The 537,500-nt window shown below is 37.7% G+C and overlaps 2 protein-coding genes and 1 non-coding gene across 3 annotated transcripts; 2 read left to right on the forward strand and 1 right to left on the reverse strand.

Annotated features, from left to right (window-relative positions):
- The first annotated feature begins 22,816 nt into the window (after nt 1–22,816).
- On the forward strand, nt 22,817–340,941 carry LOC131045021 (uncharacterized). Its single transcript, XM_057978528.2, has 12 exons — nt 22,817–23,115; nt 46,953–47,074; nt 122,337–122,506; nt 138,312–138,392; nt 177,039–177,146; nt 194,651–194,718; nt 194,889–195,111; nt 195,248–195,309; nt 247,263–247,521; nt 319,662–319,736; nt 320,080–320,210; nt 340,396–340,941. Exons 1-12 carry the CDS (start codon nt 23,015–23,017, stop codon nt 340,625–340,627), a joined length of 1,632 nt encoding a protein of 543 aa, XP_057834511.2. The 5' UTR covers nt 22,817–23,014; the 3' UTR covers nt 340,628–340,941.
- Nucleotides 211,792–211,863, forward strand: TRNAT-GGU (transfer RNA threonine (anticodon GGU)). Its single transcript has one exon. It is a non-coding gene; the product is annotated as a tRNA-Thr (tRNA).
- Nucleotides 340,942–473,953: 133,012 nt separating the features above from the next.
- On the reverse strand, nt 473,954–476,152 carry LOC131045023 (cytochrome P450 716B1). Its single transcript, XM_059220619.1, has 2 exons — nt 475,231–476,152; nt 473,954–474,285 (listed from the first exon to the last, which is right to left on the reverse strand). The coding sequence occupies exons 1-2, from the start codon at nt 476,150–476,152 to the stop codon at nt 473,954–473,956; spliced, it is 1,254 nt and encodes a 417-aa protein (XP_059076602.1).
- Between the last annotated feature and the right edge of the window lie 61,348 nt (nt 476,153–537,500).

The raw sequence follows: 537,500 nt of genomic DNA on the forward strand, positions 1-537,500 counted from the left end.
GCATAAAGATGATATGAAAGCTTGAAAGAATTTGAGCATAAGTATAATGCTACAAATTTGAAAGATGATTGTTAAGAATGGAGGAATGAGAGCTCTATTTATAGCACAAACAGGGCAATGGATGGTCAGGATTGAATGGTTTAATCAAGGGCCAAGTTTGAAAGTTGGGGATCCATGTGCACAATTTGCACCAATGACATGGTGACAAATGTCAACATAAGATTGGGTTGAGAGAAGAGGATGGAGGCATTAAAGGCCTGAGAAGACCTCATAGTTATCTAGAGGCTAAGGGTCAAGTCTAAGTTAGGATTACCCACTAGATTAGGAGTTAATCCAAGAATAAACCTTTGTGCAAATGATTAAGAGATAATCATGGTCAAAGCATTAAAGGCCTGATGAGACCCTTGGGTTGGATAGAGGTTGAGTCAAAACAAATGTTTTAACCATGTGGGAAGGTTTGAATTAACCATTAATGGTTATTGGAGACTTTGGGGATTAAGAGGTTGAAGGTTGGAAGCCTTTAATGGTTTTCAAAGATTTTAAGGGTTTTAGTGGTTGAAGGTTGAAAACCTTCAATGGTTATCAAAGACTTTAAGGTTTTTGAGAAGTGACTTCCCTTTGCTTAGGGATGTGGCAAAGTTTAGAGGAGGGTTAGGTTAATTAGAAGCAATTAGAAGATTCTAGAAGGGATTAGAAAGGGGTTTGGGATTTTGCCAGTGGATGGAGAGATAATAGGATTTAATTGAATTAAATAATTTCATTCAATTTGGTTGAAATTTGGAGAAATTAAATAAATTAGATTTATTCAATTTAGGATAACTATTTAATTAAATTTGAATTTAATTAAAAGTGGATAGGGGGAATTTAATTGAATAAAATGATTTATTCATTAAATGGTATAGTGAATTTAATTTAAATAAATTGAGTAATTTATTTAATTAAATAGAGGAATGTGGATAATTTAATTAAATTGGATTTAATCAAATAGAGAAATGAACATAAAATATTCATTTAGGAATATGGTCATTTTTATACGTCTACATTTTTGCCCCTCTTTGGAGTGACGTGTGTGCACATGTTATTTCAAAGAAAATGATGTGTTTTTGTGATTTTATGATCAAATGCAATTTTTGTTGTGTCGCTCTTATGATTTGTAAGTTGTGCCCCAGATTTGATTTGATGTGTGATACCAGATTTGATTTGATGTGTGATGCCCCAGATTTAATATTTTGATGGTGATGCCCCAGATTTGATTTGATGTGTGATGCCCCAGATTCGATTTGATGTGTGATGCCCCAGATTTGATATTTGTGTCGTGTTGTCATGATTTTATGTAGTTGTCCAATATGAGTGTCGGTATAACTTGTTTTGATGTGAGATATTTCAAGTTATGTAGATATCAATGTGTTGTTCTGATCAAAATATGATTTATTTGCGTGTTCTATTTCAAGTTCGATGTGGGAAGCCTGATGTGTATTACAAGCCGATATGGGTTGGAAACTTGAGTTGTGTTACAAGCTAATATGGGTGGGAAACTTGAGTTGTTTTACAAGTTTATGTGGTTTTGGTACTTGAGTTGTTTTACAAGTTTTGATATGGTTTTTGAGAACTTGAGTTGTGTTACAAGTTGATATGAAATGATAGGTTTTTGAACTTGATGTAGATGAGCAAATTTGTTTCATGTTGTTGATGTAAGTTTGATTTTGATATCTTTGTTTTGATGTGGAAACTGATATTGGATTTGTTTTGAGATTTGATATGATAATGCCCCCTCGGGAGATCGTTCGTGCACACAAAGCATGAATGATCTCTCGAAAGAAGAAGAATGTTGTTTGAAAGATGGAAGAGTAGATAGTGATGGTATGCATGGGTTTGATAAGATTGATTAGATTGATGGGAATGAGAGCAAGTCTTGTTTCAGGTATGACACCTCCTATATAAGACATGGATGATCGAGCGTCTAGTTTCAAGAATGATACCACCTGTATAAGATATGGATGATCAAGCATCTGGTTTCAAGAATGATACTGCCTGTATAAGACATGGATGATCGAGTGTCTGGTTTCAAGAATGATACTGCTTGTATAAGACCGATCAAAACATCTGGTGTCAGGAACGATATATCCTGTATAAGAGCGGATCAAAACATCTGGTTGCAGGAAAGATACATCCTATATAAGACATGATAGAAGATAGTTTGGAAGAATAATAGAAGATAGTTTGGAAGAATGATGAAGATAGTTTAGAAGAATGATAGAAGATAGTTTAGAAGAATGATAGAAGATATGAAAGTGAAGAAAGATTCCATGATGATGTGATAGATATGCATGTGAGGGATGCAATGATATTTTGAAAATGAGATGTATGATATGATATGCAACTAATTGTAAAATGATATGCAACTATGTTAAAATGATATGCAACTAATGCTTTTTTTTTTTTTTTTTGGAGCATCCTCGTCCTGCATTTGCCATCCGATATAGCCATTTGTTTGCTTTCTTTGTAGATATCATCATTGAGCATTGATTTGTTTAGGATATGTTGAAAATTTATACAAGCATAATGGTATATTTTGAACCATAATGACCTGAGAAAAATTTACATGATATTTGATTTTGCAAGGTAGCACAAGCGTCAAGGTATAATTGAACCAGGCCGACCTGAGTGCGTATTGCGAAAACAAACAAGATTTGATCATTTGTATGCGTGAAGTGGAATCAAGCCTTCAGTGATATTGGACGTATCACGTCTCGAGGTATGTATTCACACAGTACAAGTGATCGCCTCCCAAACAAAAGACTAAGAAAATATTGGAAGTTCCCCACAATCTCTAGCTGTGAAGCATTTAGTGAGACAAGGAAGAGAATCCAATAATGCACAAAGTTCAAAATGCAAACCTAGTTAAGATTTTATGCTATAGTGCAACATTCAGTACTTCAGAAAATCATCTATCCTTGATATTGTCGTGTTTTGTTTTTGTGTTGGTTTTTGCGATAAAGCGTAGTTGTTTGTTGGATGTCATGCTGGTGAGTTTTACATTTAGTCTTGATGTCTTGAGTGTTTGTAATATTGATATGATTTACATGCCCCTTGTTGAGTGTGCCTCTTGATGTGAATACATACAGTGATTCCAAGCCATGGTGTTTTAGTGGTAGGAGGATATTTATAGATAAATCAGGATATTGACTACGCTAAGTATGTCCTGAATGGATATTTGCTAAGTGTCGGGTGATGGCCGATAGTGTTTGTATGGACAACATGGTATGGAAATAGATAGAGAAGCCATTCTTTCACAAGGGCGCTTGTTTACCAGGTTTTCACCCTTGGTTTTTATTATATTTTGCTTTTTTTTTTTTTTTTTGGGCTTTTTTTTTTTTTTTGATTTTTTTTTGTTTGTTTTGGGCTTTTTCCGTGCACTAGGCTAGTTTTAAGTATAGTACCTTTTCAGATGGATGTTGCTAGTTGGTTCGTCGAGCACATCTCCTTCAGAATTTGTTAGCTGATAAGCACCTGATCCATAAACGGATATGATAACATAGGGACCCAACCAGTTAGGTTCAAATTTCCCTTTCTTTTCTCGATCTTGCTGATTTCTTGGATTTTCTTTAAGGACTAGGTCACCAACCTTGAAGTTGCGGGGAATGACTTTGTGATTGTAGCTCCTGCACATGCGTTGCTGATATGCTTTGAGATGAGTATAAGCATGTTGGCGTCTTTCATCTAATAGCTCAAGTTCTTGTAGGCGGTTAACTCGATACTCTTCATCTGGGATTAAGCCTTTCAAAGAGACTCTAAGAGATGGGATCTCTACCTCCAGGGGTAAAATAGCCTCAGATCCATATACCAATGAATATGGTGTTGCTCCTGTAGGTGTGCGGATGCTGGTCCTGTATGCCCAAAGTGCTGGATTGAGTTGTACATGCCAATCTTTGCCTACATCATTTACTGTTTTCTTGAGGATTTTCAGTATTGTCTTGTTAGATGCTTCTGCTTGACCATTTCCCTGTGGGTAATATGGTGTAGAGAACCTATGTTGGATTTTGAATTTTTCACATAGTTCTTGGACATCTTGATTTTTGAAGGGCCGTCCATTATCTGTGATGATTGAACTTGGAATACCATATCTGCAGATCAAATAATTGAGGATAAAAGAGGCAATTTGTTTCCCGGTCACCGTGGTCATGGGAACTACTTCTATCCATTTAGTAAAGTATTTTGTTGCTGTGATAATGAACTTGTGTCCATTTGAAGAGGACGGATGAATTTTGCCAACTAGGTCCAGTCCCCACTGACAAAAGGGCCATGATGTTGTAAAGGGCTGCAGTTCCTGTGCTGGTGCATGTATTAGATTACCATGGATTTGGCATTTAGGACATTTCTTGGCAAAGTGATATGAATCGTTCTCCATTGTAGGCCAGTAGTATCCCATCCTTAGAAGCTTTTTAGCAAGAGTAGTGCCGCTTGAATGTGTGCCACAAATACCTTCATGAAGCTCGTGTAAAGCCAAATCGGAATCATTACGATCAAGACAACGAAGAAGAGTACCATCGAGACCTCGACGATACAAAGTATTAGCGGTAAGGGTGTAACGGGCAGCTTGTCGGATAAAGTTACGTTTTTGGTTACGGGATTGGTCAATGGGTAAGATATTATGCTTGAGGTAGTCGTATATTGGTCCATATAGCGGAGAATCTGAACCAGTCAAGGCATAGATAACATGGGATTCAGAGTGGTCATAGGCGGGGGAGAACAGTTGCTCTACCAGGAACTCATAACGACTCTGTTGCTCAGGAATTTGTAGTAGTGAAGTGATTGTAGCCATTGCATCGGCTGCTTTGTTGTTCAACCTTGGTATTTGTTCAAAGGTGATGTGCACAAAATACTGTTTGAAGTCATCCACCATTCGTTTGTAAGGTAGTAGCTTGTCATCCTTTGTCTGATAGTTGTTATTGATTTGATTAATGACCAGTTGTGAGTCACCATAGACTTTTAACTCTGTGATTTTCCATTCTACGGCCATTTTGATGCCTATGACCAGTGCTTCATATTCAGCCACATTATTTGTGCATGGAAACATAAGTCTGTATGATTTTGGCATAGTGTGTCCTTCAGGAGTGATGAACAGAATGCAGGCACCTGAACCATGTTGAGTATAGGATCCGTCAAAGTATAGGGTCCATTGTTTAGTAGAAAGAGCGAGTACATCCCTGTCTGGAAATTCAACCTCCATGGTTTGTTTGCCTGGTAGCGGTGCTTCAGCCAACTGATCTGTAATTGCTTGTCCTTTGATGGCTCGTCTTTCTATGTAGTGGATGTCGAATTCACTGAGAATCATGACCCATTTAGCCAATCGGCCTGTAAGAGCGGCCTTGCTGAGTAGATATTTGAGAGGATCAATTTTTGCAACTAGCTTGATGGTGTGTGCTAGCATGTAATGTCGGAACTTCTGAGATGCAAAGACCACTGTTAGGCAAGCTTTTTCAATGAATGTATAGTTGAGCTCATAGCCATTCAATGTTCTACTGATGTAGTATATGGCGCGTTCCTTTCCTTGTTGATCTTCTTGTGCCAATAATGCCCTCAGTGAAATATCTGTTGTTGAGATATATAGAATAAGTGGCTTTCCGGCGACTGGTGGTACTAGAACTGGTGGATTCATCAGGTACTGTTTGATTTGATAAAAAGATTCTGCACACAGCCTCCCATTTGAATGGTACATTTTTGTGTAGCAAATGGTTAAATGGTAGACTTTTATCTGCTAGCTGAGCGATGAATCGCCGGATTGATTGGAGTCGTCCTTGTAGAGATCTGAGTTGACTGATATTCCGTGGTGGTGGCATTTCCATAATGGCTTGCACCTTTGCTAGATCAACTTCAATACCCTTAGCTGAGAGTATGTAGCCTAGTAACTTGCCTGATGTAACCCCGAAGACACACTTCTTAGGGTTAAGCCTGACTTGGAATTTCTCCAATCGATCAAAGATTTTTGTTAGGATACCCAGATGTTCTGCTCTGGTGAAGGACTTAGCTAGTAAGTCATCTACATAGTCTTCCATAAATGTGTGCATCATGTCATGGAATATTGTGGTCATTGCTCTTTGATAAGTGGCCCCTGCATTTTTTAAGCCAAAAGGCATGACATTCCAACAGTACGTCCCCCAAGGACAGGTGAATGCTGTTTTATCTTGATCTTCAGGAGCTATCTTGATTTGGTTATAGCCTGAGAAACCATCCATTAGTGAGAGCATTGCATGACCTGCTGTGAGATCTACAATTATGTCGATACTAAGTTATCTTTTGGACAAGCTTTGTTGACGTCTCTGAAGTCAGTGCATATTTTGATACTACCATCCGGTTTTGATACTGGAACGATATTGGATATCCACTCTGCATAGTCAATGGGTCGGATGAATCCGACGTCTAATAATTTTTTTAGTTCAGTTTTGACCATGAGTGCCACCTGTGGATTCATATTTCCTAGCTTTTGCTTGACTGGCTTAACTCCTGTAGAGATGGACAAGTGATGCATGATTAAGTGTGGATCTACTCCGGGCATATCAGCATATGACCAAGCAAAGTTGATTTGCTGTTCTTTAAATAAGATGATGAATACCGATCTTTCTGCCTCTGTCAGAGATTCTGCAAGATGTATATTTCTAGCTGCTTCTGTGGTACCAATGTTGATTGATTGAGTAGGCTCAATCAATATGGGCGATCGCTCATGAAAGTGTTCAGGAAGAGTGTCAAGTCTCCCATCGTTAGGTGCCTTAAAAAGGTTTTCACCCTCCGATGCGTCCTTTATTTTTACTTTTTTATGATCTAGAGCTGCCATTGACTGGTTTTCAGCATTAGATTCGTTATTTGATGCATTTTTGCGACTGAGAGACTTGGCACTCCCTGATTGACAGATATCATTATTTTGTTCACTGGTAGGGTCTGTTTCCGGATTTACGGTACATAGGTAATGAACAATAGATGCGTCATCTGGGAAAATAGGTATATCATTTGTTTCCGGTTCGTCCCAGTCGATGAGGTCAGGAAAGACAAGTGGTAAGGAATCGTTGGGTGGATCAAGTTCGGCTACCGTAAGTGTTAGGATAGAGTTTTCATGGTGATGGGTCTTGGGTTTAAAGAAATTTAAGATTTCGTCGAGGTCCTCGATGGTATCATCTTCCACATAGACTTGTTCATAATGTTTCTGTTCACTTTCCTGAGCGTCATAGATATTTTGTGGTCCAAATTCAAGAGGTCTATCCTCTGCGTTATGTTCTTCCTGAGAAAGGGATATAGAATCAGTATCATCTAGGATATCAGTAGTAGCATTGGAGCAGGTACCCCATTCATATTCATTGGAATCTGTCTCATAGGCATCATCCCAGATTCTATCTGTGCTGTAAACAGGTGTGTTGTACGGTGAAAACAAATCTTTGATGATGGATACCATTTTGATGGTTTTTGTAGATTCTGTATCAGATCCGTCTTCTACTTGCTGGATTTGTTCATAGACTGTGCTTCTTCGGGGAGGAATAATGGTATTTGAAGATGTCCTGATTTGTTTTTGAGATATTGGTGTTTGAATATGAGCTACTATTGCAGATAGGGCCTTTTTGTGACTTAGAAGTTTTTCCTGATGTAACTTCTGATCTTGACGTTCCCGTGCCTTGCGGATTGTTTCTGCTGATTCAAAAAGTGCTTCCTGCCAGGATTCTTCTTGGTACAGTGTCTTTACTTTCCATTGAGGTTTGATAGGTAGGTGAGGCGGCCGCTTCAATAGGAATGTGAGTTTAGAACCCAATCCTACTTTGTTTCTGCTAGGTCGGGAAGGAAGATCTATAGGTTCAGTGACTCCTTCTTTGCATTTGCCAATGGGTCCTTTACCGTCATATCCCATTTGCTTCATGATTAAGTAGCCTTTTCCATACATGTGTGTTGGTAGAATAATGTCCAGAGCAGCTGCTCTATGATTTTCTTCTTCATCTTTGTATAACCAGCTAAGAATATCTTTGTCTTCTGATTCATGTGCTAGAGTACCCAATTGGATGAAGGTACCATCAAATTTAGTGATGGGCTGAGTAGCCAGTTGTGTTGATGTAGTAGGCAAACCATGCGATCTAGGTGAGGTTGGCAATTTTGCCAAACATAAAGGCTCCAAAGAGTATTCTCCCATGCCTTGGTCTTTGATTTGCATTTTCTGCTTGAAGTCTCCCCATAAGGAGTTGGATTTTGCTGTGTATGGATCTGATGTTGAAGATTGCTGCTTTTCTCTATTATGAGGAACCAAACTGTCCTGGGCTGCCCCCATTGCATTGCAATGTTGAAATGGATTATGATCAACAGATATGGAGATTTCTTGTCCATCATAAGGAAACTTGACACACTGGTGATATGTAGAAGGGACTGCTTGCATTTCATGTATCCAAGGTCGTCCTAACAAAATATTGTAGGTTAGATCAATATCTAAGACTTGACAAATAGTATCCTTTTGTACTGGGCCTACTTGAATAGGTAATATTACTGTTCCTTTAGAGGACCGCTCTTCATCATCATATGCTTTTATGGTAATTTTCTTGCAAGGGTCAATAGATTCTTCTGAGAAGCCTAATGCACGGATAAGCTTTAAAGTACATATATTAAGACCGACTCCTCCATCTATTAGAACTCTTTTGACTCGGTGTTCACAAACAATGACTTCAATATGGAGAGGAGTATTATGTGGATGGATTAAGGAAGCATTGTCGTTCTCTGAAAATGTGAGGTTATGAGGTCCTATCATATGGGCGACCATGGCTTGAAATCTGTCTGTATCCAGATTTTGAGGTACATTTGTTTCCAATAATGCTTGCTCCAATATGTCTTTGTGCTTGGGTGATAGTTTCAATAATTCCAGGATGGATATCTGAGCTGGAGTCTTGCGTAGTTGGTTAACCAAGTCATATTGGATTTTAGGTGTGGTAGTTGCAGGTGCAGTATGTCCTTTCAAGACGTATTTCTGAGTGCAGGTTGTTACATTGACAGATTCATGATCACGCTGATCTCGGATGGTGATGACATTTACTTGATGATCTTCAGCTGATATATGGTTGATAGTGTTATTGTAGATGTGATTCATACGAGCTCCGCGTGTATCATCTGAAGTAGATGCTCCATCTTTGTTGTAATTGGGGAGAGGATTTTTAAAGGCTCCATGATCACTATTTATTTTGAGACCATCGACCGTTAAATTACCTCGATCAATCATGTCCTGTATTATATGTTTCAATCTCATGCATTCGTTTGTTCTATGACCCTTGTTGCGATGGAAATCACAATAGTGTGAATCATTCCACCAAGGTGGTTTGATTGGAGGTTCATAATTGTTGAGTGGTGGTAAAGAAAGAACCTTGTTTGCCAAAAGTTCTCTGAATGCGGATTCTAGTGATTGTCCCAGTGGTGTGAAGATACGCTTTTGGAAATTGTTCGTGTTGTTGCGTGGATTGTTGTTAGGTCCAGGATTCATGTTTTTGCCTTGATTATCGTTGGTGTTGTTTGTGTTGAATTGTCCTTGATCAGTGTTTTGCGCATATGTGTTAGCACTGGGAATAGCATTTTTAGCATTTTTCGTGTTCTGAGGATTTCCAGATAATGCAAGTACTGGTTGTTTCGATTTAGGATCATGTGGTTCGTTGTTGCCTTCATTTTTGTTTCAAGTCCAAAATCGAGATTTGTCAAAGTTGGTGTTGTTTTGGTTATTGTAGGTTGATGAATTTGTTCCTTCCTTGTAGAATTTGAGTGTTCCCTTTTTGACACATGCTTCCTCCACTTGAATGCCATTTTCAATCAATTTAGCGAAAGATGGTATGCATTGAAGTTTTAGTCTGTAACTCATTTCGCCATTCAAGTTATCAATGAAGATTTCCATTTTCTCCTTTTCAGGAATATCTCGAGGATATCTGGAGACCATGCATCTCCAGCGTTGCAGAAATGCCATAAATGTTTCATTGTTCTTTTGTTTGGTGTTGCAAACATCTAGCATGGTTATGACATGTTGGATGTTGTAGGAATAGTGGGTTATGAATTTGTTAACCAATTCATCAAATGATCTAACAGGCGGCGAAATTTTGGATAACCATTCCATAGTTTGCCCTCCCAAGCTTCTGGGGAATAACCTCATCAAATAGGTGTCATCATGAGCAAATTCCAGGCTCAGTGTGCAAAATTCTCGAACATGATCTCTGGGATCACTTTTTCCATCATATTTATCAAATTTGGGAACGTCGGAGTTTTGAGGAAAAGGCACCATGTTCAAGCTTCTGTCAAATGGATAAGGACAGATTTCATTTAAAGAGTACCGCACTGTTGTCCCTTGTTGCATATCCTGTATTTGCCTTTGCAACATTTGCATTTGTTGAGTAAGAGCAATCAAGGGTGCATTGTCTTGCCGAGGAAAAAGTTCTTGCCTTGTATTGGTTCTCAGCTGAAAAGGAGTGGTAAATGGTATATGTTGCTCTGGTGTTTCTAGTTCAGGTATACGCATTTCTGGTATGCGTTGTTCTGGAATGTGTTGTTCAAAGTTATGTTGTTCAGGTATGTGAGTTTCTTCTTCTCGGTTTTTTTCTTGAGATGCATATTGCCGAGATCCGGTTTGAAAAAGATTTGGGTCGAAATCTTCAGGAAGTTTAACGCCCTTGCTTGTGAGCATCAACAGATATTTTTCTTTGTCATTTTCCATGAGCTTTTCGACAAGTTTTTGGAAGGAGGGATTTACTTGACATTCTCGAAGAAGGGCTTCAGTAATTTCAGGTTCTTCTACAGGCGGAACTTCAAAAGGATTTGATAATCTGCGATTCATACTTGATTCTGCGTGTGCCTCGCTTTGTTTGTCTCGTTGAGAGCGAGTAACAGGCATTTTAATAGAAGCTTTCAGTGATGAAAGGTACAAAAGCCTCCTCAATGTGTTGCACGGGCGTTGGTGGTTCTGGTCGAGATGTGTTATATGTGATGCACTCGTCGGGCAAGAATGCTGGATTGATTTTTCCGCCGCGGTTTATAGTTTGATTAAAAGCAGACTTTTGACAGTATGCTCTTGTCTTCAAGGGTTCCTTGTCAAATTCGCTAGATTTGTTTTGGATATAACGTTTGACGTGATGAAGGATACCCGATGAGATTTGAAGAGTTGACGATTGATGTATAAAAACTTATTTCGCTTGATGAATTTGGAAAAACTAGGTTGTTGTTTCTTCAACGTGATGTTATGATAGAGGTTTTTTCTTCTCAAAATAAGGGGATTAGTCATGCAAGAGTGATCAATGATTTCCTTTGATTGGTTTGGATTCAGTTGATTCTTGTTTTGGAAATTTCAAATCTTACTTTATCAGAGTGAAGGCTGCCCCTTCACGATAAAGTGTGTCAAATGATATGGATAAAAGCTTCCCGATCTGGAAACTAGATTTGACGATTTGAGAATTTTAAACAAGCGTTTTAAGATAGAAATCCGTAAGATGGTAAAGGCTTTTGATGACACTGATGATGAAAATTTTCCGGATTATGATAGGAGAGACATCCTCTATTGTTCGATTTGTTTCGAATTCAGACAACTTTGTTTAACACAAATTTAGCTTGAGAAAAGTTTTTAATAGTTTGATTTTGTCTCTCTAGTTTGATAAAAGATGATTTTTTGATGAAAAAAAAAGTCTTTAAAATGTCTTTGAAATTTTCAGAAATTTTCAGTTTTAGACTTCTCTATTTTTCGGCCTTAGTCACTCGCTAAAACAGAGTTTACATGCGCTACTGAATTTACCTGATGTGCTAAAGGAATGAGTACACGCGCTAATCTGCCCCAAGATACGCACTAAAATTTGGATTTTGGAAAATTTTTGTTTTAACTGGTGAAAAATCTACGCGCTAGACTGGGCTTCAAATGCGCTAACTGTTGGAGTATATGCGCTACAATATGGTGTCTACGCGCTAAGCTGTTTCTTCCACGCGCTAAAGTTAGGTCTGTTGAAATTTGTTGTTGAATTTTTAAAAAAAGTTACGCGCTACACTGGGCCTGATACGCGCTATCTGTTTGAGTAGATGTGCTAATTTATGTATGATACGTGCTAGGATGTGGCTGCCACGCGCTAAAAGTAGGATTGTTGAAAATGGCGATTGAATTTTTCAGAAAAGTTATGCGCTACACTGGGCTTGTGAAGCGCTAACTATTTTTCTTTATGCGCTAATGTTTGGTACCTACGCGCTAAGAGGTAGCTGCGAAGCGCTAGACTGTGTTGTGGATGCGCTAAAGGATTGTATACTGGTTTGCTTAATGGTAAAACGGTTTTGTTTTAATTCCACGCGCTAATTTGAGGCTTTGATGCGCTAGCAAAAGTCTTCTACACGCTAAGATGTTGTTCTGATGCACTAGACTGCTCTGATTTTTTTTTTGGTTTGGGTGTTTTCTTGAGATTTTTGATTTTTGTTGACAATTTTTCAAGTGCGATGGATGATTTTCTGAAGTAATAAATGCAAGCACGGCACAAAAAGAACAACCATTTTGTCTAATCTAACAAAAAGTGTATGTTCTGTGAGGATGTGTTCAAATCCCTAATGTTTTAACAGGTTTGGATACAAGTAATACACTTCAGAAAGACTCTTTATTCAAGGGTCATAAATAACATCATAGCCCACTAGTCTCGATACTCCGTCAGCTCAAACGGCCGTGTCACCCCATAGGGGGCGCCCGTTTTTTTGCCTTTTGCCAGAAGTTAACCCAAAGTGAATTGCTTCACAGTTGAGTAGTTATCTTGGGAGATATATAGTGAGTAATCTTGGGGCGGATTCTTCCCCACCCTTGCACTATGATATTGCCAATGTTTGGCGACTGACTTGATTCAAGGTTTCTATTTCTAAGGTTCATAATCAGACTTCCCGTTTAGCCGTCAGTGATAAATTCCCTCAGGAGGCTTCCCAACCTTTAGAACAAAGGCTTTACGTATCTCGAGGATACTGGGGGAAGGCTAATCGCTGCGCGCAACTGTTGAAAAGGACTTTCGTCACTTTCCACATTTGATTATAGTGGGTTGGAACACTTGGCATCAAAGCCGTTTCCGACTTAGGTCGTTCCCTTCACACTGGCCAAAGAATGATTTTAAGAGTTTTTCAACCCCTCGGGAAGGCAGGCTTGCTAAAGGATTTAAATGCTTGAAGTACAGAAAGCTTAAGAGTGGCTTGGCTTTTTGGACACCCAGTTATGGGGAGAGCATATACCTTCCACTTTCGAGACAAGACAATTAATTTGTTCTTTTTAGCCTCCAAGACAATGATTTGCTAACTTCTATTTGGAGATGTTGCTCCAAAAAGCATGGTGTTCCTTTTTAACCTTTCATAGCAAAGTGTGTATTTCCAAAACTTTTGTAAAACAAGCCTGGTCAACAAAAGTAAATCGTGATTTTTGGTCAACAAAATTAAAGTCGATAGGGGAAAACTTTCCCTCTTTGCCTTGCACAAAATGAAGATGAGGTTCTTTTACTTTGCAAAATGAAGTTAATCCTTTTAAACACCAAAGGATGGTGAGGTTCTTTTTAAAACTTTTGCCAAAGTAAAGATTGTTGGTGCTTTTTACAACTTCCAAAATGAAGTGTTTTTCCTAACTTGCAAGAAAGCAAATATGAAGTTTGTTGTTCTTTTTACCATGCAATAAAGAAAGATGAATTTTCTTTTAAAACACCAAAAAGGAAGGCATGAAGTTCATTTTATGCATCCAAATGAAATGATGAGGTTTATTTTAATGTGCAAAAAAGGAGAGTGAGTTCTTTTTAACCAACTTTTGTTGAAAGAAAGTAAAAAAAGAAACTTAAAGCCTCTAAACTTGCTCCTTCCCCTGCACAAAAAATATTAGAACCTGCACACAGTCAGTGATCAAGTGTTAGTGTGGGCTTACACAAGCCTAAATTCTGATCTTGGTTACAAATTTTACAATCCTGATCCTGAAATGCCCTGAAATTTGACTAAGTCTGAAATTTGGAAGATCTTCCAAAAACTAGATTTTGCATTATAACTCCTAGAGGTCTGAAACCCCTCTCAAACATCCTGAAAGTATATATGGAATAGTGACATTTCCTCTTCTCTTTTCTCTTTCTTATACTTAAATGTTATATTCCATATATATTATGTCTCCCACAAGCCTAATTTTTGACTCTGTCATAAATTTTTGGCTCTGCCAACTCTATGCGCTAAGAAATGATGTCTATGCGCTAAGAAAAAGCCCCTATGCGCTATTATGTGCCCCCAATGCGCTAAGCTGTTTTCTCGATGCGCTATTATGTTTTTCTCCCGCGTTGATACCTACATGAAAATATTAGTGTTCTGATGCGCTAAAAGATTGACTTCACGCGCTGGATGATAGACTCCACGCGCTAAACAATGGACTAGATGCGCTAGGCTGTTAACCGGATGCGCTACTCTGTTTTGTTTCCGCGTTGAGGTCCACAGGAAAAACTTAACGGAGCTCACGCGCTAATGTTTGAACTGCACACGCTAGATGATGGTCTCCACGCGCTGAACAGTGGATTGGATGCGCTACTCTGTTTACTTTATGCGCTATTCTGTGTTTTGCCCGCGTCGAGACCTACATAATTTTTTTTTTTTAAACAAAGTCATGCGCTAAAGGAAAAACTTTATGCTTTATAGCAGAGACCTCACGCGCTAAACAGTAGGCTAGAAGCGCTAGACTGTTAGGTGGATGCGCTAAGTAATGTTTCTGACGCGCCGATTCCTGTTTCCCGCGGACCTGCAAAAATGATTAATTTCAAAAACCGATTTGTTATATGGGGTCTAGCCCCACGATGGGTGCCAGAAATGTATGCGGGAAAAGTGGGGTGATAAAACTAAATATGTGAAAATATGTTATAATACTAGTCCACACACACACACAGGACTTCTTGGTGCAAGCTATGGAGTAACGTAGTGTTACTCAGCTTCCCAAGGAGGGTCCCATGGTTCTCTATCTCACAATGTCCCTCAAACCAACGTTTTTGCTCTCAGATCACTGAGCAAAATGGTTTAGGGATGGCAAATATGAGAACGAGAGATGCTTTGATAGATTTTAGTATGAAATGGAGATTAAGCTATGTATGATTCTAAAATGTAATAAAATAGATGATAAGATGACAAGGTTAGTATGAACGCTATCCTAGCATAATATATTTAGTTTATGATTGAGCTAAATGATAAAAAAATACACTAAACATGCATATTTATTCTAATTCCTGATCTAAAAGAGGCTAAATGATGAGCATAAAGATGATATGAAAGCTTGAAAGAATTTGAGCATAAGTATAATGCTACAAATTTGAAAGATGATTGTTAAGAATGGAGGAATGAGAGCTCTATTTATAGCACAAACAGGGCAATGGATGGTCAGGATTGAATGGTTTAATCAAGGGCCAAGTTTGAAAGTTGGGGATCCATGTGCACAATTTGCACCAATGACATGGTTACAAATGTCAACATAAGATTGGGTTGAGAGAAGAGGTTGGAAGCATTAAAGGCCTGAGAAGACCTCATAGTTATCTAGAGGCTAAGGGTCAAGTCTAAGTTAGGATTACCCACTGGATTAGGAGTTAATCCAAGGATAAACCTTTGTGCAAATGATTAAGAGATAATCATGGTCAAAGCATTAAAGGCCCGATGAGACCCTTGGGTTGGATAGAGGTTGAGTCAAAACAAATGTTTTAACCATGTGGGAAGGTTTGAATTAACCATTAATGGTTATTAGAGACTTTGGGGATTAAATGGTTGAAGGTTGGAAGCCTTTAATGGTTTTCAAAGATTTTAAGGGTTTTAGTGGTTGAAGGTTGAAAACCTTCAATGGTTATCAAAGACTTTAAGGTTTTTGAGAAGTGACTTCCCTTTGCTTAGGGATGTGACAAAGTTTAGAGGAGGGTTAGGTTAATTAGAAGCAATTAGAAGATTCTAGAAGGGATTAGAAAGGGGTTTGGGATTTTGCAAGTGGATGGAGAGATAATAGGATTTAATTGAATTAAATAATTTCATTCAATTTGGTTGAAATTTGGAGAAATTAAATAAATTAGATTTATTCAATTTAGGATAACTATTTAATTAAATTTGAATTTAATTAAAAGTGGATAGGGGGAATTTAATAGAATAAAATGATTTATTCATTAAATGGTATAGTGAATTTAATTTAAATAAATTGAGTAATTTATTTAATTAAATAGAGGAATGTGGATAATTTAATTAAATTGGATTTAATCAAATAGAGAAATGAACATAAAATATTCATTTAGGAATATGGTCATTTTTATACGTCTACAACTAATACAGAACTATAGGGGTTGGTTTAAACGTTAACTTGAAGTAATACAAGATACAATTACAGTTATCTGAATTGGGGTTGAGATAGCAAACAGTATCGTAGCTTTAAAAATCAAACTTAAGCATCATATAAAACACTAAATTAGTATGATATTTATCCTACAAATTACTGTGACCGAATGAACATGAAGGAATATCCACTATACAAATATACATCACCATTTTGCTATTAAAATAGTTAAACATATCCACTTTGATTTATTTCGAAGGACATCTGCTGAAGTTTTAATTGCATCTATTGATGTTTTCTATATTTTGATGTCTCCATGTCATTTTTAAGCTGGTGAACTTTATGTGGCTAGCATGCAAACTGTGAACTCCTTCTGCTATAAAACTTCAGGGCAAGGTTGGATGGATTAATTGAATCTCCCCTTTCCTACTCTTGTTGTTGTAGCCTGGATTTTACCCTTATTAAGGATAATGTCTAGGAGCATAAACAAGAGTTGGAGAATTGAGGTTTTATGGCGGGCAGGATCTTTAGGCAATTTTCTTCTATCCTAAACATATTTGGTACTTTAAATTCTGTCTCTTAAATTTATTATTTTACAAGCTTAGGAGATATGTTTACTTTGGAAATAATTCAAGGTTTTTTTATCAAGCAATAAACTGTCGAATGATACAAATGGCAGGATAATACTAACAAAATTGTCAAGTTTTGGAATAACTGACATTGCAGGCCGAACAGGATGTTACTAACAAAATTGCTGAGTGTTTGAGTAACTGACATTGCAAGCTACCAGGTGATCATGGGCAATTATGGAGCAACTCTAAATAACTAAAGAACAACTCCAGAATAAAAGAGGAAAATGATCATTTAGCTACTGAAAACATTTATTTTGGGCTTGTAAGGGAAGGAAATATAAAAAAAACCTTCCCACCTGATTACCCTGGCCCGGGTTTTTCATGTATCAAAACTGTAATTTATCAAGAAATATGCTGGACTATAGTCCCGAGCAAGGCCGGAGGTTTTCTCTACTCCACTCTTTCCTACCGGCGCCTGCATGAGTGGAGTTATGTATAATTTCATAAATGAATAATAAAAAGTCTGGCTTCGGCCTCTTACTGATCAAAAAAATAAAAATAAATGAATAAATATTTGATTGCTTTCAAAGGGATCACAACATTTCCTATCTATTGTTAGAGGACAAATAGAATGTGCTAAGTTTCAATTTTTTGACCAATCATGCATGTTAATGGCTAAATATGCTTGTTGAGGCTAATTATATATCATATCTTATTATTAGTTTTTGCCATAGAACTATAGTGAAGGCTCAAACTGATGAGCAGTGATTATTCTGTAGCTATTCATCCAATCAAATTGTCAGAATACAGAGCATAAATTTCATTTGCATTATCCGCAATGTACAAGTTCCATATTTTTAACGGTATTTTGGAAGAAAAATGTTTAGGCAGTCTACCATTGGCATTGTAACAACTGGTAGAGGCCTTCATAGAAACCATCCTAAGAGAATGCATGAATTTAGAGGACAAAGAGAGAAAAATAGTGTCTCGGGGTGTGCATTTCTATAGGCTATAGATTACAATTGGCAAGTATGGTTTGATTTTTTCTACATGCTGTTCTGAAGAGCTCAGTGTATAGGTTGGAGTGACAGTTGTTATAAAAACAAGAAGAGCTTTAAAAAAATTAGATTTACAAACTTTTGGATTTTCCTAGGGAGCATGTCATGGTCTGGGTTATCAACAATATACTTTTCGATGCTACAGGTCTTAAAAACCAATTGAGTGAATACTATGCTATGGTTTATAGCATAGGAACTAGTTGCCTCATGAAATATCACATAATATTAAAAAAGACAATGGCTAGACTCAAGATAGTCATACTCACTTCATTTATTCAATGCTTTCTACTACCTTTTTATCGACAATCCTTCTACAAACTTTGGTAGGGTCAAGATTTTTTTAGGGTTTAGAGCATAAAGTTTGAAGCTCCCCTCCCCTGCAATTGGCATGCTCAACAATGTAAAAAACGGTCATGCAAAATTGTGTATTTTATTGCACCTCTCCATCATCATTGCTAGTCCATCCTCACTCATCTTGTTGTCCTCTACTTAAATAAACAATTCCCTTCATCATGCGAATCAACTGCCTCAAATGCCGCACCTCTTAAACTATAATTACTTCCACCAATTATTTTCCAACCATGACCGACGATTGACACCCTCCTTTGAGATCTCTTCTAACTCCCTATATTACTTGTGTTTGTACTTATGCTCATTGGTAATAATGTGGCTAATTTGTGGCTATTTTGTACTAGTGGATCCACAATGCAGGGATTTTTGCATGCAGGCTTTTGGATAAACTTGATATTTTTCAATGTCTTAAATTGTTCCAATTTGTTGAACCTTAAACTAGAATCCTGCCCCTTAGTTTTCAAAATCATACTACATTCAGACAAGGCATCCAAATCAGAGGTATCTATCTATAATTCTTGGTCTAGATTATCTCCATATCCATTCCATGGTAGAGTGTGGGTATGCATCTTGGCAAGAGGTCCCAACTGGCTATGGATTGAGGGGTTGATGCATAAAATGTAATATTACAAAAAGGGTTCTATACATATGGATATATGTATTTTGATATTTTATCCTATTTGGTCTTGTATACATAATTGCATGGTTAATGCGCTGATTTGAATAGACATCCATGGGTTTCAAAATATAAATATGTATTTTTTTACCTTGTTAGCTTTTCTATTTTTTGTTTTCATGAGTGTTTTCTCCTCTACTATTCTTATGTTGGCTTTGGTCTGCTATGATGAACAATAGGACAATTATCAATACTCCCTACTTTCCTTTTCACGTGTGTGAGGCAAAACTATGGTGACTACTCAATAGAAGGATATTGGATAGGATACAAGAGCCTCTATTCCATAGAGTTGCAAGATAAGTGATTTTGTTAGGTTTGGTATGGTGTAGATTCCAGTCAAGATTGTTATCATTGTAGCCCCCAATAATATGCATTCTTTGTACATCCAAATGTTAAGCAATACGATGAAATTCTATTTCTGTGAATGAGGTGTTTAGTTTCATGTTTTTTATATTGCAATAGTTTTATTCGTTCTCTCTTCCCTTAGTATATTTTCAAACAAGGCAATGACATCATGGTGGATGGGGTTCCTTTAAATCTGTCATTATTGGTTTGGGAACTAACTGCGCTTTCCCATTTTGTAGTTTAATGTGGTAACCAACTCACTTTCTCTCCTAATTTCTTAAGCTCTAGAATGGATAGGAATACTGTGAGGAGGTTAATGATTCTCTCTTATAACCCACTATAACGACAAACACTGAGATATTTTATGCAACAAGGTAGGGATCTAGAGGTGTCTTGGTTTAGATCATTTCCATTCCACTTGTATAGTTTTCGTATTTTCATTTCAAGCATAATGCTGATATAGACTTCTTAATTACACATATTTTTCTTAAAAGAAATAATTGAATTATTCAAATGATAAATGCAATCCTTTTAGCATAGTCACCAATTATTGGGTGGCGTTACTAAAAAGAATCGCATGGAAAACCAAAAATAAGCAACTCAAGAAGATGCACTTGATTTAGATAATGGGCATTCCGCAATTAGATAGAATAACCTTTGAGAAGGAATTTCAGCCTATAACAAACATATTATCATTTATGCTTTACTTCATCACTATCTTTGACCTAAGTTCCCTTTTATGGGCATCCCAAATGCCATGTATGACTATGAATGCTTAGAGCCACTTTGCTTTTTTGCTTTAGCACAAAAATTAGTACATCACACTTTGATTCGCTATATTATAACTCAGACAGAGTTTAGATGAGGCTAACAAACTTTGCATTCATTGAAGTAAAATGGAAGAGCTAACATTTTTTTAAAACATTTTCAAAAATTCTTAAAACAAATAAAAATAAATAGCATTTATTGCAGAAATGACAATGATTTTATGCATATTATTTTTTGTTGTAAATTATAGAAATAATAAATTTGTGGAATTCTCATATAGGTAAGAAGAAGAGAAAGTTACAATCGATAAGTTGACCAAGGGCAAATTGTAAATCTGATCAACATCATGCAACTTGTAAGAAGCATAACAAAGTAATATCAATTGCATGGCACCAAAAACATACATAGACCTCACATTTTCAGTAGAAACTTCGCTACTCTGCAACACTTGTCACTATTAGTAATAATTGGTGACATTGTCAAATCAAAACTATCAAACTATTTGATAGAGGTAAATTGTTATTATACTTTGTTGATAAATTAATGTTTATTAATTTCTAAATATTATTGTATGCAAGATTTAGTGTAATCAAAATATGAAAATCAAGATAAAAACTAACATACCAATGAGATTTCTAGATAAAAGACTAAAATAGACTAAACTAGCTAATGCTTTGTAATGTATCTCATTGTTCTCTATCTCATAGGATCCCTCAAGTCAATGGTTGCTCTCAGATCATGGAGCAAATGACTTAGGAATGACAACTTCAAGAACGAGTGATAAAATGATCTATATGCAAGAATGCATCTAAGATCTATATGATACGTTGATGATGATTAAGATATGATACTAAGTTATAATGAAGATGAAGCTATGGTAAGAACATTAACAAACTTAGGCTAACATGATATACTAACATGGATATGCTATATGAATGAGATGAAATGCTTCTAAATGTTTAAAATGCTATTTTAACAAAGAGAGACAAGATGCTTTGATGAAATTAGACTATAGTGTAGATGCAAAAAGACTTGGATTTTTTGATAATGGAGAAAGTGAGTCCTATTTATAGAAGAAATAGGGAAATGGATGGCTAAGATTCAATAATCTTAACAAGGGCTAGGATGGAAAGTTACTCAATCCATGTTTATAATTTTCACCAATGAAATGGTGATAGTTGTCAACAAGAAATGACTTGAGAGGATGTAAGACACATTAAATGCATGAGAAGACATGAGGGTCACCCTAGGAGGATGATGTTAGGGTTAACTAGTGGATAAAGCTTTTACCCAAAGGGTAAACTCTTGTGCAAGGGTTAATGGGATAAATAGGGTCAAAACAATGAGTGCTTGATGAAACCCCTAGGTTAAATGAGGGTTAAGTTAGAGAGGAAGTGTCTAGCCATGGGTTGGGGTTGAATTAACCATTAATGATTAGGAAGACTTTGAGGGTTAACTTGTTGAAGACATAAAACCTTCAATGCATTTCAAAGACTTTGAGGAAAATTTGAGAAGTGACTTCTCTTAAGAAATGTGCAAATGCTTAAGAGAAGGATTAGGCTAATTAGGATGTTTAGAAGAATCTAGAAGAGGATATGCAAGTGGATTTGTTAGGAGAAGGCAAGTGGGAGGTTTTTTTGGATTTTAATTTTGAAATAAAGTGATTTATTCCAAAAAGTGGATGACAACTTGCATTTTTAAATAAAATTTTGATTTATTTAAATTGGAAGGGGATTTTTAATTAAATGAGAATTTAATTAAATGAGAAAAGGGATTTAATTAAATAAAGGTGATTTATTTAATTAATGAGTTGGATGTGGCTAAATGAATTAAATTAAATAAATTGAATAATTTATTTAATCAAATAGAGGAATGTGGGGGGATTAATTAAATATAATTTAATTAATAGAGGAATGTGATTAAATAAATAATAAATATTTATTTAATGAGATGGTTAGATTTATATGTCTACAATTTTTTTTTGTTGATATCATGAAATAATCTAGCGAGACTCAGTTTTGGGGTGTGGAGGGGGTGAGAATAATTTGACAACCCAACTACCCAACCACACCTGCCCTTGGGGCGAGTTGAGGTGAGAATACCTTGATGGACAATTGAGGAGGCTCAAACAAACCAGTCGACGAGAGTTGAACCTTGGACCTACATGAGAAGAACCCAAAACCTTGGCACACCTTACCAACCATTTGAACTCAACTTCTAATTATTGTATTATTAATATTGTTTAAAACATTATTTTTTTAAAATTAAAAATTTCTAGTTTTTTAATTTAACTAGAATTAAAACTATCAAATAACATTATTGATTTCACTCTTCAATAAAAAAACACAGATTACATTTCGTTTACATCTCACCTAAAATTTGATTGCATAACTTGACATTTATTTTTAATATTTTCTTTTAATTATTTCGATAGTTAAAAATTTCCCCAAAATTCCAAAACAGAACAATACAATAAATTATGAAATACATAAAAAATAATTTAAAAAATAAAATAAAAATGATCGAACGATCAACCCCCAACCCGAGCCCCGAAAAAGAAAGAAGCTAGTTATTATTAAATATTTTAGTAGTCACTCCTAAAAACTCCTTTTTAATGTTGTTTTTATTTATTTAAATATTAACTAGAGCTCATTTGAAAAAGTAGAAGTAAAATACATATAGCCCTTTGCAACGAGTATAATTCAAATCGATTTACCAAAAGCATGAACTAGTTTCCATCTCGTTTTTCGCTGCCACGCCAATTTCATGTGTATCCTACCTTCAAGAATGGCTGCACAGATATCCTATTTTCAAGTAGATGTAATTGCAGAATTTCACTTCTGCTGTCACAAGCTCAAGGCATTTAAACCCAATTTTGTCAGTACCAATAGAGAATCCTCTCTACCCATCTCAGGAAGATCTATACAGCTGTGCAGCAATGGCAATCGTGAAGTCAATTGGGTGGAGCACATTTGGGCAAAATGCTACTGGTCTGTTTGTTACCCACCAAAAACATAAAAGTCCTCGGTTACAGAAGAGGTGGGTGGCCTAAATCAATTTCATATACTCTGTACAATGTATTTTTCTTCTTTGGCATTTTATGTTGTAATGGCCTAGAAATTCAACGTATTTGTATATGTATTCTCATCCATTCAGAATATACATTCTCTGGCTTCTCCAACCGTCCTCCCACTCCTAGGGGAAAAATAAGAAGAAAAGTGGGGCACTAAACAGTGCAATTTGATATAAATGCGCCCATGACAAAAGATTGCTGGAGCAACATACCAGTATTCCAGAATCAAAACAGTAGGATTTTTTAATCTGTTTATAGCTTTTGCAAGTAAGGTGGATCCCTTGGCTGCTTGGCATTAGGCTACCTTTGAACGACTTGTTAATTAAGTATTTTGTACATTGGAATATTTAACTTGTCATTACCTTTCCACACTCAAATTGATGTGAAAATGCGTGTAAAGGAAATCAAACCCATTAAAAAAGATTGTTCAGTGTTGGATATTGCAATCCATGCTTCCAGAAACGCGAAAGAAACATAGAGAAAATTGAGAATTGCAATTAACACTTCTAAAGAAAACCTGATAGCCACATCACGGAATGAGCAAGTAGAAGGGAATGCTGTCTTATTAAGTCCCATCCTAGTCCCTATGTTTATAGGGCGAATGAAATCCCACCCATGGTTTGTGTTCTGCTCCCCTTTTGACAGTCATGGTGCGTGGGGTCCATTTCTCTAGTCCACAACTATTTAATGAATGGACTGTTAGCTTAAAAGTAGCATAGTTGGAATTGTAGTTACTTTCAGTTAGGTTTAGAAGAAAGGTGGATGTGGTCAATAACTGTTTGAGATTGCATTGATTGACGAAAGGCTTTGACAGTAAATTATTTGGAACTACCTTAATTTGAAGGCCTAATTTGTCAGTTAACTGTCCAGTCGAGGGGCTAGATTTGTTAGTTAACTTGCTCAATTACTGCCAACATTTGAGGGATGTCCTGCCTTTATTTGAGGTGTGCAGGAAAAGGAAAGCATGAGCTATACAATGTATTGGGAAGAGGAGAAGGGATACACTTGAAATTCACAAAACAAAAAATCATTTCTTTTCTTGGGCTAGACATTGTGTTTCAGCTATTGTGACTTGGAGAGGAAAACTTTCAGGCGTAGAGATTAGATTTCTTGAGGAAGATCAGTAGCAGACCGATACTTAGAGTAACATCTGGAATACCTGTACTGTCAAGTTGTGCATGTGTGCATGTTTAGTAAGGTGTATTAGTTTGATGAATCTCAATTTGCTTGTGTACTGTTTTGAAGAAGTATACAGAATACAAAAGTATTTATTACAATAGTAGTTGTGGGCATTCTTGGGTTGTTATCTATGTGCATTCAGATTAGGTTAGGATAGTGGTATTAGTGCTAACATCCTCCCAGCCTGTGAATCATGGAGGGTATTTTGGGAATTTTGACAAAATGAAAGAAGGTAGATCTTTTTCAAGATACATTGTTGAAAATTTGCAGAAGCTAAGACAAATGAACAAGCTACTGGAACAAAAGTTGTAGCTTCAAAGTAGAATGGGAAATCCAGATTCAGCTCAAACATCATAGAGAGAGAATCTCAACTGCAAATAGTTGATCAATGGCTAGACCATCCCAAAGCTTGCCAAACCCATGTTCTTGCAAAAAGATGAAGAAACTAAACTTGAGACAACCATTGCAGAGGAGATGGATATAATCTTTCAGCATACCAAAGTAGAGTAGATGATTTAAAAGCTATAGTCTCTTTTGTTAATTACTTGGAGATACTTGGCAAGTAGCCTTAGAATTGGAAAGGCTAGAGTAGTAGCCAAAAATAAATTGATCGAAAAGGAGTTGGAGGAGAAGGTGAACAAATGGAACACTCCTAGCTTTGATGGTAGTAGCAATGAATCCTCACACAAAGAAAGGGTTTTTCTCAATGAACACAATTAGAAATCAGCATTACATGTTGAATGTGAAAATTCAATATTGAAAGAGATATTGTAACAATTGACCCTAATTTTTTTTTTGCAATATAAAGATGAATGTGCAATGTCTTCAACACTTTCTGATCAACCAAATCCTGAGTGGGCAAGGTGAGAGCATATAGTGTTTCAAACCACACAACTACTCCAAAAGAATGCAAGTACAAATGATATGGCAGCAAGCTGACCAGAGTACACAGACAACAGAGCCAACCTACACCTCTTTGACGGACTGCATAAAATGACACAGAGGTGGAAAGCCAACCTTATCAACACCTCTTCAACGGATTATGTGCATGTAATGCAAGCCACTGACAGAATGTGCTATAATAACTAGTGATAAACCGTCCAATTATACAATATGAAATGCATGCAAATTAAACTCTTCGTCAGTTAAATCATCTGAAGTTTACAAGATAGGTACGAATACATTACAAAATGGCTAAATACTTCAATGACCTGCTGCATAATGATTGATATAATATTCTAATCAGAATTAAACACTGCTGCAATTACAAAATTACATCAAAGAAACTCATAAAACTTAGACAATGAGCTGGTCACCAATCATATACTGAAACTATAATGAAATACACATGGGGTATTTGATGTAGATTCATCCCAAACTCAAATACAGCATAATGAACTCTCCCTGTGACTGATTAACATTGAATAAGGGGTCTGAACAGCACTAATAACCCTTTGAAAATTTACAAAGGGTATGCCGAGCACACTACTCAACCTGCATAAACTAAAAAATATTTTAAAACACACTGAAACTGAACCCAAGGCACCATGAACACAATGGACATCAAACAAAATGAGAAATCAGTCACCTTGCAGGTCTGCAATTGAATTTATTGCTGCTGGTACAACATGTACAACAGAGCCAAAATCCACATAAATCACTACAAATATTAAACCCAAACTCCCTAACAAGTATGAGAATCTATACTTCCCAAACACAATCATAAACTAATCCCAAACACATGAAAACTGATGGATATCAGATTGGGATAGTGCTCAAATTAATTGCAGGTCTGCAATCGAACTTATTGCTGCTGGTACAATAGGTATAACAAGTACAAATGTCCTAAAAATCTTAGAAATCACCAAAGTTCACCTTATTTTGCTTGGTTTCAAGAAGAAACTCAATCACTACGCAAGCTCACAAACTTCTTAGATTGCATCATAAATCCTTGCATGTTAAAAAAACATGTCAGAATACATCAAAAATCTCCATGGAAACAAGAAATAGCAAAATAACATAACCTTGCAGCACAAACTATGGAGTCTTCACTTTCAGCACAAAGTAGATAATCTTCACTTTTAGCACCAAGACAATCTCTATATGCAATTGCAATAATGGATATTGAGGGTTTTCAGCCCCAAACCCAATAACTTCAGCACGCAGGTGATTTTTGGATGAAATCACTCTGTCTAGAGAGGAGGGTTTCTGTTCTCGAAACTAGTATTCCAAAAGGGTTTTTGTCCTCAAGAAATATATAATATATTATAATATTTATGATATAATATTATAATACAATACAATATAATATATTAGTACACATAATTATATTGTATATTATATATCATATTAATATTTTTTTTTTGAAAAAAGGGGTAAAAATTTATTTAAACAAAAGCAGAATTACAAAGCAAAGGCACAAGGCCCAACAAGAGAGAGGCAACAAAAAAGGTCTGAATGGAAACCCCAGCAACACACTACATATTCCTATCCTCCAACAATAACCTTTCCAAAGTCTTAGTATAATCAGCAGGTAAGCCATCTCTCACCCCAATATCCCAACCATCAACATTCTTTGAAGCCCACTTCGCCAAGCAGTCAGCCACTTTGTTCCATTCTTTGGGAATGTGACAAAAGGAAACATAACCCAAAGTACTACACAGACACAAGATCTGTCTAACCACAAAGGCAAGTTGCCAACTAACATCATCCAGATTTTGCTTGTTCAACATATCCACAACAATTTGAGAGTCCGACTCATAAATAATCTTCCTCCAGCCTAGAGAACAACTCCTCTTAACTGCAATCTTAATAACAAGCGCCTCCATTAATTTATTAGAGTGCTGACCTTTATAAATTGAGAAGAAAAAAATAACATCCCCATCACTACCTCTACCAATACCACCAATACCAGCATGACTAGGATTCCCCCAACAGGAACCATCTGTATTTATCTTCCGAACACTGACAGGAGGAGGTGTCCACCTACCATCTCTATGAATCCTCTGCTTAACAGATTTGAATCTTTTGCCAGTAGTACAGCCCAATCCATTATCTCCCAAATTCAAATTCTTCACTATAGCATAATCACTTGGATCAATTGTTTTAGACATATCACACTTTATAGAAATAGTCTATTGAAGCCTACTAACTATCTTCTGCCACAATTGCAAATTACCCATTTTGGAGTCACAAAAAACCCTACGATTCCTTTCCAGCCAGAGATTCCAAATAATGAAAGCAGGGCCAATAGCCCAAGCCACTTGAAGGATGTTTTCATTGGGGGTCTGCCCATGCTTTCCCAAAACTCGATCAAAGAAGTAGCATAAACATAGGCATGCTGCCATGCCTCCCACCACCTATGCTAGATTTCCTTTGAGAAGGAACATTGAAAAAACAAGTGTGAGCTAGATTCTTCACTGCTCATAAAAAAGACACAGATGGAGGGTCCTTGAAAACTTCTCCTACGAAGGTTCTCCCATGTAAGGCATTTCCTTTGAGCAACCAGCCATAAAAAAAGTTACACTTAGGCCAAGAAGAGTTATTCCATACCTTCTTCCACTAGGGTACCTCATCCAAACCATGCACTTGTCTATCAAGCATGGCATACCCTACAACAACCGTAAATTTACCTTTTGGGTTAGGGCCCCAAGCAAGCCTGCCACTCTCTTTGAGGGAATTGCATATTCTCCTAGCCAAAATCTTTGCTAGCTCAAGACGATCCTCAACTGATCCACCCAAGGGCCACTCCTATGGGTCCTTCCAATAGGTCGTCTCAATTTGCCCTCTATGAACAATTGTTTTAAAGTTTTCCACCTTAACCCATCCAACATCAGAAAATTTATTGCAGAGAGACCGTAGGCGAGGGAAGCTGGAAAGAATAGGAGAGTAGCCATCCCAAGAGTCCTGCCAAAAAAGGGCACCAGAGTCCTTATTACAAATCGCCCTCCTTAATAAGCCTAGCTCCTTTCTTAAGAGTTTCCCAGATGGAAGATCCCCTATCGATCAAATCCAGATGAGGCCCATCTTGGTTAAAATCTTGGCCCAATCCTGATCCTGGCAGGTGCACCATCTCCAATACAACTTAGCTTCCAAGGGCTTACCAACTAGACCAATGTGCCAAAGACCAAGGCCACCTGCATACTTTGGTCTACGAACAGAGTCCCACTTGACAAGGCTCTATTTAGAGGAGAAAAGATTGCCGGACCATTAGAACTGACGGGAAAGAGCATCAAACTCCCTCACAAAATAAGGAGGAACCTGCACAAAACACCAATAGATGGGGAGAGCTTGCATCACCGTCTTCAGGAGCACCGTCTTCAGGAGAATCACTCTCCTAGCAAAAGAGAACCATCTGAAGGTTCAATGGCTAACCTTGCTCTGAAACTTGTCCAAAATCTCCTGCCTAAAATCCTCGATGAGCGCCCATAGCCAAAGGAATCCTAAGGTACACAAGAGGGAGAGAACCAATATGAAATTTGAGGATATGAACAATCCTATTCTGAATAAGCCGAGGAGTATTAAAGAAATAAATAGAAGATTTAGCCTCAATAATACTCTGATCGGAAGCGGACAAATAAATATCTAGAGATCTCCTGAAGTTCATAGCCTCATTGATTTTGGCCTTGCTCATCAGAGCAGTGTCCTCCACAAAGTAAAGATGAGAATAAGGAGGCAAGGAATTGTTCCAATACCACCCCTGATTAAGACCTTGCCTCACCTGGGACTTAATAAATCTACCGAGTCCCTCAACCATGATAATAGATAAATAGGGGGACAAGGGATCCCCTTGCCTCAGGCCCCGAGCAGCCCTGAAAAGCTCCGAAGGTTCCCCATTAATAAGAACTGAAAAGGAAGTAGAAGTAACACAACTGAGGACCCAGTTAACCCACTCCTCTCCAAAACCAAAGGCCAAGAGAATATTCTGTAAGAACATCCAGCTCACCTGATCATAAGCCTTCGCCATGTCAAGTTTAATAAACATAGCCTTCTCCCTAGAAGTTGCCATAGAATGAATAGCTTCCATTGTAATCACAACGCCATCCAAAATCTGTCTCTCGCCAACAAAGCCACCTTGTTCCTCCGAAATCAAAGCACTAAGAAATGGCTTGAGTCTTTCAGCAATCAACTTAGTAATAATCTTGCAGATCACACTACACAAAGCAATAGGCTTGAATTGATCCAGACTATTAGCCCCATCTTTCTTAGGAATAAGAGCCAAAAAGGTAAGAGTTCATAGACTTTAGCATTTGCTTATTCATATGAGATTCCTGAACCACTTCTAAAAGATCAAATTTTATGATCTCCCATAATTCCTAAAAAAATTCAATAGGAAATCCATCCGGGCCAAGGGCCTTACCTTTTTTCATATGGAACACCACATCCTCCAATTCTGGTAACAAAATGGGATGCATAAGGGCTTCATTCATCTCAATAGAAACTAGTGGGGGGATACAATTCAGTATAGCTCTTTCCTCCTCCACAACAATGTGAGCTTCCTCAGAGAACAAATTCGAGAAGTAGTAGACGGGTTCCCTAGAAATTTCTTCTCTAGAAGAAAGCTGAGCACCCTCTGAAGAAATAAGAGAAGTAATAGAATTGCCAAATCTCTGGGCCTTAACAGAGTTATGAAAAAAGCAGTGTTCCTATCTCCTTGAAGCCAATCAACTCGAGACTTCTGCTTCCAGAAAATCTCCTCCCGCAATTCCCATTCTTCCAAATCTTTAAGGGCTGAAGACTCTGCTCTACTTAGATCAGGAGACAATCCTTGATCCCGAATCTGACGAGTAACATAATCCAACTTGGACTGAGCAGTCAGCTTCTGAGAGTGAAGATTACCAAAACACTATTTGTTCCACCTCTTGAGCCTGTATTTCACATGTTGGAGCCTCTTCCCAAATGAATACATGGCCCGACGATGAGCAAGCCTCCCTTCATACCACCAGTCAATCATAAGGTCCTGGAGAGACAAATACCTTTGCCACATTAATTGAAACTTAAAAGAGGGATTTTTAGAAGCTCTATATGACGTGGTCGATAATTTGATAGGCAAGTGATCAGAGCCCCTCCAGTCGAAAATTTCAGAATTGGTAGACCACCTGTCACACACCTAGTAGCAGGAGACCAAAAATCTATCAAGCCTCTCGGAAAAAGCCTCTATACCACTTCTATTATTCCAAGTAAAGATACCATTATTAGATTTCAAATCAACCAAGTGCAAAAGGTCAATATTATCCCTGAGTAAATTTGCAGAAGGGTCCAACTTGGCTAATCCTCCTCATTTTTCCTCTAGACTAGTCACAACATTAAAGTCTCTAGCCACAATCCATGGGAGATACGCAGCCAGGGACCGAACAAAATTAATATGAGACCAAAGTTGAGACTTATCTAGAAAATCAGTAGGCACATATATATTAGAGAAGAGGCACAATTCACCTGTCTCAAAGCTAGAAACAATCACTGAGATGGAAGACCGACTTGATATCCACCACAAAGGAACAACCTTCGTTGGGTTCCAGAAGCAAGCAATCCCTCCAGAACTACCGTGAGCACCCACACCTTGGCATTGGCCATGGGGCCAAACATGAGGGGCTTTACTTAACAGCCCATCTACAGTTAACTTAGTTTCCTGAATAAAGACTAAATTTGGAGAATGAGAGTCAATTAAACGGCGAATAGCCTTTTGTCTAGGGATGCTATTCATACCCCTCACATTCCAAGAGATGACAATCATTTATGAGGTTGGGAGAAATGAGAATCAATGGTCTTAACAGAACCAAATTCTATCAATGTCTCACCGATTAACTTCACTTTCACATGATCCGCCTTCCGCCCTGCCTTTGAGAATTTCTCCGGGGGACTTTTCTTAAGGGGTTTTGGATGTAATCCCAAAGTTGAAGGACCACAATTACCCTTACCCTTGTCCGAAACCACCTTATTTGGATGAGAAATAGATTATGTCACAACCTTACTGTCCATCTGTGCACAAAATTCACCTGATTCATGCCCATCTAGAATTTGAATGGAAACATCAGTACCCATCTACCTTTCTTGCTTAGCCTCAATATTCATATTCAAACTTTTTTGCCCTCCATCTTCTAGTGGAAGCCCATCCTTTGCCCCATCACCTGTGGAGAGATCAACTGGAATGCCCTCTTCCTCGAGCAAGTCCTCAAGACCCTCAAAACGATTAAGAGTTTCATCATTTTGTCTATCCCTCCAAGTCCTCTTTTGGCCTCTCCCCTTATAACGGGGCTTCACAGGAATAAATCCTTCCTTATCCATAGTCCCTTTAGCCTAGATGATTTCCCCTTATCCTTCCTAGGAGCAACACTTGGAGTTCTCAAATTTGGAGTGGTAGAAACAAACTGAGGGCACTTCCTCTGCAGATGTCCATACTAATGGCATATGCGGCATCGGAAAGGGAGCGTCTCATAATCCAACTGTTGAATCCAAGAAGAGGCTGCCAAACAAATTTCCATAGAATCTGGAAGAGGGTTATTCAAATCAACTTCAACACAAATCTGAGGAAAGGAAATTACCTTTCTATCCCGAGTTTGCGTAGCTGATCCAATAGGTTTATCAAGCAAGAGGGCAATGGAATGAAGGATATCAGTCTTTCAAAAATCAAGCGGGAGCTTGGGAAGGCCGACCCAAACTAGAACTCTAGACGAGAGCTCCTCTGTTGAGTGGAACCCCGCATGCCCGGGTTTAATAAATAACTCGGTCTCGTTGAAGAAATAGGGGCCTCCCTCGAAAGCCTATTCGACATGCATGAGAAGGCAACTATAAAATAATTGTTAGCTGCCAACAAGATCTCCATATCCCCCTCAGGATTCTAGACACGACAGGCCCACATATCCAAAACCGTAAGAGAAAGCCTAAGCCCCATAAATTTATAGATTAAGTCATGACCGGACCAATGTGAAATGTCTTCCAAGATAGCCTTTGGTTGAATAACTAAAACATGGCGATCCTGGATTGTGGCCAAGCATCCATTCACTTTCTTGATGTGGAGAGAACCCTTAATGTCCGCTGAGTCCTCCTCCATTAAAGCTTGATTATTTTTCCCAGCCCTAGACGCATGCATAGAAGAAGAAGGCACCAAATCCAACATAGCCGAACCCGATATAATTGGGGCATCCCCAAACCCTGCCATGCTTCAAGCAAAGTATATGGTCCACAAAAACTACACACACAAAGACAAAACGAAATCTCACAAAGAAGGCCCCCGCCAAAGCCAGGCCCCGCGGAACAAACCCACCCCACAAAGGACAGAGTGGGCAAATAAAACAGACACCAAAAATGCAGAGCCACACCCACGGCTCCCTGCAACCACAATACCCCAAAATCTTCAAATCCCCACGCCAAACACTCCATGGCTAGACCTCCAAACACCCTGTGCACAAATCCAACAAAGAAGAAAAGTGGCTAGGGTTTCCCCTAGCTCGCGTACAGGCACAAAATGCCGAAAGCCATCCAACATATCATATTAATATTAATATATATTAAATATTATATTATTGTCATGCCCTAGCCTAAGGTCATGTCTTTCATAAAGACAAATCGCAGCTTTAAATAGAAAACCCTAGGCGATTAAATATAAGGGCCGACCCAAAATAAAAGTATTTAATTGGTCATTGTTATTTAGAAGAGGGCCAACTAGATTAGATTATAAACAATACATAAATAATGGTGTTTTCTTTAAAAGAGTTGACTAATCCTCAATATAATATCGTATAAATAAAAGTAGATTTTGTGCAGAAATATATGCGAGGAAATAATATGGTAAATTAGTCAAATAAAGAATAGCTTTGTAAAGTACACAACAAATGTTACGAGAAGAGGGGAAGCATCGAATGATTTGGAAACAACATTTGATCTGACAATAGAAATGTAATGTCCCCTATTGGAAGGCTACTTGTGTCCCAATAACTATTAAACATAATTATGTCTTAAATTAAGTGATTGAGATTAGAAAACATCTAATTCCTCATAATACAATTAATACTAATTATTTTAAGGGTTTGCCCTCAATTCTTCCCTAACCCTTTTGGAGGATGGTGGAATTACTATGCTAGGGTGCTTGGAAACTGTTTACAAGTAGGCTCCCTCAAGGTTTCAGGAACACCCGTTCATGCCCATCTCGGGACTCTCCCTCAAGGCTTTAGGATTATATGTCCTTACCCCATCTTGGGACTTACCTGACTTGTGACAGAATTACTCAGCCTCTCCCTACACAAACCATGTAATGTCCCCATATAATGCCCTCTCTAAAATAAAATTTAACAATAAATAATAATATAATTAAATATATATATATATATATATATATATATACACACACACACACACAACCAAATAAATAAATAGAATGAACTAAATCCTAATAAATAATAATATTTCTTGTTTAGCAAATAATAATATAAGTAATATTAATAAATAATTAATAATAAATATAATTTTTGAGACAAATAAAATCCCTAAAATTGTTGGGTGAATATTTTGTCACTAGCGTACCAATGACAAAATATATGATTCACATACAACTATGTTGAGAAATTAATCTCTCCTCTCATCAAGGGGAGGTTCCCTTTGAAATTTCTTCTCTAATTAACAAGAAATTAAAATCTGTGGGTTAGTTTCGGGCATATAACTCTTGTTTTTTAGAGTATATGTATTCTCCTCCACTTTGTTACAATTTCCCTATCACTTTTGATACTCAAAGAAATGAACGAATTAATCCAACAAACTATACCAAAATTTACAAGCAAGAAGCACAAAGTCTTTCTTGAATGTAACACTAACTTAAACTAATTATCACAAATGGTAAGAAATCCAACTTGCAGCTCAAAGTCTTCAAGAGTAATTCCCCAATCCTTAAAACTACAACCAACAGTGGCAATACAAAGCCTACCACTAATCACTTAACATTAGAAAATTTCCCAAATATGCAAGGAGCACAAAGTCTAAATTTCACAATTCAAGAGCTCTTTTACCCACATAACAATATCTCCAATATCAAGGAAGTAAAGAACAAATATAAGTAATGAACATGAGAACATTAACTCATATAAACAATTTTTGACACAACACAAAGTTTGAGATCAAATAGAATTGCTTTCTTTATTTGCTTGATTGAATCTTCACAACAAAAGCTCAAAGTCTTAGTTGAGGCAAAAATTCGGCAGAGTTTTGCTTAGCATAATCAAAGATAAAAATGTACAAATGAGGGTCCTCCTTAAATAGGAAAAGAATGGAGAAAAATGTGGCCACAGTTGACTAATTCAACTTCATAGTCCCACTTGACTTTAACTACAACAGAAAGAAAATGTGCAGCTGCGAGAAAACTAGCAGCATCTATCAATGCAACTACATGAAAAGAAAATGTCAAAGGGGATACTTTATTCATCTTTCTCCTCATTAGATTTGTGGAATTCTTCGAACTTAGTCAGGATGGCCTCCATCTCAACTTTGTCCGGCATTGGGGTAGAATCTGTGATAACACGAACATGGGAAATTGCATCCTCAGCCTTCACATATTTCTTTTTTCCATCTTTCAACATGGATGCAAGGACCTCAAAATTGACTTGAATCTCCAGTAGCTTATCAAATGCATTTAGAGAGAAATCCTGTTCCGTGCAGTGATCCATTAGAGAAAGAAACTCCTGCGTGATGGCGTCACTAGTAACAAGATTCTGATTGTCATCATATAGATAGCAAGGAATGTCAACAATTCTAGCAGAAATGAGATCAATCTCATCATCACCTTCCTTCCTTTCTCGATCCAGCTCTGCAATCATCAATCTTATTGTCTCTTTCTTGTGAGACAACAATGACAAGATTTGGATATATTTTTCTCTTGTGGGAACTACCTTATTCTCCACGAGGACGTCTATTCTGAATTCCTCCATTTTGCTCCAAAGGGTGGCACTTCTCTCAATATCTTCAATTTCTTGAGATAGTGAAGTCTTGATACTTTGCATTTGACTTTGAATTACTTCAAAATCAGCCAATAACCCAATTGTTGAACTTAGAAGATGAGACCCCTCTGATTTCAATCGTGCAATCCACTCATCTACTACTTGGCCCTTGACTCCGACCTGTTCAACTTTCTTTAGATCCTCAGTATCTATTGAGGAACCAATAGGCTCGATTTCTTGGGAGGATTGTGTAACCTTGAGAAGAACACTGGTTAATTGCTCACACTTTTGTTTTAACTCATTCTTCTCATCTCTTTCCTGATCAAATCTCCGCAACAAAGAGTCAAAAGCAGTTTGGGAATCCAGCTTAACGCTCTCATTCGTTTCCACTCCAAGCTCTACGGTTTGCATGGTATAGTCCTCAGGTTGTATATTATCTTTACTCTTATCTGATGACGACACCATGACCTTAGCATATTTCCTCTTAGTAGCTGGATCTACTAATACCCTAGAAACAGTCTTTGACTTTTTTGTACCTTTGGGCTTTGGGGGAACCAACTGCTCAAAATCAAACTCATCGGATGAAATCACCCGTTTCTTTCTCTTGGGTGCTACTACCTCCATCCAAGGTGGTAATTCTGGATTGGCGGGTGGAGTAGTAGCTTCTTGCTGAGTATTAATTGGTATTTCAGGAGCAAATTGGCTTGAACTTGCAGCGGTTGTGGATGCTATTATTGGTATCAAAGCGGAAGTATCCAGTGACATGCCAACTGATGTAGTAACAATAGCTGCTACTGACACCCCTTTAGTTACAGCTACAGATGGGAGAGTGGAAATAATTTCAATACTAACCAGGGGTGGAACTTCTATTATGACCACTGTAGAAGGTAAAGTCATCATCTGCTGTTCCGCAAATGCTTGCTCCATAGTTTCAGGAAAATCCAACATTGAAGATTCAATGGTGGTTGAAGGAATATCATCCAAACTGGAAAAATTTGATAGTGTGAAAAACTGTTGAGCAACTTCTGACTGTGTCATGTCCATATCTAACTCCTCATCATCAAATCCCTCATCCTCTTGATCTGAGTTAGTTTCAATAGAATGAATAACAACTTCTGGATGGGTTGGCGCCTGTGAGGTGGCAGGGACATTAATCTCGCCATGATGTGCTGGCTCCTCAACCTGTGCTTCCTCTTGATGAGGAATTTCACCTTCTTTCGGCTCCTTCTCTTTCTCAGTCTCTTTAGTAGACTGCTGCTCTGACTCTTTTGTGGTTGTCTCTTGAGTTGCTAAAGACGACTCACCTTGTTTAGACCCCTTAACTGTGAATTTGATTTTGGGTCCTTCTCCCTTGATTGTGTTGCAGGAGTTGAAGATGGTGCTTGCTGATCTGCTTTGCCCTTGGTCCTTGTTTCAGCCGTAGCTGTCTTACCATCTAAACCATCACTATTGTCATCATCTCTGGAACTAGCAAGAAGCTGTTTCATTCTAAGATTCTTCTTCAACAACCATGCATTGTTATTTGCCAAAATGAGGGATATTCTTTGAGTAATAGACTTACTCTCCTTCTTCGACCATTTCACCAGTGGGAGTGGTGAATCAACAATCTTTTTTTCATAATAGACTGGGTCTACTATGTCATCGGTTTCCTCCATGGTCATTGGGATTTTCACCAGATCTAGATTTTCAATCTGCTCTAGGGTAAGACGACTGAAATCCATTCTTCTTATGTCTTCTTGATCGTGGCAATCCGCCCATACATCTTCAAACCTAAAAACATGGGTGTAGTTTCTTTTGAGCTTATTCTTCATGCCATGAAAATCAAAATTATTTCGTGCTTTGAACCTCCTCATAGTATTCCATTGCATCTCTTCTTCCATGTTCTTGGCCTTGGGATTAGTCAAAACTGAATACCAACCAATAGATTCTGGGAACTTCAATCCAGTCTTATGTGCTTGTGATTGCTTTTCGTGCACAAAAATCAATTGCCGACACAGCTCCATGAGTACAATCTTGTCAGACGGATATCTTGGTAGAATGAAAGGTTCTCCTATGAAACATCCTATCCGGATGTAAGTGAATGTTGGGAACTGAAGAAAAACACATCCAAAATGAGAAACCCTGTTATATGCCGCCTCCGAGAGCCTTTTCTTCTGCAAGTCTTTGTCAAACATGCACTTCCATACAGCAAAGAAAGCGTCATTAACTCTTCTGAAATGGTTCCCTTGATTATGGAACGTGAGTTGATCATAATAATTCCAGACAGGCACTAACCTCTTGTCACCTTTTGTAGATAAACCTAGATATTGCCTCATTGAAGCAGCTGCATATACCAGGTATGAGGTCATATAGAATTTCAATGTCACCTTAACCTCCTTCAATTGTGAGCAGAGTGCATCACTGGTCTGCTCACCCCAATCAATCCTAGCTGCTCCTTTCTTGATTATATTCATGTAATAGCACATCCAGTTTTGGAAATAATGGGAATCTTTCAAACCTTTCACCCGTGCCAACATGGTGACCATATCATTGTATTCCTCGTTGAAGTCACTTGTATGGAAATATTTAGGCCATCTTGAAGTAGTAGAATTTCTAGTAGTAGAGAGGTAAACTGTATTAATTACTTTCTTGCATTTTACCTCATTTTTCTCATAATACTCTTGAGCACTTTCTTGAGAAATATCGACCACTTCCTCGACTGAAGAACCCTTGAATACGCCGTTAAAGAAAACGTTGTCCAATGTCATAACCACATTTTGATCAGCATCCTTAACCTGTCTTGTATTTGGATTGAAATGATCCGCCATTGCAAGTACAAAGTCTGGATCATGAGCTGTGACGGGGAAAGAAGCATATTTGTGCAACTCAGATCTGATCAAGTTTGTTAGGCGAGAAGGAGCTTTCTCAACTCGATCAATAAACTCCTGCATATTAACATGACCAATCTCCGTATCCTTGATCTCCTTGATGTTGGAATCTACTGAGCTTTCCGAGTACATATTCAAGTATTTGTCATACTTGTACTTCATTTTCTTTGCTGACGACTTGCCTGGTGAGGATTCCAATTGACTTGAAGAAGGCTTTGATTTATCGTGAGGAGGTCTTGACATTTGCAAATTACTGCATTCAACACCGAGGATTAGCTTCTTCAATAGTCTTCATCATCATCAGAAAACCAAATTTTATCAACTGGATCAAAAATTCGGAGTCAGAATGAGCTTGGGAACAAAATTGGTAAAAACTGGTAGGTCGGGGAAAAAGTCCGATCTGCACCTTAGGAGTAAAAATTTGCACATCGTACTTTAAAGTCTGATGTGCAAGGATAAAACAATTTACTTGCATATCGGACTTTAAAGTCCGATGTGCAAATTGGGGAAAAGCCATTGGCACATCGATGTGCCGGTTGGAAAAAAGTCATTAGCACATTAGACTTTAAAGTCCGTTATGCAAGTGAAAAACCGTTCAAAAGACAAGCACATCGGACTTTAAAATCCGATGTGTAGGGGAAGGACAACTGATTGACATGTCGAGTTTTAAAACCCGACATGTCAATCAGACAAACTCATCTCACATATCGGACTTTAAAGTCCGATATGTAGGTTTAACCCTCCTGCTAACACGTCGGGTTTTAAAACCCAACATGTTAGCAAAAGGGTATCTCCCGCATATCGGACTTTAAAGTCCGATATGTGGGAGTTGTCTCAATCCGTTAGCCTGTATGTCGGGATTTAAAACCTGACATGCAGGTGAAGGATTGAGATGACTAAGAGATCAAAGGGCAATCGGACTTTAAAGTCCGATGTGCCCTCGACCCCGAAGGGAAAGGGAAGAACGCGAAATGAAGAACAAAGGAAAGAAAAACAGCAAAAACCTGAGAAGAAAGAAAAACCCTACCTCAATCGGCCTGATTGAAGAAAATCTGATGACTTCGTGAGGAGATTTGGGGAAAAAATCGTGAGAAAGGAGCAAGAGGGCATGCACGGAGAAAAGATCACCAAAAGAAATGAAGAATTAAAACCTAAATTCTAATAAATAACCCCTTAATTAACCATTAATGCCTTCATTAATGGTTAAGTGCGCCATGCATGTCGGACATGTAGGATTAAATCGCTTGCAAGTCGGACTTTAAAGTCCGACATGCAAGCTACTGCAAAATCAACCTCTGGTTAAAGTCCGATGTGCAGATGCAAAGACCCTGCAAGTCGGACTTTAAAGTCCGATCTACAGGAGAAGGACTACCTGCAGGTCGGACATTAAAGTCTGATCTGTAGGAGAAAAACCAAAACTATGCACATCGGACTTTAAAGTCCGATGTGCAATTCCTTCAAAATGAGAGAACCCTGCAGGTCGAACTTTAAAGTCCGACCTGCAGGCAAAACTCAAAAATAAAAGAACTTAAAAACAATAAAAACAAAAGGCGAAAAGCCAAAGGAGCTAAACGACGGAGTCGTTCAAGCTCTCCCAGAGGACGTAAGGTACGAAACGGACCATTTTCGTAGGGTTGCCTCACGATTTTGGCCGCGTTGAAATCGAGGACAACAAAAATAAAGATTACCAATTTAACTATGTAGAGAATAACTGTCATCTATCGACTGAGAATAGCGATCTACATAAATCAGATTATATATATTATAAATAGTGGAAATATGAATCGTATTCAAGTGCTAGACTTGAGGCCCATTAATCTTCCGCTGCTGTGTGGGTATTTCGTCCTGAGTATATGGACGCAAATAGAAGTTTTTGGGTAGTATACAATGTTACTGCCATTAATGTTGGTAATCGCCAAAACAATCCTTCCCGTTGAAAGGCATATAGAACTCTGCCATGTCGATAAGGGAACATCACATGGCAATTAATTATCGTCCATATGAATGAACCTCTTTAATCAGATCTATGATATCTCATATCCAATCCATCCACAGTTCCAACTATAAATTATGAAGCCGATAACATTAATACCATCGAACTATTAATTATTGATCTCCATACAATATCGATATAAGAAAGACATCAAGCATGATTAAGGAAGCAAATAAATTCATTAAGGATCACAATAATCAGTAATATATTGAAGTGATGTGATTATGACATAACCAATGAACGTGTCTCTAATATCTATACTCCAAGAGACAACCAATCAGTTGAGTAAACATATATATATTTGCATCCATTACGTCACTTAGGGAAGAACAGAATCAGATCGATCAATAATAGATATTTCGCATATATTTGAAGAGATAACTGGTAACAGCCCATGACCGTCTCACCTCCAGAACAATATACAGTTATATTTAAATACTAGCGGACCAGTAGTAATACTCGCTACTCACTTGAAGTTATAATTGCTGTAATAAATGTCAAGTCGTTAGTCTCAGAAACTCCGACCAAGTCAGATATCATAGCGGTATATCTATAAGACTAATATCCATCTAAACTTATGGATTGATATCTATTATATTACAGTACTCCATTTAGATGACACTGTAGATCTAAAACAACAGTCATTCTATTTCTGAACCGTCTGGCAATATAAATCTTATAAAATTGCTAACACTAAGTACCAAAATAAGAAGCTGCTGGCAATTTAAGAATTCAGGCACAAAAAATCTTTGGGATCCAAATAGGGGACATTACAAACCAACCTATCCTCACGTAGGCATTAGCGAAAGATCAAGGACTGGACTGTTTAATATATTGGTCTTTCATGTACTATGAATGTATATGAAATTAAGTATGACTGTCATACATATTGGAGCCTATATTAATATTACTATTAAATTCTGCATAAGAACATTATGAGGCTTCATATAATAAGCATACATATTAAGCACATCCCCATGCATACCACCAAGAACAAGGATGTTTCTGCCTGTAACTTAATAGCAGTTCTGATCTGATCTGATCAATGTCCCCAGATGCCTTTGATTCCTTTCCTTTATATCTTTCACTGTGAGGGAGAGGTCACACCTCTTCATCATGTATGCCCTTTGGCAAGAGACACACCCTTTCACCGTTAGCAGCCTTTGAAAGAGTGCAACTCTTCATTATTTCTGCCCTTTGAAAGGGACACAACCTTTCACAATCAGATCTGCACTTCTTATTTAAATCAGATCTCCACTTCTGATTCCCCAAAATATCCCCCTTCTTAAATGAGGTTCTCTTCTCCCTTTATATCTCATGTTTGAGGGAGTCACAGCTTATCATTTCATGCCTTTTGACCATTCATTAACTTTAATCAAATTTTAATTATATTCAATTATATTTTTTTTTTATATTTTAATTTTTTTTATATTTTTATTCTTTTGTATTTTAATTTTATTATTATTATTTATTATTAAATTATATTTCAAAGTGGGGACATTACAAGAAAACTAGAAAAATAAGAAATCAGAGTCTGAGTTTAATTTTGAAAAGGCAACCAACTATAATATTTGGTATCTCCCCGAAGAGGACATTACAGTTGTTATTAGAGCAATCCTTCCTGCCACCCTGTGAAAAGTAGTTGATGCAACCTAGCCAAAGAGCTCAAAGGGCCTTGGAAAGAGAAAGGAAGAAACTTGCATCCACCAACAACACTATGAATGAACAAATGGTCAATGAATTGAGGACCTTCATGGTGCAAACCACTCAAGCTCTCAAGGAGCAAAACAAAAGATCAACCCAACTTCTCCTCCAAGCCATCCAAAACATGAGCAACAATAACTCTAGAATCAACCAGACCAATGGGAGGGATACTACATCCAATCACTTTGAAAATGACGAGGGCATCAGCCCCTGACCAACTAGACCTCCTTTCTTACCTAGCGAAGAATCCATGATAGAGGAAGAAGTAAATAATCCCACCTTTGATAATGTAGGAACTTGCAGAAATGTAATCAAGATTAGATCCTAAAGTTAAGAGGGGTGTCTCCTTTAGGGATTATTGTGATGTTAAAACACGAATTGCCCCTAATAAGAGAAGAGGGCAACCCGACAAAGATTTAAAGGAAGAATAAGTAAAATGACCCTCTCCAAATTTGATGGATCCGGGAAGTCTACGACTCGTTCATGGGTCCAAAAGTTGGACACCTACCTTTCACTCAACTCCATGAGGGAAGAAAACACTATAAAATTTTCCGTACTCCACTTGGAGGGAACAACCCATGATTGGTGGCATCATGGTCTTATTACCCAAGGCCACCAACACATAACTAATTATGATGAGCTCACCTAAAAACTTATCCAAAGGTTTGACCAAAAACATCCCAAATGGTACTTTAGGGAACTTAGAAAACTAAGGCAACAAGGAACCATAGTGGATTATGTCACTAAATTCCAAAAACTTTCTGTTATGGTACTAGAAATATCTCAAAGTAGATTAGCTTACCTATTTGTCAATGGAATAAAGGACTCTATTTGTGGCTTAGTAAGTGCCCTCGATCCTACATCTCTTGAGGATGCAATCCAAAAGGCACTTAAGCTAGACATCACACATACAAAGGACAAATACCATACAAGGAATTAACCTTATCCCCCTCTATGTTTCAATGAAAAACAGGAGCTCATAAACAAAGGACTATATTTCCAATTTGACATGATTGTAATCAAGAAAGACTTAAAAGATGACGAGAAGACCCAAAAGAAAAAGGTTTGTGCTTCAAATGTAGGGAAGAATGGAGGCTAGGACACATGTTGAAGCCAAATACGTAATATAGGGGCAATGTTCAACAAAGAAGCATAGGGAAATCCAAGTAAGAAAACAAGACAAAATGACAAAGATTTTAAAAGCATCCAATCAAAAGAAGAAAGGACAATAAACAAGTGGAGCTTTTGTGGATGAGACAATCTAGTAATTATGGCACCCTTACATCCTCAAGATCTATGGGACATATTAAGCAAATGTTCAAAGCATATTGGAGCAAATTTATGACACATCAATGAGCATATGGGAGCCGAAAGATGAGGTTAGGCCTTTTTTTGGCTTAAAATGGATTATGGGCAAAAGGATGGGGTTAGGCCCACTTTTTGGCTCAAAATGGATAATGGGCAGAAGGATGGGGTTAGGCCCACTTTCTGGCTCAAAATGGATTATGGGCAAAAGGATGGGGTTAGGCCCACTTTTTGGCTCAAAATGGATAATGGGCAGAAGAATAGGGTTAGGTCCACTTTCCAGGTCAAAATAGATTATGAGCAACAAGATTGGGGTTAGGCCCACTTTTTGGCTCAAAATAGATTATGAGTAGTAAGATTGGGGTTAGGCCCACTTTTTGGCCCAAAATAGATAATGAGTAGCAAGATTGGGGTTAGGCCCAAAATAGATTATGAGTAGCAAGATTGGGGTTAGGCCCACTTTGTGGCTCAAAAAATAAAGGGATCTAACAACACGTTTATTTGTGTGTATATTGTGTCTGCATATATTCATGTGTATACTTCGAGTATTTATGTGCATGCTCTGTGTTTGGTTCATTTTTAATATGTTTTCTATATGAGAATAACTAGAGTAAACCAAAAAGATATGAATTACATTTGAGTTCATAGATGTGTGTCATGCTTTTAATCCTCATCTTAATATATGCTAAGATCACCCTTGCTTTAATGCAGGGAGATATCCAGAATATTGTGCAAATATTGGGTCAACCAAATTTAATAAGGACTATGAATCTCCAAGGATTGGTTTGGGGACCTTCATGATTCAGTTCATAGAAACCTACATTACTTGAGGACAAGCAATCTCAGGAAGGGCGGACTGTCATGCCCCTGCGTGAGGTCGTGGCTTTCATAAAGACAGATCGCAACTTTGAATAGAAAACCCTAGGCTATTAAATATAAAGGGCGGCCCAAATTAAAAGTATTTAAACTTGTCATGGTTCTTTTGTAGAGGGCCGACTAGATTAGATTATGAACAATACTTAAATAATGGTGTTGTCTTTAAGAGAGCCGACTATGACTTAGACAATGCTTAAATAGAATTAAGTTAATAAAGGCCGACCCCTTATGCAATTGCCTTTCTTGGAAGAGACACTTCTCTTGGGTAAAAAGGTATGGAGAAGGTATAAGTAGAAGATGAGATGTTAGTAAAAAGGAAATAAAAGCAGATTTCAGAGCAAAAATATATGTAGAAGATTTGCATGCAAGGAAAGTTTCTTAATATAGTATCGTATAAATGAAAGTAGATTTTGTGCAGATTTTAAGTAGAAATATATACAACGAAAAACTATGATAAATCAGTCAAATAAAGAATAGCTTTGTAAAGTACACAACAGATATAACAAGAAGAGGGGAAGCATCGAATGATTTGGAAACAACATTTGATCTGACAACAGAAAACCAGACAAATAAGAAATTAGAGTCTGAGTTTAATTTTGAAAAGGCAGCCAACTATAATATTTGGTATCTCCCCAAAGGGGACATTACATTATATAATTATAATGTTGTTTCCAAATCATTCGATGCTTCCCCTCTTCTCATTATATCTGTTGTGTACTTTACAAAGCTATTCTTTATTTGACTGATTTACCATAGTTTTTCCTTGTATATATATCTACTTAAAATCTGCACAAAATCTGCTTTTATTTCCTTTTTACTAACATCTCATCTTCTACTTATACCTTCTCCATACCTTTTTACCCAAGAGAAGTGTCTCTTCCAAGGAAGGCAATCGCATAAGGGGTCGGTCTCTATTAACTTAATTCTATTTAAGCGTTGTCTAAGTCATAGTCGGCTCCCTTAAAGACAATGCGATTATTTAAGTATTGCTTATAATCTAATCTAGTCGGCCCTCTTCTAAATAACCATGACCAGTTTAAATACTTTTACTTTGGGTCGGCTCTTATATTTAATAGCCTAGGGTTTTCTATTCAAAGCTGCGATCTGTCTTAATGAAAGCCATGACCTTAGGCTGGGGCATGACAGTCCGCCCTTCCCGAGATTGCTTGTTCTCAAGCAATGCAGGTTTCTATGAACTGAATCATGAAGGTCTCCAAACCAATCCTTGGAGATTCGTATTTCTTATTAAATTTGGTTGACCTAACATTTGCACAGTATTTTGGATATCTCCCTGCATTAAAGCAAGGGTGATCTTAACATATCCAGATGAGGATTAGAAGCATGACACGCATCTATGACCTCAAATGCAATTCATATCTTTTTGTTTTACTCTAGTTATTCTCATATATAAAACATATAAGATGTGAACCAACATGGATCATAGACATAAATACTCAAAGTATACACATGAATATATGCAGACACAATATACACACAAATAAACGTCTGAGTTTAATTTTGAAAAGGCAGCCAACTATAATATTTGGTATCTTCCCAGAGGGGACATTACACAATTATATTATTATAATGTGTAAATTATATATATATATAAAAGATATTATAAATATTGGTATTTTAGAGCTACTCGATTTTTGTGCTTGACATAATATTTTTGCGGCCTTTTAAACGAGAATATTTAAGGCAGCCGAAGGTAAGGATACAAGGACTGCCATAGACAAAGTCGGCATGCTGTAATCATTAAATTGTTGAATACGAGATAAGTCATAGTTGGCAGGAAATGCCATTTTGTTAATGCAAAAATGTATATGCACAGACAACTCAGAGAAAAATCCCATCTAAGGTCAAACTAGAGCATATTCAATTATCTTTTTCTTTAACCATTCCTCTTTGTTAACCAGTTTGACAACAAAACATGCAGTCTTGAAACTTTGAGTATACAGTGTCTTTATTAACTGATGCTGATATGTATATATAAAGAACATCATAATTCCTAATCAGTTACCCATGCTCACAAAGGTTTTGTAATGTTAATGAAGAATGTTATATTAATGAGTATTTTAAATTTCCTTATTTTCTAATAGCTGTCCCCTGCTGTCCCCAAAAAATTGGCCAAAAAGTACCCCTGTACCAGAAACTCATCCCACTGTCCCCTACTGTCCCCGTCTTGGAAACTTGGGGGGGGAGCATAGATTGAAATCTCTCACAAATAAAATGAAAGAGGAAAACAGCAACAAACTATCACCACAAGGTTGGAAACCATAGGAAAAAGAAAAAGTCATTGAGTTTCAGCTTTAGAAACATTGAACTGTGGCACTAAATGAGAGAAGAAGATGTTAATAAAAGTAGAAGATTGAAAACCTATAACACAACTTGAAGTCTAAACAGCAGAAACCTAAATTGAAAAAAGAAAAATAAGTAACATACCTTTCAAATGTCAGTAAATTTATCAATTTTATTGAAGATTGCTCCCAAGCAACTAAAAAGTGATGCAGTGACAGTCAAAGAGCAGATCACAAGAGCAAAAAACAACAAAAACCAGAACAAATGTTTTTTGGTTTTTTTATTTGTAAGCAACTGATTGCTGTTGTGCTCAAATTGGCAAGTTTAAGGCTTTAGACTCATGAGTTACTATGAGTTTTTGGGTGAGCAACTTGGTGAGTTCTCCTATAGCACTTCTAGGTCATGAATCAACGTGATACTTGCCTAGTTTTGATACTATGATATTATTAAACTTCACCACTACAAATTGCACTTCGTTGCTAGCTTTTCCTATTTTGTCGACTTGTGATGATTATAATGTATGTTCTAGACATGAATCAAGGCATCAAATTTAATGCTTGTATAGATTTCATACTCATTTAAAAATTTAAATATTGATATTTGTTTCAATTTATTTGGTGCTAACCATGTCTTTATTTAATTTGTTATGCATGCAGATTCATGGATGGAATTTATTTTGCATATGGAGAAAGATATTATTGTATTAACCGCTGTGCATGTCTGAGGTTATTCTATGAAAGATTTTCTAGGTTTCCTATTGTTTGTTGCAACGGGCATGGTATGAAACTAAATTTAGAAATCAAATTGTTTTGTTTATATTCTTATTTTCTACTTGAATAAATGTTTTTGCTAGTGAGACTAATGTATATTTACTATTTGAATAAATGTTTTTGCTAGTGAGACTAATGTATATTCCACTTCTCGAGGATTTTTTATAGTAATTACATTTATATATAATATTTGCCAAAGACAAGAAAAGACCAAAAAAAAGGTTCATAGATTCTGTTGGTTGAAAATTTTGTTCACTTGGGTAAATATACAAAATTGTGGTTTCAACCACAGTGTGTGAGTAAAACTCTCCTAATTAAGGGAAGGATCCCCCTATCTAACTACAACTTTAAAAATAAAATAGGATGGGACAACAATTTTTCTTCTTCTTTCAAGAAAGACAATATCCTTTTCTCTTCACAGAAAAGTGATAGCGTTTCGATATAAAACAGCAGTAACAACTTTTGAAATGAAATGAGAGAAAGGAAATGAAGTTTCTTGAAAGCTCAAAGACTTCCGTCACTTCCTTCGGGACGGGACAACAATATCAAGCTCAAAGACTTGATTATGTGAAGTCTTATCTACCCTTTTCTATACTAATTCTATCAAGAACAAATTATAACAGCTCAAAGTTTGGAATATCTTATTCTTTTCTACTTAAAACAATGGGAAGTAGTATAAGCTCAAAGACTCACAACTATTTCTCACAAAATCTACTTCTAAATTTTGTTATGAACAAGTGTAAGAACAAAGTCTTACAACTTTTTCCCAATAGAACTTCTACTTTAACTAAATTAATCTTCAATACTTGCAGCTCAAAGACTGCAAATCAGATTCGATTAAGTTCTCAAAGAAACACTTGTAAGAAAGGAAATATGGAACACAAACTCAAGAATGTAGCACAAAGACTCAAAGGTTGAGCAATTTTCTTCTATTCCTTTCAATTCTTCAATTTACACATAAAAGCTCAAAGACTTCTTTGCTGCAAATTTGGCAGAGTTTTTGCTTGCTTTCAAAAAGATAAAGATTACAATAGACCCCTCAAGTATTTATAGAAGAGGAGTCTTGAGAAAAAGGTGGGAGGATCCTAACTAACTTGAGAGATTCTCTCAACCACCAAGACTTATTTAATAACTAACTATGACTTATTCTAGCTATAGTCCTAATTGAACACAACTTGTAGTTGCTTTACATGTAATTACAAAAGTGCAAGTAATGACTTATCTTGCAATTTACAAAAAGGCTTTTACATGTAACATGTCAAAAGAAAAACTACAACTAAAAGATTACAAATCTGGAAAAATACAACCAAGTGTTGAAAAACACTTAAGCTGCATATGTGAAGACATGAATCCTTCAAACTTCTAGATGATCATTCGTAGTTCATCAGGATCCGGTTCATGGGTGTTCTTGGCCACGATCATGGTTTTCACGACAACATCGCTGCAATGAAGGATTGTGGCATTATTTCTCTCAAAGGAAGACTGAATTTCTTGCAAGTAACCTTGATAAGTCACTAAGGCTTGAGTGGATGCAGCTGAAAATGGTTTGCTTTTCCACTCTTGACGGATCTTCAACTGTAGGTCAGAAAGAACCTTTTCTTCAATCAACAATTCTCCATCATGACCCATGATGGTGCAAGAAGCTTTTTGACGATGAGAGACCATATCCTGAAAAACTTCCATTCGCAGCCTCATAGCATCATCAATGTCTTCAATAAGTGACTTAAGAACAAGGGCTTTGTTCTCCAAGAGATCCTAATATTCCAAGTATACAATTCTTGAAGGAATTACCTGATGTTCTAGAAGAATGCTTAACTTTTGCTGAGGAATTTTAAGCCAAATAGTCAAGCTATCTTCTACCTTTTCCAAGTTCCGTTTGAAAGTATCAGAAACTTGATTCAAATGTTCTTCAATGGTTTTCAACTTGGCCATCATTTGGAAAACCTCCTTCAAGACTTGTGCAGATAGATTATGTAATCAACCCAAGATTCCAGTGCTTGTACCTTTTGAGCAGCTCTCTCAACTCCCTAGATTGATTCTCGTGCCTCAGAAGAACTCGTAGGATTACTCACTTCACCAGTCGGTTTTGTGATTTTACGAACAACCGCAACAAGTTACCGGTTGTCCTCTTCTAGTTTATCTTTCTTAGTTAGAAGTTCATCATATCGCTGCACTAGTGAGTGTTGAAAATTAGCTTTTCAGATTAATATAAGAACCCAGAAATCAGAATTAGCTCCTAATTAGATTGTTGCAGATAAATAGAGATAAGCAAAATGAACACAAAGACACAAGTACCCTGGGAAAACCTCCCTCTAGGAGGAAAAACCCAGCAACAACAGATCCTCAGATTTGATTAAGCAATAATCAGACAGTATCTTTACAATTTGGCTTCAACACTTGAAGCATTTAGAACCAGCAGGCTATGCACAGTGGTATTGTGTCTTCAACCTAGGGCATACACAACAATGAAAGAACTTATTTACAATACACTTGTTCGCTGCCACAAGGAAGTTCGCTGTCTCTGTAAGGTGATTCGCTACACCTTGATTCAAGTTCGCTGACCCTAGAACAAGGTTCGCTGACCTTGGAATGAGTTCGCTATGCATAGAAGTGAATTCGCTGTCCTTAAGAGATATTTGCTGATTGTAGATGGCATTCGCCGATCACTGCTGAAGGAGAATGTATTCACTATGTGTATATATCTTAAACTTTGCAAGTAGCTGAAATATATATGAGGTTCATCATCTTACTTATCTCTAGGTCGGCCCATTTATCCTTGGGCGCTAAAATCATTTTTGCATATAACAATAACTTAGTATATTTCAATATAGGGTCGGCCCTATAATGAAGCATGAGTTTCTTTTATGTTTGGCGTGGAGGATATAAGGGGGCCAGCCCTATTTTACACATAAATACAATAGATAGGGCCCTGCCCTATAAGGATTCGGATGATGCCTTAGGGCAATCCGAATCCTATTTATTTTCTAACCTAGTTACAAAATCAACACTCCCTCTTAACTAGGGAAGAAATAAATACATAACCAAATTCACATGGAGAAATCCATGGCATGAACATTTACAAGTTTTAGGATTAGGGCCCAACCCTAATAGTTCAATCAATATACAATTCGTGATTTGATTATGCAATTACATTACAATGAACCTTTACATGATCTTCTCTAACAATGCTTGCAGAGGAGGAAGCCAATGCTTCATAACTTCACACTTTCCTGGAACCTGCATATAACACCATTATCTTTCATCATGCACATCCATAGAGGATGAAAGAGACCTTTCCATATGCACACCTGCAATAATTAATACTCAAAGATATACATAACCATATAACATAAATCATGCACAACCGCAGAGGATAAATAAACTTCTCCTAGAGAAGGACAATTTGTCACCTTGCACACCGCAGAGGGTGAACTCACCTTGCACTCCGCAGAGTGTGGGAATAACCGCCACCTTGCACTCCGCAGAGGGTGGACTCACCTTGCACTCCGCAGAGGATGAGAGAGAACTGCCACCTTGCACTCCGTAGAGGGTGGATGATACACCCAGTGTATCATGGTTAGTATCATCATAAAATAAACATTTTGCAATAATCAAGTAATTCATTTAGACATATCAATTTCATTATCTGAAACACAATGATTAGAACTCAACAAAATCAAGAAAACATGAGGCTCCCTCTAAAAGCCTGTCTAGCTAATAAATCCACAACAAATTTCAATCCTAAATCTAAATAGAGTTCATCAAATTTGTATCCTTAATAATGAGAAAGTTAGAGTAGACTTTCAAATCTAGATCCACTGTAAGGATTAGTTTCCTAATACATTATTACTAAAATAAAACAACAAGATCAGAAATTTAACTTACGGATAGATTAACGAACCAATAGATCAAAGGAGGAAATCTTCACGATTTGATACTTCATTTATGTTTGCATCTTCTTGCTTGATTTGAGTTTGACAGTCCCTTGCAAAGTGGCCAAGCTTGTTGCATCAGAAGCATCGGATGTGAGATAAGTCTCTTGGTCTCTTCCTTGAATGAGGGGTAGCAGATCTGAAATCTCTATTTCTCTTGAGATCATTCTTCTTCCAATGGTTGCCTTCCTTCTTAGCCAAGAGGACATGTTGCTCATCGTAGGGGTTCTTAATCTTTCCTTTTGCAGCCAGCCAAGACTCTTCTTGAATGCAATCTCCCATTAACTGATCAAACTTAGGAAGCTCAACTCTAGCACTGATTCCTTGAACAAATGGTTCCCAAGAGGGAGGAAGACCATTTAGGGCAGTCATAGATAAGTCACTGTCTTCAACGCTCTTCCCAACTGTAGCAAGCTGATCTCTTAGCTCAGAGATTCTCATGAAGTAAGCAGCAACAGGTTCTTCTTTCTCTAATTTGATGTAAGAGAGCTGATTCCTTAAAGCAAGTATGTATCTGGTATTGTTGACTTCGTACATCTTTTCCAATGTGGTGAACATCTCCTTAGCGGTCTTCTTCAAGGAGATGGATGGCACCAAGTGATTTTTGATGGAGTCTATTATTATCCTTTGAGCTTGGAAGTCCTTCTTCTTCCAAGCTTCTTTCTCACTTTCATTCTCAGGTTCCTTAGCATTCTTGCTAACATGTTCAGCAAGATCATTTAATGCCATCATTATCCTGACCTTCCAAGAAGAGTAGTTTGTGTGACCTTCCAACCTATCTTCAGCCCTAATATAAGAAACCATGAGGACTAAACTTTTGAACAGTAGGTTAGATAGGAGCACAAATCTGATCACAACCTCTATACGAACCTAGAGCTCTGATACCATGTTGAAAATTAGCTTTTCAGATTAATATAAGAACCCAGAAATAAGAATTAGCTCCTAATTAGATTGTTGCAGATAAATAGAGATAAGCAAAATGAACACAAAGACACAAGTACCCTGGGAAAACCTCCCTCTAGGAGGAAAAACCCAGCAACAACAGATCCTCAGATCTGATTAAGCAATAATTAGACAGTATCTTTACAATTCGGCTTCAACACTTGAAGCATTTAGAACCAGCAGGCTATGCACAGTGGTATTGTGTCTTCAACCTAGGGCATACACAACAATGAAAGAACTTATTTACAATACACTTGTTCGCTGCCACAAGGAAGTTCGCTGTCTCTGTAGGGTGATTCGCTGCACCTTGATTCAGGTTCGCTGACCCTAGAACAAGGTTCGCTGACCTTGGAATGAGTTCGCTATGCATAGAAGTGAATTCGCTGTCCTTAAGAGATATTCGCTGACTGTAGATGGCATTCGCTGATCACTGCTGAAGGAGAATGTATTCACTATGTGTATATATCTTAAACCTTGCAAGTAGCTGAAATATATATGAGGTTCATCTTCTTACTTATCTCTAGGTCGGCCCATTTATCCTTGGGCGCTAAAATCATTTTGCATATAACAATAACTTAGTATATTTCAATATAGGGTCGGCCCTATAATGAAGCATGAGTTTCTTTTATGTTTGGCGTGGAGGATATAAGGGGGCCAGCTCTATTTTACACATAAATACAATAGATAGGGGCCTGCCCTATAAGGATTCGGATGATGCCTTAAGGCAATCCGAATCCTATTTATCTTTCTTAGTTAGAAGTTCATCATATCGCTGCACTAGTGAGGCTACAGAATACTGGGCATCATGTTTAACCACTTCATGCGTTTGCTTGCCCAATTCTACCCTTGTGACTTTGTAATCAGCAGCGGACATCTCTTCAAGTGGCTTATCTGCTAGAGGCTCAACAATTTCAACCACTTTCATCTTGTTGCTATCAGTAGTTACTCTTGAGATAGTCTTGGCCTTTTTAGCAACTTTGGGTCTAGACTGTTCAAGTTGCTGATAATCAAAGGCATCAGGTGAGATTTCTTGCTTCTTCCTCTTTGGAGTAAAAGAACTAAGCCATGGAGGTAAAGCCATCAACTCTCCTTCAGTAGCAGCTGTGAGCAAAGGAGAAGCAGTTTCTGTTTGAACAACTGTGGTCATCCTGGGAGGAGTATTTGTTTGGATGGCGACCATGGTTTTCTTAGTAACCAACGGGCATGAAGATTGCCTCATAAACTCTTCAAAACCAAAAGTGGAGGTATCAATCTCTGATAGCTGGATACATGCAGGAGTATCTTCAGGAATTTCCAACACACTCTCTTGTTGATGATCAGGAAGCGGCTCGTATGTTGAAATAGGAACGACATTCTGAGGAGACTCTTCCACCATTATGTCAGGAGGAGAAAGGGGCGTCTCAATGGAAACTGAGGAAGGGATCTCATGAGGTGAGTCCGAAGCTGGAGACTTAGGAGCATCATCAGATTGCTGCCCTTCTTTTGGATTATCAAGATCGATCACCTGAACATGAAACTGTGACTTTTCCTTTCCACGAACTGTCGTCTCCTCAAGAGGAAGCACTACTGCCTGACTTACTTGTAATTTGATCCTGGTGCAAGAAGATGATGCTCCTTCCTTGTTGTCAACCAGAATCTCAGACTTATGTCCAAGAGGCCCCGTAGAATAATCTTCTTTTCCAACCTTGATTTTGATGAGTCTAAGACCATTACTTTTCTACCAAGCATTGGTGTTAGCCAAGATAGGCTGAAATCTCTCAAGAATGGATGTGCACTCCTTGTGTGACTATTGGATTAAAGGAAGTGGAACTTCCTCAACTCTTTGTGTAATATATTCAGGATCAAGCACATGCCCATCATCAATCATCCCTTGTGGAATATCCACCAAGTTCAAATCAACAACTTGCTCAATAGTAAGCCTGCAGTAATCCATCTTCAGAGTTTCCACTTCTATACGGAGATCTACCCAAATATCCTCAATACGATGCACGTGCACGAAGGATTTTTTGATCTTTTCCTTCATACCCCGGTAATCAAAATCAACTCTGGACTTAAACCTTTTGAGCTTAATTTCCTGCATCTCAGTCTGCATAGCCTTGGCTTTGACGGATGTGACAAGAGGATACTAGCCAATTTTTAATGGGTTTGTTGTAGAAATCCCCATTCCGACCTTATGTTTTACAGACTGATGGGCATGCACAACCATGATCTGTCTTCCCAACTCCATAAGTATGATCTTATCAATCGGGTATCTAGGGAGCATGTATGGCTACCCACTATAGCATCCGACTCTCATATAGGTAAAGGTTGGGAATTGGAAAAACAAGCACCCATACTCATTCACTCTTTACCATGCCTCATTTAACACCCTTCTGTTCTTTAGAGTTCTGTCAAACTAGCACATGAAGTAACCGAAGAATGCATCTTGAACTCTTTTGAAATGCAATCTGCTGGGTCTCAAAGACAACTGATCATAGTATTCCCATACAGGTATAAGCGAGCGGTCACCCTTGGTAGAAAGACCAGGGAAATGTCTGAGTGATGCTGCCAAATACACTAAGTATGAATTCATATAGAAAGTCATGGTGGAAGGGACTGCTGCAAGTTGCTCGCACAAGGTATCACTGATGACTTCTCCCCATGATATATGATGGGACTGCCTTATGAACATGACGAACTGGTACATCCAGGGCTCAAAAATATTAGAATGTTCAAGACCCATCATCCTGCTGAGGAGAGTTATGATGTCTCCAATCTCCCATTTGAAATAACAACGGTACAACTTAGCCCACCTTGAGAAGGCGGCTCGTGGCTCATGAATCCACCTGTTAATATGACGTTTGCAGTCCTTTTCCCTTTTTACATAGTACTCAGCTGCACTATCTTTGGAGATTTCCATATAAACAGGTGCTGGTGGTATTCTGAAGACTTTTTCAATTGTGTCTACGTCAAGGCGGATTATTGCTTCACCATCATCGTTTTTAATGGTTCTTGTCTCCTTGTCGAAGTGATGGGCGCAAGCGAGAACAAATTCCGGTTCTAGGGCAGCCATTGGAAAAGAAGATGCTTGATGGATATGGCTGTCCAACAGCCGCTGCATATTGCTATCCTGCGGATCCTCTACCCTCTTGAGAAATTCTGACATGTCCACATGCCCTATCTCTGTATCTTTTATGCAATCCAAAGGAGAAGAGACTTGAGAAGGTGAAACCTCATTTTGTTACTTATCATATATATACTTCATCTTCTTTGGAATTGGAGATGACGACAAATTTGACATTGAAGGACAACCTGGTATACTGCGATGAAGACTTAAAAGTGTTAAAGCAACATCATAATCAGTTGCAACCATCATTTTTCCTCCTTCAAATGGGAAGAACTCCAACCCTTGCATTTCATGTTTTTGTGAGAGAAAGATGGGAAATAAAGGGAAATGCTAGGAATCTTGAGTTTGACCAATTTCGGATTTTGGGGAAAATTTAACAAGTATACAAGTTTGGGAAGTATGCACATGCAATTGGATTTTTAAAACCCGAATGCAAGTATACTTGTAAAATGGAAAATGGAGAAATGAGAATTAGACTTGCGGGAAATGACATGAACGGAAAGTACGGATATAGGCGATATGGATGGATAAAAATGGAAAGATTTTGGGAATGACATTTTCATGAAAATGGGTAGAAATTTGAACATGCAATCCGGTTCTAAAAACCCAATTTTGGAAGGATGGGTATTTTTCATCTTTCCAACTTGGAATTTCAACAAAAGATGGTTAAATTTTTTAATCATAAGGGATGAACAATGATTTTCATCCAACTTGAAATCGGGATTTAGAATCCCGAATACAAGTAAAGAGGGAAAATGGGGAAGAACAATGCAATTTAAAAATTGCTTTTCAAAGGAGAAATCTCTCTCACAAAACCGATTTTTGGGGTAAAATCAACATATATACAAATTTACAACTAGAAAGGAAAAATAAGAAAACAAGAAAACAAGAAAATGAAACAAGGAGAGAAAAGAAATCATACCTTGTTTCAATCCGAAAATGCCTCTTCAAAAGATGATCAATCTTTGAAAGAAGGAAGAATAGCTCTTAAATAGAGATTAACCGCAATCCAAAAACCTTTGCCACGTTTTACCAAAACGCCTAAGTCAGAAAAACGTGGCACCAAATGCAAATTAAACGGCCCAAAGAAATGGTCAAAGCTCCTTCCAACTTCAATGCCTAGGCATGAAAGGCAAAAACGCCTTAGGAGACTGCAATTTCATTGAGTATAAATCCCCCAAAATATGGATTCAAGGAATCACGTGGTAAACCGTTTTTGTAGAAAACAAGGGTAAATCATCACCAAAAAAAACAGCAATGTGTTCTTCAACTCACATAAATCGCCTAGGAATGAATGATGAAGTTCTATATGGACAAAATTCCTTGTCTTGATGGGGGTCGTTTTTCCCCAAGACCAATTTTTGGACAGAATCAAGGAAATAAATGTAGATAGTTGTCTTGATCGGGATCGAATTTCCCCAAAGTGGAATTTGTGGATGAAAATAAAAGAATTTGGTATGTAGATGACCTACGCTTTTCTCGAAGCTGATTTACTCCGGACAATGCAAGCAAAATGACGAAATTAAGTTGTCCTAATAGGGGTCGATTTTCCCCAAAGTAGAATTTTGGGACAAAGTTAATGAAATGAAGTGATTTTATGTGTCTAGATGGAAGTTTTTTTCCCCCAATGGCCATTTGTGATGAGTTATGGTGAAATTTAATGGAAATTATTGTCCCAATATGGATTGATTTTCCCCAGCTGGCTCAAATTTAATGAAAGTGAAATATTTTAAATGCAAAGTGGGCCAACTTAAATTGTTTCTACCTTGTTATAAATTATTTAATGATAAAATGAATTATCCCAAGGCAAATTGATTTTCCCCTAGGCTGTATAAAGGCAAAGTTTTATTCCACATTGCCTGTGTGGTGAAATGTCAAGGTGAAAACTATTATAAGTAGGCCCAGCCAGCATTAAAATGATATTATAAGTGGCGGATTGAGGGCATATTGAAGTTTCCAGTTGGGCGATTTTTTCTTAAGTGTCATTTAGACAGCATTGTTGAGGTAGAGTTGCAGATTGAAAGAGGCGATTTTGCCCAACTATTCCCAGCGCTACCATTTGAGGGGAATTTCCAGAATTGTTGCAGGTTGCTGGTCACCATTGGGGACATAGGCGATTTTTGAGGTTTGGTGCCACCATTTCTTGGGCCACAATTTTCTTTGTGTGGCTGATTGCCTCACATATTGGGAGCGATTTGTGCATATTTCATTGGGCGCCATGGCTGGGAGAGACTGTGATTTTGGTTAAGTGTTGGCTGGCCATCATTGATTGAGAATTTGAACACCATTGCTTGGCGCGATTGCTGGTCCAGGACTTAGACATTGCATCTTCTGACTGATTTTTCATTTCCAGCCATCACTACACTTGGGCGATTTCATATGGACACCATTTTTGAGCTCAAATGTGAAGACGCCATTGCTGATATAAGTCTGAAACTTTATTACTAGCATTGTCTTCAGACTGAAACTACATTTCCAGCCACACAATAGTGCCTAGGTGTGGCCATTTCTGAGTTTTGAAGGTCAAAATAATTCAAGTGCAAGTGTATGATAGGGCTATGATCACTTCCAGCCATTGATTTCCATCATTTTCAGAGTGTCTTCAGACTTTTGGAGGTTGTTGTGACTATTTCACACATCGCCCCATCAAGATGGGGACCCCCCTTTTTTTTGGCTCAGGTCCTAGTCTCTTAGTCTAATATCTCCCTCTCGCAGGTGAAATGAATGAGTTTGTAGCTTCTAGATATCATGGGAGTCAAGTCGATCATGAGTTCAACCGAAGAGTGTGAAAGACTGCTAGTTAGTGATACTTTAAGTGCTCGAGGTTGAGGGCGAAAGCTTCAAGTGCTCCTCATGAGGAGCGAATTTAACTTCGAATGCCCTAAATTGAGAGCGAAGTTGTTTCATGAGCCTTATCTTGCAAGTTTGAATGGAAAGAGTGAAGCAAGGTGAGTGAGCAAACACTAAGTGTTCAATTTCAATCCACTTCACATGCGTAGCGTTTGGAGCAAAATTCTTCCTAACACTTCATAGTGAACATAGCATCACGCATCAAAGATGAGAAAGTGAGCAAAGGTGAGTCAGAGTTCTGATTTGAAATTCACTTCATGTTCAAGCCTAGAGGAGCGAACTTCATGAATTGAGCTAGAGGAGTGAACTTCATGTCTTGAGGATGGAGAGTGAATTTCCCCTAGGGGCCTTGTTTGAGTGTGTGTTTAAGTGTGAATTTGAGCATTTGAATGAGGATAACTTAGAAAACCTAAGGATTGAATCGATGAAACAATGAAAGTGAAAGAAGAGCAAGCTCAATTTTGGTTTGAAATTAACTTCATGCTCAAGGCAAGGAGAGCGAACTTCATGTCTTAATGAGGGAGAGCGAATTCTATATGCTTGCCTAATGGAGCGAACTTCATGAGATGGCCTCCAAGAGCAAACTTCATATGCAAAGGTAATGGAGCGAATTTTTTACTTCATGTATTCCTAAATAAGAGCGAATTTCCTTCATTTGCCCAAGGGATGATGTGAGTATTTTCCTTGAACCAATTTGATCTCTAGAAATAGTAATTTTGAGTTGAAAGGGGACTTCATCTCCTAGCCCCCAAGAACGAACTTCATGTCTCGGGAGAGGGGAGCGAACTTCATAAATTGAAGGAGGAGAGCGAACTTCATGAATTGAGAGAGGGGAGCGAACTTCATGTTCAGGCCTAGGGGAGAGCTCTTCATGTTTAATATTCTAATGCAGTTTAAAGACTAACCAAACATTACTTTGGTGCCCCTAATGAAAATTCAAATTTAAATAAAAAGAGGTAAGTCGGCCAGCATTAAAAGGTAATTTATAATTTTATTTTTGCTAGAGCAAGTCGGCCTTTATAGGAAAGGACACAACCTTTGCCTTGATTGCCTATAAGAGGGAATTCGAACCTCCATTTCAACCCATCAAATCAAACAAACTTCTCTTGAGTGAATTTAATCAGCAAGCAGCGAACTTCATTAAGGTCAGCAAATATCATCAGCAAGGCAAATTTCATTAGCAAACTCAATCATTGGAGGTGCAGGTTCAGCGATCAAGCAAGGCGAATTCCATCATTGAGCAGGGAAATTCACCAAAGACATAGCGAATTTGCTCAGAGAGGAGACATATTCACAGCGAACTACATCAGTATCACACCAAATTCGTCCTAAAGGGAACTGAATTCACCCTTCACAAGGCGAAATTATCCAGTTACAGCGAACTCCTGGACATTAGCATTCACCTCATCGTTCAGATTTAAAGTTAAATATCAGAAATCAGAGGTAAAGACATCATTTTGATTGATAAAGGATCAGGTATAGGTCTGATTAAAGTCAGATATTGATTGTTTTAATACATTAGACCTCCTTGTTTCTTTGAGAAAGTGCAGATAAGGGTAAAATCAGTCTTATTCAACATTCAATTTCATATTCATTCAGATATAAGATTGATTTAGATCAATATCATAGGTAGCCTACTAAGCGAATAGACTTCATTGTATCAACATTCCACATACCTTTCACCATTATCCTAACTTACATATCTCTTATAGGTGAAAGATGGCGGCTCCTAAACCAAATAAAACCATGACCCGTCAAGCACTCATCAAGGAAGACTCGAGGAACGGTGCATTAGAAACTAGGATTGTGTCTCATTGGAGAAAAATAGGAGACACCAATCTCGGGAAATTCGACACCAAGAAGTTTCGGAACCCGTTGTACACGAGTGAACCTATTGCTACAGAAAAGAAGATGATTGATAGCGGTATTATAAATGCAGCTAGCTTCCCTCCTGCAGTGCAATGCTACGAGTTAATTGTGGAGTGTGCCCAACATTATGATTCTCCCTCAAGAAGAATAGTGGCGAAGGATGGACTACTTGCATATCTCTTGAAGACATCAATTAGTGAAGCATTTCATCTACCTGAGCCTAAGGACATGTTCTACATAAGTGTGGAAGGAGCTAGGTCCGCCTACAAGGATGATCCAGAAGCTTGTTCAAAGATCATTGACAAGTTTTGGCTAAAGAAGAGTAGAGGTGGTAAGAGAAGATGGCTCGATAGATTACATAGGGTGGACTTCAAAGATGAATTCAGAGACGTCATCACCCTACTTAATCGAGTGGTTGGTGCACCTGAAGCTTCATATTTTGAGGACTAGATGTTCTACCTCATAGAGACGGTTACTCATGGCAAGGATGCAATCAATTGGGCGAGGCTCATCAGCAACTGTATCAATCTACAGTTAAGAAGGATGATGCACACTAGAACATTCTACATGAGCTCCTATGTCATATACTCTCTTGCAAGAAATTATGAGTATCTCGGACAAATGTATAGGGGTATAGTCGGAAGAAGACCCGAAGAAATAAAAGTTCATGAATGTTATACGTAGCTTCATCATCCGCCTAAACAACATTATAGGAGAGTGAATGATGCATTCACTATGCACATCAGAAGGACACTTCGAGGTGGACTTCAGCAAAGACTCTCTCCAAAAGCACAAACATTGGTTCAACAACATGGTGCATGGTTCATCCAATTCTTGAAGTTCACTTATATCAGAGTTCAAGGATGTCCTTCTCCTCCCTACATGTTGCCATGCTACCCGACAGACAAAGTGGTGCTACTCGAGGTGGTGAGACAATTGGTGGCATATGTCAAGGCATATAGGCATAAGCATGGGACCAATGTTTCTTTTCCTATTACACTTGGAGACTCTATTGAAGTATGTCCCTCCTTTCAGGTAGCTGAGGATGTCGAGAAAGAGTTAGCACTCTATTCACTCAAGCCATTCACTCCCATAGATCGCTTTGATCCATATTATAATGTAAAAGGAATTTTGGGAAAGAAGTATGGACACCAGTGGCAATTGGAGGACTATTGGATGAACATTCAAGATGATGTGGAAGTGAAGAAAAAGATGTATTCCAAACTACCTCTCGATTTCATCAGGAAATGTAAGTTGTTCAATGTTGCTGATAAAGTTCAGGATAGTGGCAAGTATCTCCAATCAGCCTATGCCAAAGAAAGCAAGGGGATCAATATCAATTAGGTTGACACAAAGGTCATACATTTGAAGGAGCTGATGAAACAAGTCTTGGAATACACTTGCATATGGATAGACATACAGTATCAAAAATTAAAAGAGCAGAACATAACAATGACATTCCACTCAGAAGCGAGGAAAGACAATAAAGATGAAGCAAGCACCAGTGGGAGTGCTTCTCAACCATCTCACTCAAGAGGTACGAAAAGAAAAGAAGATCGTGGAGAAAAGGAGTCCTCAAGAAAGAAACATAAATGAAGTTCCAGTCATCCTTCCTCCAGGGGCGAAAAAGAGTTGAACCAGGATGAAAGACACGAAGAATCGGGGGTAGAAAAGGAATTGAGTCAAGCAGCAAATGAATCAATGGAATCCACAGTTCACAATGATAAAGGCAAAGAGAAATCATCACAAGGACAATAAGATCTCACTCATCACATTCAAGAGATTAAAGGAGATGAAGAAGAAGACAATGATGAGACTACTTCACCACCTAGAGATGAGCAAGTACGTGAAGAAACACAGGTTCAATAAGGAAGATCCTCTATTCCTGAATGGCTTAAGAAAAGATTAGCCCAAGAGGTGATAGTAGTGGATGAAGAACCAACATATGACATAGGGAGCCTTCTGAGCCGTACTTGAGAAGTCATCGAGAAAAGGAAAGCTACAAAGGTGTCCAAAGTGATTAGAGATGATTCAGGATCTAGGAAGTTGCAAATAACTACTCCAAGGGTTGATAAGTATGAAGGCGAGATCGCAGCAGATGAGTATGATATGGAGACTATTGATTTGGGTCCACTCACCTCCGATCAAGCCATAGCTGATGCAAATGATTCATTGAAGGCAGTTAATGATATGCTAAGAGCCGAAGTAGAAAAGAATAGAAGGTTAGAAAAGGAGATAAGTGCGTGGAGGAACTACTTCCAACAATTCTAGGAACCATTGAGACTGTAGTGTCCTAAATTGCGCCCGGTGCGTTTATGACACTTACGCATGACGCCTAGTGCATTTATGACAAATCCATGATCAAAATTATGTTATTTTGGCATCTTGGATTCAAAAGGCAAAGTGCCTTGAAATGCGTTAAAAGCCCCTTTGGGCCTACTTTTGGATGGACGACAGAGTGACGCGGGGACATCCGGTGTGCCGCGCTAACGTCCTGAAAAGTTGGTGGAATCTCGAATCTGGCAGTGAGCTGGACACTGGCCGATGCGTGTCCCTTGGCTCACGTTTCGTCGTAACGGCTCTCTGCACCCCTTTTTGGGTTTAAGAACCCTTCCTAGCTCATTTTGAAGGGTTCCCACTTGGGTTCTTGGCTCTTGGAATTTGGTTGCACTCTCACACTCTCATTGCTCTCTTTCTCTCTTCATGCTCTTGGATACACACTCTACTAACGTCAAGCTGCAACTATCTTGTGGTGACTCTTACCAACGAATACTATTGCAGGCTTCGTCACGCTCGCATCTTCAACAAAGACGGGTTTGGTTCTACGCCTCGTCTTCTCTTTCATCCATCTTCATTACATGCAATGAGTCCTTTGCATTATTGATTGTATCTATTATCTAGGTGCATTCATTATTTCCAATATTTCCAACATTTCCAATAGTTAATGCATGCAATAGGGATTTGCTTTCATTAGGTGAAGCATAGTTTCTATTAGCATCTATTTCCAATTTACCAAGTTATCAATTTATTTATCACTTTCCCTATTTATCTATCTGGCTGTCCGTGGTAGTGGAAACACCTAAACGGGGGTCTGACTGAGGCAGGCTCCTATACAGCCCCAACAATTTTCCCCATCTCAATGTGTGCAGGTGACAAACAGATTCCACGTGTAGGGCGTTCTACACATAACTAGATTTTAATCCCTATGTCCGTGGGCCGTAGAGACAATAGTGCGCCACGCTGGTGTCCATGCCCCGCGTTGGCGTCCGAAACCCGAGAGCTCCCCAACTAGAAGGTATAATCTGCTTTTGGTATTACACTATTCTGTAAACTCAGTTTTTGTACATTTATTATTCCTGCATTGTAATTTTGTGTTTTAGTTAGTTTAGTTGTTATCCCCTGGCTCATCTTAGTGCCAGTTCGAAGAGGTATCAGTGGAATGATTTGCCTTCTGAGATTCATCATCTTGGAAGGGGGCAAATCTCCTCCCCTACAGAGACATCGAAGTCCAATAACAACACCACCACCCTTGCTTCGTGCGGAATCGGTTGATCATATGGAGAAGATGAGGAATTCGGCACAATTGATGGACACATGGATAGAAGACTCATATACCAAAGTTAGCAAGTTCATGAAGGGCATAATGAAGACACTTGACATAGTCATAAAAGTCCTTGCAAGAACTCGTGTTCTCATAGAAGCCTTCGTAGCATTTCCTCATGCCAGAGATATTATCATTCCAGTATTGCAAGTAATAAGGAAAACACCCAGGGAAGTCTTATTGAGGGAGAAGATAAGAAGAGAAGGATCTATGCCCAACTTTCTACAGTGGAGTAGTCTACTTCGCATGAAGAAGATCATTTTTGAAGAGATTGGAAACGGGTGCAGTCAAGTTCAAGATGATATGCATCGTATTCATGATAAGATAGTAGAAGTAGCACATAGCATTTTGGAGAGGAAGTTTGATCCTGGGATGATTATAGAAGCCAGAGAGTTGGAAGAAAGAGTGAGAGTTATCTTTCGTGGGACTTATGGAATGATCATCAAAGGACAGTTGGATGATATGCTTGAACTCGTAGTATTAGCCAGCAAGACTCAGGAGCTCGAACCTGAATGGGAGAGTGCCATCTTCAAAGCTTTCGATGAAGTCATGCACATGGAGGAATAGTTGAAGTCTCTACCCAAAATTCCAATGATTGAGATAGAGGGCATAGTGACCAAATTCATTGAATATGCCGGAAAGGAAGGAGAGAAAGGAGACAAGATTCTAGAAGACAGTTTGTTATGATCCTACTTGGCAATTCATTTTCTCATTGGAGCATGCTTCCTCGATTTTTGTGCCAGCACATGTTATTTCTCATTGGTTGATTTCATGATAATCCTCATCTTGATAGGGTTTAATTTGTATCAAACCCTAATTAGGGTTTAAGTGGCAAAATCTTGGCCTTTGATTTCATTTGATCTCGACCCTTCATTGTATTTAGGAGTACTATATAAACTCCACTCATTTCATTTGTAAAGTGTTAGCGAAATTAGATATTAGCTAGAGAGATTAGATATTAGAGATAGAGTTCAAGAGTGATAAGAGAAGGACTTGAAGAATTGTTGTTATTTGGCTTTTGGATTAATAAAACATTTAAGTTATGGTGTCTCTATTCAAGCTTTGAAGCTTATTGCAGGATTTTTCATCCTCTTGTGACCTAATTCACACATCGCCCACCCCTAGTTTTTCGCTTTTTAGGGTTTTGTCCCAGGTCTGCAGTTTCATAAGCCCATTTTTGAGAGAGTTTTTGAGTTGGAGTTTTTGAGGTCATCCCGAGCCAAGTTGATAAATCATGTATGAGTGTTGTCAAAGTGCTTAGAAGGTCTGAAGGACAAGGATTCCAATCAAAAAAACGAGGCTCAAACTCGGCAAGGCCGAATCGACTCCGGACTCGGACTCGGGAGTCAAAACTCGGCTCAGACTCGGCAAAGTGAAAAACTCAAGAAATTTAGAGATTTTTAAAGATTTAAAACTTGTTTCATGCACCCTTTATTAAATACACCTTAAAGACACAATAACATCATCAAATAGAAGCTAATTTGATTACATACGCAAGTATACATCAATCACATAAGCATAAACGCAAATTGTAGCTGAAGGAAGTAACAAACATAGATATATAAATATTGTCAAATGTATACAATATTACAAAGCTCATGGAATAAAAAATCCATGTCATCATATGATCAAATGTTCCATGCAAATATCAAAAGTAAAAACAACTACAAGCCTATGGCTTAGAGGAGCCTGCATCCCCTCCCCTGGCCTCAGCCCCTTACAAAGGTTTCTAAGGTAGGTCTTGGATGATTCAGCAGCCATAGCCTCTCCCCGTGACACCATGTCACCCTCACCAACATCAAGTATATGAATATCTGTGTCACTGTCTGCCTCTGAGTCTGATGTCTCTGCTCGTGCTCTCTGCTCCTCCTCTTCCATGGCTACAGCCTTTGCCTCTATATCTGCTTGGTTGACCCAATCAATGTCGTTGTCACTAAAGACATGTTTTGTCTTAGTGGTCCACTCGGCTTCAGGATCAACCTCCTTTAGAATGATAGGGGAGATGTCAGTTTGTGCATTCCTTTTCATTTTGAGGCGGAGGTTGTAGTGAACAAAGACAAGATCGTTCATCTTCTCAACACCTGAGGCGGATGGGCCTGTGAAGTTGGTTATGCCATCTCCTATCAATGATATCCCAAATGGGACGATACCTGCTCTCATCTCCCATATAGACGGTTTTGATGGCCTCCTTGGCCCTATCCATGCCCTCATATATGTAGCCCATTGCAGGCTTTTCCCCATCCGTAACTCGCAAGAGAACCACCAAGGGCTTAACAAACTACAAAATTGCAAATATTGTGTAATTTATAAAAATGAGCAAATAAGAGAAAACGATGAATAAATTATAAAACAGAAACTTAAATTGTAGAATTTATAAAAAAATTACCTTCACAATCTCATCACAAGGGGTTGAAAAGCCTCCCTCATCAAAAATGCATTCTGCCATATCTATCCCTGCAGCGGTAGTAGCGTAGGATGAGGAAGCCCACTCCTCACCAACAATCATACGTCTCAAAGCATGGACTCTAATGTAATGAGTGCCAAATTTGGTGATTCCAGGACGAGCTAACTCCCTCTGCTCTGTGTATTGCGTCATAGGAGCTAAGACCCATGAATGATTATATGAGAATTTGTGCATTCATTGTACATGTTTTTCAAAAAAACTAAGGTAGGGTTTGTAAATTTAAAAAAAAAAATGTAGGGTTTGATCAAAATTTGAAACCCTACTTTTTTTTTAAAAGAAATTTACAAACCCTACATACATTAGATTTTGGAATAAAAGGTAAAACTTTGAAATGAAATGAATAGAAAATGAAATTTTTGCTTACAAGAAACAAAAAAAACTCAAAAAATCAATCTTACCTCTTACAACAAGCTTGAAATGAGCTGCAAACTCTTCCTTTCCAACTCTTGATGCACCAAATGAAAGTATAATGCAGCTCCAATGTGATGTATGGATGAAATCTTGAGCTTCCTCCTTGCTGGTTTTTCTTCGATGAACCCTTGTTTCTCTTCACAACTCACTTTCCTCCTATTTTGTCAAACGAATGAAATGAAGTCCACTTTTAAGGGCAAAGTAAAATATAAACAAAAAAGAAATCAGATAAAAACATTTTAAAACGTTTTTTTTTTGTCTTTAAGTTGCCTTACGCCGACTGAGTTTGGGAGTCGGCACTTGCCAAACTCGGAGATTTTAGGTGATTTTGGGCGATTTTTGGAGCCAAACTTGTCCAAGCTCGAGTCTAAGCCTAGTAGACTCGGTGACCCTCACTCGACTTGGAAATCGCCCAAACTCGGCAATTTTGGGCGATTCCCGTTTCTCTGATCACAATTGCTTTGAGTCATTTCTGACAACTTTTTATTTTTAGGAATTTCTACTTTTTCTTTGCTTTTTTTTACTTTTTTTTTCAGGGCTTTGTTTTTCTCGCTTTTTTTTTTTAGGGCTTTGTTTTTCTCGCTTTTTTCTGAGATTAAGGTTTTGATGTACAACCCATATCATTGTTGCCCATGTCTTCAAATTCAATTTTTTTTGCCTCAAAGTGCAAAAAGCAGGGTTTTGCTTTTTGTATTTTTTCCAAAATTAGGGTTTTGATCCTCGAGCCATATTATTGCTACCCATATTCTTAGAATTGAAAAATTTGGTCTCTAAGGGTAAAAAGCATATGGAAACCCTAATTAGGGTTTTGTTCCAGAAGATTAGCCATATGATCAATACCCATGTCTTCAGAATTGAAAAATCATGTCTTTAAGTGCAAAAAGTGAGGTAAAACTCTAATTAGAGTTGTTGTTGCAGATGATCCAGGTATGAACATGGCAGGTCAAAGATGGACATGACAATTTGAATGAAGACATTTGAAGAAAAGGTGGCTATGAAATGGTTCCGACAATGCGATATGATCAAGCATTAGTTGTTGAAAGATTCAATCCTACTTCGGCATGCAAAGATGATCAATACACCAATGCTCTAATGGTGCTACCAGGTTCTCAATTTCCACATGCTTCTGCAAACGGACCTGTTGAAGATTCAGACTACATTTTCCCACCACGCAACAATAGTGTTCTAGTTAAAGGCATAAAGGAAGTACAAACGCTACAACAATCATCAGGTAGTCAAGGACTTTGAGTATACCAGAGGAATCATAGAAATCAAGAGCCGTTAACAACATTGATTCCTCCAAACAATTTCTCGACCTCGCTAGATCTGAATGCTAGCAATGTCCCAAGTTATCCACAAGATGCGTCAGAATATAGACAAAGGGACATCCCTTCTCCTCCCAAGGACTAATTGAAGAAACTCAACTTGTATGTGCTCGAAGAGTTTAAGAAGGTCAAAGTAAGCTTGTCATTATTTGAGTTGATGAAAGTACCTGAGATCAGGGAAACATTGGTCAATAGCTTGAGTGATGCCACGATAGTAAGGCCAAATAATCAGAACATTTCCAAGGCCTCAAGGGGAACAACCAACGCTCCTCAAGCTAATATAATGTAATCCAAGAAGAAGTAGTTGAAGAGCAACAATCATCAAACAATGAATGCATGGTCCAAATTTCGTTCTTCTTGCCAAAGAAAGAAGATATCTTAGAAGGAAAGACATTGCTCAAAATAGATAACAACAAGCAGACCTCGAAAACCCTGAAAGTAGAAGAAAATCCTACTTTGAGTCAGATTGTTCCAAAGAAAGAGACTAAGTCAAAAGGGATACAACTAAAAGAAAAACATCAAAGCAAGAAAACAATGCTGAAGGCGATAGTTCAAAAGGACACAACGATATTAACAAGAATGAAATGAGTCAACAAGAGCAAAAAGATAAATCTATAGTTCTATGTCAAGGGAAAGATGAGCCAACCCCATTTTTGCTTTCAATAAGAATTTTTGGGAAACTCCTACATAACTGTTTGTATGACTCAGGAGCTTCAAGCAACGTGATGCCCTTAGTCATCTGTCAAAAGCTAGGTATAACTCCTACACCAACTACAAAGAAAGTGACTCAACTAGACAAAATAAAAGTTCCAGTAGTAGGAGAACTCAACAATATCCATATGCAATTAGCAACCGACCCAAGAGTTCAGCACTTAATTGATATATTAGTCGTAGAGATACTTGATACCTACGACATGCTGTTGAGTAGGGATTGGTCATGCAAATTGAATGGTTATGTTTCAATAGATTTTTCTCACATGTGGCTACCATGGAGAGGAGTTCCCAACCATATTAAGATTGACATACTCCAAGACTGAGGCTGATGATAACAAAATATGGTGAGGACAATGAATTTTTATTCCTCGAGACAAATCTAGGGACTTGCAAACCTAAGGTTTAAGAAGTCCTAACGCTACAAGGTCTTGATGGAGAAGGCAATTCGCAAGAGATCATAGAGTCAACTGAGGCGATTGTTGAAAGCGATCATGATTCAGATAATGATGGAATGTTTGAAAATTTCAGGAGATTTGTCCACAAGAATATCCAACAAGGGATTGAGCTTGGAAATCTGGCATGCATCCAAGATCTATTATTGCCGAATTGGTGCAGGATACATAACACCTTCCATTTCGAACTTTCATGTGCCATGTACAAGATTGCCATGGAGAAAGTATACAAGAAGATTTGCGAGGCTGTAACATTAGAAGAAATTGGAATTTCGGAGGCCGACAATTCATCTGAAGAGGACACTTCATCAAATTCATTAGAGGATAGTAATAATGAAGATCAAACTTCACCAGATGAAGAGAAGAAAGATGAAAATCAAGCGCAGACTAAGATTTGATGGATCAAAATCAAAACAAGGATCAGGAGCGGACTTTGAGCTAATTAGTCCTGTAGGTGAAACATATTTAGCTGCTCACAGATTACAATTCCCTTGTACAAATAACGTTGCTGAATATGAATCATTGATTCATGGGTTATTGCTAGCCATCAAAAAGAAAGCAAAGATCCTGCATGTGTTTGGAGACTTAGAAATAGTCATAAGGCAAATAAAGAAGCAATATGTGTGTCATGACAAGAGGCTAACTAGATACCGCAATCGAGTGTGGGATCTCATTTGAGAGATTCGACGCTTTCAATATCAAATCAGTGTACAAACATCAGAATCAAGTAGCTAATTCCCTTGCTCAAGCTGCCAGCTCATTAGCTCCACTTGTGATGGAGGGTTTGAAGAAATTCACAGTAGAGTTGACGCCAGTACCTTCAGTTCTGGATAATGTTACAGATTTCCAAGTATTTAAAGATGACAAACATATATTGGATTTCTTAACCAATACAGATGTCTTCTTAACTCAAATCATTGATGAAGAAGACATAGAAGGTGTAGCGTTTGATCCATAAGGTATTTTGAATTTGAAAACTAATACTATTCTAAAGGGTATCGATAGAATTGGAAAGATTTTTTGACCTAGATAAGTTGCAAGCAATCAAGAGTCATAATGTGGAAGGAAATGCACGCGAGACCGTCAATCTAGGCAATAAAGAACAAGTCAAGAATGTATTCATAGGAAAAGCTTGCACTCCACAAGAAAAGGAAGGTTTTTGGAAAAACATGAAAGACTTCCCAGATGTCATTGCCTGGAGCTATGAAGATCTGAAAACATATGATACTTCGATCATCATCCACACAATACCTCTGAAGCCAGGGAGCAAACCATTCAGGCAGCGGCAAAGACCCGTCAACCCACTGTTGGAACCACTGATATACCAAGAAGTTAAAAAGCTACTATCAGCAAAGATCATTTTTCCAGTGAGACATTCGACGTGGGTCTTGGACATCTTCAATATTAGAAAAACAAACTTTAATACACCATTTTTAGAGTTTAGTCAGACCTGGGTATACTTTTTTGAGCTTAAAATGAATTCATTTTTTGAGTATGCCAAGGTGTCTTCAGACTTGGTACTTAGAAAATAAAATCTGAGACAACTTTCCAGCCATTGAACTGCAAGTTACAGGGGTGTTCTTAGACATTTACGCTAAGAAATCAGAACTAAGACAACACATTTGATTGCAATTTCCTCCATTTTTTGAGTTTGGGAAGGTGTATCCAGACATTGTTCTCAGAAAATCAGACTTGATGCAACATTTAAACACCATTTTCTGAGCATTGACAAGTATTTTTCGGATCTGGACATTCATTTTTGGACTTTGAATCATACATTTTCTAAGTTTATTGGGGTGTTTTCAGACTTAGCAATTGTGATCAGACTTATCATAAGTCTGAAAATTAGATTTTTTGAGGGCAAATTCTCTAGATTTTGATCAAATCTCTTGTATTTTCCAGAATTTGTTTAGCTAACGTCGAATTTCTGATTTTCATGAGCTTAAAGGTCTGAGAACTATTTGAAATCAGAACCTTGATTAATTCTGGAAAATTATTTGGACAAAGTGAGGACCATTGAAGTGTCTTGATGGGGTTCAAATTTCCACTCCATCAAATGATGATCCAATCGAACAAAATTTTCAAGGACAATGAGTCCGGATGAGTATCAGATTTCCACTTGAGGGCAAAATTACAAAGGAAGGGACAAATCAATTCGAGTGAAGATCAATAACAAATCAGTCCCTATAGGCATCAAATTTCCACCGAGTGAAGGAAGGGACAAGGATAATGCGGATGTTTTGAGGACTAATCCGTCCACTTGTGGATGTACTTGCCACCAAGGTTGAAATAAAGTTTATCCCATAGAGGTTTGATTCAATGTTTGTTTGTTTTGCAGGTCTGCTACAAGGAAGGGGGCACGATGATCAAGGCTTGAAGAGGATGCATATTGCAAGGACAACATCACAAATGCGGATGAGGAAGATCAATACTTCAAAGATTGGAAGAGGATTTCAGGACAAGGATTTCCAGAAGGCAAAGACGTAGACTAGATCAAACATGAAGAGAAAGCTTCACCATGATGGTGAACAAATAAAGGAAAGCAAGTTCAAGACATGAACACAAAGGATTCCACATTATAAAATCAGGAACTACATCAAGGAATCTCAAAGTCAAAGAACCTTAAGGAGGAGATAGTTCAAGCAGAATTTCCTAACATAAGGATGAAATGCAAAGTATCATAGGGAATTCCAAGCATCATGAAGAATGTTCAAGGCAAATTGATTGTCTACAAGACAAGCTGAGGTGGCATCCCAGTCACCATTTGTTCAATCAAAGCATACCGAGTCAATGTTCATTCAAGGAGGGAAAAAGTGACACGTGGCACTACATCAAATATTATTTATCTTACCTACCCTCATCTCTCATTGGTCAATGTAATGGTAGTTGTAACAAACTCTAATTAGGGTTTCTATCTTTCGATCTTGGCCATTGATCTTGAATGGATCTGAACCATTCATTGCAATGAGCTATCTTTATAAGGCTCAATGCTCTCATTTGTAAAGGTTAATAGAATAGTGAGTAGTAGAAGATGGTTAGTAGTTAGATCATTAGAAGTTAGAGTAGAGTAGAGTAGGAGAAGAAGAAATTGTTGCTAAGGCTTGTAAATGAATACACTCTTTTCATTGAAGATATGGTGAAATGTGTTGTTCAACAAATTGCATGGTTTCCAATTCTCATTTGCTTTTTTGTTGATTAGATGAATGGAAGATTTTGTGGATGATATGTGGTGAAATTTGTTTAGTCCATACCTCTAGCTTCTTGCTGATTGTAAGTTTGCCTTGCACGGTCAACTGGAATTTTATGTGAACTTAACTTCAATTATTGCCCGCCCGTTGGTATGCATTGCCTTGATGGTATTGATGTTGATGGTGATTATTTGAACATCATACATTTACTTTAGAAGATTGCACTAACTTTGTGAAGTTGTTCATTGATGTCAAAGCAAAGTCTAGTAGAGTCTCACCAAGTCATTCACTACATCCTACATTCCTAGGATTAGATTAGACTCTCTAAACCCTTTCCTTTTGATCTTTCTTTGTTAGATGAGTAAATTCCCAAGTTCTAGTAGCATTCATGTACAACGGAAGTCCCCTTGTGATTCCAACATTATCACATCAAACCATTGAGCTTATCCACACTTCGAGACCCTACATTACGAACCTTGGAGTCTTCCGATTGATTACATAGTTCAACATTTGGGAAGATTTTGTTCAAGAGAGGATAATATACCTTTGTATTTTGTTCTATGTTCGAAGTGCATAAACCCACATAAACATCTCCCTAATGGTCATCGTATTCAATACCCTACAAAAGACATTGCAATTCTGTTGATCATAAATGCAAAGAACATGCTGCAAAGAACACTTTGCTGCTACGAAGACCCTCCTAGGATCTACAAAATGGTAATGACCAAGAGTACGAGAAGCCGTCCAACCTGACGTAATCCTTAGAAGCCTGAAACGACGATTTTGAGGAAAAATCGACAAACCCTCCAATGAGAAACAAACATGATTTTAGCAAAAACTGCAAAAACTTTTGCAGAAGAGTACTAAGCATTGTTTGCTCCAGCAAATCGAAAATAGACTACAAGATACCACGATTGCAGATGTTCGCCCCAGCAACTCTAGGTGCAACCCAAGCTTGATTGTAACAAAAAGCACTATTTTTGTGGAAAAAACCATCAAACCTTGAAACAAGAACCCTCCAAAAGAGAATTCACAATTTTTGAGGAGAAAAACGAAAAACCAAGAAATCTGAGGTTACAAATCATTGTTTTTGTGGAAAAAACAGTAAAACCCAAATAACCAAAATCTCACGTGAACTTCATGAATTATTGATGATAATTTTTAAGAATAAATGATAAACCCTACGAACAATTTTTGAGGTAAAAAATCGTGAAAACCCAACAAACATTTTTTTGAGGAAAAAATCGTGAAAACCAAAATCCCACCCAAACTTTGTAGATTACAGTTGATAATTTTTAAGGAAAAAATTAACAAAACCCAGAAAGTTAATTTTTGTCAAAAAAATTAACAAAACCCAATGGACAATTTTTTAGGAAAAAATCATGAAAACCGTGGGACCTGTAGGATGAGAGGCCTTGCCCAAATCAATTTGATCAAGGCAACAATATTTAGATATCGTTAACATGCGCTGTTTCTAGGTGTTGTAGTTGTGGTCGTTGAACTTTTGACTGTGTTCCAACATGACTTTCGTCAAAGATGCCATCACAAAAACCGAGGTTGAACGAGGTCAACCTAGTAAAGGCACGAGATAGAAGAATTTGATTATAAATCAGAATAGAAATAGCTGCACAAAGAATCTCAAACCTTGGAATGATATTTGAGGCACAAATTCCAATGTATAAATTTCGAGGTTTGAAAAATCTAGATATTGAAATTTCCTACAAATTTAAGACCTGTAATTTTTTTAAAAAAAATAAAAAAAATAATAATCTGCAAAAAAAAAGTCAGAAAAATAATAATCTTCAAAAAATAATGTTTTAAAAAAAAAAAATAGTAAAAAAAGATGATTCTTTTGAAAAAAAAACCTAAAAAAAATAAGGCACTGGTAGTAACCCTAGGTGTTGGTGGGAGAAGTAGGGCACATAGAGACAAATCATGCATGAAAAAATCGTTTGCAGGCCTGAAAAATTGAGTAAAAATCGTGGAAGACCCTGACCCTAGGCGTAAGAAAATAGGTCACCACACAAAACCCGACAAAAAACGCTCAAGAAAAGTCATGAAAATTGCGCAAAACATGGCGCCAAAAAAAACACGACCCACAAAATCATGCAGCCGCCAAAAATGTGAAAAAATCACGATGTAAAAATCTCTCAGGTGACGCCAAAAAACGTTGACATTGCAAACCCACGAAAAGCCAAAATATGGTGCCACGAAATCTCATAAAACGTTGATGAATGTCACGCCACCAACGGAAAAACAGTAACCTGAACCTGCGATTTTTGAAAGAGAAAACCCTCAAACAAGACCTCAGAAAAAAACGCAGAGATCCTCCCGAACCCAGCTCGCGACTCAAAAAATCTGCTCAGCACAAAAAAATTCGCCCACGATCTACAAAAAATACCAAAACCTTAGCTCACAATTTTCTCTCCAATTTAGATTTTTATCATAAAAAATCTCTTCAAAAAAATAATATCTAGGTATAGAGGCTACAAAGTTTTTATTAAAAAATTTGCCAAACTTAGCCCATCGTCCCGCTTTGATACCATGAAAAATAATTGAATCAATAATCGAATGATATTGAATTAATTAATAACAAATATAAAAGTGTATATAAAGGAATTACAAGACAGTGTTCTCAAAAGAATGAGCCGTTATTCTAAAGTTTCAACATGAAGCTAAAACACTTAAAGCGCTAAATAAAGCTAAAAGCTAAAATCTAAAAAGCAAATTGTGTTCTTATAAAAGAAGCAATAGTTTCACTTAATGAACTAAAAAGAAAAAAGCTAAATGAGTCGACAACTAAGATGACCATTATAGAATAGATATAATATTATTTTAATATATACAACATATGATTTGGTATTGGAATTTAGTTATAAATGAGAATTGAGACTTGGACTCTTGGTAACTACTTGATTAGTTTTGTTAGATGATCAAAAGGGATGTCAAAGTAGGTTGAAGGCCTGCCTCTCAATTGTTGACACCACACAGGGTGTTGGGGTAGGTATTCGGCCTTACCCTTGATTCTCTTCAGGGTGTTGGAGTTAGGCCGTTGTCCTTACCCCCGTCATTGCATAAGGTTTTGGTAGTAGGCCTTCAGCCTTACCCATGACACTTAGGTTTTAGGGGTTAAGCAGAATGCCCAACACCCCGAACCTCAACAATATTAGCCAAAACAGGGCTTAACTGGTAGGGCGAACACCTGAGGGTTGAAGCCCAACATTCGTAAGAAAACAATGCCACTAATGACTCATCGGTGATTAGGGTTTGGTGATAAGCCTTAACCCCCTTCCACAAATTTAGAGAAGCCCTTAAGGCAAAGGCCTGACAAGTGAAGCTTAAAACACTTGGTAATTTTTTGCAATAATAAAGAACTCTATGAGGTTTAGGGATAAGATCTAACTCCTGCAAAAGGGAAAGAATATGCAACACTTTATGGCTTTTGAAAGTCTTTACAAGAGACTCTGAAATGGCCCCAAACAACCCCACAATCTATGCACAAGCATCTAGAGGCGAGACTAACACATGACGCTTCACAACACCATCAAAGACTCAACTAAGACCCATGACATTCATTTTAAGCCCAAAGGAAATGTTCCTACATTCATTTTACCTTAACAGCATGAAGGAATGAAAGAAAATAATGCATTTATGCTCGATTCCCATAGTGAGTCACATAAACTAAATCTAGATTCATTATCACTATCCATTTACAATCCATCTCGAGAAGAGTTCCAATAATTCATATTACAATAACATTGCAATGAGACACATATATCCCTAAATTACACATTTACATATGAATGAAAGCTAAGTGCATAAACAAAACTCTAAAGAGCATGGTCCAATACTTGATCGCGATCCTCAATCCTCTAGTCCTCTGATCCCTAATGGTGGTTACTACACCACCCAACCATGTCAAACGAAAAAGGTCCACTCCCTTGTGCTAGGAGATGTCACAAGGTTCATCACACACACAAAACATATAGGGAAAGGGGAGACATCCATATAAGACACGTAAAATACACGACATCCATTATGCAATATAAATCACTTTCACAACAAAACTCAAGATAAGGCATCACTCAAGCATCCATTGAACTAACTCTAATAAAGAGAATAGGTAGGGTCATCACAGTGGCCTCAACTATCCGTCAAGCAAAGAATCACATTACCTCTCACAAGAGACAAGGTAAACTATCAACAAATAATGCTAGGTCACTTTGTAAAAACCACTACTAGATTTTTGCCCAAATTTTTTAACACCTTGAGAACCTTATAAAATACTTTGCTTATAGGAAAGGTTGCAGTTTGCAGATCTGAACAAAGTTTAGCATTGCACAATAACATTCATTATATGCATAGGAATTCACAACATAATCAATAGATCTCCAAATAGATTCACCATATAAATTCTGATAACAAATCGGTTCAAAATAACAAAATTTGACTTGGGTTGCAATTGTTTCAGAATAAAGAAGATTACAATAGGAATATTGTTGTGGCAACAAAAAAAAAGGCCAACTAGCATTCCAAAGTGCTGGGTTAAATACAATGTTTGTCCACTCTTCAAATCGCAACAGAGGTACTCGATACCATGAACAATAGCCAACTCACATAGTAGAACTCCCACAATTAGAGTAGAATAATGGCATTTGAAAATATTGTCTTCTCTATGCATCCTAGAACTCTGTCAATCCTCATGTCCTTATGATGGATGAGATGTTGGAGTCACCCTAACCATCCATATTCCCTTAGTCCTATAAGTGCGATGCAACAATACCAATCAAATCGATATCATCAACTGGAATAAGGAGATGCTACTATGTAGTAATATATCTTGGCCTTTAAAGAAACCCATGCCCTTGAATGTTAATCAAGCTACTGTAATCTTTCATTGATCCAAGCCTTATGCCATGGAAAAAAGGTATTGTGCAGCATTGTGACCTAATCAAACATCACCCCATTCAAAATGGGGACCCCTTCTTTTTAGGCCCTCTCTGTCTTTTGGTTTGGGTTTTGGGGTCTTTTTCGCGACAATCTCTGCAATCTCTTTGTTTTGCAAGTGTTTGGGGGTTAGTTTGATCAAGCCTGCAAGTCGTTTGACTAAATTTGGCTAAGTTTGGGGCTCCTTTTGTCAGTTTTAGGGTTTTCCCTTTAGTCCTAGATTTTAGGGTTTTCCTTTTAGGGTTTTTTAAAACTAAATGTTGCATTGGAATTAGCACCCTTTAAGGAACCTGCATGTGAAATTTGAGCAAATTCTGAGCAACTTTCTATTTTTAGAAAGTTCCTATTTTTTAGGGATTTAACTGCCTCCTAGATTGGTCTAATTTCATCGAAAATCAAACTTACTATTTATAGTAATTTCTATTTTTAGTAAGTTTCTATTTGTAGTGTCTGCGCGTCTTGTTTTGGCTCTAACTCTGACTTTTTGGAACATATTCTATTTTTGGAAAGTCTATTTGTGGCAAGTTCCTCGTAGACAGACATTGAAGGCCGCACATTCCTGAAGATTCGTCTAAATCCATAAAGTCAAAAGCAGGAAAAGTTGATAAAAAATGGCTAAGTATGGGCGTCTATTCCAAAAGTGGAAAGTAGTGTCAAAATCTTCTAAGTTTGGAAAAGTTCTTCAATTCCTCAAAATGGAACTTCAATTTGGAAATATTCGAAATTGGCTGAGTCAGGGAAGATGGAGAAGTGTCAAATTCCTTGGCGTCCAAGATCAGGTATGGGTGCCAAATTCAAGGTAGCATGGAAAGGAGAAAAAGACCAAAATTCCTTAGCTTATGTATTTTGGCACCCAAGGAAGAATTTGGGTGCCAAAAGGAGGTCTTCATGGAAAAAGTAAATCCATCAAAATTCGATGCCTAAACCAAATTAGCACCCAAGGAAGAGTGGAGGGCGCAAAAACCCTATTCACCATGGAAAGCTCGAAAAATTGCAAATTCCTCCATCAAGTGAATCTAGCGCCTTGGAATGGAGAAAAGAGCCAAACTAAGGTAGGCATGGAAATTGTGAAAATGATAAAATTCCTTTCTCAAGGCAGATGAATGCCCTAGACACTCAAGTGGGTGCCAATAGGGGCTATCAAGGAAAACTGGAAATATGTGAAATTCCATTGCAAGTTGAAAACAACTCCCAAGTGGAGGAGTTTGGCGCCAAATAGGGGTTATCATGGAAAACTTAAAAAATGTGAAGTTCCCCCTTCAAGGCAAAATAGTGCCCAAGGAGATAGAAGGGCGCCAAAAATGGGTAGTTAGGGAAAACTTTCAAAATGCCAAATTCCATGGCATGGAGGAAATGGCGCTTAGGTGTAGAGATTTGTGCCAAAATGACTATGGCAAGGATGAGAAAATTGGGAATTCCTTCATTAAGTGAAATCCATGCCCAAGTCAAAGATTGAAGTTTTTCCAAGGCAAAGGGAAAATTGAGGGTCAGGGATGGATTGAAAAACAGGAAATCCCCACAGGAAATTTATCTCATTAGAATTCCAAAATTTTTGCAGATTTGGACTCCTGAGAAAATTCTCTCTCTTGGATCTGCGACCTTAATTTTAGGAAAGTTTCTAAAAAATAGATGGTGGAAAATTGTTGAAAATCTCTTCCAAAGTGAGGAAAGTTGAAATTTTTTTTGGAAAAACTTTCCTAAGTCAAAGATTCCCTCTCATGAACTTTTCTCTCTCCTAGGGTTTTCCTGCCAAGTGGATGGATAAGGTGTATCTCAGGTGAATCTTCCAAAATGTATCCAAAATTCGAAAAATGGAAGGTTCGTGTGTTGGTAAGAGAATATTCCAAATCATGATGCACAACTCAATGCATTAAAAGAAAATTCCATTTCCGAACTCAATGACGATGGTGGAGCCTGTTTGCATGGCGTGTTGGTAAGGAAAGTATGACGCATAATTAAGATAATTGCCAAATTTGATTCTCGCCAACTTAACAGCATGTTGAGAGGAATTCTATATAAACGCACAAGTACAATACATTCTTCATGTGCGAATTTAGAGAAAGAAAAGTTGGAGAGAAAGTGCAAGAAGTCAGACTTGGAGAATATTTTATTCTTTTTAGGAAGCTTTGTTCGCGGAAGTGCTAATTTATTCCGAAGATGGCTTAATCAAGCAAAGCGGCAACTGTTACCAGGCAGGTACAAATAAAAGCTGATATGAAAGGCTTCCTTCCGGAGTCAAAGATGATATCCAGGTGGAAGGAGATCAGTGATACAAATTTAGGAACATTCAACATGGCTGCCTTCCGAATCAGGATGTTTGGGACAGCAGGGCATAATCCATCACCTATTGTTGCTAAGATTGTTGGAAGTGGAATTGTTGCGGCAGCTAATTTTCCCACTTCAATTCTATGTCCAGAGTTTATCTTGGAGTGCACAAAACACTACAACCCGGAGAGGAGCTATTTTGACAAGTGGCAAGCTTTTGGCCAATCCGACTCCAGAGACTATTGGAGAAACCTTTGGAATTCCTTCACACCATTCCGTGACCTACAAGACTATGAATGGAGCTAAAGCAGTATACGATGCAGGCCCTGAGAGATGTGCAAAGATCATTAACAAGAGCTGGTTGCAGAAGCCTAGGCCTCACACCTCCAAAATGCCTAAGACGCTCACCATTTTTGAATTCAAGTAGGAGTATGCACATACTTACGCAGTTGCTTATTGAACACATGATTCATGCATGACTGAAATGTAGTAGGTGTGTTAGTGACACTGAATGGCATCACTAAAAACTCATGGTGTTCGTAGTGGCATTTGAATGTGGTCTTATGGATGTCCTCCTCACGAATACGGATCTGATAGTTTCCTAATCGAAGATCAATCTTCAAAAAATACACTACCCCTTGGAGCTCATCTATTAACTCATCTATGTGCAGAATCAGATACTTGTTCTTAATTGTTTTCTTATTGAGTGCATGGTAGTCAATGCACATGCACATAGTGCCATCCTTCTTCTTCACCAACACCACTGAAGAAGCGAAGGGGCTATAACTAGGCCCGATGATTCCCATGTCCAATAACTCCCGGATGGCCTTCTCTATCTCATCCTTAAATGCCTTAGGATGACGATAAGGGATAGTAATCACGGGTTTGGCGCCCTCCTCTAGCTCTATCACATGCTCAAACCCACAGTCAGGAGGTCTACTAGAAGGAAGGTCTCCCAACACTATGCCGTGCCTGTCCAACATTGTCTAGGTATCTACATGCAATGCTGGTCTATCGTCTGAAGAAGGTGAGTTGGACGAAGAAGGTAACTTTTCCTCTATTGAAGGATATAGAGAAATATCTTTTGCATTTGTTATCTTCTTTACTCTTTCACACATGAAATCTATTGTTTCATAACCCTCTCCCGAACATGCCTTGTTTGAATCTGCAAATTTGATCACCTCCCATATGGGCTTAATAAAGTCCACAACAAACTTAACATCAGCCCAAAAATGCTCATCAAGGACCATACTATTGTGACTTGCACACACTCCTTGTCGTCAACAGGGTCCCCCCTTTTTTTTGTTTTTTCGTCTCGTCCTCACTGAGGTTTCGAGTAAGAAGTTTTGGTAAATTCGCAAGAGGAGTTGCAATAGTTAGAAATTTGAGGCATTAAGGAGATGATCCTTCTCAAGATTGAGCCAACCTATGTCGTAAGTCCTAGAGAATTCACCTTGAAAGATGATTGCGATTTTGTTCATAAGGGGAAATCGCAAATATTGTCAAGTCAACGTTGCTCATCAGCAAGTTTAAGGCTTGAAGCAAGAATGCCTAAGGCAAATCAAAACGTACCTTTTGACCGAATTGCAAAGTGAGTAGGGTAATGTTGACGTGTCTGAAATCGCATTGCTGGAAACTCCATACGGCCAACACAGAATAGAATAACCAGCTGAGTATCCAATCCTCTCTTGAGATAAGGAAATCCCTAATGCTATTTCCTGCGTTTTGATCAAAGGGGATAACCTCAAGGTTTCGTTTGTCAGGTCTTGACTGCAGGATTACTCAGTAGTTTGATGTGTTTTTCCTGGAAACACAAGGGGGACTTACGTTGAATGGGTAATTTTTAGATAAGTTCCCTGGAACTTTTATAATCTTTCTTATCAAATGATTTCGGTTGAGTTGATACTGTTCTCAGTGGGACTGCGGATTCTCTTGATAAAAAAGGGAAAAAAGGAGGGAAGGATAGGGAGAGAGAGATACATGAAATGTAAATTTTAACTAAGATAGCAGTTACAATTAAACAGACAGACACCTCCAAGAAACTAGATTAAACATCACCAGCTACCTAAGCACAATGTTTGCATAAACCCAGTGCAATCTTCAAAGGAAAGCGGGATTTTCATGTTATCAACTACCACATCAGAACTTTTACATTCATAGTGAGTACTCAATAACCAAACTAAGCATAAAAGGTTCAGATTAACCATGCAGAGAGAAAGGCAATCAGCCGTTCCCCAATGGTGTGAATTGCGAGGATTCTATCAGATGTTTGCTTGAAAAAGCTACGTAAAGGAAATAAACATAACTGAAAGATTTCTAAATTAAGTGAAGAAGGAGACCATGCACTCACAAGGAAACTTGAAAACAGTCTTAATCTTTGCATTAATTCCTGTAAAATTTCGCCAGAGCTTTTGCAACAATCCAAGAACTTCTTACAAAATGAGGGAAAACCAGTCCCTTAAATACACTTCAAAAAAGGATGAATGGCCTAGATTTAATCTAAACAAGTGGCCCAGATTCATCCATAAAGCATGGCTGCCCATACCCATAAATGGGATGCAAATATCAACAACCACCCCCGAAGGAGCAATAACTACCTAAAAAGGTAATTACAACAATTCCAAAAAATAATCCAAAAAGGTGCATTAATAAAGTTTTACATTTTGTTGACCAAAAGTCAAATGTCATCTTTTGGTACAAAAGTGCACTTTTAAGATTTAGAGAGAAAAAGGCACTTTTGAGAAATCACTTTCTGTATTTCAGCCTCACACTCCTTTTCTAGAAATTGATCTTTGCCATGCAAATATTTGCACCATAGATCACGACCTGTTGCCCGTTCCTCACGAACATATTCCTGGAACTTGATGCATAACTATAATAACAAACTGAATGGAGGCATAGGAGGATGACGAATTTTGTATTGCATGCCTTCGAGATACCGGTCCACGTGCTTCAAACCATCCTTCCAGCTGGAACGGTTATGCTCAAAACACAACATGTCTGAGTGGAACTGACTAGCAAAACTCAAGTCTTTAGCGGAATAGGTAATCCTATCCGTTCCCAATCTTTCTTCCCAGTCTGGCTGGATTGCATCATCGGACAAGTCGTTTATCCATCCCGAAACCATTGATCGGAGGATTGTCTTACCTAGTTCTTGCATGTTTCCCAAAATCACCTCACATGCGTCATTCTCTTTGTCAATTTCTCTGGTGTCATTTTTCATGGTGATAGTCCAGTACCATTCCTTAAGAGTACTGATGCTATGAGGATCTAGGATGGCGGACAATGTAGGAATCTGTGCATGTGTCCAGAAAGGCTCTCATGAGGGGAAGGGTAGTGGCAGCCACTTTGTGCATGTGGAGGGATTCCCTCTTTACCTCTAATAACCTGACTAGAGTGAGCTCTCGATGGCGGGCCATCTCTTTTACTTCCTTAAGGATTCGCTCTCCCCTTTTCTTGATGTCTTGTATCCATTCCCTGACGGCCCTTGTGGTGTCCTGCACTCCTTCAAATTCTGTTATGGTCCTTTGCGCCAATGCCATTGGGGGAATATGGGATTCGAAGGCATTGTCTAGTGGCCTCAGGAGCTAATCGATGTATCCCTCGGCTTGCTCAGCACGAGCCTGTTACATGTCCTTTTCAGCTGTTATCTCTTCGAGCTGCCTGAGTATATTCTGCACTGAATCCTTGAATTCTTCTTTTTCTTGCTCCTTAGTGGCTCGTCCAATGGGGACAGTTGTGATGCTATAATCTGCCAGTGTAATCTGATCTGCTGGCTTGTCTACAGGCGGGGTGGCAATGTGAAGAGTGCGGTTCCTTTGCTCGTCTTTGGTCACCTTAGAATATGCCTTGGGCTTTTTCTTTCCCTTATCTTTTGCTTGGTCTATGCGCGAGAAGATATCCTCTAGATCAATAGGTGGTTTGGTGGCGGCCTTGCGCTGGGCTCTGGCGATCAACCACTCTTGAGGCACTGTCTGGGTTGATGATAAGGTTAAGTCTGCATTTTATTCTTTGATGTTTTTAGCTGACTCATCACAGATTCGCAGCTGCTCTGCTATCAGAGGAGTGGAAGAGGTGTGAAGTTCTTTGCTTGCAGCTGATTTTCTACTATTTCACTGAACAACTGTCTGGCATCTTGATGTGATGGTTGTTCTTCAGTCCTTTCAAGCTCATGAGTCTCATCTATCCTTTGCTCTCCTTCGACGGTAGAGTCATCTTTGGCTGTATTGTAGAGCAGCAACTCGTGGCGGCTCTATTGAGTGAGTTCATGCACTTTGACCCCCTGGGTGGATGGAATTTCTCCTTCCTCTATTTGGTTGCCCGGTTCGGTCGATTCAAGGGCTCTTAGCTCAGCTTCTAGCATGTTAGGCGCGGGAGGATCATCAGTTCCAAACACATCAATGTCACTTTGAAAAGGCGGAGCAGGTATATAATCTATTTCCACTACATCGTCGGACGAACTAGGGTCCTTTGATGATGACGCGACCTCTGGTCTCCTTATAGGAATCTTCTCCCTTCTTGTTCTTTTGGATGTCCGAGTCCCTCTGCAAGCCTTAGCTTTCTTTCTCTTCTCAGGTTTCTCAATTTCTTCCCTGGGTGGACTGGAATCTCTCCTTCCTGAGGACTGAGAATCAAGGCTACCCATTAGGTGGTAGGTGAATTGGACTCCTTCGTGTATTAGGTTCTCAATCTACTGATGTAACCATTGATCTGTGTACCTTGCTGGGGCTGCCATGACTGCCTCGAAATCAGTGATTGGGTCCTGGGACCAATCAACGCCTGGCAAGAGATGCCTTACTGCTTCAAATTCTCGGACCTGGAGGCAATTCGCTGAATCTGTGAGCTGATCTGGGACCCGACGGTATTCAAAGAGTCGCATTTGCTGCACACTCAGTCTAGAATATTCCAGCCTCCGGACCTCGTAGTCATCAGAGCAATTCTTCCAATAGTCTTCAACTGATTCCTTTGCCCTGTACCGCCTGCCATAGGCTCTTCGCTAGATTATCATGATTGAAATATTTTCTCGGAAAATTGTCTTGTAGACCATAAGAGGCCAGCTTTGCGTGGGATTCCTCTGCTAGGGTAGTGGTCTTCAGGTGGACATCATGGTTGCCTATGATCATGGGGAACGTGAATCCAGCCTGCTTGCTTTCTCTGAGTAAGATGCCGACTGGACGTGACTTCCTTGCGACCTCCATAAGAATTATTTTATTGGTTGGGTACTGTGGAAGTCAGAGAGGGGCACCATCAAAGCCCGCTATTCGGATATAGGAGAACCTTGGGAATTGAATGAACCAGGCTCCATACCTCTGTACTAGAATAGTAGCTTGCTCTGAGAGCCTTATGTGTAATCCTCCCTGCATTAGCCTGACCATGCGCATTGTGAAGGCGTCATTGACGCACTCATATTGGCCAACTGCATAAGCTGGGCTGCTCTTTTCCCTCTGGGCAATATCTTGGTAGTGCAGCTACGGGTAAAAATCATAGACCTTTACCTGACTAGGCCCATTCTCGATCTCACCTTTCATTATCAAACCTGGCAACGGCTAGTTCTTGGCGAACATATAGACCAAGTAAGAGGTCATAGTGAAGTATTTCTTCGTTTCAAGCTCTATCAGCTGGGTGTGGATGTTGTCGCTTATGATCTGGGCCCAGTCGAATTTAGACTTCCCAGCGAAGACTTGCTCTGTGAAATAGAACATCCACTCTTCAAAGTAGTTGGATTTAGGGAGTCGCATAACTTGGTTGAGTAATGTGACCATTTCCTTGTACCACTCTTTGTTTATTAGTGCTTTGCATCGGGCCGGATTCATATCATATGCCCCTTGTGCTTCATCTATGGTTGTGGCTGTGGGATTGTTTGGGAAGGGAATGTCGAATGCGTCGCCGATAGCCTCAGGAGTGAAGTTGGCAATGGTCATGTTCTCAAGGAGCACTAGTCTGGAATTTGGTTGATAGCGTCCGGCGGCCTCTACCACTAACTCATAGTTCTGTACTGTTGGAAGAAATCCTGCCGCTTGGGCGATGCCACTTTCCACCATCTGTCTAGGCTTGCCATATGCGTTAGGGGAGAAGACCCGATTCCTGAAGTCTTGAATGTCAATATGGCCAAGGTCGGTATCACCGACATTGTCCCAGACGCTCTGCACTTTTGACTCCCTCAATCCTCCTCTTTGATATTGATACTTCATCCTTTCAACCTTGCGCGGGATATCTGATTTGGATGCTCGCGATGTCTCGGCTACAGCGGGCGTCTTTGATGATTCTACCACTGATTTAGGCATTTATCCTGCACAGCCGGACACGGATTATGAGGTGATACAAAAGAAGTAAGGCGGGTTAGATAGAGAATACTCTAGCATTCAAGGATTAATTCAAAATTTAGATTGGAATGGAGCGACATTTCTAGCTAACAGCTCGGTTGATTTTAACCACAACATTCATAAAGCTTTTATTCGCGAATTTATACTTAAGCATTTTCTGGATTAATTTCTTAACCGGGACAAAGCTCGAAAATTTTTCCTAAGTTTGAAAATGCAATTTCTGGTTAAACCTTAGGAGTGAATTCTAAATTTTGACTGCTTTGAACAATGTTTTACAAGCGAAAGAGATGCAGATTTCGAAAATTTAAGCATTTTAACCAGATTTCGCACATACGTCTGTTTGATTTATAATCATTTCAGATGATCACAAGAGACAAAGCGTACTTACCTGATGAGAGTGGATGGCAAGAAATTGCCTGACTTTGCTACGTGAAGACGAATGGACAATTCTGCAAATTTTTTTGAATCCCAACGGTTATCTCCTTAATTCATATTTTCGCGGCTGTTGGATGGGAAAGAACTTATCATTTTAAATGGTTTTTACCTTGGGCAATTGGTAATCTGAACTTGAATGATTTGGAATAGTTTATGCAGCGTTTTTCCTTGAATATGAATCGCGCGAAATTGGCTCTCTTTCCCTTTCAAAATCGGATGTGATCTCTCTTTACATGAAATGCAGCAGCATGGAGGGGGTTTATCAATTTTGAATTTCTATATCTGGGCCTGTGCGCAGTGATTTTCGAAGAAGTAGAGGACCTTAGAATTTCAAACGCGTTTTACCTTTCAACTTCGGACCCTTTGGCGAATTTGGAGGCCCCTCCAAAACTTTAAACTTTGTTTTATCTAACCCTAAGGGTGGAATTCGGACCATACAAACGCCTCTTTCTGCGATTTTCAAATGACTTCAGACCATTTACGCCCTTTGGGATTTCGCGATTTTTAACGCTTTTGGCGAATTTCGGAGCGCTTGGGGTTTTTGCGAGCTGGAGATATTTCGGAGCATTTAACACTTTTTGCAATTTTCAAAAACTTCGGACCCTAGGCTCATGTTCACAAGTTTTCGCCTTTTCGAATTTCGGAGCTTCAACGCCTTCTGCGATTTTGGAGATTTTCGGAGCATTTAGTGTCCTTGCAATTTGAGAGATTTAGCGTTTTTGCAACTTGGAAAATTTTTCGGACCTTTAGTTGTATTTTGCAAACCCAAGGTAAATTTCGGACCTTTAGCCCTTTTTTGCAAATTTCAGAGTTTTTGGATGTTTTTGCAACTTTATCATTTTGAATTTCGGCTTCGGGGTCTGAAATCGGGAACTTAAGTGGATTTCGGACCATTGGGGTCCTTTTGCAACATTTCACATTTTCTAGTTTTTGCCCCAGGGTCTGAAATTGGGCATTTTAAGTGAAATTCGGATCTAAAGGGCTTTTTGCAACATTTCACATTATTTTCGGACCATGTAGGAAACTTTGAATTTTGAAATTTTCGCCCAAGGGTCCGAAATTCGGCCCCCTGGGTGATTTTAGCAATTTTTCAACCTTGTGAAATTTTAACATTTTGGCCTTTGGGTCCGAAATTGGCCCATAAGGCAATTTTGGGAACTTTAATGAAATTTCGGACTTTAGACCTGTTTTCACCAGATTCTACAAACTTGGATTTCGGAGGCTTTGGAATTCTAAGGCATTTGGGCAAGTTTCGCAGCCTCGGCATTTTGGCCAGGAAATTTGCTCCTTCACCAGCAGGCAAAAATCATCCTTTACTCAAATCCCATAAACATCACAGAGACAAACCTTATGCAATCTACTTCATAGCTCTAGCGCGAAAAACGACGACTTTGGGTCCTCGTGCGACCTTTAGACACACTGCTCTTGATTGGCAGGCTTTGCCAATTTCTATCACCTTATGCCTATCCAAGGCGATTTTCAAAATTTGAACAAACTCTTGGTATTCGTGCCCGAGGGCTAGACCAGCCTAATGGATTCATTGGCTCTATTCTTTGATATCATCACTTTACGGACCAGTCGCAGACTCGCTTGAAAGGACGCGAGACACTTTGCGCGAAACTCAATAGGGCAAGGACAAAAGGCTCAAAACAGGAAGGGGGACCCTGTCGGCGACAGGGAGTGTGTGCAACGCACAACAGGGAAGTGAACATAACGTTTTTCAAAAATCGGCTTCATGGGCAAAAATGTGAGCTAAAGATTCAAAAGTTGTCCTAGAGGGCCAAAATTTAAGTCAAAATGCAACTAAAATGAGAGCCCAAAGTTGAAAAATCGGCCTCCAAGGCCGAAATTCAAAACAATGAAGGCAAAATTGGCTTAAAAAGCAAAAATGCCACTTAAAAAATGTCCCTAAACCTGAAATTCCACGTAAGGTCACAAAATTGGCCAAGTAAACTTTAATGCTAAGGTTAAAATGCAAATCGACCCCCTAGGCCTAAATTCAAACAAAGAAGCTAAAATCGGCCAAATGGTATAAAAGAAGCTCTTGCAAAATCTCCCATTAAGCCAAAAAGTAATAGCTCGAGAAGTTCACAAGTCACCTTTATAAGTCGAAAATGTCAAATAAGGTGAACTCGCCAAAAGGAGCCCATTGGTCGAAAGTTAAAAGGATGCCGAAACTCGCAAAATTGGCTGAGAAGCCGAAAATAAAATGGAATGGTTAAAAACGCACAAGTCGCTTGAATCTCCCGAAAATAATAAGTAGAAAAATCGCGAAAAATAAGCTTACAAGCCGAAATAAAGACAAGGTTTTAAAATTTCCTAAAATGAGCTTGTAAGCCGATATGAAGACAAGTAGAAGATCGCGAAAGGCGAGCTTGTTTCTTGAGAACAATGAGATGTTGAAGATCACGTGTTTTCCCTCCACAGGCCGAAAATGGCTAAAGAACGTCAAGTTCACAACCTCACCAAAAAGGCCGAAACTAAGCTAAAGGTTTAAAATCGCGCATTTTGACCATTTAAGCCAAAAAGCTACAAACTTCATAATCTCGCAACCAAGCTTAAGGATCCGAAAAATGGAAAAGGGTTAAAAGATCAATCGCGCAAAATCCCCTGATAAGCCGAAAAGGGAGAGAAAGGTCCTAGTTCGCGACGAAATAAAGACAAGGTTTTAAAATATCCTAAAATGAGCTTGTAAGTCGATATGAAGACAAGTAGAAGATCGCGAAAGGCGAGCTTGTTTCCCGAGAACAATGACATGTTGAAGATCGCACGTTTTCCCTCCACAGGCCGAAAATGGCTAAAGGACATCAAGTTCACAACCTCACCAAAAAGGCCGAAACTAAGCTAAAGGTTTAAAATCACGCATTTTGACCATTTAAGCCGAAAAGCTACAAACTTCATAATGTCACAACCAAGCTTAAGGATCCGAAAAATGGAAAAGGGTTAAAAGATCAATCGCGCAAAATCACCTGATAAGCCGAAAAGGGAGAGAAAGGTCCTAGTTTGTGACAACCTTCTTCATAGGCCGAAAACTTCAATTAGTTTTCCAAATTGCGTTAGAGTATTCTCTTATTTAGCCGAAAAGCATTCGAAACAATCAGCGCACAATATCATCTCATCAACCGATAGTATGAAGAATCGAAATCACAACATTCAGCTTCCAAATCGCGCAGAAGAGGTCTTAGGCTGAAAAAGAGATGGAGAAGTATCAAGCTTCAGTAGATTCAATTCGCACAATCTTCCCCATCTAGCCGAAGAAGATAGAGAGCCCTAAATCGCGCGGTTTGTCTCTATAACCCAAATTCATAGAAAGGCGTTTCAGACAGAAGGTACAAGAAACCTGTTGTGCGTTGCACATGCTCCCCGTTGCTGACAGGGTCCCCCTCTTCTTTTTCGGTCTTTTCACCTTCGCCCTGTTGTGTTCAGCGCAGGATGTCTCGCGTCCTTTTGAGCGTGCCTGTAATTAGTCCGTGAGAGGATGATGTCATGTGCGGAAGCTTGTGATTTCGCAACATCAGTTTAACCTTCGGGCATTTAAAATTCCCAGAGATCGTATAAACTTGTGAAATCGCCTAAGATAGGGTTGGAATGATAGAAACTGGCAAAATCCCCCAAGTAAAAGATAAAGCATTTGAAGGTCGCATGAGGACCCAAAGTGCCGATTTTTGCCAAAAGATATAGGAGAGATAAAAGGATGCAAAATGTCAAAGTCGACAAAACCTCTCAAAATCCTGAAATTCGCACTAAGGGGGAGAAATTACGTGCGTTTCTAAAAATTGGCAAAGTGGGTGAAATCCCTGAAATTCGCTAGTATTGGACAAAATGCAAGAAGTAAAACTTGATAAACTCCTTCCCAAGCCCGAAAATCGCATAAGGGAGAAAAATGCCAAAAGTTAAAAGTTTGAAAAAGCAGCCAAAATCCCAAAAATCGCTTTATAAGGTGAAAGTGCGAAAAAGTAAAAGTTTGCAAAGCACACCAAAATGCCGAAAATCGTGTTTTTCGCCAAAGTTTGCAAAAGGCACATAAACCCCGAAATTCGTGTAACAAGGGAATAGTGCGAAAAGGTTTAAAGTTTGAAAAGTGCTTCCAAACCCCGAAATTCGCATTATAGGGGTAAGTTGAAAAGTTTTTTTTAAGTTTGCAAAATCCCCGAAAATGCCGAAAATCGCATAGTGAGGGAAAAGTGAAAAGTTTAAAAGGTATGCAAACTCCTTCCAAACCCTGAAATCGCGTTATAAGGTAAGTGGGAAATGTAAAAGTTTGAATCATAAACCCAAAACTCGAAGTTTGAATACCAAAGTAAATTGCGATTTTCATAACTTGCAAATGCCACCAAAATCCTGAAAATCGCAATTTGGAGGGTAAGTATGGGAGAGAGTTGAAGGTTTTAAAGCTTGCAAAGCGTCCCAAATCACCAAAATCCAGAAGGACTCCCCAAACCGCGATTTTTGGTAAAACTTTCAAACTTGCAAAACTCTCCAAATAGCTGAAATTCGCCATCCAAGGTAAATTTCGTGATTTTTTTTTGGCAAGTATTAGATATCGTGAGGTGAAAATGCCCATCTTTGATGCAGCGAGAGGAAGAATCGCGGAGTTTGAAGTTCCCAAACCCTTCCCCCATTCTCCGAAATTCGCCCAAACCAGCATCATTGCAACCCCTTTTCAGAATCGCTTTTAAATATATATCACGCCCAAGCCAAAAATCGCTTAAGGTAGAATTGCGGAAGTGTAGGAGATCAAGTAATTTGTTGAAGAAAATCAAGCAGGAAGTAAATCGCCAAATCGCCCAAGGTAAAAATCCCTAAATGTTAACCGTTAAAGTTTGAAATTGTAGAACTCTCTCATTCCCAAATTTGCAAATTGTGAGTTTGTCTTTACAAAGCGTAGGGCATAAGACAATTTTTTTTTCAAAATCCAAAGGAAAATGTTCATTTCGCCAGGTAAGTTTGCTTCGTCTCTTTTAAAATCCTTTGAAGTATATGCAAAATGGGATAGACGCGTTTGTGCAAAGTTGATTAAAACGATTAAATCTTTAAAACCGCATCCTTTCCCGTTTATAAGGCGTTAGGCGAAGCAATTGAAATTAGAAGTCTATTCCCATGAGTCAACTAGGAAACAAATTTTTTAGACAGGAAAAATCTTAAGCTTCGTCTGTTTTGAAAGTCAATCCTAGAATGTCTAAGTGTAAATTTAGCAGTCGAAATTGTCTAAGTCCTTGAGCCGCAGCCAAATAAGTAAATTCGTAATCAAAGAGCTTCATAATGTTCATGTCTAAATCAATCAAGCTCTTTTAGTTGAAGTATCGTGCTTTCTTTAAAATTCGGTTTTCAAAATTAATCCTTGTATGCTAGCGTATCCCTTTTATCTAACCCACTTTGTTTCCTTTATATCATCTCGTAATCTGCGTCCGGTTGTTCAGGATAAATGCCTAAATCGGCGGTAGAATCATCGAAGACGCCTGGTGTAGCCAAAACGTCACGAGCATCCAAGTCATATATCCCTCGCAGAGTCGAAAAGATGAAATATCAGTATCAAAGAGGAGGACTGAGGGAATCAAAAGTTCAAAGTGTTTGTGAAAATGTAGATGATACTCACCTGGGGCACATTGATATTCAGGATTTCAGAGACCGAGTTTTATCCCCTAATGCCAATGGTAGGCCTAGGCGGATGATGGAAAGTTGCATCGCTCAAGCAGCAGGATTTCGCCCGTCAGTGCAAAATTATGAGTTGGTAGTAGAGGCTGCCCGACATTACCAACCAAACACCAAGTTGGTGCTCCTTGAAAATATGGTCCTTGCTGACTTGACTCCTGAAGCCATTGGCGACGCCTTTGACATCCCCTTCCTGAACAACCCCATAGTAACAACTATAGATGAAGCGCAGGTGGCATATGATATGAACCCCGCCAAATGCGGAACACTGATAAATGAGGAGTGGTACAAGGAGAGAAGACCTCCAAGCATCAGGATTGGGAAAAAGACCCCCAGGAGTGACTTTCACAATGAGCATGGAGACATGGTCACATTGCTCAGCACGATTATGGGACTCACCCAATCCAACTACTTTGAAGAGTGGATGTTCTACTTCACACAACAGGTCTTCGCTGGGAAATCCAAGTACGATTGGGCCCAGATCATAAGTGACAATATCCATACCCAATTGATCGAACTTAAGGCGAAAAAATATTTTACCATGACATCCTATTTGGTCTACATGTTCGCGAGAAACCAACCACTTCCTTGTTTAATCATGAAAGTTGAAATTAGGAATGGACCCAATCAGGTGAAGGTATATGACTGTTATCCACAATTACACTATTAGGACATAGCTCAAAGGGAAAATAATAGCCCTGCATATGCAGTTGGTCAGTATGAGCGCGTCAATGACGCCTTCACAATGCGCTTGGTCAGGCTGATGCAAGGAGGACTACATATAAGGCTTTCAAAGCAAGCTACCATTCTGATACAGAGTTATGACACCTGGTTCATCCAGTTCCCAAGATTCTCCTACATCCGAATAGCTGGCTTTGAGGGTGCTCCTTTTCGATTTCAGCGATACCCAACCGACAAGATAGTTCTTCTGGAAGTCGCAAGGCAGTCACGTCCGGTGAACAGTTTACTCAAAGATAAGAAGCAGTCAGGATTCACCTTCCGTATGATCATAGGTAACCTTGATGTCCATCTGAAGAGTCCAACTGATGCCGAGGAATCCCTTGCAGAACTAGCCTCCTACGACCTACAAGAACATTTCCCAAGGAAATGCTTTGATCATGACAATCTGGCAAAGAGAGCCTATGGCAGGCGATACAGAGCAAAGGAGTCAGTTGAAGATTATTGGAAGAACTGCTCTGATGACTATGAAGTCCGACGACATGGATATTCAAGGCTGAGTGTGTAGCAAATGTGACTCTATGAATACCGTTGGGTCTCGGATCAGCTAACGGATTCAAGAAATTGCCTACAGGTCCGAGCATTTGAGGCGGTAAGACATCTCTTGCCAGGCATCGATTGGTCACAGGATCCAATCACTGATTTTGAGGCAGTTATGGCAGCCCCAGGAAGATACACTAACCAGTGGTTGCACCAGCAAATTGAGCGACTAATTCATGAGGGAGTCCAATTCACCTACCAAATTATGGGTAGCCTTGATTCGCAGTCCTCTGAAGATGAGGGAACCTCCAGTGCACCTAAGGAAGAGGTTGAAAAGCTCGAGAAAAAGAAGAAGGCTAAAGCCAACAGAGGGACTCGGACATCTAAGAGAACAAGAAGGGAGAAGATCCCTATTAGGAGACCAGAGGTCACTTCATCATCAAAAGACCCAGTTCATCTGATGATGTAGTTGAACTAGATTATATACCTGCTCTGCCTTCCCAGAGCGATATTGACGCATTCGGAGCTGATGATCCTCCTGAACAAGACCGGCTAGATACAGAGATAAGAGCCATTGAATCTGTCGAACCTGAGAATCAAGTGGAGGAAGGAGAGATTCCATCCATTCGAGGGATCGAATTGCATGAACCCACCCAACAGAGCTGCCATGATTTGTAGTTGCATAGTACTGCCAAGGATGACTCCACTGTTGAAGGAGAGCAAAGGACAGATGAGACCCGCAAGCTTGAAAAGACTGAAGAACAACCATCACATGAAGATACCAGACAGTTGTTCAGTGAAGTGGGAGAGAATTCAGCTGCGAGCAAAGGACTTGACACTTCCTCCACTCCTCCTGTAACGGGGCAGTTGCAAATATGCAATGAGCCGGCTGAAAACATTAAAGAACAGAGTGCAAATTTAACCATATCATCAGCACAGACTATACCTCAAGACTGGTTAGTTGCTCGAGCTCAGCACAAGGCAGCCACCAAGCCACCCATCGACTTGGAAGACATCTTCTCACGCATAGGCCAAGCCAAGGCCAAGGGGAAGAAAAAGCCCAAGGCGTATTCCAGGATAACCCATGATGAGCAAAAGAATCGTACCCTTCATATCGCCACCTTGCCTGTCGATAAGCCAACAGATCAAATTACACTGGCTGATTATAGCATCACGACCGTCCCCATCGGACGAGCCACCAAGGAACAGGAAAGGGAAGAATTCAAGGATTCCGTACAAAACATGCTCAGACAACTCGAAGAGATAACAACTGAAAAGAACATATATCGAGTTCGTGCTGAGCAGACCGAGGGGTACATTGATCAACTCCTGAGACCAATACATAATGCTTCCGAATCCCACATTCCCCCGACAACATTGGTGCAGAGGAGCACAACAGAATTTGAAGGAGTACGAGATACTGGCAAGAATGTCAAGGAATGGATGCAAGGCCTTAAAGAAAGAGGAGAGCAAATCAATGAAGAGGTAAAAGAAATGGCCCACCATTGAGAGACCATTTTGGTCAAGCTGCTCGAGGTAAAACGGAATGCCTCAGAATCCATGAGGTAGCTGCTACAATGCTGCCTCTTGTAAGAGCTCTTTTCTGGACCCAGGCATAGATCCCTACACTCTTCGCCATCCTGGACCCCCACGATATCAATGTTTTTAAAGAATGGTACTGGACTATCACTATGAAGAATGAGACAAGAGAGATCATTGACAAAGAGCAAGATGCATGCGAGGGAATTCTAAAGAACATGCAGGAACTTGGCAAGACAATCCTCCGATCAATGGCTTTGGGGTGGAAAAATGATTTGGCCGATGACGTAATGCAACCAAACTGGGAGAAAAGATTGAGAACAAACAAGATCGCCTACTCCACCGAGGACCTTGGTTTTGCCAGTCAACTACATTCAGACATGTGTTTTGAGCATAATCGGTTCAGCTGGCAGGATGGTTTGAAGCACGTAGACCGTTATCTAGAGGGCATGCAGTATAAAATTCGTCATCCCCCTATGCCAAAATTCATTTTGCTGTTCCAATTGTGCATCAGGTTCCAGGAGTATGTTCGCGAAGAACGCGCAGCCGGTCGGGATAACTGGGGAGAGTATTTGCATGGCGAAGATGAATTTTTAGAAGGAGGATATGAAGCTGGAAAAGAAAAAGTGCTTTCCTAAAGTGCATTTTTCTTTCAAAATTAAAAAAGCACTTTTTGGCCAAGAGTTCACATTTGACTTCCGAGTCAGCTGTAAACTTTAAAAGTTTTAAACTTTGTGCATGTGCACTTTTTGATTTATTATGGATAGTTTTTAATTACCTTTTTTGGGTAGTTATTGCTCCCCTTTGGGTGGTTGCTGATATTTACCCTCCATTTATGGGTATGGGTACCTTTTGTAAAGATGAATCTGGGCTAGTTGTTTAATTTAGATCTTGGGCATTCATCTATTTTAGGAAGCCTATTTAAAGGGATTGGCTTTCCCTTATTTTGTAAGAAGTTCATGGATTGTTGCTGAAGCTTTGGCAAAATTTACACAGGATTTAATGCAAACTTAAGGCTGTTTCTGTTTCATTGTGAGTGCATGGTCTCCTTCTTCATCATTTGAATTATTCTGTTATGTTTCTTTCATTTTTCTATAGCATTTTCTAGATAAACATCTGATAGAATCGTCGCTGTTCATACCATTAGGGACTGACTGATTGACATTCCTTTTGCATGGTTAATCTGAACCTTCTCATATGCTTAGTTCGGTTATTGAACACTGAGTGAATGAATGTTAAAGTTCTTAAGTTATGTTTAATAGCATGAAAACTTAATTTTCCCTTGCAGATCGCACTAGATTCTTACAAACGTTGTGCTTAAATAGCTGATAGTGTTTAATCTGGTTATTTGGAGGTGTCTGTCTGTTTTTCTTGAATATGCTATCTTGGTTAATTAGTTAGATTTTCTGTAACTCTTTATCCTATCCCTCTTTTTCCCTTTTTTACCAAGAAGAATCCAGAGTCCAGCTGAATAAGTATCGATCCAATTGAAATCAACCAATAACGAGACTGTTAGAATTTTAGGGAACTCATCCAGCAATTGCCCAGCTCACCGTAAGTCCCCTTTGTGTTTCCAACAAAACACATCAATCACTGAGTAATCCCGTAGTCAAGACCGGACAATCAAAACCTTGAGGTCATCCCCTTTGATCAAACGCAAAAAACAACATTAGGGATTTCCTTATCTCAAGAGAGGATAGGATATTCAACGAGTACATTCTATTCTGCAGTGGCCGGATGGAGTTTGCAGCGATGCGACTTTAGACACGTCAACAAAACCGAAATCGCACATTTTGATTGTCAAAATTCCGAAATTGCTTTGTAGGGTAAACGAGTTAAGTTAGTTTTGGACTGATTGCAGAAAGTTATAAAGGAATGGGAATTCTTTCGTTTTTATCAATATAGCCGAATCTTTCTAACTCAAAGTCGTCCTTTGTTCGTATTTTGAGCTAGGCGTTTAGGGTGAGTCCTAAGTTGCACAAAACCACACTTTCTCCCTAAAATCGCGAGTTTACAGGAAAAACGAGAAGGAAGAAGGCCGAATTTGAGGACATGGGGCGAAATGGAAGATAAAATCACGTGGCTTTACCAATTCACCCAAACTTCAAGGTAGACGGAGCTTCAGTTAGTCCAAGTCGCACCATCAGCGTTCACAGTCCAAATCTCTTCAAATACACTGCAAGGTATGTTACAAACTTTTCCCTCCAAGTGGTTAAAGTATTGTAATTAGCTATGTTGATTAGCCGGGTTAGAATGTAAATGGCACTGCAAGAAAACTTTAAAGATTGCAACCCAAGTGAACATCAACCAACTACAGTAACCTGTCAAAATCAACCTTTCGGACAAAATTCAACATAGTAAAATGTAGGAATCTTGGCCTGAAATTGCAAAACACATAGGATCATCTTTCTGGAAAATTGCACGCACAATCATCTTCGAAACAAAACTTGAACACTTAAAACACGGTTATTCGCGCAAACCTAAGTTACCGGTTCTTCCCTTTTTGGCCTGGGTTTGGGTTCTGGTTCGTGCCCGGTCCTAGTTCGGCCCAGGTTCGACCTGGGTCCTTCCCAGGTGGCCGGGTTCCCTGTGGGTCCTGGTATGTAGGACCCACAGGGAACCCGACCACCTGGGAAGGACCTGGGTGGAAGCCAGGTCGAACCCGGGAGGACCTGGGTGAATCGAGGAGGACCCGCGTGAACCCAGGCCGGTGGGTTCCCTAATACGGGGCCCACGGGTCAAAAGAACAATAAAAAACAATAAAAAACAATAAAAAACAATAAAAAAAGACTTAAAACTTGAATATTATCTTTTTTTACAAATTATCTTTTCAGAATAAAAAACAATAAAAATGCAAAAACAATAAAAAACTTGAATAAAAAACAATAAAAAAAGAGTTGAATCAGTTGATACTTGAATATTATCCTTTTTGCAAATTATGAATATGATATTAGACTTTAGTTATTAGTTTACTGATTACATTTGTGATATATGAATATTTATTGGCATTGGCAATTATGGATTTATGATTTATGATTTATGATTTATGTATGGAAAGTCACATTGGATATTTTATCTTTGTATGGATTGTATATATTGAACATATATATAATATGTGTATATATATATAATTAAAATATATATATATGTACAGACGAACCCGTACTCGTGTCGAAGATTTTTTTAATTTTTTGCCGAATCCGCGAATCCGTACCCGAATTCAAACCCAAATCCGAACACAAACCGGTAACTTAGGCGCAAACGGATAGCATTTGTGGCTTTTTGTTCATCAGCAATCAAGAACAATTCATTTCAAAATCCGCTCAATATCAAGTACTCGAAATTAAAACCAACTAATCTTTGATGTCCAGATTCCGTTTAAAACGCAGAATTAAAATTGCTTAAAAAGCCTGTTTTAAAAACTCTTTCGAATTTCAAAAATTATTTGGCTGTTTAACAATTTTTTATACTAATGTCGTCTTCTGGCGCTACTAACCCATATTTCGCATTAAGGTCTGTCTCATAATTCGTGTCCGGCTGTGCAAGATAAATGCCTAAATCAGCGACAGAGTCTTCAAAGGCTTTTGATGTAACCGGAACATCACGGACTTCCAAAGTTGACATTCCCCGCAAGTTTGAAAAAATGAAATACCAATACCAAGGAGGAGTCAAAGAGTCAAAGGTCCAAAGTGTGTGGGACAATGTAGGGGATACAGACCTAGGACATATCGACATTCAGGATTTTAGGAATAGGGTATACTCTCCTAATGCCTATGGCAAGCCTAGAGGGATGTTGGAGAGTGGTATTGCTTAGGCTGCTAGTTTCCCACCGGCCGTGCAAAATTATGAGCTGGTGGTTGAAGCCGCTAAGCATTATCAGTCAGAAACTAGATTGGTGGTGTTGAAAGGAATGGTAATGGCCGACTTCACACCTGAAGCAATTGGAGAAGCATTCGACATCCCACTTCTTGAACACGCTTCTGCAGTAACTATTGATGAAGCCCAAATTGCCTATGACACAAATCCTAGTCAATGCAAAATATTGATAAACGAAGAGTTGTTCAAGGAAACAAGAGCCCCGAGCACTAGGATCGGCAAAAAGACCCACATAAGTGACTTCCACAATGAGTATGGTGATATGGCTACCTTGCTTAGCCGGGTCATGGGACTTCCGCACTCTAATCTCTTTGAGGAATGGATGTTCTACTTTACCGATCAAGTCTTCGGTGGGAAAGCTAAGTTTGACTGGGCTCAAATTATCAACGATAACATTCATACACAGCTGGTTGAGCTCGAATAGAAAACTTACTTCGCCATGACCGCCTACCTAGTCTATATGTTTTCTCGGCATCAACCACTACTAGGATTAATCAAAAAAGGTGAGATTGGGAACGGGCCAAATCAGGTGAAAGTATACGACTGCTACCTTCAGCTGCACTATTATGACATAGCTCAAAGAGAAAAGAATAACATTGCATATGTGATTGGTCAGTATGAGCGTGTGAATGACGCTTTTACAATGCGCTTGGTTAGATTAATGCAAGGAGGGTTACACATAAGATTATCAAAGTAGGCTACCACCCTGATCCGGAAGTACGGTGCATGGTTCATCCAGTTCCCCAGATTCACCTACATCAGAATATCAGGCTTTGAGGGAACATCGTATCGACTTCCCCGTTACCCATCAGATAGATTAGTCCTCATGCAGGTAGCAAGGCAGGTACACCCAATAGGCATCATACTCAGGGACAAAAAGCAGTTAGGATGCACCTTCCCTTTGATCTTGGGTAACGTTGATGTGCGCTTCAAGAATTCGGCGTAGGACGAGGAATAATTCAATGAGTTGGCGTCATATTGCTTATAGGAGCACTTCCCTGGGAAATGCTTTGATCCTGCTGAATTGGGAAAGAAGACCTACGACAAGCATTACAGGGCCAAGGCATCAATTGAGGACTACTGGAGCAAGTGTTTGGATGACTTTTATGTCCGCCGGCAGGAATATTCAAGGTTGAGTGTTGAAGAAATGCGACTTTATGAGTACTGCCAGGTCCCAGATCAGGTAACAGACTATGAGAATTGCTTGCAATTCCAAGAGTTTGAGGCATTCAAGAACCTCTCGCCAGCCATCGATTGGGCTCAAGACCCAATCACGGATTTTGAAGCTGTCATGGAGGGCCCAAGAAGATACACAGATAACTGGCTATCCCAATAGATAAAGAGGCTAACCCATGAGGGAACCCAATTTACATATAATATGATGGCTAGTTTCGATTCCCAGTCTTCAGAAGACGAAGGGACATGAAGCGCTCCAAAAGAGGAGGTTGGGAAACCTGAAAAAAAGAGAAAGAAGGCAGGAGCCAATAAGGGGACTCAGACATCTAAAAGGACAAGGAGAGAAAAGATGTCGATTAGGAGGCCAGAGATCACTACCTCATCCAAGGATCCCAGTTAAGAGGATGATGTAGTTGAACTTGATCACCTACCAACTCCACCTTCACAGGATGATCTTATTGCATCAGAAGCAAATGCTCCACAAATACAAAATCAGCAACGAATGGAGGCAAGGATCATTGGTTTGGGTGGACCTGAAAATCAGGTCGAGGAAGGGGAGATTGCACCAAATCAAGGAGCTGACAAACATGAGCCCACACAAGGGAGCAGACATGAGTTGCAGTAGGAGGAAGGCGGCAACAAGGATGACACCACGGTTGAGTGAGAAAGGGAAGAAGATAGAACCCAAGAACCCAACAAAACTAAAGAGCAACCACTACTAGAGGATACCCATCATTTGCTTAGTGAGGTGGGAGAAAACTCAACCGTGAGTAAGGGATTGGATACTGCACCTGTTCCTCCTTTTGTGTCCGATCAATTGCAGATAGGCAGTGAATCGGCTGGGGGATCCAAAATGTAGAATAGGGATTTAGTAGTCACATCTGGATAGACCATCCCTTAGGATTGGTTAATAGCTCGGGCACAGAGGAGGGCGACTGTCAAGTCACCAATTGACCTGGAGGATATCTTCTCTCGGATAGGAGAAATAAAAGCTAAAGGGAAGAAAAAGCCAAAGACTTACTCCAGGATTACCAAGGATGAGCAAAGGAATTGTACGATTCATATTGCTGCCCCGCCTGCAGACAAACTGAAAGATCAGGTTGCATTGGCTGACTATAGTGTCATGTCCATCCCAATAGGGCGAGCAACCAAAGAGCAGGAGAGGGAAGAATTCAAAGATTCCGTACAGAATATGCTTAGACAACTAGATGAAATAATTGCTGAAAGGGATATGTGCCGAGCTCGTGCTGAGCAAGCCGAGGGGTACATAGATCACTTGTTAAGACCACTGCAGCATATCGCTGAGTCCCACATTCTATTGGCGTGAGCACAAAAAACTACAGCTGAATTTGAAGGAGTGCATGACACTGCCAAGGTAGTCAGGGAATGGATTCGGGGCATTAAGAAAAATGGAGAGCAGATCATCAAAGATGTGCGGGAAATGGCTTTCTACAGGGAATCCACTCGTGTCAAAGTGTTTGAGCTGAAGAAAGAATGTTTCAATGCTCAGGAGGTGATTGCCGAGGCACTGCCCCTCATGAAGGCTCTATTTTGGACCCACACTCAGATCCCCACACTGCATACTATCCTAGATCCCTATGACGTCAATACTTTCAAGGAGTGGTATTGGATTCTCAACATGAAGAATGACATGATGAGCAACATCAACAAAGTGCAAGATGAGTGAGAGGAAGCTTTGTCAAGCATGGAGGATGTTGGTGAAAAGATCCTCAGGTCGATGGTCCCTAGTTGGAAGAGTAGCATGAAAGATAATGAGATACGACCGTGGTGGGAGGATAGGCTGAAAACCGATAAAATCACCTACTCCACGGAGGACTTGGATTTTGCTAGTGGATTATGAGCAGACATATTGTGTTTTGAAGCTCGTAAATCATATTGGAGAGAAGAGTTGAAGAATATAGATAACCACCAAGAGGTTATTGAATACAAAATGCTTGATCCTCCTATGCCTCCAGGAACGAAAGTATTTGAGTTGTGCTTAAGATTCCAGAACTACGCTCGGGTAAAACGCGCAAGAGATCGGGATATCTGGAAGGACTACTTGCAAGGAGAAGTTGAATTTATGGAGAAAGAGTCTGCCTCGGTGAAAGAAAAAGTGCTTTCTTGAAAAGTATTTTGTTTCTTTTAAATTCTAAGTGCACTTTTTCAGGATAAAGTTTCTTTCCAAAGTCATTGCAGATTTTGAGCTCCGTGGAAGTGCACTTTTTGGAGCAACTTTATGTTGGGTAGTTGATAGTTATTAGTTAGTTGATGGTTGGTGATGATATTTTGTTCTTCATCAATAGGTATGGGCAGCCATGTTTTATAGGATGAATCTGGGCCACTTGTAAGATTAGATCTTGGCCATTCATCCATTTTTGAAAGTCTATATAAGGGATGGTTTCTCCCTCATTTTGTAAGAAGTTTTAAGATTGTTGTTGAAACTCTGGCGGAATTTATGTAGATTTAATGGATATTAAAGTTGTCTGGTTTCTTTGTGAGTGCATAGTCTCCTTCTTCATCTCTTATTTTTCCTGTTATGTAGTTTAATTTCAGATGGTATTTTTAGGATTATATCTAATAGAAACTTTAGTGTTCACACCATTAAGGGTTGACTGATTGCCATTTCCTCTTGCATGGTTAATCTGAACCAGTTTTATGCTCTTGTTCGGTTATTAAACATTAAATGAATGAATATCTGATTCCGTGTTTATGTTTCATAGCATGAAAATCCAACTCCCATTCAAGATTGCATTAGATTTTACATAATTGTGCTTCATTAGCTGATAATGTTTAATTTGGTTTTGTTAAGGTTTCTATCTATTTTTCTGAACATGCTGTCTTAGTTAGATTAATCAGATTTTCTCTCTTTTTCCCTTTCCCTTTTTCCCTTTTTTTTATCAAGTGGAAGTTGAAACAACATCGTGTAAAATATGATGGAATCAAAACCATAGAATCCTAGGGAACCCATACGAATAGAACTGACTCTACCTAAACATAAGTCCCCTTTGTGTATTCAGCAAAGCACATCATACCGTTGAGTTATCTCGCAGTCAAGACCTGACAACCGAAACATTAAGGTCACGCCCAAATGATCAATCCAAACAGCATTAGGGATTTCCTTATTTCAAGAGAGGATAGGATACTCAACTAGTAAATTCTATTTTGTGTTGGCCGATAGAGAGTTGTGGCGACACGACTTTAGACATGTCAACACATACCTCTCACCTCAACTACAATATCTGATGTAGATTGTTTCCAAGCTGCCCATGCATCACTAAGAAGTGTGGAACACAAAGCTCCTTTGACTTCACAAAGGCGGTCGAGAAGAATGAAGTAAAATGCAAAACGTGTATCAACAGGTTTGAGAAGTTCTACCTTGGCAAATTTACGATAAATGGCTTGTGTGTGGTGATGGTTACAAATGAACATTTGTATCTTTCTGCCTTTCTCTATGAGATCTGAAATCCATTGGAACTTGCCTATGTCTTTGAGTGCATTATTCAATGAATGCACACAACATGGTGTCCAAAATATTTGCCTGTACCTATCTTGCACCAACATGCCTATTGCTTTGCAAACAGGGGCAACATCAGTAACAAATTGGATTACATGTGATGCCCCCACCTCTTTAACGCTGTCACATAGCCGGTTATGAAGAAATTTTGCATTTTTTTCTTGCCCTGGACAATCTATTGCCTTTTAAAAATAAGGCCCTTTGCTGCATGTTACCATGATATTAAGTAGTGGATGATTCCTAACATCTATCCTCCCATCCATCACAATACTACATCCTTCTTGAGCCCATACTCTTTTCAATGGTGTAGTTTGTTCCTCTAATCGAGTTTTTTCTTTATCAACTAGAGTAGTGTGAAGCTTTTCATACTCGGGTGGTTTATAGCCTGGAGGTGCATTATTGATAGCATGGACCATCTCTTCATAGAATGGTGAGCGAGAAACATTAAATGGCATTCCATTTGCATAAAAGAATCATCCAATTGCTAGATCAATTGCTTTTCGACCTTGCACATCAAACAATCTATTAATGGGATTTGAGCTACCAATGTGTGGTCTTTTGTGAGCTTGTTCAGTTGTTACATCTTTAGAAGTCACATCCACCTCTGACTCTATATTATGACTGTAAGTTGCAGTAGTTACCCTGTTGTTGAAGCATGAGAGCTTCGAATAACAACTTTCCCATCAGCCCTTTCTTGTTCTTTCACAACATCATATCGTTCAAACTCATTTGTACAACCTTCAACATCGTTACATGGCAAGTGAAGGAAATGAGCCTTCACCCTCGTGTAGGTACCTTTCCATGTCAATGGAAAAATTTTACATTTGATAGTGGTTGTTCCACCTGATCCTTTTGGCCTCGAAATACAGTCAACATATTTCCATAGTGGATACAACCCTTGTCTTCCTCCACTAGACATTTTGAATTTGAACAAAAAATTAAAAAAAAGAATATTAGATTTTGTGCTTAATTTCTAAGTTTGATTGTGTGCAATAAACATGCATACTAATTTAGCAGTTTTGAGTATATAATTTTTTTTACTAATTTTTAAGAAATTATTATACAGTATAGGAATTTCTGGTAAATTGGTAAAAAAATTATAGTACTAATTACTGAGTATATAAAAAAAATTAAATTAGAAAATGTTTAAGTGAGAGATTAAAAAATATTATAATTATAAAATATAAAATTAAAAATATTAAAAATATAAAAAATTTAAAACTAAAAAAATTATTAATTTGTAATATCTAATATTAAATAGACTAATAGTTTATATTAGTAAAAATATAAACTTCTAGTGTATTTAATATTAGTTATTACAAATTAATAAATTATTAAATTAAAAATTAAAAATTAAAATTAAAAAATTAAAAATTAAAATATTTAAAATAAATTTAAAACTTAACTTTTTCATTCTAAATTTTTTATGCGAGAGTATTTAATTTTTTATTTTAACGATTAATCGTTCACAGTGTATAAATTGTGAATCATAGTTTATATACTGTGAAATTTTATGCGATTCATTCATAGTATAATGGTAATTTACCATCGAACATTCATAGTTTATACTTTGTCAATGATTTGCAGAGAAATGCGGAATAAGAGTTTATAAACGCTGAAAATATTAGCGGAAATCACAAAATGAAGGTGTAAATCTGAAAACAAAAATGCCCCAAAATAAATACCTTGTTTCTGAAATTGCGTGGCCTGTTGTTTGCTCGTAAAAAATTAGTCAGATCCCTTTCCATGTTATTCGCATGCAAATCCCCTTCGCGCAACGTAGAAATGGCTGGGGACGTTTTTTTTTTTTTGCTTGTGGCAGTGTTTTGAGGCGTGAAAAAAGTTACATTGTAGGGTTTTGGCTTTTTTTTGGCCAGGATTTGTTGGGAACCTTGCTTACGTCTCCCACCCACATCTCCCAAATGCACCAGCGAACCCTTAAGTGCCTCTGGTACTGGATACGCGAACCCGTACCAGGTGGTTTGGGAGACATTTCCCTGCAACCTTGTTTAATACATATGATTAAATTAATTATAACTAGGCTTTTTTGACCCAAGGTCTTTATAAAAATAAAATAACTTAACTTCATTTACCCCATTTCACCCAAATGCAATTAATTCATTTAAATTCATAAAAGCATATTTTCATATTTAATTTATGGAAACCCAAAATTTAAATAACATATTAAATCACACATTTATTGGGTGTTCACATAGGGCAAGGTTTTTGGAATCATACCAATTGCACTATCCGGTCAACATAGGCAAAATACTAGGGACTTGCAGTCGAATTGAGTATGATGGGTAAGGGGAAATAATTAATGCCAATGTGATACTTCCGATATAACCACCATTAGGTATAACTCAGTCTTGTGGAGCTAGGTGGAGAAATAAAAATAAAAAGATACAAATGATAATAGTATTTAAGTAGCACATAAATATCAATGCATATGTTTATGAACTGAAATATAATAATAACTCGGGCAAGCCCACATCACACATGCATCTCAAGAAGTATCTTTGTAATGCAATACATCCAAGCATAGCATCAAAATAGGATCATCTAGTAGCACAACATACACATAATACATCATTTGAAATAACATCTCATGCTAGGAGTAGTTGGGCATTATAGTGGATGTGGAGTTTTGCTGGTGATTGATAAAAGAGAAGATAAAGATGTTGATATTGTAGACCTTGAAGTTTCTTAGGAATATATACAAAGAGCTCAGCAATGCCATCAAGATACGTTGTGGACATCAAGGTTGGTGGTAGTTGTGACTCTCTCGATTGCTTTGCATCTCATGAACTAAGTACTATTCCCTCCATATATGAGAATTTATTGCACATGACAGAAAATCTTTGCTGATTTTAGGCATGATTTTATAGAAATGCTTAGTATACTTGGAAAAAGGAATTCTCTTAGCCAAGAAGAGGATCTTAAGAGTATGAAACAATGAGGAAAATTAGCCTTCATATGTTATTACAAGCTGGCTTATTATAGTTGCATGTTTGGATTATTAAGTTCTTTATTATAAGGTCTATCATTTATACTTCTAGTGGTTGGATGCAATAGAAAAAGTGCTTTTAGATAAGAAAAACATAAAAGACTTCCATTAGTAAGAGGGATAGAAGTGTAGTTCATCTAAGGAACTAAAAACACTCATAAATAAGACACTTAAGATCTTTTCAACAACAAACAAGATAAATTCTAGAAATCTGTGGATTTCTACCATACTTATTGGGCCAGATAATGCATGTTAGTGAATGTTGTTTAATTTTTTAATGAGAATGCAACTTTTATTTTTTGATCGGTAATAGATTTAATTTTTATTAATATAGAATATGAAAGTACATATATAGAGTTTTTGGAACTGCCTGCCTGCAACAAGTACCAAACCCCAAGAAAACCACCAAGATTGCCGTACAACTATCCGCCCTTACAGAAGCTTTACAAAAATCATAGTAATGTCTATATACTAAACCCTATACCCCTTACATCGATCAAATTCCTCTATGGAGTATACAAAAATTACAAAGTATAAGACTGACACTTTGGACAAAATTTAAAAAAATCTTACAAAATTCACTAAATTTCATTTTTTCTTCTTTGGTATAAGAGGACCATTCACCCACTAGTCTTCTGGACTGAACTTCAAACCTTTTTTGCCCTTCCTTGCCACCACTACATCGATCGCATTCCTCTCCAACTCCTCTCGTAGGAAATCCTTTAGTCATCCCACCCAATTTATGCTTTAGCACACCGTTCGTTGTACTCCATCGAATGAAAGGGTGCAACGTTGGTTCGAGGTCTCCAACCTGAAGCCATTCAGCATTGCGAGCCAAGATTCCCACTTCCGGTTGTGCCATTGCTAGGAATGCGTTCATGCCATATGTCCATTCATCCCTCACGCATTGCTACATTACCTAGTAAACATCTTCTTTATTCCCCTGCTCCAAACCCCACACCATGACCATGGACACAATATCAATATTGTTGTGGTAGTGATGCTCGGACTTCATGAATTCCTCTTCGAGCAAGATGTCAATACTTTGCATAAACATGGGATCTTCAAATTTAAACACACTCATCCTCTTCTCCAACACCTTGCCAAGAAAGGCCAGCTGTTGTTTTGGAGTGATCAAGGTAAAATTAGCTTCCTGTTGTGCTCTGCCCACATTCCTTGTCTATGACAGGGACCCCCTTTCTTTTTGCCTTAGTATCCACGTGAGAGAGAGAGAGAGGGGGCTCTAGGGTGTGCGTATCAAAATCAAGCTTATTTCTTTGTCAAAGCTCTTCCAATTCTTAAAGAAACACCTAAAATTCATGATGGACATCCTCAAGTTCGATTTTGCCAAAGGGAAGAATGAATAAATTATGTTTTCAAAGTCCTAATGCCTAGAGGTTAAGACCAAAGTTTTTGCCGTCTTGAAGAAAGTTCAAAGTTTTGATTGGAGAAAAATTCGGCATTTACTAAACTTTCCACCTTCTAATCCCTTGGAAAATAGCGATTTTTTCACTATAGTTCTCACTATTCATAAAAAATTTCAGTGTTTTTGAAACTTCTTGCTTTCCAAACCTGAACTTTTTGCCGAAGTTGACCAAAGCTGGGATAAAATTCGGTGTTTGCAGGATCTTTGGTTAGAAAAGTTTGAGGAAAGGGCCGGAGTATAGGCCAAAAGTCATGTTTCTGTCCAAGATCATGTGTTTTCAATAAACAAAGATGGATTTCATACATTTTGTGCTGCCTAGTTTTAGACAAGGGTATTAAAGACCCCTCATGAGCATGGTAAAAGGGATTGTAGCGCATGATCCACGTGTTTAGGAGGCTAAAGAGATGAAACAAGAACAAGCTGTGGAGCTGAAATGAAGACCAAGCTTAGGTGTTTGCAAAAGAACCAACGCATTCCTTAAACCTTGTCAATTCATGCCCTTTCATGGGAAAGTTCAAAGTTTTCTAGACTGTTAACATTCCAAAATACCTGCAAACTCCATGGAAAACACCAAGAGAAATACCAAAGTTGGTCAAAATTTGAAGAAAGTTTGGCATTTTCAAACCTTTCTGCCCGCGTCTTCGGATGTGTAGTGTCATGGTTAAAACATTTCGTTGGTGAAGCGGCCACCAAGGTTCAAATCCCTGCTGGGCCACTGAGATTGCATGCCTTGTGCTTTCATTGGGCTGTTGTGCTCGCAGATTTGATCAAGTGAAGTGTGGGGATGAGTTCCTTGTTTGTGGCCTCATTGATTCATAGCTTCGGCCAAAAGCGTGTCATGTTGAGCTGGAGGGCGTGTTGTGCTAGCGTCATTGGTCACGTTAAAAAGTTTACTAGGCATAGTTTTAAAAAAACAAAAACTTTCTGCATGTAAACTGCTTAGAAAATCCTAAAGGAAACATCAAAATTTACTAAAGCAAAAAGGATTTCATTGTTTTCTGAACTTTGGTTCTGCAAATGCTGAGGTAATGGCCGAAATTTAGGCTGATTTTGGTGCATATCTTTCAAGCTTTGGCATTTATTAAAGGTGAGAGTTAAAACACTGTTTCAATGACCCTTCCTAGGCTGAGATTCAAGCTGAGCTTTCATAGTGGTGTTAGAATTTAGTGATGATCTTGTTACTCCTTCAAATCAGAAAGTTTCATTCCTAAGATTGGTTCCTAAGGTTGGATTTTGCAATCACAAAAAGTAATATTAAGGGCATCAAAGGGCCTCTCCCAGACCAACGAAGAGGTTTTCCAGAATCAATGATCATTGAAACTTAAAGTTATGGATAGCCTTCATTCCCGAAGTGTTTCTCTCATCCATCCCAAGCCTATGTAGTTCATCACTTCCTCCAAACCAAGAGACCCTTGTAGGCATGATGGTTGGGTAATACTCAAATCCTTCAGAGAATGATTGAATTGTAAAATAATGATTAATCCTTGCACCCGTGGAGGATGAAAGACATAGAGAGCTCTGCGATGCTACCTGTTCGGAGGATCTCCAAGATAAAGCCAGAGAGAGAATTCCATGCCAGCATAGCGGAGCCAAAGACAAAGCAAGAACGGTTGATAAGTAGGGACCCCTACCACCACTGGCAAGGCAACAAGAGAAAAGCTAGGGTAAGGGATTGAAGGAAGAATCGTGGAGCAGTGTGCTGATTGGCACTGTTTCCAAGATTTCCCGAAAGACAGAGGCATGCACAAAACGCTATAGGACATACAAAAACAGAAAAAGGACAGTTGGAGATAACAAAAAATAAATTTATTGTAAAAGCAATTGCTTTATTGTAAGATGACTACTTGTGGGCCCAATTTAATGCAATCCAAAAGGGGGCCACAAGTCAGTTATTTCCCAACTACCAAGTTCACCTTTTTGTGCCTTGAGTCCTGTGAAATTTTGTTTTCTAGTGGGATTAATTGAAAAAATTTGAAGGTAGCTGAAAAGGTGCTTGATGGTTGTCGGGATCATTAACCAGAAAGTTGTCAGAACTTCTAGAAGGCAGATTGGAGCCATTGGATGGATGGAATCCCGACGATTGATTCACAATGTAAAATCTATAAAAGGCCAGTGCCTCTCTCATTGTAAAAAGTTAGAAAGTCAAATACTTAGAATTTTAAAAGTAGTAGTAGTTAGAAGTAGAATAGAGTAGGATTGTTGGACAAAAATCGTTGTAATGACAGTTTGAGTAGATGAATAAAGCATTGAAATATGGTGTTTTGCCATTTTCCCTAACTTGTTTTCATGGTTTCTCTGTAGTTATCTAATTAAACTTCAGTGATCTTAATGGTGAAGTGTGAGGGTATTTGATTTGATTTCAGGTTCATACCATTGGAGGCTTGCTGATTGTAAGTCTCTGTGCATGGTTAGTCTGAGCCTACTATTGCTCTTAGTTCAACTATGAATGTTTGTCTTAGATTGCGCTAGAATTGGGTATCTAAATGAATACCATAGTTTGAAAATCCTTTTATTCCCTTGGAGCTTGCACTATTCTTGTGGAGTTGTGAGTTTATCTCTAGCTGAGCAGGAACGAGTTTATTTAAAATCGGTCTACCTACAACACCAACCATTATTGTCATTGTCCCTAAGATCTCTAAAACCTATCCTTTTTTCTTTTATTTTCCCCATCTTGAGAGGTAAAGCATCGCCAGATTAATATACCAGATGCAGGCCAGCTTGTAAAGTGCATAAGTCCCCTCATATTTTCCAGCAAAACACATCAACACTGAGTTATCCTAAGCAAGTCAAGACCTGATAGTTGAAACCTTGCGGTTATCCCTTGTGATTAGCCCAAACATCATTAGGGATACCCTTATTCGAGAGATAATAGGATACACTAGACATTCTATTCTATGTTGATTGAAAGTGCAAACTTTTTCGCCATCAACACCTCCATGCTCTACAAGCCTGTGCCACCCGTCTCTCTCTTCTGCCACACTTCTCTCAATATCACCCTGCAAAGAGAAAGATGTATTGTCCCCATTTTTGTGAGCATCAGAGTTTGAGGGATTAGCCTATTATTTTGACTCTTGTAGGCTAACATGTTTGGATAGAGCGTCTCAGTGGCAGTTCCACTTCTTCAGTTCAGTCTTGGGTTTAGTTCTAGGGCCTTTGCAGCCAGTGTGTGGACTCAGTTGAGGGGCTTATTATTTATAGTGAGTCAATCTGGCAGTAGTGTTATCTTTAGTCAGGGCACCTGGACACATGGGGGTTATTCAGTGTTGACTCCAGCTTTAGACGAGACGTCAAAAGACTGAATATTGAGGGAGATATTAATATTTTAGTGGTTAAGTTATTAAATTAACTTATATGGATATTATAAAGTCATAAAGTGACTTTATTAAAATTAAAAGCCACTTAAATATTATAAGTGATTTAATTTATTAAATCGCTTAAGTGAATTTGGACGCCCAAAAGCAAATTAAACTATGGAGAGTAAATTAAATACATTTAAATGACTTTGGGCATACTTTCTTGGGGAACGTGCCATTTGGAGTTATTATAAAGTTATATTATTAACTTTATTACAAAGTGGGCCACTTAAATAATTTAAAGTAAATATAAAAAGAGTACGCCCAAGTGGGGAATTAATTCAAATGTTGCATAAAGTATATTAAATACATTTTAAAATGTATTTAACCCCCTACAAGAGGAAATCACACTTTTTAGAGAATTATGCCTTTTTGGGTTTATATAGGCAAAGCAAGCAATTCAATCTCTATTATTGATTATTGATTATTTGACATTGCTTGTTATTTTGTTTTGTGGAATTCTTTGACAAGGGTTTCAGAGGTTTGGCCATTGGAGAACGAAAATTCTTCATGGATCTATGATTGTGAGGCTGTGGAAGTTTAGCTGAATTATTACAATTGTGAAGGCTTCATTCAAGAGTCTTATTGTGCTTCAACAGAGATTCTTTTATCTAGATGTTGCAGATTTTTCAATAAGGAAAGGGCAAATCAGGTTAGACGCCGCTTTTAGCACCACACTTCATTTCAATAAGTAGCCGAACAATTTCCAGTTGCTGGTCGTACAATTTAGGCTTGGCATGTGGGGTCTAGGAAAGGGATATTTTGTCCTTGAGGGCTGAAATGCCTTCCTTCTTGCATTATGGTTGCACAATTTCCAACGCCTAGCACATACAAGGTATTCCATCACTTTTCTGGCTTGAAGAAATAATTTCTTGGACTTGTAAACCTATTTTGGTCAGTTTCCCAGTTTTGGCTGGCAAACTCCAGAATTCTTTATTTAAAATAAGCTGAGGACCTGTTGTGCGTTATGTACACCCCACCCTGCTTCAAGGGACTTCATTGTTTTTCTGTTGCCAATCTGCCCGAGAAAGAGAGATAGGGAATATTTGTGAACAAAGTCATTGCTAATCATCCTCTTTGCTGGACCCAATATGAACTTCGAAATCGCAGAGAAGAGGGGAGTTTGAACTTTCTTCATCTCCACCCAGGCCCGTCAAAATCTCAACTTGTGCTATAGGTAGTGGTCACTCAGAGATGAGTATGCCATCATTTTGCTTGCAAAGGCCTAAATACATTCACAGGTTCGGTTTTTTTTAGAGGAACTTGTAAGAAGTGTGAATATGAGTCAAAATCGCGTAATCCCTCTCATAGGCCCGGATTTGCAGATTGAATGTGGGGCGAAATAAGAATATCAAATTGCGCGCTTTTGTTAGAAAACCCGTAGTCATGAAGTAAAGTCGCACAGAGGGATTTTGCATTTCCATCCGTAATTGCAAATTTCTCCAAACCCCAAGTTTGGTGTGCAAGCCAAAAATGTAAAGGGTCACATAACGAGTCTAAAAGGCCAAAAAAGCTAAATCGCGCCAGGAGGATTCATAACCCGAAAAGGTTTAAAAATATAAGTTCACATTTTAACCTCTAGAGCCGAAAACCTAAAAGAAGTTAAAAAATTGCGCAAAACTCCCCATTTTAGCCAAAATTAGGAGGCAAGGGAATAGTTCACAAATCGTGCTAAATCCTCGAAGGGCCCGAAAGTGAAGGGCGGAATGAAAAATAATAAGTCACGCGATTTCATCATAAACCCCGAGTTTCTCATAGCAAATGAGCATAGATAAAGTTTGGTGATTGTGCTGAAATTGCTAGTTTCAAAACTAAAACAAAAATCTCGCGTTTTCACCAAAAGTGCTGAATTTCGCTTAGGTAATTTCGGCGTTTGATCGGCCCGGGTTGACTTAAGTTCATGTAGTAAGTCTTCATAGGCTGAAAATGAAAAATGAAGCAAAAATCGCGTGATATCATAGAAGATGTCGAAGTTCACAGGAAACAAGTGAAATCGCACGGAAGACTAAATGGGCCCGATTTTGGTGGAAGGGTGCTTTAGCTATTTTAAATGGCTTAAATGGCCGAAAAAGGCATGAGTCATGCAATTCGCCAATTTTAGCCGAAATGAGGAGGCAAATGAAATTCGACAGTTTAATCAATTTTGTGAGAAATAGAAACGAAGTGAAAATCGCACATTTTAACCACAATGGCTGATTTTCGTCATAAGAGGGGCGTTTTAATGTATCATTCTCTCCATAGCTCGAGTTTCACCTAGCAAAGGGGTGATTAAACCAAAATCGACTCTTTCTCATGTTTCGCGAGAAAAGGGAAAAAGAAATCAAATCTCACATTTAAGCCAAAGTGGCCGATTTTCGTCACAAGTGAGGGGGCGTTTTAACTTAAGGTTTTAAAGTCGCATTTTAAAACCCTAATTTTGCACAAGGGAAGTTATATTATTTTAAAGGGCAAATGTCTTCCGTCTTCCATTTTCGCCAAACCAAACTTGACATTGCCTCAAGTTAAATATATAATTTTTCAAAATGATTGAGTCAAGTCAAAATTGATTGCTTGCAGGATCGACAACGTTGAGAAGATAGGATCGCGATCGATGACGTCGAGAGAAGCCAAGGCGTCAACCTAGAACACAAATCAAGAACCAGATCACGATTAAAGAAAGAATGCAAGAATGCATTGCAGAGTGCATAAAATGAAGCATAGGGAAGCACGCCACCACGGACCACAAAGACAAAGTCCACCCTCAAGACAAAAGACAAGGAACACTCAGAATGCTACCAAATATGCATTCTCAGAAGGATACACAGCTGGATTTAATTCCATTAATTTAGTTTCTGAAAACTGAACTTGTTTAATGTAAACAACTGCCTGTGGGCCCTACCTAATGTATTCAAAACAAAGGGACACAAATACGTTATGTCCAACTACCTGATTGACCAGATTAAAGCCAAACAGTTGTGTTGGTTGAAAATTTTGTACACTTGGGGAAATATACAAAATTGTGGTTTCAACCACAGCACACGAGTAAAAACTCTCCTAATTAAGGGAAGGCTCCCCCTATCTAACTACAACTTGGAAAATAAAATGGGATGGAACAGCAATCTTTCTTCTTTTTTCAAGAAAGACAATATCCTTTTCTCTTCACAAAAAAGGATAGCGATTGAATAACAGCAGTAACCACTTTCAAGTGAAATAAGAGAAAGGAAATGAAGTTTCCTGAAAGTGCAAAGACTTCCGTCACTTCCTTCGGGACGGGACAGCAATATCAAGCTCAAAGACTTGACTATTGGAAGTCCTATCTACCCTTTGCTATACTAAATTTTACAACGAATAAAAGATAACAGCTCAAAGACTGAAATAATCTATTCTTTTAACACAAAGACAAGAACTAATGCAAGCTCAAAGACTTGCTGCTATTTCTTATCAAACAGTAATTTTTCCTCAAGAATAGACACAAGCTCAAAGACTTGCTGCTCCTTCAAGAGAGTTTCCTATTTTAATTAATCTTCTCTACTTGCAGCTCAAAGACTTCAAATCAGATTGGACTAAGCTCCTTTAGAAACACTTTGCATAGAAGAAATAAAAAGATTCAAACTCAAACATGTAGCTCAAAGACTCAAAACTTGAGTAATCCTTCTTTCTTATTCTTCAAAACCTTCAATTCACATACATAAGCTCAAAGACTTCTTGCTGTAAATTTGGCAGAGTTTTTGCTTGCTTTCCCAAAAGATATATTTACAATGGACCTCTCAAGTATTTATAGAAGAGGAGCCTTGAGAAAGAGGTGAGAGGATCCTAACTAACTTGAGAGTTTCTCTCGACCACCAAGACTCATTCAATAAATAACTGAGACTTCATTAACTAACTAAGAGTTACTCTAACTAACTAAGACTTATTCCAACTACAGTCCTAATCGGACACAACTTGTAGTTGCCTTACATGTAATTACAAAAGTGCAAGTAATGTGTAACTTGCATTTTACAAAAATTACTTTTACATGTAACTTGTCAAAAGAAAATTACAACTAAAGATTACAAAAGAGGGAAAATTCAACTAAGTGTAGAAAAACACTTAAAGTTGCATTTTGTGAAGACACGAATCCTTGAAATTTCTGGATGCTCGCTTGTAGTTCCTCGGGATTCGGTTCATGGGTGTTCTCAGCAACAACCATAGTCTTCACAATAGTGTCGTGACAGCGGAGGAGCGCGGAATTGTCTTTCTCTAGTATAGACTGGATCTCATGCAAAAAGGCTTGGTGTTTCATCAATGTTTGAATTGAAGCTGCCAAGAATTGTTCGCTCCTTCATTCATTATGAATCCTCATCTGTAAATCAGCAAGAACCTCTTCTTTTGGAATCAGCTCTCCATCCTGACTTACTATATTGCAAGAGGCCCTTTCACAATGTGAGATAATACCTCGATAGACTTCATCCCGGAATCTCCTTGCATCACTGATCTCTTCAATGAGGGATTTAAGAACAAGGGTCTTGTTTTCCATGAGTTCTTCAAATTCCAAGTACATGACCCTGGAAGAGATGATGGCGTTCTCCTGCAAAATACTCAGCTGTTGTTGGGGCATGGTACGCCAGATTGCTAGACTTTTCTCAACACTTTCCAGATTCTTTTTGAAAGTGTCAGAAGTCTGATCTAGTTTCTCCTCAATGGTTTCCAACTTAGACATTATTTGAAAAATGTCTTTTACCACTTGTACACATTGATCATGAAGCTGATCAACCCAGGAATCCAGTGGTTGTACTTTCTGAGCAGCCCTTTCCACTCCACGAATCGATTCTTGGGAACCAGAAGAACCTATGGAGTTACTCGCTTCAGCAGCAGGTTTTGTGATTTTATGAATGGCTGCCATGAGCTGTCGGTTTTCTTCTTCTAGCTTGTCTTTCTTTGCAAGAAGATCGTCACACCTTTGCACTAGTGAAGCAACAGAAAACTGAGCATCATGTTTAATGACCTCATGTGTTTGCTTGCCCAATTCTACCCTTGTAACCTTATAATCAGCAGCTGACATTTCATCAAGTGGTTTATCTGCAATAGGTTCCACAATTTCAGTTACTTTCATCTTGTTGCTATCAACAGTTACCCTAGAGATAGTTTTTGCCTTCTTAGCAACTTTGGATCTAGACTGTTTGAGTTGCTGGTAGTCAAAGGCATCAGGTGAGATCTCTTGCTTCTTCCTTTTCGGGGTGAAAGAACTAAGCCATGGAGGCAAAGTCATCAACTCACTTCCAGTAGCAGCCGTAGGCAAAGGAGAAGCAGTTTCTGTTTGAATTACCGTGGTCACCCTCGGAGGAATATCTGTTTGAATGGCGACCACGGTTTGCTCAGTTACCAATGGACATGAAGATTGCCTCATGAATTCTTCAAAACCAGAAGTGGAAGTATCAATTTCTGATAACTGAATGCAAGTGGGATTATCTTCAGGAACTTTCAACACACTTTCTCGTTGTCGATCAGGAGAAGGCTCGTATGCTGAAATGGGAACTGCATTCTGAGGAGACTCATCTACGAGCAAATCAGGAGGAGAAAGAGGCGTCTCAATGGAAACTGGAGGAATGACCTCGTGAGGCGAGTCTGAAACTGGAGACTTAGGCGCATCGTCAGATTGCTGCCCCTCTTTTGGATTATCGAGATCGATCACCCGAACATGGAACCGTGATTTCTCCTTCCCACGAGTATTCATATCCTCAGGAGGAAGCACTACTGCACGACTAACTCGTAACTTGATCCTTGTGCCTGAAGATGAAGCACCCTCCTTGTTATCAATCTGAATCTCAGACTACTGTCCAAGAGGCCCTGTAGAATCATCTTCTTTACCAACCTTGATTTTGATAAGTCTAACAGCATTACTTTTCAGCCACGCCTTAGTGTCGGCCAAGATAGGCTGAAATCAGTCAAGGATGGAGACGCACTCCTTGTGTGACCATTGGATCAAAGGAAGTGGAGCTTCCTCAACCCTTCGTGAAGTGTATTCAGGATCAAGTATATGCCCGTCATCGATCATCCCTTGTGGGATATCCGCCAAGTTCAAGTCAACAATTTGCTCAATAGTGAGCCTGCAGTAATCCATCTTCAGAACTTCGGCTTCCGTGCGGAGATCTACCCAGATGTCTTCAATGTGATGAACATGCACAAAGGATTTCTTGATCTTCTCCTTCATACCTCTATAATCAAAATCAGCTCTAGGTTTGAACCTCGTAAGCTTGATTTCCTGCAATTCAGCCTCCATGGCCTTAGCCTTCACAGATGTGACAAGGGAGTATCGACCAATTTTCAATGGGTTTGTGCTAGAGATCCCCACTCCAACCTTGTGTCTAGCAGATTGAAAAGTATGAACAGCCATGATCTGTCTTCCCAACTCCATAAGAATTATCTTATCGGTTGGGTATCTTGGAAGCATGTATGGCTGACCATCATAGCATCCAATCCTCATATAGGTGAAGGTGGGAAATTGCAGGAACAAACACCCATACTCAGACACCTTGACCCATGCCTCATCTGATACTCTTTTGTTCCTGAGATCCATGTTAAACTGACACATGAAATATCCGAAGAATGCATCTTGGACTCTTCTGAAATGCAGTCTGCTGGGTTTCAATGGCAATTGGTCATAATATTCCCAAACTAGTATAAGCGAGCAATCACCCTTGGTAGAAAGACCTGGAAAGTGTCTAAGTGACGCTGCTAAATATACCAAATAAGAATTCATGAACAAGGTCATAGTGGTAGGAACTGCTGCAAGTTGTTCGCACAAGGCATCGCTGATGATTTAACCCCATGAAATGTGATGCGACTGCCGTATGAACATAATGAATTGATACATCCATGGCTCAAAGATAGTGGAGTGCTCAAGGCCCATCATCCTGCTGAGAAGAGTGATGGTGTCTCCTATCTCCCACTTGATATCACAATGGTACAAATTTGCCCATCTTGAGAAGGAAGGACGTGGCTCCTATTGATGTGTCACTTGCAGTCTTTTTCCCTTTTCACATAATACTCTGCTGCACTTTCTTTGGTGATTTCCATATAAACAGGTGCAGGAGGTATTTTGAAGACGTTCTCGATTGTATCCGCATCAAGACGAATTATAGCTTCACCATCATCATTTTTAATGACTCTTGACTCCTTGTCAAAATGATGGGCGCATGCAAGAACAAACTCAGGTTCTAGGGCAGCCACTGGGAAAGAAGATGCATGATGGATATGGCTGTCCAACAGCCGCTGCAAGTTGTTATCTTGTGGATCTTCTACCCTGTTGATGAATTCTGCCATATCAACGTGCCCTATTTCCGTATCCCTGATGCGATCCAAAGGAGAAGAAACCTAGGAAGGTGCAACCTCATTCTGGTATTTGTCATATTTGTATTTCATTTTCTTTGGAGTTGGAGATGCCGGCAAATCTGACATTGATTGTGAACCTGGAATGTTGTGATGAAGACTTAAAAGAGTTAAGGCAACATCATAGTCAGCTGCAAATATCATTCTTCCTTCTTCAAATGGGTAAAACTTTGATTTTTGAATTTCACGGTTTTGTGAGAGGAAGAGGGGAGATATGTAGAAATGGGAAAATCTTGACTTTGACCAATTTCGGATCTTGGGAGAATTTTCGCAAGTATACAAGTTGGAAAGGACATACATGCAATCGGGGTTTTAAAACCCGAATACAAGTACACTTGTAAATTCGAAAATGGAGAAATGGACGAAAAATGAGATTTTGACTTGCGGGAAATGATGGAAATGGAAAGTACGGATATGGGGAACGTGAATGGATAGAAACGGGAATATCCGGGAAAGTCATTTTTATGAAAATGGGAAGAACTCTTCAACATGTAATCCGGTTTTTAAAACCCGAATTTGCAAAGGAGGGGTATTTCACAATTTCCAACTTGGAATTTTAACCAAAAATGATTACGTTCCTTAACCGTAGGGGAAGAACAAGAATTTCCAGCGAACTTTTAATTGAGATTAAAAATCCCGAATACAAGTTAGGAAGGAATTTCGGGAAGAACAATGCAATTCAACAATTGCATATTAAGGGGAAGATTTCTTTCACAAAAACCAATTTATAGGGGAAGAACATCACATGCCAAAAATGTAACTAATAACGAAAAATAAAGAAAACAAGAAAATAATAAAATGAAGGGAAGAAAGGAAAGAGAACATACCTTTCTTAAAAATGCAAAATGCTTCTCCAATAATGTAACAATTCTTGAAATGAAGAAGCAAAACCGGTGAAAAGGAGCAATCCGGAATGTCAAACCCTTATCACGTTTTTTGTAAAAATGCCCCAAATATAGGAGCAATCTTAAACTTGGAGGACCAAAATGCAAATGAGAGTGTGCATCCAAGTTTATTAGAGGAAAACGCCTAAGGTAGAAGAAGAAGCAATGATGCCAAATGTTTGAAAACGTTGCCAAAGGTTGAAAACGTGGCCAAAGGGAATCACGTGGCCACCATTATAAACTCCAACGGCATCATTAAATGGTGCGAAAATCCTCTCACCCTCCACGCCTAAGTAGGAAAGGGCAAACCGATTTAGGAGTGTGCAAATTTATGGAGTAAAAAACGCCCAAAATGTGGGTTAAAAGAACCACGTTTTGCTGATTTGGCACCAAAAACTAGCAACAATAAACTCTAAATGGCGAAAAATGTGTTTGTGAAAGCATGAGAATAGGATAGAATCCTAAACGCCTTGCATCTCCAGCAAATCTCCCCAAAAAATCGCTTTGACATCTTCAACAAATCTATTTTCCATGCAAATCGGGTTTTAGAAGACACATGACAAGTTCGAATTGCCCAAAATGAAGCAAATCGGGTTTTAGAGAGAAAATAACAAGTTTTATTTTCACTTTTTCCACTTACATGCCAAAATTGGGTTTTTTAAGACAAATGGCAAGTTTCAAAATTCACTTTTTCACTTACCAAGCCAAAATCGGGTTTTTTAAGACAAATGGCAAGTTTAAAAATTCACTTTTTCACTTACCAAGCCAAAATCGGGTTTTTTAAGACAAATTGCAAGTTTAAAAATACTTGTAAAAGGGAAATAAAATCTCTACAACAAGTTAGAAACACTTGGACATATGTAATGGGGATTTAAAATCCCTATTACATGTAAAAACCATTAAAGTAGGGGTTTTTTGACCAAACTGCAAGTTTACTTGTAGTTGAGCCAAAAAATCCCTATTTTAACTAAAAATGACCAAAAAACAATACAAAGATAAAAACATGAAAGGGGAAACTTAAAATAATTTACAAGTGACATATTTAAAATAAAATTGCACATGTAATTGGTCAAAAATTCCCCTACAAAGACCAAAACAATGAATATCATTAAAACTTGCAATTTGAAGGAAATTCTCCACCTGCAGTCTGGGTTTTAAAACCCGAAATTGAAGGAAAGACATAGCAAATGAACCCAGAATTGGACGAAATTCGAAACGTAGTTCGAGAATGAACTGAGGATTAAGCCAGTCCAAGGATTAGTCGAAATTTTGCCTCGTGAAGCGTGCCATAGAGTAAATTTTTTCATTTTTTAATAAAAATTTCATCGTAGTGGTCCTTCATTTTTGGAAACAAAAATGAGGACAACAAGTTGTAGGTAGTTAAGAAAGTGGTTGGGGGGATAACTGAGGATTGAATAGGTATGGGTTAAAGTTGTGAAGTTCTAGAAGGCAGATCAGGGCCTTTGGGTGCAGTCAATCCTGGCCTTCGATTCAAATTTTAAAATCTATAAAAGGCAAGCTGCCACTCATTGTAAAGGGTTAGGTTTTTAGAGTTAGACAGTTAGATTCCGGTTAGAGTTTTTGTAGAATGTTAGAATTTACTAGGTAGGAATAGAATAGAAATGTAGAAATTGTTGTAATAGTAGCTGAAATCAATATATGGACATTGATTTGGTGTTTATCATCTTGGTTTTATTCTGTTTGCATGGTTTGTTTCAGCTAGTTAGAATTAGAGTTCAATGATTTCAATGGCAAAATGTGGAGGGTATTTGATGCATTTCAGGTTCATACCATTGAGGGCCTGGTGATTGTAGGTCACCATGCATGGTTAGTCTAAACCCAAACTATGCTTAGTTCAATTGCAGGTGTTTGTCTTAGGCTGCGCCATAATTGGTTGCCTAAATGAGTGTCTCCGGTCTGAAAATCCTACATCCCTTGGAGATTGCACTGTTCTTGTCTAGTTGTGAGGGTGTCTCTGGCAAAACAAGAATTTGTTTATGGAAATCTGTCTACCCGCTACACTAGTCATTCTTATCGTTGTCCTTAGGATCCCTAAACCCTTCTCCTTTGCTTTTATTTCCCAGTTTGAGAATCGTAGCAGCGTTGGATGCAAAACAACTTGTTGTAAATGTAAGCCCCCTTGTGCTCACAGCAAAACACATCAACCATTGAGTTATCCCGCAGTCATGACTTGACATTTGGAACCTTGAGGTTGTCCCCTTTGATCAATTAAAATAGCATTAGGGATTCCTTACACAAGAGAGGATAGGATACTTAGCGAGAACATTCTATTCTACGTTGTCCGGATAGAGTTGTAGCAATACGATTTTAGCCACGTCAACAGGACCTACGTTTATGTTTTATGTATTAGTTTCATTTGCAACAGTTATCTAATTCATAATATAGATTCAATTGCCCTATATTTGGTATCTATTCAGTTTTATGAGCAATTCTTGCCTGGAGCACTTGTTATTTTTTATTCAAAATTGTTCAAAACCCTTGAAAAATCCAAAAACAAATCAGCAATAGTATTTCAGGAGAGTTAGAACCAGCAGGCTTCTTACAAAAGAAGTGAGACCTCTGTCATTAATACCAACCCCTCCAGGCATATTGCATTAATGGTCCTTCACTTGCCATTATGAATCCTATCGGTGGCGGCGTACAACCAACCTCAAAAATCGAGTTGAAAATCTTGATAATCCTCCCAAATCTCGTTCGCTTGCTCCTCAATAAATGAAACTACCAGCTTGGATAGGGTGTCCACCATGGTATTCCCACCCCTCAACTTGTGGGAAATTTATAAATATTTAAAAGAAATCAAATAATTTCTAATAATTTTAATATATTTATTTAACTTCCAAGCAATAGACTCCCCTTTAATAATTGCATTGATAATTATCAAAGAATCGTTGTCCAAATGAAGCTTTGAAATGGCTATTGTTTTTGCCATTTTGACTGCCAACAATGCGACTTGTGCTTCAATTTCATTGTTTGATCCTTCTGCTAGCTTCTTGGCCCCCATCACAACAATACTACCATTCCAATCCCACACTACATATCTTGCCCCCGATGGACCTGGGTTACCCTTCAATGCCCCGTCATAGTTTGCCTTGAGCCATCCTTCTTTTGGTTTGCTCCACTCAGCATATTTTTTCACCTTTGCTTCTCAATTAACCTAGATAGGCCCATTAACAAGCTGGGAATGCAACTTTTATTTGTAGTGCAAGTTATGAGATTATTTCGAGAGTCAATTCATTGATGTTCTAGATGATTGTGATGCATTTTGATGGTGATCAAATTTTCAATGCTTTCATGTAACGTTTTGCATTAGTGATTTTTTTTTCATTAGTTTAGATAGATTACAAAAGTTACTTAGTTCTTGAGGACCTACTAGTTCGTGAAGTTTTACATATTGCTACCATTGTATCACTAATGCTAATTTTATGAATAGGTAAAAATTCACTTCCCAAAGTAGATGAATCAAATATTGTAAGAAAAACAAATGCTATGGACATTGCTATTCTATCTAATGGACCTGGTGAAGTGGTAACATGGGTAAAACCTACTGTACATGCTTTGAAGCAATACTTCAGTGAGAAAGGATCACGTCTACGCATCTCGGTATGCATTTTATCTATAAACATACACAGTTATATGATCTAACATACAATAAGTTTTTTGCCGGTAATAGGAACATATTCCAATCACTTTGGATTATACCATGATTTCATAAACGATTAAAATGATTTGGATAAGCATGCACATAACTTTGTGAGATTTTGTGATGTTGTTCATCTCATAGAAACCCTTTATAAAGAGGCATTACTGTCACTTTTAAATACTGAAACTTTTTGATGCATGTTAGTTATTCTCCCATATACATAGGGACCACATTTATATGTATTAAATTTTTTAACACTTGACATTGAGCACGTTGATTTAAATGATACTCTATTGTTCATTGTTGGATTATCATTTCATTGATTTAGAGACTTCTTCGTTTTTTTTCCATAACTGTATAACAATACATTACAGAGTAGAATTTCTGGTCCTGTTGTTGGAATTATATATTGCAGTTACATCTTTTCTGTCATTATCATCATGTTTAACAGCTTAACCAATAACATGCTAGTTACATACTTGTCTTCTATTGTATTGCATGCTTCCCCTTGGTACACTGCATATTATGTCACTCAAGTGCCTAATATGATTTGTCAATATACTTGTTTGTTAAGTTTGTTTTTAGGATCATTTTGATGCATGTTTAGGATTACTTTATATCATTCTCTGTTTACAATTGTACACTAATTTGCACCTTATTGATCTCAGTTCACTACATAAGATTGTTTTCCTTCATATAACTAGTGTTTTATTCCATGCATTAATTTATCAATAGACCTATTCTTAGTCTCCCTTTTGTTTCTTATTAAAGATTTGTAATTTCTAATGTTTAGAACAAAGTGTAATAGTTGAATCTTGGAAATGGTTGTAAGGGCAACATTTTTGAACATAAATACTATGTTATGGTAGCACTATGCAGCATTGGAAGGAGAGATGCGCATTCATTTGCATTCTATGTGACCTGAAAATGGGCGATGATGTCTTTAACTTAATTTCAATTTTCATCCCTTCACCATAAGGCTAGGAACAAGATTGAAAGCCCCCACAAATTTGTAACCTTCCCTCTAATCATTTGAATATGTGAAAGAAAAAACCAGGCCATCACTCAATTGATTGGAGATGAGATGACCATGTAATGCCCCGCCAGGAACCCTAAAGGATAGCAACACAACAAGGCAACTAAAAGGCGCAATAATTTTTTTTTTTAAAGATTAAAGGAAATAATCATAACTTGCTCAATAATAAACATAAGCGGAAGACTAACATTACACCCTGAAGGGTTACCAACAAAGATTACTTCAAATAAAACCACATCACAATATTAATCCAATCTTCCATTTAAACTAAGGAAAGCCAATAACGATTAAATAATTCATATTCATAAATTTATCTCCAAAGGATAGGCTGAAAGAATTACAACATACATACTTCCAAAGATTCATTTATACAAAATAGGAAAGGTAATTGAAACAATATACATCCCATGACTTTAATTACAATATTCCATAATTTACATGGCTTCCATAGACAATTAAATACAAAGGTTACAAGTTGCTGATACAATGACCACACGGGCCTCAAAGTACAAAATCAGGAACATAAGTGCTACGTGAAGCAAGAACCAAGATGCACCGGCGAAGCCAATCCTCGCGTGAAGGTAGGAACAAGATATCCGATGGGAAGTGGCACTACCACCCGACCATGTGATCCCATAATGGAACCACCCCACCGTGCTAGGAGATAGCAGACGACCCTCAAGCAAGCAAGAAAAGTACAACAGTACACATGACTCCGCACTACACAAGTGACTCGACTCACAAAACACTAGCGACCCTAGAGAGAGAGTGTCATCACATGGCTTAACATGGTTACCCTAGGTAGGTCTCCATAGGTCCCGGCCCCCATCATGGGTTATCCTGGTAACCTCTCCCGAACCCCCGGCTCCATCTAAGCATCATGCGGACCCTACCATCCTTTCGTGAGGACAAGGTGGTAGGTTTGCCATTCCAGGCCTTCCCAAACACCTTGAGCCTATACAAGCGCTCAACCGTGTACGGGGTGCATTATCTTAATTAAATTAATAACTACCCACCCCCTAAACAAATTATTAGGTTATCACTTAATAGCTGACTTTCGAGGGGTTATCCTGCCATCCACTTTGGGTGCGGCCCCCGCCCGAAAGCCACTCTCTCTACTAGGTCACTAACTGGATAAGACTATCTATGAGAACTCTATGGTGGACTAACAACCATAAATTATCCAGACATAACACAGGTGTAGGACTCACAGTCACAAACCCAGGGTTGACCATAAGGGACATAACACATAACAGCCCACTTCCTCAAGGTTTGAACAACGACACCTGACCAAGGGTAAACATCGACAACATAATGACCATTTTAAACATAATGCGACGACATTAAAACAACTAGACTGCAATTATTAAAACGTAAGATCCTACACAAGCAATCTTTCTTTGAGCAGTCAACATTTAAATCAATTAAACAATTGTAAATATCGGCTAATAAAAATAATTCCAAATAACAACTATTTGTCGAATACAACATCATACGATTATTTTTTCAAAACTGGATAACAACACTAGTATCAAATTTAACCTAAACTTTCCTTAATTCCAACATTAATACTAACTTCTAAATCGTTTTATTTATTTTCACGATACCAAGCAATTAATCCTCATTACTAAATCAAAAAGAATTACTAATTAATCTCATCATCATCATAAACTACATTTAACACATTATTATTATTTAATATTAAATAAGAACATATTGTTATTATTGTTAAAATAACAATATATTATTACTTAATACTAAACACAAAATAACGCTTATTGAATTTATTAAAAACCACTAACATATAATATTATTATTTAATATTAAATGATAACATATTATTATTTTTATTAAAATAACAATATTTTATCACGTAATATTAAACATAAAATAACACTAACAATTTTATTTACCACTAACATAACAAATTAACATTTTCGTATTTTTTTTAAAACTAAAAAAAAACATTAAAAAAAACAATTTTAAACAACCATGTGGGGCCCCCACGCACCCACTGCAGCAAGCGCTGCCTTTCCCAAACTGGGAAATGCAGCGAGCTGCATCCCCAGCTTGGGGAAAGCAGCGCTGCTGCTACCCCACGCTGGGAGTTGCAGCGAGCAGGGAGGGAAGGGAAGGAAAGGGGGGTGCGTGGCTGGGTCGAGCCCAGCTCCCCGCCACCGCCCCCAATACAGTTAATTTCGAATTTAAACAATTTTTTTTTTGGTTTAACAACAGTTAAAAAAAACTCGTTTTTTATTAAAACGACTGAGACATAAACAAAATAAAAACTTAAAAACAGAGACAGAGGTAAAACCTCTGTTAAAACCAAATTAAAATTTTAATTTACCAGCCACCAAATTTAACAAACATTCAACCAAAAAAAACCAATTAAAACCAATTTTCCAGTCACTAGTATTGCCAATCTTTACCAGCAATAAACAAATCCTCTGAGACAAAACAGGGGGAATAAACTTTCATCCAAAACAACCCAGTTTGCTCTAAAAATTTAATTAAATGAGAATACTCTTAATCCCCAAACCCCAATTGAATTTATTTGCTCCCAATCAAGCATGAACAAGGAAATTTAACTCATAACCATCATTTTTAAAACTGGAAATTTCTAGGGAGAGGTATTTTATGAATGCTTGGCAAAATTTTGCCAGCATAACACTACCAAAATCCATCAAAATTCCTAATTACAAACAGCATGATAAACCAAGAAATTTCTTGCATAGCAAAGATGAAACAATATAAATTCAGTTAAGGAAACTACATGGAGAGAAATTAAGTTTGAATTGAAACAAAATGGTAGAATTCTTCTTCCACAACCCATGACAACCAAATACCCAACACCCAAAATTCACAATTCAAGATTTTAAACAAATAACAGCAAATGGAAAGAAAGCAAGGATTTTTTTTTGTTGCAATAAGCAAGGATTCAACCAACCTCTATGATTTCCAAGCAAGAATGGTATGCTTCAGCAGGAATCCCAGCTAGTTCACACCCAAATCCACCCTTCAAGCAAATTTTCCAAAATTTCTTTCTCCTCCTCCAAAATAAGCATAACCCCCAAAATCTCCTCCAAAATGATTTTTGTAAGAAAATCTCTTTAACCTAATTTTCTAGGTTGCCAAAAATTTCTATATTAAAAAAAAAAACATTAAAATCCCCCATTTGACTTTCTTTTCTTTTTCCATTTTTCTTTTTCATATTTCTCAAAACAAATAAATGAAAAATTCCCTCTTTTTGAAAATTACATTTTCATAAGTAGCAATTAAATCAATTTTTCTACTAAATAGGAAAACAATGAGTTCACTTTATTTGCATATATAAAAAAACAATTAACTAATCTATTCTATTTCTTCGTTGGATCTAAACACGATTACTTTGCCAATATAAGCAACTAAAACTTAAAATCTAATAAACTAATCAATTACGCTTGATTCAAGACATAAGGCATAATAAGGAATGAATCGCTCAAGTCAACAATAATGACAACTTAAACTTCAAATAAATAACCGAACCACCAAGGCACGCAAATCGAGGAAAAGTAAAAAGACTCTAAATTCAAACAAAAGGGATGAACGACCGACTGACGACACTCACAATAATAGACTGAGGTAAGGACTAGGGTCAAAAGCTATCTCCTCCACTCCCATCGGACATATAAGGCACGCTCAGACCTGTGAAGCCAGGTGGAGACGATACCCCGTACCTACCCGGTACTTGTACCTGCAATAGCCTGCATCACCGAAGCACACATACATGCATATAGATATAGAATACACGACACGCACACCGATGAAGGAGAATCGCGACGTTCCCTGTCTCATCGAAACGAGTGAAGGAAAATCGTCCCCTTGCATCCAATACAATAGCAAACACGCAACATATATATGACACATCACCTAGATAAATTAAGATGTCAGTACGAGCAATAATCCATGAAACACTAGAAATCACCAATACTGAAATACTGAAAATAACTCATGCATCCAATATCCAGATAAACATGAAATAATATCAATTACGTTTGCAAAATGACGAGCAATAAAGTGTCACTAAATAGTAAACTGCAACACAAAGATAGTCTAATAAGTCCGATCAAAACGGGGTACTACAGACCACACGGTTATTGTCAAAGGAATTGCTCAACATATATTTTGTGTCTCTTTAGCTGTATGAATATATTCTTTAGCTGCATCGCTTCCTTAACAGCATTTCCTTATTGTGTCCTATGATGTTGTGACATATCAAAACAAGTCAAACTATCTTTCCATGTTTGATATGTCTTCACACTATTTGAATAGAAAGATGACAAAAAAATAGACTACCAAAATAATATTGTTGCACTATTGCATACGTGCAACTCTTGTCCATTAGGGAAAGTAAATCTCAAATTCTCAGGTTTGATGATGCTTCAACATATATTTGACGGGATAAAACATTTTTTCGATCTTTCAAGCTAGCATTAGATAATGGACACATGATAGAGTTTGATGTAGGTGTAACCATGGTTATCCAGCAAAATAAAGAAGAAAATGACAATAGGGAATTTAATCATTTCCTATCACCATTTTACTCTTTTAATAAACATTGATAGTTGCAATAGTATTTTTCTTTTGCATCAATAATTTTAAAATATATATAACATGAATGATTGCAATTAATAAATTAATTAAACAGTAACTCAAAGAACAATAAACCTTTAGATTCAAATTAACATTCAGAGTAAATTAAAATAAATTGTACTTGGCTGTTCAAAGTTCAAACAATTTATAATATCAAAAGGCTGATATTGTTGGTCATATAGTGTTTGAGCTTTGATAACAGCTAGCAAATTAAGACACTAAGGCTCGTAGCCATTGTAACTCAAAGGATGGTAACTTTATTAATATCTTTTAGTTTCTTGATAGTTTTGTTGTAGCCATTCCCCATTGGTAGGTGGCATTACATTCCTTGTGGGATGAATGCCACTACCATCCCCCCACATTGTGTCCCTCAACATCAATCTCATGACCATTTTTCACCATGCTCTCCCTCATTTTGACCTCAAGGTTCCTCTCGCATCCATGACATGCAGATTTTCACCTATTCTTTCTTCTTGAAACCTCTTTGGTAAGAATCTTCTTGTACTTTCGTGGTCACTTCCAATTTGAGCGCCAACTCGAATTGTTCTACATTCTTTGCCTCCATTGTGACAACTTGCTCATCATTTTGCCTATCTACTTGTTCACCTTCACCAATGATGTTTGAAATTTCTTGCATTGTAATCACATTTGGAGGAGTAACTTCATAAATCATGCTTACAAGTATCTAGTGAATCAACATCATGATATAATGAAAACTCATCTCCATCATCTAGCATTGAATTGTTGATTGGTACTTCTCTTGGGACGGCTTGCCATTTTTTTATCATCCGAAATCAGATTGCTATTTTATACTCTATTTGAGGCAACGAGTAATTCTTCATTTGGTGCAATGCATGAAAAATCGTCTTTCACTGCAACACTTTGATCATTGGGCTCCATTTTGCTCTCCTCTTGTAACTCAGGGAAAATACTCAACAATGGGAAGGGAATTGCTCAGGTCTGCTTGCAAATCAGTAGTTTTTTTTCCTTTCAAAAATTACTTCCTCCAGTCTTCAATGCCAACACCTCCCTCTTTATCATTCATCATTTGAGTTGGAATCTGATTTTCTTGAACAAATTCATCTCTATCTGCTGTTGAATTCACCTTCTTTGCTGTGAATTGTTCCTTGATTGAATTCATTTGTTTTACTTCTTCTTTTCTGCTGTTAATATAAACTCTTTTCTGATTTTCAATTAATACTTAGTTTGAATGCTAATTCCCTTTGCATCAAAATCGAACCCTCTGCTTGAAGTCGCACCTTTTCTCTGCTCTGATCTGATTGCTTTTGCATTCTGCTATGATCTGATTTGGACCTTCACCACCATGGATTTTACATTACTTATGCATTCATTGTTGAACTCTACACTTGCAATTTACACAAATTCACCCCATCTGCTCTTGAATTCGCACCTCTCTGCCTGAATTCATCTCTGCTCTGACTTATTTCTGCTTTAAATTGAATTATGTATTATGGTTCCTTTGATTTTGTATTTGTAGGCATTCAAAACAATTGTTTCTCTTGCAAAGGGAGGTTGGCCAGGTTATGTTTTGTATTGGTTTTCAGATTTGCAAATCTCCCTCTCCACATTTCAGGTTAGCCTTTTCTTCTCAGGCTTTGTTTTGCATTCTTTGGAGGGAAATTATTGTTTTTTCTCTAGGTCGGCCTTCCTTTTTGCTAACTCAGGTCAACCCCTTTTTATTTCAGCTTTTGCATTTGCATGGCTATAAATATAAGGTGAGCGCTCATATATTCACAATGCTAGGCAGAAATCAGACCTGCTGATGCATTCCTAGGTGTGATTTTGAGGTGATTTTTGCAATGTTGGGTGGGTTTCAAGGGTCACCATACATTATAGGGCAGAAATCCTAAGTGTTAATGCATTGCATATTGGAAATTAGAAGTGTTCTTGCATTCAAGGGTGGAAATTGGAGGTGTTCGTGCATTCTAGGGTGGAAATTAGAGGTGTGCATGCATTCAAGGGTGGAAATTCGCCTCTCCCTTGTATTGCAAAGTGGAAATTTTCCTCATGGATGTATTTTTGGGTGGGAATTGAGGGTATCCTTGCCTTTCTGGTTTCCAATTGGAAATGCAAGGTTGTCATGTATAAAATTCTCAAAATGCATGGTGGAGATTTAATTTGTACATGTATTTTTTCAAAAGAAATTCAACCTTATCCTTGCATAAATTTTGCTTTCACAATGTCAACTTTGCAATGAATTTCCCTATTTCACACTCAGTTTGCTTGGAAAGAAACTTGATTTCAATCCTTCACAAATGTGATCTTGAGATAAGTTTGTTCTCACATTTTAACCTTTTCACAATTTTCTCTCGCAATTTCATTCATCTACATCAAATTTCAAAGTTTTGTCATAATTTCTCCAAATCGAGTTTCATGACATCAATTTCTCCTGTACAAGTCTTTCTTTTACACTCCATTTCTAGACCTACTTTTGGACTAAACAACACGAAATCCTTCTCATTTTAAGGCAGGAGACTTTGAAACTATTGCGAAACTAAGCCAAACTAAGCAAACACCTAAGCTACCAAGTGAAAAAGTGGGGGTCCCCGTTTGCAATGAGGTATGTTTGTTTACAACACAACACATCCTTTACTGCTTAGCAATCTTAGACAACACTTTGGAAGCTCCTTTATGAAGAAACTAACCAATTGAAGACTGATTTCCTTTAGTAATCTCCTCCAAAGTTTATGCTTTTCTGGAACTTTTTTCTCATTCTTACCAGTCAGAGCACAATTTATCATAGATTTCTGACTTGACTGTTTGCAAAATGTAAGTATTTAATTACAACTCAAAACGTTATCATCCATTGATGGATTCTAGTCTTTATCTTCGCAAATATTGGAGTCATCAACAGGCAAATCTAAAACAAATTTCTCACTCCACGTCAATAGTGTCAACTATCAACCCAACCATCTTTACCAATTGAAGGAGATGATAGCCCCAACTTCTTGGTTGAAAATTTTGTACACTTGGGGAATGTACAAAATTGTGGTTTCAGCCACAGTGCGTGAGTATGATACTCTCCTAATTAGGGAAGGCCCCCCCTATCTATAAACTATTCTTAAACTAAAAATGGATGAGACAACAGTCTTTCTTCTTCTTTCAAGAAAAACTATATCCTTCTCTCTTCACAGAAAAGTGATAGCAATTGGTAATAACAGTAGCAACAACTCATAAAACAAAGTAAGAGAAAGGAAATGAAGTTTCCTGAAAGCACAAAGACTTCCGTCACTTTCTTCGGGACGGGACAGCAATATCAAGCTTAAAGTCTTGAATATGTGAAATCCTATCTACCCTTTTCTATATTAATGATAACAAGAACAAAGTATGGCAGCACAAAGGTTGAAATATCTTGCTCTTCTCTACATAAAACAACAAGAACTAGTGTGAGCTCAAAGTCTCATAGCTATTCCTTATCACAAAATCTACTTTAATTTCTCTCAAGAATAAGTGTAGACATAAAGTCCTACAACTTTTCTCAATAGAAAATCTACTCTAATAGATATTAATCTCCAATACTTGCAACACAAAGTCTGCAAATCGAATTTGATTAAGCTCTTATAGAAACACTAGCAAGAAAGATAATATTGAATACAAACTCGTCTCAATCGTTGAGAAATCTTCTTCTATTTCTTTCAACTTCAATTTACACATAAAAAGCACTAAGTCTTTCTTGCTGTAAATTTAGCAAAGTTTACTTGCTTGCTTTTCCAAAATATCCCAATTACAATAGACCCGCTTAAGTATTTATAGGAGAGGAGTCTTGAGAAAAAGGTGGGAGGATCTCAACTAACAAGAGAAATTCTCTCAACCACCATGACTTATTCAAAATTACAAGTCCTATTCTAATTTGACTTGTAATCAGCCAACTTGTAATTACAAAAATGCAAGTAATGACTTAGCTTGCAATATACAAAATTGCTTTGACAAGTAAGCTTGTCAACAAGGAAACTACAATACTGAAATTAAAATTTTGGGACTACAACTAAGTGTTGAAAAACACTTATGTTACAACATGTTTGGCCACGAACCCTTCAAACTTTTGGATGATCATTTACAGTTTATCAGGATTCGGTTTGTGAGTATTCTTCGCAACGATCATGGTTTTCACAACAACATCGCTGCAACGAAGGATTGTGATGCTGTTCTTTTCAAGAGAAGACTGGATTTCTTGCAATAAGATTTGGTATTTCACCAATGATTGAATCGATACAGCTGAAAATTGTTCATTACTCCATTCATGGTGAATCTTCATCTGTAGATCTAAGAGAACTTCCTCTTCTGACAATAATTCCCCATTTTGATCCATAACATTTCAAGAGGCTTTCTCACAACAAGAAACAACATCTCGCAACGCTTCAGTGCACAATTTCATGGCATCATCAATATCCTCAATGAGTGACTTGAGAACAAGAACTTTGTTTTCCAAAAGTTCTTCAAATTCTAGGTACATGACTCTGGAAGGAATAATGTCATGTTCTTAGAGAACATTCAACTTTTCTTGAGGCATCTTGTGCCAAACCATGAAATTGCCTTCAACCCTTTCCAAGTTCTGTTTGAAAACATCAGAAGTTTGGTTTCAATTTTTTCTTCAATGATCTCCAACTTGATCATCATTTGGTACACATCTCTCAATACTTGAGTACATAAATCATGAAGCTGATTTACCCAAGAATCCAATGCTTGTACCTTTTGAGCAGCTCTTTCATCTCCTTGGACTGATTCTTTTGCATTTGACGAAGTTGAAGGATTGTCCCCTTCATTAGAAGACTTGGTGATCTTTTGAATTGCGGCAACAAGTTGCACATTTTCCTCTTCTAGCTTATCCTTCTTTGTTAGAAGTTCATCATACCGTTGCACCAATGAGGCTACAAAATGTTGAGCATCATGTTTGACCACTTCATGCATTTGTTTGCCCAACTCCACCCTTGTGATCCTGTAATCAGCAGCTTGCATCTCTTCCTGTGGCTTGTCTACAGTTGGCTCAACAATTTCAGCCACCTTCATCCTGTTACTATCAACTGTTACCCTTGAAATCATCTTAGCCCTTTTGGCAACCTTGGGTTTTGATTGCTTGAGATGCTGGAAATCAAAGATGCCAGGAGAGATTTCTTGGTTCTTTCTTTTAGGCGTAAAATAAGTAATCCATGGAGGTAAAGCCATCTATTCTCCTTGAGCAACGACTGAAATTGAGGGAGAAGCAGTTTATGTTTGAACAACAGTCCTCATCCTGGGAGAAGTTATTGTTTGAACAACAACTATAGACTGCTCATTAACCAAAGGTCCTGATGACTGCATCATGAACTCATCAAAACTAGAAGCAAAAGTACCAATCTTTGACAAAGGGGCATATGCAGGATTATCCTCAAAGATGTTCATCAAATTCTCTTGAGGATGATCAAGAGATGGCTCTGCTGCTGAAATTGGAATGACTCTCTGAGAAGATTCACCCATTGAAACATGAACAATATGAACAGTGGAAAAAGCATCCACATTCGCATCAAGAGAAGACATAGGTAATTCTAAAGGAATTTGAGGGGGAACTTCATGAGGTGACTCCGAAATGGGTTACTCGGGAGCATTATCTGATTGTAGTTCCTCCTCTGGATCTTCAGCATCAATTACATGAATATGAAGCTGAGGCTTTTCTTTCCCTCGAACTGTCACTTCTTCAGGAGGAAGTACCATTTCTCTGCTAACCTTCAACTTGATTCTTGTGCTTGAAGATGATGCACTTTCCTTGTTGTCTACTTTGATTTCAGACTTGAGTCCGACAGGTCTTGTAGAATCATCTTCTTTTCCAACCTTGATTTTGATGAGTCTAACACCGTTACCCTCGAGCCAAGTATTGGTGGTAGCTAAGATAGGCTGAAATCTATCAAGAATGGAAATGCATTTCTTATGCGACCATTGAATTGATGGAAGTGGTGCTTCATCAACTCTCTTTTCAACATATTCAGGATCAAGTATCTCTCCATCATCAATGATTCCTTCAGGAATGTTTACCAAGTTCAGGTCAACAATTTTCTCAAGAGTGAGTCTGCAATAATCCATCTTACGAACCTTCTTTTTCTGTACGAAGATCAACCCAAATGTCTTCTATCCGATGCACATGCGTGAAGGACATTTTGATCTTCTCCTTCATGCCTTGGTAATCAAAATCTACTCTTGGCTTGAATCTTTTGAGTTTTATTTCCCGCATTTTGATCTCCATGGCCTTGGCTTTGGTGGATGTAATGAGGGAATAATGGCTAAATTTCAATGGGTTATTTGTAGAAATTCCCATTCCAACCTTATGCTTAATAGATTGATGTGCATGAACAACCATGATCTGTCTTTCCAACTCCATAAGAATGATCTTATGAGTTGGATATCTAGGAAGCATATATGGCTGACCGCATATATGGCTGGCCGCGATAACATCGAACTCTCATGTAAGTGAAAGTTGGGACTTGAAGGAATAAGTAGCCATATTCATTCACCTTCTCCCAGGCGGCATCTAACACTCTTCTGTTTTTCAGTGTCTTATCAAATAGGCACATAAAATGACCAAAAAAGGCATCCTGGGCCCTCCTGAAGTGCAATGTGTTGGGTCTGAAAGGCAATTGGTCATAGTAATCGCACACTGGTATAAGTGAGCGATCACCCTTGGTAGAAAGACGAGGGAAGTGTCTGAGTGATGCTGCTATATACACCAAATATGAGTTCATGTAGAACGTCATAGTGGAAGGAACTTCTGCAAGTTGTTCACAAAGGGTATCACTGATGATTTCGCCTCAAGAGGTGTTGAGACTGCCTTATGAGCATGATGAACTTGTACATCCATGGTTCAAAAACAGTAGAATGTTCTAAACCCATCATCCTGCTGAGAAAAATGATTGTGTCTTCGATTTCCCACTTGAAATCACTACTGTACAACTTTGCCCATGTTGTAAAAGCAGCCCGTGGCTTATTGATCCATCTATTGATATAGTGTTTGCAATCTTTTTCTCTTGAAACATAGTACTCAGTTGCACTATCTTTAGAAATATCTATGTACACAGGTGCTGGTGGTATTCTGAAAACCTTCTCAATAGTGTCCGCATCAAGATAGATTAGCACTTCCCTATCATCATTCCTGATAGTTCTTGTTTTTTTGTCAAAATGATTGGCACAAGCAAGAACGAACTCAGGTTCTAGGGAAGCCACTGGAAAGGAAGAAGCATGGTGAATGTGGCTGTCCAACAAGCACTGCATATTGCTATCCTTGGGATCTTCCACCCGTTTAACGAACTCTGACATGTCAACATGCCCTATTTCCGTATCTTTGATGTGCTCCATGGGAGTGGAAACTTGGGATGGAGAGATCTCATTTTGGTAGTTATCATATTTATATTTCTTCTTCTTTTGAGAGGAAGATGATGGTAAATCAATCATTGAACGAGAGCCTGGCATGCTGCGACGGAGATCTAGCAGTGTCAAAGCAACATCAAGATCAGCCGAATGAAACATATTTCTTCTTTTGAATGGGAAAAACTCTATCCCTCTTGAGAGGAAAATGGTGAATAAATAGAAGCACTTGAAACTTGGCTTTTGGTCAATTTTGAATCTTGGGAGATGTGTTACAAGTATACAAGTGGGGTAGGACATATTCGCAATCGGTTTTTAAAAACCCGAATGCAAGTATACTTGTAATAAGAAAAATGGAAGGATGTGTGAAAAATGGAATTTTGTCATGGAAAAGATAATGGGAATGGAATGTGGGAACAAGGGTAATGAATGCGGATGAATAAGGAAAGGATTTTGGAAGATCATCTTCATTTTAACCTCAAGGGAATGGGAACCTTCACTTGTAATCAGGTTTTTAAAACCCGAAATTGGAACGACAAGCTTTTACAACTTTGAAATTTGAATTTTTGGCAAAAGGTGAAGTCTTTTCAGCCAAAAGGGAAAAAATCACTCTTTCATCTTACTTGCAATCGAATTTAAAAAACCCGAATGCAAGTAAAGAGGGAAAATGGAAGGGGAAAGGCAATGCAATCCTTAAATTACATTCAAGACTTGGAAAGAAATGGGAAGATCTCTCTCAAACCCGAATTGAAACAAAAACAAAACAAACAACTATCATGACCAATCAAGGAACTTCAAAACAACAAAAAATAAATAAAGACAAAACTGAAAACAAAACATACCTTGCTTGATCAAGATGCCCTCCAAAGAGATAGAATAACTTTGAAAGAAACAATCAGCTTCTTAAATAGAAGGCAAAATGAAATCGTTGAAACCCTAGCCACGTTTTTATCAAACTCGGATTTTAACCATAATCACCAAAAACGACATGCAAAGAGGAGGAAGAATGAGTCCAAATGCCTAGCAAGGGTACGTGTTGAAGCAAGGAGAAGAAACGTTTAGGTTGGAGAAACCAAAACGCCTTCCTTGATGCTGCAAAAACAGCTTAAAGGAGATAAAACGTGGCTCAAAACCAGCAAAAACACCTAGCAAAATGGGAAATACGTGGCACATAAACCAGCAAAAGAGGGATAAGAATCACCACGCCTCCTTCATGAATGCATTCTTCCACAAAAATCGGTTTGCAATTCCTCCAAAATTCAAACTCCTTGGATAAAAATCAGGTCAGGTTCTTGGGAAGAAAGAACAAGTTTAAAATGCAAGCAAAAGACATGAAATCGGGTTTTCAAATCCCCTTTACAAGTTTTAATTTGCTTCACTTTTCAATTCATAAGGCAAAATCGGGTTTTTGAGAGAAAAGAACAAGGAGACATGTGAAAATAACTTTTAATAGGGAAATAAAATCCCCTTTACAAGTTTTAATGACTAAAAAAATTAAAACATGTAACAGGGAAATAAAATCCTTATTACATTTCAAAATCTCTTAAGTAGGAACTTTTGAAAGAAATTACAAGTTCTTTTTAAACATATAATTTTAAATTCACTTGTAATTTGTCCAAAAAGTTCCTACAGCAACTTAAAAGACATAGAAAGCAAGAGTGAAATAAAAAGTAAGTTACAAGTGACAAGTTTTAAATAAAGTGCACTTGTAATTGTTTTAAAATTTCCCTACAACACTAAAACGAAAGAAAAAGAAAACTTGCAATCAAAGGAAACCTTTCCACCTACAGTCAGGAAGAAAAAACCCGGAATTGAAGATAAAACATAGCAAACGAACTCAGAATGTGATGAAATTTGAAACGTGGATCGAGGATGGACTGAGGATTAAGCCAGTCCAAGGGCGAAGCAAAATTTTGCTTCGGGAAGCATGCCTTAGAGTAAAATTTTCATTTTTAACAAATTTTTTAAAGGGGTTGTCTATTTTTGTGAATACAAAAATACGGACAACACAAATATAGTTTTACAATCTTCTTGTATTCCATAGAGAGGATAAGGGAAGAGAATATTGAATCCTTAGCATGCTCTTCCAAAGATCAGCCCTGATTTCTCTGAATAAAGTCAGTATCAGGCTTTCATAATTTAGGAATCCATTTATGTAAAGTCACCTCCATTGAAAAATAAACATTTTGTTGTAGGACACTCTTTCCACCTATTCCCTAGCAAATTCCACCAAAAATGCGTAAGAGGAATCCCTTCATAACTGACAAATTGAGTTCAAGGATCACGCACAAGAAGAATCTAGATAGAATGGAAAAGAGGTTTGGAAATATCAGTCAAAACACAGAATTCAAGAAAAGAGGGATGTTCACTTTCCGAAACAGGACCAAATTTAACTATGCAATCTTTTTTGATACCACTAGCTGCCACTTGGCTCATCTTTGCCCACATAAAAACAATTATTAAAAATGCATATTTTACAAATATTTAATGTTTGTGCACAACATCTTAACACTTGGATTTGCGGGCATGCATTGATATACATATTTTATTATCTTTTTAATGCAGTTGATATATGATTGTTTTTTTAATGAATTTTATATTTTCTATTCTTCAATTTCGGAAATGATTAGTAGTTTCTTATACATGTTATGCTTTACTTTTCAAATTACAAATGTATTGCTTTTGAATTCTAAATTTTGATGACTATTAATATGCTGTATTCCTTTATTGCTTTTTTGACAAAATAGGTTCTCTTAACTCCATGTCCTCATGCTTCAGGCGGAGAACTGAATCTTGTTCAGTCTTTTGAAGAAGTGGACAGGTGTCTTGTAAGTAATAAGGAACAACTCGTCTTTGGTTTTGTTTACTAATTTGAGATTCTTCTAAATGGAAAATCTGACAAAGTTTATGCCATGTTTGAAAATGATTGACACAACAAATACTAAGCGAATTTCTTCAATTAAGTTGTTTGAATTTTCAATTAGCAACTTTTGAAAGTAATGCACATATGATTACCTGGATTTTCATCACTGTCCAAAATCTATAGATGTGTCTAGATGAAGTGTCACAATTATTATTTTATTTGATTTCTTATAGATTTATGGTGCAATCTAATCTGAAAGGGAACTTTTTAGTTATTAGATTCTTCAGAGGTTTTTTAAAGTTGCAAGATTTCATTAGAATATGAACAGTAAAATAGAAACTAAGCAAGTGACTGGTAAGGAGATAAAGAGTTTATATGTTAAAGTAAGTAATAAAATGATGTATTTAATTATACTTGCTAATTTTTTAATTGTATGGTTTTAAAGGAAGGTAGTTGGTTTTAAATATAGCCCTTAATGCTTTGAAAAAGATCTTAGCTGTATTATCGTTTAACAAACCTTATATAAATGAATAAAAGAGAGTTGAGATTTGGAAACAATATCCAGATTGTCGGAAGGAGGAACCCACCTTGTCGGCTACTAGGGACAGAGGGAGTCATCCTCAAAATACGTAGCTAGTAAAATCATCTATAGGTGTTTGTGAAAGGCTGATCAGTACCAATATTCAAAGCTGATTGTAAAATGTTATAGATGCTATTAGAATCTGCAAAATACAAATACAACTATCATTGATCTCTCTACATTCAAAATACTATCATACCACAAAAAATTGGCTATTATTATCAAATCATGTTCTTAAAATTCAAATAAACTCAATTTATATGATCTTAAAACTTGAAAAAAAAAACCTTGGTAAGACCAAAAGTCTTTTTATGCAATTTCCTCTGAAACTTTATTCACATCTTTTGGTGAAATGCGTTTCCTATTGTGAAGTTTCGAGAATTTGTTCTACTTGGAACCCTAAAATGAAAACCCTAAAAGAGTATTAGTTATGGAATAAGAATTCTCCCTAGCAAATTCAAAGGGGATTCAGTCGAAGGTCACCAATGTGTGGAAAATTAGTGATATTAAAAATTTAATGTAAGGATTTCAATTTTATTTTGGGGGTTTAGGAGTATTTCGAATCCAGCTCGAGTTTGGACGATTTGATTCTTATTAATATAATGAAGAAAACAAAGAGGCGTGTAAGTGAATTTCTTGGACTAGACATAAGTGGCTGCCATTCCTTAGATTTTACTAGTTTGTGTGAAGGGAGATACAACTTTTTTGTCTATAAAGAGGTCACAAAGAGGTTATAGGGGCATGAAATTAGAAAAGGACACAATTTTATTAAGTCGCCATGTTGTAACGTTTTCACACATCGCCCCATTGCAAATGGGGACCCATGTTTTTTGCTTTTTAGGGTTTGTTTTCTAGGTCCTTTAGGGTTTTGTTAGCTGGCCTTTGCATTTTGAGTGTCGCCCAGGGGATCACATGGATAGCAAGTCCGGCTTGAGTGATGTCTTGATCCTGAAATTTGGCTAAGTCTGAACGTCCTGATCCTGAAATTTGGCTAAGTCTGAAAGTCCTGATCCTGAATTTTGGCTAAGTCTGGAATGTCCTGATCCTGAAATTTGACTAAGTCTGGAAACTGAAAAACCTCAAAAAACTAGATTTTGCAATATAACTCCTGGAGGTCTGAAACCACTCTCAAACATCCTGAAAGTATATATGGAATATAACTTAAAGTATAAGAAAGAAGAAACATAGAAGGAAATGTCACTTATACTCCATTAAAATTGTTATATTCCATTAAAATTGTCCTGATAGAGAGTTCGAAAAGTCAAATTTCGCTCCTGTCCTTCACTGAGGATCCAGAGCGAATTTCGCTCCTATCCCTCTCAGGAGGACCAAGGCGAAGCGCTCCTGTCCCTCACCAAGGGACCAGGGCGATAATACTTATTTGAGCCATTCCTGACCTTGTTTGGACGAATTGAGACATCAAAGGCATGGTGAAGGGCAAAATGAGCATGATGGAGCATCCAGACTTGATCAAAAGCAATGAAATGATGAAATTTTTGCCTAGAAGGTCAAATTCGCTCCTGTCCCTCACTGAAGGACCAGAGCGATTTTATTCATATGCACATTTTTAGACCTTGTTTGGACATTAACTTTTATTCATAGCATGAAGCAGGATGATATCTTCCCTAGCAAAGACATTTCATGGTGAAAAGTGAAGCATTTGGGCCTGGAGGACAAAAATCGCTCCTGTCCCTCACTGAAGGACCGGAGCTTGAAATCCAAAATTGCCTTGTCCTTGAAAGATTTGAACGATTTCGCGAATTGAGAAGATCAAAGGAGATACATTTTATCAGTTGAATATAACTTGAAAGCACAAACATGAGGAAAATTGACCCTAGAAGCAAAATCGCTCCTGTCCCTTTGCTCAGGGACCAGAGCGAATTTCCTCATGAGGCATGTTTTGGGCAAAGATAAAGCAATTTTTGAGTTTGAAGCAAGAAAGGAGGGTGAAATGAACCCGTTGAAGACAAATTGAAGATTGCAAGATGCCTAATGAGACCCATATTGGCCTAGGCGCTCCTGTCCCTCAGTCAGGGACCAGAGCGATTTTTGCCTTAGGTCAATTTCTTGCCAAGTTAGAACGAATTTCATGCCAAAGGCAAGTGAAGGGGTACACAACGAGTCCGTTGAAGATAAATTTTGAAGTTAGCAAAGTGTGATGGAGCCTACAATTGCAAATTCGCTCCTGTCCCTCAGCCAGGGACCAGGGCGAAATGTTAGTTAATTTGCCTTTCTTCAAAGTGTAAGATCACTCCAAGTCAAGAAGTAAGGTGGCAAGGACGTTTGGAGGTGTCTCGACGAAGAACAAAGTTACAAAGACCGCCAAAGTTGAACAATTTGCACCAAATGCCCAAATTCGCTCTTGTCCCTCAGTCAGGGACCAGAGCGAAATTTCTATGAAGGCTTGGGTTTTGAAGGTTTATCAAGTTTCAAGTGTCCAAGAGGGATCAAAGGACCTCATTCTACATGGTGAAAGCGATTGCAAGTTGATACAAACAAGGTTGAGCCCAAGATGCCCAAATTCGCTCTTGTCCTTCAGGCAAGGACCAGGGTGATTTTCATTAAATCACTCGTTTTCCTTCAAAATCATGACAAAGCCAGGTTACACAAGGTCGAAGATATCATTTGGAAGGCAATGAACAAGAAGCAAAGGTTGAAAGATAGCAAATGTTGGCTAGAGCATAAAGATCGCTCCTGTCCCTCACTAAGGGACTAGGGGGATAATCCTTCAAGCATCAAAATGCCTTGTTAAAGACAAGTAGAACAAGCATGGAACGAAAGGATAACGTTGTTTCTTCCTCATGATGAAATTTGGTGATCATAGAAGCTAAGATCAAGGAGAAAACACCAAGATCGCTCCTGTCCCTCACCAAGGGACCAGGGCGATGATGGTCACAAGAGGCATTCATTTACAAAATTAAGTCAATCAAGCTCAAGATCCTCGTCGAAAATGCCAGTTTCAATGTGAAGATGGAGGTTTTGAACGTAAAAAGCAAAAGAATCAAGACTAAAATGATAGTTCGCTCCTGTCCCTCTCCCAGGGACCAGAGCGATGTGGTTTGTACCCCTTACATCTTCCATGTTTGGCGCCAACATCATTTTCAAATTACATTAAATGCTAAAATCGATAAAGTTTGAAATATTCAATTAAAATTAGCATTTAAAAATAGCGCATGAAACATTTATTAATTAATTTTGCCTTTTTCAAAAAAAAAATTAATCACGAAGGCATTTTAATTAATTATTAATTTTACTAAAATTGGTGCGCTTGGATTATATTTTATAAAAGTCGGCCTTGATTTTTATTAGAAATTTGTTTTAATTGCCTTATTTTTACAAAGTCGGCCTAGAGGTAAATGAGAGGGTGAGCGCCTATAAAGGAGGGGTGAGTTATTTCATTTTCAAATCATCATTCAAACTTCCTTTGCCTGCGATTTGGAGAAGACAAGGAGGAAGTGCGAATTTCATTGAGGAAAGGTGCGAAATTTCCATTCAAGGGGAGTGCGAACTTAGTTTGAAGTGGAGCGAATTTGCCATCAAGACGTTGAAGACCCTCCCCCAAAGGTGGCGAAGTTGCTAGCTTGAGAGAGATCACGTTGAAGTCACCAAATTTCGATTTTTACCTAAGCGAATTCCTTTGTTTTGCATTTTTTGAGTTAGCTCTCAAGTAAGGTATGGCAAGATCCCTTGTTTTAATTTTAAATTTTGATCGTCATAGCCTTAAAGTTTGAATTTTGAAATTTTGAATTGTGATAGCTCAATCGTTTTTTAGGAAATGATAACTCAAGGACTTATCATGAAGTTTCCTAAATTTAATCTCTAATCTAGTTATTCATTGCAAAATCATGTTACTAATTTTGAAATGTTGTGTAGGCATCAAATGGAGATCTCATCAAGGAAAATCAAGCCAGATCAAGGGTGGTCTCCACCGGGACGATCAAGCAAAGACAGGGGCGACCTCATCTAGTCTAGCATCGGCAAGGACGACCTTCTTTGGACTAACGTCATCAAGGGCGACCTCTTCCAATCCAGCGTTCCAAGGCGAGGTACATCATCATCCTGCACATCAAGGACAAAAGGAGTTAGAACAAGAGTTAATTAAAGATAGCCTCTCAACGACATCAAATTGAATATCTAGCAAGCTACAAGTGTCAGATGAGGTGGCATCCCAGTCATCACTCCTCCAGTCAGTGTGGTCCACCTCAGCATGTCCAAGATTCAATGTACCTAACTCATGGAAGGTGGCACAAACTTCGATGTACCTACCCCGGCTATTCATTGGTGGAATTTTCCAGAGAGGACATGTGTCCAAGCAATACAATTATTTCATTGGTCAAGCATTAAATGTTATGTAATGGTTATAACAAACCCTAATTATGGGTTTCATTGTAAAATCTTGGCCATTGATCTCGAATTGATCTAAGCCATCGAATTGTATTGTGGGCACTATATAAGCCCTGGCCTTTCATTTGTAAAGGCTAATGAGCAATAAGTTAGAGATAGTATGTAAATAGTTGGAAGAGTTAGGATACAGTTGATAGAATAGCTATTAGAGTAGAGTAGAGAGAGAAGGCAAAGATTGTTGCCAAGAGGTTGTTGTAAAAGACTTGTAACTTCATTGAAGAAATGGTGAAATTTATGGGTCGATTCAACAATTTGCATGGTCTTTATACTTCTCGTATTTGATTTCATGTTATTAGATGAGTGGAAGAAATGTGCTTGATTGATGGTGAAATTCGTATATCCATACTACTAGCAGTTTGTTGATTGCAGACTTGCCTTGCGTAGTCAACTGGAATCATTCAGCTTAAGCTTAACTTCAATTGTCGCTTCTTCATTGATATGCATCAACCTGATGGTGTCTATGCCTGCAGTGATGATTTGAACATCATAAAGCTTCCCTTCGAAGATCGCACTAGCCTTGTGGAGATGGTCCTGCGATGTCAAAACAAGACCTAGTTAGAGTTTCATCAAAGATCAATCATTGCTCCTACATTCTTAGTATTAGGATTAGATCGTCTCTTCGCCCTCATCCTTTTTCCATTTTTTCAAATCTGAGCTAGTAAGAGCCTGTGTTCCAGCAAAGCAGATCAGAAGTTCAATCATCAAATGTAAGTCCCCTTGTGATTCCAGCAAATCACATCATACCACTGGAGCTTATCCACACGTAGAGACCCTACTAAAAAGAACATTGGAGTCATCCTAACTGATCCTTCTTGTGATATCTTCAGCAGTTAGCGACTTTATTCAAGAGAGGATAAGATGCCTTTGGGTATTTTATTCTGTGTATGATTGTGTACAAAATACACGTCAACAGAATTGGCGCTAGAAGGAGGGTTGAGCATTTGAAAGTTCGATCTTGTCAAGTCACATAGCATTTGAAGAAATTTTCCAGAGCTTTTTACCCTCCTCCATGCTCGACAGAATTGAATTAGGAGTGCCTGATAGCGAACACGAACTCTTGAATCCAAGGAAGATCAGTGGAAGGTCATTTTCAACACTCGACATAGGTGGTACAAAGAAGGAAGGTGATCGTTGGGTCGTCAGTTGGACTTGCGCAAGAAGAAATCAAGCTGGAACCAGTTGAACGTTCAAGTTGAATCCGAGATATTCAAGATCTCTCTTGTTCCAGAAAATCCAAAAAAAAGTGAAAAACCAGAAAATCAAAAAAAAAGTGAAAAATAGAAAATCAAAAAAAAAAAAATCGAAAAATCAAAAAAAAAAAAAAAAAAGAAAGGATTTCTCAATGGAGCGACAGCAGTTTCACGAGGAGCAACATGTTGATTTTCCTGAACTTTGGTGGAGATTAGATACACAACTTTATCCACAAAGATTGTCCGAGTTCGCAAGACCAGGGCAGTGTCGAGTTCACGAGACAGAGGAACATGATGAAATGGATTGCTTGAAGTACTTATCAAGGATGGAATCGGCAGCACAGGGAAAAATCTTCTTTTGGGATGTCCCCAAGCCAGAAACAGAAGAAGGCAACTTCAGTGTCCCAGAGACCAAGGATCCTCTTCTAAGCTTCATGTGGATGATCGAGAGTCAACTCATTTTGGATGGTGAAATGCGTTTAGAGAACATATTGCTACCATTGTGGTGTAGAATAACTCCTCTCCACACCTCGGAGCTTCCTACTCTCAAAAGCGATGGGGTGCTTCTCCTGCATCAATACTGCTCCAACCCCATCACTCGATGCATCACAATGAAGCTCAAAAGGCTTCGTGAAGTCTGGTAGAGCTAGGACTGGACATGAAGACATCACCTGCTTGAAATGCTCAAAACACCTGTGTGCTGCCCCTGTCCACATGAAGGCCCCTTTCTTAGTAAGATCTGTCAAGGGAGCAGCTGTCTTAGAAAACCCCTTAACAAACTTCCTATAAAAACCATATAAGCCAAAGAACCCCTTAAGCTGACTAAGGTTCGTAGGTGTGGGCCAATCAACAATAGCTCTAATCTTTTCAGGATCCACCCGAACTCCCTTTGCACTGATAATATGACCAAGGTACAAAAGCTCTGTCATCCCAAACTCACACCTACTCCTTGGCATGTAGTGACTCTCTCTCCAAGATAGATAACACCTCCTCAAGATGCTGCAAATGATCCTCCCATGTCTTGCTAAAGACCAAAATATCGTCAAAGAAAATCAAAACGAATCTCTTGAATTGCCCCCTGAACACCTGGTTCATGCAACTCTGAAAAGTAGCAGGAGCATTGGTTAGCCCAAATGGCATAACCAGAAACTCGAAATGACCATAGTGACACCAAAAAGCTGTCTTCTCAATGTCCTCGACCCTCATACTGATCTGATGATACCCTGATCTCAAATCTATCTTTGTGAAGAAGCATGCCCCATGTAGCTCATCTATCAGCTCATCTATCCTCGGAATGGGGTACTTGTTCTCAATGATTTTCTTGTTCAAGGCCCTGTAGTCAATGCACATGCGCATTGTTCTATCCTTCTTCTTAACCAAAACAACTGCTGAAGCAAAAGGGCTTTTGCTTGGCGTAATGTGCCCCATCTCCAACAACTCCTTGATGGCTTTCTCTATCTCATCCTTGTGTTTCTTTGGATGACAATAGGGCGTGATCATAATGGGCTTAGCCCCCTCTTCTAACTCAATGACGTGGTTTATCCCCCTATCTGGAGGAACGCCATGTGGAATACTGCCAAATACCTTGGCATGTCTATCAAGGATGTCCTGCATATTAGGCGGATGACTCTTAACCCGTGGCTTTGGTGATGCTGGCATAATCAAGCACTCCGCTGCCCACTCAACATCATCATGTTTGAACAACCTCTCCATCCTCCTCAAAGAAACTACCCTACAACTGCCATCTGATAATCCTCTGAGTACCACGGTCCTGCCCTCATGTTGGAGCCTCATCTCTACTCTCTCCATGTTGAGAGTAAACTCTCTCAAAGATGCCATCCAAGTCATCCCTAAGATAACGTCATAATCACCCATGTCCACAACATAGAACTCACCCTGGAGCTCATAACCATCTCCCAATCTGATGCGAAGATTTGTAATCTTCTGTGTGCATAGTAACTCGTGACCACTAGCTACCATGACTCGGAATCCTGAATGTTCTTCAGTTTGCCACCCTCTCCTAGCCACTAATTATGAATCTATGAAATTATGTGTGGCCCCAGTGTCACACAAAGCAACCACCTTCTGTCCCTGTATGGTGCCACGCACCTTAAAAGTAATTGCTTTTTGAGCACCTACCAATCTAGCTAGGGACTTCTCATTCCCTGAACCCTCCTCAGTGGCACTGCTGTCACCATTAGACTTTGACTGCTGCTCCTCATCCTCTGACTGTGACTCCTCAGCAGAGAAGTACTCCATCTGGTTGGCCTTAGCCTTAGACACTTGTGAGATAAATCCCACGGTTCCCTACACTGAAAACATAGTTTTTTCCGCCTCAACTCGTTCAGTGTCTCATTGTCTAACCTCTTTGATTCTTTTTTTTGAGGCTGAGAATCCTTATGTAGAGGTTTCTTATCCTTATCCTTCTTGAAGTGTGGATCCTTAGGAGTGAACTTGCTCCTAGAAGCGGAAGGTGCAAGATCTCTCGCCTTCCGAATGGCATCCTGCAATATGAGGGGATCATGTCCCTTCACCCAACCACAAAGAGGTTCTGACAATCCATCCACAAACAGTACAATCAACCTCCTCTCCGAAATGTCTGTAACCAACATTGATAGACTCTAGAAATCTGAGATGTAACTGTCGATAGGACCCCACTGTCTCAATTTGGCTAACTCCTTGAAATGGAGTTCTGGATCCTTCGTATCAAACCTGTCAATCAACCTCTCAATGAACTCTGCATATGTGTCTATCTGGTTATGGCCCAATGTGACCATACCATGGTGCCACCACTCGTGTGCACTCCCATCCAAGTGCAATGCAACATACTTAATCGCATCCTCCTCAAGCATGAGATTAAGCTGGAAATAAGTATCTAATTTATGGACCCATGTCCATGCTAAAGCCTTCCCTGTACCATCATAGTATGGAATAGACAACTTTACCAACTTCTTCCTCATTTCATAATTCTATTGTCGGTTTCCTCTCATGGGCATATTCTTGAGTCTAACATCCATATATTCCCTGAATGTCATCTCAGCCTATAACTCAGGGCTAGAGTTCCTCCGATCATCCATAATCATATCTTGAATCTCTTGCTGTGTAGGACCGACAACATTCTGGTGATTCTGTCTCGGAGGAAACTGTGGCATGAGTGGTCTCGTAGTAGAAGAACGTACTCTAGCATATGTCCTGGTTCCCCTGTTAATTGATGCGTCTCCATTACCTCCATTACCCTGTCCACCTCCCTGGTTAGCATTATTACCCTGATTGGTATTATTACCTTGTGTTGACGTGTATTTTGTACACCATCATACACAGAATAAAATACCTAAGGGTATCTTATCCTCTCTTGAATAAAGCCTCTAACTGCTGAAGATTCGCATGAAGGATCAGTTAGGATGACTCCAAGGTTCCTTTTGGTAGGGTCTCTACATGTGGATAAGCTCTTCGTGGTATGATGTGATTTGCTGGAATCACAAGGGGACTTACATTTGGTGATTGAATTTCCGATCTGCTTTGCTGGACACAGGCTCTTACTAACTTAGATTAAAAAAAGGAAAAAAGGAAAGGGGAAAGAGAGGATCCAATCCTAATACTAAGAATGTAGGAGCAATGACTTGATTTTTGATGAAACTCTAACTAGGTCTTGTTTTGACATCAATGGAACATCTACACAAGACTAGTGCGATCTTCTAAGGGGATCTTTATGATGTTCAAATTATCACCGCAGGCATAGATACCATCCAAGTTGATGCATATCAATGAAGAGGCAACAAATTGAAATTGAGCTTAGGCTGAATGATTCCAGTTGACTACACAAGGCAAGTCTGCAATCAACAAACTGCTAGTAGTATGGATGTACGAATTCCACCATCAATCAATCACATTTCCTCCATTCATCTAATCATCTACCATCTAAGATTGAAGACTCAACAAGAAACCATGCAAATTGCAAGAAAAACGACATATTTCACCATTACTTCAATGAAAATGGAGTTTGTTTACAATCAATGGCAACAATTTCTTGCCTTGTCCTCCTATTCTACACTAATTGCTTCCAACTATTCTCTAACTATTCTAACTATTTACAACTCTCTCTAATTGCTCATTAGCCTTTACAAATGAAATGCCTGGGCTTATATAGTGCCCACAATACAATTTAATGGCTTAGATCAATTCAAGATCAATGGCCAAGATTTTACAATGAAAACCCTAATTAGGGTTTGTTACAACCATTACATAACATTTAATGCTTGACCAATGACAAAATTGTATTGCTTGGACACATGTCCCTTCTAGAAAAATCGACCAATGGATAGCCGGGGTAGGTACATCGGAGTTTGTGCCACCTTCCATGAGTTAAGTACATTGAATCTGGACATGCTGAGATGGACCTCACTGATTGGAGACGTGATGACTAGGACGCCACCTCATTTGACACTTGTAACTTGGTAGATATTCAACTTGATGTTGTTGAGAAGCCTGCTTTAATTAATTCATCTGGAACTATTTACTTCTTCAACGAGCCCTTGTTCTAACTCCTTGTGTCCTTGATGTGCAGGAAGATGATGTACCTCGCCTTGGAACGCTGGATTGCCCTTGATGATGTTAGTCCAAAGAAGGTCGTCCATGTCCTGGCTTGATCGTCCTGGCGAAGACCGTCCTTGATCCGGCTTGATTTTCCTTGAAGAGACCTCCATTTGATGCCTACACAACATTTCAAAATTAGTAACATGATTTTGCAATACATAACATAAATTAGAGAGCAAATTTTAGGAAACTTAATGATAAGTCCTTTATTAATCATTTCCTAAAAAAGACTGAGCTAAGGAAAAACAAAATTTCAAAATTAAGGCAATGACAATCAAAATTCGAAATTAAAACAAGAGATCTTGCCATACCTTACTTGAGAGCTTAACTCTAAAATGCAAAATGAGGAATTTGCCTAGGCAAAAATCAAAATTTGAAGCCTTTGACTTGATCTTGAAGGATAATGAACGTCCTCTTTATTAATTCGCCACCCTTGGAATCTTTGATGTGTTCTTCAATGTCCTTGGCAAGTTCGCCTAACCTGAAACTTCAAGTTCGCCTCTCCTTTGGATAGTAGTTTCGCACCACCTTTGATTGAATTCGCTCCTCTTCTTGAATGATAATTTCGCCCTTCCTTTGTATGAAATTCGCTCCTCTTTTGCCTTCTCCAAGTTGCATATGAGAGATGATAAATGATGATGTGAAAATGAAATAAACACCTTCCTTTATAGGCGCTCACCTTCATATTGACCTTAGGCCGACTTTTTGCAAAAATAAGGCAATTAAAATGATTTTTGAATAAATAACAAGGGCCGACCTTCATAAAATAAACTCAAGCGCTTCATTTGATTTTTTTATTAAATTAATAATTAATTATTAAATGCCTTTATTTTTAATTAATAAATTTCGATTTTTTACAAAGGCAAAAATAATTAATAAATACATACCATGCGCTATTTAAATGCTTTTAATTAAATATCGATTTTTTCTAGCATTTAAATAAATTCAAAAAATGTGTTTGAGCGCCAAATTTTGAAGATGAAATAATACATACCTCATCGCCCTGGTCCCTGGCTGAGGGACAGGAGCGATTCATTACCTTGGTCATGATCCTTGCATATTTTACGTCCAAGGTCTTCATTTCTACGTTGAATTTGCCATTTTCCTTGGGATCTTCGAACTTGATTGACTTATCCTTGCGATTGAATGTCCTTTTGTAGTGATATCGCCCTGGTCCCTTGAAGAGGGACAGGAGCGATCCATGTCTTTCTTCATAATCTTAACAACTTTGAACTTCAATCTTCGTTGTGATGTCTTCCAAACGTCGTCCTTTACCATGTCCATCCTCGCCTTGCCTCGACTTTGAAGGAGTATGAGTGTTTTTGATGGGATCGCTTTGGTCCTTGTCCAAAGGACAGGAGCAATATGAGCTCTATGTTCATTTTGGTGATTATTTTACGTTTGAAATCTTCGTGTATCACCTTCCTATCATACCATGGATCCTCCAAGACGTTGCGAAACCTTGACCTTACGTAAATCTCGCATGAATTGGCCAATATATCCAATATCGCTCTGGTCCCTTGGAGAGGGACAGGAGCGAACTGGGTCTTAGAGTGCAAATCCTTTCATTGTGACGACCTTGGTAACTTGTGCTCGATTGAAAATGCCTTGAGACGTCCTTTGCCTCCTTGTTCCTGACTTGGATCGGTTTTGAACTTGAGTGAGAAGCAATATATTCACTGTATCGCCCTGGTCCCTTCCTGAGGGACAGGAGCGAACTTAAGCATTTTATTGTTTTTGATCAAGTCTGGATGCTCTATCATGCTCATTTCGTCCTTCACCATGCCTATGATGTCTCGATTCGTCCAAACAAGGTCAGGAATGGCTCAACTAAGCATTTTCGCTCTGGACCCTTGGTGAGGGACACGAGCGATTCGCCTTGGTCCCTTGGAGAGGGACAGGAGCGCTTTTCGCTCTGGACCCTTGGAGAAGGACACGAGCGAAATTTGACTTTTCGCACTCTCGATCAGGACAATTTTAATGGAATATAACATTTAAGTTATATTCCATATATACTTTCAGGATGTTTGAGAGTGGTTTCAGACCTCCAGGAGTTATATTGCAAAATCTTGTTTTTGGAGGTTTTTTCAGTTTCCAGACTTAGTCAAATTTCAGGATCAGGACATTCCAGACTTAGCCAAATTTCAGGATCAGGACCTCACTCAAGCCGGACTTGCTACCCTATATGATCCCCGGGCGACATTCAAGTTATATTCATTTGATAAAATGTACCTCTTTGGACCCTTTCACATCGTCAAGACGTTAAAATCCTGCAAGGACAAAGCAAAATTGGATTTGTAGCTCCGGTCCTTCACTGAGGGACAGGAGCGATTTTTCCCCTGGGGGCATTTCTGTGCTCATGAAAATCTTCAATTTATATTCAATGGAAAGATCTCGCCTTTCTCCATCACTTCCAATTCGTAATTCATCTTGACCCTGCAGGAATAGTAAAATATTTGAAAACGAGCTCCCGTCCTTCACTAAGGGACAGGAGCGATTTTGCTCCTACAGGCCAAAATAACATGATTTTACACATTTTAACACTTCACAAGGCGAAAACAAATCATTTGAAATGCCTAGGATCAAAATTCAAAAAAGTCAAAATTTGGTCAAAAATATTCAATTGGACAAAAATTCATATTTCACTTTCAACACTTAGACAAATTTAAGCTTTGCATCAACATTCCAATTGAAAATTAGACCATTCTGGCGAATTCATTGCATTCAAAATTTGCATCCTACGAAAGGAAGCTCAAAAGCTCTCAAAACTGACTGGATTCTGGCCTGAAAAGACGGTAATTAAAACCCTAAGGCTTGACCCTAAATCCAGACAACTAACAAACTAACAAAACCCTAAAAAAGAAAAGCGAAAACGAACAAAACGAGCAAAAAACATGGGTCCCCATTTGCAATGGGGCGATGTGTGAAAACGTCACAACACCTTGGTTGCCATGATTACCTTGGTTGGCATTATTGCCTTGATCGTCTCTCGTCAAATGTTGTGTAATGGCTATAGCCATCTGCTGCAATGTAGCCTGGAGCTCGCTTTGACCCCTAGCAAGATCACTAAGCATCTCCCTAGTGCTAGGTTCTCCCCTTTCCCCATCTCTGTCACCCATGGCTAGTGCTGAAAAAGGGTCACCCTCTTCTTTAATCTCTGGTGAATTCTATAAGTTTGGGTTTGACCTGTTTCTCCTCAAGTAATACTGATGTGCTGGACGCATGAAACCCTCACAGGATGGTAGGAAAAACAAGCTCTGATACCACTGTAAGGGACACGCTAGAATGCCCCAAAACTAAACCAAGTGCTGATAGGAATTTAGTCAAACCGTTTGCATCCAACTCCTTATTTCTCCGCTTAATGATTAAACCCCCTTATGGTTTTGGAAATGAAATGTTTGTTTGTTTTTAAGTCTTTGCATAGATTTGAAATCACATAACATGAACTAGAAGGAAATTACAATAACATGCAACATGAAGATTGAACTACTGCTGATATGATATTATTTCCAGAATTAATAAAATCAAATACATAGCAGATTTTTCTACTCAGTAAATAGTCCACCATTTTTGACATAATGTTACAACAATGACTTCCCATCTTACTGCTACAGTAACATGAACAGTGCCATGCTACAGTATTAATTAGTCTTCAATCAGTCCAATATCTTCATAAAATCATCCCTTCAGAATGGCATAAGCATTGGACAAGAAGTGAAGAAGGTATGAGCAAAAACACCAAATCTGCCTGTAGCTGGAGATGCACCCAATCTGCCTGCTAATGAAGCTGATAGCAATGGATTCCAAAGGCCAAACACCAAAGGAATGATGTCTAGAATGTCACAAGAGAGGATAGACGTCCCATAATGCCAATAACGGATCTGCAATTCACACATCAATTTCTTCTCATATTCAACATCCGAATGAAGCCACAAAATCTTCCTTTTATTCTTTCTCCAAGGGTCGACCCAACTCACTTGAGCAATGTGGGATAAAAGATGTGCAATATAAAACATATTAAAATATTCACTTATGTCTCCCTTGGGTGCCCCTTTGATTTGCACACATGCCCATAAAATAAATATTAAAGTAACACTTTAATATTTTACAATTAAATTAAATGTTACTTTAATAACAGTTCAGACATTAAAATATATTAGCAATTGGATTCCGAATAGCACGAGTGATAGCTCGTCAGAAAGCTCTCGCCTAGGAGTATCAAATCAAATCACCAAAGCTAGCTTTCGTTGTGTCTTGCTGACTTACTAAAAATAGTAAGTATGCCTGAAACTAAGTAAATCAACTCCGTTTTAGTCCAAACTGGAAATGTCTAGGCCAAAACACTCCAGGATCCCCTTAAACCCTTCGTTAGCCCTCGGGACCATGTAGAGCTAGGCTAACACACATACACTTGGTCAACTGCTAAACTGGGGACAGTACAAATTGATATTAAACGCATACGCGATGACCATCGTGTGGGCAGATAATGACTGTGAATGATAATCAGTTTCTAATGATTAGGCATTTGACTAATACATTATTGTCATCTCATGATTAGTTTTGTATCTATAAACTATTTGTCTTCAGGTATCAATGATGGACTGAGTTAGTCGACTTCTTCCTCAATGACAATTCACACTAAGTCGTTCATTACCTTTCATAACATGCTGATTGTGTACTTTATCTTTCATTCTTTAATTTCGATGGTCCTTCAAAAGTTGATCTGCTGTCATGTCTTTATCTTTTGCGGATATTGACTACGGTTGCTGCGATTATAATCTTCCATCTGGCAGCGACTCCCTTATTCAACTAGGTCCCCTTATAATGAATCCCAAGATAAGTTGTATATAGCTTCATATAATGGGATCAACGTCTCCATATATTGACTTTTAATGATAATATTAACTTTTTATTGATTTTATAATTTCATAATGCTTATAGTCTTAAGTGATATCTCTATATAGATCATTGTTGGTGATTGTTGATACACTTATGTATGCAAGTCTTGTCACCTTCGATATATATATCATACTCTCTAGCATAATAGACTTCTTCATGTATGATTATTTTAATTTTGTCTCTTCAGAGAGTTCACAAAATTGCAGTGCTGGTTTGTCATGGTATAAAGTGTGGGGGCATTACATGCATGTTTGAAGAATGTTTGATAGGTTGGGAAATGCATCTCCATCATTTTAAATCTTGCATTGGTAGTTTCTTTAATTATTTGAATAATTTTTGTGAATTTTTCCCAAAAATACCCTCATGTTGCCCAATCTTTCGTAGGATGAGTGAAATGAATGTTTTATGTTAAAAGAGGGGATTTGGGAACATTTAAATCAACAGTTTATCCTTCAAATTTTGATTTCGTGATTTTCAAATTTTGATGGATTTGAGCTACTTCCATGGGAGTTGTTGAGAAATACTAGTTTTTATTAAAATGGTAAAAAGTGAGAAAAATTTGATGTTATGGTGTTTTGTGTTGAATTATTATGTAGGGGTATTGTTATACCCTGGAAAAAGTGGAAATGCATCTGTTTGGATCATGTTGCATGATTTTGTTGAAAATTGGGGAAAGTGCATTGTGATGTGAAAAGTGAAATATGCCATGGTTGTGTTTCTATTCCATGTTTGTTGGCGATGTGATGAGCTTAGGACTTAAGAACTAGAGGGCTATGGGAGTGGCTTCCAATGTGATCTTGACCCAACATGGTCGTGTGAGGTGAGCACAAGCGGGAGTTGATTAATCAAGTAAAAACTAATGAAAACATGCGTAAATGATTAACCAAGATAATGGCTGCCCCTTGCATGCCTTGAGTACTTGTAAAGGATGACTTGGGAAGACAAGCCCGCTCTAGGAGCATGGTACTTATATGATCAAACATCCTTGTTCGTATGAGAGGGTATTTTGTTCCATGTGGTAGTTGTTCTTGTGCTCCATGATGACACTCCCTAACTGACTCTCTAGTATCTAGTCCTAGTGTAGCTTGAGTAGCACATACAAGATGTAGCATACCTTTCTATGTTGATGTTGCTTGACTTCTTGGATGTTGTGTATACATCATGTCTGATGGGAGTGTAAGCTCTTCTCCACTTTTGTATTATGTGAGTGTGTGTGTTTGGGCCATGAGATTATCTCCTATCATGGTGGGGTGAGCCTACGGATTCCACATGGTTGGGTGGCATGGTAACCACTACTAGGGATTAAAGGCTATTGAATGGAGGCAACACTGGACACCAACTATTCTCCATCTCTTTATGCATTCTAGTTAGTTCAATTCATGAGACTATGTAATTCTAGGACATTTGAGTCCTATATAATGTAACTTGTAATCATGTTTATTGGACCTCCCTTGAAGAGGCAATTACAATTTGAATAAATGATAATGGATTAGTTTGGGTTATGTGCCTCGATGTTGGTATCGAGCACGAAGATATTGTGCATTTTCCTTCAATCTTGAGTAGTTGGTTAAAATGAATGTAGGAACCTTTATTTGGGCTTAAAATGAATCTTCTAGTTATAGTAGCAAAACCTTCCTAAACACTGGTTTTATAGTCTAAAAGACATAAATTAATCTAAGTGTTTGGGCTTCGAAGATTAGGCCTTTGCCTTGTGAAGTTCATTAAGTGTGCAAACAAGGTAAAGTACAACACAAACCCTTGAACCCTGAAAGTCCCTTCCTCATTCTAAAGTTCTACAAGTGTTTCGGCCTTCAAGGACCGGGCCTTCGTCTTACAGAGTTCATTAAGTAGATGAAAAAGGTATGGTGGAACCTTGACCCTCGAACCCCAAAAGTTCCTTTTTCCATTGCCAAAATTTCTCTAAGTGTGTCAGGTATTGAACATTCAACTTTCACCTTACAGTTGAAAAGTTCTTGCAAAAAATCGGAAGGTGTACCTTCGATCTAGAACCCACAATACTTTTTAGACATCAGTCATTGGGCCTTTGCTGTTTGACTTCGACTAGCTAACGAACTTGGTGAGTTGAACCCCCAATCCTCGATTCCCGATGAAGACCTTTTGGTCATTGGACTTTGAAGGTTGCATGCTCATTGGGCTTTGGACATTGGACTTCCACCTTATTGTGTAAGCTTATGTTCGGTAATGGGTAAGTTGAACCCTTGACCCCTGATCCTGATTTTTTCTTTGAACATCGGACTTAGGGCTTCCTCTATTCAAGGTTCCTTTCTATTGCGAACAAGGTAAAGCGAAACTTCGAACCCTGAACTGCAACAAGAAATCTAATGCTATTTATTCTAGTGCTAATTTTTACCCTATCTTTGGAAGGTCATATCTTCTAGCCCGATGATTGAAAATTGAACTTGTCTACCTTGTCAAAAAGAGCTCAAGAGAGATCTACAATTAGTCTCTTGAACCTTACCTATGAGAATGGTTCTAAGAGACGGATGGAAGTTTGTACCCCAAATTCCACCTGGAGACCTCCAAAAATGCACTTTTTTGAGACAGAGAAAATACCTAGAAATTTGGACCTTGATAATTTACACCTCCATGATGAGAGATCTTTTGTTGGATGACTTTAGATGTTCATTGGTGTTCTTCACTTCCTCAAGCTCCCTCATGGTTGAGCTTTCTCTTTTAAGATTAGTCTTTCGTTGGTACCACCTTGCTTATGCGATGGTGAGGACTTCCCTCTTATCCTAATCATATCGGCATTGTATCTCTATGTGGTATTGTTATACACATTGCTTTGCATGTGAGATTATTTACCCTTTCAAGTATATAAAAAAAAATTGTGAGTTTTCTTTTTGCCTTGGTCCTTCGGACGGGGCATTACATGCTAATTGCTCAAAATTGTCAGGAGGCCTTGCTACATATCATGAACTGCTTTGAAAGGGGTTAGGATTAGTTTATTTTCTCAACCTTCTACTCTATCATATCTAATGTAAAATTGGAAAGTCCTAAGTGAAAATACTATCTATCTACTTGCTAGAGATTTTGTGCCATGGAATCCATTATATGTTGCAAATGAAAACTTATATTAAATTATATATTTTTTACAAGCAATTCTTGCAAGAAACTGTGCTATGGTTTTTTCAAAGGAAATTTGCATGGTGTTATTGAGAAACAATCGTAAGAACACAAAGAAACAGGGCTGACCAAAACAACAATGGTAAGCATGGGGAAGGTAGTAACACTGTAATAAATGAAACACCATTTCCTACAGTAGAGCAGCTAGTGGAACAATTTCAAGACCATTAGTGCCCACATTGTTTACTTCCAAATGGAGTAGTTTTCACTTACAAAAAATAAACAGAACACGGCAACATAACTGAATAGTAGTAAATGAATATTTAACACAACATATGGCAAAATGATGTTTCTTTATTACCATGTGTAATTCTGTATCTCAACAACATGAACTGCTCCCAATACAACAACACTATAAATAGTACCAGACAGTTGGTTAAGATTGCCAACCATCGGCAACTGACCCAACTCTCGGGAACTAATTACATTGCCCTTATTAACAAAACATAACAAGTTGCATTTATTTATGAGTGGCATGTTTGGCATCTAAATCAGCCCCCTCAAGAAAGAAGTCTTCTAGACGACGAAAACCAAAATGGGAGCTAATCTACTATATGCAACTACTGAGAGGGATGAGGGGATGTGTTGTGACGTTTTCACACATCACCCCATTGCAAATGGGTACACCCTACTTTTTAGGTCCTCTTGGTCTTTTGGTTTTGGTTCTTTGGGTCTTTTAGCAATAGCTCCTTTGGTCTTCCTAGTTTGCAAATGTTTTTGATGAAATTTGTTCAAGTTTGCAAGCCGTTTGAGCGAATTTGGCAAAGTCTAGAACTTGTTTTGCCTATTTTAGGGTTTTGCCCTTCAAACTTAGGTTTGTGGTCTTTTCCTTAGGGCTTTTGAAAATCTGAGTGTTGCAATGAAGTGAGGACCCTTCAAGGAAGCTACTGGTGAAATTTGAGCAAATGTTGAGCACTTACTATTTTTAGTTTCACTGCATCTTGGATTGGCCTAGTTTTGCCAAAAATCAAACTTATTGTTTTTAGCAGTTTCTATTTTTAGTAAGTATCCCTATCTCGATTTGCCCTAATATAATGTTTGGAAGTACTTACTATTTTTAGCAAGTCTATTTTTGGCTCCATCTCATGCTGTGGTCACGATGCTAAAGGCAAAACATTCCTGAAAAATCCATGTCTAAATTTGGAAAGTTGAAAAAAGCAGATGGTTGATCAAGAAAAATGGCTAAGTATGAAGTTCTTTCTTGAAGTGGAAAAGGCTTGAAAAATCTCAAGACACAAAAATTCCACTTCAAATCCAAAAATGGCATCTAAATCTGGAAAGGGTGAAAAGATGTCTAAGGCAAGGAAGAATTTTAAGTTTGTCAGAATTGCTTCACTTTGATCGAATTGCATTCCAAATGAAGACAAGGTGCCAAACTTGGGTCAAGGAGGAATTCCTTGAATCCTCCAAAAATCCTCCACCACAGAGAAATGGTGCCAAAGGATAGGGGTAGGACGCCAAAATAGGGTGAGGGAGAAAATTTCTTCGTTAGTCAAAATTCCTCCACATGATGAAAATTCCGCCCAAGTCTTGGTATGGGCTCCAAACAGAGGGTGGAGAGGAATTTCCAAGTCCAAAGAAAAATCCTGCACCATGGCGAATTTCCGCCCAAGAAGCAAGATGGGCACCAAAGTGTGTGTCAGGAGGAATTTTTCCTCAACGTCGAAATTCCTCCACATAGTAGAATTTGCGCCGAAACATAGGAGGAGAGCACCAAACATAGGTTGATGAGGAATTATCCTCCAAGGTTAGAATTCCTGCATGCTAAAGAAATTCTGCCCAAGTATGAGGATGGCGCCAAAACAAGGTCTAGATGGAATTTTATTCCCAAGACGAATTCTCGCATATGGTGGAAATGGTGCCTAAAATGGGAGAAGAATGCTAGAATGACAAAGAGGAGGAATTTTCCTCCAAAGCAAAATTTCTTCCATCATGTAAAATTGCTGCCCAAGTTGGGGATGGAGTGCTAGATAGAGGTTGAGGAGGAATTTTCCTCCATGACATGAATTCCTTCACAAGGTAGAAACGAGGCCAAAGGGGAAAAATCCAAAAAAATTCCTCCTAAGTTGAAATGTGTTCAAAGATAAAAGTAGGATGTAAAAATCAAGAGCAAGGAGTAATTTTTTCAAAATTCAGAATTCAAGAAAAATCCTTCCTCAAGGGAGAAATTCGCCCAAGTTGAAGAATTCCAAGAAAGTGAAAAATTGCCTAAGTGCTGGAAATTCCTTCCTTCAGGACAAAATTCTTGGAAATAGTAAAAATTGACTAAGGCATAAAGAATTTCCTTCCTAGCAAATGCGCTCCAAGACAAGTAGAAAATGTAGAAACATAGTCAAGAAAGAAAATGTCAATTCCAAAGAAATCGTTCACCACCTTCAAAATGTGACCAAGGACAAAACAAAACGTGGAATTCAAGGCTAAGGAGGAATAATTCAGGAAATTCAAAGTTCAAGAAATTCAAGAATTTTTAAAAATTCCTCCACAAGGGGAAGAAATGCACCGAAGGTGAAGAATATCAAGGCATGAGGAAAATAGGCTAAGAGAGAGGATTTTCTCTCTCCAAGAACTCTGGAGAGGATAAAATTTCCCAGACATGGAAGAAATGGTCAATCGATGGAAAATCTCCTTCAAAACAAGATGTGAACTAGAACACAGAAAAATTCCTTCTGGACAAAAATAATCTCTCTACAAAGATTTTCTCTATCCTAGAATTCTAGATGTACAGTAATCCTTCCGAAGTGGAAAAGATTGCTAAAATTCTTCCAAGGCAGGAAAATCTTCCAAAATGTCTTTTGTGAGCATGGAATGGAAAGATTCTTGTAAAGGATGAGTTGGTGACATGCAAGGAGAATATTCTGTATTAATGAAGCATAACCTGAAAATTATAAAAGTTCCTATGACGGTGGGGTCCATTTGCATGGCGAGAATCTATTGAGTACATAGCGGCATGATGATGCATTTATTGCTAGTGGACATCTTGACCAAGTGGCAGCAGATTCAATGCGTGGCAGCAGTCATACTTAATGAGAGTGGAGTCTTTTGCATGTGGCCGATTATGGAGGTGGTGGAGCATTTATTGCACATTGGGGGAAGTTGAAAGAAGTGGTGCATTTAATGCACAATGGACGCCATTTGGGCAAAAAGGAATTTATTGATAGTGGACATGATGGGTCATTAATGTTTATTCTCACCTTGTTGCATCATGTGTGTGGAATCTTTTGGTCAAACCGTAATTAGGGTTTGCATGTAATCTAGGTCGTCCATTTTCCTCCTAGAGGACTATAAAAGGGGTGTATCGCTTCATTTTTAAAGGAGATTGTATGATATTGTTGCAATAAGCTATTGAAGTAATAAACTGTAATACATTGTTCTTTGATGGTGTATACTTGTCTTATTTCATAGCTTCCATTTTTCACTTTCTTCACTTCGAGTAGATTTATTTCAAGCACTTAGACAAACGAAGTTGATTGTAGTGTTCTAAGGAGATCGTATGCTCATACCTTTTGTTCGTAAATGATTTCTATCAACAATGCAAGGTTGGACTGAGCTATTTTTTATGTTTATGCTTAACTTGAATTGTTGCATGAACATTGTTCTTTAATTGTGTTCATCGGCAGTTTAGAATATTTTAAACACATCCGTTGAAGATTGCACCTATTTCATGTAGTTGTCTACCAGTGGCAAAGTGAAGCACTGTTGATCCTAGCCTAAGCATTGCCATCTTGTAATGTCATGATGGCACCCCAGCCGTATGACATCTCCCCCGAAGACTCTCACCCCGTATGGTGGCTAAGAAATAAGTATACGGTGCTATCATGAACCGTACGACAAACCCCAAGCTGTGCTACTTCATACGAAAACAGTCCGCACTATGACTACACTCAACATATAGGTTTGTACGGTGGCTACACTCCACCCCTACGATGAATGGGTTCCAATACTTCATCCATACGGTGAAGTCTTACTGCACCTCCGTATTGGGTACTGTACAGTTACCACTCCCGACCACAAATAGTATGCACCGTGCTCCCTACGGTCACTCTTCCACTTGCACGAGAATCTTTTTGGAAGCACTTTTTGATGTTGAATACAGAGATATACATAATATACCAAACTCCAACTGGAATTCGCAAATAAAAAGTAAACATCAAGTTCACCATACCTACAACTATGCCAAACTCGGCCTTATAAATGGGCTTCGAGAAGTTTCTCGAAGGGTTACAAGCAAGCCGACAATAGTTTATTATTTTATTAATTTGGGCCCCTTTATTTAATAATTAAATTAATTAATTAAATAAGTCCTTATGATATTTAAAATTTAGGACCACTTAATTAATTAACTTAATTAAGTCACTTTATTAAAATTGGGGACATTACAGTCCTCCCGGCCCAAAGATTGCTTGCGCTCAAACAATTCGTAACTATCTGCCATATGACAAGCTCTAGGATCCCAAACCATGCGCGGATGCTGGTAGCCGTATCCGCTGAAAGCTTGATGTCGCACCACCTGCAAATCCCCAATCAGCTTGCGCTGCTCCACTCTGATATAAACATTGCCTTGCCTGGAGTTGAGGAATAACTCATCAAAATCTAACTTGCTTTCTTCATATAGACGCCACTCACAAGGAGAGATGAAAATCATGCAGGCCTCATGCCCAACCAAAGGGTAAACTTCATATTCAACCAACTGTAGTGATTTCTCTTGTAAGGGATCATTGCTAGAGTTCGCATCTCCATGAAGTTGATCAAACATTGTTGGCTTGACAAAACTGATACAAACATCTTCATCCTCGTAGTTGTCATGAAAGTTTAAGTGTTATCCACTTGAAGGGACAATTGTCTTTGGCTTGTCCATATCCTCCCGTCGCTGGCGTGAACATGTGAACTTGTCTTCAACTTTCTTTGATTCTGATTGAGTTCCTAACTCAGGATCCAACTCTTCTTTTCTTTTCCTTACATGGTACCTATCAAAGGATTCGGTAGCCTTGATCTCCTCAGGTTCACTTGAGTATTCATCAAAGATTCTTATGACCTCCTCATGCACAGGTATACTTTTTCCTATCAGAACTAGATATTCTTGAAATGTCAGATGATTCATCCTCTTTTGATATTTGTTATACCACTTGGTGATTTTATTGGTAGCAATTTCATTATCCCTTTCTTCCATTCTCTAGTCACCCCAAGCTTTCCACAGGTTGGCAGGATTTTGGCTCTGATGCCCTGACGGCACCCCAGTCGTACGAAGCCTCCCCCAAAGACTCTCACCGCATATGGTGGCTAAGAACTCAATATACTGTGCTATATCGTACCGTACGACAAACCCTAGGTTGCGCTACTTCGTTCGAAAATAGTTCGCACGGTGGCTACACTCAACATACACGTCTGTACGGTGGCTACACTCCACCCGTACAGTGAATGGGTTCCAATACTTCATCCGTATGGTGAAGTGTTACTGCACGTCTGTACTGGGTACTGTACGGTTACCACTCCCGACCACGTATAGTATGCACCGTGCTCCGTACGGTCACTCTTCCACCTGCACTGCAATCTTTCCGGAAGCACTTTCGAATTTGATGTCAAATACAAAGATATACGCAATATACTCTTCGGATATATATATTTATATTAGTTTAGTGCACAAAATGAAAACTTTGGGAACCGGTATTTCATCTAGAACTTGATGACACATGTGTATTAAAATGAAAGCATTACAGATTCGGACCACGAGCAGAATAGGGTGAGGAGGTACTCCCACCAAAACTGCAAATACGGAATAGGGAGGATCTTGCACCTTCGAAACTGTAACAGAACGGAACTCCAACTGGAATTTGCAAATACAAAGAAAACATCAAATTCACCATACCTCCAACTATGCCAAACTCGGCCTTATTAATGGCCTTCGAGAAGTTTCTCGAAGGGTTACAAGCAGGCCGACAATAGTTTATTATTTTATAAATTTGGGCCCCTTTATTTAATAATTAAATTAATTAATTAAATAAGTCCTTATGATATTATTTAAAATTTAGGACCACTTAAGTAATTAACTTAATTAAGTCACTTTATTAAAATTGGGGACATTACACATCTATTGAGTTCTTAGATTAGAGTAGTTTTTTCTAAAACCCTCTCATTTTACTTTCACCATTATTTAATTGAAAAGTCTGAAAAAAAGAGCCTTTCAAAGCCAAATCATTTGCAAAAAATATCTTTGAAATTTATAAATTTGTCTAAATCTTCTTCAAATTGTGCATAAGTCCCCTTGGATTACCAACAACATCACCACATGAGCTTATATCCACATAAAGTTGCTAGTACGCAGTCGAAATCTTGTAGTCATTGTATGATCTTCCTGCAATGTTAGCATACATTTGACTTTGATCAAGAAAGGATAAGGTAGCCGTTGGGAAACTTTATGTTGTGTTGGGCATGGTCACAAAACGCACGTCAATAGGACGTCCCTTGCAAAAGAGAGGACTAAGGGGTGTTTGGTTGCTGTTGTAGGTGCTGGAGACGCTTATTTGTTGCCAACTCTCGCTCCGGTGCGACTTTGACCATGTATGCTGCCTCTATGAGCTGGTTCCGCACCACCTCCAATTCCTGATCCTTTTCCTTCAACTGCTCATCCCTACTTGCGATGTCTGCCTCCAAGTGGGCTACCTTCTCCTCCAATGCTACCTTCAGCTTCTCTTTCTCGTTTAACTCCTGGATGTGCTTGGCCACAGTGCTCTCCAAGGATGTGACTCGGGAGTGTTCTTGAGCCAACTGCTTTTGAGCCTTCTAGATGTGATCTGCCAGGGTCTTCCTTGCGACCTTTGCCTCCTGAATGGCCTGGTCCCTCTGAGCAGTCACAGACTCTACATGTACTACTGCCAGCTTCCGGTGTTTCAAAACCAAGTCTCTAAAGGAAATCTCCATACTCTGGAGTGATCAAACGAGAACGGATTGGTCTTCTACTACCAACTGCGTGGAAGTCCATGCATCTACCATGTCCCGTATTTCTGTCTTCGGCCACCCCTTCAGTGTAAAACATTTGAAGAATTTTGCTTCGTATCCATCCTCCATAAATGTTGGGAGCCTCTGTATTTCATGGGTGATCTGAGGGTCCTGGCCAATGTCAATGCTCCTGGCGATGTGTCACACTCTGCTCAAAAATTTCGCCACCCCTTCCAGTTGGGTGACATAGTGTGGCACAATGTTGAGGGGATCCCTTGGGTCTAGTTTACTCATTCTGAGCACAATCTATTCTACTTCGCTAGACGAGGATTCCTCTTCTCTTGTAGGTTCGCCAACTACTAGTGGCTCCTATCGTACTTCTTGTCCCCTATCTTCCCTAGCTACTCTCTCTGGCAATTTCATTCCGCTAGACATCAGTTGCGGTGGTGATTCATCAAGTGGATTCTCCAAGGGAATACCCAATGTTTGCAACCATGAGTTAGTGGTTGGCTCTTGTCCTTTTGTGCCGTCCATAGGGATGAAGTGTGCAAGTGTCACCCCAATTGGTGGTGTGATTGTGGTTGGTGGAGGTGAACCTTCTACATCCACTATTACTCATCTAGTTCCTGCCTCTATCATTGTCTGCACTGTTGCTTGAACCACCTTTCGTCGATGGTGCCAAGTCTCTGGTTTCTGCAAATGGCGTCGAAAGTGCCGAAGGGTCATGACTCGTAACTGTTTCTGGCAATGGTGGCGCTGCCAACTAGGTGCCCCAAACTTCCCCTATTACTTAAGTGGATGGTGTGTGAACTGTCACCTGTGTGCCTACAATTTCCCCTACCACCTCCACCTTGTCCTCCTTTGCAATAGCGGCTGCCACCCTGAAGGTGTCCTCCGTACTCTCCCCCTCGGATGACGATGCCTCCAGCATGTCTTCTTCACTGACTTCACTCTCGACACTTTTTGATTGGTGTACATCCTATCACTGCTTCTTGAGAGGTTTGTCCCCGCCCACTATCGATGTATTGAGATGCATCTAGTAAGAGATTGGTGGGTTCCACTCTAGGAAGTGGTTGAAGATGGCCTCTCTTTTTGTTCGAAATCTCTGTGCGTACTACCTCTAGGAAAAGATTGATTGCGTGATGAGACATGTAGAATGCCTTGTGCTAGAGACCCAGGAACTCCCGAATCCTATCGGAGACGAAAGACGCTTAGTTTTACACGGTGCCATTCATCAACCCATTGATCAAATACAACATCCACACAACGATATTAGATGCCCTACTGGCACCTGGGAGTCGGCTTTTGATGATGTCCATAATACATTTCCACTCATTATTGCCATATTTGCATATATTGTCTTGTTCTTCCTACGATAAGTCACTTCAGCATATTAGATCAAGCAATTTCTTCTTCCGTTCCATCAATAGTTTCCTCTTCGCCATGCTGCTTCCCTTTGAGGGTATTCCAAAGACCCTAGCAAGTTCCATGGTTGAGAAGGATATTGTACTGGTGCAACCTTGAAATCTTATTGTAGACTTGTGTGAATGCCTATTATATCCTACTGCCATAGCTTTCAATATGGGCTCAAATTCTTGGATGTTGAACACCAACATTTGAATGATTGTGTCTACTTTGGCTCGTTTGAGATTCATCTTTACCAAATTGTTGTTGTCGGTTTCTTGCCACCACGTGCGGTAGTCATTACTGCTCAACCCTTCCCATGTTAGGATATATATTGTGACTGGATCATCCTTCTACACACAGGATTGAGTCTTTTTGCCTTTTCTACTGCTTGTTGTTGCCATGGCTCCTAACTATGAAGATTGTACCTTTTTCTTGTCCCGGGGGTTTCCAAAGCTAACCTTTACCATTCTGTAGTTAAATTTTATTTGTGGCAAAGTGCATTTTTGTTTGGTCGTGCTTCCATACAACTTCCCAGTTGCCACATGTGCGCTATTCTGTCCCATGGAGAAACTGTTTTTCCAACTATTTTCCTATTCTCCGGTGTACGACCAACCTTGATTTGCTTGGTACACATTATACGACACGACTGCCTCCTTTGTGCGTATGATGATGGGTCATGATGTCCGTATGGATCTAAGTTGTTTCTTTCCATACAATGTCAACAAGTCCTTGCACGGTTTTCTTCTCGGTCGTACGGTGACTGTTATCCTTCCCGTTTAGACGGTAGCTGCTCTCCTTCCCGTCCGTACGGTCTCTATCCGTACGGCTTGCTTCTTACCTACATGCATCCATACGAACCACTTCTCGCCCACGTACAAATTGTTGTTCCTGTACTAATGGCATTGCTTTCTTGTGCGGATGACTCCTTTGTTGTATGAATTTTCCACCTCAGTGCCCTCTGTTGGCACCACTGCTTCTCTGTTGGTGTACTCTGTTGGCACCATTGCTTCTTGTCTGTACATTAGATGGAATGGAGTGTGTCCCATTGTTGCCTTGTACGTGGTGTGGTATGACCATAGTACGATCAGGAGTCTTTCTTCCTAATCCTCTTGCTCCATTCAGCATGACTTGTATATAATTGACACTAGGACCTTATTTGTAGACTCCGCCTGTCCATTAGCTTGGGGATAGTACAAACTGGACAGGTTATGGATTATCTTACATTGCGCTATCATTTCACAAAGTGTACTCCTTGATCACTTGTGATCAGGATGGGGATGCCGAAGTGCGTAACAATTTGTTCATAAAGGAATCTCGCTGTGTTGACTGTTGTGTAATCTAACACTGCCCTTGCCTCCGCTCTCTTCGTAAGGTCTTCTGTCGCCATTACAATTTACCGACACCGATGTATATTACTTACTTTTAGTGACCCCACAAAGTCGAGACCCCATCTTTTGAAGAGTTCCTGTGGTTGCAAGGGGAATAGGGGCACGAAGTCCCTCTTCAATGGCTTGCCGACCCTCTGGCATGTGTCGCACCCGAGCACCCACTCTTGAGTGTCTGTGTGTAGGGGCGACCACCACAGTCCTACCTATAGTACTTTCCCTGCAGAGGCGTCTAGACCGTGTGATCTCTGGCTAACCCTTCGTGTGCGTCCTTTAACACTCGTGATATCTCCTCCTCCATCACACATCTTTGTAGGACCTAGTCGGGTCCCATCTTATACAACAACCCATTGATGAGATGAAAGGTTTTACTTTTGAGAGCCAACTTCCCCCATTCGCTTAGCGGCATGCCCCTTGGAAATGTCGATGCAGATAGGTATGTGTCGATGTTTCTATACCAGGGTGGCAATATGGTGATCTGAAACAAGTGGGTGTCGGGGAAATCTTTGTTCACCCCTTTCAGATTCTCTCCGAACCTGATCCTTGAGAGTTGGTCTGTTATGACGTGGCTCTTTCCAGGCTGTACTACGATGGTGAATGCGAATTCTTGCAGCAGGAGTAGCCACCTACTCACCCTTCCTTGGATGATTGGTTTGTTCACTAGGTATATTAGTGCTTGGTGATCTATGTAGAAGGTGAATGGTGTAGCTAGCAAGTAGTGCCAGAACTTTTGCATTGCATATACCATGCCCAATGCCTCCCTCTCCGTTATGCTATAGTTTTGTTTGACCTTGGAGAGTAGGCGGTTGGCAAAAAATATGGGGTGGTCCAACCCTTTTGTACCTTCCTGTGCCAATGTGGCGCAGATGGCATAGTTGGAAGCATCTACATGCACGTGAAACTCCTTTTCCCAATTGGGGTATGCCAAGGTAGGTGTGCTTACCAACTTGGACTTAAGTTCCTTGAATGCCTCCTCCTTTTCCGTTCCCCACACGAACGATTCACCCTTCTTCGTTAGTGCATCCAATGGATGTGAAATCTATGTGAATCCTTTGATGAACAATCAGTAGTAGCCCACGTGTTCGAGGAAGGATTTGACTACTGTCACATCCCCCGGAGTTTCCATCTCAATGATGAGCCCCATCTTGTCAGGGTCCGTCTTCAATCCCTCCTTACAGACAATGTGACCAAGCAATTTGCCTTGCAGTACCATGAATCGACATTTCTTTGGGTCGAGAGCCAACCGTGCCCTCCTACAACTCTCCATACATTCCCTCAATGCAGTGAGGTGGGTCTCCTGTCCACTGTAAATAGACCGGTCATCCAGAAAAGCCTTGAAATTGCCCATAGACATTTTGTCGAAGATGTGCAATATTATTCTTTGGAAGGTAGCTAGGGCATTGCACAACCCAAACGACATTCGATTCTATGCATACATTCCATCTTCCACCACGAACGTGGTCTTCATTTTGTCTTCCTTAGCAATGCTGATCTGGTTGTACCTGGAAAACCCATCCATGAACGAGTACATCTTGTGGCCTGCCACCTCCTTTAGTATGCTATTCGTAAATGGGATCGGAAAGGGGTCTTTGATTGTGACCGCGTTAAGACACTGAAAGTCCACACAGTTCTGGATTTGATTTGCTTCCTTCTTTAGAGATATCACGATCAATGATACCCACCCACTTTTTTTACTTTGAAAATGATACTAGCTTCCATCATCTTCTGAATCTCTTCCTGCACTTTTTCCACGTGATTTTTGTTCAGTTTGTACGATCTCTTCCGTACGGGTTGTGCACTTGGTACAAGAGGTATTCTATGTACTCACAGCTCTAGAGGTATCCCTTTGATGTCCTTGTATGTCCATGCGAAGACATCTTTGTATTCCATGCAGATTCTGAATGCTGTTGCCTTGAGTACGGGGTTCCAGTCATCCCCTACTAGTATCATCTTTGGGTTGTCTTGTTCCCCTAGGTCAACCTTCTTTATGTTTGGTTCCTCATACTTTATCGTTTTATCCTTCTCGAACTAGTGAGCAGGCGTACCATCTACTCATCGCTTCCTCTTTGTACTCTCCATATTTCGGAGGTATGGTGACCCTCTCCGTACCAATTTCTTCAATCTCCCCAATTTGCAACATGTTACACTTGGGGTGGAAGACTTCTTAGTCCTCCATTTGCCAGTGGAACAACTTGTTGAGGGAGCTTGTCTCATCCTCTATGCAGCTTCCAAGTTCCAATACCCTTCATCATTGGGCTCTATTGTCCCTCCTTCCTCCATTTCGAATTCTCCATTCTCGGACTTTGAGTCTGATGCCAACTCTTGGCTTACTGCCTGACTCCGTAGGTCAATGACATACTTACTCTCGTCGCTTTCAATGGAGAGTGTATTCTTCTTCCAATTGTGGTTTGCCTTTGCCATGATTAGCTAGCTTCTTCCAAGGAGGGTGTCCTACGCCTTCTTTTCCAACGGGATGACGACAAAGTCCATAAAGAAATGCTGGGTTCCAATGGTGACCTTCTATGCCATGAGCGTCCTTAGTGGTTTGATGCCCTGTTGGTCAGCACATACCAAATGGAAGGTTGGTGGCCAAAGTGTTGGCTTGCCAAGTCCCTTCCATGTCTCCTTCGATAGTATATTCACGCTTAGGCCTCCAATGAATGGTGGTGTTTGTCAACTTGCATCCCATTATCTCCATCTCGACTACGACCAACTTCCTTCCAATGCCCACCATCAGCAACAATGGGTTAGTGGCTAGGCTGCCTATTGGCTTCTTCGTTGGCTTGTTGTGCTCTTGGGCGATTGCGTCGTTATCAACTACGTTGGTAATGGCCATCTTTAGTTGTGGCATGGTTTGCAGAAGATCGGATACCCATACAAGTACGGTGGCTTGCAACATCTATCTCATGATAGTTTTCTACAGCTGTAACCGCAGTGGAGTACTGGCTGCCTTGCACGACACCCTTCTCTCTTCTACCATCACCTATTCAACGTCAACCTTAGCTTCTTGAAGTCTTTTCTTCTTCGTATGAGGGTTAGGATATATTGCCTTCTTAGTCTGGAGTCTAGTAATTGCTAGTATGTCCTCATTTGGCTCCTTCACATCTAGCATGTTCACCCCTTTCTGTTTCAGGTGGTTGGTGTATTCGTGGTTTTCGGATCCACACCACTTGCATAGCAACCTTGCGTTGTTACTTTGGCCACTCTGACAATCCCACGCAAAGTGACCCCATTTACTGCAACTTCGACATTGGATCATGGGTCTACCCTTTGTGTCATATTGTATTCTCTGTGGGGTGTTGTTATTGCTATTATTATTCCCTCGCCTATTATTTCGATACCCTCCAGGAGATGCATTAGAGTTGGCAGGTGGTTTGGAGGTGTGGTTGGAGGGTTTGTTTGTTCCACTTGGGTGAAGAGAACTTATGTGCTTCTTGTTTTGAGATTGTACAGACATTCATTGATGAAGTGTCCCAATATCTGATAGATGTCGCAAAATGACTTCTTTGGGCAAGTAGCTTTTGTATGATCTTCTGCCTTGTAGTTGGTGCACCACAATTCTTTATCGTCCTTGATGCTCTCTTTCTCTTCTTTTAGCTCCATCATTTGCAACGTATCACTTCGTAGGTCTTGTATAGTCTTTGATTCGCTGTTGCTTCTTTCTCGGGTGATATCATCATCACTAGCCTTCTTCTTTCCTTGGGATGTCTTATTCTTGCTTTCTATGTCCATCGCCTGATTGTAAGCATCGACATATGAGGACAGTGGCACTACCCTCATTTTTTCCAAGAAAGGAATCAATCCCTTGACAAATCATTGTTTCTGAGTCCATCTACTGGTTTGTTTTCCATCTTCTTCAACAGTTCCTTGAGCCTATGATTGTATGCTTGTACACTTTAGTTCTTCCCTTGTTTGGTGTTGTAAATTTCTGCAACAATCTCATATCATCTCTCAGTAGTTTGAATTCTTGTTGAAATGCTTTCCCCAGTTCACTCCATCTCGCCTTGTGCTTAACCTCTAGGTCTGTATACTAGTTGATGGCAATTCCCCGTAGGGTAGCAGGAAATGCCTTCAGTTAGTAATCTTGGTCACCCTGACCATTCGCCTCCCATATTGTTATACAGGTCTTGCAATGGTGTATCGGATCCTCCGATTCATCCCCTATGAATTTCGAGAGCTTTTACATCTCTTGGGTATTCAACATTGTCTTCACTTGGAAGGTATTGTTTGTATTTGACTAGATGAGATCGTCTTTCTCTCATCCGCGTTCCTGTGCCTCTCTTGCACTCTCAGCCATGCACGATCTCTCTATGCGTCCACCTTCTGTGTCTTCTACACCTTGGTCACCTTCTTCTCTTCTATATTCTGTCGTCCTTGAAGTCTTTGGCTCAGAGCCCCCTATTCTTGGTTGCTTGGCAAGGGACAAATTCCCGATACGGTATAGGTTTGTTTCAAAAAGTTTGACAACTTTTGTCTGTAGGTTCCTTTCTTCTTCGTCACGTACCGACTGTACGGATGAGTTGCTGGTATTGGTACTTGATTTAGAGTCTTCGCTTAAAGAAGTGTACAGTTTGGCTACTGGCTTGGTCGGCGAGATCTTCGCTTACTTCGTCATTCGGGAGTGACAAGTTTCAGGCAACCTCCCCCAACTCACTCCATGTATGCTGTCTTTCTCTCTCCCAACTATGGCTTTGACTGGCACTCTGACTCCTACTTCTCGTTGGACTTGCCAAACCTTTGACAATTCCTCGTAAACATTGTCTCCTCTCACTTTGCTCTCAGGAAGAGAGATCTTACCAATCCCTCTGCTTCCTCTCGAGTATTTCGGGTATGTTGATCTTTATTTGGTCATAGGTGCATTAATTGTTGGGGGTATGGTGTCGTGCAGTATCCTGTATTTCTTCCTCCCTATAGTTCGTTTCTTCGTATTGTTATAGTATCTGTTGCTGAAGTTGCTCTTGGTTAGTTTCCTCTCGTTGGTCTTGCAATTCAATTAGATTCCATGCCAACAACCTTGGGATTCTTCCAAGAAGATTGAAGACCGTAGGGTTCACTGTGAGTTTGTCGCGTACCATGCCTTCAGGGACTGCTCGCTCCCGAGCTTCCCTTTGCACGTACTGCGTGACTGAAACTTCCCACAAATCTACCAATTCTTCCGTCAATCAATCTTCCCGTGCTTCTTCTTGTGTTGCCACTTCTTCGTTGTCACTTTCGATTACATGTACTTGCTATTCAAATGGTCGGCCCATTACGTGTGCATACTGCCTGCCATCATATTGATCTCCAAGTTCATATTGGCAATGGCGCCAAAATGTTTACTCTCAAATGGGATAGTTTTCACTTACAGCAAATAAACAGAACACAACAACATAACATAATAACAGTAAATGAATATTTAATGATAAGGACTCTTATTTTTAGAAGTGAAAAATTCGATAGGGTGTTTAGAAGATGATAATGTGAGCGTTGGAAAGTCTTCAATCACAAGAACAACTTTATGTTTGTTTCTGAAATTGAGAATGTCTGTGAAGGACAAATTGAAGGAGAGAGATGCGTATATGAAGTAGACGTCAGTGTGGAATAGACATGTGAGTAAGAAGTAAAGTTCAATGTGGTATCCCTGATTGCATTTCAGATATCCATTATAGGTGTGACAGTGATATATCACTTTCCAGATTGGTCTTTGTATTGTCTTGTGCAGTATTCCATAGAGATACGTTGATATTCTGACATTATATTTTGAGTTCTGAGTTTGTATTGACAGGGTTATTGAAAATTGCAAACAGTTCTCAGGTTATTGACGTTTTGATCTTGCAGATTTCTAAAAGAAAGGATGTTTAATAGTATATTATTTGTCTAGAATTCAGTTTGTAATAATCTGATTACACATGCACAAATACTATCAATGTAATGGTACAAATCAGAAAAACTGATAAGTTAATTGAAACTTAGAATCTGATGCTTTAAAGATCTCTGAGTTGGTGCTCGGATCATTGAATTGTAGTTGTGATTGAGTTGGTGCTCATATAAGGGTTTGGTGACTCCTTAGGGTTGGTGCCCTTAAACATTGTAATTGAAGTTTTAACCGTGAGGCTGGATTAGGACAGTAGATCCTAGCAGCGTTCTCACCATGGTTTTCCCATCCCGGGTTTCCACGTAAATCTTGTGCATTGTCTTTATTGTGCATCTCTTTCCATTCCTTTCAGCTTTCAGATTGAAGTTCGTTAAAAGTTTGAATTGTTTAAGAATTAAAACTTTGTATCTTCTATTGATTCACCTCCCCGCTCCTCTCCCCCTCCCCTCACCCTCTTAGTAGTAGAATTGTGTTCTACAAGATCTTCTATAGAGAAGTGGCCAATACAATGCAGGAGAGGCCAGAATTCTCATATTTCTTTCATCAATATATATGATTGCAAATCTGAAATAACTATTATCTTGCAGCATTTCTGTGGTCAAAACTTATATTATTTTAGTAGTCTCTGTTTCTAGATGCATTGTAAATCTGGTTCTGCTCATATATATAAAAAAGTTTCAGTTATTTTGTAACGTCCCGACGACACCCCAGCCGTACGACACCTCCCTCGAAGAATCTCACCCTGTATGGTGGCTAAGAACTCAGTATACGGTGCTATACCGTACCGTACGACAAATCCCAGGCCATGCTACTCCGTATGAAAACAGTCCACGGTGACTACACTCAGCATACAGGTCTGTACGGTGGCTACACTCCACCTGTATGGTGAGTGGGTTCTAATACTTCACTCGTACAGTGAAGTCTTACTGCACATCCGTATTGGGTACCATACGGTTACCACACCCGACCACGTATAGTATGCACCATGCTCCGTACGGTCACTCTTCCACCTACACGACAATCTTTTTGGAAGCACTTTCGAATGTCGAATACAGAGATATACGCAATATACTCTTTGGATATATATATTTATATTAGTTTAGTGCACAAAATGAAAACTCTGGGAACTGGTATTTCATCTAGAACTTGATGACACGTGTATTCAAATGAAAGCATTACAGATCCAGACCACGAGCAGAATAGGGTGAGGAGGTACTCCCATCGAAACTGCAAATATGGAATAGGGAGGATCTTGCACCTCCGAAACTGCAACAAAATGGAAGTCCAATTGGAATTCGCAAATACAAAGAAAACATCAAATTCACCATACCTACAACTATGCCAAACTCGGCCTTATAAATGGGCTTCGAGAAGTTTCTCGAAGGGTTACAAGCATGCCAACAAAAGTTTATTATTTTATTAATTTGGGCCCCTTTTTTTAATAATTAAATTAATTAATTAAATAAGTCCTTATGATATTATTTAAAATTTAGGACCAGTTAATTAATTAACTTAATTAAGTCACTTTATTAAAATTGGGGACATTATAGTCCTCACGGCCCAAAGATTGCTTGCCCTCAAGCAATCCATAACTATCTGTCATCTAACAAGCTCTGGAATCCCAAACCATGCGCAGATGCTAGTAGTCGTATCCGCTGAAAGCTTGATGTCGCACCATGACTGTGAGCACCACCTGCAAATCCCCAATTAGCTTACGCTGCCCACTTTGATATAAACATTGCCCTGCCCGGAGTTGAGGAATAACTCATCAAAATCCAACTTGCTTTCTTCATATAGATGCCACTCACAAGGAGAGATGACGATCATGCACGCTTCATGCCCAACCAAAGGGTAAACTTCATATTCAACCAATTGTAGAGATTGCTCTTGTAAGGGATCATTGCTAGAGTTCGCATCTCCATGAAGTTGATCAAACACAGTTGGCTTGATAAAACTGATACAAACATCTTCATCCTTGTAGTTGTCATGAATGTTTAAGTGTTCTCCACTTGAAGGGACAATTGTCTTTGGCTTGTCCATATCCTCCTGTCGTTCGGGTGAACATGTGAGCTTGTCTTCAACTTTCTTTGATTCTGACTGAGTTCCTAACTCAGGATCCAACTCCTCTTTTCTTTTACTTACATAGTACCTATCAAAAGGATTCGGTAGTCTTGATCTCCTCAGGTTCACTTGAGTATTCATCAAAGATTCTAACAACCTCCTCATGCACAGGTATAGTTTTTCCTATCAGAACTAGATATTCTTGAGATGTTAGAAGATTCTTCCTCTTTTGATATTTGTTATACCACTTGGTGATTTTATTGGTACAATTTCATTATACCTTTCTTCCATTTTTGTAGTCATCCCAAGCATTCCACAGGCTAGGAGGATTTTGGCTCTGATACCATTGTAATGTCCCGACGACACCCCAGCCGTACGACACCTCCCCCGAAGACTCACCTTGTACGGTGGCTAAGAACGCAGTATACAATGTTATACCGTACCGTACGACAAAGCCCAAGCTGTGCTACTCCGTATGAAAATAGTCCGCACGGTGACTACACTTAGCATACAGGTTTGTACGGTGGCTACACTCCACCCATACGATGAATGGGTTCCAATACTTCACCCGTACGAGGAAGTCTTATTGCACATCAGTATTGGGTACCGTACGGTTACCACTCCCGACCACGTATAGTATGCACCATGCTCCGTACGGTCACTCTTCCACCTGCGCGACAATCTTTCTGGAAGCACTTTCGAATTTGAAATCGAATACAGAGATATACACAATATACTCTTCGGATATATATATTTATATTAGTTTAGTGCACAGAATGAAAACTCTGGGAACCAGTATTTCATTTAGAACTTGATGACACATGTGTATTAAAATGAAAGCATTACAGATTCGGACCATGAGAAGAATAGGGTGAGGAGGTACTCCCACCGAAACTGCAAATACAAAATAGGGAGGATCTTGCACCTCCGAAACTGCAAGAGAAGAAAACCCCAACTGGAATTCACAAATATAAAGAAAACATCAAATTCACCATACCTACAACTATGCCAAACGCAGCCTTATAAATGGGCTTTCTTGAAGTTTCTCGAAGGGTTACAAGCAGGCCGACAATAGTTTATTATTTTATTAATTTGGGCTCCTTTATCTAATAATTAAATAAGTCCTTATGATATTATTTAAATTTAGGAGCACTTAATTAATTAACTTAAATAAGTCAATTTATTAAAATTGGGGACATTACATATTCCTAGTATTGTGATTGGTGTATTTGATGAGTATTTTCGGTATTTCATGAAAAGTATGGTAAACCTGAAGGTAGTCAACAGAAATATCTTCTTCACATTAAATCTGCAAGTATGAAACATTAATCTCTGCAACGAGAATCATCACATTCTCAAAAGTATGTTAAATGTTTGATCAAATGTGATAAGAGGAAATAGCATAAATCTGGAAAACAAGTGAGGGGATTTTACACTCTTTAGTGAGGGGAAAATGCTTATGTGATTGAAACACAACCCTTTTTTCCTCTCCATGTAGTCTTCTTACGAGGGGAGAGACATGATGTAAAAATCCCATAATCGAACAGAACTGCAGTTTTCTCTTTTTCGACCAAAAAAAAATATGTTTACTTTGAAATGAAGTGGTTATTCTTTTAATGCTTTGATATATGTGGCACATGGAAACTTTTTGGTGAAATGCAGTGGGATCAAGAAGGCTTCTCAGTTTGTTAACTTAAACTCACAATGTTTCAGATATATATTGATGGTAACAAAACTTGTGTATAAATGCTTAAAATATGATGTAGAGAAAATTTCTTAAGAATTGAGAACAATTGATATGTAATTGATGTTTATATTTGATCAAAAGGAATGAAGGCCATGTTCCCTGCCAAAGACCACCATCTTCATTTTAGTTGGTAATTAGTTATTTTTCATATATCACCCTGAGTATATGATTAAATTTGACAACTACTATCATGTTGGTTAATGCGCATTTTACAATTTTGTGTTTCTAAGTTTCAATCTTCTAAGATGTGATATTTTTAGATATGATAAGAATCATACGATGTTCTTCTCAATCTTCTTGTTTTACTTTTCATCTGATATCAATCCTTTATCTCTAAATAAAATTTACCTCTTTATTGCTTTCAATTTTCTTCTGTCAATTTTTGGCTTAGAGCTATGTGTCTTCTTGCAGGGTCCAGATCATTTCCTGCAATGGTTTTTTCTTGGTGATTTTGGGAAAGGTTGGGAATGGAGAAAGAGAGGTGTATGCATGTGCTTGGGTGGAGATCAGTTGTTTACAGTGAGTTAAGAAGAAAGATTAGGCTATCTATTAGAGATCTGATTTTAACATATTTTAATAAGTGTAACTGTTATATTTATTCTCCTCAAATTCTTCATCAGAAAAGGACAATACCATGCCCTTGTTAATTATTTCCATGTTTGTTATCCATTTCTATAATTTGGCAACATAGCTGTAGAACTCTGTTTGGATATAGAATATAACAGCGAGCCAGCTCCACTTACATAGCTTTAATATTAGGGCACTTTCTATCTACAGATATAAAAGAGAGAACGTTCTATGCTACCCCCTGGAAGATAGACCTCGTAAAGCAGAATCACCATTAAAGCATATATAACTCACATTGCTTCATTGATTACTACAAATAAAGAAGAAAAACAGTATTATAGTCATTCTACAAATGAATTTAGAACAGCAAATGGAACAAGTGGAAATCAACGAATTTCAGAATGCATGCAAGTTTGTGTTGGAAACTCTCACATAAGCATTTATAACTAAATGCCTAATTTCCAAAGATACTTTTGCCTATGGAGTGGCCATTGAAATAAAAAAAATGCACTGGTGAAAAAGGTAGATATTCGAGAACTGCTTTCAATCTATGTAATGTCCCCTTCGTAATCAGTTCAGTATGGTGGACTGTTAGCCTATTCAGTTGGTTCTCATAGGCTAAGGAGTTAAGGTAGGGAAATTTGGAGATAGTTTTACCCAACAGGTTGGTAGTATCAGATGCTTATTTAAGCTCTGATGGTTATTATGTAGAACACCCTTTTTTGAAGTGATTTTAGTTGAGTTCTCCAATACCTACTGTTTTTAGTAAGTCAGCTTTGGGTACCAACTGAGCCAATTGTCAATATTTTTAGTTTAGCTAGTGGGTTCAGTTTTTGGTGTTATCTCGATATTTGATATAGTCCAGTTGTTTTAAATAAAATAATGATAAGTTATTAATTAATAAAGATAAATTAAAGATTTAACTTTTTTTGTTATTTTAATTTATTACATAAAAAGAACTATATGGGGCCAGTTTTAAAGTGAAAATGTTTTATTTAAGAAATAGGGCTTTTGACACTTCGACGCCACATTGCAGAAATTAAAGAGATTTTTAATTAATAAAATCAAAAGACAAAAGCTAGAGGGAGTGTAGGCTTTTGGAGTGCTATAAAAACTAATTTGAAGAGCTCATTTGTTATGCTTGGGTTGATATTTTGATGACTTCTGTAATGTCCCCACTTTAGCAGTTGACCAAGTGTATGTGCGTTAGCCTAGCTCTACATGGTCCCGAGGGCTAACGAAGGGTTTAAGGGGATCCTGGAGTGTTTTTGCCTAGTCATTTCCAGTTTGGGCCAAAACGGAGTTGATTTACTTAGTTTCAGGCATACTTACTATTTTTTGTAAGTCAACAGGACACAACGGAGGCTAGTTTTGGTGATTGGATTCGATACTCCTCGGCGAGAGCTTTCCGACGAGCTATCACTCGCTCTATTTGGAGTCCGATTGCTAATATATTTTAATGCCTAAAGTGTTATTAAAGTAACATTTAATTTAATTGTAAAATATTAAAGTGTTACTTTAATATTTATTTTATGGGGATGTGTGCAAATCAAAGGGGCACCCAAGGGAGACATAAGTGAATATTTTAATATGTTTTATATTGCACATCTTTTATCCCACATTGCTCAGGTGAGTTGGGTCGACCCTTGGAGAAAGAATAAAAGGAAGCTTTTGTGGCTTCATTCAGTATGTTGAATATGAGAAGAAATTGATTTGTGAGTTGCAGATCCGTTCTTGGCATTAGAGGATGTTTATCCTCTCTTGTGACATTCTAGACGTCATTCCCTTGGGGTTTGGCCTTTGGAATCCATTGCTATCAACTTCATTAACAGGCAGATTGGGTGCATCTCCAGCTACAGGCAGATTTGGTGTTTTGCTCATACCTTCTTCACTTCTTGACCAATGCTTATGCCATTCTGAAGGGATGATTTTATGAAGATATTGGACTGGTTGAAGACTAATTAATACTGTAACAGCACTGTAGCGCAGCACTATTCACGTTACTGTAGCACGACACTATTCACGCTACTGTAGCATGACACTATTCACGTTACTGTAGCACGACACTATTCATGTTACTGTAGCAACAAGATGGGAAGTCATTGTGGGAACATTATGTCAAAAATGCTGGAGTATTTAGTGAGTTGAAAAATCTGCTATGTATTTGACTTTATTAATTCTGGAAATAATATCATATCAGCAGTAGTTCAATCTTCATGTTGCATATTATTTTAATTTCCTTCTAGTTCATGTTATGTGATTTTAAACCTATGCAAAGACTTAAAAACAAACAAACATTTCATTTTTGAAGCCATAAGAGGTTTAAACATTAAACGGAGAAATAAGCAGTTGGATGCAAACTGTTTGACTAAATTCTTATCAGCAGTTGGTTTAGTTTTTGGGCATTCTAGGGTGTCCATTACAACTTCTTTGCTGGAAGAGTTTGTTGTTCTTGAGGATTTGTGAGGACAAAATTCCTTACAGGCAACATCTTCCATGTCGGTGAGAGACCCAATTGGGAGGATTTTGGTGGTTCCATACAAAAATCACATTGGAGCTTCAATGGTGTTTTGATATCTTCTTCAATTTTTAGAGCTTTAGATTGTTGGAGATCATTCATGGTGGCTGATTAATGAGAATTTCTGAGTTTATGATACATTTGTTTGGTTGCTTGAGGCTGACTGTACCTTCCTATGTTGGCCGTACAACCCTTATACTTGGTTGTACTTCTCAAGGAGTGGCGTGAGGGTTTGTAAAGGGGATTGCTTGGAGTTTGGGGGCTGTTTTCTGGAGTTGAAGGATGTTTTGGACCTGCACCTTCATTTCTATTCATTTCGTGGCTTTGGGAGGAGTTATTGAGGAGTGGCATCCAAAACACAAGTTCTAGTTTGTTGATTTTAATACTAATATAGTCTTCTTCATTCTGCACTTTGTGGGTATGTCTGCAATATGTTGGTAATGTATTTCATGAAGTGGGTTGTTCATACTTTTGAGATATATTGTATCTTCAGTTCAAAAATTAAATCTGGAATATTTTAGCATTGCGCTTTTTTGGATTTTGTCAATTTTTTGAGTTGTTGAATTGTTGCTATTATTTATGTTATCTTCATTCTTCTTTATCATACAAAACAACTGCAAAACACTAAACAATCACAAAAGAAAACAAGGCAGAAGAGGGCTGCATATTTTAATGGTATTAGATTAGTGTATCCTGCCATCCAGAAGGGTTCAACATGATAGTGTAGTGATATGTTAGGGTTTGACCAACAACCTTTCACACATCATTATAATACTTGCAGGAACAGATCTAACACAAACTTGGTTGCAGAAGAGTATAGGGCAATAGAGGAACAAAGAGCAATAGAAGGACAAAACACATGCAATGTGGGCGATAGGAATACAAGAGATCTAGAAGAGAAACGATTTCTTAACTTGTTGGTAGAGGACAAGAAGTTGTAGAACAGAGAGCACAAGAACAAAATCAGCAGTTGGGTCTTTTGATAGAGTTAATAGTGAGGCAGTAGGAGCAAATATTGGTGCTAACAACGCAAATAGTGCCAATAATGTGAAAATTGGAGGCAATAATGGAGACAACAATGATCAAGGAGAGAATTTAGTTCATGGGGGGAATGCAAATCAGCGAACTGAAACAATGAGCCCCCAAATAATAGATTGGCAGGACCGGTTTAGGCATGATTAGGAGAGTGGAGGTCTTGAGTTCTGGGTCTCTTTTTCATTGAGAGAAGAATGCACTAACAAGGGCTTGCACCTCAAACTTCTCTCGCAGAGAAGAATGCATTAAGAAGGGTTTTCACCTCAAACTTCTCTCGCAGAGAAGAATGCATTAACAAAATCTTCAAGACGATGTGGCTCCCTCTGAAGCTGAGATGTTAGGCTCCCTCTAAAGCTGAAATGACATTTCATCCTTTTAGAAAAAGAACCCTTTTGAGTTGACATTTGACCTTGGCTTCTCCTGAGGTGTCCCTATGTCAACTTCTGCAGAAGAAGCTAGAGTAGACCTAAATTTGCACTCTTGAGCAATGTGGCCATACTTGTCACACCTAAAACATTGAATGTGAGATAAGTCCTTTTTCGAAACAGGATCTGGATCTTTGTCTCTATCCCTCTTTCTTCTTTTGCCTCTTTCCATAGAAGTGTGTGTAGCAAGGACTTGATTTTCCACATCATAATGATTATGCTCAATTCCTCTTGATATCAACCTTGACTCTTCTTGAATACAATCAGCTCGAAGGCGATCAAATTTGGGAAATCTGGATCTCCCACTTATGCCTCGGATAAATGGCTCCCAAGAGTGAGGAAGGCCATTCAACGATAGCATGACAAGATCCTTGTCCACAACTTTATCTCCAATGGCGCTAAGCTGATTTGTCAATTCTGCAATCTTCATGAAGAAGGATATGACTGATTCTCCCTTTGTGATACAGGAGCATCCTCGGTCTATGAGAAATCTTGCATCAACCAAAAATATTTCCTTTCAATTTAATTCTTGTTCAGTTCAGTGTGCAGTTTTTTGTGTTCCTGCCGGTAGGTGTTAGTAGTTGCTTGCTTTTCATCGCAGATCCTATTTTCGGTTTCCAGGCTGGTTCATGTGCTTAATTCCAGATTTTCAGTCCATTTGGATTCTTTTTCAGCTAGTTATTGCTCTTGGTTGACTGTTTCTGGGTTCCAAGACAGTTCTTGTGCTTACCGGTTGGTCTTCCTTCATTTCCGGAGCGGTTTATTGGTGTGTGGATCTATTTGGGGTCTTGTCGGATGTTCGTTGGCGTGTGGCCGACCTTCCTACTGATCCGCACTTCTTGGTTATTTTCCGAAAGAATTTCTTTCATTCTTAGGGCCGACCTAGTTACACGTTTCATTTTACTGCATTGGTAAATGTAATCTTTTGTGGCCGACTTGGATATGTTCTGGAGGGTAGATATAGGGTATTATGTAATCATTTGTAGGGGAGAGGAAGTAGAAAGGAGAATGAGGATTAAGATTCGTGATTAGTGATCCAGTTGATTCTGAGAGTCCCGGATGGATTGTATCTAGCTTGTAGCCTGCATGTAACCGGTTGACTGTTGGATGTTCTATGATGATTGTATGATGATAACCGGTTGGTTGCCGGAGGTTCTAAGACAATAATATGATTTGTTTCTGTAATCTTGCTATGTTTTCTTGTTGCTTTCGTTGTGTTACTCTTGCTGCATAAGCCGGTTAGTTCTCTTTTGAGGGTTTATCGGTTATGGATGCATCAATTGGTATTAGAGTTGGTTATGAACCGGTTGGTGGAAGTGTTGTTTGCGAACCTTGAGGCATTCCTTTGGGTGGATAGATCGCCTATTGGAGGCAGGTTACGCGTGTGTTCAATAGATCGCCGAGTGAGAGACAATTGAAATCGGTAGTCAGATTACCGAGTTGAGGTAGTTCACCGAAGCGGAAGAGGAGATGCCGCCTAGAAGGACAAACCCTCGAAGGGTGGAGAAGATGATGGAGGACTTCAAGAATGAGGTGAGGAACGAAATCTGGAATACATTGGCTGGTTTGCGGAGGAACTTTGAATTTGAGGATGAGTATGAAGAAGCCGGTGAAGAGCTTGAAGCAGAAGAGGCTAAAGTACTAGAAGACGGAGGAGAGGAAAGATTCTTGAGAGTAGTGGCGCAAACGAGTAAAGTTCATAAAGTGGAATTTTCAAACTTATCCGGAACACTGAACTCGGATGATTTGATTGATTGGATCGGAGAGTTCAATGATTACTTTGAGTTTGAGGATGTCAAGGACCCGCAGAGAGTCCGGTTGGCACATACTAAGTTGAAAGGGCATGTTGCCTTATGGTGGAAAGAGTTGCAGAAAGACAGAGCTGAGAATGGTGAAATGAAGATCACCCGGTGGAGGCAGATGGTTGCAAGATTGAAGGCCAAGTTCATATCGGGAGATTATGAGTTGGAATTGTTCAAGAAGTTGCAGAACCTGAATGTAATGTCCCCCAAATAAAGATATAAAACATGGAAATTAAGCTCATGATATTAATTATTTTTATATTAATACTTTACCTTGAGATTAATATAAATAATTAATATTATTAATTTGTATTGTTAATGCAACGAAAGTAGTTGATGAAACTACTTCGGGAAGAATAAAAAGGCATTGCGGGGATATTGAAGATATATGGTGGAAGAAAAAAGTTATGAAATAAAACATTAATGGGATCAGCGTTTGGTAGTCCGCGTGATATCAAACCTAGGTAATCTTCCTTTCGCCAGCCAACATTTTGGCCTATTGGAAATGGGTGGTAACGTGACCCAAGGAGAAATCACACAGTGAGAGTATTATTTGCAAGACGGAGAAAGACTATCAGAGCCTCAGGAGGGGAAAAGCACGCAATACTGCACATTGCCGAACATCATTTTGCACATAACGTCCCGGCAACACAACCGTGGACATCATACTCAGCACGCGATCTTCATTCAAGTTTGTCGAGGGGCAACCAACAAGCCGAACTATTTCCTTCACCGTGTGTTGAAAAACCCGATATCGGGTGTGTTTTAACCTGTTCTGCATAATGCGAAGAAACGGGAGGATCGTAATTTGACTAAGTGATCGCGGAAAGGGATGACAAAGTGCCGTGAACCTCATGATGTAATACTTGATGCGGAAACCAGCACAACAAGCTTGTGAACTACGAAGAAGACAAAACGTGGCGTGAAAAGGGCATCTACAACCGCAGTTAGCCTTCAGGTGCACCATTCTTTGTTATCGAATATTGAAAATGTATGATAGATAATTGTTGTCATCGATAGTAAACATGAAATGTGAAATGGGCTGCACTAGTTCTATGGTTAAATAAAACTCATATGCATATCCATGTACAATAAATTCAGTAAATAATATACTCCTGTACAAATTTGTCTTTTGCAATAAGGTTCAATGAAGGAATTTTATAGTGGTATTAGAGCTTTTGCCAGCCTGTAGGGTATTGTCAAAAAAATTTAATGCACAGTTGAGTATGCACCAAGGAAATTATAATTTCTGAAGTACTAGGGCCCGTCGAAACAGATTTACAAACTCTCCTTTAGCACAGAGTAGTACATCTATTCCGTTTGAAATTGAGGTTAGCCACATAGAAACTGACGAAGAAATTATCTTTGAAACCAACATGGGAGACCCAGATAACAATAGGGATCTGTTGGCTGCATTTATTAGAAGTCAGCAGGATATGCAAGATAATGTTAACAGAATGACCAATTTGATGACCCAGTTTATGACCAATAATATAAATCCGCACCAAAATAATGGAAGGTAGAATTATCAACATCAAAATAATGGGGGAAATAATGGGGGTGAGATGAACAGTCAGTTAATAATCAGCCAGAAAGAACAGGAAGAACTAGACCATTTATGCCCACATTTACTGCTAGAAACCAGCCACCTGAAAATGAACCCACAATAAGAGAAATACAGGCAGAAATACATCAGGATTGGTTAGATTCCGGTGAAGAATTCCGATCAACAATGACATTTAGAGAATATTTAGATGTCAGAATGAAACATAGGCCAAGAGGACAGAGAGGAAACAACAGTGAATTACAAAGAAAAATTGGAAAGATGTCCATTCCTTATTTTGATGGGTTAGGTAAGACAACTGCTCTGGCTTGGGTGCAAAAATTAGACACATATTTCCAATTAAACCCCATGATGGAAGAAGAAGCAATTAAATATGTTGCCTTACATCTTGATAGTATAGCACATGAATGGTGGCATCATGGGCAAATAACTTTGGGCCATAATTTGATAAGCACTTATGTCGAGTTTACTGAGAAACTTATTGATAGGTTTGATTCTAAAGACCCTGAATTACACCTTAAGGATCTGACTCAACTTAAGCAAACTGGAACTGTTGAACAATATATCTCTGAATTTGAAAAATTGGCACTCTTGGTTATTGAAATTTCTGAAAGACATAAGATTGTGATATTTATAGATGGGTTGTCTTATTCCCTCAAAGGGTGGGTTAAATCTTTAAACCCCCTTACTTTACAAACAACTGTCAAAAGAGCAAGAGAATTAGAACCATCTTCAAAAGGAAAATTTTTCAACAAAGGACCACCTCCTAAACCGGAAAAGGACAAACAACCTTTCAACAAAGATAATTTCCCTAAAAACAGGTTAGATAAGGAGGAAATAGAAGAACTCAGAAGGAAAAAACTTTGTTTCAGTTGTAGAGAAGCATGGCAGCCGGGGCACGGATGTTTAGGGAAGGGAAAAATTCATTATATTGAGGTTATGTCTGACAGTGAGGATGAAGAAAATGGTGATCCTAACATAGAACGAACTCATCAGAATACTGAGTTAGAAACAGGTACTAAACAAGGAGTCATAGCATCCATGACAAGAACTCCACATTATAATATTTTCAGAGTTAGAGGAGTTTTGAATGGAAAGTGGGTAATTGTTATGCTTGATAGCGGTTCTACTCATAATTTTATAGATGCAGCACTCGTAGAAAAACGTGGTTTGCAAACAGAAAAACATGAGGGATTTGATGTTAGAGTAGCAGGTGGAACTAATTTGTCTAACACTCATAAAGTTCCTAAATTGAATATTACTCTTGCCATTTACACTGTTATTGATGATTTCTATGTGATTGATCTGGCTGACACTAATGTTATTCTGGGCATACAGTGGATGGAAACATTAGATGAATATACACAGAGTTTTAAAAGAATGGAATTTTCTTTTAAAATTGATGATAAGAAAGTAGTCCTTCGTGGTATGTCTAACAGTGGGCCTAGGATCGTCAGCGCGAAACGAATGGAAGCTATTTTCAGACATGGAGATGTGGCATGGTTAGCACAATGTTTAATTTCCAACAAGGTATCAGGTTTTGAATCTAAATCCTATCAAGCTGATTTGTTAACAGTATTAGATTCACATCATTCGGTTTTTAATGATATTCCTCCAGAAGTCCCACCTGATAGAGGTTTTGAACATACTATTGAATTAGAAGAAGGAGCTAAACCAGTGATTACTACTCCTTATAGACACCCTAAAACTTTCAAGGATGAAATAGAAAAGGCAATTAAGGAGTTATTAGATATGGGACATATCAGACCTAGTTCTAGTCCTTTTGCTTCATCTGTAGTGTTGGTCAAAAAGAAGGATGGAACACTTCGGATATGTATTGATTACAGAGCTCTTAAGAACAAAACAATAAAAAATAGGTATCCAATTCTTCGAATTGATGAATTGTTAGATGAATTGCATGGTGCTATCTATTTTTCTAAAATTGATTTAAGATCAGGGTATCATCAGATTAAATTAAGAGAACAAGACATGCATAAGACTGCTTTCCGTTGTCATTATGGTCATTATGAATTCCTGGTAATGCCGTTGGGTCTAACAAATGCTCCGGCAACATTTCAGTCTTGTATGAATCATATTTTTAACAAACAATTAAGAAAATTTTTGTTAGTATTTTTTGATGACATACTGATTTATAGCAAAACTTGGGAAGAGCATTTGAAACATATTAATATAGTCCTGGGTATTATGGAATCACAATCACTGTATGCAAAGGCGTCTAAATGTGAATTTGGAATGACTGAAATTTTGTATTTAGGGCATATGATCAGTGCAACAGGGGTACAGGTTCATCAAGAAAAAATAAAAGCCATTTTGGATTGGCCACCACCTCGGAACCTTACAGAGCTAAGGGGATTCTTTGGTCTATGCGGTTATTACAGGAGGTTTGTCAAAGGTTTTTGACAGCTTGGGGCACCCTTGATAGATCTTACCGAAAAGGGGGCATTCAGGTGGACTGAGGAAGCTCAACGGGTATTTGAGAAGCTTAAAAAGGTAATGAGTTCTTGTCCAGTACTTGCTCTTCCAGATTTTAATCAGCCTTTTGTGTTGGAATGTGATGCTTCGGGTGATGGAATAGGGGCAGTTTTAATGCAAAACAAGCATCCTATAGTTTATGAAAGCAGGAAGCTTAATAAACTTGAAAAATTGTATTCTATCTATGATAAAGAAATGTTGGCAATCATGCATGCATTGACAAAATTTAGACAATATTTGGTTGGTAGCAGATTTGTGGTGAAAACTAACCATAACAGTCTAAAATATTTCTTGGGACAAAAAGATTTAAATGACAGGCAACAAAAATGGATCTGTAAGATTCAAGCTTATGATTTCGAGATTGAGTATGTAAAAGGTAAAAATAATATTGTTGCAGATGCTTTATCTAGAAGGCCTGAACTCAATGCACTCTCAGTAGTAACAACAAATTGGAAATCTTTATTGCTAGTAGAATACTCAAAGGATTCTTTTGCCTGTGATTTACTAGATGGTAATGTACAAGATGACAAATATAAGGTTGTAAATGATATGATCTATTACAAAGACAAAATTTACTTGTCTCCATGTTCAAAGTTGAAAGAGAAAATCCTCTAGTCTATGCATGACGTTCCTTTAGCAGGGCACCCCGGCTACTTCAAAACTTACTGGCAAATAAGAGAAAGATTCACTTGGAAAGGACTTAAGAACGATGTTTTTCGTTATGTTAAAGAATGCATCACCTGTCAACAAAACAAAGCAGAGCATACGTTTCCAGCGGGTCTATTACAGCCTTTGCCTATACCGGAACATAAATGGGAAAGTATATCTATGGATTTTATTACAGGCTTACCACGATCTCAAGGTAAAGATTGCATTTTTGTTGTGGTTGATAGATTGACTAAATTTGCACACTTCTTCTCAATTACTACAGAATTCACAGCTGTTCAGCTCACAAAACTTTTCTTCCGAGAGGTATTCCGTTTACATGGATTACCAAAAAATATCATCAGTGATTGAGATAGCAGATTTTTGAGTATATTTTGGGGGGAACTGTTCAGATTGACAGGTACTGAGTTAAATCACAGCACAAGTTACCATCCACAAACCGATGGACAGACGGAAATAGTAAACAAATGGATTGAGGATTACCTTCGTAATTATGTGTCAGGACATCAGAACGCATGGGTCTGTTGGCTATATTTGGGTGAATATTGCTATAACACTACTCATCATGTATCTATCGATATGACTCCTTTCAAAGCACTTTATGGGTATGATGCACTTTCTTTTATTGATCTGGCTCTCGTTTGGAGTAATGTTCCCAAATCCCAGGACATGCTTCAGGAATGCCAAGATATATTGAAAGCACTTAAAGAAAACTTACATTGTTCTCAGAATCAACAGAAAATGTATGCAGACAAAAAGCGTGTTGAACGCCATTTTGAAGTTGGTGAATTGGTATACCTCAGACTGCAACCCTATAGGCAGTCAACTCTCAAACGAAGTGGAGCGGAGAAATTGAAGCCTCGATTTTATGGGCCATATCCGGTGATCCGAAAGGTTGGCGCAATGGCATATGAATTGAAATTACCTGAAGAAAGTAGAATACATAATGTATTCCATGTATCTTGTCTCAAAAAGGCTTTGGGACGACAGGTGACAATATTAGAGAACTTACCACCACTGAATGAAGAAGGGAAACTAGAAATGATTCCCAAGGTGATTGTAGAAACTCGAGATCGGCAATTGAGGAACAGGACAATCCGGGAATACCTCATTAAATGGCAGAATTTATCATTGGATGATGCTACTTGGGAAAATGAGCAGATTCTTCAATATCCTGGATTATAGTTGCTTGTGGGCAAGCAACATTGGGCAGGGGAGACTGTAATGTCCCCCAAATAAAGATATAAAACATGGAAATTAAGCTCACGATATTAATTATTTTTATATTAATACTTTACCTTGATATTAATATAAATAATTAATATTATTAATTTGTATTGTTAATGCAACAAAAGCAGTTGATGAAACTACTTCGGGAAGAATAAAAAGGCATTGCAGGGATATTGAAGATATATGGTGGAATAAAAAAGTTATGAAATAAAACATTAATGGGAATCAGCGTTTGGTAGTCCGTGTGATATCAAACCTAGGTAATCTTCCTTTCGCCAGCCAACATTCTGGCCTATTGGAAATGGGTGGTAACGTGACCCAAGGAGAAATCACATAGTGAGTATTATTTGCAAGATGGAGAAAGACTATCAGAGCCTCAGGAGGGGAAAAGCACGCAATACTGCACATTGCCGAACATCATTTTGCACATAACGTCCCAACAACACAACCGTGGACATCATACTCAGCATGCGATCTTCATTCAAGTTTGTCGAGGGGCAACCAACAAGCCGAACTATTTCCTTCACCGTGTGCTGAAAAACCCGATATCGGGTGTGTTCTAACCTGTTCTGCATAATTCGAAGAAACGAGAGGATCGTAATTTGACTAAGTGATCGCGGAAAGGGATCACGAAGTGCCGTGAACCTCATGATGTAATACTTGATGCCGAAACCAGCACAACAAGCTTGTGAACTACGAAGAAGACAAAACGTGGCGTGAAAAGGGCATCTACAACCACAGTTAGCCTTTAGGTGCACCATTCTATGTTATCGAATATTGAAAATGTATGATAGATAATTGCTGTCAACGATAGTAAATATGAAATGTGAAATGGGCTGCACTGGTTCTATGGTTAAATAAAACTCATATGCATATCCATGAACAATAAATTCAGTAAATAATATATTCCTGTACAAATTTGTCTTTTGCAGTAAGGTTGAAGGAAGGAATTTTACACTGAAACAGAGAAACATGACTGTGAAAGAGTACACTCAGGAATTCTATAAGGTGATGATTAGATCTGGACATAGAGAGATGGATAGAGAAAAGGTGGCGAGGTACATAAATGGACTTGCATTTAACATTCAGGATGAGATGAGTATGTTGATGGTTTCTATAGTTGAAGAAGCTTACCGGTATGCTTTGAAGGCTGAGGAGAAGGTGAGAAGAAGACAGCCAGATAACCCTAGAGGGAATGAGAGATTCAAGGGGCAGATGAGTACAAAGAAGCAGAATGTTGAAGAAGAATCAAAACCTAAGTGGAGTAAAGAACCGGAACAAAAACCACAGAGGAAAAGTAGTGTTAGTACCAATAGAGAATTTCCCGACAAATGTTTTAAGTGTGGAGAAACTGGGCATAGATTTTATGAATGTAAGCAGGGAATGGCAAGAAGTTGTGTGGCAAATGAGGAACCGGAAGGTGAAGTTACCTGAACTAACTGTACGCTGGAGCAAGGAGAATCCCTTATGTTCAAAAGAGTCATGATGGAGCAGAGCAGTGAAGATATCAGATCTACTCCGAGAAAGAGTCTTTTCCGGACTGTGTGCAAATCAGGTGGTAAGTGTTGCAAGGTTATTGTGGATAGTTGAAGTACTGATAATTTGGTATCTGAAGAGATGGTACTGAAGCTTGGGTTGAAGAGGCTTGAGCATCCTTGTCCTTACAAGGTAAGTTGGTTACAAGATGATCAAAACTTAGAAGTAAAGGAACAGTGTTTGGTGAGTTTTAATATTGGGCCTTTTAGGGATTGTGTGATGTTGTATCTATGAGTGTTTGTCATGTCTTGTTGGGAAGACCTTGACAGTTTGATAGAGGAGCTATTTATGACTGTAGAAGAAACCTAATCACTATTGAGAAAGATGGGCAAAAGTTCACATTGACTTCTTTGAAAGAAAAAGAGGAGGTGAAGAATCTGAGTCTTGACAAAAGTTGCAGTACTGAGAAACCAGTTGCAGAGGTTATATCGGAAGATGGCATGAGTCTACAGAAGGATTTGATAGATAAGCTTGATGGACAGATAGAACCGGATGACAGAAAGATTATGGTGACAAACCGGATGAAGTCTTGTGGTAGAAACAAATCAGAGTTGCAGAAGAGAGAGAGCAGTAAGTAGAGACAATGTATAGTCCTGAAGCATAGGAAGAGAAACAAAGGGAGTCAGGGGTTAGAGAATCTGGTTGAGGTACCGGAGGAGCTAAAGAAGAGGTTTGCAGATAAGGAAGATGTTTGGATAAAAAATGAGCATTGGGTCTTTATCTCGAGTCCTTTTCGATGTTTATGAGTTGCCTTTCATGGAACATCTCTTTCTGCCTGGGGTGTTTGATGCAGGAGCATCCCCGGTGTATGAGCAATCTTGCATCAACCAAAAATATTTCCTTTCAGTTTAATTCTTGTTTAGTTCAGTGTGCAGTTTTTTGTGTTCTTGCCGGTAGGTGCTGGTAGTCACTTGCCTTTCATTGCAGATCCTATTTTCAGTTTCCAGGCTGGATCATGTGCTTAATTCCAGTTTTTCAATCCATTTGGATTCTTTTTCGGCTAGTTATCGCTCCCGGTTGATTGTTTCTGCATTTCGGGATAGTTCTTGTGCTTACCGGTTGGTCTTCCTTCATTTCCGGAGCGGTTTGTTGGCGTGTGGATCTATTTGGGTCTTGTCCGATGTTCTTTGGCGTGTGGACGACCTTCCTGCTGATCCACAGTTCTTGGTTGTTATTTTCTGGAAGAATTTCTTTCATTCTTAGGGCCGACCTAGTTACACGTTTCATTTTCTTGCTTTGGTAAATGTAATCTTTTGTGGTCGACCTAGATATGTTCCGGAGGGTATATATAGGGTATTATGTAATCATTTGTAGGGGAGAGGAAGTAGAAAGGACAATAAGGATTGAGATTCATGATTAGTGATCCGGTTGATTCTGAGAGTCCCGGATGGATTGTATCTGCCTTGTAGCTTGCATGTAACTGGTTGACTACCAGATGTTCTATGATGATTGTATGATGATAACCGGTTGGTTGCCAGAGGTTCTAAGACAATAATATGATCTGTTTCTGTAATCTTGCTATGTTTTCTTGTTGCTTCGTTGTGTTACTCTTGCTGCATAAGCTGGTCAGTTCTCTTTTGAGGGTTTACCCGTTATGGCTGCATCACTTTGCCATTTTGACTTGATGAAGTTGCTGTCTTAATGCAAGTGCTCTACTTGTGTTGTTGATCTCATACATCCCTTCCAATGTCTTGAACATATCTCTGGCTGAAGACATGTTGGAAATGATAGGCACAAGGTGATCCTTCATGGAGTCAATCAGGATCTTGTTTGCTTTGATAACATTTTTCTTGAATTGGAGTTTCTCTTCTTGATTTTCAAGCTCCGGCTGATCTTTTACTTTTACAAACTGAAGTAGATCATCCTCTTCAAGTGCAATAAGAACTCTAACCTTCCACGAGGTGAAGTCAAAGCTCTGTCAAGTCTATCTTTAGGCTTTAAACCGGTCACCATCTTCAATGTTGGAAATTGCTTGATGAAGGTGAAGAGAGCTTCGTTGCTTTCAGACAGTCTGATCACAATCGCTTCAAACTTGGCTCTGATACCATGTTAACTTTATAGATCAGATTGATAACAACATGCAGAAATGAAACAATAAACACACATAACACAACAGTACCTTGGGAAAACCTCCCTCTTGGAGGTGAAAAACCCAACAACTAAGATCTTAGATTATATTAACTTAAAATCAGTAGAAGTCTTACAACTTTTGCTTCAACACTTGAAGCTTAATATAATCAGCAGATGATAATCCAAGTTAGGGCACACAGTAGGGCAGACTTATCTGAGGTATGCTTGTCGTAGATGATTCAATAATCTGATTGTAGTCCAATCGCTTGATCTTGTAGCCCTTAGAACAAGTTCGCTAACCTTGTAGATGAAGTTGACAGCCCTAGGAGGAGTTCGCTGTCCTTGTGGATGAATTCGCCAGCCCTAAAGGAAGTTTGCCAGCCCTAAATGGAAGTTCGCCAGCCCTAGATAATATCCAGGATGATATCGCTGCACAAGACAACTGATTCGCTGATCAATAGCAGAGGTAGTTTGCTGATGTGTGAATGAGATTGACTGCTGAATGAATGTAATATTGATGCAAAAATGATCTTGCATATATATGAGACTTTATGTCTCTTCTCCTTAGGTCAGCCTTTCATTTAAATTAATAATTGAATCTCATTTTGGCGTCCACACATAGGGTTAGCCCAGTTACAATTTACAAGTTACTTGTATAGGGCCGGACCTAATACAAGTTACATGTTATAATTACATTTCACAAATGATGACGCCCATTTAGGGCCAGACCTATTAACAAGTTATACATTGAACTTTGCAAGATATTGTTGCTAAGGCCGACAGGTCAATTAGCCACCCAGAAGTGCTAGGTCGGCCTTAGAAGGAATCCGACCTAGCTATAAGATCAACAGTCTGGAGGTCACTAATTGAGGCGACTAGGGTTTCTTACCATTGTTGTTCATAATTGCAAAATTTGAATCTGTTTATTGATAGTTTTTGATGCCCATATTGAAGATGCTAGTTTCTACAGTTGCTGATTATTATTGCAGATCTGAAGCTGTTTATTGGTCATTTTGATGCCGAAATTGAAACGGCTAGGGTTCCTTACAGTTGCTGTTCATATTTTCATAATCTGAAACTGTTATTTGGGTCTTTGGACTCTCAAATTGAGGCGGCAAGGGTTTCTCATAGAGGCTGTTCATAATTATATGATCTGAAGTTGTTTATCAGCTGTTTGGACTCCTTTTTTGGGCACTAATTGCTGGTTATCCTCAATATTGCAATTGTTTTGCATTGGCTGCTAATGCGTATGTTTGATAATGCATTGTAATGAGATTTTTCTATCTAGATATCTTTAGTTTGATAAAATATTGTACTTTCAGTTCATTGATGATTGTGAGGGTTTCAAATATATTGCATTTAGAGAGTTATTTCAGTTCTTTTTTATTGCAATTATATATATATATATTGTGAAACACAACTTCTGCATCTCCATCTACTTCTATAAAACTCTTCACACAAGCTCAAAAAAGAAAAAAGAAATTTAAGGGTGCATAGTACAGGGACAAATATAATAAAATGTATTTTTCTGTGTCTAATTTAGAGGCAACAGATCCATTGCATAGATATGGAAATTCACCCACATCTTATCAATAAATGGTAAAGCTTGTTAATTTCAAGCTTGGGAGACATCGTAATATGATTCTTTGAGACTTGTGCAACATTTGTACTATTTTTGAATAAGGTTTGCCTCTATTGTGTTTAAGACTAACCCCAATAATGATAGGATTCATATCACTAGCCTAGGAAGAATGTTTCGAGTGGGAAATCCAAGTAAAGAGCTCTTAGCGTAATATTTTATTCATTTTTGTAGGCATCATTGGAACTGGAAGCATATTATTGAATGATGAAGTGTGCCAAAAAAGAACCATAAATCCTGGGCTATTATCAGCATCATATTCCTATAATGCTCAGTTTTTATGAATAAATTTTGATTAGAGTTGCATGGCCGTGCTAAATGATATATGCTCTACCACCTCCTAGCAATGTCACATTGATGCTAAGTAACATGGCGCACAAATGTTTGCATTTTGGCAACATAATGTTTGATTGAACAATACTGGTAAATAATAATGGGTGCTTATTAACATTTCTACTGTGCGCTTTGTTGATGGCAGTTGGTCTTGGGAAGAAGGCTTGGTTATAGAACTATTATTTATTCTGAAGATTTGGTGCAATGGCCAGGGTATTGTATTTCAATATTCTTGACATTCTTACTGCATTGTGAGGTTTTGGAAAATATATGTAATTTCTAAGAATTTTTGGAATGATAGAATAGTTTTCACTATTACTTTACTACTTAATTTTGTTAAGAATTATAAATACCTCTGATTCGTCTCTTTTGTCAAATTGAAGTCTGGCAGATATATATGCATTGTCAGTATGTTCTTTGGTTGAAACTGCCCATAAACAGGCAAAGAAAAGATGCAGGGTCGTTGGTGATCTTTCTAGGGATGCAGTTTACAAATCAGGGGACTGCATCCATTCTAAAAATTCAATAACTCTTGTCCCTTCACTTTGTAATCTTCGAAATGGATCAAAATCTGTATTAATTGTGGGGATTCTTCCTGGATCAAAGGTTTGACTTCCAATTTTTTAATTGCCTTTTGTTAAACTATTTTCAGCATTATTTCAAGTTTGAAAAGTTACATTTACAGGTGAGTGCATATTATGAACAAATGGTTTTTCCCCATTTTTCTTTTCAAAAACTACAGGATGTAAAGCTCTGTATGGGAGTGCCATACTTCATAACAGTAGCAGAACATATAGAAGAAAGGTAAGATTTATGGAGATTCAAATGTTTATTTAACTGTTTATCTTCAACATACCCAAGTAAATTTAATCATTGGTGTTGATGACTGGTGATCACTAATTATTAAGTAATTAAGAAATGTAGGTTAGCTTGCTATTTATGAACAGTTCTATTCTTGCTACTGTAAGTATCTCCCTCTACAACACGATATGTTCATTGGTAACGATGCAGATATAACAAAATCCAACAGCTTTTAATTTTTCAGGCAAGATTTTATTGCTTGGGTGTAAATTTCGATTCCATTGGACTTGAGCTGCTGATTCAAGTGTCTTGTTAATGGAATTTGGAAGACTACATAGGCAGTTCATTAAAAACAAGTCATAAACAATGTCAGACTGAATTTTAGGTATTTGAGATGGCTACAATGTACAAGATACTAATAACAGCAATTAAATTTAAATCACCGAGGAAGGCACTCAGTACAAGTCACTGGCTTGTGGTTAACATTAAAATAATAGTGGCTTTATTTAGTCTTATAAAGTATCAGCTCTTTTTCTTTTATCTTGTTTGTGTGAATATAGAAACATTTCTGTTTCTTTTGGACGAGTGTGTGAAAATGCACACTTATACAAAGGTATGCATTAACATATAAATGTTGGTATCTATATTTTTAATTTTACATATACACAAAATATGTACATGCATATAACTATGCACCACTATATGTTGAAGACAATAGAAACTCTTAAATCTTGTGGGGCCAATTAAGCTGTGAAAAATATAAAAATTGAAAGTTAAAGTAATAAATTATTTTTTCATATAAAATATTTATTTTGGTGCCCTTTTCAATGAATTAAAGTCTTAAGTGAATATCAGATAACTAGAATTATTTATTGTTCTACTGATAATTTATGTGTTATTTCAATTTGTATGAAAAGTCCCAAAGTCCAAGTTCAACTATTGTATCAGCTAAGTGCAAGCTTACCACCACAAATGCGTGAATAGAATAGCAATATAAAAAACTGATTGAGAATTGATAGCATCATCTTCAAGCTGCTCAACATTTTTCTCCTTCGTAGCATATCCTAGGAATTTTGAAATAGTATCTTTGAGATCCTCCTTGGGTGGCATGGGTGGAACTCTCATCCTGTATTCCATAGATGCCAACTCTGCAGTAGGTTTCTTAAAGGTTTTGTCCCATTCCAGCTTGGATTTTTTGAAACTATGCATTATTATCAGAAATCCTTGACATCTTCCATATCAATACGTCCCAGGTTGGTGTCCTCAATCATGCTCCAGTTTGATGACATCTTTGGCTTTGGAAGATCACCTTTTAAAATCATATTTTATCTTTGTGCCCTTGACAAATTTTCAGTTTCGACATGCTCCCTTTGATCTGAAAAACGATGAATAAATTAATTCCAAAATTCTAAAAGAATCACACTAATTTTGAAATAATCCCTTGGTCAATTTGACCTTGTGATGATTTTAGCTCCAAGGAATATTGTCAAATGCTTGTCTTGCAAAGTCTGTACTTGCTGTTCTTTGTTTCAGTTTGTTTGGTTTTGTTTTGATGATTGCCAGTGATGACCAAATTCTTAAAAAATGAATGTAAATAAGCTTAACAAATAATAGAAATGCAATACAAGACTTCTCTTCTGGATTTCCAATGGCTTATGAAGATTGAAAATGATTGTAACTGATTCCTACAGCCAATAAGCATTTCTCCAAACACTTGGCATGCACACTAGTGATTCAATATAAGCTGAAATGAATAACTACAGCAAAAACATTTCATCAAACAGTTATTGTGCAACCTTGTAACTCCTTATTTTTGAATGCCAAAGCCAAGTAAAATATGCCAAACTAAATGATGTTAATATATAATGAGAAACTTGGAACGTAATGGCAGTTTGCTGTTGAAAATACTTGATGGTGCGCTTGCTGGTAGAGAGTTCTTCAATCTGCAATGTTCGTCCCTTTTAATTTGCACTCAAACCTTGTTGTAACATTCTAGGAAAAATATGCAGTTGATAATATGAATTTGTGTGTAGACCCTAGCTGCCATTATGCTAAAAGCATGAATTAATAACCTGCAGTAAACTCCATAGTGATTCCTGAGTGAAACCACCTCACAATGGTGCTTGGGTTTCCGTCCAACACCAAGAAATCCAAGGGTTTTCGTCCTTAGAACAATCCAGACATTGATTTCCAGCAACAATGGAGAAATAGCTTCAATGAATTAATCTCATAACATGCTCTTGAAGGAAGACAAGGTTTGTTTATAAAGACTCCTCAAACTCCAAATCAATCTCCACACTTAATGTGGGATAAATCTTCTTTTACTTTTAATTCCTCCTTATGAAGTCGGCTATCTAGAATCTTCTAATCAAAGAAACGGGACTTGGACTCGGCATGGACTCGGCAAGGGTGAGTTGACTCGGGACTCGAGACTCGGCAGGACTCGGCAAAGTGAAGAACCCAAGAAATTTAGCAATTTTGAAGGATTTAAAACTTGTTTCATGCACCCTTTATTAAACAAACCTTAAATACACAATAATATCATCAAATAGAAGTTAATTTGATCACATAGAAAAGTATACATCGATCACATTAGTATAAACGCAAATTGCAGCTGAAGGAAATAGCAACCAATAACCATAGATATATAAATAGTGTCAAATGTAAAAATATTACAAAACTCATGGAATATGAAATCCATGGCATCAAAATTCAAATGTTCCAGTTCCACACATATATCAAAAGTAAAACAATTACAAGTCTATGGCTCAAAGGAGCCTGGGTCCTTCCTATGAAGACGTCTAAGCCTAAGGTAGGTCCTGGATGCGTCAACAACCATACTCTCTACCCGTGACTCCATTCTACCCTCACCAACATCAGTTATGTCTAGCTCTAGCTCTGGCTTTGGCTCTGGCTCTGCTCGCACTCAAACCTCCTCCTCTGCCATGGATACAACCTCAGCCTGTCTATCTACCTGGTCGATCCAATCTAAGTCCTCATCACCAAAGATACGATCTATAGCCTCATCGATCCACTCAGATTCTGGATCAACCTCCTCTAGTGTGATCGGGGTGCTGTCATGGTCCATAACTTGTTTCTGTCTAAGACGGAGGTTGTAATGAACAAAGACTAGATCATTCAACCTTTCCAAAGACAGTCTATTGCGCCTCGTGGAGTGTATGTGCTCAAACATAGTCCAATTGCGCTCACAACCGGAAGCACTGCATGGCTGACTCAAAATACGAATGGCTACCCGTTGAGGATTTGGTATTTTAGGACCAAACATCTGCCACCACCTATTTGAGATGAGAAAAAGGAAAAAAAAATCAGCCTCATTTAATAATTAATAACAAATTGAATAACATATAATTAAAATTATGCTGTTAATTTCTTAAAATATACATTTTACTTGGCTGCATTTTTGTTCGATTTTCTTTGCAAAGTTGACGAGAGAAGACCTCCCCTTCTGCATTAGAAAAGGCCTCTAGCTCCAAGATTATACTACTGCTATGACCAGGCGACATTTGCTCTATCACTGAGTAGAGCCCACTAAGAACCTCCTCATCCGCCTTGAAATCAAGGCAGAAATGGAATGTCGGATTGAGGTAATAAGCAGCTGCATGAAGGGGCCTGTGAAGCTGGGCCTGCCATCTCCTGTCAATGATATGCCAAATGGGACGATACTTATTCTCATCCCCTTCATAGGCAGATCTTATGCTCTCCTTGGCCCTATCCATGCCCTCGTATATGTAGCCCATTGCGGGCTTCTCCTCGTCAGCAACACGTAGGAGAACTACCAAGGGTTCAATGAATTGGAAATATTGTGAAACAATATCTAATATCGGTTAATGTAAGTGTGAAATTGTGAATGAAAATAAGAAAATAAAAGAAAAATACGAATAAAAATAAAAAGTTAAAACTTAAAACATAATATAGAATGCTTAAAATTTTTACCTTCACAATCTCAGCACAAGGTGTCCAAAAGCTTGGCTCTTCAAAAATGTAATCTGCGACATCAACTCCTGCAACACTCATAGCATAGGATGAGGAAGTCCACTCCTCACCAACAAACATACGTCTCAAAGCTGCCTTGCTCCGAATCAAGGAGTGCAGTGTGATGAAGTTAGTGGCAAATCTAGTGATTCCAGAACGAGCCAACTCCTTCTGCCCGTGTATTGCCTCATTAAGTTAAGGACCCATGCATGCTTGTATACAAATTTGCAAATATTTTTTGCCTTCTCTACACATGTCCCGATCCATGCAATCTTACCAATGTCGTCCAACACGAGGTCAATGCAATGGGTGGCACATGGAGACCAAAATATAGATGGGTGCCTCTCCATCAAAAGTTTACTTGCAGCAACATAATTTGCTGCATTATCGGTCACCACTTGTACTACATTCTCCTCACCCACTTCATAAATGACCTCCTCTATAACCTTACATAGGTAAGTGGCATTTTTAGAATGTGCGGAAGCATCAATGGACTTCATGAACATGGTGCCACTTGAAATTTGAAAACAAAGAAAAACCAGTGATCAATGATCATTCAATAAATCTCAAATCAAAAATAAAATACAAATCATTAAATAAAATCAAGTTATTCAATCACCTGTAGAAGAAACAAGAAAATTTAGGAGCGTTCGATTTCTCCTATCAGTCCAACCATCGGTCATGATGGTGCAACCCTTCTTCCATATCTGTCGCTGATCCTCGAATGTGGCTTTTACATCAGCCACCGATTTAGTCAAAATTGGGCCACTTAACTCAGAATCAGAAGGTGCTTTGAAACCCGCCCCACAAATAGCGATGGCATCAACCATGCTCTACAAATAAGGAGACCTATCACAAATAAATTAAATAAGATAAGTATAAAATTATAAATATTAGACAAAACAAACAAAATATTAACAACTTAAAAACTTAAAACAATCAAATAAAAACTAAAAGGAATTACCTTGCTGCGAAGAATGGAATATTGCAATAAAACCAAAATCTTCCAATTGCACCTTTAGCCTTATTGTGTACCTCTTTGTTCCAACCCATACTCTCAATTGAAGGTTGGGCACCAGGAGTAGTGCGTGGCTCAAAATATGAATCCATCCTAGATTTACGAACTCTAGGACCAATGGTTGCACTGAAACTCCCACTAGCACTGACACTACCGGCAATAGAAGCACTAGCACTAGCACTTCCACTAGGACAATATGGAGGCATGGATGAGGCCTCTCCAACACAACCAATGCTGGCCTGAGCCAACTCCTCCCTTTGCCTCTTCTTTATTTCTTTTCGAGTCTCAAATGTGTCTAATAGCACTTGGCACTCACGAATAGCCTCAGGAAGTGCTAGTGTGCAAGGCTCTGCATCATGGCCACGTATGCCAGCAAGGTGGTATTTCAATCTATTTATGCCTCCATGAAAGATTGTTTTGCAAAATTTACATTTTGCCTCTCCTCTTTTTGCTCGGGAAAAGGTTCTGTATATTTCCAAGCTAGATCTTTTCTACCCGGGATTGCTCTACGAGGAGGAGTGGAACTAGACATTGTTTTCAAAAGTTGAAGGTTGCTGGAATAAGACACAATTACAAAAAAAAATGAATATTTGTCCATTGTTAAATTATAAATTAATACAAAAAAAAAATATAATAGCAATGTTTTGATTTTGATACAAAAATCAATGTAATAGAATTTGTATTCATTTTTTTCAAAGAAATTAGCAAACCTACTATGTAGATTGTATTTTTCATTTAAAAGCATAAAAAAATCAGCAAACCCTACAATGTACATTTTTTTTTCAAACATGGAAAAAAAAAGTACATTGTAGGGTTTGTTGACTTCTTTAAGTTTTGAGAAAACAAAAAACAATCTACATGGTAGTGTTTGCTGATTTCTTTGAAAGAAATGAATACATATTACAAATGTTTTAAAAAAAATGTAAATTTTGCCTATAAAACACCAAAAAAAGCAAAAAAAATAAATCTTACCTCTTATAAGAAGGTTGAAATGAAATGCAACCTCTTTCCAATCCTCTCTAACAAGCTTTTGATGCACCAAGTGCAAGTATTATAGTGCCCCAATGTGATTTATTGAAGAAATTTTACTCCTCCTCCTTGCTGGTTGCCCTACTATGCTCTCTTCTTTTTCCTCACAACTCACTCTTCTCCTGCTATTTTTTCAATACAATGAAATGAGATGCCTTTTACAACTTTGAATCAAATATAAATGAAAAAAAAAGCAACTAAAACCATTTTTTATTGTGTTTTTCTTTAATTTTTTGTTGGCTTCTGCCGACCGAGTCCTGGACTCGGGACTCGCTGGGTCCAAGTTGAGTCACGTGACTCGCCATGACTCGGCCAAAACTCGGCGAGTCTGGGTCCGAGCCACCCAGGACTCGTGGAGGGTCACTCGGCCCATGACTTGCCGAGTTTTGGCGAGTCATGGTGAGTCACAGAACTCTGCTTCTAATAAATCATTAATAATATAATTTTATATTTGCACTTTAAGTCATTTAATTTCCTCCTTGGCTAGGCGCTCAATAATTTATTATCGAATAAGCATAACTCCATGATTAATCAATGTTTCTTCATTCTGTCTGCACCGGGGAGTTGACCATTTTGTCCTCTGTCCAACCCACTAACTTTCTAAAAATAGAAAGGTCCCTCTTGATCTCCTCTTGACTTACTATAAATAGTAAGTATATGAAACTAAGCCCAAATGAAGTCCAATCCGAGCCAAACAAAGACCAAACTGGAATATACTGAATTTTGGAGAAGACAAGAACCTCCATTAACCAAGCCTCTGCCTCAGAAGACCCTCTGTTCCCCAATTATTAGCCTACGAGGGTTAAAGTGATAGGCTAATCGTTCAAAAATAGGAACAAGCTAAAAAGGGGACATTATAAATCTCATGCCTACATCATGAGTAAAATCATTGAATTACGTGCCGAAATCTCCCTTTAGACTAATTAAATCTAATTCCCTTTATGCACTTTTGCAAGTTTTATCTAGGAAATTTTAGAACTTTTGGACTTTGGAATTTTGGAGATTGTGCGAACTTTGGAATTTCAGAGATTTTGACAGTTTTGGATTTTAATTTTTCCCCGATTCTCCCTTTTCTTCGATTTCATTTAACTACCATTTTAGGAAAGTTCAAGAACTAGAGAAACCTTTGAAGTTTCTTTTCATTTTGATCTACCAAAACTTTTACCAAGACATGGAATTGTTGGGGATTACACGAAAAGACAAGGAATCCCTGAAAAGTGAAAATCCCTTGCACAGAAAATCCCGTACAAAGAAAATCCCCTACAAAGAAATTCTTTGAAAAATGAAAATTCCTTGTACTTAAGACTCCCTCATTGTAATTTATTCATTTAAGGATTTCTTCTTTTGGACAATGACTTAACCATTTGGACTAATAAGACCTTATAAGCAAGAACTCTCCCACAAACCCCCAAGGGGCAGAATTCTAAAATGACAAGCCAAAAAGAAACACAACACACCCAAAGCAAAATGCGAGTAGTGAAAAGGAGGTCCCTGTTTCGAATGGGGCGTGTGTGGAAGGTACAACATAGTTCACCTGAAAACTATAGGCTGGAAGATTCATAATTGGAAGCTGTTTGAAACTTGCTCAATTTATTTGTAGGTACTTGGGCATACACGGCATCAAGCAATATAACACAATAGCATGGTGTGTCATATAAAAGGGCTTATGTTTTGAGGATAGAAATTCCTAAATGTGTTCTAACAAAAACCTCACCTAATTGTAAGTTTTTTTCCATACTAAGCCCAATAATGTAGCTTACTATTAAAATTGTAATGTACGATGCATGGCTAGCACCTGTCAATCTGCATTTGATCAATCCAGGAGGCATTTCCATTCTGCATCCTTGGTTTCCTGCATGGAAAATTTTATCTTTCTCTTCTTACATCAAATCAGTTTTGCATATCCTTTGAAGGGAAGCTTCCTTTTGTTTTGGCGTTATTTTTCCACTAGGTTTAGATACAACTGCTTTTGAACATGGAATACCAAAAAACTCTTTGGAAGTCTTTTGGCTCAAAAGAAATGGTGATGGAACATCCCCTATATTCAATCACTATTTTATTTCCTTATGGATTATAGTTGGCAACCTTGAGTTTTAGATAAGGTTTGAGTCCCCTATAGTAAAAAAATGGAACCTGGGCGACCTTGTCTACTTGATCATGTTGTAAGGCTATATTTAATGGATGATCAGCTGAAGTGTTGAGCCACCACGTGCGACACTCACTGGCTATGAGGCTTTGTTAGGATATAGAGCCGATTATATTTTCTTCCTCCTATTTTTTATTCCTGCATAATGAAATCCAAGGTCTATAAAATTGATGCTCTATTTCCCTTCTTGTTGTCCATAATTGTTACTAAATGTGTTTGCTGAATTTTGTGAATGCAATGTTTAACTTGTACTCCTTGATTGCCTTGCCCAAAATAGTTACAATAACTACTTGGTTATTTGGATAGCTATATGATGCAAGAGAGTTGTACTAGCTTGAAGAGCTGTGTGATGCAAGAAGGCTGTATGAAATAGGCCAACACAATCCTTTGTATGTCCTAGATGATTCACCTTCAGACATTGTCACACAAAATTACTAAACATCTTCGCTTGAAATAGACCAAGATGTAATGTAGAGTGATTAGTTGGAGATGCCAATGTAAGTTGGGGCAGCTGTATGTTGCACACAAAGAGTCTTCTCAAGGGCCATACTAGGGAAGGAGATACCCAAGTACGTAGTACATCATCAAATTGAAGAGATCGCTATATGTTGTGAAGCTATTGTTGTCATACTATGTGATCATGTTGTACAATGATGCAATTCATTAGTCGTATGCTATATGTTGATTGAGAATATTTGTCGTCATACTTTGTAAAAAACCTGTATGATGTTAATCTACACTTCCTTCAATCCCTGTATGGTATATTGTGTGGATGAGTGGCTTGGGTGTAAAAATTCAACCGATGGCACGATATGAAGGATTGAAAATATTACGCTGTTGTATTGTAGAAGAGACCTATTGTATGAAAAGAAGAGAAGTTGTCCATATGACTAGAAAAGTATATCATTGTTCAGTAGAGAAGGAATGAAAAAATCATTGTACGATGAGCACAATGAATAGGTTTGGCTATAGGATGGGCTGAATAAATAACTTCCTTGGTTGTATGATTTTCCATGCTTTATAATTGGCCCCTTTATAACTTTCCCTTGTGGGATTTAAGTTTTCGATATTAAATTTTTTATTTTTCCTCTTAGTTCTTCAATATTTTCGGTCTGAACTTTTAACTTTGCTATTTTTGGCTTTATTTCCATTTCATGTTGAAACATACAAGAATCATATGGTCATTTGTAGCATTCGTATTCACAATAGCTTCCCAAATATTCTCTATCAAAAATATTAGCAACCATAAAACACGGTTGCATACCTTTACCTGCATTTTTGGCAGGCGTCGATAAATCTTTATGCTCATTGTTGATGTGTACTGCTACAACTTGTAAATTAAATATAGGAAATACTAATGTACATGACAATGCATACCAAACTCGACAGTAAAATATATCTTTATTCGCACATGCAATTATTACAGAGAAGACCAGAGATAGCCGACCAAGGATCACAATAGATCTGACTATATCGTACCACTTCCTTGGCGGTACACGACATATTTAAAGGCTTCAATGGTTTCCGAGAGTTACACAACCGTCAGCCAACCAACACATAACTACTCGAGAGTGACAATCCTCTTAATACAAATAATTAATATATTGTTGGGTACCCAAAATTATCAAACATAACAATGTGTTTTATGCCATCTACATTATCCCCGCCAAAAGAAAAAGTCGTTTTCCAGACGACAAGTAAACATCAAGTAATATCTGGAAAGACTAATGACAAGAGTGTAGGCCAAGACTTGTACTGGACAACCCCAACATGTAGTATACCTGCCAAATCAAAAGGAGGTTTGGGGGCAACGCCCCCAATGGGGTCAAGGGGCAGCGCCCCTTGTTTGTGTTGTACCTACAATGCCCTTCCTAAGTTTTGTCCGCCAGATGGAATTTCCATCCCTCCATGGGGGTTCGTATCACCAGACAAAAGTTCAACCCTACCAGTTATGCCAGATAGTTCCATTCTGCCAACTCTACCAGGACCGCCAGATGGCAGTTCCATTACGCCAACTACGCTAGGACCGCCAGATGGCAGTTCCATTCCGCCAACTCTGCCAGATGGTAGGTCCACTGCGCTAACTTTGACAGATGGCAGGTCTACTCGGCCATGTCCAGGACCGCCAACTCCGCCACGATCGCCAGATGGCAGGTCCACTCCGCCATGTTTAGGACAACCAACTCCGCTAGGACCACCAACTCCGCCATGTCCGCCATGTCCGCTAGGTGATGGTAGCAGCCCCTCTTCCCTTGACAGTGGCATCTCCTCCATCCGACCAACAAAGCTCTTGTGACTACTGTTGACATGGCTAAAATCGTATTGCTACAACTCTATCCAGCCAATGCAGAATAGAATGCTGAGAATCCTATCCTCTCTTGAAATAAAGAAATCCCTAATGCTGTTTTAAATTGATCAATGGGGATGATCTCAATGTTTCCATTGTCAGATCATGATTGCTGGATAGCTCAACAGTTTCATGTGTTTTGCTGGAAACACAAAGGGGACTTACGGTTAGGTAGAATTGGTTCTGTTCGTATGGGTTCCTGTTGATGTGTTTTTCATGCACATGCGAACACAGAATAAAATACCTAAAGGTACCTTATCCTCTCTTGAACAAAATTCCCGACTGTTGAAGATTTCGCGGAAGGATCAATCGAGGCAACTCCAAGGTTCTTGTATGTAGGTTCTCTACGTGTGGATAAGCTTCTCGCGGTATGATGTGATTTTGCTGGAATCACAAGGGGACTTACACTTGACGACCTAAACGTCGGATTTGCTGGAGTTACAGGATTTCACTGGCCTAGATTTTGAAAAAAGGAAAAAAGGATGAGGGCGAGGGAAGGATCTAATTCTGACATTAAGAATGTAGGAGCATGAATGATCTTTGATGAAATTCTAACTAAGTCTTGTTTTGACATCCAGGACCATCTCCACAAGGTTAGTGCGATCTTCGGAGGAAAGCTTTATGATGTTCAGATCATTGCTATAGGCATAGACACCATCAGGTTGATGCATATCAGTGAAGAAGCGACAATTGAAGTTAGGCTTAAGCTAAATGATTCCAGTTGACTACACGAGGCAAGTCTGCAATCAACAAACTGCTAGTAGTATGGATATACAAATTTCACCATCAATCAAACACATTTCTTCCACTCATCTAACAACATGAAATCAAATCTGAGAAGTATAAAGACCATGCAAATTGTTGAATCAACCCATAGATTTGACCATTTCTTCAATGAAGTTTTACAAGTCTTCACAACAACATCTTGGCAACAATCTTTGCCTTCTCTTGCTATTCTACTCTAATTGCTATTCTATCAATTGACTATTCACTATTAGCTAACTATTCACCTACTATCAACTATTGACTAACTATTAGCCTTTACAAATGAGGAGCCAGGGCTTATATAGTGCCCTCAATACAATTCGGTGGCTCAGATCAACTTGAGATCAATGGCCGAGATTTTACAATGAAAACCCTAATTAGGGTTTGTTACAACAAACTCAATTCTGGCCAATGAAATAATTGCATTATTTGGACACATGTCTTCTCTGGAATATTCGACCAATGGATAACCGGGGTAGGTACATTGAAGTTTGTGTCATCTCTGATGAGTCAGGTACATTGAACCTAGACACGCTGAGGTGGATCAACCCAACATGGAGGAGTGATGACTGGGATGCCACCTTGCCTGACACTCGGAACTTGGCTGATGTTCAATTTGATGATGTTGCAAAGCTAGCTTTAATTAACTCTTCTGAAACTATCTGCTTCTTCAACGAACCCTTGCTTTATCTTCCTCTGTCTTTGATGTGCAGGATGGATGATGTACCTTGGACTGGAAGATGTCGTCCTTGATGATGCTAGACCAAAAAGGTCGTCTTTGTTGATGCTGGACTGGAGAAGATCGTCCTTGATGATGCTGGACTGGAGAAGGTCGTCCTTGTTATGGTCTTCTTTCCTCTGCAAAACAAACCCAAAAGATGATTAAGGACACATAATAAATTCATTTCGACATAGCATTTTATACCTTAAATCATCAACAAGAAGACATCAAAATGAAGTTTGCTCAAGATTCTTTCCAGGGACAGGCTTCATAAGAATTTCGCCCTGGACCCTCTGGAAGGGTCAGGAGCGAAATTTGCATTCTTGGCTCATTTAGACCTCTTTTCAACATTACCTCACAACCAACTCTTCGCCTTGATCTTTATAATTAGCAATCTGAGTGAAATTGGGAATTTCGTTCTGGACCCTTTGGAAGGCTCAGGAGCGAAATTCACCTTTTAGGTCACAACTCTTCATTTTCTTCACTTCAATTCATCTTGTAGGGCAAAGTAACATCAATTTAACCTCAACTTCGCCTTAGGACTCCAAGTCTTGACTTGACACAAGGAGGAAATAGGTAGATGAAGAATTTCACTCTGGACCCTTTGGAAGGGTCAGGAGCGAAATTCACCTTTTAGCTCAAAATTCACACTTTTGAAGGTCAAACATCTTTCCAAGGCATTCCAAATAGCTTCTCTCACCCTAGCCTAGGCCTGACTTAGCACAAAATTTGGAGGATAAGATGGTTTTTAGGATTTTCGCTCTGGACCCTTTGGAAGGGTCAGGAGCGAATTTCTTGCTTGTAGTTCACTTCTTCATCATTTCAACTTCAATCCACCTCACAAGGCAAGGAAATACTTCTCTTCTTTCATCCAACCTAAGTTTAACTTGATTTTGCAAGGCAAAATAGGTGATTGAAGGATTTTCGCCCTAGACCCTTTGGAAGGGTCAGGAGCGATTTTCCTCCTCTGACCTAAAATCATCATTTCTAGAGACAACCTTCAACTCAAGGGCAATCACAAGGGCATCTTTTACCTTGGTCTAGGCATAGCTTAGCAAAAATTTGAAAGCAATAGGTATATTTTGGGATTTTCGCTTTGGACCCTTTGGAAGGGTCAGTAGCGAAAATCTTGCTTTAGGGCTATTTCTCCATCCTTTCAACTTCAAATTACCTCCAAGACTTAGAACACCTTGCCTCACTCCTCTCTAGGTCATAAAATCAAAATCTTGACTTGATTTGCAAGGAAAAAGAGATGATCTTAAGAATTTCGTTCTGGACCCTTTGGAAGGGTCAGGAGCGAAATTCTCATTTGGCTTCAAAATTCGCATTCTTGGCGACCAAAATCCATTCTAATGCAATCCAAATGACTTCTGTCACCCTTGTCCAAGTTTAACTTTGCTCAAATTTTGGAAGAAAAGATGGTTTTTAGGATTTTCGCTCTGGACCCTTTGGAAGGGTCAGGAGCGAAAATCACTTTTAGGTTCAATTCCTTCATCTTTCATGGTTTCTAGCAACTTAAAGTCACTCTTAGGGGCAACTTCTCCTTGATTTTACCTTATCCCACACTTGATCTAGCAAAAAATTGATAGCAAAGAGAGGTTTTGAGAAAATTCGCTTTGGACCCTTTGGAAGGGTCAGGAGTGAAATTCTCATTCTTGACCAAAAATCATCATTTTTTCAACTGGAAACTTCTTTGCAAGGTAGAATTTCATCTTCATTGCCCTAGGAACAAGGTTTCATGTCCAAGAAAGGTCAAAAAGTAGGCTTATAAGGAATTTCGCTCTGGACCCTTTGGAAGGGTCAGGAGCAAAATTTCCTTTCCTGGCTAAAATCCTTCATTTTCATAACTTCCAAGCATCCCCAAGGATTCCAACATGTCAATTCTTTCCTTCAACATGCCTTGGTCATCAAAATTGGGTCAAACAAGGAAGGAAATGCTTCTTAGAGAGATTTCGCTTTGGACCCTTTGGAAGGGTCAGGAGCGAAAATCTTGACTTGGACTATATTCTTCATTTTTTCAATTCAAAACATCTGCAAGAGGCAAAGGCAAGCTATCTCCCTTCCATTCTAGGCTTGATCACTCACTTTTCCAACTTCCAACCACATCACGAAGCAAACTTAGATCATTTTCCACCTAAGGACAAGGTTTCAAGCTCAAATAAGGTAGCACATGAAGTTTATGATGAATTTTGCTCTGGACCCTTTGGAAGGGTCAGGAGCGAAAATCTTGACTTGGACTATATTCTTCACTTTTTCAATTCAAAACATCTTCAAGAGGCAAAGACAAGCTATCTCCCTTCCATTCAATTCATAAAAGACCAAGAACTTGACCTTCAATGCAAAAATAAGAGTTTTTAGGAATTTCGCTTTGGACCCTTTGGAAGGGTCAGGAGCGAAATTTCCTTTTTGGTCCAAAATCCTTCATTTTTCAATGCTTTCAAACATTTCCAAAGTCCAAACATGTCCACACTTCCCTTCAAGATGCCTTGCAACTCAAAATTTGGTCAAACTAGGGAGGAGATGAGCCTTAGGAGGATTTTCGCTCTGGACCCTTTGGAAGGGTCAAGAGTGAAATTCACCATTTGGGCTTGATTTTTCATTTTTTAAACTTCAATTTTCTCCTGGAGGCAAATATAGATCGTTTTCCATCAAAGGAGCAAGGTTTCAAGCCAAAACAAGGGAGCAAAAAAGGTTTATGATGAATTTCGCTCTGGACCCTTTGGAAGGGTCAGGAGCGAAATTCACTTTTTGGCTAAAATCTTCATCTTTCAAAGTGTCCAACTCCCTCCCAAGGCAAGAACATACCAATTTATCCTACATCACGCCAACACCTAGCCAAAACAAAGAAGGAAATAAGAGCTACAAGGATTTTTGCTCTGGACCCTTTGGAAGGGTCAGGAGCAAAAATCATGATTTGACCTTGATTCTTGCTTTTTTGAACTCTAATTTTCTTTGGGAGGCAAACATAGACTACTCTCCTTTCATCTCCATCTTGGTCTTGACTTTAGCAAAGGGGAAAATGAGTGTTTTCAAGAATTTCGCTTTGGACCCTTTGGAAGGGGCAGGAGCGAAATTTCTATTCTAGGCTCAATTCACCTTCAAACTGACTTGACTTTGTCTTAGACTTGATCCTAGATCCATTTCCTTCCATATCCTTGCAAACTTGCTCGACCACTCTTTGACCTAGGTGAGATCTTGAGTCTTTGGTGAATTTTCCCTCTGGACCCTTTGGAAGGGTCAGGAGCGAAAATTGAAATTCGCTTTGGACCCTTTGGAAGGGTCAAAAGCGAATTTTGACATTTTAGCCTCTTCGTTAGGATTATTTTATGGAATATAACATTTAAGTGTAAGTGATTGCAAAATCTAGTTTTTGGAGGATTCTTCAGTTTTCCAGACTTAGTCAAATTTCAGGATCAAGACATTCCAGACTTAGCCAAATTTTAGGATCAGGGCATTCCAGACAGCCAAATTTCAGGGCATTTGAAGATCAGGATGACATTCCAGACTTCATCACTCACCAACTCGACCTAACTCAGACCTTCAAGGATGATACTCACTCACCAAGCAAGACACAATTAGCAACAAGAGCAAAACCAGGCCCTAAGTAAGACTCTCAAAGAAACCCTAATTCTGGGGCCCCAAAGACTCACCTCCGCTCAAGTAGAGCCTGCCATCCTAGTGATCCTCCTGGCAACACTCGAAAAGAAAAGGTTAACAGACAAAACTCTAAAACCTAGAAAGCAAAACCCCACAAAGCAGAAAAAAGTAGGGGTCCACATTTGCAATGGGGCGATGTGTGAATACGTCACAACAGTTCCCTAAGATTCTATAGTCTTGATTCCATCAGATTTTATCTTTGACATGATGTTGTTTAGGTTTTAACTTTGATAAAAAAAAAGGAAAGGGAAAGAGATAGAAAAGATCTAATTAATCTATCTAAGATAGCATATTCAGGAAAATAGACGAAAACCTTAAAAAAACCAGATTTAATACTATCAACTAACAAAGCACAATGCTGTAAAATCTAGTGCAATCTTCGAAGGAAGTTGGATTTTTATGCTACTAAACATAAATGCAGAATTTGACATCCATTCATTTGATGTTTAACAACCGAACTAAGCATATAAATTGGTTCAGACTAACAATGCAGTGGAATGGCAATCAGCCAATCCTTAATGGTATGAACACCAAGGTTTTTATCAAATATAATCCCAAAAATACTATCTAAAAGAAAAATACATAACAAGAAAATTAAATGGTGAAGGAGACCGTGCACTCATAAAGAAACAAGACAACTTAAATTTCCATTAATTCTGCATAAATTTCGCTAGAGTCTTAGCAACAATCTTAGACTTCTTACAAAAATAAGGGGAAACCATCCCCTTTAAATAGAGTTTCAAAACATGGATAAGTTGTTGGTGTTGGAAATAAGCCACACCCGGATTGATGATGGATTGGTCCAAGAGGGGCCAGTAGCTCAGTGGTAGAGCACTCTAGTGGTGTATGGAAGGTCCTAGGTTCGAGTCCTAGCTGGTCCATTCATAAATAAGCCACACCCGGACCGATGATGGACTAGTCCAAGAGGGGCCAGTAGCTCAATGGTAGAGCACTCCAACAACGTATGGAAGGTCCTAGGTTCAAGTCCTAGCTGGTCCATGTCTCAACATGGTATTAGAGCCAGGTCCAGGCTAGGAGCCCTAAGCACACGAGAGGTGTGGCTTAAGGGGGGGTGTTGGTGTTGGAAATAAGCCACACCCGGACCGACGATGGACTGGTCCAAGAGGGGCCAGTAGCTCAGTGGTACAGCACTGTAGCAGTGTATGGAAGGTCCTAGGTTCGAGTCCTAGCTGGTCCATGTCTCAACATGAGTGGCCAAGATTTAAACTTTACAAGTGGCCCATATTCATCCTACAAAGTATGGCTGCCCATACCTATTAATAAGGAACAAAATATCCCCCACCAACTACCAACTAACTAATAACTACCCCACATAAAGTTGCTCTCTAAAAAGTGCACTTGCACAAAGCTCAAAATTTGCAATGACTTTGGGTAGTTGAAAAAGAAGTAATTAGCTTGGAAAATTGCATTTGGAATTTAAAAGAAACAATTATTTTTATGAAAGCACTTTTTCCTTTCCCAAGGCAGATTCTTTCTCCAAAAAGAGAACCTCTCCTTCCAAGTAGTCTTTCCAGATGTCCCGACCCGCTGCACGTTCTACTCGAACAATCTTGGAATCTTATGCACAACTGGAACAATTCCTTGCTGGGAGGCATAGGAGGATTATGCATTTTGTATTGAATACCCTCTCAGTGGCTGTCCACGTTCTTTACCTCTTCGTTCCTGTCTGATTGACGAGCTTCAAAACTCAGTATGTCCGCATGCAGCCCACTGGCAAATTCTAGGTCCTCCGTGGAGTACGTGGTTTTATCAGTTCTCAACTTGTCCTCCCACCATGATCTTACATCGTTATCTCTCATGCCACTTTTCCAGTCAGGGACCAACGCTCTAAGGATCTTTTCGCTGATGCTCTCAATGCCAGACAAAGCCTCTTCGCACTCCTCTTGCACTTTGTTGATGGTGTCTGTCATGTCATTCTTCATGCTGATAATCCAATACCATTCCTTGAAAGTGTTGATGTCATGGGGATCTAGGATAGAATGCAGTGTGGGTCAAAAATAGAGCCCTCATGATGGGTAAAACCATGCCAACCGTCCCCTGGGCATTGAAACATTCTTTCTCTACCTCAAACACTTTGACACGAGTGGACTCTCTGTTGACGGCCATGTCTCGTACATCCCTAATGATCTTCTCTCCTTTTCTCTTAATGTCCCAGATCCAGTCTTTGACGGCTTTGGCGGTGTCACGCACTCCTTCGAATTCAGCTGTAGTTTTTTGTGCCAACACCAATGGAGGAATGTGGGACTTAGCAATGTGTTGCAGCGGTCTTAACAAGTGATCTACGTATCCCTTGGCTTTCTCAGCATGAGGTTGATACATATCCCTTTCAACGGTTATTTCATCTAGCTGCCTAAGCATATTCTGCACAGAATCCTTGAATTCTTCTTTCTCCTATTCTTTGGTTGCTCTCCCTATCGGGATGGATGTGATACTATAGTTGGCTAATGCAACTTGATTTGTTGGTTTGTTTGTGGGCAGAGAAGCAATATGAATCGTCCAATTCCTTTACTCATCCTTATTCTTGGCTTCTTCTTTCCTTTGCCTTTTGCTTCTCCTATCTGAGAGAATATTTCCTCCAGGTCAATTGGTGGCTTGACAATCGCTTTCCGCTGTGCCCGGGCTATCAACCAGTCGTGAGGGATGGTCTGTCCTGATGTGACTACCAAATCCCCACTTTGCTCTTTGGATGCCTCAACGGATTCACTGCCTATCGATAATAGATTGAACATAGAAGGGGGATTGGGTGCAGTATCTGGTCCTTTACTCACCGTTGAGTTTTCTCCCACTTCACTGAGCAACTGATGTGTAGCTTCTAATAGTGGCTGCTCCTCAGTTCTACTGGGTTCTTGGATTCTATCTTCCTCCTTTTCTTCCAAAATTGTGGTGTTATCCCTGTTGTCACCTTCCTCCTGCTGCAACTCGTGCCTTCTCCCTCGCGTGGGCTCTTGTCTGTCAATCCCTTGATCTAGCACAATCTCTCCATCTTCGACCTGATTTTCAGGTCTCTCCAAACTAATGATCCGTGTCTCTATTTCTTGCTCACTTTGCGTTTGCGGATCATTCGCCTCGGATGTAATTGGATCATTCTGTGAAGGTGGAGTTGGTAGATGATCAAGCTCGACTACATCATCATCTGAACTGGGATCCTTGGATGAAGTAGTAACTTCTGGTCTCCTGATTGGTATCTTTTCCCTTGTTCATTTTGATGTCCGGGTTCCCCTACTGGCCTTTGCCTTCTTTCTTTTCTTCTGAGGTTTTTCAACCTCCTCCTCCCTTGGCACACTTGATGTCCCCTCGTCTTCTGAAGACTGGGAATTAAGACTACCCATCATATTATAGGTAAATTGGGTTCCCTCATGGGTTAGCCTCTCTATTTGCTAGGATAGCCAGTTGTCAGTGTATCTTCTTGGACCCTCCATGACAGCCTCAAAGTCCGTGATTGGGTCTTGAGCCCAATTAATGGCTAGCGGGAGGTCTTTGACTGCCTCATACTCCTGAATTTGCAAGCGGACCCCATAGTCCGTTACCTGATCTGGAACTTGGTGATACTCATAAAGTCACATTTGCTGAACACTCAATCTTGAGTATTCTCGTCGGCGGACCTCAAAGTCATCTAGACAATTGCTCCAATAGTCTTCTATGGACGCCTTGTAATGCCTTCCATAAGCCTTCTTTCCTAATCCAATAGGATCAAAGTACTTCCTGGGGAAGTGCTCCTGCAAGCAATATAATGCCAGCTCGTCAAATGATTCCTTGACTTGCACAAAATTCTTGAAGTGCACGTCAAGATTGCCTATGATCATTGGGAATGTGAATCCTGATTGCTTTCTGTCCTTGAGTATGTTGCCTGCTGGGTGTGCCTGTCTTGCAACCTTCGTGAGGATCAATCTGTTTGATGGGTAACGGGGAAGCCGATACGATGTTCCCTCAAAGCCTGATATTCTGATGTAGGAGATTCGAGGGAATTGAATGAACCATGCACCGTACTTCCATATCAGTGTGGTAGCCTGCTTTGATAATCTTATGTGTAACCCCCCTTGCATAAATCTGACCATGCACATTGCGAATGCGTCATTTACATGCTCATACTGACCAATTGCATACACAATGTTGTTTTTCTCTCTCTGAGCTATGTTATAGTAATGCAGTTGAGGGTAGCAATCATACACTTTCACTTGATTTGGCCTGTTCCCAATCTCACCCTTTTTGATTAATCCTAGTAGCGGCCGATGCCGATTAAACATATAGACTAAGTAGGAGGTCATGGTGAAGTATTTTTTCTCCTCGAGCTCACTTAGCTACGTGTGAATGTTGTTGCTGATGATCTGAGCCCAGTCAAATTTAGCCTTTACACTGAAGACTTGCTCGGTAAAATAGAACATCCACTCAAATAGGTTAGAGTGGGGAAGTCCCATGACCCGATTAAGGTAACCATGTCCCCATATTCGTTGTTGAACTCGCTTCTATGGGTCTTTTTGCCGATCCTAGTGCTCGGGGTTCTTCTTTCTTTAAACCATTCTTCATTTATCAGTGTTTTGCACTGACTAGGATTCATGTCATAAGCGAGTTGGGCTTTGTCAATGATCACTGCATTGGCGTGCTCAGGAAGCGGGATGTCAAATGCTTCCCCGATGGCCTCAGGTGTGAAGTCGGCCATTACCTTTCTCTTTACCACCACCATTCTTATTTTCGGCTGATAGTGCCTTGCGGCCTCAACCACAAGCTCATAATTTTGTACTGTCGGTGGGAAACCAACAGCCTGTGTGATGCCACTTTCTAGCATCCGCCTGGGTTTGCTGTATGCATTTCGAGCATACACTCTGTCTCTAAAGTCTTGAATGTTTATATGCCCAAGGTTTGTATCTCCAACATTATCCCACTCACTCTGGACCTTTGACTCTTTGATCACTCCCCCCTGATACTGATATTTCATTTTTTCCAGCTTGCGGAGAATGTCGGCTTTGGAGGTTTGTGATGTTCCTGGTGCGCTAGGTGCCTTTGAAGATTCTATTGCCTGCTTAGACATTTATCCTGCACACTCGGACACGGATTACGAGACAGGTTTAAAAGAGAAAAAACGGGTTAGCAGTGCTAGAAGATGACGTTAGTATAAAAATTTGTTAAATAGCTAGACGATTTGAAATTTGAAAGTGTCCTGGAATAGGCTATTTAAACAATTTTAATTCTGTGTTTTAAACGGAATCTGGACATTGAAAATTGGTTGCTTTTTTATTTATTTCGGGTAGTTGGTTTGAACACGATTTAAATTGGTCGGTTCTTGAATTGCTCATGTTTTGAAAAAAGATGCTAAGGTTCGTTTGCACGAATAAGCATTTTAAATTTTCAATTTTGGTTTGCGCTGACGGTCTCGAAGTTGATTGTGTGTCTGCAATTTCTGAAATATGAGTTTATGTGATTGTAACCGTTTCGGACTAGACTTCCTAGATTTTGTCTAAGTCCTGGTTTTGATTGGAAAGTCGATTCTAGCAAATGTTGGATATCCCTAGGGTGTTTAGTTTTCAAAATTAATTTGAATTTACTTTGTATTTAAACCCTAGGTTTAAAGACGTGGTCATTTGCACAAATTTAAATTATTTGGAGGAGAAATTGGAACTTACCTGGCAACGAAAAGTTGGTATTGGGTGCCCTTCTACTTGACAAAAATTGGTTATCTGGCCAAGAACGCGCGATTTGAATCTCCGTGATTTTGGTCCTATAAAAAACGTCACGCAACTTTGAACCTTTGAATGACTCCAATAGGTTGCGCGATCTGGACTTTCTTAAGTTTTTCGGTGGAATGACTAATCGCGCTATGGCCCTTTCGAAGTTTCTGCTTATGCACGATTGGCTTTTCTTGCCATTTTTCAGCCCTTCAAGCTGATTTGCAGGAGTTGAAGATTTCGAATGATCTTCAGCTAAACAACACCTTCTGCACGATTTTGCTTCTATGCGCGACTTGGTTGATACTGAAGCTCTTTGACGAAATGTGTGATCACATGAATGTCTTTGTTGAAGCTCTCTTCGGGTTAAAAATGCACGATATTTGGTCTTTTCGGCCTAAAAGAGGTTTTCGGCCTTGGAGCCATTTTACAAACTTGAGTTGCTTCCTTCCCTTTGCGTGATCTGATACTCTGAAGATTTTCGCCTTGAAACTAGGTTTTATGAGCTCGCACCTTTATTCTCTTTATCTTCACCTCTGCGCTTTTGGTTGCTTTTCATCGATTTCGGCCTAAATGCTTACCTTTTTGCGATTTTCGGCCTGAAAGACTTTTCACGCGATTCGAGCTTGCTTTCGTCAATTTCAGCCTCTAAGACCAACATGCACGACTTGTTTTGTTCGATCCTATTTCAGCCAAAAGGGCCAAGATGCACGACCCCTTTTCTTTTCGGCTTCTTAAATGCTTTTGTGAGACGTTGCACCCTTTTGTCCAATTTCGGCTAAGAAGCCAATTTTTCATACTTGACATGTCTTTGACTCTTTTCGGCTTACAACAATGTTTTGTGAGCTTTGCAACTTTGGAATTTTCGGCCAAGAAGCCGATTTGGCAAGCTTAAGTCATTTTCGGCCTATGTGACTAAAATTGCACGATTCGTCTCATATTTCAGCCTAGGAGGCCGATTTTGGACCCCTTTAGGCCGACCTTTAGCTACGTTAGGTTGCATTTCGTCTTGAATTTTGGCCTTGGAGGCCGATTTATGAGCTTTTGACTTTGCGTTTTGGCCTTAGAGGCTGATTTAGAGTTTTAAGTGATTTTCGGCTTATAAGGCCTTTTTGCGATTTTTGTCTCACATTTCGGGCTTTTAGGCTGATTTGTGAGCTTTTCTTTTTATCACTTTGTCCTTAGAGGCCAATTTTAGCCTTAAAATGTCCATTTCGGTTTAAGAAGGCGATTTGTGAGTCTTTGTCTCACATTTCGAGCTTTTAGGCCGATTTTTGCCTCTATCTAATATTTTGGCTTGTAGAGCCGATTCATGTAAATCTGAACCCTTTCTGTATTTCAAAATCTCAGCCTATTGAATCAACAGGTGAAATCCTTTGATTTGCCTTAGGCATTCTATCTCCAGGTTTCGAACTTGCTCATGAGCAATTTTGACTCGACAGTGTTTGTGATTTCACCTCAGGCTCTTCATTCAGCTTTGCTATGTGAACAAAATTGCAATCAACTTTCAAGGTGCGAATCCTCCAAGACTTATGACCTATCATCTTCTCAACGCTCAAACTCTTAACTGTTGCATCTTCTCTCTGCGAATTTACCAAAATTTCCGTACTCGGAACCTCAGCGAGGATGAGACGAAAAAACGAAGAAGGGGGGACCCTGTCGATGACGGGGAGTGTGTGCAAAGAACAACAACTACCAGGAGTTTCCTTACTTCCGTACGGCTAGTACAGATGCCTCCAACTGTCACCATATGAGATCTCCTTAGCCACCAATTCTGTACGGATTCCTCCAAATTTACCCTCCAACTCTGTACGAATTTTTGGCAATTCTGTACACATCTCTTCAAACTTCCCTACCAACTCTGTACGGACAACTCCAAACTTCGTACGGATGTCTTAATTGTTCGTACAAATTTCTCCTATCTGTCCATACGAGAGTTCTTGCGGCTGGCCGTACGGATTTTCCTAGTGTCTGGCCGTATGGATTTTCCTATGTCTGGCTGTACGGATTTTCATGTGTCTGGTCGTACGGATTTCTCTGGCACGGATTTCCCTATGTCTAGCCGTACGGATTTTCCTTGAATCTCATGCAAATTTTGTTATGGATTTTCTTGCTTTTCATCGTATAGATTCCTTCCGTCCTCGTACGAAACTCTACACACCTCGTATGGACTCCTCCACAAAACTTTGCACACCCCGTACAAATGACCCATACTGCGTTCGTACAGTTTGTTTCACCCTCCGTACATATTTCTCTTCCTTGTGTACATGTCTTCTGTACGGTCTTTTGATCTCCTTGTGTTGACCTGTGTGGTTCTGTATGGTTTTCCTCCCCCTTTGCTCAATTTTGCCTTCGACAAAATGTTTTCTTCCTTGTGTACAGATTTGTACGGGTCACTGTCGCCTTGCCCTATGGATGTGTACAAACTTTTGCTTCCTTTTGCTGCTCGTACGGATTGGGGAGATGTGTACGGTGCTCCTTCTCTGGACCAGCTTCGATTTTTCCTTGCTTCTTGTCTATGTACTTGGCTTTGGATGGCCTTTAAGGTGCTCTGGTACTTGACAACTTATAATTCCTTCCGAGTGCCTTGTTCATACTACCTTTATTCTTCCTTCATGGGCTTTTCCCTTCCACTTTCCATCTCCATACTACAAGATGTATCATTCATAACTTTACATCCTTTCATCAGTTGCTCTTCACAAAGAGTGGAAGGTTCAAGAAAATTGCATGTTGGTGAAAATACCTCATAGTCCTCCATTTGCCAGTGGAATAGTCCATTCAGGGAACTCGTCTCATCTTTAGAGAAATCTTCGACTTCATCGTTGGGTTCCTTGCTGTTTCCATCCTTAGACTCTGAGTCAGAGGATGCCAGCTCTTCACTCACCGCTTGGTTCCTCAAGTCAATGACATGCTTCCTCCCATCACTCTCAATTGAGAGTGTGTTGCACTTCCAATTATGATTTGCCTTGGCAGTAATCAACCATCCCCTCCCGAGGAGTGCGTTGTACGCCTTCTTTTGTAATGGGATGACTACAAAGTCCAAGAAAAATTGTTGTGTCCCAATCATTACTTTTTGTGCCATCAATGTTCCCAACGGCTAGATGTCGTGTTGGTCGACACCTACCAAATGGAAGGTTGGTGGCCAGAGCGTTGGCTTCCCCAAACATTTCCAAGTGTCTTCTGGTAGTACGTTTACTCCCAAGCCTCCATTGACAATTGTGTTTGTGAACTTCTTCCCCATTATTTCCATCTCGACGACCGCCGACTTCCTCCCGATGCTCACCATCAGCAACATTGGCTCACTGGACTCATTCCCTTCGGGTGATGGTTTTCTTGTCAGTTCCTCCTCGTGTGGCTTACATTGTTTCTGGATGACTGTGTCGTCACTGACTGTGTTGGCAATTGCCATTCTCAGTTGGGGCATAGCTTGAAGAAGGTCTACCACCTTGATGGGTACGATTGTTTGTAGCACCTACCGAACTATGTTCTTCTTTGACTCCTGCAATGATGTACTTGCAGTTCCATTGGAAATTACTCGTTCCTTCGCCAACACTTGTTCTACTTCGGCTTGTTCCTTTTCCGTACCAGAGTTTGAATACATCGCCTTCTTTGTTTGTGCTCTCGTGATTGCCAAAACTGCGTCCTCTTGTTCCTCCACTTCCAACATATTAATACCCTTTTGCTTCAAGCAGTTGGTATCTTCATGGTCACCTGGTCCACACCATTTGCACAATAATTGTACGTTGTCTTTCTTGTTATGGCAATCTCTCGCAAAGTGTCCTGATTCACTACATTGTCGGCACTGTATGATAGGACGTCCTCTGGAGTCGTACTGTATTTGGTTTCGCCCTCGTTGATTTCCATAACCACTTGGTGATACATTTTGTGATTTCGATGGGCTGGACTCTCCCTATGTGAAGAGTACTTGTGTACATCTCATCTTCAAATTGTACGGGCACTCCTTGATTGAATGCCCCAGCACTTGGCAAATTTCACAAAACATATTTCTAGGACAATTACCTTTCGTGTGCCCCTACCTTTTCCACTCAGTACACCATAGTTCATTACCTTCTTTGCTGGTTCCTTTCTCAGCCTTCAATTCTTTCATCATTCTCAACATATCTCGTTGAAGGGCTCGTACGGTTTTGGATTCTTCGTCACTGCTACCTTTGGTGCTCTTATCATCGTCGATCTTCCTCTTCTCTTGGGAGGAGGTTTTGTTTTCACTCTTGATGTCCATCGCTCGATTGTAAGCATCGGCGTATGAGGACGGAGGTACTACTTTCATCTTCTTGCGTAGTAAGGGTATCAATCCCTCCGTGAACCACCTCTTCTTCAACCCGTCGGCTGGTTGGTTCTCCATCTTGTTCAACAGTTCTTTGAGCCTATGGTTGTAAGCGCGTACACTCTCATTTTTCCCTTGCTTAGTATTATAGATTTCCACCACGATCTCATTATCATCCCTTAGGAGTTTGAGTTCCTGTCGTAATGCCCTCTTTAGATCACCCCATCTCGTCTTGTGTTGGGCGTCGAGGTCTATGTACCAGTCAATGGCGATCCCCCGAAGGGTGGCGGGAAATGCCTTCAGCCAGTAGTCCCTGTCATCTTGACCATTTGCCTAACAAATGGTTATGCATGTTTTGCAATATCGTATGGGGTCCTCCGACCCGTCTCTCATGAACTTCGGCAGTTTCTGCTTCTCTTGGGTGTTCAACATTGTTTTCACTCGGAAGGTACGGGTGTATTCGCCATGTGTGCTAGACCTGGGTGGACTGTTTCAACCACTATGTTTCGGTGCTTTCCCTGCACTCTCAGTCACGCAGGCATCCTCTACACGTCCACCTTCAGCGTCCCCAACACTTCGAGTACTTCCAACGTCCCAACACTCTGAGTACTTCCAGGCTTCAACTCGTCTTTGTGCTCCCTCCGACCGAGGTTCGGTGGATCACTGCTACCTTCGGTGCTCTCATCATTGTCGGTCTTCCTCTTCTCTCGGGAGGAGGCTTTGTTTTCGTTGTTGATGTCCATTGCCCGATTGTAAGCATCGGCGTACGAGGACGGAGGCACTACTTTCATCTTCTTGCGTAGTGAGGGTATCAATCCCTCCGTGAACCACCTCTTCTTCAACCCGTCGACTAGCTGGTTCTCCATCTTGTTCAACAGTTCTTTGAGCCTACCGTTGTAAGCGCGTACACTCTCATTTTTCCCTTGCTTAGTATTACAGATTTCGGCCACGATCTCATTATCATCCCTCAGGAGTTTGAATTCCTCTCGGAACGCCCTCTTTAGATCACTCCATCTCGTCTTGTGCTGGGCGTCGAGGTTTGTGTACCAGTCAATGGCGATCCCCTGAAGGGTAGCGGGAAATGCCTTCAGCCAATAATTCTTGTCATCTTGGCCATTTACCTCCGAAATGGTTATGCATGTTTTGCAATGCCGTACAAGGTCCTCCGACCCCTCTCCCGTGAACTTCGGCAGTTTTTGGTTCTCCTGGGTGTTCAAGATTGTTTTCACTCGGAAGGTAAGTGTGTATTCGCCTTTTGTGCCGGACCTGGGTGGATTGTTTCGACCGCTACGTTCTGGTGCTTTCCCTACACTCTCGGCCACACAGGCGTCCTCTACATGTCCACCTTCAGCGTCCCCAACACTTCAAGTACTTCCAGCGTCTCAACACTCCGAGTACTTCTAGGCTTCAACTCGTCTCTGTGCTCCCTCTGGCCGAGGGGCGGGCAACCGCCTAATCGCTTGGTCTTGACCACCTTGTGGCCTCTTCTCACCTTTAATGGGATCTACGGACATGAATCACTCAAGGTTGACCTGATTTCTTTTAAGGCAATGACGCCAAAATGTTTACCACTACAACTGGTAAATTAAATATAGGAAATAATAATGTACATGACAACGCATCCCAGACTCGACAGTAAAATGTATCTTTATTTGCACATGCAATTATTACAGAGAAGAAGACCAGAGATGGCCGACCAAGGATCACAATAGATCCGACTATATTTTACCACTTCCTTGGCAGTACACAACATATTAAAAAGCTTCGACGGTTGGCGAGAGGTACACAACCGTCAGCCAACCAACACATAACTACCTGAGAGTGACAACCCTCTTAATACAATTAATTAATACACTGTCGGGTAACCAAAATTATCAAACATAACAATATGCGTTTTATGCCAACTACAGTTGACACTAGTTGACTTCTTCCCCTTGTACCAATGGGTTGGCTACAAGCTTGTGTACCACCCTCCAAGGATCGTATGTTTACAGCATTACTAGTGGTGTTGGGTGTATTCTCATACAACCTAATCATACTTGGATCATTCTATTATCATGTAACATTTGATCATCATCAAGGGCTGTAAACTTGGGCCTTGTTCACCTTCTTGATTGAGATATTCCTCTAGTGGTTGATGACACTTTTTTTTGTCCTTTCCTCAACATATCTTATCTATATCAAGTTCATAATTGATATATCTCATCCTTTCTCTAGAATTTGGAGCATGTAACTTCCATTTGCCTCCGTAGAGCCTTATCCATTCGATTGGTGGTCCAAACAAACAATTTGTTAAATGAATCAGGCTTCTCGATGAGAGGTTCTTCCTCTAGTATTTCTTCATTCATGTTAAGTGTTTCATTCTGGCTAGTCATCCAATGCAAGATATTGATGGCAAGGGTGGCCTCTATTCTTTCTCTATATGGCTTCAATTTAGATCCATTAATGCCATCCTTCATCATAGTACCTTCCAAGTTTTCTAATTTTATGGCTCCATTCTCCAATACTTCTCTTATTTTAAAGGGTCCCAACCACTTTACCTTGAAATTTCCCAGTTTGATTTTGTTACAACTGTTGTACTTAAAAACTAATGGGCTGGGTTGAAAGTTCATTCTCCATAGGTTCTTATTGTACCAATATTTTCGTCGCTTTTGCATCACCTTTGTTGCCCATTTTTCTAGCATCCTTTCATCAAGCTTGTTCAAATAAAAATGTCTTTTTTCTAAACTTTCAATGTCCCTATGTGATTGTCTAATGCAATTCTCAAACTTGGCACTGTGTACTCGATAGCGGCTGCCACTTCTTGGTTGTACATTAGATGGAAAAGTGTGTGTCCTAAAGCTACTTTGTATATTGTTTTGTATGCCTAAAGAACATCAGGTAGCTTTTCCTAATTTGTTCCTTCAATACCACAAGATTTATGAATGACAAAATTACCTCGTTTGTCGATTTTGCTGCCCATTGGCTCTGGGGTAGTATAGGTTTGAGAGGGTATGCAATATATGGAACTCGGTCGTCATTAGGCAATTAACGTGGTTCATGAAATGGCCTCCTATCACTAGTGATTTGGATAGGAATACAATACCTAGTGACGATTTGTTCATAAATAAACCTTGTTGTATTGAGAGCTGTATTATCTGGTAGTACTGGAGCTTTTGCCTATTTGGTTAGGTATTCAATCGCCATAACAATATATTTACAATTTTGTAATTGGCTAACCTTGAGTTGGCCAATAAAATCTAGTCCCCATCTCTTGCAGAGCTCTTGTGGTTTTGATGGCTAGAGTGGCATATAATCCCTTTTCAATGGTTTCCCTACCCTTTGATAGGTGTCACATCCGACTACCCACTCTTGTGCATCTGTGTGTAGTGTTGGCCACCATAGATCATCTGAGAGAACCTTTTGAGTTGTGGCATCTAGTATTATTTGTTCTCCATCCACTTCTTCATGTGTTTCTTTGAGCCCTTTTCAATGGTTTCCCTACCCTTCGATAGGTGTCACATCTGACTACCCACTCTTGTGCATCCGTGTGTAGTGTTGGCCACCATAGACCATCTGAGAGAACCTTTCGAGTTGTGGCATCTAGTATCATTTGTTCTCCATCCATTTCTTCATGTGCTTCTTCGAGTATGCCTTTTGTTTCTTTATGCATGAAACACTATCCTAGGACATGGTTAGGTCCCATTTTATACAACAATCCATTTATGAGTTGGAATATTTTCTTTTTAGAGCTAACTTTCTCCTCTCTATTGGTGACATATCCTTCGAAAATGTTGAAGTAGATAGGTGTTTTCCAATGTGCTTGTACCAGGGAGGCAATGTTGTTTTTTGGAACAAGTGAGCATCTGGGAAATCTTCATTTACACCTTCAGGTGGTTCGCTCGACTTTATTCTGGTCAATTGATTCGCTATGACATGACTCTTCCTTGGGCATACAATTATGATGAATGTGAATTCCTACAGTAAGAGTAACCATCTCCTTACCCGTCTCGGAATGATTAGTTTCTCACAATATACATTACGATTGGCGATTGATGTAGAATGTGAAGGTATTGCTAGGAGATAATGTCTAAGCTTTTGTATAGACTAACCAGTCGCAGTGCTTTCCTTTCTGTTGTGGTATAATTACTTTCTGCCCTTGACAATACTTGGTTGGCGAAGAAAACTATGTGATCCAAACCTTGGGGTCCTACCTATGCTAATGTTGCTTTGATTGCAAAGTTTGATGCATCAATGTGTCCATGAAAATCCCTACTGTCTATGTATGCTAGAGTGGGAGAATTGATTAGGTGTACCTTTAGTTCATTGAAGGCATTCTGATCCTTTGTCCATGTAAATACTTGCCCTTTCCTCGTATGTCCAATGGGTAGGATATTTGAGCAAAGTTTTTTATAAACCTTCTATAATAGCCGACATGGCCAAGGAATGATTTTGATGAGCATACAATTATACTGAGGGTGGGGGGGAGGGGTGAATCAGTATAACAATGATCTTTTACTTTTTCAAACTTAATACCATAGGCATATTAATTGAGCAGTAACAACAACATAAGATATAACAGTTATGCAACACAAGGACAACACAAGGCTTACGTGGAAACCCTTACAGGAGAAAATGATGACAAAATATTGTGTTATATATAGAATTCTCTTACAACTTAGTAGGTACCAACCCACAGGAGACACCAATCCCCTTAGTTCGTAGGCACCAACCTACTGGAGGCACCAACCCCCACAACTAAGCACCAATTTAGTGAGAGACACCAATCTCTCCTTTAGGAAGCACCAACTTCCAAATCAAAACTAGGTTCCACCTTGAATGTTGCTATCACAACGGATGATGGCCAATTCGATCCTTTAACAAGCCTTCTTCTTATTCATATATACTCTCCTTAAAGTCTAATCACAACTTTGACTTTGGATTATGTAAATATTTCCTTTACAAGTCTGATCTTGAATGTGTAAATGTTATTGCAATTTCCAATTTAATGGACAAGTTATATGGTAGATAGTGTATTTGTGTTTTGATATTATTTCTATGACAATAATATTATCTTATTTCTTTTCTGCAGGTCTGAGGAATGAACATGTATCGATTTCAATGTCATTCCTTTTGTTTTGAATGATGTATATATATCAAGGCAGCCACGATCAAGTGGCACCTTGATCGGACATGTCTTTTAGACATGTCCGACCAAGATGTCACTTGGTCGTGACTGTCCACCGATTCACTTCACTGTTTATGATAACAGTTCGGTATCATTTGCATATGTTAATAGTTCGATATAAACACACCCGATGATGAATCGGTGTCAAGGCATATTATGATATAAGCACACCCGATAATGAATCGGTGTCAAAGCAGATTATGTTATAATCACACCTGATAATGAATCGGTGTTAAATTAAACAATAACAATAACTAATAGCATTATATACTATCGGGCTGATAACCCGATAGCATATTAATGTCGATTCATTTATAATCACACCTGATAATGAATCGGTGTTAAATTAAACAATAACAATAACTAATAGCATTATATGCTATCGGGTTATCATTCCGATAGCATTTAGATCAACGTTTAACATAGTTAAGCAGGTCGTCGATCTAATCCATATCCATTATCAATATCATAATCAAAATCAAGGTTACAGTCTGATAAACATATTCAGTTTAGATAATCTAATAGCATAGACGAATAAATCAAAACAGAGGAGATTAATGAGATAGGAAAATCTTATCTTGCAGAAGCTACTAATGCATTAACACTCCCTCTTAGCTTTGGAAGATAGTAACCTGCATCACATTTCTTTTCCAGAATGTCAGTCTCCAATAATATATATCATCTATACATATGATATCAAGTACCAACAGGACATAAGATACAAATATAAAACATCACTCTAAGCATCTGACATAGAGTATCACCTAACCATGTGATATAAAAAGATTCATCATTTTATTATGATAAGATATCACCTGTACACGTGATATCAGTATTGCCTAAACATGCAATACTAAGGATAAACATATGAGGATGGTTAAATTCTCATCTTATCCAGGTTGTGATATGTGCACAAGCATTTTATACAATTGTTTTATCACAACACCATCATGGCACATCCATGACATACCAGAGATCCAACATGATAACTGGTTTGAGAATCATAAGATCGTCACCTTATGATGTCTGCATACAAGTGTTCATAATCTGAGAGATCGTCACCTCTTAGATATGAACACAGGGGGTAAAACCCAGAATGTCTCAACATGACAAAAGAAGTTTACATTTTCAACATCTTATTTATAAAGCAGATTACCTTTCTATCATACCTAAACCCTTTCTGAAGTGATCAACTTTCACTCTGGAAAGTGGTTTGGTCAGAATATCTGCAGTCTGATCTCCTGTACTAACATATTCTAATTTGATTACATTTTTGTCTACCATGTCTTGCACATAATGGTATGGGATCTCAATATGTTTGGATCTATCATGGAACACCGGATTCACTGAAAGTTTTATGCAGCTTTGATTGTCGCAATGGATGATAGTAGGTTTCATTGGATTATCAAACAATCCCATAAGTAACTTTCTAAGCCACATTGCTTCTCGGGCAGTCATGGAGGCTGCAATGTATTTGGCCTCGGTGGAACTTTGCGCTACAGAAGACTGCTTTCTGCTGATCCAGGATATCATGGCTAATCCCAAACTGAAGCAGCACCTAGAGGTGCTTTTCCGGTCAGTCACACTTCCAGCCCAATCTGAATCTGTGAATCCGTGTAGATTAAGATCAAGTTTCTCATAGTTGAGACCAAGATTTAAGGTGCCTTGTAAATATCTCATAATGTGTTTTACTGCGACCAGGTGTATCTCCTTTGGCTCACACATAAATTGACTCAAAGCATTTACTGCATAGCAGATATCTGGTCTTGTATTTACCAGATACATAAGAGACCCAATCATTTGCCTATATAGAGTGGGGTCAGTAGAAGGTGATTCTACTGCTGCTTCTTTAAGTTTATGAAGATTGGTTTCCATTGGAGCGGTCATGGGTCTGCAGTTTAGCATTCCAAATCTCTTCAGGATGTCCAATGTATACTTGCCTTGGTTTAGAACAATATTATTAGAATTCTGCCATACTTCCAACCCTAGGAAATAATGAAGGAATCCCAAGTCCTTCATATCAAATTCTTTGGATAGCTCTTTCTTGCATTGATCTATGAGGTGATCTTCTCCCGTGATTAATAAGTCATCAACATATAAAATCATTATTAGCATATCACCTTTATTCTGTTTGTAGTAGATATTAAGATCTGCATCATTTTTAGAGAAGCCTAGTTTTGATAGATATGTGTCAATTCTTTCATACCAGGCCTTGAGAGCCTGTTTGAGCCCATATAGAGCTTTCTTGAGTCTACACACATGAGACTCTGTATGATGGATCTCAAACCCTTCAGGTTGCTCTAGGTATACTTCTTCAGATATCTCTCCATTAAGAAAAGCTGTCTTTACATCTATTTAATGTACCTTCCATCCCTTTGCTGCTGCAATGGCTAGTACAGTCCTTACTGAGGTATATCTGGCTACAGGAGCAAATGTTTCTTCATAGTCTATTCCTTCCTTTTGAGAAAATCCTCTGGCGACAAATCTTGCCTTATATTTTTCAATGCTACCATCTGCTGCATGTTTGATCTTAAAAAGCCATTTAGAAGAAACAACAGATTTCTTAGTTGGCCTAGGAACAATTTCCCATACATCATTTTTCATTATGGATTGATACTCTTCAGGCATAGCATCCTTCCATACTTGATGTTTAAGGGCATCTGTTACATTCTCAGGTTCGTTTTTTGATAGATCATTCATAAGAGCAACATAGCTAGTAAATTTATTAGGTCTTTTGCTTTCTCTGAAGGTTCCAGAAGGAGCAGCAAACCTCTGAGCTTCTTCTACTGTTTTGGTGGCCCATAGTGGTCTTCTCTTGAGATTTCTAGGTGAGTGTTCATTTTCATTTTCCGTTTCATCTAGATTCTCCCTCTGAAACTCAGGGGCAGGATTTTCATCTAAGTTAGAGGTAGGGACATAGATTTCGGGTTCTATGAAGTTCTGAGCTCTTTTGAAAGCTAGGTCCTCCTCAAAGATTACATCCCTAGTTAGTTCAATATTTCTTTGACCAGGTACATAGATTCTGTAGGCTTTGGAGGTTTCACTATATCCTACAAACAATCCTCTTTTTCCAGAAGGCTCTAGTTTTAGTCTCTTTTCTTTAGGTATATGGATATAGACAGGACATCCAAATATCCTAAGGTGGCTAATATCTGGATTAATTTTAGTGAATACTTCCTCAAGAGTTTTGTCCTCAAGATGGGAGTGAGGGCATCTGTTTTGTATATATACAGCAGTGCTGGACGCTTTTGCCCAGAGATTTGTGTTAAGGTTTTGATCTAGGATCATGGCCTTGGCAGTTTCAACTATAGTCCTATTTTTCCTTTCCGCTACCCCATTTTGTTGGGGGTATAAGGTATAGTGAGCTCCCTCTTAATCCCATTATCTCTACAAAATTCTTTAAACGAATCTGATGTGTATTCTCCCCCATTGTCGGTTCTTAGGGTTTTAACTTTGTTTCCTGAGTGGTTTTCAGTTAGTGATTTAAATTCTTTAAACCTAGAGAGGATCTCTTCTGATTCTTTACTTTTCAGAAAGTAGATCCAAGTCTTCCTAGAGTAGTCATCAACAAATATTACATAATACAAGAATTCCCCTAGAGAGGATACAGACATAGGTCTGCATACATCAGAATGAACTAATTCTAGAATTTTACTAGTTTTCCTAATACTATTTTGGAATGCACCTTTGGTATTTTTACCTAGGGCACATCCTTTGCATGCCCCTGAATGATCTTGCTTTAACTTGGGTAGACCTGTGACAAGGTTTCCCATTGAAGATAAAGCCCTAAAATTCAGATGGCCTAATCTTCTATGCCAAACTTCATTTGCATTAGTGGCTTCATGGATTAGGGCTAGGTTGGGTTCCGTGCACAGTTCATACAAATGGCCCCGTCTCTGTCCAATGGTCTTTGCCTTCTTGATGGAGGAGTTCCTTGGCCAAGCCAATACTCTGTTGTCCATGAATGTCACTCTGTATCCATTATCTTCCAGTGCCGATATAGAGACTAGATTTCTTTTGATGCCAGGGACATATAGTACTCCTTCGAGCCGCAAGGATATGCTTGTCTTCAATTTGATGGTGCAGGTTCCTATTCCTCTGACTGGATGTGTGGAGTCATCTCCGATAGTTACATCCTCATCACTCTCCTCTGTCATGGAATCAAGTACTTCTCTAAACCCAGTGATGTGCCTGGATGAACCACTGTCAATCACCCATGAGTTGATTTTGTTAGAAGCTTGGCTTGTGAGTGCTGAGTAGAATATGTATTTCCCGGAGTCATCTTCCCCTTTAGTCTTTCCTGCTTTGGCAAATGTAGCATGTTTCTTGGTTCTTTCCGGGCACTTTGCAACATAGTGTCTGAACTGATCACATCTGTAACATTGAATGTGAGATAAGTCCTTCTTTGAAGTATTCTTGCCTTGACGTCCTTTTCTCTTTCTAAATTGCCTTTTCTTGTTTTGCTTGGTGGAGTTAGTGTTTAGGACTTGTAGGTCTTCATCTATATTCTTATGTTTCATTCCCATCTTGTTCAATCTTGATTCTTCTTGGAGACAATCATCCCTTAATCTTTCAAACTTAGGATATTTGGACCTTGCATTGATGCCTTGGACGAATGTGCTCCATCCACTAGGCAACCCATCTAGAGCAATGAGTGTTAACTCTTTGCTTTGGATCTCGTAGTCCAGAGTTGCTAGTTCATCTTTTAGAACTGATATCCGTATAAAGTAGGCGTTGATTGTCTCCTCCTTGTTCATGGTGATATGATTTATTTCTCGTTTTAATGCTAGAGTTCGACTTGCATTTGATATCTCAAATGTGCTTTCAAGTGCTTTGAACATTTTATAGGCTGTTTGATGTTTTCTTATGATGGGCATTATGTTGTTTCTCACCCCATCAACTATTATTTTTATTGTCTTTTCATTTCCCTCAATCCATGCTGTTTTGTTAGGTTCATTTTCGTGTTGATCATTTTTAGTTTGAACAAACGAATCCACTTTGTTCTCCTTTAAGATCATTTGAATTCTGAATTTCCAGGCTGAAAAATCATCGCCACCTCCGAGTCCGTCTTCGAATTTGATAGTGCTGGCCATTGGAGAAATGTGATGTAGTATATAAACTTGTTCTTAAATTTGTTTCACGAAATTGAATAGCCTCAAGTTCGATCAACTTGGCTCTGATACCTGTTGTGACCATTTCACACATCGCCCCATTGCAAATGGGGACCCCCTCTTTTTGCTCGTTTTTTTTTCGCTCGCTCTTCGTTTCGCTTTTAGGATTTTGTTAGTCAGTCAGTTGTCTGGATTTAAGGTCAACCCTTAGGGTTTTAATTAACGTCTTTTCAAGCCAGAATCCAGTCAGTTTTGAGAGCTTTTGAGCTTCCTTTCGTTGAATGCAAATTTTGAATGCAATGATTTCGCCAAAATGGTCTATTTTCAATTGCAAATTTTGAATGCAATGATTTCGCCAAAATGGTCTATTTTCAATTGGAATTTTGAATGCAGAGCTTAAATTTGTCTAAGTGTTGATGATGAAATGTGAATTTTTGTCCAATTGACTAATTTTGACCAAATTTTGAGTTTTTTAATTTTTGATCCCGGATATTGAGAATGGTTTGTTTTTGCCTCGGGAATTGATTAAACATGTAAAATCATGATATTTTGGCCTGCAGGAGCGATTGGAGCAGAATCGCTCCTGTCCCTCAGTGAAGGACCAGAGCTCGTTTTCGAATATCTTACTATCCTTGCAGGGTCAAGGTGAATTTCGAGTTTGAAATGATAGAGAAAGGCGTGATCTTTCCATTGAATATAAATTGAATATTTTCACAAACACAGAAATACCTCCAGGAGAAAAATCGCTCCTGTCCCTCAGGAAGGGACCAGGGCGAAGTACTTTGTAGCTCCCGTCCCTCTCCAAGGGACCAGAGCGATGTTCTTCATAAGGCGAGATTCAGGCGAAGATCAAGCAAGTTTTTGGTTTGAAGGCAAGAAAGGAGATGAATTGAACCCATTGAAGACAAATTGAAGATTATCAAACGTCAACAAGGGACCCAAATGCCCAAGTTCGCTCCTGTCCTTCAGGCAGGGACCAAAGCGATTTTTTTCTTAGACAAATTTCTTGCCAAGTTACAATGAATTCCAAGGCATGGATGAATGAAAGGGGACATTACGAGACCGTTGAAGATAAATTCGGAAGTTGGCGAAGTGTGATGGAGACTACAAGTACAAATTCGCTCCTGTCCCTCTCCAAGGGACCAGGGCGATATCTTAGTTATGTTGCCTTTTCCTCAAATTCAAACCACTCCAAGTCAAGGTGAGAGGTGGCAAGGACATTTCGAAGTGTCTCAATCAAGCACAAAGTTACAAGGATCGCCAAAATGAAGGATTTGCACTTAAAAACCTAGGTTCGCTCCTGTCCCTCTCCAAGGGACCAGAGCGAAATGATCATTCGGAGTCGGATGCTTCCTTACAAACATAGCCGTGAGATGATCTAAGGCTCCATAGTAAATTTCTCTTGGATCTGCAATGAGATAAGGAGGATGTAGCATTGTGTATGCGCGGTGAAATCTGTTGTTGAAAGAAGTAATAGGTTCATGTTCTCTTCTTCGAACCTCCACAAATTGTCTGTATAACTCAGCTGGTGTAGTTGGGATACCAAATTTAGCAATGAATGCATCTTTCATCGCGTCCCAAGTCCTGATGGACCCTGTAGGCAAATGAATGAACCAAAAGTATGCCTCTTCTCCCAATGAATAGGGAAAAAGCCTACATGCTACATCTCCATATTCAATTTGTCTGTTGCGAAGAAGGTCCTCGAACATCTTGATATGATCTTCTGCCGTGCGATGGAAATCACTGACATTGAACTTGGAACAAAAGTGCTCTGGATTCTTCGGCATATCATGATAAATTGCAAATTCCAACGGTGATGGATTGTTGACTAGCCAAGTCGCACCATTGAGTATATGAGGAGGAGGAGGTGGAGGTGGAACACGTTGAGCCATCGTACCTTTTGAAGCTGAACTTGATGAACTAGCTTGGCCTTTTGTTTGAGAAATTGCCTGGATACTGGATTGGATCGCCGCTTGTACTTGCTCTTGAAGAACTTGTGATGACTCAGGAGATCCTTCCAATCTTAATTCGAACTCTTTGGGAGTGTCTTCTCTTTTAACTCGCTTTGCTTTGGAAGTAAATTGAAGTTCACTTAGATCCTTGATGCCTGGTGTGGACCTCAACAACCTTTGATGTTTCTCGGGCGAGAATGAACCAATGCGATCCAGCGTGAAGTCTTGTGAAGATTATTGCGGGTTCCTTTGATTGCGAAGTTCTCTAGCTATAACCCTTCGATGTTCTTCGGCTCTATCTTCCTCTTGTTCCAAGATAATTCTGACTCTGTTGTACTCGACTTGACTTCTCCTTGCGTTCCACGCTACTTGATTCAATCCTGAAATGATATCTTCCTGGGTATTGCCTATCCGCAAATTTGGTTGTACTACTTGATTCAATCCTTCATGTGGCAACACCATCGTATTTCATGATCACTCTTGCAATGTATTCCTTTTCAAAATCTTCGGACTTTCGGACTTTCGGAAACTAAGCCCTCCTTCTAGCGCCAATTCTGTTGACGTGTATTTTGTACACCATCATACACAGAATAAAATACCAATAGGCATCTTATCCTCTCTTGAGAAAATAGTCTCTAACTGTCGAAGATTCGCGTAAAGGATCAGTTAGGTAGACTCCAAGGTTCTTTTAGGAGGGTCTCTACGTGTGGACAAGCTTCCAGCGGTATGATGTGATTTGCTGTTTCCTCCAAGGGGCCTTACGTATTCCGAAAACTCAAGATTTGCTAAACTAAGGAAACTATTCAAAAAATAACAAAAGAGTAGGGTTTGAAAAGGGTCTAATCTAGTCTAACCCTATGAATGACTTAGTATGGACAAGACTTGGCAAGATTCAACCAACTTCAATTTTGCCATAAGATAACAACTCAATTGAAATTAGTGCGATCTTCTAAGGTAATAAAATGATATTCAATGCATCAAATATCATGGACACTACCACGAAGGTACATATCCAAGACACAATAATGATTGAAGATTAGGGGATTCAAAGTATTTTCCAGTCGACCACGCAAGGCGTTCCTACAATCAGCAAGAAGCTAGTGGTTTGGATTACGAATCCTACCAAAGATCAAGTCTCACACAATGTCCTTCAAACTAACAAGCTACTTTGATTGAGCACAATTCAAGTAAATCAAACAACCATGAAGATAACTCAAGAAATTTGCAACAAAACACCATAACTTCAATATTTCATTGATTTCCAAGTCATCATGTACAACAATTGCTTGAATTTCTCTCTTCAAAACTCAATCTTGCTACAAAATAAAATTGCTTCTAGCTCTAATCTCTTTTCTCTATCAACTATTGACTATTACACTATTAACTATTCTTAAATGAAATGAAAAATGAGGGTATAAATAGCATCCTCAATTACAATGAAAGGTCCAGATTGAAAGTAGATCAACGGACAAGATCATGACACCTAAACCCTAATTAGGGTTTGTTACAAATGGCCTCGTTTTTACTGAACAATATTAAATACATAGCCAAATATTAAATTTGGCACAAAAACCTAGGAGACATAAACCAATGACAAATAAGATGCCATGTCATCTATAACAATCTTTCATCTAGAATCTTATTCCCTTTCCAATGTTCTTTTTTGGCATATGCAATGAATCTTGTCACGATTCCTTCGATTTCTGCAATTGGAATCTCGGGAAGATTCTTTACACTCTCTTCTAAGTGGATGACCTGATCGAATGCATCTAGAAGAGCTGCGTCCCAAGTAGATTCAAGTTCCTTTGTTCTTTCAATCAGGAGCATGGTGGCAAACATCTGATCATACTGTTCATCTGTAACATTTGCGTCCTTGCAAAAGATGATCTTGATTCTATCCTCTAGTTCCTGCATATCCACATCTGTCTCGACCTCGATCCTTCTGCCAAGAATGGTACGAAGTACCTCAAATACTCTGTCCTGGATCGGATTGATCACCTCCTCAACTTGGCCGCATCTAGTACTGATGTCTTCAAAGAAAACACTCTTCATATGGAGTAAGGTTGACCAATGAAACAAACTGTGAGATTCTCCATCCAAGATCTTCTCTTGTGCTAAGACCTTCCTTGATGTGTGTCTAATAACTTTCAAGACAGGAATGATAACATCCTTGGTATGGGCGAATGCAGCTACTGTTATCATCAAATTATGGATCATCTCAAGAACCTGGATAGCTTGATGAATAATCTTCATCATCCTTGTTGCAAATTCTATAGCCACTGTATGAGATCTATCCATCCAACTACTTGTACGTTGGACCATGTTCCTGAATCTCTCTGCCTCATTGATCGACTGAAGTGGAAGTGCTTGCACTGGTGATCTAGCTGGATCCTGACGTCCCAAAGGTTCATTGATGTGACTGAAATATGTCCTCCATGCACCGACCTCTCTCTCAAGCTTTCTATTCTTCTCCATTTCTTCTCTAAGCTTATCTTTCAATGCTTCAAATGAATCAGTAGCATCATCTAAAGTCTGCTCTGCTGTGGATGGTCCTAACTCAAAATTCTGTATATCATATTCTTCTGCTAGGATCTCACCTTCATATTTGTCTGCTGTCGGCGTAGCTATCTGCAATTTCCTGGATCCAGTCTCATCTCGAATCATCTTGGACATCTTGGTAGCCTTCTTCTTTTCTGTTACTTCGTGTGAGCGTCCAACAAGGCTCTCTAAATCAATTGCATTGTCTTCGTCCTCTACTACGATCACCTTGGTTAATCTTTCCTTCAACCAATCTGGGATAATCGATCTAGTTTCTTGAACTTGAATCTCTTTATGCACTATTTCTTCTTGTCTGGGAGGAGATGTCATTTCATTGTCTTCTTTGTCTTCATCTAACTCATAGTCTTGGAGAGATCCATCTGGTGACCCTTGCTGTGCCGTCCTTCCTCCTGCCTATCGTTCTGTACCATAGACTCCATGGATTCTTCCATTTGAATTGTTCTTTTCTCAGGTCTAGAAGAAGTACCGGATGATCGATCTCTGTTAGCCTCTTGTTTCTTCTTGGAAGATTCTCTCTTTCCAGGTCTCTCTTTCCTCTTCGAACCTCTTGAATGGAGATTGCCCTCACTGGCACATCGAAGGTTTCCTTCACCTGAATTTCTAGGATTAGGATTGCCTTCACTCACACTAGCTCCACCTTCAGCAGGTTTCTCTTCCAAAGTGAAAGTCATGGCTATGCCTTGTTCTCTCAACTTCTGATGTTGTATGTCAACCTATCTGCGAGTACAAGACAAGACTGGTGCCATCAAAGTATCTAAATCCACGACCTCGGGCTCATTCCAATCTAACCTTATTGTTTTGCTTTCTCGATCATAGGAAGACTGGATATGTCTGCCACTGTCCTGAGCTTGGTCGGCCACTCTGTATATCCTGCATTTCCTGATGAAATCCAAAGGCAATCTAGAATGCATTTTTCGTTTCACTTCAAGATCATCTAAGAGATTCATCATAAAATCTTCAATCTGATACTCATGTCTAAACTTCTTGCCAACTGTCTCCTCTAAATGTCCATGTGGATCAAAGCTTTCTCTCAAAGCAAAAGATGAAAAAGAATACAAGGCTAACTCCTTCTCTGCGTCATCCATAGCTAAAGCATTAGGACATACCTCAACTGAATTACCCAAAATGATAGGTACTGGAACTCCATTCTGATGTCTGTGTCTGAATGCCTTCACATATGCTGCCAACTGTCTTGTTACTTCAAGTAACACAATTCTGTCTGTCGGATATCTCGGCAACATGTATGGAGGTAAAGGACATCCATGCACTCTAATATAAGTGAACTTGGGAAACTGAATGAACCAAGCACCGTACCTCTTTATGAATTCCTGGGCATCCGGAGATAACCTGTTGTGAATTCCACCTTGCAACGTCCTGGTGATGTTCATCGTGAAAGTATCATTAACTAACTTATAGTTACTCCCTGGCGGATGATGCAAGTAGGCATAGGAATCACAAGCTCTGACCTCGCCGGGTCCTCTTCCAATCACTCCTCTGTGAGGTAGTCCTGCGTATTCAACACTCCTGATCAAGGCATAGATGACATATGATCTCATGTGGAAGGACTTAGTAGCCTTGAGTCTCCTCAACTGTACGTCCAAGCAATGGCTAATCATCCTAGCCCAATGTATCGTACCTTTCCCTTGAACAATCACCTGGATGAAGTAAAACATCCACTTCTCAAAATAGAAGGCATGAGGGGCTCTTGTAACTCGGTTGAGCATGGTAATCAAATCTCTGTACTCCTCCTGGAAATCAATCCTGTGCGGTGTGTTCGGGACCTTGCTCAGACGGGGACGGCTCTTAAGTAGCCAGTTCTTATTGATAATGCTTAGACAAGCATCTGGATCATCTTCGTACACTGATCTAGCTCCTTCTATGCTCTTGTATATCATGTCCCTGTGCTCTGGAAGATGGAAAGCTTCACTTATAGCTTCCTCTGAAAGGTACGCCAAAGTGTTTCCCTCTTTGGACACGATCGTCCTGGACTGTGGATCATAGTGACGAGCACATTCGATCATCAACTCATGGCACTGAACAGCTGGAGGAAAGCCGACCGCCTTAATGATGCCACTCTCTATTATTCTCTGGGCGACAGGTGATGGCTTGCCAATGTAAGGGACTTCTCGAAACTTCTTCGTGTTAAAGTTACCCAAGTTTGTATCTCCAATGTTGCTCCACTTCGACACGATCTTGGTATCCACTTCTTCGGTCTTCTGATCCTCTTTCATGAGAGCTGAGCGACTGGTGGATGCTCCCGCCTTCGGGGTCGCCATACCTACACAACATTTCATAATGAGAACTAGATTTTGCAATAAATAACATAGATTAGAGGATAAATTTTAGGAAACTTCATGATAAATCTTTGAGTTATCATTTCCTAAAATAAAACGATTGAGCTAGGAATTCAAAATTCAAAATTCAAAATTTAAAATATGACGATGAATAAATAAAACAATAAAAATCAAATCGCCATACCTCAATAGAGAGCTAACTCTAGAATGCAAAAGGAACAAAATTCGCCTAGGCAAAATTGAGGTATAGATGGTCTTCAACGTGATCTCCTCAAGATAGTAATTTCGCCACCTTTTGTGTCCTTGACGTGATCTTCAAATTCCCCTTTAACGTGATCTTCAAGCCTTGGCAAATTCGCTCAATATAGATTCGCACCACCTTGGAAGTTACTAGCGCCACCTTGGATTGATAGTTCGCACCACCTTTGATTAATAAACTCCAAATCGCAGTTTCAAACACAATTTCGCACCTTCTTCCTCAAAATCGCATGTAAGATAGGTAAAATGATGATGTAAAAATGAAGATTCCACTCTTCCTTTATAGCGCTCACCTCTCCATTTACCCCCAAGGCCGACTTTTATAAAAAATATAGCAATTAAAAACGATTTTTTAATAAAATAACAAGGCCGACTCTCCAAACCAAGCGCTCTTTTTAATTTTTTAATTAATTTAATAATCAAATATTAAATGCCATCGTTTTTAATTAATAAACTTTGATTTTTTTACAAGGCAAAAAATAATTAATTAATACCAAGCGCAATATTTAAATGCCATTTTTAATTAAAATATCGATTTTGCTAGCATTTAAATAAATTCAAAAATGTTTATTTGAGCGCCAAAATATTTTGAAAATGAAGTATACGTACCTCATCGCCTTGGTCCCTTGGAGAGGGACAAGAGCGATCCATCATGTTGGTCTTGATTTTTGCATTTTTGACGTTCAACCTCTGCATTTCTACGTTCAAATCATCATTTTTGTCGGGTCCTTCGAGTTTGATTGACTTGCATGTGTGAAGGGATGCCCTTGGATGTAATATCGCCCTGGTCCCTTGGAGAGGGACAGGAGCGATCCTAATGTTTTCACTTGAAATTCTCCATTTTGACATCAACTTTTCCTTGTATGGTGAAAAATAACTTTGCTTGTTCATTCCATGCTCGTTCCACTTGCTTTTCACAAGACATTTCGATGTTTAAAGGATTATCGCCCTTGTCCCTTGGAGAGGGACAGGAGCGATCCTTGTCTTTTCTCCATTTTAAGCTCAAATCGGTGATATTTAACGTCCATTTCCCTTTGCATCGCCTTCCAAATGATGTTTAAAACCATGTGCGACTTTATCTCAACATGATCTTTAAAGGATATCATGGGTTTTGGCAAATATCGCCCTGGTCCCTTGGAGAGGGACAGGAGCGATCTCCATGTCCTGGCTCAAATTCGTAAACATTTAACCTTTGTTCTTCGTTTATTGCCTTCCAAATAACGTCCTTTACCTCGTCTATCTTTGCATTGTCTTGATTTTGAAGGAGCATGAGTGTTTTTAATGAAATCGCTTTGGTCCTTGTCCAAAGGACAGGAGCGATATAGACTCCTTAGCTTGATCGATAACATTTGGACGTTCCAAACTTTGATATATCACTTTCAAAAGACGCCTTGAACCTTGTATGACCTTGTGAAGCCTTGTCTTAACGTGATTTTTGCATGAATCGGTCAATACTTTCAACATCGCTCTGGTCCCTTCCTGAGGGACAGGAGCGAAGTTCAACATTTTGAGCTCGTCTTTGCCTTGTTTAACTTGCAATTGTCTTCAATGCATGGAATAAAGTCCTTTGATCCTCCTTGATTGCTTGACGCTTGATAAACTTTCAAGATTTATGCCTTTATGCGACTTTCGCTCTGGTCCCTTGGAGAGGGACAGGAGCGAACTAGGAGTCTTTAGTGTAAATCTTTCAATGTCGATGACCTTTGATGCTTTGCCCTTGATTGAAATGCCTTGAAACGCCTTTGCCACCTTGTTCCCCGTCTTGGAATGTCTTGAACTTGAAGGGACGACAATATAACCATTATATCGCCCTGGTCCCTTGGAGAGGGACAGGAGCGATCTTGCTCTTGTGGGCTTCACTTCACTTTATCACCTTCAAAGTTTATATTCAACGGATTCGCAATGTTCCATTCCATTCATCCATGCCTTGAGATCGATTGAAACTTGGCAAGAAAATCATCTGTAACAAAAATCGCTCTGGTCCCTTCCTGAGGGACAGGAGCGAACTAGGCATTTTGGGTCCTTGCTGACGTTTCAAAATCTTCAATTTGTATTCAATGAGTTCATTTCACATCCTTCCTTGCCTTCAAACATAAACTTGACTTGATCTTCGCCTGAATCTCGCCTTATGAAGAACATCGCTTTGGTCCCTTGGAGAGGGACGGGAGCTACAAAGTATTTCGCCCTGGTCCCTTCCTGAGGGATAGGAGCGATTTTTCTCCTGGAGGTATTTCTGTGTTTGTGAAAATATTCAATTTATATTCAATGGAAAGATCACGCCTTTCTCTATCATTTCCAACTCGAAATTCACCTTGACCCTGCAAGGATAGTAAGATATTCAAAAACGAGCTCCGGTCCTTCACTGAGGGACAGGAGCGATTTTGCTCCTACAGGCCAAAATATCATGATTTTACACGTTTAATCAATTCCCGAGGCAAAAACAAACCATTCCTAATGCCTAGGATCAAAATTCAAAAAAGTCAAAATTTGGTCAAAAATATTCAATTGGACAAAAATTCACATTTCACCTTCAACACTTAGACAAATTTAAGCTCTGCATTCAAAATTCCAATTGAAAATAGACCATTTTGGCGAAATCATTGCATTCAAAATTCGCATTCAACGAAAGAAAGCTCAAAAGCTCTCAAAACTGACTGGATTCTGGCTTGAAAAGACGTTAATTAAAACCCTAAGGGTTGACCCTAAATCCAGACAACTGACTGACTAACAAAATCCTAAAAGCGAAACGAAAAGCGAGCGAAAAAAAACGAGCAAAAAGAGGGGGTCCCCATTTGCAATGGGGAGATGTGTGAAATGGTCACAACATCTGGCGACACCACTGAGAAATGTTGAAAACATTTGGGAATCAATCTTTCTAAAAGAAAACTCAGAAAACCTCCCTCAACAAAACCAGGAGTTAAGAAACACTTACAAGAAGAGACCATCATATTGAGACAAAGTATCAAGTCCACAGTTACCCATGTGTGTGCAAATGCATTAATTCCCCTCAACAAGACAATCATGATCTTCAGGTTCCCCTGTGATAAGCTACGTAGTTCGTCTCGACTCCAAAAGCATCCTGGATAGAGCCTCGCTGCCAGTCAGACGTCCATAGTCCCGACGAGGTTATCGCCGCAAGCTCACGAATATTGCTCCATTGCCAGCCAGGCGTTTATAGCCCCGATGGAGTTACTCGTAAATTCCCTTTAGGCAATTTTGATATTTCTTTTTAGCTCATCTTTTTCCTTTTGATTTTCTTTTTTCCTTTTCTTTTCATCTTTTCTTTTGATACTGCTTTTCAGTTCTGTCAATTCTTTGGCTTGTGAGTAGTGAAACTCACTAGGGTTTGAGGATTGCGGTGGCGTTGAAGCTAGACTTTAGATTTTTCACTAATCACAGCTTCGCCTGTAAACCATAACGACTCGGAGATTATAAGTGTGTGAAAATATAATAACTGGAGGACAAAATACGTGAGTTCAATAAGCTAATCTACTCCAATGCAAATACATCCTGACTCAAAGCTTTATTAAAAGAAACTCCCTTTGCAATTCCAAAAGACCTCATGATTTTCCAAATGCAACCAACAACCTAGTGGGAAGTCAGAGTGTTACATGACAAAATCACCCAATGTCAAATGGATACCCCTCAGAACAAAACAACTAACCTAAAACGAAAACAAAACACCTAAACTAAGAACGAAAACAAACAAACGAAAAACAAACAAACGGAAAACAACGAAAGCAAACTAAACTAGCTATGTACAAGGGAAGGCCTCGGGCATTTCAGGACTGAAAGTAATGTTTGAGATACCTCCCATTGACAGGCAACGAGATGTCTTCTCCAGTTAAATTCTGCAACCTAAATGCGTTTTCTCCCAATATCTCTGAAATTTGATAAGGGCCTTTCCAAAGCTTATCAAACTTATCATGTTCTCCTCTTTTCTCATGTGCTTTGTCCCAATACAGGACGAGATCTGAGATTCGGAATGCCTTAACTCTTGCTTGTCGATCAAACCATCTCTTCACCACTCCTTGGTGTTTCGCAAAGTTCTCTAATGCTTGATCTCTTTTTTCTTCCAGGTTCATTAACTGCGTTAGTCGGGCTTGTACTGCATCAGTATCTTCCATATATTCCTGAATAAATTTCAAAGTCGGGATCCTGAGTTGCATGGGGAAGACTGGGTCTTGGCCATAAACTAGAAAATAAGGCGAAATGCCTAATGCGTTCTTTGTTCTGATTCTGTCTGCCCATAAGGCGAATCTTAACTGGGTGTGCCATTCTCTCGGGCTTCTTTCCAGCAATTTCTTAATAACGCTGAGCAAATTTTTGTTGGTAGACTCAGCTAACCCATTACCCTGAGGATAATAATTTGATGAAAACTTGAGGGTTATTCCATATTCAAAAGCCCAATTTGAGAATCTCAATGATGTGAATGCCGATCCATTGTCGCAAACCAACGCATAAGGATATCCAAACCTTGTGATTATATTTTCCTCCAGAAATTTGATTACAACCTCAGTAGTGCAAACTTTAAGTGCTTGTGCCTCTGACCATCTGGTTCAATAATCTGTAGCTGTAATGATGTACTTGTGTTGTGCTGAGGATGCGGGGTTGATAACACCAATAAAATCCATTCCCCATTTAGCAAATGGTCTGGCTTCAATCACTGGATTCAGTGGCATGGCAGGATTCCTTTCTCTAAAAGCTGCGACTTGACATGTGTGGCAAGTCTTGATATGATTAAATGTATCTTTGAAAAGCGTAGGCCAGTAATATCCTGCTCTCAGGATCTGGTGAGCTGTAGCAAGGTTGGCTCCATGTCCGGTTCCGAACTTGGAATGAAAATGTTCGATTATCTGTTTTGCTTCATCCTTACCAACACACCTCAAATATATTCCTTCATGATTTCTGCGATATAAAACAGATCCTTGAAGCATGTAGTGCTGACACTTCATTCTTAATGCTCTCTTCTGTGTGGGTGTCATGCGAGCAGGACATCTGTGATTAAGCAAGTATGTCACAATATCTTTGTACCATTCATCATGTGTGACATCTTCTAATTCATAAATTTGCTGGACTAATCCTGGTCCATCAACTGCCAATGTCTGCGCCAAAGCTTGTCCTCGAACAAGTTTCATGGGCTGGATTTCAATATCAAATTCTTGGATAATGGCGACCCACTTACCTCTTCTTTCTCCTAATTCATTTTGCATGAGAAGAGTTTTGACTGCTGCACAAGGCACTATGGTATAAATCTTGGCCCTCAGGAGGTAATGTCTGAATTTCTTAACGGCCTTTACTAGGGCGTATGCTTGCTTTTCAATGTTAGGATATCTGAGTTCTGCATCTTTGAATGGGGTGCTCATGAATGCAATTGGATTCTCATCCTTCTCTTCACTTCTCTGAGTGAGAATAGCGGCACAAGTGTAGTCAGAAGCGAAGGAATATAAGTAGAAGGGCTTGAGATAATCAGGACTGATCAATACTGGTGCTTCTGTGATTGCGGTCTTTATTTCCTCAAACGCCCTTTTGGCTTGTGGAGTCCATTCAATTTTGGCGTCCTTCTTCAACATCTCATTCAAAGGTCTGACGATCTCGGCAAATGTGGTGATGAACTTTCAGACGAAGTTGATCTTGCCGAAAAATGACTTGAGTTCTTTCTTGCTAGCCGGCAAATTGATAGTGGATATGGCCTTTACCCTTTCAGGATCAATGGAGATTCCTCTTTCTGAAATGACATGTCCTAAAAGTTTTCCTTCTGTTACTCCAAATATGCATTTCTTCGGATTGAGGGAGACACCGTATCTTCTGCATCTTTGGAAGACTCTTCTTAAGTCGTCCACATGATCTTCTCTCTGCCTAGAGAAAACTGTGATGTCATCCATATATATAATAATGCATTTACCAATTAAATCTCTGAAAGCGATATCCATAGCTCTCTGGAATGTGGCCTCGGCATTTATAAGTCCAAAAGGCATTCTCTTGTAAGCAAACGTACCCCATTTGGTGGTGAAAGCGGTCTTTAATCGATCTTCAGGTTCGACTTGGACTTGGTTGTATCCTGAATATCCATCTAGGAAGGACATCATCTGCGATCCATTGACGATCTGCAACACTTCATCTAATGATGGTAGCGGATAATTATCTTTCTCTGACGCTCTGTTGAGATTTCTGAAATCAACACACAATCTGATCTCTCCATTTTTCTTTCTAACAGGTACTAGGTTGGCGACCCACGTCGAATGTCTTACTGGGAAGATGATCTTGGCTGTGAGTAGCTTCTTCACTTCTTGATATATCAGTGGTTCCAATAGAGGATTAACTGGTCTTTGTCTTTGCCTGAATGGCTTGCTTCCTGGCTTCAACGGGATTGTGTGAGTGATAATTGCAGTGTCGTAGGTCTTGAGATCCTCATAGCTCCATGCAATAACATCTGGGAAGTCCCTCATATTTTTCAGGATTCCATCTCTTTCAGTCGCTGTGCAGGACTTACCAATGAAGACATTCTTAACTTGTGTCTCATCACCTAGATTGATCGTGTCACACATATTGCCTTCCATGCTATGATTCTTCTTTTCTTTCAACTTGTCAGGATCAAAAATCCTTTCTAATTCAACCATTCCTTTTGGAATAGTGTTTGTCTTTAAATTCAGGACACCCTCAGCATCGAATTCGGCTTCACCGACCTCATCTTCATCTATGATCTGGGTTAAGAAGACGTCTGTGTTGGTTAGGAAGTCTAGAATATGCTTGTCATCTTCGAAAACTTGGAAGTTGGTAATGTTGTCTGGGACAGGAGCGAATTAGATATCATTTCACACATCGTGAAAAATCATCGCCACCTCCGAGTCCGTCTTCGAATCTGATAGTGCTGGCCATTGGAGAAATGTGATGTAGTATATAAACTTGTTCTTAAATTTGTTTCACGAAATTGAATAGCCTCAAGTTCGATCAACTTGGCTCTGATACCATGTAAATGTTATTGCAATTTCCAATTTAATGGACAAGTTATATGGTAGATAGTGTATTTGCGTTTTGATATTATTTCTATGACAATAATATTATCTTATTTCTTTTCTGCAGGTCTGAGGAATGAACATGTATTGATTTCAATGTCATTCCTTTTCTTTTGAATGATGTATATATATCAAGGCAGCCACGATCAAGTGGCACCTTGATCGGACATGTCTTTTAGACATGTCCGACCAAGATGTCACTTGGTCATGACTGTCCACCGATTCACTTCGGTGTTTATGATAACAGTTCGGTATCATTTGCATATGTTAATAGTTCGATATAAACACACCTGATGATGAATCGGTGTCAAGGCATATTATGATATAAGCACACCCGATAATGAATCGGTGTCAAAGCAGATTATGTTATAATCACACCCGATAATGAATCGGTGTTAAATTAAACAATAACAATAACTAATAGCATTATATGCTATCGGGTTAATACCCCGATAGTATATTAATGCCGATTCATAAATGAATCGACATTAATATGCTATCGGGTTATCAGCCCGATAGCATTTAGATCGACGCTTAACATAGTTAAGCAGGTCGTCGATCTAATCCATATCCATTATCAATATCATAATCAAAATCAAGGTTATAGTCTGATAAACATATTCAGTTTAGATAATCTAATAGCATAGACGAATAAATCAAAACAGAGGAGATTAATGAGATAGGAAAATCTTATCTTGCAGAAGCTACTAATGCATTAACAGAATGATGTATATATTTCTTTGCTCTAGGACTGCTTTAGATCTGCTCTTAATTTCTTTTACAAATCTGATCACAACTTTATATATATTTCTGCCTTAATGTCTGCTGTAGTAAACTCAGATCTGCTCATAAAAACTTTATAGGTATGATAAAAAAATCCTGCATAAATCTTATCATAAACTCTTCTAAAATTACTCACAATTTCCTTACAAATTCGCTTGCAAAATCTTCATAGATCTTCTGCACATAAACTTCCTTAAATCTCTATGTACTTTTCTTCACAAAAAGTTTGCTTCAGAACTCTTCTCAATTCTGCCTTGGAATCTCTCATTTATTCTCTCCACTATGCTACATTTCTGCATATACTCTTCTTATAATTTTCTCTTCATTTGCTGGTGTATTTGGAATGCCTTTTTACTCTCCTCACACCTATTTCATCACTTCTCAAATACCTTTTATATCTTCAATGATCTCATGAATGGAGATGTCTTTTTCCGATAGAGATAACTCTTACTAATAACACACCTCTTCATACTCATTTCTTACAACCTTTTATATCTTCTTATTCAACACTTTTTACTCCACACACTACTCATATGCCTTATATATCTGCTTCTTTTCAATCCTCTAATCTGGTGAATATATATATTATAAAACTTATTTATTCTACACACTTCTCAAGCTCTTACACAATGATTATTTTATATCTACATATCTTAATTGAAAGGGTGTGTCTTCTCTTAAGAGAGATACCATTTCTTAATTTCACAAAAGACAAACCTTTTGAGTTATTGTCCTTTTAACTAATCATAATTTGTGTTTATTAATTTTTGACTTTTCAAAACAGATCTGATTTCATGGTCTTCAACTATTAGTGGTCAGGATTTATGGTAGCATATGTAGACAACATTGTAAACTCGAGATGGTAGAATTAGGATTCTAAATGTCATGATTCATTTAGTTCATTATTGAGAATTTTCTCATAAAGTATCTCCATGATCATTATGCTCTAAACTTATTGATGGAACATATTTGTTTCTTTGGGTTTGTTTGATAAAACAATGTTTTAAGTTGTAAGTTTTTAAAATGATTTTTCTTTTTTTTTCAGTAAAATTGATACATTTGCAAATTCAATTTTTCTCTTTTTTTCTCATTTTTTCTACTTGAGCTTTACAATAAAATGACGGTTCTAATTTTCCTTCCATTTCTTATACTAATTCAATATGTACAATTGCAGACTAGGAAAAAATGTTCGCTTCGTATTACCTTTGGCACCAACTGTGAGTTTGAGCAAGCTTGAATACTATGCAGACCCAAATCAGAACAAGGTTATTTCAAGGTTTGAGTGGGGGAGTGGGCATTTAGTGGCACAAACTCCAAACAAACATTCTGGCATGATTGGAAATTTAGTGTCAAAGAATGGCTTAAACATTGAGATTTGGCAAGTTTTTCCAGCTTACAATATTTTGAAAGAATGCACATTATGCATTACAACTGTGAGTTAGATCCTTACTTATCAATGCTACACTTGTTCTAGCCTGGGATACCTTTTTTAAAAAGTCTTTTACAATAAATTTCAAATTACAATGCTGTTCAACCTATTCTATATTAATCTTCAAAATTCATTACATGGAAGGTTAAATCTACTCTTTAGATCTTCAATATAAATGTATACATTTGTCAACACATGCATAGATTTCATATATTTGTCTAGATTTCACCTTCGTACCAAGGATAAATACTTATCAGCAGAAGGCATGAAGAATATCAACGCCTTGTTACATTGGGAGCTAAATTTTGTTCATATAGCATCCATCCTTTTTATTGATATGGGACCTTTTGACTGCCAAAGAAAAAGATTCACATAGAATGAAATTATGACAAATGGATCATTTTGAGACAATTGCACAAAAATATACTATACCTTAATAACGGTTGACATTAAAAAGGCCTCAACATATATTACGCTTTGTTGAGACATTCTTTTATTTTAAGATGTCTTTATATTTATGAATTCAAAGTACATAGTTGTAATGTCCATTTTTGGTCCATTCCAACATTCTTGGAGAGTGCCAGCATTATGCGGAAGGTGATCTACAAGTGGCAGAGAATTTTTGGAGCCCAGATTAGTATAGCGGTACTATCTATGTGCAGATTTGGCATTCTGGGATCACTCCACACTTCTTGGGAAAGCATGTCATCTTGAGAAAATAGCAACTTGTACATTGATTGATTCCTATGCACTGAAAGTATTGATGGAGGGTCAAAATTCCTATTTGGGGCTTTTTAATTGTTTTCCATAACTTTGGCAATGTGTGGATAATAATTAAACTATTAATTAATTAAATGAAGTTGTCTAAGCGTGGACGACTTATTTAATTAATTATTTTACAATGTAACTTTCTAGGTTAGAAATATAAAGTTAAATTGATAAAGTTGCTTGGGGAAAAGAAGAGGGAAAATGCTTTTTTGAAAAAAATGAAAAAGGCTTTTTTAAAATAAGTAACAAAAAAATAGAAGCCCTTTATTTGAAAAAGCAATGAAAAAGGTATAAAAAGAGGTGAATGAGGAGAAAAATGCATTCTGAATATTTTATTTTACAAACCCCAACTTGGAGAGATTGAATTTGGTTCATTCTTTAGTTGAAGGATGAAAACCCTTCTAGCAATTAATTTTGTGGACGAAAGCCTACCTAGCTGATTGAGTGGATTCATACAATATTCATTGGTGTGCTGAATGTTAAAAGATTTGTGTAGATTTGAAAGATATATCTAAAATATCAATTCCAGAATTTTTAATTTTTAAAAATTTTAAAATTTTGATTTATGGCGGAGTTACAAGTTTTATGTTTATCAAAAATCATTTGCAAGCAAATATAAATCGATTTTTGTTAAGGAGATGTGTGTTGAATGAATGAAATAATTTTATTATTTCCAAAGTGCTGAACAAACTCTAGTTGTGAAGTCATTTCAAAATATATTTATATATTTTATTTTCTTTGAAGATCAATTGCTCTATTTTATAGTCATATTAATAGGTCCAAAGGATGGCTGTACCAAATTTACCCCATATAGCTACCATACATAATTAAGGAAAGGGGCATGAGTATTAAAAGAAGGAATCAACTTAAGTTTTGAAGATTATTGGTTTTCTCTAAGTACAAGCACACCTTTCGTAGGAGGTAAACATTGCATTAGAGGGTGGCTGTAGCACTTTGTGAAGGGAAATATTAGATCATATGGTTCACCATGGGTAGTCTATGAAGTATTTTCTAATCTTCGTTAGAATATAATATTGTTTGGGAAGTTTTCAATGAGTTCTAATTAGCCGTGGCAAGGGTTGGACTTAAAAATAGGCTATATGGAATGAAGTTGTAAGGCAGTGGCAACAAAAATGTAGTAGGGATGGTATGGTCACTGGGATACTTATTTGGTTGCTACCTGTTGTGACCATTTCACACGTCGCCCCATTAGAATGGGGACCCCCTCTTTTTGCTTTTGTTTTACTTGTTCTTCTCTCTGTTTTTAGGGTTTTGAGTGAGTGAGTGAGTTGTCTGGGCTAAGGCTAAACCTTAGGGGTTTCTTTTGGATTTTTTTTTTTTTAAAAGATGAGTCCAGTCAAAATTTGTAAGTTATTAAGCGTCCTCCCGAAAATTGAGATTTTTAAAATAAGGTTAGTTTGTCAGGAAAGTCAGATATGTCTCAGGTTAGGTCTAGATTCGGGAATTTTTTGGGGTAAAATTCAAATTTTGTCTAAGTGTTAGCATTTTGAAGATGAAGTTGTACATTTTTGCCTAGGTAAATTTTGATCAAATTTTGGAGGCAAGATTATACCTGAAACAACAAAAGTGCTCTGTCCTTCACTGGAGGCCCAGGGCGAATTTCATTCTAAGTGCAATTTCTTGTTTTGCAAGGGCTTGCTAATTGATTCCTGGCCTTGAAGATGACCTAATTCTGCCTTGTGAAATGATTGGAGACTTGAATTTTGAATATTTTAGCTAGAAAGGACAAAAGCGCTCCTGTCCCTCTCCAAGGGACCAGAGCACAAATGTTATTTTATGCATATTTGTCACTGACTTTTCTATTTTGTTTTGTGCAGGGTCTTCCGGAATGATAATTGGACATGACTTGATACTTTTGAAGATTTTGAAGGCACAAAAATGGTGAATTTTGAAAGTTAAAGGAAAAAGTGCTCCTGTCCCTCACCAAGGGACCAAGGCGAAGTGCTCCCGTCCCTCACTGAAGGACAAGGGCGAAAAGACTTATTTGAGCCATTCTTGGCCTTGTTTGGTAAAAATTGAAACATCAAAGGCATAGTGACGTACGAAATGAACATGATAGAGCATCCAGACTTGATTGAAAACAATGAAATGTTGAAGTTTTTGCCAAGAAGGTAAAAAGTGCTCTCGTCCCTCACTGAAGGACCAGAGCGCTTTTCTTTATATGCACAATTTTAGACCTTTTTTTGGACATTAACTTTTATTCATAGCGTGAAGTAAGATGAAATCTTCCCTAGCAAAGGAATTTCGAGGTGAAAAGTGAGACATTTTGGCTTAGAAGGCAAAAAGTGCTCCCGTCCCTCACTGAAGGACCGGAGCACTGAATTTCAAATTCTCACTATCTTTGCAAGGTTAAGGTGATTTTATGATTTGAAGAGGTTAAGGGAGGCATGTTTTGGCCATTGAATATAATTTAAGCGGTCTACCAAGGAGTAAATCAACCCAAATGACAAAAGTGCTCCCGTCCCTCACTGAAGGACCATGCCACTTTTTCAAGTTTCTCTTCTTTGTTTGATATTTTATGGCAAAACTTGACTTAGATGGGAAGGACGAATGATGTTTTATGCCTTGGACGCAATTGAGAGGTTTAAAGAACAAAAAAGTATGCCAAGATGTAAAAAGTGCTCCTGTCCCTCTCCAAGGGACCAGAGCAATTTTCCAAAAAGTGCTCCCGTCCCTCTCCAAGGGACTAGAGCGATTTTCCAAAAAGTGTGAATTTCCTGCAAGGCCAAGGCAAGTTTGTGATTGAAATGAATGAAAGAGGACATGATTAGCCCATTGAAGATAATTTGGGAAGCTAGCAAAGGACGGATAAGCTTGAAGTTGAAAAAGTGCTCCTGTCCCTCACTGAAGGACCAGAGCACTTAACATGTTATCTCGCCTTCTCACCAATTTTGGACAAATTGAGGCCAAGGCGCAAGTTTGAAAAAGTGTTTAAAATGCCTTGAAGTGGAATTGAGATGCGAGAGTTGCAAATTTTGACGACAACTGGCAAAAGTGCTCCCGTCCCTCACCAAGGGACCAGGGCGCAATTTCCAAATATAACCATTTGCCTTGCATTTTGAAAGGATATTTTTATTACCAAGGCTCAAGATGGAGTGAAATGTGATATTCTACACCTTGAGGGTAAATTGAAGATTAAAGTGATCAAGAATTCATGCAATGGACTCAAAAGTGTTCCCGTCCCTCACTGAAGGACCAGAGCGCTTTTTATGAAAACAATAAATTCCCTCCGAGATTATGCTAAGGCAAAGTTGTATGAGATGGGAAGGATCTTCTAAAAAATGGTGAACAAAGGTTTGACTTCAAAAAATTGAGAATCCTAGCCTAAAATGAAAAAAGTGCTCCTATCCCTCTCCAAGGGACCAGAGCGCTTAACATGTGCATTCTTTATTTTGCAATATCCCAATGTTAACATCCTCCAAATCGCATGAAATGCCAAAATCATCAACTTCGAAATATTTGAAAAAAGAATTAATTAAATTGGCATTTAATAAAAGTGCATAGCATTTAATAAATTAATTTTTAGCCTCAAAAAATCGATTTTTTTTATTAGAAAGGCATTTAAAATTAATTTTTAATAAATTAAAATTGAAAAAGGAGCACTTGAGGTATTATTTTTATCTATTTTATTAGGTCGGCCTCTTGTTTTTGCAAATTTATTTATTTTTTGGCCTATTTTGCCAAGTCGGCCTATGGGGAGATGAAATGGTGAGCACCCTATATAATGGGGGTATTTTGAGCAATTTTAATCACCATTCATTCATTACTTCAAGTGCGATTTGAGGAGCAAGGAAGGAGGTGCGAAATCTGGTTTAGTTGGAGCGAATTATCTTAAGTGTTGAAGACTAAAGGTGGTGGAATTGATGCTTGAGAGGACTAAAGGAGGCGCATTTTGCTAAAGGAAGGACTTCGATCTACATTTTGCTTAGCGAATTCTCCTTATTTTTGCATCATTTTTAGAATTAATTCTCAAGTGGAGGTATGGCGAGATCATCCTAGTTCCAATGTGAAATTGTGAATTTTGAACTTCAAGTTTTTGAAAATTGCGTAGTTAATTAGGAAATGATAACTCAAGATTTATCATGAAGTTTCCTAATTAAAATCTTAAATCTTCGTTTCTACTCTATATTTCTATGTTGCAAAATATATTACTCATTATGAAATGTTGTGTAGGTGTCAAGATGGCGACCCCAAAGGCAGGAGCATCCACTAGTCGTCCAGCTCTCATGAAGGAAGATCAGAGGAATGAAGAATTGGAGACCAAGATCGTGTCAAAGTGGAGCAACATTGGAGATACCAACTTGGGAAACTTCAGTGTGAAGAAGTTTCGAGAGGTCCCTTACATTGGAAAGCCATCACCTGTCGCAAAGAGAATAATTGAAAGTGGCATCATCAAGGCAGCCGGTTTCCCTCCAGCAATCCAGTGCCATGAGCTGATGATCGAATGTGCTCGCCATTATGACCCACAATCAAGATCGATTGTGTCCAAGGAAGGGAACACTTTGGCATACCTTTCAGAGGAGGCTATAAGTGAAGCTCTCCATCTTCCAGAGTATAAAGATATGATTTACAAAAGCCTAGAAGGAGCCAGGTTGATGTATGAAGATGATCCAGACTCTTGCTTGAGCATCATCAATAAGAGTTGGTTACTCAAAAGTCGTCCTCGCCTGAGCAAGATTCCCAACACACCACACAGGATCGACTTCCAGGAGGAGTACAGAGATTTGATAACTTTGCTCAATCGAGTTACAGGTGCTCCTCAGGCCTTCTATTTTGAGAAGTGGATGTTCTACTTCATCCAAGTGATAGTTCAAGGAAAAGGAACAATTCATTGGGCTGGAATTATTAGCCATTGCTTGGACGTGCAGTTAAGAAGACTAAAGGCTACCAAGTCATTTCACATGAGCTCATACATCATATATGCCTTGATCAGGAGTTTCGAATATGCAGGACTACCTCACAGAGGAGTGATCGGAAGAGGACCCGGAGAAGTTAGAGTTTGTGATTCTTATGTTCATTTGCATCATCCACCAAGAATTGACTACAAGTTAGTCAATGATACCTTCACAATGAACATCACTAGGATATTGCAAGGCGGGATTCACAACAGACTATCTCAAGATGCATAAGAACTTATAAAGAGGTACGGTGCTTGGTTCATCCAGTTTCAAAAGTTTACTTATATCAGAGTTCATGGGTGTCCTTCACCTCCCTACATGTTGCCGAGGTATCCGACAGACAAGATAGTGCTACTCGAGGTGGCTAGGCAGTTGGCAGACTATGCGAAGGCATTCAGACATAGGCATAGAAATGGAGCTCCCGTGCCCATCATATTGGGGAATTCAGTTGAGGTATGTCCTAATGCTCTAGCCTTGGATGATGCAGAGAGGGAGTTGGCCTCATATTCATTAACGTTCTTTGCCTCAAGGGAGAATTTTGATCCTTATGGCTATATAGAAGAGACATATGGTAGGAAGTACAAGCACGAATTTCAGGTAGAAGACTTTTGGATGAATCTCTCAAGTGATTTAGAAGTGAAACGAAAGATGCATTCCAAGTTACCTTTAGATTTCATCAAGAAATGCAAAATTTACAGAGTGGCCGATCAAGCTCAGGACAGTGGCAGACATCTCCAGTCATCCTATGACAAAGAGGACAAGGCAGTGAAGATAGATTGGAACGAACCTGAGATTTCAGACTTGAGAGTTTTGATGGCTCCAGTTTTGTCATGTACTCGCAGATGGGTGGATGTACAACATCAAAAGTTAAGAGAACAGAACGTACCAATGACTTATACTTTGGAGGAAAGACCAGAAGAAGGAGGAGCGAGCGCAAGTGAAGACAATTCTCATCCTAGAGGTGCAAAGAGGAAAGAAAGACCTGAGAAAAGGGAACCCTCCAAGAAGAAGCAAGAGGCTAATCGAGATCGCTCATCAGGTACATCATCTCGACATGAGAAAAGGACAAGTCAAGTTGAAGGACAAGAGATGACGATGGCCGAGGTGGATGAGTCTATGGAGTCAATAGTACAAAATGATAGACCTGAAAAGGGGAAGACACCTCAGCATTCATCAAGTTGATCTCCCCAAGTCAATGAGATACATGAAGACAAGAATGATGATGAAGTGACATCTCCTATCCAAGAAGAAGAAGCATTGCCTAAAGAAATACAAGTTAGAGAGACGAGATCCGCCATTCCAGATTGGTTGAAGGAGAGACTGACAAGGGTGATTGTGATTGAGGATGAAGATAATGTAATTGACTTAGAGAGCCTTGTAGGAAATTCTCAGGAAGTAATGGAGAAGAAAAAGGCCCCCAAGATGTCCAAGATGATCAGAGATGAGACAGGGTCCAGAAAGTTGCAGATAGCTACACCAGCAGTGGACAAGTATGAAGGTGAAATTCTTGCAGAAGAGTATGATGTAGAAACATTTGAGCTTGGTCCACTCACGGTTAAGCAGGCGCTGGATGAGGCAAACAATTCATTTGAAGCACTTAAAGACAAGCTTAAGGAAGAAATGGAAAAGAATAGAAAGCTTGAGAGAGAGGTCGGTGCTTGAGAGGCTACCTTAGCCATCTCAATCAGCCTTTGGGACGTCAGGATCCGGCAGTGTCTCCTGTGCAAGCACTTCCCCTTGAATTAGTTGGCGAGGTAGAGAGAGTCAAGAGCTTAGTTCAGCTTATGAGCTCTTGGATTGATAAATCCCACACAGTAGCCGTTGAATTTGCAACAAGAATGATGCAGACAATCCACCGAGCTATCCAGGTCCTTGAGATCGTCCACAACCTGATGATAACAGCAGCCGCTTTCGCTCACACTAGAGATGTTATCATTCCTGTTCTGCAAGTAATCAGGCAAACACCAAGGAAGATCATAGCACAAGAAAAAATAATGGATGGAGGAGCTCATAATTTACTCCTGTGGTCAACCCTACTCCAGATGAAAGAAGTTCTTTTCGAGGATATCAACACCAAATGCAATCAAGTTGAAGGCGTCATCCATCCAATTTAGGACAAGGTGTTTGAAGTGTTATGTACCATTCTTGGCAGGAGGATCGAAGTTGAGATAGATGTGGACCTTCGAGAGTTGGAAGAAAGAGTCAAGGTCATCTTTTGCAAAGATGAGAATGTCATCACAGATGGGCAACGGGATCAAATGTTCGCTACTATGCTCCTGATTGAGAAAATCAAAGAACTCGAACTTGGATGGGATGCGGCTCTTCTCAAGGCCTTTGATCAGGTTATCCACTTGGAGGAACGAATGAGGAATCTTCCCGAGATTCCTATTGCTGAGATTGAAGGAATTGTGTCCAGATTCATTGCATATGCTAAGAAAGAACATTGGAAAGGAAATAAGGTTCTAGAAGAGAGGTTGTTGTAGATGATGTGGCACCTTAATTATCATTGGTCTATGTTTCCTAGATTTTTGTGCCAATTAAATATTTGGCTATGCATTTAATATTGTTCAACTAAAAAGGGAACTTTTTGTAGTAAACCCTAATTAGGGTTTAGGTGTCAGAATCTCAGCCGTTGATCTTCTTTTGATCTGGGCCGTTCATTGTAATTGAGGATGCTATATATACCCTCACTCATTTTCATTAGTCATTAGATATTAGAGGAGAGATTAGAAATCAGATTTTAGATATTAGAGAGAAGAAAGTTATTTTGTAGCAAGATTGAGCATTGAAGAAGGATTTTCAAGCAATTGTTGTTTATTTTGGCTTTGAGATCAATAAAATATTGAAGTTATGGTGTTTTATTGCAATTCTTGTGGCTATCTTCATGGTTGTTTACTTTCTTGAATCATTCTCAGTCAAAGTAGTATTTTAGTTTGAAGGACTAAGTGTTGAGCTTGATCTTGTGTGAGATTCACGTTCCAAACCACTAAGCTTCTTACTGATTGTAAGGACGCCTTGTGTGGTCAACTGGAGATATTTGGATTGCTTGAACCTTCAATCATTCTTGGACTATTGATATGTACCTTTATGGTAGTATTTCTAATTCTTGATGATTTGAAAATCACTAATCACCTTAGAAGATCGCATCAATTCCAGTAAAGTTGTAATTCCTTGGCAATACTGAAATTGGTAGAATCTTATCGAGTCTAGCCTACATTGAGTCATTCTTAGGATTAGATTAGAATTCATCTCTTGCAAACCCTACCTTTTGATCTTTTTTGAGAATTTGTTAGTTTAGGAAATTCTGTTCCTACAATTCGGAAATGTAAGGCCCCTTGATGAAACAACATTCACAACGACCACTGGTGCTTATCCACACGTAGAGACCCTACATCGAAGAACCTTGGAGTCATCCTGATTGATCCTTTTTCGCGACATCTTCAGCAATCAGAGGCTTTATTCAAGAGAGGATAAGGTACCCTTGGGTATTTTATTCTGTGTTTGATAGTGTACAAAATACACATCAACACTACCCAACAATACAACAATAAATCCAACAATTAATTGTTTGACCCTCAGATCTGAAACTTGACAATGTTTGTTTTGAATTCATCCTCCAAATTGCTCCTAATTGCCTAAAATTGGAGTTAAATTTGCAAACTTCAACACCAATGCCATTCTTAGATATAACCACTTTAGGTGGATAAAAGGGTTTTTGTCCTTTGAGTTCTTGCACACCAAGGATTTTCATCCTTGGATGAGAAGATGAATACAAATGTTCAAGCTTTAGAAAAGGATTTGATTATAATAGCAGATGGATTCATGCCTTTCATCAATTTTGCCTCTTAAAAATCTTTTTGAGTTCCTTAAATTTTCTTTTTTATTATGGAGGGATCTTCATCCACAAAGTCGTTCTAGATACTTGATGTGGGAGCATGAGCCTTAGGATGAAACCTCTTCAGCTAAGAGCCAAAGATTGAGGGGTATCCATTCTACAGAATTCACTCGAGTCACGATCCTGGCCTCACCCCTTTTGATGTCAGTGCCTCGCACTCAACAAGACTTGATCTCTAGTGGGTTCATTAAGAACCATTCAACTTCACTAGCAGACCATGGACCCATTGGTAGTTCCTTAATTTAAATTAAGTCTTCCCTCCTAAAAGTGCATCTAGAAGTATTTATTAACACTTTTTAAATAAAATAATAATAATATTGAAGTTGTCTTTTTTGAAATAAAGTTACTAGGCCCAACTTAAAATATTATTATCCATCATTTCTGTAACTCTATCTCTTAGCCTATGGGAAAGTATGCTATAGGCTCTTCCAATTAATTTAATTATGAAAATGAGACGTAATAATATGCTCTTCTTAGAATTGCTTTTATTAAAGCAATTGCAAATTTGGATGCTCGAGTATCTTTACACTTTTCCATGTAGCATCTTTGGTTGGGAGACTCTCTCAACGCACCAAATATTTGATGATGCTTCTATTGCTCAATTCCCTCTCTTTGGTGTCCATGATGGCTTTTGTACCAAGATCATCTAAACTTATCAGTTAGGGGAGGCAACTTTATTGAAGTAGTGATGTGCTGTCCAAGTGTCGTTTTGAGGCAAGAAACATGAAATACATTTTGAATCCTAGTGTGTTTACGCAACGTAAACTCATAAGCAACCTCCCCAATCCTTTTGCATGATCTATAAGGTGTATGGAAATGAGGCTCGAATTCTTTTGAGAGAAGATTGCTCGCAATGTTGCAACCTCAAGAAAACCGTATCTCCAACCTCAAAAGTCTTCTCAATGTAGTGCTGATTTGTATACATCTTTTGTTGATTTTGTTCTCATTGGAAATTTTTCTAAATTGACTCCAAAATTTCTTGGCTTTGCTTGACCAACTCTCTTTCCCCTAGCACTCTACTACTTTTGATAATGAAATCCACAAAAAATGGTTCATGGCATCCATATAAAATCTTGAATTGAGTCATATCAATGGACATATGATGTGAAGTTTCATAATAATGCTTTGTCAAATAGAACCATTTGATCCATGTTATTCGCTGCCTTATTACATAAATCTTCATGTACACTTCAATCCACTTGTTCACAATCTCTATTTGTCGATTCATTTGGGGGATGATAAGTAGAGTTGAGTTTCAACCTAGTTCTTGTCAAACAAAAAGGATCCTACCAAAATAAACTAAGAACTGATGTCTTTGTCACTCACTATGTTCTTAGGCTAAACGGGAAGCTTGAATACTTATTTAAAAAACAAGCCAACCACTTGTGATGCCTTGATCTTAGAAGATATAGCAAAGAAATGAATATATTTAGTGAGTCTATCAAGTACAACAGCTATACAATACTTACCTTGAACTTTTGAAAGGCCAATGATGGAGCTCATAGAAATGCTCTTCCTTTTTTGATTGGGAATCTGTAAGGGCTACAAAAGAATTATTGGAAACATCTGCTCTATTTTGTTTTGCAAGCATGTAATATACTCTTAATGTGTTTGAAGACATTTCCCTTGAACCCTTTCCAAGAAAACCTCTCCTTGATTTGCTTGTAGGACTTGAAGCATCCTAGGCAAAGAAACAGGAATCGCCATGAATCGTCGAAATTCACTTAAGTCCCCCAATTTCAGACCCTGGAGCCGAAATCAAAAAAATGATAAAGTTGCAAAAACATCTAAACACTCTGAAATTTGTGAAAAGGGGCTAAAGGTCCGAAATTTACATTGAATTTGCAAGAATAGGCAAAAGGTCCGAAGTTTCTTCGATTTTCAAAAAACGCTAGAGGTCTGAATTTACCCTTAAAATCGCAAAACGCCTTAAAAACTCCGAAATTCCAAACATGCTAAATGCTCGAAACACTTCCAAATTTGCGAAAAGGGGCTTGAGGTCTGAAGTTTTCGTCGAAATTTGCAAAGGCGCTGCGTGGTCCGAAAATGCCTTAGTTAACATAAACGTTTGAAAACTCCCAAACAATCCCAAAGTTCGTGAATGCTCCGAAAATCGCCAAAGACGCAAAGATCGTGAAGGATGCAATAGCTCCGAGGTTTGTATAAATTGCAAAAGGCGTTAAATAGTCCGAAGTTCGCCCCTAGGGTTTAAGAAAACGCAGTTTAAAATTTGCAAAACAGCACCCTAAGCTCTGAGATTCGCCATAAAACTTCAAACTGCAATGCGAAGAAGCAATATAAAGAATTCGAAGTTGAAAAATCCTCCATTCCTCCCAAAAGTTGCCTAGGTCCGAGGTTGTGTGATAGCGCTCAAGCATTTCTTCAGAGAAAGATGCCATTCGAATTTGTAAAATCTCTCCATACTGCAGAATTTCATGTAAAGGAAGATCACGTCCGATTTTGAAAGGGAAAGAGAGCCAATTTCGCGCGATTCACATTCAAGGTAAAGCGCTGCATAAACTATTCCAAATCATTCAAGTTCAGATTACCAATTGCCCAAGAATTGTCCATTCGTCTTCACGCAGCAAAGTCAGGCAATTTCTCGCCATCCACTCTCATCAGGTAAGTACGCTTTGCCTCTCATGATCATCTGAAATGCTTATAAATCAAATAGATGTGTGTGCGAAATCTGATTGAAATGGTTAAATTTTCAAAATTCGCATCTCTCCACTTATAGAACGTTGTGCAAAGCAATCAAAACTAGAATTTGCTCCTAAGATTTAACCAGAAATTGCATTTTTCAAACTTAGGAGAATTTTTTGAGCTTTGTCCCTGTTGAAAATTAATCTGAAGTGTTGAGTATAAATTTGCGATCAAAAGCTTCATGAATACTCTGGTTTTAAAATCAATCAAGCTTTTAGCTAGAAATGTCGCTCCATGTCCAATCTAAATTTTGAATTAATCCTTGAATGCTGGAGTATTTTCTATCTAACCTGCCTTACTTCTTTTGTATCACCTCGTAATCCACGTCCGGCTGTGCAGGATTATGCCTAAATCGACGGTAGAATCATCAAAGACGCCCGCTGCAGCCGAGACATCGCAAGCATCCAAATCAGATATCCCACGAAAAGTTGAAAGGATGAAGTACCAGTATCAAAGAGGAGGATTGAGGGAGTCAAAAGTGCAGAGCGTCTGGGACAATATCGGTGATACCGACCTTGGCCATATTGACATCCAGGATTTCAGGAAAAGGGTCTTCTCCCCTAACGCATATGGCAAGCCTAGACAGATGGTAGAAAGTGGCATTACCCAAGCAGCGGGATTTCCTCCAGCAGTGCAAAATTATGAGTTAGTGGTAGAGGTTGCCCGACATTATCAGCCAAATTCCAGATTAGTGCTCCTCGAGAATATGACTCTCGCCAACTTCACTCCTGAGGCCATCGACGACGCATTCGACATTCCCTTCCCAAACAATCCCACAACCACAACTATAGATGAAGCACAAGGGGCATATGATATGAATCTGGCCCAATGCAGAGCACTGATCAACGAAGAGTGGTACAAGGAGAGAAGGCTTCCAAGCGCTAGAATTGTGAAAAAGACCCCAAGAAGTGATTTTCATAATGAACATGGGGATATGGTCACATTACTTAGCCGAGTTATGGGACTTCCTAAATCCAACTACTTTGAAGAGTGGATGTTCTATTTCATAGAGCAAGTCTTCACTGGGAAGTCTAAATTTGACTGGGCCCAGATCATAAGCGACAACATCCACACTAAGCTGATTGAGCTTGAAACGAAGAAATACTTCACCATGACCTCTTATCTGGTCTACATGTTCGCCAAGAACCAGCCGCTGCTAGGTTTGATAATGAAAGGTGAAATCGGGAATGGGCCTGGTCAGGTAATGGTCTATGATTGTTACCCGCAGCTGCATTACCAAGATATAGCTCAGAGAGAAAAGAGCAGCCCAACTTATGCAATTGGCCAATATGAGCGTGTCAATGACGCCTTCACAATGCGCCTAGTCAGGCTAATGCAGGGAGGATTACACATAAGGCTCTCAGAGCAAGCTCCTATTCTAGTACAGAGGTATGGAGCCTGGTTCATTCAGTTCCCAAGGTTCTCTTATATCCGAATAGCGGGCTTTGATGGTGCCCCTCTCCGACTTCCACTGTACCCAACCGACAAAACAATTCTTATGGAGGTCGCAAGGCAGTCACGTTCGGCCAGCATCCTACTCACAGAAAGTAAGCAGGCTGGATTCACATTCCCCATGATCATAGGCAACCATGATGTCCACCTGAAGACCCCTACCCTAGCAGAGGAATCCCTCGCAGAGCTGGCCTCTTATGGCCTACAAGACCATTTTCCAAGAAAATATTTCGATCACGATAATCTGGTGAAGAGAGCCTATGGCAGGCGGTACGGAGCAAAGGAATCAGTTGAAGACTATTGGAAGAATTGCTTTGATGACTATGAGGTCCGAAGTCAGGAATATTCTAGGCTAAGTTTGTAGCAAATGCGGCTCTTTGAATACCATCGGGTCCCAGATCAACTCACAGATTCAAGGAATTGCCTCCAAGTCCGAGAATTTGAGGCAGTAAGGCATCTCTTGCCAGGCATGGATTGGTCCCAAGACCCAATCATCGATTTCGAGGCAGTCATGGCAGCCCCAACCAGATATACAGATCAATGGTTACATCAATAGATTGAGAGGCTAATTCACGAAGGAGTCCAGTTCACCAACCACCTAATGGGTAGCCTTGTTTCTCAGTCCTCCAAAGATGAGGGAACTTCTAGTGCACCCCAGGAAGAAATTGAGAAACCAGAGAAAAGAAAGAAGGCTAAGGCTTGCAGAGGGACTCGGACGTCCAAAAGAACAAGAAGGGAGAAGATTCCTATAAGGAGACTAGAGGTCATGTCATCGTCAAAGGACCCCAGTTCGTCTGACGATGTAGTAGAATTGGATTATATACCTGCTCCGCCTTCCCAGAGTGATGTTGACGCGTTTGAAGCTAATGATCCTCCCGTGCCCGACATGCTAGAAGCTGAGCTTAGAGCCCTTGAATCAACCGAACCGGGCAACCAAATTGAGGAAGGAGAGATTCCATCCATCCAGGGGGTCAAAGTACATGAACCCACTCAACAGAGCTGCCACGAGTTGCTGCTCCACAATACAACCAAAGATGACTCTACCGTCGAAGGAGAGCAAAGGATAGATGAGACTCATGAGCTCGAATGGACTGAAGAACAACCATCACATGAAGATACTAGACAGTTGTTCAGTGAAGTAGGAGAAAATTCAGCTGCAAGCAAAGAACTTCGCACCTCTTCCACCCCTTCGGTAGCAGAGCAGTTGCGAATCTGTGATGAGTCGGCTGAAAACGTCAAAGAACAGAATGCAGACTTAACCTTATCATTAGCCCAGATAGTGCCTCAAGAGTGGTTGATTGCCAGAGCCCAGCGCAAGGCCGCCACCAAACCACCTATTGATCTAGAGGATATCTTCTCGCACATCGACCAAGCAAAAGCTAAGGGGAAGAAAAAGCCTAGGGCATATTCTAGAATGACTAAGAATGGTCAAAGGAACCGCACTCTTCACATTGCCACCCTGCCTGTAGACAAGCCAGCAGATCAAATTACACTGGCAGATTATAGCATCACAACTGTCCCCATTGGATGAGCCACTAAGGAGCAAGAAAAAGAAGAATTCAAGGATTTAGTGCAGAATATACTCAGGTAGCTCGAAGAGATAATAGCTCAAAAGGACATGTATCGGGCTCCTGCTGAGCAAGCCAAGGGATACATCGATCAGCTCCTGAGGCCATTACACAATGCCTTAGAATCCCATTTTCCCTCGATGGCATTGGCGCAAAGGACCACAACAGAATTTGAGGGAGTACGGGACACCTCAAGGGCCGTCAGGGAATGGATACAAGACATCAAGAAAAGGGGGGAGCGAATCGTTGAGGAAGTAAAAGAGATGGCCCACCATCGAGAACTCACTCTAGTCAAGTTATTAGAGGTAAAGAGGGAATCTCTTAGAATGCATGAAGTAGCTGCCATAACTGTCCCCCTTATGAGGGCTCCCTTCTGGACCCATGCGCAGATTCCTACATTGTTCGCCATCCTAGATCCTCATAGCATCAGTACTCTTAAGGAATGGTACTGGACTATCACCATGAAAAACGACACCAGAGAAATCATTGACAAAGAGAATGATGCATGTGAGGTGATTTTGGGAAACATGCAAGAACTAGGTAAGACAGTCCTCCGATCAATGGTTTCAGGATGGAAGAACGACTTGTCCGATGATGCAATCCAGCCATACTGGGAAGAGAGATTGGGAACAGATAGGATTACCTATTCCGCTAAAGACTTGAGTTTTGCTGGTCAGTTCCACTTGGACATGTTGTGTTTCGAGCATAACCATTCCAGCTGGAAGGATGGTTTGAAGCACGTGGACCAGTACCTTGAAGGCATGCAATATAAAATTCGTAATCCTCCTATGCCGCCGTTCAGTCGGCTTTTTCAATTATGCATTAGGTTCCAGGAATATGTTCATGAGGAACGTGCGTCAGGTCATGATCTGTGGCAGGAATATTTGCACGGTGCAGATGAATTTCTAGAAAAGGAATCTGAGGCTGGAAAAAAAAAATGATTTCTTAAAAGTGCTTTTTCTCTCTAAAATCTTAAAAGTGCACTTTTGCACCAAAAGGTGATATTTGACTTCTAAGTCAACAAAATGTAAAACTTTATTAATACACCTTTTTGGATTATTTTTGAAATTGCTATAATTACCTTTTTTGGGTAGTTATTGCTCCTTTTGGGGTGGTTGTTGATATTTGTTTCCCATTTATGGGTATGGGCAGCCATGATTTATGGATGAATCTGGGCCACTTGTTTAGATTAGATTTGGGCCATTCATCCTTTTTGGAGCCTATTTAAGGGACTGGTTTTCCCTCATTTTGTAAGAAGTTCTTGGATTGTTGCAAAAGCTCTGGCGAAATTTATAGGAATTAATGCACAGATTAAGACTGTTTTCAAGTTTCCTTGTGAGTGCATGGTCTCCTTCACTTAATTTAGAAATCTTTCAGTTATGTTTATTTCTTTTACATAGCATTTTCAAGCAAACATCCTGATAGAATCCTCGGAGTTCACACCATTGGGGAATGGCTGATTGCCTTTCTCTATGCATGGTTAATTTGAACCTTTTATATGCTTAAGTTCGATTATTGAATACTCACCATGAATGTAAAAGTTTTGATGTTGTACTTGATAACATGAAAAATCTTATTTTCCTTTGAAGATTGCACTAGATTTATGCAAACACTGTGCTTGAGTAGCTGGTAATGCTTATTCTTGTTATTTGGAGGCATCCGTCTGTTTGATGAAACTGCTATATTAGTTAAAATTTACAATTCAATTATCTCTCTCTCCCTATCCTTCCCTCCTTTTTCCCCCTTTTTATCAAGAAAATCCGCAGTCCCATTAAAAACAGTATCAACTTAACCGAAATCATTTGATAGAAAAGACCATAAAGATTCCAGGGAACTTATCTATAAATTACCTATCCTATCGTAAGTCCCCCTTGTGTTTCCAGCATAAACACATCAAACCACTGAGAAATCCCGCAGTCAAGACCTGACAAAAGAAACCTTGAGGTTGTCCCCTTTGATCAAATACAAAAAAATAGCATTAGGGACTTCCTTATCCCAAGAGAGGATAGGATACTCAGCTGGTTATTCTATTCTGCGTTGGCCGTATGGAGTTTGCAGCAATGCGATTTCAGACACGTCAACAGGGTGCTACCCCCAAACCCCAGTCGAAAAATATGGGGGTTAACTGCGTCGATAGAAGTAGGGAAAATTTAACCTCCGAGTCTGACACTGATTGGATCAACCAGGTAGATATAGACGCTGAGACTATAGCCATGGCAGAGGAGGAGCGGAGAGCACGAGCACAGACAGGAGATTCAAAGGCAGATAGTGACACGGATGTTCTTGATGTTGGTGAGCATGGCATGGTGTCATGGGGAGCGGCTATGGCTGTCACATCATCCAGGACCTACCTTAGACGCCTTAGTAGGGGGCCGGGGCCGAGGGTGCTGCTGTGTAAGCTCCTCTGAGCCATAGGCTTGTAGTTGTATTTACCTTTGGTATTTGTATGAAACATTTGATGATGATCATATGATGACCTGGATTTTTTATTCCATGAGTTTTGTAATACTGTATACATTTGACAATATTTATATCTATGTTTGTTATTTCCTTCAACTACAATTTGCGTTTATGCTTATGTGATTGATGTATACTTGTGTATATAATCAAATGAGTCGAGTTTGATGATGTTATTGTGTCTTTAAGGTGTATTCAATAAAGGGTGCCTGAAACAAGTTTTAAATCTTTAAAAATCTCTAAATTTCTTGAGTTTTTCACTTTCTCGAGTCCAGTCGAGTTTGACGCCGAGTCCTGTGTCCGAGTCCGATTCGACCTTGCCGAGTCTGAGCCAAGTCCAAGTCTCGTTTCTTTGATCCTAGGTGACCAGTCAAGGGTGTATCATGAGTTGTGCTCAAGACTTTCTCCTTTACTTTTGGTTTTGGAACAAGATATATTCTATTTTTGTAAAGGATGAGATTATTTGTTGCCTTATACCTACCATATTGTAATTTTCCCTCAAAAACATTATTAGATATATTAAACATAGAACATGAAGTTGATTTTTTGGATAAGGGATCAATTACAACATTGTTTTACGGTTACCGTTAACATGATCTATATCAAAATCATAAGCTTGAAGAGTACTCACCTATTTCAATCGTCTTTCATTCAAATCTTTTATGTTGATAAAAAAATTCTAGTTGTTGTGGTTAACCGTAAGTTCTTAATTAAAAAATCTGCCACAAACTAAATACTGCCTTAATTTAGCCAAATCATACATAATGGCCAACATCTCCTTATTATGGATTGAGAATCCCTTTTTTGTCTCCTTGACCTTACGACTCTCAAATGTTATGTGATAGAAATGTTGTCATTGATGTCAAAGGAATTTGGAGGATGATGAACATATTGGATGATGCTTAGATGATTGTTAACTTATACAAGTTTGAATTATTATGCCAGTTGATGATGATCAAATTGAGTATGACTTACACATATCAAATTAAGTACGTTGTACATTACATATTGGTTTATACTTTATAGTTTGTTCATACTATAAAGCCATCCTCTCAGGATATGAATATGCAGCAGAAACAAAGGATTATTATCAGCAGCAATCGGTTATTTAATGAATCTATACTGTGTGCAATGATAAAGCCACCATGTTCTCAGAAACTGTGTATCAGTGACTATGTATTTCTGTGTATGGCTTGACTATAATATACTCTAAATGACAACAATGATCCATACTGGTGTATTAACTTATATGTATGATCGATATCTACAGGAGGAGTATTCAAACAATGGATACAGAATGTCCAGCAGTTTGTGGAAACCGAGATATATGATAATAAAGTCTAAGAGTAATTTCAGTTCTGATTCAGATTTACATATGAAGAGTAGATGACAGCATCAGCATATCAGAAGCTTGGAATATTACAGCCTGCACTTGGTATATTCATATTTTCTTGATATAGTACCCAAAATTATGCAAAGATAACAAATGTATATATATATCTATGAAAGAACAGTAAATATACAATGACATATAATAAAGGACCAGTGATTGGTTAGTAATTTGCTGATCTGTTAAAGAAAAGACAAATTGTGAAAGACCAGCGATTGGTTAGTTTATTCAAAAAGGAAGACAGCAAACCACATAAGACAAAGTTATAAGACAAAGTTATTGGAATAAAATTAAAAAAAAGCACTAAAAGACAAAACTTATGGGCCCACCTCCTCATGTTAGAGCTCCCCACTAGAAGACAAATTTATGGGGCCCACCTCTTAATGTTAGAGCCCCCACTAAAGACATAATCTTACGTAAAAGGATAATAAGGAAGTGACAAAGGCAGTGATCAACAGATGGCAAGCAATATGTTTTAGACTATGGTGACTAATTGACAATGCAATAGTCAGCGTCCTTATGTCTTCATGATAGAAAAAGTGTGATCAGTTTTAAACATGTGGCAATCAATTTAATAACAGGGACTTAATGGAGAATGAGAAGTGATTCTTAAGACAGCGACTGAATTGACTACATAGAACAGAGAAAATGAACCATCAAACAGGGATTTGAGGGAAAGAAAAGTAGCTCGATTACACATGGTAATAGTTACGACTTCATTGAAGATTTTTATTAATAAGAAAGCAGCGACTTGCAGAGAATGAGCAGCGACAACATATTGAAGATTTGATTCAGACAAGCAATGAGTAAGTTGATACTGTAACCATGAGACGGCCATGGTCAATTCAAAACAATAAGCAAACACGACAGCGACAACAGTAATAATTGTTTCATGATAAAACATCGATCATGAACAAAGACAACAATACAAATAATAAAGTATAATGATTAGTTGATGTAAAGAAAAGGTGCGATTAGTGAAAAGAGATTAAAAATTTTGTCAATAAGTTTGCTTGCAAACTGTTTACTTAGTTTTTTTGATGTTGACCTTGTTCTGAGCTAACAGTCACTTGTTTATTTGATTTTATAGTGGCTAGGAAGAATATAGAAGAATTGATGAACATAAATAAACAGACCATGCAGATAATACAGCCTACTACATCAAAATCAATAGTATTGAACCAAATGCTTATAACTCATACACCAACAGTGCTGGTAAATATTAACAGAAAACTATTACTTGTTTCTTCATTAAATGAAAACATTACAATGTTATGGCATACCCAATCACTGCTCCAAGCCTGATATCATTTACTGTGAACATTATCAGCATTTACAAACCCTTGTCTTTCCTTCCCAGCTCTGTATGGCACAACTCCAGGCAGGTCCAGCACACCCAAGTGGGTTTTCAGACTGTTCAGCACCCTGTCAACAACATATCAGACCTGTGCGGCCTGTCCAGACATTCTCAGACTTATACAAACTTCTGCAGATGTTATAAGACTGATACAGCACCCTTTCCAAGTGTTCCCAGTAGGTACGACACTCTCCAAATGTGTTCCAGCTTGGTACAGCCCTTTCCCAAGTAATCTCAGACCTGTACAGAAGTCATATGTTTGCTAAAAATCGCTGATAAGTGCGGGGACTATGGGCAGGTTGGATAGCAGCACTCAGGTTACACACACAACCCTTCATTTCATCATATGAACCCTCCTGGAACTGAACATTGCATCACTGGAAACAACTAAATTCATTCAATAAGATGTTACCTTAAAACTCCCCAATCAAATCCCCAAACTGTATCTTTCAACAGGGTAGAGATTGTCAGCAAAGAGGGATTTCTCCCTTAAAGCCCCAGAAGATGAACTCTCCAAACAATCCACAAAATTTCATATTCAACTCAGCATATCCAAAAAGAACTCTTAAATAGTCTTTTATAACTTTCCCAAGAGATCCCACACACAACTCCAGCCAATGTGGGATAAATAAACACTTCCTTTTTAATATTCAAGTCTCCAAGTACTTTAGTGAAAGGGAACTTTTAATGTTTAAATAACTTTTCCCTTTACTTAAGTTCCCACATTAAGAAAGTTAAATATTTAATTTAACTTTATTGATAAATAAATTAATAATTGCGAACGATTATTAAAAACTCCAATAAAAAACAATTATCGTCATCAGGCTATTATTTATGAGTTCATTGTTTATCCAGACTTGGCTCAGCTGACTTACTATAAATAGTATCTCAAAAACATATCAAAACACATCAAAATTGCTTATAACTGGAACTGTCAGGCCAAATATCCTCGAGATCCTTTAAATGTCTTGGTTAGCCTATAGGACCATGGAGAAGTAGGCTTACGACAACATCATATAACGTATGCTACAAAGGGGACATTACAGTCCACCCTTCCCAAAATTGCTTGTCCTCGAGCAGTTTCATCGCCAGATGCTGCAAAATCTACTCATTTTCCCATTTGGCATCCTCAACTGGTAGATTCTTCCATTTATCCCAATATTCCTTCATCGTCCTCCTTTGAAGTGTCCTCTCCCTGGTATCAATGATTGCCTCTGGAATCAATATCAATTTCCCCTCCTTATCCAGGGGTGGCAACTCTGTTGATGGGACTACATTATGGCCTAGAGCCTTTTTGAGCTTGGAGACATGAAGTACATTATGCACCTTACTTCTAGCTAGCAATTCTAACACATAGGCCACCTCCCCAATACGCTGAGTGACTTTAAATGGACCATAAAATCATGGCTTAAGTTTCTCAGCACCACTCCTCTTTAGAGAAGACTATCTATAAGGCTAAAGCCTCAAATAAACCATATCACCAACCTGAAAGCTACGCTCAACGCTGTGGTGATCAACATATAACTTCGGCTGGTTTTGAACTTGCTAGATATTCTCCTTCAATGCTCTCAAGATGTCCTGACTTTCTTGAAATAAATCCTTAGCCTTGGGTACTTTGCTTGAAAGATCCCTGATGGATCCCCTTGCTGATTTGCTGTAGTTTTTAAATTAATAAACTATATCTTCCTGTGATGCCTTTGATTTGTTTTAGAGACTAGATAGAAGTTGCAGAAGGTTTGTTTCTTTTTGTGTATTTTGATAGTTTTCAAACAAGTAATGAATAATGAACAGTAAACATGAAAAGAGACTAAAAATAAATAAGAACATACAGCCAGATTCAGAATTGCTACAAGTTGTACCAAACAGATTTCTGATTTGTAAAACCAAATAATAATTCCAATGCAGATCCAAGGAACTTACGTCCAACAATGATGCCAAACTGAAAGGTGAATAGTGATCATGAATCGAGAATACCTCTAAGGCTGAATACATGCATTCCTTACATTCCACGTGGGATGTACCTGCTGCAAATGGCGGCCCTAAGGTTGCAAGGATCACGCCCAAGCTGAAGAATCAATCTGCCATGCTGAAACCCTTACTCTGCAACCTGAATTCACAACGAAGAATGGCATATTCAATCCCTGTCAACAATGCACTTTGCCTAAAGAATCCAATGCCAATAACTGCTGAGGGCTACGTCCCAGCTAGTCCAGATCTTGGGGTTTGCGTCCCAGATGAAGAATTGCCCACTCAAAGCTAATTTGCAAAAATAAGTTTGATTGTGTAAAAAGATAATCTTGAACAATTTGGTCTTCATCTCCTTATATCTCCTTTCCTTTCCAAGCCAAACCCTAAAAGGGAGTAAAGTTGGCGCATTATGAAAAGAGTGTTATTTTCTAATTATGGCGTCAACTATAGGAAAATAACACTAAATTGCAAATAAATAGCTTCAGGCATCCAAAAAGACGCCGGAAAGTGAGAATCATGTAGCAAAGTTCAAGACCTTTCCAACGAGCTATAACACATAGGCATATCAACCTAGATGAAGTCAGAAACCTCTTATTACTCCGAAATGACTAAATACATAGCCTTATTTTAATTTATTTAATCGCTAACTTAGGAAATATTTAAATATATTAAAATATCTCCAGATATCCAATAATAGCCCAAAATAACCAAACAATCATGAATATAACTTTGTCACCTATCTGTGACCGATGCCGGAAAAGCTGAGCTAACTGGCAGTCCCATCCCTAAAATCTAGGGATGCTCCTAGAAACTAGGAAACACACCCAAACTCCCTGAAACTGAACCCATGACATGGTCCCATGGAACCTGCAATATGGGAATTGCTACAACCTCCTAAAAAATAGGGAATCTCCCTAAAATCAAGGAACTGCTCCCAATGGCCCTCAAACTGTCTGAAATACCAACTCCAGACACTGAATACCCTGCATGAGTCTCTATCCACCACTGCCAGCCTACGAGATCCAAATAATAGACCGTCCCACTACTCTTCTCCTGTCACCTAGAAAGGGGACATTACAGTCCTCCCTTCCCGGAGATTGCTTGTCCACAAGCAATGCCTCCAAGTACCACCACCATCCCATACAAGCCGTACATAAAATATTGAATGCTCCTGTTCTAGTCTACATGAATGTTATGCAATAACATGCAGTGATCCATGAGGAACAAAGTACCCAGCAAGCCAACATCCGGACCCCATACCAATCTGATAAATGTTGCTTCACCCAACCGCTGCGCTTCTCTGATAAAAATGCCCGAATACCACAACCCATGAAGTAACGTATGGGAATCCATGTAAAATAATGTACCAAGCAAATCAATACCCGGATCCCAAATCAAAATATAGAATTCGCTATAGGAGATGAAGTAGGAGAATGTCAAATGTTCACCCTGAAGTAACCATACAAACATGTAGAATATCAAAACAATGTGAAAATGAACCCCCATATGCCATATAACCAAAACAAGTGGCCGCCAACCCTCGCTGTCATAACTCTGATCAGCAACATAGATGGTATCAAATTTGTCATCAAACCAATAACAATCAACGAAAATCACCCCACACTCCATCTCTATTCCAAAGGTATACCTCCGAACACTCCTAGATTGCTGGTAAACTATTGTAGACAATGAAATGTCGGGATATGCCACATGATTCCACCTAGGACAGTCACTAGTCCTCAAGGAATTGAAGAAAATGAAGTCACCAACCAACAAATATATCGCTGCCATATCAAGTGAAATAGGTGACAAACTCAGAAATGAAGTATGCATGCCAACACTACTCCACACAAAGAACTCTTGAGTGGCTGGCCCATTAAAAGAGTCATCAATCAAACCACTATCATCTCTTGGAGAATGATCAAATACCTCAACTGGAAATTCTGAATTCGGCAACTCATGTCTCTCATCATTAGATGAAAGGTGAACAACACGAACACGTTGAAGATTGATCTTGGCTTGTTGAGCCAATAGCTTGGTTTGCCTTGCCCTTTCTAGCCAAGCATCATTCATCACTTGGGACTGAGTTATATCAGCTGCTCCAAAGTGTCTAAACCCAGTCCTAGCATGAGATATACCATGTAACTTATCATGATCAAAGCATGATTCATGTGTACCCACCATAAGAGAATTTTCATGACTCATTTCCCAATAATTAGAAGCACCAACAACATGAAAAGGAGAGAATGACTCACTGTTGTTATAAAAGTCATGGCTGCTATGGCTTGTTATCCCCTTGCATCCTTCTTGTTTAACACTCATATATTGCGTGCCAACTATGGGAATCCCTCCTACAACTTCCTCCTCATGTGCCATGATCTGTGAATCATCATTGTGTTCATATGAAGGACTGCTGTTATAAAATTCAGAATGGTTGCCATACCTTTGTGACATATTTTCAACATTCATAGGTACCACTTCATCCATTGTAGCATGTTCATCAAATTCCTCATAGAGATTTTTACAAACCTCATTTATGGATGAGTCAATCGGTTCTTCTCTTTTTATTTGCAGCTGATATGAATTCATAGCATCTTCAGCTTCATCTGGAATACCCATAAATTGGGTGAAGGTAAGCATATCCTGTAGCTTTTTTGGAAGGGAGCAATACCCATGATAGTTGCTTATGACTGTATCATTGAATGTTTTAACAGGAGGCCTCCTCCTTGTACTTTTAGATAGGCAACGCGAGGTCTCCGTGAGAGTGCATCAGCCACCACATTTTTCTTAATGTCAAAGTCATAGGCCTGTAACTTGGTGACCCATTTCTGTTGCCTATCATTAAGCTCCCTTCGATTCATAAAATAATTAATGTTGTTATGGTCTGTCTTGATCACGAATCTTCCCCCTACCAGATAGGATCTACTTTTGGCCAGCGCATTCATTATGACCAACATCTCTCTATCATAAATGGAGTAGCTCTTCTCTACCCCTCTCAGTTTCTTTCTCTCAAATGCATTAGGGTGCTTCTTGTGCATTAAAACTGTACCAATCCCCTCCCCTTATGCATCACACTGTAGCTCAAATGGTTTGGTGAAGTCAGGTAGTGCTAGAACTAGATTGGAAGACATCACTTGTTTGAAGTGTTCAAAACACTTTTGGGTTGTTTCAGACCATTCAAGTGCCCCTTTCTTTGTCAAATGATAAATCTATGAGTGGCGATGGAGTCTGTGAGAAACCATTCACAAACCTCCTGTAGAAATCACATAACCCAAAGAATCCCTTGAGCTGAGTGAGATTAGTAGGTGTTGGCCATTCAATGATGGCTTTAATCTTCTCTGGATCCACTCTCACCCCATCTGCACTAATGATATGACCAAGATATAGAAGCTCTGCCATACCAAATTCGCATTTTGACTCCTTGGCATATAGGGACTCACTCTCCAAAATACTTAGGACCTCCTCTAAATGCTACGAGTGTTCTTCTTAGGTCTTATTGAAAATTAGAATGTCATCAAAGAAGATCAATACAAACTTTTGCAGTTGTTTCCTGAATACTTGATTCATGCAACTCTGAATGTAGCAGGAGCATTGGTTAGCCCAAATGGCATAACCAAGAACTCAAAATGGCCATAATGGCATCTGAAAGCTGTTTTCTCAATGTCCTCTGCCCTCATCCTGATTTGATGGTACCCTGATCTCAAATCTATTTTCAAGAAGTAACATGCTCCATGCAGCTCATCCATCAATTCATCAATCTGTGGTATGGGGTATCTATTCTTAATTGTTTTCTTATTAAGGCCCTGTAATCAATGCACATTCTCATTGTTCCATCTTTTTAATTAACTAGGAGCATTGCTAAAGCAAATGGACTCCTACTTGGCCTGATTTGTCCCATTTCCAACAACTCTTTAATATCCTTTTCAATCTCATCCTTGTGTTTTTTAGGATGGCGATAAGGGGTAGTGATCACTGGCTTGGCCCCTTCTTCCAACTCTATGACATTCTCTATTCCCCTCTTAGGAAGAACTCCATGAGGTATGCTGTCCAAAACCTTTGTGTGCCTGGAGGGTAACTCTTCACTTGCTGCTTAGTAGCTGTAGGCATAACAAGGCACTCACTGCCCACTCTACTTGATCGTGCCTGAACAATCGTTCCATGCGCTTAAGTGAGACCATAGATGGAACACTCGCAGAGTACTCGGTGAGTTTTGAAAACTTGCCGAGTTTTTGAGCTTTGCAAGTTCTTACCACTTTAACTCACAACAAAAACTCGCCAAGTAATCGCCGAGTTTTTTGCAAAAACTCGACGAGTTTCTATAAAAACCTCGGCTAGACTAAAAAAAGAGGCCCAAACATGTCAAAAAATTATCTATTTTTGTTTTTTCAGGTCAGTTTCATTCTCTTCATTAGAATATAACATGAAATATAACATTTAAGTATAAGTGGCATTTCAATATGTCTTTCCTTTCTTATACTTTAAGTTATATTTCATGTATATATTGGTAGGATGTTTGAGAGTGGTTTCAGATCTCTAGGAGGTATAATGCATATTCTAGGTTTTAAAAGATCTTTTAATTTTTCAGATAGTCAAATTTCAGTAATCATTATGCTCCTATCAACATTCTCTCACTCTCTATATCTCACTCACTTTATTTGCCTCGAATTTTAGACCTATTTATCTCCCTATCACTTTTCCTCTATCCCGCTCTCTACCACACTCCATCTCACTCTCTCCTCTCTCCCCCAAGATCTAGACCTATCTCTCTACCCTTCTTTTTCTCACCCTCAGACCCCGGCGAGAGGTGCTACTCTCAACCTAATTTTAAATTGCAGATACTTGGTGGCAAAGTTGGGGTGGAAATACCCCAAATCTCAAAAAATTTGCACTCAGAATCTTATGCCAACCTTGTAGTTCATCCAGTTGCGAGCGCAATTAGAGCTTGTTTGAAGCCATCGACACGAAGAAGAGGAGCAAGTTAGCTCAAAAACGCCTCAATGACCTTATCTTTGTGCAATATAATCTTCGATTGCACGTAAGGAAGGTAGAGGAAGTAGTAGGTGATCCACTTGACTTGGATGATATAGATCCTTACAATGATTGGACATCACAGGAGCAACTTCCATTGTTTTTCGAGGATGACATCACTGATTTGGAGAGGCAAGCTATGGAGGAGGAGTGGGGTGGATTTGGTTTCACGCTGGATGACATTGAGGAGGAAGAGGATGAGGATGAGGAGTCATTGCCACTGCCACAAGCAAGTGGAGACATAGCTTCATCCAGGATGGAGGATGAGCCAGCCATACCAAGTGAGGAGGAATAGTCACACCCACTGCAAACTTCTAGGACTAGGCCCTCTAGTTCTACCTCTCCCCTAGTTTTTTCTAGAGTTGGGAAGAGGAAGTTGTAATTGTAATTTGTAATGATGTATTTACTTTTGGTTTTACAAAAACTATATACTATTTTGCTTCTAGGCCTCCAACCATCAACTTTCCTCATGAGGATGCGATTTTGTAGACACTTTGCATTTAAATATATCTGGAATCAGCTTGCTTCTTTTGTGTTATCATTTATTGACTCATTGGATGCATCTTCTCATTAAATTTTGCAAAAAAAATGCATTTTTTATTAAATTTAAGCATGATTTTAAGTTGCCGAGTTTTTCGTCGATTTTTTCCGAGTTTTTGTTGTGTTTTTTTCCCAGGGGCTTGGCAAGTCAAGCCGAGTCGCGAGTAGTCCAACTATGAGTGATACTACTCTAAGTCCACCGTCAGAAAGTCCCCAAAGTACCACTTTCTTTCCCTGGTGCTCAAATCTCATCTAATTTCTCCATGTTAAAAGTAAACTGAACTAAAGATGTCATCCAAGTCATACCTAGTATCATATCATAATCACCCATGTCTACCACATAGAAATCATCTACTAGCTCATAATCTCCTAGTCGCATGTGCAAATTGGTGATCTTTAGTGTGCAAAGAAGCTTGTGCCCACTAGCTACCATCGCTCTGAATCCATCATGCTTCTTTGTCTGCAAGCCCTTGTTGACCACCTGTTGCAGATCAATAAAATTATGCTTAGCCCTTGTGTATATTAGTGAAATTACTTGTTGGCCTTGTATCATACACTGCACCTTGAAGGTGATTGCCTTTTGAGCATCTGTCAACTGTACGATGGTCTTCTCATCTCCAAACTCCCCTTCTGATGTATTTTCTTCATCACTACTTTCTGAATCAGATTGCTATTTTGACTTCTCTAAGGTTGATTCTTCAGTAGAAAAATACTCAATATGTTATGCCTTTGCTTTAACAGTACACTTATAGGAAGGGTCCCATAGTTCTCCGTAGTGAAAACAAAGTTTCTTTCTTCTAAGCTCATTCAATTGATCACTGTCAAGTTTCCTTGAATTTTTCTATGGTGGGTGTGAATCACTCTGTTTCTTATCCTTTTCTTTTTTCCGTGGAAAACTCTTTGACTGAAATCAGCTTTTTGAGCTCGAAGCCTCCATGTCCGTGGCCTTCTTAATGGCCTCATGTAGTGTAGGTGGATTGAGGGCCTTAATCCACCCTCTCAATGGATCAGCCAACCCATCCATGAAAAGCACCATGAGCCTCCTATGTGATATATATGTAACTAATACAGAGAGTCTTTGGAACTTTGAGATATAGTTCTCTAGTGGTCCCCATTGTTTCAACTGTGCCAACTCCTTAAAATGTAGTTTTGGATCCTTCCTATCAAATGTCTCTATCAATCATTTTGTAAACTCGACATAGGAAGTGATTTCATCATGTCCCATAGTTATCATACCATGGTGCCACCACTCATGTGCAACTCCATCGAGGTGTATAGCGGCATATTTAATGGCTTCTTCTTCAAGCATAGGATTAAGCTGAAGATAAGTATCCACTTTTTGAACCCAAGCTTGTGTTGTAGTCTTCCTAGAAGCATCAAAATACAGTAGGGACAACTTCCCTACTTTCTTTTGTAACTCTAAGTTTTGGTTCGTGTCTCCTGCACGAGGCCTGTGTCTCATCCTCACATCAATGTAATCTCAGAGAGATATAGCTACTTGAAAGTCGGGTCCTCCACTCTCCCAATCTCTTCTGAATTGATCCTGTAAATCGGTGGTCTGAGGTTCATTTGCAGGCTGCGCTGGTGCTCTCAGTGGGAAGGTAGGTAGAAGCGGTCTAGAGCTCACCGTTCTAGTGGGTTGAGCTACATGTCCAAAGTTGTCATCCATATTTCAACCTCCGTTGTTCCCATTTCCATTTTGTCCACCATTTTGTTCATTATTAACTCCATTTTGAATATTGCCACCATTGTTTCCACCACCCAAATTATTCACATTAATACCCATATGGCGAGCTATCATCTGTGTTAGAAAGTCCAAATGTTGATTTTGTTGCAATGCTCTTTGCTCTGCTAGATGTTGTCCTTGAACTAATGTGTCCAATAATTGTATAAATCTCTCCTCTCCTAGATCGCTTCTCTCGCCCATATTGTCAATGTTTTGTTCTCCTATAACTTCTTGTTCTTCTAGGCCTGTATTAAGTGCTGCTCTATTTCTTCGTGTGTTGTAATGGTGGGTGAAGGGTTGTTGATCATAACCAGACATGTCACTGTTTGCTCATATTATACCCTCCAGGATGGCAGGATACACTTCTCTGATACCATTGTAAGAAGCCCCCTTGCTGGCCGCTAATTTTTTTTGCCTTCCCACTCATAGTAATTTTGTCAAACAGTTTGCTTGCAAGCTGTTTCCTGAGTTTTTTTGATGTTGACCTTGTTCTGAGCTAACAGTCACTTGTTTATTTGATTTTATGGTGTCTAGGAAGAATATAGAAGAATTGATGAACATAAATAAACAGACCATGCAGATAATACAGCCTACTACATCAAAATCAACAGTATTGAACCAAATACTTTTAACTCATACACCAACAGTGCTGGTAAATATCAACAGCAAACTATTACTTGTTTCTTCATTAAATGAAAGCATTACAATGTTATGGTATACCAAATCGCTGCTCCAAGCCTGATATCATTTATGTGAACATTATCAGCATTCACAAACCCTTGTCTTTCTTTCCCAGCTCTGTATGGCACAGCTCCAAGCATGTCCAGCACACCCAAGTGGGTTTTTAGACTGTTCAGCACCCTGTCAACAACATATCAGACCTGTATGGCCTGTCCAGACATTCTCAGACTTATACAAACTTCTGCAGATGTTATAAGACTGATAGAACACCCTTTCCAAGTGTTCCCAGTAGGTACAACACCCTCCAAATGTGTTCCAACCTGGTACAGTCCTTTCCCAAGTAATCTAGAGCTGTATGGCAGTCATATGTCTGCTAAAAATAGCTGATAAGTGCAGGGACTAAGGGCAGGTTGGATAGCAGCACTCAGGTCACACACACAACCCTTCATTTCATCATACGAACCCTCTTGGAACTGAACATTGCATCAATGGGAACAACAACTAAATTCATTCAATTAGATGTTACCTTAAAGCTCCCCAATCGAAGCCCCAGACCGCATCTTTCAACAATGTAGAGATTGTTAGCAAAGAGGGATTTCGTCCTCCAAGCCGCAGAAGATGAACTCTCCAAACAATCCACAAAATTTCATATTCAATACAACATATCCAAAAAGAACTCTTAAAGAGTCTTTTATAAGTTTCCCATGAGAGCCCACACACAACTCCAACCAATGTGGGATAAATAAACACTTCCTTTTTAATATTCAAGTCTCCAAGTACTTTAGTGAAAGGGAACTTTTAATTTTTAAATAACTTTTCTCTTTACTTAAGTTCCCACATTAATAAAGTTAAATATTTAATTTGACTTTATTGATAAATAAATTAATAATCGCAAACGATTATTAAGAACTCCAATAAAAAACAGCTATCATCCTCAGGATATTATTTATGAGCTCACTTTCAATCTACACCTGGCCTAGCTGACTTACTATAAATAGTAAGTATTTCAGAAACACATCAGAATCGCTTGCAATTGAAGTTGTCTAGGCCAACTATCCTCGAGATCTCTTAAATGTCTTGGTTAGCCTACGGGACCATGGAGAAATAGGCTAACGACAACATCATATAACATATGTTATAAAGTGGACATTACAGTTATTGTAAGGAAGTTATGTAGTGGAACAACTTTCTACACTAACCTTGAGAGGAGGGTAATGCAAAGTTTTTTACAGATCATTACAACAGTTATAGAAACTCAAAAACAAACATAAATAGCATGGATATCTCAACATAGTGATTTATGTGGGGAAAACCCTTTTGGGAGAAAAACAACACACTCCAAAAGCTACCCAATATATTATTCAAAAATCAACAACATATTACAATATACCTGTAGAGCAAGTTTCTTACAGGAGTACCACCAACGAGATCCAGAGGCAAGTCAAAAACTATTAGACTTTGATAGCACATCACAATACAATAGTCGTAATACAATCCCCTCTTAAAATAGGGTTGCCTTCTAGGGCAAACACAATGCTCAAAATATCCACCGTTAGATCTATGACCTAATGATAAACAGTCAAGGGCTTTGTCCCCAAAACCCATGGTCTGGGGCACTACCCTCGAACACCCTATAGTCGGGGGCTAGCCCCCAAACCCCTGTCGTCACGTATCAACACTAACATTTTATCAACAGTACTCTTTTATCATTGCAAGGTTGAGACACCATTTTTCAAACAATTAATGAATGCTTGATTCTGTGGATGATTAGCTTCTTTCGTGGGCTATTAATTGTTGTTGTGCAAGATGAAAAACATCCCCTCTTTTAATTCAGCTAGATGTTCAATTTGTTGGGCATTTAATAATGTGGGATTCCATGCCATGAAGCTTTCATGTTCCTCCAAGTTACTCTTCATCAACCGTTGACTAAATAGCCAAAGGTTCTACTACATTGTGTCATTGTTTTCTAATAGCCTTCAATTGAATACTTGTAACACATGTTTGATCACACTCCTTCAATCATACTTTGTAATTACATTTTAGACCAAAATCTGCCAAGTCTCTTTGACATACTTGTTGGTAGCAAGCTTACCATACATCTTCCTTTCCATGATATCTATTATGGTTTTGATGAAATTTTCAATAATTACATTACCATGGACATGCCTATAGTCAAACATCTTTACACCTGCGACTTTGACGATCACACTTACAACAAGGGAAATGATAGAGTTAAACACTTGATTAATTTGCTCCGTGAATTCTTCATTTGCACAATTGCATTACCCTCCAGTTATGGGAAAATTGTATGCCATTGTTTGTGTGTTAACCTTCCAACTCATCTCAATATTTGGGCAGATTGGATTCAATCTCTATAAGTCTGATTGCATTATCATTGCATTTGGATGGGTTGACTTTTATTTTGTATCTTGAATCTTTGAAAATGTATAATTCATGTCCATTGGACTCTACTTGTAATGAGAAATGGTTTCTCTTTTATCAATTGATTAGATTTTTATTTGGATGATATATTCTTTGAAGTTTCTTACTTGCAAATTTCTTAGAGATAAAATGTTTTTTTCTTTTTAATTTATGGGATGCAAACATGTTTATTGTAGTTGTTTAGAGGTCCTACTAAGTTTTCGAAGGTTTTTGAGTTTGTTATGATAGTGCAGTCTTTATGATTAAACATTCTTTTGAAATTAATAATAATTTGGAATGCACTGTTAGTAGCATTTTACCATCAACTCACATTTTACAACAAGACTAGAGGTTTACTCTCATATCATTCAGTGAAATGATTTATTGTTAATTGAGCAATAAATTTATCAATTTCATATAGAACTTACCAAAGAATCATTTGCTAGCAAATTTTATATGCTACACTACATTTTGCTATTTTAGACAAACTTTTCATTTGAACAATTCATGGGTTAAACTCTATTTTAGACAATTCGTGGGCTAAAATCTCTAATTTATTTGCATTCTATATCTCTATCCTATGGGAATACCTTAAAATTTCACAAATAATTAGTTTTTGTCTCTTTCAACATTTTTTTAATCCATTTTTTCCTATTTAAATCCTGATTTTTTGCAAATAATCTTGTACTCTTAGTTCGCCAATTTTTTTGCCAAAAGATTTTTGCAGCTATGGATTCGGCTTCAACCACGAGTTTATATTTCACTTTGGTACTAATTATCCTACCCAATGTAAAAATCCCTCGGAGTCCATCCCAATCCCACACCTATCTAATAATACCCACCTTGGCTTCCTTGTATATACACCATATTGAATAATCTTGGAGACTGTTTGAAAGAGGGTAGATAAGGTTGACCCACATGTTCAATTTCCAATTTATATATCTTCTATTTCCTATTGTCGTAATGCAAATCAACATATCTCCTTCAATTTCCACCTCCTTCATATTTTTCTAAGAGCATATTTTCACTCCATGATAAAGAGTTTCCACCTCAACCTCATTGTTTGTTCTAGGCTATAGCTTCTTTGACATTTTCCAATTAAGGATTCCCAACTCACCCTTGACAATTCATCTCACTCTTTAATCTACCACTTCGAGGAGGCATTAATTTGGCTTTCTTTCTTCTTTCTTTTGACCTCTTGATGTTTTCATTCAAGAAACGACTAGTAGGAATTTGCAGTATATTCCAATCCTTCATTAATTTTTAATCACAGTGGAAGAAATTTTTTCAATTCCTTACTTTGATACTCTTGGTTTTGCATTCATGAATTCATAAATGCCCACCTCAATAATCTTACTAATTTTTACACTTAGTTTTCATTGAAGATCTTGCAATTTCTCTCTTTAAACAAATGCCATATGATTATGGACACACTAATAGTCCATAACCCTCCCGAAAAAGTCTTTCCATTGATTCTCAAGCAAGTTAGGAAGAACTCCCTTATGTTGGACTACAATGTAATTTTCCTATTAACCAATGCCAACATGGTCTTTGGCATATGGGCAATCTTGAAGCAAATGATTTACATTCTCCTCATGACATAAACATAAGGGGATAACATGATGAGCCTTCTATGCCAATTATTTGCATGCTATCCCTAGTCACAATGCGCTTGTGCATCATCGTCCATTCCAATCCTTGGCTTTTGTAATAAATTTTGACACACAAGACAATGGAAGGATCGAAACCAAAGGGATAATGATGACCAGTTGAGGGAGACATCTTGATCAAATAAAATCAGAAAACCTTTCATAAATTCCAAAACCTGTCTGAAAGGGAGCCTCTAACACCAAGAAGCAATACTATTGTACGACCAAATATTGACTCTACAAATTAATCAAAGAACAGCAGAAGCTTTGCAAAAACCATCATAACGAACCCAAAACTTGAAGAACTATGCACTCAAAAGAATTGGAAAATCTTCATTGTTTTCAAAACCAGAAACCCAAAAAGTTCACAAATGAAGCAACCCAATCTAGAGTCTAAGTGAGACTAACTACAATCACCTTGGAAGGGTCGTTCACCTTCGACGATGAATATCCCAAGGAAGGATTTGTCTTCCAAGAGCTCTTGTGGAAAACCCTGCAATATTCCTCTTCCAAAATACTCACACAATCATAACAATGCAAAGAAAAAAGACTCTTTTATTATCCCAAAACTCAACGCCAACATGGGAGAAAAAAATTAATATTTTAATCCCTTATGTCTCCTTGAATCTCCATGCCCACACACCATTTGTACTTTGTTAAAAATATTGAGATATTTCATTTTCCTTCATTTGGGTGCACAAATCAATGTCACATTAAAAATATTAAATAATTAAATGCTAAAGTACATAACATTAAAAACAACATTTAATTAAAAATTCATCCCAATAAATTGCAAAAAAGGCAACTATTCATCAAAAGGTTTGGGGTTTTGTTGACGATGAGGAAGTCAAATTGAGCTAAAAATGATGACTCACTATAAATAGACATGAGCTCCAAGAAATGTGAGCTCAAATCGGTAGTTTGGAATCAATTTGAAAACGTCACCATGTAACACATTGAGGCCCAAGCTCGAAACCAACCACAACAAACATAAAGAAGGAATTGCACGACATACAAAACCCAAGAGTACACCTAATCAAACACATTAGCCTATGGGGAATCTACGGATAGGCTAACAGGCACTAAAAGTCCTAACATTATAGACAAGGTAGCCAAAGTTTGTGGCCAACAAGGGTTGGTTTCCTATAATTGGCAAGGTTTAAAGTTTAAACTACTAGTGAGGGCATGGGCCTCGACCCTATCATGGTAGGGGTGGCAAGGTTTGAGGTACCACATATCCCCCCAACAATTTTTACTTTTGTTTATTTTTAAGTATTTAATTTTTTTATATAAATATAGAAAAGTTTTTTTAAAAATAAAAATAAAAAAGAATAAAAATTGTATCATATGCCTATGCAAAGGCCATGCAACTTCTACACGAAAATTTTCTTGCCTCACATATCGACTTTGTCCAAATTGGACAAATTTTATATGGATTTATTGGTTTGCAGACCTTTAGATGCAATGGCAAGGTTTGTTTTGCTTTGAAGTGCCCAAAAATGCAAGTGACCAATAAAAATTCAACCAAATCCTTACTTGCAAAACCTGTCAAAATCAAACTCACAGAATTGCAAATTTGAGATTAGATCAAGACCAAGGGGTCTATTGAAGCGTGCCAAAATGTATGTTATGAAGTAGAAAAAAGATGAAAATTAAAAACAATAACTAAAATTTGTTATTGTAAAGCCATGCAAACCTCACATAGAGCATTTAAGTGGATTTACTCATGTTGTGATAGAGTGTGGATCCTAAATGATCATCTAAGATTTCTGCAATGATGATTTCCCTTAGATTTCTCCATATGATAGATTGAGGAAGGAAAGGTGGATTTATAGGTTTTCGAATGAGGAGATGAATGGTAGAGATCAGTATGCTTGATTTAGCAACTTGAGTTACTTTTCATAATATTGATTCAAAACAGAGTTGTATGACCTTTAATCTACTTTATTTTCATTTATTCCATTTAAGAATGTGCATGTATAAATCAGGGAATTTAAAATTTGCATGAGTGAAAACAATTATCTTTTCAAAACGACATGTTGACAAGATAATGAATTAATTATTGATGTATTTAATTGATTTTGTGTGCATGGATTTGTCTTTGTTTAAAATGGATTGATTCATGGCAATAAATTATTAATTAATTGTGATGTGATATTAGTGATATAATGCTGATCTGCTGTAATTTTTAAAATAATAAACTATATTCTGCTGTGATTTTTGCTGATGGTCTTATAGAATAGAGAGAAGTTGCATAATGTTTGGTTTCTTTTTGTATTTTTTTGAATATATAAGCAAGTAATAAATAAGAACAGTAAATAAGGAAGGAAACTGAAACAAGAACATTCAATTAAATCAGAATTGATACAAATCGTACCAGGCAGATTTCTGATTTATAATATCCAGATTATGCCCTACGCACTGCGGATGTGCTTACATCCAATAATGGTGCCAACTGAAGGGTAGATGATGAACACAAACCAAGAACACCAGCTATGGCTGAATGAAAGTCTTCACCACTTCCAGCGTATAGTGTATGTTGTCCTCATTTTTGTTTCCAAAAATGAAGGACCACTATATGAAATTTTTGTGAAAAAATGAAAATTTTTACTCTATGGCATGCTTCCCGAGGCATAATTTTGACTAATCCTTCAACTGGCTTAATCCTTAGTCCATCCTCGAACTGCGTTTGGAATTTTGTCAAATTCTGGGTTCGTTTGCTATGTCTTTCCTTCAATTTCAGGTTTTAAAACCCCGATTGTAGGTGGAGAATTTTCTTCAAACTGCAAGTTTTAATGATATTCATTGTTTTGGTTGTTGTAGGGGAGTTTTTAGCTTATTACATGTGCATCTTTATTAAAAGATGTTACTTGCAATTTGTTTTAAATTTCCCTTTCTTGTTTTTGTCTTTTTTGTTGTTTTTTGGTCTTGTTTAGTTAAAATAGGGATTTTTTGACCCAATTACAAGTAAACTTGCAGTTTGGTCAAAAAACCCCTACTTTAATGGTTTTTGCATGTAATATGGATTTTAAATCCCCATTACATATGTGCAAGTATTTCTAACTTGTTGTAGGGATTTTATTTCCCTTTTACAAGTAATTAAAACTTGCAGTTTGCTCCAAAAAACCCGATTTTGCCTTGCAAGTGCATTTTTGACAATTTTTAAACTTGTCATTTGCTCCAAAAAAACCGATTTTGGCCTAGTAAGTGAAAAAGTAAAATTTTAAACTTGCTATTTGTCTTAAAAATCCCGATTTTGCCTTGTAAGTGGAAAAAGTGAAATTAAAACTTGTTATTTCTTCCCCAAAACCCGATTTTCATTGTTTCATGGCAATTCGAACTTGTTCCTTGTCTCCAAAAACCCGAGTTGCAAGAAAAACGGATTTGTTGAAGATTTCAAAGCGATTTTTTGGGGAGATTTGTTGGAGATGCAAGGCGTTTAGGATTCTATCCTATTCTCATGCATTTACAAACACATTTTACGCCATTTAGGGTTTATCGTTATTGGTTTTTTGAGCTAAATCAGCTAACACGTGGTTCCTTCAATCCACATTTTGGGCGTTTTTCACTCCACAAATCTGCATTCTCCTAAATTATTTTCCCTTCTCTCACCTAAGCGTGGAGTTTGGGATAAGATTTAAGCTATTTAATGATCCATCAATGATGCATTGAATACCACGTTTTTCCTCCACGTGATTCCTTTGGCTGCAAATTGGAAGGGTTTAATGCCACGAATCTTTGACAAGATGAATCGTTTTTGCTTTCCGTGCTAAGGCATTGGGATTTGAGGAAGATTTGACCTCTTCTTGTGCCTCCAAGTTTGCATTTTGTCCTACGATTTTCTGCTAAAGACGTTTTTCAAAAACGTGGCAAGGGTTTGCGCATTGCGGTTTGGTTTTATTTGTTGATTTTGCTTCTTCATTCCAAGGATTGTTGCATTTTTGGAGAAGCATTTTCAGTTTGAAGAAAGGTATGGCTTCTTTCCTTTCTTTCCTTTATTTTATTTTCTTGTTTTCTTAATTTTCGTTCTCGGTTGCTTTTTTTAATTATGTGTTATTCTTCCCCCAAAAATCGGTTTTTGTGAGAGGATTCTTCCCTTGGTATGCAATTTTTGAATTGCATTGTTCTTCCTTAAATTTTCCTTCTTTACTTGTATTCGGGATTCTTAATCCCGATTACAAGTTCGCTGGAAATTCTTGTTCTTCCCCTACGGTAAAGGAATTTAACCATTTTTGGTTAAAATTCCAAGTTGAAAAGTGTGAAATACCCCTCCCTTGCAAATTCGGGTTTTGAAAACCGGATTACATGTTGAGGAGTTCTTCCCATTTTCATGAAAAGTGACTTTCCTGGATTTTCCCATTTCTATCCATTCATGTTCCCCATATCTGTACTTTCCATTTCCGTCATTTTCCGCAAGTCAAAATCTCATTTTTCGTCCATTTCTCCATTTTCGAATTTACAAGTGTACTTGTATTCGGGTTTTAAAACCCCGATTGCATGTATGTCCTTTCCAACTTGTATACTTGCGAAAATTTTCCCAAGATTCGAAATTGGTCAAAGTCAAGATTTTCCCATTTCTACATATTTCCCCTCTTCCTCTCACAAAATTGTGAAATTTAAGAATCAAAGTTTTACCCATTTGGAGAAGGAAGAATGATATTTGTAGCTGACTATGATGTTGCCTTAACTCTCTTAAGTCTTCATCGCAACATTCCAGGTTCACAATCAATGTCAGATTTGCCGGCATCTCCAACTCCAAAGAAAATGAAATACAAATATGACAAATATCAGAATGAGGTTGCACCTTCCCAGGTTTCTTCTCCTTTGGATCGCATCAGAGACACGGAGATAGGGCACGTTGATATGGCAGAATTCGTCAACAGGGTAGAAGATCCATAGGATAATAACTTGCAACGGCTGTTGGACAGCCATATCCATTATGCATCTTCCTTCCCAGTGGCAGCCCTAGAACCTGAGTTCGTTCTTGCATGCGCCCATCATTTTGACAAGGAATCAAGAGTCATCAAAAATGATGATGGTGAAGCTATAATTCGTCTCGATGCGGATACAATCGAGAAGGTCTTCAAAATACCTCCTGCACCTGTTTATATGGAAATCACCAAAGAAAGTGTAGCAGAATATTACGTGAAGAGGAAAAAAGATTGCAAGCGGCATATCAATAGGTGGATCCAAGAGCCACGACCTTCCTTCTCAAGGTGGGCAAAGTTGTACCGTTGTGATTTCAAATGGGAGATAGGAGACACCATCACTCTTCTCAGCAGGATGATGGGCCTTGAACATTCCAATGTCTTTGAGCCATGGATGTATCAGTTCATTATGTTCATATGGCAGTCACATCACATTTCATGGGGGGAAATCATCAGTGATGCCTTGTGCGAACAACTTGCAACAATTCCTATCACCATGACCTTCTTCATGAATTCTTATTTGGTATATTTAGTAGCATCACTTAGACACTTTCCAAGTCTTTCTACCAAGGGTGATCGCTCGCTTATACTAGTTTGGGAATATTATGACTAGTTGCCATTGAGACCCAACAGGCTGCATTTTAGAAGGGTCCAAGATGCATTCTTTGGATATTTCATGTGTCAGTTTGACAGAAATCTCAGGAACAAGAGAGTATCAGATGAGGCATGGGTCAAGGTGTTTGAGTATGGGTGTTTGTTTCTGCAATTTCCCACCTTCACCTGTATGAGGATAGGATGCTATGATGGTCAGCCATACATGCTTCCGAGATACCCAACCAATAAGATAATTCTTATGGAGTTGGGAAGTCAGATCATGGCTGTTCACACTTTTCAGTCTGCTAAGCACAAGGTTGGAATGGGGATCTCTACCACAAACCCATTGAAAATTGGCCGGTACTCCCTTGTCACATCTGTGAAGGCTAAGGCCATGGAAACTGAATTGCAGGAAATCAAGCTCAAAAGGTTCAAACCTAGAGCTGATTTTTATTATAGGGGTATGAAGGAGAAAATCAAGAAATCTTTTGTGCATGTTCATCGCATTGAAGACATTTGCGTAGATCTCCGGACAGAAGCCGAAGTCCTCAAGATGGATTACTGCAATCTCACTGTTGAGCAAATTGTTGATTTGAACTTGGTGGATATCCCATAAAGGATGATTGATGATGGGCATATACTTGATCTTGAATACACTTCACGGAGGGTTGAGGAAGCTCCACTTCCTTTGATCCAATGGTCACACAAGGAGTGCATCTCCATCCTTGACAGATTTCAGCCTATCTTGGCCAACACTAACTCATGTCTAAAAAGTAATGCTGTTAGACTTATCAAAATCAAGGTTGGGAAAGAAGATGATTCTATGGGGCCTCTTGGACGGAAATCTGAGATTCAGATTGACAACAAGGAGGTGCTTCATCTTCAGGCACAAGGATCAAGTTACGAGTCAGTCGTGTAGTAGTGCTTCCTCCTGAGGAGACAATTGTTCGTGGGAAGGAAAAATCACAATTCCATGTACAGGTAATTGATCTGGATAATCCAGAAGAGGGGCAGCAATCTAATGATGCTCCTAAGTCTCCAGTTTCAGACTCGCCTCATGAGGTCATTCCTCCAGTTTCCATTGAGACGCTTCTTTCTCCTCCTGATTTGCTCGTGGATGAGTCTCCTCAGAATGCAATTCCCATTTCAGCATACGAGCCATCTCCTGATCATGAACAAGAAAGTGTGTTGAAAGTTCCTGAAGATATTCCTACTTGCATCCAATTATCAGAAATTGATACTTCCGCTTCTGGTTTTGAAGAATTCATGAGGCAATCTTCATGCCCATTGATAACTGAGAAAACCGTGGTCGCTGTCCAAACAAATATTCCTCTCAGGATGACCACGGTAATTCAAACAGAAACTGCTTCTCCTTTGCCTATGGCTGCTATTGGAAGAGAGTTGATGACTTTGCCTCCATGGCTTAGTTCTTTCAGCCTGAAAAGGAAGAAGCAAGAGATCTCACCTGATGCCTTTGACTATCAGCAACTGAAACAATCCAGATCTAAAGTTGCTAAGAAGGCCAAGACTATCTCCAGAGTAACGGTTGACAATAACAAGATGAAAGTAGCTGAAATTGTGGAACCTATTGCAGATAAGCCACTTGATGAAATGTCAGCTGCTGATTATAAGGTTACGAGGATAGAGTTGGGCAAGCAAACGCATGAGGTCATTAAACATGATGCTCTGGGTTTCTTGCCTAGAGGAAGATTTGACAGAAACCAAGTGTTATTTTTCAGCAAGCTCTGGTGCTCAGTTGCCATAGCTTGTTCCCACTCAGGTATCCCTTTCGCCTCTATGTATGTTTGAGGTTCATACACACTATGAATGTTGGCCATGAGAGCAAAATTGACATAATCGGGCTACTTGCTCTTTTTCTGAGCAGTTCTACCAACGATGAGCTCAACATCATGAAGATCAATTAGACGCCTTTGTAATATACAATTATTTGTACTAATCTTAATTATGGTTTATCTTGCATTCTTAGGTTTAGAGTAACTTTGTCAACCCTTTATCCTTTTTTCTTTTTTTCGAATCAAGTAAATTCTATGTTTTGTTGCTTCATTGGTGCAAAGGTGTGATGATCTTCTAGCAAAGAAAGACAAGCTAGAAGAGGAAAACCGACAGCTTATGGCAACCATTCATAAAATCACAAAACCTACTGCTAAATGGAGTAACTCCACAGGTTCTTCTGGTTCCCAAGAATCGATTCATGGAGTGGAAAGGGTTGCTCAAAAGGTACAAGCACTGGATTCCTGGGTTGATCAACTTCATGATCAATGTGTACAATTAATAAAAGACATTTTTCAAATAATGTCTAAACTAGAGATCATTGAGGAGAAACTGGATCAAATTTCTAACACTTTCAAAAGGAATCTGGAAAGCGTTGAGAAAAGTTTGACAATCTGGCGTACCATGCCCCAACAACAGCTAAGTATTTTGCAGGAGCATGCCATCATCTCTTCCAGGGTCATGTACTTGGAATTTGAAGAACTCCTGGAAAACAAGACCCTTGTTCTTAAATCCCTCATTGAGGAGATCAGTGATGCAAGTAGATTCCGGGGTGAAGTTTACTGAGATATTGTCTCACATTGTGAAAGGGCCTCTTGCAACATAGTAAGTTAGGATGGAGAGCTGATTTCAAAAGAAGAAGTTCTTGCTGATTTACAGATGAGGATTCATAATGAATGGAGGAGCGAACAATTCTCGGCAGCTTCGATTCAAGCATTGATGAAACACCAAGCCTTTCTGCATGCAATCCAGTCTATCCTGGATAAAAACAATTCTGCGCTCCTCCGCTGTCACGACACTATTGTGAAGACTATGGTTGTTGCCAAGAACACCCATGAACCGAATCCCGATGAACTACAAGCGAGCATCCAGAAATTTCAAGGATTTGTGTCTTCACAAAATGCAACTTAAATGTTTTTCAACACTTAGTTGAATTTTCCCTCTTTTGTAATCTTTAGTTGTAATTTAGTTTTGACAAGTTACATGTAAAAGTATTTTTTGTAAATTGCAAGTTACACATTACTTGCACTTTTATAATTACATGTAAAGCAACTACAAGTTGTATCTGATTAGGACTGTAATTGGAATAAGTCTTAGTTAGTTGGAGTAACTCTTAGTTAGTTAATGAAGTCCCAGTTAGTTATTGATTGAGTCTTGGTGGTTGAGAGAATCTCTCAAGTTAGTTAGGATCCTCCCACCTTTTTCTCAAGGCTCCTCTTCTATAAATACTTGAGGGGTCTATTGTAATTTTTATCTTTTGGGAAAGCAAGCAAAAACTCTGCCAAATTTACAACAAGAAGTCTTTGAGCTTATGTATGTGAATTGAAGGTTTTTGAAGAATAATAAAGAAGGATTACTCAAGTTTTGAGTCTTTGAGCTACATGTTTGAGTTTGACTCTTTTTATTTCTTCTATGCAAAGTGTTTCTAAAGGAGCTTAGTCCAATCTGATTCGAAGTCTTTGAGCTGCAAGTAGAGAAGATTAATTAAAATAGGAAATCTCTAGAAGGAGCAGCAAGTCTTTGAGCTTGCGTCTATTCTTGAAGAAAAATTATTGTTTGATAAGAAATAGCAGCAAGTCTTTGAGCTTGCATTAGTTCTTGTCTTTGTGCTAAAAGATTAAATTATTCCAGTCTTTGAGCTGTTGTCTTTTATTCGTTGTAAAATTTAGTATAGCAAAGGGTAGATAGGACTTCCAATAGTCAAGTCTTTGAGCTTGATATTGTTGTCCCGTCCTGAAGGAAGTGACGGAAGTCTTTACGCTTTCAGGAAACTTCATTTCCTTTATCTCATTTTACTTGAAAGTGGTTATTGCTATTCATATTCAATTACTATCCTTTTCTACTAGGTTATCGGGTTTGTTGTCGGGAATAATCATTATGTCATTATGTTATGTTGTTATGTTATGTTTATGTTGTCGTCAGTAATAATGAATTACGGCGGTCAGTTAGTTAGCCGACGGGTAGGTAGTTGGAGTCGCGACGGTTGTGTTGCACCCCTTCGGCTGTCATATATTGTACCACCTCCGGGTGTTAGAGGACAGGTAATGTTAGCCGTGTCAGATGTAATGTATTGTTAACGACGGATATAATATGAACATCCTTTGACATTAATGGAAAGCTTATTCTGGTACTTCTTTTATAGTTGCATTGTACATTGCTGTTCGATTTCTGTATTCTTCCTGTTTACCCAGTGAGGTAAACAGGGTTCGCCCCTGGGATGCCTTGGTATGGGTCCGGGTTCGACCAGGTCCGTGGTACGGGTCCGGTTCGACCTGGGTTCAACCAGGGTTCGAAAAACCTAGAATGGAGTCGAACTCGGGGTCGAATCCAGTCTAACCCGGGCGGCTGGGCGGCCCATAAAGTCAAAAAACAAAGCAAGTTTTTATTTTTTTTCAATTCCGCCTTGTAAAAAGTGAAAGTTATAGCCTAAAAACCACTTCTAAAACATTTTATTGACTCATTTCACCTCATTTGTGTTGGAAACAAAATTTTTATGAGAGCAGGTTGAAGAAAGGGTGAACAAAATTTGGCTTCCAAGATCAAAGAGGAGGAGTTGAAGACTGATTTTAGAAGCTTAAACAAGTGTTGCAGCATCATTTCCATACATTTTCAAGCTTCCATTGGCTGCAAGAGGTAGGTTTTTAAACATTTTTTTCCAACTATTTTTGTTTCACAAATTGTCAAACATGAAACTTGAATTTTTTTTCATTATTTAGTTTTTGTTTTTGAATATGTTTATTTTATTTCTTGCCATAGGAACTAGAATGGCATCTACATCTTCCTCCATTGGCAATGAACAAATAATTGCAAAATAAAGAAATGATCCAAATTCTCCCTTATGGAAATATGTGGACATTATAAAACAACTTCCGGGAGGTGGGGGATTCCGTTGGAAATACCATGGATGTGATATTGAATGTAATAGTTCATATTATCGGGTGGTAGGCCATTTGTGTGGAATAAAAGGAAGAGGCATCAAAAAATGCCTTGGAAAATATTGTAAACCTATACCAGATGAGACAGTGATGAAATATATTAGGGAGCATGAGGCGGCAGAAGAGAGGGAAGCCCGTAGATTGAACCAAACCGCATCAAAGAAAACAAAGGGAATGCAAGGCCCTTCTAATCCCAGTATTGTAGTAGAAGACCACCCCTTCTTTGCCACAAATGAACCTCAAAGTGAACCACCCTTGACACGTAAAAGAACAAAGGGGCCTTTAGAAACCGCATTCCAAAATGAGAGTAGAGACAATGCTGATCAAGATATAGTAAGGTGCATTTATGCAAATGGGTTGTCATTCAATGTTGTTCGCTCCCCATATTGGAAGCAAATGATAAAAAGTGTTAATGAGGCACCAAGAGGGTATAAGGGCCCCGGTTATGAGAAGGTATGTGGAACATTATTGGAGAAAGAGGTGAAGAGGGTTGAAGATGCATTGAAACCCATAAGGGATTCATGGGTTGAGACAGGTGTAACAATTGTTTCAGATGGGTGGAAAGATGCTAAAAACCATCCCTTAATCAATGTCATAGCGGTGTCCCCTAAAAGAGTAATGTTTTTGAGAGCTGTGGATTGTGAGGGCCAAATAAAAGATGGCCAATTTATTGCAGAAATTCTCATCTCTGCCATTGAGTTTGTGGGACCCCGCAATGTTGTCCAAGTCATAACGGACAATGCAAAAAATTGTAGAGCTGCTGGTTTGTTGGTTGAGCAATGCTATGATCACATCTTTTGGACACCTTGTGTGGTACATTCACTCAATCTTATGCTACAAAGGATTGGGCAAAAAATAAAATGGATCAAAGATGTGTATTGTAATGTCCCCATTTTGCGAGCATCAGAGTTTGTAAGAATTAGCCTATCATTTGACCCTCATAGGCTAATAATTATTGATAGAGGGCCTCGTGTGGCAGTTACTTGGTGATTAGAGACATTACTCTTCAGCTGGATTCAGGTTTTGGCCTTTGCACAGGTTTTTTGACTCAGTTCCACATACTTACTATTTATAGTAAGTCACTATTCAGGGTTTCTATTTTTAGGCAGGCATCCAATCACATGGAGAACAGGGAGAGTCGACTCCTGGCTCAGACGGCTTAGCAATCAGACAAGTACATCAAGAGATATTAAAGTTTAAGTGACTTAAGTGATTTATTTAATATTTTAATATTATTATAAAGTTCTAAAGTAACTTTATAATAATAAAGTCACTTTAATATAATAAAGTGCGTTAAGTGAATAATTTAATGTGGGAATAAATCTTTTATCCCACATTGGCCAGGAAGGTGTTTGAGCTCTCTTAAGGAAAGAATAAAAGGAAAGGCAGGAGTTCATTCTCGGCATCCAGTTGATGAATAGTATTTTGATTGATTTTTATTGTGGAGCCTAGGGCTTTCGCAATTTTCTTCTTTGATCATAGGAAACGAAAACTTCCTATTGATAGTAATTTTGAAGGTGTGAAATAACACCTGAATTATTGCAGTTGTGGGAAAGAATACTTCAGTTCTTTCATTTGTGCAAATTGGTGAAGTTTTCTACAAGGGTTTGAAGAATATTGAGGACTATCGAGTGCAGACCTGAAGATTCATTGGCAGCCATTAGTAATCGTTCTTTTTAAAATTTGTTCTTGCTGCTACAGTGCGCATGAACAGTACCCGTGAACAGTGCGCATGAACAGTGCGCGTGAACGGTACCTATGAACAGTGCGCGTGAACAGTGCGCGTGAACAGTGCGCATGAATAGTGCCGCGCTACAGTATTTGTGCTTGATTCCGATTGCAACTTTCATCTCCATCATCGAGCATCACTATTATCAGGTTCCTCTTGCAACTATTAGTAGCTAGTATTGAAATCGTAGGCATATAATTTTGCTGTTGTAAGTGATAACTTTGAATCAGTTTTGGCATTGCTGTAGTCTTTTTGTAAGCCAATTAGTCTTGGCAAATCCATAGCAGCATTGTACTTAGGAATGAATTCAATAAAGAAGATATATGTTGCATACCATTTGTTTGACGAAATGTCCTTTTAATAGCATATATGATCAGCATAATAGTTGCATGCTAGTTGTTTGTCGAAATGTCAGTTGGCTGTAGGTATGCATTCCATATCTAGTTTTCATGTATATGCATTGAAAATACCAAAAAGAACTGCACTCTCATACTAGTTCATTGTAAGAGGTATTGTCAACATCATTGGTGAACTTCCTAAATTTCTTGGCAACTTTCAAAGTGTATCAAACAATCTGAAATACAAAAATCAGAATAGAGAAAGACAGCATACAAAGTGTTTGACAATATTCCTTGAGCCAAAATCAGTCAGTTTGGGCAAGGGATATTACATGTATGCAGAGGCTGAGGACATCCAGATGTTCATCACAAACCACCACATGTCTCAAGGGATTTTTAGAACCTATTCGAATTTGGAGCTATTGAAGGTAAGTGAAATAGTAATTTAATTTTACATTTTCTGATTTTTTTGAATTTTCAATGTTAATAATATCATTGTGTAAGCTATATTGTGTATTCTTCTTTAAAGTTTGGCTTTATTTTTTAATCATTTGGCATTAATTTGTGTTATAGGTTGCTGAGACCCGTTTTGCATCAAACACAATCGTCTTAAGACGACTTGTGAAAGTTAGAGTGGCACTATGCAATATGGTGATCAGCACCAATTGGACTGTATGGAAGCAAAGTAGCACTGAGAGGGCAGAAAAAATTAGGGACAGAATATTGAATGAGAAATGGTGGGATCTTGTTACATACCTCCTAAGTATCACTGAGCCCATCATGAGCATGATTCGCTATACAAACATGGATAGGCCTTGCATAGGTGAGATTTATGATGGCATTGATTCAATGCTTGAAAAAATCAAGGTCACTATAAATGAAAAAGAGAATGATCCTCAGAAGAAATTCTTCAAAGAACTGGAAGTAATTATTGTAGAGAGGTGGAATAAGATGACCACTCCTTTGCACCTTCTTGCCTATGCCTTGACACCTAAGTACTATAGCAATCAGTTTCTTGATAAACCAGGAAGGATTCCACCATGGAGAGATCTAGAAGTATCTGATGGGTACAAGGCAGCATTTCTTAGACTATATCTCGATGATGATTTGCGAGATGTTGTTACAAATGAGTTCATAGAATTCGCAAATGGGAATGGTCTAAGTGTTGATGCACTTCGTCATAGATCCAAGAAAGATACTCATAGCTGGTGGTACTTCCATGGCACATGCTTCCAACACCTACAACCCCTCGCTATAAAAGTTTTATCACAAGTAAGTTTAATTAATTAAAATTTTAAATTTACAAGTTTTAGTTTATTTATAGTTTACTTTGTCTTCATAGGTTGCTAGTAATTTTATTTTTATTAATGTATAACTTTAATTGTTTACTTTGTCTTCATAAGTTGCTAGTTCATCTGCTTCAGAGAGAAATTGGAGCACATACTCTTTCATCCACTCAGTAAAGCGCAATAGGCTGCTATCAAAAAAAGCAGAGAATTTAGTATATGTGCATTCCAACCTACGTCTTCTTTCACACAAACAACATGACTACACACAAGGGGAAACAAAGATGTGGGATATAGAGCCAGAGCATACTAATTTGGATGCTCCTGCTTCTCAGCTTCTTGCATTGACATTTGATGACTCGGAAATTGAGCCAACCTATAGTGCAAGTGCAAGTGCAAGTGGCATTGGCTCATGTAATGTCAATGTCAATGAGGAGGAGGAGGAGGATGAAGAATTAGATGATCCATTTGATGATTAAACTTTAAGTTTATATTGTTGAAAGTTGAAACAATGATACTTGAATATTTTGTCATTTTGATATTAAACTTGATGTATATGATGCTATTATCAATTATGGTATGATCATGATGCTATGATTACAAGTTTATGTTTGTTTTGTTGTTTATATGATGCTATGTGACATGCATATTTTAATTCATGCTTATAGGCTTCACAAATATCAAAATATATATATATATATAAAAAAAAAATTTACATGTTTTTGTACTAACGAACCCAAACGTACCCAAACCCCTTTTCAAAATTTTGTCGTACTGGTGTACCGGGTTCTTCGAACCCGAACCGGCAACCTAGGTTTTCTATGAAGAGAAAAGGATATTGTCTTTCTTGAAGAAAGAAGAAAGACTACTGTACCATCCTGTTTTTATTTCAGTTTTAGTTAGATAGGGGGAGCCTTCCCTTAATTAGGAAAGTTTTTACTCGTGTGTTGTGGTTGTGTTGATGTGTATTTTGTACACGACCAAACACAGAATAAAATACCTAAAGGTACCTTATCCTCTCTTGAATAAAGCTCCTGAATGTTGAAGATATCGCAAAAGGATCAATCGGAGAAGCTTCAAGGTTCCTATTATGTAGGATCTCTACTCATGGATAAGCTCTTTGTGGTATGATGTGATTTTGCTAGAATCACAAGGGGACTTACACTTGATGACCTGAACGTCTGATTTGCTAGAATCATAAGATTTCACTAGCCTAGATTTTGAAAAAAAAGGAAAAAGGATGAGGGCGAGGGAAGGATCTAATTCTGATACTAAGAATGTAGGAGCAATGAATGATCTTTGATGAAATTCTAACTAAGTCTTGTTTTGACATCCCAGGACCATCTCCACAAGATTAGTGCGATCTTCGGAGGAAAGCTTTATGATGTTCAGATCATCGCTACAGGCATAGACACCATCAGGCTGATGCATATCAGTGAAGAAGCGACAATTGAAGTCAAGCTTAAGCTAAATGATTCCAGTTGACTACACAAGGCAAGTCTGCAATCAACAAACTGCTAGTAGTATGGATATACAAATTTCACCATCAATCAAACACATTTCTTCCACTCATCAAATAACATGAAATCAAATCCGAGAAGTATAGAGACCATGCAAATTGTTGAATCGACCCGTAGATTTCACCATTTCTTCAATGAAGTTTTACAAGTCTTTTACAGCAACATCTTGGCAACAATCTTTGCCTTCTCTTTCTATTCTACTCTAACTGCTATTCTATTTGTTATCAATCATTAGCTATTCTAACCTCTATGAACTAACTATTAACCTTCTAGCTATTAACGACTAACTATTAGCCTTTACAAATGAGGAGCCAGGGCTTATATAGCGCCCTCAATACAATTCAATGGGTCAGATCAATTTGAGATCAATGACCGAGATTTTACAATGAAAACCCTAATTAGGGTGTGTTACAACAAACTCAATTCTGGCCAATGAAATAATTGCATTATTTGGACACATGTCTTCTCTGGAATATTCGACCAATGGAGAACCGGGGTAGGTACATCGAAGTTTGTGCCATCTCCCATGAGTCAAGTACATTGAATCTGGACACGCTGAGGTGGACCAATCCGACTGGAGGAGTGATGACTGGGATGCCACCTTGTCTGACACTTGTAACTTGGTAGATATTCAATTTGATGTTGTTGAGAAGCTAGCTTTAATTAACTCTTCTGAAACTGTCGGCTTCTTCAACGAACCCTTGCTTTAACCTCGTTTGTCTTTGATGTGCAGGATGGATGGTGTACCTTTCCTTCAAATGCTGGACTGGAAGAGGTCGTCCTTGATGATGCTAGGCTAGAGAAGGTCGTCCTTGTTTTGGCCTGGTCTTCTTTCATCTGCCAAAACAAACCAAAAGATGATTAAGGACACATGATAAATTCATTTCAACATAGCATTTTCAACTTAAATCATCAACGAAAAGATATTAACATGAAACTTGCCTAAGGTTTTCTCCAGGAACAGACCCTATAAGAATTTCGCCCTGGACCCTTTGGAAGGGTCAGGAGTGAAATTCCAACTTTAGCTCAAAATTCACATTTTTGAAGGTCAAACATCTTTCCAAGGTATTCCAAATAGTTTTTCTCACCCTAGTCCAGGCCTGACTTAGCACAAAATTCGGAGAAAAGGATGGTTTTAGTGTTTTTCGCTCTGGACCCTTTGGAAGGGTCAGGAGCGAATTTCTTGTTTGTAGCTCATTTTTTCATCATTTCAACTTCAATCCACCTCACAAGGCAAGGAAACACTTTTCTTCTCTCATCCAACCCAAGTTTATCTTGATTTTGCAAGGCAAAATAGGTGATTGAAGGATTTTCGCCCTGGACCCTTTGGAAGGGTCAGGAGCGAATTTCCTGCTCTGCCCTAAAATCATCACTTCTGGAGACAACCATCAACTCAAAGGCAATCGCAAGGGCATCTTTTACCTTGGTCTAGGCTTGGCTTGGCACAAATTTTGGAGAAAATGATGGGTTTTAAGATTTTCGCTCTGGACCCTTTGGAAGGGTCAGGAGCGAAAATCTTGTTTTAGGCTCATTCCTCCATCATTTCAACTTGAACTCACCTCCAAGACTAAGGACACATTGCCTCACTCCTATCTAGGCCATAAAAAGCAAAATGTTAACTTGTCTTGCAAAGAAAGTAGGTGATCCTAGGATTTTCGCTCTGGACCCTTTGGAAGGGTTAGGAGCGAAATCCTTGGTTTGGGCCAATTTCCATCATTTTTTAAAACCAATTAACTTCAAAAGGGAAAGAACATGTTTCCTCGCGCCCATCCAAGCCATGAAAACCTAACGTTTGACTAGACTTGCAAGGAAAATAGGTGGTTTTAAGATTTTCGCTCTGGACCCTTTGGAAGGGTCAGGAGCGAAATTTTCATTTTGGCTCAATTCTTTCAAACTTGATAATTATTTACCATTCAAGGACATGCCTAAGGACTTCTTTAATCATGATCCACACTAGATTTGGCATGAAACTAAGGGAAAAGATAGGTTTTACACAATTTCGCCCTGGACCCTTTGGAAGGGTCAGGAGCGATTTTCCTTTTCTAGCCCAAAATCATCATTTTTTCAATCCCAATCTTCTTTGCAAGGTGAAATTTCATCTCTTTTCACCTTAGGAACAAAGTTTTAAGCTCAAGCAAGGTTAAAAGTATATGCTTGTAAGGAATTTCGCTCTGGACCCTTTGGAAGGGTCAGGAGCGAAATTTCCTTCATTGGCCAAAACACTCATTCCTTAACTCCTTCAAACGTCCTTAAGGGTTTCAATATGCCCATTCTCTCTTTCAACATGCCTTGGACATCAAAACTTGGCCAAATAAGGAAAGAAATGAGGTCTAGGAGGATTTTCGCTCTGGACCCTTTGGAAGGGTCAGGAGCGAAAATCTCATTCTTGACTTGATCCTTCATCTTTTCAACTCCAATCTTCTCTGGAAGGTAACAAAACATCATTCTTCACCCAGGAGACAAGGTTTGTGGTCTAAGCAAGGTCAAAAAAATAGGCTTGCAAGGAATTTCACTTTGGACCCTTTGGAAGTGTCAGGAGCGAAATTCACCTTCTTGGCTAGAATCCTTCATTTTTTCAAAGCTTTCAAACATTTCCAACGTCCAAACATGTCTACTCTTCCCTTCAAAATGCCTTGCAAATCAAAATTTGGTCAAATAAGGCAAGAAATGAGTCTTAGGTTGATTTTTGCTTTGGACCCTTTGGAAGGATCAAGAGCGAAAATCTTGATTGAGGCTTTAATTGCTCATTTTTCAAACTTCAATCTTCTCCTGGAGGCAAATATAGATTGTTTTCCACTCGAGGAACCAGGTTTTAAGCCCATTCAAGGTAGCAAATGAGGATTATAGTGAATTTCGCTCTGGACCCTTTGGAAGGGTCAGGAGCGAAATTCCTATTCTTGGCTAAAATCTTCATCTCATCCACCTTTACTCACCTCCTAAGGTTAGAACATGTCAAAAATCCCCCAAACATGCCTAAGGAACTATGAAATTGGTCTTGACAAGTGATAAATTGAGGTACATAAGGATTTTCGCCCTAGACCCTTTGGAAGGGGCAGGAGCGAAATTCCTAATCTTGGCCAAAATCCTTCACATTTCTACGTTCCATCACCTCAAAAGGCAAAGACATGTTATTTCCTTCCCAAATTCGCCCATGGAACAAGGTTGGTATCCAAAACAAGGGAGCAAATGAGGCTTATGAAGAATTTCGCTCTGGACCCTTTGGAAGGGTCAGGAGCGAAATTCGCTTTGGACCCTTTGGAAGGGTCAGGAGCGAAATTTGACATTTTGGACTCTCCGTCAGGATCATTTTATGGAATATAACATTTAAGTATAAGTTCTTATACTTTAAGTTATATTACATATATACTTCCAGGATGTTTGAGAGTGGTTTCAGACCTCCAGGAGTTATATTGCAAAATCTAGTTTTTGGAGGATTCTTCAGTTTTCCAGACTTAGCCAAATTTCAAGATCAGGGCATTCCAGACTTAGCCAAATTTCAGGGCATTTGAAGATTAGGACGACATTCCAGACTTCATCACTCACCAACTTGACCTAGCTCGGACCTTCAAGAATGATACCCGCTCACAAAGCAAGACACAATTAGCAACAAGAGCAAAACCAGGCCCTAAGGAAGACTCTCAAAGAAACCCTAACCTAGAGCACTTGCTGACTCCCCTGGCTCAAGCAAAGCCTACCATCCTATTGATCCCCTGGCGACACTCAAAATGCAAAGGCTAACAGACAAACCCTAAACACCTAGAAAACAAACCCTAGAAAGCGAAAAGCAGGGGTCCCCATTTGCAATGGGGCGATGTGTGAATACGTCACAACAAGTTGAAACCACAATTTTGTATATTTCCCCAAGTGTACAAAATTTTCAACCAACAGTGTACCTGCTGTAATTGTGGCATCAAGCTGAAACAATCACGCCCCAGTTGGGAAATTCAACCACCTTGTTGAAACCCTCACCAAGCAATCTAAATCTCCACAAGGAATAGTGCATACACTCTAACCAATAAGCAAGTAATAAATAAGAACAGTAAATAAGGAAGGAAACTGAAACAAGAACATTCAGTTAAATCAGAATTGGTACAAATCGTACCAGGCAGATTTCTGATTTATAATAGCCAGATTATTCCCTACGCACTAGGGATGTGCTTACATCCAATAATGGCACCAACTGAAGGGTAGATGATGAACACAAACCAAGAACACCAGCTATGGCTGAATGAAAGTCTTCACCACTTCCAGCGTATAGTGTACCTGCTGTAATGGTGGCATGAAGCTGAAACAATCACGCCCCAGCTGGGAAATTCAACCACCCTGTCGAAACCCTCACCAGGCAATCTGAATCTCCACAAGGAATAGCGCATACACTCTGACCAAAAATGCCAATGCCAAAAGAATTACTGCCAATCAATAGCTGACGGCTACGTCCCAGCCAATACCAATCATGGGGTTTGCGTCCCAGATTGAAGAATTGCTCTACTAGAGCAATATCGCACCAAACAAGTTTTCAATATGTAAAAGATAATGAGAAATTAGGTTTCCTTCTCCTTATATCTCTTTCCTTCCAAATTGAACCCTAAAGATATATGAAAAGTGCGCTTTAATATAAAGTCATATTTCCCAATATTGGGCGCCCAAGTATAGAGAAAACACCACTTTTTCAATATAAAATAACTCCCAGCGCCAAAAGGACCCTAGCAAGTGAAAATCATTTAGAAAAGTTCAAGACCTTTCCAACGAGCTATAACACATGGGCATACGAATCCAGATGAAGCCAAAAACCCCTTATTACTCCGGAATGGCTATAGACATAGCCTTATTTAAAATATTAAAATGCTAACTTACGAAATATTTAAATATATTAAAAATATAACCCAAATAGCTATAGAAAGCTCGAAACACACCAAAAGCCTGAAACTGAACCTGTCACCTGTCTGTGACTGATGTCGAAAATCATGGATCAACTGGCAGTCTCATCCCTAAAATCTAGGGATGCTCCTAGAAACTAGGAAACACACCCAAATCTCCTGAAACTGAAACCAAGGAATGGTCTCATGGAACCCCAATCCTGGACGCTGTCACAACCTCCTAAAATCAAGGAACTGCTCCAAATTGGTCTACTACTGCCAGAAACACCAAATCTAAACACTGAATATCCCGACTAAGTCTCTATCCACCATTGCCAGCCTACAAGACTCCATAAAAGGCTAACTCACAGGTCTCTGCTAGACAGAGCTAAAGAGGGGACATGACAAGCCAAGTCTTGCAGAAGGCGAGTGGAGCAGAATCGTGTATTTTCCTTCATTTGGCCGAAAAAACTTATAAGACCAAAATCGTGCAATTCACCCTATTTGCCCAAAAAAGTAAAAAGGAGGGGTAAATTCTCATAAAGAGCCCTAGAAAGCCGAAAATGTTCAAAGCTAGCAATATCATCTAACAGGCCGAAAAACCCCTAGAGCCCTAAATCGCACAAATCGCACATAAAGGCTGAAAATGAGGTAGTCCAAAACCGTGCATTGGATCGAAATTGGAAAACTTAGGCAAATAGCGACCAAAGGGGCCCAAAATCTCACATTTTGGTCTAAAGACCCGAAACTTATAAAGGGGCATTCAAACAGAGAGTCTAGTTCGCCAAAAGACCTTATTGGCCGAAAATGAGGCAAATGGCTAAAATTCTCAAAATGACTTAAAGGACCGAGTCTTTTCTTAAGATTGAGGGTTTGCATTTCGGCTTTATAAACTGAATTTCAAAAGTCAAGTTTGCACTCCCTTCCAAAATCGATTTTTGCCCAAGAGGGGGTATGGCTTATATTTCACTCAAGAGGGACGAAAGATTAGAAAGTTCGGCCTCTTGGCTAACTTCGCAAAGTAGGTAAAGGGGGGGGAGGGGGGGCACATTTCAATTGTGGCACTATCCTTACAATTCTCCCCAAAAGACCGAATTTCTTGCACAAAGGGGGGCGTTTCTTTTTTAATCTTGCATTTTGTCTAAAGGCCTCGACCTTGCAAAGACGACCAGGAGTCCGAGTTTGCAATATGTTCTAAATGGCCGAATTTTAACAAATGATAGGTTAGGTGTTTGTATTTTCACCTTAAACGTTGAGTCAAAAGCAAGTCAAGCCATTGCCTCTCAAGGCCGAATTTCTCCCCTTGGTTGCAAAATAAGTGCAAAGATATAAAGTTAATGGGTTAATTTCACTGTCAAAGAGGAGGCGTTTGAGCATCTTCTGCCTTCACCAAGCAAAGGCCCGACATTTCCTAAATAGAATTTAATATGATTGTTAATTTAATTTATTTAATTTTTCAAAATGATTATTAAAACTGGAATTGATTGTTTGCAGGTCGAAGGCGTCGTCAAGAAGAACCTGGAGAAAGCCTGAAACATCAAGGAGCCTTGATCACGACCAATGCCAGAGAAGGAAATACAAGAACGCCCCATAGAGCGCACAATGAAGCACGGAGAAGCGAGCCACCACCTGAACTAACCAGCAAGATTGAAGACAAAAAGCAAAAGAACACTCAAAATGTGCAAACTCAGAAATGCATAGTTGGATTTAATTCCATAAATTTTGTTTAAAGAACTGAACTTGTTTAATGTGGCTGCTTGTGTGTCCCGCTCAAGATATTTTGAAACAAAGGGGGCACAAGTCAGTTGTGGACAATTCTGTCTAACTGCTAAATTGACTAAATTAAAGTCAATAACTGAGAATTGAGTTGGCATGGGTTAAGGCTGCCAGTTTCTAGAGGGCAGATCAGGGCTGTTGGAGGCAGTCCATCTTGGCCATTGGTTCAAATTGTAAAATCTATAAAAGGCAGAAGCCTTTCTTTTGTAAGTGTTAGATTATTGTTAGAGTTTTAGATAGTTAGACTGTTAGATTTTAGTTAGAATAGGATAGAGTTTTGTAGAAAGTTAGATTTTAGGAGTAGCATAGAAATGTTGCAAAAAATTGTTGCAAGGGAAGTCAAAATCAATATATAAACATTCAAGAATGGTGTTTGTTATCTTGGTTTTCTTCTGTTTGCATGGTTTTCTTTAGCAGTTTAGATAGATCTTCTTGGTGTGCAGGTATCTGATGGATTCAGGCTCATACCATTGAGGATATGCTGATTGTGTATCCTTGTGTATGGTTAGCCTAAGCCTTTAAATTATGTTTAGTTCAATTGCAGGTGTCCATCTGAGCTACGCCAGAATTGGGTGTTTGGGCATGCACCTACAGTTTGAAAATCTTCCAATCCCCTTGAAGATTGCACCATTCCTGTGAGGTTGTGAGTTATTTTGACCAAGCAGGGATTGGTTATGTTGAATCCGTCTACCCGCATACCACTCTTGTTAATTCTTAGGTCTCTTAACCCTTCCTTTTTGCTTTTATTTCACAATCTTAGAATGCAGACCAGCTTGTTGTAAAACATAATGCCCCTTGTGCTCCTAGCAAAACATATCAACCGTTGAGTTATCCCATAGTCATGACCTGACATTTAGAGCCTTGAGGTTGTCCCCTTTGATCGATTAAAAACAGCATTAGGGCTTCCTTATACAAGAGAGGATAGGATACTCGGCGAGTAAATTCTATTCTGCGTTGGCCAAATAGAGTCGTAGCAATGCGACTTTAGACAAGTCAACAAAATGTTTAATTATTTGTGTCGAGGTAGGTCAAATTGTTTTTTAGCAAGTTGCAAGCTTTATATTGTAGGTTTGCTTGAAGTTGAAGTCTGTGGCTCTTTACCAATCTCATAATTTATTTTACTAAAGCATTCTTATCATTTTTTTTTTGGTCAATAAAAGGCCGAAGCCATAAAAATTTTATTATTAAAGAAATTTTTTAATTGTTACACCTCCATTCAGTGTGGGCACCGGTACGAAAAAGAATGGAGGGAAGAAAACCTTCGGTCTTTCCCAAATCCCTTAGGGGATCAGATAAACATAGAATAATTCATTTTAAATCCACATTTTGTGGGCTAGCTGCTAGTTACAAGATACAAAATACACAAATTCCGGAGTTTCCAAATCCATGACTATTTTGGTAAAACCTTCTTGAGGTCAAGCATAAATATTTCCTTGGTGATGTGATTAACTCCTCTCTATGCATTGGTTCCCATACTTGAAGGCTTCTACTCATCATCAGGGTCATAATATGCTAGTCATATATCCAAACCCACTTGCAAAATACACCTCTGGCTTTCGGCTAAGATCATTGTTAGTAGGCTATTGAAAGTGAAAATCATAAAATCATAAATACATAAAATATTGAGTAAGATTATCATCTGAAACAACCAAAAATGGAGGGTTAGTGGTGAAATATCTATTATTATTAAGTTACATATATGCCATCTTAAGTTTCCCATTTTCTGCCAAAAAGAAGAAAAATAATTCCTATCCAATCTGTAAGAATCCAGATCTGCACTTAAAAGTTCTCTGATAATATGTGGCTCAGATTTTAAATGGACATTGCAATTAGATTTCTCAGATCTCCAATTAATAGTACTTTGATGTTGAATCTACAAGCACAGTGATCAAATGCTGAAATCACCACCTCAGTATATACAGATATATATATGTGTGTGTGTGCGTGTGTGTGTATATATTTATTGATTTATACAGATTTAACTGTTTGTAAACTTATGGCTCTCGCAATTCATTGGCCAAGTTACAGATTGCCAAGTTTATTAATCAATTAATCAAAACAGGTCCAAATCAGTTATAATTCTCAAATTGAAGAATAAATCAGGATAATAAATCAAAACGGACCATCAATGATAACTAAAATCCTTTATGCCAAGTGCTAAGATTGCCAATTGTTAACAATCGATTGGGCCACAAGACCCCAATAGAAGAATTACAGTCATATCCCAGTATGCATTGTATGATAATAGAGACATCGGATACTGCAAAAAAACCAAATCTCTCATACCAATAAGTAACAAATAATACACAACCATCTGAACTAATGACAGACTGTTACACTGAAATCTTCAAACCCAGGTATATCTTCGAAACAAACTACAAGTGATAAAGTTTATATACCCAAAGCTTATTGAAGAAAAGGTCAGGATTATAAATCAAAACAGATCAACATGATCAATAAATTCCATTTTTCCAAGTGGTGAGATTATCATCAGAGATTCCAGTATTGTTAGAGATGAGCCCTTGACTGAGGTTGGAGCGTTTTATCGCAACTACATAGTGAGGAGTGCTCATCACTTTTCTTTTGATCCACACGTGGAGGACTTGATGATGCATTGATGTGGATTGGCTTCAGGATTATACCATCCATTGTGGGATGGAGAGTTACCATTTTCAGTAGATGGAACTAGCAGTTGCAAGTACCCGACTCAGTTGATTGTTGGTGGCTACTTGCTCGAGCAGTGTTCAGTTTCCCATCATGTTGATGTGTATCCGGTGGAGATTGTTACTCCTATGACACAGAGGCTATCTTTGGATACATGGCTTCAGAGAGACTATGGTGACAATGGGCATGATGGTTTAGTTGGATATCACATCCATGAGGGTTTAGCAGAGGTTGTGGAGAGATGTTGCGTAGCAGATGTTTCCAAGTACTCCTATCTTCACAGTACAGATGGATGTGTGTATAGATTGCACTGGGATCCAGGTGATGACAGAGTTAGTGTTGTAGTTTGGATAGGTCTCATGGGTTGGCTTCACCACATCTCGCATGGTGAAGTGGCGATCAGTGTTGAGCAACGAAAGTCTGAGGGAGGTTTACATGGCAGATTTCTACCTTGGATTTGGAATCCAGGTATACTATGTGGGACACTAGCGAGTATGTTGAGGGATCCTTTGTGTGCATCCGAGTTCCGGTTAATGTTCCTTGTTTTGGGAAGCAAACATTGTCAGTTTTCAGAGTTGCTTCCACTTGATGTTCATGTTCTTGGGACACTTGTTGTTGAGGTTGATTTAGTTTGGCAGGTCTTGTTAGTTGTGCCCTTGGTGTGGGCATTACAGGAGTTGGTTGGTAATACCAGGGACATTACACAGGTCTTCATTTGGGATCCAGGTGGAGGAGTTTCTTTACAGTCGATATTGCTTGGGGACAAGCAATTTCAGGAGGGGCGGACTGTAATGTCCCCATTTTAGCAGACTTGGATTTTATGAGATTAGCCTATTATCCTGACCCTCGTAGGCTAATGTGTTGGATAGAGGGTCTTTTGAGGATTGGTATCATCTCCAGTGTTCAGAGTGCTTCAGTTTGGTCTTCGTTTGGCATCATTCGGACATCATTTGCTCTACTTCCTATTTTTAGTAAGTTTTGGGATGTTAGAGATGGACCCCTACTATTTTTAGTAAAGGGGGTATGGTCATATGCAGTCTCCTCATGTTAGCTCCCAGTTCAGATGACATTTGAAAATACAAAGTATTCATGGAGATATTAATGTTTAATTGGCTCAATTAAACATTAATTATATGGAGATTATATTATTAAGTTATAAAATGACTTTATATTATAAAGCACTTAAATGAGGGTCTATTTATCATGATAAGGGGGCCAAGTTTATTAATAATTTATGAGCACATAACCCAAGGTTTAATTACATTATTGATGCCAATGAAATATTATAACATTTTAATGTTAATTAAGATCTTTTTGAAGAAGTTCGAACTTCTTGAGGAAATATAAGGGTGCAAAAGGAATCGAACTTCAAATTATGTGATTGGAGTTTTTGATTGAAGTTTCTTTGGAGCATTGAAGTGTAGAATACCAAGGGTTTCTGCAGGATTCAAGGCTTGTCGGCATTGGAGAGCATGGCTTCTTCATTGTAACAGCATATAGAGGGTGTGCAATATCATCTGATTATGCTTGTGAGAGTTGGCTTCATTCAGAAGTCAATATTGAGCTGATTGGAGGGTTTATTTCAGAGTTTGTTTGCAGATTGAAAGAGACTACAGTGCGCTACAGTGCGGTGAACAGTGCGCTATAGTAGTTTGAATTCTATAGAAGGGGATTTAGAAAGGTGAACAGCTATATATATTTGACAAGGGCTTTGCGTATGAGGAGAATCAAACCAATATATCAAGGCAGCCATTGAAATTCCAAGTTTTCTATCTATGGTCATTGTATTAGAAAATCATTACTTCATTGCATCATTTTCTATTATGATTATATCATGAAATACTTGGAGGTTGCATATGTTTAATGGAGATATAAGTTGCATATTCCACATTCATGGTAACATTCAACATTGATCAGCCACTTAGCTTTCATGCCAATTGTTTGCTTAAATGCTTAATGGCTGTAGGTATACATTGGGATGCATGACAAGTGTTTGTCTTAATGTCAACTAGCTGTACTGGTTAATTTCAGTCATTACATGTGTGTGTAAAGGTCTAAAACAGCTAGTATATCATTTCTATAACAACTGTGCATTGTTAGAAGCTTTCCATAACTTCATTTGCAGCCTACAAACCCAAAGAAGACAAATAAAGAATTCACTACAGCGGCTTCAAACATTGTATGCCAAGTGTTTGACAATATTCCTTGGGGTTCAAATAAGTGAAACAGAGTCAGATTAGCCAAGGGATATTACAGTTTTCAAGGTTTTCCGTAGGTTTCTTGATGTGCTAGTGTCATGTCCCCACTCTAGCTCAGTCTAGCAGAGACATGTGAGTCAGCTTATTATGGGGTCTTGTAGGCTGACAGGGTTGGACAGAGACCCGGTTTGGTTATTCAGTGTTGGAGACTTGGTGTTCTAGCAGTTATTGATCAGTTGGGAGACATTCCTTGTTTTTAGGAGGCAGTTCCTACTTTTTAGGATGTTTGATCATGCCCAAGGTTGGGTCTCCATGAGATGCCTCTTTGGGTTCAGTTTCAGAGAGATTGGGCTTGTTTCCTAAATTTTAGGAGCATCCCTAGATTTTAGGGATGAGACTACCAGTGAATCCTTGATTTCCGACTTCAGTCACAGACAGGTGACAGGATGATTTTAGGGTTTGTAATGTCAGTTGGGCATTTTGTGGCTATTTGGGTTATATTTTTAATATTTCCTAAGTTAGCGTTTAATAATTAAATAAGGCTAAGTTGTTAGCCATTTTGGAGTAATAAGGGGATTTTTGGCCTCATCTGGATGTGCATCCTATTGTGTGATAGCTCGTTGGAAAGATCTTGAAATTCTTTAAATCTTTCTCTTTGGTCTTAGGGCAATTCAGTGAGCGGATTTCTGTCTATGGGGAAAAAGGTCATTTTCTAGTAACATGACCACTTTAAAATAAGAAATTATAACATTTCCACTAGACCATGCCACTTGGAGACAATTAGGGTTCGATTTGCAATTGAGAGGGGTTATAAGGGGATAGGAGCTTCATTCTACCATTATCTTTTGCATATTTGACAACTTGTATGAATTTGCTCTGGAGAGCAATTTCTAGACTGGGACGCAAACCCCAGGATTAGGATTGGCTGGGACGTAGCCCTCAGCAATCTTTGGCACCGGACTTATAAGGCATTGTGCGTGGTGATTAAGGACAGAGGCATCAATTCTCAATAGGGTTTCAGCGTAGCCTACCATCTTTCCAGTGGAGACGTGGTTCATTGCAGCTGGAGGAATGCCATTTGCAGCAAATACACCACGTGGTGTATAGGGTATTGCTTGTATTCACTTCCAGTGTATGTGGGGTTGGAGAACATTCTTCATCTTCCAGTTTGACTTCGAATTTGTATGAGAGCTTGGGAAATACATTGGATTCATTGTTTGGCTTTGTAATTCAGACAAATCTGCCTGGTACGATTTGCAATAATTCTGACTTTTGCTGTATACCTCATTTATTTCAGTATTGCTTCATATTTGCTGTCATCTATTCCTTCCTATGCTATAAAACAATCAAAAACACAAAAACAAACAACCCTTTCTGCACTTCTGTCTAGTTCTGTAAGAAAAACTTAAATAAACAGGAAAACAAAATTAAAAATAAAAATTACAGCAAGTTAACAGCAAAGATCTATCAGGGATCTTTCAGTGGTATCAGAGCTATGTATTCTGCCAGCCTGTGGGGTTAATCAGATTTTATTTCTATACATTCGGGTAGAGCGGATATAAATAGGTATTACACACGCAGAAGAGCTCAGTACGAGCGTGAGTTTGGGATAGAACAGGATCCAGTCATGGCTGAGGAACAGGTGGGCGGCAGAAGAAATCAGGATGAGGAAGAGAGAGAGATGATGAGGACTCTTATCACTACTCAGCCCAGGATCGCCCAGGCATTAGATAGGTTACAAGATACCTTGGATCGTTTGGATATGGATGGACACAGAGGTAGGCGTGGTAGGTCACCTTCAGTGGCTGGTAGTCACCGCAGCCATCAGTCCCAATCTTCAGTTGGGAGTTCCCATCATTCCAGCAGGAGGCACCGCCATCGTACACCTACTACGAATAGGCCATTGCTTCCTCAGTTCATACCAGGTGAACAACCAACACAAGTGGAACCACCGGAGGTTGGGTTCCAGGAGTCAGTTTTAGCAGCCACAGCTGAGTGGAGAGCTCTACCCCCTGAGGTTAGGGACGTTTTCCCTCTTCCCCAGTATTGTGCACAGCGTAGAGATACAACCAGGTTCAGGGGAGATCGTGGTAATAGACCACACCAGCAGCAGCAGAATTATGATTTGAATATAGCTACTGGGAAGATTACATTGGCCCCATATAATGGCATAGGAGACACTAGCGCACGGGCGTGGGTCCACAAGCTGGACATATATCTTTCATTGAGGCCCATGCCTGAGCGTGAGGCTATTCAGTTTGCTGTATTGCATTTAGAGGGGATTGCCTATGATTGGTGGCACCATGGATTGGTCACCCAGGATCACACCTTAGTTCACTCCTATACTGAGTTCACTGAGCGTCTCATTGCATGGTTTGACCGTAAGGATACAGAACTTTATTACAGGGAGTTGGCTCACCTTAGACAAACCGGTCATGCAGAAGCCTATATTAATGAGTTCCAACGTATTGCAGTGATGGTACCGGATATGCCCCAGAGACGTAGTGTGATGTTGTTCATTGAGGGCTTGCAGGATAGGCTAAAGGGACTAGTGCGTGCTTTCCAACCAGCAACTCTTAAGGAGGCTATTGAGGTGACATTGAGACTAGATACTGTTCCCACTTCTTATTAGGCAGATAAGAAACCATTTAGAGATTCACGGCCTGCACAGAAGGCCAATACGTCCCAAAACAAAGGAGGGACTTCAGCGAAAACCCCTTGGATGAATCAGGAAACGAGGAATGAATTGAGGAGGAAAAAGTTATGTTTTTCCTGCAAGGAACCTTGGGAACCAGGACACCGTTGCATGGGTAAAGGAAAGGTTCATTTGATTGAGGTGACTTCTGAGTTAGGAGATGAGGAGGTTCTTGATACTGATAGTGAGGATGATACAGAGGATGTTGAGCAGGTTCAGACACAATTGGAGCTAGACATCCCTGAGCCGTTGGCGTCAGCCAAAGTAGCTATGGCTACTCTCTCCAGTTATCCTAAGTTTCATGCCTTCCGGTTGAAAGGTACACTTAAGGGTAAGCGGGTCACCAGCTTAGTAGACACAGGTGCTACGCATAACTTTATTGATCAGAAATTAGTTGAGAGGCGTGGCTTGCAGTATGAGGAGTTTGGTGGTTTTGGAGTGAAGGTGGCAGATGGTGCAGTTTTGGGTTGCACCAAACGGATTCCACAGCTTAGTATTCAGATGGGGAATTGTACTTTGACTGATGATTTTTATGTGCTTCCTATAGAGGATTATGATGTGGTTTTGGGCATGCAGTGGTTATAGGGTATTGGGCGTTACATTATTGATCACCACCGTATGCAGTTGGAGTTTCTGTCTGGAGGGAAGAAAGTGATTTTGAGGGAAGCTTCAGATGGTGGACCTAGGGAAGTGACTTCTCGCAGGATGGAGACTATCCTCAGGCATAATGATGTACTCTGGGCTACGCATTGTTTGGTTAAGTCCAAAACACCCACACCCCAGGATGGCCGTGTGTTTCATGTGGACATTCAGTCAGTGATGGATCGTCATGGTAGAGTATTTGGTGATATACCTCCTGGAGTGCCATCAGATAGAGGTTTTGAGCATGGTATAGAGTTGGAGGAGGGAGCAAAGCCAGTGATTACTACCCCATATCGTCATCCTAGAGCTTATAAGGATGAAATTGAGAAGACAATTCATGAACTATTAGATATGGGTTTCATTCGGCCGAGTTCTAGCCCGTTTGCTTCTTCCGTAGTGTTGGTTAAGAAGAAGGATGGGACTCTACGGATGTGTATTGATTACAGAGCCTTGAACAAGAAGACAATAAAAAACAGATATCCTATTCCGCGCATAGATGAGTTGTTGGATGAGTTACATGGGGCTGTCTATTTCTCTAAGATTGATCTTCGTTCAGGCTACCATCAGATTCGTGTACGCGCTGAGGATGTACACAAGACTGCTTTCCGTTGTCACTATGGGCATTATGAGTTCTTGGTAATGCCTTTTGGCCTTACCAATGCACCAGCTACTTTCCAGTCCTGTATGAACCATATCTTCAACAAGCAGCTGAGGAAGTCGGTTCTAGTGTTCTTTGATGATATATTGATTTATAGTTGTACTTGGGAGGATCATCTCAGACATCTTGAGGAGGTACTTGGCATAATGGAGGATCAGTCTCTATTTGCTAAGCTTTCCAAATGTGAGTTTGGATTGAGGGAGGTGTTATATTTGGGACATGTGATCAGTGCTGATGGAGTGAAGGTGCATGAGGAGAAGATTCAGGCAGTTCAGAATTGGCCCGTCCCTCAGAACATTACGGAGTTACGTGGATTCCTTGGATTGTGTGCTTATTATAGGAGATTTGTGAAGGGGTTCTCTCAGTTGGCAGCACCTTTGACAGATCTTACAAAAAAGGGGGCCTTCAGATGGACAGAACAAGCGCAGGGGGTCTTTGATAGACTCAAGGAGGTGATGAGCACTTGTCCTGTCTTGGCACTACTTGATTTCTCGCAGCCCTTTGTTCTAGAGTGTGATGCCTCAGGATTTGGTATAGGAGCCGTGTTGATGCAGAACAAACATCCCATTGCCTATGAGAGCAGAAAGTTGCAAACTAATGAGAGGTTGTACTCTACCTACGACAAGGAAATGTTGGCTATCATGCATGCGTTAGCCAAATTCAGACAGTATCTTGTTGGCAGCAAATTTGTGGTAAGAACTGATCACAACAGTCTGAAATACTTCCTAAATCAAACAGAGCTTAATGATAGACAACAAAAATGGATTAGCAAAATTCAGGCTTATGACTTCGATATCGAATTCATAAAGGGGAAGAATAATACTGTGGCTGATGCACTCTCTAGGAAACCTTCATTGGCTGCCCTTTGCTCATTGAGCGAGATTTCAGCAGATTGGAAGGCTCAACTCTTAGTTGAGTATTCCAAGGATCAGCATGCTTGTGAGATCATGGATGGTTTGCTAGTGGATGACAGATATAGTGTGGTAGATGATATTATCTACTACAAGGGTAGGGTTTATCTTGTTCCGAGTTCTCAGTTGAAGGAACAAATTTTGCATGCTCTCCATGATACTCCTACAGCAGGACATCCAGGATATGGTAAGACTTACAGGGCGGTTCGTGAGAGATTCTCTTGGAAGGGTCTCAAAGATGATGTTTTACGCCATGTCCGTGAGTGTATGACTTGTCAGCAGAACAAGTCGGAGCATACCTACCCAGCGGGGTTGTTGCAACCCTTACCTATACCGGAACAGAAGTGGACAGGGATCTCAATGGATTTCATTACAGGTCTTCCTCGGGTTCAGGGGAAAAATTGTATTTATGTTGTTGTGGATAGGCTAACAAAGTATGCCCACTTCTTTCCCATTGCACTGGATTTCACAGCATCACAGGTGGCTGAGTTATTTTTCAGGGAGGTATTTAGACTCCATGGTCTTCCCAAGACCATTGTGAGTGACAGGGACAGCAGGTTCATGAGTTCCTTTTGGCAGGAACTTTTCAAGCTTACAGGCACTGAGTTGACACCTAGTACTAGTTACCACCCTCAAACTGATGGACAGACCGAGATAGTCAACAAGTGGGTTGAGGGATATTTGCGTAACTATGTCAGGGCAACAAAAAGCATGGGTACGTTGGTTGTATTTGGGTGAGTATTGTTATAATACCACTCACCATATGTCCATTGGCATGACGCCTTTCAGAGCTCTCTATGGATATGAGGCATTATCTTTCACTGATTTGGCAGTTAGTGATAGTAGAGTTCCTTTGGCTCAGGATTGGTTACAGGAGAACCAGGATGTCATGAGATCTCTCAAGGAGAATTTACAGCAGGCCCAGAATCAGCAAAAGATGTACGCAGACAGGCACAGGATTGAGAGAGCATTTGAGGTGGATGATATGGTCTTTCTGCGCTTACAACCATATCGGCAGAGCACCCTAAAAAGGGGGGGAGCTGAGAAGCTCAAACCACGTTTTTATGGTCCATACAGGGTACTCAGGCGAGTGGGAGAGGTTGCATATGAGGTTGAGTTACCACCTGGCAGCAGGATTCATAATGTATTTCATGTATCTTGCCTGAAAAAGGCACTTGGACAGCATATTACAGTTTCACCCGAGTTGCCTCCTATGGATGAGGAGGGTAAATTGATTTTGGTTCCTGATGAGATTCTTGAGGTGAGGGAACGACGGCTGAGAAGCCGGGTGATTCGAGAGTATTTGGTTCGATGGAGAGATCTTCCCATAGAGGATGCCACCTGGGAAGGTGAGAGCATTTTATAGCATCCAGCATTACAGTTGCTTGTGGGCAAGCATCTTCGAGAGGGGAGGACTGTCATGTCCCCACTCTAGCTCAGTCTAGCAGAGACATGTGAGTCAACTTATTATGGGGTCTTGTAGGCTGACAGGGTTGGACAGAGACCCGGTTTGGTTATTCAGTGTTGGAGACTTGGTGTTCTAGCAGTTATTGATCAGTTGGGAGACATTCCTTGTTTTTAGGAGGCAGTTCCTACTTTTTAGGAGGTTTGATCATGCCCAAGGTTGGGTCTCCATGAGATGCCTCTTTGGGTTCAATTTCAGAGAGATTGGGCTTGTTTCCTAAATTTTAGGAGCATCCCTAGATTTTAGGGATGAGACTACCAGTGAATCCTTGATTTCCGACTTCAGTCACAGACAGGTGACAGGATGATTTTAGGGTTTGTAATGTCAGTTGGGCATTTTGTGGCTATTTGGGTTATATTTTTAATATTTCCTAAGTTAGCGTTTAATAATTAAATAAGGCTAAGTTGTTAACCATTTTGGAGTAATAAGGGAATTTTTGGCCTCATCTGGATGCGCATCCTATTGTGTGATAGCTCGTTGGAAAGATCTTGAAATTCTTTAAATCTTTCTCTTTGGTCTCAGGGCAATTCAGTGAGCGGATTTCTGTCTATGGGGAAAAAGGTCATTTTCTAGTAACATGACCACTTTAAAATAAGAAATTATAACATTTCCACTAGACCACGCCACTTGGAGACAATTAGGGTTCGATTTGCAATTGAGAGGGGTTATAAGGGGATAGGAGCTTCATTCTATGATTATCTTTTGCATATTTGACAACTTGTATGAATTTGCTCTGGAGAGCGATTTCTAGACTGGGACGCAAACCCCAGGATTAGGATTGGTTGGGACGTAGCCCTCAGCAATCTTTGGCACCGGACTTATAAGGCATTGTGTGTGGTGATTAAGGACAGAGGCATCAATTCTCAGTAGGGTTTCAGCGTAGCCTACCATCTTTCCAGTGGAGACGTGGTTCATTGCAGCTGGAGGAATGCCATTTGCAGCAAATACACCACGTGGTGTATAGGGTATTGCTTGTATTCACTTCCAGTGTATGTGGGGTTGGAGAACATTCTTCATCTTCCAGTTTGACTTCGAATTTGTATGAGAGCTTGGGAAATACATTGGATTCATTGTTTGGCTTTGTAATTCAGACAAATCTGCCTGGTACGATTTGCAATAATTCTGACTTTTGCTGTATACCTCATTTATTTCAGTATTGCTTCATATTTGCTGTCATCTATTCCTTCCTATGCTATAAAACAATCAAAAACACAAAAACAAACAACCCTTTCTGCACTTCTGTCTAGTTCTGTAAGAAAAACTTAAATAAACAGGAAAACAAAATTAAAAATAAAAAATTACAGCAGGTTAACAGCAAAGATATCAAGGCAGCCATTGAAATTCCAAGTTTTCTATCTATGGTCATTGTATTAGAAAATCATTACTTCATTGCATCATTTTCTATTATGATTATATCATGAAATACTTGGAGGTTGCATATGTTTAATGGAGATATAAGTTGCATATTCCACATTCATGGTAACATTCAACATTGATCAGCCACTTAGCTTTCATGCCAATTGTTTGCTTAAATGCTTAATGGCTGTAGGTATACATTGGGATGCATGACAAGTGTTTGTCTTAATGTCAACTAGCTGGTTAATTTCAGTCATTACATGTGTGTGTAAAGGTCTAAAACAGCTAGTATATCATTTCTATAACAACTGTGCATTGTTAGAAGCTTTCCATAACTTCATTTGCAGCCTACAAACCCAAAGAAGACAAATAAAGAATTCACTACAGCGGCTTCAAACATTGTATGCCAAGTGTTTGACAATATTCCTTGGGGTTCAAATAAGTGAAACAGAGTCAGATTAGCCAAGGGATATTACAGTTTTCAAGGTTTTTCGTAGGTTTCTTGATGTGCTAGGAGGGTTCTAGTGTTCTTGGTGAGCTCAGTTCTCAGTTTTAGTGGGCTTCAATAGAAATTGCTATTTATAGTATGTCCTTGCATGGCACCAATCTTTCTAGGTTTTTATTGGGTTTGCTCTCTTTGGTCTTTGAAGAACACTACTATTTATAGTAAGTGATTGCATGGCACCAATCTTTCTAGGTTTGCTTTCTTAGGTTCTCAGAGAACACTACTATTTATAGTATGTGCTTGTTTTAGCACCGAGCATCATTCGTTAGCACCAGTAATGTCTCAACATGTTCGGTTTCAGTTTTTGATGCTTTGGAGTACCTATCCACAATGTGCTTGAAATTATTTTAATATTTGCATTGAAGTTATCAAGTTACGTTTTAATATTTATTTTAGTGCTAAATTATAAAGTTATGCTCCTCAAAAGTGGGAAGGTAAGAGAGATAATAGGGGGGCCTTTGTACATGAATTGTTATTAATATTTCAAAGAGGCCTTTTTGAGTGGAATATTGTTTTTTTCAAAAAAGCAACTGAAAAGCACAAAAGCTCATTTCCAAAAAAAGTATCAAAAAAACAAAAAGTGTTTTTCAAAAAAGCAACAAAAAGCCAAAAAAAAAAACTTTTTTTCAAAAACAATAAAAAAAGGAAAAAAGCTTTTGCCTAAAATAGCTCTTGAAATTTACAAAGGAGGTGTAAGGCTCTCATTTGTATTATTTAGAGTTTGTACACTCAAGGAGATGCTGCTGGAATGAACAAAGAAGTTCTTCTAAGATTGATTGAAGATGAAAACCTTCATCAAATACACTAATATCAGTGGTGAAAGATCATTCCTAGCTGGTTTGGTGTTTTCACATAGGGAAGACATTGGTTTTCACAAATTTTCTGAAATTGGGGTTTGAAGAAAATGAAAACATCAAGGTATTTTGATTGCAGATTTGCTGGTTTGCATTTTGGTGATTAGCAAAGATTTTTTAGGTATTTTTTGGTGGTGTTTTCAGGTGCTCTTATTGCTGGATGTGCAACTTAGGGTTTTAGATGATGCCCTAGTTGTAGAACGTTCTTTGGCATAAAAAAAAAGCTAGAAAGGGTTTAGATGTTGTGGGTATCTTGCTGGAGGTGTTTTGAGATTTGTTGCATACTCTGTCATTTTGGTGATGTTCCCCTGAGCTGGAGGTACTCTTACCTGTTGGTTATCTTTGCTAGGTGATAACAGAGTGGTTGGGGGTTGGGATAAGCCATTCGGGTAGCTGTTGCAGATGTGACCACATATTATCAGTCCATTTCCTAAGGGTTTGAAGGTTATATTTCAGTGGTACAACTTCAGAATTGTCTATTGGTGGGTGTGGTCGGTGAGCTAGAAGAGTGTTGGGTGGTGTTGATTGGCTCCATTGCTTGTAGCAGCCCTCAAAAGATTTGTATCAGACCTGCAACCTTCAGATTCGTCTTCAATATAAGGTACTTTTTATGTTGGTTCCATGTATTTCTCAACTCATGTGTTGAACGTACCTTGGGGTTGTTTATCCACCAAAGAGCATGTAATATTGTGCGTGTGAACTGAAATAAAATCAATATCAAACTATTGCAGCCAAGTGTTCTCTTTGCATATTTTGTATGAGTTTCATTTGCAGATAATTTCTCAAAAAATAAAAATTAGAAAAAATCAGGGGTATACATTACAGAATGTCACTTGGCATTTGATTTTGAAAACATAATCCCCAAAGTTATAATAGAGCTTTGATTGTTCCACGATATGATGATTGGAGTGTTGCCTTTGTTTACAAAATTAGGGGGTAATCTATATCACCACCAGCATGCTTTGATTCCCTTAGTCTAATTCACGATGAAGTGGATATGTTGTGTTTTGACACCAACACCCTTCCACTTGTTTGCAGCTTGAGTCAAGAAGACATGCACGTTACTTGTATTTTCTCTACTTCCAGAGCTTTGTTGGCCTTTTATATTAGGGAGGCTCTAGGGGGAATATTTAACTTCCTACTAGGATTGCCCAACATGGCCCCCTCAATCTTGGACAACCCCCTATGAGCATTCACAAATCCTACCTAGTCCCTTTTGTTGTGTTTAAAGACAAGCTGGTTCTTTTGGTACGAATCTTAATGTAGACATGATATCTTTAGTATTCTTTCATGGTATCCTGCTCTGTCTCTATCAGCTCCTTGTTTCTTTTTAAGGGTCCTCTCATAGGGCTCTCTGAAATTGTACTCTATCTTATAGCTCAGCATTTAACTGCTTTAGCTTTACCTATTGTTTCTTTTTTCATATTTATTTTGTATTTTATGTTTAGGTACTGTTTAAAACTTATGTTATCTGAATACTTTGCTTTTCCAACCTATTATTATACTTTGAATCCTATTGACCTATTTTGGTTAGTCATGGAAAGTTGGAAACTAATAAAACTCTCTCTCTCTCTCTCTCTCTCTCTCTCTCTCTCTCTCTCTCTCTCTCTATGTAGAATGACAAGTTCTAGAAACAGATAAAAAATTACCTAGTCAAAGAAAATCTAATGTATGGTCTAAATCGATATCTCCTTATGACAGATTGGTACTAATACAGCAGAACTTGGTTATCTTGGGGTTCCTATGGTGGTCGTGTTTCCTACACATGTACTTGAGGTACTTTTAATGTTTTTTGTGTTTTTCAACAACTTAACTAAATGGTTGTGTATGAATGTCAAAATTGATGGACAAGGAATTTGTGTTCATTGTTTTAGGTGGTGTTCCATTATATTATCTAAGATTTAAATTTAATGTGATGGTTAAAAGACATGGATTTGTGTAAAGAACCTAGGGGCTGCTTGAATTTTAATGTCCTGCAAATGATTAGCTGTATGAAAACTGCAAATGATATTGTAGAAAATCAATCAGAATTGCAACGAATTTTCTATCCTTCATGCATTCACCATTAAGATAAATACATATAAATCTAAACTTAATTTCTCTAATGGTCAAAATTTAGGTTTTCGGGGTTACTACAGGAGGGCTGATGGGCATGTTGGCAAAGTTACGTGGAATTATTGGAGATATAGGTGTAATTTTGATGAATTTGGTGAAACTAAAGAGCTCTTCCTTTCTTGCATGGCCCAATAGGTATGTTTCATCTCGATAGCATCCTTTATTTTAACAAAATCATGTACTATTGTTTCATTGTTATAGATTTCAATTTAATTTCAGTAACTAATTCCTTCAGACTCTTCTTTCTCTTGTTGAAGCAGAATTTACTGAAATATGTGTTTACATTGATGATTATTTTATAGTAGAATAACATTATCAGATCTCTGTTACATGTTCACAAAATTTTGATCCATTGTGAGGCTAGATGAACCAAATATCAGTCAGACATACAAACTTGAGTTTTCAGATTACATTTCCATTGGAAAAATTTCTTAAGTCTAGGATGTCTCTGGTTCTTTCTGTTTTATATGTTCTATACTAAAGGTGGTAATGGGACCTGAGAATGGGACAGACCAGTCAAAACTCCGTAGCAGGACATTGGGAGAATCAAAATGTCATGGATCAAATTAGGAGTCAACAAAAGAACTTCAGGTGAGCAAGGAGCATCTGATTCTGAGACAGTCAAGATTGGAGCGTCCAATTAAGGACTTTCTAACCTTGTAGCCGATAGGACTTTCAAATTTAAACCTTATTAATATAAAGTGGAAACTAACAGAAATAATATAGAAAGAACTGTTATGTTTTAGTACGAACAGATTTCCACAATCCTCGAACAATAAATTCAGTGCTTCTAGATTTGATTGTGTAAAATATTTTTGCATCAACATTTTGCCCCAAAACTACATGAACCATCATCAGGATGAGAGAGAGCTCAAGGAGTTGGGCAACTGCTTGATCTCTCTCTCATCCTGATGATGGTTCATGACACATGTAGAGTGAACCGAAACGTTGATGCAAAAATATTTTACACAATCAAATCCAGAAGCACTGAATATACAGCTATGTTTTATCAACATAATTGCATATGAGGTTGATTACATGCCAGGCTTCAGCCTTTGATTTACAAACTAGATCTTAAAGATATTGACAGCTTTATTTCTTTCTTCCTTACCGTCCCTTATTTCTCCTCGTCTCTTTTTGTTTCTTACTTCCTCTATCTCTATCTTCTTGGTTTCTGCCTGTCCTAAAATCATATCAGACCTCTTTTTATATAGAAGATGTAGAATGATATGTGGCAGGTGGCAACATGATACATGCTCATAGAGTAATCTGATAAGGATCAAGGTCTCAAAATTAAAATATTTTTGTCACTGGCCAATGTTAAAAGTCAGTGCATCATCCTTGTGTAACGTGCAGGTGCATTGGTAATGTGTAATATTATCATTTCTGATATGCTTGGCACTAGGGGCCCTTAAATTCGATGTGGTTACATACATGGCATCCCTTAAGACCTATAATGAAGTACACAACCTTAAGAATTGATGCAAGTTTTAAATACTTGTTGCATTGTTCAAATGAGTTATTGTTATACAGTAATTAACTGGTACTAACCCCAACTAACTTTCAGATGGGAAACATGCATGCGGTAATCAATAACACATGAAAATTGAATGGAATGTTCTAGACACATGGTTTAATCTATGATCTCAACTGCAACCAAGGATTATTGATGGTGGTGCCTTGTGGTGTCATTAATACTTTCATAGTTTTAAAACTCCTGGACTCGCCACGGACTCACGAGTCCATGGGAGCCACGAGTCGGCTCGCCAAGGACTCGCGAGGCGAGTCCTGGCGAGTCCATTTGAAAAACTCACGAGTCTTTTGCAAGGACTCGCGCGAGTCTTTTGCATGGACTCGCGAGTCTTTCAAATGGACTCACGCGACCCAAAAAAAAAGTCATGAAAGCTTTAAAATTGAGTTTTTTTTAAAAATTTTGCCTTCATTTGGCATAACTGATGGAGTGAAAAATAAAATAAAAATAACACCCGACGCCTTTATAAAATAATAAAAGTATTTTTGGCCTCGCGGCGCGCTGCCCCTCGACACCGCCCTGTATCGCGACAGGGAGTGCGCAAGGGGCGCTGCCCCTTGACCCCGCAAGGAGCGATGCCCCTTGACCCCGCAAGGAGCGATGCCCCTTGACCCCAACTTGGGGGCGCTGCCCCCAAACCCCTGTCAAAAAATATAGCGGGAAACTGCGCCGATGGAAGTAGGGAAAATTTAACCTCCGAGTCTGATTAGGCTCCATATAACAGCATAATTAGCATTGAAGAAATCTTGGTATATACATTTTAGAGTTGAAAGTTTGAAACTATGAGTATGTGACATGTGTAATGTTTCAATTATGGCTCTTATGCTCTCTAAATGCATTAATTTCTTTATGTTTTTTTGTAAAACTATGGTTTTTCTTTTTGCCGAGTCCTTGCCGAGTCTTTCACGAGTCTTTCATGAGTCCGAGTCCGAGTCCAAATTTTTGGTTTGCCGAGTCTGAGGCGAGTCCAAGATTTTCAACTATGTTAATACTTAATAGCTTGAAAGTGCCTACAGAATTGTAACAACACACCCCTAATTTTTTTTTAATTCGTTTCACAATAAGAGCCAACAAACAACATGCAATAGTGAAAGGTCTCTGCTGTCTTCTTTTGAAATGATTTGTAATTCATATATTTCAAATTTTACAAATTATGAGATTGATAAAATTGCTAGGTAACTTGTTCAATGCATTAAATAATAACATACAACCATGCTTCACGTAAATACCCTAAAAACTATCTAGTGACTAACCATCTGCAAGTCCTATGTAGCAGAAAGTGTATGACAGACAACAACAATCACAAATCAACTTCCAAGCATCACCACAACATCTCCAGCTTGATAAGGAGCATGAAAGGGAGCACTGCAGCTCTGTATAGCAGGAATACGAGATTGCAAATCTGTCACACCTCTATTACAGGGAAAATCTATCTTTTAAAACCTCCCAGAACTCATCTATGCATCTCAATACACCTCCAAGACGAAGCCAAAATGCAGGGAATAGGCCCAGTACTGTCAAAAGAACCTTCCAACACACTCAACTCCATGGAACTGTGTTGCAGGTCACAAATATAATGCACAGCAGACTTGAAAATACTTGTTTGGCTCTTCAAACACACCTACAAAGACATTGAACATTACCCGAGAGTTTGCAGCGATCTATACATGCCCAGCATTCAACAAATCACTCAAGTGATGATGAAAAGGCAGAGAAATGACTGTTTGACATTCAGACCTGCACAATAGGGAAGAAAATAGTGCTGAGATGCAAAGATGATTCACCAAACAAGTCCCATCCTTCCCATTCAAGTTTGCAATGCTTCAGAACATCAATAGAGACACAATGCCAATATCACCTGCAAGTTTAGACCTCCAGGAGGCAAGCGATCTGCTCCCAATTTAACATGCCATGTCTAAAACTTTACCACAAGCTCAAGAGGACTGTTTGTCCACATTCAACCCTCCAATCTCCCAATTTTATATTATTTTCTGTCCAAAACACTATTGAATAGGCACCACTTCAAGTCCTGATTGTAGTCTCTAAAATATAGGCATTTCATCTTGAAAGATTCCACGCCAGCCACCTTTACCCATGCAGTCAGGTACAAAGCGTATGACTCCACAAAGAATCCAAACCTACCGAAATTTCATCATTTGTTGGTCCCAACTTGGTCGTCTAACCAAGGAATGCCTTTACATATCAAACTCAGACCATTCTCATATCATTTGATGCCCCAAATCAGCAGGAAATTGGTGGTATGCCCAAAGGAGAAACCTTCTAAAAAACACTTTAATCCCCAGTCATGGCATCCCAAAACTATTTGAAAATCTTCTGCAAACTTCAATCATAAATCATTTGCCTGCAAATCTTTTTTTGTATGATATTCTGAATGAATCTCACAACATTAACCAGGGAGGGTCTCTCACCATTATGGCTAATCTTCTTCTTTGAGAGGTTCCATCCTCAGAAAGGCTGAGATGAACCAATCTCAATCCCTAAATCACAAGGGTTTCACCAAAGAAAATGTAATAATCCACATAATTCAAATAAGCTCAAATTCTTTTGCGAACTTCACAAATCAAACTTCAACCATAAATTATTTACCCGCAAATCTCTTTTTGCACAAGTGAAGACTTTGAATGAATCTGACGGCATTAACGAGGGAGGATCTCTCACCATCGTGGATAATCTTCTACGTGAAGGTTTTCCTCCTTAGGAAGATTGAGATGAACCAAGCTCAATCCCCAAACCACAAGGGTTTCACTAGAGAAAATGTAATAATCCACATAATCCAAATGAGCTCTCCAAACCCCCTTATTTACTTTTCCTGGCAAAAATTCCGGAAGACTTTTATTTAAAAATCACTTTTTAATTAAAAAGTCCTTTTTGCTCCAAAAAATCCTTCTATTAAAATAATGAGAACTTTTTATATGCAAGGTCTTGTTGACGTGTATTTTGTACACCATCATACACAGAATAAAATACCTAAAGGCATCTTATCCTCTCTTGAATAAAGTCTCTAACTGCTGAAGATTCGCATGAAGGATCAGTTAGGATGACTCCAATGTTCTGGTTAGTAGGGTCTCTACGTGTGGATAAACTCCAGTGGTATGATGTGATTTGCTGGAATCACAAGGGGACTTACATCTGATGATTGAACTTCCGATCTGCTTTGCTGGAACACAGGCTCTTACTGGCTTAGATTTGAAAAAATGGAAAAAGGATGAGGGCGAAGAGAAGATCTAATCCTAATACTAAGAATGTAGGAGCAATGATTTGATTTTTGATGAAACTCTAACTAAGTCTTGTTTTGACATCAATGGACCATCTCCACAAGGCTAGTGCGATCTTCGAAGGGAAGCTTTATGATGTTCAAATCATCACTGCAGGCATAGACACCATCAGGTTGATGCATATCAATGAAGAAGCGACAATTGAAGTTACGCTTAAGCTGAATGATTCCAGTTGACTACACAAGGCAAGTCTGCAATCAACAAACTGCTAGTAGTATGGATATGCGAATTTCACCATCAATCAAGCATATTTCTTCCACTCATCTAATAACATGAAATCAAATATGAGAAGTATAAAGACCATGCAAATTGTCGAATCGACCCATAAATTTCACCATTTCTTCAATGAAGTTACAAGTCTTTTACAACAACATCTTGGCAACAATCTTTGCCTTCTCTCTCTACTCTACTCTAATTGCTATTCTATTTCTATCTTCTAACTATTTTCAACTCTCTAACTATTATCTAACTATTGCTAATTAGCCTTTACAAATGAAATGCCAGGGCTTATATAGTGCCCTCAATACAATTCGATGGCCCAGATCAATTCGAGATCAATGGCCAAGATTCAACAATGAAAACCCTAATTAGGGTTTGTTACAACCATTACATAACATTTAATGCTTGACCAATGATAAAATTGTATTGCTTGGACACATGTTCTCTCTAGAAAAATCGACCAATGGATAGCCGGGGTAGGTACATCGGAGTTTGTGCCACCTTCCATGAGTTAGGTACATTGAATCTGGAAATGCTGAGGTGGACCACACTGACTGGAGAAGTGATGACAACCCTTGTTCTGACTTCTTGCGTCCTTGATTTGCAGGATGATGATGTACCTCACCTTGAAACGCTGGATTGGAGGAGGTCGCCCCTGTCCTGGCTTGATCGTCCCGGCGAAGATCGTCCTTGATTCGGCTTGATTTTCCTTGATGAGATCTCCATTTGATGCCTACACAACATTTCAAAATTAGAAACATGATTTTGCAATGAATAGCATAGATTAAATTAATTTTAGGAAACCTCATAATAAATCCTTGAGTTATTATTTCCTAAAAAACGATTGGGCTACTGGTATTCAAAATTTCAAAATTCAAAATTTAAGCTATGACGATCAACGTTCAAAATCAAAACAATAAATCCATATCGCCATACCTCTCTTGAGAGCTAACACTAGAATGCAAAATGAGGAATTTGCCTAGGCAAAATTAACGTTAGAAGCCTTCAACGTGATCTTCAAGGATAAGGAACGTCCTCTTTATCAATTCGCCACCCTTGGAGTCTTTGATGTGTTCTTCAATGTCCTTGGCAAGTTCGCCTAACTTGAAACTCGAACTCCTTTGATAATGCTTGTGCCTTCCTATTGATAAGACTCGCACCTTGAACACAATTCGCACCTCCTCTTGAATGATAATTTCGCACTTCCTTTGTATACTCCAAATCGCATATGAAAAGATGATAAATGATGATGTGAAAATAAAATAAACTACTCCTACTTTATAGGCGCTCACCTTCATATTGACCCTAGGCCGACTTTGATGAATAAGGCAAATTTAAAATAAACTTAAAGGCTGACCCTTGTAAAATGAAACAAATTTTAAATCAAGCGCCCCATTTTTATTTATAATTAATTAATTTAACGCCTATAATTTTAAATAAACTCGATTTTTAAAAGGCAAAAAATTAATTAATTAATGTTTTAGCGCAATTTTTAAATGCTACTTAATTGAATTTTCAAACTTATCGATTTTTAGCATTTAAAATAAATTCAAAAAATGTTTGTTAGCGCCAAATTTAGAAAAGGTAAAGACACAAACCATTATCGCCCTTGTCCCTGACTGAGGGACAGGAGCGAATTACCATTTTGATCTTGATTCTTGTGCCTTTGGCGTTTGAAACCATCATCTCCATGTTGAAAGTGGCATGCTTACAAGGAACTTCGAACTTGAGTGACTTGATTTTGTAAATGAATGCCTTTTGTGACTAATATCGCCCTGGTCCCTTGGTGAGGGACAGGAGCGATCTTGGTGTTTTCTCCTTGATCTTAGCTTCTATGATCACCAAATTTCATCATGAGGAAGAAACAACGTTATCCTTTCGTTCCATGCTTGTTCTACTTGTCGTTAACAAGGCACTTTGATGCTTGGAGGATTATCGCCCTGGTCCCTTGGTGAGGGACAGGAGCGAACCTTGTATCTTAGCCTAAATTTGTCGTTTTGTAACCTTTGTTTCTTGTTCATTGCCTTCCAAACGATAGCCTTGATCTTGTGTATCCTTGATTTTGACATGATCTTGAAGGAAAACGAATGATTTAATGAAAATCGCCTTGGTCCCTTGATGAGGGACAGGAGCGATATAGCTTCCTTGTTCAAATTGATAGTCTTTTGACGTTTGAAACCTTTGCATATCATCATCTTAAGACGCCTTAGACCCTGTGCAACCATGTACAATCTTGACTTGGCATGAATTTTGAATGAATTGGCAAATACGGTGGATATCGCCCTGGTCCCTGACTGAGGGACAGGAGCGAACTTCAATGTCCTGGGCTCATGCTTGCTTTCATCAACTTGCCATTGCTTTCATCGTGTAAAATGAAGTCCCTTGGTCCCCTTTGGACACTTGAAACGTGATCAACATTCAAAATCTAAGCTTTCATGAAGATTTCGCTCTGGTCCCTGCCTGAGGGACAGGAGCGAATTTGGGCATTTGGTGCAAATTGTTCAACTTTGGCGGTCTTTGTAACTTTGTTCTTTGTCGAGACACCTCCAAACGTCCTTGCCACCTTACTTCTTGACTTGGAGTGATCTTAAACTTTGAAGAAAGGCAAATTAACTAACATTTCGCCCTGGTCCCTGGCTGAGGGACAGGAGCGAATTTGCAATTGTAGGCTCCATCACAACTTGCTAACTTCAAAATTTATCTTCAATGGACTCATTGTGTCCCCTTCCCTTCATCTTTGGCCGGGAGTTTGCTCAAACTTGGCGAGAAATTGTCCTAAGGCAAAAATCGCTCTGGTCCCTAACTGAGGGACAGGAGCGCCTAGGCCAATATGGGTCTCATTATGCATCTTGCAATCTTCAATTTGTCTTCAACGGACTCGTTACGCCTCCTTTGCTTGCCTCAAACTTAACACTTACTTGATCTTCGCCAAAAACCTGTCTTATAGGGAAAATCGCTCTGGTCCCTAAGAGAGGGACGGGAGCTATCACTTAAATTCGCCCTGGTCCCTGGCAGAGGGACAGGAGTGATTTTGCTTCTAGGGTCAATTTTCCTCATGATTGCGCTTTCAAGTTATATTCAACTGATAAAATGTATCTCCTTTGATCTTCTCAATTCGCGAAATCATTCAAATCTTTCAAGGACAAGGCAATTTTGGATTTCAAGCTCCGGTCCTTCAGTGAGGGACAGGAGCGATTTTTGTCCTCCAGGCCCAAATGCTTCACTTTTCACCATGAAATGTCTTTGCTAGGGAAGATATCATCTTGCTTCATGCTATGAATAAAAGTTAATGTCCAAACAAAGTCTAAAAATGTGCATATGAATAAAATCGCTCTGGTCCTTCAGTGAGGGACAGGAGCGAATTTGACCTTCTAGGCAAAAACTTCATCATTTCATTGCTTTTGATCAAGTCTGGATGCTCCATCATGCTCATTTTGCCCTTCACCATGCCTTTGATGTCTCAATTCGTCCAAACAAGGTCAGGAATGGCTCAAATAAGTATTATCGCCCTGGTCCCTTGGTGAGGGACAGGAGCGCTTCGCCTTGGTCCTCCTGGGAGGGACAGGAGCGAAATTCGCTCTGGATCCTCAGTGAAGGACAGGAGCGAAATTTGACTTTCGAACTCTCTATCAGGACAATTTTAATGGAATATAACATTTAAGTATAAGTGACATTTCCTTATACTTTAAGTTATATTCCATATATACTTTCAGGATGTTTGAGAGTGGTTTCAGACCTCCAGGAGTTATATTCCAAAATCTAGCTTTTTGAGATTTTTCAGTTTCCAGACTTAGTCAAATTTCAGGATCAGGACATTCCAGACTTAGCCAAATTTCAGGACTAGGGCATCACTCAAAATGCAAAGGCTAACTGACAAAACCCTAAAAGACCTAAAAAGACAAACCCTAAAAAGCAAAAAAAAAAGCAAGGGTCCCCATTTGCAATGGGGCGATGTGTGAAAACGTCACAACAGGTCTCTATTTTAATTTTTAATACAACCGGGTTGAGGAAACTATTGAAAAGTATCGGAATTGAAATTTGACTGCACTGCAGTGATACCAATGATGAATATTGAAAATTGAGCTCAATTGAGTGACTTACTAGAAATAGATGCTCTCTCCAAGAATCTTGGAGAACACACTAGAAGCTAGAAATCACTTTAGAAAGTGGCATAAGAGTCCTTTAGATCATCCAAGCTCAACAACAACATCAAACATCCTCTTTGGCATGGTTGACGGTCACAAACAAAGTCAGAGCTAACTACAATGCTAAAGTGACTAAAAAGGGGACATTACAAGGATCAATAACACATGAAAATTAAATGGAATGTTCTTGACATGGTAATATATGATCTTAACTGCAATTAATGATTATTGATTGTGGTGCCTTGTGTCATTGATGGCTTGAATATGCTTACAGTTATATATATGAATTAATGAGCCTAAGAAAACATAAATGTGGTGAGATGTGGCTACTAACTTGACTCACTACCACACAATATCTAGAAAACTAGCAAGGTACCTGAAAAACAAGCAAACATTAAAGAGAATGTTAAGTTTAGTTAAAATTTGTGATCAAGAGGATAGAAGAGATGAAGATACAGTCTGGAACTAAATTTGAACTGCAGTAGTGCGAATGAAAGGAAGCACAACACTTATCGATTTCGGTATTGTGTTCCTCCTTATTGTATGTGTGTTATATATATGTGGAAGAGGGGTTAAGTAGTGAAGAGACGTGTCTTCCCATGTGGGAAGACACATCTCTTCCCTACGTGCCACTTATCACCCGTTAACAGCCCATTAATAACATAGCCCGATAACAATTTAAGATCATCGCTGATCGTGAGGAACGCGATTATGAATCGCTTATCATAGCCCGTTAACATGAAAGGGTGTGACCAGTCAAACATCATAATTCGGTTTAGATTTTATTATTGATTTGTTAACATACATACTAATAGTTAACATGTAATCAATGTATCGGAATTATGAAATTGTACGACTGACATTAGATGAATTAACACTCCCTCTTAACTAGGGAGGACACATTTCATGTTAGAGAAAAAATCACAATTCATCCATTGATTGTGAAGAGAAGAGATATCACACCATAGTGATATCCAGAGATATGGTTCAACAATGAATATCAAGTCTCATGATACTCACCATAACTCATAGTTATCAAGGTATGTGCACTGGCATCAAGTCACATGATGCCTACCATATTGATAATGATTCATGGCATGTCCACAAATATTATGTCCATAATATTCACCATGAAGATCTCTATCATAATTATGGTTTATTTAATGATACCAAACAACTGATATCTACCATAATGTCTCAAAGATATATACTATCATGACATGTCCACAGATATCAAGTCACATGATATCCATCAAGATAGATAAATTGATAATTGTAAAATTGTCACCTTACAATATCAATCTGAAACAAGTGTTCATTATTGAAGAGTCGTCACCCTTCAATAATGTTCACAGGAGGGCTCATGAAGTCATGGAGTCACACACATGACAAATAAAAGAGTTTACACATTAAACATCTTAAATATATTAGTTGTTGGTTGAAAATTTTGTACACTTGAGGAAATATACAAAATTATGGTTTCAACCACAGTTTGTGAGTAAAACTCTCCTAATTAAGGGAAGGCTCCCCCTATCTACAAACTAAACTAATCTAATATGGGTGGGACATCAATCTTTCTTCTTCTTTCAAGAAAAACTATACTCTTTTCTCTTCACATAAAAGTAATAGCAATTGGAAATAAATAACAGCAAATACAAAAATGAGACTTCTTTGTAGGATTTTTGGAACATAAAGGGAAGCAAAGTTTCCATGAAGGCACAAGGACCTCCATCACTTCCCCGGGACGGGAAAACAGAAAGAAAGGTCAAAGTCTTCAACTATCTATTCTCCTATCAACCTTTTTAGATGATTTTCTGCTAACTAAGCACAATATGTAGTAGCTCAAAGTCTAACTACATGATGCACTTCAACTCACATGCACAACTCTTAAAAATAGAAGTAGCACAAAGTCTACAAGCTATCTTCCCACTTTAGTTTTCCACACTAGTTTCAGATATGATAAGCAGCTCAAAGTCTGCAAGACCAAATCAGAAAACCAAACATATAACTCTAAATACAATTAGCAACTCAAAGTCTGCAAGATTGAATTCAAATCCCTCTTTCACAATAGAACAAATTTCACAATCAACTCTAGAAAATGTCGTCACATAACAACTTGAATTGGCACAAAGTCTCAACACAACTTGCCTCTTTTATTGAAAGCAATCTGATTTACATCTAAGCTCAAAGTCTTAGGGTGCACATACAAATTGGCAGAATTTTGTTGCATTGCCAAAAGATAAAAATTACAATAGACCCCTCAAGTATTTATAGAAGAGGAGTCATGAGAAAAAGGTGGGAGGATCCCAACTAACTTGAGAATTCTCTCAAACACCAAGACTTATTCAATAACTAACTATGACTTATTCCAACTACAGTCCTAATTGAACACAACATGTAGTTGCTTTACATGTAATTACAAAAGTGCAAGTAATGAGTTAACTTGCAATTACAAAGTTATTTTCTTACATGTAACTTGTCAAAACAAAATTACAAATGCATAACTAAAACTATTCCATGTGTCTAAAGACGCGACTCTAATTGCATCATCCTTTGTCTATGATGATCTTCATGTCGCTTCAGGATGCTAGAACTTGAAGTATTTTGGATTGGTAAAGACATCTTGAACCAGAACGGGAACTTGCATCCTCGTCTTCTTGCTTGGGGTAATACTATCTTTTCAGGAGGGAAAGGGTTGCCTTCCTCTTTTCATGTCATGACCATCTTTGTTTTGAAAGCATTCTATGCTCTCAACCATGAATTGTTGTATCTCTTCTTGTTGTATCTCTTCTTTGTATCATCCTCCAATCTTGAAATCTACTTGCAAAATAAGGCCCATGCCTTAATTCATTGATTTGGTAGGTCGTGTGTATAAACCGGACTGACAAGGGAAGGGATAAACTGATGCAAAAATGGGCTCACAGGTGAATTTCGGGTTCTGGAAGTTGCATTACATGTGTGGGGAAAACAAGAGCATTAACTTGTAATTGTGAAGAACAAACATGCAACTTCATATGTGTAATGGGTAACTACAAGTTTGCACTTTTAATTGGACCTTTAAAACTCATTTTCACGTGTTTTTGAGTGCATTTTGGACCAATTTCGGGTTCTGGATGGCTGACTGCAGGTAGACTTTAAATGGGAAAAATGAATGAAGGTTTGAAATGAGTGGATGAAATGGTGGGAATAGGGATCTTGATATGAGGGAAATGAAGCTTATGACCAAAAACAACAAGTGCGGATGGTTATGAATGGATTTTTTAAGAACTTTTCCATGTTGATCATATGAAAAATGGGAAGAACTTTTACTTGTAATCAAGTTTTAAAAACACAATTTTGGAAAGACAAGCTTTTTCCAACTTTGAAACTTGGAATTTCACCAAAAGATGGTTAAGATTTTTCAACCAAAGGGGTAGATCAACTATTTTCATCCTACTTGTAATCGGGATTTAAAATCCAGAATACAAGTAAAGAGGGAAAATGGGGAAGATCAATGCAATTCACAAATTGCTTTGCAAACTTGGAACAAAGGGGAAAATCTCTCACAAAACCGATTTTAGGCAAGAACAAAACAAAACATATAACTATCATGAAGAGAGAGAATCTCTTATAGACAAAAGAAGAAGATTCAAACCCTAGCCACGTTTTTGAAAAAAATGCCATATGTATCAAAACCCCCATTAAAAGCATGAAGAATCGGTCAAGTAAAGCACCCAACCTCCACGCCTAGGCAAGACAAGCCAAAACAATTTAGGAAAGACAAGATTCGTGGCACTTGAATGAGGCAAATCGTGGCATTTTTCAAAAATGTTTTTGCTGTTAAAACACCATAAAACCAGCGATAATGTCTTCCAAATGGCATAAAGAGAGTTGGAAAATGCATGAAAATAGCAAGGAATCCAAAACGCCTTCCTCCTAAGATTTTCTCCACAAAAATCAGTGGAAATTGTCAACAAAATCCTCCAATATTGCTGGTCGGGTTTTTGGGAAAGAGCAACAAGCTTCATTTTACATGTAATAGTGAAAATCAGGTTTTTGAGAGCAAACAACAAGTTTGAAATGTTACTTTTCTCTCAACAAGGCAAAATCGGGTTTTTGAGAGCAAACAAGTTTAAACTGTTACTTTTCTCTCAACAAGGCAAAATCGGGTTTTAGAAATCCAATTGCAAGTTTAAAATTCGTTCATTTACACTTTATGAAGAAAATCGGGTTTTTTGGACACAATAGCAAGTTTAAAATGTCACTTTATTTCATTTCTAAGCAAAATCGGGTTTTGGAGAGAGATATGCAAGTTATAAATAACTTGTAAAGGGAAAATAAAATCCCTACAACAAGTTTTAATAACTCAACACATACAATAGGGGAATAAAATCCCCATTACAAGCAAAAGACATTAAAATAGGGGTTTTAGAAAAGAATTACAAGTGACTTTTAAGTATGCAATTTAAAATTAACTTGTAACTTACCCAAAAAATCCCTATTATGACTTAAAAAGCCAAAAAGCATCAAGGGGGAAGTAAAAAGTAAGTTAAAAGTTCTTTTTTCAATAAAGTGCACTTGTAATTAGCCAAAAATTTCCCTACAAAGACTAAAACAAAGAAAATCATTAAAACTTGCAATTCAAGGAAAATTTCCCACCTGCAGTCAGGGAGAAAAACCCCGAAATTGAAGGAAAGACATAGCAAACGAACCCAGAATGCGATGAAATTTGAAACGTGGTTTGAGGATGGACTGAGGATTTAGCCAGTCCAAGGATGAAGAAAAATTATACCCTGGGAAGCATGCCATAGAGTAAAATCTTCAACCTGCAGTGACTGTTTTGAAATCCGAAATTGCACAGAAAGCTAGGAAAAGGAAGACCAAAACTTGGACAATGATGGCAAAGACACCCCCCAATGATTTGACACTATCAAATGTGAGTTTTGTACCTCGTAAAATGTGCCTTGGGGACAAAAATGACACTTTTTAGGCAGAAATTTGTAGGGGTTGTCACATTTTTGAGAATCCAAAAATGAGGACAACATTAGTATATCAGAATAAATGACTCTCTCAAAATTAAATAACATTTTCAACCATACCAAGTTTATCTCTAAAGTGTTCAATCTTGATCCTGGAGAGAGGCTTGGTAAGAATGTTTGCAATCTGATCACCTGTACTAATATAATTCAGTCGGATCACATTCCTTTCCACCATATCTCGAACATAGTGATAAGGAATCTCAATGTGTTTCGACCTGTCATGAAATACTGGATTCATTGAAAGCTTGATGCAACTCTAATTGTCACAATAGATGATAGTAGGATTTAAGGGCTGACCAAACAGTCCTACAAGCAATTTCCGGAGCCATACTTCTTCTCTTGCTTCCATGGAGGCTACAATGTATTCAGTTTCTCTAGAACTCTGAGCAATTGAAGACTGTTTTCTACATATCCATTAGATCATTCCTGATCCTAAACTGAAGCAACATCCTGATGTGCTTTTCCTGTCAACTATGCTTCCAGCCCAATAAGAATCAGTGAATCCATGTAGGTCAGGTCTACATGTTTATATTTCAGACCAAAACCAATAGTTCCCCGAAGATATCTGAGAATATGCTTTGCAGCAACAAGATGTATTTCCCTAGGTTCACACATGAACTAAGTTTTTTAACATCATAACATATATCAGGTCTTGTGTTTACCAAATACATCAGAGATCCAATAATCTGTCTATAGAGAGTAGGATCTGCAAACTCTGATTTTGCAGCTGCTTCCTTTAGCTTGTGCAGATTTGTCTCCATAGGTGTGGTCATGGATCTACAATCTATCATTCCAAATCTCTTGAGTATATCAATGGTGTATTTTCCTTGATTAAGGATTATACCATCTGCCTATTGCCAAACTTCCAATCCAAGGAAGTAGTGAAGAATTCCTAAATCCTTCATATCAAACTTAGAGGTTAATTCTTTCTTACACCGAGAAATACGATTATCCTCTCTTGTGATTAGTAGATCATCAACATTAAAAATAAGAATTAATAATTCACCATTGATTACCTTGTAGTAGAGATTTGGATCTGCTTCATTCTTGGAAAACCCTAATTCCAAGAGATAGTGATCAATTCTTTCATACATGCTCTGGGAGCCTGTTTCAGTCCATATAGGGCTTTCTTTAATCTGCAGACATGTGATTCAGCCTTATGAATCACAAAACCTTCAGGTTGCTCCAAATAAACTTCTTCTTCAATCTTACCATTTAGAAAAGCAGTTGTAACATCCATTTGATGGACTTTCCATCCTTTAGATGCTGCAATAGCCAAAACTGCTCGGACAAAAGTGTATCTGGCAACAGGAGCAAATGTCTCTTCATAGTCAATATTTTTTTTCTGTGAGAAACCTCTGGCAACAAACCTTGCTTTGTGCTTCTCAATGCTGTCATCTACTGCATGTTTGATTTTGAAGAGCCATTTAGAAGATACCACAAATTTGCCTTTAGGCCTAGGCACAATATCCCAGACATTATTTTTTAGAATTGACTGATGATACTCTTCTGACATAGCATCTTTCCAAACTTGATGCTTGAGAGCATCTCCAACACAGGAAGGTTTTGCATCAATGGTCTCACTCATCAAGGCAGCATAACTGGAAAATAGGTTAGGTCTCTTACTTTCTCTAAAGGTCCCCTTTGGAGCAGCATAATTTTCAGCTTCTTGAAGCATCTTTTTAGCCCAAAGTGGTCTCTTCCTAGTTTCGGGATAATGTTCTTCCAAAGGTAAGTCTTGAACTTCATGCTCAGTGTTTTCAGGGGTCTCCCTCTGAATCTCAAGGGTGGGATCCTCATCCATGCTTGTAGGAGATCTTGGTTTTCTAATTCATTAGAGCTTTTGGACCTCCTGAATGCTATGTCTTCTTCAAAGATGACATCTCTGCTTAATTCAATTTGCCTTTGTCTAGGTATGTATACTCTGTAAGCCTTAGAGGTTTCACTGTACCCAACAAATACCCCTTTCTTTCCAAAAGGTTCTAATTTTGATCTCTTTTATTTGGGAACATGAATATAGACTGGACACCCAAAGATCCGAAGATTACTTATGTCAGGTTTGTTACCAGTAAAGGATTCTTCAAGGGTTTTATTATCAAGAAGAGAATGAGGACATCTATTTTGAATGTACACGGCTGTCCTAGATGCTTTAGCCCAAAATGAGGTTTCTATATTTTGGTCAAACAACATAGCCTTAGCAGCTTCTAGTATAGTCCTATTCTTTCTTTCAGCTACCCCATTTTGTTGTGGGTTATAAGGTGCAATTAACTCCTTCTTAATCCCAGCATTTATACAATAATCTTTAAACATATCAAAAGTGTATTCCCCCCAATTGTCTGTTCTTAAGGTTATGATTTTCTTTCCTGTCATGTTTTCTGCAAGAGCTTTGAATTCCTTAAATTTAGAAAGGATTTCTTCAAACTCTTTGTACCTTAGAAAATATATCCAGGTCTTCCTAGAATAATCATCTACAAATATTACATAATATAAAAATCCTCCTAAGGAGGGTACAGACATGGGTCCACATAAATCAGAATGAACTAATTCTAATACATTTTTGGATTTACTGTTGCTAGAATTGAAAGACCCTTTAGTATTCTTTCCCAAGGCACACCCCTTGCATGCTCCTTTAGAACTGTGACTTAGCTTGGGTAAGCCAATCACCATCTTCTCTATCTTAATTAGGGCATGGAAATGAAGGTGCCCTAATCTTCTGTGCCAAATTTCATTCGAATCTAGAGTCTCGTGAATCAACGCTTGAGGTGGAGTGGTGCAAAGTCTGTAGAGGCTCCGTTGTCTTACTCCAATGGTGTGGGATTTCTTGATGGTGGAGTTCTTTGGCCAAGCAAGTACCTTTCCTTCCATAAAGGTTAATATGTAACCCTTATCTTCAAGTGCAGAAATTGAGACAGGGTTTCTCTTTATACCAGGTACAAATTGAACTCCAATCAGCTGCAGGGATATGCCTAACTTTAGGTTGATATTGCAAGTTCCTATTCCCATAACTGGATAATTTGAGTTATCACCAATTGTCACTTCTTCATTTGAATTTTTCACAAGTGTATCTAGGTGCTCACGAAATCCAGTGATGTGTCGAGATGCTCCACTGTCTATCACCCATGTGTTGGAACTAGAGGTGACTTGACTAGAGAGGGCTGAGTAGAAGACTAGTCTCTCGGAATCACTCCCTTTCTTAACTTCTACCATTGAAGCCTGTTGCTTGATCCTGTTTGGACACTTCATTGCATAGTGCCCATATTGGTCACATCTGAAACATTGTACTTCAGACATGTCTCTCTTCTTCTTTGAAGACCTCTTTCCATTTGAGCCGTTGTCCCTCTTTCTCTTAACATTCTTCTTCTTTCCTTTCTTGTGGGAATTAGAGTTTAAAACTTGAATGTCCTCATTACCATTGTTTTGTTTTATTCCTCTTGTGACAAGCCGAGATTCCTCTTGAATGCAATCGATTTTCAATCTATCAAACTTAGGAAATTTAGAACGAGCACTAATTCCTTGAATGAACGATTCCCACGAGGTAGGAAGTCCATTTAGGGCCATCATAGCAAGTTCTTTGTTGTCTACTAGATGTCCAATAGTGGATAGTTGATCCCTAAGCTTAGTGATCCTCAAGAAATAGGATGTAATTGTCTCTCCTTTATTCATCTTTATATGGTGTAGTTGGTTCTTCAAGGTGAGAGCCCTACTAGTGTTGTTGATTTCATAAATGTCAGCTAGGGCTTTGAACATCTAAAAAGCCGTCTCATATTTAGAAATAACTGGCACAATGTGGTCTCTCACTGAATCCACACTTATCTTAAGAGCCTTCTCACTATCCTTGCTCCACTGAATTTTCTCCGTATCATCAGAGGGTTCAGGAATTTCACTTTTGACATGGGAGTCAATTTTATTTTCTTTCAAAACAAGCATGATCCTGACTTTCCAAGATACAAAATTTGATGCTCCATCTAGTCGATCTTCAAACCTAACTCCAGTTGCCATTAGGATTATAAGAATGTGATCTACTAAGAGCCAGGTGAATGTCTATAAGATCGTTACAGAATTTAATTTGATCTTCCTTAACTTAGCTCTGATACCATGTTAAGTTTATTTAAATTATGTGATCAAGAGGATAGAAGAGATGAAGATATAGTCTGGAACTAAATTTGAACTGCAGTAGTGCGAATGAAAGGAAGCACAACACTTATCGATTTCGGTATTGTGTTCCTCCTTATTGTATGTGTGTTATATATATGTGGAAGAGGGGTTAAGTAGTGAAGAGATATGTCTTCCCATGTGGGAAGACACATCTCTTCCCTACGTGCCACTCATCACCTGTTAACAGCCCGTTAACAATATTAACACAGCCCGTTAATAACATAGCCCGATAACAATTTAAGATCATCGCTGATCGTGAGGAACGCAATTATGAATCGCTTATCATAGCCCGTTAATATGAAAGGGTGTGACCAGTCAAACATCATAATTCGGTTTAGATTTTATTATTGATTTGTTAACATACATACTAATAGTTAACATGTAATCAATGTATCGGAATTATGAAATTGTACGACTGACGTTATATGAATTAACAGAGAATATTTTTGTTTGATGTAAGATTGCTCTTACATCTTGGATATTTTTGCACTAGGTTCCTCTTTCATGATATGTCGATGTCTTTTTGCACTTATGGGAAGCCAAACAAAGAATTGTCTTAAAATTAGTTCAATGTGACAAGGACATGAATGTGGAACTATCAAATGCACTGGGTCAAGTTTTAGCATAGAAGCTACAGCAATTAAATTCAAACAAGATGTTCAAGATATTTGTGCAAGAATTCTTATTGTAATGTTCAATTTTTTTTACATTTTTCTTGATTGTTTTCAAATTTGGTAGAGCATGTTTGGAAAGAGGTTATGAGGCATGACTAGCTCTTCTGAATTAAATGATCAATGTTCCTTTCATATCATATCACATTTAAGAACATTAATGATCTCAAATATGCTTTTATACAAGGGATATTGCTCCATGAAAATGTTAAGCTTACTCTAATTTGATGAACAAACAATTTTAATAGGTCTAGAATCCTTTTTTGGATCTGGTACCTAATCCATCTTATGCATTTCACAACTGTGGATTACTCCATACAATGGGTTCAATCTTTTGGACGATGATGAAAATTCATCCTTAAGTCTTATTGAAACAAAGGGGAATAGCCATGGGGGAAATAGATATGTTGGAGGCCAGAAGGATATTGTCGAAGGTTGGTTATTGCATGCACAAGATAGAAGTGAATTATGAATGCATTAGCTTGCAATCCTCTCGTTAAACAATTGAACAAATTTAGACATTTTTGTCCCCTCTTTCTACAAGCTAAGGTCAATGCTTCAAATTCTAAATGACCCCAAATTGAGGAAAATTCTAAGGGATGATTTCAGAAGGAATCAGGAATGACTTGTGGATCACAGGGTGATCAGTAATGACTGACAGAATGACACTTCAGCTTCATTTTTTCTTAGAGTTTAGTGTACTTCACTAAGTTTTAAATGGTTTACTGATGTTTTCGTGGAAACCTTGCTTTAAAGTTAAGCGGAACCCTATGTTTGATAAGGACTCACAGTACTAACCCTATATAGCAGTTTTCTAATCTTATTCGACGTATCCTATTGAATGTTGACATGGGAAAATTCCACTTAATAAGTATAGGACGTTTAACTTATATTGAACCATTTTGGCTAGGAAAAATCCCCAAAGCTGAGATGGTTGGAGCCTTCATCCTTTTATTTTGTGTGTCTTATTTGTTTCATTTTCAGTGTACGGTTGAGCATCAAAGGTATTTTATAATTGAGATAGAGATTCTAGACAGATCAATCTGCCCAGTATGTAAATTTGGAAGTCGGGCTTAACTTCTCTAGATTTATCTGAACCAAAATAGTCAATTCTATGGAAACACTGCATATTGTAGAATGCAAGGTAGCCTGTCAGTAGAATTGATGGGAAGAACTAATAATTCTAATAATCTTTTGTTGGTATTCTTACTCTCCCTCTTATGTATTCCTTGATTGCATTATTATTTATATTTTTGTTTTCTGGAAACTAACCTGAAATTTGCAGGTGGGCACAAGAAGAGATTGTTCCTGAACTTGTCAGTCGTATTGAACCGAAAGAAGTGGCAGTGAAGGTCATTGATCTTCTTGAATCTCCAAACACGTTAAAGAATATGCGAGCAACATTATTGAGAGTGAGTAGTGAAGTGAAGCAGAAGTATGAAGAAAAAGAAGCAAAAAACAATGATGATCCAGCCATTGCAATTAGTCGTATTGTTGATGAGTTGATGGATGTATGATTTTCTTTTTGAGCAGGAATTAATCGTCCCATATTACCGAACCATTTGACTGATCTTGAATTTATCATGTATTAAGACGAGGAAGAGACAGTTATCCAAATTCCAATGCGCATATTAGGAGGTTGAAGTGATGTTTATGATATAATGCTTGCAAATTGTAGGAATTATGATACGCGACTGCTTTAACAGAGTACCTTTTCTAGAGAGGATATTTTTTAGTCTTCATAGCACACTCTGCTTAGTAGGCTCAATCGAACTTCTTTTAACGTCAACTTTAATCTAAAGCAGTATAGAAATGCATTTTTAACATGGAATCCTTTGGAAATTTGAACTTCGTGAAATCTGTTTCAAGAGAACATCTTAGGGAGACAAATGAATTTGTTTAACTTGGGGCTGGATTTCAATAATATTGGTTTGCAGATAGAAATTGAGGTCCAATTAAGATTTATGAGTTTGTTTCTTTTCGAGATAAAATGTGTTTAAAATGGATGATAAATTCGTAGCTTCTTTGAGTGGTTATTCTTGAGGTTTTTAAATTGACTAACAATTCATTCAAGAAGGAATTTATTCTTTAATTATGTTCATCGTTTTCCTTCTCTTTGATCTTGCATGGTGATATTCCATTTTAGCATGCAAAAAATAAATGTCACATCATTCAAAACTAGTCATATTATAAAAACTAAGAGCATGAATATGGGCTAGAGGTATAACATCTTAAAGAATATATATATATATATATATATATATATATATATATATATATATATATATATATATATATACATAACTAATTATATAAAAATAGACTTGTAGCCACCCATAAAAACACTAATTACATTGCTAGATCGCTCTTGATCTCAACTTGTCTTGATATTCATGTGCAAGGGTACTGGTTCATTTATGTTCTCATACCAAAAATCAAGTCTAGTACATAATACTTCCATTTAGGGAGCCCAAATCATTTAGCGTCGTTACATGATTGCAAACATCCCATAAATTTTTCATCTAATACGAATGGAGTTAGAGATCCTATTTTACTTCCTTTTCATTATTAAGCTAAACCATTATATTCTTAGTCAAGGTAGACTTGTCCTCTTGAGAGAATAGTTATAGCACAAGAATGTCAATGTTATACCTTTGCATTCACTACCCATAATAGGAGTAACGTAAATAAGTATCTTTTGATTACTTAAGATAAATATACTTTAAAAAGATTTGGAATCTATATAGTGTTGGATGAAAATTTTGTACACCTGAGGGATGTGCAAAATTTTGGTTTCAACCACAGTGTGTGAGTATGATACTCCTAATTTAGGGAAGGCTCCCCATATCTACAAACTAAACTAATTTAATATGGGTGAGACTATAGTTTTTCTTCTTCTTTCAAGAAAAACTACACTCTTTTCTCTTCATAGAAAAGTAATAGCAATTGGAAATAAATAACAACAAATAAAGAAATGAGACTTTTTTGTAGGATTTTTGGAACATAAAGGGAAGCATAGTTTCTATAAAAGCACAAAGACCTCAGCCACTTCCCCGAGATGGGAAAACAGAAAGAAAGCTCAAAGTCTTCAACTATATATTCTCCTATCAACCTTTTAAAATGATTTTCTACTAACCAAGTACAGTATGTAGCAACTCAAAGTTTAACTACATGATGCACCTCTTATGCACAAACATAGAAAATAGAAGCAGCACAAAGTTTGCAAGTTACCCCCTTTGTTTGAGCTTTATACACTAGCTTCAAACGTGATAAACAATTCAAAGTCTGCAAGACCAAGTCTGAAAACCAAATCTATATCTCCAAGTGCAAGATTGAATTTAAATCCCTCTTGAACAATAGAACAAAAATCACAATCAACTCCAGAAAATATCGTCACATAACAACTTGAATTGACAGAAAGTCTCAACACAACTTGCCTCTTTTATTGAAAGCAATCTGATTTACATCCAAGCTCAAAGTCTTAGAGTGCACATACAAATTGGCAGAATTTTGTTGCATTGCCAAAAAAGATTAAAAATTACAATAGATCCCCTCAAGTATTTATAGGAGAGGAGCCTTGAGAATAAGGTGGGAGGATCCTAACTAACTTGATAAATTCTTTGAACCACCACGACTTATTCCTGCAACTACTAACTAAGACTTATTCAAAATTACAAGTCCTATTCTAAATTGACTAGTAATCAACTTACTTGTAATTACAAAAGTGCAGGTGATAAACTTGCAATTACAAAATTGGTTTTTTTTTTACAAGTAAACTTGTCAAAACAAAATTACAAATGGATAATTAATCTAAGTGTCCAAAGACGCGACTCCAACTACATCATCCTTTGTTTTGAAAATCTTCATGTTGCTACAAGATAGTAGAGCTTGAAGTATTTTGGATTGGTGAAGACATCTCGAAACAGAACGAGAACTTACATCCTTAATGATCTTTGTGTCCTTGGCCAATGAACTTCAATCTTATCTTCTTGCTTGAGGTAGTACTGGCTTTTCAGGAGGGAAGTTCTCTGCAAGGTTGAAGTAAGAAACCTATCTCTATCTTGAAAGCATTTTATGCTCTCAACCATGAATTGTTGTTGTATCTCTTCTTTGTATCATCCCCCAATCCTGGAATCTACTTGCAAGATAAGGCTCATGCCTTAATTTATTGATTTGGCAGGTCGTGTGTGCAAACGGGACTGACATAGGAAGGGATAAACTGATTCAAAAATGGGCTCACAAGTGAATTTTGGGTTCTGGAAACTGCATTACATATGTGGAAAAACAAGAGAATTAACTTGCAATTGTGGAGAACAAACATGCAACTTCATATGTGTAATGGGTAACCACAAGTTTGCACTTGTAATTGGACCTTTAAGACTCATTTTCAAATATTTTTTAGTGCATTTTGGACCAATTTCGGGTTTTGGAAGGCTGACTGCAAGTTAAGACACAACTGCAATCAGGTTTTAAAATTTCAATTGCAAGTAGACTTTAAATGGGAAAAATGAATGAAGGTGAAATGAATGGATGAAATGGTGAGAAAGGGATTTTGACATGAAGGAGAAGATGGAAAGAATGATACCAGCTGGTAATGGCAAACTTTATGTGACAAGGAAAGACACATTTTCAGCTTGACAAATTTGGAAAGAGGGAAAAACTTCAACTTGTAATCAACTTTGTAAAACCCGAAATCAAATGAATGGGAAAAAACTGAAAGAGGGGAAAATCATGCAAATTTGCAAATTGCATTCAAAGAACTTATCCATTTAGGAAGATCACTTAGAAACTTGAATCCTTGCTTGGTCAAAGGCCCTAGACCAAAACAAATGAGCTTGAGAAGAACTGAAATGCTCTATAAATAGATGAACGAGCCACCACATTAATATTCCTTGTAGCAAGCAAATCGGTTTTGCATTTAATCTCCTCCTCCAAAAACGACAGTGAAAGAGAAGTAAATTTGACTTCAAACACTTATCAATGAAGCGAGAATGCAAGACATGTTTGCAATGTGGCAAGAAGGGCGAATTTCATGCTCCAAGACGTGGCAAGAACCTATTGATATGTGGCGACTGATCAACAAAGTATTGTACACTCAGCACGTATCCTTGTCGGGGTTTTGTTGATGAAAACCGACATTGTAATAAAAGCCTAAAAAGGCCAACTTTGTTTGTTGCCCTAAAAACGCATGTTATAAGTGGCTGGGATGCTTAAGGCATTGAAAGGTTGATGTACTATTTTTGCTGGATAATAAGAAAGATTGGACGGCTGTGTATGGTGGACGTAACCCATTCTGGGTGAACCACATTAAATCTTTGTGTTATCTGTGTCTTGTTTTATTCCTTTATCTTTTGTATTTTAAATCTGCATATAATTGTTAGTTCATATTTGCTTCAGATCTGCTTGAAACCCTAACAGAACCAACAAAAACGAATTCCAAAAATGTCTTTGTAAATGCAAAACGTGTTTCATAAAACTGTTCTTGCTTATAAACATGACAATAAGCAACGATTTCTAATAGCATAGCATGAATGTTGGACGGATTTAGGGGAAAAGCCACAAAAATCAGATTCATGGGAAGAAAAGTGCAGGTTGAGTTCTTGGGTTGCAAATGCAAGTGAAAAATGCTCTTCAAAGTTGTAATTAGGTTTTTAAAACCCCTTTACAAGTTTTAAATTGCATTACTTTTCCTTCACTTGAGCAATTTCGGGTTTGAAAGGAAGAAGAGCAAAAAGAAATAACAAAACAACTTGTAATAGGGAAATAAAATCCCCATTGCAATTAAAGGCAACACATAAAAACCTGTAATAGGGAAATAAAATCCCTATTACAACTAAAAAGGAATAAAAACATAAAAACTTGTAATAGGGAAATAAAACTCTTATTACAAGTAAACACAAGACATAAAATCACTTTTAAAACTTAAAAAGACTTGTAAAAGGGAAATAAAATCCCTATTACAACTTAAAAGCACAAAGTAGGAACTTTTATGAGAACTTACAAGTTCTCATTAAACTTGTAAGTTTAAATTCACCTGCAATTTTTCTAAAAAGCTGCTACAACAACTTAAAAGACAAAAAGGGAAAAGGGAAAATAAAAAAGAAAGTTACAAGTTTTAAATAAAGTGCACTTGTAATTGCTAGAAAAAACCCCTACAACACAAAAACATAAAGGAAACTCCTAACTTGCAATAGAAAGAAAATTTCCCACTTGCAGTCATGAAGTAAAAACCCGAAATTGAAGGAAAGACAGAGAAAACGAACTTGAAACGCGATGAATTTTGAAACGTAAATTGAGGATGGGCCGAAGATCGGTCTAGTTCAACAAGGAGCAAAATTTTTGCCTCGAGAAGCGTGCCTAAAGAGTAAAATATTCAACCTGCAGTGACTGCTCTAAAACCCGAAATTGCACAAAAAGCTAGGAAAAAGAAGACCAAAACTCACCAAAATTTGGACAATGATGGCAATGATACCCCCAATCATTTGACACTAACAAATGTGAGTTTTACACCTCGTAAAACATGTCTTGGAGACAAAAATGATGCATTTTAAGCAAAAATTTGTAGGAGTTGTCACAGTTTTGAATTTTCAAAAATGAGGACAATATGTAGAAATGATATTCCTATCTTCCAAAAATAATTACCATTATAATATACATGGATCTAGAGATCTTATTTAATCAATGCCTCCTTTTTCATTATTAAGCCATACCATTAGAATCTTAGTCAAAGTAGACTTGTCCTACTAAGAGAATACTTATAGCACATGAATGATAATTCTTTACCTTTACATTCACTATCTTTAATAGGAGTAACTTAAACAAGTCTTTATAAAATAACTTAAAGAGATTTGGACTCAGTATGGATATAATCTTCCTATATTCCAACGATAATAACTATTATAATATACTTGGAGTTGAAGACCTTAATTGATTCCTCCTTTTTCATTAGTAATCCAAACCATTATAATCTTAGGCAAGCTAGACTTGTCCTACTAAGAGAATAGTTATAGCATAAGTTATACCTTTACATTCACTTTACATTATAGGAGAACTCAAATACTAAGTATAACTTAAAAATATTTGGACTCAATATTGATATGGGCTTCCTATATTACAATAATAATAACCATCATATTATACATGGAGCTACATGCCTTATTGAATTGATGCCTCCTTTTTCATTATTAAGCCAATCCATTATAATATTAGTCAAGGTATACTTGTCCTATTAAGAGAATAGTTATAGCACAAGAATGTCAATGCTCTATTTGTATGTTCACTATCCATAATAGGAGTAACTTTAATAAGCCTATGCCCAGAACTTTAGATAAGTATCGCTTAGAAATATTTGGACTAAAGATGGATAATGATAACCCTCGGTTTAGACCTTAATCTCCACTCATTAAATGGTTTTGATTTATATAATAGATCATTGCCACTAAGGTTTGTATCATATCTTACTTATTTCTATGTTACTTTCTTTTGTTTTCTTGGCTCATTGTTTTCACAAGAATTGTATTTTTCACATAATTTACAAGGACAGTGAAATCAATTGCCAACTGACATTATTTTGGTTCAAATACAAGATTCTCTTTAAAATAGATCTCGCAAGGTACGGTTATGAACAAATTCAATATCCTTAAGTCCAATCAATATCCCAAGCAAGTAGGTACACACAAAGTATGACCTTGCATAAGATATCTTGCACATCTCCACTTTACTCCCTTAGTAGATAATATGGAATGTTAGGTGCAACATACAAAATACCAAGTGGAGGTAATAGGTGTAACTATCAAGCTTGTCAAAGCACAAGATAGGGTTGAATTGTTCCAAGAAAGTGCAAAGTTTTGGAATTCTTTCTCGTTGCCTGGGAGAGAAAGTTCAAGGAGTTGAAATAGACAAGGCAAACTATTGAGGCCTCCAAAGTAAAAATAAAGGTGTTGAAAGGCTAGGTATCCATGGTGTCTAAGAAGGCAAGTGAGGTGGAAGACATTCAAGCTCAAGATACAAAGAGGTGCATAATGGAGGCACAAATGAAGTTGGATAAGGCCAAGTTAGGCTTTGCTACTACAAAATGAGAAAGTATCACAAGGATGGCCACCATAGAATTTGTATGAAAATGGGTAAGGAAAACAAAAAGCACTGGGCTCCAATACAAAAAAATTCAATCATTCATTTTCAACACTCAAATGATTACATTATATAGCTTTATAAAGCCATTCAACTTACTAACTACCACCTAACACAATTAATAACTAGCGTCTAATATGATGGATGAACCTCCTGCTTCCCAGATTGCTGGTGGATCTTTGTTTGGTCCTTCTGATTCTCTGAATTATGTTGTCCCTGCCTCTCTAGATGATGCCACTGTTCCTTCTGTTGGTGGGAGGTCCTTTATTCTAGACCCATCTTCTTGGCAAAGCACTGCTACTAGGGTTGAGGAGGGATGGATTACCGTTAAAGGTAAGAAATCTAAATCATCCCAGTCCTCTTTTGATATGACCCTTCGCTCCCACAAGTGTAGATCAATTACTTGATTTGTCATGGTTGGGTTGGGGTTGCTTGCTGGTCTTTGGCTTTTGCAACCCATTGTTTCTTGTTGGGGGTCCTTGCGTTGTCCCCCATCTTTTGTATGGTTTTGCCCTGTCTCACTTTTGTACTGTATCGTTGGGTGGACTTTTAGTTTTATCTTAAGGTTCAGGTTCCAGGACCTTCCAAAACCTGTTTTGTAAAGGGTTTCAGGTCCCTTCAAAACTTGTTTTCCCTTAATCAAAAACATTCACATGTTAAGTTAGTATTTATTATTATTTCATGCATTAATAATTACTAACAATCCCTCTTTAGTGCTAAAAAAAATTATTCTGGTGTTCCTATATCAACAATTGGCTTTTTTCATATTTACCTCCTTCAATGATATTTTCTCTTTAGATGCTAGTTTCATTCGATGCACCCAATTATGATGTGCAAATGAAAAATTCTATTACACCCTTTTGGCTCCAAAATCCTTATATAAAATAAAAAAGATAAATTAAATTGGCTAGTAAACATTTAAATGCATCTATCTTCAACATCAAATTGTGAATTAAATACTTATAATATTCTTAAATGATTTGTTGGTTTTATTTTGCTCTTCATTAGTTTTCTAGAACATTTTAAAAATTCTAAATTTTGTTGAGAAATGAGAAATATATCATAGTTTTAGTGAGATTGTATTTAATTGTTATTTTAAATCATAACAATGTACCAACAATAGAATGGTGCCTAATGAGAACAAGATTCATCCTTTGCACTGTTGGAAATATGAGTTGTTGCCATTGATGTCAACCTGATGTCTAACAATATGTATTGTCATTAAGTTGGATGAATGGAGTATGTGCTATGGTCATTGGTGAATTAGATTATGCATATTTGAGTGCAACTGTGTCAATTGAGATGATGTGTGTTGGGCATATTTGAGAGTAGTTGTGTCATGTCAGATTGATCAAAGCCATAGAAGGCAATCCAAAGATTCATCAAATGGTAGTATATCAGTCTAGAATAGATGGTATGTATTGAGGCAAATGATTTATGTTTTGGTTCAGTCATCTTAATTGGTGTCTACATGTCCAGAAAGTCAGATAGATGATGTTTGAGATCAGTCTCATACCTGTTGTTTGAAAAAAATTGTCTAAGTTTTGAAATAGTGAATTTTCCTTTGTCTGTGGACCAACATGTTGCTCCACATTTTACTGCATTACATCCTTTGGTTGTGTGGTTCAGGATTTAGGATTTGTTGTGCTAGAGGCCTATCTCATGTTTTCAAGTAATAATATCTTTTAAATAAAAAGTTATAAGGGTTTCATCTCCAAATCTCAGCCTATCAGTGTAAAGTGTTCTTGTTGGCTCACTAGAATGCTCCACATTCTATCACATTGATTGGTATGGCTATGTATATTTTTGAGGATGTTAAGGATGGTGTATTGGATAAGTGATACGAGTTTCAATTGTGTTGGTGCTCCAATATATAGTATTCTTCATGTTGATATCACATAGTTTATCTAATTTACGTAGTGTTTACCAACTCAGTGTTATTTATCTTCAACACTAGCACTTTGTGGTTGATCACTTTGAAAGACATTTGTAGAAAGGTGTTTGATGGTTTTCATATCGTTAATAATGGTCTGCATGGTGGTTTTTCTTCTCCCCAATGGTATTGAGATAAATAGTTAGCAATTTTGGCAGTGGTGTTGATATTTGGGCCAACTAGCTATGTTCCTTCAATTTTGGTTCATCTTGTCCCATTTCATATTCTTTGAAGGATGTGATATGAAATATTTGAAGTTTAGATTAAGTGTAGCTTGATCTACAACCTATTTTTGATAATGATGAATATATTTGAGGTCGACGTATATTGTGTTGCATGTTTCATCTGTTAGATCCTATTTGAGTTGACCTAATTGATGTTTTGGGATGTTGTTGAGGATACATAAGGAATAATAAATCATTTATGGAGACATGAGAGTTTATGTGAAGTTTTGTGTGAAGGAACATAATGGGTCACTGAGAGGGGTTTGTGAATCAGTGAATCTTTAAAAACTTCTAATCTAAACTGTGAGCAGATACTAAAGATGCAAAACAAATAAGAACACACACACACACAAATAAAATCACAAGACGCAAGATTTATGAGGAAAACCCGATGTGGTAAAAACCTCGGTGAGAATAGCTGCTAGAGTCTACTTCTCCAATCCAATGTCACAATAAAATCACTGATTATAAATTTTATGGGCACCAACCCAAAGGAGCAACAACCCTTGAAATAACGGGCACCAACCCAAAGGAGTCCATTGCTTCTTCTCATCCACGCCAATCATGCACTCTCTACTTCACACCTCACACCTTCTAATCCAACCTTATCTATTTCACACTTTTTCATTTTTATGTCTTCCATGCAACCCTAGGATATTCCCTCCAAAACAAAATTCGAAAAGTAATTTTCTTGGGCTTCCAATAAATCTTCCACACTATCTGATTTGGCCGCCATCATTAATTATATATCCTTTTTCATCATATTTTCATTCTATGTCAAGCTTTTATAATCTTCAACTACCTCTGGAGGTTATGTTTTGTCGAATAGAGATCTTTTGATCTTCTCAAACCACTCGCTTGATCCTCTGTTGGCTCTCCATTAAATGCTACTTCGTTCTTCCTAGTCTGCTTTGTACTCTAATTACTAACTTTAGTAATCTTCATTTGTCTGATGAGATCCAACCTCTTCTCTATGGATCATCTCGAGCCGCACATTAGTTGGCTTTAGTATTGCCATTAATGTGTTCTTCACTCTTTCTTGACTTGCCTTGAAAAGATCGACAACTACCTCATTAAAATCATCTTCATCCTCGACTTTGGTATATCAGCTTTCATATTTGAACACCTGGAAGCCACTTGTATTCATTTTTGTCATTCTAGTCACCTAGTCAATGTCAGTCAACTGCCATATGGACCTCTGTGTCTATCAGCATGCAATGAGTCATTAAAATATTCTTATTCGAAGTCCAAATCACCTTGTCAAAATGGGTCAACTGCCATGTGGATTAACTTTCCTATCAACATGCAAATGTATCATCAAAATATTCTCATTGGAACTCCAAATCTCTTGGTCAAACTTGGTCAACTACCACGTGGACCATTTTGCCTATTGGGCAGCCAACATGTCGACTAAATCACCTCTAACAATCACAATGACCTTAAACTATGTCGTTGCATATTTGCATAACATGTATACCTGCGGGATGGAAGGGGCAACTATCTTATTTCCCTTCATTACCCCGCATTGTCATTCACATGCTTGGTAAGCTTCAAAGAAATCCTTCCTCTGTGCTCTTGATGCAGGATAGAAGGGATCACTTCCCTCTTCACTCTTGTTAGCCTGCACCACACCTTGTACAAGCATCTTTACTCATGCGGGGTAAGGACCTTCAAGAAATTACCCTTCACTCTTGTTAGCCTACACCACACCTTGTATAAGATATTGACTCATGTTGGATAAGAATTTCCTCCTTTCTCTTCACAACATTCCTTCACTCTTGTTAGCTCACACGACCATTTCACTTGACGTTTGCATGTTGCAAGGATCCTTGAGCTCCTTTGGTTTTAACTGGCGTGAGATAGCAGGGGTGGCCTCTTACTTCGTGCTTTGTTTCCCCGCATGATCTTTTCACTCCGACTTTCTACAGTGCGGGGTAGCAGAGCCTCTCTATCTTCTTTAGTATTCTTACTCTGCATGACCATCACTTCTTCCTTTTCATCGCTCAACTAACATGTTGCAGGGTAGAGGGGGTGTCATTTACTTTTCTTTTGTGTTACCCCATAGGGCTCTTTTTGACAAACCGTCACCCCTGTGGGGTAAGTATTTCCTTGTTCCTCAATATTCCCAACTATCCTACAAGGAACTTACTCTGAATTTTGAGAGTTAGTCATTCCTCTGTGCAATTGCTGCGGGATGGTGGGGACTACTACTCCCCTTACTCCTACTTCCCCCACACCACTCTTTGCACAAGATTTTCACCCTTGTGGGGTAAGAGATCCTTTGTTTGCTGCCATATCCTGCTATCAGGAAACACCTCCTTTTAACATCACCATAGTGAAATGGTGAAAGTCAATAACACGGTGTGTTATGCACATCTCTTGTCCCACGTTCGTAGTTTCGTAGATACTGATAACCTACGTGTTTGTGTGCTCTTCCTGTAACATTTGTGTAACTAACACGATATGGTATGCACAACTGTGAATTATACTCCTTATAACTTCATAGCTATAACCGACATGTTATGTGCTTCACCTTTCTATCGTAGTAGCCTTTGGTCAATGTAGAGGGTTGACCGCGAGATAGTGATGGTGATAACACAATGTGTTATGCGCATATCGTTGCAACAGAGTGTGAATAACACAACCTGTTAGTGACACAACAACCATACTTTTTCTGAATCATATCAGCTTGCCCGATGCTTTCACCACACTTCGACCTATGTCTTCTTTGTCCATTTTCACTTCCCAATAACACATCCCATGCTTGCCTTCAACACCTTCATGTGGGACTCACATTGTGTTATTTTATGCTGCATCAACACTTTTTCTCTATGTCATCACTGGTTAAACCTATTTGCCTCATGTCATCACAACTCTATGGCCTTGGTCCTCTATCCATTGCAAGTCCAATAGATGACTTCATGCAACCTCCATGCATAATTATTCAACCTGCACAATTTTGCTAACCTGATGCAGCACCATATTAACCAATTTGTTCTTTCTCTAAGATAATCCATCACCCAAAATCTTTGTCCTTTGCCAACCTGAGACATCAAAACGTCTATCAATTTTCCCTTCATCTAGGATATTCATCATCCTACCTCTCTATTCAATGGATGTCTATGCATGCCTTTGCATCTCTAACCAATTATGAAGCTATAACTTTGCACATTCTATGTCAAGATACACATGTTCTCTAGGACATTCATCATTGTTTCATCTTCATCTTTCTTTGGAGAACGCATCCTCCTACATCTTACATATTCACCCAGTACTGCAATTGTGGACATCAATCATCCAACTATAACTCTGCATGCCTGACCACTACATCATCACAACTGTCAACATCAATGACAATATAATGCCAACATTGTGATGTGTGAAATCAATCAGTGGTATATCATATGGTTAAAAAGTGAGCAAAATTTGTGTGATAGAATATTTGGGTTATAAAGAGGACTGCACTATTAGCATTTGTAGATATTTCTTCTACAATTGTTCATATAATGTTCTTCATTGTATTTTCATTGTATCTTTCCCTAGAGAAGTGATCATTAGTTTGCAAGTGAATTTGTATGTTGCCCTAGGGCAATGTACCTTAGCCCGTGAGTCTATTCAGGGAGCCATGAGCTCCCTTGGAAGTGAGCCTAATAAAAGAATTGTAATACCTATTTCATATATTGTGAGTTGATCCTCACCATGGTTTTTCCCTCGAATTTTCCACCTTAAAATATTGGTGTTCTTGTGTGGTGCATGTTTGTGTATCTGTTCTTTATTTTTGCATATCTGATTTAATATTTTAAAGGTTAATAAATGACAAATTTATTTAATGATGATTCACCCCCCTCTCCCCCTCTTAGCATCTGAGTGTATTCAACAATTGCTATTTGAGAAAGGTTCCTAAGGTAACAATCTAACAACTGAGGTAAATATTGCATTTGTACAGAGAGGAATAATGAGATTCTCCTAGAAGAAGACTCGGAAGCAATGGAACCTAAAGGATGGAATATTAATCATGTTGATTGGTAGGTTGACCTTGAAGGGGAACTTTGGTTACCCTTGATGATCTAGATGTTCCAAGATAAGAATATGAGGATTACAAAACCAAATTCAATGAAGCAAAAATAAATGATTACTATATTAATAACTTAAGTTGCAGAAAACAAGGAATGCAAAGACAAACTCAAAATGGAAGAAGATGAGATAATCAAACTAAAAAATGAGAATGAAGGAAGCATAAACTATGATGATAAACTCAAGAAGGCAAAAAAAGGTATACTAAATCTAAAGATTCAAGTTGAAGAAGGAAATAAGGTTGCTAATTGTTTGGAGACTAAGCTTTGTGACAAAACTACTAAATGTACCAAACTTGAGGAAGAGATTATTTCTTTGAGAAAGGAATTAAAGGATGCAAAAGATCAAATTGAGAAAAGGTTGAAACTCAAAGGTAGTGTTGAACACAAGATGTCACTAAGGGAGGGGGGGGGTGAATCGGTGATTTTCGAACTTAACCCTTTTCAATCCTATGTGTGTAAACCAATTAACTGAACTAACATAAAGCATACATACCGGTTAGATGGTAGACTAACACAAATGGAACCACACATAAAAGGGACATCATATAACACTAGATGTATGAGGAAAACCCAAGATGGGAAAAACCCCGGTGAGAAATGCTACTAGAGACTACTGCTCCAATCCAACCTCACAATGAAACATTCATTTACAACATTTAGGGCACCAACCCAAGGAGTACCACTCCTGCTTTAGGGCACCAACCCAAGGAGCATCAACCCACGATTTTAGGGCACCAACCTAAGGAGCACCAACCCCTGCACTAAGCTCCAACTCAGTGATTACAAAATCATATCTTGAATACAAAAGTTATCTTCCATTTACAAAAGAACTTTGTAAATCTCATGTATGTCTCTTCACTGGTTCACCTCTACATAGATCTCTGTCGGTTCTCTATTCACCTTTTCTCTGCAGTAACCTTGTCTCCTGCTGCAACCCACTCTCTGTTGCACCTTACTCTCTATTGCACCTTTCTTGGTTCAACCTCTTCTTCTTCTCTATCGGTTCTTCTCTCTAACAGTTCTCTTTTCTCTCTGCCACACTGCTGCTATCCATCACTGGTCTTGTTAGCTTAGTCAAATGGCTACCTTCTGATTCCTACCGGTTCTTAGCTTGCCTTCTTTGTAATATTTTGTAACTCTTCTCTGTCGGTTCAGTCAATACCAATGTACTCCTTTGACAGACTCAATGGCAGACTACTGGTTGCCTCATTGTTCTTGGTTGAACTCTTCAACCCAATTCTCTCTCTAACACAATCTCTCCTTTGATTCTCATTGAGCACTGTTGGCATATGTGCAAAGTATGTGGACATGATGATATTGTATGTTGTCATTGATGTCAATATGATGAAGAGTGAACCGGTATATTGAAGAAAGCACTTGCAAGAGAACTAGTATATGTAAAAGAGTGAAGCGGTATGTTTGTCTAAGTGAACCGGTATGTTGGAATGAGAACCGATATATGGAATGTCTTGTATCAAGGTTTCATATGGTATGACTACCGGTTGGTAGTTTTAGCTTCAGGGTTTCTGGTTGAAGTGTTCTATGCCTATGTGATTCAACCGATGACATTGTGTGATGTGTTAGCATTGTAATGAAGAACAGATTGTGTTGCCATGTTAGCCTTGTACACGTGAAGGATCTTACATGAAGGAGATTGATCCTATCTACCTCAAGAATGTGCGAAGTCTCTATAAATGGTGGAGAACACGTGATGGGTTATCAGCCTCCAAGAAGCAGTGAATAATGAATGATGGAGACTGTTGTAATCAATGCAATATGATCAAAGGTTAGGATTGAACCGACTGAATTGCCTAACCTAAATGTTTAGGGTTTAGGGTTTATGCTATCGAACTATCTATTTCCTATAAGGTCGATGTTGTTTTTCATGTTGAGGTTGTTGGCAAATGTTGTGTGTGTATCTAAGTGCAAAGATATGTGATTCTTGCCACACCAGATATGAGAATAGATACCTGCAGAGTGTGAGTGCAGAAGGAAGGAACTAAAGCGGATCTGCATTGGCATTGAGTGTTGTTACCAGATTACTTATAATACCTGTTGACCTCTAACCACTTCAACAGTTGGAAAATCCCTTAACAAGGTAGCTTTAACTGGCTTGTTGTAAATCCTTTAATAGGGTGACTCAAAATCATTGAGTTCTAAAAATCCTCTAACAAGGTAACCTTTAACAGGGTTTAACCCTTAACCAGGTATTCTAGCCATCCCTTAACTGGGTGATCCCTAGTAGGATCAGTTCCTAAAAAAACCTATTGTAACAGTCTTTAACCGGACTAGGCTCCTAACAGAGTAGACTTCTAAAGAGTTCAAGAACAACTTGTGGGTATTCATTTCCACCATGGTTTTTTCCTAGTTGGGTTTCCATGTGAAAAATATGTGTGTTATGTGTGATGTTTTTCATGTGATGCTTTGTTATTCTTTGTTAAGCAGTAAAGCATGTTGAACCAGTAATTCTTTACATTACTAGTCTATGCAATAAGGGTTGCTGCTATTCAGGAGTTGAGGTCTATAGACAAGACAAAGGTATCCCTGGACTCCATAATTGCAAAGTTAATAGCTTATGAGCTAAATAATTATGATGGCAGTATTCAGAAGACTGAATCAGCCTTGAGAGCATCTATTGCACCATCTAGAAAAGGCAAAGAAGCTAGTACCAGTGGTGAACCAAGACAAAGTAGAGAAATGGATGATGAGGAGATCCTGATGGAATTTGAAGCTCTTCTTGCCAAGAGACTTCCCAATGGAACCGGTAAATACAGAGGTAAGCTTCCTTTGAAATGCTTTTCTTGTAATCGGATAGGACACATTGTTGTAAACTGCCCTAATGGTGACAACAAGGATAAACCAGAGAGGTTCAAGAAGTTCAAAGGAGGAAACAGGAGAACCTATTTTGTAGCAGTTGATGAAGGTGTCACTGATGAGGAATCAGAAGATGAAGAAAATGAAGATATTGTGTTTGTAGTGGTCAAGGAAGATGTGTCAGACAAGAAGGCTCTTGTCTCCTGCTTTGATAATTCCAATGAGTGGATTATTGACAATGGTTGTTCTCACCATATGACTGGTGACCGGAGTAAGTTTCTATCTCTGGAAGAGTATGATGGTGGTGTGGTTCATTTTGGTAATGATGCACCATGTATGGTAAAAGGCATAGGGTCCATCTCTTTGAATGGAAGAAGCAGTGCTGACAATGTGTAATGGGTAGAAGGTCTCAGGCACAACCTTTTGAGTTTTGCTCAACTGAATGATAATGGACTCACTCTAGAATTAAAAAATGGAGTGTGCAAAATGAAAGGAAAGAAAGGTGGACTGATGGCTACCGGTATGCAGACCAAAGGTAACCTATTTCAGCTAAATGCTAATGTCAGTACATGTCTTATGGCTAAGTTTGAGGATAGCTGGATATGGCATAGGAGACTCTACCATATAAACTTTGACAATATTGTGAAGGCCAGTAAGATCAAGGCAGTTAGAGGATTGCCTATGCTGAGCAAACCAGAAAATCCTTTGTGCAAAGAGTGTCAACTAGGGAAAATGTCTTCCTCAACCTTCAAAGGTAAATCTTTCACTGCAGACAATCTACTTGATCTTGTGCATACTGATTTGTGTGGTCCTATGAAAACTAGGAGTGTGCAGGGAGATAGGTATTTTATGATTCTTATTGATGATTGCTCAAGAATGATGTGGGTCACATTCTTGAAGGACAAATCTGAAGCTTTTGTAAAATTCAAAGCCTTCAGAGCACTTGTAGAAAAAGAAAGCGGTAAGAGGATTAAATGCTTAAGAACTGATCAAGGAGGAGAATTCACTTCCGGTGAATTCAACAAATATTGTGAAGAGAATGGCATCAAGAGACAACTGTCTGCCCCTCAGAATCCATAGCAGAATGGCCTAGCAGAGAGAAACAACTGGACTGTGGTTGAAGCAGGTAGAACTATGTTGATCCAAGGAAAGGTTGCTCACACCTTTTGGAGAGAAGCGGTGAGCACTGAGGTCTACACAATGAACCGGGTACTCATCAAAAAGGGTAAGGACAAAAAACCTTATGAGTATTGGACCCGTAAGACACTAGTGGTAAGCTACTTTAGTGTGTTTGGTAGTAAATGCTATATCAAGAGGAGTGAACATCAGAGCAAGTTTGATGCTAAATGTGATGAGGGAATATTCCTAGGGTATTCCACAAAGAGAAAAGCTCTCCAATGTTTCAAAAATAGGACTTAGAGAATTTTTGAAAGCATCAATGTTAGAGTTGATGAAACCTCTGAGAAATCTGAGGAAACTGGCAGTGAACAAGTAGGAGATAAACCGATAGTAACCTTCTGGGAACCGGTTGCAAAACAACCAAGCACTAGTAACAGTGCTCCTACACCGGTAGATGTTGATACTAATGGAGATGAGGATGAAGAAGAAAAGCAAGAGGAAACAACTAAGATCATTCCTAGGTATGTAAAGTTGAATCATGATCCAAAGCAGATCATAGGAGACAAGGATGCATGAATTCTTACAAGAATAAAGATCAGATAAAACTCTTGCATGATCTCTGAATCTGAGCCTAAACATTCGGAGAGGCACATAAAAATGAAGACTGGATCAAGGCAATGGAAGAGGAACTTGACTAGATAGAAAAGAATGGTACATGGTCTTTGGTACCCAGACCAGAGCATAAAAATGTCATTGGCACCAAATGGGATTTCATAAATAAGCTGAATGAAGATGGCTCAGTGGTTAGAAACAAAGCAAAATTGGTGTGTAAAGGATATGCCCAAGAAGAAGGAGAAGACTATGGAGAAGCATTTGCTCCAGTAGTCATATTGGAAGGAGTTCGTATGCTTCTTGCATATGCAGCATTCAAGGGATTCAAAGTATATCAAATGGATATAAAGTCTGCATTCCTAAATGGAATACTAGAAGAGGAGGTGTATATAGAGCAACTAGATGGGTTTGCCCTATCAGAAGACAGTGACATGGTGTGTAGGCTACATAAGGCCTTGTATGGACTAAAGCAAACACCTAGAGCATGGTATGAACGTTTGCACTCCCATCTTGTGAAGATTGGATTTGAGAGAACAAGTGGGGATAGTAATATCTACCTGAAGTCAGAAGGAGATCAGATCCTGATCTGTGAGGTATTTGTTGATGATATAATCTTTGGAGGAGATGACAAGATGAGTCATGATTTTGTAGATGAGATGAAAAAGGAGTTTGAGGTGTCACTTATAGGGGAGATTAAGTTCTTTATTGGACTACAGATTCAACAAATGAAAGATGGAATCTTTATCACTCAGTCCAAATATGTTAAAGAGGTGTTGAAGACCTTTGGCATGGAAGACAACAAACCGATTAGTACACCGATGGTGACCGGTTGTAAATTATCCAAAGAGGATGACTCAAGGTTGGTAAATGAGAAGGAATACTGATTAATGATTGGTAAATTGCACTATGTAGTACATAGCAGACCGGACATTGCACATGTAGTGGGCATTGCTACACGGTTCCAGAAAAGCCCAAGAGAATCCCACTTGGTAGCAATCAAGCAGATTCTGAGATATCTAAAGGGAACTATTGACTATGGATTATGGTATCCATACAGTAATGATTTCAACCTGAAAGTGTTTACAGATGCTGACTGGGCTGGTAATGTGGATGACCGGAAGAGCACAACCGGTGGTGCATTCTTTCTTGGTGGAAGACTAGTCTCATGGATGAGTAAGAAATAGAGTTGTATCTCTCAGTCTACATCAGAAGCAGAGTATGTTGCAACATTTATGAACTGCACCCAGACAATTTGGATGAAGCATGTATTGAATGGATTCAAAGTTCATGTATCTAAACCGATAAGTATATTTTGTGACAACACAAGTGTGATTAACATCTCCAAGAATCTGGTTTTACATTCTAGAACCAAGCACTTTGAGCTTAAATATCATTTCTTAAGGGAAAAGGTTTAAACAAAGAGCTTGTACTGGAACATGTTTCCAGTAAGGTGCAGTTAGCAGACATATTCACCAAGCCTCTACCAAAGGCTACCTTTACCTATTTGAGAGGTGAATTAGGGGTACTGCCCCTACAAGAGGTGAACTAAAGGTGTGTGCTCCACATCAGTCAGGACTTACATTGATATATTTTTCTCAGGATTGGTGTGTTGAAGGATGCTACTCCTTAGGGGAGCAACATAGTAGAACATAGATGCCTATGCCTTCACTTTGACATTGTTGTCAAAGGAGGAGAAGATGTGAAGTGAAGAAGATATATGCAGTATTGGAGGAGAAGATGTGAAGTTCAGAGATATCTTTGTATATTGCCATCAATGCCAAAGGAGGAGATTGTTGGCATATGTGTAGAGTATGTGGACATGATGATATTGTATGTTGTCATTGATGTCAATATGATGAAGAGTGAACCGGTATATTGAAGAAAGCACTTGCAAGAGAACCGGTATATGTAAAAGAGTGAAGCGGTATGTTTGTCCAAGTGAACCAGTATGTTGGATTGAGAACCGGTATATTGAAGAAAGCACTTGCAAGAGAACCGGTATATGTAAAAGAGTGAAGCGGTATGTTTGTCCAAGTGAACCAGTATGTTGGAATGAGAACCGGTATATGGAATGTTTTGTATCAAGGTTTCATATGGTATGACTACCGATTGGTAGTCTTAGCTTCAAGGTTTCTGGTTGAAGTGTTCTATGCCTATGTGATTCAACCAATGATATTGTGTGATGTGTTAGCATTGTAATGAAGAACAGATTATGTTGCCATGTTATCCTTGTGTGTGTGAAGGATCTTGCATGAAGGAGATTGATCCTATCTACATCGGGAATGTGCAAAGCCTCTATAAATGGTGGAGAACGCGTGATGGGTTATCAGCCTCCAAGAAGTGGTGAAGAATGAACGATGGAGACTGTTGTAATCAATGCAATATGATCAACGGTTAGGATTGAACCAACTGAATTGCCTAACCTAAATGTTTAGGGTTTAGGGGTTATGCTATCGACCTATCTATTTCCTATAAGGTTGATGTTGTTTTTCATGTTGAGGTTGTTGGCAAATGTTGTGTGTGTATCTAAGTGAAAATATATGTGATTCTTGCCAGACTAGATATGAGAATAGATACTTGCAGCGTGTAAGTGTAGAAGGAAGGAACTAAAGCGGATCTGCATTGGCATTGAGTGTTGTTACCAGATCATTGTAATACCTGTTGACCTCTAACCACTTCAACAGTTGGAAAATCCCTTAACAGGGTAGCTTTAACTGGCTTGCTGTAAATCCTTTAACAGGGTGGCTCAAAATCATTGAGTTATAAAAATACTCTAACAAGGTAACCTTTAATAGGGTTTAACCCTTAACCGGGTATTCTAGTCATCCCTTAACTGGGTGATCCCTAGCAGGATCGGTTCCTAACAGAACCTGTTGTAACAGTCTTTAACTGGACTAGGCTCCTAACAGAGAAGACTTCTAAAGAGTTCAAGAACAGCTTGTGGGTATTCATCCCCACTGTGGTTTTTTCCCAGTTGGGTTTCCATGTGAAAATTATGTGTGTTATGTGTGATGCTTTTCATGTTATGCTTTGTTATTCTCTGTTAAGCGGTAAAACATGTTGAACCAGTAAGTCTTTACATTTTTGTTGGTAGTATTATTAGTGTATGCATATGGGTGAAGTGGAAATAAGATGTTAGATTGTGTGAAAAGCTGAGTTACCGGTTTATGTCTTACACTGTGCTTAACCAGTAGTAATATGGTTTAGACCGGTGTTATTGCTTGCCAGTCAAAGTGCAGGGTTCTCAGTCAAACCGGTTCAAGGAAAAGTTTTTATCAGTATCGATTCACCCCCCCCTCTTAGTACCGGTTTGGTACTAAATGTTCATCATTGATTCATCAAGCACTTGACTGATTTCAGTTCTCTTGCAGCAGCCACAACAACATCTTTGGCTCGCACTCATAGCCAAATTTTTCCGCCTAAACGTGAGATTGAACATTTGCATGCTAGGGTTTTTGCCATGCATTGAATTTGCATTCAATTTGATCTTTGATCATCATGACATATCATATCCAATCTGATATCATGTCATTGATCGATTTTGAACATTCAATCAATGAGCATCACCCATCTGTTTACCTTGTGAAACACGTATTCTCTCTTTAACCATCTGTAGCATGTTTTTCGGCCTTTTGTTTGATCGATCATGTGCATGATGCAGTTTCCTTCATCCTCTTCGATCTACAAGATTAGTCTTTTTTGGATCTATGTTGTTTCCTTGATCTTGAACTGCAATCCTCTGCCATGCTTCCTTGAGCTTGACAATCGTCATAAATGTTGGACCAATGGCCAATGACATCACCAACTCACCACACCGACCTATGCATGCATTCTACTTCACCTCCACGTGGCCCCTTTTTCAGCATTCACCTCTGCTAGGTCGATTATGTAGGTTTGGATAGGATCACCAACCCACCACACAACTTGGTTCATCTACCAGTTCACAGACTCTATCAATTATACCCTAACCAGTCTGCTTACCATGCATTCTGCTCCTCTTTCAGTGGAGCACCCAAATCGGTCAGCACACCTGCCAACCTATCTCATGCACATATTCATTAGATGGTACCTTTCTGCATCTGCACTTTGTCAGCATTACTGGTGGACATACTTACTGGTAAACACCTTGATGACAATGCATCTGCTCAAACTTGCCTTCTCATCAATAGATCGGTTTTGCTATTAACATGTTTGTCAAAGTAACAACCTTATCCTTCAATATCTGTACTGACAACTCATCATTGTCTACCCAACTAATCTGACTCTTATCTCTAATCTCATGCACCTAAGGCAACCTACTGTTTCACCAGTTCATCTGGTGTGAGCCTTCAAACACTTGCCTTTAAATCTTTTCTCTTATCTCCAAGAACTATGATGCATTTCTCACATAATAGGAGATAAGATCCACTTGCCTATGGGAGTGGATCCTTGTCATTTGCATCCTGCATTGCACTAATGTGGCTTCCCCATTTGAGCACCATATCTTCAAACAGGTACATGTGAACCGGTTGGGCACATACACTGTCAGTCATCTCTTCAAATGGTGACTGCATCTTTATCTAGTGGGAGTCCTATTTTTTCTCATCCACACAACATATCGATGGCCTACACATACTTCACCTCCGATGTTGATATGATATAGGTAACATTCCCCCTCTTCATCACAATCAACCAACCAACATCTTGCTCTCTTACAGGTGTCATCATTTACCGGTTGTTATATCATACCGATCTCCTGTCCATATCTTCAACACAAGTCAAACACTAACTTGTGTATCGGTGACTCCAATGACCATTGTGTTGAATGACATTCTCTCCCTTACCAGTGACTTGCTAAGCTAGGTGACATCAAAGACATTACATCTGATATGCATCAATGAAAGTGTTGCACATACATCTCTTATACCGGTTTCCCTCCTGTACCAGTTGACATCAATAACAACACAATGCCAACAATCTCCCCCTTTGGCATTGATGTCAACACATGTAGTATCTAGCTTACTACATATTCTCTCTCCCCCTTTATGTGATTCATGGATTCTCATACATGTAGTATGCAACATACTATAGAATCTATCTCCCCCTTTGACAATAATGGCAAAGGGAACTGACAGGGTTTCTCTCCTCCTTTTTCTCTACTGGATGATTCTCCTCCTTCAACCATTATCTGTTACATCCTCTCAAGTCACAACACTTGAGATGGAGAGATCAACCACCAACTTGTACCAATTTCTCAACAATCAAGTGTATATACAAACTAGAAACATATGCATATACAAGACTGAAACCAATTGAAGGCACATGTGTCAGTGAGTACAACATACCTATTGGCCAAACTACATCATCTCCCATCTAATACCAATTGATCATAAGAATAAAATGTGATTGTACTATGAGTGCTACCAATTGGGAAAGTAGATACTCGTAATCATGAAATTCTCTTGGGTATTCCTACAACAATTTCCTTCTTTTGCAATTGATGCAACCAGTACACTCGTAAGTTAAAACATGTTGGTTTTGCATCATAAGCACTTGAACTCCCCCTGAGTCATACATCTCAAGTCCTCATTGTTTGTCAGGTTCAAAACTAGAGCTCCAATTTGCACTATATACCGGTTGATTTGTGCATATGTGATAAATTGATGATCTTTCAGCTAGATTATATCCGCCATAGAATATGACATGATCCTAGGTGTACACAATGCCATACAATATTACTATCATGCCACTAATCAAACCAGTTAGCCCACAAAAGATGCATGTATACATAATCAAGTATCGGGCCAACATATGTCATTCAGGTCTTCATCAACACCACCTGAGACATAAACTCCTCATTTCATGCTACTGGGGCTAATACAATGATCCTGAACCTTATTGTCTTACATAACCTGCAAGTACCTGTTAGCAACATACTAGTAACATTTTGCACATTACCGGTTTATTGTATCGGTCCATCATCACTACCAGAGAACCTTCATGTAACTCATGTCTTCTTGTGTCAATTTAAATCTAATCCCAATTGTCAATTAGCCATCCATTGACACATGCAGTAGTGGTCCATCTTTCATCTATAGGTGTGTAGCCAAGGCAACCACTACACACACTTACCATCTTATTTCCTTCCTTCATACCGACATCAACCTATTCATCCATGTGTCTTCTTCTACTAAAGGGGTGAATGATCTAATCAATATGTTACTCCCCTAAGGTCTTGCATCTTCTTAAGCCTTAGGAGATATAACTTGTACATTGAATTCACAATGTCGGTCCATGGTTGCATCTTCTTGCTTCTTCCTCCATACCTTCTTGGTCTCATTCTTCTTCCCATTTTCAGTCTTGGGAGCAGGTCTTTCCTTTTTTTGTTGATTGGTCCCAGCTTTGCCGGATTCTGCCACATGACCAGAGACTATGTTGTAGAGGCAAACAATGTTCATGCCAAATGCATGAATGGGGGACCTTCTAATATACCAGTTTTCTCCTCCATTTCTGATCAAGCCATTGTAGCCAGCTACCGATCTCCATGGATTCCTTAATTGCATAGGAACACTTCTCCTCTTGTACCCTACAGGTCTTTGTTGCTCATATACCCTATAATTGCTTCCATAGTGAGCATTATTGTTCCACTGACTGCCATAGGACAGATAATTTTTCTTCCTGCATTCATGACTTTTATGGCCAAAACCATCACATTGATAATATAAAGCATTTGCATAATCAGGAGAGGGGATGTGCATGTTTCTACTCTTTGAAATTTTGTGCCCATATGTACGATGTCTATGGCAACCTAAATTGTTTCTCCTGGATCCCTTTCTACATTCTTCTACTCTATGGCCATATCCATTACATACAAAGCAGTAACCAAAGAAGGAGGACTTATTACTTACAAATTTATTTTTCCAAACATGAGGTGATCTTACCAATTTGGCATCTCCATTTCTACTTCTCTGGGAGTGGATCTTGGGTTGTCCACTTTCTACAGCTCTTCCATCCGATCTCTTCTTTTCCCACACTTGCTTTGTCTTGTGGGCGGTAGCATTTCCTTGTCTTCTCTATTGTCTTCTCATGTTCTTGCTCTGATGAAGCTTCCTTCTCCCATCTTCCCTTTTCCTTTGGGATCTGCATTGTTGCTCCTTCTTGCAACACTAGTCTCCATCCTTGTCTGCATGTCTTCACCGGTTGTGGTTAGATCAACCTTCTTTCAGGGAGCATTTCTTATTGTGAAGGTCTAAAACTTGTTATCTCCATTTGAGGAGACAAACGAAATGTCATTGTGGGGGACATTCTTGCTAGTGGAGCATTTGCCGGCACCGTTTCCTAATCCTCCGGTTTCCTTTGAGTGCTTTTTCTTCTTCAACATTTTGTCCAAGGCATCACTACTGCCATCAAACTAGATCCTTACCTTGAGCTCATCTTGGCATTTCTCAAGGTCATTTCAAAGACTTTCCATATCTTCTACTAGCTGTTGATATTCTTTATCTTTTGCCTCTAGCTCAGATGCTTGTTCTTTACACCGACACTCCTTGGTGCTTTCTTGTTGAGTCTTCAATACTGAGATACACTTCTCAGATTCTTCAAGGCATCTGATCAACTAATTTTGTTCCACAACTGCAACATTCTTGAATAACTTGTATTCATTCCTCACTCTACTAAGTTCTTCGAGTGCACTTACAAGTTCTCCTTCAAGATCAACTTCTTCTTCATCTTCTTCTTCACCTTCACTGTCACAACCAAACACATCTCGCCGAAAGGAGTGATCTGCATGATCATTCTCATATGTGTGCCTCTCATCTTTTGATTCTTGAGCCATGAAGAGGTGGGTTCCTTCTTCATCATTGTTGTGACTGCTAACAAATCTGCCTTCATCATCTGTAGATACATGAGTTGCATTTCTCATCTTGTCTTCACAAACTGATTTTGCAGTGGTAGGCTCATTTCCATAGAGCTTCTTCAATCTGTCCCACAAACTCTTTGTCGATCTGCATCTGTCCACCTATGAGGAGATATCATCTGTGAGCCCACAAAATATAGCCTTCATTACTACATCATTACATTGGTTTCCTCTTTCTGCATCTGAATCAATGTGAGGAGTGAATTTAATTGGTAGCCATTAACAACCAACATCCACACATCAAACCCTAAGGAGGATAGGTAGATTTCCATCCTACAACTCCAAATAGAATATTTGAACCACCAAAGATAGGAGTAGGGATTGGCACAAAACAAACCATTCTGTTCAAATACCAGAATCTAACCAAGCTAGAGAAAGCTTATCAACTGGGAACCTAGGCTCTGATACCAATTGTTGAACACAAGATGCCACTGAGAGGGGGGGGTGAATCAATGATTTCCAAACTTAACCCTTTTCAATCCTATGTGTGTAAACCAGTTAACTGGACTAACATAAAGAAGACATACCCATTAGATGGGAGACTAACACAAGTGCAACCACACATAAAAGGGACATCACATAACACCAGATGTACAAGGAAAACCCAAGATGGGAAAAACCTTGGTGAGAAATGCTACTGGACACTACTGCTCCAATCCAGCCTCACAATGAAACATTCAGCTAGAACATTTAGGGCACCAACCCAAGGAGTACCACTCCTACTTTAGGGCACCAACCCAAGGAGCATCGACCCCTGATTTTAGGGCACCAACCTAAGGAGCACCAACCCCTGCACTAAGCTCCAACTAAATGATTACAAAATCATATCTTGAATACAAAAGTTATCTTCTTGTTACAAAAGAACTTTGTAACTCTCATGTATGTCTCTTCACCAATTCACCTCTACATAGATCTATGTCGGTTCTCTATTCACCTTTTCTCTGCAGCAACCTTATCTCCTATTGCAACCCACTCTCTATTGCACCTTTCCTTGTTCAACCTTTTCTTCTTCTCTATCGCTTCTTCTCTCTGTCAGTTCTCTTTTCTCTCTGCCACACTGCTGCTATCCACCACCGGTCTTGATAACTTAGTCTAATGTCTACCCTCTAATTCCTATCGGTTCTCAGCTTGTCTTCTCTACAATCATCTATAACTCTTCTCTTCCAGTTCATTCACTACTAGTGTACTCCTCTGTCAGACTCAATGGTAGAGTACCCGTTGCCTCATTGTTACCGGTTGAACTCTTCAACTTGATTCTCTCTCTCACATAGTCTCTCCTCTGATTCTCATTGAGCACTTGACTGATTTCACTTTTTCTGTAGCAGCCACAACCACATCTTTGGCTCGCACTCATAGCCATATTTTCTTGCCTAAATGCGAGTTTGAACACTTGCACGCTAGGGTTTCTGCCATGCACTGAATCTGCATCCGATCTAATCTCTGATCATCATGACATATCATATCCAATCTAATATCATTTCCTTGATCAATGTTCAACATTTAATCAATGAGCATCGCCTATCTATTTACCTTGCGAAACATGTCTTTTCTCTTTAGCTGTTTGTAGCATGTTTTTTGGCCTTTTGTCTGATCGATCACGTGCGTGATGCGGTTTCCTTTATCCTCTTCGATCTAGAAGATCAGTCTTTTCTGGATCTCTATTGTTTCCTTGATCTCGAGCCACATTCCTCTGCCATGCTTCCTTGAGCTTTGTAGTCGTCTTAAATGTTGGACCAGTCACCAACAACATCACCGACTCACCACACTAACATGTGCATACATGCCACTTCACCTCCATGTGGCCCCTTTGTTGGCATCCACCTCTACAAGGTTGGTTATGTTGGTTTGGATAGGATCACCGACCCACCACACAACCAAGTTCATCTACTGGTTCACACACTCTGTCGGTTATACCCTAATCGGTCTACTTTCAACCTTGCATTCTTCTTCTCTTTCGGTGAAGCACCCAAATTAGTCAGCGCACCTGCCAACCTACCTCATGCATATCTTCATCAGATGGGAGCCTTCTGCATCTGCACTTTGTCAACATTACTGGTGGACATACTTATCGGTAAACACTTTGATGACAATGCATTTGCTCAAACTTGCCTTCTGTTGGTTGAAAATTTTGTACACTTGGGGAAATATACAAAATTGTGGTTTCAACCATAGCGCATGACTAAAACTCTCCTAATTAAGGGAAGGCTCCCCCTATCTAACTACATCTTTAAAAATAAAATAAGATGGGACAACAATCTTTCTTCTTCTTTCAAGAAAGACAATATCCTTTTCTCTTCACAGAAAAGTGATAGTGATTCGATATAAAACAGTAGTAACAACTTTTGAAATGAAATGAGAGAAAGGAAATGAAGATTCTTGAAAGTTCAAAGACTTTTGTCACTTCCTTCAGGATGGGGCAACAATATCAAGCTCAAAGACCTGATTATGTGAAGTCCTATCTACCCTTTTCTATACTAATGCTATCAAGAACAAATTATAACAACTCAAAGACTAGAATATCTTATTCTTTTCTACTTAAAACAATGGGAAGTAGTATAAGCTCAAAGACTCACAACTATTTCTCACAAAATATGCTTCTAAACTCTCTTAAGAATAAGTGCAAGCACAAAGACTTACAACTCCTCTCAAAAGAGTATTTATTCTAATTTATATTAACCTCAAATACTTGCAGCACAAAGACTGCAAATCAAATGCAATTGAGCTCTTTAAGAAACACTTGCAAGAAAGATAATATAGAATACAAACTCAAGAATGTAGCACAAAGACCCAAAGCTTGAGCAATTTCCTTCTATTCCTTTCAATTCTTGAATTTACACATGAAAGCTCAAAGACTTCTTTGTTGTAAATTTGGCAAAGTTTTTGCTTGCTTTCCAAAAGATAAAAATTACAATAAACCCCTCAAGTATTTATAGAAGAGGAGCCTTGAGAAAAAGGTGGGAGGATCCCAACTAACTTGAGAAATTCTCTCAACAACCAAGAATTATTCAATAGCTAACTAAGACTATATTTTGCATTTTACAAAAAGGATTTTACATGTAACTTGTCAAAAGAAAAACTAAAACTAAAAGATTACAAATCTGGAAAAATACAACTGTGTTGAAAAACACTTAAATTGCAGCACGTGAAGAGATGAATCCTTCAAACTCTTGGATGATCATTTGTAGCTCATCATGATCTGGTTCATGGGTGTTCTTGGCAACAACCATGGTATTCACAATGGTATCAAGGCATCAGAGGAGCGTAGAGTTGTTCTCCTCCAAGATGGACTGAATTTCATGCAAAAAGATTTGGTGTTTCATCAATATTTAAATTGAAGCAGTTGAGAATTGTTCGCTCCTCCATTCATTATGAATCCTCATATGTAAATCTGCAAGAACTTCTTCTTCTAGTATCAGCTTTCCATCCCGACATTTTATGTTGCAAGAGGCCTTTTTAAAATGAGAGACAATATCTTAGAAAAATCCACCCCATAATCTCATTGCATCACCAATCTCCTCAATGAGTGATTTAAGAACAAGGGTCTTATTTTCCAGAAGCTCTTCAAATTAAAAGTACATGACCCTGGAAGAGATGACGGCATGCTCTTGTAGAACACTCAACTCTTGTTGGGGCATGGTACGCCAGATTGTCAAACTATCTTCAACACTTTCCAGATTCTTTTTGAAAGTATCAGAAGTCTGATCTAGCTTCTCTTCAACAGTTTCCAACTTAGACATCATCTGAAAAATGTCTTTAATCACTTGTGCACATAGATCATGAAGTTGATCAACCCAGGAATCCAATGCTTGTACCTTCTGAGCAACCCTTTCAAATCCATGAATAGATTCTTGGGAACCAGAAGAACTTGTCGGATTACTCCCTTCAGCAGCAGGTTTTGTAATTTTATGAGCAACTACCACAAGTTGTCGGTTTTCCTCTTCTAGCTTATCTTTCTTTGCTACAAGTTTATCATATTGTTGTACCAATGAGGCTACAGAATACTAGGCATCATATTTAATCACCTCATGCATTTTCTTACCCAATTCTATCCTTGTAAGTTTGTAATCAGCAATTGACATCTCTTCAAGTGGCTTATCTACAATGGGTTCAATAATTTCAGCTACCATCATCTTGTTGCTATCAACAGTTACTCTGGAGATAATCTTGGCCTTTTTAGCAACCTTGGGTCTAGACTGTTTAAGTTACTAATAATCAAAGGCATCAGGCAAGATTTCTTGCTTTTTCCTTTTTGGAGTAAAAGAACTAAGCCAAGCCATCAACTCTCCTTCAGTAGCAGCTGTAGGCAAAGGAGAAGTAGTTTCTATTTGAATAATCATGGTCATCCTGGGAGGAGTATCTATTTGGATGGTGACCACAATTTTCTCAATAACCAATGGGCATGAAGATTGCTTCATAAATTCTTCAAAACCAGAAGTGAAGGTATCAATCTCTGACAGTTGGATACAAGCAACAGTATCTTCAAGAACTTCCACCATACTCTCTTGTTGATGATCAAGAGGTGGCTCGTATGCTGAAATAGGAACAACATTCTGAGGAGACTCTACTACCATTGTGTCAGGAGGAGAAAGGGGTGTCTCAATGGAAACTGAGGAAGGGATCTCATGAGGCGAGTCCAAAGATGGAGACTTAGGAGCATCATCAGATTACTGCCCTTCTTTTGGATTGTCAAGATCAATCACCTGAACATGGAACTGTGAATTTTCTTTTCCACGAACCGTCGCCTCCTCAAGAGGAAGCACTATTGCCTAACTAACTCACAATTTTCTCTAGGTGCCAGAAGATGATGTGCCTTCCTTGTTGTCAACTAGAATCTTAGAATTACGTCCAAGAGGCCCCAGAGAATCATCTTCTTTTCCAATCTTGATTTTAATGAGTCTAACAACATTACTTTTCAGCCAAGCTATGGTGTTAGCCAAGATAGGTTGAAATCTCTCAAGAATGGATATGCACTCCTTGTGTGACCATTAGATTAAAGGAAGTGGAGCTTCCTCAACCCTTCGTGAAATATATTCAGGATCAAGTACAGGCCCATCATCAATCATCCCTTGTGGAATATCCACCAAGTTCAAATCAACAACTTGCTCAACAATGAGCCTGCAGTAATCCATCTTCATAATTTTGACCTCTTTACAAAGATCTACCTAAATATCCTCAATACGATGCATGTGCACGAAGGATTTTTTGATCTTCTCCTTCATACCCCGGTAATCAAAATCAACTCTAGACTTAAAAATTTTGAGCTTAATTTCTTGCATCTTGATCTCCATGGCCTTGGCTTTAGCGGATGTGACAAGAGAATAGCGACCAATTTTCAATGGGATTGTTGTAGAAATCCCCATTCCAACCTTATGTCTAACGGACTGATGAGTGTGGACAGCCATGATTTGTCTTCCTAGCTCCATAAGAATGATCTTATCAGTTGGGTATCTAGGGAGCATGTATGACTGACCACTATAGCATCCGACTCTCATATAGGTAAAGGTCAAGAATTGAAGAAACAAGCATCCATACTCATTCACCCTTTCCCATGCCTCATTTGATACCCTTTTGTTCTTTATATTTTTGTTAAACTGGCACATAAAGTAATCGAAGAATGCATCTTGAACCCTTCTGAAATGCAATCTTCTAGGTCTCAAAGGCAGCTAATCATAATATTCCCATACCGGTATAAGCGAGCCATCACCCTTGGTAGAAAGACTTGAAAAATGTCTAAGTGATGTTGCCAAGTACACCAAATATGAGTTCATGTAGAAAGTCACGGTGGAAGAGATTGTTGAAAATTGTTCACACAAGGCATCGCTGATGACTTCCGCCCATGATATATGATGAGACTGCCTTATGAGCATGATGAAATAGTACATCCAAGACTCAAAAACATTAGAATGTTCAAGGCCCATTATCCTGCTGAGGAGGGTTATGATGTCTCCAATCTCCCATTTGAAGTCATAGTAGTACAGCTTAGCCCACCTTGAGAAGGCGTCTTGTGGCTCATGAATCCACCTGTTGATATGACGTTTGCAGTCTTTCTCCCTTTTCACATAATACTCAGCTGCACTATCTTTGGAGATTTCCATGTAAACAGATGCAGGAGGTATTCGAAGAATTTCTCAATTGTGTCTGCGTCAAGGTGGACTATTGCTTTGTCATCATCATTTTTAATGGTTCTTGTCTCCTTGTCAAATTGATGGGCGTAGGCAAGAACAAATTCAAGTTCTAGGGCAGCCACTGGAAAAGAAGATGCGTGATGGATATGGCTGTCCAACATTCGTTGCATATTGCTATCTTGTGGATCCTCAACCCTCTTGACAAATTCTGACATGTCCACATGCCCTATCTTTGTATCTCTTATGTGATCCAAAGGAGAGGAAATTTGGGAAGGTGCAACTTCATTTTGGTACTTGTCATATTTATACTTCATCTTCTTTGGAATTGGAGATGACAACAAATATGATATTGATGGACAACCTGGCATACTATGATGAAGAGTTAAAAGTGTTAAGGCAACATCATAATCAGTTGCAGCTAACATTTTTCCTTTTTCAAATGGGAAGTAACTTCAACCCTTGCACTTCATGATTTTGTGAGAGAAAGAGGGTAAATAAATGGGAAATACCAAGAATCTTGAGTTTGACCAATTTTGGATCTTGAGGAAAATTTTACAAGTATACAAGTTTGGGAAGAATGCGCATGCAATCGGACTTTTAAAACCCGAATGCAAGTCTACTTGTAAAATGGTAAATGGGGAAATGGGTAAAAATGGGAATTTGACTTGCGGGAAATGACGGGAATGGAAAGTACGGATATAGGCATTATGGATGGATAAAAATGGAAAGATTTTGGGAATGACATTTTCATGAAAATGGGGAGAAATTTGAATATGCAATCGGGTTCTAAAAACCCGATTTTGGGAGGATGGGCATTTTTCATCTTTGCAACTTGGAATTTCAACAAGAAGATGGTTAAAAAATTTAACCGTAAGGGAAGAACAATGATTTTAATCTAACTTGTAATTGGGATTTAAAATCCCGAATACAAGTAAAGAGGGAAAATGGGGAAGAACAATGCAATTCAAAAATTGCTTATCAAGGGGGAAAATTCTCTCACAAAACCGATTTTAGGGGCAAGAACAACATATGTACAAATTTAAAACTAGAAAGGAAAATAAGAAAACAAGAAAACAAGAAAAAGAATCAAGAAAAGAAAAGAAATCATACCTTGATTCAATCTGAAAATGCCTCTCCAAAAGATGATCAATCTTTGGAAGGTAGAAGAATAGCTCTTAAATAGAGACAAACCGCAATCCCAAACCCTAGCCACGTTTTTAAAAAAATGTCATAAACTAAAAAACGTGGCAGCAAATGCAAATAAAATGGCCCAAGGAATGACTGAAACTTCTCCCAACTTCAACGCCTAGGCAAGAGAGGTAAAAACAATTTAGGAGATTGTTGATTTGCAAAGTAAAAATCCTCAAAAATGTGGATTCAAAGGACCACGTGGTAAACCATTTTTTGCAAAGAATGAGGGTAAATCATCACCAAACAGAAGCAATGTGATCTTAAACCCACATAAATCGCCTTGCTACAAAACCGCCTCCTTACTCCTTGAATTTCTCCACAAAAAAATGTGAAGAATTTGTGGAAAAATTGACTTAGGAGAAGAAAATCGGGTTTTTGGGAAGAAAATACAAGTTTTAATTCATGTATTCACATGCAATAGAGGAAAACGGGTTTTCTTTCCCATACAACAAGTTTTAATTGTCACTTTTCCCTCAACAAGGCAAAATCAGGTTTTTAAAATGCAATTACATGTTTAAAATCCTCCAAAATGCACTTTATAGAGAAAATTGGGGTTTTTTGGGCAAAATAGAAAGTTTTAAATGTCACTTTATTTCATTTCTAGGCAAAATCGGGTTTTAGAGAGAGACGTGCAAGTTTAAAATTACTTGTAAAAGGAAAATTGTTGGTATTTTGGTATGGTCTTTTCATTGATGTCAACACCTATCAACACTTATCAACTCTAGCACTTTGGAGAATTGACAATGTTCACCAGCAAGCAAGTGACTTATGCATAATCACCAGTATCTAGTACACCGACAGGATATATTGTTCACTGACACTTGGAATGACATGGAAAACATCTGGTTATGTTGAAGACATCGTTTGGACACTTTGTCTTGGAGATTTGTTCATTGGTATAATCGTGTTTGCATATTTGTTGTTATCGGTAAATAGGTCCAGGTTATGCACCGGCAAGCTTATCTATTCTAGATCAGCACAACACGCTTTGGAGATGATTTATAATTGTTGTAAATGCATTAAGCCAACATGTTGAATTGGATATTGCATCAGTTATTGATTTACTTGTAATTGTTTTATTGTAATATCTTTTAGAGCCGACCTACTAAAATTAGTCTTAGGTTATGTTATATATGTAAGATCTTATTTATAAGATTGATATGCGATTAGGATAAGGAATTGTAAGAAGGTATATGCGAGAATAAGTAGAGCTATACACGCATACATCATTTGAAGGTGAAGCAAGGTTTTTGGAAAGACAATCAGAACTACACCGGTACTGAATCCAGCATATGAAGATGCTATTTTGAGCAGTACATTCTTATTGGATTTAACCATCCAATTGTAGTCAGTGTGACTCTTATTTGTGTTTGAGCAGTGAGCTCTAGGCACTTGGCCTTTCTGCATGTGTAGACCCCATTTATATAAACATACTATCTGCAGTAGTATCATCTGATTGTGGGTAAGATTTCCCACCATGGTTTTTCCCCTTACAAGGTTTCCACGTACAAATATTGGTGTTATGTGTTGTTGATAACTCAATGATGAACGAATAGTACCAAACCAGTACTGAGAGGGGGGGGTGAATCAGTATAGACAAAATACAGACCTAAACCAGTTCAGCATCAATCACTCCAAATGACTGGCAAACAGTGATACCAGTTTGAAACAGAGTGCAACCGGTAAAACTCAGAACAACTAAAACAATCTTAAACCGGTTACTCACTGAGCTTTCCTCTCAACTCAGAACTACACTACCATTTCACCCTTATGTATGAATAGGAAATCTATCATCATATCTTCACAACAACTAGTTCAACATGTTTTATTGACAGGCATAAAACACAGAACCATCATATGCTTAACAGGTAATAACAAAGCATCACACATGACACACATATTTTTCACGTGGAAACCCAACTGGGAAAAACCAAGTGGGGATGAATACCCACAAGCTTGTTGTTGAACTCTTTGGAATTCCGCTCTGTTAGAAGCCTTGTCTGGTTAAAGACATTACAAAAGGTTATGCTAGGAACCAATCCTGTTAGAGATCACCCGGTTAAGGGATGGCTACAATACCCAATTAACGGTTAAACCTTGTTAAGGGTACCTTGTTAGAGGATTTCAAGAACTCAATAGCTAAAGGATTTCTAGAGCTCTCTAGCTTTCCAGATCTCAATAACTTTGAGTTACCCTGTTAAGGGATTTACAACAAGTCGGTTAAGGCTACCCTGTTAGGGGATTTTCCAACTGTTGAGGTGGTTAGAGATCAACAGGTATTACAATGATCTGGTGACAACACTCAATGCCAATGCAGATCCGCTTAAGCTCCTCTTCACCTTCTGCACTTACACTTTGCAGGTATCACTTCTCTCTTCTGGTCTAGCAAGGATCTCGTATCCCTTCTCTTGGATCCTCACATACAGCTTTTGCCAACAACCTTTGAAATAATCACAGCATCAACCTTATAGGACAACAGACAGGTCGGTAACATAAACCCTAAACCCTAGACCTGTTAGGTTAAGGAATTCAAACAGTTCAATCCTGATCATTGATCATACTGTATTAAATGCAACAGATCTTGAATAAATCTCAAGACATTCTCCATCGTTCATTATCCACCGATTTCATGGTGGTTAATAATCCATCACGCGTTTTCACCGTTTACAAACTTCACACATTCCCGAGGTAGATAGGGATAGTCTTCTTCATGCAAGATCCTTCACGCATGCAAGGCTAACGTGGCAACATGATCTGTTCTTTGTTATACTACTTACTCATTACACAAAGATCACCGGTTGAGCCATACAGGCTTGAAGCACTTCAACCGGAAACCCTAAAGTTGAGACTACCAACCGGTAGTCATACAATGCTTCCATGTGCTGGTTCCCATAACCATATGTCGGTTCATCTTGAATAAGCACACCACTTCACTTTGGCACAAATACTGGTTCACAGTGTTATACCAGTTCTCACATATGCCGGTTCATACCTCTTCAACATATTGACATCAATGACAACATACAATGTCATTATGTCCACATACCGGTTCACATAATGCCAACAATCTCCCCATTTGGCATTGATGGCAATATACAAAGATATCTCTTTGCTTCACATTTTCTCCCCCAATTTTTGCAGATATCTTCTCCACTTGACATCTTCTCCCCCTTTGACAACAATGCCAAAGTGGAGGCACAAGCTTCTCGGTTCCATTATGTTGCTCCCCCTAAGGAGTAGCATCCTTCAACACATCAATCCTGAAGAAATTGACTATGCAATAAATGACTGATGTTGAGAATATACCTTTAGTTCTCCTCTTGAAGGGGCAGTACCCCTAATTCACCTCTTAAGTGTGTAAATGTAGTCTTTGGAAGAGGCTTGGTGAATATGTCTGCTAACTGCTCCTTACTGGACACATGCTCCAGTGCAATCTCTTTGTTCTGAACCTTTTCCCTTAAGAAATGATACTTAAGCTCAAAGTGCTTGGTTCTAGAATGTAAAACCAAATTCTTTGAAATATTGATAGCACTTGTGTTATCACAGAATATACTTACTGGTTCAGGTACAGGGATTTTGAAGCCTTTCAGTACATGCTTCATCCAAATTGTCTAAGTGTAGTTCATGAAAGCTGCAACATACTCCACTTCCACTGTAGACTAAGAGATACAACTCTGCTTTTTACTCATCCATGAGACCAGTCTACCACCAAGGAAGAATGCACCACCGGTTGTGCTCTTCTGGTCATCTACATTTCCAGCCCAATCAACATCTGTGAACACTTTCAAGTTGAAGTCCTTGCTATATGGATACCACAATCCATAGTCAACAGTTCCCTTCAGATACCTAAGAATCCTCTTGACTGCAACCAAGTGAGATTCTCTTGGACTTTTCTGGAACCTTGCAGTAATGCCAACTGCATGTCCAATATCTGGTCTGCTATGTATTACATAATGCAACTTACCAATCATTGATTGGTATTCCTTCTCATCAACCAATGCAGAGTCATCCTCTTTGGATAGTTTACAACTGGTCACCATCGGTGTACCAACCGGTTTTCTATCTTCCATGCCAAAGGTCTTCAACACCTCTTTGACATATTTGGACTGAGTGATAAAGATTCCATCCTTCATCTGTTGAATCTGTAGTCCAATGAAGAACTTAATCTCCCCTATGAGTGACATCTCAAACTCTTCCTTCATCTCATCAGCAAACTCATGACTCATCTTGTCATCACCACCAAAGATAATGTCATCAACAAATACCTCATAGATCAGGATCTGATCTCCTTCAGACTTCAAGTAGATATTGCTATCTTCACTTGTTCTCTCAAATCCAATCTTCACAAGATGGGAATGTAGGTGCTCATACCATGCCCTAGGTGCTTTCTTGAGACCATATAAGGCTTTATGTAGCCTACATACCATGTCAATGTCTTCTGATAGGGCAAACCCATCTGGTTGCTCAATATACATCTCCTCTTCAAGTACACCATTTAGGAATGCAGATTTTACATCCCTTTGATATACTTTGAAGCCTTTAAAAGCTGCATATGCAAGAAGCATATGAACTCCTTCCAATTTGGCTACAGGAGCAAAGGTTTCTCCATAGTCTTCTCCTTCTTCTTGAGCATATCCTTTGCACACCAATCTGGCTTTATTCCTAATCATTGTGCCATCCTCATTCAGCTTGTTTCTGAACACCCATTTGGTGCCAATGACATTTTTATGCTCTAGTCTGGGTACCAAGGACCATGTACCATTTTTCTCTATTTGGTCAAGTTCCTCTTCCATTGCCTTGATCCAGTCTTCATCTTTATGAGCCTCTTTAAATGATTTAGGCTCAAATTCAAAGATCATACATGAGTTTTCTCTTATCTTTCTTCTTGTAAGGATTCCTGCATCCTTATCTCCTATGGTATGCTTAGGATCATGATTCAGCTTGACATACTGAGGAATGGTCTTGACTGGTTCTTCTTGCTTTTCCTCTTCATCCTCATCTTCATCAGTATCAGCATTCACCGGTTCAGGAACACTGTTACTAGTACTTGGTTGACTGACAACCGGTTCCCAAAAGGTTGCAACCAGTTCATTTACAACTTGCTCATTGTTGGTTTCCTTAGTTTTCTTAGAGGATTCATCAACTCTTACATTGATACTTTCCATAATTCTCTGAGTCCTATTGTTGTAACACTTGAGAGCTTTACTCTTGGTGGAATATCCTAGGAATATTCCTTCATCGCATTTAGCTTCAAATTTGCCTTGATGTTCACTCCTCTTGATGTAACATTTGCTACCAAATACCCTGAAGTAGCTAACCATAGGTGTCTTACCGGTCCAATACTCATAAGGAGTTTTGTCCTTACCTTTCTTGATGAGTACCCGGTTCATTGTGTAGACTGCAGTGCTCACCGCTTCTCTCCAAAAGGTGTGAGCTACCTTTCCTTGAATCAACATGGTTCTAGCTGCTTCAACCACAGTTTGGTTATTCCTCTCTGCTAGGCCATTCTGCTATGGATTCTGAGGGGCAGATAGTTGCCTCTTGATGCCAAATTCTTTACAATACTTGTTGAATTCACCGAAAGTGAATTCCCCTCCTTGATCAGTTCTGAGACACTTGAATTCCCCTCCTTGATCAGTGAGAATCATGAAGTACCTATCACCCTGCACAATTCTAGTTTTCATAGGACCACACAAATCAATATGCACAAGATCAAGCAAGTTGTCAGCAGTGAAAGATTTACCTTTAAAGGTTGAGGAAGACATTTTCCCCAATTGACACTCTATGCACAAGGTATTATTCGGTTTGCTTAGCACCGACAACCCTCTAACTGCCTTGATCTTACTAACCTTCACAATGTTATCAAAGTTTACATGGCAGAGTCTCTTATGCCATATCCAGCTATCATCAAACTTAGCCTTAATACATGTACTTATATTTGCATTCAGATGAAATAGGTTACCTTTGGTTTGCATGCTGGTGGCCACCAATTCACCATCTTTTCCTTTGATTCTGCAAACTCCATTCTTGAATTCCAAAGGGAGGCCACTGTCATTCAGCTGGGCAACACTCTGAAGGTTGTGTCTGAGACCATCAACCCAGTACACATTGTCAGCATTGCTTTTTCCATTCAAAGAGATGGACCCTCTGCCTTTGACCATGCATGGTGCATCATTGCCAAAGTGAACCACACCACCATCATACTCCTCCAAGGATAGAAACTTGCTCTAGTCACCAGTCATATGGTGAGAACAACCACTATCAATGATCCACTCATTGGAATTATCAAACCGGGAGACAAGAGCCTTCTTGTCTGCCACATCTTCCTTTACAACAACAAACACAATGTCTTCATTCTCTTCATCTTCTGATTCCTCATCTGTGACACCTTCATCAACTGCCACAAAACAGTTTCTCTGGTTTCCTCCTTTGAATTTCTTGAACCTTTCTAATTTGTCCTTGATATTGCCATTAGGACAGTTTATAGCAATATGTCCTATTTGGTTACAAGAAAAGCATTTCAAAGGTAGCTTACCTTTGTATTTACCGGTTCCTTTAGGAAGCTTCCTGGCAAGGAGAGCTTCAAATGCCATCAGAATCTCCTCATCATCCATTTATCTGCTATGTCTAGGTTCACCACTAGTGCTAGCTTCTTTTCCTTTTCTGGATGGTATAGCAGAGGCTTTAAATGCCAATTCAGTCTTTTGAACACTGCCATCAAAACTATTTAGCTCATAGGCTATCAACTTGGCTATGATGGAGTCCAAGGAGACCTTAGTCTTGTCTATTGATCTCAGCTCCTGAATAGCAGCAACCCTTATTGCATAGACTGGCAATAGGGATCTCAGGACTTTGCTTACCACAATGGAATCTTCTATTTTACCACCTACATTCTTGATTTCTCCAACAACTGTTTTGATTCTTATTCCATACTGCTGAATGGTCTCACCTTCAACCATCCACATATCTTCAAACTTCCCTCTCAGGCCTTCTTCCTTAGCCTGTTTTACATGTTCATCACCACCATAGATATTTTCAAGAGCATCCCATACCTCTTTGGGATTTACCTTGTCCTGAACATCAATAAACTCAATGTCAGATAGACTACTAATAAGGGCTTCCATGACTTGCCCATTTTCTTGTATCTCTCTCTTTTGGTCATTATCAACATAACTCCAGTGTTGAGCACCCTTTCTTTTGATGAATATCTTCATCCTATCTTTCCATATACCAAATATTTCCTTGTTAAACTTTGGACCTTCCCTCTTCATCATTTGACTGGGATCTTTACCTCAAGCGGTTAAGCTTACAACACAGAGGACCTAGAGTGCTCTGATACCAATTGATAACTCAATGATGAACGAATAGTACCAAACCAGTACTGAGAGCGGGGGGGGTGAATCAGTATAGACAAAATATAGACCTAAACCGGTTCAGCATCAATCACTCCAAATGACTGGCAAACAATGATATCGGTTTGAAACAGAGTGCAACCGGTAAAACTCAGAACAACTAAAACAATCATAAATCGGTTACTCACTGAGCTTTCCTCTCAACTTAGAACTACACTACCATTTCACCCTTATGTATGAATAGGTAATCTATCATCATATCTTCACAACAGCTAGTTCAACATGTTTTATTGACAGGCATAAAACACAGAACCATCATATGCTTAACAGGTAATAACAAAGCATCACACATGACACACATATTTTTCACGTGGAAACCCAACCGGGAAAAACCACGATGGGGATGAATACCCACAAGCTTGTTGTTGAACTCTTTGGAAGTCCGCTTTGTTAGAAGCCTTGTCCGGTTAAAGACATTACAAAAGGTTATGCTAGGAACCGATCCTGTTAGAGATCACCAGGTTAAGGGATGACTACAATACTCGATTAAGGGTTAAACCCTGTTAAGGGTACCTTGTTAGAGGATTTCAAGAACTCAATAGCTAAAGGATTTCCAGAGCTCTCTAGCTTTCCAGATCTCAATAACTTTGAGTTACCCTGTTAAGGGATTTACAGCAAGCTGGTTAAGGCTACCCTGTTAGGGGATTTTCCAACTATTGAGGTGGTTAGAGATCAACAGGTATTACAATGATCTGGTGGCAACACTCAATGCTAATGCAGATCTGCTTAATCTCCTCTTCACCTTCTGCACTTACACTCTACAGGTATCACTTCTCTCTTCTGGTTTGGCAAGGATCTCGTATCCCTTCTCTTGGATACTCACACACAACTTTTGCCAACAACCTCTAAAAAAATCACATCATCGACCTTATAGGACAACAGACAGGTCGGTAGCATAAACCCTAAACCCTAGACCTGTTAGGTTAAGGAATTCAAACAGTTCAATCTTGATCATTGATCATACTGTATTAAATGCAGTAGATCTTGAATAAATCTCAATACATTCTCCATCGTTCATTATCCACTGATTTCATGGCGGCTGATAATCCATCACGCGTTTTCACCGTTTACAAACTTCACACTTTCCCGAGGTAGATAGGGATAGTCTTCTTCATGCAAGATCCTTCACATGCGAAAGGATGATGTGGCAACATGATCTGTTCTTTGTTATACTGCTTACTCATTACACAAAGATCACCAGTTGAGCCATACAGGCTTGAAGCACTTCAACCGGAAACCCTAAAGTTGAGACTACCAACCGGTAGTCATACAACGCTTCCATGTGCCGGATCCCATAACCATATGCCGGTTCATCTTGAACAAGCATAACACTTCACTTTGGTACAAATGTCGATTCACAGTGTTATACTGATTCTCACATATGTCGGTTCATACCTCTTCAACATATTGACATCAATGACAACATACAATGTCATTATGTCCACATACCGGTTCACATAATGCCAACAGTTGTGGATGTTATTGTCTTTCTGTTTCATGCATTAATCTTTACAAGTACTGTAATTAACTGATAAACTGTCTACCGGCATAAAGTTTGCTTTACCAGTATTAAGCATTAAAGGTTGGTTAAGTTGTTTTGGTTTGAATTTATTTGACAACTGATTCATCCCCACCCTCCTAGTTGTCTTTGGGACCTAACAAAAATAAAATCCCTACAACAAGTTTTAAAAACTTGCACATATGTAATAGGGGTTTAAAATACCTATTACAAGCAAAAGCAATTAAAGTAGGGGTTTTAGAAAAGAATTACAAGTTTACTTGTAACTTAACCAAAAAATCCCTATTTTAACTGAAAAAGCCAAAAAGCATCAAGAGGGAAATAAAAAGCAAATTACAAGTTTTTATTTTTCAATAAAGTGCACTTTTAATTAGTCAAAAAATTTCCCTACAAAGGCCAAAACAATGGAAATCATTAAAACTTGCAATTCAAGAGAAATTTCCCACCTGTAGTCAGGGAGAAAAAACCTGAAATTGAAGGAAAGACATAACAAATGAATCCAAAATGCGATGAAATTTGAAACGTAGTTCGAGGATGGACTGAGGATTAAGCCAGTCCAAGGATTAGTCAAAATTTGGTCTCGAGAAGCATGCCATAGAGTAAAATTTTCATTTTTTCATAAAAAATTCATGTAATGGTCCTTCATTTTTGAAAACAAAAATGAGGACAACACCTTCTTCATCAATAGATCGATTTTGCTATTAACATGTTTGTCAAAGTGACAACCATATCCTTCAATCTCTGTACTGATAACTCATAATTGTCTACCTAGCTGATCTGGTACTTATCTCTGATCTCATGCAGCTAAGGCAACTGTGTTTCACCAATTCATCTGGTGTGAGCCTTCAAACACTTGCCTTTAATGCTTTTCTCTTATCTCCAAGAAATATGATGCATTTATTGCATAATAAGAGATAAGCTCCACTTACCTGTGGGAGTGGATCCTTGTCATATGCATCTTGCATTGCACTAATGTGGCTTCCCTGTTTGAGCAGCACATCTTCAAACATGCACATGTGAACCAGTTGGGCAGATACACTATCAGTCATCTCTTCAAATGGTGACTACATCTTTATCTGGTGGGAGTCTTGTTGTTTCTCATCCACTCAACATACCGATGGCTTGCACATACTTCACCTCCGATGTTGATGTGATTTAGGTAACATTCCCCCTCTTCATCACAATCAATCGACCAACATCTTTCTCTCTTACATATGTCATCATTCACCAGTTGTTATATCATACCGGTCTCCTTTCCATATCTTCAACACAAGTCAAACACTAACTTGTGTACCGGTGACTCCAATGGTCATTGTGCTGAATGAAATTCTCTCCCTTATCGGTGACCTGCTAAGCTAGGTGGCATCAAAGACATCACATCTGGTATGCATCAATGAAAGTGTTGCACATACATCTCTTATACCAGTTGCCCTCCTGTACCAGTTGACATAAATGACAACATAATGCCAACAAGGAGTAGTGATTTATTTTATGAGATGCTTAGTTTTTGGAAACCATAAAAGAACAAAGGTGGCCTTGATTTTGAAAAAGGAGAAAGTTCTAAGACAAAAGGAGATGGGAACAATTTCACTCGTTTGAAACAGAAAAGGCAGAATTACAAAAGGCCAGTTCCTAATCAAGCTGCTCAAACCTGATACTCTTAGCCTTTTAATGGTAATAGTTTTTATTGCAATAAGATTGGACACAAGGCTACTGAATTTAGGCCCTCAAGGCCTCAACCATTTAATGTTTAGTGCTATTCTTGCAACAAATTTGGTCATAAGGAAAATGAATGCAGAAGTAGAAAATTGAGGAAAGGTTTCATAAATATGAACAATGCTAGGAATACTCAATCTTTCAATGGTTATTGTTATACATGCAATAAATTTGGTCATAAGGTTGTTGATTGTAGATCTAATGTGGGTGGAAATCCTTCACAACATGGTATTACATGTTATAATTGTAATAAACAAGGACATAATGCCAAGTTTTGCAAAGGAAAGAATGTTAGATACTATGTTCCATAGAAGAAGGTTGATCCTGCTCAAATGAAGAAAGAGATAGAAAAGATATGGATTAAGAAGTTAGAAGAAAATAAATACAATAATGTGAAGGATGGTTCCTCCGGAAACTAAATGGAAAAGATATATGCTTAGGTGGAGTTGTACTTCCAATTTTTTTAGACCCCCTTGTGAAGGATAGATGCTGAAATATTTAGCATATCAGTTAAAAATGATATGGACATGTTGATCTAGTGATACTAATTCATTTGATCTAATTTCTCTAGAGGAAATTATTTCATTGCAAAGGATTGCAATAAGTTTGATATATCATTGTCATGGAAGAAAGGTTAAAAGATGTTAAAACCTAATGAACCATTAATGCGATAGATGGGAGTTCAAGTATCTATGCAACACTTGGTCATTTTTTATCTCACTTGAATTATGCAAGTGTGATTGAGAAGCGCAAGAGCCAAGAAAAACTTGCAAGTGTATTTGTTTGCAACCCTATCAATCAAATTTACAAGTATTTTTATTATTTTCCGCAAACCCTAAGTTCATAAGTTGATAACAGTTGCTCCTAGGGTTATATGTGTTGACTAGGTTGAAAGGACCAAAATACTGAGGGGGGGAGGTTGAATCCGTATTCCCACACACACACACACACACACACACATATATATATATATATAAAGAAACTTTTAGAAATACTTTAATCTTCCTCAGAAATACCAAACTTCATCTATCATACTTAATGAACATAAAATTGCAAAAGTAGAATAATCATGAAGAACACAACCACAAGAGAAACACTGGATTTATACGTGGAAAACCCAAATGGGAAAAACCACCGAGAGTATTAACTCTTAGGAAAATATAACTAGTTATATGGTGTTTACAAAGGTGGCTCACTCCTAAATTACAAAAATGGCTCATTGTCAGATTTCTCACTGCAAAGATACAAAAGAATGACTCACTGCCAGAATGCTCACTGCAACAGGAAAAGGTGAACTAAAAAGGATTGCATCTCAAAATGCATGAGATTAGTTCTAACATTAAGCTCAGATCACAATTCACAAACTCTACAATATATCCAGTTAAAGATCTTTGTACAACTATTCTGCAGCAGGTCTCATGAAGAACTACTGTACCACTACAACACTATCTGCCTTCTCTATCCACAACTACACACTCTGCTTCTCTTTTGTATTCCACATACACTCATATATTTTCTCAATCTCTTTCACACACACACACACACAAACACACACACACACACACACCAAAGGATACAAACACAAAATAGTGTGTTGGCCAAGCCCAACACAATATACAACATAAACAAGAAACTCACATCATCCTCTACGAGATCTCTACATGCTTCCTTTTTCATACTTCATTTGCCAATGCATATACCAATATTACTGGAACGGGGAAGGGTCATCTGAACCCAAAAATACCAACTCATTATTACAAAATTAAGCATAATGTCTCCAATCTTCCAAAGATATAGACTCCACGCATACCAAGAGTACTACAACATGAAATTTGAAGATATTTCCATGAATAAAATAGCTAATAGTAGAACTCATAACTGATACATGGACTAATGAGAACTCAAAATTATGAAACGAAGATCTTCCAGAGATAACCTCATCATGTCATCTCCATCTAACTGCATCATAGCATCCATCCATAACAAGTAACTATACATACCAATTGCACAAATTATCCAGACCAATCCAGATAACACAGAACTGCATATACTATCTAGTCCAAACCGGATAGCTAGTTTGACATTAATGACAACAATATCAACACAAGTCTAACAATATGTTGTGGATAAATCTCAACCTATTTTCAAGAAGCGTCCACACAAACCCATTGCTAGTGCATTGTCTTGAGTACCCATCAAAATTATCCAAATAGAGGATGTATGTATTTTCATTCATGCTCGCATGGATAAGTGCAACCATGTAAAATTGGTAAATTTCGGAGAAGACAATTTGTTGGATGATGAATTTTGTTAGGATAACTGGTGAACAACTGAAAACGGGGGGGGGGGTGAATCAATTGTTAACAAATTATAACTTTTAATCCACTTAATAACCTTTAAACATATCAAATATTGGTAAAGCACATATAGATGCCAGTAGGAACAGATGCCGGTAAACAATACAACTTAACAAATAAATAGATAATCAATGCAAAGCAACCATACCACATAACACCATGATTTGTACGTGGAAAACTCAGAAAGGTAAAAACCACGGTGGGAAGCCTACCCACAGTTAGATGATACTTCTGCAGAAAGTATGTGATACAATGAGGGGCCTGCACATGTAGGAAGGCACACTGCCTAGAGCGTACTGCTCATTACAAAAGAGTCTCACTGACTACAAAGAGGCTACAACCACCTCAAGATAAATGGACAACAATCTAATAGAGTGAACTGCTAGAAATAACATCTACCATGCTTGATTACAGTCCTGGTTAAGCTCAATAACAGAGGCCTTTGACCTCTTCCTTAATCCCAATTCGATCACCTATGATCGACCAAATCTCCTTCACATATGATATTGCATTCCAAGACCATGAACACTTATTCCATTCCCATACCACATATGCCACGATCTACAATGAGATTTGTAGTCACATAAATCTGTCCATTTAATTAAATAAATATTTACTATTTATTTGATTAATAAACCTTCAATAATCAATTAATTAAATTAATATTTAATTAATTCATCCTCAACCATTCTCCTATTAATTAAATAAATAATTTAGTTTATTTCAATTAATCCATTAAACCACACCTCTAAATCAATTAAATGAATAATTCCTATTTATTTAATTTAATCCCCTTTCCTCTTTTAAATAAATAAATAAATATTTATTTAAATCACTAAACTACCCCCCCACTTGCATTCTCCTACAAATGCAAGTTGCAACCATAATTGAAATGAATTAATTTTATTTTAATTTAAATCCTATTTTCCCTCACCCACCAAACCCACTTACAATCCTAAATCCCCTTCTAGACTCTTCGAAACCATTCCTAATTAGCGTAATCCCATTTCCTAAATATTGTCGCATTCCTAAGCAACTTGAAGTCACTTCTCAAAGCCTCTAAAGTCTTTGAAAAGCATTTAATGTTTTATGTGTTCAACACGCTAACCCCTAAAAGTCTTCCAAACCACTAATGGATTTTACATGACCATTAATGGCTCTTACATAACCATTTATGGTTAAATCCACTTGCTCCCATGGTTAGAGACTTTACCTCTAACTCAACTCTCATTTGACTCATGGGTCTCTTCAAGCATTTATTGCTTTGACCATGGTTATCCTCACTAACTCTTGCACAAGAGTATATCCATTGGATAAAGGCATTATTTATTGGATAATGGCTTTATTCATTCAACTCAACATTAACCTTACCTCCCAAGTTAACCCTCAAGTCATGTCAAGCATTTAATGCTTATTTTCCTCCCCTCTCAACCCATCTCTTGTTGACATTATTCATCTTGGGATTGGATTGAAAGTCCTCACATGGATCATAAACCCATCAATCCTGGCTCTTGTTGAGATTACTCAATATCAACCATCCATTGCTCCATTTTACCTATAAATAGAGCTCACATTCCTCATTTAAAAATCCTCAAGAATTCTTAAGCACATCTATGATCCTGAAATTTTTTATGCATCTAATTTATAGTGAAATTTAGAGAGCATTTAACACAATAATGTACATTTGTCTTTTTGGCTAAAATTGACATTAGATAATTAGATAATATCTCATTTTATCCTGTTCACATTTGCATTCTCATAAGTCTTCATTCTACAATCTTGAATCTCCATAAGACATCTAGAATAGTGCAAAAAGCTACTAAGAGCTACACTCATTTAGGAACTTGAAAAGGAGAGGAACAAGGGAGGAGTAGCTACAAACATGGTGGAGGGCATTTGAAGATGTCTTATTGCATTTCTTAGTTTTGTTAAGCTTTCCATTTTTTGTTTTGTGTCTCTCTTGATATGCTTTCTTAGGATAGTATTTGATTTGTGATTTCAAACACTAACACTTGGTTTGTTTCTTGTGTGTTTGTGTTTGTCTTCTTAACAATATCTAACATTCCTTTTTGCAGAGCATCAAGATCTTACATCATTTTATACAAACCGTAAGGCCTAAACCAATTAGGTTGGCCACCTAAAAGATATTACAATAAGATCATTACATATATCCATATTACAATGATATGTCATGTCGGCTTAAGACCAAAACAACAATAATAAATCCATAAATTATTTTGAAACATCCCAGTAACGTGTGGAGTACACGTTATCATGATACTGGTCCATAACCTAGATAGGTACTGGACCTATTCTAGGTCCACCATGCAAAATCAATATCTTCAAGCAGTTGAGACATGATCAAAGAACATCTTCAACATCCTAAAATCCATCTAGAAGTTGCACCAACACCAATTATGCATCGTGTCAAGATTCCTTAGTGAAAGCTCTGCCGGTAAAGCCTTAAACCAATATCGGTAAGGGTTTGCCAGAATGTATGATAGCATCTGATTACCAAGTCAATACCAACTTACCAAAACATGCTCCAGGAGCACATACCACATGTAACCAAACATATTCCATAGATCCAAACATGCCAGAAGTGTCCAACAGATAGTCTCTTCTACCAATAACCAAAACTTGTCTGTCGATAACCAACCATAATAGCTAGTGTTGACATCAATGACAAAACATCAATGCAACACATAATAAATTCATCCAATAATGTCAACATAATTTATGCTGAAACTAGAATATGCCAATGTGGGAGAGAAGAAATTAGACACCTAGAATTCTATTCCTATGTTTTATGAAGAGGAAATGGTTTGTATTGTACCATGACACATACATGAAGAGTTCATCTGGTTGGATCAACCCTACATGATAACCAAGGAGGCTATAAGGGAGGTTACTAGTTTGTGTTCTATTGAAGAGGTCCATGCCCTAAAATTTGTGAAGAATAGTGTGGTTACAAGGTTTATGGGGTGAATTTTCATAAGAGGGCACTAACTATTGATGTCATTGTTGATTTGGGAGTTAGATATGCCTCTATGGGCATTGCATATAAATTTACTTTACAAATAGATAGGGTTTTGTGTTTGAAACCACCATATATACAACATATCAAAATGGTGAAAGCAGATAAATACATTGATTTCTGTGAGCTTGTGAGACAAGAGGTAATGTAAAATTTACACAAGAGCGAGGAGACAAAGTATAGATTCTGGTATGGTTCATTGATTATCAGTTTAATATTTTATTTCATGAAAAAAAAATTAGGAGCTTTAAAAACATTGTTTGGAGAAAAGATGTATCAATAGGTCTCAAATTAGATAACATGTTCATAGCTTTCTAGATGGGAAAGCTAGTGATGCAGCCTTTTGAGGATTCTTTGAAACTTTGCAAGATGAGATGAATAGGAGATACAAGATAGCGACAGAAGTTCTAGAGACATATAAAGAGGTGATCGCTTTCATGGTTGATAAAGATAATTTCTATATGGAGGCTATTGAGCCTAGGACATCATGGATGCCCAAATTTCCATATGAAGTATCTGAACCTGAATGGGTGGCATATGTTGATTTTCTAGTCAAGAAACCTAAAGAACCTAATGCAAAAAATTTTGGCACTTATGAAGAAATAACAACATTATGATTAAGAAGAGGATGCACGAAAGGTTTGAGAAGATGAAGGATGATTTGGAGAAGAAGTTAGGAGTACCATCCAAGAGTATTGTTGAGGTATCTAGGGCTACTATGGATGCCCCACAATCACCCCAAGTACCTAAGAGAACGTGAAGGTCTACAACAACTATTGCCGCTCTTCCTACACCTTTTGCAACTGCACAAACACCACCTACTAGAAAGAAGTTTTCTATTGTTATCCTGGAGAAACTTGAGGGTCCTATAGAGTAGAAGAAACCAAGGAAGAACCAACAAGCTTAAAGGGAGATGATAAAAGTGGTCAACATTGATGAAGAATATAGCGAAGATGAAGAAGAAATGAAGGGTTTTGAATTGAAATGAAGAGAAAAGGGAAACAAGTCGAGGTGAAGAAGAAGGAAGCTCTAAGAGACAAGGCAAAGGGAAAGGAGAATTAAAAGGAGAAGAAAATAAATCAAAGAAGACTCCTCTAGAGTAAGAAACCTTCAAGATAGATGCATTTCTAAATACAATTGAATGTCAAGGGCAATAAAATAATTTTTGTGCTATATTCGGATGTGTCATCATAAAATCGAGAGATTATTGAACAAGCAATTATAATGTACATGATGAAATGTAATTTAACTTTGAGAAATATTTTAGACCAACTTTCGGAGATCCTTGTAAATGCATTGATTGGAGAAGAGGGATTGATGCAATCAAGTTAGAATCTAAAATGAGAGAACAAGATATCAAAAAGGTTGGTCCTACATTGACTGAGGATGAAATAGTAAAAATCACACATGGACAATCACAAGAGTTGAGGAAAAAAAAGGGTGAAAACCCTAATGAGTATGAATGAAGATGTAAATGATGAGGTGCAAAATAAGATTGAAAAATTTACTTCAAGAATTCTTAAGGAGATGAAGGAATGAAAAATAGTGATAGAAGAGTATGCTCCTCTGACTGGAAATGATCTAGAGGATCTCTCTAACACATAAGATATTGACATATCTTCTTTTGATCCTCTACTGACAGATACTAGTGAGAAAAAATGTATTGTTGAGAAAGATAAAATGGCTCCTCATCCAAAGATGTCTAATACTGATACACAAGATGCAAAGCATGTAAATGAAGAATGTGCCCCTCCTCCAGACAATAATAATTAGAGAGAAGAGCAAGATGCTTTGGAGAACACTAGGAATGTAGAGGTGTTAGAACACAATTTTATTAGGGTTCATACCCTTATAACATTTATATATAATATTCTAATATAAGGTTTATAAACTTTATATATTATATGTTTTATAATAATAACTATTAGATTATAAATTATTTATGAATGGGGGTTATTGAAAAGGTGTGACTAGTGAAGTCACCCTCCCTCCATATTTAAGGAGATCCTCTCTCATTTGGGAGTTGTTGTAATTTGGAGATAGATAGTGAGTTACATAATCACTATGCTCAAGAGGTATTATTGGCCATGTGGAAGTATTGGAGGAGCTTCCCTAGGTTCAATTCTATTTTATTATAGACTATATGTTGTAAGCATTTTAATAAAATGATGCTTTATGGGGTTTTTTTACCTGAAAGGGTCTTTCCCATGTATATATTTTTGTGTTAATTTATGGTTGTATGTTTCTTAATGCATTTATTTTATATCTTGTTTATAATGATTAGTATCCTAAGATCCTATTTTCTAACATGGTATCAGAGTCTATTAGGCTATACTAATCATTTTTATAGATTATAATAGAAGATATGTGATGCCCTCCTAAATGGCACAAGGTTAGTCTATGATCAAAGAACACAAAAACACACAAAACATTAGTGTTAGTCAATCAGAAACCAAACACATGAAGGCATTCCAAAAGAGATACTAAAAGAGACATGCTAAATATATCTAATAAATAGAACAAATGATCATGAGACATCTCCAACTGCCTCTTAGCATGGCCTTAGCTTCTTCTCCCTTGTTCCTCTCCTCTCCAAGTTCCAAAATAGTGTAGCTCTCAGCAGCTTTTTGCACTATGGATGCTTATGGAGGATTGAGATTTGTAGAATAGCTCCAAACATGAAATGAAAAGCTATTTTTAATGCTAAAATGATTGATTTTACCAAAAAGACAAGATTTAGTTATGCTATGCTAAATGCTCTCTAAAATGGCTATAGTCTAAATGCTTACAAGTTTTCAGGATCTGGATTATGAAGGAATGGGCTCTATTTATAGGAAAAATGGAGCAATGGATGGCCAGGATTGAAAGGTTCAATCAAGGGTCAAGCTTGAAAGTTGGGAATCCATGTGCACAATTTGCACCAATGAAATGGTGACAAGTGTCAACATAAGATTGGGTTGAGAGAAGAGGTTGGAGGCATTAAATGCCTGAGGAGACCTCATGGTTATCTAGAAGGTAAGGGTCAAGCCTAAATTAGGATTACCCACTGGATTAGGAGTTAATGCAAGGATAAACCTTTGTGCAAATGATTAAGAGATAATCATGGTCAAAGCATTAATGACCTGATGAGACCCTTGGGTTGAGTAGAGGTTGAGTCAAAACAAATGTTTTAACCATGTGGGAGGGTTGAATTAACCATTAATGGTTATTGGAGACTTTGGGGATTAAGTGGTTGAAAGTTAGAAGCCTTTAATGGTTTTCAAAGACTTCGGGGTTTTTGGTGGTTGAAAGTTGGAAGCCTTCAATGGTTATCCAAGACTTTGGGCCATTTGAGAAGTGACTCCATTTTGCTTATGAATGTGACAATAATTTAGGGAATGGATTAGGCTAATTAGGAAGGGGTTAGAAGAATCTAGAAGGGGATTAGATTTTGCAAGTGGATTTGGTGGGTGAGGGAAAATAGGATTTTATTTAAAATAAAAATTCATTTATTCCAATAAATGTGTGCAAGTTGCATTTGTAGGAAAATGCAAGTGGGGGGGTTTTAAAATGATTTAAATAAATGTTAATTTATTTAAAAGAGGAAAAGGGGGATTTAATTAAATAAATTGATTTTATTTATTTAATTGATTGTGAATTTGGTTTAATGAATTAATTAAAATAAATTGAATAATTTATTTAATTAATAGAAGAATGTTTGGGGATGAATTAATTAAATATTAATTTAATTAACTGATGGCTAGTGGATTTTTAATCAAATAAATACGAAATATTCATTTAATTAAAATGGACAGATTTATGTGACTACAATATGAATAACTTGATGTGAAACATCTACATGCTCAATGGAATCATATGCAAGGTGATATCTAAAAATATTATTCATGTTTTTTTTCATAGCATGCTTGAATGAAATTCCCTTTAATGGATTCTTGTGCTATTTTTTTACTGCCACTAGACCTGTGAAATTAAAGATATATAAATAAATACATAGGGCAATGATAAAGAGTATAAAATATATTCACCTTTTGCCCCTCTCACTTTCATGGAAAGTTTGAACATCTTATATTGTGCTACAAAATATGTTAAACCTAGTGCAAAACCTAATTGTCCTCAATCTAAACATAGATAAAACCATTCTACAATACACTTAATGTGTCCACTTATTTTAAAATTGGTTCATTTTATATACAATAAAACAAAAACTAATTATCAATTTTGATTTGAATTATACTTCTTAAAACACAAATAATTTTTATCACATCCTTGTGCAAACCTTCAAATTTTCATGCTCACCCAGCAATTTCATATGTAGACTACATCCTAATTAGAGTTATATGATGCTAATATTTATTTAGTGGCACATCTATATACATAATGAATATACAAGTTTAACTAAAAGTGTTCTATAATTCACATCTCTATCCTCTATTGGAATCCTAGTCAATTATTATTTAAATCTCCAACACTAGATTCACTAGGATCTTCTCAGATCTTTCATATCATGTAAATTATGTCTTAATTAGTATGAATACAATTTTACTATAGGCTTGAAGTAAACAAAAGTGGCCATTGTTGAAGAGGTGAAAGCACCATTTTTTTTCCTTTTTGTGATGAGATTTACTATTGCAAATAATGCCATGCATATCATAAACTACTCACACTAGTAAGATCTTCATATTACCATAACTTTCAGAATATCAAAGGTGCACATTTTTCTTTGTAACTTTGGAATGCACCACTATCTCCAATAGGGTAACTAATATAAAGCCTTCTCTCATAAATCTTTCTTTATTCAATAGTACTTGAAATCATATGATGCTACCTTATTGTAATACGACTACTCCAATATATTAATATCAGCTAATATCAACTTGGGAATTAGATCTAAGTTTTTTATAGGATCCATTTCTTTATCTTTTAAATCAACTAATATACATCAATTAGACTCCAAAGACATTCAAACTTAGATATTATGGAGATAAATAGCTCTTGGGGCAATCCTTTCATTTATAGTGAGAACGTTGTCATTCTAAAGTGTTCTTGTTTCCGCTTGTATTTAGTTACAATGAATGACTTATAATATTAGGGAGAATTTTAACTTGGGTAACATTATCATAAGTGCTCTTCACTATTACCCACAATCTTACACATGCTTATGTAGATCAAATTTAAAGTCTCTAATTATCTCATCTTCATTTTTTTACTATCAAATTATATCATAATATACAAAATGTAAATATTATAGTCTCGTCTCTCAAAGTAAGAAGCTTAAATCAATTTTTTGTCTTTCCTTGTTGAAATATAAATGATAATTATTGTTAATTTGTAAGAATGTATTTTTTCCTCGTGAAGCACATTATTGAGAATACATGTCTACAATATTTGATAGACAATTATGCATAAAGTATGGGTTGATTTAATCCTAATTGTTCAAGTCGTCATATTTATTGAATTTAAAATTGTGCATTTGAAATCATAAGTGGTATGAATTGTAAATTTGGGAAATTTCTAGGTTGATGCTTATGATGGAGTATCCATACTTTAGATATACCAAGATTTAGATAGTACTTGTCATACTATCTTCCCTTGTCAGATACAAGGCTATCTCATAAATTCGTTCTTGGAGCTCGCCTATTCCTTATAAGCTTTCAAGCTTAATATTTTTTAACATTTATATCATACAATTCAAGTGTTTTTTTTTTTGTGTCTCACTTGACACATGCATCTCATTTATATACATTATACAAAGTTGATGAATGGCCCAAGAAGGCTATTTGTTCCATATAATCACCCCACCATGTAAAAGGATTAATTTGTTTTTAAAGATACGTGTTAATAATAAATTTTGTATTAGGATAAGCTTAATGTATCATATAATTTTTTTAGGTATCTAGCACCTTGTTATAATGGGTGGTTATCTCCCTAAAACATTGTCTAGGGAGCATGCCTGGAAACGATAACTCACTCGTTGCTTTTTTTTTATGGATAATTACTATATAGAATAGTATGTCTAATTTTCTATTTATTCATGCTTATGCTCATGAAAATATAGGTTGATCTCTTATATGATATTTGGAAAATGACAAGTTCATAATATTATGTTTTTCTTTGCACCAAGAATCAAGTTAAATTACTTACTATGTTGTTGACTATATTGGTGATTCTATTTTAGACTATACTTTCAAAATATATGGTACAGGTGCTATTACATGGATGGTGCAATACTTTAATATAAATTTTATCTTTTGTGTCTTTGAATAAAAAAAGGCAAAAAATGAAAGTAGCTCTTGAAGAATCAATATGGCCTTGAAGATTTATGGAAGAGTTTCAAATGGATGCATGCAAAAGTACCATCTTAATTGAAATTATTTTACTCCTTCCAAGGAATATCATTTCTAAAGAGAAAAACACGTTGAAGATCATGGGAACCTCACTAAAGTTAAGAATCACATTGAAGATCATCATAAAAGATACAACAAAGAATATTTAGAATGTATTGGAAGAGACAAATAAGAAGCAAGAGGCCTCTTCTAGTGGTACAGATGTTGGTGAGGGATCTTCTAATTCATTTAAAAACCTATTATGTCTTAAAATGTGGTTTGAGCTTGTGGTTACTCCACAACTATTATAAATACCAACTCATAGGGGTAGATTGATTTGTTAGGCATTTCCCCTCTTGATGAGTTTCAATTAGGAGACATACTACATGCATTAGCTAGGAAGGAGTTTCTGTAAGAGCATGTGAAGAAAGAGAGTCTCATTGATGACGCAGTGAAGATTATACATGAGGGCTTACTGGAGGTATATATTGATGCATCCTTAGCTCTATAAAAATAATTAAAACTTCTAATGTATTCCTCTAAGGATCATACATCTCATATAGAGAAGAAAGTAGAGGAACAAGCCCTAGGCAGGTTCAATGATAAGAGGATGGTTGATGTATTTGATTGTTGTTTTAATACACACATCACACTATAAAATAAGTTGAAGAAGTTTGAGGATGGTATTGATGAAGTTGCAACATTATGCCAATATTGTTTAAGGTGTCCAGACTCAACAAAAAGTATAAAAAGCCAAATTGATTGAATAGAGTCACAGATTTTTCATTTGGCCAGTGTATATGATTTAGGAAAAGATGAATATGGCTCCACCAAAGTTCAAGTAGAAGAAATTCATTTGCAGCTATCTTTGTTGTAGGAACAAAGAGATCAAATTAAAGGATGCAATTTTGTATGCTAAGGGAAGTAGTAGATCTAAGATTGGCTTTTGTTTCCAACATTTTGAGAGAAGTAGAACAAGAAGAGCATAAAATGAAGGTTTTGGATAATATTGATACAGATGAGGACCTATACTTGAAGTTTAAATGTCAAAATCAGATTCTCACCTCAGTAAAGGCTACTTGGGATGCAACATTGGCTAATATCATGGTAAAATATAAAGGTATTATACCTTCCAAGAGTGCAACTAAGGCATAGTTGAGATAGTTTCTTTTTGTTGTATAGTTTTAAAATACAATGTAGTAATTTTTTTGAGTTCATAGTCGAAGGACTGTATATATTTATATGAGTTTTTGAGGAATCTCCATTTAAGGGGGGGCGGATTTTGAAATGAATAAACATTGTTAGGGGGAGTATATGTAGTACTACTTAGGATTATTTACATATTATGCCAGTTGTCCTTGATGTCAAAGGGGGAGAGATTATAGATAGAGTCTATGTGGGAGAGATACTGGTGAAAGGGGGAGAATATGTATAGATGTAGATTTGTAGACATATATTGTAGTGTTGCCATCACTAAAAAAGAGGGAGATTGTTGGCAATGTGTGTTTTCATTGATGTCAACTTGGTGTCTGACAATATATGTTGTCATTAAGTTGGATTAATGGAGTATGTGTTGTGGTTAGTGGTGAATCAAATGGTGCAAATTCTAGTGCAGATGTGTCAGTTTAGATGATGCATATTTGAGTGCAATTGTATCAATTCAAATGATGTGTGTTGGGCATATTTGAGAGCAGTTGTGCCATGTTAGGTTGGTCAGAGACATAGAAGGCAATCCAAAGATTCATAAATGGCAATATAACAGTCTGTAATAGATGGTATGTATTGATGCACATGAATTATGTTTTAATGAAGTCAACTTGATTTGTGTCTACGTGTCTACAAATTCGGTTGGATGATGTTTGAGATCAGTCTCATACTTGATGTTTGAAGACAATTATCTAAGTGTTAAAAATTTGCATTTTCCTTTGTCTGTGAATTGACATGTTGCTCTACATTTTATCACATTACATACTTTGGTTGTGAAGTTCAGTATTTAGGATTTTTCATATGTTAGGGGATGATTGTCACCTTTTTAAGTCATAATATCTTTTACAAAAAAGGTTAAAAGGGTTTGAACTCTAGGTCTTAGTCTATCAGTGTAGTGTTCTTGTTGGCTCACTATAATGCTCCACATTCTACTGCATTGATTGGTATGGATATGCAATTTTTGGAGGATGTTAAGGATGGTGTATTGGATTAGTGATATGATTTTTAGGTGTGTTGGCGCTCCAATGCATATTATTCTTCATGTTGATGTCAAACAGACTATTTGACTTGCACAACGGCTCAGTGTTGTTTATCTTCTACACCAACACTTGATGATTTATTAATTCAAGAGATGTTTGTAGAAAGGTTTCTAATGGTATACATATCCTTCATGATGGTCTATGATGAGCTAAAATAATAACTATTTTATTCTTATAATTGATAAGTTTTTGCTACGTTTTAAGTTGTATATTGGGATAGTGTTTGAGTCATGTGATGTATCAAAGTTTGACAATGTGCATTCTGAATGCTAACTAAACCTATTAAAACACTGTATTGTTTTGATCTGTTATTCCTATTGCCATGCGGATTATCATAGGTAATATCATGTGTGGATGTATAAATGTTATGATTAATGAAAATAGATATATATGTATTCTTATATGTTCTAAATGGAGGAGTAAATAAGTTGTTGCAGAAGCGGTTATTTTAAGCCAGGTGGAGAATCATGTCATGAAAGCAGTTGGAGACATTTAGGGGTGGTTAAACATTCAAAACAACAAAGAAGATGGTGTGCATAAGAATCGGCAAAGGAATAGAGAGGTGATACCAGATTCAGTTATGTTTATCTCCAACAAACATCAATCTAGTAAACACCGCCATGCTATATTCTTGGCTGCGATTTAGTTGAACTCCATGGTTTTTTGTCGATTAACTTCTTCTCTTTGCAGTCATAAATATTTTCTGCCTAATTTCATGGGCATGATCTAGATAGTAGGAATTTTGTTATAGTTTTATTATAAATAAAGACCCACACCTCTTCTCAGAGGTTATACAACGTTTTCCAGAACTAGAAGCATTTCTCTTATTTCATGTGTTGTATCGACTTTTGGAAATAATGAATAAAAGCTATGTTATTCTGAGTATATAGAATTATCTTTGAAGTCTGGATACACTCATCTAAGGGGGCCCACTTGGTGATTATTCATCTGTGTTTGTAGATGAAGTTTTATTTTTGATGCAGTAGATGTTCTAGTGACTGACTGTTCCTGCAACCAAAGTAGACAGAGTAATTCTTGTTTTTCACCTCTGAACTTAGTTAACAATTATTTAGTTAGAATCTTCTGTTAATGCTAAGATTTCCTGTAGCCATTCAATTTTTATATTTTTGCTTGTTTATTTCAAACAAACTTAGTTGTTGTAGTGCAGAATGACTATCACAGGAACTTAGTGCATATACAATGCATAACCATTTCAAGTAATATGTCCTTGGGTTGACAAGTAAATGAAATTCAGTCATGGAGATAATAGCTACTCAGAATGAATGACCAATATTTGGGTTGAGACTTTAGCTCTAGTTATTGTTCCTATTGGCGAGGCAAACAATTTTGGTGTCATTGTCGGGGATGGTGTCAAACTAAGAACCTGTTACAGTTATGAATTTTTAAGTTTTCAGTATAGTTTTTTTTTATAACTCAGTTTGTTTTAAGTAATTCTCATGAATCTGCATGCATAGACAAAGAAGAGATGCTCAAGGTAGATTCCTTCCTAACCACCCTGATCATACAAGACTCAATCCATATGAAGCACTAGATGTAAACCCTTTTTCTACACTTTACCAAGCCCCAGGTAATTGGAACCCGCTTGAATTTGAACTTTCTGAGAACAACCTTCATTTCCTCTTTGGACCTCCTGAAGAGGAACCTTGTCCGGTAACTCCTCCTCAAAGACTAATGCAAGTAAATCCACCAACCGGTGGGAATAACCCACCTCCACCTGTGAACCCAATATTTGAGTTCCCCATTTTTAATTGGCATGATAATGCTAATTTCAAGAACATTTCAGCTTCTTCTCTTCCTAAAATTTATGCACTAGTGACAGAGGACCCCGACACTTTATTGTTTGAATTTGATGTCCTCTATAAGAGTTATGATTATACTACAAATGTCCATAGACTCAAAATATTTCATGTCACTTTAAAAGAATCAGCTTTGAGATGGTTTATGAGTCTAGGGAGTAGTACAATCACTACATGGGATGAGATGAAATAGTTGTTTCTTGTGAAATATAAAGATTATTGTAGAGGAACCGACTGCCATGGGGATGATATTTTTAGAATGACACAGAAGGAAGATGAGAGTCTAGAAGATTATGTGGAGAGATTTTTATTTAGTGTCAAGAAGTCCAAGCATAGTACTCTAAATGAAGATTCTCTTAAGTTAATATTTCTAAGGGGAATCAATGATGAATGCATGAATGCTTTAGACCTTATAGGAGGTGGTGATATAACACAAGCAACATGGAATGACATTGGTCAAATCTGTCAGAACTATTTCAGATCTTCTTCTAAGAAGAGTAGGCGAATGTTTCAAGCCGAGATTTCTTCATCAACATCCAGTAATGGAGTTTCTCGAATGGAGCTCAGTCACCTTTTGAAGGATTTTAAGGAGGATATCATAAACAATATGGCTACTTAGTTAGCCACACTTGAAGCTAAGAAGAAGCATGAGGAAGATGATGCAATACTAGCATAATATTGGCCATATTGTAGACAAAAGAAAATAGACTGTAGATGTAAGATGGTTGCAAATCTTGAAGTTCCCGATTTCAAGACAGTACAAGGAGATGATGAACAGGTTTTCTATGTCGCTCAAAGAAGGCCAAATTTTCCAAGACAAGGTATGCCTCCTGATCCACTTTCTTTTTTTGGTTATAGTGGAAATTCCGATGCACAAAATAATCAATGGCAACCTCCATATGCTCAAAATTTTGGAAATTATCAAAATTAGTATAATCCTCAAGGCCAAGGGAAAAATTTTGCCAATCAAACTCCACAATGGTAGCAACCATAAGGAAATTGGTCTCAGTCTCAGGGACCATGGCAACCATTCCAAGGGAATTGGCAACCTACTCCTCAATGGAGAGGAGGTTAGCAATGGACGAATCAGTATTTTGGTTATCAACAACCTCAATAGCAGCCTCAATAGCCTGCTATAATGCCCCCTCCTACTACTAATACCATTCCACCTAAACCCACACAACTTCCTACTCAACCCATGCCAAATCCTAATAACAAACCTCAACAGCAACATCAATTTTATTCAGCTAATCCTAATCAATACCCAGCTTATTCTCTTTCTATAAGTGATATTCACCTTAGATCCGGGACAACTTTGCCTAACCCGTCCCCTCCAGTTATAACTGAAATGCAAAAGGAAAAGGAAATATCTAGCCCAACAACCCAAATATTGATCAGCTGAAACACGTGTTAAAATTCCATTATTTCAAGCTATTAAGGATGTCCCTATCTATGGTAAGGCAAATAAAGAGGCATGTTTAAAGAAACCTGGTAGGAAGAAAAAGGATCTGCAAACAGTGCATATAATGGGTCAACTGGCTGATATTATGTTGGGAAAAGTTTCAATTCCTAAATATTCCGACCCTGGTAGTCCTATTGTAAAAATAGTCATCAATGACACTCAGATAAAGAATTACTTAATAGATTTGGGAGCAACCATCAATGTAATGAAAAGAGATATTATGCAAAAACTTAACATAACCAGTCTCAGGCCCACTCTTACGGTCTTACAGCTTGCTGACAGTTCCATGGCTCAGCCTAATGGTATGATTGAAGATGTTGTCATTACTTTAGACTCCTGGGAATATCCAGTAGAGTTTATGATCATGTCTCCTAAAGCTACACTGGGGGGATATCCGGTTATCTTAGGGAAACCTTGGCTTTCTACAGTCGATGCATATATTGGATGTCGATCAGGGGACATGACTATTTCTGATGAAAATACTACTAAAACATTGGCTCTGTATTCACTTTCTCAGCCCCAACTTGATCAAGAACAAGTTGTTTGGCCTAACGTGGGGGAATAATTAGAGGAGGAAGTCAACTCTGTCAATAATCTTATGATGATTAATAGAGAATCATTCATACGACTCCAGGATGACGATATTATCCTTTCTACAATTCTGGCAAATCAGTATAATCTGGAGCAGGAGTCACAGGAGTTAACATCAAATATTACAGCATCGGATTTTCCTGCAGCCATTGACATATTGCATACCCTTTTACCGCAGGAAGTCTGCACTTCTCATCTTTCTGAGGCAACTCAAGTTGATCTTACTATCAAGGTGGAAGTTGATCTAAATAAATGTTTGAATATCAACAACCAACTCACAAAGACTCAAAGGCTAACACTGGTTGAATTGCTCAAATGTCATCAACACGCTTTTGTGTGGGATTACAAAGATATGAAAGGAATTGATCCTACAATTTGTACCCACCGTATTTATATCAAAGAGGACTGTAGACCGCTTAGACAACCACTGAGAAGAATTAATCCTCCATTAAGGGAGATAGTTAAAGAGGAACTACATAAATTATTAAATGTTGGATTTATCTTTCCTATATCAGATAGTCAATGGGTGTCGCCTCTAGTCATAGTTCCAAAGAAAGGAGGTAAATGGCGGATATGTGTAGATTACAGAGCTTTGAACTCAGTAACTAGGAAGGATCATTTTCCATTACCATTTGTGGATCAGGTATTAGATTCCTTAGTAGGGAAGTAGTACTTTTCATTCTTGGATGGATTCAGTGGCTACAGCCAGATTCAAATTGCTCCTGAGGATTAGGAAAATACTACATTTACTTGCCCTTGGGGAACATATGCATATTTTGTTCTTCCTTTTGGATTGTGTAATGCTCCAACTACTTTTCAAAGAGCAGTAATAAGCATATTGTCAGATATTTCCCAGGATCGTGTGGAGATCTATATGGATGATTTTACCACTTATGGTTCAGAATTTGAAGAGGCATTGGAGAATTTGAAGAAAGTTTTGCAGAGGTGTGAAGACTACAATTTATCATTGAAAAATGAAAAAAGGTTTTATGATGATGCAGGAAGGCATAGTTCTTGGTCGTCATATTTCTATAACTAGAATACAAGTTGACCTAGCCAAAATTGAAGGCATTCAAAAGCTCCCTGCTTCGACAAAGCAAAAGGATGTCCGAAGTTTTCTTGGTCATGTTGGATATTATAGAAGGTTTATTAAGAATTTTAGTAAAATTGCAGGACCTTTATATTGCCTTTTGACTAAGGATATGGAGTTTGATTGGACCTCTGCATGCCATGAAGCTTTCTTGAAGCTCAAACATGCTTTGACTCAAGCACCAATGCTCAAGGGTTTGAACTGGTCATTGCCTTTTCATATTCATATAGATGCATCAGATTATGCAATAGGAGCAGTTTTGGGGCAGAAGATGGACAATATGGAGAATGCAATTTATTTCATTAGCAAAAACATGCAGGGACCTAAGCTTAATTATACTATCACAAAAAAGGAGATGTTGGCAGTAATATATGCACTTAACAAATTTTGGCATTATATCACAAGATATTAGATATATGTGCATATTGATCATACAACAATCAGCTATCTCACGAACAAGCCTTCAATTATAGGAAGATTGGCTCGATGGTTACTATTGATGTAGGAATTTGATATTCCAGTTGTTGATAAACCAGGTGATGCTAATGTAGTTGCAAATTATCTTTCTAGGCTTTAATTGCAGGATGATCCTGCAGCTATAGATGATGTTTTCCCAGATGAACATTTGTTCTTGATAAAAGCTCACACTCCTTGGTATGTCGATATTGCAAATTATTTAGCTGCTAATAAGATACCTTCTCATTTTTCTCCTAAACAAAGAAGGTTGCTAGTTGAGAAAAGCTTTAATTTCTCTTGGATTGCTGATTGTTTATTTTATACTCGACCTGACCAAGTCTTAAGAAGGTGTGTCAGAGAGGATGAAACATATGATATCCTTCATGCATGTCATGATGAGCCATGTGGAGGACATTTTGCTGCTAAAAGAACATCACTTAAGATCCTTAGCACGTGATATTATTGTCTAGCTTTGTATAAAGATGCAACACAATATACTAGAAAATGTGATAGATGCCAACGAATGGGTAGGCCTACGAGATCTGATGAAATTCCATTATATCCCCAAATATTGGTTGCACCATTTGACAAATGGGGATTGGATTTTGTTGGACCAATTGATCCTCCTTCCAATGGGAAATCCTATATTTTAGCATGCACTGATTATGTTACAAAATGGGTGGAAGCAAGAGCCATGACACATGCAAGAGATAATAAGGTAGCTGAATTTCTCTACGAGGAAATATTTACCAGATATGGAGTACCAAGGGAGATTGTTTCAAATCGAGGACCATAATTTACTTCCACATTAATTGCATCATTGTTTAATGAATACAATATCAGACACAGGAATTCTACTCCATACCATCCTTAAGCAAATGGTCAGGTAGAAGCTACAAACAGGGATTTAGAAGCTATTCTTACCAAGACAATAGCTCTTCATAAGAAAGATTGGTCAAATAGACTTCCTAAAGCCATTTGGGCATACAAAACATGGAAGAAAACAACTAGTTTTACACCTTTTGAAATGGTGTATGGAAAAACAACCATGATGCCCATTGAGTTTGAGCATAAAACTCTTAGGACAGCTCTGTAATTGAATATGACACTCTCAGAAGCACAAAAAGACCGCATCATGCAATTGAATGCTCTAGATGAGCTGAGAAAGATAGATGTCCAGCATACATAAATTATTCAACATCAACAAGCTAAATGGCATGATAAGTACATCAAGGAGAGAAAATTTAAATCTGAACATTGGGCATTGTTATATGATTCCAGATATAAGGATACAATGGGGAAGCTACAAACAAGTTGGTTGGGCCCATATGAAATAGATGAAGTTTTTCAAAATGGAGCAGTTCGATTGACACAATAGACCCAGTCAGATTCAAACTTCTGGTCAATGGTCATCAACTACGCCTTTCTCATAAGCATGCAACAAAAGAAGAGTTTCCGCAATAATTTGACAACCAAGTGCAGACCACAATTCATGCAGCTTCTGCAGAAGATCTTCTTGCCACAGTTCCTGGAGCATCTGAATAAGACCTTCTTGCCACACTTCCTGCAACATATGAAGATGATCTTCTTGCCATAGTTCCTGTAGCATCTGAAGGGGTCATTCTTGATGTAGTTCCTGCAGCTTCTATAGGGGGCCTTCTTGGTCCTCAGTCTTAAAATTCCTCATGCATGCCTTCATAATAACCATTTCCATACTTTATGGAAATACCGTTCTCCGCTAATAATTTTCTCATCCACCTCATCACATATCATTTTTATTTGTCACATCATTCACTTCACGTCATCTCATCTCATATTGTGAATAGCTAATCATTTGATTGCAACATTAATTAGTACAACTACAGGTACAGGTATGTGTATTATTTATTTTTCTTTTAATTATGCATTTATTCTTTCATTATGATTATTACCTGATATGATTTGCATAATCCACATACCCTTCCCTCTGTCCCTTTTCACATGTGTGGACATGTGTCATGTTAAGTTTGGGGGGGGGGGGTGTTTTATGGTTTGATTTACGAGTTGCGTAATTATGTGTCCTTGTCAATAATGTGTTTTAATTTTCTTGACATCATTTTTGAATGAGAAATCCTGTAGCACGAGTGATTAGTTCATCCTGCAACCATAGTTGATGAAAGGTACTAAAGAATAAGTAAAAGATTTCAGAGCATGAATTTTCAATTTTGCAAGATATTTTTGTCTTTCATTTTGTTGTGGTAATAATTTTTGGAAGCCAAGTTAGCCATGGGAGGTGCTCCTATGAATATTCTGAATTTCTTGTATCATCTTATCTCCATAGTTCAAAGGAAACACATAGGGGTAGTAACCATTCTGTTAGTCATCATGGCTTGATCAAATTGTTGGTACAACAGTCTCTTAGAGATGTCTCACAGATGTCATGGGGAGAGTTCGAGGATATCCTGCAATTTGGGGAAGAAAATGTTCCTGTTGTAGAAGAAATTGCAGCTCAAGAGGAAAATATCGGAGAACCCTCATCTCCTAGGGTTTCTCCAGTGAACGAACCTCCTGTTGCCGAAGAAGCCTTGCTTGATGCGGAAGAAACAGTAATTGAACCAAATATTGAGCAGCCCTCCACTCAAAATCAAAGTGGAGCTGCATCTTCTAGAAGGAAAGGAAAAGAAAAATAAAAGGGTGATGTAGAGGAAGAGACCGTAGAGCGACCTCAAGTAGCACAGGTTTCTCTTACAGGTAAAAAGCCCAAAGTTAAGGAAAATTTTCCTGCAGCAACACCTCCTGTAGCCATTCAGGAAATACACTTAAGGAGTCAACGGGTTAAACAAAGAACTCAAGCAACATGAGATGTGAGTGAAGTCATTTATGTGGAAATGTCAGAATTAGGGCACAAAAGTCAGACAGAGGGTCAACCGCAGGAAGGACATGGAGCTAAAAGACTGCCAAATTTGGCACATGTAGCAGAGTAGTTTGAATAACTAGTTCATAAGATCTCAAGCCCTCGGGTAACAACTCACAGGCTCCCTTCATGTCTCACTAGTTTATCCATTGCACTCACATTTTATAGACAGTGGGAGATAGAAAGGGCTAGGCTACAGGGAATAATTGATAAGCAACATAAAGAAACTGAAAAGAGGGACAATCAAATTGTTGAATTGCAAACCAAAGTAGACACCATAGCAAGCATGGTTCATGAGTTAATGTAGTGCACAGCTCCGCCGAGAGTTTATGCTTTATATTTGAAGGGATATTGTTTATGTTTCAAACAAAATCACAGTGTTAGGGATCTTAGCACTTCTTTGGATACTCCGCAGGAATTTTATAATGTTTATCAAAACTCTCCTACTGTCGTTGAGAATTTGTTATGTGAATTAAGAACATATTACTAAAAGAGCACAATAGATCTAGAAAAAGGTAACAAGATGTTATCAAAAGAGCACAACAGATGTAGAACATATTAATAAGAGAGCATAATAGATCTAGCATAAATAAACAATATCTAGCTTTTTCATGTTATTGTTTGTTTCATGGTTTTTGTTTGTATGCAAAAAAAAAATTTGATACCAAAATGAATGACACAAGTATGAGATAACTCATTGGGCTACCTTTCACATGGAAACAAGTTGTTGCACAGAGGGACTCTTGTGAAACAATCGTCTTGTAGTCTTAAAAGGTATCAATCGCTATAAATACGATTCTCATCACAACTAGCATGAGAATCATCTGAATCGGATGTGGAAACAATGGATGTTAATGGGAGAGCTAGATTCCTGGTTGTAGGGATGAGGATATCAAACTACTAAAGCCTTTAAAAGATTTGTCGTTGCAACTGCCAAGTGTCTGTATCTTTTTTCCATCGTGGATAGAATTCGCAAATACTTTGTGTCCAAGTTTGGATTTCTTCCCAGGCAATTTTCGGTATTCTTTCTTGAAAGGGTAGAGTGAGGAAAATCCCTTATGATCCCTAATGATCTAGGACTTGTCTTTCTAAGACCTGAAGGTCAAAAGACCTCTTTCATGCATAAACCTTTTGTAGGAGCGGTATGTTGTTTATTCATCCTCACAATTTTTTTTAACATTGTTATTTGTCCTTGTTTTAGCAATCCTATGTCTAAGAAGAGATTTTCTTCTTTGGAGACCAAATCCTTGTCTTGGTTCACGACTAGGTCATTTTTAAAACATGACTTAAGTAAGAATTTAAAATTCATGTTACACATGTGAAGTAGAGGTTTATGAGAAAACTATAAATGTTTTCTAGTAAGTAGGAGATGTGTTGCCACTGTGTACTAAAATATTGAAAATCGTAATTGGAATAAACTAAATAGAAATAACCATGGTTATAATCTTAAAGGTACTAAGAATTATTAAATAATATGAAAAAATAGTGAGGTCAATGCTTTACTCAAAGGTATTTTTTTCTATGGCATAATATCTATAGAGTAAAAGCATTTCTCTGGTTGGACTATCTCTAGAAGATTATAACATGGGGTTAGATTAAGGAAAAGGTTTTACTCACTTAGGTAGATGCTCTTTGTTTAATAAGAGGAAAATAAATATTCATCTTGTTTTGTTATGTGATTATGTAATCATAACTTGGAATCTTTTCTTTGATTTTCTTCTAATTCTCTATTGTACAATATGATAAACTAGGAAGTTCTAATAAATATTAATTATTATTTTATTCTAATAGATGAATATGAATATGAATATCATAGTTTTAGGAGGTGGCTTTAAATAAATAAGAGTTTTCAAGATAAAATAAATTTTATAGATATGTAGATTCTCACAATTCCAGTAATAGTAATTTGAGACCCGTCTCAAAGAGTTCACCATTACTAATGGAGAACAACACACCAAGCAGAATGGGCTAGTGAGAAGTGAAAAGGTTATTCAAACACTAAGAGGCAATGGATATTGTCAGTGTCATGTAGAGGCCCAGTCCTGCGACAAATTCATTATGGTCTTTTGGGTTGTTGGACCAAAGTGGTGAAATGGAACCATACATCCTATTATGTAGCTATAAAAATTTGTTCTAATGTTATGTATTTGAAAAAGCTAATAAAATCTATTAAGCATAATCAACAAAATGAAAGTAGAGAATTGGATATGCTACATACTTGAATTATACTGCTTAGTACACTTGTTTGCAAATACAAGTCAACTTTCAACACTTGTTTGAGTAGAAGAAAAGAAAGTTAAGTATTTCATATATGTATACGAATAAATAGCATGTTAGACAGTCATTTGTATGCACATAGTGACTATTTTTTTTATAAATAATTGATTTCAAGATACAAAACATACATTGAAATAAGCAATATATTAGATAAAATTCAAAACTTAGAAACAAAGTAAATAGTCCAACAATTTTTTAAAGCACTGTTAAATAGAAATAGGAAAAGAGGAATACGAGTTAGGGAATAGTCAACTTAATACATTTGTTGTCATGGAATTTTGCATGATAATCCTATCTCAAAAAAGAGACATGCCATTCATGAAACCCTAAACATAATATTTTTTAGTATACATATATATCATTTGAAATACTACTTATTGACAATGAAATGACCCAAGATACTATAGTTAGATACACATGCCTAAACACAATAATCATTGAACTCTTGGTATCCATGGTGATGGGTAACAAGCATATCCCAAATATATAAAAAAACACAAATTAATTGAAAATGCAATTGAAGATCTACCCTCTCAAATTGTGAGTACTATGCATGGGCATGTATAGAAAGGAAAGAAGAATGAACAAAAAAATTATTACCAAAAACTAAACATAATGTATAATTGAAATTATATATGATTCAATGAAAACAAAAGTTATTATTAAAGAATAAATATGATGTAATAAAAATTGAAAATGATTACTTAAATAAACTATATATAAAACAAATAACTAAAATATAGAGCCGCGTTATTTCTGGGTGTGATTGTGTATATTTTTTTGCATCACCATTTCGGATCACACTCTGTGATCCATCATTCTTATGTTGCTCTCTTTCATCGTGATGATGGATCACAGAGTGTGATCCGAAACGTTGATGCAAAAAAGCATACACAACCACACCCAGAAAGAACACAACTCTACATTATGGATTGTGGAAAATTGATATCTCTAACTAAAATATACTTACATGTCTATTGATAAATATTGTATCATAACATGTATTAAATATGGCTCTAATTTGCATTCTATAGAATAAGTGTGAAGATATAAAATCTATGTCATAATTTAATAGTTTTAACGTGTAGTTCAATGATAATTATATAATGATAACTTTAAATTAAATGATATTTAACTTTATCATAATTATTATAAGAATATAAAAATAAAATTAATCAAAAAAAAAAAAATTATAAGAAAAAATGTTTAACTTGAAACATATAATATAATCAACAAATGAATTTAATTAATTAATTAATATTATAAAAATACAAGATCTAAACATAAATTCATAATCTATCTATTGATCCCAACCAAAACAAAAAATATATAAAATATGCATATATTTAATCAATATAGTAATAATAATAATGATATAATCTTAATCATTGAGAATCATTTTGGGATTTCACATTTTTTTAATCACAGCAACTAGGTATTTTCCACTAGGAAGTTTTTCTTGCTGCAGGGACATTCAGTTCTGAGTTGTTTCAGTGCCTATCCTTATGTTGTGGATCCTAATCTTCTCCCGGTGGGTACCTTTCTTGAATGAACGAATGAAAATGGCTTGTACAGAAGCATCAACTGATTTATTGGTGGTGGTGATAATGGCAGAGGTGTCCTCCATGGTGGAAATGGTATTTCAGCGCAAATCTACTGGCATGGTGTCAATATGGGCCTCATTTCTTTGCTATACGGAGATGTTGGGACAAGTCTAAAGATTAATGATATCAGATTTCCACAATTCATATAATCTGTTGTAGAATTTCTGAAATTAAATTGCATTAATTTGTTTTGCATCAACATTCTGGATCACACTCAGTGATCCATCATCAGGATAGTAGAAAAGCTACTATTCTGATGATGGATCACAGAATGTGATCCAAACTGTTGATGCAAAACAAATTAATGCAATCTAATTTCAGAAATTCTACAACAAAAATCTAAAGATGTCAAACATGACAAAATTGTCTTGACTATTATCGACATCATTTGGGCAGCATGGGGCTTGTGATGGCAAGATTCATTTTTTTGTTTTGCTTCATTTTTGGCTTGGGAATCAAGTTTCTCAACTTTTAAAAGCGGTAGATCAAGTACAACAAAATCATCACACCTGGCTCCGAAATTTGTAAATTACAAACAGTCTCCTTTTCAATTCAAGATTATCTTTACGATCGAGGCCTGAATTCAAGGGTTTTTTTTTTCCAAAATCCAATTGAACTGTGCCATGTGCAAGAGAAAATTATGGACAAATGATTAAAAAATCATATAAGAATTCGATTTTTCCTAAGCAGATTCAGGGCTTGACAAAACACAAACCTCAAGACTAGATTTTAATTGCTTTAAGATCCAATCCAATTGATTAGGGCACATTGACGATTAGTTTTCGGCAGCAATTTTTATCCAGGTAAGGCATTTTAAGATGTTTAGTAAAAATAAGTAAATTTGACATGGCTTTATTAGAAAACCTAAAGACCCAAGAAAGTATTCTTTGATTAAAATCTATACAGATTAAGATTTAGACAAATCTATTAGCTTGCAAATATCAAAATCATATTTCTCTAGCCCTATTTTAATACTCACAAGTCACATCTTAATATAGAAACAAATTTTTCATTCAGCTTACGCTATATAATTTTAAAAAGCAGACTTTCAGATGGGCATTTTATTTCTTTTCTTTTCTTTGAGGCTTCAACTCAGTCATATGCTGTAATAGTTTTCTTCTAGTTGTGAAAATATTCTGAATTGTTTTGGGTTCACTACCATCAAGTCATGGAGATTGCAGAGTTGTATCTAATTTTTACTTGGAGGGGAATATCAAACAGAAAAATCACCGAGTGGCAAAAGATGTCATTCCTTCTTGAAGCATATAAAGGAGTCGAGAAATTGATACATAAACTGCCTACACAATGTTATCGAACTAGCATGAGTAGAGTATGTACCTACAGACTCGCACTGCAACTTTCCTCATGACCAACCATAGCAGGATTATGAGGAAAGTGATGAAAAGAGGAAACTGCACCTCCTCCTCTTTGCAAAAACAGGGATACGTACTTTACAAGTCTTGTCTGGATTGTAAGATACCGTGAGTATGAGAGAAATCCAGAGTAAAACTAGGGTAGCCCAGGCTACGAAACGTGGGAATCGGTGGGGAGACAATGAAATCGGCGAATGCGAAATGGGAGGGTTTGAGGAGGGAAGCCCACAAAATAAATTGCCCTCGGCCTCCCATCGACTTGTTCCAACGTAACCAAACAGAGAGTAGTTGCGACCAAACATGGAACATTAACTTTCTTTCATTCGACTGCAAACTGAAACACACTTGTGTGTGGGAGAGGACCTATTAGTCGTGCACTTTAATTTTGCGCTTTTTAAAATTTTATGTGGAAATTTCAAATCACTCTCAATTTTTTACACTTACTTGACAAGTCCCCTGCTTATAACTAAGGTTTCAGGGCCACATCATCAAGTATGGTACCACATCAGCATGCTTTTTGCCAAGGTGTCCAAAACAGTCCAAAAAAAAAAGTTGAGACCAATAGGCGTGCAAAAGAGGCCCCAATACTTGTACAGCTGATGTGGCATCATATGATTGGTTACTTTTCTCAACTATTGGTACATTTCTTAACAATAACAACTTTAAAGTCACAATTATTGGTGCACAAACACACAAAAATTGATATTTTATGTTTCAAATAATAGTTTTTATTTGTACTATCATTGGAACAAAAAGTATCAACAACCCTCACAACAATTGATACATGCTCAACTACTAGTGCTCTTCCGCTATTTAAATGACAAAATTCTAACAGGCAAAACCAAAATGTGGCAGTTAGAAAGGAGAAAAAAATGCTTTGAATTGCAGATATGTACAAAGGGATTAGTATGCAAACATTAACATTTTAGAACTGTGTGAATGTAATTAGGGTTTTGTCGGGCTTACTTTTGTACTGTAAAAGAAAAAAACCTCACCACTGCTCTGAGATGTCTCATAGAAAAGAAACAAGCATTATAAGAATAATGCATCGGAATAAAATAAATAATTGCATGGATAGGTTAGAATAATTGAATGGATTTTTGAAGCATTAAGATCACAAATTAGAAAAAAATATCTTATGATTGGTCCAAAAAATAATAAATTAAATCAAAGCTTTGATGTCCATTCATATTTGTTTTCGTCGAAAAGGAAAGGATCTTGAAATTCGATTTTGACATTTTTAACCCACTTGAGTACTCCTCACATGATTTTTGTCTACTACACCATGTATTTTAGACCAAATGGCCTACTATCACAATGTGACATTGTGCACTATTTTTGCAAAACAGTAATCATAGTTGTCCACATTTTTAAAAAAATCAACAGTACTATAAACTTGTTGAAAAAAATTGGACACAACAATTGAAGATGACATCATCCCAATAAGATACACTCCTATGAGCCAATAGAAATACAAATAAATGAAATTGTCAAATGTTTTAAAAAATTAGATATGCATAAACACATAAACACATAAGGAAAAAAGTCAATAGATTTTAATTTTGCATTTCTATGGATTTATGCTTTTAAAGTTAATTGAACTGGGTGAATGCATTAATATCTTGCTGCCCAAAGAAACTAATAATATATGCATATATTATATTTAAAAAATAATAATAAATAATAAGTTTTTATAATTAAAATTATAAATTATAAATAAATAAATAATGTAAAATAAGATTGCAGATTTCTTGGCTAACTTAGCCATTGACAGTGAAGCTAATATGCGGGAGGTAAGTGTGGATGAGATTCCTTCCTCAGTTTTGGAATATTTGAAGTAAAGAAGGGCATAGTTGTAGTCTTCATCAACCTCCTTATTTGGTGTGGCTTTTCTTTGGTGTGGGTTCTGCTATGCTTGATCACAATGTTTATTTTGACAGGGTCTCTGACTTTGATTTCATTTCTGCTATGTGGTATCATTCTAACCAGTGGTTTGGAGAATTGTGTTTCATAGACAGGGGTGGTTCAGACTGGTGTTTTTTGGCAGCAATGGATATGCATCCTTCAGTGATAATACTTTAATCTTCCTTCTATATGCTTTTGTTGGCGGCTTCCTTTATATCTAATGCGGATTATGTAATTGGGATGAGTTTTTTGATGTACTATGCCAATGGGCATTTGGTATTGGGTAGAATAGGCTTGTGTTACTTAAGCAATACTGAAGGGTTTTCTTACTAGTTCTTTCCCTTCAGTGCTTTTTGAACCAGACACTGTAGTTCAGTGGTTCTATCCACTTTTATCAAAAAAAAAAAAAAAAAAATTCTTAATTAAATTATTTACTGTCGACCTTTTTGATTTTCAATTTGCAGCTTTTAAAATTGTATATTCAAAGCAGAAAAATCCTCTTTTTAAATAAATGGATTGCTATATCAGAATATACAGAGTAAATGTAAAATTTTCACTTTTAAAAATAAATATATAAGATATTTGTATTAAATTGTAAGAACAAAAATTATTTGTCCTAGGTTAATTATGTAGCAGGTGAATAAGGTTCAATGGTTTTGGACTTAACTAGAGCCCACATGTATATCATTCTCACGTCAGATTTTGCACATTTTCATACATTCTGATCTACCCACGTGAAACCATAGGAAGGACATGTACAGAAGGCAGAGCCTCTACGGATAGCAGCTTGTTGGAGCAAATAGTTGTGTAATTTTATTGATATTCATAGAGTATATTTAGTGGATCATTTGTACATAACTATTAATAATTTTGAGTTAGTTGTAGTGTACATTTATTGGGATATCTTTAAGTGAGTCATTTATTCTTCATATAAAATGACATCTATTTGAAAACACAAAATATACATATTATAATAGATTTTATGCAATTTTCACTAATTTGATCTTCTTAATCCACCTTCTCAATGGTGTAGAAGTGCAGAAAATATGTTGAAAAACAATTGCATTATGAGTTTTGTATGGAGAATAGCTGTTGCCACTCCTTGAGCCAGCTACTCTCTATACAAAACGACATTTGTTTGAAAACAAAAAATCTACATATCACAATGGATTTTAATGCAATTTTCACTGGTTTGATACTCTTAATCTGTCTTCTCAATAGTGTAGAAGTGCAGAAAATCTACTGAAAAGCAATTGCGTTATGTGTTTTGTATGAAGAATAGACAACTCCTTCCTTAAAGATCACAATAGGTATTCTCCATACAAAACAGCATAGCTGCCAAAACACAAATCAGCCGGCTCCTTACTTAAAGATGGTAACAACTACTCTCCATACCAAATGGCTATTCTCCAAGGCGGATTAAGAAGATCAAACTAGTGAAAATTGCATAAAAATCCATTGTGATTTACAGATTTTGTGTTTTCAAACAGATGCCATTTTGTATGGAGAATAATTGACTTAAAGGACAACAACTATTCTCAATACAAAATAACATAGCTACCAAAACACAAATGAACCGGTTCCTTACTTAAAAATTATAATGACTATTCTCTATACAAAATTACTATTCTCTATACAAAATTACTATTCCCCCATACAAAACTCATAACACAATTATTTTCAGCAGATTTTCTGCACTTTAACACCATTGAAGAGGTAGCTGATTTTATGTTTTCGAACTGGAGAATAACCAACTCCTTAAGTCAAACGGCATCAATTCAAAAACACAAAACATGGATCGTACCATAGATTTATATGTGCCCCAAAATATCACCCATCAATATGGATGTTGTGGTTATAAATGAAAGCAGTGGGAAGCTACACCACAAACAGAACCAGGCCAACGACCTCTCTATTCAGTAGTAATGGATGTAGAGATCAGTCTTGGTTTACTGATAGGCGGAGCTCTACTAATTCTTTTCATTGTTGTTGGCAAGAGAAAACTATCTTCACACAAGATTACTTCCTCTATTCTCCCTCCAGGCAGCTTCGGGTGGCCACTGGTGTACCAAGGCCAATAAAGCCCACACCTTTTTCCAGCACAAGATTGAGCAATATGGAGGAGACATCTTCAAGACCTCTTTGTTTGGCTTTCCTACAGCAGTGTTTTACAGTGCTCAAGCGAATCGATTTCTTTTCAGCAATGAAAACACTTTGGTCCACACCCACTGGCCCTACTCTGTTACCAATTTAGTAAGCCATTCTTTGCCTACCAAGGTTGGGGAGAAGGCCAAGTCCATGAGGAAGATTATCACCAAGTTTTTAAGGCCTCAGGCTTTGCAGAAATTGGTAGGCAGAGTAGATTGTGTAGTGAAAAGTCACATGAAAAGTTTCTGGGTTTGCAATGAACAAGTGAAAGCCTTTCCTCTCATCAGGCGCTGCTTGTTTTCTGTGGCCTGTACTCTCTTCTTCACTATTGATGGTCAGATGCAACAGGAAGAGTTATTTCCCCATTTTGAGGACATGGTAAAGGGAATGCTCATGCAGATGCCTTTGAGTTTGCCTGGGACTAGATTTCGAAAGGCGATTACTGCCAGAAATCATCTCCGCCAAGTAATCCAAATGTTTATCGATGAGAGGAGGAGAAATGGCGGTCGGAAAGACTTGTTATCCTGCCTTGTTGGGGAAGCAGAAGAGGAGAAACTAACGGATGATGAGATTAAGGATAACATGCTGATACTTGTAGCAGCAAGCCAAGATACAGTGGTAATAACTCTAACGTTTCTCCTCCGATATCTGGCTCTGAATCCAGAGTGCTACCGCCAGGTTGTCCAAGGTATTGCCTACTCGTCTCTCAAATTTTAATTTGTAATATATCAGATTTTCACAATGTTGTAATTTTTGAATTAGAATTTGCCCAGGAACTGAATTTGCAGCCATGGTAATACTTGTGTTTATTCACAACGCTATGAAATGTTTTGATTGGGATTTGGTTGATGCCGATGAGAACATCACAGCTGATCCTCTGCCTATTCCTGCTCGTGGACTGCCCCTGAATCTTCGTCTGCATTAGCACTGATTGCACCAAAATCTCTTTTGTTTATTATATAAAATCCCTTTAATCTATGTAGCTCTCAGTTTTAAAATGATACTCTGTTTCTTCGAATTGGGTGCATGCCATTCAATGCATCAGTGTTTGACTAGTTTTAACTAAGAACAAGTTCTCTCCATGTTAAAGAGTGATATTAATAATGTTGTGATTAGGTGAGTTTATATGTGTAGGAGTGAAATTTACTATAGGTATTCATAGTAAAAGTAGTTTATAAAGAATAGGAGTTATTAAGAGAGAGCTAAGGAAATATAATTGATTGATCAGAAGTATGAAGTAGTCAATTTTATTTAGTGAAATGAATTAATATAATTTAGTAATTGATAAATGGTATATTTTGTATTAAGTTTGATTTTTTTTTTAATATTTATAATTCTTATTTATTTTATTTTACATATATGTCACATTTTTTTAGGGTATTTATTTTAACTTTTCTAGATAATTGTATTAGTCAATTCGTCAATAGCAACATGTTAGATGATTAAGATTTTGTAGAGAGATTGGAGAGTGTACCACTCTTCACCGGAAATTTAAAGTAATGGTAATGTTATGAATGAGTGGTAGAATGAAAATATAAAGAATATTATCTTCTAATGTGGTTGTCAAATTGAATTGGAACTGACTTTCCCTTAAAAAATATCTTTAATATATACTTATTATTGCACACTTATACATGTATTTTAACATTACCTAGCTCAAAATTTACATATTACTTTAATGAATTAATAATAAAAATATCATATATGTTGCATAAAAGATCTATATTAAATACATATGGTGACATCTTATGAGTTTATTTAAAAGTTTTCAAATTCTTTATCATAAAAAAGATATACATGTAATTTTTTTTTTCTAAATTATACAAAAAATAATATATCTTCACAATTGATTGTCCCCACGGAGAGACTATGTACTTTCATGTTGTCACACATTGAATTCATTCACAACTATTTATTAGCATGCTACTTTGCCAACACAAATTTACAAGGTTTCTCTATTTTTCAACTTTCCATTGTAAAGCTTGGCGATTGGATGTAACATAACATAGAGCTTAGTAATTAAATCTAATAAAACCTTCCTTTCACATGAATAATATAGTTTTTATGTTCTTATGATAGTGCACTTAACCCTCTATTTATCACTTTAATTCTCTGAACTTTTGGTTTCAGTTTAAATATGTATTTATTGAAAAAAAAAATCATAAAATATATCCAAACTTGCCATAATCTTATTGTTCATTCTTCGATATGCTTAATTATTTTTCATAACACCCATAATTTCTTCTCTTTTTTCTTCAAAAGTAGTAACCCAAGTCAAAGCATTTTGGTCTTGCACTTGACATTGAAACATATATCTATAATCACATTTAGAGAAACTCTTATCACATATTTCACAATTTATTACCATCTTCATTATTGGTTACCTTCTTTTTGCATTTCCTATTGTCAATCTAAGGAGGCAAGCAATGCAACATAAATTGTCCAACTTTGTGAAAGATAGGGTAGCTTTTATTCCAATCCAATCAATTTTCTAAAATCAACCAAGTCCTTCATTCTTAATTTGTGCCACAATATTCAGCATTTTAAACCATTTAATGAATGACATTTCATTTGTAATAGAATGAGAAGGGAGATTTTTCCCTTTTGTATATCAAATGGGCATCTCAATCATCATGAATATAGAAGTTTTTTTATTTATAAGAATTTGTCTTGTGGTGATTGTTCCAACAGGTTTTCCACTAGAATCATTAATAAATCCAACCTTATAGCAAGAATGGGAAAGTTCCCAAATCACAGTTCTTGGAGATGTTGGTCTTCCTTGTTGCAAAAACCACCCACATTGTCAACTCCACTATGCAACCTGACATCTCCTTTAGTTGAATATATCTTTTCTAAGTCTTAGTGGCATTCTTTTTAAATATTATATTTGATGGATTGATTGATAAAATATTATTGCTATCCATAATAGAATTAGTTTAAATTTCCTCAACTTCACTTATTTGTCTAAAATTGAAGTGTTACTTCAATATTGAGTTATCCTCATACAAACAAAACTCAACTATGAAACTAATTTCTAAGAAAAATTCCCAATCATTCTTTAAATATTTTAAATTATTTTGTGCAAGTTTGAGTAGACCTCTCTTTTAAGATTTTAAAAACTCTCACACTCTATGCAATCATAGAATTGATCTACAACAAAAATAAAACATATTACTCTTATTTGACCACCATCCTAATCAATCAATTTAAAGCATCTCCTTTTTGCATTGTTGAAAGAATGAAGTTGACTCTTTGTAGTAACTCTAGCCTAACTATCCATTTACCCTAGTAAGGATTGAATGTTGCAATAGGAACAATTCTTGGAGGACGTCATTTTTTGCAATGCCACCTCTATTAGAATAGATAGGAGGTTGTTGATGTGTATGAGGAACAATTGGGTGACTATCTGGATTGTTGGGAGGATGCACGCTTGTGTCAATAAAATAAAAATATAATATTACTCAATAAACTACCAAGTATTGAAGATATAGAATAAAACAAAGTATTCAACCTTGATCCTATTTTAAAAATATATTTACATTATATTATATTCTTTTTAAAATAAGTTAAATAATAGTTAACGAAAAATTATATTATATATTAATATACATTATGATAAAGCACTGATTATATCAATTGGTTAGATTATATATTTATTTTAAAATTTTATATTATGTATTGCATCACATATATTATTATATTATTAGAATATATATAATATTGGTAGAAGTATAATAAATTATTTTAGTTCAATAGGTGTAACTTGCTTGTTCGTTCCTCCAACTAAGTCCTTAATATTTTCTAAAGGTTAGTCAAATTTATGATTAAGGACATTAGGATATTAGCCAAAAGAAAAAAAGGAATTCAATTTCCTCTACACTTTAGGCTCTACAAAATTAGTTGGGTATCTTTTATGACACCCCAAAGATGATTTGAACAATTTTCAAATGTATACTATCTTAGTAGATATATTCACATAATTATGGCACTGATATAAAAGATGCAATAAGAAATAAGCTAAATTCTTTATTTAATTTCAAATTCAAGCATGAGAACAAAAAATAATTAAAAATACCTTGGATATTTCTTCAGATTTATCATTTTAAGAACTAGTTATAGGTTCTTTAAGAACTGGTTATAGGTTCTTTGAGAAGAATTAATCTATCTTAATTGATGTCTATCTAAAACTATAATCATATAATCATGTAAAAACTTACAATAATTCAACACATTTCAATGGATTATTACTACAATTGCCTTAGAATGAAACTTCCTACAAATGACATTCTATGTCATTCTACTTAATACTTTCTACATAACAAAACACTCTTAGTATTTTATCAAAAAAATTACTCTATTACTTGAACAAAAGTAATTAACATAATACTCACTATACAAAGTTGTAAAGATAAACTCAACAATCCTTGGTCATTTAATTTATAAGAAATTGTTGTAATAAAAGATTAAGTTAATTAAAATTAAAGTATTTTTATAGAATATCCTTCTCTATTTAAAGGGTGAACTCACAATAATGGTTTCCACTTTTTTGCCACTTTTGACACTGAGATGAACATTTTTAAAATCATCTTCAATTGCCGACAACTATAACTTTTAAACTATTAAGAATTTGAAGATGATGTAAATTAGTGATTTTTAGCATTTTGTCTATAGATTCTAAATATATTTTTTTCAAATTTTTTTGAAGATTTTTTTTCAAATTTTTCCATCTCCCTCAAAAAGTAGTTTTTTATAGCAAACTATATTTTTTTAAGAGTGATGTGCCTCCCAAAACGCATATCTTTTTTTCTATAAATGATAAAAACTCAATTCTTTCGAATTTTGGTATGTAACATAAATATATAGGGTCTTTTGTTGGTTTGATAGTGATATGTTGAATCTTTTTTATTTTCTTAAGTTTTGAAGTTCGACTAGTTATAATTTAGACATAGGTTTAGGTTTGAGCACATAACTTGTTCTATATATATCAAAATTCTTTTTTTTTTTGTTAGAAAGAAGACATCAATACCTAGGGCATAGATATTTTTCAGAATTTTTTTGAATTAGTTTCCTATTTTTCCCAATGAGTTGAACAGAGAAGTTCATGTTTAGTGAAAAACCAATATTTCATAAAATTAAAAAAACAAGAACATAATAAATTCACAATTTAATAAAATTATACTCATTGGAAAGATTTCTCCGAGCACTACCATCTTATATTTTTGGGTTATCAAGATTATTTCATTTGAGCCTTGAACCAAAGCTTTGAAGGCCAAAATTTCTCAGAATTCTGAAAAATTTGGGGAGAGATCTCAAAAAAGGTAGTTCGTACAAACAGGGGTTCAAATGAAGGGGGTTTGAACGAAGGGGGTTAGAGCGAAGGGGGATTCGAGTGAACCCCCCCAATATAATTAAAATTTGACAAAAAATAACCATTGAAAGGGTTTCGCTTGAAAAGGTAGGTTCAAGCGAAGTGGGGGGTTCGTTCGAACCCCAAAGGGTAGTTCGTATGAACACCCTCAGTTCGAACGAACACCCTCCAAAAAAAATTTCTCACCATTGCGTTTTTCCTTCGTGGGTAAAAGTGGGAACCATTATTGTGAACTCGCCCATAGCCTAAGACAAAACTTGACAAATCTAGACTAAGCTTAGCCAAAAACAATTTTCCAATGTCCTTTACAATTGGTCTCATTTACCTTAAATAGAATAAGAGAGATCACGATTTCATGAGCCAAGTCACATGACACTTGTGTCTCATTTTACATTTGATAACTTCTACTTTGTTGTAATAGAACCAAAAACAAAATCCCATTATAAAACAATATTCTCCCTTTTTTAATGAACCAAAACATGATTGCAACTGTTTGAAAGCTAAAATTGATGCTAAGATAGCTAATGAAGATAAAAACTACAACCGGATCTTCTTGTTGGATATTGGTTGATATGTTGTGATTGATGTCAACATATGTGAAGTCAATATGTGTTTCTATGTTGCAGTCAGATTGGTTGAGTTGGTTGAGCCTACATGTTGCAGATGAGTTGATGCAGTTTAATGGGTTTCAAGATACTTATCTCTAGTTGATTTAGCTATAGTTTCAAAGGTCCACATGATGATTTGATTGAGTTATAAGATCCAGTATTGAGGTTGGTTATTCAATTATTCAATATTGACAGTTTTGGTGAATCTGTATGTTGTGCTCCAGAATTATAATATCTCTAGTTGTGGATGTGTGGGATGTGATCTGGACGTTGATGTGTGTTGTCAGTTCAAATGGTTCATTCTTTGGAGATCCATATGCTAATATTTCAGTTTGTTAGTATGTTATCTTAGTGTTCTTGTGCTCTGGCAATGAGATGATGATGATTCTTATGTTGCGAGTTGTTGCGGTGTGATTCAAGTTGTATATGGACATTTCTAGATCATGTGCTATGCATATTAATCATCTGCATTGATCCTTGTGTGCGTTATTGAATATTTTCTTAATCCGGTGATGTTCTTCATGTTCTTGGCCGACATGATGATTGTAGCATGTTGCAGACGATCGAGGCATAATTTTTGGAAGTGCTTCATATTTGTGGTGGTTGTTTAGGTCCAGACTATGTCTTAGCTGACATTATTTTGGTCTGCATGCATTATTGTAGCCTGTGTGATTAATTTTTGAAATAGGTAGCGTGTGGTGAGATGACCTTGAAATATAGGTTGATGTCTTGTATAAATACATTGTGAGAGGTAGCATGCTATGTGCGGATAATTTATCAATATTTTAATATCAGGGAAAGTGTGCAAAGTTGTGTGAATTTGTGAGAAGAAGAGTTGTAGAGCAGATTTGTCAATGTGCTTAACCGTAACTGTACTCAAGCATGTTGAGATGTTATTTCATTAGCTCATGATCCTCTGGATGTAATCCGAATGTTTTTGTAAGTCAATGAGACTTCCTAAAGGGTTGTTTCCCTCTTTTCTCTTGTTTTGAGCAGTGTGCTCTAGGCAGTGTGCCTGAATGCATGTGCATTCCCCATTATAATATTTCACTTACTCCTAATAGGGTATTATCTCATTGTGGGTAGGTTCCTACCATGGTTTTTCCCTTAACCGGGTTTCCCACATCAAAAATATTGGTGTTGTGTGTGTGGTGTTGTTTTATGCTTTAACTATTTATTATCAAATCTGTGTTGTGGTTTAAGTTGTAGAAGTTTTAGAGCAAACTAATTCACCCCCCACTTAGTTTGTTGCATTATTGCCAACAATTGGTATCAGAGCTAGATCCTCTTAAAGAAGCTTGACCGCCTGAGGAGATTTGGGATGGCAACCTTTGATTTTAGGAAAGATAGTCTGAGATTTGATGATACAAGCTACACTCTCTGGAAGAGCCGAATGCAATGTCATTTGAGATGCATTGGAGAAGAGTAATGGAACATCACTAAGAATGTATTTAATGTCCCTCAGAATGGTCCTACTACTCTGGATGAGTTAAATGAAGTATAATACAATATTAGAGCCAAGGAAGCATTGTTGAGTGCCTTGATAAATTCTCAGATGACTAATGTGATGGATTTTAAGACCGCTCATGAGATCTGGGTAAAGTTGGAGACCTTGCATGAAGGTGGCAGTCATATGAAAGTTGCTAAGCTATAGATCTTGAAAGGAAAGTATGAGAACTTGAGGATGAGTGAAAATGAGAATGTTACTTCTTTTATGCAAAAAGTGAATGAGCTTGTGTGTGGAATCAAATGCACCAGTGGAGTTCTTGAAAAATCTAAGATTGTTGCTAAAGTGTTGAGATCCTTGCCTCCTGCTTACAAACATAAAGTTGTTGCTATTGATGAGATTCAAACTGTGACAAATGTGACAAGAGACATGCTGGTTGGTAAACTTGTTGCTTTTGAGTTGAGTGATTTTTGTGACTCTCTTCCTAATATTGAGTCTGCATTCAAAGCTATTGTACCTGGGAAACAGAGATATGATCTGGGAGAAAGTTCTACAAGAGTGTCTAGATATGAGAAAGAGATAAAAGAGATGGAAGATGAAGAGAAAGAGCTTGAGGAGCTTGAAGCACTTATTGCAAGAAGATTGCCTAAAGGTGTCGATAAGTATGAAGGGAAGTTGCCTCTTCAATATTTTTCATGTAATAAGATAGGACATTTTGCATCAAGGTTTCTAGAAAGAGATAGGAATCCTAAGAAACCATTTAAGCCTTATAAGTCTAAATATCAGAAGAAGTGTTATTATGTTGCTGATGAAGGTGTAACAGATGATGAGTCTGATAAAGGAAATTTTGGAGATGAATTTTTGTTTATTGCTATCAAGGAAGATGATCCGGTTACTACAAATTTTACAAGATGCACTAATGAGGAGAAAACCCTAACTACATAAGTTGAGGAGAAAGATGAATGGGTTATTGACAGTGGTTGCTCTCATCATATGACAGGTGATAAGAGTAAGTTTGTGAATATGGAAAAGTATGATGGTGGTGTGGTAAGGTTTGGTGATAACAAAGCTTGTGTAATCCATGGTAGGGGTTTTATTTCTCTTGATGGTAAGCATAACACTGATGATGTCTTGTATATTGAAGGTTTAAAGCACAATCTTTTGAGTGTTGGTCAGATGGTTGATAATTCAAGGATGGCAAATGGAAGATCTTGAGTAGCTCTGGAACTAAGATTGTCATAACCCTCTTTTTTGGACCTTGATATGACTTGCTATTATTATTATTATTATTATTATTACTACTACTACTACTACTACTACTACTACTACTACTACTACTACTACTACTGCAATATTAATTTTATGAGTAATGTTAGAAAGAAAAGATAAATTGAAATGAGGTTGGAGTTTTTAAATAAAAAGGAATTTAAGTGGTGACATGCACATGAAGTCATAATTTATTTTAAAATTGCTTATTTTCTCAATATCCTAATTGAACACATGGTGTAGGAGAAATAAGAAGATTCTAGAAAAGAAATTTTAAATTCAAAATATTAAGGAATAAATATTATATTTAGAAAACATATGACATGGGGGTTACAAAATTATTCTATGACAAGAATAATTCAATTTTTGCATGTAACCCCCACTATGACAATTAATCATTTTGCATGAAATTATTTTGGGAAAAGAATATGGAAATCAATTAATTTATTTTGTAGTGGGAAAATGACTCTCTTTTCTATTTAATGAGTTTTAGATTTTCAAAAGGGAGAGTTCATTATTTTTGAGAAAAAAGGTAGTCTTTGAATTCTCTAATTTGTTTTCAAATCATGTTAGTCGTAGGATAAGTTTTGTAGAAATTTTGCATGAGATAGGATTATGGAAATTTTGAAGAAGATTATTTATCAGGTTGTGGGAAGAGGAATGAAGAAGGTTGACTGGAATACCAGAGTCGATTCAACTACATGATTTTATTCATCATCCAGATCCAGATCGAGAAGGAGTGAGGAACAAGTGTTGTTGATAGAGAGTTTAACTAGATTCGACTCAGCTCTTCCAGAATTTGTTGGGTGGAACACGGAAGCGTGGAGCATTTCAGCCTGGATCGTGACAAGAATCAGAGCCTAGAAAGATGGAAGGCATGATTGACATGCTACAAGCTTGAGAAAGACAGATTCTCCATTCAGTCGGGTATGTCCACCGAACTTATGTTGGTGTATGTCTCAAAATCTTATCAGCAAAAAAAAAATAGATGATAAAATAGAATTCGATAAGGAGATGTAGTGAATATTGCTAGGAGATAGATGACTACATTAGATCACTTAGTTTGTTTAATCCATGTGGATATTTCTTGATTACAATAACTCTCTGATTTATGCCTCAATTTGGAATTGTTACCCCTATCGAAGAGCTCCTTTGTGAATTGGTTGTGTTATTAAAGCGTAGGTCCAAGCATCCTTTAATTTTGTTTGCATGACCCATTTCACTTGCCGCGCCATTACCTGTGTATCTGTGTGCATCAAGTCATTCTGTTCCACAAATTTATTGAATTACCCATTGATCAGGGAGTTGGGTTAACTTTCCCCAAACTGTGTTATTTACTTTTTTTTTGTGCTTAAGACATTCAGTAATCAAACCCTATCTACATTATAGATTATCTTGCTGTGATCCAGTCAAACCATACAATTGATTGTTGCAATTCAGCAAAATATCAATTTACCAATAAAAGATTCAAAAAATTATGTCAATATATTTTGTTTGTTTCTCATAAATTTTTAAGGATTGCTTAGGTTCATTTACTTACCAATCAAAATAAACTGATGACAATATAATTTTGGTATCGAGATGCTCCTATTGAAACATGGTCCACCACAGAACAACAAAAGGTTCACCTACAACATTTCATTTAACAACTGAATTGTTAATTGTTTAGAATGAAACAAAAACGATATATAAACAACCGACTAGCAATGGCGTAGAGACTTAATTCCAGCACATTACAAGGAATGGAATTTTGTTGTTGCAGTGCGATAGGAATGTTTTTCTTTCTTTGCCATTAATTTGGGATACAATAGTTATTTGCTTGAGATTCGATCTTAAAGATTAGAAAAATTTAAAACCCTGTAATGATCCGGGTGGATAATTTTTATTCACCAAAAATGGTTAATGTTGTGACAGTTTCAGAACTGATTCGATTGAGTTTACCAAAATATAGATAAAGGGATTAGAACCCCTCACCTCTACTCTCCTATTTTCACTCTCCTCCGCTAGCCTACGTAGATTCTTCGGATATATTTGGAGGCCGCTTCTATTTAAAGACTGTTAAATGCCCTATAAAATATTATGGAGGGCCGGTGGTTTGAACCAGTTACCCCATATTTATGGGCTGCCACTCCCTACTGCTATACCATGCGGTTGTTTCAGGATAAGACTTGGCGGTTTAGAGTTTTGTGGAAAGTGGCAGTGATCTGAAATAAAAGGGTCCCTAAAATTAACATTAAACTATATTCAAGCCAACCCAAAAAATGTATTGTTAAAGCTCAAACTATATGAGCCATGTATTTAAATGGGTTGGGATTTTAAAAAGGTTAAATGGTATTTTAAGTGTTTGTTTTAGAGATATAGTTTAAAATTGGGGGATATGGAAATATTATTGTTTTAACCCCATTTTAGAATGTAAAATAGTATTTAAAGGGAGTAGTGAATTGTGAGGAAATTTGGTGAGATTTTGAAGAGAGAATTTTTGGAGAGCTAAGCAATTTGGAGAGTTAGCTTGTGATAGTGAATTGTTCGTCTTTGTGCATTGGGAGCTTGAAGTCAAGCTTGTTGTACTTGTTGGAGAAGGACTTTCGTAATTCATTGTCGTCTGAAGAGACATGAGGAGACTTTGTAACTCTCTGTAAACTCATTTTTGGAGCATAATTGGATCAGTCTCACCCAGTTGGGCAGACCCGAAGACGTAGTCACCTTGTGGCGAACTCCGTAATCAAATCCTGTTGTTTGTGTCTCCTTTCTCTTCCTCTCTAATTTTTCTATTTCATCACTTCAATTTATTTGTAATTATACATTTATGTACATGCTAATTTCAATTTGTTAAACATTGTAATGTTAGCATTTTTATGCAATCAGTCATAGATCCTTAATCAGATCACGTAATAACTATTATTTACAAACAATGTGTTGTTCACATTTTCCAGAAAGTAGCAGTAATATGAACAAATGAGAATCAATTTCATGATTTAATTTAGAAATTACTGAGGTTGTGCACTCAGAAAATTTAGCTTCAGAATGAGGAAAAATTGGAAATGTTAAGCATAAGCATATATTTTTCTGAAGAGAAGAAAAAAAAACAGCAAAAATAAATAAAACTTTAAGTATTATTTATCAGATAAATTGAATGTCATTGCATATCATGAGTTTTCTAAATCTGTTCAGAAACTATTTTTATTTCTTAATTTTGATTGGTACAGTCATAATTGTTGCTCCTTAAAATTAGAGTGTCAGATATATAACTATAAATCTATATATATATAAACATTGTCACAACGCCTTGCTTCTTTTATATTAGGAAAAATGGAGACCTGTATGACCTCATTTCTAATATATTATTTTGCAAAGAAACCAAAAACAAATGTTAGCATGGTCCACGTGAAGAGGAGTTGAAAGTCCTTATTAGTTTGTTTATGGATATATCTGCTTTGAATTTGAATAGGCATCATCTTTAAAATACTTTAAATTATTCTCTTCTTTTATATATTTATTAAGTGTTACTTTAAAATCTATGTCCTTTTATTTGTTAACTTTAAGTAATATAATAAGCCTTAAAAAAAAAGTGTCCCTTTTTCCCTTTTAAAAGGTGATGCTATGAAATATGGAATCTTTTTTTGTTTTTCCCTTTATATCAATAGACATGTGAGCTCTGTCTTAATCTACATTTAAATGGTTAAATAGTAGATTCTTTTCGTTTATTATTATTGTTTATTTATTTATTTTCACTTTAAAACTTAGAATTTAAATGGAAGATTTTAAGTATGAATTTTATATAATCATTCTTTTCTTTATGTCTTATGAAATTATGAGAAAATGGGTGGGAGTTGATTATGGAATAATAGGGGAAGGTAAACCTCAACATCTGGTTTAGTCGACAAAATATTTGTTTCATTCTACCTCCTGCCATATCATGATATAGGAACTACTTAATCTTAGGAGATAAGTGGTTAGGTGTATTGACAAGGCATTTGAAAATAGTCAAATCTATTAATAGTTCAAAAAACATTTGAAAACATTTACCTTCTATCTATAAAGAAACATAAGACTAGTAGAAGGAAAAGTTACATTTATATTGCAAATTAATTTGTATAGATGAATCTAATTAACACTCGGGATGCTAAGAAAGTCTATTTGAAAACCAAATAATTTCAATTCATGAAAACCAAGATAGTTTGAGCAATTTGGCCAAACTTAAATTAAATACTCATCTTTTGATAAAACTTAGTTGGGAAGTTGAATAAAGTTAGATTTGTTTTTTGGATTTTATCTTAATCAAGCAGATAAGCTTTCAAGAAAACTTTTTATTTGAATAAAATTTTAGGAGCAATTATTAGCTCACTTCTAAGAACTTGAAATCGATAAGGATTTGTACAAAAGATCTAAGGATAAAGTTAACGTTACTTCAAGTGGAAGAAATAGTTAGTTATCTCTTTATAATCTTGATTTGGCATTAGTATCTAGAAGTAGATTGATTTTAGAGCCTTATTTGTATTGGATAATTAGCAAGTAATTAGACTGTCTTCAAATTTTACTTTCAAACATTGGTAATTAAAAGTAATATGGTTATTAAGCTTCTTGTTAAATAGTTTTCCCTTCAGACAAGTAAGTATTAAACTCATTTATAAAGTCTTGTCATTTAATAATCTTATTTATTTATTTCTTCCAAGCAATTTAGTAACTTTCAAGTATTAGGTCTCAAAATTAAAAGTGCAATTGTTTCACAATTAAAAGTGCAATCGTTTCACAATTAAAAGTGTAATAGTTTATTTCAAAGTAACTAGTATCTTACAAGTCGATCAATCTTTTTCAGAAGCTATCTCTTACAAGTATCATAGTTTTCTAGCATTGAGTACTTTCATGTATCTAGTTTTAATTATTATCTTAGTTTTTCCTTTGAGGAATTTGATTGTTTGCTTTCATTCTCAAGTAAACGTTCCTTTCAATTACATAAAATTTATACCTTAGTTTTTTTAATTTCGAGTGATAATTCCTTGTATATAATAGTTTCTTTATCATAATTGTGTTAGTATATTGTTTTACTTAAGATTCTTGAACTCAAAGTTAAATTTCTTAGTTAGACAACTAAACAAGAGGAACTTTGGAAACAAACAAAAACCTTAGCAACGTTCAATATCTATGGTGCCTCTGGGTCACGCTTACGAGTAATGTCGTCGTGTTGAACTACTGCACTTAGCACCTAATAAAGATGCAACAATGGCGTCTGTGGCATCGTCCCTATAAATCGCCAGGGAGAAATAAGGGTCATTTGGAAGTTAAAATCCAAGGGGCGGGTAATCCCCCTTGGATCGATAATCTAAAAAGATTAATTTTTAAATGAATTTACATCCGATCAATTGAACTTTAGATAACCCCATTAGGGTTTGGATGTGTGTGAAGATCTTGAAAATCTATTTTATCTTGATGATTTCAACGGATGATAATGGATTAAGGGTGACGTATTTAATAGGAAATAGGACTTAGTTATTTTAGACCACAAGAAAAAGACCATCTTGAGTCTTTTTGCTATAGAGCTACCATCGTGGGTAGCAACCGTAGAGAAACTGTCTGGGACATTGACCCTAGAAAGAGTTGCGTACCCACCATACAGTTTACATTAAACCATAGTTTAGAAAATATAACTACATACTTTACACCTTGATCCCATGTCGAAATGGGTATGTAGGCAGTCTAGGGACGAAGTTGTCCCTTGTACTCAGGCGTTCGGGGATGGGGATTAGGATTTGGTTATGGGTGAGTAGTTGGTTCTTGAAGCTCCTTGGTCTTTTAATCAAATGGTGCAAATAATAATTGAAAGGTTAAAATTAATTCAATGCATACTCAGAAGGAATCCCGTATGGATTTGCTTGATTTCTCAAGGCTTTAGGCCAAATTTCGAGGTGGAACTCAAGCTTGTTTATGTAATTATTTTTATACTCCTAAGGACGGAGACCTCGGTGCACTCCTAGTAGGGGAGTGTAGTCTTTAGAGAGTGGCTCAGGATCCGGATGGTCCCGATGAGTCTAAAGTCTCTGGCCAGAGCATATCCTATTCTTATGAATAAACGCCTACCCCATTTGGGTAGATGCCTATCCCGGATTGGATAGATGAAACCTCTTGTTCCATATAGATAGATGCCTAACTCATATGGTTGGATGCCTAATCCCATATGGATAGATGCCTAACCCGTATGGTTAGATGCCCATCCCAGTTGGATGGATGCCTATCTCGTTTGGATAGATGTACCTGAGTATGTGATTGAATAAAAAATAAATTAAAATAACTAAGAATAATAAGTAAAGTGGGTTATTACAAAGATTGCATTAGGTACTAAGAATAAAGGTAATATCTTTCACTTGAATGTTGGTGGTAAAAGTTGCTTGATTGCTCAGATTGATGAAAGTTGGCTATTGCATAGAAGGATGTGTCATGTAAATTTTGATAGTATGGTTAAGATAAGTTCCACTCAAGCAATGAAAGATCTGCCTAAGTTGATGAAACCTGCTAAGCTGGTATGTAAGGAATGTCAATTAGGGAAGCAGACAAGAGTTACATATAAGAAAAAATGGTATAATTCTAATGGATTATTGGATCTTATGCATGTTGATCTGTGTGGTCCTTCTAGAGTAAGAAGCTTGCAGGGTGATAGGTATTTCATGTTGCTCATTGATGACTATTCAAGAATAATATGGGTTACCTTTTTAAGGAAGAAATCTGAAGCATTGGAGAAGTTCAAAATTTTCAAAGATATGGTAGAGACTGAGACTAGAATAAAGCTGAAATGTCTGAGATTTGACAGAGGTGGACAATTCACTTTCGGTGAATTTAATGCATACTGTGAAGATCATGGAGTTAGGAGACAATTATCTGCTCCTAGAACACCACAGTAGAATGGAGTTGTGGAGAGGAAGAATAGAACAGTTCAAGAAGCTGCTAGAACCATGATGATTGAGGGAAATGTGTTGCATGTGTATTGGAGAGAAGTTGTGAGTATTGTAGTATACACTCTTAATCAGGTAAACATCAAAGATGATACTGGTAAGACTCCTTATGAGTTATGGTTTAGTCATGCTCCTACTGTTAGATATTTCAAAAAATTTGGAAATAAGTGTTACATTAAAAGAGATGAAGACCTTGGAAAATTTGATGCTAGATGTGATGAAGGAATTTTTCTTGGTTATTCTACTAGAAGTAAAGCCTACCGGTGTTATAACAAGAGACTGAGAAAGATTGTTCAAAGTGCTAATGTGAATGTTGATGAAGAAAATATAACATAGGTGAGACCTTGCAGATATGGTTTAGATCATGAAGATGTCAGTGCCGATAAAGGAAAGCAAATGCAGAACCAGAATCAAATTCAAATTGATCCGAAAAAGACAAAGAATCAAGGAGAAGTTGCAAATGCTCAATAACTTGAAAATCAAGCTAATCCTAAGACACCAAGGTATGTGAGATTGAATCATTTAGAGAATCAGATTATTGGTGACAATAATAAAGGTGTGATCACTAGGAAAAGACTTGCATAAGAAATTTATTTGATATCTAAGATTGAGCCTATAAAAATTTATGAAGCCTGTAAAGATGAAAATTGGATTAAAGCTATGGAAGAAGAATTGAATCAGATTGAGAAGAATGAGATATGGGAACTTGTTCCTAGACCTAAGGATAGAAATGTAATTGGTACTAAATGGGTTTTTCGGAATAAGTTGAATGAACAGGGTGAAGTTGTTAGAAATAAAGCTAGACTTGTGTGTAAGTGATATTGTCAAGAAGAATGAATTGATTTTGAGGAGACTTTTTCTCGGGTAGCTATAATTGAAGCTATTAGACTATTTCTTGCATATGTTGCTCATAAATATTTCAAGGTTTATCAGATGGATGTCAATTGTGCCTTTCTTAATGGTGAGATGGAAGAAGAAGTCTACATTGAGCAACCAGATGGATTTCAGTTGACAGTGTTGGCAAATGCACACTCCAATGAGACATTGTAGGTGATTGAAGGTTTTGTCATTGATGGAAACCTTACAATCCTATGACACCGGCAAGACGATTTATCGGCAAGACGATTTATCGGCATCAGCAAAGACAAACTCTACACCGGCATAGAGACCATCGACAGCAAAAGGAAGCATACTAGCACAGAAGCCGACAGGAATTTTGTTTGTAATATATTTTGTTTATTATTGTAAAATCATTGTAAGCTGACTTGGCAAGTTGTAAAATGACTCTTATATATAAGAGATCATTGTAGAACATTTTGAAATATAAGGAATAAAAGATATAGGCAAAATAAGGCAGACCTATTATGCGAATTATAGGTTAAGGGTTTATGTATGAAGCAGAGCTATAAACCGGTACTGGATCTGGCATAGTAGATGCTATTTTGAAGCAGTACAAGACAATGGATTTATATAATCCATTTTGTAAGTCAGTGAGACTTCCCATTTTGTAATTGAGCAGTGAGCTCTAGGCACTTGGCCTTCCCGCATGTGCAGGCCCCTCTTGTAGCAGTAATATTCTCTTATTGGCCAGTAAGTGAATATTGTGGGTCACAAATCCCACCGAGGTTTTTCCCACACCAGGTTTCCTCATTAAACTACTGTGTTATGGTGTGTTTTTCATGTGGTTGTTGTTATCTTTGTTTATTGCATTATTTCTTGTTTACCGATATGCAGTATTAATATGTTCTACATGTTTTAAGTTGAGAAAATCTAATACCTGGTCAGATACTGATTCACCCCCCCCTCTCAGTATCTGTGGGAATCCTAACAGACAGATGAAAAGAACATGGTTTGCAGATTGAAGAAAGTATTGTATGGACTGAAACAAGCCCCTAGAGCCCGGTATGCCAAATTAGATAAGTAATTGATGAAACTTAAATTCAATGAAGGTACTACTGGCAGTAATTTGTGTTTCAAGATTGATCAGAATAACATTTTGATTGTTGAAGTCTTTGTTGATGATATTATTTTTGGAGTAATTGATTGCTTGTGTAAGAAATTTGTTGAAGATATGCAGAATGAATTGAGATGTCTATGATTGGTGAAATGAAATTCTTTCTGGGATTGCAAATTACTTTGTTGGACAAAGGTATTTGCATATCTCAAAGCAAGTATGTGAAGGAATTGTTGAAGAAATTTGGTTTGGATGATTCAAAACCTGTTGGTACACCTATGCTAAGTGGATGTAATCTGACAAAAGAAGATGACTCTCTAAAAGCTAATCAAACTAGATATAGATCTATGATTGGCGGTTTGTTGTATTTAACACAAACTAGACCTGATATTAAGAATGATGTATGTCTTGTTGCTAGATTTCAAGCTGATCCTAAGGAATCTCATGTTCTTGTTATTAAAAGGATATTCATATATTTGAAAGGGACATTTGATTTTGGTTTATGGTACCCTAAGCATGATGACTTTACTTTGAATGCTTTTACAGATGCTGATTGGATAGGTGATGTTGATGATCAAAAAAGTACTATAGGTGGTGCATTCTTAATTAGTAAGAAGTTAGTCTCTTGGGAAAGTAAGAAGCAAAATGTTATATCTTTCTACTACAGAGGTTGAATTCATTGTTGTTGCTAGCAATTGTACTTAGGTAATTTGGATGAAGCAGATGTTGAAGGATATAAGAGTTACTTATGATGAGCCTATTGCTATATATTGTGATAATTCAAGTGCTATCAATATCTCTAAGAATCCACTATTGCATCCTAAGAAAAAACATATATCTATCAAGTATCATTTCTTGAGGGAGAAGGTGAATGAGGAAGAAGTCAAACTAGAGTAGGTATCTACAAATGAACAGATTGCAAATATTTTCACGAAGCCTTTTCCTAAAGATACTTTTGAGTATCTTTGAGAGGAGTTAGGGGCGATTGCCTCTCTTGATGAGATCTATGATGCGTGGATTTACATCAGTCCGGTGAGCCTCACAAATATATCTTGTGATCTGGATTGATGAGTGGTGGCTGCTACTCAGCAGGAGTAGTCAGTTTTGTGGTTCAAATAATTCGAAGGTGTTGAAATCATAACTTTAGTGACACCTTTGTCATTGATGTCAAAGGGGGAGAAGAGCATGTGAAAAACCCTGAAGCATTTTGGGTCTGAGGAGAGATTTGAGTTATTTATCTTAGGGGGAGTTGACCCTTTGCATTGATTATTTTTCACATTTCATATGTTGGAATCAATGCCAAAGGGAGAGATTGTTGGATATTGGTTGATATGTTGTCATTGATGTCAATATATGTGAAGTCAATATGTGTTTTTGTGTTGCAGTCAAATTGGTTGAGTTGGTTGAGTCTGCATGTTGTAGATGAGTTGATGTGGTTTAATGGGTTTTGAGATACTTATCTCTAGCTGATTCAGTTGTAGTTTCAGAGGTATGAGTAATGATTTGATTGAGTTAAGAGATCTGGTATTGAGGTTGGTTATTCAATTGTTCAATATTGGCGGTTTTGGTGAATGTGTATCTTGTGCTCCGAAATTGTAATATCTTTGGTTGCGGATGTGTGGGATGTATTCTAGACATTTATGTGTGTCATTAGTTCGAATGGTTCATGATTTGGAGATCCATATGCTAATCTTTCAATTTATTAGTATGTTATGTTAGTGTTCTTGTGCTCCAGTAATGAGATGATGATGATTCTTATGTTGCGAGTTGTTGCGGTTAGTGCGGTGTGATTCCAGTTGTGTATGGATGTTTCTAGATTGTTTGATATGTGTATATATGGTCTGCATTGATTCTTGTGCATATTATTAAATATTTTCTTGATTCGGTGATATTCTTCATGTTCTTGGCCGACATGATGGTTTTAGCGTGTTGTGGATGATCAAGGCATAATTATTGGTGGTGTTTCATATTTGCAGTGGTTGTTTAGGTACAGACTATGGCTTAGCCAACATTGTTTTGGTCCGCATGCATTATTGTAGTGTGTGAGATTAATTTTTTTAATATGTAGCATATGGTGAGTCGACCTTAAAATATAGGTTGATGTCTTGTATAAATACATTTTGTAATCATTGTGAGAGGTATCATGCTATGTGCGAATATTATATATCAATCATTTAGTAGCAGGGAAAGTGAGTGAAGTTGTTTGAATTTGGGAGAAGAAGAGTTGCAAAGCAAATTTGTCAGTGTGCTTAACCGGAAATGTACTTAGGCATTTTGAGATGCTATTTCATCAGTTCATGATCCTCCAGATGTATTCTGAATGTTTTTGTAAGTCAGTGAGACTTCCTAAAGGATTGTTTCCCTCTTTTTTCTTATGTTTGAGCAGTGTGCTCTAGGTAGTGTGCCTGAATGCATGTGCATTCCCTATTGTAATATTTCACTTACTCCTAACAGGGTATTATCTCATTGTGGGTAGGTTCCCATTGTTGTTTATCCCTTAACCAGGTTTTCCATGTCAAAAATCTTGGTATTGTGTGTGGTGTTGTTTTATGTTTTAACTGTTTATTATCATATTTGTGTTGTGGTTCAAGTTCCATAAGTTTTAGAGAAAACTAAATCACCACCCCCCCCTCTCATTTTTTTGCATTGTTGCCAACACATCCATTGTAGTCCCAAAAAGGTGATGCAAACATAAATTGATCCTTAACATGCTATTACAATAGTCAAGAGGTTAAGGTAGAATTTGATGATCAATTAATTTTTTTATTTATAGTTCCTCATTTTACTTTTCTAACCAACAATCATATATGTTCTCTAAAGGCCACTAAAAATCTAACACCTTTACAATTTTATATGTGTGAGAACTGTATCTAATATCCAAAATTATCTTGGCCTCTTTATTGAAATTGTCAAGGCTGGAATCCAACTTTATTAGTTAATCTATAGTCTACTTTCCATTGGCATATATAAATGAACATAAGAAAGAAATAAGGTGTCAAATCCACCCTCCCCTTGCTTGAATGATTGAATTTCCTATTATTGTCCAAAATTTTAGGAATGAATTTCTCCTCCATAGTCTCGAATGCCTTCAACTTATTCTTCAAATGGTGTTCAAGTCTGGATTGATATGTTGAAATTTTTCCCAACAATCCAATGACTTCATTAGTAGCAGTTAACCCCTCAAGAATAGTAGGGTCATATATGGTAATCATATAAAATTCATGTATTATTAATATTTGGGGATCCATATGCCTAAAGTGTCCTTTAAAACATGATCAGTGTGCAGTTCATGATGTACGTGCACACACCTATTCTTTGATAAAGGATGGAGTTCACCACAAGTTGAAACCTCTAAGTTGGAGATGGTAGAAAAGGGATGTAGTAATGTAAAAATTTGTTTGGATGATGCTAGAAACGTTTTGGATGGTATGAAGCATGAGCATGCAATTTTTGTATTGATTCCTAAAATCAATAAAGAGGAAATAGAATATGTACCAACATAATTCTTAGATCTGTTGGATGAGTTTCATGACATTGTGCCAAATAATGTAGCTGAGAGTTTGCCACTAGTGAGGATCATTAATCACCAAATGAATTTGATACCTTAATCCAATGTCCCAAACAAGACAGCCCATAGAATGAATTTGACAAAGAATGAGAAAGCTAAACAGACAAGTTCAAGATCTATCAAAGAAAGGGTTTAATTGAGAGAGTTTGAGCCCATGTGCAACTTACAAGACTAGCACCAAAAAAAGATGGAGAATGTGTTTATTATAATCTCGAGACATAGATAAGATTATGATCATTTATAGATTTTCATTGCCAAGGATGGATGACATAATGGAGTTTTGGAGTGAATCCAAGCACTTCCTTCATATTTGATACAATAACATTCAGATAGTAACACTATCACATTGCCTATTGATGGTCAAATATTTGTGATGACAATATTTTTTAGTCTTCTAGTGACTTTCATGAATCTCTTCCAGACCTTATACCCTATGGATTGTTACATGCTACTTATTTTAGTTGCATAACTGTGATATGTAGATTTGTAATATAAGGAGTGTAGGAGTTCATTGGTGACTCCTCAACACCCCTAAGAATCAGGTACAAGACCCTGACAGCTTTCACTAGAGAGAAAATGGAAAGAATAGCTTTTTTGTTTATGAATGCAAGAATGGACACATAAATTTACATGGGAGGCATTTCTTATAAAGGCAAGGTGAGAGGTAAGATTAGACAAAGTGTTGATATGTGTCTTAATCCTATACAATGAGACAACTAAAGTGATAAATACAAAACAACATAGGTAACTCGAATTAGTTGTCAAAGCATAAGATAAGACCATGTGACAAATAATCTATCTTCTAGAAGGACACATGGGACCTAAGTAAACTTAAGTCACATGAAAGTCTTCTACTAGGAACTAGTGAAAACACTAGGTACAAGACTTTTACTAGGTTCAAAATCATATTTACACCAACAAGGAGCTTAATTCCTTATATACACTTGAAAAATGATAACACTAATTATGTGTGTGCTATCATGATTGTCCTCTTATGTTATGAATAAGGTGCTCCGACGACTATCTACTAACCAAACTTGCACACAACTTTGTACATGTTTATAAAAAATAGTTATTGTGCATCTATTAAAAGTGATTGATTTGTGCATCAAGAGTGAAAAAGAGATCCTTCATATTTACTTCTTTCCTTTTTATAATTTTCCCTTGAAAAATGATGGTTATAAACACTTGCCAATACAAGTAATGAAATTCTCTCATTGTGATAATGCATAGTTTCTCATGTTTCACAACATACACTGACTCCTCTCTTCCTTTATGGTTATTGTCCTATTGAAGTAAGATAACGTTTATTTTTTCATGGCTATCATGTATGTTTGATATGCTACAAGCTAGGGTTGCCATTGCACCAAAAGATCGATCTGTCAATGCCCGATACAACCACTAGACTTATAGAATCCACTGTTAAACCATGTCACGAATCCCCACGAGGGACATTGGCCCACTGCCAACAATACCCCTCCCAGTGTCACTCGCTACGGCCTGCGTGATTCGAACCTTTGACCAAGCTCTGATACCACTTGTTACAAGCTAGGGTTGTCGTTGCACCAAAAGATTGACCTGTCAATGCCTGATACAACCACTAGACTTATAGAATCCACAGGAGGTTGTTAAACCATGTCATGAATCCCCGCAAGGGACGCTGGCCCACTGCCAACATGATCACTATCTTTTACCATCGAAACCTTTGTTTCTCCTAATTGTCCAATATTGTCAATTATTTTTCTAGTATCATGGAATTTAAGGAATATTTTCTTTTTATTATTATGAGAAATTAAAGTGATGAATAACACACAACCATTTATAAATAGTTATTGCACTCCATATTCCTCACAATACACATGTCTCTTCCTTAAAATATTTTATTAAATAAGCATCTACATGCATCTCCATATATACATGATATCAAGCAAAGATGCATGCTATTATATAGGGATCCTAAGAGTTTATTTCCATACTCGTCACAATGTGGAGACAACATATATGGCCTACAATGTGTGGGTGAAGTAAATAAGTGCCATGAAAAAATCCAATCTCCATTCATCATGCCATTCTTTTCTCCTTGAATTTTCAGCATGTCATGAACCTCCTCCAAACCTCTGCAAGGTGGATAGAACTTGAGAAACCAAGTGTTGAATTCTCCAAAGTCAAAACTAGAAGACTTCTATAATGCTAACATGAACTTTCATACTACATGAGTAGAACTATCTCAAAATTTGAAAGGGATATAAAATTTAGGCTTTCCCTCTCTTTGGTATTGGAAATTGGCAAAATGAAAGTTTATTATTATCATTCATCTTATTTTATATAATGATATAAAATGTATCATCTCCTTGAATTCTCATTTATCCTGATGATGGATCACATAGTGTGATCCGAAACATTGATGTTTAAAATTCTTACACAATCAAATCTAGAAACTGTTTTCCTTATTGTAATGGATTGTGAAAATTTGATAGAATTGATAAATACAGATTGCAGTAGAAAGGGGTATCCTTCCCTTATAAATAGGAGAGACCATATCTTGCCTTTTGAGAGGTATTGTCTCACACACTGTGGCTGAAACCACAATTTTGTAAACCTCACAAGGTTGCAAAATTTTCAACCAACACACCTTAAAAACCTCAAACCCCAAAAGGCTCTTAATACTAATATCCATAATTACCTATAACTTATTTGAGTCACTTTTATTCACTATCTCTACTTAATGTATCATCTCCACTTATTCACAATGAGGTAGGCAATGAGACTACCTAAATGGTCATTGATTTGCTAAGAAAGTCTCTACACTTTAAAAGAAATGGGCCTAGAGCAATGGTAAGTTTATTACAATTTTATGGTTGTTAGGATTGATGAGGATTTTTTTTACCTCTTAAAGGGCCAGACTTTCATCCTCAAGAGTTGGTGCACGATCCTAAGAATATATTTGCACCTAAAATAAGTGTTAGGTAAGTTAACAGAGATCAATTTATATGAAAGACGAAGAGAACCTACTTGCTTGCGCAATCTAATTTCCATCAAATATACATCTCAATCTAATTACTTGTGCAATATCAATCATCCAATCTTTCTCTCCCACGATCTATCGAGAGACCAATCTCCATCAATATGTTTGATCAATCTCTCGAGGGGGCATAACCAATCAATCATCACCCTTACCAAGACACCTTTGAGGCATATATCAGTTGATCATTTTCTTTGAAACAACGCGACAGGCTGCATTGTCTCAAAGAGGGGCAAAATGTAGACACGTAAAAATTTCCATAAATTTGTCCTCATTTAATTTCAAATTTCTTCGAACATCGGGCGAGTCCTTATTATTACATTATTATTTCTCCATAATTCATTATTCATAATTTCCATATTTTATTTTATTATTATTAATATCTCATCATCTATCCATTAAATTTATTAAATAAAACATTTATCATATTCATTTATACACCTTCATGCATTCACCTTATATATATTTCTCTATTTATTTAATAAAATCCTTAAATATCGCCTCCTACCACTTACCATTTACCATTTACCACTCATCTTCCCTATACCATTCATCTTGTATTATCCCATATTCATCCCACAACATGAACTCGCCCAGACAAAATCTATTTAAACAAAGCCCCCTCTCTTATTTGAGGATCTCATCTTTATGCGTCGAACTTATGTCAATTTGAATTCTTCACCATCTTTCCATTTTGAGCACTCATCCACAACTTTTGCCTTCAAAATTCATTGCTTGCATCTCTTGAGATCTTTCATGCATCCTTGCATTTCATATTTTTGATCAATCACACATCTTTATTTTAAAATTATCTCCATTCACCATAGCCTCTTGTGCACAATGCTCTAAGAGCTAAATCTTAAAAGTACAAGATCTTGGTTGATAGGAGAGCAATGGAGGCAAATTCCTGTTAATGCATGTGTGTTTCTTTGTTTAGTTTGGCTTTGCATGTGTGTGTTTTGCAGGTAATTCATTGTTGGATGTTGGAAGAAGCCAAATCCATGATTTAGTTTCCTATTTCCTCCATCTACAATTGGCACGCTCGGTGGGACTTACATTTGCTTGGTGGAAGTTTTTAATTTCTATCATACAATCAAATACGTCTTTCATAGGTTTACTTGAAGGCTGTAACATTTTCTTTTGCTGGTTTACTTGAAGGGCATCCATTCTCGTGTGTCAAAGATCATATCTTGAAACTACTAACATTGTTTGATACAGGACGCATGTCGAAGAAATGGTCATTTGAAACTGAGTGTCTGATTTTTAGATTAGATCACATTTCGGATTGGTGCTTTAAAATTAACTGGTGTCCTTTGTGTCTTGAGCAATAGGCTCTTTTTTGTTTTACCTTTTAGAGGGCCTGCCTCCCGAGAAGCCCTTAAGGCTTAGTGAGAGGGAATGACCCAAGTGGTAACGGGCTAAAGCCAAGCTCTTCTGAACCACTATAAATAAATGTGTTTGTGACGAAAGTTACAAGTAACGAGTGTTGATTAGTTCATATCGATGGCATGTCTCCCCATAAACCCTAAAGAGTGCAACCTCTATAGGCTAGGAGCCTTCCTTAACGAAGCGTATGCCACCGCATGTATGGCCACTCGAATGGATGCCCTTACTAGACACCTTTTGTGTTAGAAGCCAAAAACCTTCTAGTTGTTGATGCAGGAAGTCGAACCTCTGAAGCGGCTCACATTCTTACGGTTCTTAGTAAAGATACAAAGTTCACCACAGGGAGTTTTCATGGGGACTGATGCTTGGCTGCCCCGAAGAAGTGAGTGCTGAGGGTGGAGCCAGTGGGGTCAAGCATCTAAGTATCTGCTCTAAATTGCATAGCTCGGGGTAACCCCCCAAGTGAGATTCAACAACTATTATCCTGGCCAGCCTTAGGATTGTGCTTGAATGTGTTTTTATTGCAAAATCAAACAAACATTATGTCTGCCATGTTTTCTGAATGTGTGCACAAACAAACAAGAACATTTCACAATCAACACCACACTTGAAATTGAAACACTTTACAAAAAACCTTGGTCTAAGCTTTGAAGTATCCATCCACATTGTAAAACAACATTGTCCTTGAAACATTGAACTTGTGTTCTCAAAACAATCATTTCAAATCTCTTGAGATATCACTTTTGAAGTTTTGATCTTTTATGTCCTCACATAGTCATATCATTCTAGTTTCCCATACCCTTTTAGGTCCTTGCATAGTCTTCACCTAGTTGCACCTTTCATCCTTGCATATCTTATTTAATCATACCTAGTCTTTGCATATCCCCCCTAGATCAAACCCATGCATAATCCCCTTAGATCATACCCATAATCTTTGTGTAGCCTTCCATCATTCCTTTAGGACATATCCTTAAACCTTGCACAAGTTCCTTAGGTCATTTCATCATTGGTCCTAGCATTTCATTATTATTTGCATACCAAAATCCAAAAAAAAAAAAAATCCAAAAAAAAAAAAAAACACATTGCTTGCACTTAGGATTCTTAGGTCTGACATCAACTTTTGATCATCACTCCCCCTTATCACTTGAGGTGCATCTTCCTTGAGTTATGGAATCTATCAATGTCCTTGAGTTGGTATTCCGCTTGGAGTTCATCATCTCCTATTATAGCATGCCCTCTCTTTGATAACTTATCCTTGTGTCTATCCATCATAGCACAGGGCAAACCCTACATTGGAAATATTTTGCATCAACTCTTTAGCACATTCCCATCTCAATCATGTCACATAGATTGCATTTTTGCATTGATCCTTACCACATCCTAATCTCACTTATATCATATAATTCCCCCTTTGCACTTTAGTGCTTTCATCATACCTAGAGTCTCATACATTGTCCTAGGTCAAAGATCAGAACTATCGTAAATCTCCATGGCTACCTTGGCCCAACAAATTCAAGAGCTCAAGATAGAAATATCTGACATTCAAGGTCAACAAAATGAATCAATGACCCCTTTTGAGAAACAAATTCATGATATCAACAATGAAAAACTACAAGGAATGCTAAAACGACTATATAAGGTGGAACAACAAATAATTGAAAATCAAAAGCCAAATCTCAAGAAAGATCACATGAATTCTTCACTAAGACAACAAGACATTTGTTCTAAGTATCCCCTAGATAGAAAGTTTACACCATTGGGCCAATCTATTGAGTCGGCTTTGAAAGAGATTCTTGAGCACAATCTTATCATACTGCCTAACAAGACTACATGAGGATGTAAATTTTTGAGCAATTATTGTGAATATCATAGACATAACAAACATAAGACTTCAGATTGCATGGAACTAAAACATAAGATTCAAGACCTTCTTGATAATGGTATCATTGAAATTGAAGATCCTAATGACTCATCTATAGAGAAACAAGGCAGTACTCCTAAGAATGATCACAATAATACACCTATGTCTAGCAATGCTCCATATGTGGCCTCCATCTCTTCCACGGTGCCTTCATCTCCTAAAACTTTTCAACAACAATCCATACCATCTCCTTCAAACAATGAACCTAATGGTGAAACTTCTCATGTTGAACCTCTAGGGCTATCAATAGTACAAATCCAAGCTAATCCATTATTTTATATGAATCCTTTATACGATTCAGATATCTTAGATCCTATGCCATCATGCACTCCAATTCCAATCATACCCACTCTAGAAGGCCCCATCCAAAATGCTTCACCATCATGCAAAAACATGAACACCTTCCAAGGATCCCCTAGGCATATCACAAACACTACCCCTTCCTTAGAAGCGGCTCCATGTCAAGAGGATAATCTGAAAAATGAAGAAATGAGTTCTATCATAAATCAAGATCAAGACACCAAAACTCTCCAATCCCATCCAATGGTTGAAAAAGATCCTACCTCCCTAGAATCCCATGATGATCCCCTTGTACCTTTCTATTTCTTCCAAGATGATCCCCTTCCATCTCAAGAGAGAAGCATCCTTCCAAATCCTATTCCTAATCCACTTCCTAAGCAAGATCATGATGCCTCTTCCACCTTTTCAAATGGTCCTACTCAAAATGAAGTGTCAAACACCCTTCCTACTCTATCCAATGGTCCTCTTCCATGTCAAGATCAAAGTATCCCTTTATTCCCTTGTCAATTTTCACAATGTTTGCCTCAATATTCCATCATTCCCATAAATCCCTCACATTATCCTATCATTCCTTGCAAGACACCTCCACCTCAAAGTGGACTTGCCTCTAGCATCAAAAGTAAGAAGAAACCCTTTGTTAAAAAGATCTTCCAAAGCATGCATTATCGAAGAAAAGGGTTAGACATTCATGAAAAAGGTATATTAGAACCCCCTAATATAAAACAAAATAAATCCAAATACACGCCTTCCCCTTCACCCCTTCCATCTATTTTAGGTCCCTATATCCCTCCATCCCTTATGCGGGATCAACAAAGGCACACATCTTCAAGCATCTTCCATCCATCCAAAATACCTTCATATCATTCCTATCCATCTACACATTTTTTTCCTTCTCCAAGCAATTTGGATGCCAAGCATACAAGTCAAGAGTCAAACAATCCGCAAGCATTTAAGGATCAACATGTCCCATCTAATCGACATGTAAAAACAAATCAAAATGTGATCCAAAAAGAAAAAGAGATATACAAAAGGCCACAAAGGTCCGTTGAGAAAAAGAAAGAAATTTCAAAAACCATATGGGTTCCTAAGGTGCTTATAGAAGCAATGCAATCCATTTCCAAAAGGCCACAAAGGCCCACAAAGAAAGAAGAAATTCAAAATGTGTATGGCTTCCCAAGTCTTACATTGAGGAAATGCATTCTAAAGTATCACAAAAGAATGAAAATTTAAGAACCATGTGGATTCCCAAGTCACCCATACAAGACTTGCACACTAAAGAAAAATCAAAATTGGCATTCAAGTTTGCTACCCCAACTTCTCCCACATCCACTATCCTCAAACCTATTTCACCTCCTTCATCCATTTTGGCTCCTTGTGTCCTAAAATCTACATCAACCTTTCCCTCAAAATCATAAACTTCGAAATCCACTATTCTTCCACCAATCCACCACCCATCAAGGTGTGTGCCAATGTTGATCTTGCAAGCATTTCCATCCAGCCATGCACAATTCTTCCAACATCCCATCCATTATCCAACACCTATGTTCTATCCTTCCAGCCCTCTTATCCAATCCTTTGCATAAATCCTTATAACCTTTTTGTCTTATCATCCATTTCATCTCCCTTTACCATCACCCTATCGACATCTTTGAGCATACCTTCAATAGCCATGGATCATTATAGAACATCTTTTAGGGATATTATCTAGAGAACAACTTGATTCCTGAGTCATATCTCCTATCAAGTATCCATCATCTTCCAATAGTTCGAAAAAAGTCAAAAACATGAAAGAAAGAAGTCAAAATGAGAAAAAAAAGAAAAAAAAGAAAAAAAAGAGAAAAAGAAAAAAAAAAGTCAAAAAAAAGTCAAAAAAAAAAAGTGAAAAATCATAAAAAGTAAAGTGAAAAAAAAAATCGTCCATTGGTGAAAACCTAACAAATAGGCACCTTGGGTAAGTACCATGATGAAAACCTGGCAAACAAGTGTCATGCGTAATTCATTATTTTCTTGCACTATTCACCAGGGGCAAGTTCCATCTATTATCCCTCATCCTCCATTATCCCTCATTCACTCTATATCCATCCATATCCCTTTTTCCACCTTTGATCTTGACAAGGTTAAGGATCTTTACAAGCTTTTGTGTGTCCTATCTATTGCACTTGATCCACACCCTTAAGCTCCTATCCATTATTTTATCCATTTCTTGCTTTTATCCTTCATTACAACCCTTTGATCTTGCTTATTCTATCCAAACCCATCTCTTGATCTTGATCAAAATTAAGGAAAAAAAAAAACCTCTTGACATGTCCATTCCTTTGGATCACATGACGTTCATTACACCTATCCTAGCTTTACATTGCTATATATGGTCCCTGTGCTTGGATTAAAGATGTTATCCTATTGTGGTATAGTCCTTGAAAATTGCATAAGCTTCCTCCATCATTCACTTATCCATTTCTATCCCATTCGTTAATTCACTTGCTCAAAATCCCTTTTACCTTGCTAGACACTGGGGGTGAACATTCAAAAAAATCATAAAAATCGTAAAATCTCTTGAAAAAAAAAATCATAAAATGTCCAGAAAAAATCTTAAAAATTAAAACATTCATAAAACCCTAAAAATTAAAACATTCATAAAACCCTAAAAATCATAAAACTCCAAAAACATATTGCGATGATACAAACACTTCAGACAAGCATGTAGATTTGGAACTTCAACGGACTTGTGACCTAAAAAAATCTTAAAAATCATAAAATCTCCTCAAAAAACCCTAAAAATTAAAACATTCATAAAACCCTAAAAATCATAAAACTCTAAAAACATGCAATAAACATTGCGATGACACAAACACTTCGGACAAGCATGCAGCTTTGGAACTTCAACGGACTCATGACAGGACAAGACTTAAATTGAGCAAACAGGACAACATCTGATCAACTTATACACCCAACCCATCAACTGTGAGCAAAAAAAAAAAAAATTATCATTTGACATGAAACATATTGTTTGCTTATTTTCTCTTGGTTGTTTCTGATTTTCCTTTTTGGTGACATGCCTTTTAGCTTTTCCAGGATGTCCTTGACTAGAAAGGCGAGGATGGGGCATGTTCACTTGTTTGTTGCTTGCGGGATGTTCCTTAGGAATGTGACGACACGTCTTAGGACATGATCGCTTAAGATCATTGAGGACATATTGGTCTGATACACACTAAGGCATTCCTTTACTGTCTGATATGTTTTCTTTCTCGAAATTGGTGTGACTGATTCATTTGGATCTAATTGATATCCAAATATTTTTTGCCTTTTGGTATAATAAGCTTGATGATGATACAAGCACTTAAAAAGCACAAGAATTCTCATCACCTTTCATACCCTCTTTCTCATCATTCTTCATAATCATCACTTTTCTCTTCTCATCCTCCTTTTCATCTATCTTTTCATCATTTCTTTCATCATCTTCTTCATTCTTCTTATTGCAGTGAGATCGATCAAACACTTTATCCAACCGATGCATGTCTTTGAATCTTTAATCTCTTTTTCAACCAACTTGCTTCGTGCAATATCAATGCCCCTGGAGTCAATCAATCAATCAATCATTGGATCACCTTATCTTGCGCTAGCATCAATCCCTATCAGCTTAATCAGCTCAATCAACTTAATCAACTTATCAACCTGGCTATACTGTTCATTTCCATCAATTGTTCAATTACGCCTCATCAATTGTGCATTTCCATCAAATGTACATCTCAATCTAATTACTTGCACAATATCAATCATCCAATCTTTCTCTCCCACGATCTATCGAGAGACCAATCTCCATCAATCTGTTCAATCAATCTCTTGAGGGGGCATAACCAATCAATCATCACCCTTACCAAGACACCTCTAGGGCATATATCAGTTGATCATTTTCTTTGAAACAACAGGACCAGCTGCATTATCTCAAAGAGGGGCAAAATGTAGACACATAAAAATTTCCATTAATTTGTCCTCATTTAATTTCAAATTTCTTCGAACATCGGGCGAGTCCTTATTATTACATTATTATTTCTCCATAATTCATTATTCATAATTTCCATATTTTATTTTATTATTATTAATATCTCATCATGTATCCATTAAATTTATTAAATAAAACATTTATCATATTCATTTATACACCTTCATGCATTCACCTTATATATATTTCTCTATTTATTTAATAAAATCCTTAAATATCACCTCCTACCACTTACCATTTCCCACTTACCATTTACCATTTACCACTCATCTTCCCTATACCACTCATCTTGTATTATCCCATATTCATCCCACAACATGAACTCGCCCAGACAAAATCTATTTAAACAAAGCCCCCTCTCTTATTTGAGGATCTCATCTTTATGCGTCGAACTTATGTCAATTTGAATTCTTCACCATATTTGCATTTTGAGCACTCATCCACAACTTTTGCATTCAAAATTCATTGCTTGCATCTCTTGAGATCTTTCATGCATCCTTGCATTTCATATTTTTTGATCAATCACACATCTTTATTTTAAAATTATCTCCATTCACCATAGCCTCTTGTGCACAATGCTCTGAGAGCTAAATCTTAAAAGTACAAGATCTTGGTTGATAGGAGAGCAATGGAGGCAAATTCCTGTTAATGCATGTGTGTTTCTTTGTTTAGTTTGGCTTTGCATGTGTGTTTTTTGCAGGTACTTCATTGTTGGATGTTGGAAGAAGCCAAATCCATGATTTAGTTTCCCATTTCCTCCATCTACAAATAGTAATCTATACTAATTAATAGATTTCATGTTTATTACCTCATCATATGCTTTGTAGAAATTGATTTCATGTTCTCATGGCCACCAATATTTATATCATTCATAATTAAAATTTAAGCACCAGTTGAAACAAAAAATAAATGAAAAGAAAGTGGACTATAATTTCTTGTTTATTTATTTATTGAATCGTCAAGTCTTTTATCTTTTGGTTAAGCTTTTTATGTTGAATAAATTAAGCCATTATAGCTCCTTGAAAGAAATTATTGAAAAAATATTTTGTAACATTTCAAACCATAATGATAGATTAGACTATAACATTCATAGAATAGTAATCTATACTAAATAATAGATTTTATGCTTATTGCCTAATCACATGCTTTGTAGAAAATAATTTCTTGTTCCTATGGCCACCATTCTTTCTATCATTCATAATCAAAATTTAAGCACCACTTGAAACAAAAATTAAATGAAAATAAAGTGAACTATATTTTATTGTTTCTTTATTTCTTGAACCAGTTTACTCAAGGTTACAATATCAAATCTTTCATCTTTTAGTTTAGCTTTTATGTTGAATAAATTAAAACACAAATCTTTCGTGTTATTTTCATTCAAAATACACCTTTGCAATTTCCTCATTTCATAATTCTTCTTCTTAACTTTGATGCTATTTAATATTTGCAAATATTACATTATCAAGTTACAAGATATCTGATTTCTTTCTTAGTTCAAAAGATGATACATTTTATATCATTATTATGATTAATAAAGATATGTACTTCTTCACTTCATAGATCAACTTAGTTCTTTTTTCATTTTGAGAAAGCACATAATAATGAAGCCCAAAAAATATAAAAGGTTAGGGATGCGGTTTATAATAAATTAATTCCACTTAAAAAGTATTGTTTTGATTAAGGTAAACCCAAGAAGCATTCGGTCCCATATTAGAGAAAAACTAGAACTAATTGTTGAAAAATAACTTAAATTATAACTAAAACATCTCTTACAAGAGGAGAGATAAAAGGAAACAAAATTAAAATGTTTTTGACTTGAGCATAGAATTGAAATAAGCCCTTAAATATTAAGGTTACAAAAAGGACTAGTAAAAGCCTCTTGAGGTAGCTTGAATTCCATCTTCACCCATGGCCTCTAGATAGGGGGGACAAGGATGGAAAGTCTTTTCACTTCTTGAAGGAGGGAAGTAAATTAGATTTCTCACAAAGAAATCAACAAGTTTTCTCTTGAGCTTACATTGGTATTTCTTGTGGTCATTCACTTTGAGTTGCTAGGTATCGTGTCCTTATGAAGATGAGTGCCAAGGGTAGTCATAACCAAGTTCATTTCCATCATCTCATCATTTTTATGTGATTTGGGAAACCCCACATCAAACACGAAGGAGAAATGCCCAACTCTATTAGTCAAATCAAAACTGGTATCAAAATTTAAAGTATTAGGCAAATATAAATCGATATAAGCCAAGACACAAAATCTAGCATAAAGAAAACTTGTTCTATATTTAGTGGCCCATTATCAATGACAATAAAATGACCAATAGTATTATCTATTCCATGAAAAATATAATTATCTCATAATACCAAAGAGAGATCTCAAAAACATGTTAAACTTGGGAGCATTAATCCTAGTAGTACAACATTTTAAATGAAAAAATGCCTTAAGAAGAAATTAGGGATCTCCTTGAAGAAATCCAAAGCAATATGAATTCATTAGATAGAAAGGAGCATAGGAGGAATCTATTCATCAAGGTCAAAACATGGAGATTAGAAACTAACCAAGAGTTGGAAGCCTAGATGCATATGATGTGTATGTTTGGTTTGTAACCATACACTATCCCAAGAGAGCAAAGGGTAAAAGCACAATAGTATGTCACCCTTTTATAAAGGAAGTGGCCAACAAAACTAAAACTGTTTAACTTTGACTGCATAAAAGTGACTTTTCTAAATTGAATTTCAAAATGATGTAAACTGATCAAATGTAAAAATATTAATGAAATTTATGTTTGTTATTTTTTAAAAAAAATTTAAAAAAATTGATATTTTTTTTATAATATATTCAAAGACAGATTTTTAATTGCTGGAAAATGCTGAAAATCAGGGGTTTTAGTCGGCATCACCAAAAAAAAATGAAAATGAACCTCTTTTTCCTGATTTTAATTTTCCAAATAGAGGACATATATATGTAGTGCTGAAAAAAATTAAATTCTGATGTATATTTTTCTCCTAATAATATTTTGAAGTCCAACGTAGCTAAATTTGATAGTTTTCATTCGACATCATCTTTTGTATACTAAATTTAGCATTATCAAAAAAAATGTATACCCTTTTGGAGAAGATTCTCTCATCTAGTGAAAAATATATTTTGTAAAATTTTGATATCGTTTAATATTTTTTTTTAAATTTCAAATCACCCTCTTTTTGAACTTAAAAAACCTACTTGCAATGTTTACAAAATAAAAAATATTAAAATGAATCAAAATATTAAAAAAATTATATGTCCAGATTCGTGACTTTGAGCTCTACAAAAGGGTATTTTTTGATTTTTGTAAAAAAATATTCTGCTTGAAGAAAAATATAGCAGAAGCAAAAAGTTTTAGAAATGTAAACAAAATGTTGATTTTCTTTCCACATCACATGACACAGGATAGTTCGACCAAACTAGGTTTATATTAAAAATAGTTTGGCCAAACTCGGTTCAATCGAACTCTTAGCATCATCTAGGCGCCACGACCATGCCAATGAGCGCCACATGGTAGGAAAATAGTCCAGTCGAACTTAGTTTGGCCGAACTAATTTCGAACAGACTACGCTAGTTAACCCAAAGGGTGACATAGCTTTGTGATTTTTCCCCAAAATGTAGATCGAAGGAGGCTCTATCCACCCACTCATAAGGAATTCTAAGAGAGAGAGAGAGAGAGAGAGAGAGGAATAAGGGATATGATAGGAACATCTGCAATGTGAGATCCACCAACAAGAAACCCCATCTCTAAAGAGGTTGGGTTGATATTCATCAAAGAAGTCGTGATATCATATCAAATAGTTAAAGAATATTCCACCTTTTCAACCTTCCCATTAGTCACATCTCCACCAACATCAAACATGTCCATCATAGGGGAAACAAGTGGGGCAACCACATAATGTTCAATAAGGAACTTGGGAGGAGGAAAAACCTACTAGTAGGATGGTTAAAATGGAGAGGGGGATTAGACCCCTTACTTGTACTAGCATTAGAGAATGTTGACCCACACAATTGGGAGGGGAATTCTCCCATAGTTCTACACTAATTAGACACACATTAGGCCTAGCCAAGATGAGCCCCTTAGAATTTGATGATGAGGTAGCACAAAGAAAGATCCCTTGGAGACTAAAATTACCAAAAAGGCAAATTCTCCTAGAACTAGAGTATATTTAGGGTATAACCTACACCCATAAGATTGTATTGGATAAAAATATAACCCATCCTTAGACTCATCATCACAAAAAAGCCTCACCAATCACAATATCTTTGTTTGCAACACTATCTCCATCCTACCCTTCAAAACAAAACATGCTCAACACTGCTCATGCAATAACTCTCATTAGAAACATTCTTCTTGACCTCTAACCAATTTTGAGAATGCAAGCAAGATTCCAAGAGAAGGTTGAAAATAATCTCATCATCCTTAGTTTTAGATCCTTCCCCATCACTATCTTCATCCTCAAAACAACCCCCACAGTTCCTTGCACCAAAAGAGTTGCCTCCATGGCTAATGTATGATGTTATTGTTAAAAAGTGCTCATATAAGTGATTTATTGATCACTTAACATGAAGTATTTTGTACTTCTACCTATATTTTTTGTTGAGAATTTTTTTTTAATAAGTAAATAGTTGCAGAGGGGTAGCACCCTTGTATTAATCAAAAAAGAGAATACAAGGCCTGATTTAGTGAGAGAGGTAGGGGGAAAGAACCAGGAAGAAAACCCCCTACCTTAGCTCTATTCCTTAAACAAAGAAAAACCAGCATTGAAGGATGGATGAATACAAGACAACAGATAGCAACCTCTTTAGAGGTAGATAACAAAGGCTTTAAAACAACTAATAACAAAAACAGAGAGGCCGACGAGAATGATGACAACCAGAGTCAAAGGGAGTCTTTAGAAGCACTATCCACAGGAGCATGAGACACATCTAGGACAATAGGGCATTCAATACCACAATTCAAGTGAGTCGCTGATTCTTCCTTCTCCCTAGGGAGTTGATAGTCGTTTGGGAACCACTCCTCACCCAGGCCAAACCCCCAGTCATTACCAACCACCAAGTATCCACTCTCCAAAATCCCAAAATCAACATCACCTGCTAGTTCTTCATCACGAAGAAATTTTTCCCTCCAATCCGACGTGAAACCGTTTTGTATGCCAGTCACTTTAAGAAGGAATTCAATGTTCTTGGTAATGACAGGCCAGGTTGCTTGAAGGGCATCAAAATCCAGGGAGTTAACAATCACAAGCTTCCTCACCTCCGCCTCGTTGCTAAAGGACATATAGTAATTTTGGGGAAGCATAATTCTCATATTGGCATCAAAATTGTCTAATACAACATCAATTTCCCCCAACAGGCGATGTTTAAACATCATTTGAGTTAATAGTTTTTCTCTTTGCTTGCTAGTGCCCATGTATATTATCATTGCAAGAAAAAATATCGGGATATCGGCATTGGCTTTGTACCTGTGATAAGACATAAGGAACTCCTTTCCCAGAATCCTCTTAAGGCTATGGAGAATAAGAAGATGTCGAGAGAAGAGGACCTCTTGCAGACGTATGTCCGTGATTTCACCCAGGAAAGCCATCTGGCGACAAGTAGCTTCAAGGAGAATTGGGTTCTCCATAACAAGTCACCATGTTTGATAAAAAAATGAGGGCATTCCATTGTTAAATAGCAAGCCATCAAACTAGAAAATATGACAACCTGCAAGTGGTTCATGCCAATTGAATGCAATACGCGTGAACTGCTAGTGTTCAAACAACATCTGAGCCCAAGCTCGTCAACTTAATGTCGACCGACTTTAACCCACAGGTGATGATAGGCAAATCTTGAAAGGATCTAGTCATAACTAGATATTAATTAAAGTGCACTTATATCCACTTGCCACGGGACCCAAACCGACACAGATCAATGATGACGACAATGTGTCACATCTCGAATGATATCAAGTCAGTCAGTCGATCTATCCACCAGTACCCAAGACCATTAGGTTGAGCAGGAATAAAGCGGCAACCGGGAGGTAATACACTGATTTGCACCACAATCGGTGATTAATACGGAGAGAACCTCAATCGGAAGAAGAGAGAAGAGTGCAACTGGCAAGAGATCCAACCAGAGAGTACCCCCCTTAATGAGATAATGAGAATACCATGTCAACCAGTGGAGGCACTACTACGTCACCAACCGGTCCTACATAGAACCATCATCTGAGAGAAACAGACAAATGGTAGAAACCAATGCCGATAAACTCAATCGGAAACCAAATTACTTGGCAGGACAAGCATACCATAACACCGGTGGAAGATCAGGGGGGGTTACCAATGGCTAGCACCAATTTAGAGAGTCTATTAGCCTCTCCATTACCTTCCCTATAGATGTGGCTAACCCGAAATTCATCAAAGGTGGCTAACAACATCATAATCGGTTGAAGCCACTGATTAAGGCACCAACTAGGGATGTTATTACAGCAGATCGCATTAACCACATTCAATGAGTCTCCCTCCAGATGAATTCTTTGCACCCCAATTTCCTTTCCTAACTGAAGACCTCTTAAAGTCGTTCTGAATTCAGCTTCATTGTTGGTAGCAACTCCAATCTTTTCAGAGATCTATTTTATACAAACACCATCAAAGTCTCTCAAAATACAACCAATACCACTTTGACCCAGGTTTCCTGCAGAAGCACCATCGAAGTTTACCTTGCTCCACCATGACTCTAGCGCAACCCATTTCATACCCACTCTTGGATTGACCTGATCCACCGGGGTTCCCAAACCAAAAAGTGGTGGAATGAGTAGATTTGGAAGAGCTAGCTTAATCTTGCAATCCCAATCCATGAATAAGTTTTTCTTTAAAGATTTGGATTGAGCAGCCTCATTCAGGAGCTCAATCAGGTGATTCTCAATTTTCCCACAAAGAGACATTAAGCTCATCTCTTTACCCTGGAAGATTCTATGATTCCTTTCTTTCCAAATTTCCTAAATCAGAAGCGATGGAAGAAAAAAAATCAAATCAGCAAAAATAGCCTTACCTGCCGGTTTAGGCCATTGTGAAAACCACTTATCCAGCCCAGATGGGAAGGGGCCGGAGATTCTCAATTTTCCCATGAAATGCCACCAATAGTGGCTGGACAATTTGCAGTGGAGAAGTAGATGATCCGCAATCTCTTCCTACACTAGACATAAAGTACATCTGTTGGGTCCATTGATACACATTGAATGGAGTCTTTCTTTAGTTAAGATCTTTTTTTGACAAGCCAACCAGGCAAAGGAGCCTGCTTTGGGAAGGAGGTGGCAATGCCAAAAAAGATTAGCAGGGCAATCTTTTTTGTCTATGGCCACTTCTTTCAATTTGTAGCCATAACATACTATGTATTTACCATTAGAGGAACCGCACTACCTAACAATGTCCTTTTCAGGGGAAGGGAAAATAATCCTTTTGTTGAGAATGTTGACAAACAAATCTTTCTGATGCTGATCCAAGTCCAGGGGATCCAAGGAGTTCCATATCCATTTAGCAATACCATTTTCTTGGATAGTATAACCATAATCATAGATATTGTGCCCCCAAAGGTGACAGGTTTCTACCATAATAGGTAGCAGTGAGGGATTGAGACATAGGGCATCTTCACCAGACCAAGAGTCAATCCAAAAGGAGGCATCCCTACCATTCCTAACATCCCAGGTAACCTGATCACTTATGATTTCCCTGCCATCCACAATAAAATTCCAGATGGTCGAGCCTCTGCGGGGGTTGTTTACAGTGAGAATCCTTTTTGGCTCCAGGGAGTTGAGATATTTATGTTTTAGAAGCCTTGCCCATTTTTGCCTCCCACCACTACAGATTTCCCAAACTAATTTTGCACCCATAGCTAAATTCATAATCGAGATTTGGTGAATGCTTGCACCCCCTACCTTATTTGGTTGGCAGATCTTTTTCCAAGCTACCAAAGGAAATTTCCCTTTGTCATCCAAACCATTCCAAAGGAACTTTCTCATTAGAGAGATCAATTCATCTTCAATTGCCACCGGTAATCTCAAGCAAGCCATGGAAAAAACGGGTAGCGCAGAAAGGATCGATTTTACATAGTGAGCTTCCTAGCAGAGGATAACCACTTGCCTTTCCAAATTGCAAGCTTAGATTTGCACTTATCAATAAGATGCTTCTAATAGTGAGTTATGTTACTGCCAATAAAGAGGGGGGTTCCAAGAAATTTCCTAGGGAAGTTTGCAACTCTGAGATTAAGAATCCTTGATAAAATACCTTGCAAGTAAATCGGAGTGTTGACAAAAAACACTTCAGATTTGTGCCAGTTGATTTTCTGCCCGAAAGCCATATAGTAATCATCAAGACATGATTTAATTGTTCTTGCCTCCCTCCTACACTCCAAACCAAATAGAATGGTATCATCAGCAAACTGCAAATGAGTCGTTTTGTCAACCCTTGTTGCCACATTGACTCCAATCCACCAATCATCTTATTGAAGAGCTCTTATTGATCGACCTAAGGCTTTAGCCATTATGATAAAAAGAAAAGGTGATATTGGATCACCTTGTTGAATTCCTCTTGTTGAGGAAAAGAAGCCATGAGATGAGCCATTAACCAAAACAGAGAATTTGGGGGAGGCTAGACAACTTGTAACCCATGTAATCCATTCCTTGCAAAAGCCAAATTATTAAGAACAACAAATAAGAAAGCCATGTCCACCATATCAAAAGCTTTCAGAATATCCAGTTTTAAAATCATAAAGGAGTCCTTGGTTTTCTTGGCCATATGAAGCATTTCATGAGCAATGATAATGCCTTCCACAATGGATCTTCCAGGGGCAAAACCACTTTGTTCATCTGATATAATGTGTTTAAGGAGGGGCTTCAACCTGTTAGCTATGATCTTTGTTACAATCTTATATACCATGTTGCATAGAGAAATGGGCCTAAAATCACTCATTTGTTGAGGGTTTTGCTTCTTTGGGATTCGAGTCAAAAAGTTGTGATTGATAGCACCTAACATAGTCATTTTATTTCTTGATTCTTCTACTGCAAGATGTAAATCTTGATCAATGATATCCCAGAACTGATGGAAAAAGGCAGCAGGGAAGCCATCAGGACCAGGAGTCTTATCAGGTTTCAGCTGGAAGGTAGTTTTCCTTACTTCATCAATTGAAATAGGAGTACAGAGAGTTGTCTTTTGGCTATCAGATATTACGGATGGGATTGAGTTAAGAATTTTGTCTCTTGCTTCATGATCAATCTGGTGATCACCATTTAACAAAGAATCTTACAGCTTCTTGTGCAATGTCCTCATAGTTCCTAATAGTGACTCCATCCAGTCTCATAATATCCGATATTTTGTTTTTATTTCGAATGGCAATGGCCGACTGGTGAAAGAATTTGGTATTTTTGTCAGCTTCCTTTAGCCATAACTCCCTTGATTTTTGATGCCAATGGATTTCCTCACACCGAAGGATTTCATTTAGATCAGATTTGAGAGTATTTTCTTTAATAAATAAATCCTCATTCATTCCTGAAGTAATAATAGAATTGGTTATTTCTTCCAGTTCACCCTTAATTCTTAGTTTCTCCATATGAATATTCTTGAATTGGCTCTTATTCCATTCTTTGATCTTAACCTTAATATACTTGAGCTTCTTATTGAGTATGAATAATCTCGAATGGTTCCCAAGAATCGGTTCGTTCCACCAAACAGATATAAGATCATATAGCTCAGGCACTTGGAACCATATTTTCTCAAATCAAAAAGGAGTACCTCCCTCCGCTTGACCCATAGCGACTTCCAGACAAATCGGGTAGTGATCTGATCTGATAAGTGGGAGAATAGACGACTCTAAAGCTAGATTTTAACCTAGCCACTCACCCCTAACAAGAAACCGGTCAAGCTGTTCAGCAATGTTAGTAAAACCCACTCTCCTGTTCGTCCATGTGAAAACTCCATTTTAGGAACAATGTCTAGAAGGTGATTCTTCTGAGAAAAATTCAAAAACTCCTTCTGGGATGTACTAGTCCACTAAATACCTCCACTTTTCTCAATGCCGAAGAGGATCGTATTGAATTCCCCAACTACCACACAACTGCCATTAGTAATACTCTTCAGCTTGATGGATAAGAGATCCCAGAGGGCACGTTTATCACCAGCAGAAGATGGTCCGTACACATTGAAAAGATTGAAATTCTCATCCCATCCAAGAATAGTAACCAGACAATGTTGCCAAAACTTATCTTCCCCAACAAGAGAGATCCTAACACACATAGGATTCCAAATGATTCCCAAGCCACCATAGGCTCCATCTGATTGCCTAAACAGCCCATTCCACTATTTCCAAACTCTCATTTTAGCATCAGTCTCAGCCTTACTCCATTTAGTTTCTTGTAGTAGCCAAATATCTCCTTTGGTGTCATCAATCTGGTGCTTAACCAAGCACCATTTGTCAGGGGCATTGATGTCCCTGACATTCCAAGGTAAGAGTTTCATTGCTCCTGGGGAAGGGCATTTCCCTTCCCTAAATTAGGTTTGGTTTGACCACTGGCAGCACCAGCCACTGCTAGCATAAAAAAAAATTATTTACGCCCCCACACACCTTTTGGCTTAAAATTTGGTTTGTCAATAGATGATTCTGACTTCCCAAAACCTTTTATAGTAGCCTCCACTATAAGATCAAAGTCAAGTTCAAAGTCTTCATCCCCCTCCGAGGAGGAAGATTCAATTTCCCCATCTTCCAATTCAATCCCTACCAAGGAGAAAAAATTCCCTCCCATCTCCCCCAGAGTGCTAGCCTCCATACCCTGAGTGTGAAAATTGCAATCTTCAATTACCAGTTGATTCCTAGGCACAAGAGGGGAGGGTGGAAGTGAATCCGCTAACTTGGATTCAATATCCGCCTGTAAGGATTTAGTCTTTTCCAGAAGCATGAGAAGATCTTGTTGGCTCTTGCTTTGGCCAGAGGAGGGAGGAGCTATGTTCAAAGGAGTTGCCTATGTTAATGGAACATTCTCATTATCATGAGTTTCATTGCAAAAATCTTCCCCGGTATCAGTGGAGATAGGAGGTTTCGGTTGCATCTTTTCTTCAATAGGAAATTGCATACATGAATAACTTCGTTGTATCGTAGCCGAAACATCACAGCTAATGTCGGTGTGGTCCAAGGAGAAGCATTTAGGACAAATATGCAACTGATCTTCTCTATCAATCTTCTGGATCCAGATCTTCCCAACACCAATGATTTTGACTTCATTGGGGATCTTGGTGATTTGATCTATGCTAATGCAAATTATGAGGAAGCTTCCCCATAATTTATCCTCCAAAATGTCATCAACTGATACAAAGGTGCAAAGGTTTTTGCAAATATTCTTAATGACATCAATGTGCCAGTAATCTAAGGGACAGTTGTACAATCATATCCATACCTTGCTATCAGGTAATATATGTGTTCGGGGATTGAAATTGGGTTGCCAATCAATGATGTGAACTTCAATTCCATCCAAGATATATGGACCTTTGTTTTTAGCTTGCCATTTCTCCTCATTTCTCATGAATTCAATCATATAGAAATAATTTGGGAGAATATTAATGTTAATATCCTTTCCCCATTGTGCTCTACACCAGGACTCAAAGTTGTCCTTAACCCATTTTCCACCACCCCATTTGATTAAAAGACAAAACTCAAGCAAACTCGACCTAGCATAATTAATTTATTTTCATCCAAAAAGATGGTAGGTCTTGAGGTTTTACTTACTGGATTAGGATGTCGGGGTTGCTGAGGGAGGAAGGTCTGTCTTCGGAAATCAGGGTAACTCTCTCGATTTGACCAAGGGTTCTGATTTATAGGGCGGAAGTTGGATTTCCAAAACCTGGCATGATCCACCCTTGAGTTATCTTGCCTGAAGTGCCCATTCCATATTTGGAAATTACCATGAGATTTCGAAGGGTCCAGAATAGGATCAGAATGGGGATTGCCTCTCCCAAATGTCACGCCAGGGATGCAAGATTCAGGCAATGGATGCTCGTTTCAGGGGGCCTCGAAAGCAAGATGCTTAGCCTTGTGAAACCAGCCTTTGTTATTCCAAATGAAACCATTTTCCTTCCATTTATGCAGGTCAATAGGGCACTGGTTACCACTGGAATATAGATTTCCATAGTTCATCCGTGGTCTAAAATATTGGCTACCCTGGAACATGTCTGCTTTCCCACCATTAACTAGTTTCTGAATAGATTGCAATCTACCTATTTCGATGGGAAAGGCAATATTCGCTTCATCGCTCCATGATCCAACCTTCACGGCCTGAGCACCAGAAATTTGCACATCAGAAGGCCTGCTCCTATCACCATTGTCGATCCTGCTACCATCCAACGCTGCCATTTCCAAAATTTGAGGTAAATTATGGTTTGAACCAAGGATGTAAGCACTACAGGCAAGAAGCCCCACTATTTCTCCAAGGCTCTCCCCAAGGTAAGGGTGCTCCATTTTTAACATGGTAGAGACGAACCTGTGGGGGTTTGAACCTAGGTTGTAGGCACTACAGGCAAGAAGCCCCACCATTTCACCAAAGGGTCATCCCCTTTTTATTGAGAATTTTTAATTATAATTACCAAACCATTTTATTTTGGTGTTTATATGGAGTTGTATGTTTCCATAGTAATCCACACAACTTATTATTGATATTTACCTCACCATGGTTCAATTTTTTTCATAGAGACATCATTTTTTCCCTAAGTATTTATTGTGTGTTAAGAAATGACTAGCCAAGAGTCATGATTCACAAAACCATGAAATTTTTAGGAGTCTTAGGCCTGAAAGTTGGAAAAGGAAAATAAAATAAACTTTCATTTTGCTAATTTCCAATGCCAAAGAGAGGGAAAGCCTAAATTTTATCTCCCTTTCAAATTTTAAAATAGTTCTACTCATGTAGTATGAAAGTTCACGTTGGCATTATAGAAGTCTTCTAGTTTTGACTTTGGAGAATACAACACTTGGTTTCTCAAGTTCTTTCCACCTTGTAGAGGTTTGAAGGAGGTTCATGACATGCTGAAAATTCAAGGAGAAAAGAATGGCATGATGAATGGAGACTGGATTTTTTCATGGCACTTATTTACTTCACCCACACATTGTAGGCCATATATGTTGTCTCCACATTGTGACGGGTATGGAAATAAACTCTTAGGATCCCTATATAATAGCATGCATCTTTGCTTGATATCATGTATACATGGAGATGCATGTATATATTTATTTAATAAAATATTTTAAGGAAGAGACATGTGTATTGTGAAGAATATGGAGTGCAACAACTATTTATAAATGGTTGTGTGTTATTCATCACTTTAATTTCTCATAATAATTAAAAGGAAATAGTCCTTAAATTCCATGATACTAGAAAAATAATTGACAATATTGGACAATTAGGAGAAACAAAGGTTTTGATGGTTAAAGATAGTGATCAAACACACATGATAGCCATGAACAAATAAATGTTATCTTACTTCAATAGGAAAATCACCATAAAGGAGGAGAGGAGTCAGTGTATGTTATGAAACATGAGAAACTATGCATTATCACAATGAGAGAATTCCATTACTTCTATTGGCAAGTGTTTATAACCATCATTTTTCAAGGGCAAAGTATAAAAAGGAAAGAAGTAAATATGAAGGATCTCCTTTTCACTCTAGATGCACAGATCAATCACTTTTAATAGAGGCACAAGAACTATTTTTTAGAAAAATGTACAAAGTTGTGCGCAAGTTTGGTTAGTACATAGTTGTTGAAGCACCTTATTCATAACATAAGAGGACAATCATGATAGCACCCACATAATTAGTGTTATCATTTTTCAAGTGTATATAAGCAATTAAGCTCCTCGTTGGTGTGAATATGATTTTTAACCTAGTAAAGGTCTTGTACCTAGTGTTTAAACTAGTTCCTAGTAGGGGACTTTCATGTGACTTAAGTTTACTTAGGTCCCAGGTGTCCTTCTAGAAGATAGATTATTTGTTACATGATCTTATCTTATGCTTTGACAACTAATTCTAGTTACCTATGTTATTTTGTAATTATCACTTTAGTTGTCTCATTGTATAGGATTAAGACACATATCAACACTTTGTCTAATCTTACCTCTCACCTTGCCTTTACAAGAAAGGCCTCCCATGTAAATTTATGTGTCCAGTCTTGCATTCATAAACAAAGAAGCTATTCTTTCCATTTTCTCTCTAGTGAAATTTGTCAGGGTCTTGTACCTGGTTCTTAGGGGTGTTGAGGAGTCACCAATGAACTCCTACACTCCTTATATTACAAATCTATATGTGACAGTTATGCAACTAAAATAAGTAGCATGTGACAAACCATAGGGTATAAGGTCTAGAAGAGATTCAGGAAAGTCACTAGAAGACTAAAAAAAATTGTCATAAAAAATATTTGACCATCAATAGGCAATGTGATAGTGTTACCATCTGAATGTTATTGTATCAAGTATAAAGGAAGTACTTGGATTCACTCCAAAAATCCATTATGTCATCCATGTTTGGCAATGGAAATATATAATTTATCATAATCTTATCTACATCTCGAGATTCTAAACACATTCTCCATCTTTTTTTGGTGCTAGTCTTGTAGGTATTACACATGGGCTCAAATTCTCTCAATTAAACCCTTTCTTTGATAGATCTTGAACTTGTCTGTTTAGATTTCTCATTCTTTGTCAAATTCATTCTATGGGCTGCCTTGTTTGGGAAACTGGATTAAGGTATCAAATTCATTTGGTGACTAATGTTCCTCACTAATGGCAAACTCCCAGGTACATTATTTGGCACAATGTCATGAAACTCATCCAACAGATCTAAGAATTATGTTGGTACATATTCTATTTCCTCTTTATTGATTTTAGGAATCAATACAAAAATTGCATGCTCATGCTTCATACCATCCAAAACATTTATAGCATCATCCAAACAAATTTTTACATTACTACATCCCTTTTCTACCATCTCCAACTTAGAGGTTTCAACTTGTGGTGAATTGCATCCTTTATCAAAGAATAGGTGTGTGCATGTCCATCATGTACTGCACACTGATCATATTTTAAAAGATACTTTAGGCATATGGATCCCCAAATATTAATAATACATGAATTTTATATGAGTACCAAATATGACCCTACTAGTCTTGAGGGATTAACTGCTATAAATGAAGTCATTGGATTGTTGGGAGAAATTTCAACATATCAATCCAGACTTCAACACCATTTGAAGAATAAGTTGAAGGCATTTGAGACTATGAAGGAGAAATTCATTCCTAAAATTTTGGACAATAATAGGAAATTCAATCGATTCAAGCAAGGGGAGGGTTTTTTTGACACCTTATTTCATTCTTATGTTCATTTATATATGCCAATGGAAAGTAGACTATAGATTAACCAATAAAGTTGGATTCCAGCCTTGACAATTTCAATAAAGAAGCCAAGATCATTTTGGATATTAGATACAGTTCTCACACATATAAAATTGTAAAGGTGTTAGATTCTTAGTGGCCTTTAGAGAACATATATGATTGTTGGTTAGAAAAGTAAAATGAGGAACTATAAATAAAAAATTTAATTGATCATCAAATTCCACCTTAACCTCTTGACTATTGTAATAGCATGTTAAGGATCAATTTATGTTTCCATCACCCTTTTGGGACTACAATGGATGTGTTGGCAACAATTCAAAAGATTGAGAGTGGGGGGGTGATTTAGTTTTCTCTAAAACTTCTACAACTTGAACCACAACACAAATCTGATAATAAACAATTAAAGCATAAAACAACACCACACACACAACACCAAAAAATTTGACATGGAAAACCCAGTTAAGGGATAAACCACGATGGGAGCCTACCCACAATGAGATAATATCCTATTAGGAATAAGTGAAATACTACAATAGGGAATGCACATGCATTCAGGCACACTGCCTAGAGCACACTGCTCAAACACTACAACAAAGAGGGAAAAAACCCTTTAGGAAGTCTCACTGACTTACAAAAACATTTGGAATAATCTGAAGGATCATGGACTGATGAAACAGCATCTCAAAATGCCTAAGTACATTTCCGGTTAAGCACACTGACAAAACTGCTTTGCAACTCTTCTTCTCACAAATTCAAACAACTTCACACACTTTCCCTGCTACTGAATGATTAATGTACAATATTTGCACATAGCATGATACCTCTCACAATGATTATAAAATGTATTTATACAAGACATCAACCTATATTTAAGGTTGGCTCACCATATGCTAAATATTGCAAAAATTAATCACACACACTACAATAATGCATGCGGACCAAAACAATGTTGGCTAAGACATAGTCTAGACCTAAAGAACCATTGCAAATATGAAACACCTTCAATAATTATGCCTCGATCTTCCACAACACGCTACAACCATCATGTCAGCCAAGAACCTGAAGAACCTCACCGAATCAAGAAAATCTTCAATAATATGCACAAGGATCAATGCATACCGTCAATACACATATCACACGATCTAGAAACATCCTTACACAACTTGAATCGCACCGCAACAACTTGCAACATAAGAATCATCATCATCTCATTACCGGAGCATAAGAACACTAACATAACATACTAACAAATTGAAAGATTAGCATATGGATCTCCAAATCATGAACCATTCAAACTAATGACACACATCAATGTATATAATATATCCCACAAATCCGCAACCAAAGATATTACAATTTTGGAGCACAACATACACATTCACCAAAATTACCAATACTGAACAATTGAATAACCAACCTCAATACCAGATCTCATAACTCAATCAAATCATTACTCAGACCTCTGAAACTACAACTGAATCAACTAGAGATAAGTATCTCGATACCCATTAAACAACATCAACTCATCTACAACATGCAGACTCAACCAACTCAACCAATTTGACTGCAACACAGAAACACATATTCACTTCACATATATTGACATCAATGACAACATATAAGCCAATATCCAACAATCTCTCCCTTTGGCATTGATGGCAACATATGAAAAGTGAAAAATAATCAATACAAAGGATCAACTCCCCCTAAGATAAATAACTCAAATCTCTGCTCAAACCCAAAATGCTTCAGGGTTTTTCACATGCTCTTCTCCCCCTTTGACATCAATCACAAAGTTGTCAATAAACTTCTGATTTCAACACCTTCGAATTATCTGAACCACAAAACTGACTACTCATGTTGAGTAGCAGCCACCACTCAACAATCTATATCACAAGATATCTTTGTGAGGCTCACCGGACTGATGGAAATCCGTGCATCTTAGATCTCATCAAGAGAGGCATTCACCCCTAACTTCTCTCAGATATACTCAAAAGTATCTTTAGGCAAAGGCTTCGTGAAAATATTTGTAATCTTATCCTTTGTAGATACCTACTCTAGTCTGACTTCTTCCTCATTCACCTTCTCCCTCAAGAAATGATACTTGATAGATATATGTTTTTTCTTAGGATACAGTAGTGGATTCTTAGAGATATTGATAGCACTTGAATTATCACAATACATAGCAATAGGCTCATCATAAGTAACTCTTATATCCTTCAACATCTGCTTCATCCAAATTACCTAAGTATAATTGCTAACATCAACAATGTATTCAACCTCTACAGTAGATAAAGATATAACATTATGCTTTTTACTTTCCCAAGAGACTAACTTCTGACTCAAAAAGAAGGCACCACCTATAGTAATTTTCCAATCATCAACATCACCTATCCAATGAGCATCTGGAAAACCATTCAAAGTAAAGTCATCATGCTTAGGGTACCATAAACCAAAATCAACTATCTCTTTCAAATATCTGAATATCCTTTTAATAACAGTAACATGAGATTCCTTAGGATCAGCTTGAAATCTAGCAACAAGACATACATCATTCATAATATCAGGTCTAGTTTGTGTCAAATACAACAAATCACCAATCATAAATCTATATCTAGTTTGATTAGCTTTTAGAGAGTCGTCTTCTTTTGTCATATTACATCCACTCATCATAGGTGTACCAACAGGATTTGAATCATCCAAACCAAATTTCTTCAACAATTCCTTCACATACTTGCTCTAAGATATGAAAATACCTTTGTCCAACTGAGTAATTTGCAATCCCAGAAAGAATTTCATTTCACCAATCATAGACATCTCAATTCGTTCTGCATATCTTCAACAAATTTCTTACACAAGCAATCATTTCCTCCACAAATAATATCATCAACAAAGACTTCAACAATCAAAATTTTATTCTGATCAATCTTGAAATAAAAATTACTATCAGCAGTACCTTTATTGAATTTAAGTTTCATCAATTACTTATCCAATTTGGCATACTAGGCTCTAGGGGCTTGTTTCAGTCCATGCAATACGTTCTTCAATCTGCAAACCATGTTCTTTTCATCTATCAGCTAAAATCCATCTGGTTGCTCAATGTAGACTTCTTCTTCCATCTCACCATTAAGAAAGGCACAATTGACATCCATCTGATAAACCTTGAAATATTTATGAGCAACATATGCAAGAAAAGGTCTAATAGCTTCAATCCTAGCTACCTGAGCAAAAGTCTCCTCAAAATCAATTCATTCTTCTTGATAGTATCACTTACACACAAGTCTAGCTTTGTTTCTAACAACTTCACCCTGTTCATTCAACTTATTCTGAAAAACCCATTTAGTACCAATTACATTTCTATCCTTAGGTCTAGGAACAAATTCCCATATCTCATTCTTTTCAATCTGATTCAATTCTTCTTCCATAGCTTTAATCCAATTTTCATCTTTACATGCTTCATCAAAAATCTTAGGCTCAATCTTAGATATCAAACAAATTTCTTCTGCAAGTCTTTTCCTAGTCATCGCACCTTTATTCTTGTCACCAATAATCTTATTCTCTAAATGATTCAATCTCACATACCTTGGTGTCTTAGGATTAGCTTGATTTTCAAGTTATTGAGCATTTGCAACTTCTCCTTGATTCTCTGTCTTTTCCGGATCAATTTGAATTTGATTCTGGTTCTGCATTTGCTTTCCTTTATCTACACTGACATCTTCATCATTTGAACCATATCTGCAAGGTCTCACCTATGTTATATTTCCTTCATCAACCTTCACATTCTCACTTTCAACAATCTTTCTTAGTCTCTTGTTATAACACCAGTAGGCTTTACTTCTAGTAGAATAACCAAGAAAAATTCCTTCATCACATCTAACATCAACTTTTCCAAGGTCTTCTTCTCTTTTAATGTAACATTTACTTCCAAAAATTCTAAAATATCTAACAGTAGGAGCATGACCAAACCATAACTCATAAGGAGTCTTACCAGTATCATCTTTGATGTTTACATGATTAAGAGTGTATACTATAGTACTCACAGCTTCTCTCCAATACACATGCAACACATTTCCATCAATCATCATGGTTCTAGCATCTTCTTGAATTGTTCTATTCTTCCTCTCCAGAACTCCATTCTATTGTGGTGTTCTAGGAGCAGATAAATGTCTCCTAACTCCATAATCTTCACAGTATGCATTAAACTCACCGAAAGTCATCAATGAGCAACTGAAATACCTATCAACCTGCAAGCTTCTTACTCTAGGAGGACCACACAGATCAATATGCACAAGATCCAATAATCCATTTGAATTATACCATTTTTTCTTATATGTAACTCTTGTCTTCTTCCCTAATTGGCATTCCTTACATATCAGATTAGCAGGTTTCATCAACTTAGGCAGATCTCTCACTGCTTGAGTGGAACTTATCTTAACCATACTATCAAAATTTACATGACACATCCTTCTATGCAATAGCCAACTTTCATCAAACTGAGCAATCATGCAACTTTTACCACCAGCATTCAAGTGAAAGATATTACCTTTATTCTTAGTATCTGATGCAATCTTAGTTCTAGAGCTACTCAAGATCTTACATTTGCCATCCTTGAATTATCAACCATCTAACCAACACTCAAAATATTATGCTTTAAACCTTCAACATACAAGACATCATTGGTGTTATGCTTACCATCAAGAGAAATAAAACCCCTACCATGGATTACACAAGCTTTGTTATCACCAAACCTTACCACACCACCATCATACTTTTCCATATTCAAAAAATTACTCTTATCACCTGTCATATGATGATTGAAACCATTGTCAATAACCCATTCATCTTTCTCCTCAACTTTCATAGCTAGGGCTTTCTCCTCATTAGTGCATCTTGTAAAATCTGTAGTAACTGGATCATCTTCCTTGATAGCAATAAACAAAAATTCATCTCCAAAATTTCCTTTATTAGACTCATCATCTCTTACACCTTCATCAGCAGCATAATAACACTTCTTCTGATATTTAGACTTATAAGGCTTAAATGGTTTCTTAGGATTCCTATCTCTTTCTGGAAACCTTGATGCAAAATGTCCTATCTTATTACATGAAAAACATTGAAGAGGCAACTTCCCTTCATACTTATGGACACCTTTAGGCAATCTTCTTGCAATAAGTGCTTCAAGCTCCTCAAGCTCTTTCTCTTCATCTTCCATCTCTTTTATCTCTTTCTCATATCTAGACACTCTTTTATAACTTTCTCCCAAATCATATCTCTTCTTCCCAAGTACAATAGCTTTAAATGCAGACTCAATATTAGGAAGAGAGTCACAAAAATCACTCAACTCAAAAGCAGCAAGTTTACCAACCAACATGTCTCTTGTCACATTTGTCACAGTCTGAATCTCATCAATAGCAACAACTGTATGTTTGTAAGCAGGAGGCAAGGATCTCAACACTTTAGCAACAATCTTATATTTTTCAAGAACTCCACTGGCGCATCTGATTCCACACACAAGCTCATTCATTTTTTGCATAAAAGAAGTAATATTCTCATTTTCACTCATCTTGAAGCTCTCATACTTTCCTTTCAGGATCTGTAACTTAGCAACTTTCATATGATTGCCACCTTCATGCAAGGTCTCCAACTTTACCTAGATCTCATGAGCGGTCTTAAGATCCATCACATTAGGCATCTAAGAATCTGTCAAGGTACTCAACAATGCTTCCTTGGCTCTAATATTGTAGTATGCTTCCTTTAACTCATCCAGAGTAGTAGGACCAAATCTGAGGAACATTAAATACATTCTTAGTGATCTTCTATTACTCTTCTCCAATGCATCTCAAATGACATTGCATTCGGCTCTTCTAGAGAGTGTAGCTTGTTCCATCAAATCTCAGACTATCTTTCTGAAAATCAAAGGTTAACATCCCAAATCTCCTCAAGTGCACAAGCTTCTTTCAGAGGATCTAGCTTTGATACCAATTGTTGGCAACAATGCAACAAACTGAGAGGGGGGGTGAATCAGTTTGCTCTAAAACTTATGCAACTTAGACCACAACAGAGATCTGATAATAAATATTTAAAGCATAAAACAACACCACACACACAACACCAATATTTTTGATGTGGAAAACCAGGTTAAGGGAAAAACCATGGTAGGAACCTACCCACAATGAGATAATACCTTGTTAGGAGTAAGTGAAATATTACAATGGGGAATGCACATGCACTCATGCACACTGCCTAGAGCACACTGCTCAAAACAAGAGCAAAGAGGGAAACAACCCTTTAGGAAGTCTCACTGACTTACAAATACATTTGGATTACATCTGGAGGATCATGAACTAATGAAATAGCATCTCAGCATGCTAGAGTACAGTTACAGTTAAGCACACTAACAAATCTACTCTACATCTCTTCTTCTCACAAATTCACACATCTTTGCACACTTTCCCTGATATTGAAAGATTGATACAATATTTGCACATAGAATGATACCTCTCACAATGATTACAACATGTATGTATACAAGACATCAACCTATATTTCAAGGTCGTCTCACCACACGCTACATCTTTCAAAAATTAAGCACACACGCTACAATAATGCATGCAGACCAAAACAATATCGGTTAGCACATAGTCTAGACCTAAAAAACCACCACAAATATGAAACAACTCCAAAATTTATGCCTCGATCATCCGCAACTTGCTACAATCATCATGTCGGCCAAGAACATGAAGAACATCACCGGATTGAGAAAATATTCAATAACGTGCACAAGGATCAATGTAGACCATCAATATGCATAGCACGTGATCTAGAAATGTCCATATACAACTTGAATTACACCGCAACAACTCACAACATAAGAATCATCATCATCTCATTACTAGAGCACAAGAACACTAACATAACATACTAACAAACTGAAACATTAGCATATGGATCTCCAAAGAATGAACCATTTGAACTGACAACACACATCAATGTCCAGAATACATCCCACACATCCGCAACCAGAGATATTATAATTCTGGAGCACAACATATAGATTCACCAAAACTGTCAATATTGAACAACTGAATAACCAACCTCAATACTGGATCTTATAACTCAATCAAATCATCATGTGGACCTTTGAAACTATAGCTGAATCAACTAGAGATAAGTATCTTGAAACCCATTAAACTGCATCAACTTATCTACAACATGCAGGCTCAACCAACTCAACCAATCTGATTGCAACATAGAAACACATATTGACTTCACATATGTTGACATCAACCACAACATATCAACCAATATCCAACAAGAAGATCCAATTGTAGTTTTTATCTTCATTAGCTATCTTAGCATCAATTTTAGCTTTCAAACAGTAGCAATCATGTTTTGGTTCATTAAAAAAGGGAGAATGTTGTTTTATAATGGGATATTGTTCTTGGTTCTATTACAACAAAGTAGAAGTTATCAAATGTAAATTGAGACACAAGTGTCATGTGACTTGGCTCATGAAATTGTGGTCTCTCTTATTCTATTTAAGGTAAATGAGACCAATTGTAAAGGACATTGGAAAATTGTTTTTGGGCGGGCTTAGTCTAGATTTGTCAAGTTTTGTCTTAGGTTATAGAGAAGGATATTCTATAAAAATATATTATAAAAATACTTTAATTTTAATTAACTTAATCTTTTATTACAACAATTTCTTATAAATTAAATGACCAAGGATTGTTGAGTTTATCTTTACAACTTTGTATAATGAGTATTATGTTAATTACTTTTGTTCAAGTAATAGAGTAACTTTTTTGATAAAATACTAAGAGTGTTTTGTTATGTAGAAAGTATTAAGTAGAATGACATAGAATGTCATTTGTAGGAAGTTTCATTCTAAGGCAATTGTAGTAATAATCCATTGAAATGTGTTGAATTATTGTAAGTTTTTACATGATTATATGATTATAGTTTTAGATAGACATCAATTAAGATAGATTAATTCTTCTCAAAGAACCTATAACCAGTTCTTAAAATGATAAATCTCAAGAAATATCCAAGGTATTTTTTATTATTTTTTGTTCTTATGCTTGAATTTGAAATTAAATAAAGAATTTAGCTTATTTCTTATTGCATCTTTTGTATCTGTGCCATAATTATGCGAATATATCTACTAAGATAGTATACATTTGAAAATTGTTCAGATCATCTTTGGGGGTGTCATAAAAGATACCCAACTAAGTTTGTAGAGCCTAAAGTGTAGAGGAAATTGAATTCCTTTTTTTTTGGCTAATATCCTAATGTCCTTAATCATAAATCTAACTAACCTTTAGAAAATATTAAGGACTTAGTTGGAGGAACGAACAAGCAAGTTACAACTATTGAACTAAAATAATTTATTATACTTCTACCAATATTATATATATTCTAATAATATAATAATATATGTGATGCAATACATAATATAAAATATTAGAATTAAATATATAATCTAACCAATTGATATAATCAGTGCTTTATCATAATGTATATTAATATATAATATAATTTTTCGTTAACTATTATTTAACTTATTTTAAAAAGAATATAATATAATGTAAATTATATATTTTTAAAATAGGATCAAGGTTGAATACTTTGTTTTATTCTATATCTTCAATACTTGGTAGTTTATTGAGTAATATTATATTTTTATTTTATTGACACAAGCATGCATCCTCCCAACAATCCAGATAGTCACCCAATTGTTCCTCATACACATCAACAACCTCCTATCTATTCTAATAGAGGTGCCATTGCAAAAAATGACCTCCTCCAAGAATTATTCCTATTGCAACATTCAATCCTTACTAGGGTAGATGGATAGTTAGGCTAGAGTTACTACAAAGAGTCAACTTCATTCTTTCAACAATGCAAAAAGGAGATGCTTTAAATTGATTGATTAGGATGGTGGTCAAATAAGAGTAATATGTTTTATTTTTGTTGTAGATCAATTCTATGATTGCATAGAGTGTGAGAGTTTTTAAAATCTTAAAAGAGAGGTCTACTCAAACCTGCACAAAATAATTTAAAATATTTAAAGAATGATTGAGAATTTTTCTTAGAAATTAGTTTCATAGCTGAGTTTTGTTTGTATGAGGATAAGTCAATATTGAAGTTACACTTCAGTTTTAGACAAATAAGTGAAGTTGAGGAAATTTAAACTAATTCTATTATGGATAGCAATAATGTTTTATCAATCGATCCATCAAATATAATATTTAAAAAGAATGCCACTAAGACTTAGAAAAGATATATTCAACTAAAGGAGATGTCAAGTTGCATAGTGGAGTTGACAATGTGGGTGGTTTTTGCAACAAGGAAGACCGACATCTCCAAGAACTATGATTTGGGAACTTTCCCATTCTTGCTATAAAGGTTGGATTTATTAATGATTCTATTGGAAAACCTGTTGGAACAATCACCACAAGAAAAATTCTTATAAATAAAAAAACTTCTAGATTCATGGTGATTGAGATGCCCATTTGATATTCAAAAGGGAAAAATCTCCCTTCTCATTCTATTACAAATGAAATGTCATTCATTAAATGGTTTAAAATGTTGAATATTGTGGCACAAATTAAGGATGAAGGACTTGGTTGATTTTAGAAAATTGATTGGATTGGAATAAAAGCTACCCTATCTTTCATAAAGTTGGACAATTTATGTTGCATTGCTTGCCTCCTTAGATTGACAATAGGAAATGCAAAAAGAAGGTAACCAATAATGAAGATGGTAATAAATTGTGAAATATGTGATAAGAGTTTCTCTAAATGTGATTATAGATATATGTTTCAATGTCAAGTGCAAGACCAAAATGCTTTGACTTGGGTTACTACTTTTGAAGAAAAAAGAGAAGAAATTATGAGTGTTATGAAGAAGAACTAAGCATATCGAAGAATGAACAATAAGATTATGGCAAGTTTGGATATATTTTATGATTTTTTTTTTTCAATAAATACATATTTAAACTGAAACCAAATGTTCAAAGAATTAAAGTGATAAATAGAGGGTTAAGTGCACTATCATAAGAACATAAAAACTATATTATTCATGTGAAAGGAAGGTTTTATTAGATTTAATTACTAAGCTCTATGTTATGTTACATCCAATCGCCAAGCTTTACAATGGAAAGTTGAAAAATAGAGAAACCTTGTAAATTTGTGTTGGCAAAGTAGCATGCTAATAAATAGTTGTGAATGAATTCAATGTGTGACAACATGAAAGTACATAGTCTCTCTATGGGGACAATCAATCGTGAAGATATATTATTTCTTGTATAATTTAGAAAAAAAAAAATTACATGTATATCTTTTTTATGATAAAGAATTTGAAAACTTTTAAATAAACTCATAAGATGTCACCAGATGTATTTAATATATATCTTTTATGCAATATATATGATATTTTTATTATTAATTCATTAAAGTAATATGTAAATTTTGAGCTAGGTAATGTTAAAATACATGTATAAGTGCGCAATAATAAGTATATATTAAAGATATTTTTTAAGGGAAATTCAGTTCCAATTCAATTTGACAATCACATTAGAAGATAATATTCTTTATATTTTCATTCTACCACTCATTCATAACATTACCATTACTTTAAATTTCAGGTGAAGAGTGGTACAATCTCCAATCTCTCTACAAAATCTTAATCATCTAACATGTTGCTATTGACGAATTGATTAATACAATTATCTAGAAAAATTAAAATAAATACCTTAGAAAAATGTGACATATATGTAAAATAGAATAAATAAGAATTATAAATTTTAAAAAAAAAATCAAACTTAATACAAAATACACCATTTATCAATTAATAAATTATATTAATTCATTTCACTAAATAAAATTGACTACTTCATACTTCTGATCAACCAATGTATATTTCCTTAACTTTCTCTTAATAACTCCTATTCTTTATAAACTACTTTTACTATGAATACCTATAGTAAATTTCACTCCTACACATATAAACTCACCTAATCACAACATTATTAATATCACTCTTTAACATGGAGAGAACTTGTTCTTAGTTAAAACTAGTCAAACACTGATGCATTGAATGGCATGCACCCAATTCAAAGCAACAGAGTATCATTTTTAAACTGAGAGCTACATAGATTAAAGGGATTTTATATAATAAACAAAAGAGATTGTGGTGCAACCCAATTCAAAGCAACAGAGTATCATTTTTAAACTGAGAGCTACATAGATTAAAGGAATTTTATATAATAAACAAAAGAGATTTTGGTGCAATCAGTGCTAATGCGGACGAAGACTCAGGGGCAGTCCACGAGCAGGAATAGGCAGAGGATCAGCTGTGATGTTCTCATCGGCATCAACCAAATCCCAATCAAAACATTTCACAGCGTTGTGAATAAACACAAGTATTACCATGGCTGCAAATTCAGTTCCTGGGCACATGCGAGGTCCCCCTCCAAAGGGCACAAATGTGTAGGGAGCAGGGCCCCTCCCTTCAAACCTCGAAGGATCAAATTTCTCTGGACCCTTGAAATGCTCGGGATTCTTGTGAGTTGAATGTACTGTCCAAATAAGCTGACCCACATTCAACAAAACAATAACATAATCAGTATCTGTAACAATATAATAGTTGTCTAGAATAAAAAAGCAAAGGATAACTTGGACAATACTAGTTGTAGAATAAAAAAAGCGTAGGATCCACGCGGACAATAACATGTTAGGATATTCGAATTTTACAATTCATAAAGTTAGTTTAAATGATGCTTTTAGAATTAAATCATTTAAAAAGATTTTTATCAATTTTTCAGATCATATACTACAATCTATTTCAAATGTTATTTTAAACTTGATATAAAAAATTTCAACATTATTTAATCCAAAAACAATATTTAGATCAACAACCTTTATAATAGAATTTGAACCCTGTCAAAAATCCAAATTATCTTAATCAAAAACATTTAGATCAATATTATGTTATTATTATTTTAGATTACACCCTTCCATACCTTCCATCATTTAGGTATCATATATCCACTGTAGTACAAGTCTGTGATGGATTGGCGCCATGCACCTTGAGCTGGAGGTTGAAGTCTGAGAGTCTCCTGAGCTGCTCTCCATGAATATTTCATCCTTTGAATGTCCTCTCATTAAAACTCTTTCCTACCTTCCATCTCTTTTAAAATCTGAGTTTGTTCTGTAATTTTGACAATATTATTAGATTTGATTGTGATATTTCTAGATTAGATTGTGTGAGAGTTTGCAGAAACGTTTCATTAGATCTGTCATTAGATCTGATTTATAGTATTTATCATTAGATCTAATTTATAGTATTTCTAGATTAGAATGTGTGAGATCAGTCTTTACATCAACCGTTCAGATAACATTCCGAGATTCATAATGATAATAAAGAACTAAGAAAATAAAAACTCCACAACGTTAATAGAAAAATTGACACACAGTCTAATTCAAAAATTACAACGACCAAAATTATAGATTATGAAAATCTGATATATTACAAATTAAAATTTGAGAGACGAGTAGGCAATACCTTGGACAACCTGGCGGTAGCACTCTGGATTCAGAGCCAGATATCGGAGGAGGAACGTTTATTACCACTGTATCTTGGCTTGCTGCTAAAAGTATCAGCATGTTATCCTTAATCTCATCATCCGTTAGTTTCTCCTCTTCTACTTCCCCAACAAGGCAGGATAACAAGTCTTTCCGACCGCCATTTCTCCTCCTCTCATCGATAAACATTTGGATTACTTGGCGGAGATGATTTCTGGCAGGAATCGCCTTTCGAAATCTAGTCCCAGGCAAATTCAAAGGCATCTGCATGAGCATTCCCTTTACCATGTCCTCAAAACGGGGAAACAACTCTTCCTGTTGCATCTGATCATCAATAGTGAAGAAGAGAGTACAGGCCACAGAAAACAAGCAGCGCCTGATGAGAGGAAAGGCTTTCACTTGTTCATTGCAAACCCAGAAACTTTTCATGTGACTTTTCACTACACAATCTACTCTGCCTACCAATTTCTGCAAAGCCTGAGGCCTTAAAAACTCGGTGATAATCTTCCTCATGGACTTGGCCTCTTCCCCAACCTTGGTAGGCAAAGAATGGCTTACTAAATTGGTAACAGAGTAGGGCCAGTGGGTGTGGACCAAAGTGTTTTCATTGCTGAAAAGAAATCGATTCGCTTGAACACTGTAAAACACTGCTGTAGGAAAGCCAAACAAAGAGGTCTTGAAGATGTCTCCTCCATATTGCTCAATCTTGTGCTGGAAAAAGGTGTGGGCTTTATTGGCCTTGGCACTCATAACAAGCTGTGGCATTTCTCCCACCAGTGGCCACCCGAAGCTGCCTGGAGGGAGAATAGAGGAAGAAATCTTGTGAGAAGATAGTTTTCTCTTGCCAACAACAATGAAAATAATTAGTAGAGCTCCGCCTATCAGTAAACCAAGACTGATCTCTACATCCATTACTACTGAATAGAGAGGTCGTTGGCCTGGTTCTGTTTGTGGTGTAGCTTCCCACTGCTTTTATTTATAACCACAACATCCATATTGATGGGTGATATTTTGGGGCACATAAAAATCTATTGTACGATCCATGTTTTGTGTTTTTGAATTGATGCCGTTTGGCTTAAGGAGTCGGTTATTCTCCAGTTCGAAAACACAAAATCTGCTACCTTTTCAATGGTGTTAAAGTCCAGAAAACAATTGTGTTAGGGAATAGTAATTTTGTATAGAGAATAGCAAGGAGCCAGCTAATGTGTGTTTTGGGAGCTATGCTATTTTGAATTGAGAATAGTTGTTGTCCCTTAAGTCGATTATTCTTCATACAAAATCGTATCTGTTTGAAAACACAAACTCTGCAAATCACAATGGATTTTTATGCAATTGTCACTAGTCCGATCCTCTTAATCCGCCTTGGAGAATATTCATTTTCTATGGAGAATAGTTGGTACCATCTTTAAGTAAGGAGCTGGCTGATTTGTGTTTTGGCAGCTATGCTGTTTTGTATGGAGAATAGCTATTGCGATCTTTAAGGATGGAGTTGTCTATTCTCCATACAAAACTCATAATGCAATTGTTTTTCAGTAGATTTTCCGCACTTCTACACCACTGAGAAGACAGATTAAGAGGATCAAACCAGTGAAAAGCATTAAAATCCATTGTGATATGCAGATTTTGTGTTTTCAAACAGATGTCGTTTTATATAGAGAGTAGCTGGCTCAAGGAGTGGCAACAGCTATTCTCCGTACAAAACTCATAATGCAATTTTTTTCAACATATTTTCTGCACTTTTACACCATTGAGGTGGATTAAGAGGATCAAATTAGTGAAAATTGCATAAAAATCTATTATAATATGAATATTTTGTATTTTCAAATAGATGTCATTTTGTATGGAAAATGATTGGCTCACTTAAAGATGTCCCAATCTATTGCAATCTATATTTATCAATTCTATCAAATTTCCACAATCCATTACAATAAGGAAAACAGTTTCTAGATTTGATTCTGTAAGAATTTTAAACATCAATGTTTCAGATCACACTTTGTGATCCATCATCAGGATAAATGAGAATTCAAGGAGATGATGGATCACAGAGTGTGATTCGAAACGTTGATGTTTAAAACTCTTACACAATCAAATCCAAAAGTTGTATTCCTTAATCTATATTTATTCTTAATCTACCTGCTAACTCTACACTAATTTCAGGATGATACAATAACTTAGTTCTCTTTTTTCAAAGCAAGTATTTATCCAATTCCCTATCTAGAATGAATTTTATCTTTTCACAATAAAACAATTCTACCTTGCAGTAACTTAAAACTTATTCTAATTGGAAGCAAAGTGTACATGAAAGTACAAATCCTTTGTTGTTTTTTTTTCTGAAAATGACTTAAGGGACGGGTTTCTTGTATATAAGGAACTCAAAGTCTCCTTCAAATACTCAAATCCTATCAACTATTGTAACCCATATATTGATTATAATGGACAGTGAAATAAGATTCACAATATATTGTAAGCACAAATTCATCCAAATATATCACAAAACTTTCTACTTTAACAAAATAACTCAACAAAGTACGAAGTCTTTGCCTTATTATTCACTTCAAACAAACTTTTTAGTAAGATACCATAACACAAATTCTACAATATTTTACTTTCTCTTTTAACTCAAATACTTTCCACAAAGTAAGATTTAATCTCAAAGAAAGAAGAAAAGAATGACATAAGACCATTCCCTCACACAACAAAGCACTTCCAAGACAAAGATTGGATGCAACTTCTTTTCTTCTTTGATTAAACTTCTTGAATACACTAGAAGCTCAAAGTATTAGATATCTTTTCAATTTGTAGAGTTTCAACGTATTAGCCGAAAGATAATTATTACAAAAAGATCCCTTATATATATAGAAGAGAGATGATGCACAAAAATAGGGAAAAGTTACAACTAATTGTGACTAAGTCAAAAGTGGAAACCTATTTGACTTAGGACACATGCAGTCCTATATGTGCACTAGTTCATATATAGAATGACACTTAAGGTGTCAATAGCTTATTACAAAATGACACTAAGAAAGCATAAAATAATCTAAGTATCAACATCTTCATATTGGTCTTGTTTCTGGAATTCTTCAAACTTTTGTAGAGCAATTTTCATTTGGGCTTCATTGGGTCTCTAAGTATGACTAATGATGATCTTGACCCATGTAATGGAATCTCCTAACTCAATGCAATATTTCTTATGTTTCTTCAAGAAAGAATTCATAATGAATTGAAGATCTACCAATTTGTCAATGGAGGACAAAGAGAAGTCCTCTTTTTCAATTTCGGCGATTAGTAAAAAACTAAACTCTTTAATGATTGCATCCACATCTAGAGCAATCTGATTTTTATCTAAGAAGGTGAAAAGAATTTTTCATAACTTATTCACAATTTCTTTCCTTTTATCCATGCACTCCTTCTGAGCCTTTCTCGTAGCTTTGATAAGCGGCTCCAATGTATTCATTTGATTCTCTAATTCTTCTTGATGTTAAACATGCATATCCCAAGAAGGAATAACTCCATTGTCTACAAGAACATTTAAATATAAACCTTCAAGTTTCAGTCAAGTATCAAAATCCTTCTCTTGTGTTTCCAACTCTTGAGAAAGAGTTCTATAGTATTATCCACCTTAGTCTTTATAGCTTCAAGATTCTTGACTATGTTGATAGCTAAACTCAGTAGTAGTGTTCCTTGACTAAGCATCTTGTCCATCCATTCACCCACTACCCTGCTTCGTGAAGTTGTTTCCTCGGCTCACGCCATGACTTGTTCATCAAGTGATGAAGTCAGTGTTTCAATCACTTCTGAGGACTTGGTCACCTTGATTAGAACAGTTGTAATTTGTTCTACCTGCTCTTTAAGCTTATATTTCTTGACCTTGTCCTCATCATATCTAGTAATGAGAGCATCTAAGGCCACTTGAGCATCTCCTTTGGTAGTGTCATGAGATTGTTTGCCCAAATCAACTCTGCTAATAGTATAATTTGTTTCCTAAATTTGATCAATGTCCTTATCAATAGGAGGAACAATAACCTCTGCACATGTTTTCTTATCCTTGTCTACATTTATCCTTGAAGAGGTCTTTGCTTTCTTGGTAGTCTTGGGTTTAGTAGAGACAAGCTAACTAAAATCGAAGTTGTCTAGAGAGACGACTTGTTTCTTCCTCTTAGGAGCATTAGAAAATAACCATGGTGGTAAGGAAAATCATCATCAACACTTGCAAGTAAGGCCTAAGATGGATTTACTTGTTCTTGAGTAGTAGTAGCCACAATAAGTGAAGTAGTAACAATGACATGAATATTCTCAAGAGATGACTCGTTAGGTTTAGGACCAATTTTTGTCACGAATTTATCAAAGTCATGTAACATAGTGGCTGACGCCTCAAACAAATTTGGAAAGGTAGAGAAAACATTCTCAGTGTTATCATGAGGGGTATCCAAGGTAGATTCACTAGTACTAGTGGAAGCACATTAACAATTGTACTAGGAGTAATACAAGTGATAGTAGATCCCAAAGGTTTTGACTCAACAGTTGAAACAAGAACATGAACCTTGGTTTAAAAATAACGAGATCAGTGATTTTTTTAGTGGCTAATATTAAACAATTGGCTATTATTTTAAATTTGGAAATCAAAATTTGGCTAATAGTTCAAGTGTTAAGGTAACCTAAATCGCCACATTTTTACAAAATTTAATTTCAGTCTTATTATTTAAATCGCCAGAGAATTTATTTTATTAAATTTTTTAACTCAAAGATTAGCCAAAATATTCGATAAATGGTTGGATATCATTCGCCAAAATTTTATTATTTATTGTAACAAAAATAAATTAATTCGCCAATAATACATCATAATTATTAGTTACTTTAGGATTCTACCAACAATCTTTAGTTGCCAACACTGATTCAAAATATAATCTAATGACCATCATTGCATTCCATGAGGTAAACTGTACCTACAAGTTGTAATTCTCATGGGAGTTGAGTTTCTTTTCAGTTGTTGGCCTTAATGGAAATCAATGGTATAAAAACAATTTTGGGCCCCATGAGTTTTATAAATTTTAAGTACATTTTATTTGACGAAATACAAACAGGTCTATTAGATTAATTTAAATTGATGCTAGTATCTAAATAAAGTAGTGTTTACCCTTTAAACTCATTAATGATTTCCACCTTAAACGTCTAATTTTCTATAAGAATTTATTTTTTTGAATGAAATTATTTGCAATAGTAATTAATGCATACTTGTGTTATTTTCTAAGATTTGCCAAGATTTTCTACCAAAAAATTTTGATGTAAAAAAATTCACTAATAAAATTATGTTTCTTTTTAAAAATGAAAGATTCACCAATAAAAATTATTATTTTTATACAAAATTAATAAAAATTCGCCAATATTTTATATCTTTCTTTGAGGGGGGGTTTCTTAAAGTTATCACTGAATGAGATACATGTGGATGGGACACATGGGACTTATCTAACTGAGGTCTTAGAGGATTCTGGTAATCCCTCTTCACCATATCTATCATCATGATCTTCATTATCTTCCTCTTCAACTTCAAGTTGATCCACATCAATAGGCTCTTGATTAGGTCGAGGTTCATAATCCAAATGCTCACCTTGTACCTATTGGATTGATTGAAGGGACCAAAAGATTGAGAGGGGGGGTGAATCAGTATTCCCATGGAAACTAAAACTTTTGCCAAACTTAAACCTTATGTTGGAATATCAAACTAACCAATTATGCTTAACACACATGAAACAACAAATGTAGAATAAACATGAAAATTATAGCCACAAAAGGAACACGGATTTTGTACGTGTGTTATCTTTGTTTTTGTTTTGTGTGAAAACAAGGATACCCCTACAATTTTTTCTTAAAATTCATTGTCATTTCTCTAAGTTGTGAGTTTTGAAGCTTTTTGTCACTTCACTCATCTTTGAACACTTTGTGTTCAATCTTGGAAATCTTGTCTTCCTAGTTAAAATTAAAATTTTAACTTTAGAGATAGTTTTTTCTAATTGGTGTAAAGATGGGGTTTAAATTCGACTCTACACCATTTTAAAGCTTTAGGTGTAGAATCGGTTTTTAAACCCGACAACGCACTTGTTAGTTCCTTTTAGTTGTAAATCAGAATTACAAGCCCGATTTACACCTCTTAAGTCATTTTGGTGCAAATCAGGCCTATAGGCCCGATATACATCATTATTGAGCACACATTGGCATTTACTGTTTAAAAAGTTTGATTCAAATCGGGTTTCTTACTTCTTATATTATTGATTTATGCCTATTGGTTTTCATTATTTTCAAGATTCAAGGCACCGGTTTTCTTTTTGAATCGAGCTCTCTAAATCCCTTGTATGTGTTTTGTCCTTCTCTTTGTGATTTTTCATAGTCGAATTATATACACATTGAAGTGTATATCTTTAGTATTAAAAATTTGTATTGTTTGTATCGACTGCATTAAACCCTAAACGATGGTGTGGTCAGGTTGAAAACCTGATGTGTGTTAGGCTTTCAAACCCGAACACATCATTGTTTTCCTTACCTTTCTTTTTTTATTGCGTTGATTTCGTTTGGTGTGGTGTTGGGTTTTCAACCCGACACATACCACAACATGTAGCTATGATGTGTGTCGGGTTCAACCCCAACCCACATACATAGGTTTGAAGCTTTGTTCTGATATTTCCTTTGGTGTGTGGCAGGGTTTCAAACCTTCCAACCACCATTGCTTTGCACATCCATTGTGGTGTCAATCGGGGTTACAACCCTACTTGACACCGCCTTTGATTTTTTCTTTACTAAATATCATTCAATGGTGGGTGGTGGGGATAGAAACCCACCACACACCAAATCTTTATTCAATGGTGTGTGGTGGGGTTACAAACCTGCCACCCACTATCCTTGTTTCCTTTCTTTCCTTTGGTGTCGATCGGGTTTAGAACCCTGCCTGACACCACTTGGTTATTTTGGTAGTTTTTTATTAAGTGCCTTTCCTTTAGGTGTAAATTGGGGTTGTATCCCTAATCCACATCATATGTTGATTTATCCTTATGTGGTGTATATCAGACTTGTAACTTCGATATGCGCCTTCTTTTTATGTTCTTCCCAAGTGCATGTTGGGGTTACAAGTTCGATATGCACCCTTTAGTGTTTTGTGATTTTCTTAGGTGTAGATCAAGGATATAAACCCGATATACACCTGAGTTGATTTTTTGCTATCTCTTAAGTGCAAATCAAAATTGTAATTCTAATATGCACTTGTTTGTGATTTTCTACTTATATTAAGTGCAAATCAGACTTATAAGTCCGACTTTCATCTAAGTCACACACTTACAAATTGGTGGTTTTAGGCCAATTTGTGATTGATCGATGGCTTTCATCCTATCAAATGAGATTCCTATGGAGGCTAATAATCTCAAATGATGATATTTTCATGTTGCAGTGCATTTATTGCAAATGACGAAGTCTTCGCCTAGTAAGAGATCAATGAAGTTGAAAAACAATCTGAGATTCATCCAGTTTTTCCTCCTTCATCTATATCATCCAATATTGATAATATAAGGGATACAAAGATTGGCCACATGGATCTCGATGAATTATTGACAAGAGTCAAAGAGTCACCAGTGCCTTATAAAATGGAGTCCACCATCAATAGTGGAATTCATATGGTGGTGGCCTTTCCTATGTCTTCTCAAAAATCCAAAATTTGTGCTAGCCCTAGCTAATAGGTATGACCCTACAACCATATCGATGAAGGATGTAGATGGAAAGAAGACACTCATCAAGCTTGATGAGGATTTATTTGATACAATTTTCAAGTGTCCACCTATAGAGCAATATGCCAATATTGACATGCAATTATCTGTTACCTACTTTGACAACAATTCATATAAGTGCAGGAAATTGAATATCAATGAAAAATGATTAAAGAACCCTAGGCCTACAATTGTGAGATGGCCAAAGACTCTTCCTCACAGTGATTTCATTGAAGAGGTCAATGATCTCATTACTCTTCTCAACAGGGTAAAGGGCCTCTCGACTTCCAACACTTATTACAAGTGGAGGTATTGGTGCATTCACATTATCAGGCAAAATAAGAAGAAGATCTACTAGGGCAAGCAAATTGCAGATTCTTTGTGTGAGCAGTTGACGAAAGTACCCACCACCTTGAAATTTTATATGACTTCCTATCTTGTCTATGTAGTCGCATCAATGAGGCATTTTCCAAGTCTATCTACCATAGGTGACAAAAGTCAAGTTCCTATTTACAAGTACTTCACTCAGTTAACTCTCAATGAGAGTTTGCACCATTTCAGGAGGGTCAATGATGCCTTCTTTTCTCATTACATGTGCTTATTTGATAAAGATCTTCAGAACAAGAGAGTGTCAGATGAGGCTTGGAAGTTGGTGAGTGAATATGGTTGTATTTTCTTACAATTCCCCACACTTGCATATATCAGGATCGGATGCTTTGATGGAGAACCCTTCATGCTCCCAAGGTATTTGTCGAATAAGATTATTCTTATGGAGATGGATTGCCAAATGATATTAATCCATGAGCATCAATATAGGGCTCATAAGACAAGTCTCAAGTTCTCTATTGCCATAGGGAGATATTCCATCAACTCCATCTACAAGGCCAGTGTCATGGAGGAGGAGATGAGTAAGAGTGACCATGATATTTTTCAAAGACATAAAGTATTTGACTATAGGGCATGAATAATAAGATCAAGAAGAACTATACCCATGTTCACCAAATTGAAGATGTATGGATCGATTGTAGAATTTAAGAGGACACCCAGAGATTTGGCTACTGTCATCTAATAGTAGAACAAATTGAGAATTTTGATCTTGCTGATGTTCCTAAGGATCTTGAGGAGGATGGAGACATCCTTGATCCTATGTATGTGAAGAAAAAAGTTGTTGGATCACCTTTACCTCTTATTCAATGGTCCGACAAGGAGAATAATTCAATAAGGGCCAAGTTCCAAAATACCCTTGCTAATACCAATGTTTGGTTGAATTTGCATGGTGTTTAGCTAAAGCCTTTCCAGATCAAATCATTTGAAGAGGATGTTGGAGGGCCTAAGAGAAAGACTTTAGAATTGAGGACCAAAAACAAACAGGATCCTATGACTCCTAAAGGTTCAAAATTCAAGTTCACTGTTGGAAAAGGTAAGAGCCAAGGTGAGTCTTCAACTCAAGAGACTCAAGCTCATGATGAGATTGAAGGAGAAGACGAAGAAAATGAAGGTGAACAACAAGAAGAAGATGAACCAGAAAATGAGCAGAAACAAGAGGAAGGAGAATTTGAAGAGGAAGGATTACCTAAAATCCCAAGTACTTCCTAGTCTCAAGAGATGCAAGAAGGTGTTCCTCCTACATCACATGATATCATAGGCACTACTTCAGCCTTAGTTATTGATACTATTCCTTTAGGTTCTATTGTGTCATTTTTGTCAAAAGCTCCTAAAATTCATGTTATTCCCTCCACTTCCACAATTGAATCCACCCTTGATACACCTCATGACAACCTTGATATTGTTTTCCTTCCCAATTTGTTTGAGGTTACTTCTTCCATGTTGGAAGATTTTGATAAATTCACATCAGAAACCCAAGTTCCTCCTCAGGTTTCTACTACTTCAAATCCACTTGCCATTGTTACCTCAACTCCACCCATTGTTACTACAATTGTTTAGTCTTAGGAGTTGGAAACACAAGTGTTAACTACTGGAGTGGATGATGACACATATTTGCCACCTTGGCTAGTGTATAACACTCTTAAGAGAAAGAAGAAAGCCATCTCTCTTGATGACTTTGATTTCAGTCAATTGGTGTCTGTTAAGCCCAAGATCACAAAGAAGGCCAAGACTTTGTCTAGATTGAAAATAGATCAATCAAAGAACAAATATGTAGAAATGGCAATTCCACCTTCGAATACAGACCTAGATAAAGCACAGTCTACTAATTATGTCATTAAAAGAATTGATTTGGGCAAACAAACGCATGAAGGTATAGTTGAAAATGCTTAAACTTCTTTCCAGCATCTTGTGACAATGTTAAATGAAGAGAAAGTTAAGAAAGATAACTTGAAGAAACAAGTTGATCAACTCACAGAAGTATTGATCAAGATTACCAAATCATCAGAGGTAGTTGAGTCGGTCACTTCTTCAATGGATGAGCAAATTATTAAACAAGCTGAATAGGTCAATTCTCATGGGAGAACAGTTGGTGAATGGATGGATAGACTGTTGAGCCAAAGAACTCGTCTCTTTTGTTCAATAGCTACTCTTGTAAACAACTTGGAGGAGTTATAAATTGAAATTGATAAATCTTTGAATTTGATTTCAAATGAATTGGAAGCACGTGAGAAGGACTTTGACACATGATTGAAGTTAGAGGATTTCCAATAAAAATGTTCTAGTTGACAATGGAGTGCTCCCTTCAAGGGATATGTACATTGAACAGAGAGAAATATTGGAACATCAAATGAACAAAATAGAGGTCCATGCTTATCAAAGATTTGAGGAAAGCACAAAAAGAATGTAATGATAAAGGGAAAGACACCATCAAGAAGATATCAACTCCGCCTTGCACCTTCCTTGATGAGACTCAAAAGCCCCTTCATGAGGATGCTATTGTCAAAGAATTCAGTGTGCTAATTGGCAAAGAGGTCGACAAACAATCTTTCTCATTATCCACCATTGATAAGTTGATAGATATCCAAGTAACTCTGGATGATCTAACCTTACTTTTGAAAAAGCACAAGAAATGCGACATGAGCCTTAGAGATTCTATCACCTAGGTCAAGGTCATCACAAGTCACCCAAGCAACCTGATCAGGAACAAATTAAAGCGGTTCTATAAAAGTTTGAGGAATTCATGAAGCAGGATCAAAATGGAGTGTCGAGAAACACTTTGAATTTTTCATAGTAGATGCATTTTTGAATAACACTTTGACACCTCAAGTGTCATTTTGTATTTAGATTTTGCACTTAGGCAATGCACGAGTCCAAAGTCAATTAGGACTCTTCTTTGAATTATTCATAGTTTTTCCTAGTTTTTCTCAATGTACCTCTCCTATATATATGAGGTTGCTTATTTTAATTTACAACTAGAATCTTTAATCTATATGCCAAATTCTACTGAAGTGAAGAGAAAAAGTGAAACTTTGTGTTTCTATTGTGATTTTACAAACTCGATGAAATAAGAAGAAAGTTTTGGCATCCAAACCTTGTGTTGGATTCATTTGTTGTTTATGGTGAGAGTGTTATTATGTCATTTTCATTATAAATTCTTATTTTTCTCAAGTAAAGGTGTGTTGAAAGAATATTGTTAAAGAGTACAGGCAATTGTTAATTTGTGAACTTTGTGTCATGTTTTGACTCTTGTTAATAGAATTAGGGATTTGTGATTGTGATATCATTTTGAAGACTTTATGCTTCATATTGATATTTTCAAGATAAAGTCGGTTGAAATATATTAAGGTTACACTTTGAAGACTTTGTGCTTTATTGTGTCATCTTGGAAAAAGAAATCGTAACTTGAAGAATTTGAGCTTCATATTATCATTTCAGAAAAATATTATTGAAAGTTGTAATTAGGAGTCAAGTTTAAGACTTTGTGCTTTGCGTTGATTTTCTTAATTAACACACTGTGTTACATAAGTAGTTGTAAAAAGGTCGACAGGATAGTAGTGATTTTTAATACTTTGAGCTTAAGCACTCTTTCTCATCCCAAAGAAGCAACAGAGGACTTTGCGCCTTAATATAAACTTTACTTAGTTCCTTACCTATATTGTATCATTCTTGCATTCTAAGTTAATTTGTAACAGTGAAATTGTAAGAATTATTGCTACTCTATATTGTAAATTCTTTCCTAAAAGAAGAGGAAAAGAATAACATCCATCTTGAAGAAAGAGGATAGGATGATGTACCACCGAAGTTAGATTAGGAGTTGAAACTCGTATCTTATTTTATAAAAGTAGAGTAGTGAATTACAGGGGGAGCCTTGCATTAGAAATTATAAGAGATTTAATCTCATTTTGTAGTGGTTGAAACCACAATTTTGTAAACTCTCCTAGTTTGCAAAAATTTCAACCAACAACGTGGAAAACCCAAATGGGAAAAACCACGGAGAGTGTTAACTCTCAAGAGAATATAACTAGTTATATGGTGTTTTACAAAACGGGTGGCTCATTGTCAGATTACAAAAAATGGATCACTGCAAAGATACATATGGTGGCTAACTAATGAAATGCTCGCTGCAATAGGAAAGACTGAACTGAAGAGGATTGCATCTCCAAATGCATGAGATTAGTTCCAAGATTAAGCTCATTTCACAATTCTCAAACTCTACAGCAGATTCGGTGAAAGATCTATGTACAACTGTCCTTCAGCACTTGCAGTAGGTCTAGTAAAGGACTACTGCAATACTACAATACTATATGCACTTTGATTCTGCACCAACTCCCTTCGTTGTCCGCAACTCACACTTCACACACTACTTCTCTGCTATCTTCGTTGCTATGTCTATTTCACTACTCAATACTCACACGCACATGCACACACTTCATACAATTCCTTTCTATTTCACACATCGCATGCATGCATGTGTGTGTGTGTGTTAGTGTGTGTGTATGTGTGCACCGGAGGACACATACACTAGGATAATGTGTCGAACTAGCTCAACACATTATCCAATAAAACCTTGACCAAGTCGACCTCCGCAAGATCTCTACATGCTTCCTTTTACATAATTTATTTACCAATGCATTACCCTAATTACCAAAATGAGACAAGATCATCCAAACCCATAGATACATACCCATTATCACAAGATTCAAGCATAACATCTCCAAACTCCAAAATATAGTTTCCACGCATACCAAGGATACCAAACCACAAGACACAAAGAGATACACCAAGATATCTAATACTTGAACACGTAACTGATACCGGTACCAGTGAAAGAACAACACAGAATTCCAGAGATAGGGATCTTTCGGAAATCATTCCACTATATCAACTCCATCTTACAACATCACTTCTCATAGCAATACAAAACAAACAACACCTACTCATAGCAAAAACTGCACATACCAACTGCATACAACATCCGGATCAAACCTGATAGCAGGATTGACAACCATGAATTGCATAAACCATCTGGACCAAGATGGATAATTGATTTGATCTCAATATACTGCATATGTTGTCTAGTCCAAATTGGATAACCGGTTTGACATCAATCACAATAATATTCACACATGTCTAACATTACCTTAGGCTCTTTTGCCTTCTGAGCATTTTAAATGGTTGACTCTTCTCAGCATTTACCTTTATTAACCCCAACTGTAAATTTCAACTTTAGATATTTTTGGGGAGTAGCAAGATCTTGTTTGTTCTTTGTCATAATCTCTGACCTTTTCCCAACAAGTCTAGCAGTGCCACCTTCAAAACTAGTGGAGAAGGGCTTCAATTGGATCCCTTTTCTAGTAAGCCAAACATTAGTATTTGCAAGAATACTTTGGAATCTATCCCTGATGGATGTTGCTTCTTTTTGTGACCACTAAATAAGTGGTAATGGTGTTCCCAAAAATTTATTTTCTACATAGACAGGATCTAGAACATTCATGTCATCTTCAAGATCGTTTGGAATATCTGCAAGATCAAGCTCTTGAATTTGCTCCATTGTAAGTCAACAATAATCCAGTTTCACGATAGCATGTTTTGTCCTACAGTCAACCCAAATGTCTTCAATGTGATGTACATGGACATATGCTTTCTTCAATTTATTCCTCATTCCTCTATAATCAAAGTCCCTCTTGTATTGGAAAAATTTTCATGGTTACTCTTCTCATTTTCTCCTCCATTGCCCTTGCTTTGAAAATTGAATTGGAGTATCTACCAATATTCAATGAGAACTTGAAACTTGCCCTATGTGAACTAGACTATGCCTCATACACTTCCACCATTTGACGTGCCAATTCCATCAAGACAATTTTATCCAATGGGTACCTTGGAAGCATGAAAGGTTCACCATTAAAACATCTCACCCTAAGGTAGGTGAAAGTATGGAATTGTAGGAACATACACCCTTATTGGTTCACAACTTCTCATACATGATCAAACACTCTTTTGTTGTATAAATCTTTGTTAGCATGCACATATGGTATGCGAAGAATGTATGATTTACCCTTTGAAAATGATGAAAACTATTCTCCAATACCAAATGGGAATAATATTCATGCACAACAATTTGTCCACTCTCTCTTGATATAGACAAATCTGGGAAGTGTCTCATAGAAGTTGTTGTGCATACCAGATAGGGTGTCATATAGAACTTGAGGGTAATGGGTACCTTAGTGAGTTGCTCACAAAAAGCATCACTTATTTGCTTTCCCCAATATATTTTCTCTTTGTTTTGCCTAATGATATGGATGTACTGATATATCCATTCATAATAGGTATCTGAAGTAGGAAGTCCCTTCGCACTGCTTAGAAGAGTAACCGATTCATTGAATTCCTCAATATGATCACTCCTATGAAAGGTTTTTTGGCCACCTGGCAATTGTAGGTCTTGAGGTCTTCAATTAGTTACCATTGATATTTCTTCTACACATTTGAATTCCTGCCATAGTAACTCTATGTTGATTGCATGGTTATATCAACATACCTCTCAATGTTTGGACACTTGAAGATAGTGTTGAAAAAGTCCTCATCAAGCTTGATAATATTTTTGCCACTAGCATCCTTCACACTTTTTCTAGCAAGATCAAAATGATTTGCAGTTGGAAGAACAAATTCAAGGTCCTAAGCTGACATGGGAAATGTTGAGACTAAATGAATATTATTGTTGATAATAGGCTCCATCTTATAGTATGAGGGTGGCTGCATGATCCTTTTAAGAAATCCTACCAGGTCCACGTGACCTATTTCAAAGTCCCTTATATTATCAATATTTGAAGATACCAATGAAGGCGGAAATACTATATGTGGATCTTGCTTTTTGAACTTGATTGTCTTCTTACCTGGAGATGGTTTTGTCATCTGTACAAGAATGACACTGTAGCATAGAGAAATCATCAATACTTAGAAGAATCACCAGCCATCTTGAGAAATTGAACAGAAACAGGATCATGTATGTGTTGAATTTGGTGCTATTAGGGTTTCAAAAACCCTCATTGTATCATAACAGATCAAGTGTAAATCGGGTCTACAAACCCTATTTACATGTGTGTGCATTTGGTGTAATTCAAGTTCATATACCCAATTTACACTTAAGGCTAAGTGTAGCTCGGGTCTATAAGTTCGAACTACACATTGAAATTAGGAAGGACAAAACTAATGGACTTGAAAAGCACTAAGAGGGGGGGTGAATCAGTGACACCAAAAATGAAACTACTTCAAACACTAACCGATAGAAGAACTTAACAAAGCTTTTAAACACAATGCATGCAATCCAAAATGATATAACAACATCCACAAAAAGTAAAGCATCCACCACAACACAAGTGTTTGTACGTGGAAAACCCAAATAGGTAAAAACCACGGTGAGATGGAACTCACAAATTAACTATCTGCAGTAATAGATAACTGACTGGTTAAGGTCTACAAAGTGCTCTGCTAGGAGCGAATCTTGTTGGAGATCCCAAAGCTTGATTAGAAGCTTATACCCTGTTAAAGGTAATACCCTATTAGGAGTAACCTCGGTGGAGGATTTCTAAATCCAAACTAATGGATCACCCTGTTAAAGGATTTATACATTGAAGCTTGTTAGAGCTTACCCAGTTAGGGGATTTGATTTTGCTGTAATGGTTAGATAACAACAAGAATGTTTTGATCTATCCTAAGTAGCACAATACTTGGTTAATCAGATCCTTCTAAACATATTCAACACTGCTCTTCTGCATACTCTACAACTTAACTCTTTATCCTTTCGCACATTACACTTTTCACTATATCAAAAAATTCATTGCGATGTCAATATATAGACCTTATAATTTCATGTCGGCCTTAAGAAATCATAACACAATTTCCTAGGTGCAGTGTATCTAGACAAGTGATCATAACTCATCACAAAAATTGCCGCCAAGCAGTCGGTGCAAGTAATTCATCACAAAATTACTAAATACCGGTTTGAATAAAACATATGAACCGTTGTCCTTAAATCTCCACTTGATCTCCATCTTGATCTTCATCTTGATGCCGACTTAGTATAATCACAGACTGTCTCTAATGCACATACTGGTTGACACAAAGTACCGGTTAGAGATAAACCTCTCAAGGTATAACCTTTAACATACTGGTTGACAGAGTAAACAATTGAAGTTACACTAGTAGTCAGTATAATCATATGTGTGTGTGAGAGTGTTTCGTCAATGACAACAAATGATGAATACATCACAATCATCATCAAGCCAACAAAAACTAGGTGTAGTTCAATCCCATAGACCCGAACTACACTTGGATAAAATAAAGCATCAATGTAGATCGAATCCATAGGTTCAATATACATTAAGAGAATGCATTTGATGGAACGAGTATAGGTTGGGTCTATAGATCGGAACTACTCCAAGAAATGAGATCATGGTGTAAATCAAGCCTACAGACCTGACCACCACCATGATAGAGCGGAAGCGCAAAGAGGTGATGTTCAGGTTTGTAAACCCGAACACCTCTGATATGGTGTGGTTCGGGTTTACAAATCTAAACACCACCTTACAAACAACATTGAGCATGGATAAAACATAGTGCTACTCCAATTTACAAACTTGAACCACACCATGAGAATGGTGTTGTTCAAACCGGTAAACCCAAACACCACCATTGAAAACAAAGGGCAAAGCAAGGTTAAAACAACATGTGGTGTTCGGGTTGATGAACCTGAATACCACCATACATTGGTGTGATTCAGATTCACCAACTCAAATACCACCAAGAATATGGTAAAACAATATGAGGATATGGTGTGATCGGGGTTTACAAACCCAAAAACACACCAAACAAATGGCAACGTGGTTCGGGTTCGTAAATCCCTACCACACCATATGAAAGATAAAAACTCCAAACAAAGGTAGGAAAGCCCAACTAGGGCATGATTGTTGGTACTATGCTACAAATATATGCTTGAGAGATATTTGAGAGATGTGTTGTCGTTGATGTCAACATATTTCTCTGTTTGTGACAGTGATGCAGTAAAGTTCAATGAGTTAGTTTGTCCGGTATAGCAAATATGTTGAAGATCAGAGTTTGTAGATTAAAGGGTTTGTAGAGGATTATCTCTGGTTGATTCAGCTCTAGTTTCATAGGTCTGCATGAAGATTCGATTGAGTTTTGAGTATTTGTGTTGTGGCTAGTTTTTTAGTTGTTCAGTGGTGGCAAAGTGTCAATATTTTGATCTGGATTGCTTTGTATTGTAATATCTTGATATGTGGATTTGGAGATATGTTTGGGATGTTGATATGTATCCTCAATTCAAGTGGTTCGTGATTTGGAGGTCCGCAAGTGATTTTTCAAGTTGGCAGTCATTGCAGGTAGTGTTCCTAAGGTCCGATATAGAGATGATTGTGATTCTAATAATTTGTGTTGGTGTGGATGTTGCTATGGTAATTCATGATGCTTGTGGATGTTTCTCGATCGTGTTCCTTTTGTGTTGGTGGTCTACATTGATCGTTGAGCTCATAATTGATGATTTTCTTTGGTTCGGTGGTGCTCTTCATGTTCTTAGCCGACTGGATGCCTGTAGCATGTTGCGGATGTTTGAGGCATAATTCTTGGAGGCGTTTTGTGTTTGAGGCGATTAATTTAGGTCTTTTCTATGTATATTTTTGTAATTAGCTGGTGAGTGTTGAGCCAATCTTGGTGATTTCTACAAGGCTGATGTCATGTATAAATAAATGTAATATCTTTGTATTCGATATGTATGTGGATGAGAGTGAGTGTATGTGCACTGAATATATACATCATTTGAAGGCAAAGAAGAGTGAGAAGGAGAAAGTTAATTTGTTCTTCAATGGAACTGAACCAGGCATTAAGGAGATGCTAATTCCTAGTTCAGTGTTTCTGGATGTGATCCGAAATTGCTTGTAAGGCAATGAGCCTTCTTTGTTTTGAGCAGTGTGCCTGAATGCATGTGCATTCCCCATTGTAATACTTCTAACAGGGTATACCTATTTTGTGGGTTCATCCCCACCATGGTTTTTCCCCTAACAAGGTTTTCCTCGTCAAAAATCTTGGTGTTATATGTGTTGCTGATTTATGCTTTCATGTTTAATAATCATATATGAGATTAAGTTTAAGCTGTGTAAGTTTATGACAACTCATTCACCCCCCGCTTCTCAGTTGTTTGCCATATTTTCATCAGAAATGAAAGAAGAAATAAATCACAAAAATAACAGGGAAAGCCGTGAAAAAGAAGCTTATTAGGAAAAACACTAAGAATCGTTGCAATTTCAAAGGAGAAGTGAGCCCAACGAATTCACCTCCAAGCAAAATGAAAGATCAACAAGAGATAATGAGGGATGAAGAGATTAAAAATGAATTAAAAGACTCATAAAACAAATCGAAAAAGGAGACATTTAAATTTAACAAGGATTGTAATAAAAAGGTGCAAATTGGGTTTATGAACCCGATTTGCACTTAAAATGACAAGCCAAGGTGCATTTCAAGTTCATGAACCCAATTTGCACCTAAGTGTGAAAAGGGAAGAGCAAAACGGGAAAGGTGTAAATTGGGTCGATGAACCCGATTTGCACCTAAAGGCCAAAATGGTGTAAATCAAGTTTGTTGACCCAATTGACACCTAAACTAAAAAGGGAAAGAATTTCTAAGAAATCCAAAATGGCAATCATGAGCGAGGTGATAGAATCATCTCGAAAAGCATGCATAGAGCATATGAACTACAAATAGGCCAAAAATTTGTAGCGTTACCCCAATTTTTTCATAAGTCCAAATTGAGAATAACAAGGTGTTTATGGCTACTCGGTCTTTTGGAATTTTTTAAGTTTTGACATTTGGGGTTTAAGGCTTGGAATTTTAGTGATTTGCAATTTACAATGTAGGTTTTAAATGTTTGAAGGTGATGATAATAGGTTTTAGGGATTGAGGTTAAAGGTTTGAGATCAGTTTGAGATTTTAGAATCTTTTGAGATTTTAAGGGTTTTTTGGAGTTGCATATTTTGGTTTACTGTTTAGGGGAACTTAAAAGGTTGTGAATTTGGGTAATGGTTAACATTTGTTATGGGATGAAGTTTTAAGGGCTTAGATTTTGTGCATGACAATTGGGGTTTTAGAAATTTAGAATTTAAGGGCATTGCTTGTGAATTTTATGTTTTGACATTGGAAAATTATGTTTGGGTTTATAATGTAGGTGTATCTTTTAAGTGTTTGAGGGGGATATTATGGGTTTCCAAATTAAGTTCAAGATTTGACATTTACATTTAAAAAGATTTAGGGTTTGACGATTGTTAGTCATATAGGATTTTAGTGATTTTGGGGTTTAAGGTTTTAGGTTTTAGGGGTTTCAAGATTTTAAGGAATTTGAGTTTGTTACAAGGGATTTTAATAGTATACAAGAGGAATGGGCTTTTAGATTTACCTTGGGATATGAGGTTTAGATTTTACGGTTTTAAGGGGATGCTCATGCTTATTAGGTTCTTTAGATGTTGGGATATAAGTTTTACATTTTATGGTTTTAAGAGGTTGTAATCTTTATTGGTTTTGTTAGGTTTGTAAGATATTGGTTTTTAAGGGGTTTTAATAGTTGGGGTACTTTTGAGTGTGAAGAGTTTGAAATCTTTTGAGGTTTTAAAAAATGGGATGATTTAGGGCTTTTAAAAGTTAAGATTTTTACCCTTTTAAGATTCTAGTAATTTTATAGATTTTGATCTAATAGATTGTTTTTCAAGGTTGAAAGTTATGAGTTTGCAAGTTTCGCGTTTGATGTTTGGATTTTACTCAAGGTTGAGTTTGTTTGGATATAGGGTTTCAATGTTTAAAGGTTCCTGATGTTTTAGAGACCTTGGACTATAACCAAATGGGGTGAAAAGGTTGATCAGTTGATGTAAGCCTTCCACAACGTGCTACTAACAAGTGTTATGTGCATATGGATCTGAACTAATTGTAAAGGTTATGCATGATGTTGAAAAATTTAAGTGTCAATGCTCCAAAGTTTTGCAAGCTTTAGAGTTTTTTTTGAGTGGGGGGAGAAAAATGATATCGAAAACTTCAAATTATCATAATGAACTGAACATAGGATTTTGATTGAAGTTTGGTGTTTTATGTTTGGATTTAGGACTTGGGAGGTTAGAGGGATCCAATGGCCTTCAAGCAATTAGCATTATTAAAACTAGATGGTTAGGTTTTTGCATATTTTAGATATTTGTAAATTAAGTTACAATAAAAAATTTAACTAAATTATAATTTTCAAATAATGTATTTCTTGTTTTTTAACTTGGGGAAAAGCACCAGTAGCCATGTATGACATTCCAGTAACCATGCACTCATTGTGAGCCCAACCTCCCAACTACTAGCTTTAAAGAAACCAAAAAAATCATCACTAAAATCCCATTAATAAATTTCACATATTCAAATAAAATCAATACGAAATATTAGTATTCTAGTTGAAACTTAAGCATCTCTTCAAAACATTGAATTGGAAAGTCTATTGAGGGGCCTACCTCAAAGGAATATTTTAGATTTATTTACAATAAATATCTTCTTAGATGAAACATTTTAGACTCAAAGCCCCATTTAAATGTGATTAATATGCAATTGCTTAGTCCAATTGCATTTCCATTTAAAGTAATTGCTAATAACTTTAAATGAATATACCATGTTTGTTGTTGGGAACTCTTCTCAAATTCCAGTTTTGGAGACATGCTCAGTACTGATGCAAGATGACAACATTGATAATGTTCTCCTTGTTCCTAATATTTCACATAATCTTCTTTTCATCTATAATTTGCAATCATGGTGATGGATGGCCTGTTGAGTTCTCCCCTACTTATGTGACTAGTTGAGAGATGCAAAATCCTAAAAAGATATTGCTATCTAGGCACAACTGATCATGAAGCCTATTTGTATAGGTTTGATGGATTTGAGTCTTCATCAAGACCGTCCCTTATTTAAGGTCATTTAGATGACAAATTATAAAATAAAATAGAAAACTATATCCAAGGTCTATTAGTAATCTACCCTACCACGAAGAACCTCATCTACCTAAATTTAATTAAGCAAGCTACCTTACCATGAAGAACCTCATCTACCTAGATTTAATTGAGTCTATAGTGAAGGCTAACTACCCACTCATGTAATGAGTCTTAGTTCCATGCTTGGGTCGACAAGTATACTTAATCAAGTAAGCTACTCACTTGTTATCTTTTTCACTTCATAATTGGCCCATTTGTGCATGACTACTAAGAAATTTATACACAACTATTGGGTCATTTGTGCATAAGTATTAGCAATTTTAAGTGCACGGTTATTGGGGCATCTTTAAGTAGGCATCAAGTGACACTTTGAAATGTGTGTTTTTTAACCCTTATAATGGATCCCACAACATGTGTCATTACTACCCAAAAGCCAGAACAATAGCTTTAAAAAGTCACATACAGAGACAACAAAAAAAAATCATTGAAATTTGATGTAATGTTTAGGATCTGTGGGTGTGCAAAGTTAGCTATAACGACTACTGGTCCACTTCAAAAATATGATTTAAAATAATCCTAACAATTTAGAGAATAATCTAGAACTCTTTTTCAAATATGAAAAAAGATTCTCTTCTTGAAAAGAAAAATAAAAACAAAATTTCAAATGCTAAACTGACTAGACACCATTAGAGAACTTTGACTACCAACCTTTTCTTAATTCATCCCACTATAAGATTCTATTTAGCATATCTTTAATATAAATAACATTTTCACTTTTAAAACTTTCAAACAAAACAAAGAATAATTCTTCAATTCTTTTGATGCTTCTGGATTTGATTGTGAATTTTTTTTATCATCAACGTTTGAAATCACTCTCCGTGATTGAGAGTTCAAAGGAGGAAAAAGATGCCAAATCACGAAATGTGATTCGAAACATTGATGCTAAAGAAATTTCACACAATCGAATCCAGAAGCATCAAAAGAATTATAGCATGGATTGTAGAAATCCGATACCATTAAAAGAATAATTCCATTTTATGAAGTTTTATTTTATTTATTTTTTCAATTCTACTTATCCTAACCAGAGCATCGCACTGTCGATGCTTGCAGGAGACTAAACAGCATCCGTTATTGGGTTTGGACGCTGTGATAAACAAAATGCATATAAATTAATCGCAACCAAAAAATCCTCTAACTACAGAGATTTTGTTATGTTATTTTCACAAGATGCACACATGCAAATAGTGAGTCACTAACGCATCTAACTAGAAAAGAACCAGGGACATGGTTCTAAATCCTGAAGCACCCAGAGAATTTTTGTACCCAAGAGGATAATGGACCAAGTTTTACACCTAAAGAGTTTCATCCTCAAGCACCACCAAGCAGAAGCTGTGGCAGTGGCAGCGTGACATTCCAGTATATCTTACGTAGAGTTCTATGATTTCAAAAGATGATTTAATAAGCCCAGGTCCCTGTGATCCCAATCATGGAAAATCAGTCACACAGATGGGCTAAATGAATGATAAGTCTCTTGATTATAGGGGTTAAATTGGCTAGACCTGAAGCAACCCAAAAGGCACAACTGCTTATTCCACTGACAGACTCAAGCAACTTAATCCAATTGAAAGGCGCAAAGCACTATAGTTGTCTTATCCTATGCAATGCTTCCTAATTCCTATTGTCTAGTTTTGTGCTTTTGCTGATACGAGATACGTTTAGGCTGTTGTGGAAGAGTTGCTAGCAAGAAGAGAAAAAGGTTGGTTCTTTCAGGCGTTTGGAGGCAGAAGATGGAGAGTTTTCAAGGAAAGTAGGTTTTAGATGGAGGCAGAAGATGGAGAGTTTCCCTTTTGCACATTCCTTCTCTCTACAGCGGTCGGTGAGAGAGATTAAGCCCTCTATCATTAACGCAAAGGCTGAAGCAAAAGTGGGGAAACTCTACAGCAAAAATATCGATTCTGGAACTGGGAGAGGAGGTTCAAGAAGAGATGAGTCTTGAGATAAATCTTTAGAAGAGAGAGAGGATTTTGGACAACAGTCCCCCTAGTCTTGAAATAATCAACAACCATTGATTTTGGACAACAGTCCCCCTAGTCTTGAAATAATCAACAACCATTGATTTGTCAATTCAACAATCATTGACCAAGCCTTCAAAATGGTTAATTATAGTTTTACTTGTGGATCTTATAGTGATTTTATCTTTTGTGTAAGTTTTTTTTATGTGTATTTTTATAAGAGGGGTTAGAAGAGAGAGGATTTTGGAAAATGGTCCCCCTAGTCTTGAAATAATCAACAACCATTGATTTGTCAATTCAACAATCATTGACCAAGCCTTCCAAATGGTTAATTATAGTTTTTACTTGTGGATCTTATAGTGATTTTATCCTTTGTGTAAGTTTTTTTTATGTGTATTTTTATAAAAGGTTAGAAGAGAGAGAGAGGATTTTGGACAACGGTCCCCCTAGTCTTGAAATAATCAACAACCATTGATTTGTCAATTCAACAATCATTGACCAAGCCTTCCAAATGGTTAATTATAGTTTTACTTGTGGATCTTATAGTGATTTTATTCTTTGTGTAAGTTTTTTTTATGTGTATTTTTATAAGAGGGGTTAGAAGAGAGAGAGGATTTTGGACAACGGTCCCCCTAGTCTTGAAATAATCAACAACCATTGACTTGTCAATTCAACAATCATTGACCAAGCCTTGCAAATGGTTCATTATAGTTTTACTTGTGGATCTTATAGTGATTTTATCCTTTGTGTAAGTTTTTTTTATGTGTATTTTTATAAGAGGGGTATCCTTTTTTAATGTGTATCTTTAGAAGACAGAGAAAAGATTTTGGAGAGGGGTCCCTGGTCTTGAGACAATCCTCTGCCATTTATGAAGCCTTGCTTCATAAAAACTCAAGCCACAAGGAGGTATTTAAATGCTAGAGTTATTTCCCCGAAAACCCTCAACTAATGCACACATATCCTGCTGGAAATTTGGAAGCAACCGCTAGATAATAAGTAGGTATTTAAATGCTAAAGTTATTTTGGTGTGGGACATTTGTCTAATATATGCTTTAAATCAAAAAGAAAAGCTGGCAAGATGACTTGGTGGACGAATGTTACTTCCCAAGATTAGAATGGGGAAAGACTCTTTGAATTCTACTCCTATTGCACTCTATTACTGGCTGTATTTTCCAACGGTTTTTTAAGGATATAAAAGCTTTAATTATGCACCACCTGAAATAAATGTTCATATTAGACAGGAATGATTTAAAATTAGATTAATCAAACTAACAAATTATGGAGACTACAAGAAAGAATCCATTAGTTAAGAAAACAACCCTTCCCAGTAATAGAAGATCATTTTAATCCAACTGTACCTGGGAAAGTTTATTGTCATCTACTTAATTCAATCCTACCTTCATCAAATAATGAAAAACAAAAAGTACAAATTATGGAGACTACAAGAAAGAATCCATTAGTTAAGAAAACAACCCTTCCAGTGATAGAGGATCATTTTAATCCAACTGTACCCGGGAAAGTTTATTGTCATCTACTTAATTCAATCCTACCTTCATCAAATAATGAAAAACAAAAAGTACATCTTGATATTATGTTACAGCCTCATACATTCTAACAAAGTTTCTTCCAGAAATGGTAAGAGTATTTGGGAAAATGTGAAAAAAAAAAAAAAACTTAAATTCCTGGAGTCATACAAAACTAATAACACCAGATAAATGGTTTTAACTTCCTTTCAAACTTAAAAGACATCCAATCCAATCTTGGAGAATGACCGTGGCTGATAGACATTGCCCTCAGCCATAAGAAAGAGCAATTTGGCCTTTCAATAAAGAAAATCATTTTATTAAACAATAGATCAGACAGTTTACATCTTAGATTCTTAAAATCATATTTATACATTACATCTTACATTTCTAACCACTTTCTATCAGGACTCAAAACTATTTGGACAACATGCACAATATGCTCCATATGCTCAAATATATTTTTTACAGTTTTCAAATAATAAAATCATTTCAAACATTGTGCAAAAAGAAAAACAATAGAATTTCTATCTACAATTCGTTCAATATTTTGCTCACATATACTCCATTTTCACCTGACGTACTTTTTTTGGTGCTAGATTGCTGCCATTCTTACATTGATACATTTAAGAGGGATTAATTTCTGCAAATCCATCAGTGCTACTTATTACAAGAATTATGGTTATGATTTAAGGTTCTGTTAGACTCAAAGGCACAAAGAGTTTAAAATAATGCATTTTGTTCAACTAATTAAGAGATTAGGTACTATCATATGGCAATGGAATAAGATGTGAGATATCATGAGCCACATTCAATCTGAACTGTCCAAAAATATCGTACTTGAGGGATGGCCTATTATTTGTAACATCTGATCCTATATATCATTGGTATAGAATAACCCTGCTTCCAAGTTACAGGTAGTGTGGATCTTGAACAAGGATGGATTTCTTTGAAACAATCAACATTTTTAATGCACCTATTTCAAATCAATAATAAATGCACTATATCATATCAAATAATGAGAGAATGCGATCCACATAGAGGCAACTAAATTCATGCAATCCCATTAGTACTATTTACTGTAGAAGATATATGAACACTAAAAAAACAATAAAAGTCAGCAAACACCTTCGCAATGATTATAAAGGGTACATCAAAATACATCAAAATTGTTGAGAAGAACTCCCCATTTGCTAGGGAAATTGTTATGAATAATTAAGATTGTTTTGAGAACTGAAAAACTAATCCAATTTGGATGACAAAGTTTGCTTCTCAGTAATGCAATTAAAAATTTAAAACCATAGAGAAGATAACCGATCCTTTACTTACTTCCACACTTCAAAATATAGAGATTAAAATGATCCTGCCCTTATTATTTTCAAAATTTACAATATAGAAATTTAAATGATCACTTCCCTCTTGACTTTGCATTTTAGTATATTAAGTATCATTTTTTAATAGAGTGCATATGGGACTATCCATGTGAGATCCTATCCTTGGAAGCCATAGTTAGTAAATGACCTTTTGCCTGAAAAATTTAATTCATTCAGACTCTAATGACCTGCTAAATCTACTGCAACAACTACCAGCATTATTGGATCTTCCCTTTCCCTTTCTCTTCTCCCCACCATTAGGGACAAATAGTCTAGACTTGACTAGTGAACAAAATGCTCAGAATCTTCTGCAGAATCTCATGATAGGAGAGGAAGACTAGGACACAATATTAGACACTCCCCTTGCAGTGCTTTACTCTCAGATTAAGGAAAAAAGGAAACTAGGGCTTCATCAGAATTAGGAGGGTCTGGAGAAGCCGGATTTTGGTTCTTCCCCTCCCAAGAAGGGCCGCAAGTCATTCATAGAAGCTAGATCCCAGGATGGAGCGGCGGAGAATCAATCTAAACTATTGGACCTATGGAAAGTAGGGAAGGGGAATCCCCTTCCTGAACAACAATGAAAATCCTTTCATGGAATGTTAGGGGTCTCAATGCCCCTAACAAACAGAGGGTGATCAAAAGACGGATTCTTTTGGTCAGTGCTCCTATTGCAAGAAACTAAACTGGAGGACAAGCTAGCAGTCGCCTTTGGAAATGGAATTAGCTCTTTGTTCCAAGCTTCTCTTCAAATGACAGTAGCATCAGAAGGAGCTTCTGGAAGATTAATGATAATCTAGAAGCCCTCTCAAATCAAAGTTGAGGCATTGCACCTAGCAGGAATTGGCTCCTTGCCAAAATCACTCATCTTCAGTCAAACACTTCTTTCTTTATCATTAATACCTATGGCCCAGTGTCCCCACACAAAAAGCGACTCACATGGTCTTCTTTAGATGGAGTTTTGTCCACTTTATCTGAGGAACAAGTCTTCATTGGGGGAGATTTTAATGCTATTAGGAGTGCTTCAGATAAAAGGGGAGGAATCACTCGTTTAGGGGGTTCTCAACAAGATTTCAATAATTGGATTGAAAGGAATGGTCTTTTGGAAATAGATTCAAGAGACACCTTCACATGGACAAACAGAAGAAAAGTTATCAATGATATAGCAGAAAAAATAGACATATTCTTTTGGCAAGGGGACTTGAGGCTCTTTCCTTTTACTCCCTCCTACAATGTCCTTCCTTGCTCAAGCTCAGATCATTATCCCATTTTGCTCTCTTTGCAAGGCACCCAGGGATCGTCCAGGACTCCATTAAGGTTTGAAAATATGTGGATGAAAGACCAAAATTTTCTTACACTGATACAAAATTGGTGGAAGGAAGGATCTTTTGAGGGTTCAAAACTCTTCTGCTTCATTGCAAAGCTAAAATTAGTTAAACAGAAACTGCTCCAATGGAACTCTCAGCACTTCAAAAACATTTCTGAACAAAAAGATTAGTAGAAGAGAGATTAGCAGCTCTTAATGACAAGATTATCTCGGTGGAAATGGATCAAGAATCTTTTCAACAGGAAAGGACCCTCTTATTGGAGTATGAAGACATTCTCTCTAAAGAAGAAATCTTCTGGAAGCAAAAATCTAGAGAGAACTGGCTCAGAATGGGGGACAAAAATACCAAATTTTTCCATAACGTAACAAAACTCAAAAGAAGCAAGAATTGGATATCAAAACTGCAAATTAAGCATAACCAAATCTCAGAGGATCCAGAGGAAATTAAGAAAGAGATTATATCCTTGTATTCTAATCTTTTAAACAACAATGAAGGATCTCATCTGCTGGAACAAAAAAAGTTGCTTGCAGGGATCCCCAAGATCATATCAGATGAACAAAATCAGATGCTAAATGAGAAAATAAAATTGGAAGAAGTATTCCAAGCTCTAAACCAGCTCCCCTCTGGTAAGGCTCCTGGTCCGGATGGCTTCCCTACGGACTTTTACAAGAAATGTTGGCATATCTTAGGTCAGGAACTTTCAAAAGCCCTAGAGTGCTCAAGAAGATCAGGGAATATTCTCAAAGAAGTAAACAACACCTTCATAGCTCTCATTCCAAAGAAGGACAAGGCAAAAAATCTTGGAGATTATAGGCCCATTTCCCTATGCAACACAGTCTATAAAATTCTCTCAAAAGTGATGACTAGCAAATTGAAGCCTCTCATGGACAGCATCATTTCAGAAGAACAGACTGGTTTTGTTCCTGGTTGCTCAATCCTTGATGGGGTGATTGTAGCGCAAGAAGCAATCCACACCCTTCAAAGCACAAACAGGCTAGGTATAATAATAAAATTAAATATAACAAAAGCTTATGAAAGTGTAGATTGGCGCTTTCTATGCAAAATCATGCAAGCATTTGCCTTTGACAATCAATGGAAAAACTGGGTATTTGAATGCATATCAACGCCTAAATTTTCAATTTTGATTAATGGAAAACCAGCGGGTTTCTTTTCCTCTTCAAGGGGTATCAGGCAAGGAGATCCTCTATCTCCTTTCCTCTACATCATAATGGGGGAGACCTTGGGAAGGGCAATCAAAGCTAGTTACACCAATAATCTGTTAGAGGGAATCAAAGTAACAAAAGATTTTGTAGTCACACATCAGCAGTTTGCAGATGACAACCTTCTCTTGGGGCCAGCAAATGTTAAGGAAGCCTCCCATCTTAATCAGTTTCTAGAAATGTATGGAAGGGCTTCAGGCCAATTTAGAAACAAGGATAAAACTAAAGTTTATTTTTTCACTACTCCAATCCTATTACAAACCAAAATTCTTAGAATTCTAAACTGCAGAGAAGGATGTCTTCCTTGTACTCACTTGGGCATTCCAATAGACCGAGGTCTAAGGAACTCTAAATTCTGGGATCCCTTAAAACTAAAAGTTGAACAAAATGCAAATTCCTGGAAGGGCAAATGGCTCTCTTGGGCGGGAAGGCTAGTGATGATCCAAGCAGTGATCTCGGCCCTTCCAATTTATCTCTTATCCATATTATCCTTAACATCTAGTGCTAATTCCTTCATAATTAAGAAGATGAGAAATTGCTTCTGGCAAAACACTGAGGAGAAGCATAAAATTGCTTTAATAGCTTGGGACAAAATTATCAAGCCCGGATCAATGGGTGGCCTAGGCATCAAAGATCTTAAATTGCAAAACATAGCCCTAGGGGCTAAATTAGTCTAGAAGTTCGTAAAAAACCCCAATGCAACATGGGTTAGAATGCTAGCAACAAAGTATCTACCAAACCAGAACCATCTCAACATCTTCAGATCAGGCAACTTTCCCAAGGGGTCCAGAACCTGGAATTTTATCATCTCCTGTAAAAATCTGGTTTCAAATTCGATTTCTTGGGATATACATGATGGCTCATCTAGTCTATTCTGGGAGGACTCTTGGGGTGGCTATCCACCTCTGGCAAATTTAATTCATATCGATGTTGCAAAACATTGGTTCAAACAGCACTGGGGTTCCCGAGTTAGAGACTACTTGGAAATGGTCGACATGTCGAACTCACAATGCTGGAGATGGAAATCAATGGAGGGCCTGCCAATTCCAAGGGTAGATCTAGATCAACTCCTAGAACATCTAGAAGCAAGAAATATCAGTCCCAGAAGAGGAGAAGACTCTCTTATCTGGGTGCCATCCAAAACAGGGCAGTATAATTCAAAAGATGGATATAGAATTCTAGTCAGCCTTGCAGATCAGAACAACCAAGATATCCCTTTGAAGTTGTTTTGGAGCTCCAAAGTCATTCCAAAAGCAGGCATCTTTGCATGGCTGGCCTTTCAAAAAAAAAATCTAACTGCAGATAAGTTTACAAGAATGGGCTACGAAGGACCATCAAGATGCATTTTGTGTAAAGCCCAATCAGAGACAGTGGACCACCTTCTCTTGAATTGCCCCTTTGCTTCTAAATGTTGGAGATGGCTCTGTGCCAAGTTGGGTCTGATTATAGCCCTGTCGAATGACAACAAGTCTCTATTCCAAAGTTGGCCCCTTCCTCTTAAGGAGAGCTCCCTGAGTCAAATTTTGGAAGTGTCCCCATCATGCTTAATCTGGGAAATCTGGAAAGAAAGGAATAGTAGGTTATTTGAAGGCAAAGCTAGGAGGCAGGAATCAATTTTAAACTCAATTGAATCGGCAATAGTGGACTCAGTCAATTGCAGAATAGTGTTTTCTTTGGATCAGCCCAAAGTCTTCTCGTCATGGGATGAAATTATCAGGCTAAAGTGGCAAGGAATTAGCATCCTTTCATCCTCTGGTCAAAAAATCAATGCTAGAAAAGATACAACCTGGTCCCCCCCAAAGCCGGATTGGGTGAAATTAAACTTTGATGGGGCTTCCAAAGGCAATCCTGGCCCCTCTGGAATTGGCTACGTAATTAGAGATCAATCAGGAGCAATTATAGGGAAAATGGCAAAGCCAATTCCCCCAGACACCAATAATATAGCAGAATTCACTGCTCTGCAACTTGGTTTGAAGGATTGCATCGACCATGGCCTAAGAAATGTCTCAGTGGAAGGAGACTCGGAGATAGCAATAAATGCAATAAGGAAAAAAAAAACCCCAAACTGGAGACTTCAAGCAATTTTAGAAAAAGTCTTAGAAAGTTTGAACAGACTTGAGCATTTTGAGGCCAAACATATCTACAGGGAAGCGAATGCAGTGGCAAATGCCTTATCAAAAATAGCAGCTCAAGGTTCTTTCATTCATTGGTGGGTTCAGAGTATTCAGGTTAGTGGTAATGCAGATCGGGTCATCTAGCAAGTTTTGTCCTTCTAGAGTTTTGGGGCCGCTTTCTGTCAACCTGATTGAGGAATGCAGATTTTAATTTTTGAATGATTTTACCCGCTCTCCTTTGGCGGTTTGCATTAACGGCTATTTCTTTTATTTGAATTCAAGCATCCACTTAAACCTGGGGTTTATGGTGGGTCCGGTTTAGCTTGCCAGCATTTCGCTTAACCTATCTACGTCTTCTTCTATCTGCGTTTTTCGAAGCTCCATCTAGCTCCCACCGTCATTCTGTACCTTTCGTATGAGCTGTCCGCAAGTTGCTCTTTTTATTTGTGTCTGGGAAGATTTGGCTTGATCAGGACATTTATCCTCCACCACCTTCGCGGGAGCCTTTAATGCTCATCCGTTCCTCATTATTAGGTGTTGATACGTGCACCCGATTATCTTGCCGAAGCGTTTTCTACACGCAACCTTCATTTCTTTCCTGTAAAATTTGCATTATTCACTCTGGTTTTCCTTTCTCGCTTGTCTTCTTTTCTTTGATCATCATGTCTTCTGAACCACTGTTCGGATTCATTATGAGCGTCTACCCAAGGCCCTCCTCATGCTTTGGTGCAGACACTCCCATTTCCCTCAACGCCTCCACTCATCGGGTTTCTTTCAGAAAGATCACGGATTTGAGACTAAAGCGTCTCGTCATCCATGCGGACCCTCCAGTTTTGCTTGCAATTAAAATGATCCTGGGTAGTGCCCATTTGAGCAGGGAAGAGTACCCGCGAGACAACACCTGCATCTCTTCTAGGTTTGTGGCTTCTCTGTTGGAACAAAAGCTACCCAAGCAAGTTGTTTGGAGCCTTACCAAGGAGCTTTTTCTTGAGGAAATTCTTCAAGAATTCCAAGAAATCTTGAATAAGGCCCTCCACGACTCTGGGGCACCTCAGCCAAGCAACCGATGCCCAGTTATAGAGTCTTAAAGTACAGTGACAACTCGACAGAAAGCACGAGAACATCTACAAGGTGATCCCCGGAGAATGGTAGGGAGTGGCCTTCTCATAATTTCATCCGTGTGTGAGGCAATCGCCATTATCTGTATGGCAACCGCATACATTTCTATCCCTTTCCCGACGGATGTGTGTGTTCAAGAGGAAAAAAAAGAACCGCATTAATCAACGAGTGGTAAACTACCATACCTAATTTGGCCATCTCAAGTCACTGACGAGCATAATAGGTTAGGTTGTCCTTGGCGGAGCACATGCGTACGATGTTGGTTGGCCCTCCTTTGCTCCCATTGTGGACTTTAGACTCTTTGCTACCAATCTTCCATCCGGTTCCATACGGCAATGTAACATATATATATCCTTTTCAATGCTCACGGAGAGCTCATTAAATACTACCCTTTCCTACTGGATTTGAAAGGAAAAGATTTGGACAGACACAGAGTCTTTGCTGGAGTTGGTTTGAGTGATCTTAAATGGAGGTTTTTAGGAGAAAATCTAGAGGCCCAAGGAAAAGAGGAGGACCTCTTCCAATTTGCAAAGCTGAATGGAATCCTGCCTATGAAAGCTGCAAAGGCAAAGCCCCAGGCTGAACAGAGTTGCAGGGGTGGTTCGAGCAGAGGCCGTAGGGTTGCGGGTCGTGGCCAGGGTCGTCCAGCAGACAGAGGCCGAGGAAGAGCAAGAATTGAGCTGCACCAACCCGATCCTCCCACTGCAAGCTAGGCTCTCTTTTCGTTGTTGTGTCAATTTTCCTTCTCAATCCTTACCACATAATTGTATAAAGTTTATTTTGGTTTCTTATTAGTATGCTTAAACTCTCTGGTTCTAGGCAGTTGGGAATCTGCCATAAACGTTTCTAGTCCCATTTTCTTTGGACTGCTTAATTTTGATGGCTCTATTGAAAATGGACAAATCATAAGTTTAATGGTTTCCTGTCTGTTGAGGAAACCATGTTTTGTTGGGTTTGTTGAGAATAGGTTTTTAATTGTATGATTCTCAGCTAAGAAATTTCTGTATTTAATCCAAATTAATATAAATCTTGGCTCTGCCTTTACTGACCAAAAAAAAAAAAAAAAGTACTAATACTGCATGAAGGATTTCACTGATTGACAATTGCCGTAAAAAATATCAATTCAGCTTGAAATTACCCTACTCAAAACAACTGCCATAGATTGAAATTAAAACTTCTTAGCCAATATATAATCCAGGAAAGAATAGACAAATGAAAACAATAAGCCACAGTTCGTAAATGACCTTTTAAGACCTTTTGCCTGAAACATTTAATACATGACCATTTGCTTCTTAATTCATTCAGACTCTATTGACCTTCTAAACCTACTGCAACAACTACCAGCATTATTGCATCTAAAGAAGTACCAAAACTGCACGAAGGATTTCACCAATTGACAAGTGCCATAAAAAATATCAATTCAGCTTGAAATAACCCTACTCAAAACAACTGCCATAAATTGAAATGAAAACTTCTTAACCAATATGTAATCCAGGAAAAAATAGACAAATGAAAACAAATAAGCCACAGTTAGTAAATGGTCTTTTGCCTGAAACATTTAATACATGACCATTTGCTTCTTAATTCATTCAGACTCTAATGACCTCCTAAACCTACTGCAACAACTACCAGCATTATTGCATCTAAAGAAGTACCAAAACTGCACGAAGGATTTCACCAATTGACAAGTGCCATAAAAAATATCAATTCAGCTCGAAATAACCCTACTCAAAACAACTGCCATAAATTGAAATGAAAACTTCTTAACCAATATATAATCCAGGAAAAAATAGACAAATGAAAACAAATAAGCCACAGTTAGTAAATGGTCTTTTGTCTGAAACATTTAATACATGACCATTTGCTTCTTAATTCATTCAGACTCTAATGACCTTCTAAACCTACTGCAACAACTACCAGCATTATTGCATCTAAAGAAGTACCAAAACTGCACGAAGGATTTCACCAATTGACAATTGCCGTAAAAAATATCAATTCAGCTTGAAATTACCCTACTCAAAACAACTGCCATAAATTGTAATCAAAACTTCTTAACCCATATATAATCCAGGAAAGAATAGACAAATGAAAACAAATAAGCCACAGTTCGTAAATGACCTTTTAAGACCTTTTGCCTGAAACATTTAATACATGACCATTTGCTTCTTAATTCATTCAGACTCTAATGACCTTCTAAACCTACTGCAACAACTACCAGCATTATTGCATCTAAAGAAGTACCAAAACTGCACGAAGGATTTCACCAATTGACAAGTGCCATAAAAAATATCAATTCAGCTTGAAATAACCCTACTCAAAACAACTGCCATAAATTGAAATGAAAACTTCTTAACCAATATATAATGCAGGAAAAAATAGACAAATGAAAACAAATAAGCCACAGCTAGTAAATGACCTTTTGCCTGAAACTTTAATACATGACCATTTGCTTATTAATTCATTCAGACTCTAATGACCTTCTAACCTACTGCAACAACTACCAGCATTATTGCATCTAAAGAAGTACCAAAACTGCACGAAGGATTTCACCAATTGACAAGTGCCATAAAAAATATCAATTCAGCTTGAAATTACCTTAATCAAAACAACTACCATAACTTGAAATTAAGACTTCTTAACCAAAATATAATCCAAGAAAGAACAGACAAATGAAAATAAATAAGCCACAAATGTACTAAAAGAAAGTTAGTCAATATCAAATACAGCAGATGCAGCAACCGATAAAAAAACTATAGGAGATGCAGCATAAAGCAGGTTAAAATGAAGCTATTTTAAAAAGAAGACTTGCAGCTCGACTTGCAATCTGCAAACAGTCAAGTCATGTTGCCCTTCCCCTGCTCCCAACACGATCCTCAACCTCAAACAAAATACAGTATAGAAACAAAACACAGAATACAAACATAAAATCCAGATTATGATATAGATACGAAACACAGAAAACATGAAATGCATGGCCATGCCAAAGAAAAAAAAAAGCTGAAAATCAGAAAAGAAGAAAAAAAAATACAAATGAAAATGATCAAAAGCTGCCTATATATATTAATGAAATCAACGGTACTTTGGATTTTCAACAAACCATCTTGAAGCTAATTCTGTTCAAGTTTGGGCAAGTTACAGGTAACAAGAAAACTTTTACTTTCTTACCTCACTAATTGATCTTGACTTGTGAGTCTAACCAGCTGAGCCATGTCTTGTGACTATGGTATATACTGTCTATTGCATTGCATTTCTGGTTGTATCTTCCACAGATATTTTAAGGATTTAAAACTGAATTAAGCACCATATTAAAAAAATGTTAATATGTAGGACTGATCCAAAATTAGATGGCCCAACAACTGCTTGATCATTTTTATCTAACTGTAACTGGGAAAATTCATTGCTGTCCTATTTTTATCAAATAAGGAAAAATAGAATGTGCATCTTTATCAAATAAAGAAAAATAGAGAAGCCAAACTATACACCAAACATTCTAACAAAATTTCTTTAAAAAGGGGGTAATAAGAATTCTTAAAATTTAATTGTCTTTGCCCATATTCATTTGCAATCTTCGAAGATTTAAAATCAGGGGCTTCGTCATCTCTAAACATCTTTTACTGCAAACTTAGGCTTGGGCAATGTTAAGTATCCCTATGGCATGAATGCAGGTTGTGATGGCCTGTGATTACTCCTTGTAGGTGTCTTATATACAATCATACCGTTAACAATTCAGTGACCCCTTGACATGACATGCCATTCTACCAATATCACATATTTCATGACCACGTCTCATGAACTTTTCATGCTTAAACATCTCTTACACTTTCTTCATATCGAAGCACTGTCACACTGCCTTTTGATGGTTATATCGTTGTGATGACAATAATTTTTAGTCTTCTATTTACTCTCATGAATCTCTTTCAGACCTTATACCCTATGGATTCTCACATGCTACTTATTTCAGTGTCATGACTGTCACCTACACCTACAGATAAGCATTGTGAGGAGCTTGATGCCTTTCAGACACTTGGAAAATGGTAACACTAACTATGCATGTGCTATCATGACTGTCCTCATGCAATGGACAAGGTGTTCTTGTGACCATCTACGAACAAACATGCATAAACCTTTGTACATGTTTCTCAAACAAATAGTTCTTGTGCCTCCATTATAAATGACTGATCGTGTGCATCAAGGGTAAAAAAGGAATCCTTCAGATGTACTTGATGCCTTTATATACTCTGCCCTTGCAAAATGATGGTTATAAACACTTGACAGGCCCTATGGTCTTTCCTCTGCTCAATATCGTTTACCATTGAAACCCTTGTTTCTCATAACCCATTTTGACCAGCATTGTCAAATCATTCCTTAGTGTCATGGACTTAAAGGATTGTTTTCTTTTCATTGTTATGACACCTTAGAATGATGGTTAACACATGACCATTTATGAATAGTTGTTACACTCCATATTCCTCACAATATACAGGTTTCTTCCTTATAAGATTTTATGAAACAAATATCCACAGGTATCTCCACGTGTACATGATAACAAGCAAAAATGCATGCTATTATACAGGTATTCTGAGAGTTTCCTTGCATACCTGTCACAATGTGGTGACAAAATCTAGGGCTTGCTATGTGTGGGTGAAGTAAATAAGCGCCATCAAAATCTGCAATCTCCTTGAATCTGCAACGAACCTCCTACAATCCTCTGCAAGATAGAACTTGAGCAACCAAGTGTTGCCTTCTCCAAAGCCAAAAGTAGAAGACTCCTTTAATGCCAACATCACCTCTCATGCTACGTGAGTAGAGTTAAGTCAAACTTTGGAAGGAAGATAAAATTTAGACTTTCCCTCTCTTTGTCATATTGACAAAACGAAAGTTTGCTTTTCCAACTTTCACGCCTCAGACTCCTAAAGACTTGGTGCATTTGTGAATCGTGACTCTTGACTATTTAAATGCTAGAGCTATTTTTGGTGTGGGACATCTGTCTAATATATGCTCTAAAACAAAAAGAAAAGCCGGCAAGTGAATTAGTGGAGGACTGCTACTCGATCCAAAATAAACCTACTCAATCCAAAATAAACGTTCATATCTAGGTAGGAATAATCCAAAATTAAATATAATCAAATTAGCAAATTGGCTAATTTTGTCAACATTACAAAAAAGAATTCAAGAATCAAGAATTAAAGAATTATGAACGGCTAAATGATCTTTGGCCCAACACTGTCTCTAGTCATCTTCAAGAGAATGAAGATCATTTTAATTCAACTGTACTTGGGAAAGTTCATTGATGTCTACTTAAATAAATCTTGCCTTTATCAAATAATGAAAAATAGAAAGTACATCTTGATATTGTGTTACACCCATCGGGAGAAGCCAAACTATACAACAAACATTCTAACAAAATTTCTTCCAAAAAGGAGTAGAGTACTTGGGAAAAATGTGAACTGAAAAAAAAAAAAAAAAAAAAAAAAAAAACTTCTGGAATCATATACAAAACTAATAACACTAGATAGCAAATATTGAAATGATTTGATTTTCCTTCCTAACTTAGAAGATCATTTTAATCCTACTATACCTAGGAAAATTCATTGATGTCTACTTAAATCCTACCATAATGAAATAATAAAAAAACAAAAAGTACATCTTTACACCCATTGGTATCACAAAAACTATACACCAAACATTCTAAAAAAATCTCTTCCAAGATAAAACTGGATAGAAAATGTTCAAATGATTTGAATTTCATTTTAAACTCGAAAAACATTCCCCTTAGCCATAAGGGACAATTTGACCCCTTCCAATAAAAAAATCATTCTATTAAACAATAGATCAGTTTACATCTTACATTCTTAAAATCTTTTCAAACTTCACCCTCCATTTACATCAACATTTCTAAGCACTTTCTACGAGAACTCAAAACTGTTTGTACAATATGCTCAAATATGTTAGACACCATTGTGCATTTACACTTTTCTCCACTGTATCTATTCTCTGCAATTTTAGAATAACACAATCAACTTCTAATATCAATTCCTTCAAACATTGTAGAAGGAAAAACAATAGACTATCTATTTTACCCAACATCTACAATTCATTCAAGGTTTGTAAACATTTTTTAAGGCAACTTGAAAGTATTGTACAATATATACTATGGTGATTACTTGCATATGCTCCTCGAATTTTCACCTAAACTAAATTTGGTGCTAGATTGTTGTCATTCTTACATAAATCAGTACAGTCTTATTAGGAAATTATTTTTTCCATTCTATCAATCTCTTCTTTGCAATACTATAAATAACATAATCAATTATATTAAACATAGGATATTTTTTACAGTCACGTGATATTAGAGATAAGATTGTAATAGTATCTAAAATATCACGTTTAAGGGTTGACTTTTTATTTATAACAGCAAGTCCCATTTCTTTGTAATAGATCAAGTTTCATAGACTTCTTTCCAAATTAGAAGTAGTATGTCTTGAACTAGAATGATTTCATTGAAATGCTCAACATAATTAATGCATCTACTTAATAGTAAACATAATATATAATTTCATGTAATAAGAATTTTGATAAATTTAAGAGTGATTGATTTATGTGATTTCATCAGTGCTACTTTTTACAAGATCTATGATTTAAGGTTTAGTTTAGATTGAAAACTAGAAAGAGTTTAAAATTGTGCATCTTGTTCAACTAAATAAGAGATTAGAGACTATTGTTAATTCAAAAGACAAATTGGGAACACATAAATTATACACAACACAGTATTTAGCGCGGTTCACCAATTTGACTACATCCACCAGAAAGAAGAGCAGGGGTTCTATTAGTATTCTTGCAGCTTATATACATGAGGTTTTACGCTCATATTTATACAATACTCTTTAGCAGAAGATGAAGAGACAAAGATGGGAAGGTGAAATGAAGAGTCGGACTTCACATCCCAATAATCTCCCACTTGAAGTTTGACTCACATTGCGACTTCACGTATGAATAACCTCCCACTTGAATTATATCCTCTGCTTTCCATTCTCAACCAATATCCAAATGTAATCACCAAATCCCATGGTAATAAATAGGCTAAGAATCAATGACCATAGCTAGAATAGCAACCATAGCTAAATGCTAATCACATCCAATCAATGCCAACATATCCAACCCATACAACAATTTGTGCAATCCCATCTTCCAACAAAACACACCAAAAACTGTTGATGTGCAAAAAACTAGAAGACACTTATATAGTAGTCCACATGTTGCATGAGAAATGTTAACCAATAACTCAAATCTACCAATCAGCACTAACATAAAAAGATGTGGCAATAATCAAATCACCATGGTCTGCAACCTGCAACCAACCTGCTGCAAAAACTCACTTGACATCCTCCAAGTCCTCATAAAAGACCATATATTGTTGTTAAAAAATAATAAAGTACAACAACAATAGATGACTTCAAAAACTCTAGGAAGAAACATCCATGCAAACCATATCTCATCCTTCTACCAACACCACCAAGTGCTCAATTGCCAAGTATGATCTCCTTTACCTCCCCAAATGAAAGCATTAACAACACCCAACCAACATGGATGTAATCTCCTCTAATCAAGGAAGATCAAACTCAATATCATTCCAAAACTAGGAACCATCTCCTCCAAGGAGATAAATCTACCCAGTAGACCAAGAGTGGGGACTAAGAATGCTCCTCGAGGATACACCAAGTCACAATGATTCTGTCCAAGAACAATCTCCTCTGGGTCCATAATGAACTCATGTCCATCACTAGGTGTAGGCTCCTCGGTCTTCTTGTTGAAACCTCTAAAGAGATATTGTCTCAACAAATGTTCTCTAATCCCAAGAGAACTCTAGCCTCACCCAAGCCTCTTAGCTTTCAAAAGCACCTCCATGGTCAATCCACTAATGTGCTTGATACTAAGAGCACTAACAAGACCAATTTCAAAACTCCCACTGCATGTCTGCATTACTTGGGAACACAACATGACAACTTGATCTTACATCTTCACAAATGAAGCCCGCATGCTCCAATGAGCATAACCTGTCAAGAGAACCTGTATCATGCCAATGCTCTAATCTAGAATCAAGAGCCTACCATGGCATCTAAGAATCAACATCTCCAATCACATGAAGATAACCACCTCTTGACAAAAATTCACTACCAAAATAAAAACACTCTCACTCAATGATATTATAACTTACAACTGTAATTGTTGAATACCCTACAGGTAAAATCCAACAATTCATGTCTGGTCCATTGCAATAACCACCTCTAGCTATCAAGAACTCTTGTTAATGAGACACCTCATAGAGGGTGTCATGTATAATCCTCTCTTCCTCAATCAACACAAGCTGATTGGAACCCCGAACCATCACCGTGGCCGTCTGCCCCAAGTTCTTGATTCATTTAATCTTCATCAACTGCAACTTCTTCAACAAAAACAACATGTCCTAGCTTCCCCTACACCATGCCTTTTCCATCTTGGTTGGATTAGATCACTTCAAGAATTGCAACTACAATATCACTCTTCTCCTAATGGTGTTGTTGCCGCCGAGAACCTCTGGATTCAATGTATTTTCTTCACTAGCCCCTTTCATTGTATTACATCTCTATATATTTCACTACAATCTGCACTTGTCTTAAAAAAAAAACAGGGGCTGAAACAAACCTTGACATCATCTTTGCCAAGACCAGGCATATCCACCTACAAAATAAGAGCATCTCTATCTTCCACAAAATCCCATGGCTTTCTTATATCCCCATTTCCAAACAACATCTTCACTGCCAGAATATGAGAAGCCAATTCAGTCAACACAAGATGTCGCATAACATTTTGCCAAACGTCTTCACCACCAATGGTTGGCCCTACAAGGGCTTTAACCCGTGAACTCCTCCAACCACTATAAAATAAGTACTATCATGGGCTTTGGCATCACCTAAAGAACATGTAAGCCTATTATGGCACAATATCACCATTTACCATGCCTCCCAAAAAGCAAGTTACATATAACCAACATCATAACTATGGCCATGAATTGGGAATAGCGACTCACACTATAGCCCACAAAATTATCTTGGCACCTTTAATGCCATGCACAAGGGCAATCATGACCTTGCTAGAATCTCACACGACCTGTGATCTCTTTTTCGAGGTCGAGCCTTCACACAAGTCCAACAAATGCACCAGATTTAGCAGGGAACCTCAACGATTATTATGGTTTCCCCTTTTGAATTGTAGTTTGTAATCCAGTTGACCACTATGGAGCAATTATTAAACCATATTACAAAGTTCATTGCTTGAGCTTCCAAACTGGCTTCTTATTATCAGGTTACATATCCTCCACTTCACAACCTTTGACAACTTCTCGAGAGGCAAGGTACCAGCCCATTTTTACTACAAAATAAGGTTTGCTTTTCTTTGACTTTTGCTTTATCCTTTATTCTTCCGCCCCTTCATCTACCTCACAACAGCGGCCAAAATTAGCAATATCTAACAACTCTTCTTTTGCATGCTACTAACAATATCGATAGGTATTCTGCCACAAATATTTCTATCCATTTACTGCAGTTAATGACTCTCTATATCTCGTTTAATATCATCGAATAGGGTGAGCCCACTTCAGATTAAATACTTAAAATTAGAAAACCCAAGTTATTCTATTTTGGCACTTTTTTTGCATGTTCATTCTTCCGAGGTGACTCCATTCAACAACCATTAACAATCATCACTTCACATGCTTTCTATGACAGGTTGAATCACAAGGCCTACCAGGTAATTGGGGACAATTTCTCAGCTACCATATATTTGGAAATCTTCGCAGGAACCAAAACATAGCATCCAGTTCTAAAAAACTCAAATTTAGAATTCACAAATTACACCAACACATGGGCATGGTTGTCATCTGCTTTGTCCTTAATCATCCTCTCATTAAACCCTGCTCTCCCTAGATCTAGTAACCGCTCTAATACCAATTGTTAATTCAAAAGACAAATTGGGAACACACAAATTATACACAACACAATATTTAACGTGGTTCACCAATTTGGCTACATCCACCAGAAAGCAGAGCAGGGTTTCTATTAGTATTCTTGCAGCTTATATACATGAGGTTTTACCCTCATATTTATACAATACTCTTCAGCAGAAGATGAAGAGACAGAGATGGGAAAGTGAAATGAAGAGTTGGACTTCACATCCCAACAACTATCACATGTCAATGGAAAAGATCATACTTCACTATTATTTGTAACATTTGATCCCATATATCTTTAATAAAGAATAACCTACAGGCAATGGATCTTGATTTTTGAACAGAGATGAATTTCCTTGAAACAATCAACATTTTTAATGCACCTACTTAATAGAAAATGCAGTATATCATATCAAATAACGAGAGAACATGATCCACATAGAGGCAACAAGTTCATGCAATCCTAATAGTATTGTTCACTATATAAGAAATATGAACACTAAAAAACAATATAAGTCAGGACACACCATTGCAATGGACATACAGGGTATAAATTCTTAGGATAATACATCACAATTGTCTGATTAAGAAGAATTCCCAGCTGACCATATGTGGTACTATACATCAAATTTATTCAGAAGAACTCCCAATTTGCTAGGGCAATCTCTATGAATACTTAATGTTGTCGAGTAAGTAATTGGAAACTGAAAAGCTCATCCCATTTTGATGACATTTTTTCTTCTCAGTAATGCAATCAAAATCTCATACACCTTGGAAGTCATAGTTAGTAAATGAACTTTTTCCTGAAACATTTAATACGTGACTATTTGCTTCTTAATCCATTTAGACTTTAATGTCCTGCTAAACCTACTACAACAACTACCAGTATTATTGGATCTTAAAAAATACCAATATTACACTAAGGAATTCACCAATTGACAGCTGCCATAAAAACATCAATTCAGCTTGAAATTAACTTAATCAAAACAAATGCAATTTAGCTTGAAATTAAAACTTCTTTACCAAAATGTAATTCAGGAAAGAATAGACAAATAAAAATAAATAAGCCACATAATAGTGTACTAACTGAAAGATAGTCAATATCAAATAGAGTAGAACCTATACCAACAAAAAGACTTTGTTAAGTATTGCAGTAATTCTTCTATAGTAGATGCAGCATAAAAGAAGGTAAAAATATGATATTTGAAAAAGCAGAGGACTGAAAAGCCTCATACCTGCAATACGCCAAAAAGGTCACAGTATTCTTGGCAAAATAGCTCTTGGCAAACAATCGAGTCATGTTGCCCTTTCCCTACTCCCAACATCCTCCTCAACCTCAAACAAAATACAACATACAAACAAAACACATAATACAAACATAAAACCCCGATTATGAAATACAGATACGAAACACAGAACACAAGAAGTCACAGAAAACAAGAAAATGCATGGCCATGCCCAAAAAAGTGAAAAAGAGAAAATAGAAAATCAAAGGAATCAAAGGAAGAGGAAGAGGAAATACAAATGAAAATGATCCAAATCTGCCTAGGGGAGAGTAGCCAGAACATGCACACCCTAACTTCGAGGGTCAACGTGGCACGCCACATGGATCTAGAGACCAACTTTAACCACTGGTCATGTGGACCGCTGAGTTGGCTACCCCAAATCAAAATCTTACACGCTAACTCGGCTTAATGCCACATGTGCTATACCCATTCATCAAAGTGGTCCAAATTATGCCACTTTGGTGCGTCAACCGGAATGTGGTTGGGCCCACACCATTAACCATTTGATTTTTTTGTCAGTTTCAAATAGGGTTGTCACGTGGCATTCACGTACATGCCCACCCAATCCACCAACTCCTTCGTCCAAAGTTCCCACCGCCACCTTCAAACTTTCTTTGCAATGGCATTAACTACGCGTCACCTCACCTTTCATGCAGTTAGCTCCTCTCGTGTTTCAACCACAACAATATTCAATATGTTTGCCTCCTCGCATTTTGAGTGAGCTGAAGTTGGTATGTTTATCTCTCTCTCTCTCTCTCTCCATTCCTTGGTCTCATTCATTCCACATCCTCCTCGTGATGGCATTGAATGTATTCAGAATGGCATCAGAACGTGCACACCATCATGCAAGCACATGGAAGCCTTTCTCATCGCATTACCTGGTTTTTTCGCTTTTTGGGGGTTTCATTTTTGGTTCTTTTGCTTTCTACTTCCATTTTTTGTGGCGTTTGCAGGTATGGCGGGCGACGACATAGGATACCATCAACATGGCCCTTGAAGCCGTTGTCCCCATTCGACCCAAGTGAGGTTTTGTCCTCACTAAGGCCTACTGATTCTATTTTGTCTGATTTTTTTTTGTTTTCCTTTCTTCTTTTACGATTTTTTGACACCGGTTTTATGTCCTCGATTCTTTCATTTGTGTGTCCAATGATGTTTGTGCAAGTCTTGGTGTTTCTGAACACTAAATAATGTGTTCATGAACATAAATTTACATGTAAAAAGGGAATCACAATCCTCTGTTCAAGCTCTACTGTAATTTTAATGGTGACTTCTCAATACAAATGGTTTTCATTTTGTGCATCACTGTTGAGATTGGTGGTTGTTATTTATTTCGAGCATCACATTACTAAAAATGGTTATAAATTTTGATTTTGAGCATCACTGTTAATGGGTTTTAGATTTCACCGTTAATGTTTGAGGGGTTGAATGGTTTGAATGGTTCAATGGTTGAAGGTTTCAGATTCACTCTGCGTATGGTATATTTTTTACTATGGATGTGTATGGGTTTCATATTTTGGTTTCTTGGTTTACATATCGACCATCACATTTCTTTAATGGTTTAAGGGTATTGATTTTCACCTGCATTTTTTGACGGTTTAAAAGATTCAATGGTTTCAAACCCTTTCAATGTAACTCGTTGATGGTTTCTTTTTCACTCTGCCTATAGGTTTTTTACACTATTAATCTTTAATGGTTTCCACATCCACAATATATTTGCTCACAATGTTTAAATTGGGTTGTTCATTTAAGGTTTTCTTGTTCCCATCCTTACATTTAAACATAAACCCCACTACTACTTTTGGGGTTTCAAATTCAATGTATTATTGTTCCCATACTACTTTCAGGGTTTCAAATTCAATGTATTTTGTAAATGCATAATGGTTCACAATATCTGCCTCATATTTTGGTTTCTTGGTTTCCTTTTTGACCATCACATTGCTTTAATGGTTTAAGGGTATTCAATTTCACCTCAAATTTTGAGGGTTTAAAGGGTTCAATGGTTTCAAACCCTTTCAATGTAACTAGTTGAGGGTTTCTTTTTCAGTCTTCTTATAGTTTTTTTACAATGTTCATGTTTAATCACATCCACAATATATCTACACACGTCGTTTAAATTGGACTGTTCATTTAGGGTTTTCTTGCTCCCATCCTTGTATTTAAACATAAACCCCACCATGTAGAAGGATTTTGAGGTTTCAAATGCAAATTATTTTGTAAATGTATAATAGTTCACAATTTCACCCTCATATTCATACATTCTTCGTTTCCATTTCGAGCATCACATTGCATTTGTAAATGTATAATGATTTTCAATTCCATGTGCATTGTTTGAGGGTTTAAAAGAGTTCAATGGTTTCAAACCCTTTCAATGTAACTTGTTTAGATTCATTGTATGTACTCATTTGTTTCTTTGTTAAATAGTTGCCATGTTTTTTATTGGGGGAAAAGCAGGTTTTGAGGGGACCCGAAACCCATACAATAGGTTTTGGAGGGACCCGAAACCCAATAGATTTTATCGGGATCTAGAACCCAACAAAGCAGGCTGCTAAAAGAAATAAACAATGAAAAACTGCAGCCAAAATCCAGCAAAGATGACTAAAACTAGCAACAACCAGCATAGTCATGCCACACCCAACAAAGCTACAACTCCAAACTATAGCACAGAAGAGTAATAATCGAGGGTATAACAAGCACCCTCAGCCAACTTTCAGGGTTTTGAAAGGTACCCCTAACCTTCAATAACAACACCAGATTACAACAGATATTCATACAATTTGACTCTGGCCAATAGGGGTATTGAAAGGCTCACTCAACCTTCAAACTGGGTTTTAAAATGGAACCCAAAACCAGCAACCAGGGGTTTTTCCAGGCACCCTCAACCTTAAATAATGAGCTCAAAACACCAGACACAAGATTTTCTCCAAACCAAAGACAACAGAAAGACCGACTGGGCCCTTTAAAACTAATAGCAATCGACCTTCCTGTGGGATAAACCAGGAACCCACCACTAGAAAAAGGGGGAATAAAGACCCCAAAAAATAGAAGGAAGGATGCCAAACCAAGAAACAACAAAAAGGAACTAGTCTAGGAGACAAGTTGGGAGTCTAGGAAAAAGAACTTCCAAACCCACCCAAGGAGACACCTTTGAGAGAAGAATTAGGCATCCATAGCCAACACCAAGAGGAGCACCAAAAGTTGAAAATACCCAACATTCCATCTCTCCACCTCAATAGGAAAGATCTCCACCTCTACAAGACAAAGAATGAAGCAGAAAGACAACAACCAGCACTCTCCAGCAACAAGCAGAAACTAGCCCTTTCCCCTCCACCAAATATCCACCTCCATAGGAAATATGGTCACCTCTAACAGACAAGGAGGGGAAAAAAACAAGAACCAAGAAACCCCTCTCAAAGGTTCACACCAAAGAAAACTCTCCACCTCAATAGGAGAGTATCCCAACAAAGAAGAACCAATAAAAGAAGCTCCTTCGAAGAACCAGAGCACCAAAGGCCAGAACAACAAAAAATCCTCAGCATAGAGGAAAGGAGAGAACACAAAGAGCCTCTTCGCAAGAGATCCGTTAGGGTCCTAGATCTTCCCAAACACCATCCCAAACACAGGTAGGAGAACACCACCCACCAAAGAAAGAGCAGAAAAAGGCCATTGACAGGAACCACCGCACACCCCTGAAGACCAAAAACAAAGGCCATAGAAAACCCATGCCAAAACACTTCCATCATTGTAGCAGCTTCCACTCCTTCCTCTGCACCAAACTCCTCCACCCACCAATCCAGCAAAGAAGAGCCATGAAGAGCCCCATCAGACAGTCGCGACATGGAAGGTGAAAGGAGGAGAGGGAGGAAATCATCCTCATCTGCAGCACCATCTTCCCCATCTTCTGAAACTCCTTCGCACAAAACCCCTCCTGCTCCCGCTCCCACTCTCTCGCTCTCCATTTCAAAATTTTAAATAGTTACCATGTTCCTTTATGTATTTTTAAGTCAATGAACAACCAATTTCCTTCAATGTCTTGAAAAATGGTGTATATAATATATGGTTTCATTGTTGAACTTGTTCATTTCTTTAATACTTGTGAACTTCCATAGTTGCCATGTTTCTTTATAAATAGTTGTCATGCTCCTTTATAAATAGTTCCCATGTTTCTTAATACTTTTGGTAACTTCCATACTTAAATAATTTTCATGCTTCTTTGTAAATAGTTGCCATGTTTCTTTTATAAATAGTTGGCATGCTTCTTTGTAAATAGTTGTCATGCTTCTTTGTAAATAGCTGTCATGTTTCTTTTATAAATAGTTTTCATGTTTCTTTAAATAGTTGTCATGTATTTTGAAGGGCCCAATTCATATTTATTTTCATTGATGAACTTCTTTGTAAATAGAGTTATAAATAGCTGCCCACACATGTCAAATGCAAATCCTTCGAATGAAAGTAAACTGTTAAATTGAATACATTAACTGTGAAATAGAAACCCTTAAACCCTACATTAAATGGCGCTCAAGGTAGGGTTTCAGGTGATGCTTCTGCGGTCCTCGACGGGTCCCTTCTGGGCTCACAGGAAACTAGATTGAGATCCCCTGGATCTGCTGGCACTAAGGAAAACCAGGGAGATGCGCATTCTGAAGATGGTGGGGACCCAAAAATGCATTTTTTAGGTGGACCCAGGGGATGGGCATCCATCGGGGGTTTCCCCCGTGGACGGTCCTTATGATATATCTTCATCATGGGCTTCTCGGGTAGTCCAACCTATCACGGGGGCCATGGAACATGCCTTTTTAGTAGGCACCACAAATAATTGTTGGGCTGCTTTATTTGAGGTTAAGCTGACTGGAAAGCCTTCCTTTCCCCCTATCTTTGTCACTTGTGATAAGGTTAGCGGTAAGGTTGCTTTGTCTATCCCTAACCAGGTGATTGACCACAACATTGTTACCATGGTGCTCACCCTTGTTGGAAAGTTCTCCGAGCCTAGACCCAACATTGACTCGGTGAGGATTTTTGTTAGTCAGAGGTGGAAGATTAAAGGGCAAGTTGAGGTTTTGGCCCTCCCTCAGGGTTTTTTCTCCTTTGAGTTCTCATGTGTTGAGGATATTCCTACTATTCTTTGTGGTGGCCCTTGGATTATGGGGAGGTCCTCTTTAACCCTAAAGAAGTGGAGTTTGAATATGGACATGTCTGATGCCTTTTTTGAAATTATTCCTATCTGGGTCAAGCTACCAAGGATTACTCTGGAATATTGGCATGAAGATATTTTCAAGGGAAATGCTAGAGTTTGTGGGGAACTTCTATCCATTGATCCTATGACATTTGCCAAGAAAAGAATGGTCTATGCCAAGATTTAGGTGGGGGTGTCTAGATCCAAGGATCTTTCTTCGTTAGTTGAACTAGTGTCGAAGTTGGGAGCGTTAGTTAAAAATATTGAGTTTGAATTTGTTGGCATTTTTTATGATTATGTTGTGATTATCATTGATGGACACACACTTGCATTGAGATCATTTTTGTATGTATGAGTTATGCTCAACCGACAATTTTTCCAACTGGTATGTTGTATTATAGTTGTTAGACTAGTGGTGTTTTGCAGAAAGTGTTTACCGATCTTAAGCGGTATGGTAACCCCAAGCAATTCGAGGATCTCAAGCGGTACGAAGGATCAAAGCGGTAGAACATATATTTCCCAGTCTTCATTTTATCAAACCGGCAACCGACATTTTGCTTGAACTGGTATTTTGTATGAACCGGTAATACTCTGTGATGAGTTACCAACTGGCATTTTATGATGAGTTACCATCCACCAATTGTTTGATGGTGCCGACACTTTAAAGGTTCTTTTTGTGTCATGTTACCAAGTATGTTCAGGTTCATTGAACCTAGGGAATTGGATTGTAATCCTATTGGACCGACATGAAATCAGATTCCTTTATAAGGACATCATGTCTAGGGTTTTAGGTTGTTGTTGTTGGTGAAGTTGATATTGTTGCTAGGGTTTAAGGTGGTTGAGGAGTCAGAGAGAGTATGAATGTGTAGAAGACTGAAGTAATGCTAGAATGCATTAGGAACGAGCTATCAAGGATCTAATCAAGCAACCTGTGCTATTTGCTAGATCACTCACTTGTTGATTACTCACATCTTCGACAAGTCTGTAGCCCTTAATCGAGTAGGCCCAAAAGCCTTTTGTAAATCCTCTAACAAGGTGGTTCACATCTGTGGATCTAAAATCCTCTAGCAAGGTAGTCTTTAATCTGACTTATCTCCTAACAGAGATTGAGATTCCTAACAGGATCTGTTCTAGTAAAGAACATTGTAAGACCTTAATCGGTCTGGTTCCTATTCTGCAGATAGTTATTTGTGAGTTCCATCTCGTTGTGGTTTTTCCCATTTGGGTTTCCACGTCAAAATCTCTTGTGTTATGGTGTTTTTGCTTTTGTGGGTGAATGCATTATTTTCTATTTGGTTTGCATGTGTGCTAACCGGTTTGTCTGCTAAACTGTTTTACCAGTTTACTGTTAGTCTTGCAAAGTGTTTAAGTGCAAAGATTTTTGGCATACTAATTCACCCCCCCTCTTAGTATTCATCAATTGGTATCAGAGCCTACCTTTCTATAAGTTTAACCACTTGGAAAGAGATATGGGGGAATACACATTGAGGGAACTTACTCATCGGCTCACTCAGTCTGAGCAAGCCTATGATGATCTTATAGTCAAATACAAGGCATCTCAAGCAAAAAGGAGAGAAAATGCAGAAAAGCTGATGGAGTTATCTGAAAATAGTTCCTCTAATGAAGCAAACATGGAAGCCCTGATTCAAGAATTCAAAAAGTTGAATGAATCCAATTCCAACCTGAGAAAAGAATTGGAAGGACTAACTATTCGAATGTGCCAAGAGCTTGAGAACCATAGGAAATCTGAAGATCTGGTCAAAGACAAGGATCATGAAATCTCAAGCTAAAGAAAGAGATCAGTGCCCTAACTACTCAACTCCATGTGAGAAAAGTGGAAAAGGAAGACATGCAAGGAGAACTGAACATTGCCATCTCTGAGAATGAAAACCTGATGGAAACAAATGCTGCTATTTCCAAAGAACTCTCTGAGTCAAAGGAAATACTTGCTAAGTTCAACAAGAGTATTGTCAAGCTATAGAAAAAGCTTCAATCTGCCAAACCGGTTAAGAATACTGATGGACTTGGTTATTCTGGTCATGAGGAAGGTGAGACCTCTGGTAAAAATGTTGGAACATCAAAGAATCAACCGACATCAAAGGATAAAGGTAAGCAAAAGTTTAAACCTGTTTGTTTTAACTATCTTAAAGAAGGACATACTGCCAATGTGTGTAGGGGTAAGGCTTACAATAATTTTCCCTATTTTCTAAATGATAAGCCTAGATCCTATAAATTCAATGGTAACTGTTATGCATGCAACAAGTTTGGGCATTTAGCATCTGAATGCAGGTCTGTTATGAATAACACTGGAAGATATCCTCAGAGGACCTAAGGAGTTGGTCCTGAACCTTTTGTGAACCGGAATCACAACCAGTTTAATGCCTTCAATCATCAGCCAAGAAGCGGTGGCTATCAAGCAGCAACCAGATGGAGAGCAAACTGTTGGATTTGTCATGGTCATGGTCACACTGCTGCAACATGCAGAAGGAAGATTGGAAACATGAACAATGGACCTTGGAGAGCACCTGGATTGGTCTACTATCATTGCAACAAACCGGGTCACATTGCCAGATTCTATAGATCAAGAAAGAGTATATTAGATGATATACTGGTCACCCCGGAAGGAAAGATTGATGTTGACATTATTCAAGCAGATATGAACAAGACCTGGAAGAAGAAAGAAACGATGTTACAAGAGGAACTGGTTTCTACACCTAGTGTGGAAATCACAGAACCGACAAACTAAGCTTCAAAAAAGCTTAGGGGGAGCAAACGGCGAAATGTTTCGAACCTTCAGTTTACACCGGTAAAAGACCCTAACCAATATGTGATACCTGTCATTTGACGGAAGACCGGAAATGGTAAAAGGAAAATTAGGGTTTTAGCCCTAATGGTGGAGCATTAATTATGGTAGGTGAGGAATATGTTTAAAAGGATTTTTCAAATCATTTCTCACTATCAGTTTTCAAGCGAAGAAGGTTTTCAAGTGCAGAGCGAAGAAAAGTGATTTGTGCTGCGATTCTGAGAAATTTAAGGAACCTTGAAGGAGATTCAAATTCAAAGTGCAAACAGTCAAGTGAAGAACGCAAAGCGGTGATTTTGTAACCGACGGAGTGTGAGGTGGAGAAGAATCTGAAAGCCCCAAATTCACGATTTTCGAAAGGTATTTTTTTTGAGTTTTCAGTTTCTATCATGGCTTCTGCATCCCATACTAGCTCTAGTACATCTGTAGATTCAACAAGCTTTATTCAACAAAAGTCTAGATATAATGCCCTATCACAAGTTCCAGCTAGTGTGATAGTAGAAGAGGGAATCTCAGATTACATAGATTGTAAAATCGAAGACCTAGGGTCTCTAGCAATTCACTCACAGCTAGGTTTATTTTGTGGACAAGATAAAAATATCAAACCGGAGTATAGTATTTTGGAGAAGAAAAAGCTCCACAATGTTGTTTATTTTCTGGAGGATTTCACAGATGATCACATTAGGATCATTCTGAGCAAAGTTCATGGTGACAAAATGTACCTGGAAAGAACGGATGATATAACACCACAAGCAATTCATGTCGTCACCGGTTTCTGCAATACAGGGGAAGTGCCAGCCCTAAGGACGGTAAGCAAGATGAAAATGTCCAAGTTCACTAGTTTAGTGAGCGACTCATGAGGAATGACTATTAATTCCATCAAGGATGACCTCATCAAATATGCATGTATGGTGATTGGATACCAGACGTTCTCAGCTAGCAGAATTAACTCTGTATCTGTTGCAGCGGTAAATGTCGCTTATCGGATGATCAAGGAAGATGCATCATTCGACCTATGCACCGGTATGCAAAGGCAACTCCTGTTGAATCTTAAATCAATCAAATAGGATAATGCATTGAGGTTCAAGTTTGGACAACTACTGGTTGGGTTATTCTTTTACTTCCAAGGCTACTTTCCAGGAGTAGGTGATGTCCAGTGGTCTGTTGACCAACCGGTAACCAAGCAAATCAAGGAAAGCATTCAAGTAGTTGGAACCAGTTACCCTGAAGTTCTGAACAAGTACTTTGATGAGTTCAGACGCAAAATGAGTCAAAGGGTGAGAATATCAGGTGATATTGTCAAGAAATATGAAGATGATATCTGTTTCACCATTAAAGTGGATCAATGCATAATGGAGGTTGTTGAGCCTAGACAGGAGGAAGTGGAGCCTATGGGCTATGAGGTAATGAATGATATGCTGGAAGGATATGCCTCTACCCTTATTGCCTCCCCGCTTGATCCAAAGGCAAAGAGAACCGGCACATACCTTGAAAGGATAACACTGATTGAGGAACCCTTAGCAAAGAAAGGGAAAGAACCTTCGGTGAAGAAGGCAAAAGCAGTGCCTTCAACATCGGCACCGGCTACTACAACCAGTCCTATAGTGACCAAGCAGTCACCAGTTAAAAAGAAACCGGAAACGGCACCTGCTAAAGTGTTTGAGAGAAAGAGGAAGACAAGGAATACCTCTCCAGACTCAGAAGAAACTGTGTCTAAGGAAAAACCAAAGAAGACACATCAAGCAAAGAAAAAGACAAAGAATGAACCGGCATCATCGACACCGATAAATATTGACATCTCCTCCTTCAAACCTTTGACACATTGTCAAAGAACTATCAAAAACATTAGGAGAAAAGTGTTGAATGATTTGATTGATTATTTTGATGACTTTAATGATGATGAAAAGGAAGTGGTTGAAAAAAAAATAATTCAGTATCTATGTGTTAATGACCGGTCGCCTTCAAAAATTAGATCTGAGACATCGAATTCTTTGTATAAGTCCTTAGACAATAAATGGCGCATTGCCATAGAGCAGGAACAGGAAATGAGAGAAAAAGTTTTTGCTGAACACTTTCCCGATGTATCAAACTCAGAACTATTTGAAGTAATGAATAAATACAAAGGCCTCTTCTTCATGAGAAGAAGAAGAATCATGTTGCTTGAAGGGAAGGGTAAAGAAGTGCTCAAGAATACACGCACCCTTGCTCTAGAAGCCTTGAAGATGCATAGAGTGGTTGAAGCCAACAGGAAGGGTGAGCAAGAACTGGCAATAACTAAACCGGATGAAGTGTTTGATGATGAAGGAAATCTGGTTGTTGAACCTATCAACACTATTGATGTCGATGCTCTGGATGGAGAAGATATTGCTCAGGGTACACCATCAGAAGCTACAGGACAGGAGAAGCAGACAGAACAAAAAATAAAGAAAAAGGAAACTGAGGATAAAAAGGAGAAAGCAGAAGAGGAGGAGAAGAAGAAGAAGGATGAAGAGGAGAAGAAGAAGGATGAAGAGGAGAAGAAGAAGAAGGATGAAGAGGAGCAAAAGAAGAAGGATGAAGAGGAGAAGAAGCAAAAGGAAGAGGACAAGAAGAAGAAGGATGAAGAGGAGGAGAAAAGGAAAGAGGAAGAGAAGAGAAAAGAGGATGAGAAGAAAAGAAGAGAAGAAGATGAAGAAAAAAAGAAACAAGAAGAAAGAAGAAGAAGATAAGGAAGAGGAGAAGTGGAAGGAAACAGAGAAAAGGAAGAAGGAAGAGGAAGAGAAGGAAGAGGAAAAGAGAAGAGAAGTAGCAAAGAATAAAATAGAGGAGGACAAGGCAGGAGAAGTGGCAAAGATCACGCAGATGGAGACACCTAAGGCAACCGGTAGTCAAGCCAAACCGGCTGACCTCACCAGTCCTTTCGACCTCCAGTCTAGAAGTGAAATGGAGCTGATGCAGAGCATCAAAGTTTCTCAAGAACGCCTTGAAGTCATATAGAGGAAAAAAGAGCAAGATGTGATCCAAGCTACGGTGGACACTCTTACCGGTTTGTTACCTGGTACAATCCTCCCCAGTACCAACTCATCATTGGCACAACTAAAGCTCCTATGCACAGTAGTAGATGATCAAGTGCAGAGCTTAGAAGAGGTAGCAGAGGCAAATGCTAAGAAAGAGAATCAAAAGGCTCTAAATATTGCTCTGGTGAAGAAGTTAAATGAGCTCCGGACTGAACTCCAAAAAGCACAAAAGGATATAAGGGATGCTCTGGATGAGGGGAATCTTCTACTCAATAAGATTTTCCAACCCCATCTATTCTATGACAATGTGCTTGCACAAAATAAAAAGCTTCAATCTGACTTGTAGTCCTACATGAGCACATTCAAGCCGCCTTATGACTCCTTTACAGCCTATGGGCAAACGGCTCACCGGTTTCACATCCAGACAACAAAAATGGAGCATGAGATCAGCACCCGGTCTCAAGATTTGCAAGAGCTACAATCGGTTCTACTCCCACGTCTGCAAATTCTTCAGAAGTGCTATCTAAATCTGGATGCCTTAATAGTGACACAGGAGATGAGCATAATTGATGCCATGGAAGAATAGGTCTCCCAAATGCAGACAGAGAAAGAAGTAGCCACCTCCCTACTTGAGTCCTGGTCTTTATCTATGAAACAATTTTTGCAGGACTTTAAATCTGTTTTTGACAAGTTTTATTCCTTATTGTCATAATCTTTTATTATTTTAATACCAAATGAAAACAGGGGTTGTTCAACTGTACTTTGTCATTGTTGGCAAAGGGGGAGAAGTATTCTAAGGGGGAGAAGTATCTGGTATTTAAAATTTTGATGTATGCTTTGATATCTCTATGTGTAAAATAGTTATACATTGTATTGTTAAAGGGATAGTGTATATGCTTAGGGGGAGCAATTTTGCTAATGGCATGATTTTGTTGTAAAACACTTAGATGTCAAATTTTTTATTTTCCTAAGTGTTGCCATCAATGCCAAAGGGGGAGATTGTTGGCATTTTTGATGATTATGTTGTGATTGTCATTGATGGACACACACTTGCATTGAGATCATTTTTGTATGTATGAGTTATGATCAACCGACAATTGTTCCAACCGGTATGTTGTATTATAGTCGTTAGACTATTGGTGTTTTGCAGAAAGTGTTTACCGATCTTAAGCGGTATGATAACCCCAAGCGGTTTGAGGATCTCAAGTGGTATGAAGGATCAAAATGACAGAACATATATTTCCCAGTCTTCATTTCGTTAAACCGGCAACCGACATTTTGCTTGAACCGGTATTTTGTATGAACCAGTCATACTCTATGATGAGTTACCAACCGGCATTTTATGATGGGTTACCATCCACCGATTGTTTGACAGTACCGACACTTTAACGATGCTTTTTGTGTTGTGTTACCAAGTATGTTTAGGTTCATTGAACCTAGGGAATTGGATTGTAATCCTATTGGACCGACATGAAATCAGATTCCTTTATAAGGACATCATGTCTAGGGTTTTAGGTTGTTGTTGGTGAAGTTGATATTGTTGCTAGGGTTTAAGGTGGTTGAGGAGTCAGAGAGAGTATGAATGTGTAGAAGATTGAAGTAATGCTAGAATAGATTAGGAACGAGCTATCAAGGATCTAATCAAGCAACCTATGCTATTTGCTAGATCACTCACTTGTTGATTACTCACATCTTCGACAAGTCTATAGCCCTTAATCGGGTAGGCCCAAAAGCCTTTTGTAAATCCTCTAACAAGGTGGTTCACATCTGTGGATCTAAAATCCTCTAGCAAGGTAGTCTTTAATCAGACTTATCTCCTAACAGAGATTGAGATTCCTAACAGGATCTGTTCTAGTAAAGAACATTGTAAGACCTTAACCGGTCTGGTTCCTATTCTGTAGATAGTTACTTGTGAGTTCCATCTCACCGTGGTTTTTCCCATTTGGGTTTCCACGTCAAAATCTCTTGTGTTATGGTGTTTGTGCTTTTGTGGGTGAATGCATTATTTTCTATTTGGTTTGCATGTGTGCTAACCGGTTTGTCTACTAAACTGTTTTACCAGTTTACTATTAGTCTTGCAAAGTGTTTAAGTGCAAAGATTTTTGGCATACTAATTCACCCCCCCCCTCTTAGTATTCATCGGAATCGTTACCTTTTGTTTGCTTCTTGTGCAAAAAGGCAGGCCACTGGGCAAAGAAATGCCCTTAGAATACTAAGATAGATTCCAACAAAGGACCTATTGTCTGGAAACCCAAACTTGTGGACACAAAAATTCAAAATAAGAAGGGTGATTTTGTGCACCAAAAAGGGCTTGATGGGAGGCATGAAACCAATAAGGAAAATATTGTTCAACCTTGCCAAAACAGTGAAGCAAAACAAACAGATCGAGAGGAAGACAATAGAGAGAGTAACCATGAAGATCAAAACCTTGAGGTTAAGGATATAGATCCAAAGATTATTTCTGAGGATGCTCTTGTTCAGGATGAAGAAGAGATAACTAAGGAGAATGTGGTCGTTGTAAATGAAGAAGAACAGGTATTCGTAGAGGATTTGGAGGAGGGAGAACTTTCACCCCTGAACCACCATATTCAAGGATATGGAAGAATTTACCTTTAAAGATCGACAATCTTCTCTGGTTCTTGGATCATTCTTTGGTAATCTTGAGTTCAGTGATTTGAAGAAGACCCCTAAGGATGACTCTTCTTCACAACACTCCATCTATAACTTCCCTGACTTGGATCAAAATGTTATTATTTCGGACACCCTGCAGTCCCCGAAGGTTGATAACACTACTAGTTTAGAGGGAATTTAATTTGAAGAAGAAATGAGCTATACTAAGGTGGTGTCAAAGAAAAAGAAGTCACAATAGAACCCTAGAGTTACTACTCGTAACAGAGGGAAGGAAGACTATAGGCTACCTCAAAGTGCAAGGAGAAAATATAACAGGTGGCAAAGAGAGCAGGAGTGCATGCATAACATAGAGGATGGATCATAGAAAACAATCTATGATAGTCTATTTAATTCTCCTAGTAAGAAATGAAGATCCTTGCTTGGAATATTAGAGGTCTTAATAGTAGTCATAAACAGGACATAATCCATAATATTGCTAGGGATTATAGATTGGATATTTTACTCATTCAAGAAACTAAAATGTTGAAAGATAAGGTGGAGAAAATTAGGTTTTCTAAATTTTGTGAATCTCAAGGGAGTAACTCTGATGGGGCTTCTAGAGGATTTTTTACTCTTTGGAATACTCAATTTATTCATGGCACTCCTATCTGTCATGATGGTAACCATGTGGCTACTTTGTTTAAACATTCAAGGGACGGGTTCTCATGGATCCTATCCAATGTGTATGCTCCCAATAATAAAGTTTGTAGGAGGAAATTTTAGCTAAAGCTCTCTTCTTTTCGAAGTCGTTATCCCAATACTCCTTGGTTGGTGATGGGGGATTTTAATACCCCTCTTATGGAATCTAAGAAATTTGGGGGATCCCAGATACAAAATGACAACAAACTAGACTTAGCTAACTTCGTCAATGGTCAAGGTCTGGTTGATTTGGATTTATCTGGAGCTTCTTTCACTTAGTCTAATCGTCATGTTGGAGTCAACCTGATTCAAGTTAGGCTTGATAGGGCCTTGATCTCAGTTGAGTGGATCCAACATTATGTATGTTCTTTGAATTCTATGGTTAGAATCGGATCTGACCACTTTCCTATATGTTTGATGGTTGAGCCTAAAAATAGTTTGTAAAGGAGATTTCCTTTTAGATTTGAGAAAATGTGGCTCTCCCACCCAAACCTTTCTAGTAGCATTCAAGTGGATGGTTACGTTATGTTCTGGGTTGCTAAAAAGTTAAGACATGTCAAGGAGAAGGTTAAAAAGTGGAATAGAGAAGTCTTTGGGGACATCTTCATCCAGAAATCTGCTATTCAGGAGGAGTTGGGCTTGATCTAGGATAAAGTCCAAAATGAAGGTTATGTGAATGATAATTTTGCTAAGGAAAGTGAGGTTCTATCCAAATACCACAAAATTATAGACAAGGAAGAGACATTTTGGAGGCATAGATCTAGATCCTTATAGCTCAAGGATGGTGATAAAAACACCAGATTCTTCCACATCTCTACCCTTAAACACAGGGCTGCAAATAGAATTGGCCACCTTGTGAAGAATGGGAGAAGAATTGACAATGAGGATGAAATAAGTGGATTTTTTGAGTTCTTTGTTGATCTTCTAAAGAAAGATACTTTATTAGACCCAAAGGCTCAAAATTTGTTGGTTGATATCATACCTAAAGTCCTGTCTGATAACCAAAATCATAATATTGCTGACATTCCTTCAAAGGAGGAGATTAGGGGTGTTGTCTTTTCTTTTGATGGCAGTAAAGCTCTAGGCCCAGACGACTTTCCTATGTTCTTCATTTATCACTTTTGGGAGGTGGTGGGGGGAGATGTGTCCAATGTTATTAAAGAGTTTTTTGGAGCTAGATCCTTGCTGAAGGAATTGAATGCTACTTTCATTATCCTCATTCCTAAGAAGAAGGGAGCTGATTATTTGGATGCTTTTAGGCCTATCAGCCTGTGCAACTCCTTCTACAAAATTATCTCCAAGGTCCTTACGTCGAGGATGCTGAAGATTCTTCCTCTTTTGATTTCTCGTCAATAAAATGGCTTTGTGCCAGGAAGACAGATTCTTGACTCCATCATCACTGTTCATGAAAACATTCATTCACTTTTGGAGGCAAAGTCTCAAGGCTTTCTTCTGAAATTGGACATTGCTAAAGCTTATGAGAGGGTGGATTGACGCTTCTTAAAAAAATTTCTCCAGGCTTTTGGTTTCTCTAGAAAGGTCATCAATCTGATTTGGCAACTTATATCCACTGATTCAACTACAGTTATTGTCAATGGATCACCCTCCCACTTCTTTATTACCTCGAGGGGTCTTAGACAGGGTGATCCTATATCGCCTATTTTGTTCACTATAATGGCGGAAAGTTTGGGTAGATTCATTCATAAAAAAGTTATGGAAGGATCTTTGAAAGGCCTCAAGCCATCCTCTGCCAATTTGATCTGCTCTCATCAATAATTATTTGATGATACCATTTTAATGGGAAGCACATTTTTTGGGGAAGCTAGAGTCATCAAATTGATTCTCTACCTTTATGAAAAAGCCTTTGGACAGATGGTTAATAGATCCAAGAGTTTTATCTACTTCATTAATACTCCTGAGCAATGCCAAATGAAGATTGCTAACATTATTGACTGCCTCATTGGTAAGATCCCCTCTACTTACCTGGGTCTCCCTTTGGGATCTTAACCTTCTGATTCCTTTTGGCAATCTTTAATTGATCGATTTAATAGGAAGTTGGCTAGGTGGAAAGGCACCCTTTTTGAGTCAGGTAGGTAAAATTTGGCTACTGAAAGCTACTCTTCATAACCTCCCAGTGTATGCCCTCAGTTTGTTCAAGATTCTTCTAAATTTGCTGATATTATTGATAAAATTCACAAAAGATTCCTTTGGTATGAGGTTGAGGAAAATAAAATAATCCCTTTGGTTGCTTGGGAGAATGTTTGCAAGCCAAGGAGATATGGTGGACTGGGACTTAGAAGCATTAAAACCTTTAATAATGCTCTTTTGGCTAGATAGGTCTGGAGGTCTTATGACTATAGAAGGGAATGTAACACCTTCTAGCACAATAAATATCTCTCTAATGTTCATTCTTTGCGGGATTTTTTGAGCTCTTCTCATATCCCCACAAGATCTCATTTTGGGAACAATATCCTCAAGGCTAGGGATGTGGCTAGATGGGAAGCCTATTGGAATATGGGGAATGGCAGAAAAATCTAGTTTTGGGATGATTGTTGGATCAGGAATCACTTGCTTGTTTCTGATCCTACCTTGGGATCTTTGCGTGGCTTCTTTTGGCTTAATGGTGGTTGACTATTGGAAGGAGGGTAAGTGGGTGAATCTTCTTGTTATTAATCATTCTTTCACTCATTTGTAGCTTTCCCTAAATTCTTTTGGTTTGGAGGAAGGTGTGGAAGATGAACTTATTTGGAAATTCAATCCCAATGAGAAGTTTTTTGTTGCTTCTATGGATGGTTGTAATGAACCCCACTTGTCCTAGTATTCTAAGGTGTGGATTAAGGGCATTTCTCCTAAGGTCAATATGTTTTTTTGGCTCCTCTTTCTTAATAAAATCTTAACTACTGACAATCTTGTTAAGAGAGGCTTTTCTATCCCAAACAAATTCTACTTGTGTATGGGGGAGGTTGAATCTATTGATCATCTGTTTTTATAACGCTTTTACACTTCTGAGATTTGGGGTCTGGTGCTTCAGAAATCAAATCTTTGTTGGACTTTCTTGGAGGCTGTTAAGGAGTTCATTCACCAGTGGAACCTGCCTTCAAGAAATCCTTTCATAAAGAAGCTATGGTCCTTAATGTTTCCTCACATGGTGTGGGGTTTATGGAATGAACGTAATAAACATATCTTTAGGAATATCCATCACCCTCCTGATATTGTCTTCAAGAAAAAATTTCAAGAGCCATCTCTGATAATCTCTCAACTGTTAGCTCCAATGTTCTCTCTCATAGTGGAATCCTTAAGGAGTATGAAGCCAATGTTTTCAAGGATTAGGATTTTGGTCATCATGTGGTAACACCTAGGTCAACCCTAGGGACAACATTAGTTGGAACTTTCCACCCCCAGGATGGATGAAAATCAATTTCGATGGTGTGGCTAGAGGGAACCCTGGTCAAGATGGCTGTGGAGGGGTGATACAGGATCACTATGGCAACTTCATTTTTGTTGTTGCTACCCCTCTTGGTAAATATACCAACAATGTTGCATAAGCCATAGGAGCTTATCATAGTTTAAAACTTGCTAAACATAACAATTGTAAGCTTGTTTGGGTCGAGGGGGACTCAAAGAATATTATCAACTACCTAAAGGGCAAATCTACTCTGGCTTGGAATGTTGATATTTGGATGAAAAAGGCTAAAGATATTATTGAAACCTTTGATAGATACATTATTGTCCATGTATACAGACAAGGCAATGTGGTTGTCGACTTCCTTTCCAATAGGGGAGTGATGTGTAAAGCCCAGCTTAGTTGGACCCATGGTGACAGGCTGGACTTGGAATTAGCTATGCATTTGTTCCACGAGTGAAGTCAGGGGAGTAAATTTAATGATAACTTGTGCCATAATTACTTTAAGTGTTTCTAGAAATACTGATATTTTTGAGACAGGTGGCCAGAGAGGACATGAGAATCAATGTGAATTTATTTTGCATGCTTTGTGGGCGATTTTAAACATTTTCTGGAGTCTTGCTTTAACTTTGAAAATTCTTTGCAAAGAGTGTAATAGAGAGATAAATAAAATGGGTGGTGCGAGAAAAAGAATTGAGCTGCCTAGCTATGTGTAGTTGAAAAATGAAAAGAAGGTATGGTAGATTTTGGAGAAAGGAGGGTTCACTCCCTACATTGAGAGGCAACAAGGGCAAAATCAGGATGTCACAAACTATTTTTCTCAAAATTGGAAGGATGGAATGATTGTTCTCCATGGTCGGAAGGTCCTGGTTAATGAAGCCCTTATTACACAGGTCATTGGGTTATCTATGGAGGGTATGAAGTATTACAGAGATAGAGTGTATATGGAGCAAGCTATGCATAATTTCCCCAAGAAGGAGGTGGAGCAAGCCAAAATTGTCAAAAATACGGCCAACTACTATGACATTGTAGTCATTAAGTCTTTTTGGTAGAAGCTCCTCAAGGTAATTATGAATTACCTTACTTTGAATGGTCAGTATACTAGGGTGTATGGTCACCACTTTGTTATTTTGAATCATTTCCGCCATGGCGTGAAGATGTCTTTCCTTTTCTATCTCATGTCAGCTCTTAGGGATAATTTTAGTGACCACCACAAGAACCTTTCCAAGTTTCCCATCTTGCGAAGGCCTGCTAGTCCTTATTGATGCCCATTTGTGTTCTCTTCCTCCCCCTAATGATTATATCCACATTATTTTTGAGAATGATGAGACTAGTGCGGGCGACTCTGATAATGAAGCTTCTGGGTCTGGGTCTGAAGAGATTTCCCCTCCCTTGAAAAAAACTAAAGTAGAAATACCTTCAAGTTCAAAATCTAAGACAAGGAAGGGTATCAAAGGACAAAAGAACATTGTTATGTCCT

Source organism: Cryptomeria japonica, chromosome 5 (genome assembly GCF_030272615.1).
Source record: "Cryptomeria japonica chromosome 5, Sugi_1.0, whole genome shotgun sequence".
NCBI lineage: Eukaryota > Viridiplantae > Streptophyta > Pinopsida > Cupressales > Cupressaceae > Cryptomeria > Cryptomeria japonica.

What these genes read in the sequence shown, in the direction of transcription:
- LOC131045021 (XM_057978528.2), top strand. Translation starts at nt 23,015, where the DNA reads ATGGCAATCGTGAAGTCAATTGGGTGGAGCACATTTGGGCAAAATGCT. An exon ending in AGTCCTCGGTTACAGAAGAG is followed by an intron (nt 23,116 to 46,952) that starts GTGGGTGGCCTA and finishes TTATGCATGCAG; the next exon opens with ATTCATGGATGGAATTTATT. An exon ending in GCACATTATGCATTACAACT is followed by an intron (nt 247,522 to 319,661) that starts GTGAGTTAGATC and finishes TCCTTATGACAG; the next exon opens with ATTGGTACTAATACAGCAGA.
- LOC131045023 (XM_059220619.1), bottom strand. Translation starts at nt 476,152, where the DNA reads ATGGATGTAGAGATCAGTCTTGGTTTACTGATAGGCGGAGCTCTACTA. An exon ending in ATCCAGAGTGCTACCGCCAG is followed by an intron (nt 474,286 to 475,230) that starts GTTGTCCAAGGT and finishes ATATTGTTACAG; the next exon opens with ATACTGATTATGTTATTGTT.